Source organism: Balaenoptera acutorostrata, chromosome 5, assembly GCF_949987535.1.
Source record: "Balaenoptera acutorostrata chromosome 5, mBalAcu1.1, whole genome shotgun sequence".
Taxonomy (NCBI): Eukaryota; Metazoa; Chordata; class Mammalia; order Artiodactyla; family Balaenopteridae; genus Balaenoptera; species Balaenoptera acutorostrata.
The window spans coordinates 42,043,176-42,550,266 of record NC_080068.1 but is presented as its reverse complement, the minus strand read 5'-3'; the positions used below and the strand labels follow the sequence as shown (position 1 = coordinate 42,550,266).

Genomic DNA, 507,091 nt, shown 5'->3' with positions numbered 1-507,091 from the left:
ACCTAGAGCCCGTGCTCTGCAACAAGAGAAGCCACTGCAATGAGAAGCCCGTGCACCACTATTAAGAGAAGCCCCTGCTTGCCGCAACTAGAGAAAGCCCATGCACATCAACAAAGACCCAACGCAGCCAAAAATAAATAAATTAATTTAAAAAAAAGAATACGCTATATTTGATTACACAGGACACTCAACAATGAATGAGTTTTCCCTCTGGTGCTGCAAATCTGGGTCACTCTTTTGACATTCCTGAACTCTATTGACAAATGCCCTCTCCCAGCTAGAGAACCACAGGGCCTTTGCTTTAAGAGCAGCCCGTGGTAATGGACACAGCAAGAAGAGAAAGAGGTCATTGAAACAGAAAGAATGACAGCAGCTAATGCTGAGAAGTAAATAAGAGCTTCTCTGTTCATCTGCCCTTGGAAACCAAAATAACTATCCTAAAAGAAAGGTGGGTGTTGTCGGAGGACGGGGACGGGAGACCAGGAAGAGATGTGGGAGAAAACCTCATCAGCACTGTCTTTCTTCTGCCACAACAATAGGGATTGTTCATTCAGAGAGCTGGGATTTGGGAGCAGGGAGAGAGAGTGGGGAGGAATGTGGACCTTGTTGTGGTTTGTGGACCTCGTTTCTAGGCAGCTGTTGGTCAAAGGGGGATGTGGCGTAGGTACTGACAAATGTTCACGTGTCACGGCTGGGTCGTAAAAAGGAGTGACTCCTCCGTAGCACTGGTTAGCGTCTGTGCATGCATGCCCTGTAGGGATTATTTGATCCCTCTCTGCCTCCCTCCCGGGCTGTGAGTTACAGGAGCACAGCCGTGCACTCCTCTGTCCGTGGAGCTGAGCTCGGTGCTGGCTTCTAGAGGAGGCGAAATCGATAGATGCTTAAGGAAGGACTCTTAATTGATTCAAACTGAAGATAACTTGGAAAGATGCAGGGGGCAGCATGTCACTGACAGGTGATATCAGAGGCAGGTTTGGGTTGGGTTTTTCACTAAGAAGACCCTCTCCTATCTATGAATTAGGAAGTAGGGTCTTCAGATCTGGCTATTTCCAGTGGCCAGTTTCCTGCTGCCAAATTGGAGCACTCTATGAAGAGTGGTCAGGAAATGGGGGAAGAGTCTTAAGCAGTAAGGCTGGGGTTTTGTTAAAAGAAAACCCCTTCCTCTCTTCACATCCAAAGCAATAGACGCATTCCTTTCAGAGGAACAGCTTCCCCTCATCCACTGCTATAAAATCTTAATGGGGAAAATATTCCAATCCATTTAGTACAGAAGCAGAGATGACAACACTCCTGTGATTGAAGGAAGCTGAGAAGACTAAATTTCTAGTATGCCTAGGTGTTGCTGTATCTCAAAACCGATCCTCCCATAGTCTTGGAGGCTAACTTCCCAACTTTATGCTCTCCTGAGATCACTCTAATCTAAAGCCTATGAGTGGTTTTCTTACTCCGGGAGCAGAAAGAGGTTTACATTTGAAATTGCTGTCCATGCATCTCATCCAAGAGGCAACCCCCCGTCCTTTAATCCGCAAGAGCTGCAGAGCTCATTCCTTCCTGAGCCAAAGGAGTTGCCTTAAATGATTACCTCTGATAAAGTAGAGCAGGAGACTTTATTTTATTTCATAGTTCCCTTCAGAGCAAACGAATCCTGGTGCAGCCAGAATCCCTTCCTTCAAGGTCTGAATCCCTCCAGCCCACCCAGGGATGCGTCTCTTCCCAGTCTGGGGCCCACAGAAGCATCCTGGCGTCCTGGCCAGGCAGGTTTCCTAACTGCGTGCAGTCTATCTCTCTGGTATGATTAAAAACCGATAAAATACCAACATTATTCAGCACTTAACTAGGTATCAGATATCGTCCTGAGCTCTATTCCTGTGAGGTAAGGGGTATCTCCATTTAGCACATGAAAAAACCGAAGTTTAGATTATTAGGTAAGTTGCACAGAGTATTCCCAGCGTGGAGCTGTCTTAATTCTTACATTATTTAGAATGAAATTGAAGATCTAAGAGACTGTCATGTTCCCCAAATCACAGAGTACTCAGACTTGCTAATTCAGAGTGGTGAAGCCTAACTCAAACCCAGGTTTTCACATGCCAAACCTGGATCATTTTCACAACACTGTAGTTCCTGTAGCCAAAATCTAAATTTCCTTAAGGAAACCACAGGCATGAGAATCAGTGTAAATCTCTTACTTCAAGAATGGATCTTTTCTTTCTCTTTCCTTCCTCCCCAGAGCTTGCATTTTCTCCACAAACTCCTTTTTTTTTTTAAATTAATTTATTTACTTATTTATTTGGCTGTGCCGGGTCTTAGTTGCGGCATGCAGGACCTAGTTCCCTGACCAGGGATCGAACCAGGGACCCCTGCATTGGGAGTGCAGAGTCTTAACCACTGGACCACAGGGAAGTCCCTCCACAAACATTTCTTATACAATTTTTAAAATTCTTGTATTAACCCTTTAGCTAGATACTTTGCCAGGCTCACTCCCATCTCTGAGACGTCTCTGGCACAGCGTTCCAACTGGGAGTTGCTACCAGGTCATTCTATCTTTCAGGGCCTTGTTTGCTGCCACCGTCTCCAGGAAGCCCTCCTGACCACGCCAGCCCACACACCTCACAAGCAAGTCTCACACACAGTTTTTATAGGTAGTGTTGCCATCCAACACTTCCATCTCCTGTCCTCTTTCTCTCCCTACCTGAAGCAACTTCTACGCCGAGGCACATACTGTTGGCCAGAACCTAGGCATTCTGGCTATGACAGTTTTCTCCCAGTACATCTCAGAGCTGCCCTTTTGTAGTTTGTGTTTATAAACTTGTATAACTGTTCATTGACATTTGAGAACTGCTACCTGTCCTTGTTTAGGAAGCCTCCCCACAGCCCTTGGGCACCTGGCTCACAATCTTCTCCAGCTAAACCCATATGCCTCCCTGTGGGACTTCAGTCTTCTGTGGAGGTGCTGTCCAGATACCTCAGCCTCCTCAGCTCCAGCGACCGCCACCTCCTATATAACCCTGTGGCCTCACCTTGGAGTTTATCATTGGAAACTCTTCGACCACCATAGGTCTTAAGTTCCGAATCCCACTCTTGGTGCACAGTGGCCATTGCTTCCTTTATTCTCATTCCCTGACAGACAGAAATCTACCCTTCAGCTTCCTCCAAACCTCGATGCCTTTGCTTCCTCCACTACCTGCGAGTCCTTCACTTCCTTCTGATCACATTTCCTCCCCCTTTCCCCAGCCTGGACTCCTCACAAACTTCTGTCTCACCAGCACCTCAGTCACCCGGCTCTCTTGTCCTCCCATCAAGCCCCCATCCCCACTTCCATCTGGAGATCCCATCCGACTGCCGAGTGAGGCTGTGTCACCACGACTGTGCAGACTGGCGCCTTACGAGCTTGTGGCTTCCGTTCTTACTTGGGCCCTTAATTTGGCTGTACAACCTTTTAGGGGTCTTGGTCAGCTTCCTCTCTCATTCTGCTCAACAGCTCCTGGAATCTTTCATCACTTTTCCCCAGCTTTCTACCAAATTCCCACTCTGCTTACCTAGCAGGTGATCTGACCTCCCTCCAGAGCAAATCAGCCCTGAATCACACAGCACCCTGCCTCACTTTACTGGCTCACTCTGCAAGCTAAATCCGCCCTCATCCTCATTTCCTTCCAGTGTCAAGAAAAAGCTGTCCCTCTCTTCAAAGCTCAGCCAACCATCTGATCACTTGATCCCATCCTGTCTAACCCCCAACCCTAGGAAAATAGTTCCTTCAAGCATCCTCTTTCTCGAACCTGCCCCCCCTGCACTGGAAGTGCAGGGTTAACCACTGGACCACCAGGGAAGTCCCCCTCCTCCTTCTTATTCTTAAACACACCTCTGTGTAAGGTCTGTTCCCATCACTCAATGAAAAGGCCTTGGCAAAGGTCAGCGATGACCTCTGTATGAAGTGGTCTCTTCATTCCCAGCCTCCCCAGCCTTTCTGTAATATTCGAGGTTGCTCTCCCACACTCTGCTACTTCTTCCCCATCTTTCATCAGTCCTGCTTTGTCCACACCACTGGCTTCTCTTTCTTTGCTATTCTCACAAATAGCAGTTCACTAGAAGTCTATCCTGAGTCCTTTTCTTACCTTCCCTGGGCAACTGCTTCCACTGCCATGGATTTTACTAAAATAATCTTGACAAAGAAGAACAAAGTTGGAGGTCTCATACTTCCAGATTGCAAAACTTATTACAAGGCAACAGTAATCAAAACAATGTGGTACTGGCAAAAAGACAGACATATAGACCAATGGAATAAAATAGAAAGTCCAGAAATAAACCCTCAAGTATATGGTCAAATGATCTTCAGCAAGGATGCCAAAACCATTCAGTAGGGAAAGGAGAGTCTTTTCAACAAATAGTGTTTAAAAAACTGGTATCCACATGCAAAAGAATGACATGGACCCTTACCATACACCATATACAAAAGTTAACTCAAAATGGATCAAAGACCTAAACATAAAAGATAAAAGCTATAAAACTCTTAGAAGAAAACACAGGGAGAGAGCTTCATTGGATTTGGCAATGATTTCTTGAATATGACACCAAAAGCACAGGGAACAAAAGTAAAAATAGGTAAATTGGACTACATCAATATTTAAAACTTCTAAGCATCAAAAGCACAACAGTAAAAAGGCAAACTATGGAATCGGAGAAAATATTTGCAAACCATTTATCTAACAAGGGGTTAAGATCCAGAATATATAAAGAACTCCTGCAACTCAACAACAGAAAACCAAACAACATCTAATTTAAAAATGGGCAAAGCCTAGAATAGACATTTCTCCAAAGATGACATGAAAAGCTGCTCAACATTGCTAATCATTAGGGAACTACAAATCAAAACCACAACGAGATATCACCTCACACCCATTAGGATGGCTGTAATCGAAAAAAAAAAAAAAACAAAAACAACAGAATATAACAAGTGTTAGTGAAGATGTGGAGAAATTGGAACTCTTGTGCACCGTTGGTGGGAATGTAAAATGGTGCAGGTGCTATGGGAAACAGTATAGAAGTTCCACAAAAAAATTAAATATAGAATTAGCATAAAATCCAGCAATCCTACTTCTAGGTATATATCCAAAACAATTGAAAGCAGATATAACAGTACATCCATGTTCACAGCAGCATTATTCACAATAGCCAAAAGGTGGAAGTAACCCGAGTGTCCATTGATGGAGTGGACAAGCAAAATGTAGTGTGTGTGTGTGTGTGTGTGTGTGTGTGTGTGTGTGTGTGTGTGTGTGTATGGGGGGTGGGGAGAGAGAGAGAGGGAGAGAGAGAGAGAGAGGTATATTATTTGGCCTTAAAAAGGAAGGAGGGCTTCCCTGGTGGCGCAGTGGTTAAGAATCCGCCTGCCAATGCAGGGAACACGGGTTCGAGCCCTGGTCTGGGAAGATCCCACATGCCTCGGAGCAACTGGGCCCGTGAGCCACAACTACTGAGCCTGCGCGTCTGGAGCCTGTGCTCCGCAACAAGAGAGGCTGCGATAGTGAGAGGCCCGCGCACCGCGATGAAGAGTGGCCCCCGCTTGCCGCAACTGGAGAAAGCCCTCGCACAGAAACGAAGACCCAACACAGCCAAAAATAAATAAATAAATAATTAAATAATTATTTTAAAAAAAAAAAAAGGAAGGAAATTCTGACGCATGCTACAATATAGATGAAACTTGAAGACATTATGCTAAGTGATGTAAAGCAGTCACAAAAATGCAAATATTATATTATGAGATATCCAGAGTAGTCAAACGCATAGAAACAGTAAGTACAACATGGCGGATGCCAGGGAGTAGGGAGACAGAGAAATGGAGAGTTGTTTGATGTGTATAGATTTTCAGCTTTGCAGGGTGAAAAAGTTCTGGCGATTGGTTACATATCCATGTGAATATATTTAACACTATTGAAGTGAACACTTAAAAATGATTAACATGGTCATTGCTATGTGTATTTGACCACAATTAAAAATTTTTTAAAATCAAGTTCCAAAAAAAAGAAAGAAAAAAAAAACCTTTACCCAGATATCACCTGCCTCCTCCCCTCTAGTGTGAATTAACTACTCCTTTCTTCATGGCCCCACTTAATTCCTGCACATACCTCTAGTAGCGTCTTATCACATTTTTGGTAATTCTTTGTTTGACAGGATAAGGGTTACTGTCCCATGAGTGAGATGAATACCCATCCACTTCTAGGCTCTTGACCAGAAGCTAAGAAAATATACTAGGGTCTTTAGTAAGATGGAGAAAAGAGACAGTAGCCCTGATGGCATAATATGCCACAGGGGATACTCAAGAGTATACCTTGTATGTGTAGAGGTGTCACTCTGAGGCTAGATCTGGAGGGGCTAATGTCCTTCAGCCATCCTTCTGTAAGCAGCATCTGAAAGGCCTGAAGAGCACGTCCTCCCACCTCCAACAGATGAAAACATCCCCTTCTCTATCATGAGTCCAACCAACTGAAATGATTGGCCACACCCAGTCTGACCTGTTGGCAGGAAGAGAGGAAGATACTCATTTCAGATAGAGCCAAGATAAAGCAGCTTATGTAACAGACAAGGTACTCTGGGGCCACATAAAGAACTGTTTTGCTGCCTCCCCTGAACTCTTTGTATGTACACTTGATGCCTAACAAGAATTTTTTTTTTTTTTTTTTCTGATAACGGACTGGACCTTCCTACCCTTCCCAGTTCATAGCCAAGAGGTAACACTTGATTGATCTGTCTTCCCTCCTAGATGAGGAGCTCCTTTAGGGCATGGACCACACCTTATTCGTCTTCGTATCCCCTGTGTGCACCAGTGCTGGCACATAGCAGGACTGGTACACACAGCCTGCCCAACAAATGACTGAATGGTTAGAGTGAGGGTGTGGTGAGTCATTACAATAATCCAGAGAGAGGCTTTTGACAGAGCAACTACTCCACCCCTAGAGAAAGGACAGTCTGAATAGAGAACCACAGGGAAGATGTGGGTCTGGTGGCTGTGGGGAGCAGAGGGGGCATGAGAAGAAAAAGTGGTTCGTTATAAAGCCAAGGCTGAGCAGGCTGATGAAGTTTATGCCCTCAAGTCTCATGTTCTGTTGTCTCACTGGTCTAATGACAGGGCCGGCCTTTATCTGGTCGCCGGGCAAGTGTCCCTTCATTCTATAATTTCAGCTCCAACTAAAGCAACACCGTAACACTGGCTCAGTGGCCACCATTCCACAAGCCACATACGTTGCTTCAGTTTTAAATTAGGTATTGTTTTTTCTGGCTGATTGGACTGATTCTGGTCTACTAACAATGAGATGCTCATGTATGGCCCTTTCATGTAGTCAATCCTTGGTAATGTTTTTCCCTCTCTTGTAACGCTGGAAAGGATTCCTAACAAGTTGATCCAAAAATCAGCTTTCTTTGTCAACATAATGGTATCCTTTCAAACTCACATTTATAGACTTTGCAAGCTGGAAAGAAGAACAAAGCTTAGTTCCTGGTAAGGAAATTTGTCCCCAGAGGACGGAGTTGGGTCACAGTGAATTAGAAGTAGAATCTAGAGCCCCTAGCTTCCATTCCTGGCCCCTGTCCTTCTGCTATCCGCCGCAGGTGCAGCCACAGCTGCTTGGGACACAGCCAGCTCGCCCTCCTCTGCACTTCGGTGCGATCAGGGCTCCCTCTGGAGAGCTCTAAATTATCCGCGTTGGGAGGGGAGGAATGAGCAGACACGATTCTTCTGAGGTTAAGTTTCCTTGGAACGTGCCAGGTGATGTTTTTCTAAAGCTCCATCTCAACAATGCTGACTTCGAGGCTTAGGAGACAGTCCAGAAACGCACTGGTTAGCGGAGAATTTGCCACAAACAGCTGCGTGGCCGATGGGCCGCGCAGTGGCGGCGCACTACTGTATACTAACCAGCCCCCAAACCATTTATTCATCACTTATAGGCATTATTTGAGCACCTACTGTGTGTCTGGCTGCAAGCTGTCCAATAAGGAGTTGAGCGGCTCGGGGCTTTGTGACCACCTAGAGGGGTGGGATAGGGAGGGTGGGAGGGAGACGCAAGAGGGAGGGGATATGGGGATATATGTATACATATAGCTGATTCACTTTGTTATACAGCAGCAACTGACACACCACATTGTAAAGCAACTATACTCCAATAAAGGTGTTTTCTAAAAAAAAACAAAAAAAAGATTTGAGCGGCTGCCTGCAACCCCCGCCCGCCCCCCACCCCCCGCCCCAGGCCCAAGGAGCCATAGGAACCGGGAGACACAGGGACTTGTGATTCTCAACTCAGATCTGGCCTTAACTTGTGTTCCCACCTGGGGCAAGTATTGTAAGTCCTCCAGCCCGTAGCTTCAAAGCAAAAAGAAGTCTTTTCAAAAGGGAAGGGTATTTCTGGGAACCGGAGAAACACACAACAACAGCTGCAGAAGTGCTGTGAGCCCCTCTGCAGGCTCCCTGACCCGGGAACCACCGCTCACCCACCCGCGGGCGGAGGCTGCCCGCTGCCTGCCGAGCAGGCTGCCCCGTCCGGCCCCGGGGAGCCCGGGCAGCGGAGGCGCCGGGGGCGCCTTTCTCTTTAAGAGCCCCACAGGCGATGCTGATTGGCTGTAGCTATGCGGGTCTTTCTTCCCAGCTCCCTCCCTCGGAGCGCTCCCTCCCCCGCCGCTTTCTCGGCTTTTTCCACACCCCCTCCGCCCACCCCCCTGCGTCCCCCCCCAGCCCCTGACGCTCGCCTCCGGTTCCTCGCCGCAGAGTTCAGCCCCGGCAGCGGTAGGGGCGACTCGCTAGCAAGAGATGCCGGGCGCCAAGATTTGCATTCTTCAGCCGCGCTGAACGCCAGAAGAAGAGAGAAGGAAGCAGAGAAGCCCCGGGAAGGCGGGGACGGGAGGTGCGGAAATCCCCGCCTAAAAGGCAGAAGCCGTCGCCCCACCAGAGAGCTCCGCGCCGGCTGCTCGCCTGCTTGCTGCCGCTGCCACGAGCGCCCGCCTCTCCCCAGCCATGCCAGGCTCGGCCACCGACGAGGGGAAGGTCCCCTTCCGCACCGCCAAGGAGGAAATCCGTGTGGGCTTCGGGGTCGAGGGCTCGGAGGGCGGCGGCGGCGGCCGGCGGCAGGACATCGCCTGGAGGAACGTCTTCCTGATGAGCCTGCTCCACTTGGGGGCCGTGTACTCCCTGGCGCTCATCCCCAAAGCCCAGCCGCTCACTCTGCTCTGGGGTAAGTCCCGCCGGCCCCCCTGCGCCCCGGGCACCGAGGCGAGGCGGCGCCGGGGCGCGCGGGGGCGCGGGTCGCCGCTGGCTTCGGGCGGTGCGAAGCCCCCCCTCCGCTCTCCTCTCGCCTCCCCACCACGCACCCCGGCCCCCCCGGCCTGCAGTCGTCCGGCCTTTGGGACAGGCAGGTATTTCTGTGCTGGTATTTTCAACTTCTGCCTCCCCCGCTGTCTGCTTGAGTAGGCGCCTTTGGCGGCGCCTGGACGGACTCGGGGCCCTTCGGCGCCACCGCTGTGCGCAGAGGCGCACCGGCTGAACCTGGGTTCCAGGGCGGGGAGACCGATGGGATGATTGTGTCGCCCAGGCGGGTCCCAGGGGCGCTCCTTTCTGCCGCCCTTCGGCTTCTCAGTCTCCTCTGTGGGCCACGGACCTTGGGGCCGAGTTAAGGACAAGAAAGGGAGTTGCAGCGGGGGTGGAGAGACCCGGCACCGGATCAGTCTTGATGTTCGCGCAGGAGATGGAAGACACCAGTTCCCTTCCTGCCCCTGCAAGGCCCCCATCCCTGCCCCCTCCGTGATCTCTTGTGCCCAGTTGCACTTCTACGGTCCCAGAAGTTTCTCGGCGAGCACACCAACCCCGCGGTGAGAGCGCTCTGCCCCCTGCGAAAAGCTTAGACCGTGACCGAGCAGATCCCCTTCCGGGACCTATCCCTTCTGACCAGTGCCTGTCTGTCACCGCACCTGTAGCTCTCCCTCTCGCCACCCTCTTTCCTAGGACCCGCAACCCTGCCGGCATGGGAGGGAGCCCAGGAGCCCCCCCCCTCAATGCCCCCCACCTCCCGGGGCCCGGGGGCCGAGTGCCTGCCCTACGTGACTCTAGTGGCTGACCTCAGAACCACTTCCAACACCCCCTGCCCCAGCAACTGGTTTTGGCCTCAGTCCCTGCAGTGGCCACGTTAGCCGGGACAAAAGGCGCTGGCCTTGATATCCTGGGCTGAGAATTGGACGAGATGATCCAAGAAGCCCTTTCAGCTCTCCTCTCCGAGATCGCCAAGGAACGGGGGCAGGCGAAACACAACGTACTTTTATTCCCAGAGGGGAAGAGGAAGGAAGAAAATAAGAAAACCTCTTTCTGCAAGGCGTCTTATTTAGCATAGTGCCAGCTCCAAACGCCTGGGTTCATAATGGGGCCACTCGTTTCCAAGCCTTCCCCTGAAACTCTGCAGTCCCTGCTCTCGGAAGCAAACTCTTCCAGAAGATGGGGGCCTCTTAGGGGAGTGTGGCTGAGCAGAGCTGAGGAATGATGAGAGGGGCGGGGCGTCTGTGGGGATCTGTGAAGCCTCCCAGAGCCGCCTAAGCTTTGGGTAACCTCCCTGCTCAGCCCTCCCCTGCTCAGTACACCTCCTCAATTCAGTGTCCTTTCCACCATCTTCTTTACTGTTATGTGTTGGTTTCATTCTCCCTGTCTTCCTTCTTCCTTTACTTCCAGATGACTAGATCGTGAGATGCTCAGTCATTGCTTCATGGACACACTCCCCCCACCTGCCAACCAAAACCCTTATTGCCCTGGATCCTCCAGGGAGCTGCTCCCTCTCCACCCCACTCCTTCTCCCTGCAGGGGCAGGACTGTGCCTTTGGACTGCAGAGCTCACCTGCCTCCAGGGGATTGGGGCTTAGCTTTAATAGCAGCAGTGTCAGAGAGCTCAGGGAGAAGTGAGCACTTAAAATATTGTCTTACATGCCTGGAGCTCCACAGACCCACAGGCTCCATCGCTTACAGCCACCCACCCGCTGGTTCTGGCATCCCACCAGGAGCCACAAGGACAAGGCCCCCTCTCCAGGTTTGCCAGTCACCTCTGCCCTTTCCAGGCCACTCACCGTGGTGGAGACAGAATCTTTCTTCTGAAAGACCTCGGCCAGAAGACACCGTCCTCGGCCTCAAACTCCTCCAGCTTCCCCGGAGAAGTCAACACACTGCAGGACTCTGGGTTCCCCTTTGTGGGTGATGTTGCCAAGCCCATCCTTGTGCCTTCCTGCATAGTCTATTGCCTTAGCTACTTTTCATCAGTTCCATTCCCTGAATCTTGATTCACTCCCTACCTGGGTTTCATTGCTCCCCCCCCCACCAAAAAAACCCAAACAAACAGAAAAAGAGCCGACAGTGGTGGATATTGTAGTTTCAGATTCAAACTTGTGACTTAGAAACATTCCAAGTAAGTGAATGTTATCTGATGGATAGCTTGTGAGAGAAGAAGTGAGGGAGAGAGACAGCTAAGATCAGTGTGCTGTTGGCTAGAATCTATAGGGAGACTGTTGATCAGGGTTATTTTCATTGAAAGCCCTGGTGCTGTGAGCTTCAAATTTCTCCCCACTGGATGCCCGTTTCATCATCTCTCCCACTGGCTCTGTCTAGTGTTAGGACTGAGTTCACGCACCAGTGGGCTGTTCGTCCACTTCAGGGACCTGAGTTGTCAAGGCAGTAGGCTTAACTAGCCCATCTATTATTGCTTGCCACCCTCCACCCCAGGTATGGTTGCCCTGGAAACAGGAGGCATCCATGCAGAGCACCCAGCAGAGGATGTTTTAGGTGTTCAGTTGTGCGACGAGTAATTTGCGTGGCAGTAAAATATCATCCATGAAAGATCCCATCAAGTTGTTCAGTCCAGACCTCCTCCACTGCCTCACTCCCCACCTTTTTATGACTCTCCTTGGGCCCAGAGCAAGTTGTTTTCTCTTCTTATCCTTTGCAGTTTTCTGAGTGGGCAGGCTGTCAGGATGGAATGCTCTTGGTGCCCGCAGGTCCTGAGGGATGAGTTTATGACTTTTGAGCACAGAACACGACCTCCAGCTGGAGGAAAAATCTTCACCTGAAGCCTTGAGCTCACAAAAGTGCCTGCTTTGAGGGATTTTGGCCAAAGGGGCAGTTTGTTCATGCCCTGAATCCCAAGACGAGTGGAATAGGGGAGTGAGGAGCTGCAGCTGTGGTGTCGAGGTCAGAGTCCTGGCGCCTCTTCCCAGCAGCTTTGCCCTGTCTCCAGGCGTTCTGGCCCCTGGTTTCCAAAAACATGAGGGACTTTTCTGGTTTCCCTTGAAATGTCATCCGAGTCCCCTAAATATGCCTTGGTGACACCATGACAATTTCAGTGACAGTATCAGGCATGCAAAACAGTAACATGCCTTGCTCCCTTCCGTCTTGCCCCAGGGCAAATGTGACCATTGCTAAGGTAGAGACAGGATTCTCTGGTGCCCTTCAGGTTGCTGGCACCCAGCCTATGGCGAGGAATGTGAGCGGTGGCAGGAATTGACGAGGCGGTCTAGCAGGAGGGAGGGTCAGGAGAGGCTGGGGTTTGGAAGGTACTGGTCCATCAGTCAAATTCTGTCCAATTCGGAGAGTTGCCCAAAGATGAGCTGTCTTCTGTCAGGCCTTGGGTAACCTGAATCCACACCTTCGATGGTCCTGATGTGTTTGTTGGGCTTCTTTTTCCACCAAATCCCTAACATTGTTGAGGCGCTCCAAGAATGCGTGGCCATGGACTTCTGTTTTACCTCCGGGTTTGCTAGGGTGAGCACAGCTCAGAAGAGAAACAACTGAGAATGTGAATCCCTGCTCTCCTACTTACTTACCAGCTGCATGGCCTTGGGCAAATGAACATCTCCAGACCTCAGCTTTCTCACCTGTAAAATGGGTATATCACTACTTCTTGCTCATGAGGCTGTGAGAATTAAATTCGATAATAGGTGTAAACTACTTAGCACAGTGCCTGGACCTTGGCTGATGTCCAGTAATTGTTAGCTGCTCTTATTATTATTGGTCCTGATGCTGGTTTTTTTTCTTTAGTAGAAGGAAAAAAGGCCCTCTTGCAGCACAATCAATTCTACAAAGCTGGCACACAACATGGCTTCGTTGCCTCTCTTGCATAGAAAAGATTGCTTTGGCTTGGGAAACAAGGGTCCTTTCTCAAAGTCTCCAAAGAGAAATGAACACAGATCCCCCTGTCCCTCCTCCCTCCCCCATTCCCTTCTCTTTCATCCTCTCTTCCTCCTATTTTCCTCCAGAAGGCCATTATTTTGTAAAGAAGAATCTTTTTGTTCAGCTGATAACTCACCTGGTCTTTAGTGTTTTCTTTGGGGCTTTTTGAGCAGAGCCAGTTAAATTGCTGTAAAAACAGGGCCAAATCATTTCTCCTAAATGTCTTAGGGTGTCAGTTTTGACTTTTTTCCCCGTTTTTGTCTCCTTGAATTATCTTTTTTTCTTTAAATCTTTAATGCTCAAACTACTAAAAAACTGAAAAACATAAATGAATCTTCCTTTTAAATCTTGTAATTCCCAGCCCATTGTTGCAACTCTTGCGTTTTTAATAACCAGGCAAGCACTAAGAGCCCTACCCCAGGCTGGGTGGAATGCAGCGAAACCCGAGAGAATGGTGTGCTTTTGCTGGCTTAATAGTCCCAACAAGTATAAATATAGGTTGAGGTTAACATTATTAACTCGGTTTTTTTCTAACACTGGTCAAGGTCACTGCCAACTGCACTGTCATCCTGAAATGTGAAGTTGCTCTGCAGAGTGGAAACCAGAGCGGGAATCCCAGCATTGCCACTTAGTTCAACTTCTGGCAGGCCCCTTTCTGGTGTGTGAGCCTCGGTTTCCTGGTCTCTGAAATAGGGATGGTAATACTGAGCTGAAAGTTGTTTTAAGAATCAGGGCAAATGTCAAACTGGTGCCAGAGGATAGACATGCAGTGCCCTCTGTTCCTACCAACCCCACCGTGGGCCAGGCGTCAGGGAACCCGCAGGGCTTCCGTGTCTGTTTGTCTGGGACTTGGAGTTCTCGTGGCTCAAATATAAGGCATAGCCTTTAAATCCAAATAGATTATCCTGACCTCGTGTAACATTTAGTTCTCATCTTGTCCTGATTTGTGTATTGTATAACATCATAATAATTGCTTGGAAAAGTCACTGAGAGATTTACAAAAGGGTGACACCGTCATGGTGGTTTCTCTGAATTTTTATAAAAGGCAACATCGTCTTTGGTTGGCATTATTCTTTTTTTTTTTTTTTTTCCACACACACACACACTGTATTTTATTTTTACAAGAGATAAATAGACTGACACCAAGCATTGTACATGGATGACCACAACAAAAGCAACAATGATTGCAATTACCAAACATGAAACACACTCATACTATGTCATAATATTGACATTCAGTCCAGTAATCCTCCACTGTAACAGCTCCTTTACTTTGCAGTGAAAATTGATTTGTATATTCTTTGCCTCTGAGTCCTTGTGGGATTTTTTTTTTTTTAATTCAGACAGAAAGTCACAAAAATTATACTCATCCTCATCAGTTCACTCAGTCCCATGTAATTAATTTTTTTTTTCACCTTGATATTTTGTTAGCACTTTTATGAGTTCATCAGTTTTTCATTAGAGTTCTGAAAATGCTTATTCATTCAGTTCAGCAGTACAGTCAGTTACCAGAAACCTGTACTTGTCAGAGTTTTTTCCATGAATTTCTTGAAGATGAAACCCTTTTATAGGAACATATTTGCAAAATCATCAGAGTACACCCAGAACTGTCTGTAAATGACAAAAGACTTAAAAATGACCATGGTTAAAGATTTGATGAAAGTTCATAATAATGCAGTTGACAAGAAAATTAGTTATTTCTGAGATATACATTTTAAAGTAATAACTAGGATTATTACTTATAACATTATACCAGAACATATAAGATTTTTAGAAGTTTCCTGTAATGTCTGAAACATTTATATTAACATATTTCCATACATATTTCCATACAAATACAAATATAAGATTTTTAGAAATTTCATGTAATGTCTGAAACATTTATATTAACATATTTCCATACATATTTCCATACAAATACAAATATAAAATTTTTAGAAATTTCATGTAATGTCTGAAACATTTATATTAACATATTTCCATACAAATAACCCAATGAAAGTTTAGTATTAGTTGTTTTGTTTGTTTTTTTATACTGCAGGTTCTTATTAGGCATCAGTTTTATACACATCAGTGTATACATGTCAATCCCAATCGCCCAATTCAGCACACCACCATCCCCACCTCACCGCAGTTTTCCCCCCTTGGTGTCCATATGTCCATTCTCTACATCTGTGTCTCAACTTCTGCCCTGCAAACTGGCTCATCTGTACCATTTTTCTAGGTTCCACATACATGCATTAATATACGATATTTGTTTTTCTCTTTCTGACTTACTTCACTCTGTATGACAGTCTCTAGATCCATCCACGTCTCAACAAATGACTCAATTTCGTTCCTTTTTATGGCTGAGTAATATTCCATTGTATATATGTACCACAACTTCTTTATCCATTCGTCTGTTGATGGGCATTTAGGTTGCTTCCATGACCTGGCTATTGTAAATAGTGCTGCAATGAACATTCGGGTGCATGTGTCTTTTTGAATTACGGTTTTCTCTGGGTATATGCCCAGTAGTGGGATTGCTGGGTCATATGGTAATTCTATTTTTAGTTTTTTAAGGAACCTCCATATTGTTCTCCATAGTGGCTGTATCAATTTACATTCCCACCAACAGTGCAAGAGGGTTCCCTTTTCTCCACACCCTCTCCAGCATTTGTTGTTTGTAGATTTTCTGATGATGCCCATTCTAACAGGAGTGAGGTGATACCTCATTGTAGTTTTGATTTGCATTTCTCTAATAATTAGTGATGTTGAGCATCTTTTCATGTGCTTCGTGGCCGTCTGTATGTCTTCTTTGGAGAAATGTCTATTTAGGTCTTCTGCCCATTTTTGGATTGGGGTGTTTGTTTCTTTGATATTGAGCTGAATGAGCTGTTTATATATTTTGGAGATTAATCCTTTGTCCATTGATTCATTTGCAAATATTTTCTCCCATTCTGAGGGTTGTCTTTTCGTCTTGTTTATGGTTTCCTTTGCTGTGCAAAAGCTTTGAAGTTTCATTAGGTCCCATTTGTTTATTTTTGTTTTTATTTCCATTACTCTAGGAGGTGGATCAAAAAAGACCTTGCTGTGATTTATGTCAAAGAGTGTTCTTCCTATGTTTTCCTCTAAGAGTTTTATAGTGTCCAGTCTTATATTTAGGTCTCTAATCCATTTTGAGTTTATTTTTGTGTATGGTGTTAGGGAGTATTCTAATTTCATTCTTTTACATGTAGCTGTCCAGTTTTCCCAGCACCACTTATTGAAGAGACTGTCTTTTCTCCATTGTATATCTTTGCCTCCTTTGTCATAGATTAGTTGACCATAGGTGCGTGGGTTAATCTCTGGGCTTTCTATCTTATTCCATTGATCTATGTTTCTGTTTTTGTGCCAGTACCATATTGTCTTGATTACTGTAGCTTTGTAGTATAGTCTGAAGTCAGGGAGTCTGATTCCTCCAGCTCCATTTTTTTGCCTCAAGACTGCTTTGGCTATTCGGGGTCTTTTGTGTCTCCATACAAATTTTAAGATGATTTGTTCTAGCTCCGTAAAAAATGCCATTGGTAATTTGATAGGGATTGCATTGAATCTGTAGATTGCTTTGGGTAGTATACTCATTTTCACAATGTTGATTCTTCCAATCCAAGAACATGGTATATCTCTCCATCTGTTGGTATCATCTTTTTTTTTTTTTTTTTTTTAAAGGATTTTCTTATTTATTTATTTATTTATTTATTTATTTTTGGCTGTGTTGGGTCTTCGGTTCGTGCGAGGGCTTTCTCCAGTTGCGGCAAGCGGGGGCCACTCTTCATCGCGGTGCAGGGACCGCTCTTCATCGCGGTGCGCGGGCCTTTCTCTATCGCGGCCCCTCCCGTCGCGGGGCACAGGCTCCAGACGCGCAGGCTCAGCAATTGTGGCTCACGGGCCCAGCTGCTCCGTGGCATGTGGGATCTTCCCAGACCAGGGCTCGAACCCGTGTCCCCTGCATTAGCAGGCAGATTCTCAACCACTGCGCCACCAGGGAAGCCCGGTATCATCTTTAATATCTTTCATCAGTGTCTTATAGTTTTCTGCATACAGGTCTTTTGTCTCCCTAGGTAGGTTTATTCCTAGGTATTTTATTCTTTTTGTTGCAATGGTAAATGGGAGTGTTTCCATAATTTCTCTTTCAGATTTTTCATCATTAGTGTATAGGAATGCAAGAGATTTCTGTGCATTAATTTTGTAACCTGCAACTTTACCATATTCATTAATTAGCTCTAGCAGTTTTCTGGTGGCAGTTTTAGGATTCTCTATGTATAGTATCATGTCATCCACAAACAGTGACAGTTTTACTTCTTCTTTTCCAATTTGTATTCCTTTTATTTCTTTTTCTTCTCTGATTGCCGTGGCTAGGACTTCCAGAACTATGTTGAATAATAGTGGTGAGAGTGGACATCCTTGTCTCGTTCCTGATCTTAGAGGAAATGCTTTCAGTTTTTCACCATTGAGAATGATGTTTGCTGTGGGTTTGTCATATATGGCCTTTATTATGTTGAGGTAGGTTCCCTCTATGCCCACTTTCTGGAGAGTTTTTATCAGAAATGGGTGTTGAATTTTGTCAAAAGCTTTTTCTGCATCTATTGAGATGATCATATAGTTTTTATTCTTCAATTTGTTAATATGGTGTATCACATTGATTGATTTGCGTATATTGAAGAATCCTTGCATCCCTGGGATAAATCCCACTTGATCGTGGTGTATGATCCTTTTAATGTGTTGTTGGATTCTGTTTGCTAGTATTTTGTTGAGGATTTTTGCATCTATATTCATCAGTGATATTGGTCTGTAATTTTCTTTTTTTTTAGTGTCTTTGTCTGGTTTTGGTATCAGGGCGATGGTGGCCTCATAGAATGAGTTTGGGAGAGTTCCTTCCTCTGCAATTTTTTGGAAGAGTTTGAGAAGTATGGGTGTTAGCTCTTCTCTAAATGTTTGATAGAATTCACCTGTGAAGCCATCTGGTCCTGGACTTTCGTTTGTTGGAAGATTTTTAATCACAGTTTCAATTTCATTACTTGTGATTGGTCTGTTCATATTTTCTGTTTCTTCCTGATTCAGTCTTGGAAGGTTATACCTTTCTAAGAATTTGTCCATTTCTTCCAGGTTGTCCATTTTATTGGCATAAAGTTGCTTGTAGTAGTCTCTTAGGATGTTTTGTATTTCTGCGGTGTCTGTTGTAACTTCTCCTTTTTCATTTCTGATTTTATTGATTTGAGTCCTCTCCCTCGTTTTCTTGATGAGTCTGGCTAATGGCTTATCAATTTTGTTTATCTTCTCAAAGAACCAACTTTTAGTTTTATTGATCTTTGCTATTGTTTTCTTTGTTTCTATTTCATTTATTTCTGCTCTGATCTTTATGATTTCTTTCCTTCTGCTAACTTTGGGTTTTGTTTGTTCTTCTTTCTCTAGTTTCTTTAGGTGTAAGGTTAGATTGTTTACTTGAGATTTTTCTTGTTTCTTTAGGTAGGCTTGTATAGCTATAAACTTCCCTCTTAGAACCGCTTTTGCTGCATCCCATAGGTTTTGGGTCGTCGTGTTTTCATTGTCATTTGTCTCTAGGTATTTTTTTATTTCCTGTTTGATTTCTTCAGTGATCTCTTGGTTATTTAGTAACGTATTGTTTAGCCTCCATGTGTTTGTCTTTTTTACGTTTTTTTCCCTGTAATTGATTTCTAATCTCATAGCGTTGTGGTCAGAAAAGATGCTTGATATGATTTCAATTTTCTTAAATTTACTGAGGCTTGATTTGTGACCCAAGATGTGATCTATCCTGGAGAATGTTCCGTGCGCACTTGAGAAGAACGTGTAATCTGCCGTTTTTGGATGGAATGTCCTATATATATCAATTAAATCTATCTGGTCTATTGTGTCATTTAAAGCTTCTGTTTCCTTATTTAGTTTCATTTTGGATGATCTGTCCATTGGTGTAAGTGAGGTGTTAAAGTCCCCCACTATGATTGTGTTACTGTCGATTTCCTCTTTTATAGCTGTTAGCAGTTGCCTTATGTATTGAGGTGCTCCTATGTTGGGTGCATATATATTTATAATTGTTATATCTTCTTCTTGGATTGATCCCTGGATCATTATGTAGTGTCCTTCCTTGTCTCTTGTAACATTCTTTATTTTAAAGTCTATTTTATCTGATATGAGTATAGCTACTCCAGCTTTCTTTTGATTTCCATTTGCATGGAATATCTTTTTCCATCCCCTCACTTTCAGTCTGTATGTGTCCCTAGGTCTGAAGTGGGTCTCTTGTAGACAGCATATATATGGGTCTTGTTTTTGTATCCATTCAGCCAGTCTATGTCTTTTGGTTGGGGCATTTAATCCATTCACGTTTAAGGTAATTATCGATATGTATGTTCCTATGACCATTTTCTTAATTGTTTTGGGGTTGTTTTTGTAGGTCCTTTTCTTCTCTTGTGTTTCCTACTTAGAGAAGTTCCTTTAGCATTTGTTGTAGCGCTGGTTTGGCGGTGCTGAATTCTCTTAGCTTTTGCTTGTCTGTAAAGGTTTTGATTTCTCCATCAAATCTAAATGAGATCCTTGCTGGGTAGAGTAATCTTGGTTGTAGGTTCTTCCCTTTCATCACTTTAAGTATATCATGCCACTCCCTTCTGGCTTGCAGAGTTTCTGCTGAGAAATCAGCTGTTAACCTTATGGGAGTTCCCTTGTATGTTATTTGTCATTTTTCCCTTGCTGCTTTCAGTAATTTTTCTTTGTCTTTAATTTTTGCCACTTTGATTACTATGTGTCTCGGCGTGTTTCTCCTTGGGTTTATTCTGTATGGGACTCTCTGCACTTCCTGGACTTGGGTGGCTATTTCCTTTCCCATGTTAGGGAAGTTTTCGACTATAATCTCTTCAAATATTTTCTCTGGTCCTTTCTCTCTCTCTTCTCCTTCTGGGACCCCTATAATGCGAATGTTGTTGTGTTTAATGTTGTCCCAGAGGTCTCTTAGGCTGTCTTCATTTCTTTTCATTCTTTTTTCTTTAGTCTCTTCCGCAGCAGTGAATTCCACCATTCTGTCTTCCAGGTCACTTATCCGTTCTTCTGCCTCAGTTATTCTGCTATTGATTCCTTCTAGTGTAGTTTTCATTTCAGTTATTGTATTGGTCATCTCTGTTTGTTTGTTCTTTAATTCTTCTAGGTCTTTGTTAATCATTTCTTGCATCTTCTCAATCTTTGCCTCCATTCTTATTCCGAGATCCTGGATCATCTTCATTATCATTATTCTGAATTCTTTTTCTGGAAGGTTGCCTATCTCCACTTCATTTAGTTGTTTTTCTGGGGTTTTTTCTTGTTCCTTCATCTGGTACACAGCCCTCTGCCTTTTCATCTTCTCTGTCTTTCTGTAACTGTGGTTTTTGGTCCACAGGCTGCAGGATTGTAGTTTTTCTTGCTTCTGTTGTCTGCCCTCTGGTGGTTGAGGCTATCTAAGAGGCTTGATGGGAGGCTCTGGTGGTGGGTAGAGCTGACTGTTGCTGTGGCGGTCAGAGCTCAGTAAAACCTTAATCCACTGGACTGTTGATGGGTGGGGCTGGGTTCCCTCCCTGTTGGTTGTTTTGCCTGAGGCAACCCGACACTGGAGCCTACCCGTGCTCTTTGGTGGGGTTAATGGCAGACTCTGGGAGGGCTCACGCCAAGGAGAACTTCCCAGGACCTCTGCTGCCAGTGTCCTTATCCCCACGGTGAAACAGAGCCACCACTTGCCTCTGCAGGACACCCCCCAACACCAGCAGGTACGTCTGGTTCAGTCTCCCCCAGGGTCACTGCTCCTTCCCCTGGGTCCCGATGCACACATTACTTTGTGTGTGCCCTCCAAGAGTGGGGTCTCTGTTTCCCCCAGTCCTGTCACAGTCCTGCAATCAATTCCCACTAGACTTCAAAGTCTGATTCTCTAGGAATTCCTCCTCCCGTTGCCGGACCCCCAGGTTGGGAAGCCTGACGTGGGGCTCAAAACCTTCACTCCAGTGGGTGGACTTCTGTGGTATAAGTGTTCTCCAGTCTGTGAGTCACCCACCCAGCAGTTATGGGATTTGATTTTACTCTGATTGCGCCCCTCCTACCGTCTCACTGTGGCTTCTCCTCTGTCCTTGGACGTGGGGTATCCTCCTTGGTGAAGTCCAGGGTCTTCCTGTCAATGATTGTCCAGCAGCCAGTTGTGATTCTGGTGCTCTCGCAAGAGGGAGTGAGAGCACGTCCTTCTACTCTGCCATCTTGGTTAATCCTCGGCATTATTCTTGATGCGCATTTATTTTGACATTCTGTAGTCTCTAGTGTGCGGTCTCGCCATCCCTCTGCTGTGACATGTCCTGCTTCTGTGGAAGTGCCACCCTGGGGTTAAGAGTGTGGACGTGAGAGTCAGAGGATCTGGGTTCAAGGCCCAGCCCCCCAGCTATAGCCTTGGGCAGGTCGCTCACCCCCCGTAGCCTCAGCGTCCCCAGCTGCACAGTGAGAAGAGCGGTACAACCAGCAGCATGTGGCAGCTGGAGTGAAAGGAACGAGAGTGAGGCACTTGGCCCTCGGTGCTTCCCTTCGCGCCTTCCCTTCCTTTAGCTCCCCCTTTGGTGGCTGGGACTTGTGCCGGCTGCCCCCTGGTTGTCAGAAAGCCCTGGTCAGGGGTAAAGCAGTTGGTTTTCTGAGTTTGTTTTCCCTGGCAATGGGTTGGTGGCCACCCCAGCAGGGACCCGCTATCCTCCCTCATCAGTGTCTGCCGTTTGTTCACTCTGAGTATGAACGGCCACGAGAGCGCCTCACAGCTGCACGTGCAGTCACATATTCACTTGTCCACTAATTCATTCATTCTTTTCCTTTTCAACTATTGTCAAAACATACCAGAATCACTTGGGGCTCTTTTAAAATATTCAGAAGCCTGGGCGCCCCCCCACCCGGATCTACTGCACTGGAATCTCTAGGAGTGAGGTCCTGGCTTTTTTGAAAAAGACATTAAGGTGTTTCTGATGCACAGCGGGGCTGAGAACCATTACTTAATTCCCTTATCCATATTCAGTTATGCTTATTACTCACCCATTACTTGCCAGGCACCGACACCATCCCTGACTTCACGGCACTTAAGGCCAGTTGGCGAGACAGACGGGTGCACCAGTGAGAACCGCCAAGGCAGCATTAGCTGCAGGTGCCAGCCTGGGGGAGTTGGGGAGGCTTCCCGGGGGAGGAGGTGGCTGGACTGAGCCTCCAGGAGGCCCGAGGCTGGCTGGCCAAGGGGTTTGGGTGAGATGGCACTGTAGCCACAGGCTACAGAGCTCCCGAGGGGAGAGGGGAGAGCCAGTCAAGGACCTGGTGGTTCAGCGAGGCTGAAGGTGATCAGGGCCCAGATCCAGGGCAGGAAGATCCAACAGGACCAGGAAGACTGGGAGGAGATCAGGCTTTCGGAGGGGCTGCCCTTCAGCCTCTACCTGCCTCTCACCTCCTCTCACCCATCACACACACCAGCCTCTCTTGGTGTATAACTTCTAGACCAGACACATGGCAGCGGGATGAGTGAGTCTGAAGATTTTCGGGAAGGACCCTGAGGCAGACGCCTTGGAGCAGGTGTGCAGTGGGGCCGGGCACCTCTGTCAGGCTGGCCAGAGCTGAGGGAGAGCTAGAAATAATGTCTCAGCTGGGCCTTTGATCTCACAGATTCAGGGGTATTGTCTCAGGACTAAATTACTAAAATGCCCCAAGGGTATAATAGCACAGGCATACCAGACCCAGGGCTCTCTCCTTCTCCTGTGTTCCTCTTTCCTCTGTTTCTCAAAGGTACAGGTGTGTAGGGGAGTTCTCACCTCACTTCCTCCCTTGAACCTGAGCTTAAACAGCTGGTTCTCACTACCCTCCTTCTCAACGTCCTGCTTCCCATTTCTGCAGCTTATTACGGAGGGTTCTGTGGGTCCCTGCAGGCTGTGGTCCAGCAACATCACCTGGGAGCTCGTTAAGAAGAAAGACTCTCAGACCCCACCCTGGACCTATTGAATCACTACCTGCACTGATAAGGTCTCCAGGTGACCCATCTGCAGTGAACTTAGAGAATCACTCCCTCAAGTCAGGCCACAGGCCGACGGGTCAGAGAAGCTGCACATGGGTGGGATTTGGCAACTCTTTCTTTTTCCGTTTAATGGCCTCCTCCCGTTTGCCTCCCCTCCTCCCCTCCTGCCTCCTTGTAGCTTATTTTAGAAGATGTCGGGATCCTGCTTCTCTTGCCAACAAAAGGCTGTTGCTAAAATCTTTCAGCCGGCAGCAGTGATGTTTAATTCATGGGCTAGAAAATTAATTTTATTTTCATGAGTAGAGCTGGAGAAAAATAACAGGAAGTCTCTGTGCATGGCCCTTGGGAATTCAGCATGTCTGTTTAACTGGTAAAACAGTTAACAGTTCATTTACCAGATGAACGGGTAAAGGCGAGGGGGCCTCAGGAAAGGGCCACCTTCCACAAAGGATGCTTTTGGCTGCAAGTAGCACAAAACTCAACTTAGGATGGCTTAAAAGATAAGGACAATTTCTAATTTCACTGGTAGGTAATCCTAAGGTAGGGCACTTGTGGGATGACTCAGTAATAACATCAAAGTGCAGGTTTCACTTCTGCCATGGTGGCCTTGTGGAATTTAGTTTTCCTTGTGGTTACAAGATGGCTGCCAGAGTTCCAGGAGTTACAACAGTGTCCTACAGAAGAAGAGAGAGGCTGCCCCTTCCTGAAGTCTCATCAGAGAGAAACTCTCTCCTGGTCATCTCACAGCTGATGTCTCCTCAAGTCTCACTTGCAGGATTGTGTCCCAAGTCCCTTGTTAAACCATCACTGGCAAGGGATTCAGGCTAATCAGTGTTAGCCACTGAGCCACATGCCACATGAGGCGGGGGTTAAGAGCCAAACACAACCCAGGCTCTGGGGGAAGGGAGCAGAGGGCATGGCTGCTGGGACAGCCCACACCTCTGCTCCCGGGCCTGCCTTTACTCCCTCTCATGACCTTCCCTCTTTGGTGTCCCCTCCATTCCCTGGAAAGGCTCTGATTTCATATTTTAGCACGCTCTTCCCCTCTACTCCCTACCCGCTCCGCTTGTCTCCAGTCCTGCTGTCATTTCAGCGAGGTGTAAATGTCTGCCTTTTCCGTGAGGCTCTGCGCTCTCCCGTAGCACATCTGCCTCCCCAGAGCCTGGCAACGGCCTCTGCTCAACACACACTGTGCTGGGGGAATGGATGCAGGAGGAGACGAGTGAATGAGTTTAATCTTTGTGTGGCCTTTCTTTCTAAGGAAAGTTTTCATGTTGTTTCTTAACTTTGAAGATGTTTTTGCCCCTGTAAGAGAACTTTCCATGTGATTTTGGGGAAAGGACTGGGGAGAGAGAAGCCTTTCTCAGTGCCCCAGGAACCTGCATGCCCCTCTGCACCTGTGTCCACCTGGGAGTACCCTGACCTCAGTGGGGAGCTTGCAGAATTCTCTATCGCTCCTCTGGGTTTTTATGGGGTGAGACGGGGCTGGGGAAGGTTGCTCTGGGCACAGGGAAGTGTTAAATGCCTTGTGGGAGAATGGATTTAAAAAGAAAAAGATGGACAGTGAGTGACTTAGAATGTGTTCTTTACCAAGGTTTTCCATGGTGACACACTTTCCTCAGGCTGATGAATGGTTTTCTTGGCTGGTCATTGTCTTCATCGTTCAGGCGACACAGAACGTCAGTGATAACGTCACGGTCAGATTTCTATTCTCTTGCCTCAGATTTTACTTAAAAGGGCATTTAAAAGTCCACTTAAAAAAAAAAGTCCACTTAACCTCACCCAGCAGGTACTTTTTTTTTAAAAATAAATTTATTTATTCATTTTTGGCTGCGTTGGGTTTTCGCTGCTGCATGCGGGCTTTCTCTAGTTGCGGCGAGCCAGGGCTACTCTTCATTGCGGTGCATGGGCTTCTCACTTCGGTGGCTTCTCTTGTTGTGGAGCATGGGCTCTAGGCGCGCAAGCCTTAGTAGTTGTGGCGCACGGGCTTGGTTGCTCTGCGGCATGTGGGATCCTCCTGGACCAGGGCTCGAACCCGTGTCTCCTGCATTGGCAGGCGGCTTCCTAACCATTGCGCTACCAGGGAAGCCCTGCCCTTGAAATGGAAAAAAAAAAAAAAAATCAAATACCAGTGGACTTGGAAATGAAGAGGTACAAGAATAGAGTTTAGAACTCAGGTTTAAATTTGTTTTCTACCTGTACCACTGTCTGTTGTATGCATACCATCATGCCCTCGCAATTTGGCTGTATTGGTTTTAGCTTGGTTCCCTAAAGAGACAATGACTGTAAATGCAGCCTGTGACCTGCATGAGCAAGGCCATCTCCCAAAGCATCCTCCACCTCATCGTCAAAAAACATTTATCAAGCAGGCAGTTAATTTCCTATGGTCTTGAGCCAGGCACTGTGTAAAAAAACAGAGACCTGGTCTCTACCCTCCTACCTTTTATAACTCAGAGGAACAGCTGTGATTTTCCCCAAGTAGTGTATCCAACTTAATGTTCTCTTGGCATGAGTAGAAGTGGAAAATACTCTTAACTTCTTTAAAAGTTGTATGCATGAAATTAGAAATGAATTTCTAAAATGTACCTTTCCTGGAGTAGTTTGTCGATTCCCTCCTCTAATAAATACATTCATAAGAAGCTTTTGCAGATGGTTACAATGAAGATCGTCTCTATTCTCAGCCTGTGAGTCAGTGGAGTGTCCCTGAAAGCATTTGTTTTGCCCTAGAGTCTCTATAAGCAAAAGAAGGTATTTATTAGCAAGTGTGAATAATGCCCACATATCTCCCCCTCCCATCTCCCACCCCCAAATCCATTGTGTTTGGCTCCCTAGCTCCTGACAAGTGGGTGAGTCATTAACATTTTTGAGCCCTGCTTGAATTACTCCAGGGTCTTGACTCCATCTGGAGCTACCCTCTGAGCATAGACTGGGTATGAACATAACTTGGCAGAGCTCCCAGGAGGGTTGGAATAAACCATAGTTATTAGAGCTAATATTTCTTCATGCACAGAGCTGGTAGTCAGTCAGTGTTCGCCCAGTGGTTAAAATCATTGGATAACTGTGCCTTCCCTGGTGCTCCTGGAATTCCCAACAATCCAGGAGCTGAAGGGTCAATACCTGGCTCAGCTGCAGGGCTTAAATCTAAAAATAAATTTGTTCTGATTGGTTTTGATTGGTTGGTGCCCTTGTGGGTTGTCAATTTTTTTAAAATTGAAGTATAGTTGATTTACAATATTGTGTTACTTTCACATGTACAGCAAAGTAATTTGGAGATATATATATATATATATATATATATATATATATATATATATATATATTCTTTTTTTGATTCTTCTCCATTATAGGTTATTATAAGATATTGAATATAGTTCCCTATGGTGTACTCAAATATTTTTAATATCATCTCTGCATATGCATTTTCTTGTTATCATATGATTCATATAATCTTCAGCTTCTATCCTTTTCTATTTTAACTGAATGAGAACTTTGAAAAAATCAGTCAGTCATTCTGGCTTAAATTTATATCCTAAATCATGTAAGGAAAGGTATTAGGGCCCAATCTAAGTTCTGGGGTTGAAAGTAAATCACCTGTCCTAATAAAAACTTCTTTTGTGATAGAGGCAATGTGTGTCTAAAAGGTGATTTTTATTCTCTAGTTTATAATTGCCTTTATGTAAGATTCCCCCCGAAACATTTGATATTAATCATCAGAAAAAAATAACATTGGAAAAGTCAGATTGTGAAGGTGTATCGCTAAGTGTTGGGAGTTGGGAGGACAGAACGTGGAGGACCTTACCGCTAATCCAGGTGGTACTCCTAGCTCACAGGTCATTGCCCATGATGTTGTGGACGGTGTCTAGGCTCCCAGCAGCCCAGGGTCGGTGCCACTCAAACCATACCTGAGGCTTGGTACAGGGAATTGTTTTAATGATAGAAATTTTCAAACATACATAAAAGTAAAGAGAATGGAGTCTCTATCCCCACACCCACCCCTCACCTGGGGATTTTTTTTTTTTTGGTAACTTTTTACTTTGATATATAATTTCAGATACATAGAAGAGTTGTAAGAACAGTACAGGGAACTCCCATTTACTCTACGCAGACTGAACAATTTCCATCTTATCCCATTGGCTTTATCATATTCTCTATGTGTATATGTATACATATGTGTGACTACTATTTTTTCTGAGCCATTTGAGAATAAGTCGGAGATATTGTGTCCTTTTATCTCTAAATACTTCAGTATGTATTTCCTAACAATAAGAATACAACCACAGTATAATGTTCAAAACCAAGAATTTAACCTTGATATTATATATATATATATATTTTTGCGATGCCGAGCAGCATATGGGATCGTAATTCACCCACCAGGAATGGAACTGGCCCCCGCTGCTTTGGAAGCACAGAGTCTTAACCACTGGACCACCAGGGAAGTCCCAACCTTGATATTATCTAATCCACAGTGGATAGCCGAATGTCATCAGGTATCCTAGCAATGTCCTTTATAGCTTCCCCCCCCCCCCTTTCGGATTAGATTGAAGCAAATTCAAGACAATTGCATCTGTATATACTTAAGTATCCAGTATTAGTTGGGGTACTTCTGGCTACATTGTCCTCATGGAAAACCTCGGGGGCCACCTTTCCCCTACCAACTTCCCCCAGCTCTTTGCGGGAAAACATTTGTGAGGGGCAGTTTTCAGAAGCGGGAAGGGGTAGAAACTGAGAAGCAGACATGGGTAATGAGCGAGGCAGTAGTTCTCAGGCTGGTCTGCGGCCTGTGTATTGGGGGTCATCTGAGTTGCTCGTGCAACGTGCAGATTAGGGGGCTCTACCCAGACAGGAGCTCCACCCAGGCCCTACAGGATGAGAACCTCTGGGAGCAACCCGGACTCTGCATTTTAACAGGTGCCACGGGTAGCTCTTATACCCTGTGGGTTGGAGGTGCTCTGACCCGGAGGCAGGTGACCTGGGAGTGATGCTGTGTCCCTAGCAGTTTAATGTCACATCCCCACACACGTGCCCCGTCTCAGAACAGGTGCAAGGCTGTTACATTGCCTCCAATTCCACTAGCCCGAGATTCCTTAGGGTTGATAAGGGGCAGCATTTGGGGAATGGGAATAGCTGCAGGGGCTCCTCTCTCAGCACACAGCTTCTTACACAGGGCTGATTCCGAGGGGGTGGGAGTTTCACTGGAGAGAGGAGAGTTAAAGCGGAAGGAGAACCTGTGATCGGACCCGGACCCGGACCCGGACCCGGAATGCTTTGTGGTGTGGAGTGAGCTTGTTTCCCCGGGGCGGGGTGGGGGTAGGTGCTTGGATCATCCCTGGGGTGGAAGGCTGTTCAGAAGAGGTGAAAAAAACCCAGGAGAAAGCCTCAAACAAACAGCCCTAGGCAGAAACCTCCACCTGCTTGGAAGAGGGCCCTGAAACCTTTCTTAGGACTGCGGAGGGGACTCAGGTGCGGCAGCCAACTGCGCAGCCTCAGCGCCTCCCCTGCCCGATCTTCCCCTCCGGGAAGGCAGCCCCGGTACGAGTAGCGGTGGCATCATTATTATCGCTCCCAGGACCAGACAGCGAGTTGGTGCAGGAAATCCGCTGTATAGACGTGACCGCGTTCAGGAAACGTGTCCATTTAAAAAATGGAGGTCGATGGAGCCCTTCTCTCGGGCCCCTTTCATTTCTGAGGGTCGGGGCTTTCCAGTCGTCTTCATTTGCTGAGGAGCAAATACTTCTTAGACCAGGCAGGCGGGGACACAGTGCAGCTCTGCCTGGGACAAGGCACACTTTAGGGGCGTCCTGGACCTAGGCTCCTCTGCTACCTGAGATACAAGGACCCTTGTAAATGATTCTGACCCACCAAGAGATGACAACCATTGGGGAGACACTCTAGATGTTCACTGTGCATCCGATGGGCGGCAGTGGGCTTAATTCTAACCTGCATCCTGTCAATGTGGCCACGTGACAAAGGTGACCAGGTGACACAGGTGACCACCCTCACCTAGGACAGTAATCCCAGTGGCTGTTTCAGTTCCTCCCGCTGTTGAATCTTCCTCTCCGTTCTCTTGAAAAGGCGCTGCGCTCTCCAAGTCCTTTTCCATTTTAGCACGAGTGGTTCTCAAGCTGTAGCTCGTGCCAGTTTAGATCTCGGGGCTCATTCAGCCTTGCTCAGGGGAGCCGGGCTGGGTTTCTCTCATTCAGAGATAAGTGTGAAGAGGCAGCAGAGAGCCTTCCAAACCCGGGCAGGCTTGGAGTCTTCACAGAGAAAGAGAGATGCAAAGTCCTGAAAGCAGAGCTCGCATTGGCGCTGTGCCCAGACTGCACGAAGTGTGGGAGCAGCTCCCGGAGAAGCAAACAGACAGGTGGGCCTCCTTGGCCCCCTGGGGCTGCCAGGTCCTTCTTCAGTCTAAAGGCTGGAGGCAAGAGTCTGGACTCAGATACAGCTTTGCTGATTAGCAAAAGTTCTCATCTCCCAAGTCTCTCCCTGGTCAGGGCCATTCCTAGTGGACATGAATTGGGTTTATGAAAAAAGTATTTGAAAGTGCCAAAGAGGTTCCCGCACCGTCGTGATGATGCTGAATAGGCAGATTGATGTTCTGATGTGTACCCGGGTTCAGGAGCAAGTGAGGGAGCACTTCTGGGGTGCGCTTTTCCACCTGCTTGGAGGTAGGCAGGTGGAGAGATTTAGATGACTAATTAACTTGTGTTTTGCACACATTTATGGACATGTGCCCAGCATGGGCCAGATGCTGGGAATACACAGGTGAGCAAGCTATCATTCCTGCCCACAAGATGCTCACGATCTAGAAGAGGAGACAGACCCAGGAGAATTGTAACTCAGTGTAAAGAATGCCAGGACCGAAGTGGGCCTGAGGTGCAGGGATGGCTAGAGGCGGTGGGCGTTGTAACTGTTTTAATCCACACAACAATAATCCTACAGGGCCTTAATGTCTTCACGGCTGTTCTGAACAACAGCAAAACTTTGCAAACAAAATTATTTCCTAACTAAGTAGAGGGGAAGCTTAACCCAATGAATGCATTTGGTGGCAAAATCTGACCTAAACTGTTTATCCTTTTTAGTCTGAATGTTCGTATTGATGTGTTGTGTGACAGACCCACCATGGGTATTACCATAATGCATAGGCACTCTATTACCTTTATCAAATCTGAACAATTCTGAACCTTGAAGCACATCTGACCCTTGGGTTTTGATGAGGGACTGTGGACTTGTCCTGGTATCGTCTGCATTTTGCATCTGAGGAGGCAGAATGCAGGGCGGACTCATTTGCCCAAGATCCAGAGCTGGTAAGGGGCAGTCAGGCCTTGCGAGAATGTCCTTCTGATGCCTGAGCCCTGCTGGGCACCCTCAGGTGACACTGCCTTGAGAGGCACCGACTTACACAGCAGTGGTTTGGGCACCGGGCTCATGGGTGGCTCTGGAGTGGGGATGGATCGGATAGCATTGCCCAGGGATGTACCCAGGTGGCCGTGACGGGGATGTGGGTGTCAGTCTCCCCCTTGGCCTGGGCTCATCCACCTCAGTCTGGTGGTAGTCAGATCCTATTTAACAGGGAATGGGGATTTTGTGCCTCTCTGCCCACAAGATATGCTGTCGCCCTGTCAAAATCTGTCCACCACCACCCCCGCCCAGGTTATCTCTCACTGCTTCTTGTCTCCATTCTTTGAACATTTTGTTCCCATCACTGGCTTCTGGTCTGTTACCCCTAAGGTCTCTTCAACCAGTGGGAAAGAGGTACTTGTTAATAATTCTGGCGTTTTGTAGGTTGGCCCCACGATCAGCTTTGTGTACAGGCAGGAAGTAGCCAACAAGGAGAAGTGATTTTAGGGACACAAGCCTTAAATAGCCTTCAAATTACCTTCCTTAGCTGTCCTAGCAATTGGAGCAGGGGTTCTGGGCTGAGGCTGGATGCCTCAGTGGTTTCATGAGCCCCCAAAATAGGTTCTGTGTGTGTTGGCATTTTTCTTCCATTGGATTCTCAGCAGAGCCTGTGACTTTAGAAAGGTTAAGTGCTGCTGGGTTGGAGTGAGGCTCATTAAGCATGTCAGCATTTCCCAAAAGGATAAACAGTAAATGAGTGTTCATTTATATACTCTCTTCCATTATCCTGTCGTGTATCTATAGTCAATATGATCACTTTTCATGCTTTAGTTAATAGCTAGGATAATTAAGCCTTGGTAGGCTGAAGGGAAAACTTGGGAGCTTCTGGATTCAATAGGCCTTTATGGGGTAGGTCTACCTGGAGTCCCCCAAATGAGGGATCCCGTTGGATTGTGGCACAACCCAAGGACAAAATACAAAGGGTGTTTTTCATCACTTTGCTTACTTCATAATTTTGCCAGGTCTTCTCATCACGAGGGAAGCAGTGATGGTTCCTCCAAGAGCCTTTCCCTGCCTCAGCTAAGCTCTGCTTGTTAAACATACCCCGGTGATAAGAATCTAAGGAGGTAGTGCATGATTTTCCTCTTGCTGCTGTAACAAATTATCACAAAGTTAGTGACTTACAGCAAAACAAATTTATAAACTTACAGTTCCATAGGTTAGAAGTCCGACACAGTTCTCACTGGGTTAAAATCAAGGTGTCAACAGGGTGACATTCCTTTCTGGAGGCTCTAGGGGAGAATCTGTTCCCTTGCCTTTTCCAGCTTCTGGAGGCTGCCTGCATTTCTTGGCTCATGGCCCCTTGTTCTGTCTTCAAAGCCAGGCTCTATCTTAGACCTAGAGGGTCAAGTCCTTCTCACATAGCATCACTCTGACCTCCTCTTCTGATTCTCTTCCACTTTTAAGGACCCTTGTGGTTACATTGGTCCCACTTGGACAATTCGGGATAATCTCATTTTTGAAGTCAGCTGATTAGCAACCTTAATTCCATCTGTAACCTTATTTCCCCTTTGCCATGTAATGTAACATATTCACAGGTACCGGGGACTAGGATGCAGACATCTTTGGGACATCATTATGCCTACCACACCCAGACACCAAAGAAAACTAATCTGCATTAATTCCTTTGGTTATTATAAGTACCACCTGGACAGAAACGCTCAGTTATGTATAACCTTCCTTCGAGGAGAGCTTGTCCTTGCGAGAGGCATATTGAAGTGTCACGACATTGCAAGTTCTCTGACCTCATCCTCCCCTTCCTGGGGCTCGGGGCAATGTCTGGCCATCCCACAGGCTGTGAACTACTTTCCAGGAACAGCCCTGGAGCATGTAGCCCTCTTGGGGACCTTCTAAAAGATGTGTTGATGCTAACGTTTGACTGCCCACATCTGGCTAGTCCCAGGGGTGACGTATGCTAGCAAAAATTGGCTGGAGGCAGCTTAGGGTCTTGAAACCATCAGATAAACATTTTATTAGGGATGTGCGTGAGGAGAGATTCCTGGCCTGTCTGGAATATAATTTATGATTGTGTGTGCAGTGTGTGAGCAGGGATGAGAGGACAGAGATTGGAAAGCAGAAACCCAACAGTAACATTAGCCACAGAAACAGGTGCAAATCTATGCAGGAAAATGCAGAGGGGAAAAAAGCCCCTGGTCATTTGACCTGTGTCTCATCAACATGGCAGCAAGACCTTGGAGGGTAGGATGTTCAGGGGGAAAAGGAGTCTCAAGCCAGTAGCAGCATCTTTCCGGGCAGAGGGGCTTTGTCTTGGTGAGGAGATATTGGCTAATTGCATGGATCTGGGGCTTTTGTTGGTTTTGTTTTGGTTCCAAACGGTGGTCGGAAAAGCATCTTTTATAGTGACTGTGTGCAGCCCTGGCCCTGCACAAAGTCCTGAGACTGGGGACAGGGAAGGTAGGGAGAAGGTGACCAAGCAACTCTCCCAGAAGCAGGACCAGCTACATAATTTACAGGGCTGGGTGTAAAATGAAAATACAGGGCCCTTGTTCAATAATTATCAAGAATTTCAAGATGGTGGTGGCAGAGTATTTAGCCAAGCATGGGGCCCTCCTACGGCCTTGCGTTCTCACACTGGTCACACACCATGAAGCATGAAGTGGCCACTGCCCAGGGCAACGTTCCCTGTGTGTGTCCTTGGCTCTCTCTGATATCATGAGTGATGTTCGAGGCCTCTTTCCCAGGGAGTTAGCAGGACCATGGGCCTTGGCCCCGAGGACTTGCTTTCATATCATAGAACTTGTCTTGATTGCACTGGATATTTGATGCTGCTTGACAGGTACACTGCTCCGTCTGGGGGGAACCCACATTCCAGGGGCAGGAAGCAAGAGGGGCGAGGAAGAGAAACTTGGGACTCTTAGAGTCTTCCCTTCCGGTGGTGTGACCTCAGACAAGCAACTTAGATCCTCCCCATCCCTATGGAGTGTGAGAAAATATTTGCAAATCACGTGTCTAAAAAGAAGTTAATATCCAAAGTATACAAGGAGCTCATACAACTCAGTAGCAAAAACGCCATATAACACAATTTATAAGTTGGCAAATGACCTAAAAAGACATTTTTCCAAAGATGACAAACATTTGGGGAACAGGTATATGAAAAGGTGATTCACATCACCAGTCATCAGGGAAATGCAAATCAAAACCACAATGAGATATCACCTCACACCTGTTAGTATGTGTATTATGAAAAAGACAAGAGATAAATGCTGGTGAGGATGTGGAGAAAAGGGAATCTGTGTGCACTGTTTTTGGGAATGTAAATTGGTACAACCAGTACTGAAAACAGTATGGAGATTCCTCAAGAAAATAAAATTACAATACCATGTGATCCAGCAACTCCACTTCTGGTCATATAGCAAAAAGAAACAATATTTTTTTAGGAGTTCCCCGGCTGTCCAGTGGTTAAGACTTCGTGCTCTCACTGCTGAGAGGAGGGCCTGAGTTCAATCCGAGGTTGGGGAGCTAAGATCCCACAAGCCGCGTGGTACGGGAAAAAAACAAAAACAAAAACAAAAACAAACTTTGAAATGTAATTCACAGTAATGGTATGGAAAGAACCTGCCTGTCTCTCACAGATGAATGGATAAACAAAATCTGATACACACACACACACACACATACACACAAATATACATATATAACATACACAATGGGATATTATTCAGCCTTAAAGTAAATCCTTACACTTGCAAGAACATGAATGAGCCTGGAGAACATTATGCTAAGTGAAATAAGCCTGATGGAGAAAAGACAAATGCTGCCCGGTATCACTTATGTGTGGAATCTAAAAAAAAAGTTGGAATCATAGAAACACAGAGCAGAAATTGTTGCCTGCAGTTGGGCATGGGGGGAAATGGGAACACGCTGGTAAATGGATGCAAATTTTCAGTTATAACATGAGGGATAAAATGAAGGAATAAGGTCTGAGGAGCTAATGTATATCATGGGGACTAACTGATGATTCTGTATTCTGTAACTGAAAATTTCTGAGAGAGTAGAATTTGTGTCCTCACACACAAAAAGTAAATATATGACAGGTGATGGGTATGTGAATTAACTTGATTGTGAGAATCCTTTCACAATATATACGTATATCAAATAATCACATTATACGTTTTAGATATATTACAGTTTTGTCAGTCATGCCTCAAAATAGCTGTAAAAAGAGGAAAACGATCAACAAAATTGACAAAACTAGTTAGATTGACTCTTAAAAAAAGAGATAAGAACAAAATATGTAAAGTCAGAAATGAAGAAAGGGACATTACTACCAATTTTGTAGAGATAAAAAGGCTTACAATAGAGTACTATTGACAGTTGTAGACCAACAAATTTGATAACTTAGATGAAATGAACACATTCCTAGAAACACACATCCTACCAAGAAATACAAAATCTGAACAGATCTAGAAGTTAAGATATGGAATCAGTTATCAAAAATCTCCCAACAACTGAACGCCCAGCACCAGGTATCTTCATGGTGAATTCTACCAACAACTTAAAGAAGAATTAACACCAATCCTTCTCAAGTTCTTCCAAACAATTTAAGAGGAGAGAATGTATCTTCACTCATTCTATGAGGTTAACATTATATCAATTACAAACCTAAAGACACTACAAGAAAAGTACACTACAGACCAATATCCCTTATGAATACTGATGCAAAAACCCTTTAAAATAATAAGAGACAGAACAGCCCATTATAAGGATTATACATCATGACCAAATGGGATTTATTCTTGCAAGGCAAGGTTGGTTCAACATATGAAAATCAATCAATGTAGTATAGCACATAAACAGATTGAAGGGACTAAACTCCATGTGATCATCTTAATTGATGCAGAAAAAACATTTGAGAAAATTCAATGCCATATTATGATTAAAAAAAAAACAACAACTCAACAAACCAGGAATACAAGGTGATGACTTCAACATAACAAAGGTCACAGATAGAAAACCAACAGCTATTATATTCAGTGGTGAAATCTTTCTCCCTAAGATCAGGAACAAAGGAAGGATGCCTGCTGTCACCACTTCTATTCAGCAAAGTACTGGAATTCCTCGCCAAATAAATAAGGCAAGATAAAAAATAAAAGGCATCTAAATCGGAAAGGAAGAAATAAAATTATATTTGTTCAGAGACAACACACAAGCAACAAAAAAAATCTGTTAGAATTAATAAATGAATTTAGAAAATTTGCCAGATACAAAATCAACACTCAAAAATCAGTTGTTTCTCTATACACTAAGAATGAAAAGTTTGAAAAGGAAAGTTAAAAAAAAAATACCATTTAAAATATCATGAAATATAGTAAAAGACGAGGACTAACTTAACCAGCGGGACAAAAGACATGTACATTGAAAACTAGAAAACGTTGCTGAAGGAAATTAATGAAGACACCAATAAATGTAAAGGCATCTTGTGTTCACAGATTGGAGGACTTAATGTTGTTAATATGTCAACACGACTTAAGGGGATGTACGGATTAAAAGCAATCTCTTTAAACATCACAGTGAGGTTTTTTCAGAAGTAGTAAAATTCATCCTAAAGTTCATATGGAATTTAAAAGGCCTGAATAGTCAAAATAATGTGGAAAAAGAACAAAATTTGAAGTTTCACATTTCTTGATTTCAAAACCTACTACACAGCCACAGTAATCAAAATAGTACTGGCATAAACACACATACAGGACGGAGAATAGGCCAGTGGAACAAAATAGAAACCCAGAAGTAAACCCGTATATACATCACCAAATGATTTTCAGCAGGAGTGCCAAGACCACCCAATGGGGAAAGGATAGCGATTTCAACAAATGGTACTGGAAAAACAATATCCACATTGAAAAGAATGACGGTAGACCCTTACCTTACACCACATACAGAAATTAACTCAGTGAATCAAAGACCTAAATGTGAGACCTAAAACTATAAAACTCTTAGAAGAAAGTTCTGGGAAGAAAACCATGACATGAAATTTGGCAAAGAGTTCTTGAATATGACACCAAAAGTGGAGGTAATAAAAGAAATAGATAAACTAGGTATTCAAAATTTAAAAATACTCCTTTCATCAAAAAATAAAACAAACCTGCTGAATGGGAGAAAAGATTTGCCAATCCTATAGCTGATAAGGTTAATATCCAGTATGTATACACTTGTACACTGTTGGTGGGTATGGAAAATGGTGCACCCAGAAAGGAAAACAGTATGGTGGTTCCTCAAAACATTAAAAATAGAATTACCATATGATCCCATAATTCGAGTTCCTATTAAATACTCAAAAAGAATTGAAATTATGAACTCAAAGAGTTATGTGTTCACCCGTGTTCATAGCAGAATTATTCACTATAGGCAAAAGGTGAAAAAACTCAAGGGTCCATTGAGGGATGAAGGGATATACAAAATGTGACCTATACAAACAATAAATCAATATTCAGTCTTAAAAAGGAAGGGAATTCTGACACATGCTACAACATGGATCAACCTTCAGGCATTACGCTAAGTAAAATAAGCCAGTCACAAGAGGACAAATACTGTATGATCCCACTTATATGAAGTACATAGAGTAATTAAATTCACAGAGACAGAAAGTACAATGGTGGTTTCCAGGGGTGAGGGGGCAAGGGAAATGGAGAGTTGTGGTTTCATGAGTACAGACTATTATAGTTTTGCAAGATGAAAAGTTCTGTGGATGGATGATGGTAATGATAGCACAGCAGTGTAAATATATTTCATGCCTCTGGCCTGCACTCTTAAATTGTTAAGGTGATAAATTTTATGTTACGTATATTTTACCAGAATTTTTTTAAATAGAGGAAAATTAAGACATTCATATAAAGAAACACTGACGAAGTTCATTACTGGTAGATCTGCTCAATAAGAACTGTTAAAGGAATCCTTCAGGCTGAAATGAAACGTAACTTGAAACCATATGAAGAATTAAAGAACAATGGTAAAGGTAACTACACTAAGTTTAAAAGGCCAACACATTTGCAGTTAGGGTTTGTAACGCCTCTTTTCAAAATGTGATTTAAAAGACAAATATATAAAATAGTTATTATAAGGCTATTAACAGGCACACAATACATAAGAATGTCATTTGTGACAGGTGCAGTGTAAACGAGGATGCGGGATGTAAATAAGCAGAATTTTTGTTATTAAATGAAAATGTTATTACTTCAAATTTGTTTTTTCATAAAATTAAGATGTTTACTTTAACTCCTAGGATAAGCAGTAAGAAAGCTGCCTCGCAAATATACAGAAAAATAAGAAGAGAATCAAAATGGTAAACTGGGAAAAACATCAACCACAAAAGAATGCAATAATGAAGGAACTGAAGAACAAAAAGGATATAAGATATCTAGAAAATAAATAGTGTAGCAGTAGAAGTAAGTTCAAAGGGCTCAATATAGGATCAACACAAAGAAGACTACACGCAATCACGTTATAATCAACTTGTTAAATGTGAAGTACAAAGAGAGAATATTGAAAGGAACAAGAGAAAAGTGACTTGGCACATATGAGGGAACTCCCAGAAAACAATTTGTGAATTTCTCAGCAGAAACCTTACAGGCCAGGAGAGAGTTGGATGATATATTCAAAGTACTGAAAAAAAAAAAAAAACCTGTGAGCAAAAATGACCATACCTAGCAAAATTATGCTTTAAAAATAAAGGAGAGATAAAGTCAACAAAATCAAAGTGAGTTCATCACTACTAGACCTGCCTTATAAGAAATGCTTAAGGGAGATCACTTTGAAATGAAAACATGTTAACAGAAATGCAAAAGCAAACAAAAGCATAAATTTCAATGGTAAACTCATACACACACACACAAATATAGCATAATAACACTGTAATGGTGCTGTATAAAGTACTTTAATCCTGAGATAAAAGTTTAAATTTGTTAACAATATAAAAAGAAGGAAACTGACTATAAGGACACAAAGTTTGGGTGGGAGTAAAAGAATAGATGCTTAGAACTACAAGATTTCTATGTAGCCTTCAGCTAACCACAAAGAAAAGGCCTACTATAAATAAACAAAAGGTAAAGAGAAAAGGATCAAAGTAAATCACTACAAAAAAATAATCAAACAACAATGAAATTAAGCTACAGAGAAAGAGGACAAAACAGCTGCAAAACAGACATAAGACAATTAACAAAACAGCAATAGTAAGTCCTTACTGATCGATAATTAGTTTAATATAAATGGATTAATCTTCCCAATCAAAAGGCATAGAGTGGCTGAATGGATACAAAAACAATATCCAACCTTATGCTGTCTACAAGAGACTCATTTTAGATTAAAAGACACATACAGGCTCAAAGTGAAGGGATGGAAAAAGATACTCCATGCAAATGGCAACCAAAACAAAGTGAGAGTTCCTATATGCATAACAGACAAAATAGACATTAAGTCAAAAATTGTCTGTATAGACAAAGAAGGTTTCTATATGATAATAAAAGAGTCAAGTCAACAGGAGGGTATAACAATTATATATGCATCCAGCATCAGAGCACATACAGCTCTAAAGGAAATATCGAAATTAAATGGAGAAATTGATTGCAGTACATGAATAGTAAGGGACTTCAATAACCCAGTTACAATAATGGATAGAACACCCAGATGGAAAATCAATCAACAAACATGACTTGAACAACACTATGGACCATATGGTCCTTACAGACATATACAAAACATTTCATCCAACAGCAGCACATACACGTTCATTTCAAGTACACACACACCATTCTCCAGAATAGATAATATGTTAGGCCACAATCAAGTCTTAACAAATTTAAAAAGTCTGAAATAATTTCAAGTATCTTTTCTGATCACAATGGTATGAAACTAGAAATCCCATAGTAGTAACAAAACAGGAATATCTGGATGTCCCTGGTGGCACAGTGCTTAAGAATCTGCCTGCCAATGCAGGGGACATGGGTTCAATCCCTGGTAAGCAAAGATCTCACATGATGCACAGCAACTAAGCCCATGCACCACAACTACTGAGCCTGCGCTCTAGGGCCCACGTGCCGCAACTACTGACCCCGAGTGCTGCAACTACTGAAGCCTGCGCGCCTTAAAGCCTGTTCTCTGCAACAAGAAAAGCCACTGCAATCAGAAGCCCGTGTACCACAACAAAGAGTAGCCCCTGCTCACTGCAACTAGAGAAAGCCTGCATGCAGCGACGAAGACCCAACACAGCAAAAAATTAAATTAAAAACAAAATTTTAATAAAGAAAAGAAAACAAGAAAATTTACCAATACATGAAAATTAAACAATATACTCTTTTCCCCGTTCCACTTTTATTGAGATATAACTGCCATAGAGCCCTGCATAAGTTTTAGGTGTACAGCATAAAGATATGACTTATGTACATCAAGAAATGATTACCACAGTAAGTTTAGTGAACATCATCTCATATGGCCACAAAATAAAAGAAAAAGAGAAAAATGTTTTCCTTGTGATGAGAACTCTTAGGATTTACTCTCTTAACCTTCATACATAACACACAGCAATGTTAATTATATTTATCATGTTGAATAATACAGTCTTGAGCAACCATTGGCTCAAAGAGAAAATCAAAAGGGAATTTTAAAAGAATCTTGACACAAACTAAGATGAAACACAACACACCAAGATTTATGGGATGCAGCAAAAGCAGTACTACAGGAGAAGTTTGTAGTGATAAATGCATACATTAAAGGAGAAGTCAAACCTCAAGTAAACAATCTCACTTTATGCCTCAAAGAACTAGAAAAAGAAGAAAAAAGTAATCTCAAATTTGGCAGAAGGAGGGAAATAGTAAAGATTAGAGCAGAAATAAATCAAATAGAGAATAGAAAAACAGTAGAAAATAGAAACAAAACTAAGTGGTGTTTTTTGGAAAGATAAATTTGACAGACTCTTGACTATACGAATTAAGAAAAAAATACACAAGACAACTCAATAAAATCAGAAATGAAAGAGGAGACAATATAAATGATGCCTCAGAAATAAAGGAATCATAAGGGTCCATTATCAATTATGCCAACAAATGTGATAATCTAGAAGAAATAGATACATTCCTACAAACATACAACCTACCAACACTGAATCAAGATAACACAGGAAGTCTGAACAGTCCAATAACAAATAAGGAGATTGAATCAATAATTAAAAAAAAAAAACAAAATAGAAAATCCAGGACCACATGGCTTCCCTGGTGAATTTTGCCAAATATTTGAAGAATTACTACCAATCCTTTTCAAACTCATCCAAAAAACTGGACAGGAGGGAACACTTCCAAACTAATATTACAAGGCTAGCATTACCCCGATACCAAAGCCAGACACAGACACTCCAAGAAAAGAAAATTACAGCCAATATCTTTGATAGACATAGATGCAAAAATCCTCGACAAAGTATTAGCAAACCAATTTTAACAATAAATTTAAATTATCATACCCCATGCTCAAGTCAGATTTACTCCTGGGATGCAAGGATGGTTCAACATACACAAATCAACCAATGTGATACACCACACTAACAGAATGAAGGAAAAATCATATGATCATCTCAATAGAGGCAGAAAAGGATTTGACAAAATTCAACATCCTTTCATGATAAAAACTCTAAACAAATTAGGTGTAGAAGGAATGTACCTCGACACAATAAAGGCATATGAAAAAGAAAAGGCCACAGCAAACATCTTACTCAACAGTGAAGAACTAAAAGCTGTCCCTCTAATAGCAGGAAGAACGCAAGAATGTCCACTCTTACCACTTCTATTCAACATAGCACTGGAAGACGGAGGAATTAGGCAAGAAAAAGAAATAAAATGCATCCAAATCAGAAAGGAAAAAGTAAAATTACCTCTGTTTGCAGATGACATGATCATACATGTAGAAAATCCTAAAGATTCAACAACAACAGCAATAAAAACTGTTAGAGGGGCTTCCCTGGTGGTGCAGTGGTTGAGAATCTGCCTGCCAATGCAGGGGACATGGGTTCGAGCCCTGGTCTGGGAAGATCCCACATGCCATGGAGCAAATGGGCCCATGAACCACAGCTACTGAGCCTGCGCGTCTGGAGCCTGTGCTCCGCAACAAGAGGCCGCGATAGTGAGAGGCCCGCGCACCGCGATGAAGAGTGGCCCCCGCTTGCCACAACTAGAGAAAGCCCTTGTACAGAAATGAAGACCCAAAACACCCAAAAATAAATAAATAAATAAATAAACAAACAAATAAATAAATGAAAACAAAAAAACTGTTAGAACTCATAAGTGAGTTTAGTAAAGGTGCAGGATATAAAATCAGCATATAGAAGTCATTATACAAAAGGAATGACCTACCCAAAAAAGGAAATTAAGAAAACAACCCCATTCTTAATCTCATTACAAAGAATAAAATACTTAGGAATAAATTTAGCCAAAGGGGTGAAAGATCTCTACATTGAAAAGTATAAAAAATGGATGAGGAAAATTAAAGATGACACTGACAATATGGAAAGACATCCCATGTTCATGAACTGGAGGATTTACTATCATTAAAATATCCATACTACCCAAAGTGATCCACAGATTCAATGCAATCCCTATTAAAATCCCAATGGGGGACTTCCCTCGTGGTGCAGTGGTTAAGAATCCGCCTGCCAATGCAGGGGACACGGGTTTGAGCCCTGGTCTGGGAAGATCCCACATGCAATGGAGCAACTAATTCCACACGCCACAACTCCTAAAGCCCACGCACCTAGAGATCGTGCTCTGCAATGAGAGAAGCAACTGCAATCAGAAGCCCGTGCACCACAACAGAGTAGCCCCCACTCACCTCAACCAGAGAAAGCCCATGCTCAGCAACAAAGACCCAACGTAGCCAAAAATAAATAAATAAATAAAATAAATTTATTTTTAAAAATGGGCAAAGGACTTGAATAGACATTTCTCCAAAGGAGGCATATAAATGGCCAACAGATGTATGAAAAGGTGCTCAACATCACTAACTATCAGAGAAATGCAAGTCAAACCACAAGGAGATATCACCTCACACCTGTTACAATGGCGATTATCAAAAAGACAAAAGATAACAAGTGTTGATGAGGATGTGGAGAAAAGGGAACCCTCGTGCATTTTTGTTGGGTATGTAAATTGATACAGCCACTAAGGAAAACAGTATTGAAGTTCCTCAAAACATTAAAAATACAACTACCTTATGACTCAGCAATCCCACTTCTGGGTATACAGCAAAAGGAAATGAAATTGGTATCGTGAAGAGACATACGCACTTCCATGTTTACTTTTCACAGTAGCCAAGATATTGGATCAACTGAAGTGTCTGTAGATTCATGAATGGATAAACAGAGTGTGGTATATAAACAGGCATATCTCCTTTTATTGTGCTTTGCAGATACTACGTTGTCTACAGATTGAAGGTTTGTGGCAATCCTGCATTGAGTAAGTCCATTGGTGCCATTTTCCCAATTAGCATTACTTTCAAATTAAGGTATGTACATTGGTTTTTTAGACATAATGCGATCGCACATTAACACACTATAATATATTAGACACATAAGTTTTATATGCACGGGTAAACCAAAAAATTCATGTGGCTTGTTTTGTTGCAATATTTGCTTTATTTTGGTGGTCTGGAACCAAACCTGCAATATCTCCAAGGTATGCCTGTATACGATGGAATATCATTCAGCCTTCAAAATGAAGGAAATGCTGCTATTTGTGACAACATGGATGAACCTGAAAGAGATTATGCTACGTGAAATAAGCCAGATACAGAAAGACAGCTACAAACACTTCAGGATGCTACTTTTATGTGGAATCTGAAATAGTCATAGATGTGGGGTGCAGAACAGTGGTTGACAGTAGATGAGGGCATGGGAAAATTGGCAAGTATTGATCACGAGGTACAAAGTTTCAGTTATGCAAGGTGAATAATTTCTGGAAATCTAGAATTGTGCATATAGTTAACAATGCTGTATTGTGTACTTGGAATTTGCTAAGAGGGTAGATCTGAAGTGTTCTCACCATAAAGAAAGAAAAAAGAAAATGGTAATTATATGAGGTGATGGATATGTGAATTGGCTTGATTGTGGCAATGATTTCAAAACTGTATATGTAGCCATGGTTTTTGCTGGGTTAACATTGGCTTCAGTTAAATCGTTTCAATTATAAAGTAAGTATAACTATGGTGAAGAAGCTTGTCTCATTTTTAAATGCTGAATCACATTTTATTTCTTGAATTAATGCGATAGAAATGTCAAAATTCCGGACCACTGGAATATGCCAACTTTTTTGTTTTGGGGTTGTGTGTATAGTTTTTGTTGTGCTGATTTGTTTGCTTGTTTTTGAAAGAAACTGAAACTGCTATGTCTGCTAGTGGAAGAAAATGCTTTGTTTTGCTCTGAAGATTCTGAAATTATTCAGGCATATCGTGGTTCATAGATTACAAAGAATAATGCTAGTTAAATGCCAGTGAACTATTTTTACTCTTTTTATACGAAATGTACAAATTTCAGAGGGGGTGGTGGTGATGGTGGCAGCGGTGCCTCTTAACTACCTTATGTAAAATACTTGAACATTTTCATCAATATTGCCATCATCTGTTTAATACTCCCAGTATATTTTCTCAACGTGTTTACCTAAAGTTGTATGGAATGACATAATAAGCAATAAAATCTGAATTACACCCAAAAAAAAAAAAAAAAAAAGTGCCGCCTTAAGTCTTTCGTCATTGTACACAGTTATGGTTTCACTCTGATGCCTTTGCAAAAATGCTTCCTCTTCAAGAAGATTTATAGAAGGGACCTTTGGATAAATACAAGTTTCTGGGTTTCAGACCATAAAGGTGAACTGGGTAAGATCTTGAAGAATTCTAATGGGAAACCTGATGGCTTCATAAAGCTGTTAACAAAAACGATTAGTTGCACATGACTGGGTAAACTGGTGACTATGGTTATAATTTTTATGGTTTCTATCTGAAAAATGACTGTTTTCAATCTGTGTTTTCCAGGTGTAAGCAAAACTCTCCCCTTAAACTAATTATGACTTACAGTAATTTGTTAAATTATACCCTTGTAAGCAGAATTGAAACATTTATCTTTTTCTCTCTACCTGGTTGATCCTGCCAGTAGCGTATGCTTGTCTCAAAGATTAAGCCGTGCATGTCTAAGCATGCACTGCTGGTATACTGAAACAGCGGATGGCTCACTAAATCAGTTATGGTACCTCTGGTCGCTCGCCATTGCAATTGGATTACAAGTAGTTACACTGATCATTGTTCTTTGTTTCCAGATTGTTTGCTCTTTGTGTCTCCCTGCTGCACTGTGTCTTTGTTAACGTTACTAGCTGCATTACTTATATCCTGTCTACTTTGTAAGATGGGTGTCTCTTACAGTACCCAGTATGTAACCAGGCCTCCAACAATACTTCTATGGCTAAACATCTTGAGGAAATAGATCACATTGATAACGTAAAATAATTGTAATAGTGTGATTCTAGGTATGGGAGGAAGCAACAAGGGAAAATGTCTCCTGGATCATAATGAGATAGAGGATCCAGAGGATCTTTAATTATCAATAGGGCCTAGTCCAAAAACTAGCACCTGGAGTGGCATATCAAGAATTCTCCCCTGACCTGGGATGAGCCTCCCAGCACCGTGGGACAAAATTTGATCCTGAAATGTCTCCCAAATATTGGTCAAAATCCTGACCAAGAGGAGAGGATCTGAGAAATGGAATATTGCCTGACACATCAGTCATTAGCGATTGCAGCCCTCCAACGTGAGCCGGTGAGCCCTGACGAAACCCAGGATATGAGAATATAGGATACAGGCCCCGGGTAGCTGAGGTACATATCAAATGAATGATTTCAGTGAGCCCAGACTCTTGCATCTTCCCATACATAGAAAACTGCCAAATTCCTTAACTTGAGATGCTGCTTCCCAGGCTTGAAGCTCTCAAAATTCCCGTCAAATAGATCATAACTCTCAACTTTTAGGCTGAGAATATTTTTTTAAGGCTACAGGTGTAAAGGAGACACTTTCCAGAGAGGAACAAAAAAAAAAAAAAAAACGTTTGGAACACTGGCACCGATGGTGGACACTCCCGGAAAGTTCCGTCTGACGAAGCAATTAGAAGGGCCGTCACCCCTTTTTCCACAAGACTGTGGAATGGACATTGACAGTAGGGAATTGGAACAGGGAGGAGCCAAATCTGACTACACGTTGGATCTGTTTCTTTGACTTTAACCTTTGCCTTCCGCTGCTTTTGTTCACTAAAAGGATACTGTCTGTACATAATGGCCTGCCTCGGGGAACCCTGCCCCTCTGCCTGAATGTTAAACCAAAGTGCCTTTGTTCAGGGAAACATACGGACTCTGTCCACCTGTGGATGGCTGCAATTAAGAAGAAATGAACACATCCCCTCCCTGAGGCTGGCCATTCCAGGGGATATTCGCAAAACTTATGGCCCTTTTACTTTACCTCCTCATCTCCTCCCCCTCTCTGTGCTATAAAAGAAACTGGCATCCAAACCCCGATAAGATGGTTTTTTGAAACTTTAGTCCGCCATCTTCTCGGTCTGCTGGCTTTCCGAATAAAGTCATATTCCTTGCCTCAACACCTCATCTCCGATTTATTGGCCTGTCGTGCGGCAAGCACAGCAAGCTTGGACTTGGTAACATCTTTACTCAGGACACGGTGTCACAAAATGGGACATTGTTTTCTGTTTGTTTGTTTTGTGTTTGTTTTTTGTGTTTGTTTTTGTTTTGGGCTGCGCCACGTGGCTTGTGGGATCTTAGTTCCTCGACCAGAGATCGAACCCGCGCTCCCTGCAGTGGAAGCTCGGAGTCCTAACCAATGGACTACCAGGGAATTCCCATGGGACACTGTTACCTTGCAGTCATGGTCCTCACCTTTGTGAGACAGAGGTAGTAGTGTAGCAGGATGGAGAACGTTGTAAAGTTTAAGATAAGATTAGGTGGTGAAAGCAGGATTTCACAGGAAGTGAAGCTAGTGACACTTGCAGTGAAATGTTGTCAATTCAGAGTTAAGAAGACTGTGGACAATGTGTGGAGTTTGCAAATAAACTTCATTTTCTAGAGTCAAATCTGCCAAGGCTTCCACTAAATTTGCAGTTGTGGCTATAACCTTAAGACAACTGAGATAGGCATAAGCAACTGAATCAAGTTGCATGCTATAGTAGGCAAAAGGCCTATGTTTACTACCATGCTCACATAGTTCCACGGGGCCTGATTATGCCATTCATGCACAAATCAAGTAAAAGGTTTTGAATAACCTAAAGTTAATCTGTTAGGTAGAGATCTCTTTGCTAACTTAAAAGGGCTAATATATTTTGCCTCCAGTGGAGATCTCACCTTAAAGTTTCCGGATCAACCTGAACCTGATCATTTGGGTAACCCTAAGGCAGGCAGCTCTTGCAGTGCTGTTTTAGCCTTATAAAAGCCTGCTTATGTTTATCTTCCCAAGCAAAGGATTCAGGAACTAAATCTTTAATAAGTTCATAGAGTGGAAGAGGTAACAGAGAAAAATTTGGAACCCAGAGCTTGCAATAACCAACTAAACCTAGAAATCCACAATGCTAGCACTTAGTTGTGAGTCTAGGAAGTTCCTGTATCAGCCTAATTCTCTCTGGACATAGCTGAATTCCTTCAGTGCTTAGATTTTGTCCTAGGTAATGAACAGTGTCTAGAGATAATTGTAATTTTTCCTTTGTGTTCTTTCTCAGCTAACTGTTGCAGGAAATAAATGGAATCTTTTATGCCTGCCTTATGGAATCTTTACAGTAGCTGAGTACAGCAGGAGGTTATCTCCATATGGTAAAAAGGTGGATTTCTCAGGGAACTAGAGGGTACTTAAATCTTGGTGAAGTACTTGGGAGAAAAAAGAAGGGGTCCCAGTGAACCCTTGAGGCATAAAAGTTCAGGTATATTGTTGACTGTTCCAAGTAAAGGCATATAGATATTGGCTGTTGGGTCTCCGGGTTGCTGAAGAAAGGTGAACAAAGGTCTCCTACAGTAAACCATTCCGAATCAGTTGAACCTTGTGACAGAAGGGTGGCTAGGTTTGGAACAACAGGAAAACAGGGAATAACTATTTTGATTAACAGCTCCCAAGTCCTGGACAAATCGCCATCCTGCCAGGTTTCCAACCAGGCAAGATTGGCATGCTGCAGGGACGAGTACAGCAATGACCACCTCCCGGGAAATTAAGTCTTCTACAATAGGTGTGAGACCTTGTATGACCGCAGGCTTTAATAGTTGTTGAGGAAACCTAGGGAGAGGTTTAGCTACATCTATCTGAATCTTTATAGGTTTGCATTTTTTTATTCTTCTGATGTTAACACTGTCAGAAGTAGCCCCCAAATTTGCAGGCATCTCCATCAAATTAGAGAACTTGTGCTGAACTTCCTCTTTTATGTCCAGGACAGATTGTAAGGAACATAAATAATCAGGTTCAGGTTGATCAGGAAACTTTAAGGTGAGATCTCCACTGGAGGCAAAATGTACTGGCCCTTTTAAGTTAGAAAAGAGATCTCTACCGAATAGATTAACTGGGGCTATATTGCATAGCAAAAAGGAATCTTGGTTGAGATAAAACTTCTCTTTGAACTTTATTAGGTACTCCCACTATGGAAACATCCTCTTGACTCGGAGGGACCTGTTGTTCTTTGAGGGTGGGATTTAGAGTAGAAAGCACAGCTCTGGTTAGGGCTAGGGATAGGGTGTTAAAGGGTTAGGTAATTATGTTTACAGTTAGGGTTAGGGTTTAATGTAGATTTCAAAGTAAACTATGAGAGTGGGGTTTAAAATAGAAAGCATAGCTCCAGTATCAGCTAAAAATTGGCAGTTTTTCATTAATTTTCATTCTATTTTCCTCTGGGCTGTTTAAGGTAATTGCTGGTAATAGTTTACCAGAGAACCTCTGGAGTTCTGCCAACTAGGGGAGAGGGTCATGGGGGGGGCCCTCCCTTTGATACAGATATGAGAGCATTTGTGAAGAGTTTGCATAGGACCTTTGAGGACACCTTTTTTTCCAGTGTCCTCACTGATTACAAATGAAACGTCAACTTTGGGTCATCGAATTGATCATGGACCCCTAGGAGGTTGTAATGGGGGAGACCTAGGTGTTATTTTGTGTCTCTTGCCTTAGAGCTGTTGTAACTGTAAGGCTATGAGCTTGGTGGATTTCTGTTTGTGATCTTGCTCCAAGGTCCTTTCAAAATGCTCAGCTATAGTCAGGAGTTCAGTCAGGCCTACAGCCTCCCAGCCTATTTTCTGCCCTTTTATCAATCCACTAATCTCAGAAGATAATCCATTTACAAAGAGGGCAGTTAAAGTAGGCTGAGTGGCCTTTTTATTGCTTGGAACCCCGAATGCTGTAAAAAGAGAGCCTACAAACTGGCTCTAAAGTCTTCCACAGATTCACCCCTCTTTTGTTTGTATGAGTGAATAACAGGCCAATCATTATTAGGCCAATTAATAATAGACCAAGTGTGAGCAGGGAAGATTTTAGGAATAGCTTATAAAAGGTTAGTTGTTATTCTGCAAGCCTTTTTAGGTTGAGGATCTTGAATATCATTCTAGGGATTATGTCATTTTGCTTCCCGCGTCCATTCTGGGGCTTCCCCCAGTCCTACCAACATGTGTACAAGCGGATAAAGATCTAGCAGTTTGGGGACATAGGCCGTGAAGGCCGTGACGGTGACTCTAAATTCTTCAAAAAATGGTGGGAGTTCCTCCCTAGGTTTAGAGAATTCTTTGACTATAGCTCTCAGTTCAATCTTTGACCAAGGGGTAAAGGACACCTGAGGGGGCTCACCTGCAACCTCAGGTAGTTTTACTTTAAGTGGCAATTGTTAAATATTCCTTTGGGAATAGAAAAGTATTTCAGACAGAAAATGAGTAAAACAAGAGTACTCAGGTGAAAAAGGAAAGGGGGGGACAGTAGGAGTTAAATCTGCAGTCACAGCCGTCCTATGGTCTTTTGTTTCAGGTACCTCTTGTCTCTTCAATTTTTCATTAGCTTTTTGTTCTAAGTCTCTAAACGAAGCTATTTTGGAATCTTGAAACCTTCTGTAAACTTTTACATACCAATTAAACAGGTATCTCATTCTCCCTGTCCAATTTGGGAACCCTTGCTCTCTAGTGTTTTCCTTAAATGAACAATCTTGTCTAACTGGAACATTCCCCACAATGACCATTGTAATTCTAGATCAATATTAGTATAATTTTGCCATCTTTCTAAATATCTAAAGCCTCCAGGACCATAGTTCTCAAATATAAAATAAGCAGGTGTGCCAGAAGCTGGCATTCTCAACCCTTTGGTGATAAAGGATCTCATTTCCTTAGCTAGCCTTTGTCAACCCAAAAGAACACACAAAAGAACTGCGCCTTAATATATCAGCAGTAACAAAGAGATGTCACTATGTCCTGGCCAAAAGAAGGCCTGGTATGCACCACCACCAATTCCCAGGGATCCCTGGACTGAGGAAAAAGATCCAACCAGCAGATCCCAAGGAATGGGGACTGCAAACTGATGCCAAACAAAATGGAGAACTATAGCCACCACCAACAGTTCCAAGCATGGAAACTGAGGGCTGATTCCAAACAGATGGGGAAGTGCAGACTACACTGCCAGCAGTGCCCAATGTGGAATCCAGGGAACAAAATTAGGGGCTAGGGTTTCCCACTCAAAAATATACTGGCAATAACCAAGAGATGTTACTGTGTCCTGGGAATTTCCATCAGAAAGGCTAGGGGTTTGGCCTCAGGGAGAATCCTCTACCAGCCAAACTGACCTGCCCTGTAAAGGAAAGCCAATTAGATTTCGAACACAAACTCAATCAAAGAGAATGGAGCTCAAACCAAGAGGAGCTTACCAACAACCTTCAGGAATGGCAAGAAAGACAGTGAACTCAAAGGAGTTGTGGGCACTACACCTGTTTCTCCTTGTCCCAAATGTTATCAGAAATTTGCTTCAGATCCCATCACTGCCACCAATATATTTATCTTTTTCTTTTTAAAAAGATAAGCATTTAATCATAAAATCATCCTGTTAGCAGGAGGAATCATAAGAGTGGATTTTAGAAAAGTGCACATACATATTTTGATACAGAACATTTCTGGAGGGATACATATTCAACTGTTAGTGGCCACCTCTGAATGCCACCAATGTATTAAAAAACAAAATTTAACCGAGTAAATGTGAAGATTTACTTTGAATTTTGAATAAATTGGCTTTATTAAACGATTCATGAATCAGGCAGCATCTCATCTGACAGAAAGGGAGATACTCCAACGGGTTACACAACATGGAAGGCTTTTTGTTTTTTGGCCACGCCACACGGCATGTGGAAATCTTAGTTCCCCGACCAGGGATCGAACCCATGCCCCGTGCATTGGAAGAGCAGAGTCTTAGCCCCTGGACCACCAGGGAAGTCCCAGAAGGCTTTTAAAGTAAAGAGGCTGGGACAAGGAAAGAAAGTCATCATCAAGGGAAAAAATGAAAGTTCACTGGAGGAAAGTGAAACTTCAGGTGACAATGGCTTCTCATTGGCTAAACTGCGGAATTTTCTATTAGCTATTTCTATTTTCTATTTCTTGTTGCTGGCCAGGAAGGAAGTCTTCCCTCCTCCAGCTGGGGTAGTAAAGTGGTTGCACTTCCTGTTTGGGGTCACTAAATGACCTCTTCCTGTTGGGGTCATGGATGATGAGTGACACGGCATGAGAGCTCCCTCTACGGGCCTTCCAGACTCCAATTCTAGTTGAGGTTTCCTTTTGTTAACATTCACAGCATGTTTTATTGGCAGGAGGATTCACAATGAGGGAGAAAAGGCCACAAGACTCACCATAAAGAAGGCTCAGAAATTCCTGGGTGGGTCCAAGGGAGGCACAAGGTGGCTGTGGGGTCAGCTGGCGGCCACAATGATCACATGGTTCCATCTGATGGGTTTGCAGCTCGATGTGGAATAGTGAATAAAAGGGTCAGTTCATCCTATCAGAGCAACATGAAACTGAGCTAAGCTTCCCACTGCTAGAAGCATCTTGAGCCTTCAGAAAAGAACAGAGAACATGTCTAAAGGGTTTGGGAACATCAGAGCCATATCTCCTCAGAGTGGGACTCCCTAGGCTCTCCAGGTCTCAGTCCCCAACTCTCCCTCAGGGACAAAGCCTCCTCACCTCTGTCCTTGTCAGCTCACTGATCCCTAGAGGTCCTGCCTATCCCTGAGGACTTAGATTTCCATGGAGACAGGTTGGTTGAGACCTAGTGATACAGTTGACCAGCCTGATACGCAACAGTTCCCACCACCCTGGGGCAGTTGGGCTCAGGGACACGTGGCTCTGGACCCCATGTGGAGGGTGTCCTTGCACGTCAGCTGTGCCCCAGAAGAGCCAGTAACGCCTGCAGCTGTCCAACTGATTCTCAGGGTATTTTCCTGGGAGAGCCCTTGGTCATCTGACCTCCTATCCAGGAAGCCCTGTGACTTTCTGACTGCTGCCTGTCACGCCAACAACACACCTGTGAAGGTTCTGCTCTGCATGGCCATCTGTCCACCAGGCCCCCCCCCCTTCTAGGGACCCAGATGCTAGGACCACACAAATGCTGAAGGAGTGTCCACCTGCCTAAGGTACAGACACCCCTGTATCCATCTGCATGATTTCTACTGGGAATCTACAACATTTGTGGGGATTCTTTGGCCCTAAAGAACAGACCAACCTGATAGGAGCAATGCAATGATTCACAATTACCAGGGTCAATGCACATATACAGGGGCCCATAGCCCCAGATGCCCCACTCACAATTCACATGGGTGTCCCATGCGTACCCACCGATGCCCAAATATTCTTGCTTCATACATACATACATCCAAACACGCACATCAGTGGTGTGCTGGTAAGTGCTAAAAAACTCTTCTAGAAAGGTGGGAAAGACTTCACCTATGCTATCTACGTGGTATAAATATTCCCAGCATGACCAGTTTCAAGCTACCCACCTGAAATCACTGAACACAGAGCTGGGAAGAGATATGCACCATTGACTATCCCAGGATAGTATGAACCAGTTCCAGCACATCCCATACCTTTTCCTATGAATTTGTGCACACAATCCACTTACACCCCAAGTAGAACCCTCACCTCCCATCACAGATATATAACCAAAAGGATACCACATACACATATGTGTTTGTACATATACATATATATATATATATATCCTGAACACACACGTACATTTCTACCCTCACCCTGAATAAATACACAAACAGACTACCTCTTACTACCTAAATTTTTACAGACAAAACCTTACTCACCCTGAATATTCACATTCCACTCTCACAACTATATATACACACACAACATGGGCCTGAAAACAAACACGTGCAACCAATATGCCATCCAGATGTACACACTGAGTACCTAAACACACAGGCTCACCAAGTACACAACTGTCTCATGTGCAACCCAAAAAAGACCCATATGCAATCCCACAGCCCTAAAATACATATACTCCAGGATTCCGGCACACACACATAACCTACACCGTCTACTGGTTTCCAAACACACAAACTAAACTCTCACATCCCCCAGAATACACACCCCAGAAGCCCCAGGAACTCAAAAACACACACAGCCACAAATAACCTATTCTTATCAAATACAGCTGACCCTTGAACCACTTGGGGGTTAGGGCGCCAACCCTCCATGCAGTGGTTCTGCATCCATGGATCGTGTAGTAGTCCTGTAGTATTTACTGGAAAAAAAATCCACTATAAGTGGACCCGTGTGGTTCAAACGTGTGTTGTTCAAGGGTCAACTGTACATATAAGTCCACCTCACTAATACTGAGAACACACATACAAGCAACACCACTCAATTCTTCAGGCATTACATTTGGAAATAGACACATAGAGGACTCTAAGCCTCCTGATATACTCACAAATCACAAATACACGCACCCACAAACTACTCATGAGTATACACCCCAAATACTCAGACACACTCAAAACAGAAAAACACCTCTGCAGTCTTACTAATATACATACACAATTCTCACACACCTATGGACACACACGTGCAAATATTCCCAAGCCCTGAACATACAGATCCCCTCCCAAACACTATACATTATGCTACCTCTCCAGAATACAAGCTCCCCACCACTACCCCAACATATAAACTGTATATGTGTGTGGGGGTGTTTATATATATATATATATTTCTACCCTCACCCTGAATATATAGACAGACCACCTCTTACTCCTACCAAACACATGTATAAACACCCTAGCATTCTCCAAAGAAATACACTTTGAATACTCCTAACAACTCCATACCTTATGAACAAACTTTGATAATGCATGAACCTGATGATGGACACACACACAGATTAGAATACACAAGTAAGATACATGGAAGTGTCTCCAGCAAACCATTTATGAAACAACTTCCATGTATCAAATTATCCCTAGCTATTAGGAGCCAGCTCACACATATGCAAGTACTAACAAATACCCATATCACGTATTTCTAATACATAGAAATGCAATTGTCCAACTTCCCTGTAGAAACATAGAACCCCACCTCTTTATCAGATACACATATACTCACTTCCCAAAATACATAAGCTTCAGAGGCTCCTACTGAAAATTACAAATGCACAGCCTCAGCAAATATTCCTCCAAGTGGCCATGCCCCTTGAATACACACACAAACTCATTTAACACATAACTCTCCACAGGTCCCAAATAGAACCACAATTACCCAGTACACCACAAATATGCAATAATATCATCCTATATGCCCTTTGTTCCAAATACACATACAGTACGACACTACTGGCATATACATAACCCCACATTCCCAACCTCTCACACAGAATTAACTCTGCCATCTTGCAGAATACAGAATCATACAAACACAACGTACCTACATATACAACATCCACCAGTCCCATAAAATAGTCACAGACTTGCCCTCTACACATCCAAATATACATAGACAGCTCCTGAAAATGCACACACACAAACACCCCAGAACCATACAACATGCCCTGAATACACAAATGATCATCCTACATTCCCCAAATATACAAAATAAACAGACTGGACACCCAAAGTAATATACACCACTACTTTTCCTGACATTGCTCTTATGCATATGCAGAGAATCCTTCCAAATCCACCATTAGACACACATAAATCCCCAAATTCATGGGTGAAAAAAACCCATGTAAACATATTCCCCAAACACCTAATTACAAACACCTAACCACCAACTCCTTGAGTATGCCTGCGTCACATCTCAACACCCTCCAAGTACAACACTCACTCTTACACACTCTCACAAAAACACAGGCATGACCTCCCTTCAGACACAAACATCCACAGACAAAACCAACCCACACATTTGACTACATATCAGATTCCCACCAACCAATTAAATATGTACAGACCCCATCTATGCTTGCAAATCAATCATGGTTTGACATCAGACTACAAATACATGTTTATTACCACATTCAGCAAAGTTGCTCCCATCACTGACAAAAGAATGCAGTTTGAACATAAGTGGTGATTGATGTTTTTATGATAAGAAGGAAGACACTAGTGAAACCATGAGTGTGTTCCTTCGCTCTTCACTCATTTTCCAATCACCTGAGCTACACCTTTGGAACCAGATGAGGGTTTTCAACTCGCAAGAACGTCCCTCTAGCTTTTGTACTCTTCAGAACGCGCAGCCTAGAACGGCACCTGGGCACCTGGGCACCTGTTTAATAGCTCACACACACTATTGACCCCCCACTGTAGGCCCCGCAATCACTGAACCCTTCATGCAGCCGGCTCCCCAGCGGTGCCAATAACCCTGGGGTAAACCCCTCAAGGGAATCGAGCTCTATGGGGGCGTGAATCCACATTGTGGGGAGTCTCCTTACACGGACAAGGGCACAAATAACCCACAGGGTGAACAACAGCGCAGAGCGGTGACACCTGAGGGGTGAAAAGTCCCCGTACCCCTTACCTCAGGGTTCCTGGAATTGACTCTCGAGGCCGCCATGACAGGCCCCGCCCCCGCCGGACGGCCGTTGGGGCCCCACCCTCCGCGCTCGCGCATGCGCTCCTGTCTTCCGGAGCGGAGCCAACTGCCCCAATAGACGCCAGGAGCCGTGGGAGGACGGCGGTCCGCGTGCCCGAGAGCCCCGCCCCAGTGGGCGTGCGCGGGCGTGCAGGCGCGGGGCACGCGGGCATCTGGTCCTGCAGCTCTCTGCCAGAGAGGAGAGAGGTGGAGTGTCGGGCACGCTGCGGAGCGGCTCTGGCGACGCTCCCCGCCGGGAACTTTTGTGCTGGTCTCTTCTTAAAACCAGCTCTTGTGAGATGTGCACTCGTGATTTTTCTATTGCACACGTGAAACCCATGCACTTAGCTACAAAGAGTTCTGGAGAGCTCCGCTCTAAGCACAGTAGCCTCCAATTGGGGCAAGTGCTTTCATGCCCTTTGGACTGCAGTTCCTTGGTTCTTGTTTATGCCTTTCAAAAAACAGTAGGTCCTTTTTCCTAGCAAGCCTGAAGTTTCCGTTAAAGAACAATTCTAGCAAAGAATTCAGACCTGGGAAACACTCTTAAGATACTGTCTCCTGACTCCGTTCCTAGAGTTTTTCCAAACGCATTTACTCTACTAGAATATTTTTTCTCAGTGTATTTAATACATGGAGGTTTTTCAATAAATGTTGATTCACAGGTGTTTCCTTTGTACGGTTTTTTTTTTTTTTTTTAAATAACTTTGAGAGAGAGTGGACAATCTGGGCCAATTTCAACACAGCAGGTAGTATGGGAACAATTTTACTTTCCCTCCCTCCTTTTTTGTAATATCTTGCAGACTTTCAGTTGGCATTAAAAACAACAACAACAACAAAAATAGTAGCGGGATCAACTTACTGACCTGACTTTGTAATACTTCCCAAAGAAACTTCAATCATCAGATCCTCTTTCCGGTCAATTGCAAGATTAGAGCATTTCTCACTCAACAGGATGCCTCTGAAGACCCCTCACATCTAACAGCACTAAGCGCCTCCAAGTGCACAGACTTGAAAACTCCACAAGACACAAACATGGTATCTCTTCGTTTCTTTAATGTTTCGTGATTGAGTGGAAGATGAACTGTCTTCTGAGGCTTGTGATGCATGTCCAGAGTTGTTTTTTCTCAGTAGTCAATGCCTGCCTGCAGCCTCTGTGCAGGAATAGTCAGAGATCATGATCCAAAGGACTTTTAGATACTCCCTTCTGTGACTGCTCTTCCCAAATTACATTTGGGCTAATTTGATTATCTCTGTCCCTGGGGTGTAGGATTTTGAAGTATTACCAAAGTGATTGCAGAATTGGGACTGGCTAATTTTTGCACAGTGCAATTTTTGTATCAGTGGCCTTGAGAAGAGTCTTTCAAATACTGTATCAGAATTATGAGTGAGAATCTTGTAAATAACTGGTTGAATGACTGAACAAAGGGAGGAAGCAACAAGGAAGCCTGCCTTTCTCGAGTGCCTGGGTACGATATTTTGCCTCACCATCCCTCTAGTATGAAGTTATTGGTTGAAAATCATATGAGTTTTCCTTCATTGTAAAAGCTCCAGTACTGAGCGATATTCCCAAACTGTTTATTTTTTTCAGTCCCCGACAGGAGTTTCTTTAGATATAAAGTTCATTTAGAAACTTTATGTCTAAAGTTTCTTTAGATATAAAGTTTCACCATGATGTTGCTTGAAATATTCTCACCTTATCTTCTTATCTTCTTCTGAGTCAGTTTTTCCTGACAAGGGGCAAGGAACTTCTTAAACACCAACAGGAGTCTTTTTCACCCTGTGGAACAGTCCTTCTAAACCTCTGTTTCCTTCCCCAACACCCCACAATCAGTTGGAGTTCTACTGCAGCTACAGCAGTGAGAGAATCTCGTCTCGCAAGAGATTTGGTTGCCATCCTCTGAGGTTTTCAGCCTTCATCTCCCTTGACAAGTTTCCTAACAGTCCTCTCTTCTCACGACACAAAACACGAATACTCTTTCATATCATTTTGATAGTGGTTACCTGACTGACATGGATTCTCAATATGAAAATAATAATCAAACAAGTTTTGTAAAAGGAATGCTACCATGATTCCCATGCAGCTGGGGCCATATGCAACGATGAGCCTAGATGGTAAAGAGCAAGTGTATGTAATGCAGACAGGAAATGAACAAACTTGTAAGCAGGGCTTGCAGGCTGGGATTTAGATGGAAGTGGGCTTGTCTGAATGGGGATTGGACACTGGTGGATAAACTCTTGGCATTGTGTCAAGGTGCACATCCATCTCATGGGTAGTGGACTTTTAACACCTAGAAAAACCAGGGCTCTAGGATGTTTAGTCCCTTTAACATAAGGAAAGAGAAGAAGACTTTCTGCCTTCTTGTTCCTTACTTCTGTCCTTACCCCTACTAAGCCAAGATGTTCAGTGCTATATGATGGCTCTTCCAAATCCATTTCATCCAAAGAGCCTGCAGAGTGTGTGTATGTTTACAGTTGTGTTTTCTGTTGGAGCCAAGGTGCACACTTGAGTCTCATCACTCCAAGTTCTCTTTGTCATAAGGATGAGTAACTGATAATAGCTTAGTATGTTCTGCTTTTTTGGTAGTGTTGCCAGATAAAATACAGATTTCGAGTTAAATCTAAATTTCAGATAAACAGGGAAAGAATTTGCAATAAAACTATGTCCAAAATGTTGCATGGGACAAAGTTGTACTAAAAATGAATTCATGGTTTATGTGAAATTCAAAAGTCAAATTCAGTTAGGCATTTGTTGCTTTTCTTTACTAGATCGAGCCACCCTATTCTTTCAGGTGCGTTGAAATTTAAGAGACTAGAAAGTCTTGTTCTAGGAATCTAGTGCAGAAACAGAGGAGCCACGATACCCGTACAAAGACAATCATTGAAAATATCCTCAGATATATTGGAACATATATGAATTTTCATCTAGAAAAAAAAATGAAGGCATTTTAAAAACTGAAAACAGATTGCCTTCGTTTTTAGTTGCATGACGTATCTCTGGGAAGATTTTAGTGAAAGAGATAACACTGGTTTCCTCCGGGAAAGAGGATTGGGTTGACAGGGGAAAGAGGTGGGAGGAGGACTCGCCACTGCATATTCCATTTTGCACAATTTAATTTTGAACCATGAGAAGGTGTTGCTCGCTTAAAATATTATACTAAAATCATTTAAAAGGTACAAAACTAAATCTTTTACAACCATGGAATACTATGAGAAAGACATTTAGTGAATTCTGGTCTTGGACCTGGGGGCTGCATGACGGTTTTTTGATGGACGGGGGCTTTCCAGCACAAAGGGTCATTAGTAAGGCTGGTCCTGCTGGATGTTGGTTGGAGCACAAGGACCACTCCCTTAGGAGTGATGTACGTACAGCAGTCAAAGACACTGGATCTGCTGAGACAATCCTAATTTCAAATACTCAGTTCCATGTGGCCATAAATACCCAAGTGTTTATCAGACTAACAGTTCTGAATTTTGTTCAGAAAGTCTAGTCTCTGTTGAAGTAAGTCAAGAGCCAGGTAGGAAGCAGAGTGTGTTGAGGGACACAAAACTAGGTTGATGGAAAAAGAAGTGAAAGGAAGGGACCGTCAAGTCCAACCTCGGTGCCGTGAATCAAAAAAACAATCTATAAACTGCGTAAAGAGGCACATGCCAATTGTGTTGCCACTGTGTGAGGTGGAAGGAACTTCCGGTTCTTGCCTACCTGCCAGAGCCCTCGTGGAATGTCTCCCCACCCCCACCCTACCCAGACCCACGTGCCCTCTGCCCCTCCCCCACTGCAGAACGTTTCAGCCACATTCTACTGTTATGACTCAAAGCTGCCCCTCCTTCAGTTGGATCCTGAGCGTCTGTTGAAGCAGGTCGCTCTCTGGGTCCTGGTCTTGACTTTTCTCATTGAGGCTACCAGGCAGCAGTAGTCCGTGCCCAAGCCTGCAGGATGGCTTCAGAAGGAGGTAAGCCTATATAGGCTGGGGGTGTCTTCTCAGAGACCCTGCCATCCCTCCCATCCTTCGGGTTCACACGTGACACTTCACGGTGGGCACACAGTTGGACTGAAGTAGAGGGAGAAGAGAGCACTGGACACACGAGGACATTTCACCTGGGGAGACTGGGGAGCCTGAAGAAACCTGAGACTGCACTGGGGAGGAGGGGTCATTGGAGGTGGATCAAGAGGAATTGCCCTGGCTATGGAGAAAGGATGGCAGCAGGCAGGTTGATTCTTTCTAGAAGGGAGACAAGCCACTTTGAAACGTGTGTGTAAGGATGTGTGTGATGTCCTGGTGGTGACACAGGGAGGGTCATGAGGAAAGCCTAGACCTGTCTTGTGTTCCTGAGGCACCTGAAGCTTGCCTCACCGTACCTTTCTAAGGGATTTGAACAGGAGCGTACTGTATCTAAGGGGGCCGTGGGGAGAGATGGTCTTGGTGAGAAAACTATTCAGTGGGGCTGTGTGTGGCCACACCTGCAGTGAAGTGTCCTCTCCGAGAGCTAGGCAGGAGGTTACTCTAACTGCCGCAGCCCACACCTCGTCCACTCCTCCCAGCCCAGAGCTCACTTCTCAGTTCAGGCAACTGTTGCTTTGGATTCAACAGGGGATGGGCAACGTGTAACTTCAGCCAAGAGAGGGCTCAGGTTCCTGAGTTGCTCTGAATTGTTCTTCCTTTTGTGGAATCGCAGTACTTCAGACCTGCTTCATCTCGTCCAGTATCTCATGGTGGACCCTCAGGCTGCCTTGAGAGGAAGAGTTTGTTCATATTTCCTGTCACTCCTTCATGGACAGGGGACAGATGTGGAGTGGGGTTGTTTCGGGTGGAATGTCTGTGAAGGCTGCTTCCTCTTTTAAAGGGGGAAGGAGTGTAGCCCAGGGGCAGGAAGACGATCTTCCGTGTTCTTATTAAACGTCCTATGACACCTGTTCTGGTTAATTAGGTGCACCGTGGTGTGTACCTTGTTCTCCTGAACAGGGATGTGATCCAGACAACTTGATCGCCATGGCAACTGGCTTCTGCCTGCTTCTCAGATTGTCTTTCCGTTATTGGGAGCTGGAGGGGGAAGGACCACAGGCAGCCTGTACTCCCATGACCAATGTAACATGACAATTCCCTGGCCCTTGTTTAATCCTCTGCAGCCATCACTGGCTGTGAAATGACAGAATCTAAGGGACACGCGCCTACTTCTCACACACCACTCCCCCCACCCCCGCCTCCTAGGAACAGAACTCCTGAGTGAGGACAGTGACTCTGGGCACTGGGGAGGGGGTGGCAGGACCTGGCCCATGTTACGTGTCTGCTGTGGGTTGTTCTGAGATGCAGGTGCATTCTGGGCCAGTGTTATGGGTTTGTATCAGGATTCCATTAGAGAGCTATTTTCCAGCATTTTGTTTTGTTTTGTGAGGCTAGGAAAGAAAGAGGGGATTTCTACTGAGCATCAGGAAAAGGAGGACTGAGGAGGAGGTGGGGCCCTAATATTTTACACAATACCTGTCCACAAAGGGCTTTTGGGTGCCTAGAACTTACCTTGGAGAAGGTCCCTACCTGCTAGTACGCCGGCTGAGGGGCATTTCTCACAGAGCGGATGTCCACACAGTTCCAGATCTTGGGAGACAGCCTGTGAGGCTTAGGTGCCAGGGGGTGCCTTAGGGAGGCTCTCCAAGTCAGTGCTTGCTGAGGCGATTTCTTCTCGGCAGACAGGGGTCAGGGACCTTGGTGGATGGGCGCGGGGTCACCAGTGGGATAATTCTCAACTGGAGGTCAGGGCATGAAAATCACTTGAAGACATTTGCACGCTGCACAGTTTCCCTTGTCCAAGTGTCCCTCACCTGTGGAGATTAACACTCTGATGCCACAGAAAGCCTCAGTCCCACTTGCCCATTCTCCTCCTCCATTCACTCCTTTCCTTTGCCTCAACAGCATTCCAGTGCTGGGAACGGATGTGACCATGAACGCCGGTGCCTCCTTGTCTACTTTCACGGCAGTGCCCTTCCCTCCACCCATTCCTGGCGCCCAGCACCGGCCACCCTGGCAGCAGCACCGGCCACGTCCCATCACCCCAGCATTCCCTCCTGGCAGCAGCCTGCTGCTGCCAGCTTTCCCCAGGACGCCTATGGTGGCTAATGGTGGCCGTGGCCCCAGTGCCCCTGGGGCTTGCAACCTCACTGTCCAAGTCAGGTCACAAGGGAGGACAGTGGAGGCCCCCCAGACTCAGACCTTTGTCGTTACTCAGGCCCCCCTCAACTGGAGCGCTCCAGGGGCCCTCAGCAGGAGTGCTGCATGTCCTGCACCCGTATTCATAGCAACCCCTGTGATGGGGACCGTTGTGACTGCTTCAGCTGTTGGAGTTAGTCAGGCTGGCAAGGGAGGCTGGACCCCAGGCTTTCCTCCTCAAGCTCCACCACCAGCTGCCCAGCCGGCCCCTATCATTCGCCCAGTGAACCCTGGGCCATGGCCACATGGCACTTCCAGGGAGGGCCGCCTGGCCACCAACCAGTCCAACGCCTCGCAGGATGGCTCCTCTAACACCAAGAGCGAGTACAGTAACTTCCTACGTTGGCAGCACGTCAAGCCCCTGGCCCGGAGACACTTTTGCCTGAGTCCTGATGCAGAAGCTTTTTCCTGCTTTCTCGTGTGAGTGAACGCTCAGGGGGTGCTGAGCTTATGGGAGCTTTTAGATGAAGAGGAACTGGGGGTGGACTCGCACGTTAGGTTTCTAGGGATACTGGAAGGAAGGTGTGAGGGCGATGTCCGTGCTATGAGAAGGCACACTGTCGGTCACATGGGTGGGCCTGCCAGTCCGTGACATCAGGACTGACATGTGCCCTATCTCAACTGGCCCCACCACCCTGTGAGTCTGGCCAGCTTGCTCTTCCATGATTCTCATGGTAATGTGGACTGAAGACTTGCAGTCAGAGAGGGCCGTGGTGTAAGGTGAGGAGCCAAGGAGTGGATGCCGCCCTCTCCTGTGGTGCCGTCTCCTTCATACAGGACTTGCGTGTACGTGGCCGGGGGAGGTCACTTCAGAGGAGGGGGAGGAGCGCGGGGCCCAGGAGAGCGCTTTATGCATGCCTCCACTTCGTTGTGGAGAATTCCACTAGGAACAGGGTGATGGTAGAGCTCTCCTAAGGGCGTGGGCTCTCTCCCACTAGAGTTGTGAGCCTGGCAGGCATTTCCATCCTAAACCTCCGGTCCCTCGTAAAAAGGGGACAATTACACTTCACTCAGAGGACTGTGCAGAAGACGCCTTGGGCTAATCTATGAAGTGTTAGCAGATTGCTTGGCACATGCCACGCCTCATTGATGATAGTGATTTTTATGATGAAAATGCAGCCTTGAGGAGGAAAAGAGCTCCCCAAGGCACAATGTCCCAGCTCTAGCCTGGGAGTGGATGGTCATCCTTGAGTGAGTGTGAGGCGGTGACAGCAGTGGCCGGGAAGGCTTGTCTTTACCCTCCCAGACACCTGCCTCTCACCCTCCTGTTGCTCAGTCATGCTGGGTTGAGTGATGTGTGGGTACATTGGCGGGTGGGGTCAGGCAGGTGGGGGCTGGGCTGGTCCCGGAGACTGACCCCGAGGGCTTACAGCCCAGTGCTTCGATCCCTGGCCCACCTGAATCCCACCATGCCGCTGGAGGAGGGACTGCGGAGGGCCGTGCAGGAATGGCGGCGCAGGAGCAACCTTGACCGGATGATCTACTACGAGACGGCGCAAAAGTGAGTCAGCGTCCTGGGCCCAGGGGCTGCGTGGAGGGTGAGGCGAGTGGGTGAGGGCAGGATCTGGCCGTGGGGGTGCTCATCAGAGAGGACAGAGGAGAAGGGCTGTCACCCAGCACAGGGTCCCCGCAGCCCAGGGGCCCTACTGTCCCCCAGAAACCCCTCCTTCACCTGGAGAGTTTGAGACTTCTGTCCTTCCTCCACCAGGAGCTCTGCCCTCCCCTGATTTTGACCTACCCTTACCTTGACATGAAGGTCTCAGGACGGGGCAGGGTGAAGCTGTGAGTCCAGTAGGGGTCCAACTCCGGCCATATGGGCTGGGCCGGGGAAAGAGCTCCACCCGCCAGCCTGCTGCTTCCTTAGTGGTGGGTGGCTGGCGGCCACTAACATAGATTTGGGACCACCTCTCCTCATGAAAAGTGCCCTGAGTGGGTACCCTGGCATCCCTGAAGAGGCTGGGGAAGCCAGCTGTCGTCGGCCCAAGGGTCTCCGGCCCTTCCAGTGTTTGCTCCATGGTAATCCCCTTGGTTTAAGAAACAAAAGCAAACAAACGAGCGCCTCTCACAGGAAGGGAAGGCCTCTCCTCTAAGCTCAGCATCCACATCGTCCAGCCTCTCCTGGGCCCTGTCTCCAGGTCTATGTTCCAGGAGGCTCAGTCCTAGCCCAGGGTCCTGGATTCGGGCAAGGACCCCTGTGGGGAACACATGCCTGTTCCAGCCTCTGGCTGTCAGCCCTTCATGTGGTTCTGGATGGGGACGGGGGCATGAGGAGGGTGCCCCCTGGGTCAGCCATGTGTCCCGTTGACCTGGTTCAATTCAGCGACCTGGGTCTGTGCTGTTGAATGCCCTCCAGTGCTGGTGAGGCAGGAAGGGTCCCAGATCTTGTTATCGCTTCCAGGAGCAGCTCTCTGCTGCGGACAGCACCTCACAGGGCCCTGACGGCCCCAAGGCACGTCCTCTCCCACTGCCTCAGTCTTGGCTGCCTTTGTGGGGCTCCAGAACCCAGGCCTTTTTCTCAGGGTGGCCTGTGTCTCCGTCACCCCCCAGGTTCATGGAATTTGCGGCCGAGGAGGAGATGCACATTCAGAATTTGCAGTGGATGCAGGACCTGCCTCCTCCAGCCCCACCGAAGCTGGATCCTCGGGGGCCCCCAGCCCCGAAAGTGGGCCTTCAGCCAGGCACCCAGGTTCCCACTGGAGCTGAAGGCACAGGTAACAGGGGCCTAGGGTTGGCCACCGTCCCCATGTGGATCCTTTTCTTTCAAGACAGGGGCATTGGTCTTTCAACCAAAACAGCCACCGAGGCGGGGGGGGGGTGGGGGTGGGGTCTCAGCTGCCCTTTGTCACTACGGGGTATTGACTTGGTCAGTTTTATAACTCCTCTCACACCTCCCTGTCAAAGGACCCCACACTAAGTCTGCCGAAGAAGTGGGCTTGATGGGGAGACCCCTAGAAAATTGGAGGTTCCCCACTTCCTTACTTGTGACCCTCTTAGATGACCCCCTAACCTCCCCTCTCCAACTGTGCATGAGGCTTCAGATGGTCCTGACCCCTCCCACACCCACATCAACGTCCCCCAAACAATGCCCTCACCAACGTGCGCTCGGTGGTCAGGAGGTGGACTGGGAGTCCCTCACCTTCCTTCCCTTCCTCCTGCTCTGCCTCAGCCTGTGCTCCCAGGATGTCCGGCCGCAGGGCCCAGCCCTCGCACCCGAAGCCACACAGATCCCAGGGGAACCCGGAGCCCAAGGCGCCCAAGGAGATTCCCCCCGAGGCTGTGAGGGAGGATGTGGACAGGATGGAGGCGCTGGTGGGGCCCGTCCACTCAGCCCCAGGCAAGTCACATGAAGAATGTGGAAAGGACGGAAATGAGCTGAAGCAGGAAGAGGACGACACCTACTTGGACCCGTGTCTCTTGAGCTACACTGACGAGCTGCGTTCCCGGGAACACTCTGTCACCAAGGTAGGCTGGGCCTGGAGCCTGGGGTCTACAAGATGCCAGGGCATGGAACTCTCAGCACCCAAGATCTGGGTTCTGCTCAGGCCGATGGGACTTAAGCTCAGCTCCTTGTTCCTGAGCCTGGTGTTAGGGGAGGTTTACGCAGGTGTATGTGTGTATATGTTTGTGTCTGTGTGTATGCCTTTGTGTGTCTGTGTATGTGCATCTGTATATGTGCTCTTTTGTGTGTGACTGTGTATGTGCATGTTTGTGTGTGTGTGTGTGTGTGTGTGTGTGTGTGTGTGTGTGTGTGTGTGCTGACCATCCCCGCCTTGTGGAGGAGAGTGGGGGTGGGTCTCTGCTTTTCACTTTCCCTCCTGGTCTTCTTGTGTCACAGGCCACTCCTGGCCAAGGATGCTCACAGCCTCTTCTTTCTGTCCGAGGTGGAGGCAGTCATTCATCCTCGAGTCCCGGCAGAATTGTCTTCCCCAGACCCACAGCTGGATCTCTCGGCCCTTGCTGAGGAGCTGAAGCAGGAGGAAGGACTCACCCCTGAAGAAGTGAGCCAGGGGAGGGAGAGGGACACTTAGGGAGCCAGGGGACTCCAGGGGAGGGGGGACCCCAGGTGATCCAGGGGACAGGGGAAACCAGGTGGCCCAGGGGAGCCAGAGGAGGGAGGGATCGCAGGTAGAACAGGGGAGACAAGGGACACCCAGGAAGACCAGGGCACGGAGGGACCCCAGTGAGCAGGGGAGAGGTAGGGCCCCAGAGCAGGAGGCCCACATGGCTCTGTCCGTCCCTTCCCTGCCTCGGAGGCCTGGCATGGGGAAGGGCCCTCTCTGGGGTGGGTGCAGCGCAGGGTGATAGGAAGGAGAGGATGGGGAGCCGGGAGCGGAGGGAAGGACACACAGCTGGGAATAAGGTGCAGGAGGATGGCAGGAATGCCACCGTGTCTGTATTTGGAGTCTAGTCCTGGGGTCACCCGTCCCCTCCTCCCCCCCAGGGCCATTGTCCCACTGCCCAGTGCTCCTCCTCTCACACGTGCGCGTGGAGCCGTCACTGTCCTCCTCCCTCCTACCAGCTGGTGCAGAAACGAGTCCTGGCCTTGAAAGAGGACGAGGGTGGGCTGGCAGCCCCGAGCCACAGTGCACCCGGAATGGGCTCAAGTCCTTCTGAGTCCCACGCTGGCCAAGGTGCCCAGAGGCACGACCAAGACCGCCATCGAGGGGTCAGTGATGAAGCCTGCCCACCAGAGATTGATTTTGAGGCTCTTCATAGGCCCAACCGAGCAGACACTGGCCCGTTCGGGCCCAAAGTCTTTGTTCCCTCTCGAGGACGTCAGGAGGTCTCTCCATCCCGGGCCGGGCGGCCCTCCTCTCCCCAGGGTCAAAGGCGCACTGGCCCTCGACTGGGACCCAGGGATGCGTCTGTTATCAGAGAGGCGTCTCCTGTTCGGGAGGCCCGAGGGCCCAGGGACGCGGCCAGTGAGGACGAGGAGGCGTTCCCCAGCCTGGCCTCCCTCTTGGCCTCTCTGCCCAGCCTGCCGCCTTGCCAGCTGTCCCAGAGTCCTGCCCCTGCTTCAGGCCTGGCCTCCCCTGGAGGTTGGGGGGCCCAGAGTGCTCCCCAGGCCCCCTCCCCTCAGAGAAGGGGCCTCAGCCCAGCTCCACCAGCCGCTCCCAAGTCGAGGAAGCGGGCTCTGGGTGGGCGCCCAGCCGCTGCTGAGAAGCTGCCCATCCCCGGGGCTGCCCACGGGGTCTCTGCGAGGCCAGCCTTGGCTCTGGGGCTGGCTCGCCCCTCACAGCCGGGAAAGAGAAAGCGTGACCCGTTTGTCATAGGGAAGAGGAGGAACAGGAAGAGGAAGCGCTGCAGCCAGTAGGGAACAGCCGGGCCGGCCCTCCAGGGCGAGCCCCCCAGGGCGGCCCCCAGGGGAGCCTAGGGGCTCCTCCTCACCCCAGAGCTGATCCTGGGATTGTGGGGGGTTAGGGAGGTGGGGGAGGTGGGTGTGGGCAGGACCTTTGGAGTGATGTATGAAAATTGTGAATAAAGATAGTTTTGGTGGGAAATGCTCTCAGGCCACTGTTATCTTGTTCGTGTGGAGCTGCTCCACAGAGAGCGATCCTGAGAGGAAGGAAGGGTGAGGGAGGTCACAGGAGCTATGGATCTACAGGTGGCCAAACCTTTCCTCCACATAGACAAGGACTCCTCAGGCTGCCCCTGGGAACGCACAGCTCTCACTTTCCCCAGGGACCCCCTCATCATCCCCTTCTCTAAAGCCTGCTTGGCTAGGGGCCTTCTGGGGCATCTGTAGCATCTTCTGCATCCCTGAACCGTCTGGGGAGGGAGAGCTGCTTTTGTGCCTCTCAGCCCTCTGGACACTAACCAGTTTCTAGGACGGAGCCTGGAGACAGCCCTTGTCTTTATGGAGCTTCTCTCTGCTTCCCTGAAGTGGCCAGGCGATGGCGCTGGGGTGACCCTCCGCTCATCCAGGGTTTCCTGTGTGGGTGGCCTGACCAGAGAGGAAAAGTCTTGGCCATGGGGACAGGACTGTCTGCCTGGTCGTAGCGGGAGCGTTCTCTAGTCCCACTGGGATTACTGCAATGTGGAGCGTGGTTGAGGCAGCTACCTCTTAATCCCAATGAGGATGCAATAAGGGGAATGGGCAGAGGGAAATTCATGGGGCACCTGTTACAGGTGTGTATAAGGGTAGTGACAGTGGCGCCCCTTTGTGGGACTTGTGGGATTTCTGTGCAGCAGCATCTCTTTCAACTGAGGGAGGAGGACCCATCTGGCTGTGGCTGTGGGGACTGGCCTTAGGGGCCTAGGGGTGTGCAAAGACACCCCAGAACTACTGTCCCTTCCCTTTCCACCCATGGCTGGTCATGTGTGTGTATTGGTATCAACACTGATTTGTATTGCCATAGAAAACAGTTCCTCCTGACAAACTATGACCGTGTTTCCCAAGAACAGCTTGCTCACAGGGGCAGCAGGGGTGGGGGAGAGGTGTCTGTGGCCCCAGATCTGGGTGGGAGCTGGGATCCATGCTGAGGAGTGTAGAGGCCTCAGTCACCGTCCTGTGCTTGCCGGCAGAGGCTTTGAATCATCAGAGCTGGGGAAATGACCCGCTCCTAAGGGTGAGACGAGCAAACAATGAGGGGCAGGGAGCAGACCCCTGCTGTCTCCCTGAACTGCCCCCCCTCGCAGCCTGCTTAGCCCCCGTCACGGCCTGTGCTGGCCCACCTCTGAAGCCCCTTCCTCCTAATGCACTCAGATGCTCTGATCCTTTGTGGACCCGCCCTGGGCCTCACCCCCCCCTTCCCTGCTGGCCAAAGCCTCTTCTCCCGGTTCTGAGTTCTGATTCCTTCCCCAGGACCCAGGCGGGGGTTGGGACAGCAGAGACTCCCTAATTCTCCCTCCTCCTCCCTGAGATCTTGACAGTCACCTTTGCATGTTTCTATGATTTTCACTACTGTACATACTTCCTGTGAGTGGCTATGATATGTCCTTTTAGGAGTGGCTTATTTCACTTAGCATAATGTCTTAGAGGTTTATCCATGTTGTAGCATGAGACATGGTTTCCTTTTATTGCAAGGAAGGAAATACTTCCTTGTGTTTATAGACCCCATTATCCCTTCATCTGTTGATGGACATTTGGGTTTCTTCACGTCTTGGGTATTTTGGAGAATGCTACGACGAATGTGGGTGTGCAAAGATCTCTTTGAGATCCTGCTTTGAATTCTTTTGGATACATACCCAGAAGTGGGACTGCTGGATCACATGGTAGTTATATTTGTAATTTTTTGAGGAAACTTCATATTGTTTTCCGTAAGGGTTGTCCCATTTTACACCTCTCACCAACAATGAGAAAGATAGCTACCATCAAGAACTTGGTATATATCCATCTTATAAAAATGTTTATGCTTTTAGCAGAGCTGTAGATAATCAAAATTATGTATAATAACAATATTTTTGGTTATATATGGTGTCATGTAAATCATATTGCCTTTGCCTTCTTCTTTCAACATTCTTACTTTAAGAAAAATGGATATATTAGATGTTCTTTAACTTTTTAATTATTTATACTTTTGCATTGTATGCATACATTAAAAATATTTTATCAGTTCCCTTGTTGGTGAACTTTTATAAATTATAATGTGACAGGGTAATCAGTTCCAGAGGAAAAGTTTTTCCTTTCAGAACTCTGAATATTTATTCCATCGAATATGGCTTTTGTTACTGTTTTTTCAAATTATGCCATCAATACACCCTTTCATGGTGGGTGATCAGTTTCCTTGCTGACTGTTTTTCGTAAGACTGTCTGTTGTCTTTTGTGTTCTCCAGTTTCTTGACGTGTGATTAGTTTCAGGTTAAAAAAATGTATCCTCCATGTGATCTATTTTGCTTCATTAACTGATAATCCACATTCTTCATCTCATCTAGAACATAATATTATCTTTTTCAAATGTTACTTCTACTCATTCTCTCCTGTCTCTACTTCTAGAACCCTGGATATATGTATATTAGACCATCTTATATATTCTCTGTGTCTTCATCAGCTTGGACGGCTATAACAAAATGCCATAGACCTGGTGGCTTGAAAAACAGACGGTACTTTCTTAACAGTTCTGAAGGTTGCAAGTCCAAGATCAAGGTGCCATATTCAGTTCCTGGTGAGAGCGCTCTTCCTACTTTTCAGATGGTTGTCTTCTTACTGCGTCCTCACGTGGCAGAGAGAAAGAGGGGTCCCTCTTGTGTCTTTTCTTTTAAGGGCACTAAACCCATTATGAAAGCTCCATTCCCATGCCCTAATTACCTCCCAAAGGCCCTATCCCCAAATACATTGAAGGGTAGGGCTTCAACATAAGAATTGGTGGGGGGGATATACGTCCATAGCATTCTGCCCCTGGGACCCAAAATTCGTGTCCTTATTGTATGCAACATACATTCATTCTATCCCCACAGCCTCAAAAGCCTTAACTCATTCCAACATCAACTGTAAAATTTAAAGTCCAAAGTCTGATCTAAACACCATCTAAATCACATATGGGTGAGACAGGAGGTACTATTCATCCTGAGGCAAAATTCCTCTGTAGCTGTAAATCTGTGACCCAAACAAGTTAAGTGTTTCCAAATACCATGTTGGGACTGGTATAGAATAGACATCCCTACTCCAAAAGGAAGAAATAGGAAAGAAGGAAGGGGTGACAGTCTCCAAGCTAGTCCAAAGCCTAGCAAGGCCAATCCCATTAGATCTTAAGGTACGAGAATAATCCTCTTTAGTTTGATGCTTTGCCCTCCAGGCCCGCTGGGGTGGCAACATCATCCCCACAGCTCGGTGGGGCAGCCCCACTCCTTCAGCTTGGTGGCGTGCCACCCACACTGCAGCTCTCTGTAGGGCCTCCACCTACACCATGGCTCTCTGTGAGGGCGACAATCTCACACTTTGAAACTGAGGCCCCCTGGGCCTGTGGTGGGATTGACAGACCCGATGACCTCGGAATCACCTTTGGGGTCCTTCTTCCCTTTTCTTCAAGAGGAGTACACATTCACAGCCAAATTGCTCTAGTCTCCCATTCTGTAGAATCCAAGAATTCTGACAGCCTTCCCTCATTCTGCCTGGCTTTCTCTGTCCCCTTTCGTTCAAACTGGCAGGGTCCCTGCTGGTTTAATCCTCTATTCCTGGCCTCTGCTGAGATGACTAATTAAATTAATAGCACACCTGCTACACCCTTCGAGATTTCTTCAGAACAAGCGTTCTCACTTTCAAATATGGATAGGCTGAGAAGTTTCCAAATCTCTAAGTTCTGATTTCTTTTTGCTTAACAATTTGGTCTTCAATTTCTCTCTCTCCTGACGTGTTTCACTGTGAGCGGTGAGGAGGAACCAAGCTACTTCTTCCAAACTTTGTTCAGAGATCTCCTCAGATGAATATTCCGTTTCATCACTCACAGGGTCTACCTTCCAAAAAACACTAGAACACAGTTCAGTCGAGTTCTTTGCCACTTTATAATAAGAACTGCGTCTCCTCCAATTTCTGATAACGTGTTCCTCATTTCTGTTGGAGACCTCACCAGAATAGCCTTTAACGTCCATATTTCTATCTGTTCATGATTATTTCTGTATTCTCTACAAAGATGGAGGTTTTCTCTCCAGTGTGCGTCTTTCCTTTCTGAGCCATCACCAGAATCACTTTGAATAGGTAAGGGCTGAAAGGCCTTTATGGTGATCTCTGCTTTTTTGTAGCATGCACTTCCAATCTCTTTCAGCCTTTACCTGCTATCCAATTCCGAGGCCACGTCCACATATTTAGGTATTTGCGACTTCTTGGTACCAAAATATGTGTTAGCTCAAGGGACTATAACAAACTACCACAGCCTGGGTGGCTTAAACAACAGACGTTTAGTTCTCACAGTTCTGGAGGCTGCAAAGCCCAAAATCAAGCCACCAGCAGACTCCAGGTCCCTAAATTTCTCATTCATAATTTCTGACCGTTTCTTTTCTGTGCTACATTTTAGCTAATTTTTCACGTCTATCATCCATGTCATCCACTTCCTCTTTCTCAGTATCTGATCTAACTTTTTCCCATTCCCTTTGCTCTACAGATGTGTGATGTTTGTAGGTTGAATTTCATCATCCACTATAAAATATTCAATTTCAATGGTCAAGATTTACTAACATCAATCATTTTTACTGTTGAAGACAGAACATTCTTAACTGGACCTGGCACTGTTAATACAAGTGTATGATAGTGAATACAAGCACAACTAGTACAGTTTGGTGCTACTCCTTGATTTGGGTTAAGGTGCCAGCACTTCTGCCACCTTTGCTTTTACACCATCAGTACCTATGTCAACACAATTGTTCCAGAGTAAATCATGAGATTAAAAAAGTTTCACCAACAGTTTGCATATTACAGCATCATGTTGTTTGTGATCAAGCGTGAAGATCGTCAATATTATCTAGTGCTAGGACTAGACAAATTCAAGGAACACAGCAAACCCAGTCACTTTTTGTTTCCTTTTCCATGGGAAAAGCTGTAAGCAACATGTTTTTGCCCTTTAAAGGGCTCCTATGTCTCTGTTTAAAATATTCCATTCCTCTCTCTCTCTTTTCAAATTCATTAATTGATTTATTTGTTTCTAGCTGCGTTGGGTGTTCGTTGCTGTGCGCAGGCTTTCTCTAGTCGCGGTGAGCAGGCTTCTCATTGCGGTGGCTTCTCTTGTTGCGGAGCACGGGCTCTAGGCGCGCGGGCGTCAGTAGTCGTGGCACACGGGCTCAGTAGTCGTAGTTCGTGGGCTCTAGAGCGCAGGCTCAGTAATTGTGGAGCACGGGCTTAGTTGCTCGGCGGCATGTGGGATCTTCCCAGTCCAGGGACCAAACCCATGTCCCCTGCATTGGCAGGCGGATTCCCAACCACTGCGCCACCAGGGAAGTCCCAATTCCTCTCTCTTTAAACAGAAAGTGATTGGACTTAAAGCAGTGCTTAAAGTTTACTGGTACTATAATCCTTGTTCAAAATTGCTCTGTGGCATAAGTCACAATGCAGTGAATTGTTGACACCTCCAAATCCCAGGGAGGCCCCTGAGTGCTCTCTCAGGAGGAAATTGAGGTCAGGTGTATCTGATGGCCTGTGTGCTCTCTGTGATCCTGGTGATATGTGGGGGCTTTCAGGTGAGTGCAGTGGGTAGACTCATGGACTCTTAGTCTTGGCTGGGGGAGACAGCACTGTCGGGTTTATGTTTCCACATTTGCCTCCTTTTGTGTTGCCTTTCTCGCAGTTGCATTTAGCCTGATTAGAGGGAAGGAGGAGATGTCGGTAGCTGGGCAGGTGGTTCTCCAGGAGCAAATGTCAGGGACGGTTGTGTGGGCAAGATCCCTAGGCCCCGTCCTGGCAATCTTGCTGTGCACTGAGCAGTCCAGCTGAATCGGCTCCTTGACCAGAAGTCCAGGAAACTTTTGGCAATCTGGGCAAAATTTGGGATCTGAGGATGGGCTCAGAAATTTCAGCAAGGATTTGGCGGCATCTTACCCTCGGGCTGTTTAAGAGCCCCTGGTTTTGAATGGCATGAAGCACCAGAGAGCCTTTGATCACATTCTATACAGCTGTCCTGTGTGTGGCCCTCCAGCAGCAAACCTCCTGTGCTGTGACCTCAGGGCAGGCCCCATCCCCCCGCCCCGAGGCTCCTGCCCTGGGAAGCCTGAGGGTGTAGCGCAGGCTGACTGTCAGTGCTGGGCTCCTGGCTTGCCTGCCTCACAGGATGGAGCATCTGTTCACCTTATGCTGGTGCCCTTCCCAGAACCAATGGGCTCACAGCCCAGACATTTATGCTGAGTCTGGGGGCAGCTGTGCCCTGAGAAGCCATGTCTTCTCACTTGGCCCAGGGAGCACCTCCTCAACGGACCACGCTTATCATACGGGCCTCCTGCTCTTGTGCCCTCTTGTTTTGTTCTGAGGCAGGTGGTTGTGATGGCCAGTACTGTGGGGTCTTGTGATCTCAGAGCAGACACTGGAGGCTGACTGACCCCACAGAGGTGGACAAGGATGTGGGCTCAGGCGACGGGTCCTTTCTTGGGTTTCTGCCTCTCCTAACTGACTCCTGACCCTTGCTCTCAAAAGCTCACCTTTCTGTTGTAGTTGCCTCACCAGGGGGCAGTGATGGGCTTTGCCCTGCTGAACTATACCCTCGGGGTCGGTGGCCACAGCCTGGCTTGTCACACACTGGGGAAATCCTACACTGGGGAAGTCAGGATTGTGCCTTGCTGGGCTTGGAACCCAGGTAGAAAGGTAGATGGTGTGGGTCTGAGGGACTGATGCCCCAGCCCCAGGGCAGGTGACTTCTCCTGGGAGAGGTTGCCCATGGCCCCCTTTGGCCCCTCAACCCTGCAGAGGTGCTGATAGACGCCCCCTGCAGGCCACAGCCTCTGTGCATAGGATCTGCCCCAGTATCACATGAGAAGCCGGGGCCAGGAGCCTCGCTCTCTCTGAGAGCAGCTGGTCAACCCACGCTGAGGGGCGTCTTCTCGGACACAGGGCACATAGCTGACCTGTAACTGACATATAGACTCTTCCCTGGGCTTTACCCCGGAATTTACCTCCATTCTTGTCTCCTGTCTCACGGCCCCTGCCTTTTCCCCCCGACACCGGAGATCTCCAGGCTTGGGTGGAGTATGGCATGTTGTCAAGCTCAGTGGTGTCCACCTCACCAGCCCACTGGAATCAAGCCCCAGGGGGCCTTTGAGAGAGCAAGACCAAGGACTTTAAGAAGACTACGGTTAATGTTAAGGAGCATAGATTGTAAGATGAGGAATTTCACTAGGGTTTTTCAATCCATAAGAAGAATGAAATAGAAATTGCAGAATTGAAACTTGCACAGACATCAAGAAATAATAGTTTACAGGCCTCAAGAAATAATAGTTTAACAAATGACACATTCACAGAATCAAGGAGATGAGCACCATCCACGGGGTGTGCAAAGGAGGTGCCTTATCCCAGGAGCAGCGTGGCCACGGATCGTCTGAGAGCGAGGCATGTGCTGGGGAAGTTTTGTATGTAATATTCACCAAAGGGAACCTTGGCCAGTGATACCAGGGAAAGGCTATCATGGTGAAGGCCCGCTCATCTCCACCACCCTCAACTTGAATCAAAGTATTGGCTGAAGAAACAGACTTGACAGAGACTTCGGCCACCTGGCCTGGGTTCTCCCTACAAAACGTCATGTTTCTCCACGAACAGGGCAAGGAGTCACAATTGTCCGAATCACAGACTGCATATCTCAACGGTACAGCTATTACAAATTTGCACCTTTGTTTGAAGGGAATTGTTAAGTGGTGGGTAGGGAGTGATGTGTTCCAGGGAGGATTTGGGCCCTCTGGCTTGCAGGTGACCCTCTTATCAGACAGGGCAATTCTGCCAATAACTCATCACTGCCTTCATTCCTCAGGTGGTAGGGATACAAAGGGATTAAAAGGGGTGCGGGCAGAAAACAGCCCTCACTGACAGCACAGAGCCATCACCTACTGTCTCCTCAACTCCTCTGCCCATAGAGCCACTGAGGGTGCCAGCTTCTTGCGTTCACAGCAGCTGTTGATAGCACACCATCATCCAAGGAGTTCTTGAGCACCAACTTTGCACTACTCAGCAGCAAAATGGAGAAATCAAGGATGGTCCATGGAAATAGCTACGGGTCTTGTTTTAGGGCAAACGAGCTTATTCTGCAATATGTGCTTCTTAGTTAATTGGGGTTCGAATGTCCTTTCTTGTATGAAATGATGTGGATAATGTTTGAAAAATAAAAGGTTGGCCACCCCATGAGAAACTATGCTTTTATCTGAGTGGGGTTGGGGAGCAAGAGAGAGTAATGAAAATTTGGGTTGTTGAAGTAGTGACAGGGCAGGGCTGACTTGTTCAAGACTGCCTCCCTGCAGGAGGAAGGCCGGCCTTCCTCAAGACTTCATGGACACTCCCCATAGCCAGGGCTTACGGCTGTCATAGCTGGTGATTCAGCCATGGGCCTACTGAGCAATACAGCTGCAACCGCAGCTTGGCTCAGCCCTGACCAGCAGGAGAGAGGCTGGGCCTCCCTCAGCCTGAGTGCTCGTTCCATGGAGAGGGACTGGACCTGGGTCCTGTGTGTCCCAGTGCTGGTCCTAGTTCCTGCCCACACGGGACCTGGGCTTCCCTGATTCTGCAATATAAACACCAGAGCCCAAAGTTTGGGTCCCTCTCCTGGACCCTGGATCCCTACTGGATCCCTGTGTGCTGGCCCAGAACAAAGTGTGCAGTGGGGACCCACAAACTCCCCACTATTCCTGTGACTGTGAACTGCCCCTGATAAACATGGCTCCAGCAGCCAGGGTTACATATTTTTAGGGGACTCTCTTATGGTTACAAGTGCAAAAGACTGAGAACTACTGTGGAAAACTAATATTTGAAAACTTCACTCCAGTGATATTTGAAGAACCTCTATAAAATAACTAAACAAACATAATCGCATTTTATTCCACTGTGTCCAAAGTCTAAGCTTTAAATTGTATAAAAATGAGAACGACAAGTAGAATGCCTCCAAACATTTGGGAATTAAGATGCACACTTCTAAATAATCCATGGTTAAAGAGGAATTTCAAGGAAAATTTTTAAGATAAATAGAACTGAGTGAAAATGAAAATACAACACATAAAATGTGGAAGGATCCAGATAAAACATTATTAAGAGGGAAACGAATGGCACTAAATGCTTAGAATAGAAAAGAGGGAAGGTCTCAGATCAATAGTCTAAGCTTTCACACACGGAAACGGGAAAAAAATTGCACAATAAAATCAACACATGAAGAAGGAAGCAAATAACAATACACTCTGATCAAATGGAGTCTATTCTCGGAACACAAGCTTGGTTTCCTATTCAAAAATCATCAGCGTAATTTGCCATATTAATAGATTGAAGAAGAAAATCTACATGGCCACATCAATTCATGAAGAAAAAGCATTTGATGAACTTCAACACACATTCATGTCAGAAACTCTCAGGAATAGAAGGGCTCTACTTCAACCCAGTAAAGCATATCTACAAAAAACCGGCAGTGAACATCATACTTCATGGTGAGAGAATGAATGTTTTCCTCCTAAATTCAAAAGGCGGCCAGAATGTCCTCTTTCATCTCTGCTTTTCAACTTAGTACTGTAGGTACTAGCCAGTGCAGCATGGCAAGAAAAAGAAAGAAAGACACACAGATTAGAAAGGAAGAAATATTCATGTCCATACTCATGGATAGCATGCCTGTACTCATGGATAGCATGACTGTCTGCATAGAAAATCCCAAGAAATCTCTAAGAAGCAATTAATAAGTGGCAATTACTTTAACAAAGTCTCAGGATACAAGATCAACACAAAAACATTAGTCATATTTCCAAATATTAACAATGAACAACTGGAAACCAAAACTAAAAAGACAATGCCGGGGCTTCCCTGGTGGCGCAGTGGTTGAGAATCTGCCTGCCAATGCAGGGGACACGGGTTCGAGCCCTGGTCTGGGAAGATCCCACATGCCGTGGAGTGACTAGGCCCGTGAGCCACTACTACTGAGCCTGTGCGTCTGGAGCCTGTGCTCTGCAACAAGAGAGGCCGCGACAGTGAGAGGCCCGCGCACCGCGATGAAGAGTGGCCCCCACTCGCCACAACTAGAGAAAGCCCTCGCACAGAAACGAAGACCCAACACAGACAAACGTAAAAAAAGAAAAATTAAAAAGAAAAAAACAACACAATGCCATACAAAATGCTTCCAAAACATGAAATATTTGATTATAAATATTTTAATAGAGGATCTGTATGATACAACCAAACAAGACCTAAATCAATGGAGAGACATATCGCATTCATGGATTGGAAGACTCAACATAATAAAAGGTCAACTTCCAACAGAATTTTTTTGTCAACATGGACAAGCTTATTCTAAAATGTATGAACAAAAGGTAAAGGCAAAGGAACCAGAATAAGTAAAACAATTTTGAGAAAGCAGAATATAGTTAGAGGATATTAAGACCTACTGTAGGGCTTCCCTGGTGGCGCAGTGGTTGAGAATCTGCCTGCCAATGCAGGGGACACGGGTTCGAGCCCTGGTCTGGGAAGATCCCACATGCCGCGGAGCAAATAGGCCCGTGAGCCACAATTACTGAGCCTGCGCGTCTGGAGCCTGTGCTCTGCAACAAGAGAGGCCGCGATAATGAGAGGCCCACGCACCGCGATGAAGAGTGGCCCCCACTTGCCGCAACTAGAGAGAGCCCTCGCACAGAAACGAAGACCCAACACAGCCATAACTAAATAAATAAATAAATAAAATTTAAAAAAAAAAAAAAAAAAAAAAAGACCTACTGTAAAGCTATAAGTAAGACAGTGTGCTATTGGTGGAAGGATAGATACATAGTTCAATGAATAGGATAGAGAATACAGAAATAGACACATGCCAATACAACAAACTTTTTTTTTTTTTACGTAAGTTAAAAAGCAATATAAAAAGCAAAATCTCTAGTCCTTATAATAACCCTAAAAGGAACACAAATCTGTTAAATGACTAAGCAAGACCATACAGTTAGTGGCAGCACCAGAATCCGAACCCAGGTCTACCTACTCTTGCTGTGACTGAGCCTCTTCCTCTCCATCTCCTAAATGTCACTCTGAGTTGAAGAGGGGAACGAAATGGGAGGCCACCGTGATGCCACATCCCTGTGCTTTAACCAGTATGTTTCCTTTATATACTGGACCATCTAGTTCAGATTTTATTTGAAGCAAGTTTTGGCTTGCTTCAGTATGTATTTCATTTTCTATTTATTACCCTCTTTCATTCATGGCAGACAGGCTCTAGAGGTCCTGAGAATGTCTGAAACAAAGAATGCTATAAAACACCTTAGTAACTCTCGAAAATGCTAAGTGGACCCTGAATCAAAACTTCAAGTTTCAGAGAACTTACAGCCACTAACGATCTGCAAAACAAACAAATAAACAAACAAACAACCCCACACCCTAGCAACTCTCAACCTTGGATCAAACTACAATCTGTTGGAAGAGGTATTACGGAAAAGAGCTTGAAAGGGCAGCCTAAAAGGCAGAGGGTACAGAACATGGGCCATGTCCCTGTAAAGGGAACATGGTTCATATTATTGTGAATCAAGGGGCTGGTTCACAATACTGGTTATGATGTTCAAAACTGTCAATCAAAGAGAGGTGCATTATTATATATTTGCTTGTTGCTATTGCTTTTCTGATTAGAAGATACAGAGTCACTTTAGGTAACTTCCATTTAATTTAATATTTGTCTTCATTTTATATCCAGGTCACATTTTCTACATTAAAATATAATCATGCTGACTCCCCCCACCCCCTACACCCTCAGAGAAAAAAAGTGAAGAACTTTACACAACTTGAAAGAAAGATGGAATGCACAGAGAAGTTGCTATTGCACCCAAGTAACAAAGAACACAGAGAGACCAAACAGTAGACAAGTCAGAAGTGCATAGAAGACAGCTCAGGGCTCGCAGCAGGAAGGAGGAGGAATTAAAAGACTAAAGCTTTTAAATGCTATCACTTGTGCCACAAGATTACCCTGAAAAGGCAGATAGGTCAGAAAGCAGGACCAAACAGGGGATTTTCCAAAGGCTGCTATCTAACAGAGTTTAAAATATCCATAGATTATATATATAAAAACAATTCCATACACAGAAGAGCTTTCTCTTCCCCACCTTGCCTCTAGCATCCGGTCAACACTATAGAAACTTAAAACCACTGTTAGCATGTCCGAATGTAGAACCGATATAGGGTTTTTTCTTTCTTAAAAAATTGTATCCCAACTCTTTCCAACCAACAATTCTATTAATTATTTTCATTATGATTCCTCTGCATGGAAACCCAGTAAGGGATCATCAAGACAGGGCATCTCACTACGATCAGATCAATGCCAGTTGGGCAAAAGCGACAAGATTCTGTGTTACTCAGAGGGAGGGAGAACGGTAAGACACAGGAGTTGAAACTTATCCGCACCAAAGAGGAAAAGGAAACTCCTTTTCTAATCTATTCATTAAACAGGAAACAGCAGGTGGACAGGAAAAGCCGTCTGCCTAGAGCAGACCCAGAGGCACACCGAAATCTAAAAACAAGTGCTCAGGAAAGCGTCTTGGCTCGGAGAGGAAGCGTCTTTCAGACCCTATCTTGTCCCTAGTTTGGAGATCAAAGCATCAGAACTTCAGATAGTGATACTCTGGAGGGGGTGGACAGGGAAGGTCTGAGAGACCCAAATAATGAGGACACTAGGCAGCTAACTACACCACTACGTACAAATACACACATCAGTACGAAAACCTCACCTCCAACCCTCAGCTACTTTAAACACAGCATTGCAGGTCCAGGTTTTCTGAACAGGGGATACTTTAAAGTCTGTTAGCAGTTTAAAACATTGCAACACTGGCACAATATGTTACCTATTCTTTGTTTTTAATTACAGGGCAACACAGTAAACTCCAACACAAAGGTGGGGATGGGGGAGTGCAAAAGGAATAAAGAAAACAGAACCAGTATTTCACAAGAGCATCGAGCCAGCGATGAAGTAGCAGCTAATGCTTTGCAGACTCTCGAGGGTAGAGTTCGCTCAAGGTGCTCTGAGGGATTCTCTTCAGCATTTCTTTGGGGAAGAGTCGGAGCAGTTGCCAGCCAATGTCCAAAGTCTCATAGACAGTGCGGTTTTCGTAAGGACCTTATAAAAAATTGAGACTAGATGAATAAAGGCCAAGTACTTCCAACTTATCAGCGTTCTTCAAAATTTATTGTTATGGGTCTAGCACTGTGAGCATGAAGTATAAAAAAGAGACACAAAGCAGTCAGGTCTCCCAGGACTGGATGTGACCAAATGTGGAAATGAGGGTCTAGACAGTAAGTACCCCTGGGAAACAGAGAAAAGGGAGAAAGTCCGCAGGTGAGCCCTTGGGCGCGTGCGTGCGTGCGTGCGTGTGTGTGTGTGTGTGTGTTTAACAACGGGTGGGATCTAAAAACACCCCACTGAATAATGGAAACTAGACCCAGAGTTTTGTCCAGAGAGTAGTGAGGAAAGCAGTTTCCCAGCAACACAGGCTGACCTGAAGGAGGCTAGTACAGATACTTAGAAGGCCTTAAATGCCAATTAAGCACCTGAATAGGTCCACGTGAAAGTTTTCAAACTTGCTATTGCTATTATTATTTTTAATAGCAGCATCATTCTTATCCTGCAAATAAATCTCATTTTTTAACTAAGGAGTTAGAGTGGCTAGAGTTCTGCATTCTTTTCTCTACCAGAATAATTTTTATCTTTTTAAGATATTAAGGTTCTGCATAAATTTTTTTTTTTTTTTTTTTTTTTTTTTTTAGAAAACCCAACAATCATATGTTCTGGGGATTTTAATAGTACTTAAAAAATGTATCCTACAAATAGAAAAGTGCACAAATCCTAAGTGTGCAGCTGATGCATTATTCCAAAATAAACACATCGTTTGTAAGTATCACTGAGGTCAAAAATAGAGTTTACCAGCATTAGCAGGGGTGGCAGGGAAGAGAGCAAACAAAACAGCTTGAAAGCCCTACACATGCTATGTAATAAAAACCATTATAGACTTTTTAACAGAAGGACAATCAATAAAATTAATACTAAATTTACCCCGGCAATGGCACATAGAGAGTCAGGGAGACTGGTGAAGATGCTGGCACTAACGGCCAAGGATGATGGGACAAAGGTCTAGACTAGGTCTTGGGACACAAAGAGTGGTCAGAGATCAGCAGCTTCAACATCGCCCAGGAACTTGTCAAAATACAGGCTTTCTGGCCCCACCCACACCTACCGAATCACAATCTGCACTTCAACAAGATCCCTGGTAGATTCAAAAGCATATTCAACTTTGAGAAACACTGGCCGAAGTTTTTTTCATAGGAACGAAAAGAGAACAGGATAAGATGTTTCAAAGGAGAACAATGCAAATTAGCAACTATTTGATGACTGGAGAATAAATGAAGAGGCTTAAGAATGCCCCATTCCTGAGCTTGGGCTAACTAGGGTAATGGTCATGCCAGAGGTAGACAGAAATTGAAAAGGGAATTGCTAGGCAGGTGGTCAGTTGGGAAAAGACTTTGGTTCTCACCACGCTGAGCCAGAGAGGATGGTGGCATAAACACAGGCTTCCTAGCTGGAGATGTGGGATTAGAGCTTCAGAAAGAGGGTAAAGGCTCCTACACAGCAAGTTAGTCATCAGCATAGGGGAAAAAAAGCACAGAAAGAACAGGTAATTAAGCCTTTGGGAACATTAACAATTAAGAAGCAGGAAGATAAGAAATCAGGAGGATGAAAACGGATGGACTGGGAAAGTCCAAAACCCCCAAAGCCAGAGGAGAGCATTGCAGAGAGGTTAAGAGCGAGGAGAAGTGGCAATGGAGGTAGGAGAGCAGATGGCCGGTTGTAAGGAAGATAAAAAATAAGACAGGAGCTAAATAAATGGATAAAGAAATTGAAGGTAGAGGGGAAGGAACCAGAGGGCTAAGAACGAAGACATGGCAGGCGGCTGGAAGAACCTCTTCTCTAATCAGAAGGAAAATTGTATGGAGACCAATGTAAATTCTCTCAGACTAGGAAAGAAGTCCTCAAAACTACATATGATGCTGTTTCTATTCATAGGAAAATAGTAATCTTACCCTGAGCAATGAAGTTCCTCTCAAACTTCTGCAGAAATTCCAAGTAAAGCACATCATCTGAGGTAAGGGCTTCTTCTCCAACTACGGCTTTCATGGCCTGCACATCCTTACCAATAGCATAGCATGCATCCTAAGGAGAAAAAAAGGTTTACATGAACCTTTATAAACGGTAACGGTACTCTGGGCATTATAAGTGTATCGCTGTAGCTATCTTCACAGTATTTCACATTATTTCCAAACATAATTCACATATGCAAGTACTGGAAAGACTTTATTATACAGCAGTCTCACTAAGGAAGGAGTCTTCAGGCATGCAATACATAGACATTACTAACACTCTACAAAAAATACACTCCCTCGATATATCAATGAGCTTCCATTTTGTAGAGCATTTAAAAATCACAACTTACACAATAGGAGAAATCCATCTCTAAATTCTATTCCAAAAAAAATATCTGGGTTATCAGTAGGTTTATTTATCATTTCTACTTTAAGGTCAAATATATTTTTCTTTAATTATGCTTGGTATACAATCTCAGGACCATAGAAACCAAGGATTTCATAGAATATACACAGCTGTATCCCTTAGCGTTCTGGTGATTGCCTAATATGTTAAACAAAAAATTAGTTAGAATAGTCTTTCAGAAATACTCTATAATAAAGGTTACTAATAAAAACTTAATCGTCTTATGCCTTTTTAATTTAAAAACTACCTCATACAGCATTAGAGGTGGGTTTCCAGCATGTGATCTTTAATCTTTGTCATGAGCAGTTATCCTTATGAAAAAGACTGTTTGGCTCTAATAAATGTTTCTGTATTCCAGTATTCTATATTATATATTCTATATTAAAATTCTACTTTGATGGGGGGAGAAGAAAAGTGATATGGAAGAAAGACAAGAGGTATAAGACAGCAGCATGAACTGAGAAAGTATTCATTTCTTTGAACACAATCCTGGAGAAAACATACGTACCAGCTGGTTAGATACATCGGCGTGATCCTTTCTGGTCATACCTTCTCCAGTAGCAGACTTCATTCACCGAGACAACGAGGGCAGCACATTAATAGGCGGGTAAATCTTGGGTAAAAGGGGAAGGGGGAAAATATTATATTTAAGTACAAAATTCAAGCTTTACTGGTAGTAAAGGAGGATTTTGAAACTCATTTTTATTGCTGAAATTGCATAAAACTGCTACATTTGTTTCCTAGATGATTCCTAATATCTCTTCCTGGTAAAAAAGGAAGTAAGAAACATTGTACAGGTTAAGATTTCTTTTTGAGAATCAAATCCAAAAAGTAAAATCTACAAAACAGTACAAGATTCTATTAAAAAACGGAATTTTCAACATCTGCCTACAGTAGCAAATCCAAATGGTCTTCTGAACTCTGGCTCATAAAATCACACATAAAAAGATTAACAATAATTTCACCTAAAAGCTGATATCAGAAGCTGGCATCTACTAAAGAACCAATAAAAAATCTGTTTTTGATTATTCAGTCATAAAAAAGAATGAAATCTTGCTGTTTGCAACATCATGGATGGACCTTTAGGGCACTATGCTAAGTGAAATAAGCCAGACAGAAAAAGATAAATACCATATCATCTCACATATATGGGACCTTAAAAAACAAACAAAAAAATGTCAAGCTCACAGATAGAGAACAGACTGGTGGCTGCCTGAGGCAGGGGATGAGTGAGCAAACGGGTGAGGGAGGTTAAAAGGTACAAACTTCCAGTTATAAAATGAGTAAGTCATGGGGATGGAACTTTCACAGCATGGTGACTATGTACGTTAATAATACTGTATTGCATATTTAAAGGTAGCTAGAAGAGTGGCTCTTCAAAATTCTCATCACAAGAAAAAAAGTGTTGTAACTATGTGAGGTGGTGGATGTTAAGTGGACTTATTGTGGTGCTCACTCTGCAACATATACAAACATCAAATCATGACATTATACACCTGCGACCGATGTAATGTTACGTCAATTATACCTCAATTAAAAAAATTTTAACAATAAAAGACAAAGAAAAAACTCTGAAAAATCTGTTCTTGTATTAATAACAAAAGTGTGTGTGTTTAACAACGGGTGGGATCTAAAAACACTCCACGGAATAATGGAAACTAGACCCAGAGTTTTGTCCAGAGACTAGTGAGAAGAGCAGTTTCCCAGCAACACAGGCTGACCTGAAGGAGGCTAGTACAGATACTTAGAAGGCCTTAAATGCCAATTAAGCACCTGAATAGGTCCACGTGAAAGTTTTCAAACTTGCTATTGCTATTATTATTTTTAATAGCAGCATCATTCTTATCCTGCAAATAAATCTCATTTTTTAACTAAGGAGTTAGAGTGGCTAGAGTTCTGCATTCTTTTCTCTACCAGAATAATTTTTATTATTATATATATTATCATTATATGTGACCTGGAGGGAGTCACTCACCCTTTGAGACCTTGTTACAGGGAAGAACCCAATCTGACTACACGTTGGATCTGTTTCTTTGACTTTAACCTTTGCCTTCCGCTGCTTTTGTTCACTAAAAGGATACTTTCTGTACATAATGGCCTGCCTCGGGGGAACCCTGTTCCTCTGCCTGAATGTTAAACCAAAGTGCCTTTGTTCAGGGAAACATACGGACTCTGTCCACCTGTGGATGGCTGCAATTAAAAAGAAATTAACACATCCCCTCCCTGAGGCTGGCCATTCCAGGGGATATTCGCAAAACTTATGGCCCTTTTACTTTACCTCCTCATCTCCTCCCCATCTCTGTGCTATAAAAGAAACTAGCAAAAAAAAAAAAAAAGAAACTAGCATCCAAACCCCGATAAGATGGTTATTTTGAGACTTTAATCTGCCGTCTTCTCGGTCTGCTGGCTTTCCGAATAAAGTCGTATTCTTTCCCTCAAGGCGTCATCTCTGATTTATTGGCCTGTCGTGTGGCAAGCACAGCAAGCTTGGACTCGGTAACAACCTTAGTTTATCCGGATGCGGGTGCTTTGTACCAGGTGAACTCTAAAGTTTTCCCTTCTGTAGATAAGTTTACCTCAACACGTTCCAGAAGGTAAAAGAATAATCTCTCCTTCTGCTTGATTAAAGTAAGCAAACATCTACCTAAAGTGCACTTAAAATATTTGCTTTCCAGACATTTATGTAATATATTCCGCCATGAAAATCTCAAGTTGTGGTCGATGTGTTGGAAAAAGTATGCACTTAATCCGTATTTCCAGTTTGGGTTTATGGCTTCTTGGTGGAAGCAAGTCAGGAGAGTCAAAAGCAGAAAGAGATAACCATCTCCGTGTTTCCCACCACCTTCTCCTACAGCAAGAGGGAACCCACCTGCCCCATGGCCGAGCACAACTACACCACACAGGAACTCACAGCGCCTGGCCCTGAAATAATCCGAAACCCAGGGCCAATGCAGATCTGTGAAACTGGGTCCTAAATGCTGCTTTTAATTGACATGCTTCTGTTATCTGTATTGTTTAGGCAGCTGCAACGTAAGCATGATAGAAACATTGTTGAAATCAAGTATTTTTCAAACACATTGCTAAAGTTATAGGCTTTTACATTTTTTTTCCCCCTCCTGCTTGAAATATTATTAATCTAGGATGGAACACAGCTCACCCTTCCTGTGTAGCAAAAGTACAGCTCAAGTTTCTCAATACTCTTTCTTTCCCAATCTTTCTAAATGATCAGGAAGAAAACATTTTAGAAGACATCTGGGAACATATCTTTTGCTGGCAAAGATGTTGAAAACAGAGAAAAAGTCAGAAGAAAATTACTTCCAATGACATCAAGACCATATTTTGAAATTGTTACCGACCAGGGTTCTTGGCGTCCTTAAACAATCAAAATTGATCAAAGGCCAGACAAGAAATTCAGGCAAGGCTTTATTGGGGCCCCTGCTGCAGCAGCGGGGAGCGAGAACAAACAACAGGTTCCTTTGCTTGCGTGCTCCCTAAGCGGGGGCGAGCTTGCTGCTTAGATGGCAGTGGTCCCCAAACCTTTTTGGCACCAGGGACCCGTTTCATGGAAGACCATTTTTCCACGGACCGGCAGGGGGTGGGGTGGGGGGATGTTTCAGGCAGTAATGTGAGCGATGGGGAGCAGGAGATGAAGCTTTACTCGCTCCCCTGCCACTCACCTCCTGCTGTGCAGCCTGATTCCTACCAGGCTGCGGCCTGGGGGTTGGGGACCCCTGTTATATGGCATGAGGGCAGGGGTGTGTCCAGGGGTCGGGCCAGAAGGGTGGCTTAAGTGGTTTGCCCACCGCTTAGGTGGTGGTGTGTGCAGGGGGCACGTGCAGTACCCTGCTTTTGCTCTGGGATCTTCAGAAGTGGCAGTTGGGTTTTTTGGTCTCCTTGTATCTTTTGTCCAGAATTTGCCCCAACTGGGCCTGCACGTCGTTATTTTTAGTCCCATACAGTTTCTTTGTTATTTTGTTGCTCGAGGAGAGGTGTGTCGAGGTGCAAGCACTGCAACACTGCAGCAAAGGGCCCCAGGTCCCAGCAAAGGGTCCCAGGTCCCAGCCTGTCTCAAAATCAATATATGGCTGTTGAAAACAATACTAGAACACTGCAAATAAAAGTATGTTATTTAATACATGGCACAAATTTAGTTCTGACAAATGAATTGGCTTCTAAACTTCAAGAGTAACACAAACGAAGAAAATGAAGTATGGTTAGTGTTATTAAGGAATGCCTCAAAGGAGTGCTGGGTAGTGGGCATATTCTATTAGCAGCTTCAAGAAATTAAATAAATTAATGAAATTAAAGGAATTAAAGTATTTAACTGTGAGTCTAGACTGTTTTAGGACTACTGGGAGAATAGCACTAACCCAGTGGCCTCCTGTATATGTTGAAAATAGTAATATGCAAATTGGGTCATTTGTACAAAATTTAGGAAAATTTCTCATTAAGAAGTTCCATTGACTTAAAGTGATACCAATATGTGTTTAGTTCAACATTCAACTACTTCAAATGGTAGGGAATTCCTTTAACCTACTGTTATGTTGAAGCCCTAACCCCCAGTACGTCAGAATGTGACTGTATTTGGAGAAAGGGTCTTTAAAGAGGTGATTAAGGTAAAAGGAGGCCATTAGGGTGGGTCCTAATCCAATCTGACTGGTGTCCTTACTAGAAGAGGAAATCTGGACACAGAGAAGCACCAGGGAAGTGTGCGCACGGAGGAAAGACCATGTGAGGACACAGCAAGAAGACAGTCATTTGTCAGCCAGGGAGAGAGGCCTCAGAAGAAACCAACCCTGCCAACACCTCGATCTGGGACTTCTAGCTACCAGAACTGTGAGAAAATAAATTTCTGTTGTTTAACCGTCTGAATGTGGCATTTTGTTACTGCAGCCCGGGGAAAATAATACTCTTAGCTTCTGGATTGGCCTGTGGTGGCCTTGCTGAGTGACTTGGATCGGTGCGTCCCTTCCGGCTCAGCCACAATCCGTTATACTCACGACCCTCAGGGTCTCACAAGGTTTGTACGCTGGGTGGGTGCCGTGTTCGCTACCACTCTCTAAGTCGGCCTTATTTCCAAAGGAGTTTAAGTTCCTCCTCAGACCATCACTGACCAGTCTAGTTCTGGCAAGCAGAAGGCACTCGGTGGCATTGTTGAAATTCAGGAAGTTTTCAAGTTTAATTGTGTCTGCCAGTTGAATTCCCGGAAGAGTTTGTGTCTGAGTAGGACCACGATGGTACCTCCTAGCTAACTCAGACCATCCTTAACCACATTCCACACCGTCCGTGCCTAACAGACACTTGTTCACTGACTCAATTTTCAGGGCCAATTGGTCATTTCTAGGCCTTTCCATTCTTTCTAGTGCAGGCTCCTTGTTTTCTCCTATAGAGAGGGCCAGTTCAGAGGTGTCCTCTATGAGTCATCACTCTTAAGGACTCAGGGAAATCACCCTGAGTCCTTAGTTTTGAAATGTGGCATCACTTATTTTTGAAATGTGACAGATTAAGCGCCTTACTAGGGAATGACCATTTCTTAGGTAATGAATGAAGGGCCTTGGTCGTGCCCTCCTCAGGAGCAGAGCCTCCAGAGCTTCAGAAGGACTTGGTGTGTTCTGTCCACCTTAGCACAGGACCATGCTGGTATTTTCATGTAAGAAACTAAGGGTGTTAAATCAGATCATCTTATTAAAATAATAGAATATAAGATTGAAGGTAAGAAAGACTGAAGGAAAGGAAGAAAAAAAATCAGAACCAAAAGAGAGAACAGTGATAACATCGCAGGCCTGAGTCACCATCCTGAGAAAGGCTTGCTGGTGTCTAGGCACCTGAATTTTGGGAGGGCTTTCACCACTCCCAGAATTGAGAAGAGTGGCTCACTGCTGCCTAAGATGTTTATGCAAACAATGTGGGTGGTGCTGAACACTTGCTTTCCTTCTGGAATCTGGGATTTTGATATGTACCAGGGAGAGGGTGCCTATATGACCATCCCCCATAAAAGCCTGGGCTCCTAGGCTGAGGCTAAGCTCCCCTGGTTGGCAACATTTCCCACATGTTGTCCTCACGGCTGGAGGACTGAAGCGTGTCCTGTGTGGTTCCACCAGCAGAGGACTCGAGGGAGCTTGCCTCTGGTTTCCTCCAGACTTTGGTCCACTTGCCTTTTCCTTTGTTGACTGTACTTTGTGTCCTTCTGCTGTAATAAATCACAGCTGTGAATATAACGCTAGGCTGATTCCTATGAGTCCTTCCAGTGAATCATGGAGCCTGGGAGTGGCATGGGGGACCCCAATACAGGAGTGATCACGGAGAACTGCCAGAGGCAAAGAACCCAGAGTGGAATGCAGCCTGGAGACATTCCCTATAGGACACAAGTCACCTCCATGAGAACTGCACAGAACAAGCTCTTAAGATAGCATCCTCCTTTCCACCTGTCACAGATGGGCCTTTCATAATAACAGGAGATCTGTTCTGCATTTCCACACTTTCAAGTAACAATCACAGGTCACAGGAAGACGTGTGACACAACATACTTATGTATTCCAAGCGCTTTATCTAGTAACAGGGCAACTCTACGAGGCTTTCTCAAGATTTGGCTCTTTCGGTGATTTCATTGCTTCTGAGAATGAGATGATTATCTTGTGCTCAATAAAACATACAAACAGATAAATGTGTTATTGTCTTTACTAACTGTTAGATTTGGGTAGACTAGTATAGGCTATGTGTCGTAGGATTAATTCTTAGATTTGCCAAAGTCCAAAAGAAGAGAGCCAGGTAAGCATCAAACTTCACACGTGTCATCACAAGAAAAAGAATGTGTAACAATGTGAAGTGATGTTTGTTAACTAAACTCACTGTGGTAATCATTTCACAATATATACATACATCAGATCATTATGTTGTACACTTTAAACTTACACCATGTCATGTGTCAATTACGTCTCAATAAAACTGGAAAATAAATTTCACGCTAATGGTAGACATCTTGAACAAAAATTCCATTTTCAAATAATTTGTGAGGAAGAGTGAAAGCCACTGAACAAGTAAACCCTTCTGAGACATTCCGTATGGATTTTTAACCTCTTTCAAGAGGCTAACTGTCCATTTTAATATTAGGGAAAAGTAGACAATCCTGCAACAGTGGAATGAAAAATTCCTCCATTCAAAATTTTCTTCTCAAATCAGAATATTTAGATTTATCCTACACTATGTTTGTAAGGGAAACATACTTACTACCACAAGATTTTGCTCTCATTTATGCAAAAAATAGTAGCTCTCTTACAGTGTTTGTCACAATTCCGATTTCAGAGGAAGTGTTAACTTAAATAGGATTTAGCCAAATATGTTTAAAAACATGTCAAGATCGGGACTTCCCCGGTGGTCCAGTGATTAAGACTTTGCCTTCCAATGAAGGGGGTGCAGGTTCAATCCCTGGTCAGGGAGCTAAGATCCCACATGCCTCAGGGCCAGAAAAGCAAAACATAAAACAGAAGCAATATTGTAACAAGTTCAATAAGGACTTTAAAAATGTCCACATCAAAAAGCTCTTTAAAAAAAATATGTCAAGATCAAACAGCTGTTTTTAAACTAATTGTGTATTTAAAGCTGTTTTGGTAGTTTTAGTGACAAAATAGAGATGCTTTTTTCTCAGCATTTTAAATTTGAGTTAGCAATACTGTTAAACCAAAATGATTAGGGTCATACGGTTCACACTGTAATTTCAAAATTAACTCTTCCACAAGAGAAGTTAATCTTAGAATAGGACAAAGAAATATACATTTGAAAACTAAGTTTAAGTAAATGTGAAATAAGTCCTTTGCAACATATAATTGCCATTTCATAAGAAAAGTAAAAGGCTGTGTGTTAGTCAGAGCAGAGGTAAGACAATTCTCCATGGGTTTCTCACATTTCTGCACATCTTACAAACAGAAGCACCGACAGCCCTTTATTCTCAGCTATCTTTCCAAGGATGTTTAGATAGAAAACAGCCTTGTAAGATAATGTCTTCTTCCAGAGGTAAGGGCAAGCATGCTCACCTCCCAAAAGATTCTGGTTCCCTGAACTCTTGTCTTATAACCCGCTGTGCGTGCAGGCATCCATCTGGGCCTGTCCACACAGCCCCTGTGTGCCTCAGGGTCAAGGAGAACCAAGGCAAATATTCGGATGCCCATGCTGGCTGCAGTGGTTTATGAGTAACCAAGTAAGTAATAGAGTCCTTTGTTTCTGACCCATAAGTCTTCTGTCTTCTACCTGCATCCATGGAAAACGGCAGCTTAACTTGTTGCAAATAGGGCAAAATCTCAGATACTCCAAAGTTCTGGATGGAAAGATTAAAGTTCATCTCTCAGAAGACTTACTATAGAATGCATATGAAAAGGTCTATGACTAAATAATCTATTTATTTCAGGTCACTATGCAAACATTTATATATTTTAACATATTGATCTGCTCAATATGTTAAAATGTATATGTATGTTTGTGCTCTTTTGTTTTTTATTGATGCATGGTTAGAAATTCTTCTTTGTTTCCTTTTTAAAAATGGTATGTATTGCATTGTTTTTTGATAGAAAATAACAAGAAAAAAAATGTAGTCTGGGGTCTCACTAGTCAGAAAATCCCTGGTGACATGAAAAATAAATAATAGACATAGGCACACTTGGCTAGAAAATTCAAATAGTACAGAAAAGCTTAAAGAACACAGAAGCCACTCTTTCCAACCCAGCACCAACTTAACCATTTTTATGGTTTATTAAAATTGTCTGGGCTTCCCTGGTGGCGCAGTGGTGGAGAGTCTGCCTGCCGATGCAGGGGACACGGGTTCCAGCCCTGGTCTGGGAAGATCCCACATGCCACGGAGCCAGCTGGGCCCGTGAGCCACAACTACTGAGCCTGCGCGTCTGGAGCCTGTGCTCCGCAGCAAGAGAGGCCGCGATAGTGAGAGGCTCGCGCACCACGATGAAGAGTGGCCCCGGCTCGCCGCAACTGGAGAAAGCCCTCGCACAGAAACGAAGACCCAACACAGCCAAAAATAAATAAATAAATAATTAAATAATTATTTTTTTTTAAAAAAAAGGAAGGACATTCTGACGCATGCTACAATATAGATGAAACTTGAAGACATTATGCTAAGTGATGTAAAGCAGTCACAAAAATGCAAATACTATATTATGAGATATCCAGAGTAGTCAAACGCATAGAAACAGTAAGTACAACATGGCGGATGCCAGGGAGTAGGGAGACAGAGAAATGGAGAGTTGTTTGATGTGTATAGATTTTCAGCTTTGCAGGGTGAAAAAGTTCTGGAGATTGGTTACATATCCATGTGAATATATTTAACACTATTGAAGTGAACACTTAAAAATGATCAACATGGTCATTGTTATGTGTATTTTACCACAATTTAAAATTTTTAAAAATCAAGTTCCAAAAAAAAGAAAGAAAAAAAAAACCTTTACCCAGATATCACCTGCCTCCTCCCCTCTAGTGTGAATTAACTACTCCTTTCTTCATGGCCCCACTTAATTCCTGCACATGCCTCTAGTAGCGTCTTATCACATTTTTGGTAATTCTTTGTTTGACAGGATAAGGGTTACTGTCCCATGAGTGAGATGAACACCCATCCACTTCTAGGCTCTTGACCAGAAGCTAAGAAAATATACTAGGGTCTTTAGTAAGATGGAGAAAAGAGACAGTAGCCCTGACGGCATAATATGCCACAGGGGATACTCAAGAGTATACCTTGTATGTGTAGAGGTGTCACTCTGAGGCTAGATCTGGAGGGGCTAATGTCCTTCAGCCATCCTTCTGTAAGCAGCATCTGAAAGGCCTGAAGAGCACGTCCTCCCATCTCCAACAGATGAAAACATCCCCTTCTCTATCATGAGTCCAACCAACTGAAATGATTGGCCACACCCAGTCTGACCTGTTGGCAGGAAGAGAGGAAGATACTCATTTCAGATAGAGCCAAGATAAAGTAGCTTATGTAACAGACAAGGTACTCTGGGGCCACATAAAGAACTGTTTTGCTGCCTCCCCTGAACTCTTTGTATGTACACTTGATGCCTAACAAGAATTTTTTTTTTTTTTTTTTCTGATAACGGACTGGACCTTCCTACCCTTCCCAGTTCATAGCCAAGAGGTAACACTTGTTTGATCTGTCTTCCCTCCTAGATGAGGAACTCCTTTAGGGCATGGATCACACCTTATTCGTCTTCGTATCCCCTGTGTGCACCAGTGCTGGCACATAGCAGGACTGGTACACACAGCCTGCCCAACAAATGACTGAATGGTTAGAGTGAGGGTGTGGTGAGTCATTACAATAATCCAGAGAGAGGCTTTTGACAGAGCAACTACTCCACCCCTAGAGAAAGGACAGTCTGAATAGAGAACCACAGGGAAGATGTGGGTCTGGTGGCTGTGGGGAGCAGAGGGGGCATGAGAAGAAAAAGTGGTTCGTTATAAAGCCAAGGCTGAGCAGGCTGATGAAGTTTATGCCCTCAAGTCTCATGTTCTGTTGTCTCACTGGTCTAATGACAGGGCCGGCCTTTATCTGGTCGCCGGGCAAGTGTCCCTTCATTCTATAATTTCAGCTCCAACTGAAGCAACACCATAACACTGGGTCAGTGGCCACCATTCCACAAGCCACATACGTTGCTTCAGTTTTAAATTAGGTATTGTTTTTTCTGGCTGATTGGACTGATTCTGGTCTACTAACAATGAGATGCTCATGTATGGCCCTTTCATGTAGTCAATCCTTGGTAATGTTTTTCCCTCTCCTGTAATGCTGGAAAGGATTCCTAACAAGTTGATCCAAAAATCAGCTTTCTTTGTCAACATAATGGTATCCTTTCAAACTCACATTTATAGACTTTGCAAGCTGGAAAGAAGAACAAAGCTTAGTTCCTGGTAAGGAAATTTGTCCCCAGAGGACGGAGTTGGGTCCCAGTGAATTAGAAGTAGAATCCAGAGCCCCTAGCTTCCATTCCTGGCCCCTGTCCTTCTGCTATCTGCCGCAGGTGCAGCCACAGCTGCTTAGGACACGGCCAGCTCGCCCTCCTCTGCACTTCGGTGCGATCAGGGCTCCCTCTGGAGAGCTCTAAATTATCCGCGTTGGGAGAGGAGGAATGAGCAGACACGATTCTTCTGAGGTTAAGTTTCCTTGGAACGTTCTGGGTGATGTTTTTCTAAAGCTCCATCTCAACAATGCTGACTTCGAGGCTTAGGAGACAGTCCAGAAACGCACTGGTTAGCGGAGAATTTGCCACAAACAGCTGCGTGGCGGATGGGTCGGCGCACTACTGTATACTAACCAGCCCCCAAACCATTTATTCATCACTTATAGGCATTATTTGAGCACCTGCTGTGTGTCTGGCTGCAAGCTGTCCAATAAGGAGTTGAGCGGCTCGGGGCTTTGTGACCACCTAGAGGGGTGGGATAGGGAGGGTGGGAGGGAGACGCAAGAGGGAGGGGATATGGGGATATATGTATACATATAGCTGATTCACTTTGTTATACAGCAGCAACTGACACACCACATTGTAAAGCAACTATACTCCAATAAAGGTGTTTTCTAAAAAAAAAAAAAAAAGATTTGAGCGGCTGCCTGCAACCCCCGCCCCCCCCCCACCCCCCGCCCCAGGCCCAAGGAGCCATAGGAACCGGGAGACACAGGGACTTGTGATTCTCAACTCAGATCTGGCCTTAGCTTGTGTTCCCACCTGGGGCAAGTATTGTAAGTCCTCCAGCCCGTAGCTTCAAAGCAAAAAGAAGTCTTTTCAAAAGGGAAGGGTATTTCTGGGAACCGGAGAAACACACAACAACAGCTGCAGAAGTGCTGTGAGCCCCTCTGCAGGCTCCCTGACCCGGGAACCACCGCTCACCCACCCGCGGGCGGAGGCTGCCCGCTGCCTGCCGAGCAGGCTGCCCCGTCCGGCCCCGGGGAGCCCGGGCAGCGGAGGCGCAGGGGGCGCCTTTCTCTTTAAGAGCCCCACAGGCGATGCTGATTGGCTGTAGCTATGCGGGTCTTTCTTCCCAGCTCCCTCCCTCGGAGCGCTCCCTCCCCCGCCGCTTTCTCGGCTTTTTCCACACCCCCTCCGCCCACCCCCCTGCGTCCCCCCCAGCCCCTGACGCTCGCCTCCGGTTCCTCGCCGCAGAGTTCAGCCCCGGCAGCGGTAGGGGCGACTCGCTAGCAAGAGATGCCGGGCGCCAAGATTTGCATTCTTCAGCCGCGCCGAACGCCAGAAGAGGAGAGAAGGAAGCAGAGAAGCCCCGGGAAGGCGGGGACGGGAGGTGCGGAAATCCCCGCCTAAAAGGCAGAAGCCGTCGCCCCCACCAGAGAGCTCCGCGCCGGCTGCTCGCCTGCTTGCTGCCGCTGCCACGAGCGCCCGCCTCTCCCCAGCCATGCCAGGCTCGGCCGCCGACGAGGGGAAGGTCCCCTTCCGCACCGCCAAGGAGGAAATCCGTGTGGGCTTCGGGGTCGAGGGCTCGGAGGGCGGCGGCGGCGGCCGGCGGCAGGACATCGCCTGGAGGACCGTCTTCCTGATGAGCCTGCTCCACTTGGGGGCCGTGTACTCCCTGGCGCTCATCCCCAAAGCCCAGCCGCTCACTCTGCTCTGGGGTAAGTCCCGCCGGCCCCCCTGCGCCCCGGGCACCGAGGCGAGGCGGCGCCGGGGCGCGCGGGGGCGCGGGTCGCCGCTGGCTTCGGGCGGTGCGAAGCCCCCCCTCCGCTCTCCTCTCGCCTCCCCACCACGCACCCCGGCCCCCCCGGCCTGCAGTCGTCCGGCCTTTGGGACAGGCAGGTATTTCTGTGCTGGTATTTTCAACTTCTGCCTCCCCCGCTGTCTGCTTGAGTAGGCGCTTTTGGCGGCGCCTGGACGGACTCGGAGCCCTTCGGCGCCACCGCTGTGCGCAGAGGCGCACCGGCTGAACCTGGGTTCCAGGGCGGGGAGACCGATGGGATGATTGTGTCGCCCAGGCGGGTCCCAGGGGCGCTCCTTTCTGCCGCCCTTCGGCTTCTCAGTCTCCTCTGTGGGCCACGGACCTTGGGGCCGAGTTAAGGACAAGAAAGGGAGTTGCAGCGGGGGTGGAGAGACCCGGCACCGGATCAGTTTTGATGTTCGCGCAGGAGATGGAAGACACCAGTTCCCTTCCTGCCCCTGCAAGGCCCCCATCCCTGCCCCCTCCGTGATCTCTTGTGCCCAGTTGCACTTCTACGGTCCCAGAAGTTTCTCGGCGAGCACACCAACCCCGCGGTGAGAGCGCTCTGCCCCCTGCGAAAAGCTTAGACTGTGACCGAGCAGATCCCCTTCCGGGACCTATCCCTTCTGACCAGTGCCTGTCTGTCACCGCACCTGTAGCTCTCCCTCTCGCCACCCTCTTTCCTAGGACCCGCAACCCTGCCGGCATGGGAGGGAGCCCAGGAGCCCCCCCCCTCAATGCCCCCCACCTCCCGGGGCCCGGGGGCCGAGTGCCTGCCCTACGTGACTCTAGTGGCTGACCTCAGAACCACTTCCAACACCCCCTGCCCCAGCAACTGGTTTTGGCCTCAGTCCCTGCAGTGGCCACGTTAGCCGGGACAAAAGGCGCTGGCCTTGATATCCTGGGCTGAGAATTGGACGAGATGATCCAAGAAGCCCTTTCAGCTCTCCTCTCCGAGATCGCCAAGGAACGGGGGCAGGCGAAACACAACGTACTTTTATTCCCAGAGGGGAAGAGGAAGGAAGAAAATAAGAAAACCTCTTTCTGCAAGGCGTCTTATTTAGCATAGTGCCAGCTCCAAACGCCTGGGTTCATAATGGGGCCACTCGTTTCCAAGCCTTCCCCTGAAACTCTGCAGTCCCTGCTCTCGGAAGCAAACTCTTCCAGAAGATGGGGGCCTCTTAGGGGAGTGTGGCTGAGCAGAGCTGAGGAATGATGAGAGGGGCGGGGCGTCTGTGGGGATCTGTGAAGCCTCCCAGAGCCGCCTAAGCTTTGGGTAACCTCCCTGCTCAGCCCTCCCCTGCTCAGTACACCTCCTCAATTCAGTGTCCTTTCCACCATCTTCTTTACTGTTATGTGTTGGTTTCATTCTCCCTGTCTTCCTTCTTCCTTTACTTCCAGATGACTAGATCGTGAGATGCTCAGTCATTGCTTCATGGACACACTCCCCCCACCTGCCAACCAAAACCCTTATTGCCCTGGATCCTCCAGGGAGCTGCTCCCTCTCCACCCCACTCCTTCTCCCTGCAGGGGCAGGACTGTGCCTTTGGACTGCAGAGCTCACCTGCCTCCAGGGGATTGGGGCTTAGCTTTAATAGCAGCAGTGTCAGAGAGCTCAGGGAGAAGTGAGCACTTAAAATATTGTCTTACATGCCTGGAGCTCCACAGACCCACAGGCTCCATCCCTTACTGCCACCCACCCGCTGGTTCTGGCATCCCACCAGGAGCCACAAGGACAAGGCCCCCTCTCCAGGTTTGCCAGTCACCTCTGCCCTTTCCAGGCCACTCACCGTGGTGGAGACAGAATCTTTCTTCTGAAAGACCTCGGCCAGAAGACACCGTCCTCGGCCTCAAACTCCTCCAGCTTCCCCGGAGAAGTCAACACACTGCAGGACTCTGGGTTCCCCTTTGTGGGTGATGTTGCCAAGCCCATCCTTGTGCCTTCCTGCATAGTCTATTGCCTTAGCTACTTTTCATCAGTTCCATTCCCTGAATCTTGATTCACTCCCTACCTGGGTTTCATTGCTCCCCCCCCCCCCCACCAAAAAAACCCAAACAAACAGAAAAAGAGCCGACAGTGGTGGATATTGTAGTTTCAGATTCAAACTTGTGACTTAGAAACATTCCAAGTAAGTGAATGTTATCTGATGGATAGCTTGTGAGAGAAGAAGTGAGGGAGAGAGACAGCTAAGATCAGTGTGCTGTTGGCTAGAATCTATAGGGTGACTGTTGATCAGGGTTATTTTCATTGAAAGCCCTGGTGCTGTGAGCTTCAAATTTCTCCCCACTGGATGCCCGTTTCATCATCTCTCCCACTGGCTCTGTCTAGTGTTAGGACTGAGTTCACGCACCAGTGGGCTGTTCGTCCACTTCAGGGACCTGAGTTGTCAAGGCAGTAGGCTTAACTAGCCCATCTATTATTGCTTGCCACCCTCCACCCCAGGTATGGTTGCCCTGGAAACAGGAGGCATCCATGCAGAGCACCCAGCAGAGGATGTTTTAGGTGTTGAGTTGTGCGACGAGTAATTTGCGTGGCAGTAAAATGTCATCCATGAAAGATCCCATCAAGTTGTTCAGTCCAGATCTCCTCCACTGCCTCACTCCCCACCTTTTTATGACTCTCCTTGGGCCCAGAGCAAGTTGTTTTCTCTTCTTATCCTTTGCAGTTTTCTGAGTGGGCAGGCTGTCAGAACGGAATGCTCTTGGTGCCCGCAGGTCCTGAGGGATGAGTTTATGACTTTTGAGCACAGAACACGACCTCCAGCTGGAGGAAAAATCTTCACCTGAAGCCTTGAGCTCACAAAAGTGCCTGCTTTGAGGGTTTTTGGCCAAAGGGGCAGTTTGTTCATGCCCTGAATCCCAAGACGAGTGGAATAGGGGAGTGAGGAGCTGCAGCTGTGGTGTCGAGGTCAGAGTCCTGGCGCCTCTTCCCAGCAGCTTTGCCCTGTCTCCAGGCGTTCTGGCCCCTGGTTTCCAAAAACATGAGGGACTTTTCTGGTTTCCCTTGAAATGTCATCCGAGTCCCCTAAATATGCCTTGGTGACACCATGACAATTTCAGTGACAGTATCAGGCATGCAAAACAGTAACATGCCTTGCTCCCTTCCGTCTTGCCCCAGGGCAAATGTGACCATTGCTAAGGTAGAGACAGGATTCTCTGGTGCCCTTCAGGTTGCTGGCACCCAGCCTATGGCGAGGAATGTGAGCGGTGGCAGGAATTGACGAGGCGGTCTAGCAGGAGGGAGGGTCAGGAGAGGCTGGGGTTTGGAAGGTACTGGTCCATCAGTCAAATTCTGTCCAATTCGGAGAGTTGCCCAAAGATGAGCTGTCTTCTGTCAGGCCTTGGGTAACCTGAATCCACACCTTCGATGGTCCTGATGTGTTTGTTGGGCTTCTTTTTCCACCAAATCCCTAACATTGTTGAGGCGCTCCAAGAATGCGTGGCCATGGACTTCTGTTTTACCTCCGGGTTTGCTAGGGTGAGCACAGCTCAGAAGAGAAACAACTGAGAATGTGAATCCCTGCTCTCCTACTTACTTACCAGCTGCATGGCCTTGGGCAAATGAACATCTCCAGACCTCAGCTTTCTCACCTGTAAAATGGGTATATCACTACTTCTTGCTCATGAGGCTGTGAGAATTAAATTCGATAATAGGTGTAAACTACTTAGCACAGTGCCTGGACCTTGGCTGATGTCCAGTAATTGTTAGCTGCTCTTATTATTATTGGTCCTGATGCTGGTTTTTTTTCTTTAGTAGAAGGAAAAAAGGCCCTCTTGCAGCACAATCAATTCTACAAAGCTGGCACACAACATGGCTTCGTTGCCTCTCTTGCATAGAAAAGATTGCTTTGGCTTGGGAAACAAGGGTCCTTTCTCAAAGTCTCCAAAGAGAAATGAACACAGATCCCCCTGTCCCTCCTCCCTCCCCCATTCCCTTCTCTTTCATCCTCTCTTCCTCCTATTTTCCTCCAGAAGGCCATTATTTTGTAAAGAAGAATCTTTTTGTTCAGCTGATAACTCACCTGGTCTTTAGTGTTTTCTTTGGGGCTTTTTGAGCAGAGCCAGTTAAATTGCTGTAAAAACAGGGCCAAATCATTTCTCCTAAATGTCTTAGGGTGTCAGTTTTGACTTTTTTCCCCGTTTTTGTCTCCTTGAATTATCTTTTTTTAAAAAAAATCTTTAATGCTCAAACTACTAAAAAACTGAAAAACATAAATGAATCTTCCTTTTAAATCTTGTAATTCCCAGCCCATTGTTGCAACTCTTGCATTTTTAATAACCAGGCAAGCACTAAGAGCCCTACCCCAGGCTGGGTGGAATGCAGCGAAACCCGAGAGAATGGTGTGCTTTTGCTGGCTTAATAGTCCCAACAAGTATAAATATAGGTTGAGGTTAACATTATTAACTCGGTTTTTTTCTAACACTGGTCAAGGTCACTGCCAGCTGCACTGTCATCCTGAAATGTGAAGTTGCTCTGCAGAGTGGAAACCAGAGCGGGAATCCCAGCATTGCCACTTAGTTCAACTTCTGGCAGGCCCCTTTCTGGTGTGTGAGCCTCGGTTTCCTGGTCTCTGAAATAGGGATGGTAATACTGAGCTGAAAGTTGTTTTAAGAATCAGGGCAAATGTCAAACTGGTGCCAGAGGATAGACATGCAGTGCCCTCTGTTCCTACCAACCCCACCGTGGGCCAGGCGTCAGGGAACCCGCAGGGCTTCCGTGTCTGTTTGTCTGGGACTTGGAGTTCTTGTGGCTCAAATATAAGGCATAGCCTTTAAATCCAAATAGATTATCCTGATCTCGTGTAACATTTAATTCTCATCTTGTCCTGATCTGTGTATTGTATAACATCATAATAATTGCTTGGAAAAGTCACTGAGAGATTTACAAAAGGGTGACACCGTCATGGTGGTTTCTCTGAATTTTTATAAAAGGCAACATCGTCTTTGGTTGGCATTATTCTTGTCGAGCATTTATTTTGACATTCTGTAGTCTCTGGTGTGCGGTCTCGCCATCCCTCTGCTGTGACATGTCCTGCTTCTGTGGAAGTGCCACCCTGGGGTTAAGAGTGTGGACGTGAGAGTCAGAGGATCTGGGTTCAAGGCCCAGCCCCCCAGCTATAGCCTTGGGCAGGTCGCTCACCCCCCCCCCCCCCCCCCCCCCCGTAGCCTCAGCGTCCCCAGCTGCACAGTGAGAAGAGCGGTACAACCAGCAGCATGTGGCAGCTGGAGTGAAAGGAACGAGAGTGAGGCACTTGGCCCTCGGTGCTTCCCTTCGCGCCTTCCCTTCCTTTAGCTCCCCCTTTGGTGGCTGGGACTTGTGCCGGCTGCCCCCTGGTTGTCAGAAAGCCCTGGTCAGGGGTAAAGCAGTTGGTTTTCTGAGTTTGTTTTCCCTGGCAATGGGTTGGTGGCCACCCCAGCAGGGACCCGCTATCCTCCCTCATCAGTGTCTGCCGTTTGTTCACTCTGAGTGTGAACGGCCACGAGAGAAAGCCTCACAGTTGCACGTGCAGTCACATATTCACTTGTCCACTAATTCATTCATTCTTTTCCTTTTCAACTATTGTCCAAAGATATCAGAATCACTTGGGGATCTTTTAAAATATTCAGAAGCCTGGGCGCACTGCCCCGCCCCCGGACCTACTGCACTGGAATCTCTAGGAGTGAGGTCCTGGCTTTTTTGAAAAAGGCATTAAGGTGTTTCTGATGCACAGCGGGGCTGAGAACCATTATTTAATTCCCTTATCCATATTCAGTTATGCTTATTACTCACCCATTACTTGCCAGGCACCGACACCATCCCTGACTTCACGGCACTTAACACCAGTTGGCGAGACAGACGGGTGCACAGGTGAGAACCGCCAAGGCAGCATTAGCTGCAGGTGCCAGCCTGGGGGAGTAGGGGAGGCTTCCCAGGGGAGGAGGTGGCTGGACTGAGCCTCCAGGAGGCCCGAGGCTGGCTGGCCAAGGGGTTTGGGTGAGATGGCACTGTAGCCACAGGCTACAGAGCTCCCGAGGGGAGAGGGGAGAGCCAGTCAAGGACCTGGTGGTTCAGCGAGGCTGAAGGTGATCAGGGCCCAGATCCAGGGCAGGAAGATCCAACAGGACCAGGAAGACTGGGAGGAGATCAGGCTTTCGGAGGGGCTGCCCTTCAGCCTCTACCTGCCTCTCACCTCCTCTCACCCATCACACACACCAGCCTCTCTTGGTGTATAACTTCTAGACCAGACACATGGCAGCGGGATGAGTGAGTCTGAAGATTTTCGGGAAAGACCCTGAGGCAGACGCCTTGGAGCAGGTGTGCAGTGGGGCCGGGCACCTCTCTCAGGCTGGGCAGAGCTGAGGGAGACCTAGAAATAATGTCTCAGCTGGGCCTTTGATCTCACAGATTCAGGGGTATTGTCCCAGGACTAAATTACTAAAATGCCCCAAGGGTATAATAGCACAGGCATACCAGACCCAGGGCTCTCTCCTCCTCCTGTGTTCCTCTTTCCTCTGTTTCTCAAAGGTACAGGTGTGTAGGGGAGTTCTTCTCACCTCACTTCCTCCCTTGAACCTGAGCTTAAACAGCTGGTTCTCACTACCCTCCTCAATGTCCTGCTTCCCATTTCTGCAGCTTATTACGGAGGGCTCTGTGGGTCCCTGCAGGCTGTGGTCCAGCAACATCACCTGGGAGCTTGTTAAAAAGAAAGACTCTCAGACCCCACCCTGGACCTATTGAATCACTACCTGCACTGATAAGGTCTCCAGGTGACCCATCTGCAGTGAACTTAGAGAATCACTCCCTGAAGTCAGGCCACAGGCCGACGGGTCAGAGAAGCTGCACATGGGTGGGATTTGGCAACTCTTTCTTTTTCCGTTTAATGGCCTCCTCCCCTTTGCCTCCCCTCCTCCCCTCCTGCCTCCTTGTAGCTTATTTTAGAAGATGTCGGGATCCTGCTTCTCTTGCCAACAAAAGGCTGTTGCTAAAATCTTTCAGCCGGCAGCAGTGATGTTTAATTCATGGGCTAGAAAATTAATTTTATTTTCATGAGTAGAGCTGGAGAAAAATAACAGGAAGTCTCTGTGCATGGCCCTTGGGAATTCAGCATGTCTGTTTAACTGGTAAAACAGTTAACAGTTCATTTACCAGATGAACTGGTAAAGGCGAGGGGGCCTCAGGAAAGGGCCACCTTCCACAAAGGATGCTTTTGGCTGCAAGTAGCACAAAACTCAACTTAGGATGGCTTAAAAGATAAGGACAATTTCTAATTTCACTGGTAGGTAATCCTAAGGTAGGGCACTTGTGGGATGACTCAGTAATAACATCAAAGTGCAGGTTTCACTTCTGCCATGATGGCCTTGTGGAATTTAGTTTTCCTTGTGGTTACAAGATGGCTGCCAGAGTTCCAGGAGTTACAACAGTGTCCTACAGAAGAAGAGAGAGGCTGCCCCTTCCTGAAGTCTCATCAGAGAGAAACTCTCTCCTGGTCATCTCACAGCTGATGTCTCCTCAAGTCTCACTTGCAGGATTGTGTCCCAAGTCCCTTGTTAAACCATCACTGGCAAGGGATTCAGGCTAATCAGTGTTAGCCACTGAGCCACATGCCACATGAGGTGGGGGTTAAGAGCCAAACACAACCCAGGCTCTGGGGGAAGGGAGCAGAGGGCATGGCTGCTGGGACAGCCCACACCTCTGCTCCCGGGCCTGCCTTTACTCCCTCTCATGACCTTCCCTCTTTGGTGTCCCCTCCATTCCCTGGAAAGGCTCTGATTTCATATTTTAGCACGCTCTTCCCCTCTACTCCCTACCCGCTCCGCTTGTCTCCAGTCCTGCTGTCATTTCAGCGAGGTGTAAATGTCTGCCTTTTCCGTGAGGCTCTGCGCTCTCCCGTAGCACATCTGCCTCCCCAGAGCCTGGCAATGGCCTCTGCTCAACACACACTGTGCTGGGGGAATGGATGCAGGAGAAGACGAGTGAATGAGTTTAATCTTTGTGTGGCCTTTCTTTCTAAGGAAAGTTTTCATGTTTCTTTAAAGATGTTTTTGCCCCTGTAAGAGAACTTTCCATGTGATTTTGGGGAAAGAACTGGGGAGAGAGAAGCCTTTCTCAGTGCCCCAGGAACCTGCATGCCCCTCTGCACCCGTGTCCACCTGGGAGTCACCCTGACCTCCGTGGGGAGCTTGCCGAATTCTCTATCGGTCCTCTGGGTTTTTATGGGGTGAGACGGGGCTGGGGAAGGTTGCTCTGGGCACAGGGAAGTGTTAAATGCCTTGTGGGAGAATGGATTTAAAAAGAAAAAGATGGACAGTGAGTGACTTAGAATGTGTTCTTTACCAAGGTTTTCCATGGTGACACACTTTCCTCAGGCTGATGAATGGTTTTCTTGGCTGGTCATTGTCTTCATTGTTCAGGTGACGCAGAACGTCAGTGATGACGTCACGGTCAGATTTCTGTTCTCTTGCCTCAAATTTTACTTAAAAGGGCATTTAAAAGTCCACTTAAAAAAAAAAGTCCACTTAATCTCACCCAGCAGGTACTCTTTTTTTAAAAAAAATCAATTTATTTATTCATTTTTGGCTGCGTTGGGTTTTCGCTGCTGCACGCGGGCTTTCTCTAGTTGCGGCGAGCCAGGGCTACTCTTCATTGCGGTGCGTGGGCTTCTCACTTCGGTGGCTTCTCTTGTTGCGGAGCACGGGCTCTAGGCGCCCGAGCCTCAGTAGTTGTGGCGCACGGGCTTGGTTGCTCTGCGGCACTTGGGATCCTCCTGGACCAGGGCTCGAACCCGTGTCTCCTGCATTGGCAGGCGGCTTCCCAACCATTGCGCTACCAGGGAAGCCCAGCCCTTAAAATGGAAAAAAAACAAAAAATCAAATACCAGTGGACTTGGAAATGAAGAGGTACAAGAATAGAGTTTAGAACTCAGGTTTAAATTTGTTTTCTTCCTGTATCACTGTCTGTTGTATGAATACCATCATGCCCTCGCAATTTGGCTGTATGGGTTTTAGCTCGGTTCCCTAAAGAGACAATGACTGTAAATGCAGCCTGTGACCTGAATGAGCAAGGCCATCTCCCAAAGCATCCTCCACCTCATCGTCAAAAAACATTTATCAAGCAGGCAATTAATTTCCTATGGTCTTGAGCCAGGCACTGTGTAAAAAAACAGAGACCTGGTCTCTACCCTCCTACCTTTTATAACTCAGAGGAACAGCTGTGATTTTCCCCAAGTAGTGTATCCAACTTAATGTTCTCTTGGCATGAGTAGAAGTGGAAAATACTCTTAACTTCTTTAAAAGTTCTATGCATGAAATTAGAAATGAATTTCTAAAATGTACCTTTCCTGGAGTAGTTTGTCGATTCCCTCCTCTAATAAATACATTCATAAGAAGCTTTTGCAGATGGTTACAATGAAGATCGTCTCTATTCTCAGCCTGTGAGTCACTGGAGTGTCCCTGAAAGCATTTGTTTTGCCCTAGAGTCTCTATAAGCAAAAGAAGGTATTTATTAGCAAGTGTGAATAATGCCCACATATCTCCCCCTCCCATCTCCCACCCCCAAATCCATTGTGTTTGGCTCCCTAGCTCCTGACAAGTGGGTGAGTCATTAACATTTTTGAGCTCTGCTTGAATTACTCCAGGGTCTTGACTCCATCTGGAGCTACCGTCTGAGCATAGACTGGGTATGAACCTAAACTTGGCAGAGCTCCCAGGAGGGTTGGAATAAAGCATAGTTATTAGAGCTAATATTCCTTCCTGCACAGAGCTGGTAGTCAGTCAGTGTTCGCCCAGTGGTTAAAATCATTGGATAACTGTGCCTTCCCTGGTGCTCCTGGAATTCCCAACAATCCAAGAGCTAAAGGGCCAATACCTGGCTCAGTTGCACGGCTTAAATCTAAAAATAAATCTGTTCTGATTGATTGGTTTTGATTGGTTGGTGCCCTTGTGGGTTGTCAGTTTTTTTTTAATTGAAGTATAGTTGATTTACAATATTGTGTTACTTTCACATATACAGCAAAGTAATTTGGAGATATATATATATATATATATATATATATATATATTCCTTTTTTGATTCTTTTCCATTATAGGTTATTATAAGATATTGAATATAGTTCCCTATGGTGTACTCAAATATTTTTAATATCATCTCTGCATATGCATTTTCTTGTTATCATATGATTCATATAATCTTCAGCTTCTATCCTTTTCTATTTTAACTGAATGAGAACTTTGAAAAAATCAGTCAGTCATTCTGGCTTAAATTTATATCCTAAATCATGTAAGGAAAGGTATTAGGGCCCAATCTAAGTTCTGGGGTTGAAAGTAAATCACCTGTCCTAATAAAAACTTCTTTTGTGATAGAGGCAATGTGTGTCTAAAAGGTGATTTTTATTTTCTAGTTTATAATTGCCTTTATGTAAGATTCCCCCCGAAAGATTTGATATTAATCATCAGAAAAAAATAACATTGGAAAAGTCAGATTGTGAAGGTGTATCGCTAAGTGTTGGGAGTTGGGAGGACAACGTGGAGGACCTTACCGCTAATCCAGGTGGTACTCCTAGCTCACAGGTCATTGCCCGTGATGTTGTGGAGGGTGTCTAGGCTCCCAGCAGCCCAGGGTCGGTGCCACTCAAACCATACCTGAGGCTTGGTACAGGGAATTGTTTTAATGATAGAAAATTTCAAACATACATAAAAGTAAAGAGAATGGAGTCTCTATCCCCACACCCACCCCTCACCTGGGGATTTTTTTTTTTTTGGTAACTTTTTACTTTGATATATAATTTCAGATACATAGAACAGTTGTAAGAACAGTACAGGGAACTCCCATTTACTCTACGCAGACTGAACAATTTCCATCTTATCCCATTGGCTTTATCATATTCTCTATGTGTATATGTATACATATGTGTGACTACTATTTTTTCTGAGCCATTTGAGAATAAGTCGGAGATATTGTGTCCTTTTATCTCTAAATACTTCAGTATGTATTTCCTAACAATAAGAATACAACCACAGTACAATGTTCAAAACCAGGAATTTAACCTTGATATTATCGGTTTTTTTTTTTTTGCGATGCCCAGCAGCATATGGGATCGTAATTCACCCACCAGGAATGGAACTGACCCCCGCTGCTTTGGAAGCACAGAGTCTTAACCACTGGACCACCAGGGAAGTCCCAACCTTGATATTATCTAATCCACAGTGGATAGCCGAATGTCATCAGGTATCCTAGCAATGTCCTTTATAGCTCCCCCCCCCCTTTCGGATTAGATTGAAGCAAATTCAAGACAATTGCATCTGTATATACTTAAGTATCCAGTATTAGTTGGGGTACTTCTGGCTACATTGTCCTCATGGAAAACCTCGGGGGCCACCTTTCCCCTACCAACTTCCCCCAGCTCTTTGCGGGAAAACATTTGTGAGGGGCAGTTTTCAGAAGCGGGAAGGGGTAGAAACTGAGAAGCAGACATAGGTAATGAGCGAGGCAGTAGTTCTCAGGCTGGTCTGCGGACTGTGTATTGGGGGTCATCTGAGCTGCTCGTGCAACGTGCAGATCAGGGGGCTCTACCCAGACAGGAGCTCCACCCAGGCCCTAAAGGATGAGAACCTCTGGGAGCAACCCGGACTCTGCATTTTAACAGGTGCCACGGGTAGCTCTTATACCCTGTGGTTGGAGGTGCTCTGACCCGGAGGCAGGTGACCTGGGAGTGATGCTGTGTCCCTAGCAGTTTAATGTCACATCCCCACACACGTGCCCCGTCTCAGAACAGGTGCAAGGCTGTTACATTGCCTCCAATTCCACTAGCCCGAGATTCCTTAGGGTTGATAAGAGGCAGCATTTGGGGAATGGGAATAGCTGCAGGGGCTCCTCTCTCAGCACACAGCTTCTTACACAGGGCTGATCCCGAGGGGGTGGGAGTTTCACTGGAGAGAGGAGAGTTAAAGCGGAAGGAGAACCTGTGATCGGACCCGGACCCAGACCCGGAATGCTTTGTGGTGTGGAGTGAGCTTGTTTCCCCGGGGCGGGGTGGGGGTAGGTGCTTGGATCATCCCTGGGGTGGAAGGCTGTTCAGAAGAGGTGAAGAAAACCCAGGAGAAAGCCTCAAACAAACAGCCCTAGGCAGAAACCTCCACCTGCTTGGAAGAGGGCCCTGAAACCTTTCTTAGGACTGCAGAGGGGACTCAGGTGTGGCAGCCAACTGCGCAGCCTCAGCGCCTCCCCTGCCCGATCTTCCCCTCCGGGAAGGCAGCCCCGGTACCAGTAGCGGTGGCATCATTATTATCGCTCCCAGGACCAGACAGCGAGTTGGTGCAGGAAATCCGCTGTATAGACGTGACCGCGTTCAGGAAACGTGTCCATTCAAAGAATGGAGGTCGGTGGAGCCCTTCTCTCGGGCCCCTTTCATCTCTGAGGGTCGGGGCTTTCCAGTCGTCTTCATTTGCTGAGGAGCAGATACTTCTTAGACCAGGCAGGCGGGGACACAGTGCAGCTCTGCCTGGGACAAGGCACACTTTAGGGGCGTCCTGGACCCAGGCTCCTCTGCTACCTGAGATACAAGGACCCTTGTAAATGATTCCGACCCACCAAGAGATGACAACCACTGGGGAGACGCTCTAGATGTTCACTGTGCATCCGATGGGTGGCAGTGGGCTTAATTCTAACCTGCATCCTGTCAATGTGGCCATGTGACAAAGGTGACCAGGTGACACAGGTGACCACCCTCACCTAGGACAGTAATCCCAGTGGCTGTTTCAGTTCCTCCCGCTGTTGAATCTTCCTCTCCGTTCTCTTGAAAAGGCGCTGCGCTCTCCAAGTCCTTTTCCATTTTAGCACGAGTGGTCCTCAAGCTGTAGCTCGTGCCAGTTTAGATCTCGGGGCTCATTCAGCCTTGCTCAGGGGAGCCGGGCTGGGTTTCTCTCATTCAGAGATAAGTGTGAAGAGGCAGCAGAGAGGCTTCCAAACCCGGGCAGGCTTGGAGTCTTCACAGAGAAAGAGAGATGCAAAGTCCTGAAAGCAGAGCTCGCATTGGCGCTGTGCCCAGACTGCGCGAAGTGTGGGAGCAGCTCCCAGAGAAGCAAACAGACAGGTGGGCCTCCTTGGCCCCCTGGGGCTGCCAGGTGCTTCTTCAGTCTAAAGGCTGGAGGCAAGAGTCTGGACTCAGGTATAGCTTTGCTGATTAGCAAAAGTTCTTATCTCCCAAGTCTCTCCCTGGTCAGGGCCATTCCTAGTGGACATGAATTGGGTTTATGAAAAAAGTATTTGAAAGTGCCAAGGAGGTTCCCGCACCGTCGTGATGATGCTGAATAGGCAGATTGATGTTCTGATGTGTACCCGGGTTCAGGAGCAAGTGAGGGAGCACTTCTGGGGTGCGCTTTTCCACCTGCTTGGAGGCAGGCAGGTGGAGAGATTTAGATGACTAACTAACTTGTGTTTTGCACACATTTATGGACATGGGCCCAGCATGGGCCAGATGCTGGGAATACACAGGTGAGTGAGCAAGCTATCATTCCTGCCCACAAGATGCTCACGATCTAGAAGAGGAGACAGACCTAGGAGAATTGTAACTCAGTGTGATGAATGCCAGGACCGAAGTGGGCCTGAGGTGCAGGGATGGCTAGAGGAGGTGGGTGTTGTAACTGTTTTAATCCACACAACAATAATCCTACAGGGCCTTAATGTCTTCACGGCTGTTTTGAACAACAGCAAAACTTTGCAAACAAAATTATTTCATAACTAAGTAGAGGGGAAGCTTAACCCAATGAATGCATTTGGTGGCAATATCTGACCTAAACTGTTTATCCTTTTCAGTCTGAATGTTCGTATTGATGTGTTGTGTGACAGACCCACCATGGGTATTACCATAATGCATAGGCACTCTATTACCTTTATCAAATCTGAACAATTCTGAACCTTGAAGCACATCTGACCCTTGGGTTTTGATGAGGGACTGTGGACTTGTCCTGGTATCGTCTGCATTTTGCATCTGAGGAGGCAGAATGCAGGGCGGACTCATTTGCCCAAGATCCAGAGCTGGTAAGGGGCAGTCAGGGCTTGTGGGAATGTCCTTCTGATGCCTGAGCCCTGCTGGACACCCTCAGGTGACACTGCCTTGAGAGGCACCGACTTACACAGCAGTGGTTTGGGCACCGGGCTCATGGGTGGCTCTGGAGTGGGGATGGATCGGATAGCATTGCCCAGGGATGTACCCAGGTGGCCGTGACGGGGATGTGGGTGTCAGTCTCCCCCTTGGCCCGGGCTCATCCACCTCACTCTGGTGGTAGTCAGATCCTATTTAACAGGGAATGGGGATTTTGTGCCTCTCTGCCCACAAGATATGCTGTTGCCATGTCAAAATCTGTCCGCCACCACACCCCGCCCAGGTTACTCTCACTGCTTCTTGTCTCCATTCTTTGAACATTTTGTTCCTATCACTGGGTTCTGGTCTGTTACCCCTAAGGTCTCTTCAACCAGTGGGAAAGAGGTACTTGTTAATAATTCTGGTGTTTTTTAGGTTGGCCGCACGATCAGCTTTGTGTACAGGCAGGAAGTAGCCAACAGGGAGAAGTGATTTTAGGGACACAGGCCTTAAACAGCCTTCAAATTACCTTCCTTAGCTGTCCTAGCAATTGGAGCAGGGGTTCTGGGCTGAGGCTGGATGCCTCAGTGGTTTCATGAGCCCCCAAAATAGGTTTTGTGTGTTTTGGCGTTTTTCTTCCATTGGATTCTCAGCAGAGCCTGTGACTTTAAAAAGGTTAAGTGCTGCTGGGTTGGAGTGAGGCTCATTAAACATGTCAGCATTTCCCAAAAGGATAAACAGTAAATGAGTGTTCATTTATATACTCTCTTCCATTATCCTGTCGTGTATCTATAGTCAATATGATCACTTTCATGCTTTAGTTAATAGCTAGGATAATTAAGCCTTGGTAGGCTGAAGGGAAAACTTGGGAGCTTCTGGATTCAATAGGCTTTTATGGGGTAGGTCTACCTGGAGTCCCCCAAATGAGGGATCCCGTTGGATTGTGGCACAACCCAAGGACAAAAAACAAAGGGTGTTTTTCATCACTTTGCTTACTTCATAATTTTGCCAGGTCTTCTCATCATGAGGGAAGCAGTGATGGTTCCTCCAAGGGCCTTTCCCTGCCTCAGCTTAGCATCTTTGTCTTATTCCTGATCTTAGATGAAATGCTTTCAGCTTTTCACTGTTAAGTATGTTGTTAGCTGCGGCTTATCATATATGGCCTGTATTGTGTTGAGATATATTCTCTCTATACTCACTTTGTGGAGAATTTTTATCATAAATGGATGTTGAATGTTGTCAGAAGCTTTTTCTGCATCTATTGAGATGATCATATGATTGTTATTCTTTAATTTGTTAATGTGATGTATCATATTGATTGATTTGTGGATATTTAATCATCCTTGAATCCCTGGGATAAATCCCACTTGATCATGGTGTATGATCCTTTTAATGTATGGTTGAATTCAGTTTGATGATATTTTATTGAGGATTTTTGCATCTATGTTCATCAGTGATATTGGCCTATGATTTTCTTTTTTGTGTGATACCTTTGTCTGATTTTGGTATCCCAGTGATGCTGGCTTTGTGAAATTAGTTTGGAAGTGTTCCTTCCTCTGCAATTTTTTAGAATAGTTTGGGAAGGATAAGTGTTAATTCTTCTCCAGTTGTTTGGTAGAAATCACCTGTGACACCATCTGGTCCTGGCCTTTGGTTCATCAGGAGTTTTTTAAAACTACTGATTCAATTTTATTACTGGTAATTGGGCTGTTCATATTTTATATTTCTTCCTGGTTTAGTCTTGGGCGTTTGTACACTTCTAGAAATTTGTCCATTTCTAGGTTGTCCACTTTATTGGCATAGAGTAGTTCATAGTAGTCTCTTATGATCCTTTGTATTTCTGTGGTATCGGTTGTGACTTCTTTTTCATGTCTGATTTTATTGACTTGGATCCTCTCTCTTTTTTTTCTTGATGAGTCTGGCTAAAGGTTTATCAATTTTGTTTATCTTTTCAAAGAACCAGCTCTTAGTTTCATTGATCTTTTCTGCTGTTTTTTTAGTCTCTATTTCATTTGTTTCTGCTCTGACCTTTATGATTTCTTTCCTTCTACTAACTTTGGGCTTTGTTCTCCTTTTTCTAGTTCCTTTAGGTGTAAGGTTAGGTTGTTTATTTGAGATTTTTCTTGTTTCCTGAGGTCAGCTTGTACTGCTCTAAACTTTCCTCTTAGAATTGCTTTTTCTGTGTCACATAGCTTTTGCATCATTGTGTTTTCATTTCCATTTGTCTCCAGGTATTTATTTACTTCCTCTTTGATTTTTTCAGTGATCCATTGGTTGTTTAGTGCCATATTGTTTAGCTTTCACGTGTTTGTATTTTCTGAATTTTTTTCCTCTAATTGATTTCTGGTCTCATAGTGTTGTCGTTGGAAAAAATGCTTGATGTGATTTCAAGTTTCTTAAATTTACTGAGGCTTGTTTTGTGGCCTAGCATGTACAGCATGTGATCTATCCTGGAGAATGATCCATGTGCACTTGAAAAGAATGTATATTCTGCTGCTTTTGGATGGAATGTTCTATATATATATCTATTAATCCATTTGGCCTAATGTGTCATTTAAGACCAGTGTATTCTTATTGACTTTCTGTCTGGATGATCTGTCCATTGATGTAAGTTGGGTTATTATCATTAACACACTACTATTATTGTGTTACTGTCAGTTTCTCCCTTTATGTCTGTTACTATTTGCTTTGTGTATTTAGGTGCTTCTATGTTGGGTGGATATGTATTTACAACTGTTATATCTTCTTCTTGGATTGATCCCTTGATTATATCATTATGTAATGTCATTCTTTTTCTCTTGTAACAGTCTTAAAGTCTATTTTGTCTGATTCAAGTATTGCTACCCTAGCTTTCTTTTGATTTCCATTTGCATTGAATAGCTTTTTCCATCCCTTCACTTTCAGTCTGTGTGTGTCTTTAGATTTAAAGTGAGTCTCTTACAGGCAGCATATATACAGGCCTTGTTTTTGTATCCATTCAGTCACTCTATGTATTTTGATTGGAGCATTTAGTCTATTTACACTGAAAGTACCTATTGATACATATGTTCTTATTGCTATTTTGTTAATTGTTTGGGGGCTGTTTCTGTGGTTCGTTTTTGCTCCCTTCTTCTTCTGTTCTTGTATGATTTGATGACTATCTTTAGTGTTATGTCTGGATTCTTTTCTCGTTTTTGTGTGTGTATCTATTATTGATTTTTGGCTTGTGTTTACCATGAGATTTATACATAGATATAAAAAAATCACAGATATTTATATCTATCTATCCATCTAGCTATCTATCTACATATGTATGATTGTTATAACAATCATATCTATATATAGCTCTGTGATTTCTTTAAGTTGATAAACTTTTAATTTCAAACGCTTTTTATGAAAACTGTGTTTGTACTCTCCTCTCCTCGCAATTACAGTTTTTGACAATATATTTTACATCTAATTGTTTTGTGTATCCCTTATCTGCTTATCCTGGATATAGATGATTTTACTACTTTTGTCTGCTAACCTTCCTACTACCTTTGTATGTGGTTGATTTTCTAACTTTACTGTATATTTGCCTTTACTGATGAGCTTTTTCATTTGTAATTTTTATGTTTCTCATGGCCTTTACTTTTTGCTTAGAGAAGTTCCTTTAACATTGTTTATAAACTCATTTGGTGGTGCCAAACTCTTTTAGATTTTGTTTGTTGATCTCTCCATGAAATCTGAACAAGAGACTTGCTGTGTAGAATATTCTTGGTTGTAGGTTTTTCTCTTCCATCATTTTATGTATATTGTGACACTCCCTTCTGGACTTCAGAGTTTCTGCTGAAAAGTCAGCTAATAGCCTTGTGGGAGTTCCTTTTTATATAACTTACTGCTTTTCCTTGTTGCTTTTAATAGTCTCTCTTTATCTTTAATTTTTGCCATTTTAGTTACAATGTGTCTTGGCATGTTCCTCTTTGGGTTGATCCTGTATGGGACTCTGTGCTTTCTGAACTTGGAAATCTGTTTCCTTTCCCAGGTTTGGGAAGTTTTCAGCCCTTATGTCTAATATGTTCTCTGCCCCTTTCTCTCTTTCTTCTGGGACTCTTATAATGTGAATGTTAGTACGCTTGAGGTTGTCGCAGAGGTCTCAAACTGTCCTCATTTGTTTTTATTCTTTTTTCGTTTCTCTGTTCATCTTCAGTGATTTCCACTACTGTCTTCCAGCTTGCAGATCCATTCCTCTGTATCATTTAATCTACTGTTGATTGCTTCTAGTGTATTTTTCATTTCAATTACTGTATTCTTCATCTCTGTTTGGTTCTTCTTTATATTTTCCAACTATTTGTTTAAAACTTCTAACTTCTTGCTCTGTGTATCCTCTGGAGTTCTTTGATCATCTTCTTGATCGACACCCTGAACTCTTTCTTGGGTAGATTGCCTATCTCCTCTTCACTTAGTTCCCTTCATTTGGAATATTCCTTTGTTGCCTCATTTTGCCTAATTTACTGGGTTTTTTTTTAATATATATGTGGTAGGTTGGTTACATTGTCCTGCCTTGGAGAAGTGGCCTTTTGTAGGAGATGTCCTATGCATCCCAGCAGTGCACTCCCCTCTGGTTACCAGAGTTATATGCTATAGGTGCCCCCTCTTTGGGCTGTGTGGATCCTTCTGTTGTGGTGGACTGACAATTGTGTTTGGTTTGGTAGGCTTGGTTGGCCCCTGGTCTGGTTGGTTGCCAGGGCATGCCTCATGTGGAGCCTGCCAGCTGCTGGCTGATGGGCCGATTCAGGGTCCAGGAGATCCCAGTGCTGGTGTCTGCCCACCAGAGTGTAAAACCAGACCTGGGTCTAGTGCCAGCCCACTGGCAGAGCCAGGTTCTGGGGTCTGGCTGCAGGGCCCAGGGGTCCCATAGCTGGTGTTGGACCACTGATGGGGGGGGCAGTTCCTGACACAGCTGGCTGTAGGGTCCAGGGTGTCCTGAAGCTTGTTTTGGCCTTCTTGTAGGTGGGGTCAGGGCCCAGCCAGTCCTGGGGCAGGTGTTGGCCTGCTGATTGGTGGGCTGGGTCTGCAGGCTGTGGAGCTATTGTTGTCCTGGAGCTGGTGTCTGCCTGCTGGTGGGTTAGGCTGGTCCCAAGGCTAGCCAGGCTTCATGGTGGTTGGGGCTTGGTATTTTGGGGTTGATACCTGCCCACTGGTGGATGGAGCTGGGTCGTAGGGTCTCTGGCTGCAGGGCGCTAGGGGTCTGGAGTCTAGTGCCTGCACACTAGTGTGTGGGACCAGGTCCTGGACTCTCTGGTGGGCAGGGCTGTGCCCAGGGGAAGCTGTGGGCTCAGGGAGTTTTAAGGCAGGCTCTCTTCTGGTGGGTGGGACTGTGTGCCTGCCCAGTTAGTTGCTTGGCCTGAGGTGCCCCAGTACTGGTGCCTACAGGTGGTAGGCAGGGAGTGGGGCTGGGTCCCAAGGTCAGTATGCTAAAGGGAGGATTCCAGAATGGTGCTTGCCAGCCCCAGTGTCCATGTGGTAGAACAAACTCCCAATAATGGCTTCTGCCAATGTCTGTGTCCCCAGGTTAAGCTCCAGTTGCCTCATGCTTCTCTTAGAGACTCACCAAGATTAGCAGGTAGGTCTGACCCAGGCTGTTTTCGAATTACTGCTTCTGCCCTGGGTCCCAGAGCATATGAGATTTTGTGCGTGCCCTTAAGAGTGGAGTTTCTATGTCCCACAGCCCTCTGGGTCTTTCAAAAGTAAGCCCCGCTGCCCTTCAAAGCCAAACGTTCTGAGGTTCATCTTCTTGGTGCAGGACCCTTGGGCTCGGTAACCTGATGTGGAGTTAGACCCATCACTCCTTAGAGAGAACCTCTGCAGTTGTAGTTATTCTCCTGTTTGTGGGTCACCCACCTGGCAGTATGGGACTTGACTATACCTCAACTCCACCCATCCCACCTGTCTTGGGGTTCCTTCTTTATAATTTTAGTTGTAGATAGTCTTTTCTGGCAGGTTCCAATCTTTTTCATTGATGATTGCTCTGTGAATATTTGTAATTTTGGTGTGCCCATGAGAAGAGGTGCACTTAGGGTCTTTCTATGCTGCCATCTTGGCTGATCCTCTGCAATCACATTTCTTTATGATTAGATATTTTTAATAGTTTTGTAGATAAGAAAAAGGGTCTGAAATTAGTATAGTATATAGAAAGTGAGAAAGTGGGTAACCAAGTAGACAATTAGGTTACCTCAAGACTTAAACCAGATGCTTAAAACTAAAAAGGAAAGGCTCTGGAGGGACTTCAAATAGTTATTTACTTGATTTAAATAAATTTGAAAATTTCAGAAATGACCCTAATTTTCGATTAGATAGATTTAGCCAGTGAATACTCAAATTCACTGTGAAACCAGACAGCTGCAAGTCACCCAGATTCAAATTACAGCACAAATAAAATTTCATTCTGTGTTAGCTGCATCTCCATGCTCCTTTGCCTGGGGAATGTGGGTGTCCTTGCCCATAGCATCAGAGTACTCAGGAAATGTGGTTTATAAATATCTCCAGGTGAGTTCAAATGGAACAGCCTCTCAGATGCAACATTTTGCACCACTTCTCATTTTGTACCATGAGTTACTGGGTTGAATTAATTTGAATTGCCAAATCCAAAAATAATGATCTGAATTCATAGTCTGGTATAGTTGCCAGATAAAATACAGGATGCCTAGTTAAATTTCAATTTCAGATAAACAGTGAATATTTATTTTTAGTATAAGTATGTTCCAAATACTGCATGGGACATACTTATACTAAAAAAAAAAATATTTTTTAACTGAAATTCAAATCCAAATGGGCATCCTTTATTTTTATTTGCTAAATCTGGCCACCCTACCTTCTGCTCATAATAAGAACATAAAATTTCCCTTTAACCACTGCTCCCCTATCCATTCATTGGTGAGGGGAGGAGAGAATACTAGTTTAAGAGGTGATGGAAAATATTTACTATTTGTCCGGCTTTGAGCAGAGAGAAAAGAAATAGAGAAGGAAAGAAGTAAAGAATACCTACATGACTAACATTTTTGCCACATTAGGACAGTCAGCTATTTTCTAATATTAACTAAAATCTGCTCAACGAAGACTATTGGGCCCTTCAGAAACTTCAAGTTCCCTGCAATGGTTGAGAAGAACAAAAAGGAGAAAAGGCAGCAGGAGACCATGGAATGGATAAGATGTTAGGATTTTCTGAGAGGCTGAGCCTGCAAGGTGGACACAGTGTAAGGAGACAGCTGACACAGGTTAAGACATTGGCTTTCAAAGTTTCATCCCGTGGAATACATTGCAGAGTGAGAAAGGGCTTGATGTTTCTTAACTGCTGAAATGGAATAATGGCTTCCCCCCACCCCCTTAACCTTTTTTTGTATAAACTCTGGAACAGACTGACAGAGTTCAAATCTCAGCTCCATTACTTAACCATGTGGTTTTGGGTGAGTTACATAACACTTCTCTATATTTTATTTGGAGATAGTAGATCTGCAGAGTGTGGAAAATTCAGTAAGTATATAAAAGACACGTAACAGAGCCTAGTATGCAATGAGGATTAAATAATTGCACAGAAACTCTGGATTCTCAAATGCATCCTGTAGAGTATTGTGTAGGAACTTGGATTTTTAGGGTCCTATAGTCTTGATTTGATTACCAGCTCTATGACTTCAGACAAATTATGTAAGCTTCCTAAGTCAGTTTCCTCATTAGTGAGAAGAGGTATAATAACAGTACTTCAATCATATAGTTATTGAGAATTTCAACTGAAATAATGCATGCTATTATTAAAAGCTCATAAATGTTAGCTACTGTTTTTGTTGAATGTTTTTCTTGTTTGGCTTCCATATTGTTGTAACATTCTGATTCTTACCTCTCCGTCCTTTCTTTGCTTGTTGTTGTCTTGGATTCTTTCCCTTTGCCCTGCCTCACTCAATCAACATTTTGCATGTATTCTTTGAGGGAGTCTTTCCAGTCTCTCTGCTCCAGCCCCCACCTATATGCTGTCAATTCCTAAGTCTTTTATCTTCAATCTTTTTTCCTCCACTTACACCATACTCATACACAATTTCTACTACCTCAATGTTTTACTTCAGAGTATTACTATCATCTCAAAATGTGCATGTCCAAAATAAAATTCTCGGTTCCCACCCACCACTAATTTCCATTGGGGTTAGGGAGGAAGTAGCAGCTTTTTCCAATTTCCCTGCTTTTGGCAAACACGACCATTCTCTTGTCGTCCCCAATGTCAAGACCTTGTAGTCATCCTTGACACATCCATTCCTATCATCCTTCATATCCAGTCAATCACCAAAGCACTAAGCCACCGACCAAATACCAGGAAAAGAGAAGTAATAATCCTTGAAAAACAAAAACAAAACTAACTTACAAAGACACATCTGATAGGAAAACAAAATTCGTTATTATTTAAAATTACCCTCCTGCTCCATACACACACTTCCAACCACCCTTCCCAGGAGGATGAATATTGGTTGGTAATTGGAGTATCTTTTGCTTGTCATCTTCAGGATAAAGGCTTTTGTATATTTGAAATAGTAGGAGTAGGAAGGACAACTGAGACAGCTGGGACAGAGCTAAATTGTACTGTATGAAAAGGAGGAGCGATGAGGGGGTCAAGAAGGTGATGATGGGGAGGTAGAGATGCTGCAAGGGAAGGCTAAGGAGACCACTTCAGCAGCTCGTAGCTGAAGATGAACCACAGGAGAAGACAGAAGTAGTGCTGACAAACTCTTCCATTAAGAGTGGGACCTGGCTTGGGTCCCGGCTGTACCACTGTGATGGTTAATTTTATGTGTCAGCTTGACTGGGATAAGGAATGCCAAGACAGCTGGTAAGACATTATTTCTTGGTGTGTCTGTGAGAGTGTTTCCAGAAGAGATTAGCATTTGAATCTGTAGACCGAGTAAAGAAGATTGCCCTCACCAATGCGGGTAGCATCATTCAATCCTCTGAAGGCCTAATAGAAAAAAATAGTGGAGGACGAGTGAATTTGTTCTCTTGCTTGAGCTAGGGCATCCATCTTCTCCTACCCTTGGACATCCACACTCCTGGTTCTTGGGCCTTCAGACACAGATGGGGATTTACACCATTGGCTTCCCTGGTTCTCAGGCCTTTGGGTTTGTACTGGAATTACAACACCCAGCTTCCCTAAGCTTCCAGCTTGCAGACAGCAAATAGACAGTAGGACTTCTCTATCAGACAAAATTCACTTACATTGCCTTGAACAAGAACCATGTGCATGGTTATCAGTTTTCCACAGATTAACTTTCATCCCTACAGAGTTGTAAAATAGCCTCATTGGATCAAAGGCAATTGCTATAGACTCAATGTTTGTGTCCCCCCTCACCCTGCCCAACAAATTCAAATACTGAACCCCTACCTCCAATGTGATGGTATTAGGAGGTGGGGCCTTTGGGAGGTAATTAGGATGAGGTGAGGTCACAAGGGTGGAGTCTTTATGAATTGGATTAGTGACCTTATAAGAGTCATGTGAGAGCTGGTTTTCTCTCTCTGCTCTGTACTAAGTGAGAATACAAGGAGAAGTCAGCAGTCTACAACATGAAAGAGGGCCCTCACAAGAACTCAACCATGCTGGCACCCTGATCTTGGACGTCCAGCCTCCAAAACTGCAAGAAGTAAACTTCTGTTGTTTACAAGTCACCTGGTCTATGGTATTTTTGTCATGGCGGCCTGATCTGACTAAGACAACAAAGGTGCATCCCTCTTTAGTATCAGATAATCCTCAGCAGGACTGCTAGGTAATGCCTAACGCCTACTGCAAGGACAGCCAGGGACCCTTTTGCTCATTTCTGAAGCTTCGTCAGTTTTTCCTGACATTGCCGTATTAACAATTTTCTTGGTGTTTTGAAACACTTATAAACCTCTTTTCTAGTATATGTCAATGATTGCATAGTTTTTTTTTTTTTTTTGATTGCATAGTTTTGAGTAATTTCTTTAATCTATATTTATGCAGAGTGATACTATTCATGCATTCTCTTGACTGGATTGCCAAATGACAAGGTTGTCTAAATTTGCTCTGCAAGTGAGAAAGGAACACTCCCAAACTCATTCTATGAGGCCACCATCACCCTGATACCAAAACCAGACAAAGATACTACAAAAAAAGAAAATTACAGACCAATATCACTGATGAATATAGATGCAAAAATCCTCAACAAAATACTAGCAAACAGAATCCAACAACACATTAAAAGGATCATACACCACGATCACATGGGATTTTTCCTAGGGATGCAAGGATTCTTCAATATACGCAAATCAATCAATGTGATACACCATATGAACAAATTGAAGAATAAAAACCATATGATCATCTCAATAGATACAGAAAAAGCTTTTGACAAAATTCAACACCCATTTATGATAAAAACTCTCCAGAAAGTGGGCATAGAGGGAACCTACCTCAACATAATAAAGGCCATATATGACAAACCCACAGCAAACATCATTCTCAATGGTGAAAAACTGAAAGCATTTCCTCTAAGATCAGGAATGAGACAAGAATGTCCACTCTCACCACTATTATTCAACGTAGTTTTGGAAGTCCTAGCCACGGCAGTCAGAGAAGAAAAAGAAATAAAAGGAATACAAATTGGAAAAGAAGAAGTAAAACTGTCACTGTTTGCAGATGACATGATACTATACATAGAGAATCCTAAAAATGCCACCAGAAAACTACTAGAGCTAATCAATGAATTTGGTAAAGTTGCAGGATACAAAATTAATGCACAGAAATCTCTTGCATTCCTATACACTAATGATGAAAAATCTGAAAGAGAAATTATGGAAACACTCCCATTTACCATTGCAACAAAAAGAATAAAATACCTAGGAATAAACCTACCTAGGGAGACAAAAGACCTGTATGCAGAAAACTATAAGACACTGATGAAAGAAATTAAAGATGACACAGATGGAGAGATATACCATGTTCTTGGATTGGAAGAATCAATATTGTGAAAATGACTATACTACACAAAGCAATCTACAGATTCAATGCAATCCCTATCAAATTACCAATGGCATTTTTTACGGAACTAGAACAAATCATCTTAAAATTTGTATGGAGACACAAAAGACCCCAAATAGCCAAAGCAGTCTTGAGGGAAAAGAACGGAGCTGGAGGAATCAGACTCCCTGACTTCAGACTATACTACAAAGCTACAGTAATCAAGACAATATGGTACTGGCACAAAAATAGAAACATAGATCAATGGAACAAGATAGAAAGCCCAGAGATAAACCCACGCACCTATGGTCAACTAATCTATGACAAAGGAGGCAAAGATATACAATGGAGAAAAGACAGTCTCTTCAATAAGTGGTGCTGGGAAAACTGGACAGCTACATGTAAAAGAATGAAATTAGAATACTTGCTAACACCACACACAAAAATAAACTCAAAATGGATTCAAGACCTAAATGTAAGACTGGACACTATAAAACTCTTAGAGGAAAACATAGGAAGAACACTCTGACATAAATCACAGCAAGATCTTTTTTGATCCACCTCCTAGAGAAATGGAAATAAAAACAAAAATAAACAAATGGGACCTAATGAAACTTCAAAGCTTTTGCAGAGCAAAGGAAACCATAAACAAAACGAAAAGAGAACCCTCAGAATGGGAGAGAATATTTGCAAACAAATCAACGGACAAAGGATTAATCTCCAAAATATATAATCAGCTCATGCAGCTCAATATTAAAGAAACAAACAACCCAATCCAAAAATGGGCAGAAGACCTAAATAGACATTTCTCCAAAGAAGACATACAGATGGCCAAGAAGCACATGAAAAGTTGCTCAACATCACTAATTATTAGAGAAATGCAAATCAAAACTACAATGAGGTATCACCTCACACCAGTTAGAATGGGTATCATCAGAAAATCTACAAACAACAAATGCTGGAGAGGGTGTGGAGAAAAGGGAACCCTCTTGCACTGTTGGTGGGAATGTAAATTGATACAGCCACTATGGAGAACAATATGGAGGTTCCTTAAAAAACTAAAAATAAAATTACCATATGATCCAGCAATCCCACTACTGGGCATATACCCAGAGAAAACCATAATTTAAAAAGACACATGCACCCCAATGTTAATTGCAGCACTATTTACAATAACCAGGTCATGGAAGCAACCTAAATGCCCATCGACAGACGAATGGATAAAGAAGAGGTGGTACATATATACAATGGAACATTACTCAGCCATAAAAAGGAACGAAATTGAGTCATTTGTTGAGACGTGGATGGATCTAGAGACTGTCATACAGAGTGAAGTAAGTCAGAAAGAGAAAAACAAATATCATATATTAACGCATGTATGTGGAACCTAGAAAAATGGTACAGATGAACCAGTTTGCAGGGCAGAATTTGAGACACAGATGTAGAGAACAAACGTATGGACACCAAGGGGGGAAAACCGCGGTGGGGTGGGGATGGTGGTGTGCTGAATTGGGCAATTGGGATTGACATGTATACACTGATGTGTATAAAATTGATGACTGATTAAATAAATAAATAAATAAATAAATAAATAAATTTGCTCTGCAAGTAAGCTAATTGAAAATTTTGCCTTATAAAAATCTCAGTGTCCTTGCACTGGATTTTTAAATCAATAGAATGTTTTCATTGCACCACTAATTCCTCCTCAAACATACTGGAAATAACTTGGCAGAACCAGTTAGTAAGTCATTTTGGCATTTGTTCCCTAAACACAGCAGTACAGTATTTACCATCTGAGTGGTATGTTGCTGAAGCCAGGTTTGTTGAGAAAAAAACACACACTGCAGTATTAGGTCCTTCTTAAGCATATTAGGTTAACAACCCCTTCTGGTCCACCCAAAGATACTCTAATCGATTTCCTGCTTTAGGCTCTTCCCAACTGCCTGGGGGGCACAGTGAAGGCCACAGCCCCTTCCCACTCCCATACATCAACCCATACCGGTGAAATGCAGAAAATGCATCAGATACTAAATGATCAAGGCACAAATTATTGTTGTTAAGAGGATGGATGAGATTGATTTAATCTCCATAATAATTTAGGATATTAATATTAATTCGGGGAGCAAATCAATTAAATCTCTTAATATATGATAAATATATTTTTTCTAAATCAAACTGTGAGAAAAGAGGGGCAACAGACAATAGGCATTACTAGAAATACATCTAATTTTAAACGCCTTTTGTAATATGCAGGAATAAAATAGATTCACTACTGAAAAAATCTTTTAAACATGCTTGCTGATATCTTCCAAACCAAAAATTAGGCTTCATAAAGTCTAGCAAAATGTGTCTTTTGTTTTTGTTTTTGCTATGAGAATATAAAGACATGGGAAAGTTTTGTAGATTTTTTAAAACCATTATCATGCATGGTTATATATTTAATAAATACACTTACTTAAAAAAAGTACATATAATTGAGACGATCTGGAAAAATCCAAGATGTGTAATCTTCCTGACCAACAATAGTCAATCTTTAAAGTGCTGTGCTTCATTGACTCAATTAAACCATCATCTAAAAAACTCACCATTATTTTATGTACTGCTAAGAAAAATTAAATGGCCAATTAAAATATAAAACAATGTTTTCTTATTACTTATTATTCTTATCAACTGTAAGACACACTATGATTTCAGAGAGGTTAAAATGTAAATTAAAAAGGGTGTCTTAGAAGAGATATGGTATTTGATATGGCTTCAACAGACATGAATCATATACCTTTCATTTCTCTGATCAGTAAGGCTTTTTTCACAAAGAGATCTTATGGCTATTATTGCATCTTATAAGGAAATGAGTCCATTGTAAAAGTATAAGGATACAAGAGTTTGTAAAATAAAACAGAAGTGGGAAAGGTCAGCTATGGCAACGGTGGCACCCAGTGGCTGGCACCCTCACAGTGATGGTGCAAGCTGTGGTGGTCTGTGCCAGTGGGTCTAGCAATGTGGGCCCTAGTTGGCTGGTATGGGTATGGCTTTGACTATGGTCCTTGCTGCTGCTGGGCATCCTTTGTTTCTACCAGTCTTCTATGCTGGGTCCTCCAGCTTTCCAAAGAGTTCTGTGACCTTCTTATTAACCTTTCAATAAATTCTTTGCCTAAGTCAGCCAGACTTGCATCTAAGAACCTTGACTGATGATACTTCTGGATTTCAACCGTTTGTTGAACAGAGATAATTGATATAATTGGAAGCAAATCAGTGATTTAGCTCTTCTAAGGACAGTTACCAATCTCTTCCACTTCTCTAAATGACCATCTCCAAAAAAGATATAAATCCAGCCATATTCAACATTTAAAAAATAGTTGAATCATGCAGTATCAAAAGCACACATACATCCATTCTTTTAAAATATAACTCACAAAGTTATAGAAGGAATAGGGACTTCCCTGGTGGCGCAGTGGTTAAGAATCCACCTGCCAATGCAGGGGACACGGGTCCAAGCCCTGGCCAGGGATGATCCCACATGGCGCAGAGCAACTAAGCCCAACTAAGCCCACAACTACTGAGCCTGTGCTCTAGAGCCCACAAGCCACAACTACTGAGCCTGCATGCCTAGAGACTGTGCTCTGCAACAAGAGAAGCCACTACAATGCGAAGCCCACACACTGCAACGAAGAGTAGCTCCTGCTCCCTGCAACGAGAGAAAGCCCGTGCACAGCAACGAAGACCCAATGCAGCCAAAAATAAATAAATTAATTAAAAAATAAGGAATATACTACCTATTTTACAAAGGAATTAAATCACCAAAATATAATTTGCTCAGATTTACTATGATTCAGTGGAGAAGCTAGAAATGGAAGGAATTCTGCAGTCATCATACATATGCAAACTACATGGTAGTAAATTGATTCTAGTTAATAATAGGAAACGCCAATTTCATTAATCTTACTACTGCTGAAGGATAAAGCAAAAATTAATTAATTTGATAGGCTGATGATTTCTTTGCAATTATTTGCCAAGTTGCCCTACCTCATTTCATAATTTCTATGCACCTTACCAAAGCAACGTCAGCATATCCCTTTTTCTTCAGAGTCTTCTGGGGTGTTGCAGCTTTAGTGAGTTTAGAAGTTGAATATTGCTCTCCTTGAGACATGCAGCTTTTAATAATATATTGATAAATGGTAATAATAGGTAACACCTGTATAGTGCTTCACTAGGACCAAGCATTGTACTAAGTACCTGACGTATATTAACCAATTCAATCTTCATAAGAATTCTGGGAGGAAAATAGTATCACCCTTATCCTCATTTTATACATGAGCACACTGAGGTACAGAGGGGTTAAGTTACCTGACTGGTGACGCGGGCCAGTAGGTGGCAGAGCTGGGACTTGAACTCAGGCAGGTTTGCTGATGAATTCCTGTGCTTAATTGTTATAACAAGTTTCCCTCTCTTAGAATTTACTTGTTTTTGCTACTACTTACTTGCAGTACATAGTGAACCTGGCAGAATTTAAAATACAAAAACCTAGGTTTCAATTCCAAGTTTCCTTGGCAAACCTGGGTAGTTTACACGCTGAACCTCCTATTTTCCTCCTTGTTAATTAAGAATAATAATACTTGTCTTGCCTACTTCATAGGTTGTTGACTAGAATCAATAAAATCATGTGAAAATGCTTTTTAAAGTGTTATGTAAAGAGTTATTACTTAAACTTTGGGCACGTCAGTTAGGATGTACCTTCAGCTGTGTGTGATGAAATGTTCCATAAAGTTAATTGGGTCACAGCTAGAAGATGGCGAAGCTATGACTTGAAACCAGGGTCGCCCGTATATAAAACCGTGCTTCTTACTATATCCCTGTACTTGCTCCTCTGATAGTCAGATGTAATTGATGGTACACTTGTTTTCCTGTGCAGTTTCATTGAAAATAAGAATGTAAACATAAATTGTCCTTCAATAATTTACCACAAAATGTTTCTCTGGTTGGCCTAAATCATAAATTTCTATCTCTGACTTATAGATGTAACTGATGGAGGGCAACAGAGGAAGATAGGTCAAGCAACAAAAACTATAATGCAGGTGTCCAAGCAACCAGAAACGCTTGGCTGAGGAAGATTTCTTCTTTCCCTGGCAGGCTGGGGACATTCCAGTTGAGCGCCTTTGAGTCTCTGATGTGGAAAGCAGTTCAAATCCCCACACAAGAGGGGAATGTTTATCAGTCCGGGAACATTTTGAGGGTACTCAGGGAAGAGGGTGATAAGGGGTCTCTCCATCTCATAAGCTTACTACTTCGGGCAAAGTCCCTCCATCTTTGGGCAAAAGCGGAGGTAAAAAAAAAAAATCTAATAAAAATCATATAAATAGGACTCTCTCTTTCCTCTTTAGCAAACGCCTCGCTAAGAGTTATCAATCATTTCAATATCACTAAAGTAGAAAATCTATAAATCAACCAAGAAATGTTGGCCGAGTGTCTCCTGTGATTAGCCTATGCATGTGCTTTGAGTTTACATGATGCCCTTTAGCAGATTAAATTCTTATAAACCTAACAGGTGAGGCCTTAGAAACCATTACATGCCAGATTTTGTGTCATCGAACATAAAAGTAATAACCTTTGAGAACGTAAGCTCTCTGAATGAAGAAAAATGAAAGATAAAAATGAAAAAGAAAAGAAGAACGTTAAAAAAGTTTGAGACTATAGGGCTCAGTAAGGCCAGTTCTGGTTGACTATATCATAATACACCTTAAGTAAAATGCACCAGTCGTTACTATAACCCCCTTTTAATACATATTAAAATCAATCTTTCTCCTTTTCACATAAAGTGAAAAACAAAGACACGTGAGTACCTTTCTAAGGCTAATATAGACCTTTTTAGTTAAAAAAAAATACAAATACTATATATCTTTCCCTGGTTATGCTATACCTCTGCCATTCATTCATTTCTTCGTTCACTTCTTCAACAAAAGTGTTGACTGTATGAGAGTGGGGGCCAGCCCTGTGGCAAGGGATTGGGCTGTGAAGATGAATAAACAGTGGTTCCTTCTGTCTGGGTTCAGTGTAATCACTCAACGAGTGGCAATAACTATAATGAAGGCAGAAAGAAATGACCATTTCCGCTGAAATACAGAGCTTAAAGAAGAGTGAGATAAAGTAGTAAACCACTCTAGTCTGGCAGTCTCTGCCCTGGTCCCACATTTCCTGGGTCAGGGAATACTGAATATTTCTCCTGGCGTGCACTCCTGTCCTCTGTTGTTCCCTCCTGCCACTTTTCTCATTACCATTTTTTCTCCTGCAGCAAAGGGAGAAGAAAGTCAAAGGAGCTATTGGGTTTACTAGGGGAAGGGGAAGGAGGAAACCATTCAGGTGCAATGCTAGGTCCCCTTTTCTTGAGGCATGGGAGAAAGGAAGGACTGGGGTCTGATAAAGGGAGGCTTTAGTTGCAGAATCATGTGTAAGCTGGAAGGGACCACAGAGGGCATCCTCCTTACTATCCACTTTATAGTTGGGGACATTGAGGCTTAATGACTTATCCAAGGCCACACCCAGTTAGTGGCATTGGTGGAACTAGGACCCAGGTGGGAAACTCCACCACTGCCTTCAGTAGTCTCTTCAACCTTATTATGTTCCTGACCATCAGGCAGCGTTTCATCTCTGGTCCTCCAAAGAAATGAAGAACAATTGATTAAACTAGTCACCCCATAGTCTTCTGTTCCTTAAGGAAAACCACACCATGACTGTGACTCAAAGGACTTATTTTCATATCTTTTGTCATTTTTATTACTCTTCCCATAAGACTGACTGATTTTTCTATCTCTTTGAAAATATGGCTACGTAATCTGAACTCAGAGCTTTAAAGATTTGTTTGATGAAGTAAAATAATGTCTTTGTGCTCTGCTTTTCAATGCATCCTACTTTGACTTTCTGTTTTTGCTTGTTATTCAATTTTCGGAACAACCTTACTTATTTTCAGGGTGTCAGTAATGACCTGAAGAAATTTCTCCTGTTGATTTATTTCTCTAAGGGTGCTTTCCTGAACGTTGTCCTGTTTGTATGATGGCCTGTCTCCTCCCCCCGCCCCCCATTTGTCAGCTTGTCAGTAATGACCAGGTGGTACATACATGTCAAGAAAACTAATCACCTTCTAACAGGATTTGGAACAGAATTAATGCGGATCTTGTGCCCTTCCTGTTCCAACTTTAGTAGCCCAAGGTCCATGACTGCTTAGAGATTAGCTGGTTGGCAACTGCACCCCGTGGCACCTCAGGGTCCTGGTTCTCTCTTCAGGCCCTAGGCAGTGAATTTTGAGAGATTTCAATACTCGAGCTCCTTGGAGACAGTTTGGGTATGTGGTTGAAACTGGCCAACCCGGGACGCCCAGTGAGGCAAAGGCGTCTCCTATTTTGCAAGCGATGCCACTGGGTCACAATGCCGCGAAGTCGTCGAGTTCCTCCTGCCAGACAAGTTTCTGCTTCTGGACGCCTCTAAACCTCCGACACTCCGCGGTGTATCAAGCTTCGGCGGCCGCGGAGCCGTTCGAAGGGGTAGTGCTGAGTGCTGTCAATACTGACCAGGCGTCTTCGAGTAGTTCTTTCAGCCCTCCCAGTCGCTCCGTGACGAGTCCACAAGTTCTCACGCCTTACTTCCAAGCAAGCTGCTCATCCCTCCTCCACCGCCCTGCTCCTCACCTTTGTTCCAGCCCGCACATTTTCTCAACGCTGCCACCTGTGTGCTCCCAGAGACCCGGGCGGAGCCTCGGTCCGGACCCATGACGTCACCCCTCCGCGATGGAGGCGGGGCTGTGGGAACCGCAGTGCAGCGCAGAGGGGCGGGGCGGGGTGGGGCTTGCGGCGCGTGACCTGGCTGCGGGAGGCAGCAACCGGGAGAAAGGTGTAGGGGGGCCGGGACCTGCCGACTCCTGAGTGCGGGGGCGGGGCGGGGAGTGGCAGGGCCCGGGCGGCTGGCGCCCGGTGAAGCACTAAAGCGGGTCACGCTTCCTCCCCTCCCCGTCCTTTCTTCTCCTCCCACCTGGGCCTCTGCGTGGGGACGCGCACCTGGCAACCGGCGGCCGCGCTCCGCCGCGCCCCCACCTTCTCCGCTCTGGCCGGGCGCCCCGAGCCTGCCCTGCACCCCGAGCCCGCCCCCGGCGCCCGCCCCTCGCCTCTCGGCCGGCCCCGCGCTCGCTGGGGGCGGCCTCGAGCGCTCGCTCGTTGATGCCGTTTTGGGGGTGACCCGGCGCGGCGGAGGCGGCGGCGGCGCCTCCACGGTGGGGGCGTGTTAGTGGCCGCGGCTTTGCGGGACGTCGGGTGTGTAGCTGCGGGGCGGCAGGGCGGCCAGCCGGCGAGACCGCGCGTGCAGCTCGGGTTTCGGGACGCTGGAGGAGAGCGCCCCGGCCGCGCGGGAGCGGGACATGTGGGAGCTCAGGCACCGGGGAGGCTGCCCCGGCCCCGGGGGAGCGGTGGCGCCGCCACCCCGCGAGGGAGAGGCGGCCGGCGGCGACCACGAAACCGAGAGCACCAGTGACAAAGTAAGTAGAGCCGCGAGAGGCGCGCACCCGCGCCCCGGCTGGGTCCTGGTTGGGGCCGGGACACCTGGGAGGGAGGGTGGGGCCCCACGGAATGTCAGGTGAAGTTGCGGGCTGCGCCCCCCTCCCGGCCTGGCTTTGTTTCCTTCTTCCTCACGTGGGACTCGGACCCCAGCGATGGTACGTTTCCCAGGATGACCTCGACCACTGCCAGGGTAGCTGGATGATTCAACTTGACTCTAATTTAGTTTCTGCCCATTCGAGTCCCCCTCCCCGGGGTCTGCGGCCGACGCTAGAATCGGGATGGAGCCTGCCTCCCTAAGAGCTGCAGCTTTCTAGTAGCTACCACCTCACACCTCTTCTCGGGAGAGGAACACAGTAAGGACTAAACTTAAGTCATGCACCTTCGCTTCTAACATGCCATTGGATCCTGACGCTGGAGGCTTGGCTTCTCGCGCTCCCCCATCAGCACTTTCGTTTCCTCTATCCTTTTTCAGTATAATAGATTTTGGAGGTTTGAGAGGCTCCTACACGTGACCCAGTTGTGACCCTCCACGGCCGACAGTGCAGCAGTAGATTTCATTTTACCTGACAGGTTAATTCATGAGGACTTTTAAAATTCCCATTTCTGTAGATTGCCTTTGCTTCACATTTAAGAATAAGTAGATGTAATGCCACTATTCTTTTTAAAGGTAGAAGAAAGTCAAAGTTCAGCTTATTTGGTAATAAGTTTAGGAAACTGGGCCAGGCAATAGATTGTTTTATAAAATCTTCTGTTTATAAAATTCCATTTTATCTTAGAAACTCAAAGCACTTAAGCTATTCCTAGAAGCATTCTTTTTTGGAAGCAGGTATTGCAGTTTGAATTACAGAAGTGAAGTAGATTGCTCAAGGTCAAGTCAGTGGCCTTTTGGAACTAGAAACTGTTCCCTGATTCCCTTTTTTCTGGTTTGCACTGTTGCTGAGACTCACTCACAGTTCTGATTTGGGGAAGGTTCCACCTGGAACTTGATGTTGATGAACTTGAGGTAACCCCTTATAAAGCTCTGGCAGGAACATATCCGACAACATCATGAAATAATAAATTTAACAGTGATTTTAGGCATGAGACTTTAGAATCAATGGGAAGACAGATCCTTTTTTTCCCCCCTACCCTTGATAGGCAGGTGGAATAAAATGAGTCTGTGATAGAACATATGTATCAAGGAATTATACAAAGTGTAACAGTTTCTAGCTTCTGAAGGTTGATGTTACAAAGCTAAAAAGAGTGGGCAAAGAATAGTTTTTGTGAAGACTGCCTTGGAAACTAGACCAAAAATAGAATTAATTAGGTTGGGGTTTGTTTTGTTTTAGCACTGATATAGTTTAGAATCAAGGAAATACCAGCTTCCCCATGTTCACTTCCTTAACTGGAACAAGCTTTTAATAAGAAAAAAACATGTTCAAGGAAGCCATCCATAAAATAACTTTTGAATTAATTAGTTTCTTAACACCCTAATATATTTAAAATGGAAACTACTTCTCTGGTTTGATTTGACTCATTAGAACTGTTGTCTCTAGCTATCTGTGAGTGGGTTACCTCACTGCATATTTATTTATTTATTTATAAATGCCACACTATTGGTTTTCATTAATACATACCCAGCGGGATTTTGTTTTCTGAGAGTAGGTGTTGGCATGTGTAACCTGTTCTGTTAAGATTTCTTAGACAAGGATGAGCATTTTCTAAACCATATCTAAAATATTGCATACTTTTAGAGTTTATTGCAAGGACCTTTTGACTTGGCAAGCTTTGTGTCACTGAACTCTATCCTCTGTATGTCCTTTCTTATCAGGGTGTATATTTGAATGCACCTGCATTTCCAGGTCAAGGGCCATTATAAAGTCAGTTTGCACATCGGAGGCTGGTTAATATTTGGTCCATTGAAATTCTTTTAAGTGCCTTCTCCATTCAAGTTGCAGTAAAGGCAAAACTCTTATGGAATTAATGAAAGAAGCGCAGGAAGTGTGTTATATTCTGCTGTTATGGTACACTCCCGTGCCATTTTGTAGTCTTTTTTATAACGGCGTTATTAACATGACCTTCTCATTGTTCAGGACCTGGAGACATAGTGAGAGAAAGTTCTGTGGTCCAGAGCATTAACACGTGAAAAGGTGCTTCTTACCTTCAGGGGAATGTTCCCAGTTGCTAAATGCTGCAGTAATACTTGAAAGATAACAAGACCACTTCTTCAAGGAACCCCCCAGGAGATATATATGAGATAGATTTAATATAAGTCTGAACAAGGCTTATTGTTAGCAAAGAGGGCATAGCTGGACGCTATATGGAGATAACAGGAAAGGCTTTAAGAGGAGGTGAGGGTTTGAGCCTTGGAATTAAAAGATGCCTGGGGACTCACCAGGTGGACAAGTGTTAGGGAAGGGCATTCTAGGCAAAGGGCATGTGGAACTGTTTCATAAATGAGCATTCTAGGCACAGGGAACTGAGCTTAGTTTTATAATCCTGGAGCATAAACTGTATGTGTTTGTGAGGAGGGGTTGAGAGTTTCAGAGTCTTGTGAGGGAGGTTAGGCTTTCTTCCATGGACTCCTGGAAGCCACTGGAAAGTTTTTGCAGAGGCATTAGCCTGTCATTCTAGCAGCACTCTGGAGAAAGTGTTGGGAGGGGGAGAGACCTGCCACAAAGAAACCAGATAGGAGTATATTGCAAATGCTATGTATATGAAATAATGAGGGCACATACTAAGTCTTGTAGGAGCTGGGGAGTAGGGGTTGAGAGAGAGGAAGCGTATATTAGATAATGGTGATGGGACCTAGACAAGGGTGATCAGGGTAAGACTAATAAAAGAAGAGCCTGCTGGGAGACACATTTTGATGCACAACTTAAGAGACTTAGGAAAGAAGCAAAAATGACTGGGCAGTTTTGCAGGGTTTTTCAGGTTATGAGCGAGATGGGTGAGTTGGGTGGGGCAGGAATGGCATTCTCTAAAACAGAGAAGTGGTTCAAGGTGGTGTTGGAAACTGAAATGAACGGTCAGGTGTGGAGACTTTTGATTAGGATAGAGAGGGCAGAGAACTGAAGACAGAGCCTTGGGAGGTGCCCATGTTTAGAGTAGGGTTGGAGATGTAAGAAGGCGCCAAGATAATGAGGTCCTGGGAGCTAAAGGAGGAGGAATTGCTTAGAGGATATCATCACTAGTATTTAGAAATGAGGAAGGGGCAGAGAACGTGGAATTTAGCAAAAGATCTTTTATTTTTTTATAATACTAATTCATTTAATTTCCCTCTCAATTTCTTTCTTTATTTTTATTTATGGCTGCATTGGGTCTTTGTCGCTGTGCGTGGGCTTTCTCCAGTTGCGGCGAGCGGGGGCTATTCTTCATTGCGGTGCGCAAGCTTCTCATTGCGGTGGCTTCTCTTGTTGCGGAGCACGGGCTCTAGGCGCGCAGGGTTCAGTAGTTGCAGCATGCGGGCTCAGTAGTTGTGGTGCACGGGCTTAGTTGCTCCGTGGTATGTGGGGTCTTCCCGGACCAGGGCTCGAACCCGTGTCCCCTGCATTGGCAGGAGGATTCTTAACCACTGTACCACCAGGGAAGTCCCAGCAAAAGATCTTAAGAGAAGCCACGTTTTAGGCCGAGGAATGTGAGGCGTAAAATATTGGTAGTAATTGTAGGAAGTGCCGGTGGAAGGGAGTACAGGATAGCAGCTAGAGAAGACTTGTAGGATCAAGTGAAAATTTCCTTTTTCAAATAAGGGAAGATAGGTATTTATATAAAGAAGTCAGTGGACTTCTGGTGGTGCAGTGGTTAAGAATCCGCCTGCAAATGCAGGGGACACGGGTTTGAGCCCTGGTCCGGGAAGATCCCACGCAGAGCAACTAAGCCCATGCACCACAACTACTGAGCCTGTGCTCTAGAGCCCTCGAGCCACAACTACTGAGCCCATGTGCCACAGCTACTGAAGCCCACGTGCCTAGAGCCCGGTGCTCCACAACAAAGACAAGCCACCGCAATGAGAAGCTTGTGCACCTCAACTAGAGAAGGCCTGTGTGCAGCAACGAAGACCCAACGCAGCCAAAGATAAAGAAAGAAAGAGAGAGAGGGAGGGAGGGAGAGAGGGAGGAAGAAAGGAGGAAGGGAGGGAGGAAGGAAGGAAGGAGGAAAGAAAGAAAGAAGGAAAGGAAGGAAGGAAAAAGGAAGGAAGGAAGAAAGAAAGAAGTCAAGTGGGAGCGCAGATGCTGATGAGGGTGGGCAGTCCCTAGGGAAAAGAAAGTAGACATGGTGTGGAGAGTACAGGTGGTTGGAGTATTCAAGGAAAGGAAAGAAGGAATCGAGGTTAGATACAGAAACATTTTGAAAAGCAGAAGAGGAGAGATCAGTGTTTGACGCTTTAAATTTTCCCAGTTAAGTAGGGTCTGAGAACCACAGAGCTTCAAGAGATCTTAGAAATAATTTAGTTCAGCCATACATATATACATATATGTGTGTGTGTGTATGTGTGTATGTGTGTGTGTGTGTATTTTTAAATAATAAACTTGCCCTTGACTGTGTTTGTTATTGCTCGAAATGACCTCAAGCGGGTAGCAGAGCTGGAACTAGAGCTCATCTCTGACTGGGACACCTTTGGAATGTCATTTTAGAGAGTGTGATGTAAGATGACCAAGAGACAACTGGCAGAATTATCAAACTCAGTGAAGATTCAGTTGAACTAAAATAACACAAATTTGTTGTGTATTGAATTAGCATAGTTCTTAACTCAGTAGCAGTAGTAGTCATAATAGTTGATGCTTGTAGAGTGATTTAGAGAAAACAGTAATTTTACATCTTTCTTTTTTTGTTCCTCAGCTATATGGGTTAGGAATATTTCCCATTTTAATAGCTGAGAATAAGAAAGGCACTGGGAGTGATTGTGGTCGGGAATGCCAGGACAAGGATGTCAGAGGAGTGAGTGAGCCGGGGGGCCAGGATTGAACACAGTTAGGGTAGGCAAGAAAGTGGACAGAAGCTCAAAGAGGGCTGTTGAAGCCCTGGATGGATTGAGAGACACTGAGCAGTTGAAGTGAAGCCTAGACCTAATTGACTGGACCGGAAGTGGGAGAGAAGGGGGTGCACAGGGAAGCCGTGGCCAGTACGGGGAGCACCGGTGGAACAGTGCACGGTCAGGCGAGGACCCCGTGTGGGGTTGTATGTGGGGATGCTACTCTGATATAGATTTGGGTTTGTGAAGTTGAGGGTGAAACAGTCTGGAGGTCAGTTAACTTCTGTCCTTCCTCATTTGAGATGGGTGTAGTTTCTTTCAAAAATATTCTAATATTTAAAAAATAAACTTTTAATTTTGGAACTTGTGTTTCCATAAATCCTTCACTTTGGCACCCTTCACTGTGAGTTGTCTTGGTGTCACTTGAAGGTGTGCTAAACATTTTCTATATTTTTTCCATCTAAATATAGGCCATTAATAAAATATGAATATGTAGATCTAGATATCCAGAATAAAATATAAGTTGGTACTCCCCAATTGTTCATCAATTGTTAGTCACTGTTATCACCCAAATAAGTTTCCATGTTGTCATTTGCAGCATATTCATTTTATTTAACAACAGTTTTTGAATGCTGGCTCCCCAGATATCACCAACCCACCAGCTGATAAGACAAAGTTGAGTTTATTGCTTCCTGTGGTGAGGAAAAACACCACCTCAATACTAAGCTTTGGCAGAGCTTGGAGGGGGAAAGGCAAGGTTGGATTTTATTGAGAATTGGAAGTTTGGTTTAAGGCAGGTCTTTCTTTTTTTTTTTTTTTTTAGTTTATTTATTTTATTTATTTTTATTTTTGACTGTGTTGGGTCCTCGTTTCTGTGCGAGGGCTCTCCCCAGCCGCGGCAAGCGGAGGCCAGCCCTCATCGCGGTGCGCGGGCCTCTCACCGCCGCGGCCTCTCCCGTTGAGGAGCACAGGCTCCAGACGCGCAGGCCCAGCAGCCGTGGCCCACAGGCCCAGCCGCTCCGCGGCATGTGGGATCCTCCCAGACCGGGGCCCGAACCCGCGTCCCCTGCACTGGCAGGCGGACTCCCAACCACTGCACCACCAGGGAAGCCCCTAAGGCAGGTCTTTCAATGCAGGGTCTTGATTAGGACTGGGTACGGATCACAATGTAACAGTTTGGGATTGGTGGCAATAGCCAGGCAAGGATTTTGAGGCAAGGGTTCAAAGAGTTTTAGGAGGAAACTTGTTTGTTGGTGCTTCTCATTAAAGGGTTGATGTTTTTCAGAAGTTCTTGTGATGAACAGTTAGCTCCAGAGCAAGTATCTGGGAATAGTAAAGCTGTGGTAATGAAGACGATTGGATTCTAAAGTCATGTTCATGGAGGCAGTAAGCTTTGTGGGGTGAAGGCATGTAGTTTCTTTCTTTCTTCACATCTTTAAAATACATGGAAACAATGAAGAGACTGAGAGAAAATGCTGAAATCAGTAATATAACCTACCATTCTTTCAAGTAAGACCTGTTTAGCTTCAAGATTTTTAATAAGGCCCCCTCCTTTTAGGCGCAGAGCTCTGTGTCACTTGAGGGTTTCCTTTTGCTTGTTTGCAATTTTAATGCTGTACTAGGTACAGGGAGGGATCAGTGTGAACCTCAAGGGACCTGTAGTGGAGACGCTGACCCTGATTGACTCACTTTTTAGGGGACCAGCTGTAGAAGGGGTGGAAATTGTGATTGATTTAATACGTTATCCTTTGTTGCATTCTAAGCTGCTGCTTACCTTCATTAGTTTAGAGACTTTGGAGCCATCATCTTGAATGGTCTGGAATCCCATGCCCTTGTTCTTCCTGCTTTCCAGTCTCTAGTATTGAGAAGCACCTCAGTCCTCTTTCCCTGTCCGCTGGCTCCTGCACACTCTTCAGGAGTGACCATAGCTACAAGTGACATACACTAAAGTGACCATGCTTACACTGTGCAGTTGGACATGTGCAACGCCGATGAGTTCATCACTGCAGTAAAGATGATGAACAAACCCCGTCACCACTAAAAGTCTGCTCCTGCCCTTCTGTAATTCCCCTTCTACACCTTGATAACCACTGATCTGCTTTCTGGCACTATAGATGAGTATGTATTTTCTAGAATTTTATATAAGTGGAATTCTATACATACATACATGTATGCATATACACATTGCATATGTATGTATACATATACATACTATATGTACATTTTGTCTGGCTTCTTTTATTTATTTATTCATTTTTAATTTATTTTTTGGCTGTGTTGGGTCTTTGTTGCTGCGCGCAGGCTTTCTCTAGTTGCGGCGAGCGAGGGGCTACTCTTCATTGCGGTGCGGGGGCTTCTCATTGCGGTGGCTTCTCTTGTTGCGGAGCACGAGCTCTAGGCGTGTGGGCTTCAGTAGTTGTGGCTTGCGGGCTCAGTAGTTATGGCTTGTGGGCTCTAGAGCACAGGCTCAGTAGTTGTGGTGCACGGGCTTTGCTGCTCCGTGGCATGTGGGATCTTCCTGGACCAGGGCTCGAACCCGTGCCCCCCGCATTGGCAGGTGGATTCTTAACCACTGCCCCACCAGGTAAGTCCATGTCTGGCTTCTTTTTACTGAGCATAATTTTGAAATTTATCCGTATTGTTGCATACTTCAATAGTTCATTTTTGTTGCCAAGTAGTATTCCACTGTATGGATGTAGCCCAATTTGTTTTTTTCAACATTTGAGTTGTTTCCAGTTTGGAGCTATTACAAATATAGCTGCCATGAACATTGTGTACAGCCTTTGTGTGGATATATACTTTCATTTCTTTGGGGCAGATACCTAGGAATGAAATGACTATGTCATAAGGTGGATGTATTATTTAACTTTTTAAGAAACTGCCAAACTGCTTTCCAAAGTGGTTGTACCATTTCACATTTCCACCAGCAGTGTGTGAGAGGTCCAGTTTCAACACATCTTCTCTGAGACTTGGTATGTTCAGTTTTAAATTTTAGCTATGCTAGAAGATGTGTCATAGTATCTTACTGCAGTTTTGATTTGCATTTCCCTAGTAACTAAGATGTTGAACATTTCTTCATATGCTAATTTGCCATCTGTGTATTGCCTTTGGTGATATGTCTGTTCAAATATTTTGCCCATGTATTTTAATTGAGTTGATTGTTTTCTTATTGAATTTTGAGAATTCTTTATGTGTTCTGGACGCAAGACCTTTATTTGACCTGTGATTTGCAAATATCTTTTCCCAGTCTATAGCTGTTTTTTCATTCTCTTAACACTGTCTTTTTTTTTTTTTAATAATGATTTTGGAAATCTTTTAGGATTTACTATTTATTTATTTTTAAAATTTTATTTATTTTATTTATTTATTTTTGGCTGTGTTGGGTCTTCATTGCTGCATGAGGGCTTTCTCTAGTTGCAGAGAGCGGGGGCTACTCTTCGTTGCAGTGCACGGGCTTCTCATTGCGGTGGCTTCTCTTGTTGCGGAGCACGGGCTTTAGGCACGCGGGCTTCAGTAGTTGTGGCTCCCAGGTTCTAGAGCGCAGGCTCAGTAGTTGTGGCACACAGACCTAGTTGGTCTGCAGCATGTGGGACCTTCCCGGACCATGGCTCGAACCCGTGTCCCCTGCATTGGTAGGTGGATTCTTAACCACTGTGCCACCAGGGAAGTCCAACACTGTCTTTTGAAAAGCAGAAAATTTTAATTTTGAAGTAGTTTTATGTATCAGTTTTTCTTATATGAATCATACTTTTGTTGTCATATTTAAGAAATCTTTGCCTAACCCTAGGTCCCAAAGATTTTATGGAATTTTTATATTTTTATGTAAATGTCTATGATTTGTTTTGAATTAATTTTTGTAAATGGTGTGAAGTACAAAGTTTTTTCTTCTTCCTTCCTTCCTTTCACATATGGATATCTAATTATTCCAGCATCATGTATTGAATTTACCTTTCAACTTTGTTGAAGTCAGTTGTCCACAGAAGTGTGGATTTATTTCTGGACTCTCTCTTCTGTTCCATTGACACTTTTTTTCTTTTATGCCAGTACCACAGTTACAACTTTATAATAACTTTTGAAAACAGGTAGTGTAAGTCCTTCAGTTTTAGTTCTTTTCCCCAGGTGGTTTTGGCTCTTCTAGGTCCTTTGCATTTTCATATAAATTTTAGAATCAGTCTGTACATTTCCACACACAAAAAAAGCCTATTGAGATGATTGGGATTGCATTGAATTTGTAGATCAATTTGGAGGAAAATTGTCATTTTAATTTCCTTTCTGCGTCCTGGCTACATTGCTTAGAGCTGTGTAAACTTGGGCACTTTACTCAACCTTTCTGAGCCTAAATTTTTCCACTTATAAAAAGGATGTGATTATTTACTTATCTGTAAGGTAATGTGAGGTATAAATAAATCAATATTTGTAAAGTACTTTTGTTCTTATTTTCTAAGTACATTTCACTGTAGGAATTAGACTTACAGGGTAATAAAGAAAATTTAAGTTTTTCAACTTTCATCCACCATTTACCAGAAATACTTTCATTATCATTTTATATTTGGAAAAGAGTGGTCTTTCATAGTCAGAAGCCCTCATTTTACGTAAGTGCTACTGAGAGCGGGGGATACTCTTCAAGGTGACTTGGCCAAGATTACTCACCTAGCAAGAACAGTTGAGAACTATTTTAATCTTAAATGTTAGCATGAGCTGACAGGCTCAGTCCATTCAACACATATTTACATAGTGCCTAATAAATGCCAGCCACTGTGCAAGGTCGTCTGCCAGCCTCTTGCGAGTCAAAAGTGGGGCCAGTAGTATTTCTTCCTCTCACAAAGCTTATCAACTACTGGGGAGGGTTGTGGCACACCACCATTATTGCCAAGTGGACTTTGAGGTGGTGTGCTGAAAGTCCAATGGTTTTATTTTTTAAGGAAACCAAGGGCTGAGTTTCTTTAGGGTTAAGTGTTTTGCCTGTTGTCATGGTGCTAGTTAGAGGTGGAATCAGTACCGTCAGCCCTCATATCCGTGGGTTGCAAATCCATGGATTCAACCAACTGTGGATCAAGATATTTGAAAAAAAAAAAAAAAAAAATCCCAGAAGGTTCCAACAAGCAAAACTTGAATTTGCTGCATAGTCACAACTGTTTATACATTGTACTTACAACTATTTACATTGTATTGGGTTTTATAAGTAATCTAGAGATGATTTAAAGTGTATGAGAGGATGTGTGTAGGTTATATTCTCTGACTTTTGTGTCTGAGGGTGTCCAGGAACTCTTCCCCACCCCCCTTCCCCCACTCCCACCAGGTACTGAGTGATCGCTGTACTTGCGACTCCTGACTCCTAGTCTGCTGCTCGTCCTGCAACCTGGTGATGTGCCCTTGTGGAGCCATTTCCACTAGTCACTGCCTCGACTACCACTCACACTATGCCTGCAACGCTCTGGGTTACTGAAGGTGAAAAAAAAGAGAGCAAAGCAAAGAAAACAATGTGATGTGTTCCGTCATTCTAGATGTCAGAAACCTGCTGGCACATGAGACTAACAGCAGGTTCCCCGGTGGTTTCAGGAGATGTCCTGTCTGGTGGTTGACTAGTCAACCTCTCTTTGTTTAAGTTGCTCTGGGGCCAACTGACTCTCAGTGTCACAGTGGGAACGTGACATTTGTTTCATTTGTCAGTTTTGGTATAATGTCACATTTAATTTCATAATTGTTTAGTAAGAAAGTTTGTAGTTAGTAAACAAAAGTTTATTATTGCTTTATGAAAACTGATAATACTCCCCCAAGGCTAACATTTTATTTGTTAAGCCACTTAATGAGGAATTGGATTCGATAGTAATAATAGCTTACTATGTCATTGACTTAACTGAGTCCTTGGCATTATATTAAATGTTTCCGTTTTATGGATAAAGAATCAGTTAGAAGGGGTGGTGAAATTTGCCAAAACTCTGGTGCTAATAAAGACTGAGTTTGGTTTGAGATTCCTAAACATTTTGAATCCCTAGGCGCTTTCACTCCTACTATCACTTCTGGCCCAAGATTCTGCTCAATGCTCCTTCTGCGTGTGAATATTCTCTTCCCTCTGACCCAGTTCAGTGCCCTTCCCCCAATTCCCCCCTCAGTAAACCACTCTCCCAAAGCATTTGTGTGTGTAGCACTCTTTAATGAAGGTTGCTGCTGGGGGTGGGTAGAGGAGAGGGGAGGACATAGGAGTGGAGGCTGTTCCTTACAGCAGAATGAACAACTTCAAAACTGAGCATGAGGCAACTCTTCTCTTAAAATTCCTTAGCCACTCTATCCCTGGAGGTTCTACAGTGACCATCTTTGTGTAACGGCCCCAGCGTACACACACAGTTCTTGTTCATGCACTCTTAAAAGTCAGTTTGGGTTTTAAATAACTTTATAAAAAAATCACACCACCAGAGCAAATGCTTTTTTTTTTTTTTAAATATGAAGTTCAGTTTGAGTTTTGTTTTTTGTTTTTTTTTGTTGTTGTTTTTTTAATAAAGTGTATGTCTGTATTATTTTAAATTTTTATTTATTTATTTATTTATTTTTGGCTGTGTTGGGTCTTTGTTTCTGTGCCAGGGCTTTCTCTAGTTGTGGCAAGCGGGGGCCACTCTTCATCGCGGTGCGCAGGCCTCTCACTATCGCAGCCTCTCTTGTTGTGCAGCACAGGCTCCAGTCGCGCAGGCTCAGTAGTTGTGGCTCACAGGCCTAGTTGCTCCGCGGCATGTGGGATCCTCCCAGACCAGGGCTCGAACCCATGTCCCCTGCATTGGCAGGCAGATTCTCAACCACTGCACCACCAGGGAAGCCCCAGAGCAAATGCTTTTGATCATAGTTTACCTATAAGTAAAACAGCAATGAGGGGGCTTCCCTGGTGGCGCAGTGGTTGAGAATCTGCCTGCTAATGCAGGGGACATGGGTTCGAGCCCTGGTCTGGGAAGATCCCACATGCCACGGAGCAGCTGGGCCCGTGAGCCACAATTGCTGAGCCTGCGCGTCTGGAGCCTGTGCCCCGCGATGGGAGGGGCCGCGATAGAGAAAGGCCCGCGCACCGCGATGAAGAGCGGTCCCCGCACCGCGATGAAGAGTGGCCCCCGCTTGCCGCAACTGGAGAAAGCCCTCGCACGAACCGAAGACCCAACACAGCCAAAAATAAATAAATAAATAAATAAATAAATAAGAAAATCCTTTAAAACAAAACAAAACAAAACAAAACAAAAAAAAAAACAGCAATGATAGTGTCTGTTTGACCTGTTTCATTAGGATTGTCTCTTTTTTTAAAAAAGCATATTTTTTTTTTCTGTACCTTATATCCTTGTAGTTATTTACTTTATACACAGTAATTGGTACCTTTTATCCCCTACCTCTATTGTGCCTGTCTCCCCTTCCCTCTCCCCCCTGGTAACCATTAGTCTGTTCTCTATATCTGTGAGTCTGTTTCTGTTTCGTTAGCTTCGTTTTTTTTTGTTTTGTTTTTGTTTGTTTGCTTTAGAGTCCGCAAGTAATTGATAAGATGTACTGTTTGTCTTTCTCTGTTTGACTTATTTCACTAAGCATAATACCCTCCAGGTCCATCCACGTTGTTGCAAATGGCAAAATTTATTCTTTTTTATGGTTGAGTAGCATTCCATTGTATATATATATATATATATATACACCACATCTTCTTTATCTATTCATTTGTTGATGGACACCTAGCTTGCTTCCATATGTTGGCTATTGTGAATAATGCTGTTTTGAACATTGGGGTGCATGTATCTTTTTTAATTAGTGTTTTTGATTTTTTCAGATATATACCCAGAAGTGGAATTGCTGGATCATATGGTAGTTCTATTTTTAGTTTTTTCAGGAACCTCCGTACTGTTTCCACAGTGCCTACACCGATTTACAATCCCACCAACAGTGCACAGAGTTCCTTTTTCTCCACATCCTCGACAACATTTGTTATTTGTGGTCTTTTTGACGATAGTCATTCTGACAGGTGTGAGATGATATATCATTGTGGTTTTGATTTGCATTTCTATGATAATTAGTAATGTTGAGCACCTTTTCATGTGCCTTTTGGCCATTCCTATCTCTTCTTTGGAAAAATGTCTATACAGGTCTTCTGCCTATTTTTTGATTGAGTTGTTTGGTTTTTTTGATATTGAGTTGTATGAGCTGTTTATATATTTTGGATATTAATCCCTTATCAGTCATAACATTTACATATATTTTTTCTCATTCAGTAGGTTGTCTTTTTGTTTTGTTGATGGTTTTCATTGCTGTGCAAAAGCCTTTAATTAGGTCTCATTTGTTTATTTTTGCTTTTATTTCCTTGCTTTAGGAAACTGATCCAAAAAAATACTGCTACAATTTATGTCAAAGAGTGTTCTGCCAGTGTTTTCTTCTAGGAGTTTTATAATTTCCAGTCCTACATTTAGGTCTTTAATCCATTTTGAGTTTATTTTTGTATATGGTATGAGAAAACATTATAATTTCATTCTTTCACATGTAGCTGCCCAGCTTCCAGCACCAGTTATTGAAGAGACTGTTTTTTCTCCATTGTATATTCTTGCCTCCTTTGTTATAGATTAATTGACCATAAGTGCCTGGGTTTATTTCTGGGCTCTCTATTCTGTTCCATTGATATGTGTGTCTGTTCTTGTGCCAGTACTATACTGTTTTGATGACTGTGGCTTTGTAGTATAGTATGAAGTCAGGGAATGTGATGCTTCCAGCTCCGTTCTTCTTTCTCAAGATTGTTTTGACTATTTGGGGTCTTTTGTGATTCCATACAAATTTTAAAATTATTTGTTCTAGTTTTGTGAAAAATGCCATTGGTATTTTGTTAGGGATTGCATTGAATCTGTAGATTGCCTTGGGTAGTATGGCCATTTTAACAATATTAGTCCTCCGAATTCATGAACATGGTATATCTTTCCATCTGTTTGTGTCATCTTCAATTTCTTTCATCAGTGTCTTATAGTTTCCTGAGTACAGGTCTTTTACCTCCTTAGGAAAGTTTATTCCTAGGTATTTTATTCTTTTTGATGTGATTGTAAATGGGATAGTTTCCTCAATTTCTCTTTCTGGTAGTTCACTGTTAGTGTACAGAAATGCAATAGGTTTTTGTATATTAATTTTGTATTCTCCAACTTAATCATCATTGATGAGCCATAGTAGTTTTTTGGTGGTATCCTTAGGGTTTTCTGTGTATAATATGTCAACTGCAAACAGTTGACAGTTTTACTTCTTCCTTTCCAGTTTGGATTCCTTTTATTTCTTTTTCTTGTTTGATTGCTGTGGCTAGGACTTCCAATACTGTGTTGAATAAAAGTGGCAAGAGTGGGCATCCTCACCCTGTTCCTGATCTTAGAGGAAATGCTTTCAGCTTTTCACTGTTAGGTATGATGTTAGCTGTGGGCTTATCATATATGGCCTGTATTATGTTGAGGTATGCTCTCTGTATACTTACTTTGTTGACAGTTTTTGTCATAAATGGGTGTTTTACATAAAAATTTTTGTCAAAAACTTTTTCTGCATCTATTGAGACAATCATATGATTTTTATTATTCAGTCTGTTGATTTGTTGTTGTATCATGTTGATTGATTTGTGGATATTGAAAAATCCTTGCATCTGGGACAGATCCCACTTGATCATGGTGTATGATCTTTTAAATATATTGTTGGATTCAGTTTGCTAATATTTTGTTGAGGATTTCTGCATCTATGTTTAGCAGCGATATTGACCTGTAATTTTCATTTTTTGTGATATCTTTCTCTGGATTTGGTATCAGGGTGATGCTGGTACCATAGAATGAGTTTGGAAGCATTCCTTCCTCTGCAGCTTTTTGGAATAGTTTGAGAAAAATAGATGGTAACTCTTCTCTAAATGTTTGGTAGAATTCACCTGTGAAGCCACCTGGTCCTGGACTTTTTTATTGTTGGAGTTTTTTTTTTTTTTTAAAATAAATTTATTTATTTATTTATTTATTTATGGCTGCATTGATTTCTTCAGTGATCCATTGGTTGTTTAGTAGTGTATTGTTTAGTCTTTTGTGTTTAGCCACGTGTTTGTGGTTTTTTGCATTTTTTCCTTGTAATTGAAATAGTGTTGTAGTCAAAAATGATGCTTGATATGATTTCAGTTTCCTTAAATTTACCAAGGCTTGTTTTGTGCCCTAACACGTGTAGCTTGTGATCTATCCTGGAGAATGTATTCTATGTGCACTTGAAAAGAATGTGTATTCTGCTGCTTTTGGATGGTATGTTCTATATATATCTATTAAATTCATTTGGCCTAATGTGTCATTTAAGGCGAATGTTTCCTTATTGACTCTCTGTCTGAATGATCTGTCCATTGATTAAGTGGGGTGTTAAGGTCCCCTACTATTTTTGTGTTACTGTCAATTTCTCCCTTTATGTCTGTTAACATTTGCTTTATTTATTTAGGTGTTCCTATGTTGGGTGCATATGTATTTGCAATTGTTACATCTTCTTGAATTGATCACTTGATAATATCATTATGTAATATTGTTCTTTGTCTCTTATAACAGTCTTTGTCTTAAAGTCTGTTTTTGTCTGATGTAATTATTAATTCCCTGGCTTTCTTTCGATTTCCATTTGCATGGAATACCTTTTTCCATCTCCTCACTTTTAGTCTGTGTGTGTCTTTAGATCTGAAGTGAGTCTCTTATAAGCAGCATATATACAGGCCTTGTTTTTATATGCATTCTGTCACTTTGTGACTTATGATTGGAGCATTTGGTCCGTTTACATTGAAAGTAGTTATTGATATGTATGTTCTTGGTGCCATTTTAAAAATTGTTTTTGCAGTTCTTTTTTGTTCCTTTCTTCTATTGTTGTCTCTTATGATTTGATGATTATCTTTAGTGTTATGTTTGGATTCTTTCCTATTTTTTGTGTGTGTATCTATTGTCGATTTTTGGTTTATAGTTATCATCAGGTTTATACATAGCAATCTGTATACATACATGATTGTCTTAAGTTGCGGACTTCTTAATTTCAAATACATTTTAACAACTGTGCATTTGTTCTTGCCAACCCTTACAATGACTGCTTTCAACATTATATTTTACATCTTTTTGTTTTGTGTATTCCTTAACTCCTTATTACAGACATAAATGATTTTACTAGTTTTGTCTTTTAGCCTTCCTACTAGCTTTGTATGTGGTTGATTTACTACCTTTACTATATATTTGCCTTTACCAATGAGCTTTTTCCTTTTGTAGTTTTCATGTTTCTAGTTGTGGCCTTTTCTTTTTCTCTTAGAGAAGTCCTTGTAACATTTCTTGTAAAGATGATTTGGTGGTGTTGAACTCTTCTAGCTTTTGCTTGTCTGCAAAACTTTTCATCTCTTCATCAAATCTGAATGAAAGCCTTGACAGGTAGAGTATTCCTGGTGCTAGGTTTTCCCCTTTCAACACTTTAAGTATATCATGCCACTCCCTTCTGGCCTGCAGAGTTTGTGCTGAAAAGTCAGTTGATAAACTTATGGGAGTTCTTTTTTACATAACTTGTTGATCTTTACCTTGCTGCTTTTAATATTCTCTCTTTATCTTTAATTTTTGCCATTTTAATTATGATGTGTCTTGGTGTGTTCCTCTTTGGGTTGATCCTGTATGGGATGCCCTGTGCTTCCTGGACCTGTATGTTTCCTTCCTATTCCAGGTTAGGGAACTTTTCAGCTCTTATGTCTGCCAGTATGTTCTCTGCCCCTTTCTATTTCTCTTCTCCTTCTGGGACCTCTGTGATGCAAATATTAGTATGCCTGATGTTGAAGTGAAGCTCTCTTAAACTGTACTCATTTTTTTAAATTTGTTTTTCTTTTTTCTGTTCAGCTTCAGTGATATCCACTATTCTGTCTTCCAGTTCACTGATCTGTTCCCTTGTATCATTTAATCTACTGTTGATTCCTTCTAGTGTATTTTTCATTACAGTTATTGTGTTCTTCATCTCTTTTTGGTTCTCCTTTATATCTTCTAACTCTTTGTTATGAACTTCTAACTTCTCACTCATCCATTCTTCTTCCAAGTTCTTTGATGGTCTTTATGATCATTACCCTGAACTCTTTCTTGGGTAGATTGCCTATCTCCCCTTCACTTAGCCTTCTTCCAGGGTTTTATCTTGTTTCTTCATTTGGAACATGTTCCTCTGTTGCCTCATTTTGCCTAATTTGCTGTTTTTATTTCTATGTCTCTGGTAGACTGGTTACATTTGACCTTGGAGAAGTGGCTCTTTGTAGGAGATGTCCTGTGCATCCCAGCAGCACACTCCCCTCTGGTCATCAGAGCTATATGCTATAAGCATGCCCCCTACGTGGACTGCATGGCACCTTCTCTCATGGAGGGCTGTCTAACGTGGGTGGTCTGGTTGGCGTGGCTGGCCCCTCGTCCAGTTGGTTGCTGGACCCTGCCATGTGCACAGGCTGCCAGCTGCTGTTTGGCAGGGCTGGGTCACAAGGTCACTGGGTGCAGAACCCCAGGGGGTCCCAGGGCTAGTGCTGGCTCACTGATGAGCAGAGCCAGATTCTGGGGTGGGTGGTTGTGGGGCCTAGGCATCAGAACTGGTGTCGGACCGCTCCTGGGTAGGACTGGTTCCTGACATAGCTGGTGTGGAACCCAGGGTGTCCAGAAGCTTGTGTCAGCCCCCTGGTTAGTGGGGCCAGATCCTGGAGTGACTGGCTGAGGGGTGTCTCAGAGCTGGTGTTGTCCTGCTGGTGGGTGTGGCTTGTCCTGAGGCTAGAGGTGGCTCACTGGTGGGCGGGGCCTAAACCCATGGCATTCGGGGGCCAGTGCCTGCTCACTGGTGGGTGGAGCTGGGTTCCAGGGTCTCTAGCTGTAGGACCATGGGGGTTCTGAGTCTAGTGCCTGGGCACTGGTGTATGGGGCCAGGTCTTGGGCCCTCTGGTGGACAGGGCTGTGTCCAGGGGTGGCTGCGGGCTCAGAGGTTCTTAAGGTAACCTGCTTTCTGATGGGTGGGGCTGCAAGTAACATGCTCAGCTAGTTACTTGGCTTGAGGTATCCCAGTACTGGTGCCTGTAGTCTGGTGGGTGGGGGTGGGGTGGGGTGGCAGACTGGGTCCCAAGGCTGGTAAGCTAGAAGGAGAATTCCAGATGGACACTTGCCAGCATCCAGCATCACTTGACAGCATCAGAATTCTAGAGGGACACTTCTACATGGTAGAAGGAGCTCCCCAAGATGGCTGCCGCCAGTGTCTGTTTCCCTGGGGCGAGCGCCAGTTGTCTCCTGCCTCTACTGGAGACTTGCCAACATCAGCAGATAGACCTGACCCAGGCTCTTTTCAAATTACTGCTTCTGCCCTGGGTCCCAGAGTGTGAGAAGTTTTCTGTGCACTCTTTGAGAGTGGAGTTTCTATTTCCCACAGCCTCTGGGTCTCCCAAAAGTAAGTCCCCCGGCCTTCAAAGCCAAATGTTCTGAGGGCTCGTTTTCCGCGTGTAAGACCCCCAGGCTGGGGAGCCTAATGTGTGGGACTCAGACCCCTCACTCCTAGGGGAGAACCTCTGCAATTGTAATTATTCTTCTGTTTGTGGGTTGCCCACCTGGTGGTATGGCTCTTGACTATATCACAGCACTGCCCCTCCTACCCATCTCCTGTGGTTCCTTCTTTGGATCTTTAGTTGGAGAAGATCTTTTCTGGTAGATTCTATCACTCTCATCAGTAGTTGTACTGTTAATAGTTGTAAAGTTGGTGTGCCCATGAAAGGAGGTGAGCTCGAGGTTTATGTACTCCACCGTCTTGGACGTGATTGTCTCTTGAGGATCTAATAAAATGATGGAAGTTTAAACACTTAAAAAAATTATATATGTGTGTGTGTATATATATATATATATTCATACATATATATGTGTGTGTATATCTATATATCTACATATCTATACCTATCTATCGATTGATACTGAGCAGGGCCCTGTGGGGCTCTTGGGCACAAAGCCTTTCTGAGTCCCCCATTTCTTTGATTACAGGAAATAGCCTTCATTCAGCCTCCATGACTTTCCCTGAGTTCCAGTGGGCAGATTCAAGCAGTTGTTAATTAGGGAAGGGAGGGGATGCTAGACAAGAGAGAAACAGTCAAGAGAAACAATAGTGCAGCCTTGGGGCAAGGTTCCCCATCAACGGATACACACAACAATACCTTTGAGCTGTTTTGCAGATACTGAAATCCCCTCCAGGTGGGAAGAGCTAACAAGTAATGATGGTATGCGTCCCACAAGCACGTAGACCCCAGACCAGTTGGAACATGAAGGTTGATAATGCTGACTCCTACTTAGCTCACCGCCAACCAACCAATCAGAAGAATGTCCACAAGCTGATCACACCCCATTACTGTAAAACTTCTCACCACCCTCTCCAAGTTGGGACACACGGTTTTGAGGGCATTTGCCCTCTGTGGCCCCCTTTGCCTGGCAAAGCAATAAAGGTATTCTTTTCTACTTCACCCAAAACTCTGTCTCCGAGATTTAACTCGGTGTCGGGGTACAGAGGCCGGATTTGGCTTCAATTTTGGTGCACAGGGTGGGGCTGACTCAGGGACAGTCCCAGGTGGGGGGGTCCCTTGGCTTGATTGGACACTCCGAGGTTTTCTCCACGCCAACCTCTTTCAAGAGAGCGGAGGGTTGGAGAATTCCTTTAGAGGCCAGATCGCCTGGGACTCTTGCCTGGAAAGGCCAAGCCCCAGTCATATCCTGTCCGCCATCCTGGCAGCTGGAACTCCAAGGCGGGAGTAAGGTGGAAGAGGGACCACCCTAGCAGCTGCCAAGGCCATCTTTGCCTTGAGGACATTCCTCTCTTCCTCCTCCCTGGACTGCCCTGGACTTCCTACTCCAAGGAACTGTTTTGGGGAAGCAGAAAAGTAGCGTTTGGGATGTTGCGACACCTCTGCCAGTGTTTTGGTAAGCCCCCTCAGCTTGCATGCTGAGGCCACTTGGTTTGGTCTGTTTGGCGAACCTCTGGTTCCCGTTTGGGGATTTTTCCATTAGGAAGATCCAAGGCCACCGGGTTAGTGGGAGTTGGAAGCCAGTTTGAGCCTTGGGCTGTTTGTTTTTGTGTGTGTGTGTGGCTTCTGTTTGGCTGGTGAGGATTCTGGTTTTGCTTTCCATTTTGTGTGCACGGCTGTTTAATTCGACTCAACATGGGAAGCGCTTCTTCTTGTATTCCATCTGATAGCCCCCCCGGGAAAATTTTGGCAGATGGGTCGACCTATAACTATGAATCTATGACTAAAAAGAATAAGGTTCTATTGTAATTCTGTTTGGCCAAAGTATATTCTTAAAAGTGAGGAGAGGTGGCCTTTGCATGGTGGCCTAACTTATTATACTATTCTTCAGGTAGAATTGTTTTGTCACAGGAATGGAAAGGCTGGGAATTCTCTCCACTCCATCTGGGCTAGCCACTCTGGGATCCCTGAGAGCCAACTCTGGGTTTGTTCTCTTTCAAGAACTGACCCAATCTATTTGGAAGCCTTTCTCTGGGAGTGGAAGTGGAATTTTTAAACTATACCTCCTCTGATATTCTGTCTGTGTGGCCATAGTTTATCTGTTGTTTGTGTTTTTGTGGATATTGTTTTGGGGTAAGCCACTCAGGCTTGCACAGGATGGGAAAATTCTACCCAATCATTGCGAGCCATTTTGAGTCCTCAGTCTGGGAGTGGAAATGGAATCTTTGGGCTACACCTTGTCTGATCTTTTGTTTGTGGGACTGTGTTTGTTGTTTGTATGTATGTGTGTCAGTACTTATATTGACCGGTGGAGACGTCCTTGCTAAATAACAGGGCTCACATGCGACAATACCAGGGAATCCTTCCCTGTTGTGTCAGGCTTTGCCTGTGGCGGAATGCTGGTTGGGATTTTCCCTTTGGGACAAGCCTTGTTATGGGTAACCAGAGTTCTGTTCCATCTTCTAACCCGCCCCCCGCCCCCCCAGGGTATTGTTACAAAACTGCGAGATCTTCAACTATGCTCCCATGAAAAGGGAATTGGTATTTCTCCCCGCTGTGCCCAGACCCTCACGAATACTTATCTTATCTAGACTATCTCTAGAAAAAAAAAAAAAAAAAGGCGGGGGGTGGGGGGGTGGGCGGAGGGGGGAAGCCTTTTTAAAATCAAGCGGAAAAACTGAGATTTCTGGTTCTGTCTTTATGTAAAAGTTAACTTGTAAATGAGCTCTATTTAATTCACTTAAAATTAAGCACTTACAAATTAAATCTAAATGTGTAGAAAATGGCCAAGATAAATTTTGGGACCACATGATCTGGGGAATATTCAGTACTGAACTGATATTTGCTATTGAAGGTGGCTTAGGCTTGTTGGTTTGATTAATATAGACATTTCTTTAGAGTTATCAGTGTTAAGTAATGCAAGTGAGATAAGAGCTTTTGGGTAAAACTCTTTAGGAATAATTGTTTTAGGAATGTGTACTTAAGAATAATCTCTTCAGCTGCTTGGTAGCTTAAAAATTTAGAGTTAAGTTAAATGATGGAAGTTTATTGAATAGGTAGGTCATTTCCAAATAAAATATTAAGATACTGAAACATTAATTAGTGAATGTTGGCTTCCCTTGGCAAAGAGAGACTAAAGGTATTTAGGAATCTAAAGGTATTTGGTGCCACCCTGGGATATTCTCCGTAAGAAAGCACATGTTTTTAGAGTTGTGCATGGTCAGGATTTTCTAAGATAGGTTTATTAAATCTAGTTGGGTAGATGGATTTTGTTGGGAGTGGGCTAGGGCAAGACCGGATTCAGATTCAGTTTCTCCCTTCAAAGTTTTCTTGGACTACTGCTTTTGACAACAGCTTGTGAGTTTCTCAGAGAGAAATATTTAATTTAGTATGTTAAATTACATGGCATTCCTAAAAATCTAGTATGTCCTTGTAAAATGTTATCAGTCATAATTCTAGTTATTTTAAAATGTTGCACATTACAGCAATAACTAAGTGTCTTTTGTCAATCCCATTTTGATCAAATGTTTAACCATGACTTCTTAAGTCTCTGTGATTTATAGTCAGTTATTATTGTATTTTGATAAATCTCAGGTTGTACTGGGAAACTGGGTAAGAAATTAAAAAAAAAAAAATCCTAAGGGAAAACCTGACGGCTTCATAAAAAGTTAACAAGAGGATTGGTTACTAAATGAACTGGTGAATATGGTTATAAATTTTATGGGTTTTGTCTGAAATGTTACTGGCTTTGATCTGTGTTTTCCAGATATAGGAAAAAAACTTCCCCTCAAGTTGGTTATGATTTGCAACAATTTGGTAAATTACACCTCTGTGAGTAGAATTGAGATATTTTTCTTTTCCCTCTGCCTGTTCCCTTCAAAAATTGGAGACTCTGAGCAGCCTTATCAGGCGAATGAGAAAAACTGTCTCCTGGCATGTGCAGAAATCTTGATATTTTGGGGACCTCTATAAGAGAGAAATCCACCTAGGCAAAATCTGACGGCAGGCCTTTGATATGGCTTTCTTGGCCTTGAGAGACCTTTTGGAAATTTAGTCTGAGACTTCTTCTGAGGAATTATACCAGAGTCAATGTGGAAGAACCTATGTGGTCAATGGACCAATCTTATTTTAGAAACAAATTAGTCTTGGCTGTACTTGATGAACATGGGGGCAATTTTAGAAAAAAATTATGTTTCACTGAATATTAAATTCTAGTTTTGTTAATTAGTGTCTGTGCTTACCAAGACCCACTTCCCAGATAGTTCCTTAAATTGTCAGAAGAACACTCTAAGTTTGTTTCTGAAGCCTAACTTTGTAATCAGTCTTTGGATAAAGATCAGATGCTCCATGATCTACAACCAGGAGATTAACACCAGGTTATGTTCATTCAAATTTAAAGGCTCCCTTATGTTGGGGACAATTAAACCCGTACTAGGGATAACCAGACTAATAACACTAGGAAACTGGGCTGGGTGCCTTACGGACAATGCCAATATATAATTTCCCTTAAAGATAAGGATTGGTACAGAACAGACTAGGTCAGAAGACCTGGGATGTACTGGGCTGCACCTAATGGAAGTTCTTGACTTATATTCTGACTTAGGATCTTACTAATCTGCTAGCTATATTGTTTTTTATATTGCCTGTTTTGCAAAATTGTTGTTTCTTGCATTACCAAATGTGTGACTGAGCCTCTGATAAAATGATGATATATAGTTCCATCTGAGATCAATGATTGTAATAGTGTAACTCTAGATATGGGAAGAAGCAACAAGAGGGAATAGTTTCCTGGACCATAAGAGACTAGTAAGACAGGTGGCCCAGAGACTTTTGGTTACTAGTAAGGCCTAGTCCAGTAAGTAATAGCACACTGAGTGGCCTATCAGCGAAATCTTTGCCAGACCTGGGAAAGAGCATTCCTAGCACCGTGGGACAAAATGGTCATGAAATGCCCCCCAAACCATGGTCAAATTTATGATCCTGAAGGGGCCTCTGCCAACTGCAAATTGCCATCTGCCTCTGCAAGGATTAGGTCAATGGCCACTGTGGCCACTGACCTTCAACACCCCCTGAAAGGAATTCAGGGTGGAGATGAGGAGTGAGGCACTCTGCTCTGAGAAAAACTGGCAGAACAGGGCTTTAGATAGTTAGATATTTTCAGAAGATTTTATGAGCCCAAATTCTTGCATCTTCTCATATCTAGAAAAGCACTGAAATCATTAACAGTGACATCTGCTTTGGCCATTAAGAGAAATGCAATTGAAAGTGAAAATGGAGTAGCTGTTGGTTCAGACATATGGATGTGATTTCAGACATGTTCCTGTATTGCGGAGAACTCGAATTTTCTGAGCTGTGTCAGACCTAGGGGATGGCAGCAGCCAATCTCAAAACAGTGTCCACTGGTAACTGCAACCTTATGGTTTCAAGGTATCCTCTTGTAACTATTAAATTTTTCAGACAATAAAATTGCTTCAGATCAGATATTAACAACAAAAAAGGAGACATATTTAATGGCCAATAGCTCCTGTTATATATATCTAAATACCATATCAGAAGTTAAAACCTAGTTAGATAAAATTAGACAACTGGCTACCTGGCTACAAGTCTCCCTTAAGGAGCCAGGTCCAGACTGGGTTTCAGGCTTAAATTCCCAGGGGATTGAGACCTTAATCATACTAAACTCAGATCCAGGACTTGGAACTCAGTAATATTTCCAACTCAGTGTCCCAAATTGAGGCAGGACTATGCCCCATTTCAGCTGGAAGTAGCCAGAGCGGTTGTCACCCTATTCCCTAAAAGATTCGGGTAAAGTTAAAAAAGGGGGATTAAAACCAAGTCCCCTGAAACCGAGTTCCTCTGCTGAGTTTATGATTAATGTCTCTATCCAAAACAATTATTCCCTTCCTTGTCTCAAGACAAGGAAGCTTCCTTGTCTTGAGAACATCTGTTCTCAAGATTGAGGAGTATCAAAGAAAAGGGGGGATTGATACCGAGCAGGGCCCTGTGGGGCTCTTGGGCACAAAGACTTTCTGTGTCCCCCCATTTCTCTGATTGCAGAAAATAGCCTTCATTCAGCCTCCATGACCTTCTCTGAGTTCCAGTGGGCAGATTCAAGCAGTTGTTAATTAGGGAAAGGAGAGGATGTGAGACAGGGGAGAAACAGTCAAGAGAAACAATAGTGCAGCCTTGGGGCAAGGTCCTGGTTCCCCACCAACGGATACACACAACAATATCTTTGAGCTGTTTTGCAGATACTGAAACCCCCTCCAGGTGGGAAGAGTTAACAATTATTGATGGTATGCTTCCCACAAGCACGTAGACCCCAGACCAGTTGGAACCTGAAGGTTGATGATGCTGACTTCCACTTACCTCACCACCAACCAACCAATCAGAAGAATGTCCACAAGCTGATCACACCTCATTACTATAAAACTTCTTACTACCCTCTCCAAGTTGGGACACATGGGCTTTGAGGGCATTAGCCCACTGTGGCCCCCTTTGCCTGGCAAAGCAATAAAACTATTCTTTTCTACTTCACCCAAAACTCTCTGAGATTTAACTCAGTGTCAGGGTACAGAGGCTGGATTCGGCTTCTCTATCTATCTATCTGTCTATCTGTCTATCTATCTATCTATCTAAAATGCTATGCCAGTGTAAGACATTCCTCTTGTTGTTGATGCTTTGGTTGTAATCAAATAAAAAAAGAGACTATGTACAGTTGATCAGAATCTATGTGGCATTAACACCGTATTCTCTGTTAAGTAGAAAAACAATAAATGTTTGATTCTGTGGAAAATTTCTGATTTAGATAATATAGGAGTTTCTTTTTGTGTCTTTTGTTTAAATTAATCCTTTATATTGATAGACTTTAGCAAAGATAATCAGACTTTCCTAACTAGGATGTACAACAGTGCTTGGATATTCAAGATAAGTTAATATTTTTTGTTTTAAGTTATATAAATGAGAGTTGGCACACTGAGCAATAAATAAATGCATTGGCAAGCATGTGCTTTTCCTTCCTTTTATTTTGCAAAGTGATTTTCTTTTTTCTTTAATTTTAGGAAACAGATATTGATGACAGATATGGAGATTTGGATTCCAGAACAGATTCTGATATTCCAGAAATTCCACCATCCTCAGATAGAACCCCTGAGATCCTCAAGAAAGCTCTATCTGGTTTGTCTTCAAGGTATGGTTGGTTGAAGATGAATCTAATGGGTACACAAGATAAGCTGTGAGGTTATCCTGGACCATGTCCAATGTAATAAATTTCACTTTTGGTGAGTTTTAGAGCTATGAGAGGAGGCTTTACACTTTTTCACCATATATGAGCACAGTATTAGAGGCTTGATGTACATCCTTTCGTAAATCCTTAAAATCTTGTTAAGTGTGAGAAAACCAAGTCTGAGAGGTTAACTGGTGAAGGTTACAGAGCTAGTAAGTTGTGGACTTGGCATTTCTGCCCTTGTCTGCCAGGTTTCTGAAGCCAGTGACCCATTTACCACATCAGGTTGCCTTTTCTGGTATTGGAACATCTAAAAAAGAAAATTCTATATTCTCTGTTCCCTGTTTTTCAAATGCCAGATGGAAATAGGTAAGTTTTTGCCTTTTAACAGAGTTAAAAATCATTGTCCAAAACTCTACAACCCTTTACCATTTTATATTTGTGCTATACTTTTAAATGTTTAATAACCACCCAATTTCAGCTAATTTTATATTGCCCTCCATTGTAGTCTTTGTAATAGGAATTATAAAATTTATAAAAACAAAATAAATATAATATTTTATCCAGATTAACATATGAAACCTTAAATATTGGTACAGAACACTCTTTTTTCAACTTTTTAATACTGTGACACACAGTATGAGGTCCATTTTACACCATGCCCCAAGAGACACACAAATGTATATTTTAACTGCTGTAAAAATGTTATAAAGCAATTCTTGCCATTGCTATGTGTGATGCTCTCTGATTTCTTTTATTTTTGATAGCTGTTCTATGTTATTGAACAAAAATACGCTGGATTACTAAATTGATTTTACTACCCATGGGTCATAAATTGGAGTTTGGAAAATACAGATTTAGTCATATCTAGTAAATCTAATATGAGCTTTTCTGATTTTTAATTTCCTAGAGGATGACCATAGTAGAATAAATTGGTTCAAAACAAAGTTTTCATATTTTTTAGCCAATAGAATAAATTTTTGCTGTCCATTATTAAAAGCATGGTTATCATTTTAGTAGTTCTTGTTCCCAGTTGTTTTCATGACCTAGTTCACAGATGTACCTTTTTTAAAAATCTCACCTGGTCTTTCTCAGATCTGGATTTTTTTTTCATATTGATGTTATGTAAGAATAATGCTGGATTCCTGTGTGTCATTCATAACAAGATTTTCCTTAATAATTTTTTTTTCCTGGCATAAAGCAACAGTGGCAAGTAGTAGTAGCTGGTGTTTATTGAGCATGTATATTTGCTAGGTGCTGCTCCAAGCACTTTATATGTTTTGACTAATTTATTCTCACAACAACCCTGTAACACAGGTATGGATGGCTATATACCTGTTGTATAAATGGAGAAACTGAAGCACAGAAATGTTTTATATCAAGGGTCGTGTAGCTAGCAAGTGACAGAGCCACATTCTGAACCTAGGCATTGTGCTCTATTTATGAAAGAATTGGTTTTAACAGCAGATGATATATGACTAGTTTCAATCTTTTCGAGAAACTTCTCTGTAAAGATTAAATAAATGTTTTAAAATCTACATTTTAGCCTCTTTTTATTTAATACCCCAAATAGTCTGCCTTGCAAAGATTTAGAAATTGTAGATGCATAGGATTAAAAATACTAATTGCATAAGGAATGTACATGGTTTGCCGAAGAAAACCCTATAATCCTCCTACCAAGACATTAATATTTAAAATACTGTGATGTTTATCTTTGAAACTTTTTTTTTTTTTTGCACTGTGTGCATGTGTGTGCCTGTGTGTGTAATGTAAAAATAGCATTGTACTGTTTTCTGCCTTGGTATTTTCATTTTCATTCCATGGTATTAGGAACAACATCCTTAAATATATGTAAATATTTTAATGGCTGTATGATATATTCCTTTGTACAGCTATAGTTCAACTTACTTAACTGAATCACCTATTGCTGGACATTTAGCCAATTTCTAAATTTTCACAATTAAAACCAACTCTGCTTTAAATATATTTCTTTATAGCTAACTTTTATTTAGCATCTATAATTATTTTCTTAGTATAAAATTTTAAAAGTGAAATTCCTTGGTCAAGATTTATGTTCATTTTTAAGGCTCTAATATATAATGCCAAAACGAGCATAAGCCATTGAAATTGGAAAGAGCGTGAAAGGTCTTCAGTCACTTGGCAAGTTGTCAGCAGTCTGTTTCTTGACCCGTGTATGGGTCTGTGGAAATGAATATTCATTAGCCAGTGAGGTCTGGCTCTATCCTTTAGTGAAGAGCTTCTTCAGCAATGAGTCTAACTTAGTAGTTCTCTCCAGGGGCAATGCCTTGGATTTTGTACCTTCCGTCAACCAGTGAACATTTGGCAGTGTCTGGAGACATTTTAGGTTGTCACAATAAGAGATGGTGCTGCTGGCACTTAGTAGGTAGAGGCCAGGGAAGATCCTACAGTACACAGAACAACTCTTCACAACAAAGAATGAGCTGGCTCAAACGTTACTAGTGAAGGTTGAGAAACCGTGGAAATACCCAGGCACAGTCTTGCTGGTGCTCTTGTACTCTATAATGCCATCTTCCTTCTCCCTGGGAACCTGCACACATCCTGTCAGCTTCCTTCTAAGGCTGGTAGATGGGCTTTCTCAAAACTCCTGCTCTTTGCTAGATGGCCCACCAGGTTCTTGTTTGTTCTTGAAGAGTGCCTCTGTGCCCTAATTCTTGGCTCAGGTGAGCTGCCTTGTCAACCTAGGTCTTTCTCATTATGCTTGTACCATTAGGAAAATTTTTTTTTAATTTTATTACTTTTGGGACTTCCCCAGTGGTCCAGTGGTTAAAACTCCGCGTTTCCACTGCAAGGGGCATGGGTTCGATCTCTGGTCGAGGAACTAGGATATCCCACATGCTGTGTGGCGTGGCCAAAAAAAAAAAAGGAAAATAAATTTTTATTACTTTTGAAATAATAACCCCTTAAGAGTTGTAGTAACAGTAAGACATTGTGCGTCACATAACTGATTTGAGCAATAAATGTGTAACCACTTTAGATAATCACTTTAAAGGACACTGCTTAATTATATACTTTTTAGAAATTTCATTTCTAGCTCATATAGGTCCTGGAAACATGAGACTTGAATGGAATTCTCTCCTGATTCTGAGTTCCTTTATCTGAAACAATCTGTGAGGTGATGACTTGGACTCAAAATTAAGGCTTTCTCTAATGTGATCATGGTGGCATGGTAAAGGAAATCAAGAATTTTGAATTCGGAACCAGACTTTCCTCTGGATTTTAGTAACAGTGGTACATATTTTTTTGCATATCAATGCTCTGTTTCGAATTCAGTGCTTCTCCCCTGAGAGATAACTTTGGGTTACTGTATCAATGGATATATATATTAAGTATGTGCTTTTATGTGCTTAACTTTGTGTTAGGTATTCTTGGGAGATTTGGGGAGTCATTTAAATTAAAATAAGGCAATTAAGTCTTTGATCTTTTTGGGGAGGGGAATTTTTCTGGCTGGAGTAACATCTGTATAATAAAAGAGAGTAGGTCTTTGTTTAAATCTCTGGTTCTCAGAAGCTACCATTCTCTGCCGTTCCCAGCCCTTTAACATTAGAGGTACACTTGGACCTTTCAACTCCCACCAAGGACTGATTTCTGACACTCTCTAGAAGAGGTTCTCAGTAATTCTGAATCAGTTATGAAGGAGGGCTAAGTACATTTCTGAGGTTTGTGCAAGGAAGACAGGATTATTATCAGGAGACTGGCTTATGGTCCTTTATTTACCTCTGACTAGCTCTGCGACCTAGCCCAGTTTCCTAATCCATTCATTCATCCTCAAAGAGTTCGTTTTATTAAGTCAAATAGAACCTTTCAGCTGTAGCATTTTTGATTCTGCATTCATTTCAGTTCAGCCCCAAAGCTTACAGTCTCATGAAAAAATGTATGAGTCTACATACTTAACTAAACAGTAGAGGGAAATAAAGTTGGGTAAGTACAATTTGACCACCTTGTGAAAAACCTTGGAAACTATATAAAAGAGTTTGGACTTAATGTTGGCATTTTAGGTCTTGTGTGCAGAAAGGACATGATCAAAGGGATATATATATTTTTTAAAATATTACCATTTTAACATTTAATGATTTATTTATTTATTTATTTTTGGCTGTGTTGGGTCTTCGTTTCTGTGCGAAGGCTTTCTCTAGTTGCAGCAAGGGGGGGCCACTCTTCATCGCGGTGCGCGGGCCTCTCACTGTCGCGGCCTCTCTTGTTGTGGAGCACAGGCCCCAGACGTGCAGGCTCAGTAATTGTGGCTCACGGGCCTAGTTGCTCCGCGGCATGTGGGATCTTCCCCGACCAGGGCTCGAACCCATGTCCCCTGCATTGGCAGGCAGATTCTCAACCACTGCGCCACCAGGGAAGCCCCGATCAAAGGGATATTTGAGGAAGAGTAGCTAGGGGTATCTAGACTATATAGGAGAGTGATTGAAAGCAGGGAGTGTAATCAGTATTCAATAAATGGATGAAATCAGCTAATATTTCTGTTACAGAGAGGAGAACGAGGGCTTGTGCTTAGAATACAGTGCATATATGTTACTATACGTTGGGTCAGAATCTCTTGTGATATAATTTAAATGTTAGCATTTGAATTAATAGAAATCAGAAAATTATTTAAAAACTACTGTGAGTATAACGTAAAATGAGTGTAGAATGAATAAACTCAGAGGGCAGCAGTTTTAGATTCAGAAAGCATCATCCTTCTATAGGTGTTGTTAGAACAATTTGAGGTGTTTCATACAGTGGCTGCTGACATTTTTTATGACGTAACCACATAAAGAGTGCAAATATTTGTAAGGTACACAGGGGGTGAAGTGTGAGGCTCCTGCGGTGAGGGGGGGCAGGCAGATGGGCTCCCCAGGCCCTCACTGACGGCAGAGGGTTGAGGAGGTCAAGTCTCAGTCTACCAGGGACCAGCCAGGTGTGCCTCAGGGAAGCTCTGCTCTCAGCACCAGCAGAGGCCCAAGGAGAAGAGAATACTTTTCTACGAAAGGCTCTGTCCCGCAGGAAAGCAGGCAGCACACACTGAGCAACAGAAAGAACTGACCTTCCGTCTGGCCTTGCCCTCAATGACGGACCTCCCCACACCTTCCTCATTTCCCTGAAATCGCGGTGCTCTCCAGTTTCAGTTCCGCATTGACCTTTCTTTACTTTTTCTCGTTGCAAGGCCATGCTCTCTGTTCTACACCACCTTAAAATCAGTACTTTTTTAATCCACCACACGGAAGGACAGACGCCCTTTGGGAGGGCTGTGCACCTGGCTCCTCCTTCCCACCTGAGTGACCCCGGGTGGAATGTGCACACGTCTGCGTTGGCCACCTCGCCTCCCAGCCTCACGATTCATCCTCGTTCACATGCAACAAAAACTAGTTTTTTTCTTCGGCTAACATAATTTTTACATTTCCTTTAGCTCTCCGTGAGTGAGCGAATGCTATTGGTTTGTTTGGTTGGTTTGTGCTGTTGTTATTGTATAAGGTAAAGTATAGGGGATTCCTAAAACATAGTTAAGGGAAACCTGTAAGTCTGGCAACTCGTTACTGAAACAACACACAAAAATTTAAGAACACGTTAATGCTAACTCTACAAATATTTCCTTTTTAGGTGGAAAAACTGGTGGATTCGTGGAATTCTTACTCTAACTATGATTTCATTGTTTTTCCTGATCATCTATATGGGATCCTTTATGCTGATGCTTCTTGTAAGTGTTTGCCCAAGTGTCTCTTGCTTTGTTTTTCAGCATTGATATTGAAGTAAATTGGAGCATGTCATGAAAAAGAAGGTGGTTCAAGACTTGACAGCAGCAAATTTAGTTCTTTTAAGCATCTTCTGGTTCATGAAATGACCTAGATTAATCTTTTGCATTTGCAAATTGGCCATTCAGTGTGTATCAAGTATACGTGATATTCAGTAGATACACAACTTTGTGTCAGACATTGCACCAAGCATTAGGTAGAACAGAAACACACACACACACACACACACACACACACACACACACACACACACACACGACTTCAACGTATATGACTATTAGCTAGATCCCTGACTTCCAGGGACTCATTCTAATGGCAGAGACATGTAAGTAACCATATGAATAAATGGTGTAGTAAATGAGTGGAATAAACCCCATGATAGATCTTGTTGGAAGAGCACAGTAAAAAAATTACCTCATCCAGTCTGAGAGAGAGATGAGGGAAGACTTCCAGAGGAGGTGATGCGAAAGCTGAGTCAGAAAGAAGCACTGGACAGGGGAGGGCATTCCAAGTTGGGGATATCAGGGGCAGGGGTGTAGTAAGGAGAGATTGTGGTCCGTTGGGGGGTTTGTGAGTTATACATGTGGAGAGTGTCTAGGGATGAGACGAGAGAGGCAAGCAAAAGCCATTCTGGGAGTTTGGGATTTTGTTGTGTATGGGGAGCCCAACAAGTTATGAAGTCAGACACATTTTTTCAGCTTTTAATTCATTCATTTAACACATGCTTCAGGATGCCTGCTACATGCCAGGCAGTTCTGGGGAATGATGCAGTCGTGCTGAGAAAAATGCACCTGTGTCTGCCCTCATGGAGCCTACTGTCTACATATTAAAGAATTGATCAGATATGTAATCATAAACTGCAATAAGCATTTGAAAAAAAGAATTGGATGCTATGAGAGCAAAGGGGGGAGCCAGGAGACTTTCCAGACTTTATCCAGTGCCCAACGTCTGCACTGCGATCTTGAAAGTTGAGTAGGATTCACTGGGGTGAAGGGGAGACCTTGGAGGAAGGACTTTCACAGCAAAGGATTTCCTGTGTATAAAAGCCTTTATATCTAAAGAAGTGTGAAACACTTGAAGCCCAAAGTGATAGAAGTAAGAAGGAGAAATTCATTCGTGACGAACATCACACATTTCCTGGGTGCTGAACATGGTTTAGCAGTGAACAGCGAGGGCCTGCTCTTGGGGATATGTACAGTGTTCCTCCTTTTATTATTTGTCTTCATCCATCTCAACTGTATTTATGATGTTTATGTTAAGGGAACAGGGATGGATATACACACACTTGGTACTCAGTTGATACTACTTTTTTGTGTTTTAAGGTATTATTTACATTCACAACCCTGACTAGGTCATTTATATTTATATTTTGAGAAGTACACATTGTACCTAGCTTGCATTTGCCTTATAACATCAGCACTCAAAAATGACGAATTCAAGAGAGTTTTATTAAAAACTTACTTCTAGCGAATGATAGCTACTATTTTAAGATGGGACTCATATTCATATTCCTTAAAATAAAAGGAGTTTTTTTCCTTCAACCTTCTATTTATAGTGCTTTAATTGTTGCAGTCACAGCTTGGAATCACACTTTTTAAGTGATGGAGTTGCTAAAGCATATCTTGATTTAAAGGTAGATGTGAACATATAAAAGATATAAGAGGTTCCCCCACCCCTTCCTGGAACTCCTATAATAACTGTTTTAATTCACATTATTTAACTTATTTTTAAATAGTGCATTAGTTTTTTTCCCACTGTGAGAGTTATAAAAGTATATTGAAATTACTTTGGAAAATAGATAATTAAAAAAAAAAATCACCCCAACCCTATCATCAACCACCAAAACTCAATTAATACTGCCATTTGATGTATTTCCTTTCATCTTTTTTTCTTTTAAAAACCGTGATTGTAATTATAGTGTGACTAAAATTTTGTATCCTTTTTAAACTAAATATTGAATGTTTTGTGTTGCTCCACGGTCTTTATAGCCGTCAGCTTTAATACCTTCATCTACTCAGTGAAATGTAGTACATCATAAGCTATTTAAAGCAGTGTGTTATTTTTAGACGTTCAAGTTATATTCTGGTTTTTCTTTCTTTTTTTTTTTTTTAAAACATCTTTATTGAAGTATAATTGCTTCACAGTGGTGTGTTAGTTTCTGCTTTATAACAAAGTGAATCAGCTACAGATATACACACGTTCCCATATCTCCTCCCTCCCGCATCTGCCTCCCTCCCACCCTCCCCATCCCACCCCCCCAGGCGGTCACAAAGCACCGTGCTGATCTCCCTGTGCTATGCGGCTGCTTCCCAATAGCTATCTATTTTACATTTGGTAGTGTATATATGTCCATGACACTCTCTCATCCTGTCACATCTCACCCCTCCCCCTCCCCATATCCTCAAGTCCATTCTTTAGTAGGTCTGTGTCTTTATTCCCATCTTGCCACTAGGTTCTTCATGACCTTTTTTTTTTTTTTCCTTAGATTCCATATATATGTGTTAGCATACTGTATTTGTTTTTCTCTTTCTGACTTACTTCACTCTGTATGACAGACTCTAACTCCATCCACCTCATTACAAATACCTCCATTACATTTCTTTTTATGGCTGAGTAATATTCCATTGTATATATGTGCCACATCTTCTTTATCCATTCATCCAATGATGGACACTTAGGTTGCTTCCATGTCCTGGCTATTGTAAATAGAGCTGCAATGAACATTTTGGTACATGACTCTTTTTGAATTATGGTTTTCTCAGGGTATATGCCCAGTAGTGGGATTGCTGGGTCATACGGTAGTTCTATTTTTAGTTTTTTAAGGAACCTCCATACTGTTCTCCATAGTGGCTGTATCAATTTATATTCCCACCAACAGTGCAGGAGTGTTCCCTTTTCCCTACACCCTCTCCAGCATTTATTGTTTGTAGATTTTTTGATGATGGCCATTCTGACCGGTGTGAGATGATACCTCATTGTAGTTTTGATTTGCATTTCTCTAATGATTAATGATGTTGAGCATTCTTTCATGTGTCTGTTGGCCATCTGTATATCTTCTTTGGAGAAATGTCTATTTAGGTCTTCTGCCCATTTTTGGATTGGGTTGTTTGTTTTTTTGTTATTGAGCTGCATGAGCTGCTTGTAAATCTTGGAGATTAATCCTTTGTCAGTTGCTTCATTTGCAAATATTTTCTCCCATTCTGAGGGTTGTCTTTTGGTCTTGTTTATGGTATCCTTTGCTGTGCAAAAGCTTTCAAGTTTCATTAGGTCCCATTTGTTTATTTGTGTTCTTATTTCCATTTCTCTAGGAGGTGGGTCAAAAAGGATCTTGCTGTGATTTATGTCATAGAGTGTTCTGCCTATGTTTTCCTCTAAGAGTTTGATAGTGTCTGGCCTTACACTTAGGTCTTTAATGCATTTTGAGTTTATTTTTGTGTATGGTGTCAGGGAGTGTTCTAATTTCATACTTTTACATGTACCTGTCCAATTTTCCCAGCACCACTTATTGAAGAGGCTGTCTTTTCTCCATTGTATATGTTTGCCTCCTTTATCAAAGATAAGGTGACCATATGTGCGTGGGTTTATCTCTGGGCTTTCTATCCTGTTCCATTGATCTATATTTCTGTTTTTGTGCCAGTACCATAGAGTCTTGATTACTGTAGCTTTGTAATATAGTCTGAAGTCAGGGAGCCTGATTCCTCCAGCTCCATTTTTCGTTCTCAAGATTGCTTTGGCTATTCGGGGTCTTTTGTGTCTCCATACAAATTGTGAAATTTTTTGTTCTAGTTCTGTGAAAAATGCCAGTGGTAGTTTGATAGGGATTGCATTGAATCTGTAGATTGCTTTTGGTAGTAGAGTCATTTTCACAATGTTGATTCTTCCAATCCAAGAACATGGTATATCTCTCCATCTATCTGGTTTTTCTTTATTGTGAATAACATTATCCTAAACATATTAGAATATAAAGCTTTTTCATATGCAGGATTATTTTCTTCAAATAGATTCCCAGAGTGAAAATAGGCACTTTTATCTGTATAACACATAGTTCCAGCTCAACATATCTAAATCTGAACTTCTATCACCAGCCATTCTGCATAACTCTATCTACTTCTCCAAGCCTTCCCTGGTGTTGTCCTGTGTTCCCCTCTCTCCCGTAGCCCCCCAGTTTCCTCAAGCACCAAATCCAGTCAGTTCTACCTTCTTGATGTCTCTCATTCCTTATACTTCACCCTCTTCTGCCACTTATCCGTACTCATCTGGATGGTGGTGTCTTGCCTGCCTTACTGTCGCTTCTCTTGCTGCTTCTCCAGTTAGTTCTTTCTACCTCTGTTATCCCCATACATTCACGTCTGATCATGTCCTCTCATGATCGGCACCAACTCCTTTGTGCAGCCTTTCATGCTGTTTCCTGTGGCACTGTGACCAGACTCATCTCTCTCTACTTCTCACCCCAGCTTTGTGTTCCAGCAGCTCTGGACTACTTGTAGTTCCCTTAACATCCTCCTCCTCCTCTCCTATGTACATGACTCTGTACATCCTTCTCCTTCACCCCAACTGGCCCATCCCCACCCTTACCACAGGTTTTTTGTCTGCCTGTGCTTATATCCATGTGGCTGTTTCCACATGGTATTGTAGTTGTGTGTGTTCTCCCTGAAAGACTATGCCTCTTTGAGAACAAAAACCCTGTATTATTTCTCTGAATCTTCAGTAACTAGCAGAGTAGGTATTTACATATCGATTGTTGTTTTTAATGCTCATAACACATTAATCGGGCCAACAGAGTCCTACCAATGAATTGCTGCCAGTATTGATGGCATGGCGTATCAGTTTCTGTGTGATCACCCAGTTCTTAGTCTATTATTTTGAATTCCCTGTTTTTTATTTTCCGAGCAGTTCCATATTCTACTGGTAAGCTATAAGTGACAACCATATACATATATGTGTGTGATATTAAAGATTCTTTTTTTCTTCTTTCAGTGAAACACCATATATAGTTCTAATGGTTGCTCTTGAACGAATGTATTCATAGAAGTAGCATCAGTTCATTTGATATTCTAAAAGCCCTTGGTTCTATAAATAGCTTGACTTAGCCATTTTATCTTAACATCTAGCATTGTCCCCATTCTCGGACTATTATTGTTAAAAAAATGACTTGATGTTATACACAAAGGCTATTTAAAGGACAGTATTTTTTTTTTCTTTCTTAAATTAATTTATCTATTTATTTTTGGCTGTGTTGGGTCTTTGTTTCTGTGCGAGAGCTTTCTCTAGTTGTGGCAAGCGGGGGCCACTCTTCATCGCGGTGCGCGGGCCTCTCACTGTCACGGCCTCTCTTGTTGCGGAGCACAGGCTCCAGATGCACAGGCTCAGTAGTTGTGGCTCACGGGCCCAGTTGCTCCGCGGCATGTGGGATCTTCCCAGACCAGGGCTCGAACCCGTGTCCCCTGCATTGGCAGGCAGATTCTCAACCACTGCGCCACCAGGGAAGCCCCTGAAGGACAGTATTTAAATTTCCTCTTGTGTTTACATTATAACACATTTATGAGTTTTTCTTAAAAGAACTATTTGTAATAGTTTGGCATAATATTTTCTTACTGTATGGCTGAGGGGACACAACTACTTTTTTTAAGTATGTCATTGGACATGTAGGTATAGTGGGGAAAAAGAGCTTAAGAATATCCTGGGCAGTAGGTTTGGGAAAGCTGATTTGTGGCGATCTCAAAAAGAAATCCCAAAGTATATTCTTTGGCAGACTTTGGTTAGCTCTTTCTGGAAAGGACCAGATTGTTGTATTTTAGGCTTTAAGGAGCCACATATGTATGTGTCTGTCATATAATCTTTGTTTTTTATTTTTAACTCTTTAAAAATATAAAATCCATTCTTAACTCCAGGGTTGTACAAAAACAAGCCCTTGGGTATATTCTCTAGAGGTTGAAAAAGTTAGTCTGCTATATTCACAAAGGTTTGAATCTCTTAGTTTATGGTGATGAGTGTTCAGCTTGCCATTTGCTCTTTGAGTCTTGGAATTGTCTTAAGCCAAACACTGGATATGATGCTACAGTCTCAGAAATTACCTTTACCCAGATTGGTGGATTTAGCAGTTTGAAGCACAGCTACATAGACCATCAAAAAGGGATTCTTGAATATAAACCCATTTACTAGGCATGTGTATTGGGCGCTAGGCAGACAGAACCGCATGGACTCACTTGACTGGCCAGTGGGGCTGCAGATGTAGAAAGCTGCTTATAATTTGTCAAGGAAGCACTGCTTGGGTTGATCAGAGATGTGTGTAGCTGGCTGTGGGAGAGTTGGCCTGGAGGGAAGAATGAAAAGCTCATGCCCAAACCCCTGGGTGACTGGGTAAAGATATTTTAGCCATTTGTCCTGATAGTATCTTTATCCGTGGCAAGAATACCAGGTTGTATGGTTAAAAATATATACAAGCAAACTTTCACTTTTGATCATTTTCCTAGGATAACTCAAGAAACAAAATGGACAGAAAGACCGTCCATTTTGAGATGGACAACCACAAGAAATGAAGCAGTAATGAGAGATAAAGCCTAGTCAGCTGTGATCCCAATCAGACTATACCCCTCAAACTCTAAACTACAATGCCACCTCCTACCCCGGGAAGGATCTCTCAAACTTTTTGAATAAAACATTGTTTTGCTTGCCTCTTTGGGATATCACTTGATTATAGAGAAGTTGAATATTGAATTTTTGCTGCTGATATTTAGACTAACTAAAAGTGGGTAGGCTGAAGATTTTTAAAATACATGTGACAACAAGCTACTTATTAAATAACTAAGCATAAATGTAAATATTGAGAAATGTATGTTAATGTTTTCTCTTGGTTTCAGGTTCTAGGCATCCAAGTGAAATGCTTCCATGAAATTATCACTATAGGGTACAGAGTCTATCATTCTTATGACCTACCTTGGTTTAGAACACTAAGCTGGTAAGTGACTTAAAACTGTTTCCGATATGAAAATCTGATTCTTTTCCAAAATTTGTAAGGAAGCATCCTGATCAATCAGTATCTATACGGTTGACCTTATAGATTGATTTTAAAGAAATATAAATTAAAAGAATGAAATTGAATTTTGAAAGAAGGAAATTACCTGTAACTCTCCTATTTCAACACAACTATTTTCACATCTTTCACTCTTTGTAGAGATACCTGATTTAAATTGAATATAAACACTATTCTTGTGCTCTTTTTAAAAACCTCAGCATTATATTCGACACATTTTTATATCCTTTTTAATTACAATTTTAACAGAAAGTTTCGTTTTGTAAAATGTTATGAATATGTGTAATCTTTTGCCTTATTTCCCCTCAGTTGATATGAGACCACACACAAAATTTGATATTTCTACAAGGACTTGAAGATGAGATATGAAAATAGTTACGGGTTTTTTTGTTTTGTTTTGTCTTTTTTGGTCTTTTTTTTTTTTTTTTTTTTGAGTGATCAGTGGTTTATTCAGGATGGGAAAGCCCAAGCTGAATGTCTGTCTCCCTCCTCCCCTCCCATCCCCACCCCTGCAGGCTGGCCCACCTTCTCCAAAGCCCCCATAGGCCCCAGGATGCCAGCAGAGGGGCGGGGTGGGGGGGACAGGGCAGTGAGAGGAGGGATGGCCTTACCTTTGCTGCTTCTGGTTTGGTCTCCTCCAGGCCCTGGGCCCTGTGACATGCAACAAGGAGAGTAGTCAGAGGGAAGAGGAAGACGCTGGGGTCAGTGCGTAAGGCACCCTGCTAAATATTTCAGGGCAGTTACCAGCCTCTGAAACATTGTATATGTACAAATGCATGTAAAATTAGTAAATAAAAATCACCAAATAATTTTAATATTTAAAGCTTTATACATTTTTAAAACTTTCTAGGTTTCTTAGGTATCAGGACCTTGACCATGAAACATGATAATATGATAGTTCATAATTAGCCTAACAGGCCATGTCTTTGAATATAGTTGTTTGATTAGTATCAGCCAGAGGGGCCAGTGTCTTATTATAACAAACAAATCACTTTTTGGGTTTACGGTGGTTGAAAACAGTTTCTTGGTTTTGTTAACACTTAATTTTTCCTTCTGGAAAGTTTCCTCATGAGTGGCAATGTGTAAGTCAAGATGGGCTCCAGTGATTGTAGAGGCTTCATGGAGAACGTGTGAGAGAAACTGTTACTTGAAATAAAGACAGGCTTTGGCTGGAGAAGAGTGTTCTGGGTTGGGGAAGCAGCACCCATCAGGTTTCAGATGTGGGACCCAGGAGGCATGTGCCACAGATGGTGAGATCTTCCTGGCCCTCCTGAGCAGAAGGTGTGTATTTATTAGGGAGTAGTGGCCAAAAAGTTGGATTGGTGGCTGGAGTAGGCTTTGACAGCCTTACAGAGGCGACACAGACAGTTTCCATTGTAGGAGAGAGAAAACTACAGCTGATAAAAATTAAAATACTTCCCTTTGGGAACAGTGGGGTGTAATTCCATTCATGAGAACCAGAGGGAAACCACCACCCCTTTCGTCTTCTGCTGCCCTCCTGGCTGCCTAGGACTCTGCCCTTCTAAGGAGGAGTCGGGAGGAACCCTAAGGTAGTGTTTCTCAGCCTTTTTTTCTGGCTCACACATGCTCCCATCAGCAAAATCTCATGGGTTCAACTTCTCCCCGGGGACAAAGATATACCAGAACTGGGAGAAGGGACAGGCCATTTATCAAGTTTTTAAAGTATTTCCCAGAGATTTTTACCTGCTGCTAGCTCCGTTCCCCACAGCTACCCTTTTGAGTCACTGCTCAACTAGAGTGCATCTGGAGCATTGAGAAGAGGGGGCAAGACCCCAGTGTGTGCAGGGCAGGAGGGTGGAGGTTACAGGTCAAATTACCTCTACCTTCTTTTCCTGTTGATCTTCCCTAGGGCAGGTGGGAATTTGGCTTAGGATCTTTACAAAGCATTAGAGCTGTGAGTAGCTGGGAGTGAATTTTCATTATAAACTTAATGCTGTGTGTGTGTGTGTGTGTGTGTGTGTGTGTGTGTGTCTGAGAGTGTATGAGAGAGAGTGAGTGAGTGTATGTCTAGTATTTTCTACATTGTTTCCTAATTATCTGTCTCTGACGTTTAGATATTGAGCTAAATAAAGGCATGAACTATTCAGTAAATATTTGTTGACTGATAAGTTTGAAATTAAGCTTAAAACAGGAAAAAAAGCACTTTGGTGGAATATATCATGAACTGGTCTTCTCAACTTGGTTTTGAACTTTGTGTCATCATCAAACTGTAGAAAATAGTTTTGTTGAGTTTGAGGGGAAAAAAATTTCAAATCTAAAGAAGCTAATTGTTTTAAAATTATAGGTACTTTCTACTGTGTGTAAACTACTTTTTCTATGGAGAGACTGTAGCTGATTATTTTGCTACATTTGTTCAAAGAGAAGAGCAACTTCAGTTCCTTATTCGCTACCACAGATTTATATCATTTGCCCTCTATCTGGCAGGTAAGTTAAGGAAAAAAGTCTTTATTGATGTGTAGCCAATATATGTTACATGCTTATTTTTATTTGTTATTTAAATTTATAACATCCTTTATTTGTTACATTTTAATCCAGCTTCTCTTTTTAAAATGTCTCATATATAAAGCTATTTCTTTCATCACAGTCTTAAGCAGTAGTCACTCCCTAATGGTGGTTTAAAAAAAAGTACTTGCTTAATAGTCACTCCATATATTTGAAAATTTTCTTCACAAATTATAGGAAAGGCCCTTTTAAATATATGGGTTATTTACCAAGTATAATTTACAAAGAAACTTTCACATATGTATTGCTTTATTTGTTCCTAGGAAATAGAGTTTTCATATAGAATTATTTGAGGTACTTAGTTTTCCTGACATGGTTTATTATATATTCATTTATATATGTATATATAAAATATACATATTTGTTTATAGTAGGCTATGCCACATGTTTTTATGATTTTAGATTAAGAATCAGATACTTAGGGGCTTCCCTGGTGGTGCAGTGGTTGAGAGTCTGCCTGCCAATGCAGGGGACACGGGTTTGAGCCCTGGTCTGGGAAGATCCCACATGCCGCGGAGCAACTGGGCCCGTGAGCCACAATTACTGAGCCTGTGCGTCTGGAGCCTGTACTCCGCAACAAAAGAGCCCGCGATAGTGAGAGGCCCGCGCACTGCGATGAAGAGTGGCCCCTGCTTGACACAACTAGAGAAAGCCCCCGTACAGAATCGAAGACCCAACACAGCCATAAATGAAAATAAATAAATTAAATCCTATGGAAAAAAAAAATCAGATACTTAGGATAACATTAGGATTAATAGATTTGTTTTCCATTAAAGTTTACCAATCATAAAAGAAATTTCTAAGAAATTGATTTAGATATGTACTGTTTAAAAATCAGATTGCCAGTATGAATCCTGGTTCCACCACTTACTAGCTGAATAAACTTTGGGAAATTTAATTAATTTACCTGTGCCTCAGTTTCTTTGTCAAGCACTTAGAACAGTACCTGGTACTATTTAAGTATTTATCATTATCATTATTTCCATTTTTAAAGGAGGAAATGAAATTTATATGTGAGTTTTCACTTTAGCTTTTAATAGTTACTGTTTTGGCTGTTAGGAGTTTCTCATAAATAAATTCTTCTCCAGTTAATACAATTTTGGAAACTGAATACACTATGGATGACTTCCATTTCTCATTAAACAAAAAAATATACAGAGTATGTGGGGAAGAATGTCCAGTCCTTTAAAAGTATGTCATTTATATTCAGTAATTATAATCTTTTTCATGGTGTTCAATTTTAATAAACACCCCGGCAGATCTTGGTCTCTATTTTATTTCTGATTCTAGGAAGCCAGAGAATGAAATACAATCTGAAATGATAATGGTAATTTTCAGAGAATCATTTTTGGGGCAGGGGAACCTACATTTTTCCAAAGAAATTGCCTGTTTTACATTCAGGTTTTTTGTTAAGTCCAGTTTTCTCAGTCCATTACTTAATTTTTTTAAATTATAAATGATATGTCTAAACTACATTCTTGGAAATAGATATTGAATGTAGATATCTTCATTCTTGGAAATAGATATTGAAAAGTATTTTTGTTCTTTCAAGGGCAAAAGAAGTTATTCATTCTAAGGTAGTTATTTCATTTTAAATTCTAATCTGTTTAGAAGAATCATGATTATAGAGAGATTAATTATGACTGCTAACAGCTAAAATTTTGGAGAATAATATGCTTGACTCTGATTTTATGTTCATTAAACCTCATCTGTGACATTTTTTTTTTCATGGTAGAAAGAAAGTTTGCATAGTTTCTCTTACCAAACACATTTGATTCATTTTGTTAAATGTAAGGTAAATTCTGGGATGGATTCTTTACTATTACAGGAGAGAAGCATACTGTACCTTCTTAGTCTATTTTTACTGGCAAGACTTCTTATTAGCAAGAAAAGTGTCTGTAATAACAATAACTTTATTTCGTATATAATTATTCTTACAATTACTTAATAGTAAAATTGTGATTAATTAAAATATAAATCATTAACATATGTCCATTAGTTTAAAAATCTGATAATGTCAAAAGAATCTGATAATGTTATTGTTAATGTAAACGATAACCCTGCACCCCAACACTTGCAGATTGTTTTCATTTTTCTAAGTAATATGCCTATTTCTTTATTTAGGCATTATCTATTGACTTCCTGTAATAACCTCTCTCTCTTCTCCATACTCAGTTTTTTATTGTCATTATTTATATTATTAAATAGGTACCTAAAGTATCACTTCCTATAGAGCCAAATAGTATCTTTGATTACATTTCCATTCTTTTACAACTTTTTGCTTTTCCTGCCCTTAATAGCTGCTCTTTACCTTTTCTTTTCCACCTTCATAAATTTCTGTGTAGGAATCCTTAATTTTCCTTTTGAGTCTGTCCCGTGTCTGTTGGTCATTTTTTCAGATGTTCACAGAAATCAGAGAGTTGATTAGTTCCCGTTTTTCCTGGTGACCTTTATCCCAGGGATGTCTGGGCTCCTGTTCCTGTTTGGACTGGCTGCTTGTAGGCCTGCTGTCAGCTGTCCCCTCATGATTTGGCTTTTCCTGTGTCTTCCAATTTCTAGGATAACACCCTCATTCTGCTGCAGCATAGCCTCTAATAGTTTCCTATGAAATGTGCTTAGAAGGTAAATGTTTTATGTTCATACATTTCTGATAATATCTTTGTTCTGTTCTCACAGTTGACTGCTTTGGCTAGGGTTCCACTTACTAGTAGTAGACTTGTACTTAGTCCTCTAGTTTAGAAGCCCAAGCCTTAACCTTGCCTTCCAGTGAGCCTTTCCTGTTCAGTTTTCTCTAGAAAATACTTCTACTTGTCCCTGATTTCTCAGATCTGCTGAAAGTCATCCAGTCGGTTTTCCAGCTTCCAAATTTTGTAGCCATTTTTCTTCTTTTTTCCTTGACATTTCTTCAATTCTCTTTGCTCTGTAGGTTTTTGCCTTAATTTCTTTTAACATGATTTAGTGGGCTACCAGGACGGAAGAGAAAGAAATGTAATACATGAACAATCGGCCATTTAAAAACAGAAATCCTTGATTAGTATTTTATTTTTCCCTTGGCTTAAAACAACAACTAATTTTTTTCTCCTGGTCCTGTGGATTGACTGCGCTTCACTGGGCAGTTCTAACTTAGGGCCTCCCCTCCAGTTGCAATCAGATGGCGGTAGTGCTGCTCATGTGTGTCCTAAGTGGGCTAGACGTCCAAGGTGGCTCACTCTCACGGGCATGGTTAGTGCTGGCTGGTGACCCGGGCACCCGAGTGTGGGCTCTCCATGGGGCTTGGCTCTCTCAGCACCACGCCTGAGTTCTGAATAGGGAGGGCACCAAAAGACAAGCATCTCAAGAGTCCTTACCTAGGATGGTTTTTTAAAACTAGTTTTTAAAAATGAAAACATAATACATTCCCACAGTAAAAATTCGGGCTGAAAAGGAGTATTCCGTGATATCTCCCTCCCCGCTCAGAGCCTTACTTACTCTTTCCAGGGGCTTCCTACCACTATTCAGACATTATTTGAGTATTCAAGCTTGTATGTTTATATCCTCCTTCCCTCATTTTTGTACACAAATGAGAGCAGACCATCCTGCACCTGTTTTTTCCCACTTGATATAGCTTATTTGTGGTTTTATATTGGCACATCTAAACTTATCTCACATTTTCCGTAACTGCAGTTACATCCGTGTTGATGTGCATCCTGCAAAATCTGATGGGTAGCGTGTCAGAAAATAAGGCAACTACTGTTTCCTTGCTTTGCATTTGCTCTAACTTATACTTGAAAATGACTTCTCAATTGAGAGGGTAAAGACGATGTAATTTATTTTCTTTCTTGTTTCTTTTTATAACATTGTATACATGATAGCCTCCCAACCAACCCTTTTCAGTCATTGTTTCTTCATTCCCTAAAATTTCTGACTCTACTTTTATAAAACAGAATCAGTATTTCTTCTCTTTTCTAACTGATTTCCACCATGGACATAGCTTACCACTTGCTCTTTTATAGAATCATGGAAGCTTATTGAAAGTCATCAGTGTTGTTCTTTCAACAAACATTTGAGTGCTTTCCAAGTGCCAGTACTGTACATGGTGTTGAGGATACAAAGGGAAATAGTCTGGTAGCATGCCTTCCAGGGTCTTGCAACTGCTGAGACACATGTCCCCTAGTTCATTGCTGGAATGTGAACAAGGACCTCTAAGAGCATAAAGAAGGGGAAGGAGGGCCTTGCTTTGCTGGGGTGGGAAGGCCATAGAACACCTTGAAGAAGAGATGACAGGTGTCGTGAGAAGCAAAGAACAAGCAGGTGTTTGCCAGGTGGACAGTAGGAAAGGGCATTCCAGGAGGAGGAAACAGCTGTACAGTCTTGAGAACGAGAGAGGGTGGCATGTTCGGGACCAGTGAGAGGCAGTGAAGGTTGCAGAGGTAGGCAGAAGCCCCATCTTGAGAAGCTTTGTGTATTGTGGGAAGAGTTTGGGCTTTATACCAGGAGAACCACTGGAGGATTTTAAGCTAAGAGATGATATAACCAGATTTGTAATTAAATGAAGGATGAGTTGGGTAACGTTAATAGGGTGACAAGATAGGAACCTGTTGCTCTAATTCATACTAAATATAATGTAGGCCTTGCCTGAGGTTTATATTTAATACCAAGAGGGTTATAAATTTTAAAAAATTACGGGACTTCCCTGGCGGTCCAGTGGTTAAGATTCCGAGCTCCCACTGCAGGGAGCGGGTGTTCAATCCCTGGTTGGGGAACTAAGATCCCACATGCTCCGTGGCATGGCCAAAAAATTCTTTTAAGAAAATTAAAATACTGTGGGCTGATCTTAGAAACCAACTGCTATTTATGATAGTCTATGAAAAATTGCTTTTGTATGCCAAATTATTGGCTTGAAATGTACTTTTTGTTGAGATAATTATATATTTCCATGTAGTTTTAAGAAATAATAGAGAATCCCTTATGCACTTTGCCTAGTTTCCACCAATGGTAATATTTTGAAAAATTACAGTTTAAGATCTCACCAGGATATTGACATTATTACAGTCTTACAAATGTATTTTTTTTTTTTTTTTTTTAAATTTATTTATTTAATTTATTTATTTATTTATTTTTGGCTGTGCTGGGTCTTCGGTTCGTGCGAGGGCTTTCTCTAGTTGCGGCAAGTGGGGGCCACTCTTCATCGCGGTGCGGGTACCGCTCTTCATCGCAGTGCGCGGGCCTTTCACTATCGCGGCCCCTCCCGTTGCGGGGCACAGGCTCCAGACGCGCAGGCTCAGCAGCTGTGGCTCACGGGCCCAGCCGCTCCGTGGCATGTGGGATCTTCCCAGACCAGGGCTCGAACCCGTGTCTCCTGCACTAGCAGGCAGACTCTCAACCACTGCGCCACCAGGGAAGCCCCAAATGTATTTTTAAAGCACAACTTTTTTTTTTTTTTAAAGTATAGTTGATTTACAATGTTGAGTTAGTTTCTGGTATACATCAAAGTGATTCATATATATAAATTCTTTTTCATGTTCTTTTCCATTTTGGTTTATTACAGGGTATTGAATATAGTTCCCTGTGTTATACAGTTGGCCCTTGTTGTTTATCTATTTCATATATATTTTATAGATTGCATCTGCTAACCCCCAAATCCTAATTTATCCCTTCCCCACCGCTTTTCCCCTTTGGTAACTGTAAGTTTTTTTTTTATGTCTGTGAGTCTGTTTCTGTAAAACACAACTTTGTAGTAAGCTAGGAGCTACTGGGATAAGAGATGAAACTTCCAATATAAATTATTCATAGTATTCTATATCTGTTATCATTTTACATGTGTCCTACATATGGTCCTGTTAAACGACCATAAGCACTCACTTTGTGTTTCTCTTGTGTTTTTAATTTCCAGTGCCTAGCACAGGGCCTGGCATTTAGGTTCCCAACACACATTTACTAGATGAATGATCAAGAGGCTGAGAACATGTACATCCACGCACAGTGCTTTTTAGAGAGATTTTTTTTCAGCATCAGTGTTTTGGTTTTTGGGTCTTGAGGCCTTACTGGTGATTCTTGAAGTGATTAGCAACATTCATGAGCTTAGTCTGGCAAATGAAGGTAGACTTTAAAACAGGAGTGAGGAAATAGAAAGTGTGCTCTGTTGAGATATTTGTACCTTTCTCTCAAATTATGCTGATAAAAATCTCTGGAATTCTTCTCGTTAAACAGCATTCCAAGGGTCCTGTCCAAATTTTAGTTTTGCAGTGGTCAAATGACTTTTATAGGTCTTAGCAGATTTAAAAAGCAGAGACAACGCAAGCTCTTTCATTGACGTTGAATTTTATTAAAATAAAATGTATGTATATCCAGGTCTGACCCACTCACCAAGGCCCACCACATTAAATGACTTGTTTAATATTATACCAGATGACTCACTGACTAGGACCTGGAAGTCATTCTGACACTTAGATAATTTTGTTGTAAAATGAATTTGAGTGATAGCAAAAAGAAAATTATAGGAACAACATTTTCTCTAGAGTCTCGATATATTTTAAAAAGATCTTGGTGCCTTGGATTTGGGGCTCTTTAGAAACCAGAGCAACTATGTGATTACATGTCTAGTAATGATGGGTGAATAAGCTTAAGATGTTGGACCCTTAATATCATCACCTTAAGATCTCTTTATCCAACCAGTGATAGGCATATTAAAGGCGTATTAAGTTTAGTGCTTTGTTTTTTTTGTTTTGTTTTGTTTTGTTTTTGCTTGTATTTGTGCATGGCTAACTGTTTTGACTTCTTTTTAAAAACCCTTAAGGGTAAGTTATGACTTGAATATAATACTTTGAATTCAAGAAAAATCAATGGACATATAAGATTAAATTATAGCGAAAATTAATGCATGATTAAGAATTTTTTCCCAAATATCCTGAATATCTTTTATCTCAAAGGATGTTGATGAAATCTTTGAAAGATGTCACAAACAACTGTTCATAAAGGACTGTATCTTCAAAACCACTTACAGTTTTTAAATTAAGATGATTAGAATCTATACACATATCAGTCTTGTTCTATACCTTAAACTCACCATGCAGATTAAGAGAAAACTTTTCTCTATCTTAGCTAATATAATGGTTGGTTTGTGTGAATTTCTACAGTGCATGTTCAAACTTTTTTAAAACAACTCAGTTGTATTCTAGTGGCTGAATATGGGCACACATAATGCAGTGTGCTTCTGAATTTGTTGAACATGATGTTTGAAATGTTTTGGAGTTTGATTAGTTAGGGGAGTGTAATGAAAAATACAGCCATGTGAAAGAGTAAAGGATGAGTCAGTAAGCTCCAGTATTTAATCCTGGGTCCATCTTAGTTTGTTTTTTGAGTTAAGGACAGCATGTGTTTACTGAATTGGTTAATCACCAATAAGAAATTTTAAAAATAACTTGATTATTTCTTCATATCTTCCTGTCTCTTCAGCTAGATTATGAGCTCCTTGAGTGGAATGACTATCTTATCCATTTTTTTTATCTGGTGTCTGGTGCATCTAAAGTGCTCCATGAATATTTTTTGATTGTCCATTTTTTCGGAAATTTCCTCTATCCCATCTTTTGGACTTTTCAATGTCTTTTTTTCCCCTTCACTTCTCCTGACTGCTTTAGAAATCTCATTCTTTTTTGTTCTTTTTGAATATAATTGTCTGTAATCTATTGGGTAACTGGCTCTCCCTAACCACCTGGGAACTCCTTGATACTGGGCAATGGGATATACACATCTTTGCATGGACACCACAGTGCTGTTTATATAAATGGTGATCAGTAAGTGTAATTAAACATAATTGTATATCAAGAACTGTATGTTAGAAAACTTTTTCAATGAATACTTTTGTTTACAATACTGTAACAAATCCTATGATTTTTTTAAAATTTATATATTTATTTTCGGCTGTGTTGGGTCTTCGTTTCTGTGTGAGGGCTTTCTCTAGTTGCGGCAAGCGGGGGCCACTCTTCATCGCGGTGCGCGGGCCTCTCACTGTCGCGGCCTCTCTTGTTGCGGAGCACAAGCTCCAGACGCGCAGGCTCAGTAGTTGTGGCTCACGGGCTTAGTTGCTCCGCGGCATGTGGGATCTTCCCAGACCAGGGCTCGAACCCGTGTCCCCTGCATTGGCAGGCAGATTCTTAACCACTGCTCCACCAGGGAAGCCCAAATCCTATGATTTTAATTGGAAATATAACCGTACAAATGTTCTTTGTTAATTGGGGAAAAAGTAAAACTATGGATCTAAATGTATAAAGTTATCCTTTCCATAGATTTATTGAAATATAGCGTGTATGTATTTTTACACGGTTAAACATAAAATATACACATAGCTAGATGGTTGTGAATGAAAAAGTAAACTTATGTTTCTTTCTTGGATTCTTTTTCTTTGAAAATAATATTTAACCTTAGATATGCTAGGAAAACACTTTACATCCTCCTCTTCCACATTCAGAGAACTGTATTCTTTTAATGTATCTAGGAGTCAGATAATTATATCCTTTATTAGAACACCCTAAACAGCTGCATTGCTACTGGTTGATTTAACAGTGAAATTGGATCAGGTAAAAGTGAGTTGCCAAGACTGTCCTGGATAAAAATCATCATTAGGAAAGTATTGAATAAGTCTGCTGGTTATTTTATTTGAAGAAATGCTTACGGGTGAATGGTATTATATAATTTCAAGAAAGAGACACACCAAACGTGTTGTACTAGTATTTGTGAAGAGGTAATTCATAGTTAATGATGTTGAGAGGCTCCTGAGGCTGCGCTGGGAGAGCCAGAGAGGTCCGTTTGGACAGAAGGGGAGGTTCCAGAGGCATCTGTCTTGCCTCTGCTTTGCTTTTACCCCATTAGCCTCTGAACCAAGGCCAATCTACATTCACCTTTAACCATGGACCAATGGCATAAAGCAGCATAGAAATTTCATTATTCCTTAAGCCAAAAAGTAAATCTACCTGCTATTGAAGAGAAATTTAAAGGCAATGATTTTTAAAGAGGTCTTTTATGCTACTGGTAATTTCAGTGCCATGAATTCCATGTTTTTTTTTTTTTTTTTTTTTTTTTTTTTTAACAGTAGATGAATCTAATAGGTTTATTTACTGTTCTGTAAGTTTGAAATTGAATTCCATGTTTTAATCTCCCCCTGTCCCACCTTGCTTCCTTTCTTTTTCTCAAGAAAGTGACATATGGCTGTCAGTTTGCCTCTACTCAGAGAATGTTTCCATATTTCTTTTGCAGTTCAGTCAGTTAGATTCTATAGGTGACAAATAGGAGGTGAGGTAGGATCTGGGAGCCAGTGTGCATTCTCTTCCTTTATCATCATCCTTTACACTGACATTACAAATCGGTCATCAAAAAATAGCTGCCAGCAGCTGCTGTTTGATTCTTTGCTCTGGTCAGAGTAGTATCAACCTTGCTTACTCTAGTGGGTAGAATTGCCTTGGTCAGTATAACTTAGATATACAAAGTCTAGTACTTATTTCATATGGGATAGATTAGGTGACAGTTCGTTTTCTATCTTAGAGAACTCTCTAAAGATACTGCAGAACAGAATGCATGGGTAGCTGTTTAGCTGAAATTAAACTTGGCTTATGCATTTCCAGTATCTACTTCTGTAAAAAAAATAATTATCTTTAGAACTTTACTGATATATTAGGCAAAAAGTGCTTCATATTGCCTCCCATTATTTAGTATATAATTGTTAGATTTCATTTCATTAGGTAGAATTTTTATTTAGTAAAATTTTATGGTAATAAATTTGTAGGATATAAACAGAAACACAAATACTGTTTGTACATCATGAAATTATTAACAGTATTATGTTTTACTGTAATTATTATAACATGGGTCTGAGAAATTTCACATCACTCTTAACCTGAATCTTGCTGATGATAGTTTATGGAACCATGAGACTCTTGAGAGTCATTAGGATCTAAGGGTTTAACTCTTTTCTAGCCCCGTGATCCCCAGTAAATAAAGTCCTTTGTGTATTTTTCTTCATCTGTAAATTGGAGATGATAATAGGTACCTACATCATAGGAAGGTTGGAAGGGTTAAATGAGTTAATGCTTATCAAATGCTTAGACAAGAGCCTGGAACACAGTAAGTGTTCAGTAGATGTCAGCTGACATAATAATTATTATTAATTTTTATATTATATAGAGATTGAAACATTCTACGCAGACATTTGATGGATTGACTAGCAAATAAATTCTAGTGAACTGAAATTCAGGATCTGTTTTTCCATGTCCACACATTAGCAAGGGACTAATTCACTTAATTAATGCAGGAGATGTTTATTGAATTTATGCCACGGACTATATTAGGCATTTTGGAGAATACAGGATCATTTCCCTCGAGAAACTTTTACTTAAAATGCTTAATAGAAGAGCAGGAGAGAGAGCGTATGAGTGAGTAGCTAACGTATAGCTAGATGTGGTATAGACATTTGGCTTATATGAGCTCAGTGAATCTTAAACTTTGTAACAAATTATACAAGCCATGTTTTTTTGTTCTTGAACAGGTTTCTGCATGTTTGTGCTGAGCTTGGTGAAGAAACATTATCGTCTGCAGTTTTATATGGTGTGTATTAACCATTATTCTGTAGTCACTATATGTAATAAAAACCTTCACCTTTATTTTTTTCTATAGTGAGAGGATATAATGTAATCTGCTAGTTGCCTAAATGTGAGGGATATTTGAATTTTGGATTACTATTATATATAAAATTTGAAGCTGAAAATTTTTTGAGGATTTAAAAATTTTAACTGTTTCCAAAGTTTTCCTAAAAACTTTTTCTTTGAATATTTTCAAAGGCTGTAAAGTTAAATTCAAGTATTTGGGTTCCCTAAATTTGTAGAAATTTGAGGTGTTTCCACAGTCTCCTGAACAGTTAGTAAATCTTGGAAACATACATCTACCATCTTTTTTGTATGGAAAGTAGCTATGTTTACTTGCTCTTAGCCTGGGCATAAGGGGAACAGAGCTTACATTTTCTTGGCAGCTGTTATACAGTTATAACAGCTTGGTTAGTTATACAGTCACATGATTCTTTGTGGCCAAAGATATTTCATTCAGTGTATCATTGAACAGTGTTCAGTGTTTTCTGAAGTTTATCATTGTACATGATGACCTTCTCCTATTTCCTTAAAAGTAGCTAATTATAAGACTGTAAAACGCAAAATGTAGTATTTAGATCTGTGAATTCATGTATTAGTAAGTCTTGTTTTGGATTTGGGGTATATTTCCTATTTTTCATGCTGTGCTTTTTCCCATTAAGACATCCTGCTGAGCGCCATAGCTGGGAAATTGTAGTATTCCCTACATTTCTAATTTCTGGGGGTCTTGAGAGGGAAGAGTGAAATTCTCAGTGAAAATCTAGAAACCATCAAGACAAATTAGAAATAATAGAATCTGCCATGAAAATATAAATGGTTCCTATTGGAAAAAAATCATTTATGCATTTGGAAGCAATCAGGGTAGAAGAGAATTGGATTGTTTAAGCAGATGAAAATTTTAAAAAAAAACCAACCAATATAATGTATTTTTTGCTGAAATGGAAAATAGGTTTATTTTGAATAAATCAAAATCCTAAGAATTTTGAAAAGTCGTAACTTCCAATAAAAATTATGAGACTAGTACATAGGAATATTAGCGCTTTTTGTTCACAATTTGCTCATACTAATGATGCTAAAAGTAGTTAAAGTGGCCATCTCTCAGGCTAGATGGAATTGATGAAACACAGAGGTCTTTGAAAATCTGAAATGGAGTACTGTCATTGCACAGAGCTGTGAAGATCAACTTTCAAGTATGAAAAGATTGAGTTTAAGGGCAATTGATCCCTGCTGGTTTGAATCATTTGAAGTTAGAAATAACTCTTTATGGGAAAATGGTACCATAGTGAACTCAGAGAAAAATCGTTTTTAGCATTTCTAATAACTAGAGAATGCAGCCAGAGTAGAGTTTTAGCTTCTATCTAAATGCCATAGCAACACCATAAACTTCTCATTATCATTTTAATCTCGTGATTCAAGATTATGGTTTATTTTTTAATTTGTCTTTTTTAAACTTAGTGTATCTCAGTATTATTAGCATTCCATTTGTGTATAAATTAAGGTTACTTTGTTAAATGTGTTTATGGTTTTCAGATCTCAGTAGGCACCAAAATGAATGTAATTTACTAACGGCATTTATTTTGTATGACCTTATCATATGAAATGTGACCAACAGTCATGCTAGAAATTTGTGTTTCAAAATTGCTTTGTGGGCTGCATTGATCCGTTGTGTTCACTAATTGTTGTATTGTTGTGCTATTAACAGTTCGCATGGACTCATGTCACTTTACTGATAACAGTTACTCAGTCACATCTTGTCATCCAAAATCTGTTTGAAGGCATGATATGGTAAGGGGACAGTATTATGCTGCTTTATATTTAAGTCATAGCACTTTTAAAGCTCTTTTACATTGGACAATGTCTTACAGATTTCTACTAAAATGTACTATTTGTTGTTGCTCTGTTCCATTAAAATAGCTTACTGAGTTTTGCTTACTATTTGACAACTGAAGACAAATGCTTTGTTAACAACTGGAAAACTTCCTTATTTGGGTTTCAAATAAAATGCAGGAAGTCCTCATAAAAGCGCCAAACAATTAATTACATTTTCAGGTGTTACTACACCTTAATATGACTTTTTTTTAAAAAACAAAGAATTGCGTTTAAAGAGAGTGTATTGTTTATGTGGGATGCAAAAAAAAAGGAAAAAAAAGAAAAAAGGGAAAGTTTGCTTTTTAGCAAACAATGTGAAAGTTGGGTAAGTTCTACTCTGCCTTTATAATAGGAGTTGGTGTCCAGATTTCAGGTATTTGGAGTTACTTGCTATATAAGCAGTGGGTTGCAGATTCAGAAAGCATTTTTATCAGTTAAAAATTAGCTTAAATTGTAACAATTATTATAAATTAAAAATAAGAATGGAGAAAAACTTAAGATTTTAAGAAATCTGACTATATTTTCTCCACATTCTTTTAAAATACAGTAATTAAAATCTTCTATAATTGATGGGTTTATTCAAGATAAATTTGTTCCCTTGACAGGTTTGTGTTTTTTTTTTTTTTTCAGGTTTGTGTTTTTTTAACCAAGATATGTATGTGTGTGTAAACAATTGGAATCATTTTAAGATGGTCTTCCATATACAAAATTTTAGTTGATGGGAGGCAGTTACTGAAATTAGTAGGTTCTGTACAGTTAGTAGGGTTTAATGCAACTACAGGCTAAGATAGTATTAAAATTGATAATTTTTCCTGAAAGAGTTTGTATTAACAGCTTGGTGTAAGTTTATCAGATTATACTCTGTCTGAACAAATGACTCGTTTCTCTTTTGAAAGGCTGTTTTTAAAAAATTCTCTATACCATTGTAACTTGTTCCTGTCAACTGAAAAAAATGCACAATGTGAGCGTTGTGAGTTAAGTTTTATTTGGAGCCAAATGAGGACTATAGCCTGGGAGACAGCGTCTCAGATAGCTCTGAGGGATTGCTGCGAAGAGGTCGGAGGGGAGGTCAGTAATACATGGTTTTAGTGAAGGGGGCACGTGCCATCAAGCACACATTTTGGCAGAAGGTTGCTGCTGGTCACGAGGACCAGATGCCTCCGTTAATGATTTTAGTGCTTTTCTAGGTATAAGAAGATGTAAGTAATGGGGCTCATAAAATCATCTTCCAAAAATATCTAACTCTCTGAAGGCCTGTTCTGCCAGTTTTTTCCCAGAGCACACAGTGCCCCATTCCTGATCTCCGCCCTGAACTCCTTTCAGGGTGTGTTGGAGGTCAGCGACTGCAGTGGCTAGTGACCTAATCCTTGTAGAGCCAGATGGCGAGTGACAGTTTTAGGTTGGCATTCCTCATAAAACTGAAATTTGAAAGTCCATAGCTATAGAAATTGATTGTTTAATTTTAAAGTTAAGTTGATTATTGAATATTTTCATTAGCAATGTTCTTCTCGTATGTTTATAGATTTTGCTCTGCTTAATTGCTAAATGGGCAAATTTGGTTGGTATTTATTGTGTCTATTAATTAATCTTTTAGTACATGCTATGTTCTGGGCTAGGCTGCAATGTAATCCAAAGGGTTATTGCATTGGTTCATTATGAGTCATAACCTGTAGAAGTAGTTGCCACTTAATAATCATATGGACTTTTTTCTGCTTTTTTTTTTTTTTTTAAGGTTCCTTGTTCCAATATCAAGTGTTATTTGCAATGACATAACTGCTTACCTTTTTGGATTTTTTTTTGGAAGAACTCCATTAATTAAGGTAATGGAAAAATACCACAAGCAAACCCTGACCATAACCTAAAAGATTAGCCACTGGAGAAATTCCCAACAATTTGGCGCTGTTGCACATTTTTGACTTCCGAGGTGCTTTGATTTTCCTTAGTTGCCCTCAGCAGCCACGGTGCAGAGGCAGTGATCTGTATTTCCCAGTGATTCCATCTGGGTTCTTCATCAGGTATTCTCTTGGCTCCTCCGTCATTTCCCCTCTCCCATGAAGGCTCATGTCATCTTTTTGCTGGTTTCTTTCCCTTGGCTGTCGCGCGGTTCTTTATTCTGCTTCCCAACAACCCTCTAAACAGGCCTGTCCTTGACTCTGCTTTCCTCTCAAGCCATCTCATTTATCTCCTCCTTCACCAGATTGTTTGAGAGTGTATATTATACCATCGTCACATACTCATGTCCATTTGTAAGACTTTTATACCCAAATTTGTTTTAAAAAAAAAATTTGAGGTCCTACAGTAAAACACTGATGAATGATGCAAGTGATAAGGAAAAGTGAAGATAAGGGACAGGAAAGTACACATGAGGAGACCCTGTGGTTTTGCCTTAGATTTGGTTCTGTTCACAGTCAGTGGAGGCAAAGAAGAAAATGAAGTAATTTATACAGTTCCCATCTTGGGAAAGAAAGAAAGAAACCAACTCCTCCTGGAAAAACAGACCTTTTTCTAGAAGTGATTTCTTTTAAAAATAAAAATAAAAAAGCTTTTCACGTTGGGGCTACATATAGGATTCACTCAGTTCAGATATTGGGCAAAGTCTTTTATAACATTCTGACAAATGCATTAATTGGCTATTTTGATGTTATCACATGAAGGCATTTATGGAGGGACTGAGACAATTGTTCAGATAGAAAACCTGTTTTGTTCAGAGTGATGTAAGGATAGTTTATCATTCCCAGAGGAGTGCGTGGACAGCCTGTCCTTCAAAAAACACCTTCCTTAAATTCTTCCCCACATAGGCGTCCAGCACACAGCGTTAAGCTGAGCTGTGGGGATACTGGCCAACAAGCTATATACATTTCTAAAGTCTCTAAAGCTTATTTCAGCACAAGAGCAAGTGAAGTAGTCAAGGCTTTTATACCAGCTGAGAAGTTGTTGGCTTAGGAGCCCTCAGAGGCTGTAGAAGAATCTCACTGTCTGATTTTGAACATCAATTTCTAGTGAAGTACCAAGCTGGATTAGTTGTATAATATACGCAGATGTAATTAAGCAAGTTAACCCCTAAATCAATATGATACGGGTCAATTTAATTCGATGAGCTATCTTTAAAATAATCAGCAGGTACTTCTGAATTTGAGTCAACTCCTACTTCATGACAATAATACTGAATTATCCTAGGAGACAGTGTATATCAGTCACTTCTCTATGGCGGAATTGTCAGATTGATCAAGAAAGGCTTGGTGCTTTATGAACTTCAGGACAAGAGCTCATGTAGTTTAGCATATCACCCATTTCTATCTCAGAAACTTCCCTCTGATATTTATTTGGCTTCTGTTCCCATTGATCCACTGAAAGGAGGCCACAGAGGCCGTCAGTGATCTCCTGATGATCATGGCCCCGTCCTGAGTCCTTCTCTTACCGAGCGCCTCAGCCAGTTAGCACTGTCGACTCCTAAATCTTTTTCTCCTGCCCCTGCTTCACCAAGTTCTAGACTTTCCTCCAGATTTCTCTCCCTGAATGCTCCATGGACTAATAAACAATAGCCGGAATCTGAAACAAACAGTATTCTCAGAAGCCCAATATGTTTCTTCATCGAGAAAGACATAGATAGTGACTAAAGGAGGGAGGATATGTGCATACTTGTGAGGTAAATACTGTACCTAGGGCTATGGAGCTTTTTGCCATTTTAGAAAGAGGACTGTTGTAAGCTTGGCATTTGGGAATATATGAAAATCTGGGGTGCTGCAGAATCCATGTTTTGTTATATTCATTCTATTTTTGATCAGTAGTAGGTCAACACAGACCATGTATACTTTGAATGAATGAATATATCTCATCCTTATTACATTATTCTGGGGGTTTATATAAGCATGAACATCATCGGACAATTATTTCAGCATAGAGTTTATAGTCCTTTGAGTGAAAAGAGCAAATTAAGGCTATTTACAGAAACAAACATATTCACAGTATGTAGGATGTCTGAAGGCCTAATATGTGTTCGACTCTACTAGAGAGATTTGCACAAATAAATCACCATCATGGACTGAAGGAAAAAGGGTTGCAAAGCCTTTCCAATACGAAAAAAAGAAGGAGAGAGGTACAAGGTATTATGGGAATTTATTGAACATATGTATCTGTGTGTTTTGTGAGTGCCGTAACTCTTTCTAATTTTATTTGGCCTTTTTCAGTTGTCTCCTAAAAAGACTTGGGAAGGATTCATTGGCGGTTTCTTTTCCACAGTCATCTTTGGATTCATTGTGAGTTTCACTAGGATTTTTATTTTATTTATATTTTGAAAAGTGGTAGCAAGTTTATTAGTCTATTCTGAACCTAAAAGAATTAAACCAGAAAATGCTAATAATGTATTAACTGAAGCCCACTAGACAGAATCCACAGGCATACCTCAGAGATATTGCAGGCCACCACAATAAAGCGAGTATTGCTGTAACGCAAGTCACGTGAATGTTTTGGTTTCCCAGTGCCTATAAAAGTTACAGTTACATTATACTGTAGTCTATTAAGTGTGTACTAGATTAAGTCTAAAAAAAACCAGTGTACATACCTTAATTTTAAATACTTTATGGCTAAAAAATGCTAACCACCATCTGAGCCTTCAGTGAGCCATAATCTTTTTGCCGGTGGAGGTCTTGCCCTGATGTTGGTGCTGCTGACTGATCAGGGTGGTGGTTGCTGAAGGTGGGGTGGCTGAGGCAGTCTCTTGAATAAGACAGCAAGGAGGTCTGCCACATCGACTGTCTCTTCTTTCATGAGGGATTTCTCTGTAGCACGCAAGGCTGTTTGATAGCACTTCACCCTGCTCAGTAGAACTTCTTTCAGAATTGGAGTCAGTCTTCTCAAACCCTGCCGCTGAATTATTGACTGAGTTTATGTGATATTCTACATCCTTGGCTGTCATTTCAGCAGTCTTCACTGCATCTTCACCAGGAATAGAGTTCATCTCAAGAAACCACTTTGTTTACTCGTTCATAAGAAGTAACTCCTCATCCGTGAACGTTTTATAATGAGATTGCAGCAGTTCATTCCCCTCTTGAGGCTCCACTTCTAATTCCCTTGCTAGTTTACCACATCTGTAGTTACTTCCGCCACTGAAGTCTTTGCAGTTGGAAAAATGGTGCCATTAGACTTGGTTTGAGGCAGGGTTGCCATAGACCTTCAATTTGTGAAAAACACAGTACCTGTGAAGCACAGTAAAGGGAGTGCAATAAAACGAGGTACGCCTGTATTCTATAGCCCAGTAACTCTCATCCTGGCCTCATGTCAGAACCACCTGGGGAGCCGACACAGCACCTATGTCCCAGCCCTCTCCCAGGTCAATTAACTCCCTCAGCTGATTCTCATATAAAGCTAGGCTTGAGACCCGCTCTTGTGTTTTGGTAGTTCCTAACAGCTGTTCTGCCTTGTGGGTGCACAGGTGCTGGGACGGGTGGTGGCTTTGAGTGAAAGCAGAGAATGCAAATGATATTGAAGAGTTCTGTCTCTTTAACACATGCCAGCTGCTTGGCCTGGTGGGTGCTTCCTGCTGTGAGTCCAGTTTACAGAAGAAGCTTGTTGAAAACAATTGATGTTTACTTTTAGCTGTGAATAATGGATATTGTTAATGTTTTAAAAATTAGTGTACAATTATGGAATTTAGGTTTTTATTCAAAGGTGTCTTGTGAGAAATCAAAAAAGGCACAGAAAAATGGCTGGATATAAGATAAATATACTAAAAAAAATTACTGTCAGGAAGTTTAATTTTTTAAGAGTCTTGTCCCTAACAGTTCTAGAATATATTCTATAGCCAAATATAGAGTGACAAATAACAACATGGAGCTTTGAGAGGGAGCAAATACACAAATAAATGGAAATGGGCCAGGCTGGATGGAAAAACCACCATAATTCCTGTTTATCAGTGTAGTTCATTCTCAATGAAAGTTGCAATAGAATTAAAAAAATTAGTCCAGTGTTTATTTGGTAGAATATCAATGAGGTAATAACTGACGAACAGAATAATGAAAAGGGATCTGGTCCTGTCCAATGATTATACATTACGAAGAAGGGATTATTAAGTTAAATAATACTACAAGAATCTGGTATCATTAAAGACAATTTAGAAATACTACAAGAACAGCCATATCATTGGAAGAAAATAAAGAGCTATCCTATAAGAATGTAAGCATGACAAAATAAGGAGGAGGGAGCTTATATATTTTTTTAATAAGTAATTTTGAGGAAACTGGTTGTTTGGAAGCAAAATCAATTTATATCCATTTCTAGTGTTATATTTGCACTTCTATTAACCATTCTTGAGCAGTATAATGGTGTGAATGTCTGTAAAAGAAAGAAAATGAACTATTGTCTAGCAATTTAAATTTATAATAAGATATTTTGTTTTTATGTATCTTCTTCCATGGCTGAGGACAGCTAGTTTTAAAAATTGCAGTGATGTGTCCAGGGAAAGAATAATTTAGTCAACATTGTCTGGGTTGGTTAAGAACAATGGTGTTTTTCACCTGTGCTGTTTTCTTAGTAATTTTGAATCACTGTTTATTTTTTTAATTGATGAAATTAATATAACCTTTATGCAAGAAACTTTAGTCCTGTACTCTCCCCATACCTTTATAATTGTTAGCTTCTGCTGACATTTTAAATATGTGTTCTTAAAAAAAGTAAAACCTTGCTATAATGCTTGTCTAAATGTTCAAATCGGCTTCTTTTTCTCACTTTCCCCTTCCCTCTTTTTATTGTGGTTATCCTGAGATTATAATCATACTGATTTCCAAAAACTTTTGTTTTCTAATGGCTTTTTAAAGTCTTTTAATTCCATCGGTTATGGTCATTTAACTTTGAAAATACATCTTCAAAGTTGAAAATACATCTTCAAAGGATGTGAATGCGAGGAAAATTTGGCATTCTGTTTCTGGCCTTTCTGACACATATATACGTTTAAAAAATTTTATATACACACACACACACACACACACACACACACACACACACACATATTTTCATTCAATGTTTTACGAACGTTTGCTTTGTTATTTAGGCCGCTTACGTGTTATCCAAATACCAGTACTTTGTCTGCCCGGTGGAATACCGAAGTGATGTAAACTCCTTCGTTACAGAATGTGAACCCTCAGAACTTTTCCAGCTTCAGAGTTATTCACTTCCTCCCTTTTTGAAGGCATTGTTGAGACGGGTAAGATAAACATGGTGGGGATCCTCCCTCCCAAAGATTAAGCTTCATTTATTGCAAGAGATCGATTTCTGCAGAATTTTTAACTCTGTTAATACAGATCACTGTCTGCTTGGCATCAATTGTATATTCTATCCCCTTGTGATTTCCCTTTTTTGTATATAAAGTGAATATTACTATCACAAACCAGTTGTCTGTTAGAAACTTACTTGCCTAATGGTTTGAATACTGGTGGTAATTTATCCTGAAAACATTTTTAAATGTCTCTTAGATTTCTACAAATCAAACGAGTTATAATGAGTTTCACGTGTAACTGGTATAAATTGACTCAATATAAACCTTAATTAAAATTCATCAGCTCAGGGCTTCCCTGGTGGTGCAGTGGTTGAGAGTCTGCCTGCCAATGCAGGGGACACGAGTTCAAGCCCTGGTCTGGGAAGATCCCACATGCCGCGGAGCAACTAGGCCCGTGAGCCACAATTACTGAGCCTGTGCGTCTGGAGCTTGTGCTCCGCAACAAGAGAGGCCACGACAGTGAGAGGCCCGCGCACCGCAATGAAGAGTGGCCCCCACTTGCTGTAACTAGAGAAAGCCCTCGCACAGAAACGAAGACCCAACACAGCCATAAATAAATAAATAAATAAATAAATGGATCATCACGTTTAAAAAAAAAAAAAAAATCACCAGCTCAAAAATTACTTGATTTTTAGGGGACTTTTACTAGTACAGGAAGCTGCCATTTCTAAAAATCAGTTTCCCTTCCAAAAGCACACTGCTGCCATTTAAAGGCAACCTTGAAGGATGTTGACATGCTGTCCAGTAGATCCCTGCTGATCTATGCTACCAGGACTAGTGGGTGGTTGGTTAAAGTGGGGAATCAAATAATTGTGCATGTGTGTGTGTGTGTGTACACATGAATGCATCTGAAACATTTATTATTTATTTATTTATTATTTATTTGGCCGTGCTACACAGCTTGCGGGATCTTAGTTCCCTGACCAGGAATTGAACCCTGGCCTCCGGCAGTGAAAGCGCCAAGTCCTAATCACTGGACCTCCAGGGAATTCCCTGAAATATTTAACTTTTAACTAAAGTTAATTTTTGAGAAGAAGGTTAACCAACAAATTATTTCTCTACTTGAAGGCTCAGTACATTGATTCCAAGAATTTTTTCAGTGTCCAAGCCATCTATTATCTGCTGTAAAACTCTTTGATACTGCTAATCTTTGATTGGGGCAAGGCCGTTCCTTTGCGAACAGGTCCAAAGATTGGAGTGATCTTTCTTAAACCACACCCATTATGCACTCTCTACAATTTGTAGTTTCAGTTTATTTAAAGTGGAGTAAGAACTAAGAATTTACAAAATAATTTGACTGCAGAATCCTTCTCAATGTTTATGGTTTCCTCCCCAAATCTTTTATAATTGTCTTGCTGATGCTAATTTTGGTAGTCTTTTTAAGCATTTTATTTTCAGGTGTTTCCACAGTATTTAACTTAATTTTAAGAGAAAGATCAACTTCTCCCTCATTTGTCATATAAAATTAAAGTGAAATAAAATACAAATACAAAATACATTATATAATTACAAAAACAAAGTGCTACTGGCGAAAAACATTGTCAGAAATTAACTGATTCTTGGTAAGCCTATGACCCAAGTGATGTAGAAGTTTCTAGACAAATTAGAAGAGTAGCCTATCAGATTTTAGCACACCAGGCGCTTTCAGTACGCTTACAGAGGGAATAGGGAGTGCTGGCTGAATAAGCAGAGAATGGTTAAGAGAGCTTACACATTTATTTTTTCCTATGATCTTGAAAGTTTGTGAAATTAACAAAGATATGGCATGTGCTTTGACTTAGTGTTTATATATAATGGCTCTGAGTTTAGGTGGAGTGCTCGAATACATTTTTCATGCAGTTAGCCCCAACCCCTCTCCTTTTTTTCCCCTCTTTAGGAAACAGTAAGCTTGTATCCTTTCCAGATACACAGCATTGCTCTTTCCACATTTGCATCTTTGATTGGCCCATTCGGAGGATTCTTTGCCAGCGGATTCAAAAGAGCTTTCAAAATCAAGGTGTGTGTTTAGATTCTTTGTTACAGTGTTACAGAATATAATTAGAGAATGTAATATAGTTGGAATTTGGTTCTCTTTTGGTCTACCGCATTAAGCCCCTGGGCAAAAACTTTTCCACCCTATTTGTGTCAGCCTCACAGAGTATGTTCTTTCTTGCTAGGTTTTGGTCATTCCGTGTTAATACATTTTAAAGTGTTATATCACCCTCTTTTCTAGAAATGGCATGTGTCACTTAATGCTGGGACAGACACAGAATCTTGGTCCTTGAAGTGTTCATCCAAGAATCCAGCTATGAATTGTCTAAGTTTAGTGTCCTGTCACAGTCTCAAGTGAAGGGAAGTGCAAGAGAGCCTTTGGATATGTAACTGTCCATTCTTCTGGACCAGGGGTCAGCAAACTCTTTCTGTAAAGGGCCAAATCGTACGCTAATAGCAGCAATATTGCAAACTACTCAGTTCTGAAGTCTTCCACTGTAGTGTGAGAGCCCCGTGGACAATACGTCAATGAATGGGTGTGGCTGGGTTCTAATAAAACTTTACTTACGAGAAACAGGCAGCGGGCTGGAATTGGTCTGTGGGACATAGTTTGCTGATCCCTGTTCCAGATACTTAAAATTAGCCCTATGTTTTGTTTAAGTTAAATTGTCCTAAAGTGAGATATATTTGGCCTATTATCTCAACTCTCCTCACATGGCTTCACTAAGTTAAGACTGAATGTGTGCCGTTGGGAGTTAGAGAGTGGCTACTGAAGGTGGGGTGGTCAGGGCAGGCTTCTCTGAGGAGGTGGCGTTTGAGCAGGGATATCAGGAAAGGAAGAGAATGAGTCCTGCAGAGAAATCGAAGGAAGGGAGTTCCAGCAAGTGCAAAGGAGTCGAGGAGATAAGCTGCTGGAAGGGGAAGAGGAACACTGTGGCCATGGTAGGGAGTAGGCAATCAGACTGCAGAGAGTGGTGGCCAGATCCCAGAGGCCAGGGAAATAAATACGCGAACTCAGCGAGCACTTGCAATGGGGAAGATACTAGCTTAGGTGGAATGCAGTATACAAAAGTGTACAAGATGTTGTCCCTGTTCTCATGATGCTCACCACCTACCAGGGGAGATAATACACATCCACAAAGAACCGTAGCAATAGCTATGCAAGACGAGAGGCCTGTAAAGGCAGCAAACAGCAAAGCAGGATGGAGTTACCACGGCTCTATTGTGCTTGGGTTAGTAGGGAAGAGAAGGAAGGAAATGTGTTGGCAAAAATTAACCAAAGAGTTTTTCAATAGTTGTTTTAAACAGAGAAATGTTATGTTTAGAATGGTCTTTAATGGTCTCCAATCCAAGGTTTCTTGGTGAATGGTGAGGTTTCTTTTCATGTCTGAAATGAAGGTATAATCGCTGTTGCATTTTAGAGGTTTTTAGGCTGCTTGAGTAAATGAGAAGGACAATTAGTCATTTCCATTTCCTGGGCCCTGACACGTGTGGATGGATCTATACAGGGTCAATCTGCAGAGGCTTACTAACCATTCCCTTAATTTGGCCATTTAATGAACTAAACATGTCCCAAATGAACTATCTATTTTGATTTCCTTTTTACCCCAACACATAAAAAAAAGAAATATTTATCACAGTAGTAAAATATTTATTTCAGAGTAAGAACCGTTAGGATAAACATGAGCTAGAACCAGTTGTATATCTGTCAAAAACACTAAAATACCTCCCCAAATAGTTCCTGATTAAACAGAAGAGCAGGCTATAAGATTAGATTAGTAATAGCTGATAGCATTTTTGATTTAGAAAAAGTTTTATTAACTAAAAAAAGTTAGTGCTAGATTTAATTAATATTTAATTAGTGTTACTTGAAAGCTGTGGGTCAATTCAGTAATCATTCTAACATGGGCACATATTCCAAAGATACAGTTTTAATCTGTTGGACATGTTCTAGTAAGTTTGTATTTAGTGGGAAAATCCAATAGTAAAGTATTTTCCTTCAAGTCCATGATGTCAAGGAGACATTTACAGATAGGAATTTTATAGCCGGTGATTTTTTTGAAAAGTTACTAATATGTTTGTTTTTTTCTGAAGGATTTTGCAAACACCATTCCTGGACATGGCGGGATAATGGACAGATTTGATTGTCAGTATTTGATGGCAACTTTTGTGCATGTGTACATCACAAGTTTTATAAGGTACTTCTAGATTTTTAAAAAATGTTTTATTAGATGATTTCTTGGAGTTCTCATTTCAATAGGCATTAGTTTGAATTAGTTACTTTTTTTTGTCATTGGTAATCTATAATCGCGAAGGGAATGGTGGCTTCTGGAACTGTGTCACACTGTAGCCTTGGGCAGTATGATTATAACTATTTCCCTTACATTTCAACAAGTTAAAAAAATAGTATTAGTATATGTCATAGTCTAATAGGGCTGAGTTAAGATTCAGTTAGAGTGGGTGAACGGTACTAGATTTGGAACAGCAGGAGATTTAATTTCTCAACTGTGGACATTGTGGTGACAGTGAACCCTAAGAGTTATTTAAAGAGGAGGAGGACATAATGATTCGTCCAGTCCACCAGTTATTGCTTGAGTGCCTGCTATGTGTTGGGGAATGTTCTGGGCACGGATGTAGCAGAGAACAAAACAAACCAAGTTCCTGTCCTCAGGGCTTATTTTCTTACTGGGGAGTTGGAGGGAGAAGGGGCAGAACTGGAGAACAAACAAATGTAGCTTGCTTGGTGGTTATAAGAGCCACGGAGAAACACAGAGCAGTCTGCGGGATTACGGGTGTGTATGGGGTGGGGGTGGGGAGTGGAGAGGCGGGGAGGGGCTAGGTGGAGGGTGCTGCTGTTTTATATGGGGTGCTTTATTCTCATTACTACACTTTAATGTTTTGGATCTGCCCTGAAATGCCAGTCTGAGGTGTGAAAGCTAACCACATCAATCACATGTTAAATTTATATGCCATGGTCTCTGAGCCTAGAAAACCTGTATTTCCTTTAGAGTTATGTGGATTGAAACTCATATTTATAGGTCCCTAAATATGCATTTTAAATATATACCCATAGTAGTGTGAGCATTTTTGCATTAACTTTTATTTTCCTTGAGCAGTCTTGTTAGGAGTTTATCTATTTCATTAATCTTTTCAAAGAATCAAATTCTGACTTTAACTTTCTCTGTTGTGTATTTGTTTTCTATTTCATTGATGTCTACTCTCATCTTTCATTCCTTTATCTTTTTTAAAAATTGTATTGCCCTATAGTTGATTTACAATGCTGTGCTAGTTTCAGGTGTACAGCAAAGTGATTCAGTTATACAAATATTCATTCTTTTTCAGACTCTTTAACCATATAGGTTATTATAGAATATTGAGTAGAGTTCCCTGTGCTATACAGTAGGTCCTTGTTGGTTATCTATTTTACATATAGTAGTGTGTGTATGTTAATCACAAGCTCCTAATTTATCGGGCCCCCCCCCCACCATGTTTTGCCTTTGGTAACCATAAGTTTGTTTTTGAAATCTGTGAGTCTGTTTCTGTTTTGTAAATAAGTTCATTTGTATCATTTTTAAAAATTAGATTCCACATATGAATGATATCATATGGTATTTGTCCTTGTCTGACTTACTTCACTTACTTTACTTAGTATGATCATCTCTAGGTCCATCCATGTTGCTGCAAATGGCATTATTTTGTTCTTTTTTATGGCTGAGTAATATTCCATTGTATATATGTACCACATCTTCTTTATCCATTCCTCTGTCAATGAACATTTAGGTTACTTCCATGTCTTGGCTATTGTACCATAGTGCTGCAGCGAATATTGGGGTTGCATGTATCTTTTTGAATTATGGTTTTCTCTGAATATATGCCCAGGAGTTGGATTGCTGGATCATATGGTAGTTCTATTTTTAATTTTTTAAGGAACCTCTGTACTGTTCTCCACAGTGGGTTTACCAATTTACATTCCCACCAACAGTGTAGGAGGGTTCCCTTTTCTCCACACCCTCTTTAGCATTTATTGTTTGTGGACTTTTTGATGATGGGCATTCTGACTGGTGTGAGGTGATACCTCATTGTAGTTTTTTAAAAAAAATTTTTGAATTTTATATAATTTTTTTATACAGTAGGTTCTTATTAGTTATCCATTTTATACATATTAATGTATACATGTCAATACCAATCTCCCCATTCATCACACCACCACCACCACCCCCCCACCACTTTCCCCCCCTTGGTGTCCATACGTTTGTTCTCTACATCTGTGTTTCTATTTCTGCCCTGCAAACCGGTTCATCCGTACCATTTTTCTAGGTTCCACGTATATGCATTAATATACGGTATTTGTTTTTCTCTTTCTGACTTACTTCACTCTGTATGACAGTCTCTAGATCCATCCACGTCTCTACAAATGACCCAATTTTGTTCCTTTTTCTGGCTGTACCTCATTGTAGTTTTTATTTGCATTTCTCTGATAATGATGTTGAGCATCTTTCCATGTGCTTCTTGGCCATCTGTATGTCTTCTTTGGAGAAATGTCTATTTAGATTTTCTGCCCAGTTTTTGATTGGGTTGTGTTTTTTTTTGACATAGAGCTGCATGAGTTGTTTGTATATTTTGGAGATTAATCCCTTGTTAGTCGCTTCATTTGCAAATATTTTCTCCCGTTCTGTGGATTTTTTCATTTTGTTTGTGGTTTCCTTTGCTGTGGAAAAGCTTTTAAGTTTAATTAGGTCCCATTTGTTTATTTATTTTTGTTTTTATTTTCATTACTCTAGGAGGTGGCTCCCAAAAGATATTGCTTCAATGTATGTCAAAGAGTGTTCTCCCTATGTTTTCCTCTCAGAGTTTTATAGTGTTTGGCCTTATATTTAGGTCTTTGATCCATTTTGAGTTTATTTTTGTGTATAGTGTTAGAGAATGTTCTAATTTCATTCTTTTACATGTAGCTGTCCAGTTTTCCCAGCACCACTTGTTGAAGAGACTGTCTTTTCTCCATTGTATATTCTTGCCTCCTTTGTCATAGATTAATTGACCACAGGTGTGTGGGTTTACTTCTGGGCTTTCTTTCCTGCTCCATTGATCTATATTTCTGTTTTTGCATCCTTTATCTTTCTTTAGGTTCAATTTTCTGTTCCTTCTCAAGCTTCTTGAGATAAAGCTTAGATTACTGATTTTCAGCTTTCTTGTCTAATATATTTATCTAACATTATATATTTCCTCTTAACTACTGCTTTTTTTTAAAATTTTACTTATTTATTTATTGCTGTGTTGGGTCTTTGTTTCTGTGCAAGGGCTTTCTCTAGTTGTGGCAAGCGGGGGCCACTCTTCATCGCGGTGTGTGGGCCTCTCATTATCGCGGCCTCTCTTGTTGCGGAGCACAGGCTCCAGACGCGCAGGCTCAGCAACTGCGGCTCACGGGCCCAGTCGCTCCGCGGCATGTGGGATCCTCCCAGATCAGGGCTCGAACCCACGTTCCCCGCACTGGCAGGCAGACTCTCAACCACTGCGCCACCAGGGAAGCCCTAACTACTGCTTTTTGAGTGCTCTTTTTAAGTACTTTCAAGTATTCTCATCCCACATGTTATATGTGTAGTTTCATTATTCAGATACAAATATTTTCTGATTTCCAGTATTATATCTTCTTTGACATGGGATTATTTAGAAGTGTATTGATTTTGCTTCCAAAGAAATGGAGATTTTCTCATTCTCCTTCCTTTATTGATTTTTCCTTTAATTCCACTGTGGTCAGAAAACATACTCTTTATTACTTCAGTATTTATTAATATTTGTCATGACTTGCTTTGTGCCCAGGCATATTGTCTACTCAGATATACATTGCATGTGCACATGAATCAAATATGCATTGTGCAGTTTCAGGATTAGTGTTGTTAAGTCAACTGGGTGAAGTTTAGCTAAATCTTCTGTACTGATTTTTTGGTTTGTTTTTCCATCTGCTTGTTCTGTATCAGTTATGAAGAGAGCTTTGTCAGAATCTCCCAGTTTCTGCTTTATATATAATGTTGAGGTTGTATTAGGTGTCCACACATTTAGAACTCGTGTCTCACTGTTGAATCACTCTTAGTATCATTCTATAATGTCCATCTTTATATACCACTTGTTTAAAGCTTATTTTGTTGAATATAAGTATAGCTACATCAGCCTTCTTCTTATTAGTGTTTGCATAATATTTCTTTGTCTATCCTTTTATTTTTTGCGTGCCTTTTTCCTTATATTTAAAGTGTTTCTCTTTTCTCTTCTCACAAGGATTTTCTTTGTTTTTTATAACCCAGCTGACAATCTTTGTCTTTTTAATTGGAGTATTTAATCCATTTGCATATGATTTATTAACTGATATATTTGAGTATTAGTAATTAGTGGCTTTAAATCCTTAGAACTCTTTATTTGCAGAAGATGGCAGCTTTTAGAGCATTAACTCATATTTTTTTTGTTGTTTTGATCTGCTGTTCTCTCAGTAGGGAATGAGCCATGTTGTCCTCCATTTGAAAGTACACATTTAGACGATTAGAAATACAGTGCTAGAGCCAGTGTGCAACTAGCTGGGAGCCCCTGCTGACAATTTTGCATTTAGCTGAACTTGCTAGAATAGCCTTCCTTTTCTCTGTGGGCCCTACTCTGGGTTTATGTTAGGAAGTTGCTGAATCTTTTGAAGAAATGTAAGGCAAGCTGTGTCCTGACTTGAGTAGACTGTAGCTGTGAGAGACATATGGCTTCAGGTTTTTGGCAAATGAGTTGAGCCATGTGTACAAAGGTGACCCATGGGACGGCTAATCCATGCTATTGTGCAATAAGTCATAAATGTAATTACCCATGTAAATGTCTTTCTCAGAATTCTGCACCATTCTCCATCTTGCTTTTTCTCATTGGATTTCCCTAATCCCTCTCCACAAAAAGTAAGCCCACTCTGCTTTTCCTATTCAAGTGGATTGTAGAAATTGCAAAGAACAATACATCTACATCACAGTCTGAATTAGGTTCATTCTGAATTTAACAAAATAGCACTTTAGCAGTGTAAGTGCAGAAACACAAGTGATCTCCAGCTTATAATAAATGGGTTGAGTTCTAGAGTGCAAAAGGTAGGAAACTGCAATCGCCTGTCAATGGTGTCTCTGGAGGGTGGGAATCCTGGTTGGGGTCTTTTCTGACCCAGAGTGCACCATCAGAGGGTGCAGAGAGAAGGGCTGGCATGGGGATGTTGGAGGAGCTTCCCCAGAAGGAGCCGCCCAGGGAGAGGCCCCTGTGCAGGCTGGTATGATACCTGTTGGAGAGCAGTGTCACTGCCCAGTGGATACGGGCAGGGCTCTCCACCTGCTAAAGCAGATCCGCTTTTATTTTGTTTCCTATATTGGGGTTTACCTGAGACCTTCTTTGAAAAAAGGCTGTTGTTCCCATTGTAGATCCCAGGTGGGGGCTTCAGGGCTGGGCTCAGGAAGAGTTCCCCAACAGTATTTCTTCAACAGAGTACCTTCCCTGTCTGATGTTTCTTTGAAGCTAAAGACTTAAATTATGTCTTCATGTTCTCTTTTGGTTTATCCTCATCTACCAGGAATGGTCTTTTTTTTTTTACAGAATGGTTTCCGTGTCTCTTGTCCAATCTTGCCTTTTTGTGGATTTCTGTGGAACTTAGATTTGCACTCCCTAAATTGCCTCATACTGTTCCCATCTTCTGTGTTTGTGCATTCTTCCCACATCTAGACTGTACGCCTCTCAATGCAGATAGTTCTAGGGTTTTTTTTTTTCTCCCTTTGACACTAACGTTGGGCATTAAAGTGGGCTCTGATCAAGAGCTGTTTCAATTCTGTAAAGATTGATCCTCTGCACTTAAATGCATGGTTTATTTTAAATTACAAGTATATGCTTCCTTTAGCTCTCTTAAAATAACAGTGTGAACTTTGTCTTTTCTGCTCTGTTATCAGGGGTCCAAATCCCAGCAAAGTGCTACAGCAGTTGTTGGTGCTTCAACCAGAACAGCAGTTAAATGTATACAAAGTGCTGAAGACTCATCTCGTTGAGAAGGGAATCCTACAGCCCACCTTGAAGGTATAACTGGATCTGGAGAGGGAAGGACTGACAGTAAAGAATTCTACCGGAAAGCACCGACAGATGAAATTTTGTAATTGTACAGAAAAATGTTGAAAATGCAATAGATTGAAGTTTTACAGACATGAATGCTTCTTCTCTGAAATTACTGTGAATATTTAACACTTACTTGATCTAAGTTATGAAATAAGTAGCAAATGCCAGGCAAAATATCCTGTACTTTTTCTAAGTGTATTTTCTGATGTTAACTTCCTTCCCATTACTTGCTAGGTTTCATCACTTAAAAGACTTGTGTTTTAAAGAGTCACAAGACTATGAGTAAATTGAGGATGTCTTGAGATTGCACCTGGCAGTGTGCCCTTTGCACAAATATTTACTTTTGTAGTCGGAGCTGCTCTTCATTTCAGCAAAATGTTTTATGTAAGGCACAACAGGAAGTTAGTTCTCCTCTACTTCCTCCTCTTTCAGTCTGAAGTATTTTCTGAAGGGCTGAGCTGGATCCAAAAAAGAAAGACTGTCCACTTTTCAAAGAAGTAATCATTTGCCAGGGAAAAACATGCCACTTTTAGGTAAGTTTGAAATTCAAGAGAGAGAGGCTGAAATTTCTACCATTATTGGTTTGCCAGAAAGAGCAGACATCACACTCTACTTTGATCGAATTGTTTGGAAAAACATCATAACCTTCTCAAAAACTTTCAAGAGAAACACAGGAGAATTCTGCTATGAAGAACATATGTTCCCATCCTCCACCCATGATCGCAACAGACAGTAACTCAGGAGGCAGCACTGGATGATGACACATGCATAGCCCACCTCTCGGTTGAGTTCTCCGCTTTTGTTTCCCTGTGAACTGGTTTCCATAAGTTCTGTAGCCACGAGCATCAGTACATAGGGTAGTGAGTAGGGGTGGTGACTGAGGCAGAGCTGGGGGTGCTCAGCTGAGCGAGAGTGACCCGTTCCTGGACGCGGCTCAGCACGCCTGGGTCCTGGGCACCTACCTCTTGGTTCCCGTGAAGCCCACTGGACACTCACCTGGGAAGAAGCGAGATCTGCCTGGAAACCCAGTCCCAGACTAACTCCATGGTAGCAGCTAATTTTTGTCGCATTCTTCTTTCACATCATGTGAGAAAATCTGAGGCCATCAGCTGATTTTTTTTTTTTTTCTTTCAACAATGAAAATCAAGCAGAAGTGATTCCCACCAAGAACAAAAAGCACACGAATGCCAAACCTTTCCTTTGGTGGACTGGACACTGTAACCAGATGAGAATAAATTTCTTCTCAGTGGATGTAAATAAGCTATTGTTGCTGTGTGCTCTCTACAGCTGTATTTATTGTATTGAACAGTCAGCAGTGAAACCTTCAAAAATTGCCTAATGCTCCTTGGCTAAATGTTCAGAGGAAAGATAGATGATAGATATATTTTAAAGAATGTTTTGCTAATGAAAAGAGTAAATATTTTTGTTTAAATCAGAAACAAATTTCAATTCTTTTATATTTCTGTTCTACTACTCTACTTAAAAAAAAAAAAATCGCAGATATGCCTGGGTTCCACAGATGTAATGTGTGACTAGCAGCCTCATGTGTACTACATGATTACGGTGGATACAGTTAAAGGCAGTCCCAAGAGTCTCATTTCTTGGTCTGGCATGCACTCAGTCCATCGCCACTGGATGTGTGCAGTCAGCATTATTTCACGCTATTCCATAAAAATTTAGAATTGGCATTGGAGGTGTTACTACAGAAGGAAGTGATCATTTTTAAAATCAGGCTACCTTCAAGTTAATTTTCAACATTGCTCATTTTTACTTGCTGCATTAAAAGCTCCAAATGTAGATCATAAAAGAATTTACTTACCAAAATTTTAAAAATAAAATGAAAATTTTGTAATAGGAACTTATGTTGAAAACTTGGTGAATTGCACCATAAGAACTTGGAGATATGCAGTTCCCTCTGCATTTTTCTTTAAAGTGATGAGCGAGGCACTGCAAAACAGAATTATGAGCACATTACTGAATATGTATTATAAAATCAATATTATGGTAAAATATGAAGCTAGAAATATTTGGGGTCACAATAATAGCTATCCTCAAATACATTTAGAGTTGGGTGTATATTAATTCTGTATGTAAAAAAGTAAATTCTTAATTTTAACAGCGCTCTAAAGGTTGACGTTTTTAGTGTACTTTTATAGCATGTATATTAAAATAGAATATATTTTATCAAGAATATACTTTAGTAAAGATTGCCATAAAACCCTGACTTTGATCATTTTTATATTTGCACTCTGAAGAGGGTTTAAATTCCACTGTAGCAATGTGACGGCAGAAAAATGAAAGACTAGGAACTTCCGTTACAGTAATGAATGGCTTATTGTTCCAAATTTGCTATTTGGAGAGGTACTCTAATGGTACTAACTGCTTAGTACAAATGTTTCCTCCGTGCTTTTCCCCTTGTGGTGGTGGGTATACATTTTACTGTCTGAGAATAAAAAGACCACACCTACACGCACACACACACCACCGTTTTATTCTCATTTATAGTATCTCTTCATTTGTAATTTGGTTTGAACAAAGATAGGTAGTATCACCTTGTTCAGGGGAAAAGAAAAAGTGGAAACAGTGTATATATACTGTATATGGGTGGGAGATAGATAGCTTATGATATGTGTCAATCAATCAGTTCTCTGAACCTTTTACTGAAACTGAGATAGATAGGAAAATAAAACTGAAACAAATCACACTTTGACTCTGTTGTGCCATTTTCTCTTTGGAGGAAACATTCATTCAACTAGTCTTTACAAAATGACAACTACAGAAATACTGTATACTGTGTATATTTCATCACTGATACCTACAGTGACATCTTCAGGGCTGGGAATAAATAAGTTCTGGTGATCACTGAACATGTGTGTTTGTCGAGAGGTGATGTCCTCTTACTTGAAAGAGCACCGAATTTCTAGGGTACTTCTTAGTTTATAATTACGTTATTTATTTTTGTGAATCTTTGACCCAGTCACCACTAGAGCTTTAAGCTACTTGGACAGTGGGTGGCGTCTGTTTTGATGGCCACTGTGTTCCCAGTGTCTGGCTCAATGCCGGCAACTCCCTAGGCCCTCAAGCTTCTGAACAAATGAAAGGTTTGGGGTCTGAAGACCCAACTGTGCACATTCCCATTTGTGTCTCTTGGACAGCCCCTCCACACTCATCCCAGTTTTCAATTTTGTGTGGTTCTAAGATGGGCTTCATGATTCTTAGTTCCTAGGATTGTTTTAAGGGTTAAGTGAAAACTCATATGAATGTGCCTTTGTGTTCAACAAACAGGAGTTGATCGTGAGTTCCTTTCTTCTTCCTATATGCTCCTCTCCTGTTGTCCGTCTCCACTGGGAAGACACAGTTTGATTGATATAGGACCGAACAGAAAGGTAACCACATGTCTGGTCACATCTGATTTAGGTAGTGTTAATGTAAGTGTTCCTTGAATGGACACCATCATTCTGACCTCCATGGAGGAGATTTCTGTCCTGCAGGAAGTCCGCAGCCAGATCTTGCCACTGGCTCCTGAAACTTAATAAGAGTTTAAAATTCACTCCGTGGGCGGGGGGCTCTATTTGGGAATCTGCGTGTAGTGGCTGCAAATAAAAGCAGATCTAGACAATTTAACCAAAATCAAAAGCCTGTCCTACCTTAATTCCATTGTCTTCCTTTTCCTGCACAGAAGGGGAGAACATTTTTGAATCATCAGATAACAAGGAGAGTCATTTAGTAAGGGCTGATAAACGGAATGTTATCTGTTGATGGCAAATTGAGTTTCCAAAATGAGCTGAGAGAATACAGTCTGGTCCTCTAATGTGTACAACGGACATGGGTGGTAAAGCAGCCTTGTTGCCCAGAGAGAGAAAATCATTGAGGGACAGCCCGCCCAAAGGTGTCCTCTTAGGGAGAGAATGAAATGTCAAACTGCTCTGTCAAACTTACAGGACGACAGGTTATGGATTTGGGGTTTAAGCTCTTATACCCTCCTTTTCCACTGTGTGTCCAGCTTGAGTTTAATGGATGCAGGTGGTTTTCTATTCAAGAAGGTTCATTGTCAAACTTCAGACAGGACCTAGAAAAGTGATAAGTTTGGAGAACATTCTTGAGTAATCTATTAAGTATATTTTTGATCAGTTTTAATAAATCTCAAAACTTTGTGAAGGAACCAGAGGCTTCAGCTAGTACAGGTAAGATAGACACATTTGAATCATTAGCAATTCTGGGTTTTTTTTTTCCCAATAGCTTTATTGAGATGTAGTTTATGTACCATAACACTGTGCAACTATTACCACCTCGGATTTGAGAATATTTCCATCACTCCAAAAAATTCCCTGATGCCCATTTGCAGTTAATCGTCTGTCCAACCCCCAGCTTTAGGCAACCACTGACTTGCTTTCTGTCTCTATAAATTTGCCTTTTCTGGACATTGCGTGTAAATAGAATCATACACTATGTAGTGTTCTGTGTCTGGCATAATATTTTTGCATGTATCAGTACTTTGTTCTTTTTTATTAATACTGTATTTTGCTGATCCATTTACCTGTTGATTATGTGGGTTATTTCCAATTTTTGGTTCTTATGAAAAATGCTGCTGTAAATATTTGTGGACATGTCGTGTGGGCATGTCTGCATTTCTGTCAGATTTCTAGGGTGGAATTCCTGGGTCGTATAGTAAGTTTATGTTTAACTTTTAAAGAAATGGCCAAACTGTCCAAAGTGGCTATACAATCTTACATTCCTACTGCAGTGTACAAGGTTCCAGTTTCCCTACATCCTCACCAAAACTCAGCTTTGTCTTTTTAAAGATAGCCTTTCTAGCTGGTGTGCAAGGTGGTTTTAGTTTGCATTTCCCCAATGGCTATTGGTGTTGAGCATCTTTTCATGTGCCATTTGTATACCTTCTTTGATAAAATGTCTGTTCCTATCTTTGCACATTTTTACATGTGATGTTTTTTCTTAAGTTGTAAGACATTGTTATATATCCTGAATATAAATCCCTTATCAGATATATGACTTACAAATATTTTCTCCAAGGCTGTGGCTTTTTTTTTTTTTTTTTTTTCCTTCATTCTTAAGACAATTTAGAGCAGTTTAAGGTTCATGGGGAAACTGGGGGGAAGGCACAGAGATTGCCCATATACCCTCTGCTCTGCCCCACCTTCCAGCCCTGCCTACCACATGCAGAGCCTCTCCCACTGTCAGTATCCCCAACCGGAATGGTACGTTTGTTACAACTGATAAACCTACAGTGACACATCAAAGTCACCCAAAGTGCGTAGTTCACATTATGGCTCATTCTTGGTGGTGTACATTCTTTGGATTTGGAGAAATGTATGACATGTACCCATCATTATGGTTCCATACAGAGGATTTTCACTGCCCTAAAAATCCTCTGTGCTTCCCCTATTCATTCCTCCTACACACCCCCAACCCCTGATCTTTTTACTGTCTCCATTGTTTTGCCTTTTCCAGAATGTCATATAGTTAGAATCATACAGTATGCAGCCTTTTCAGTTTGGCTTCTTTCACTTAGTAATATGCATTTAAGATTCTTCCATGTCTTTTCATGGCTTTACCTCATTTCTTTTTAGTGCTGAATGATATTCCATTGTCTGGATGTACCATAGTTATTTACCCATTCACCTACTGAAGGAATCTTGCTTGCTTCCAAGTTTTGGCAAAAATGAATAAAGCTGCTGTCAACATCAGTGTGCAGGTTTTTTGACGGACATACTTTTTCAACTCCTTTGGGTAAATACCAAGAATTGTGGTTGCTTGATCACATGGTAAGAATATGTTCAGTTTTGTCAGAAACCACCAAACTGTCTTCCAAAGTGGCTGTACCATTTTGTATTCTCACCAGCAATGAATGAGGGTTCCTATTGTTCCACACTCTTGTCAGCATTTGGTTCTGTCAGTGTTCTGGATTTTGGTCATTTTATAGATATGTAATGTTTTAACTTCCATTTCCCTGATGACATATGGTGTGGAGCATCTTTTCATATGCTTATTTGCTATCCGTATATCTTCTTTGGTGAGGTGTCTGTTAATGTCTTCGGCCCATTTTAAAATCAGGTTATTTTCTTACTGCTGAGTTTTAAGTGTTCATTGTATATTTTAGATAACAGTCCTTTACCACATTTGTCTTTTGCAAATATTTTCTACTAATCTGTGGCTTGTCTTCTCCTTCTCTTGACATTATCTTTTGCAGGACAAGTTTTTAATTTTAATGAAGTCTGCTTTACCAATTCTTTCATGGGTTGTGCCTTTGATGTTGTAACCATGATGTAACAACAACTTTAATGTTGTAAATCATTGCCATACCCAAGGTTATCTAGGTTTTCTATGTTAAATTCTAGTTTTATAGTTTTGCATTTTACATTTAGGTTTATAAACCATCTTGAGTTAATTTTTCTAAAAGGTGTAAGGTCTGTGACTAGATTCCTTTTTTTTGCATGTGAATGACTAGTTGTTCCAGTACCATTTGTTAAAAGACTTATCTTTGCTCCATTGTATAGGCTTTGTTCCTTTGTCAAAGATCAATTGACTGTATTTATGTGCTTCCATTTCTGGGCTCTGTATTCTGTTCCATCGATCTATTTCTCTCTTCTTTCACCAATACCACACTGTCTTGCTTATTGTAGCTTTATGGTAAGTCTTGAGGTCAGGTAGTGTCGGTCCTCCAAGTTGGTTTTCCTACAGTATTGGTCCTGGTATTCTAGGTCTTTTGCCTCTCCATATGAACTTTAGAATCAGTTCACTGATAGCCACAAAATAACTTGGGATTTTGATTGGGATTGCATTGAATCTACAGATCAAGTAGGGAAGAAGTGATATCTTGACAATATTGAGTTTTCCTATCCATGAACATGGAATATCTCTCTCCATTTATTTATTCTTTGATTTCACATACAGACACACCTCGTTTTATTGCACTTTATTGCACTTTGCAGATTTTGTTTTTTTTACAGATTGAGGTTTAGTGACAGCCCTGCATTGAGCAAGGGTTGGAGCTATTTTTCCAACAGCATTTGTTCACTTGGAGTCTCTGTGTCACAAATTGGTAATTCTCGTGATATTTTAAACTTTTTCATTATTATATTTGTTATAAATATAAAACTAATGGATGAGGAGTTGCTTCTTATGGGTGAGCAAAAGAAAGTGGTTCCTTGAGATAGAAGCTACTCCTGGTGAAGATGTGAAGATTGTTGAAATGACACAAAGGATTTAGAATGTTACATAAAGCAATTCATAAAGCAGTGGCAGGGTTTGGGAGGACTGACTCTAATTTTGAAAGAAGTTCTACTAAGGGTAAAGTGCTATCAAACAGCATTGCATGCTACAGAGAAATCGTTTATGAAAGGAAAAGTCAACTGATGGGGCAAAATTCATCGTTGTTTTAAGAAATTGCCTCAGCTACCCCAACCTCAGCAACCACCACCCTGATCAGTCAGCAGCATCAACACTGAGGCAAGATCCTCCAGCAGCAAAAAGATTGCAGCTCACTGAAGGCTCAGGTGATGGTTAGCATTTTTAGCAATAAACTATTTTTCTTTTGGCTGCACGGCATGCAGGATCTTAGTTCCCCAGACAGGGATCAAACCCGCACCCCCTGTGGTGGAAGTGCAGTCTTAACCACTGGACTGCCAGGGAAGTCCCTATACCTAAGTATTTTATTTTGGGGGTTGCTAATGTAAATGGAATTGTGTTTTTAATTTCAAATTTCACTTGTTCATTGCTGGTATATAGGAAAGTGATTGACTTTTTTATACCACCCTTATAATCTGCAAACTTCCTATAATTGCTTATTAGTTCTAGGAGTTTTTGGTCAATTTTTTGGGGGGTTTTCTACATACAATCCTGTCATCTGCCAACAAAAAGTTTTATGTCTTTCTTCCCTGCTGTATACTTATTTCTTTTTTGTGTCTTATTGCATTAGGTAGAACTTCCAGTATGATGTTGAGGAGTGGTGAAAGGAGACATCCTTGCTTTGTAGCTGATTTTAGTGATAAAGCTTTGAGCTTCTCACCATTGAGTACAATGTTAGCTGTAGGATTTTTAAAGACAGCCTTTATCAAGTTGAGGTGGTTCCCCTTCTATTCCTATTTCACTGAGAGTTTTTTTTTATCATGAATGAGTTGGATTTTGTCAAATGCTTTTTTATTTTTGCATATGATATGATCATGTGATTTTTCTTTTTCAGCTAAATGATGTGATGGATTACATTAATTGACTTTCAAATGGTGAACCAGCCTTGAACACTTGAAATAAATCTCACTTGGTTATGGTACATAATTCTTTTTATACATTGTTGGATTTGACTTGCTAATATTTTGTTGAGGATTTTGCACCTATGTTCATGAGAGATTGGTCTGTAGTTTTCTTTTCTTATAATGTCTTTGTCTGGTTTTGGTATTAGGGTAATGCTAGCCTCATAGAATGAGTTAGGAAGTATTCCCTCTGCTTCTGTCCTCTGAATAAGACTGTAGAGAATTGGTATAATTTCTCCCTGTTTGGTAGAATTCACCAGTGAACCCACCTGGGCCTGTTGTTTTCTGTTTTAGAAGGTTATTATTTCTTTGATAGATGTAGGCCTATTCAGACAATTTCTTCTTGTATGAGCTTTGGCAAATTGTGCCTTTCAAGGAATTGGTCCATTTCATCTATGTTATCAAATTTGTGGGCATAGAGTTGTTCACAGTGTTGCTTTATTATCCTTTTAATTTCACAGGATCTGCAGTGATGGCCTCTATTTCTTTTCTAATATCTGTAATTGGTGTCTTCTCTCCTTCTCCCTCTCTTTCTCCTTTTTTTCTTTTAAGGTAGACTGGCTAGAGGCTTATTGATTTTTATTGATATTTTCAAAGAACCAGATTTTGGTTGTTTCACTGATTTTTTGGTATTGATTTCCTATTTTCAATTTCATTAATTTCTGCTCTAATTCATATCATTTCTCTTCTTCTTCTGCTTACTTTGGATTTAATTTGCTCTTCTTTTCCTGGTTTCCTAAGGTGAAACCTTAGGTTATTGATTTTTTTTTTTTTTTTAAAGGATTTTCTTATTTATTTATTTATTTATTTATTTATGGCTGTGTTGGGTCTTCGGTTCGTGCGAGGGCTTTCTCCAGTTGCGGCAAGCGGGGGCCACTCTTCATCGCGGTGCGGGGACTGCTCTTCATCGCGGTGCGCGGGCCTTTCTCTATCGCGGCCCCTCCCGTCGCGGGGCACAGGCTCCAGACGCGCAGGCTCAGCAATTGTGGCTCACGGGCCCAGCTGCTCCGTGGCATGTGGGATCTTCCCAGACCAGGGCTCGAACCCGTGTCCCCTTCATTAGCAGGCAGATTCTCAACCACTGCGCCACCAGGGAAGCCCTAGGTTATTGATTTTTGATCTTTTGTCTTTTCTAATATATGCATTCAATGGTATAAATCTCCCTCTAAGCACTACTTTCACTTACAAATTTTGGTAAGTTGCATTTTCATTTAGCTCAAAATATTTTAAAATTTCTTTTGAGATTTCTTCTTTGGCTGATGTGTTATTTAGAAGTGTGGTGTTTAATCTCCATATATTTTGGGATTTCTAGTTTAATTCCTTTGTGGTCTGAGAGCAGACATTATATGATTTCATTCCTTTTAAATTAAGATGTATTTTATGGGGCTTCCCTGGTGGTGCAGTGGTTGAGAATCTGCCTGCCAATGCAGGGGACATGGGTTCGAGCCCTGGTCTGGGAGGATCCCACATGCCGCGGAGCAACTGGGCCTGTGAGCCACGATTACTGAGCCTGCGCGTCTGGAGCCTGTGCTCCGCAACAAGAGAGGCCACGATAGTGAGAGGCCCGTGCACCGCGATGAAGAGTGGCCCCCGCTTGCCGCAACTAGAGAAAGCCCTGGCACAGAAACGAAGACCCAACACAGCCAAAAATAAATAAATAAATAAATTAAAAAAAAAAAGATAACACAGGGTCTCAGTTAATTTGCAGGATTTCCCTTCTAATTGCTAGAGTGAAACAAAGAGGGAAAGACAAAAACTGCAAATGTGGGGAAGGTCTTAGTCTATGCCTCCTAACTGATTAAAATAACTGCTGAGGAGGAACAGACACACAAAGAATATGAAATTAAAATTTAATAATTGGGAAAATAATAAGTGGCTATGATGTTCGTGCATGAATATTCTATGTGCATACGTGCATGTGTGTGTGTGTGTGTGTGTGGGAAAAAAAAATGTATTTTATGGCCCAGAATGTGGTCTATTTTGGTGAATTGCATGGGAGCTTGAGAAGAATGTGTATTCTGCTGTTGTTGGGTGTATATGGGTGTCAATTTTATCCAGTTGATTGACGGTGCTGTTGAGTTCAACTATGTCTGTACTGAATTTCTGTCTGCTGCATCTGTCCATTTCTGATAGTGAGGTGTTGAGGTCTCCAACTATGATAGTGTATCCATCTGTTTCTCCTTGAAGTTCTATCTCATCATTCCCAGGGTGCTAGTGCAGGCTGTTGCTGTCGGCTACTTTCTTAACAGATACCTTCTTGAGAGTATATTCAAAAGTGGCCTGTCTCTAAATCAAAGAAACATTTTAAAGAGGGCTTGTAGGTGACAGAGAAGGGAGTGAGGGTTGGTTGGTGCTGTTCCCTGAGAATAAAAACCAGTTGGACGCATTGCTGGCGTGAATGTAAAACAGTTTGACAGTTCCTCAACATGCTGAAGATTTACCATATGATCCAGCAATTCCAGTCTTCGGTATATACCCAAGAGAAATGAGAATGCCCATCCACACAAAAACCTGTACATGAACGTTTACAACAGCATTACCTACAATAGTAAGAAAGTAGAAGCAAACTAAATGTCCATCAAGTGGGAAATGGATAAATAAAATGTGGTATATCCATACAATGGACTAAAGTACTTGGCAATACAAAGGAAGGAAGTTCTGATACATGCTACAATATGAATGAATCTCCAAAATACTATGTTCACTGAAATGAGATAGTTCCCAAAGAACACATATTACACAATTCCATTATACAAAACGTCCAGAATAGGCAAATCTATAGACAGAGGGTAGATTAGTGGCTGCCAGGGGGTGGGGACAGGGAGGAGAATGGGGTGTGACGGCTAATGGTGTGAGCTTTCTTTTGGTGTGATGAAAATGTTCTAAAATTAGACGATGGTGATAGTTGCACAATTCTAAACATACTAAACCCATTAAGTTGCATACTTTGATGAATTGTACAGTATGTTAATTATATCTCAATCAAGTTGTTTAAAAATCTGACTAGGGAATCTGTAATGGTAGGATCTACAGAGGAAGGTGTTCCGGGTCTGGGGAGGGGTGGGAAAGGGCTGCCAGTTGACTCCGCCACTGGGGACCCCACAGCTTGTTCAGGCTCCCATCCTTGCTATCTGATGGGCAGCGCTGAGGCGTGGGTGGCTCAATACTGCAGGGTGGTCAGGGAAGGCTTCCCGTAGAAGGTGACCATTGAGACATGACTGAAACGGGTGAGGGGGGGAAGCAGAGCACAGCTGGGTTAGGAGCCACAGGGCAGAGGTGACGGTCGGGGGCGGGGTGCGGGCGCAGGCATGGCAAGTATTTGAGCAGAGTGAAAGAGGGGAGGAGGGGAGGAACCCTGCAGGGTTTTAAGCAGGGACTGACAGGATTGGGTATCTTAGTCGGCTTGCCTGGCTGCTGAGCTGAGAATGGACCATGGCGGCAAAGGCAGAGGTAGAAAACTATTCACTTTGCTGTACAGCAGAAACTAACACAACATTGTCAATCAACTATACTCCAATAAAGACTAATTAAAAAAAAAAGCCCACAGCCAGCCCCCAAACTAAGGATGAATTCCCTCACACTGTATGTCAGCAAATGCAAAGCCTGGGTTGGAGTACCCACGTTTAAAAGGAGGAAGATGCAAATTAATGCTACGACACCAACACAAACAAAAACAGGCAGGTGAGAAGGCAGGAAAGTATTCACACATGACCAAGAACCCAGTCTGGGGGGGAAACAACCCTGAAAGAAGAGAATTTTCTGGGAAGCCTTTGTATTATGTAACTTAGTGAAAACATATATGAATTCAATAAAGGATCAAAGATGAGATGATAGAAAAATACAATGATATGAAAATGAAGATCACAGAGCTAAGAAAACCAGTTGTGATGACAGTGTCCTTCTTACTGAATTAGACACGGTGAGAAATGGAATAGACTTGCTGAAAATTCAGTTACAGATACTATACCTACATGGAGGCAAGCCCCTGGTTTATAGGCTAGAAAGTTCTTGAAGAGGGTAGTTATGTCATTTTTATATCATCCTCAAGGATCAGTGTAATATGTATCATCACAGACATGGAAATTGCTACCTTAGGAGAAGGGAAAATAAATCTACGTGGGTGGATCCAAACTTGAGCCACAAGCATACTCGATAACATTGCTGGAATAGGTCTGTGTTCCTTCCTCTCTGCAGAATCAGCCCGCAGGGCCAGACTGTAATGACCCTTAAGTTTACAGCCAGGCTCCTTAGGTTGACCTTTGCTCCCTGGTTTATTTCTGTCTAAATCAGTTTGCAAAGGAGTGGTTGGCTTTTACGAACAGAAAGTGTTTTTAGGGTATAACTTATGTTTGAAACGGACAGCAGTGCTTGAGAGCAAGATCAAGAAGGATTTGTTTTCCTTTAAGGGTCCTCTACTCTGGAATGCAGCTTGCAACTTCCCTTTGTCTTTGTTCAGCAGGAAGTGTAATACTGTAGTTGAAGGCCAAGGTTGAAGTTCCAACCCTTTATCTTCATGATAAAGCAGGGCAGGATGGTAGGGAAATGATATCCTAAGTACATTTTCATTGTAGTCCCCACTCCTACAAAAAAAAAAAAAAAAAAAAAAGGAAAATGGGACCTGGAAGCTGTTTGTAAAGATCCTTGGCCTGAGAGTCGGAAGTTTAGGGGTAGAGCAGGGAGTTAAACTTAACAAGCAACAGGGCTTTGGGAATGTCAAACATTTCTCTGAGTCCCTTTCCTCTTGTGCTAAATGAGGGTTTGGGTGGCATGATTTCCGAGGGCTCTTTCCAGGCTAACGTTCTGCCTGCTGTGTATCTGACTGAAGATGAACTCCCCATCAGTGGCTTTAAATATTTAGGCTTTAGGAAATGTTTTAGTGCACCATTTCTTTTATGTTCATATTTCTAAATTAATGCTACAATACATTGAGAACATCTGGTCAAGCACTACATGTCCTACATATATTACCTGATTTAGTCTTTGTAACAATTCTGGGGGCAGGTACCATAATACAAAATTTACTTATGAGGAAGCTCAGATGTGAAGTGGCCTAATATCACACAGTAAGTGGAAGAACGAGAACTTAAACCCCAGACTGACTCTTGGTCATCAGTCTCCTGATCAGTGCACCATATTAGGTAGAACAGTATCCAGTATCAAAGGATTACAGGTTTTTTTTTTACAGTATCAAAAATTTGGAGTCTTGACTAGACGAATGTTACTATAAAAAGACCTTCTTAGAAACTCCAGCACTTCAGAGATGCACTCTTGGTCCCTGTGTGCTTTGGGCTGGGGAGGCAGTATTCCAGCAGATGGCCATGGCCCCAGTGGCGAGGCAGGACCTGGTCTTGCACTTGGCGGGTTTCAACAGGAGCCCCGCTGAAAGCCCTGGGTCTGTGACTAGGAACACTGTTCCCAGATGAGATTCAGACCTGCTGCTTTACAATTTAGGGAGCATCTCACTATCTTCTCCTTGGACCAGTGCTTCTCAAAGTCTGGGAGTCCCAGACCCCTGGGAGTCCTGAAGACCCTTTCATGGGGTCTACAAGCTGAAGACTATTTTCATAATAATACTGAAATGTTGTTTGCCTTTTTCACTGCATTGATATTTGTATAGAACTCAGGTGCAACAGCAACGGTGAGTAAAACTGCTGGAATCCAAGCATGAAATCAGGCAGTGGCACCAAACTACTACTATTCATTATCAAGCACTCCCAGTAGAAAGGAGGCTCTGTTTCGCTTAAGAATGTCCTTGGAGAAGCAGTAAAATTACTACTTTTATTGAACCTTGAACCTTAAGTTATGTGACACAAAATGAGAGGTACCCACAAGGCATCCGCATCCTGAAGTACAATGTTTGTCTCGAAGAAAAGCACTCGTGCAACTGAGTTGCGGCTGGCCTGCTGCTCTTCTCACGGAACATCTTTTCGCCCTGAAAGAACAGCTGACAAACCACGGTTCTTTGACAGAAATATTCCTGAAATTAACAGAGTGAGCCTATTGCTTCAAAGAAAACAGCAAACAGTGACTGGTGCCGATGAAAAAATGTCAGGTTTTAAGCAAAAATTCTGATTTTGAAAAACTTGTGATATCCACCACTGTTTGAATTAGAATTTTCTGAGACTGCTGGAGATATTTTGATATTATGTATGATGTGATTTTTTTGATGTATTACAGAATAAAACGTCTTGGAAGATCTACACACACTGTAGTAGTAGTAATGATGTAGTGCTAAATGGCCAATGGGTGCTATAAAATTACATATTGGTAATAGATTCAACGTACAAGATAGACTAATGGAGTTTAAAGTAATAGAGTATAAAAAGTTCACTGATGGGGCTTCCCTGGTGGCGCAGTGGTTGAGAATCTGCCTGCTAATGCAGGGGACACGGGTTCGAGCCCTGGTCTGGGAAGATCCCACATGCCACGGAGCAGCTGGGCCCATGAGCCACAACTACTGAGCCTGCGCGTCTGGAGCCTGTGCCCCGCAGCGGGAGGGGCCGCGATAGTGAAAGGCCCGCGCACCGCGATGAAGAGCGGTCCCTGCACCGCGATGAAGAGTGGCCCCCACTTGCCGTAACCGGAGAAAGCCCTCGCGCGAACCGAAGACCCAACACAGCCAAAAATAAATAAATAAATAAAAATAAAAGTAGCTATAAAATAAAAAAAAAAAAAAAAAAAAAAGAAAAAAAAGAAAAAAAAAAAATCAAAGGCCTCCAATTTAAAAAAAAAAAAAAAAAAAAAAAAGTTCACTGATGTAGTTTCAAATGCCACATAGCAATCAATCTTTAAGAAACTGAAAGCTATTCAGAAACAATGACCTGCATAAGGTATTAAAATATCCTTCTCCCCGCCCCCTTTTAACCACATACCTGTGTGAGACTGGATTTTCCTCATATGCTTCAACCAAAACGAAGAATCACAAGAGGCTGAATGTAGGAGCATATATGAGAATCCACCTGTGTTCAATTAAGCCAGACATAAAGGAGATTTGCAAAATCGTAAAACCATTCCACTCTCTTCCCTAATATTTTTTGTTTGGAAAAGTTTTTTTTTTCATATAAACATGTAATCCATGTTATTACATAATAGTTTCATCATTGCTACTTCTAAATAAATTAATATATTTTTAAAATCTCAGTTTTGATCTCTAATACAGTGACTACTAATAGATGCAGCCCCTATAAACAAAAGTGGGTGGAGTCCTCAAGTTTTTAAGGATCAAAAGGTCTTCAGACCAGAAAGTTGAGAAAACATTACTTTAGCCTCATACCATTCTCAGGGTCAGTGTTGACACAGGAAACCTGGTGCACCAAGAGGGATTACATGAGGGGCTTCGGAAGTCCACACGCTGGGGAGAGCTGCAGGATCCACCTCTGAATTCCTGTGCCAGGGCTCTCCCGACACCATGCCAGCTCTTGAGTGTGGTAGCTTGGTTTGGTGCCATTTCTAGCAAAAGTCAATAGGAATAATAAATAAATAAAAAGGAGCTTTGCAATGGGTGGGAGAAAATGAGAATATTGATAAGGCGAAAAAGACTAAGCTAGTGCTAAGCCAATTCCATTGGACTGCTTCTTCAACACTCCAAATGGGCCAAAATGAGGGGTGAAGAGGAAATTTTATTAAAGATGAGAAGCAAATGGCAGAAAAGGGACTCACGGAAGATCATTTGCACATTTAAACCCTGAAAAGAATTTTTGCAAGCCCGTATTTGATAGCAACTCTTCTTGAGGTCATTAGAATTATGAGTAGTACTGCATTAAAACAATGAGAACTGCCCTAGGTTTTCTCTCTTACCACTGACTTCTTATTATTGAAGAAATATCTATTGTCGTAGTTGTTAACATTCCCTATCTTCTGCCTCTGAAGTGGAGTTGCACTGGAGTGGAATTTGTAATAAGCACAATATCCTCAAATGTGGAACTCTGCTGATCATACTTAAAATGAACTGGGAATTTTGTTAGTATCTTTAGAAAGAAGAAAAGTCACTAAAGCACCCTAAATAGACTTAAAAAGTGTTTTCTACATTCTCCTGTTCTGGGAAGTCAGTTTTCAAACCAAATAAGCGAGTAACTATAAAAACGGATGTAAGTTGCTAACACTCTCAAAGACTGAAATGGCAAGTTATCTAGCTAATGACAGTGGGTGCTGTGCTTCCAGAAAGGGGGGCAGGACACCAGAGTATTCCTGACGTGAATATGGCAGGGGCAGGAGATAACAGATAGATGTATAATTTATTACTGCTTACTTTCCACAATATGATGGGTAGAGAATAGGCTCAGGGAAAAGGAGCCCAAACCATGCGATGTAGTCCTTTTCCACAGGTCCATTCAAGTCTGAGGGTCGTGTCTCCCAGAAGCCACTTGCCTCTCCCTGCGGCTGGGCACACAGTCAGCCCCAGGAGTCCAGCACAACTGGGAAGCTCAGGATGCAGAAAGCCTGGTTTTTAAAGATGGATCGCACTAGAACTGGAACCAGACCCTAGCAGCCAACACCTCTGCAAGCAGAGACTTTAAGCAGGCACTTCTGAAAGATATATTCACAACTAGAAAAGATCTACACAAAGTTTTATTAGACCTCAGTTTAGTTTTGTTTTTCCTCCCCTGAAGAGCTGGCTTAAAAACTTTCTTTTTTCTTTTCTTTTTTTTTGAGGGGGGGTGATGAGAAGGGGTGGTGGTAGATAGTAGGTATTTATTTGAAACGAAAAAAAAAAGTATCTGGACTATTGCATTTAATCATGTATTGTAATTGTGTTACTCTACCTTTTTGCATCAGAGACAGATATACAATGAACATTCAGTTATCACAGATTGCACACTAGATAGTAATTCTTCAGGCCTTTTACATAACCACCAAAGAACAGATATTGGATTCTGCAATATAGTACAAAAGTCCACAATCAATCCAGTCTTAGCCAGTATCTTCAATTTACTTCTGTTGCTGTACAAATAATTGGCCATTACTAGGGCTTACAAGTTAATAACAGGACAAAAAATATACATTGCACTGACACAAAAAGTCAGCTGTGTTAATAGTCATGCAACAAGTAACCAAACTTGCTGAAATTAAAAATACTTTCTAAAAACAGTTTTAATGGCATAAATATTTTATACACAGTTCATTTACCAAAACAAAATGTATTTAAATGATACAAAGGAAAAATAAGTTTCTACCAACTTTATACATAAGAAAGTGCAAAATAACTTATCTAGAGTGTTTTGCTATTATTCAGACGGATGGCTGCTAGGGGCAGCTATTCTTCTCTTCAAAAGCATGACATTACAGTTGCACACTACACACGAATGTTAGAAGACATGGATGGATGGATGGATGGATGGATGGATGGATGGATGGATGGGTGGGTGGGTGGACAAACTACTACGAAGAGCAGGCAGAAGCCCTGTGAGGTACTCTCAGAGAAAGAATACGGACCACGCAAAGGTGGATGTACATGCTGAGAATATATGTTGGTAAACAGATTTACATGGAACACAGAAGGACATCCAGAGGAACGATTAGTTTACGTAAGTGAGTGTACTTGTATGTGTGAGTGATTTGTGATTTCTACATTAAAAGCAAAAAGAAAAGAAACCCACTGAACGAAACAGTTGCCCACAGCACCAGCTGCCAGAGGAAATACTATCATGAGGGTTTTGGTTTCCACCTTCTAGTTATGGAAGTTGTGTCGGAAAGTTTCAAAGTGTTCATCCCATATAACTTCATATTACATAGAGGAATAACCTTTAAGTAACTACATACAGACATTCATATATTCAAGTCTTTAAAGAACATCTCTGCCATTGGGTTTGGGGTAAACATGGTTTGTGGACACAAGGAGGACGCCTCTTTTAAAAAGTGTAGAATAACACTGCTACAACTTCATCTCTAGGGCCGGACAGGGGCAAAGCCCATGATTATGTGAGAGCACAAGTCCTGCAACTGTTGAACATCCAGCATTATTTATTAGAATTGAAGTAAGAAGGTGCGGGGGGAAGAGGAAGGTGGGGAGGAGTGAGACACAGAAAGGAAAACAGAACACAACTTTTCTTCAAGTTAAAGTATTAATGCCAATAATCCTTTTATTAACAAGTATATTTGAACTTTTAGAAATGGAAGTGTTTTAATCAATTTTGATATGTAATCATAAATAGACTGTAGGCTCAAACCTAGGTAAATAAAGGTTTAAATTTAGTAAGCATAAGGCACTAAAGCAGCCTTTATATTTTCTCTTGGAGACCTAGTTATCAGGAAGAACAAATTTGTTCTTAAGCTGGTTTCAGCCCATTAGGTACAAGATTACTATTGTACCAATGCCTATTTTTGAATGCATGTGCATATATGTGCATTTTAGTGCATAAGTGTGCCTGTCACCAGGGCCTAAAGATGAAAAATCGGGAAAGCCAAAGCCGCTGTCCTTCGTATGATAACTCCATGAGGTGTGAAGGCCTCTCCTTCCTTTCTTGGGCCATAAATGCTTCTACATTTTTCAAATCACAGGGCTTTTAGAATTGTTCATAATATTATCACTAAATATCTGAAAATGTTAAAATCTAGATTAATTGTTTCATTTGTTTTATATATATATTTATATATGTACATAACACACATTTAAAAAAATCCCACCACCAAAGCCTTTTTTCTGTAAACTAAACTTATCTCTTAGCCCCCACCAGCTTTAGTCTCCCTGGATTTGTGTGTTCTGTATCCAACTAGTAGAACAAATTAAATAACTAAATATTAAAATACTGTAATTATATTCATAGCAAAAACAAAAAAATAGACATTGATACAGTATAAATCTCACGGTTTTCAGGTAGATGGCATTAAATGGTAAAGGTTAAGTATAAGCAGTTCTGACATGATCCAGTTTTACAACAAGGTTTATATGTTAATTCTGTACACTTTTTTCTTTTTTTAACCCTTTTTTGAAAATAAGCTATAGTAGAACATTAGTGTCACCAAAGACACATACTTCTTATGTTCTATGCAGGAGAAGCTAACATGGGTTACATGCAAATATGTTTCCATTAGCTGAGGCAGGGCTGTTTCCTGCACTGCGTCGATTGCCCGACCACCGCTATGCAGTGCTAAGAGGGGATGCTGTGACCAAAGGGCAGTCCAAAGAGAAGCTTACAAGGGGCCTTATGACATTAGAACAACACTGAGGTGGTGCGTAGCCATGTGTGAGATGTAGCAACGTATGACATGCCCAAAGATTTCCAGGGTATCTCATGACCAGACTCTTATTCTCCCACACTGTTTCCTAAAGAAGGTCCACATGACACTGTTTTGGTTACTAGCTTAGGTTAAGTGGAGATACTGCGGGCAACTTGAAAGAAATGACATCAGGCACATGGGCTGGGTTTGAAAGGGGGGGGGAAAGACCACAGATAACGTCTTTGAGGATTAAAAAATAAAACATATTTATAATTAATTGGTGAGCGATGTCAGACAAACCATAAGTATTTCATTGAGTTAGTGGTTTAGTTTGAAGTCTCATGTTACAGGCAGTTAAGTCCTTATTTAGAAAAAAGGCCTTTGTACCTATTTACAATATACACAGTTACTTGCAAAGAAGTCAGATTTACAACTATTTTCTAAAAGCCTTTTTTTTTTTTTTTTGTAGTCGTTGGTTTTTCCAAATAAGGATGAGGAACTCTACAAAAATGAGACGCAAGAAAAGGACAGTTAATACGTGAGGATTTTCTCTTGGAGACAGCTATTGTTAAGGGAGAATCGGATATTGAAATGTTGCTCCTAGGAACCACCTTGTATTCTTCTTGTGCTGTTCACCTGAATAGTGTCTGCCCCATGACTGTACTCTACACCCGTTTATTCAATGTTCCCTTTGAATCCCACACTTCAAACACGCGGTATGAAGAGATGTGTAAACGGAGACTGTTTTGATGCCTTCCGAGCTGCGAGTTGTGACAGGGGAATAGGGAAGGGGGTCTACAGACCGTGGTCTCCAATCGGCTTGTTGAATCTTCAACAATTTCGAGGCCCATCTTCTGAACCCCTCTCATGCTGTAAATTGTAATAACAGTTCTGACAAACACGTACCGGGGATGAGATTTTCAAGCGTTTGATTTCTGACTGAAATCGGCTGCACCTAAAGGAAAGGCAAAATGAGGTAGTTATGGGTCTTCTCCATGTTTGATCACTGGGCTCAGAAACATGAATTTAAAATCTGAATGGACAGCTTGTGGCATAACGCCCAAGACCATACAGGGCCAGAAGAATGCCCAAAGCCATACTGGTTTGGGTCATGTGGTTTGACCAAGGACCAAAATTAGTGCTGTATTACTTGTGTCATTCTAAGAAAAAAAGTAACATTAAACCAAGGCAAGCCATTTATTTGACTGCAGAGAATTAAAAAAAAAAAAAAAAAGATTTTCCTACAGGATGAAGCCAAGGAAGTGAACATCTATGAGGCTACTCTTCCTGTGCAAGATGGAAATGCATTCTTCCTCGTGCCCTATAAACTTGGGCGGTATGCCAATGTCTTTATTTGGAGGCTGACTTTTTTCTCTTGGCAAGAGAGGACTTAACCACCCATTTTAAAAGACACTTTGGTCACTATCAAGTTCCTTTGGGCTTTTAAATACTTTGGTTCACTCCTCAGTCATTTCTTAAACAGGTAGTTTGGCTTTTCTGTCTGGTCCAAATTTTCTCATTTTCTGTTTATCTTGACAGAATTCCCTGAAGTGGACTATACTTAGCGAAGTCAGAGTCCTTCATAGAAAGCATTCCTATTCCCGGCCTAAGGCAGGGTATGACCTTGGGTGTGGCACTTCATCACTTTGACCTTGGCTCTTCACAAGACTGAAACAGAGTTTTATTTCTTCCATTAGACCAGTATAAGTACCCAGAGAATACGTGAAGTGCCACCAGCCGAGGGGGTTTAAAGAACTGGACTTTGAGGAGACCCTCAGGAATGAAGGCTGGCAAGCTCCCTCAGCAACAGAAGGGCACAAAGATCACGGTAGAGCCGCGCCCTCCTGGACAGCATTCCTTCTGTGCCTGCTCTGTCATAATCAATCACTTGTTTGGTTTGTTTTTCAAATAAAGCCTCCCTCCCACATTTGAGAGCAATAGATAATTTAAAGAATTACCTACATTTAAACAGTACTTTAAGAATTAAACTCTACAAAGAACAGATGTGTGCTAGCATATAAATGGAGGTGCTGACTATCAGAAATTATTAGATTGGGGATTTCCCTGGTGGCACAGTGGTTAAGACTGTGCTCCCAAAGCAGGGGGCCCCGGTTCAGTCCCTGGTCAGGGAACTAGATCCCATATGCATGCCACAACTAAGGAGCCGGTGAGCTGCAACTAAGGAGCCCATGTGCTGCAACTAAGGAGCCTACCTGCCACAATTAAGACCCGGTGCAATCAAATAACTAACTAACTAAATAAACATTAAAAAAAAAAAAGAAATTATCAGATCACTAGGCTTTACAGAGTGGGTGTCTCAAAGCACAGAACCACAAGACAGAATCCTCTGCCAGCCTCATAGAAATTCCTGTAAGAAACGGCTGGCAGCAACATTCTGCTGCTTCATCTTGAATAAGACTTCCCAGGAGAAAAGGAAGACATTAGTCTGAAAAAAATTGATAATTATAATAACACTTCTTACTGAACACCTATATTACCAGACTTTGCACCTGGTGCTTTACAAAACTCATACACGATTTCATTTAATTCTCTCAACACCTCTATTGAGCAGGTGTAATTATTCACATCTTACAGATGAAGAAACTGAAGCTCAGAGGGGTTAGTAACGTGCCTGAGATGGCACAATGGACAGCAGCCCAGGGAGCAGTTGTCAGTGTAAACCCAAGGCCACCCCCTTTCCAATAAGCCAATGCCCCTCAATAACTAACTCAGAAGCAATGATACAATTTGCGTTTTCTGTGAAAGCATCCCTCTAGTAAGGCAATATAAGCATTAGAGGGTACTGCCCATGGGATCTTTTCTGTTGTCTGCCATGGAAAGGACTGTACATGCATATGTGGGACCCCAGGGTATAAAAGACATGGCATCCAAATCAATGGTGATGGGACAGCTGAGTCTTCATACTGGGGAAATATAAGTGATCCCCACCCCATGTCATACTCTCAAATAAATTCCAAATGGATTTGGACCTAAAGACCTCAACATGAAAAACAAAACTTTGAGGACTTCCCAGGTGGCACAGTGGTTAAGAATCCACCTGCCAATGCAGGGGACACGGGTTTGAGCCCTGGTCCGGGAAGATCCCACACGCTGCAGGGCAACTAAGCCAGTGTGCCACAACTACTGAGCCTGCGCTCTAGAGCCCGCGAGCCACAACTACTGAGCAGCCCGTGTGCCACAACTACTGAAGCCCGCGTGCCAAGAGCAGGTGCTCTGCGACAAAAGAAGCCACCGCAATTTGAAGCCGGCGAACTGCAACAAAGAGTAGCCCCCGCTCGCCACAACTACAGAAAGCCCGTGCACAGCAATGAAGACCCAATGTAGCCAAGAATAAATTTAAAAAATAATAATAAAAATAAAAAAATAAATACCAGGTGCTTTGCATATATTAGCAAAAAAAAAAAAAAAAAGAAAAACAAAACTTTGAAACTTTTAAAAGAAAATAAATAAGGCTATCTTTATGACCACAGGATAGGGAAAGATTTTTTAAGACCAAAAAACAGCAGAAGTCATAAAAAGCAATACATACTACTACATCAAAATTAAAAACTTGTGTGACAGAAAAAACATACATAAAGTTAAAACACAAGCCACAGACTGGCAGAAGATATCTGCAAGGCATATGAAAGACAAAGGATTAGAGCCCAGAATACATAAAACAACTCCTCAAGTAGGGGGAAAAAAATCAAAGAGCAAACGCAACAGGAAAATGGGCCAAGTTACCCAAGAGGAAACTCAAACTGGCAATAAGCATATGAAAAGATGTTCAACCTCAGAGGCACTGCAAGTTAAAACAACAAAGTACTACTGGCTATCAGATTGGCAAAAGTGGAAAAGTTTGGCAATACCAGGTGTGAATAAGAACTGGGAGAACTTGCATATACTGCTGGCGGTGGAGTAAACTAGCACGACTGTTCTGGAGAGTATTTTGAATATCTAGTTAAGCTCACGAGTATGTCTACCATCTTCAAGTCCATTCTGAGGTTATCTCCTCTAGAGAAATTCTAGCTTGTGTATTAAGAGAGCATTTATACGGGTGTGCATTGCAGCACTGTTTGAGTACTGATAAAATGAAAGAAAATCCCTTAACAGTCCATCAAAAGGGAAGGAGATAAATACTGATATATTCATACAAAAAAAAAAAATGACAGCAGTTAAGATGAAATTATTAGAATAACAGTTACTTATGTGAATGAATTTCAAAAACAATGTTGAGTAAAAAGAAAAATAAGTTACGGAGGGGTACAGACAGTATGCTGTATTTATGTAAAACTGAAAACACAAGAAACAGTAATATAGTGTTATCTATGAACACAACGTATGCACTCAAAGTAAAAACACATGGAGAAGAGGGTGTGATGGGTGAGGGTGAAGAGAGGACTTAAAATGAATCTGTACTGTTTTATATGCAAATGTGATCAAATGTTAGCACCTTCCCAGCCTGAGTCACGGGTGGCCATGTGTTTGTGATGATTACCTCTGTATTTTCCAATGTGACAAATATTTCACAATGGCAATAAAAAAGAACAAGGAGGACGTGAAGGCTGGTTTAGACAGACACAGCGCACTGGAGCGGGGAGCCCGCGGCAATTCAGGACCTAAGTGCCGGGCATAACGCACATCCTCAGAGCTTAACCCACAGACACTCAGGAAGCTTGTATCTCGTCTTACTTCTGGCAGAAGAGCTGACCGCAGTTCCTGCAATGGTGCCGTCTTTCCGTGAGAGAAAACCGCACGGAGCAGCCCGAACAGCTGTCCCCTCCTTCGTCCTTCACCCAGTGGTCAGCGGCAGAGCGGCCCGGCTGGTCACTCACAGACCAGCTGAAAACCCGGCCTCGACTATCGCCCACGAGGATCCTACTGTGGTCCCTGCAGGAGACACGACGCAGAGTCACTGCATGGAAGGCCTCGGCCCCGGCACCGCCATGCGGCCCGAGAGCTTCCGGTGACGCCGGTTCCCAGGGGCGTGTGCGCTGGGGAGGGGGTCGTGCGTGCAAAGGGACAAAAATGGGACTGAGCCGGAATGTACGCTTCCGTTTCAGCTCCCTTGGAATCGAACCGTGCCGTACCTTTGAAGAACACAGAAGGTAAAGTTTTCGTTTTTGTTTTACTTTTTTCTGAAGGCAAAGCTTTTTGGTTTTTGAAATTCGGAAGTGAAATCCACACACCGGCAGGTTTCTTCTTCTGATTCGTCTGTTGGAGCCACACATGGTGATGCAGACGAAACCTGTGCTCCCAGAGACTGCCTGAGTGCGCGCGCCCAGGCTGAGCCGACGGCCCCGTGGGGAAGAGTGGCCGGAAGAGCCTGGACACTTACTTGGAGACGCCCAGGGCAGTGATCTCGGCCGGGTGCGCGTTGTCCTTCCGGTCGAAGGCCGTGTGCATCGTCAGCTTACTCCTGAACACCAGCTGCCGTTCCCACCGGTACCCTGGGGTGGAAAAGTGCGACGTGTGACTGACGAAGTGAGGGGAGCCAGCGTTTGGTAGGTGCACCCTAACCCGCTGCCCTCACACGTCAGGGTGCTGCAACACGCAGCTCCGGCAGCCTCTCTGTTCTCGGCAGCTGCTGCCTCAGTTAGAGGCACAGCAGTCTGGCTTGACACTGACCATGGACGAGGTCAGGCCTTCACAAAGACACACACGGAGAAGGGGAAATCCTCAGTACAAGAAGACACAATTTCTCCGGTTGAGGACGCTGCCTCAGCTCTATCGTAGGCAAAGATACCCGTGAATACAATTTTATCTATCTATCTGTAATCAACAGCTTGCCCGTTTTCAAAGGCTTTCATAATCTGTGCATGAATGAAGCTTTGGTTTGAGGTGTTTTTCTTTAAAAAATGCCCAACGTATTGCAAACACCATGGTAGGAGAGAATGCCCAAGGGCCTTTAAGTCTGCCTTACACAAGAAGAAACTTGAGGCCCTCTTTGTTGGGGGGTCTTGGTCACAGGGCTGGGGCAAGGGAGAGCTACAGCCCACTGCCTCCGTCCACCAACCCTCGCGCCACCCACGAGAGGCGAGAAACAGACACCAGACTTCAAGTTACCGGGCTTCAATCTGCTGAAATTCCGCGCTTCAGCGGGATTGGGGTGGGGGTGATTAAGGGAAGCCTGCAGGTGAGGTCTGGTCTGGCCCTCTGAATAGTTCACAAATACGAAGCCGTCTTTCTCGTCGAGGCTGAGCTGGTCGGACCAGCGCCGGGAGTCATCGGAGCCACTGTCGTTACACCAGGTGGCTGTGGCTCGGCAGGAGGCCGCCCGGGGCCTGTGGCTGGTGCTGCTGGGCTGGCTGGGAGTGTCCCTGGGGTCCTGGCTGACGCTCTGCTCCTCTGCTTCGGAGTCACTGCTGTCCTCGTCCTGGGCTTCTGGCCCTGGGTGTTGCGGTGGGAGAATCAGAGAACACACACACACATTGGAGCAAGACCCAGCTTTGTCCCGCTGGTATTTTTCCTCTACTAGTTAAGACACAAGAGACATACTATCTTAAGCGCAATATTACAGTAAGAGAAAATAAATCGCCAGAATTTCCAGCTAGGTACAGATATCAAAACGGTAGAATTTCGGTAGCGTTCACAGAATGCTCTTGGCCAAAATCCTTAGCTTGGCATTCGTTCTTTCACAACCTGGCCCAGACCTGCCTTTGTGGAGTCTCGGTACCTGCCTCAGTTCAGCTGGGTGGCACCAACTCTGCTCTCCACGGAGGCTGTCTGCTCCTCCGGAGAGCGAACTTCGCACACTCGGGTTGGCCCTACCGAGACTCACCTGCCCAATCTCTGTGTGTTCCGATGTTACCTGTCTTCCAAGGCATAGCTTAAATGCTTCTTTCTCTAAAATCTCACCTGGTTCCTGCAACAGAAAGTAACTCTCTCTCCCGGACTCCTTTAACAGCTGTACGGCTCTCACCTATTTAAAATTCTCACCCCACGCTATTACTTTCCGTCATTCTTTCTACAACACAGTGGTCAGTTGGAGAGAAGGGGTCCCAAGCACAGTGCCTTCCATATAGCAGTCAATATAAATGACAACACAGATGAACGAACTGTGGATGAAAGCTTTAATTTAGAGCTTTGTTCTTCCTCCTCTTTCCATTGTTACTGTGCATTTCTTCATCTCAACTCCCTTGCAATAAAGTCTACTGCAGGGAAAATTTATGGGAAATAAATGTATGTAACTGGAAAAAAGGAGAGCAAGAACGAGTGAGCAAGCACCAGCCCACTACAAATATGTTTTAGCAAGACAAATACTTAACTTGGCTTATGATCATGAAAGTCTTCAAACAGCAGTCTTTGAAGCAGCTTTGATTTCCAGAGAACCACTAGCTTATCTTCCCTTTCACCCAGGCCACTGCCCTCAAGTCCCACCACTGCGACACTGTCCCAAGTCAATCCTTCCTGTGGGCTGCTCTCGCCCTCTGCCGCTTCTGCCAAACTTTGTCCACAGTATGAAACATAAGGAAGACGAAGACATACAAATGTCTCTCCTCCCCAAATCCAACCCCTTCTTCTATCTCTCCTATTCATCTTTCGCTGTTATCCACTTACACGCTTTGTTAAAAGGAAGGGAAGGGACCCACTTCTCACTGGACCACACAATCCAATGTCCGACACACAATAGTTATTAACCCCCAAATACTAACTGAATTGAACTGAATTTTTAGGTCCCCAAATGCCCAGATGACTTCCTCAGTGGAGCTACATTTGACTATGGAAATTTACATGCATTAAAGTAATACAATCTTTAAAATGTTGTCCACCGGTTCTGGCAAAGAAAGTAAAGCCTACTTTCAGCTTACAAGGACAGGGGATTTGTGTCTCTCTGATAATAAGCCTTTTTCCTTAACAACTCCCTCACATCGTCAAACTCACGCTGAATTCTCAGTGTATAAAAAGTAACCATGGAGAGACGATTTAGAGGTTGAACTTAAAAAACCCTGTTCCTGGGCTTCCCTGGTGGCGCAGTGGTTGAGAATCTGCCTGCCAATGCAGGGGACGCGGGCTCGAGCCCTGGTCTGGGAAGATCCCACATGACGCGGAGCAAGTGGGCCCGTGAGCCACAACTGCTGAGCCTGCGCGTCTGGAGCCTGTGCTCCGCAACAAGAGAGGCCGCGATGGTGAGAGACCCGCGCACGGCGATGAAGAGTGGCCCCCGCTTGCCACAACTAGAGAAAGCCCTTGCACAGAAACGAAGACCCAACACAACTAAAATAAATAAATAAATAAATAATTTAAAAACAAACAAACAAACAAAAAAAACCCTGTTCCTTTCTATGAAGTGTCTTGCACCAACTGTTCTAAATTGATGAGGGGTAACTTCTCTGGAGATTCAGTAACCCAAAGCACATCTTAGCCTGATTCTCTGGCACTGTTTCCAAACATTCTGCATAAACACAATCTATCTCTATATTTCACTGGAAAATCTTAAAGTGCTTCACAAATAGCAGATAGCAGAATACAGATCACCAAGCTTCTGTTTGATGAATGTTCTTCTTGAGCAGGTCCAGGGCGTGGACCCTGGTCTGCCTCTGTGAATAGTTTACAAACACGATGCTGCCCTGTCACTCACAGGGAGCTGTTCAAGTGAAGGGTGAGACAGATGTGGGACTGAGAAGCGGCCCTCTGACCCATCCAACACTGCGCCCTCTGGATCTGCTTTGTATTTTTCAGAACCGAAAGCCCAAGCCTCTGGTATTCCAGAAAGCTTGTAACTGTTATTTATTATGGGATGTGGGAGCCGACCACAAAGACACGACCACAGGGGTGCTGCCTGGTGAACCAGACAGAACTGTGCATGCCGGCCCAGCTGCCTTACACGCTAGGCAGTGATCCTGCTTCTGACAGCAACGCCCAACGTCAGGCTCTTGCTTATCTCGGTTGATGTAAGTTTACGCATAATGACTTAAAAAAAAAAGAAACATGAAAACTATTGAAAAACTTTTTAGAAAGTATTAAATACCTATTTGTGCTTCTGGACAGTCTTCCTGCATTTCTAGGACTTCAACAGTCTCAGGAGCTGGTGTTTCAGGAACTTGCAAAAACTCCATTCTCCAAAACTGAATTTAAGTAAGTATGGAAATGAAAAACAGTTGAACTGATTACAGAAACAATTTACCAGTTACTGGATGAAGATTGGTTCGCAGGGTTAAACAGATAACTGAATTCCTATTATTGTGTATAGTTAATATCCCTGTTATCTTGAAAAATGTGGCAGGGACTGCTTACAAATAAACAGTTCTCCCCAAACCGTGTTCCATGAGATATGAGTGGGTGTTTCATGGTCGACGGAAAAGGACTGGGGTCAAAGAGATTTCAAAAACATAGTTCAACTAAGTACACGTCTTTGGTTCTTACAAACCCCCCCCCCCCCCGAGAACCCTGCATATACTAATATATACTCTAGATCTCCAAGAAGGCATACAGGAAGCAGGATTCCCAGACATATTTGGCTACGGAGCTCTTCACGATGCCCCACAGATGGGGTAACGTGGAATGCTGCTCTGCAGACAGCCGGCTTTAGGGTGTGCCTGCTGTCTGAGGTGCAGGGTGTGGCGTGGGACTGGCCGATGGCCTCATCGTTGCTCAGCATGTGACTGTGATTACGAGGGCAGCGGCCAGCTGCTCTCTGCTTTTATAGAGTGCAATTAATGAAGAAAGACACAAAGAAAAATCTCCTGAGAGAAAAACCCAAATATTAGAACAGACTACAAAGGTAAATACTCTGTGGATTTCATTTTCGGTAGAGGCCCAAGGCGTGAGAACTAAGAAAAGGATAAAGTATCTAGGATTCAGGTGAAATCATACAGGATCCTAGACAGGGAATGAATGGATGACCTGAGGCCCCTGGAAGCATTTTCTAGCTCAGTGAGTCTCTGCAGAGGAGACACAGTCCCCGTTTTCCCTAAGAAGCCGTTTGACAAGCTGAAAAGGCAATACTTATGCAACTGACATTTTTAGCAATCCCGACGTGACATGGAAATCGTGTTTAAGTGATCTGCTTGTGTCAAGCTGTCAAGTGGCTAGCAGCACTAATAGATCTACCTAATGGGAAGAAGAGAAGCCGAGTCACAGATGTTCTCCGCGTCTGATAACCCCACGGCCAAGGTTTGTTTGCATCTGAGCGAGAGCTTGCTGAACGATACGACAACCTCCAGGTGTCCCTCAACTGTGGACAGCTTCAGAAGTTTCAGGTGAACCACGGCAGCAAACACCCTAATGCGTTTCCTCACAGCCGACTTACCCGGACCACACCGTCTGAGTGTCCTGTGACTATGACATTCTGTGTGTCCCACTCGTTCATCTCCGACACGCAGCAGCAGATGATCTGCTGGCTCCTGCCTGTGAATGTGTTCACACTCACGACGGGGTTCCCATTGATGCTCCACACGTGGATGTACGTGCCAGCGCAGGACACGATGTCCCCCTGAGAAGGTGAAGGGAAACTTCACTCACTCCAGATGACGTTCTCATTTCAGAAGCAAACGGAATCCTTGGCTTCGCTCTTTGGAACCCTCTCAGTCCTCTGACTAGTGACTGGGGAATTTCCGAGGTAGCCTGGAAGCCAGTGCTTGCCGACTTAAAAAAAAATACCCCAAACAGCGGCCTCCTTAAGGATCTGGGGTCGCGTGGAGGCTGCGGCCAAGGTGGTTGCGCGTGGAGACGGGGCGGAAGCCCTTCCACGCTCCCAGCCTATGTCCCCGCGCAGTGCCGAGCCCCCTTCATTCCAAGTCAAAGCTGTCGGTAACCTGAGGGGTGACGAACTGCTCTTTTTCCTCCCGCTATTTACAAAATCTATCTGTACCTTCCACTGAGAGGTAGGAATCCACTTAGTTTTATCAAATGAGCCAAATCACCGAAACCATAGGGTAGAAGAGAAATCTGTCAGTCCATGTACAGCTGTAACTCTCTCCAATTAGTGCAAAGATGAAATCCTGGTAACATTGTTAACACCCTATTTAAAAATTTGTTATTCACAATAAGAGTGGGGGAATGAGGAAAAAAAGAAGAAAACTAGGATATAGGTCATTTCTTGGCAAACTGAATAAACCCTAAGACTCTCTGAGCTGATAACTCAGATTTTCATGAGTTCTAAAGATGGGAAAAAACTAACCTTTTCCTTCAAATTCTACCAGGTTGGGGGGAATACAACCTGGTGAGAATACAATCCACTACTGTTAAAGGAAGTAAGACACTTCCTGAAGCATCTACTCTGTGTCAGTTAGTGTGGTGGACCCTTTAGACATCCCAAAGCTTATTCACCATCTCATGCGGCCTCCCTTACCCCTGAGACAGCCTGACTGGCTTGATGCTAGGTAGTGGCTTCAGAAATGATTTGGTGAGTTTCAGTACAGGCAGTAGGCACATGAGAACCTACAGAAATTGGCAGATGGTCATCAAAAGCAGAGGGAAGGTAGAAACTGAACAGCCGTACTAACGCAAGAAAGAAGGTAAAGGGGAGGCAGGGGTGGCATGATAAGGCGGCCTGGGGCTTTTCCAAACCACTGTCTGTGCTGGTCTTGCTACTGTTTTCTCCCCCCACCCCCGGCCCCGTCCCCTTCCTCCCTCTGCTCTTAGTCTACCAAGGTGGCAAGAACCAAACCAAAACCCAAACAAAAATAATACTTAGCAAAGCACTGCTGTGTCTACCTCTGTATCAGCCCCTGAACCACCTCTGACAATGCGTGTCAGCAGCTGAGTTTTAACCAATGGCCTCAGTCTCTGCAGGAGACGGGGGAGAGCCGCTCCACGCTGCCCCACGCAAGACCTTCTGCAATTACTCCAGGGTGCCTCCATTAGAGCAAACCCTGTGGTTATGAGGGCTGAGAGTAAGAAGAAGAACCAAGGGCAGCTGCAGTGTAGCTTACGCCCAAAGTGTAGAATGAAGTAGGCTTGACAATGGCTGAAAAAACATAACAAACAGAAATCTTTTCATGAGTTATGAAGAGATTACAGAAGCATCTTAAAAGGGAAAAATCAAACACATCCGTAGTGTCCGCAGCAACTACTGCAATCCAATGGGTGTATGCTGGCTCAAATAACAACTAACTATAAATAAAATTGTCAGCATTTGAGTGAAGAACAGCCCCAAAACAGAGTGCTTGAAATAGTGCAATTAAGCACTTGACTCAGAGCAACACAGCGGGGGTCAGAGTGGCTCTGTTGCGCTGACATTTCCATAAACCTCTTAGCGTGCTTGTAGGACCAGCCCAAGGTGCTGTTCTAAAGACATTTTAAGCCTTTCAAATATACCAAAAGCAAATTTGACTCTTTTATCCCCACACGCTCCCACTCATTCCCAACTCTGATTACCCTTATTATTATGAGACATTCCAAGTGCCATTAACTAGAACTGAGTAACTTCCCTTTTCCTTTGAGTGGCTACAAGGTATCTGACTAAAAACATAGTACTGAGCACCTTCTGGCAGAAATTAAAGATGTGGCCTCCCTCAGAAGGAAAGCTGCCTGTGGGTGATGGTACGACATGGCTAGAACCACTCTGCGCCACGTAGCATGATCCCGGGCAGGGCTGAGGGGAAGAGTGGGAATGGATGTTTAGAGCTAAGAAGCGATGAGGCTGTGGGGGTGCTGGCTGATCTGCAGGACTGATCTGCCTATGGGATCATCTGTCCCTTGGACACAGAGACCTCAGTCTCTGGAAACCTACCGTTAGCGTCCCCTGTTTACCAATACGACTCGGCAATGACTATCCTCCCCTCCCTGCTCAGTCTGCACGGGGGGCTTCTACGCCGGTGTATTTATTTTCTTCTGATTCATTGTATTTTTGAGAAAAGATAATTTCTTTGATAACTTTGGAATCTGTTTAGAAAACAGTTTTACGAGAATTTTTCTCTTGTTTGGGTACCCAAATGTTACTCTTTCCACTTTATATAATAAATACTTTGAGTATATTTCATAAAACTTCAACAATTTTAACAAATCCCACAAATTCCTTGCTTTTAAAAAAAGCGTATTCTAGAATGTTTTATTTTGAACCAAATCTTGCTCTTTAAAGTATGCTGCAGTGACTGGATTTTAAGACAAAACTGCTCTCTGGGTTACAAACTTTAATGTCCATTCGCTTTTGCAAACAACATCTAAAACAAGTGGCTTTTATAAAATGCATGCCTATCAACTTAGAAAACACTTAGAGCCATTTTTTATTTATGTAGGCCAGAGCTATTTGTCTTCCTACATAGAAACCAAGTGGCCAATTTACTACTTACTGTTAATTCATTGATACAGAGAGCAGACACGGGAGCCCGATGGCCTCGGAGCTGGGTTAGGAACGACAGCTTGTTCAGATCCCAAATGATGCAGGTTCGGTCACGGGACCCGCTGACGATGATGTGATAGGCTAATGAGGCGGTGGCACAGGTGACAGTATCAGTGTGGCCAAGTAAGGCCTAAAAGGAGAACAGACAAAACCAGCTGACCACAGTGGCAGTGCTCTGCACGGGACTCCAGGAGGACCGGACGCGCTGGGAGCTGACAGGTGCACGTGCTGGGAGGGGGAACCTTGCACAGCAGTATCTGGAAGGTCTTCATTCTCTTCTTGCCACTGTCCCTGCCTCATCCCACCAGGGGGAAGATAGAAGTCTGGAGGACTCTGGAGGCTCTAATCTCCACTTTTATATTACTTCTCTCCTGGACTCGGGCCAGTACCTTAGAAGGAGAGATGGCAACTGCAACCCAGCTGGGGTTTCTTCACACCTTTTCCACGTGGAGATGCATCGATTATGGCCCCCAAATTCAGAATTTAAACTCGGAATCTATTCTTTTGTGCCATCAACTCCTCTAAGTCCATTCTAAGGAACTACAATTGGATGGGTTTTTAAAAATCCTAGTGCATGGGTGTAGTACGTGGTCCTAGAAAGATACAGGAAAATGCAGTCCTGATGCGTCTGCTGGGCATCTGTTACTGAACTGGAGACACCTGGACATCTCCTGTGCCCGAGAGGGACCCCTTCTTCAAACTAGAATAAAAACTTTTCTCTTTTGCTGGAATATGAAGAGAAACAGGATCCAGGGAAATGGCAATGTGGGAAAATAAACATTTTGAAGGAAAAGATTCAGATTACTGTTAGGAATTCCTGAGTATTTACTATTTACTTAATGAGCTGGCTTAAAATTTTGGTGATGCAGACACCCTTACTGTATACTTAGCAAACGCCAGAAGGCTGTTTTAAGTAAGAAGTACTTTCTACTGAGGGGATACAGGCACACTAGCTTCGAAGTCCATTTTCTAAACTGAAAACACTGGAAGCAGGAGCGTTTGGATCAGCAAACTGCGTGTCAGCCTTCTACCTGTTCACGTCGAGACCGTGTCTCTTACAGGCTCACCTGTAGACCCAGCAACCAGTGAAGCTTCTGGACTACAGAGACGGTCGTTGGTGTAAGTACGAGGGGCTCAGTTCTTTCCACAGATACTTAAAACATCACTGTTTGTTTGAACCTGGCTTTAAAATAGCTTTGGAGTCAGGAAGAACTGCATTTATATCCTGGCTTTACCACAAAGTGTGACGTGGACATGTGCCTTAACCTCTGTAAGCTGCGGTTTTTTCAGGTGTAAATAGGGCTAATAACGACCTTGGAGAATTTCAGGATTGGAGTTTTTACGTTTTTTAAAACCCTAGTACAGTGCCCTGAACATGGCAGGTGCTCAATGAATGGCAGATATTGTTAACACTACTTTTCAAATGTGTATCAAAAAAACACCTAGATGTAAACTCCATTAAAAAGAAAGCTTGGGGCTTCCCTGGTGGCGCAGTGGTTGGGAATCTGCCTGTCAATGCAGGGGACACGGGTTCGGGCCCTGGTCCGGGAAGATCCCACATGCCGTAGAGCAGCGAAGCCCGTGCGCCACAACTACTGAGCCTGTGCTCTAGAGCCCATGAGCCACAACTACTGAGCCCACGTGCCACAACTACTGAGATCACATGCCACAACTACTGAGCCCTCGCACCACAACTACTGAGGCCTGCGCACCTAGGGCCCGTGCTACATGACAAGAGAGGCCACTGCAGTGAAAGGCCCACGCACCGCAACAAAGAGTAGCCCCCGCTCAATGCAACTAGAGAAAGCCTGAGTGCAGTGGCAAAGACCCAACACAGCCAATCAATCAATCAATCAATCAATCAATAAATAGATAGAAACCTTTATGGTAAATTCACATATCAAATATTAAAAGATGATAGCTTGGGGCTTCCCTGGTGGCGCAGTGGTTGAGAGTCTGCCTGCCAATGCAGGGGACACGGGTTTGAGCCCTGGTCTGGGAGGATCCCACATGCCGCGGAGCAACTAGGCCCGTGGGCCACAACTACTGAGCCTGCGCTCCGCGACAAGAGAGGCCACGATAGTGAAGAGGCCCGCGCAACGCGATGAAGAGTGGCCCCCACTTGCTGCAACTGGAGGAAGCCCTCGCACAGAAACGAAGACCCAACACAGCCATAAAAAAAAAAAAAAAAAAAAAGATGATAACTTAATTATAAAAGGATTCTTGCTTTGATTAAAAATTTATAATAGTCACTACACGTGACCAAAAATACATGTTAATAATATCATCAGTGTTTCTTCTGAATACATTCATGAGTTTGTCATGTTCTTAAGCATTATGATTAATGAAGAAACAGAAAAACAAAAGAATCAAAGATTTAATGGTCTAGATGAATGAAAATCATCCAGAAAAGAAGTTATTATGAATCAGTAGCAAATATAACTTGGTTTGCAAAAATTTAACCTACATATAACTTCTGAGAAACATTTATATTACTTAAATATATTAAAATAAAAATTACCTAAAGACAACTTACTTCAGATTTTAAAAAAGGACAGCTTGGATCATTTTCAGAAAAAGTTATCTTCTGATTTCATTTCCTTTTTTTAAGACCCATTTCTAGCAAAAGAACATACATTGTTTGGTTTTGTCCATTTATGTCTACATCACCTTGGAATTAAGGACACTTTCTAGTTTCTCTAGAGTGTGGGCACCTGGGATGGACTACGTCCATCTCCTACACATCCTGTTACCTGTTTGAGAGTGAGGGTCTTAGCCTTTTCTTTCGAGGCACCCATCTCCCACACACACACGACCGTGCTTGTTCCACCTGTGATGACCAGCTTGGGGTTGGGGCAGATTGCACAGAGAATCTGGGCCCACTCTGACAAACATTCATAAACTGTCACTACCTGTAAAATAGAACAGATGTGAGACACGCATGCCATCAAGCACGACAAACTCCTGGGACACAACGGACATACCGAGCGAAGGAGAACCTCTATATAGGTCTCCCCCAGGCAAATAGCTGCGCATGTGCTGGACTGGCTTCAGTTTAGCAACACTTTACTGAAACTCTACTCTGAACTCCTCCCTACAGCCTCCTAACTATAGTTGCTGTTAAAAACCATAATAAGAACTTTGCTCAGAATGGGGGTCTCCAGTTTCTCCAGTCTGGGAAACTGACGTTCAGGTTGTATGATGCTCTGTGAGATGCAGGGGGTGATCTGGTGAAAGCATGCGTCTGCTGGAGCCAGGTAGAATGCAAAAGGAAAGCATGAGTGCTGCTGTTCATGAGAGCATGGCTAAATACAACTGTTACTGACTTGCACAGACTATGCCCCTCGTGCGTTCAGGAGAGGACTGTCAAGGGCAAACAGAGGACACCAAAGGGTCACTACATGCTGCCTCTCCAAGAGATGCTTATGGGACTCAAAACAGTAGCTGCTGCTTCTTGGGGGAAGGGGGGCAGGTATTCTGCCAGCCATTTAAGAGTAGTGAAATGATTAGTGGGCCGGATGGTGACTCAAAAGGAAGCTCTTCTGGTTGGCAGAAATATTAAATACCTGGTTGGCTAGGACCTCCTGGAGGAATTCTTTGAGTTGGGGGAAACTGCTAGCCCCTAGTACACAACCTTCCAAGAGAGGCTTTTCTGCAGGAAACATGACTTGGCCACTAGCTCCTTTATCCTGACCTGATGCAGTGAAGCGCTCCTTTCCTCTGGGCTGTGGAGGAACAGCTGAGAAGCCCTTGGCCTGGGCTCTCCCCATCCCCATTAAGCAGGATATCCAGACCACGGAAGAGCAAGATTAAATGAGCGAGCCAATAAACAATGCAAACCTTGTCTGACTCATAGGTTCCCAGCCTGCAGCTGAGGTCTGCGTAGCCCCATGCAAAAGTTTTGTTCCAGGTTGGTGGGATGAGAACCTTATTCTGTTCTACTGCAAGAATGCCTTTGTCTGTACAGACGATTTGTCCCACAGGCTCTTTGAGTTCTATAAAAAACAATCAACACATTAGAACAAGGACAGGGAAAACTAACTTCATTATCCCATAGGGGATGGTAAAGGGATCTCAAATATTCATACAAATTAAGCATCTTGACACCTACATTAAGAAAAAATGACCTTAGAAGTAAGTAGGGCTTGGCTTTTGAGTCTTCCGCAGACCTGCTGGGCGGACATCGACCCTGACTGGTGTCTCCAGCCTGCCTGTTTCTGGACACTTGCTTGGGTTTGGTTCCCAGCCATCAGGCCCGCCTTCTTGATCTCCAGGACTGCCAGAGTGATGTGGGGTGCTCCCCAGAGTGCTGTACAGACCGTCAACCAAGCTAGGCCTTCAGGACCTCTCAGCCTGAGGCTTCTTGAAGGAAGGCCGTGACGTTCCCCGAGAAGCCCGGCTCTGCCCGAGGACTCTGCCGACCGACCACACCAGTGCTCCACAACCATCTCTGGGCAGTGGCTGGAGCTGGCACGGGGCAGAGTCTGTGGAATGAGACAAATGGCAGAGAGCTGGTAGCCAATCCAATTAACCAGACTTTGATGCTCCAAGTTTTGGAGTTAAGTGACAACTTCAAGACTCTGTAAACCAGTTTTTCATTCTAAGCGAAATGGAGCAGCGCCCTGTGGTCCTTCCCCCTCACCCCCATGTCCTCCGCCTGCCTCTGTCTGTGGAAAAACTTTAGCCAAAGGATAAGTTTAATTAGAGAAGTGAGAAAATGCAGAAACAAAGGAAAACAGTCAAAGGAAACCAAATATTAATAGTCTAGCCATTAAGCATAGTCAAGGACCTTTAGTTCCTCCTCAAGGGCTCTAGATAATGGTCTGAGCCGTGTCCTGTGAGCTGTCTTGTAGATACTGAAACCCACACCAGGTGGAAGAAGTTAACTACACGATGACCAGACTGTAGCCATGACATAAGCTGCCAAAATTCTGAGAACTGGCCCCAAGGAAACGGGAACAAACCAACCCTGGAACTGAACTGATTAACTGTACTTAAAACAATCTAGATGATGCTGGTCAGGCCACTGCACGAGCAATTTCAAGATGACTGTCAGAGCCGACTGTGCTGTTTCTGCACGCAGCCCCCTCCCTCCGTCTACAAAAGCTCTTGCCCACTGGTTGTCAGTGCCGGGGTTGGGGGGTTGCCTTTGGACAGGAGTCCCCCCCACCCCGGTCCCCACAGTTGCTGGCATCCAAAATAAAGCAAACTTCCCTTTCCACCAACCTTGCCTCTTTATTGGCTTTTGAGAGGCGAGCAGCTGGACCCCACTTTCGATAACACAAGGGAAAAAAAATCTACTTGGAAAAGTAATTTAAGATAACTTAAGATAACATTAGATAAAAGATAGAGGCTTTTAGTTGGCATATTAAAAACACAGTTTTCTTACTGATCTAAATTGGTGGAACATGTGTAAATGAAGATGACAGAAGTTTTTCTACATGTAGAATATAAAGTTGAACTATAAGGTTTGGTATATTAGAGTTTTCACTATCCTAGCAGAGAGGAGAAACTTGTTGGGTTCTTTTTGATGCAAAATCCAATAGGCCAAAAGAAGAAACGGAAAAGGAAAATCTAACAAGTATTTGGTGATTTAGCACTTATTACAAATTATGCTATTGTTGAGAAGCAAATTTATTATTGTTAAACTAGGATTATTAAATAATCCCACAGAATCATGAATCAAAAGCTTATTTCCTGTCATTTTACCTTTTACAGGTGTTAGAGAAGGCCTCAAGTTGTCTAGATGATGAAAAAAGATCTTGTCACTGGTAGATCCTGGTGGGACCAAGATCCCTGCATTGTCTCCGTTGAGTCGACTCCTGACTCGCTTCGGTGGATGAGGCTTTTTAAATAACTGGTATGAGAGAAGATGACACATTTTATACCGAAGCTAACATTTATTAAGCCCTTTTCTATGCCAGGTATTTTGCTGTTATTTCACTGAAGCTTCACAACAACCATTAGGTATCACATTATCACATTTGACACTTGAGGAAAGAAATTTAAAAAGGCTCAGAAGGTTGCCAGAGACCTCATGCCGCAGTCAGTGGGGACAGGACTCCTACACAAAAGCTTGGGTTACCAGCATGCTCTGTGCTACACTGAGCTCAGGAGAATTTTTCAAAAGGAAATTAATCTCCTCAAATGACAGTAGGTTGACAACTATTTTCCAGCGATGTTTAAAAATTAACCAGTTTCTTAGAGCACGATACCATTCTGTGCCACTGAGGGCAGGCAGCCATTCTCTCTAACTGGGTTACTTCTGGCTCCAACATGGGCTTTCTGCATGTGACATCATTTCTGTATCGTCTAGGTGCTACTAATTTGCTGACAGTGTGAGCATGGTTGTCTTCTTTTTACTTTGCAATGTTGTAAAGGAAAAAAAGAAAAGAAGATCTTTGGCATTTCTGTTCAGTATTTCTAAAAGAATTGAAAAGTCTTAATATACATTTAAGATGACTGTTCTTAAAATACCATAGATCATCAAAATAGGCAGACTCGTTTTTGATGGACAACTGATATTTGAAGAAGATACCTGGAAAACCTTAGATGAAATGAGATTTAAGATGACTACAACACCATCACACTCTGTGAATTTGACATTCTGGATTTCCCGGAGAAAAAAATAGAAAAAATGCTTTGTATAGAGAAAGATATACATTTTAGGCTCCCAAAACTTTAAACATATAATTCCCACTTTATCTACATACAGGGCTTAGGATCAGGGTTCTGTTATTTCTCATAAATGTTAATAATGAGATAAGACTCTGAAGTTCTATAAAAAGACCCACATACTTTAAAGCATGTTCATGAATGAACATTTACTGAAGAACTTTACAAGGACCTGAGGACAGAGCAGGCCAGGCTAGAGTATATAAGGATATATCAATATGGTGATCACAAAGCTTAGCTGTTTCTAGGATCGTTACACTTGGAAGTACTCTCTATTAGTTCCTGGAATGTCCTAGAAATATGTTAGTATCCAAACTCTATCTCCCAGACTATTTGCCTCTTAAACTCAAAAGTGGAACAAAAATACTGCAACAGTGCATGTGTCTAGATTTTTTTGTTCAGAGTATTTGTTTCCCAAAAGGTATGAAACACGGTTCCCGCACTTGTAACCCTCAAAAAATGGCTAAGGTTCTTCTGCTATGATTAGAGTTTATCAACAAGCATTTCACTTTAAAAGTAAACATGGTTCCTGCATTGGGGAATCAGATTACACTGTGAGTGGTGCAGTTACAGGGTGTCCCGCTGTCTATCACGGCTTTTCCACGAACAAAGACTTGCCATTGTTCTGTGTTCCCAACTGTCAACCCCGGAAACCTCAAAGTTGGTTAACCTAAAAAAAAGGGATTCCAGGAGAGATATCTGAAGCAGGAACAAAGAAGGATAGCCAGGGCCAAAATGCAGAGGCCAGGGCACTAGGGAAAAGGTGGTGGTGTGAAGGGGCGGCAAAGCCAGCCTTCTCCACTGTGCTGCAGTCTCTTCTGGTGCACTCTGCCCTCCTGGTGTGCCTGAGACAATGAGGATGAAGGAAGGGACGAACTCCCTTAACAGAGGTTCGCTCATTGCCGAAGGTGAGAGATCTACAGCGTCTGGGTGCTGAGAGGGTCTGGGTCTTCCTCGCCAGGTTCCAGATAGTGGTTGGAGCAGCTGGTGCAGGGCCGGGCCTAGGTGTAATCATGGTGTGCACTCTCACACCCCAGCGCTTGTCAGACCCACAGCGATCATCAAATCCAAACCACCGCTACCTGTCTCTTCCCTGAACCACTATGAGAGCTTCCTGCTCTTCATCTGGCTCCCCTACAGTATGTGCATGTGTAAGATTGTGACCAGAGGGATCTTTAAAGTCTAACTACGACCTTATATGACAATGCTTAAAGTCAGCATTGGTTTTTTTACTGGCCGTGGGATGAAACCCCATCTCTGTGTATCCCGCGGCCTCCAAGGCCACATCTGCTTCCCTGGCCATGCTCTTCCCGTCTTCCTGCCAGGAACTGTGTGGGTACAGGAAAGCACTAGCCTGCGAGGAAAAATGCTCTTTGACCAGCAAAATTTCCGTTTATCTGGACTGTAAAAGGGAGGAGAAAGTAATCATCTAGGGACCTACTGAAACTATTGGGTGGTATTTATGGTTCTTAATTAAAAACTCAGTCTAAACTTAATTATTATATGGTCATCTACCATCTATAGAAATATTACAGAGCTTAAAAAAATGTAACAGAAAACATCAATGATAAGGAAAAAACATCCATACCTGTTTAGGGATCTGACCAAAGTTATTAATGAACCCTATGGTGGCTGTCTCCTTTAGTGGGTCATTTATGTTGTAGATATCCACTTGACCCTCGTAAAAAAGATGGTGGAAGACATTTACAGCTTCTACTGCAGCAGGACCTTGCTGTTTATAGCCGAAGATCAAGTCAATCCACTCATGCAGATGGGCACTCACATAGTCACATTCCAAAGCCTGTAATTTCAAAACACAGGTTCAGTCACTGGCGGGCTTTTATTACTTCCTTAGAAAGTAAAAGAATTCGCCAGTGGTCTATAGGAACCAGAATAACTAAAATTCATACGAACGACATTAGTGACTTAAACACACGGGGGATACATTGCTCAAGGTCCTCTCTTTGTACTGTGCTCAGTGACCCAGTGAGATCTCAGTTCAACTGCAGAGCGCGCTGCCATTACCTCACGGTGCACTCGGATGAATTCTCGTGGGTCCCCTTTTGCCCAGGGTGGGAGGATAACATCTCCAAGCTTGGTGCCATTTTGTTTACAACCTGTGCAATTGGATACATTAAAGAGAAAATAAAAGAATGAGAAAAATAGTAAAGCAACAGAGAAATAGTGGGTTAGTTTCATTACCAGGACTATAAAACTTTACCACAGAAAGGACCCTCAGAGATATCCACTCTGGTATTTCCCCAAGAGGACTCCTCAGGGCACTCCCTCGGAGAAATGTACTGAGTGTTCGCAAAACTGAGGGGCTCCCCGCTGTCAAATGACTTCAGGAAAGGCTGAGTTACGCAAGCCCAAACATGTTTCTTTCCTGCAAGACTCCTTGGACGCACTGCTCTTCTCTAGGAAGGATATTAGATACAACATTTCTGAAACTTAATTGACGACAGGAATGAAACATTTTATGGGTCTCCTGTTTTGAGTTTGGAAAAACTGCTCAAATCAATGCTTAAGCCCCTTAAAACCACTCATTTGTAAGACCCTTAGCAATTTCTCAAAAACTGTTCATTTAGGCTTTTCCAGAATGCTTTAAGCTTGGTGAGTCAATAGCAGTTACCTAGTACTGAATTTCTTGTCTGGTCTGCCATTCACATGGAAGAGGTTATTGAAAGGATATCTAACTCCTCGGCCATTTTCAGTCTGAATGCTCTCTTGGCTTAAGAGAGAATAAAAGTACCACAGTCTCCTAGAAATATTTGCAATACATGTGTTCGCTCGTATTTCTGATTCTTAAATTCTTGAGAGAGCTCTGTAGAACCCACATGTATTTTGCTGTAAGGATTCTCATTAAAAAGATAAAATAAAATCTGAAACAATATAACTTTTGGCTGTTATATCATTTAACAGAAAAAAAAAATTTTGGAAAGACTATGTGGCTACCTGGCAGAAAAAAAAAACAAGTTCTAATAATTCATAACAAAGTAATATTTATTCCACGTAAACTGTTATTTTAAGTCACAGCCAGATAATCTCTAAAATATTAAAGAAACCGTTTGCTATGAAATCTATTGACAACAAAACACATTAAATGGGACTGGCATCTGAGGAAATAGGTTTTTTTCCTCTTTTCGAAATAACATCAAAAAGTTAACTTTAGCTTACAGAGTTTTCCTAGGCACAAATCAGACGGTCACTGAAAAAATGACTCTATAAATAACTTTGACTCATTAGCTTAATGGCAGTTGCTTAGATAAAAAGCTGAATTATAAATTTTCATAGGGAAGTATAATTGTTCACATTTTAGAACACAAAAGGCAGTCTCCAAGTAAGGGCCAGTAAAAATATTTCCTTTAGAAATAATCTTGTTTTCATCACTGCAATTTCACGGCTTCTGTACAATGTGATATAAAACTGTGAGAGATACAAAAATCAGTTTATTGTTTAAAGGAATGTCTTGACTTAGTTGGAAAAATTACCATATAACTTAAGAAAAAAATAAAACAATCAATTATTACAGCCCCTCCCCCCTCTCTCAGGCCCTTACCCCACCTTCCTTGAAATGCCCTCTAGGCCTAATAAGAATAAGAAGCAAGTAATAATTTTTTTGATAAGAAGAAGCAAATAATAATCCCCAGGCTACTTGAGATATAATCTACTTTTCTAAATTTTGCTCATAATCCCTAAATACTGTGTGATATAATTTTATTTTATCAGCACTATCTATAATTTTAAAATGCCATTTAAAGGGAACGGTCTGTAGAAATGTCTTGGTCTGATTCTGATACTCTGCAGTTCCCCTCCATGTATATCCAAGGGTACAAAGATAAGACCAGACAAAAAAACCTAATTGCTCCAGAGCCAGGGAAAAAAACCTAACTGCTCTTTCTTTTATATCATTTACCATCTTTTCTGGGTGGAGAGACCAACAGTGTTTTGTCTGATTTTCTTTATATTGAGGTAAAATTCACATAACATAAAATCAACCATTTTAAAGTGAACAATCCAGTGGCATTTCGTACGTTCACAATATTGTGCAACCACCACTTCTGTCTAGTCCTAAAACATTTTCATCATCTCAGAAAGAAATCTTAAACGAATCAAACAGTTGTTCCCCATTCCTCCCCACCCCTACTCCCATCCCCTGGTAACCACCAATCTGTGTTCTGTCTCTCTAGATTTACCTATTCTGGACATTCCATGTAAGTAGAAATCATACATTATGTGACCTTTTGTGTCTGGCTTCTTTTACTTGGTGCAATGTTTTTGAGGTTCATCCACGTTGTAGCATTTATCATTATTTCATACCATTTTATGGCTGAATAATATTCCATTATATGTATATTCCACAATTTGTTTATCCATTGATAGGTATGTGGGCTGTTTCTACCATCTGGCTATTGTGAATAATGCTGCAATGAATGTGCATGTACAGGTCTTTAAGTCCCTGTTTTCAGTTCTTTTGGACAGTTCTTGGAGTGGAATTGCTTGGTCATATGGCAATTCAACATTTCCTACCAAACTGCTTCCCACAGTGCAGAACCATTTTACATTCTGACCAGAAACATACAAAGGTTCTACTTTCTCCATATCCTCACTAGCCCTTGTCATCTTCTGTTTGTGTGCTTTTTTTTTTTTTCATCACAGCCACCCTAGCGAATGTGAAGTGGTACCTCACTGTGGTTTTGACTTGCATTTCCTTAATGACTAATGATCTTTTTGTATGCTTATTGGCCATTTGTATAACTTCTTGGGAGAAATGTCTATTCAGGTCTTTTGCCCCTTTAAACCGGGTTGCTTATCCTATTGCTGTTAAGTTGTAAGAGTTCTTTATATTCTGAATACTAGACCCTCATAAGATACATCATTTGCAAATATTTTCTCGCATTCTGTAGGTTTTCTTCATAATGCCCTTGGATGCAGAAGCTTTAAATTCTGATAAAGTCCAATATATCTTTTTTTGTTGCTTTTGCTTATGCTGTTGATCCAAATCCAAGATCATGAAGATTTACCCCTATGTTTTCTTTTAAGAGTTTTATAGCTTTAGCTCTTACATGCAAATAGTGTTTTTTAAAGTGTGTGATTTCAAGGAGGGATGATTTGCTATGAAGGTGAGCATGACAAACATACATGACCTTTCTTTTATTTACTTATTTAAAAATAGATGATTTGGTTGGGTTTGTAAGTAGTCTGGCTAGAACATTTCTGTGACATAGATTATTATAACGGACTGAGTGTTTCTGGAATATTGGGGGTATCTCTTTCTGCACCTCTCTGTATCTGTCTCTTTGAAAGTGGTGTCCCTAGGGAAGAGAGTAGCATTCTCTAAAGGTGAATTATAAGTGAACATAATAAAACACTAACGTGCATTCATATTCAAATGCTGTGCACACATTTGTTGTTTTTCCCTGTTCACCATCTACTCTATTTCTTGAGGAACTGCCACTCCCTCCGACTCTAAGTGCTAGAACTTGATCTCTTTAGCTGCTCAAGGGTGAGCTCCAGGCCCAATCAGAGGTAATGAGACTCAATTTCACGCCTTTTGCTGGGGCTATTGAGAGTCTTACTGCCTTTCCTATTGCACCTAGAGCTACAATTTCACAAGGTTCAAGCTGCTGATGAACAATTAATAAAAATTATATTACAAAGAAAAAACACTCAAATATATTGGATATGAATATTCCCTGAATTTTCCATTAATGAATTTTATGAGGTAGTATAGTAATGGTTTATATGTTGAACTCTTAAATACAGTATGATACAGGGCATGAAAAAAGTATGAAAACAGAACAATATCTGGTACTAATATTCTAAAGTGAAACAATGGAATTTTGATATGTCGTAAAAATAAATATTCAGAAACATAGATCAGCAAACTGTGTTCCAAGAAACTGTAGCCAAAGTCAAATCTACTTCCTGAAACTGCTGGACAATATAAAGAGAGCAGAGTACCAAGGAAATTTCTCTCCATTTTATAAGTGTTGATTTGGTTCTGTTTTTCTAGAAAATAGTGCCCTAACAGGAAGAAGAAAGGGATTTACCTAAAGTTATTCTGAAATTCTAACTTTAAATTTTATTAGCATGTAAGCTGAGAATGCCTCAGGCAATACAAAAGATTTAAACAATACATGAAAAATTTGGATATGCCACTCTTGGCTGTGAGTTTCAATCATATTAATTTTCAAACAAAATTTCACCTCACCTTTGTTTTCACTGAAATAAATGATGATATTCTGACCATTAGATGTAATCTGTTAATTCTTAAATTTTCCCAAAACTATAGGTTTGAAACAGCTTATTTGGGGGCATAAATCTATTTTCCTTTGTTATATTTACTCTCATACACCCAGTTGTAATTAGCAGCAGCTAAACTCACAAGGAAATAGAAACCAAGCAGGAATCTGCAAGGCCTTCCCAAGAACAATACCCCCCTGACCCCCAACATGTCCCCTGCCTCTTGTTTGCAGAAAAGCTTTAGCCTCCTAGGCCTACCCCAAGTTCCAAAGCATAAATTTAATCAGAGAAGTAAGAAAATGCAGAAACAAAGGAAAACACTCAAGCAAGACAAAATAATATCAGTTTAGCCATAAAGCAAAGTCAAGGACCTTTAGTTCCTCCTCAAGGGCTATAGACAATATCCTGAGCCATGTCCTTGAGCTGTTTTGCAGATACTAAAACCCCCACCAGGTGGACGAAGTTAACTACATGCTGACCACCAGCACACAGGCCCCAGAGCAGTTGGAACCAGAAGGTTGATGACTGATATTCCCGAAACATCACCCTGTTACCCTCACCGTCAACCAATCGTAGACTTGTGCACAAGCTGAATGCATATCGTGTGACCCTCTCCCTCACACTCTTTAAAAACCTTCCTCTGAAAGCCATCACTGGGGAGTTCAGGCCTTTTCAGCATGAGCTGCCCATTCTCCTTGCTTGGCCCTGCAATAAGTGCTGTGCTTTCCCTTCACCATGACCGACCCAGTGTCAGTAGATTGGCTTTGCTGCATGTTGGGTGAGTGGATCCAAGTTTGGTCTGGAAACAAAATCTTTTCTTGTCAGTGTGTACTACAGACAATTGGCAGAAAACTGACTTATTTCTGTTGGTCTGGCTAACGATCCTAAGATAGTGCCATCGTGCTACATACCCAGATCAAAGTTGTTGGAATTGAACAGGAATTCTGGTAAGTAAAAAAATTCTGGGATAAGTTCCTTTACATCTGCCATGTTGTGCTTTGATGCTGAATACCAGGCCTCACGTACACTGTGAAACATCCGGTCAGCCAGGTCAAAGTGGCCTCCCTGTGGGCAGAACGAGAAGGCACCTTTCTGTTAGAGAACCACTCCCACCTCACAGCTTCCAAGCTCAAGGGCTTGAAACCCAAGTAAATATGTTTGGTGACAATTCAATTTCCCATCATCCTACGTTAAATACACAAAATTTTAAATAATCACAGAAAGAAAATTAATCTAATTCTTTTCGGGGTACTCCTTACCAAGGGTGCTCTTGCTTTGTATCAAAGTGAAATCCAAGTACAAAGACTTTAAAAAGTCATTTAAAAAAAAGATCAGTTTTTAGAGAGGGCAAGACTATAAGGAAATAGAGGAGTTCCTCCATTGTTTGATAATGCTCTCCTAAAAAAAAAGATTCTAATGTAGCCATCTATAGTTGGAAATATTCAGTTTATATATGTAGTTGACTAATTTTATAAATTAACATGACATTCAGGTTCTCACACCAATGAGAATTAAGTGGAGAACTCGGAAGGTGATCAAAAAGTTATAGATTGATAAAACAAATTTAAATAGAAAAGGGATTTCTTTTGCTTACACAGCCTCACAGGTAACACCACTCCCTTCCTCAATCAAACTCCCTATGCTGTGTTTGAGTGTGTTTTTCTTTACAATGAAGTTCACTGTGTGAAAATGCTGAAGTCCATACAATGGCCACCAAGGCCTACCACCATCTGGCCCCTGCTATCTCTCTGACCTCATCCCCTATTACTTTCCCCTGCAGTCACTCTGCTCCAGACATACTGACTTCCTTGCTGTTCCTCAAGCATCTCAGGGATATGCCTGACTCAGGGACCCTCACAGGCCGTTCTCTCTGCCTGGAACATACTTTCTCCAGATATCTGCACCAGTAACTCCCTCACCTCCTTCAAGTTTCTGTTCAGATATCACCTTTTCAAGGAGACCTACTCTGACCATCATGTCCTCCTCCACCTCCCATTCCCGTACTTCCCATTCCGTTTCCCTGATCTACATTTTTCTGATAGCACTTATCACATTCTAAAACATTTTACAATATACTTATTGATGTTTGTCTGTCTCCCTCAACTAAAATATATAAATTCCATAAGGCAGGACTTTTGTCTTTATTCAATGATATCTCTAATCTCCTACACCAATACCTGGAATACAGTAAGTATTCAATAAATATTTGCTGAATAAATGAAAGAGAATGTGGAGAAAGGCAATTATAATACGGAAGACAGCAAATGAGCTAGACAGTATTACTCTTTTTTAAATGTTTGCTGAATGCAACCAGTTAAGGCTGAATTCCATACGCCTGGCTGGAAAGCATATGCTACTTGCTTATTTGACTAAAGGACCCTGGCACTTGTTTAGTGTAAACAAATTCTAGTTTATTCATCAATTTTGGTCCAGTGAAATTCCACTTTCACTATGTTTTGATTACTTTTGGGACTAAAAACTTCACAGGGCTTCTTGTCAGGCAAGATAACAACATTAAAGAAAAAAGCAACAATCTTAAATAAAAGGTTTGAATAAAATGCAAAAATTCTAAACTTAAGCGTTTTACCTGTAGCCTTAGGAATATCTGTGTGAAGGGCTCCATCCTTACTAGGTACGAAGCCACGATCATTGCAGATGAATAGTGGGTCCCATAGTGGTAGGCTGGAGTTTCTCCTTGACAAGAAAATTAAAGCATAATTGAAAATGAAAGAGTAATATGAAAAATAAAATTGGCATTCATCAATAGACTTGAAAATGCTAACGTATGTGATAACTGTGACACTAAGTGCAATTAGCACTGGCATTTGCAGCATGAAAACTTTATGATGACACTGCAACCTCTCACTTATATATTTGGCAGTTATCCAGTTTAGTATAATTCTGTGCCTTTCCTCCAAACTGAGCACATCTAGCAATTCATGTTTTGAGGCTAACTGTAACAGGTAATCCTTAACAGCAAACCATCTTTCACTAAAGCAAGATATTGACATACAGCAACTTTTTATTAGGTTCTGGCTTTGCAACAGTATAAATTTCTCTAAATTGTTGTCTTCGAATATTACGCAATTGTTATTACATATTCTCCTTGCAGGAAAAAGAAAGGATTCCACACAGGGAATATAGTTAGGCTTAGTTTTTTTCTCTTTTGTTTGTTTTGCCTGTTTGAAGGGGATACATGATAAACATTAAACATAAAAAAACATAAGTAGGTAAACTGTAGTATTTTAGAAGGTAGTCAACTATAATTTTTTAATGCAAAAGGGTTCTAAAAAGTGCCTCAATAAAATTAAAAGAACCTATAATGGAAAACAATCTGAAAAAACTGAATGACTGAATCACTTTGCTGTACACCTGAAAAACTGTACATCAACTATACTTCAATAAAAAAAATTAAAAGAGTCAACAAAGGAAAGTTTAGTTTCTGGCCTAAACACGATTAGAGATAATGGCATATTATGATGGGAAATTTCTACCCTAGACAAAGCAGACATACTTTGCTTTCTGCCAGCACCTGACAAGCTACCTAAAAAATGCCTTCTAAGCATGGCCATCAGTTGGTATGCAAAACCTCATTCTTCTACTGTGATAGTTGTGTATAAGTGTGCATATGCAACATATATAGATATAAAGATATATAAGCAATCTGGGGAAAGTTGGAAGGGCGTCAGACCACTAAATAATGGCTTACTTTTGAAACTTGGGTACAAAGTCCCATGACAAGAAAAGTTACTTACCATTAGGATCTTCCCAGTCTTTATATCGCTTCTTATACTGAGCTAATCGTTCATCTGTCTGTGCTCCCATTGGCTTAGCCAGGTTTCTAAATGTCTTGGGATTAGTAAGATCTACCTCCTAAAATGCAAAACGAAACCCAATTCCAAATTACTATACATCTTCTATTCTCACCAGTGTAGACACAATGGCTATAGCAATGATGATCTGTAAATGTGCTAGTATCTATGGGGTGACACCAGCAGAACTGGACTCCAAGGCAATGCCATGCACCTACTGGTTATCCATATTTTACAGACAGGCACATGGCAGTTTGTTAATTGGTTCGGCTTGGAAGACAACTGTTTTGGAAATTAAGTGTTCACAGAGGAAGGCACTCAGGATCCAGGTTTGGAGATGAGGAATAAGAGGGAAAACCCTGCCCAGTCTTGGCAAGGGCACAGCAGGAGACTGTGGACACAAAAGCTCCAATTCATCTTTATCCTCTGTCACCCACATAACTGGAGGATCAAATCTCCTTTTTGTTCTCTTCCCCTCTCCCCCGTTTCACTCCAACTTCACTTCTGAGCATTTTCTCCCTAGAGGTGAAAGGGAAGTGAAATAAACTAAAGCACTCAGTAATTTGTTCACCTCCAAAAGACAACATCATACCAGATCAAGTGACTTCCAAATGAGATGGATTCTTTCAGTCTACCAGAGATTATTTTAAAAGCTCATTTCTAGCTGACCTAATTCATGTATTTAAAAGGAAACCAAAATTTACCTCCTGAGGGTTTTAAAAGTAGAAATTTGAAGTACATACCCATGGGATACGTAATTTGTGTCCTTTTTATAGGGCATCATGGCCCACCAATTTTGCCAACTTATATTTTAAAAGTCTTGAACAGGAGAAACTGATCCACATTTACCAAAATAAGTCGTTAGTATTTGTCCTCCGAAAATCTACATGCAAAATACCTCATTTATACTTTTTTTGGTTATTTCAACAAAGATTAAAGTATTTACTAAGTACCGGGCATTGCTCTAGAGCAGCGGTCCCCAACCTTTTTGGCACCAGGGACCATTTTCATGGAAGACAATTTTTCCAAGGACCGGGGGTGGGAGGATGGTTTTGGGATGATTCAAGCGCATTACATTTATTGTGCACTTTACTTCTATTATTATTACATCAGCTCCACCTCAGATCATCGGGCATCAGATCCTGGGGGTTGGGGACCCCTGCTCTAGAGGTTGGGACTTAAGAGCTATGTTAAGATAGTCTTTGTTTTTAAGGACCTCACAGTTGAGTACGGTCAGACAAAAATCATGACTACAACATGCTGTAAAAGAAAGCAGCATGATACAGCTACAAGGCAGTGTGGGAAGAGAGGAAGAAGGAAGAGGAGAGAAAGGACACAAGGCTCCCCGGAGGTATACTGGAGTGTGTCCTGGAGGATGAAATACAGCTAGCCAGAGGAACCTGTCAGCGGGAGAGAAGATGTGCACGGGCATGGGGAGAAGTGCAGGCGGGGAGAGCAGCACACGCAGAGCTGCTGAGAGAGAACGGGGTAGCCCAGGACAGTGGTCCTCTAAGCACAGGAGGGATATCTACGTATCAGCTACTTTGTGAAGGGTGCTATACCGAGGTTTTAAGATTCTCTCCAAATTGTGATGATGATTTATGCAATAATTTAAAACTGAGGAACGACTCAATTAGATTTGTTCCTGCTGGCTGCAGTGCAGAGGACAGTGACATCCTCCAGTGGATACAAATTTATTAGCACTTTAGGAAATTCAATAGATATCGTGAATCCAAGAAGTTCATCAAGTATCCAATCTTTGTACAAGTCTAAGCTAAAGCTCTTCTCATCTTCTTGGGAGTAAGTGCCCATTGAGAACTTAAACTATAAAGCATATAAATCATTTGAGCCACTGCAGTATCTTTTAATTACTTTCGAGAATGTGTTCCACTTTCACAAAATGATTTGAAATTTACCTCTGAGTCGTAATCTGCAAGGATCCAGGGGAAGACAGGATACTGCATGAGGTCATTATATGATCTGCCAGCCAAAGTGTTCAAGTGCATCAAATACTGAAAGTTGCTGATTTCACCTCTCTTGGGAAAGATAAATAGATTCATTTTAAAGCAATCAATTATTTCTGCTACATTCAATTTAAAAAATTTATATGCAAAATGAGGTAAAGGACAGTTTCTTGCGGATTTCAGAACAATAAAGCATTTTTTCCCCCTAAAAACAAAAACAAAACTTTTTTCTATGGTATATATTTTATAAATTATTAAAGTACTTTTAACTGTATGACTTATACCTTCTAGCTACAAATTATGAAGGAAGCTTACATTTTCATTGAACTTACCTCCCATCTCTGAGTCACAGACTTCTCTCCAACCAGAGTGCTAAGCAACCCAGATCTAAAAATGATAAATAATAAATTGTAGGCAACATAACTTTAAAAATCTGTGTAATTACAAAGTTGAAAATTTTAAGTCAATGGTCCAAAAATTTTTCAAACTATGGAGGACAACATATTAGTGGGTCATGAAATCAGTTTAGGGGGTTGTGATCAGCATTTTGAATTATGAAATAACAATCAAATTGAAGAAAATAGAGAACATCGGAAGGCACTACATACAGGAAGGAAAAGTATTTTCTGTGAATTTTATTGTAGTATTTGTAACTAAGTTTGTGTGACTTGGGATGCAGTGTAGTATTTTTTACCGTGGGTTATAGAAAATGAGTTTGAAAAACATTGATCTAGTTCAACTTTCTAACCTTTACAATAATTTCTATATAAACTGATCTAAAGACATTAAATTGGAATAACTGATAAGAGTATACAATATTTTGTACATAGTAGGTGCACAGTACATTTCCTAAAAGAGATGTTGAAAAAGTGAATGAAAATATAAATATTTTATGACAGGAAAGTCTTTGCTGTTCAGAAAATTATAGAATTTTTTCTATAGCAGATTTTCTAGAATGCTATAAAACCTTAAGGTTATACTATTGATAATTATTAATCTGAAGACTGTGAGTTGATCACTGAACCAGTAGGAAAGCACTTAACTATATATTTTATTGTCTGAAAGGAAATTAAGAGATTTGTAAACCTTAGTTCATAAACATATCTAGGTCAAGGGTACAGATACCACTTTTCACTTCCAGATAAATTCTTCCCTTCAGGCAAATTGAATGTATAGGGTACTCTCCCTGGAAAAAGAGCTATGATCATTCCTCAACTTTGTAGGAAAGGGAACAATTGAAAAGAAGATTAAAGTTGGGAATGAATTTCTATTTCTTGCCTTTGAGTTTTCAACAGTTCTTCAAGAACTGCCAACTCAGCACAGACAGTAGTAAGAACAATGAAATAGCAAGCTGAAGATTATCTAGGCAGGAAAAAGTACTAGCAATTTGCTTACAAGTAGAAAAAAGGCTTAGTATGCTTTAAGGGAGCCTTTCACTTCCTATATTTATCTTAACAGCAACACAAATGATTAGGAATAGAACATGTTTCTGAGGTTAACAAAAGCATATAAGCAGCATTTGTAAATCTCAGCTAAAGAAAAATAAAAGCAGTAAGTTAAAGAGAAACACACAAATTAACATATTTAGACACATACAGATTGAAATAAAATTTTATTTACAAATTACAGAATCCCCAGAAGTTTTAAGTTATTTTCCTGCATGTTGTAATTAATTTGTAGCCCCAAAGCACTGCTTCTTTTTTTCTTGAATTTTATTTATTTTTTTATACAGCAGGTTCTTATTAGTTATCTATTTTATACATATTAGTGTATATATGTCCATCCCAATCTCCCAATTCATACCCCCCTGCCCCTGCTCTGCCCTCTTGGTGTCCATATGTTTGTTCTCTACATCTGTGTCTCTATTTCTGCTTTGCAAACTGGTTCATCTGTACCATTTTTCTAGACTCCACACATATGCGTTAATATACAATATTTGTTTTTCTCTTCTGACTTACTTCACTCTGTATGACCGTCTCTAGGTCCATCCACGTCACTACAAATGACCCAATTTCGTTTCTTTTTATGGCTGAGTAATATTCCACTGTATATACGTACCACACTTTCTTTATCCATTTGTCTGTCAATGGGCATTTAGGTTGCTTCCATGTCTTGGCTATTGAAAATAGTGTGGCAATGAACACTGGGTGCATGTGTCTTTTTGAATTATGGTTTTCTCTGGGTATATGCCCAGTACTGGGATTGCTGGGTCATATGGTAGTTCTATTTTCAGTTTTTTTTTTTTCAGCTGTCCTACCTTCAACCACCTTTCTTTTTTTTAATTAATTAATTAATTAATTTATTTATTTTTGGCCGTATTGGGTCTTCGTCTCTGCACGAGGGCCCTCTCCAGTTGCAGCAAGCGGGGGCCACTCCTCATCGCGGTGCGCGGGCCTCTCACTATCATGGCCTCTCTTGTTGCGGAGCACGGGCTCCAGACGCGCAGGCTCAGTAGTTGTGGCACACGGGCTTTGCTGCTCTGCGGCATGTGGGATCTTCCCAGACCAGGGCTCGAACCCGTGTCCCCTGCATTGGCAGGCGGACTCTCAACCACTGTGCCACCAGGGAAGCCCTTATTTTCAGTTTTTTAAAGAACCTCCATACTGTTTTCCATAGTGGCTGTATCAATTTACATTCCCACCAACAGTGCAAGAGGGTTCCGTTTTCTCCACACCCTCTGTAGCTTTTCTTGTTTGTAGATTTTCTGATGATGCCCATTCTAACTGGTGTGAGGTGATACCTCATTGTAGTTTTGATTTGCATTTCTCTAATAATTAGTGATGTTGAGCAGCTTTTCACGTGTCTGTTGGCCATCTGTATGTCTTCTTTGGAGAAATGTCTATTTAGGTCTTCTGCTCAATTTTTTGATTGGGTTGTTTGTTTTTTTAATATTGAGCTGCATGAGCTGCTTATATATTTTGGAGATTAATCCTTTGTCTGCTGATTTCTTTGTAAATATTTTCTCCCATTCTAAGCATTGTCTTTTCGTCTTGTTTACAGTTTCCTTTGCTGTACAAAAGCTTTTAAGTTTCATTAGGTCCCATTTGTTTATTTTTGTTTTTATTTCCATTACTCTAGGAGGTGGGTCAAAAAAGATCTTGCTGTGATTTGTCAAAGAGTGTTTTTCCTATGTTTTCCTCTATGAGTTTAATAGCGTCTGGTCTTACATTTAGGTCTTTAATCCATTTTGAGTTTATTTTTGTGTATGGTGTTAGGGAGTATTCTAATTTCATTCTTTTACATGTGGCTGTCCAGTTTTCCCAGCACCACTTATTGAAGAGGCTGTCTTTTCTCCATTATATATATTCTTGCATCTTTTATCAAAGATAAGGTGACTGTATGTGCACGGGTTTATCTCTGGGCTTTCTATCCTGTTCCATTGATCTATATTTCTGTTTTTGTGCCAGTACCATACTGTCTTGATTACTGTGGCTTTGTAGTATACTCTGAGGTCAGGGAGCCTGATTCCTCCAGCTCTGTTTTGCTTTCTCAAGATTGCTTTGGCTATTCGGGGTCTTTTGTGTTTCCATACAAATTGTGAATTTTTTTGTTCTAGTTCTGTGAAAAATACCATTGGTAGCTTGATAGGGATTGCACTGTATCTGCAGATTGCTTTGGGTAGTATAGTTATTTTCACAATGTTGATTCTTCCAATCCAAGAACATGGTATATCTCTCCATCTGTTGGTGTCATCTTTGATTTCTTTCATCAGTGTCTTATAGTTTTCTGAGTACAGGTCTTTTACCTCCTTAGGTAGGTTTATTCCTAGGTATTTTATTCTTTTCGTTGCAGTGGTAAATGGGATTGTTTCCTTAATTTCTCTTTCTGATCTTTTGTTGTTAAGTGTATAGGAATGCAAGAGATTTCTGCACATTAATTTTGTATCCTGCTACTTTACCAAATTCATTGATTAGCTCTAGTAGTTTTCTGGTGGCATCTTTAGGATTCTCTATGTATGTATGTATTCTCATGTCATCTGCAAACAGTGACAGTTTTACTTCTTCTTTTCCAATTTGTATTCCTTTAATTTCTTTTTCTTCTCTGATTGCCATGGCTAGGACTTCCAAAATGATGTTAAATAACAGTGGTGAGAGTGGACTTCCTTGTCTTATGCCTGATCTTAGAGGAAATGCTTTCAGTTTTTCACCATTGAGAATGATGTTTGCTGTGGGTTTTCATATATGGCCTTTATTAGGTTGAGGTAGGTTCCCTCTATGCCCACTTTCTGGAGAGTTTTTATCATAAATGAGTGTTGAATTTTGTCAAAAGCTTTCTCTGCGTCTATTGAGGTGATCATATGGTTTTTATTCTTCAATTTGTAAATACAGTGTATCACATTGATTGATTTGCATATACTAAAGAATTCTCCCATCCCTGGGATAAATCCCACTTGATCATGGTGTATGATCCTTTTAATGTGTTGGTGGATTCTGTTTACTAGTATTTTGTTAAGGATTTTTGCATCTATATTCATCAGTGATATTGGTCTATAATTTTTTTTTGTTGCAGTATCTTTGTCTGGTTTTGGTATCAGGGTGATGGTGGTCTTGTAGAATGAGTTTGGGAGTGTTCCTTCCTCTGCAATTTTTTTGAAGAGTTTAAGAAGGATGGGTGTTAGCTCTTCTCTAAATATTTGACAGAATTCACCTGTGAAGCCATCTGGTCCTGGACTTTTGTTTGTTGGAAGATTTTTAATCACAGTTTCAATTTCATTACTTGTGATTGGTCTGCTCATATTTTCTATTTCTTCCTGGTTCAGTCTCGGAAGGTTATACCTTTCTAAGAATTTGTCCATTTCTTCCAGGTTGTCCATTTTATTGGCATAGAGTTGCTTGCAGTAGTCTCTTATGATGCTTTGTATTTCTGCGGTGTCCGTTGTAACTTTTCCTTTTTCATTTCTAATTTTATTGATTTGAGTCCTCTCCCTCTTTCTCCTGATGAGTCTGGCTAAAGGTTTATCAATTTTGTTTATCTTCTTAAAGAACCAGCTTTTAGTTTTATTGATCTTTGCTATTGTTTTCTTTGTTTCTATTTCATTTATTTCTGCTCTGGTCTTTATGATTTCTTTCCTTCTGCTTACTTTGGGTTTCGTTTGTTCTTCTTTCTCTAGTTCCTTTAGGTGTAAGGTTAGAATGTTTATTTGAGATATTTCTTGTTTCTTGAGGTAGGACTGTATTGCTATAAACTTCCCTCTTAGAACTGCTTTTGCTGCATCCCATAGGTTTTGGATCATCGTGTTTTTGTTGTCAGTGGACTCCAGGTATTTTTTGATTTCCTCTTTGATTTCTTCAGTGATCTCTTGGTTATTTAGTAATGTATTGTTTAGCCTCCATGTGTTTGTGTTGTTTATGTTTTTTTCCCTGTAATTTATTTCTAATCTCATAGCGTTGTGGTCAGAAAAGATGCTTGATATGATTTCAATTTTCTTAAATTTACCAAGGCTTGATTTGTGACCCAAGATGTGATCTATCCTGGAGAATGTTCCATGTGCACTTGAGAAGAAAGTGTAATCTGCTGTTTTCGGATGGAATGTCCTATAAATATCAATTAAATCCATCTGGTCTGTTGTGCCATTTAAAGCTTGTGTTTCCTTATTAATTTTCTGTCTGGATGATCTGTCCATTGGTGAAGTGAGGTGTTAAAATCCCCCACTATTATTGTGTTACTGTCAATTTCCTCTTTTATAGCTGTTAGCATTTGCCTTATGTATTGAGGTACTCCTATGTTGGGTGCATATATATTTATAACTGTTACATCTTCTTCTTGGATTGATCCCTTGATCATTATGTAGTGTCCTTCCTTGTCTCTTGTATCATTATTTTAAAGTCTATTTTATCTGATATGAGTATAGCTACTGCAGCTTTCTTTTGATTTCCATTTGCATGGAATATCTTTTTCCATCCCCTCATTTTCAGTCTGTATGTGTCCCTAGGTCTGAAGTGGGTCTCTTATAGACAGCATATATATGGGTCTTGCTTTTGTATCCATTCAGCAAGCCTGTGTCTTTTGGTTGAAGCATTTAATCCATTCACATTTAAGGTAATTATCAATATGTATGTTCCTATTATCATTTTCTTAATTGTTTTGGGTTTGTTTTTGTACATCCTTTCCTTCTCTTGTGTTTCCCACTTAGAGAAGTCCCTTTAGCATTTGTTGTAGAGTTGGTTTGGTGGTGCTGAATTCTCTTAGCTTTTGCTTGCCTGTAAAGTTTTTGATTTCTCCGCCGAATCAGAATGAGATCCTTGCTGGGTAGAGTAATCTTGGTTGTAGGTTCTTCCCTTTCATCACTTTAAATATATCGTGCCACTCCCTGGCTTGTAGAGTTTCTGCTGAGAAATCAGCTGTTAACCTTATGGGAGTTCCCTTGTATGTTATTTGTCTTTTTTCCCTTGTTGCTTTTAATAATTTTTCTTTGTCTTTAATTTTTGTCAATTTGATTACTATGTGTCTTGGTGTGTTTTTCCTTGGGTTTATCCTGCCTGGGACTCTCTGCGCTTCCTAGATTTGGGTGGCTATTTTCTTGCCCAAGTTCGGGAAGTTTTCGACTATAATCTCTTCAAATATTTTCTTGGTTCCTTTCTCTCTCTCTTCTCCTTCTGGGACACCTATAATGCAAATGTTGATGCATTTAATGCTGTCCCAGAGGTCTCTTAGGCTGTCTTCATTTCTTTTCATTCTTTTCCCTTTATTCTGTTCCACGGCAGTGAATTCCACTGTTCTGTCTTCCAGGTCACTTATCCATTCTTCTGCCTCAGTTATTCTGCTAGTGATTCCTTCTAGTGTTATTGTATTGTTCATCTCTGTTTGTCTGTTCTTTAATTCTTCTAGGTCTTTGTTAAACATTTCTTGCATCTTCTCGATCTTTGCCGCCATTCTTTTTCCGAGGTCCTGGATCATCTTCACTATCATTATTCTGAATTCTTTTTCTGGAAGGTTGCCTATCTCCACTTCATTTAGTTGTTTTTCTGGGGTTTGATCTTGTTCCTTCATGTGGCACATAGTCCTCTGACTTTTCATTTTGTCTATCTTTCTGTGAATGTGGTTTTTGTTCCACAGGCTGCAGGATTGTAGTTCTTCTTGCTTCTGCTGTCTACTGCTTCTTTTCTAATGGATTATAAAGGGCTACCAGTTCCTGAGTGCCTGAAAATGAAGCTGGGTATACAGATTCTTGAAATGGCTGTATCATCCAAAAGACTTCCTAAGATTAAAAGCAGCTGAAAAGAGCACAAAGGAACCACTGATAGGTTTGAACACACAAAAACAGAAGTTTATATTTAAATGTAAGAGATAAAAATTAAGAGAAAAACTTGGCAATTTACAACAAATATGACAAGCAAAGGGATAATATGCTATTACCGAAAAATCTTGTACACATTGATAATAAGGACTCAGAGGAGGTGTTAACTAGACTTACTGAGGTGGTCATTTCACAATATATACAAAAGTAAATTATATTGTTCACCTAAAACTAATGTAATATCAATTATATCTGAAAAAACAAAACAAACAAACAAAAGAAACTACAAAAAAAACCAAACCACCACCACCACCAATAAAGAACTCAGTGGAAAAAAATGGGCAAAAGTTATAGATAACTCATAAATGATAATTTTAAATGGCTAACAAATATATACAGAGCTCAAGATTTCTAATATGAAAAGAAATGCACATTTAAAAAAGCATCTTTAAAAACTGGTAAAAATGAAAAAGTAAATATAAAAAGCTGGTATCTTTTGAGATAAGCAAACTTATCTACTATCGGTGGAATATAGATGTGTATAATTTTTATAGAAATCTAGTTGGTTTTGTATATTAAGAGTCTTAAAATTCATACCATCTGGGCTTCCCTGGTGGCGCAGTGGTTGAGAATCTGCCTGCCAATGCAGGGGACACGGGTTCGAGCCCTGGTCTGGGAAGATCCCACATGCCGCGGAGCGACTAAGCCCGTGAGCCACAATTGCTGAGCCTGCACGTCTGGAGCCTGTGCTCCGCAACAAGAGAGGCCGCGATAGTGAGAGGCCCGCGCACCGCGATGAGGAGTGGCCCCCGCTTGCCGCAACTAGAGAAAGCCCTCGCACAGAAACGAAGACCCAACACAGCCATAAATAAATAAATAAATAAAATTAAAAAAAAAAAATTCATACCATCTTACTAAGGGGATTTTATCCTAAAAAAATAATGAGGTATCACATTTGCATTATTATAACAGGGAAACCTGATAAAGATGAAATATCCAAAAACAAGAGAATGCTTTCTACATATGATGAAGGGCTAGTAAATAAAGGCAAAGTTTCTAAAGAATTTTTTTAAACCAGGAGGAAATATTTACATATAAGACTGAATAGAAGACGCAGAATAAAAATCTGTGTTTATAGTATGGACTCAGTTGTGCATATAGGAATATATGCATGCTTAAAAGATTAAAGGGAATTGATCAAAATGTGATCAATTTGACACTGATGTGACTGAGCGATCATGCATACATTTTCTTTTTGTTTTCTAGTTTTCAGTAGTTAAATTTTTTTTTGCAAACCCCTGGGGGTTGGGGTGGGGTGGGGGAACATTCATTAAAAATATTAAATAATACTGTCCAGATATAAATGATCCAACTGCAGTATTAAACTATAATGTGCAAGAAGCAAGCAACCTACCCCTGCTCCACGCTTGTGTTTGGTCGCTGCCCAGACACAGACTCTGAACTGTCAGTTAGAGATGGCACTACAGCCAAAAACCTGGAAAATTTAAAAACAGTATAAAATTGGAAATGACGTTTCAGTCAGGATCTAATGGGAACTTACAAAAGCATGATTCATTTAGATCTTAATTGCTGCATTTACCCCTGCACTACTCAGTAAATGGCAGCCAAAGGGAATATACAATAATTAGAACATTCTGTAACAAAAAAGGGTAGGCTGATGGCTTCCAAAGCCAAATATAAAGATCCATAGCAAAATCTGTCATTTTCGATTTTTACATATGCTGCTACATTACTTGAAGAAAAAGCCTGACACACTGATTCACAGGAATTAATAAGTCAACTTAATGATGTCCTAAAGAGTGATTAAAAGCTGAATATTCACATGACAGTCAGTAGTGCTAACAGCTAAACAAATGATAGGACAGAGACATCTCTAACAAATGAAAATATATACACGATAAGAACCTTTATGTGACACTATAATAATTATTTTCAGAGTTGCTCATAATGTCAACATACATTTTTTAAGGGTAAAAAAGAATTGTGGGAAAATTCTTGGAATGAATGTGGACCTTGAAGTTGGCATACACACAGACATTTCTCAGATAAAGACAATCTCATCTCCTTGCCACAGCTTCTAGTTGGGAAGAGCAGATAATTTACTAACACTGAAAACAATATCACCTTTAGAAATTCATAAGATAGGTAACTAAAATTTCAGTCATTTACTTAGCTCTTCCCAATCAACATCCAGAGGCACTTTATCAGAAGAACCTCCCTCATTTCCCTCATGCTCACAGGTAGTATTACTGTACTGAAATGATAAGCAGTGTTGCTTGGTATTAGTCATTCCTCACTTGAAATACAAAACTTCCCTAATAGAGGGATTGCCAGGATCTACACCACTCTTCAAAGAATAAGAGGGCTCTCATATTATATTATGATTAAGTTCATAAAAGCCTTACTATTCACATGCCCAACAGAAGTATTTTCAAGCACATGGACATATACTACTTTTCTTTTATAAGATAAAATTTAAACACAGTTTACCAAAAATGAAATATGGTTAGATTACATCAACTGCTTTACTTGGCTATGCTACTTTTTCAAGGATGAAGGTATCCAACTTCTCTTCCAAAGTCAGAAAAGTCTCATATGAATATAAATTCTAAGGAAACTCAGGCTCTGCATTCAATAGCAAGGTATGACACTGTCTTCTTTTTGGTAAATATGAAAGAAGCCTATTTTGAATCTGAAGTATTATTTTTTTAAGCTCCAGTTTCATCAGCCTTTTACACTTAGAGACATGGGACTTTATCACTAAGGTGGCTTTTGATGATATCTACTACAAGTTACCAGAAGGAAAAATGTGATTTCAAAATAGAATAGCATCAGAAGAATCACATTTCAAGAGGCTGGCAAAAATGAAACAAACATTTTCTTCAAAGAAGTTAATTCATGGATTTAACAGATTTTTAAAAAACTAGCTGAACTGGCAATGCTTTACCTCCCATTTCTTCCCATGACAGCATTATGAAGTATTCCTAATAAACAATACCTTTGATAGACTTTGTTTCTAATTCCTTTTTGAAAAGCAAGGAGGTAATTCCGTCCATCTCCAGAGAAAACTTCCACAGCAATAGGCTGAAATGATCAGAGAGAAAAACATTAAGAAAAAACACAAATAGGGTTATATATTAACTTTTCCACTATGAATTTCTATAATGTTGAAGAAATTAACTTGTTGACTGAAGAACATTGTTACAGTCATGAATTCCCAGCAGATTAAATTACACAATAAACAGCGCCAGTTTGTTCTGCTCAATTTCTTTCTAAAATCTTTAACAGAATAATGGTAAAATAATTATAAAATTATAATTTTGTAAATTTATAGTGAGAATGCAATTTTTATATAAAAAGAAAATTATAATATAAATTTGGATAGCTATAGGGAAAGATGGATAACAAAATATCACTCAAAGTTTTAGGTTGTGTTTTTGTTTTTTTTTTTTAAGAAGGGGGATGTATTATAAAGTTATGCACCCATATGACATGAGCTTGTCTATCATACAACCAAATCTAATACTCTAAGGAATAATGTGGATCCTATCATGTATACATCCTCTAAGTAAAGGAACCTGACAAAACGTTTATTACTACTAAATCAACCCACCTGCAGGAGATACCTCCTTTTATGAACTTCCTTGATATCTTCATAGGCAAAAATGCTGCATGTTCTCTTGAGTTGACTGGGGCCTTGCCTGGCTCCTCTAGGGATAATTGGCTCATGCATACTATAGGCAGCCCAGAGAAAGGAGATAATAAAAACACAGCAAGAGATAAATTCACTGTTCAATAAAGAGTGTGTTATTTTCAACATGGGAAGAGAAGCAGGAATCGATACATCTGAATATTTAGTTCAAAAAAGACACACCTTTAAGAGAATAATTTGGTAGCTACTCAGTATACCAGAACCCCCCTTTGATGAATATAACTTAAAAAAAATCCTATTCATGCTGTCAGGGCTTATCTATCAGGCACAGCTGGCAAGTGCCAAGGCCTATATTCTTTTAGGGGGTCCAAGAAAATGTTTTAATTTCTTTTAAAATCAGAAGAAAAAACTGAACTTTCAGGTAGAAGAAAATGTTTTAATATATAATATGAAAATGTTCATCTTTAAACCAACACAGTCAGAAAAACATCATCTTAGGTACCTTTATATGTAGGAAGAGGCCCATAAAAGTCATAATGTGGCCCTGATTGCTACTCAAAGTAATTATTTGAAATATCTCCTAGCAATGAAGATGACCATGTCCACATTCACAGTTCATGTTAGGTGTTCAAAATGTTAAAGGAAGAGAAGAGCGTGTTGATTTTCTAAGCCTTAAGCTTTTTCATCTCCCTTTGGGCTTTGTCTGTCTCTGGGTTTTCCATTACCCACTATCACGTCCATCATAGGGCTGGCAGAAGAAAAGGAAGATGGATAAACTCAGGCAGTTAATTCCTGCCTGTGCTTCAGTCACACTGCTTCTAGGGTACTCAGAGGACATGGAAGCTCTTACGTTTGTTAGAGTATTATACAGCTGCCTGCATTTTCTCTACAACTGTGTTTGCACTGAAATTTGAAAAAAAGAACAATTTACAAATTCAGAATAACTTGATAAATATATAGATTATAATACAAGGAACTTGTATTATATCTAGTGCTATTAATGCATAGCAATAAATTGTATTTAGTTTTCATTTTGATAAATAAGGCAAATTTGTCTCTTATAGCCTTGAAGTAACTATTACTCTGGTGAATATTTAATGATGGATGCACAAAAACTGAGAGATAACATTACTTGAAACACAATTTTTGCATTAAAAAAAACTATGTAGGACTTCCCTGGTGGCACAGTGGTTAAGAATCTGTGTGCCAAGCAGGGGACGCGGGTTTGAGCCCTGGTCTGGGAAGATCCCACATGCCGCAGAGCAACTAAGCCCGTGCGCCACAACTAGTGAGCCTGTGCTCTAGAGCCTGCGAGCCACAACTACTGAGCCTGCGTGCCACAACTACTGAAGCCTGCGCACCTAGAGCCCGTGCTCCGCAACAAGAGAAGCCACCGCAGTGAGAAGCCTGCCCACTGCAACAAAGAGTAGCCCCCGCTCACCGCAACTAGAGAAAGCCTGAGCGCAGCAATGAAGACCCAATGCAGCCAAAAAAAAAGAAAAAAAACCAAACAAACCCATGTAGATATATTGCTTTCTAAAGATAGCTGTACTTTGTGTCTCTTCATTCATTTACTTACTTTGGAGGTAAGGTTTCAATATCTCTTATTTCCCTGGTTGCTGTCATTGTAAATCCATCAATCACATAAAAATGCTCTTTACCAAAAAGAAGTAGCCCTTCACTGGTATCTAGGCCCTGGACTCGAGCACAGCGGTACATGTGTTGGATCTATAAAGAAAACCATAAACATTCATTAATATAGTTTTTAAAAATCAGGTAATTTCTTCTTTTGATATAAATGAAGCAAAATGTTTTTAAACGTGGATTTAATGGGCAAACAAGATTTTATGAAGATGTCACTCTGTGATGGCATCCCCTGAGCTAAGCATATTAACCAGAGTTTAAGCATATTAAAAAGAATAGCTAAGACTGCAGTCTGAGTTGCAGTTGACTTCAGTAAAAGGAAACAACCATTACTCATATCCATCCACCCAATCCACTTATCCTAACATTCACTGAGTACTAACTCCGTGCCAGGCACATGTGTACTAGGCTCTACAGTCAATGAACAAGTTAGAAAAGGAAGGAGACAGACACAAACTTTGCAGGAAAGGGAACTGAGGCATACATGCGAGGAGATGAGGATTGTGCCCTGGGCCAGGCAGGATGATACAGAGTGAAAAATGTATGCAGAGCCTGACAATCCTGAGTGAATTCCCAGTTCTGTTGTTCAACTATAGATTTGGTCAAATTTCTTAATGTTTCTGGGCTTCTGTGTCTTCATATAAGTTTCAAATATACTCCATTGGCTTGTCATGAGAGTTAGTGAGACATACATAATCATGTTAGGAATTGTTGGCTGTCTTCTCTTCCACATAGCTTACTTTCCTCTTTTCCCATAACAACCCCTGGAACTGGAGTTGTGGAATTTGTCTCTATTTGCTCTCCACTGGAGTCTGCCTGCCTGGCAGCCTGTTGTGCCACTGTAAAATGCCAAACTTGGCAGAAGTTGCATTTTCCTCATAGAAGGAAGGACTTGCTAAATCTCTCAATGTTAGCAGTGTTTTCTTTCCAACAGGCAGGATCTAGTCCTTAGTAAAAATTCTTTCTTGCTTACACTCAGTTCAACATGAATCAAGGAAAAAAAAAATCAGCAATTAAATCAGAGTCAAACAAATGTCAAATAAATGTCAGTCTAAATACACCTCCTGCACTATTCAAACTTAAAGCAATTAGAGCAAAAAGTGTACTCATGAGTTTAAAAAGTTTAAAAAATGACAGCATCAGAAAACAGATTTTCTAAAATATGCAAATGTAAGTTAATTTTCATCACCACATCTGAACTACTTCAATAATAAAAACTTAGAATGTTACAAGAGAAAAACTGACATACTTTTAAAATAACTCTATTGTAAGTATAATATACACACAGAAAAAAATGTTTATTTCATAAATGCATAGCTTGATGAATTTTCAAATGCTTAAAATATGATGCAACCAGCATCCAAATCAAGAAACAGAACATTCCCAAGGCCCTAGAAGCCTCTCTTGTGCTTCCTTCAGATCTAATGTACTTTTATAGTTACATACTTTTTTTCTTATGTTTTCATTCAAGATTAATCAGGCCATATATTTGAACAGAATTAAAAAAATTAAACCTTAATTTCTAGTTACTATTTCTTAGTGGGTAAGATTTCAAGTGTTATACCAAGATCTAATATAATAGGCAAAACAACCTTTAAAAAGGTGATACTCACTGCACATTCAATTCACTCATTCCTTTACTCATTTATCCCTTTATTTATTCAACCAATCACTCCTTCATTCAAGGTTTACTGAGTTTCTATCAGGTGACTGGAACTGTGTAAGGCACTGGGATAGAAATAAGAAACAGTGCCTGCCTCAAAAGAGCTCACTATCTAGGTGAAGAGACAGACACAGGAACAAATAATAATAACATGATAAAATGAGTGATACCTTTAAGGCTTAATAAAAGCATAGAGGAGGGGGTCTAACTAAGCCTGAGCTGGCAAGACAGTGAAGGAAAGCTTCCTCTGTGTGAGCATTAAAGACATCCAGGTAAATGATGTTGCATCAAATGCGAATTACTAGGATAGAGGTTACGCAAGTGATGGAAAGAGGGGCATTTAGGCAGAGAACACAATGAGTAAAGCGCAGAGTAAAGAAATATCATGGATGTAGTGAACTGCAAGGCACAAAATGCAGGGGGCTCAGGCTACATGGCAGAGTCAGTAAAGTGAGCCTGGAGGGGTCGCAGGGTGTAAGAGGCTGAGAGAAACAGGAAGGCAAAGTAGTCTTTTGTGAATGAAGCACAGCAGGGGTTAATAAGTACAAGGCTGGGGATGATGGGCTAGTCGAAGTTGCTTGTGCGGTTACTGGAATTACAGAGGTATAGGAAAAAATACAGGGCCAAATTACTGAATGGGTTGTGTACATGGGTTTGAAACGAGAATTATGGCAAGAGTTGCAGCCTAATAAAGGGTTTAGAGGAGGACAGTGAACTAGGTGTCAACTGTTAATACTGTATCTGATGCAACTTCTTGCTGTTCAGTGTGTTCAGAGAGGTCAGAAAACCCTACAGATGAAAGACGCAGAGTGCTGAACCCAAAAGGGCGCCTAATACTGATTTCACTGCAGAGGCTAAAATATTTATCTTTGGCTGCCAGATAAATACCCTTCAACTAGTCTTGTAGAATGGAAACAAACCACTTAATACAATCCCTCCTTTTCAGAAGTAAGGCACCTTTTCTCCCTCTTCTAATAGGCGCAGCAGGGTGGCGTTGTCCGTCTTCTCCTCCTCTTCTATAGAGCTACCTTCAGCAATCTGGTCTTGTAGCTGCTCCTGGGTCTCCTCATCTCCTCCATCAGGTGCAGATCGAGACCGTTTTAGAGGCGGCTTGACCAGTCCTGCAGGATAAGAGCCAAGAGGGTCATGTGGTCTTGCTGGGGTCATGTGGGAGCCATTTAGTCCCTCCTCTACATTTCCAATTTGAGAGAGTTCTGGAAGGTATGGGGAGGCAGCACAGTTCAGTGGTCAACAGCACAGGCTCTGGAGTTAAACAGCCGCATGACCTTGGAGTATTATTTGTCCCCTCTGAACCTCAGTTTCTCACCTATAAAACCGGGACAAGAATACTACCTATCATGGATACCAGGAGGATTGTTGGAGGACTAAATGAGGTAATTCATGTAAAGTGCTTAGTATCACGCATAATAAATAGTAAATTCTCAGTAAGTGTCAGGTGATGATGATAAACAGAGGGCTTAGCATAATTAAAGGTAAAAGTGGTGGTGCTAATGGGCAGGTGTCATTGAGGGGATACCCTCAATAAATGATCAGTCATTATCAGAAACAAAAATAAGGACAGCAAGTTATAAACATGATTATAAGAGATTCCACCTACTTGGAGAGCCTATGAGGACTAATTCAAGACTCATATTACAAGTGGCAGTATGGTCACTCATACATGAATGAATTTGATTAAATCATCAGGCCATAAAAAATAAGAACACAATTCTTTTAAAAATATAGGGCCAGACAATTTAATGTGCCACATAAGTTAACATTTTACTGCCTACATTTTGATAATTTTATTGATAATCACAGGAGATGAAATTAAAATCAGCTGATGAAAGTAACCACTGATAACCCAGAGTATGGGAAGCACTCAAAATAAACTCTAAATCTCACATTGAATTTAATATTCTTTAGTTCTGTACCAAAAAAAGTAATGTTGTATCTACCAATGATAGTTACACTAAGAATTTTGGAAAAACGTAAATCAGCCTGTTAGAAACCTATCCTTTGAACACAATTTATCAGAGGTTCTGCTCTGCCTTGGGAAGAACCTCATTTTCACATGTGAAAGAGTATAATAAATAAACAAGAAAGATCAAGTCTTGCTGAGATATCCACAAGGGGAAAAGCTTCCAGCTGCTTTATTTTTAGTTTGACGAATCAAAACCTCCAACTCTATGTCTAGCATAGCATCTTGCATATCACAGTAGTGACACCAATATTTGTGGTTTTAGCTCAATTAGACATTAGGAAAATGAGGCCAAGATGAGAAGTTAATGCCAATGACCCAAACACAAGACATCACAAACTCTGTGAATTATACACCTTGGTTATAGCCAGGAAATACAACTTTGGACCCATCTCAATAACTTTGCTGATGCAGTGTCAAGAAATGATAAGGCTGAAAACTTTGTTCAACTAATAAAAGTTTCAGTGATTCTATGAAAATGTTAGATGGATTATGAAATGTTTAGTAATTCATAGTTATCACAAGAGAGAACAGGTATAATGTAATAGGAGAAACCGATCACAATTACAGATAAATTTTTTTGTTGACATGGTCATATACTGTTAGTTTTTTATCAATGAGATCTGAAAATAATTTTTAATTTACAGTTCTTAATTTATATTCTAGGGCTTTATCTATAGACTACGCCAAGACTTTTGAATTTATGATAAATCAGAGGCTTAAAAAATTAAAACAATGGACTGATTTACTTATTCAATATTGACTGAATCCCCATTTTGTGCTAGGCATGTGCCAAAATCTATAAAGTGAGAGGAGAAATAATCTCTGCCTCTGAGAAACTTATAATTTAGGAAAACATAAAGCAGTGAAAGAAATCACTGAAATTGCTATAAAAGATATGAGCAAAGTGCTATTGGAGGACAGCGGAGTTGGAAAAGCCTTCAGAGTAGGACAGTTTGACCAGTATCTTCAAGACTGGGTAGGTCCAGATCACAGAGAAGCTGTAGCAAGAGGGCAGAGGGCACACATATGTAGAAGTACAGAATCAAAAAGTCCATGGCCATTTTAGTCCAATTCATCACCATATGCATGTCTTTCTAGGCTCATAAAGTATAGCTTTGGAATAATCTGTCTTAGCTCATTGGAAGAAAGACCATTATTTCTTACTGTTGGCTAACATGCACTAATGACACATTTAGTGGTTGTTTTAGTTTTATACATATTTATTTAGTTTTCAGGGCCTTAACTTAAAATATCAGGTAACACTGAGAATTCTGCCAGATACAGTGAAAAAAAATTATCAAGCCAACGGCACATTACATTCATCTGTAGGCAATAAAGAAGAGCCAGTCTCTTTAGTTCTGATACAGAAATCAATCTTTAAGAAGGGTGCAATAGTAAAATATGTACGGATACTTTTAGGTTGGCCCTACTGTTTATAGTTGCTAATATTTTCATATAGATTCAAGTAAAAGGAATGCTCCCAAATGGTTTTTAATTAAAATCAGAGAGGAAGGCTGACCTTTGACTTTAGCAATAGTGTCTTCACCATGCTCTGGTTCTTGTTGAGTAGCTTCACCTTCTGAACTCTCTACTATGGCATCTTGGACAATGCCTGGGTTGCCAGAGGCTAGTCGCATGTAGTATTCTTTACTGTCATAACTTACAGCTCTTCTGTATCGAGCAGGTTTCTAAGAAACAACAAAAGGAAAGGACTCAGATAATTTATCTTCAAGAATTAATAGACTATTTATACAGGGTAAATCCACAGTCTTTTGGGTTAAGTTTCTCTATTTTTAAATTGCACTGATTTAAAAAATATATATATAAAACAACAATATTAGCAGTTTTTTCCTCCCGAAAAAAGAAACACATCACCTTTAGCCAAATGTTTCCATGTTAGTATAGTACAGCCTCACTGATGCATCAGTACAGTAGAGAGAATGCCCAGTGTCGGAGAGCATCAAGTTGCAAGGGGAGTCTAGTTTCTGAGGAGCCTGAAACTTTGCTTCCACCCCAAGTAAATAGGCCTAAAGGGCCATCCATTCAGTTGGAATTACCTGTGTGAGTGCTTACTTCAGATATTTGAAGGTAGGGACCCAGAACTGCCCTGTTCCCATATTCCCATATCTCTCTAGAACTCTGGAAATGGCCCAGACCTTCAGAGAGTCCTGACCCAATATGGAATCGACCGGCTTCAGGCCAGATGACACTGTTTGGTTGGCCTGCCACTCCGAGCTGGTGTGTCTAATTTGTTAAAACATCCTGTTGTTTGTTGTGTAAAAGAATGTGATCCATAACCTTACTAACTAAATGAGTATATCAAGAACATATAAGTCCATTTTGAAGAAGAAATTAATTATGTAGAAACATTAGAAAAGATTTACCTTTTTGGTGTATGATACAAGAGCATTTCCTTTTCAGAATAATTAATATTTATCCTAAAAACAGGTTCTCCAATTGACCCAAACTTTTTTTTTTTCTTAGAACAATAGATAATGAAAAATTAAGGTCTAAAGTTTCCTACAAAAATGTAAAACCATAGGGAAAAGTTGATATGTATACAGGTTGATCATAATGAGACCCAGACTTTAAATTAACAATTAAGAAAAAGACAGGGTTTGAAACATGCTTAAAGACCTTCCCTTTCTAAACATTATCTTTTTTTTTTTCAACTTGCTTGCTTTTTAAAAAAAAAATTTTTTTTTACCTTTCCTTTCCTGTGAATGTCTAATTGAAAGTATTCTATCAGCCTAACTCTTCGACTCAGGTAGTTATATGTATTGTCTACAATAATGCTTATTTTAATCAAGACCTTTCTAAAAAAATGATTTTCAACTAAAGTAGAAAACAAGTGTCCAACAGGAATATTTAGACTAAAATACTGAACCAATTTTGAGATGAAAAGATGCCTAACTCAAGCCACCATTACCCTTCTTTTAACTTCAGGTATAAAGTTAGGGAATGAAGAGAGCTGCAAGCTAACTGATGAATGATATGCAGCAAATGAAAACTGAAATATATAACATAGGAAAGTACTGAAATGATGTAAAAAAAATATTACAGTTATGGAAGGAAGGATCTGATGAACCAACTAATAATACTGCAATATTTTTGAAATGAAAGCAGGGTAGTAAATTTTGTACTATAACAATTCTCTACAGGAGATCTAACAATTATCTTCAACTCATAATTGTTCATTTTTAAAAAGATGAAAGCATAGTTAGTGATGGGCAAGACAATGAATTAACAGATGTGGGACAACATCTTGGTTACTGACTTCATATCTGACTTGGAACTATAAGCATTTTCCCTTAAATATTTTGAGGTATATTTCTGTGACATTTCTGAACTGCTTTTTTTTTTTTTTTTTACTGAATTATGTACTGAATCCTTCTGGATTATATAAATTTAAATTAATTAAAATAAATTAAAATTGTATTTTAAAAAGTGGTCATATATACGCTTAGTTTCCATTTAGTTTCTTCTGATTGAAAAAGTAATTTTAAAAGAGAATACACTTGCATTCTCAAAATATACACTGTTTAATATCTAGAAGAATTAAATGGTAATTGAAAAAACAAGTTGGTAGTGTCAGGCTGCCCATTACTAACATGCCTTGGGACTTGTTAGTGTAAGTGTGAAGCAGTACACATTTCACAGTGAGAGCAGTGAATACTCAGCCTGTTAGTGAGCAGCATACAGACCCTAGAAAGCTGATCAGAACGAAGCGAGAGAGATGAGGACACCTCTCAGCGTGAATGAAATTCACTTTTCAACACTAAGGAACTTACAGAAACAACAAATTGAAAGTCAACCCTTGAGGTTAGTCTAGTCTACCATGCAATAAAATAAAACAAAACAAAAACAAAATAACACAAAGAAAAAAAAACAAAACTGCAAGTATTTTGCATTCTTTTATGGTATTTTGTGTTTTACCTTTTGAGGAATGATATCATCGGGTGTCTCAGGCTGTTTACTTGGGATCTCAGACTGAAAACAGGGTATTAAGTATAGACACATCAGAAAAAAATAACAAAGAACAACACAAAAATAAAATAATCTTGAGGACTGTATGGAATATGGAAGATGCACTCACACAAAATTAATATGATATCCTAAGCTGCTTGAAATAATCACTTAGCATCGTGTGATTATTTTCTCAATTATCCAAAGTAGTTTTAAAGTAAAAGAAACCACACTAAAATTCTCAAGGCTACTGAACAGGACAAACTTAAAAATCACACACACAAAACTTCACCACAGGCTGCCAGTGTCATGGATGATTTACAGGCAACTCTTTATATGGCTTCAAAGGAAAAAAACAGAAAACCAGATAATAGAATCTAGTGCTAGCTATCACCTTCCACCTACCTTTTACTGTGTTTATCCCTAGATCTGTTTTGTAACAGAAGCAACTGGTTTAAACTATTATCTACAATATCCCATACCACAGAAATCACTAAGCGCTTGTTAGTGAAAAAACACCTTCCCCTAAAAGCCCAAGGACCTATTTCCTTTGCTACCTTCACAGCTATGACCTCAGAAAGGCTGAAAGCAGAAGGGAGCCTGGACCATCAGCCTCCAAACCAAAAGTTTTTGTAAAAATTACTTTCTAAAGAATTAGGTAGTTACTCTATATTTTATTCTCAATAAAATCTCGACTAACAAGGCGGCAGTATCTGTTGAGCTGGAGTGTGTGGCCTGTGCGTGTAAACACACAGACAGCTACAGACAGACAGTAACACATCCAAGAATCATTCCAATTTTTCTTCCTTTTCACAGTTTGTACCTGGAGATGACTTCTAGTACCTTTCCCTAGAGTAAATACGAGCAAGCAAAATGCTTTTACAAATGTTTGCTTCCCTTGGCGAAACAAACATTGAACTACTGGGCATACTTTCAAATACTTAATATGGTTTTAATATACCTCTCTCCTTAAAAGCAAACTTTTAAAAGCATACCTTATGTTGAAGGATAATCTTGAAAATATACATCTATGTTCTCAATCTTGGTAAAGATTTGGGTTACACGAGTATTACTACACATTTGTTAAACCTCACTGAATGGTACACTTAGGATTTATATATTTCAATATATGTAAAATATATGTCAATAAAAAAAGAATTATGAACAAATGTTGAACTCTATTGATATGCATGGGGAAGTATTCAGGGGTGAAGGGTACTGACTCTGCAACTCATTTTGAAATTAATAAAAAAACAAGATAGATCACTGGATAGATATGTGATAAACCAATACAGCAAAATGACCCATTACTATTGTCAAACCCAATTCTGATGTCCACTACATATCCCCAACCAGAACGTGGGCAGGGTCCGACACGTACACAATCGTATTTTCCCTGCAGCATACGGCACAGTGCTGGTTTAATACACATTTGCTCACTGAACCACTTACTGACTGAGGATCTTAGTTTACTAAAAGGTACAGCATTCATTAGCGAAGATACATGTTATACTAATAATTTTAGTATTATCATAGCTCTCTTTAAACTTTTATAACTAAATTATTACAATTATGTTTATATAGAAACCTAAATTTTTCAAAGTCAGAATTTGTAGAAAATAATTTTATACTCCCTTTACTTCCAATTTTTCTGTATTGCTGGCAATGGAATTTCTTGAATGAGTTGCTTAGTTCCTATGAGTCCTGTGATATCTACATATTATATAAAAATATATGTGGAGGCACCCACATGAGACTCCCTTAATTAGAAAAGGAACTTGAGGTAAGTCGTTTACCCTTCTGCCCCAAGCAGCCCAACATTAATAGGAAACGGTGAGGTCTTCGCCCCAATGATATTTGCAAAGAATAGTAAATTTGTTTGAGATTATTATTCTGTGAAAATAAGGGGATTACAGAATTAAAACCTGGTTTTAGTACTTAAATATAACTGCTTAAATGGCAAAATATGGAATTTTATTCTCATTCCTTAGGATTCAGAGTAATTAGAGAACTGCTTAAAAACAACCATATTTTGTATTTTCATCATATCCCAGGCTCACATCTTAATATTTATAACTAATATTACCACTTAAAATACAGAATTACAGTGCAATTCAGTATAGCTATTTTAGTTTTGAAAATGGTCCCCTAAGGAAAGTCCCTGTGCAAAGGGGATAAATTATTTTTATGTGAGATCAGAGAATTTTCCACATGTATATAACTTTTCTCAGGACAAAAAAATTATTGTTGTTCTCATTAAAACAATTTTAGTTGATAAACTTTCAAAGCTTTTAAGTCAGTGGCAAATGAAACACTCAAATATGTTCTACATTCTATAAATAAACAACTAATTTAAAAATAAAATTCAAGACTTATAATAAAAGGTAAGCTACTTTTTAATACAGTATGTAGCATTATCCAGGTTTAAGAAATAAAACTTTAATGACTAAAGAAATAATCACTTGATTCATTTCTAACATAGCAAAGATTTTAAAACAAGAAATAACTTTTAAATCATCACTGTATTTCTTCAGTTCAATTAAGAGGCCTAAAGATTTAAATGTTACTTAAAACAATAATCGTTCTTAATAAATATGGCAAAGATCAAATCATTTGTCCTTACTCCAGGCAAAGCCTGTTTTACCTATTAAGAGGCCTTAAAAGCAATTTTCAGTTTGCACCTGTTATACCTGAAATACCTGTAATGTCGCAAAAAGTACTGCCTATATTTTATAAACATGGGTGCAAGGAGGGCAACACGTTTATGGGGGCTGAAAGGGAAGACGTGACTGATCTCTAACTCTGGGAGGCAGTATTTAATACAGCTCAGACCACAGGAGGATTTATGGTGAAATTAATGAACCATATACCTCAACAGCCATCACCTCCCATGGGTTCCTTTCAAAGTCCTGGAAGTGGGGCCCTAGTAATTTTGTATTCATAATTTTGTACTCTTTTTCTTATAGCGCCTCCCCAAGTTATATAAACTTCACACCCCATAAAATTTGACTCTAGCCCTTTTTAGTGGAAAAATAATTAGGAAAATTCTATAAGAATGCTGAATGGGAAGCAATGGATAAACTCTAACTTAGGAAGAAAGAGTGCTGGTAAGTCCATTCACTCAACATTTATTAAGTTCTAGATATTCTTTAGCATTAGAGAGACAAAACCTAGTATTGGGTTGGCCAAAAAGTTCGTGTGGGTTTTTCCATAAGACATTACGGAAAAACCCGCATGAGCTTTTTGGCCAACCCAATATGTGGTTCTGTCTGGAAGAAATTCACTGTCCACTGACAACTTCTCAAAACCACCAAAGATCGGAATCCTTTTTCAAGAGTGAGGAACTTCTGAGGAACTGTCAATCTAGTCATTATATCTTGCTCCAGTACTTAGCATGACCTAGAAGGTGTTCCTTAATTTTCTAGGCTTCTATTTATCATCTGTGAAATTGGGATAATAATATAACTATACTTCAGAGGGCTGTCATGAGACATACAGGAAACTGCAAGTGACCGCTCTGCAGAGCATCAAGCTCACTGTGCTTCGTTAAGTATCTGCTCTCCTTTTTTGATTTCACAATAGAAGTTAGTGGGATAGCAGCTGCTCTACTTTTGGGAATTCTCTTTGCTGTTGATATTGCCAGATTGCATATTCCATAAGAAAAAAAGTGGACATTTAATGGGGTTTCAAATTTACAAAAGATTTTGAACTAGCAACACCAAAATCATTATTTATTCAGAAAACTTCATCATAGCAGATTAACCTTGACTTGTGCATGAACTTAAGCAGCAGCATGAATTCCACAATCTGTAATCATCTCCCCTTCCCACCTGCTTTTTCCTTTTTTGTAAACGTATCTCTAACATTTCTTGACTGCCTTGTATTTCTCAATATGTAACCCATCTGGTTAAAAAAAAAAAAAAAAGTTCCGTATGGTTCATACTTATTTCTGAGATTGTCTGTTTAGATTTCACAGACTGGTGAACTCCTTTGCTTAGGTAAAATGCTAATGATATTAAGGTTGTAAGTGTGGACTCTGTAAAAATACGGGTGGGGCTTCCCTGGTGGCACAGTGGTTGAGAATCTGCCTGCCAATGCAGGGGACAAGGGTTCAAGCCCTGGTCTGGGAGGATCCCACATGCCGCGGAGCAACTAGGCCCGTGAGCCACAATTACTAAGCCTGCGCATCTGGAGCCTGTGCTCCGCAACAAGAGAGGCCGCGATGATGAGAGACCCGTGCACCGTGATGAAGAGTGGCCCCCACTTGCCGCAACTAGAGAAAGCCCTCGCACAGAAACAAAGACCCAACACAGCCGCAAATAAATAAATAAATAAACCCAAAGTTAAAAAAAAAAAAAAAATACGGGTGGATTTTTTTTTTCTACATAGTGTGCTAGTATTAGAAATTACAGTGCTTTAAATTAAAATTTACCAAGTATGGCATTCTTTTTTTATTTTATTTTTATTATTTTTTAAAAGTCTTTATTGAATTTGTTCTTCTGTTTTATGTTCTTTAAAAAATTTACTTTATTTTTTATTTATTTATTTTTGGTTGCATTGGGTCTTTGTTGCTGCGCACGGGCTTTCTCTAGTTGTGGCGAGCGGGGGCTACTCTTCGTTGCGGTGCGTGGGCTTCTCATTGCGGTGGCTTCTCTTGTTGAGGAGCACGGGCTCTAGGCACGCGGGCTTCAGTAGTTGTGGCTCGTGAGCTCTAGGGCCCAGGCTCAGTAGTTGTGGCACACGGGCTTAGCTGCTCTGCGGCATGTGGGATCTTCCTGGACCAGGGGTCGAATGCATGTTCCCTGCATTGGCAGGCAGATTCTTAACCACTGTGCCACCAGGGAAGTTTCGGTATCTTTTGGTTTTTTGGCTACAAGGCATGTGGGATCTTAGCTCTCTGACCAGAGAGCCAACCCACACCCCCTGCATTGGAAAGTGAAGTCTTAACCAGGGAAGTCCCCCAAGTACGGCATTCTTGACAGAACGGAACAGCTTTGAGAAAAGTAAACTTTAGGAAGCTATCTTAAAAAAAAAACTTAAATAACTATATATTAGCAGATCTAAGGCCTATATTCTAAGTAGCATCAGGACAAATGTGTAGTCAATTAGCACAAGATAAATGGAGCCAGGGTTTTGGTTGGGAAAAAAAGAGACACTGGAAGAATGCAAGTTGTCTCATGTTATATGGTCTGAACTACTTACTAGAAGACACATGTGCCAAGTCTTCTTTATAAATCTTAGTTTCTTCAATTGTTGAGAGAATCATATTAAAGTCAAGTATGTGAAAGGACTTAAACCATGAAGGGTTTCTCTTCCAAATTTGCACTGACTTTATTAGGGAAGACTGTATTTTCCCGAACGCTAAAACATGATTCCTGGATCATGATCGTTTTAGACAAAATTTTTATGGTCAGTGCAAAAATCTGAATGAAGGCTTTAGGAAGGGTAACCTGTCTGAATAAAAAGGAACTTGAGGGGCAAATGCTGTTCGCTTTATACCCGTGGAGCCAGTGATGAAGCTTCTCAATATAAATGGGAAGATCTATACACTCAGGCTATTATTATTCCTTAACTGTGCTCTTTATTTCTTCAAAGAATACTGCTTAGTGGCAATGTTTATTTTATTAACACTCACTTAGATAGTGCTTATTCTGTGCCAGACACTATTCTAAGTACTTCACTAATTTTAATTAATTTAATCCTCCCAATAGCTTCTAAGATGGAACTGTTATTTTCTCCATTTCAGGCATAAAGAAAGCAGAAGCTGAAGAGGTTAACGTGGCCGGTACGAGGTCACCAGCTAGTGAAGGGGCAGAGGCAGGTTTCAAACCCGGCAGCTGGCTCCAGGGTCTAAGATCCAAACCACTTCACTGTGAAGGCTCCCTGCTGTACCTTTTCATTCCACTGCCGGCACCCTGGCATTATCAACTTACTATAGTTCATCGAATCTCCTAAATTAGGTGTTTTTCGTAATTGACCTACTAAGGGAAAACGCTTACAAAAAAGAAGGAAGACTTGGAAGCGTCACTACAAACGCTGAATTCTGTGCACTCACCGCCACGTTCGTCTCTTGTTCCGTTTCTGGCACGTAAGGGTAATGGGTGTAAAACATATCATTCCGCACCATTTTTTTCCTCATTCTGCAGGGCCCTTCTGTCATCTCCAACATCCATTTGTCGAGATGGGAACCGATGGGGGGGCCCCAGAGCCCCCGCTCCCGCAGCAGCTCGTACTCGATTTGGCACCACTCCTCCGTCACGTACTTCAGGGCATTTTGCTGACGCTAGCAAGAAGGAGTCCGGATTGGTTTTCAAGCAAAAGCACGAGCAACAATGAACAGTCTACAAGTACCTTAAAACCGAGTTATTCTTTGGAAACAAAAACCAATCCAGGTCATTTCAGGCAATATTATAAAAGTAAAGTTACATTTATTTATGGTTAAAGTAAGCTGCTGATCTTGTGAGAAGGTGGGGTTTTAGTGATGGCCCAAGGCGATTATTTTAGCACCAAGTATACAATACATGGAAGATCCCTACAGGGTAGCGTGTGCAGTACACCTGATCAGAGTGTTGAAGGAACTTGTAGCTCGGGCACAGGGAAGATGGTAATATTACTTATGAAAATACATGGAAATGGTTTGTCCAGTGTGAGTTAATAAAGACAGTTATTTAAGAATGAATCCCCTTCCCCACCCCCAATTGCAAAACAGTTACTAGAACATGAATAAAAGAAAATCTAGAGAGCCACATCGAGAAATATTGCCAACACACTAGATTCCTGGTAATCACCGTAACATTTCCAATAATTTTAGGTAAAGAATATACACATGCATCTCTGATAGGGAACTTAACATTCATATAAAAATTAAAGGAAAACGATTTTTACTTGGCCCTGGGATAGATCCAAACCACCTTACTTAAATGGAAATTTATGACTTGGTATAACTTCTATTTGTCAAATGTCAAAATGTGTAACATTTCAACAGTAGATGCTTAAAACTAAGCATCTAATCATTAGATGCTTATCTAATAATTCATGGAATATAACTATACAATTAAAGAGTAAAGATCCCTTTATACTGTACAACTAACACTAATGATTATTGAAGGAGTAATCTTGATATTATACTGATACCATCATAGTACTTATACGTTCCTGGCAGGAAGAAATCCCCTGTAACAACTAAGTATCTAGTATCATGCCCATAAAATATTAGCAGCTTATCATTCAGAAATCTTTAATAGATATAACTCAGCTGCCATGGAAATAAAATATTTCGAATAAGTTGTTGAGTAATTATGAATTCATCAAGCGGATTTCACTGAAGATATTTCTTATTGACAAAATCACCAAGCACTTGTAATAAAAAATAACTTTATCTTTTAATTTTTTAGAATTTTAAGAGACTTCTCAGAGATTTTGATGTACATTTTCATGGTCTCCTTGTTAAGTATGAAAGAAAGGGATCTTTCCAATATTTTAATTTTTATTAAGAACAAACACATGCAATATGTTGGTAGTGAATGTCATTAGGATTCAGCTGTGCTGATCTCCAGTCTGTCACTTTTTAATGCAGTTTTCCTATAGGAAGTTCCAGTCTTTCTATGTTAAAACCAATGGCCAAAGTAGCTGCTGGCAGGGATAATCAAAAACATTATCTGATGATAAATTCAGTTCAGCAACTTATTCTTAAAAGCAGGAGGAAGGTATCAAGGGAAACAGTCTTTTCTCACTCAAGGAATGCAAAACAAACCATTATTATGGTTATGATTCTTACCTCCTGATATTCCTTATATTGTGTATCTACTAAGTCACGAACGACGGCGATGTGTGTAAACATCCACTGAGAAATCTCCTAACGATGAGTGGAAAAAGAGTCTTAATATTTCATGGATTTCCTGGAAAAAATGTTAACTAGCCTTGAAATAATGCCCCCAAGTTAGTTAAAATTCTATTAAAGGCATCACAACAACACCCAAAAAACCCCACACAAAACTCTGAAAGATTAATTATATAATGAATCTGATGGAGGCTTATGTGATGGACACAGATCCATATACCGCCCCCCCATCCCCCAGCGCACCTTTCAAGGAAGGGCTCACGGCCACAACTTCTGGGAGCGCTGTCAGTACTTCAGGGATCACCTCAGCTGCAGAGAGCTGTGGGCACCCCACAATCACTGGCTGATTTGGAGGCAAGCAGGCTCAGCCATTTCAGCTCAGTAAAGGTCAACTCTGACAGGTCATTTTGGTACCAAAGCTCCACCTGGGTCACAGCTGAGTCTGTCGCCAGACCTGCACTGTAGCCTGACATTTCCTTGTGACCAATCCTGCTTCCTTCTTCTCCCATCCACAAATATCAAGGGCACCCCTAATAAACATCCTGTACACTAAACCCCCTCTCAGAGTGTGCTTCCTGGGGAACCCAACCTGACACATGGAATGACTCATACACATGGTTCCTCCCAGGCCCTTTTCACAGCTGCCTCTAAGATTCTGGGATGGCAAAGACAGTATGATGAGGAAGAAATTAATGCTGGAGGTAGAGGAGTTAAAAAAAAAAAAAAATCAATCTCAGGCATGTACAACAAAATTATAAAAAAATAAAAAGCTGTTTTGTCTGCTGTTGCTTTAAAATTTATATAACTATTAATAAAATGATTGAGGGTTTGGAAAAGCTGAGAAAAAATTATCCATAGTCTATCGTAGATCAATATCTGAATCTCATCTTATGTCCAGTTATGAAATGGATGTAAATACACAACACTCATAGTGCAATTTTATCATAATAAAACGGGAGAAGGCTCTACAACCTGAGTTATTTCTCTCTCTCGGCTGAAGCAAAAATGCAGAAAATTTCCATTTCAAATCATATGCTTGCATGTATTAAGTGTATTATATAAAACACTACAACTAAACCTTGAATTACAAATTTCTAATCATATCATTAATAAAACTAAACAATGTACCTGGGTGGAAAGACTGTGTTTATGAAGCCCACTTTCCTTTCGATTCCTTCTCGATCCCGTTAACTTGGAAAGACCAAAGCCACTGCTGACACGGGACAATTTGGATTGTGTGGTGGGCACTAAAGCTTCTCCTCGACTTATGCATTTCTTTTCATGGGCTGCAAAATTAAAATTAGAGTATTTTACAGTTTCTCCATGTACTTATTAGCCTTACTTTTAATACTTTTGCATAATGGTTACAAACCACAATTCTGTAGTTATCAAAAGCAGCTTATGTTACAGATGCAGACACTCTCTTAGATATTATATTTACTTATCTTGTATAAGGATAGCTGCTTGACAATTATTGTACTAGTTGAACTCACATTTGGGTGAAACCTCATAGCTCTGCAATAATATGCAAATTTATTTTAACTGTAATCAGTTTCTATGTTAATAACAATTCACAGTCCCCTGCCTAAAATCTTTGGTGTTGTGTATACTTTGGAATTTAAAATTTTAAGAAGGTGATACAGTACATATACTGTATATTATATGTACTTTATCACCCTAGACCACCAGAAGGTCTAGGGTAATAAACCATAATTAATAATATAATTAATATTTCTGCAGCAAAATGTATGAATATTAATGCCTAGTAGGATAAACAAAGATAGGTTAGGTTTTGCTACCAAGTGAGTTTTGGCATCAAATTAATAATAACACCTTGGGTTTTCAGGGCTTTTTGAATTTCAGAATTATAGATAAGGGATGTAGACTCATAACCAAGATGGTGACCATACTAAAGTTGTGAGCAATGTACTATTTACCAAGCTCATAGATGCCTGATGTATAACACATTTTTTAAAAAAATTAAAAACAAAAATCTAAGAAGAAAAGCCTAATCTCAGCATAATCATTCTAGAATGGGCTATATTGTATTGATTTTCATTTCTACTGTCATCATAATACCTTTGGGGGAAAGTTTTAATTTCATATCTAAAGTGCACCCAAATATGATAGTTGCATATAAGTCCCTTGGTCACATGATATCTGTAAACTTTCTTACCCAGATGATTCTGCCAACATTTCAAACCAGCTTCTTCAATGAGCGGCTTTGCTATAGCTATGTCCACATGGCCTCTTTCATTCACAGGTAGAGTGACTTTGAAAAGCTCCTCCAAGGTTTGTTTCTTACTATGAATCAATTCAGTCCAAACTCTGTTGACAGCTTTTATGAGAAGCTGACGCCCTAGGAAATGAAAAACAGCAACTGATCAAAAAGAATATAAAGGTAGTTAGTATTTTTTTCTTCTTTTATATCTAAGGATTTCAACTTAGATGTATAGTACTTAACTGTCCAAAAAATGCTTCACATCATAGCCAGCTCAGTAAAATAGGATTATTCAGATAACCAAAAATGCGGTTGGCTACTTGGAAAACTTAAAAAAAAAGTAAAAAACTTTATATCAAGCAAAAAGACTACATTTTTATTTATAAAACTGGAAATTACATATATATTTCATTGTCTAGCTTCTTCTATAAAAGAAAAGAACTTATTCTCCACTTAAAAGTAAATTTTAGATCTAAATATTTAAGGTATATTCACAAATAAGTTAATTGTTCTTGACGATTTTGCAAAAGGAAAGAAATAGTAAACAAATATTTTTAGAGTTTTTACTATTAAATTCCATCTTGCTTTGGACTCTTTGCTAATTTGTCCGACTCCTGCTCTAGGCCAGTCAATCTTTAGCAAGCATCAGAATTACCTGGGAGGTTGTTCAAACAGACTGCTGGTCTTCACCCCCCAGAGTATCTGAGTACTGAGTACTCAGTAGACCTGAATGGGGCCAGAGAATCTGCTTTTCTAACTAGTTCCCAAATGATGCCAATGTTACTAGTCTGAGCACCTCACTTTGAGAACCAGTGTTCTAGACTGTTAGTTCCTTGGGGGGTGAAAACAATCAGTGTGTCCTTAGTGCCTGGGGTTCAAGAAATTTTAGTGAAAGAACAGAGAACAAATTAATGCTTAAATGAATGAAGGAATGAGTGCTGGACCTACAAAAGATAAAATCATATGCAAAACCACCACACTAAATATTGCTGGAGAGACAAGCACTTCTGTAATTATCTAATCTTTTCAACTGAACAACGTTGGAAATTAGAAATCAATCCACCCAAAGACTCTCATATGCACAATACTTACAAAATCAGTGGGAAAACTAGATTTAAAAAAGGGAGAAAGAATAAAAATGGTAGTACTGACAATCTGTCTCAAGCAATATTTGCCTCCACTGTGATTGGCCTAATACTACCAATAGCCAGCTCTCTTAAGAGTAAGCGCCAAGTCAGTATCATACTTGCACTACTGCTTGCGCAAATGTAAGTATCACCAAGTTTCCTGGTGTTACGATGAAATGTGGAGGGCAAGCCATTTCAGGGGTTTGCTCATCCTGGCACAAGGAGACGTACCGCTAGCACGCTGGTACATGCTGGCGGGCGTACCGGTGTATGTTCAGGTACGCCCTATGGAGAGGTCGGCTGTCAATGTTGGCAGTTTCTCAAGTCGGTGTTTTCGGTTATATCTTAAAAATCGGAAATGAGTGGAGAGGAAAGGGGGGAAACAGTTGAGATAGCTACCTTCACTAATATCTTGGCTGTAACCCCCGTCTGGTTCAACGTCCGAGGGGATCATGATGTGCCACGTCGTCATGCGGGCTTCCGCTTCCAGTCCAAACCCGTCCACGCTGCTGAAAAATTCCCGTCAGTTTACACTACATGAAGGAGGTGACCGCAGCTGGGAACTGTGATGACTAAGCACTACTCTGCAGACACAAGGCAACGCTGGCTCTGTCACAGAGCTCCGTTAAGTGGCAGACAGACATTTGGCAGATGCACAGAACAGAACTTAAGAGTTTATCATGAAAATGCCATTTTCGAGCGAGGACGTCACAAATCCACTCGACGAAATGTAATTAAACTAAATGACAGCATTAAGAGGAGCATCTTGCTATTTAAGACGTTTTTTTGATCACTATTAACATTTTTACCTAAAAATTACGAGAAGTTCGTTTAAGAACGTCCTCCTCCTATGTTCTTAAACATAAGAACATGCTCTCCTCCTATATCCTAAGATATGCCCCCTCTCCCATATCTTATCTCACCACTCTTTGCTCCAGCAGCAGGGAAATACCTGCAGTTTCCTACACGTGCCATATTCTTTCTGCCCTCTGGGCGATCGGATAGATGACTCTTTCTTCCCACATCACTCTTCCCCATTCTCTTTGGAGGATTAACTTCCTCCTCAACCAGGTTCAAGCTGTAACTCAGCAGGTGTCTCTCCCAGGCTAGGGGCACCTGTTTTGTGCCCCCAAAGCACCGTGCTTCTAGCAGAGCACACTGCTTAGCTATGGCTCCTCCCTCCTAGGCTGCATGCTCCAAGACCTGCCACAGGGTCTGTCTCATTCACATTTCATCCCAGTCCCTGATTCAATGCCTGGCCCCCAGCAGACACCAAAGAAATATCTTGCAAAGCAATCAGTGGCAAAATACTAATTTTACCCATTTAACATATATTGCATTTATTTATTGCATTCTTATCTTTTTACCCCTCTTAACCTCCAACAGTGTGTATCTACTTTACTTGAAAAGCAAACTCTTTTTTAAAAATTATATATGTGACATGTGATTAACAAAAAATTTAAAGATACAGAAAATTAAAGCAAAAATATACTCATTATTTCACTGCAGAAATTCAACCCTTGTCTTTTCCCTTCTCATGAAGTTTTAAGTAAAACCGAGATTAAAGAAAAAAAAATGTTATAATCAAAAAAGTAGAACAGAGTTCTGGTAGAAAACTATCAAAGACAAATTCAAACTGAACCTAAAAGAGTTACCTTCCAACATGCAGGTTAATGAGGCAGTGAGCCAGACAGCTAATGAATTCTTGGTCATGGTTCCCAGGGCCCAGGATCAAGTTCCTGTTTACAGTCAGGACCCTGAGTGAATCAAGGAGAGCTACTTGCTGCGGGACGGTTTTGTGCGCCCGGGAGAACTGGTACAATATGGTCCTATTGAGGCAGTGATAAACCGCATCCAGTGACAATCCCTGGGATCTTCTTTTTGACTAAAGATATGAGAGATACTTTAGTAAAATGGACAAAAAAAGTCTGCTTATCATTCACACATGAACATTTATTAGGTTTATTATGTATCAGACACCATGCTAAGTACTGGGGTGCTAAGATAAAAAATACAAAGCTCTTGCTATTATGAGGTTCAGAACCCAAGAGACACATAAATGTAATGAGATGAGTGCTGTGTGTATACACATCTGTGTGCAGAGCAGTTTCCCTGAGAACACGGGGAAGTGCCATCTGGGTAGAGACTCCTACCCCACAAGTTTTGTAAGGGTGATCAATCGCTACTCAAAATTACTAAAAAAAAAAAAAAAAAAAAAAAAAAAAAATTACCTAAAATGTTAGTAAAGAACTTCTGACATTCTTGTTTCATCTCACATGAGAACTTTTCTCTTTGGCTTAAATACAAATTTATTCTTAAAAAATTCTTCGGTGACATGTGCGTGTCTAATAACATGACAACAGTATTTCCTACTTTCTACATCGTGTGTTGAATAAGATTTATCACTTGTGCCAAACCGGAAAAGGTACCACAAACACACACTAATATGATATCTTCAAAGGAACAAGGACTACAGTGAACTTTGTAAAGATTCAATTACAAGAAGAGAATACTCCTCTAATATCAACTCTTCATGCTCTGTAAATCTTGACACACTGATGCATCATACTATGGAAATCTATCAAATTGTATTAACTTAAGGTCTTTAAACCAACAGGAAGCTATCCAGCTATGTGGTTAGCAAAGAGCAATGCCAGTGGGGAAGGCAGTGGGAGCCCACAGCTTGAGAGAATGAGGAAGCTTTACATACTGGACACACTGGCACCAGGCCACAGGTAAGGGGGGGAATGGTTACAGATCTACGTTTTATTCACTTTTAATAAGCTGAGCTTTACATTAAAATGTCAACATTCATTATCTTATTAGTTACACTTATTTCCAACAATTTTGACACCCGAGGCAAAGTTTTTCAATAGGAAAACATGTACTCTACAACTAGTGTGACAATGGATTACCTGTGCAATTAGTTGAATTATAAAATCTATAAGAAGTTTAGATTCTTTGTTGAACATGCCTTGCCAAAGCTTGTCCACCACACGTTGTGTGAAATAAAACACATTGTTCACCAATACTTGGTAGCTCCCTCCACTGGTAATAGGCAGAGATGCATCTTCCCCTAAATTCCAGCAGGAAAGAAATGTCTAAGAAAATTGATGTCCACCAGCCTAAGACCAGACCCTCCAACAAATCAGGCTAAGGCAAGATGAGTACATCTACTACCGTTAGAAATAGGACCATTAGCTCTTATGTACTACTTTAAGCAAAATGATGTTCATGGCCAGAAGTCATGATAAATATTTGAAGAAATAATTTCTGCAGGATAAAAGTGTTACGGATGGAGACTGGGAAGTTTCTTACTGCCTTAAGACAGTCTGTGATAAGCAAACAGTTCTTCAACTGTCAGTGACACATAGCCTCCCTTTGAGAGAAAAATTAAGTCAGTTTATTAGTTGTAAATTGATTCTGTCTAACTAATGAAGGGCAAAACAAATCATCAAACAAAACTTTGAGCACAACGAAGTAATGGAGGCAGAAGAGAGGTCAGAAGAACGGTAAAACACAGAGTACCATCGGTGGTGGTGCTGCCATGGGGTACCTCTCGCCCCTTCCATGATTCCCATCAGCACTGTTCCTCTTCTACAAGCTGCCCCGGTGGCTTCAGTGTGCTCGCTGTGTACACACTGCCTCAGCACTAATCCTCCTGGCTCCTCCTCCAACAGAACGCCCCCTTTAAGCCCCTCCCTCCTTTCTAGAAATTAGGAGCCTTAACTGACTGTAATTATTATTCCCACCTAACTCTAAATCACTACACAATGCAAAACTCTTCGTTTTGTGTCTTTATGTAGTAAGACTGATATTACTTAAGATTCTCAAGTGATAAGAACAAATACCAAAGTCTGACTTGACACCACGCTTTGAGAGTTGCATGTTATGACAACACTAAAGATTTTCTTGGCAAACTTACTTTGTTAAAAAAAAAAATGATAATGTAATAGCATGGAGGTTCTATGATTTATATAATTACCAGAAATTCAAGTAGCAAATATGCTAAATCATTACTTTTCCTTCTCCTTTAAATTGTCACTGTTTTACATATAAATGTTAGCTCCACTGTAAATGTATCAAGTTTTGTAGTTTTATTGTAACTAGAGACATACAGGAAAAACATTTTAATGTGCTTTGAATTTACATCCTGAAAGCCATTCTAAAGAATAACATAGATACCTATAACTGAATAATTCCACTAATAAGTAGAGTTTCTGAGGGTGTTGGTAATGCATTTCTATCTGAGTGCTCTTATACAGGCATGTTGCCTGGGTGGTAATTCACAGAGTGCTACATTTGTAATTTATTTGTAAGTATATTACGGTAATTTTTAAAAGTATTAGATAATTCATAAAAATATACTGTTCACATAATATGGTTTTAAAAACATTTTTTCTCTTTCCTCGTCCTCTTCCTGCCACCTCTGAGCATATGAACGTGGAAAAGCAACTTCGTACTCCCTGTTGTTGATCCTTTATCCCAGGTTCAAAGGAAGGAGCTGGATGGGCCTTTTCCTCATTATAGGAAAATACCAATAAGAGGTGAAAATGCACAGAAAAGAAGGAAAAAGATGACATTAAAAAAGTGGTATACTTGGGGTTTAGATAGAGAAGGGAAGTGATTATAGGTACTTTTAACAGACTGAAAAGAAAACATGATATTACCCAATAAAACATCAGCTGCAAGCAAATGGTCCATCACACTATCCAAAATATAAGTCTGAAATTCTTTTTGCTGAGTTCTTGTCGATCTTTCAGGGGAAGCCTAATCAATAAAATTTAGAATTAGAAACAGAACCCAGTAAACAAAGGTAAGGCTCAACCATAGTTACATTAAAAAGAACTACTGGTAAGTAGTAGAATATGTCACGAGAGATGATATGTATGCTTATACTCTCTTATTTTTCTGACCATAGATTAAAAAAACAAATTGAAGCAAAGGTGAAACAATATCTTCTTTTGAATCCATTCCTCCAAAAGCAGTATTCTAAACATTTTAAGTATTTAATAAATATTTGATATCTATTATCTATCTACCTCACTTCCAAAAGAGATCTGGCAGTTTCTAATGAGATACAGATAAAATAAATCATAAAGCCATTTAAACAAACACAAAAGCTCAGGAGTCTAGTAACCAAGAAGGTAAAGTCAATGGGGAGGCGAGTATTTATATCAAAAAAATCAATTAAGCACACAATTTTGCTTTGAGCTTCCTAGGGTCAAGAAGGAGAAAAAAAATAATATGATTTACAAAGCCTTTAATTATCTATAAAAAAGGAAGCATACTATATAGTCAGCAAGGATGTTTTCCTAAGATTGTTCTGAGAAGAATGTTCCCTGTGGGCTTTTATAAAGAGGACAATGAACAGCCCTATAGGTTGTACCCTTGATAATGATTTTACACGGTACAAGGATGATTTTTAAAATTATCTTGAATAAAAGCTTAGGGCACAAAGTTAAACTATAGTTCTCTGATGGCATTTCTTTGGTAATTAGGGTGGTATGATCCAGGTGCATAACTTTCAAGTCTCTAGCCTGAGAGGTGGCAAAGCACTGGGAACACAGGGATGAAAGGTAGGAAAGATCCTTTTGTCATTCTTCTCAAATGCCAGTCGTGTTAGCTGGCTTTGGATAGGAGCTGGATATTGAACGATTCAATAAACTGACATAAAGTTGTTTCTTAAAAAGAGACCTGGATGTTGTAGCTGCAAGCAGCGTACTGATGCTTTGCAAGTGAAGTTAAAGAATCTATTCCTTCTCGCACAGACAGGTGCAGGACTATGTTTATGACCATGCCGCAGAAGTGGGCTATAGAACACTGTTCTGCTTTATGCATTTAAAGTTAAAATCTGTTCCACTGGGGAAAAACCCACTTCTTTCTATTCTGATTTTCAAAGTGGTGCTGATGAAGATTTTAAAAAAGCAGTTAAAATTGGAATCCTATATTCAGATCAAAGATATTATTCTAAGGATTCAAAAACCAACCAAAGTTGTAATGAACGTTTCTCTGTTTTTCTGATAAAACATATTTATTTTGTTTTAAAATGACAAAACATGGGCCTAGTAACAGTTAAAAGAATATTAGTTCTTAGGAGTTTGGTTTGGCATTAGAATAATTTGGGAAAAAGTGAAGGTCATGACATGTTGTTTATAATCTTTTTTTTAGAAAATTTATTTATTGATTTATTTTTGGCTGCATTGGGTCTTCATTGCTGCGCGCGGGCTTTCTCTAGCTATGGTGTGAGGGCTTCTAATTGCAGTGGCTTCTCTTGTTGCGGAGCATGGGCTCTAGGCGCACACGCTTCAGTTGTTGTGGCACACAGGCTCAGTAGTTGTGGCTTGTGGGCTCTAGAGCGCAGGCTCAGTAGTTGTGGCGCACGGGCTTAGTTGCTCCATTGCATGTGGGATCTTCCCGGACCAGGGCTCGAACCCGTGTCCCCTGCATTGGCAGACGGATTCTTAACGACTGCGCCACCAGGGAAGTCCCTGTTTATAATCTTAATACATTTTCCTGTGTAGATGAACAGACTAATACAATGGTCAGCAGAAGAGCTGGGGCCAAGGCCTGCCTATTCCTCATGCTGACAGTACATCAAGACCCCACCCCTGTTAATAGAAGGGAAAGCGAGGACCTTCAAGTGATAAGTGACAGATTGATAGGTCTATGAGGACTACCCTGCAATCAGATCAGAGACCATTTTCAAACAGCTTGAGTGATCAAAATTTACTAAGGAGTAAGGCTCTCCACTCACAGGAGGATTTAAACACCCCTGAAGATGGCAATACTCATTCAGGATTATAATCAACTCAATGTGGCTAATGGGATAAGTAATAATGAGTAGGGTTTATAAAATCTTAATTAGACAAAGTTTTGGAGTATGTAAAACAGGGAACATAGAACATAGAGAAGTAGCTTGATCTGTCAACAATATTTATTTTTACTTAATTAGAAAGTATTCTTTTGTATTCTATAAGGATTTAAGGCTGGCTCAGTCACCAACAGGCATATTTAATCCTCTGATTCCTCTCACTGAAGCTGTTTCTTGAATGATCATGACCCAGAATTAACTCTGTTACTGGCTCTAACTGACAAGTTCAAATGTTCTTGCTGAGACTCATAGTAGCCTAACTTTTAACGGACTTAAGACTTCATGAGTGCATGCGTAGTTTTCTTGGGTGTTTTTTTCTTTCTTTTAAACAATTCGCTGGACTACAATTATGTAACTACACAGTGCTTAGTTTTATGTACCTTATCTCATTCTGCACAATATCCTTTCGAAGTAGATACTATCATTTCCACTTTAGAGATAAGGTAATTGAGGCTTTGAGAGGTCAAGTCACTTGGTCAAGTCACAACTAGGTTTCAAACGTCAGTTTCTTTGACGCCAAAGTTCACCACCTCACCTGCCATTCCGTACTCTTCCAGCCCTACTAAAAATCTCCATACTGAAGTTAACAAATGCACAACAAGAGCAATTCAGCCAGCCACAATCTCCCCATCATGTTTTTAGATAAAACTGGCTGGCCCACCAGACAACCAGGATGAGTTCAGGGCCGAAGGAAGACAGGGTGAGCGCTATGCTCTGCTCTGCCTGCGAGATCTGTCTTCCCAGAGAAGACAGTGAAGCCAGTCAACAACACGAGTCTTCAGAGACGCAAGGCGTCCTTTTCGAGGCCTGGGAACGCCGTGCCGAGTCGTCGTGGGCGCGTGTGCTGCCCGTGGCTGAGAGCCCTCTGGCTCTGGTGGGGAGGCCGTTAGTGCTCCGTAACAGGCAAAGCCTTCAAGGAAAAGGGGTTTCCGCTCTGCCCTTCTGACTGCAGCACTCCTCCCGACTGGCTTCTCTTCTCCCAGTTATTTCACAGCACTCTCTGTGCCCACTTTCGCCACTTTGTTTGGTTTGTTTATTGCTCTGCAGGGGGCGCTGTACTCTGATGGGCACGGGGAGGTCTTTTAGCAGATGGCGGGAGCAGAAAGCAGTGAACTCCTCAGACTACAGAAAAGTGGTATCAGACAGGCACACACTCCAAATCAGCCGCCTTCGTTTCATCATATTTCTTTCCTTCAGGTATATACGAGTACTTTTTGATCTGTTCTCAGGTACTTTCCTTCCGTGGCCACGTGCAGCAAATTCATTTGGCCTTTCATGAGATGCCTGGTGGTGACAGCAGAGGACGCTGGTGACTGTATAAGCCACCGCAGGCCACTTGATTTTGGAGCAGGTCTTACGTGCCAGGCACTGTGTTATGAATCTTATATGTATTATCTTACTTAATTCTCACAACAGTCCTCAGAGACAGGTTCTATTTTTATGCTACGTTACAGATGGGCAAACTGTAAGGGGTGAAGAGAACTGAGCTGGGCCAAGGTTACACAGCTATAAGCAGCACATGTTTAATTTCTCAAAATAGTTGTGCTGGGTGATTTATATATATTTAACTCTCACAACAATCATGCAGGGGAGACAGTATATAAGATCATTCTCCAGAGGATGAATTTAGCTCGGTGAGATTAAAATGTTTACATAATAAACCACAGGGCCAGAATTCAAACCAGGTCCTTCTATGGCATCTCACTGCTTCCCTTGTATTTGGCCGGACTCACACTCAAGACAGTCTATATGAATGGGAAGCTTTTATTTTTATAGACTGCTAATAAAGATAACTTCACACATTCTTTTATAGACACCATCAAGTAAGTAGACACTCTTATGATGACATCCCAACAATCGTGAGACTGAAAATGGCCTGGCTTGAGCATATCAGCCCGAAAATCAGTTGGTTCAAACACCTTCCTTCATGTCGGTAAATGGTAAATATATAGGATAGTTCTTTTGCTGACTTTCTTCAGAGATAGACTTCATAATTGTAACATTCAGAATCATATGCTTGTAATTTATTATTTTACACCACAGGAAGACATGGAGTGCAACAGCATTTCCACTAAATATTTTTGGTATGTGTATTCTGTGTTTGTGTATTAGATTTGAAGTTCCTCAAAGCACTGATTTTTAAAAGCAAATTTATCTCTCTCTTATGAGATGGTATCATATCTTCCTGTTTGGGAACTGCCAGGGATGTAGTTATAGTTAAATAATTCAAAAAAACTTAAAGAACACAGAAAGGCACTGAGCTAACTTTGTGAGAGACAAAAGGACACATGAAAGTTGGTCCCTAACTTTAAAGAGTTGATGATCTATTTGGGAAATTCAACCTTGACACTCCCTGGTTCTTCCTAAAATACCACCCTACCGCCCCTGACTCCCTAATGCAATCAGATACAATTCCACTTCAGGGCAAATTAGTGTCCACAATAATGAGAATGTTATCTCAAGGTTAATACATGCCATATCAAACTTTCCTTACTGAAAAATACAGAAAACCAAAATAAAAGACAATTATACAATTTACCCATTGCTAGTTAATTAGCTATTAGGATTCCTACAAGACTGTTATTACTGAATACATACACTTACCCCATTTCCTCTACATATGTGTATTTTATTTTTTGGCTCAGTTATGCTTTCTTACACACACCTATTCTTAACTTTATCCTGTTATTTTCTGAAAACCATTTTATTTTGCATAGAATGCTTCAAATTCTTACCCCATGCACTAAAATACTAGCCATCTCTCTTCTTATTTTAAAGTTTCCAAAGAGGACAAGCTCCACCAGGCAGGCTTTTAAATTCTACCAGATGAATTCTTGATGAAATCAATTATTTTTCTGCCAATATTAAACACTGTGGTCCTGGTTAACATGCTTTGCATAGGACTTCCATGGTGGCGCAGTGGTTAAGAATCCGCCTGCCGATGCAGGGGACACAGGTTCGAGCCCTGGTCGGGGAAGATCCCACATGCTGTGGAGCACCTAAGCCCGTACACCACAACTACTCAGCCTGCGCTCTAGAGCCCGCGAGCCACAACTACTGAGCCCAAGTGCTGCAACTACTGAAGCCCACATGCCTAGAGCCCGTGCTCTGCAACGAGAAGCCACCGCAATGAGAAGCCCTCTCACCACAAAGAAGAGTAGCCCTCGCTCACCGCAACGAGAAAGCCCGTACGCAGCAACAAAGACCCAACGCAGCCAAAGATATATAAATAAATAATAAATAAATTAAAAAATGCTTTAAAGTGCTTAGCGTGGCTGGTACCTAAATTACACTGATTTCTTTTAATTGACCAAACTGAGATATTTTCACATGAATAAGATAAAACATTTGCTGGGATTTTAAGGTTTCAAATAAAAAGTTAACTGTTTTCGCCACTAGAGGGAGCAGCGAAAGTGCAGGTTCAGTTGTCAAACTGCTGAGGGCGGCGTGTGGGAAGCTCCTCACAGAGAGAAGCAGTTAGTCTTTTACACTGATTGAATCTTTCATGAAACATTATTTTCAGAGCTCTGGCATGTACTGCTTGACCCTATTTATATGAATTGGCCAAAAGAATGAATGTATAGGCAACTAATTATATATTAGATCCCCTTCAATGATCTTTTATTTTTTCTTGAGATTTTTCTAGGTGAACATTTGGTTTTCAGGGATGGTCAATTTCTAGAGCCAGCAGTGTGACCACTTTAGGGTTTGTTTTCTGATGCATCAGCTAGTTCTTATCACTTATCAGGAGAATTAGCAAGTGCAATGGACTAAATGTTTGTGTCCCCCCGCAAAATTCATAAATTAAGCCCTAACCCTCAATGTGATGGTATTAGAGAGGTGGAGCTTTCTGGAGGTAATCAGGTTTAGATGAGGTCATGGGGAGTCCACAGGAGGGGACTCATGCCCTTATAAGAAGAGGAATTACCACCTGAGCTCTTTCTCTGCTCTGTGGGAGCAAGGCAGCCATCCGCAAGCCAGGAAGAGGGCCCTCACCACAACCTGACCAAGCTGGCGTCCTGACGTCAGACTTCTCAGTCTCCAGAACTGTGAGAAATGACTATCTGCTACTGAAGCCACCCAGTCTATGGTATTTTGTTACAGGAGCCTGAGCTCAGATACCAAGCAACCTACAAGTTTGCTGCCTTGGGGAAAATGCAGTACGGGCATATTGAGCACCTATTATGTGCAATGCACCACGCCTTAAGCCCCACAGAACACTAAAAGCAATACTGGAAGTGATAAATAAGAGGGACTGAAGTAGGGAGTTATAAGCTAAGGAGACAATGCTGCTGTAAATGACTAGGGAAGGAGCTAGAACACTAAGGTCCATGGGCCAAATTCAGCTTATAGTTGTTACGGTACATAAAGTTGTACTGGAACACGGCCACGCTCACTCGTTTATGTATTGCCTGTGGCTGCTTTCTCATTGCAATGGCAGAGTGAAGTAGTTGTGAGAGACTGTACAGCCCACAAAGCTGAAAATATTTACTATTTGGCCCTTTACAGAAAAAGTTTGTCAATTCCTGGTCTATCCAGGGGAAGGGTGATAAAGGACTAAATTAAGGACATGTCAAGAGGAATAGAAAGAAGAGAAACAAATCGATAGGGCATATATTAGCACATTTGTGATAAAAAATTCCCATAGCCCATGATATGTTCTGCCTTTACAACCCAAAAGAATTAGAAATCTGAAAGATACGTGGCATAAAACTTGCTTGGTTATTAACGCTCTCATTATAAAAACAATTTGAAAGAGATGTAAATGCATTTCTTTGTCTTTACCTCCAACAAAAGATCAATTAGTGGAGTCTGCTTGCTGGCAGGGGTAAGACAGAGGTTGTCTATTATTAAGACCCGCATGAAGTCAAAAACAAACTTTTTAGCTGGGTGATTGGTCAGGTATGTCTTGACGCCCACGTTGCAGTACTCTGATTGGCTTCTGTTCATCCCTGTGTCTGCTGCAAAGGCTTTAAACTCTTCCGCTGGAGATCCAACTTCATCATCAAGATCAGTCACCTAATAAAATCAAGTGGAAATATATCCTAGTCACATTCAATTTCATTTGATATTTTTACTTCCACCAAATTGTAGCAGCAACAGTATTTTTGTTCAGTGTTTACCTCCTATTAAGCTATTCAGTGCATTACATCGTTCACTTTGCTTTACTTATTTTCTCTTTTCAGGGTGGTAATCGGGCACATGTCACGATTACTCAACACATGCTCTTTCTAATATTAAGCTACTCACTGGCCACTAACCATATAAACTGCTTTATGTTGAATTTTATCTTTACTGTGGATAACTGAACTTGAAATAAATGAAATAATAAAATGAGAATGACTATATTTGCATATTTAAAACACACCTACTGAGAAGTCAAGTGTTATAGACTTTCAGATAAAGATCTGGCATAATGACTGCACCCAAGGGCTGACCCATTTTTGTAGGTAAAAAAAAAAAAACCCAAATAAATAAACAATACAAAACAACAACAAAACTAGTACCAAGTTTGAGCCAACAGAAAAAGAAAGAAGGATTAGAAGACAGATTACAAGATGCCGACAAGGAAAAAACATTGAAATATTACTAAAATCCTTTTTTTACCAAAAATGTGGATTCTAAAATTATAAACAAGCCATGGTGTTAAGGTCACGTGCTATACTTGCCTTTCTCCTAAAAATCGCCACAATTTTAGAACGAGTATTTCACCATTATACATGAAGAAAAATTAGTATGAAGAAGATACCTTATTCCAGGCTCTCGAATAAGTGGTAGAAGTAAGACAAAACATCATGAAATTCTGAAGTTCTATGGAAGAATAACTGTCTTTTGGGTTCGTTTTAAAGGACAAAAGTATTTATACTACATATGATTATAGTCTAATAACTTTCTCTTAAGTTAGTGCAAAATATGAAAAATAACTGTTGAACAAAATAGAAAAAGTTGAACAGAAAGGACAAACATACATGTCATTTCTTATAAAGACAATCAATCCTTTAATTAATTTGTAAAGACTAAATCCAGGAGATGCCTAATTCCTGAGATAAATGAAGTGGAAATAAATTTGGTCTGACTAGAGTTCTGTAACCTGATTTCACAACTATACAGCTATCATTACATATAATAAGAAATGGACCAACAACTACACGAAGAGGGAATTCACTAATGAGGGACTTACAAGAATATGGTAAATGAAAACAGGAAGTAGGATTCACTGTTATTTTAGGGGAAAGCAGAAGGAGAGTGTGGGGAGCCAGATACCAGATAATGATGTAAGAGATGAAGCAGAAAGTTATGAAACTGTAACTTGGTGAGAAGCTTAAAAGATTGGCCAAAAAAATCTGCTAACCATTGGAGCAGACTAATTCCAGTTTTGACATTTTCCTCCCCCTTTCCTACCATCTCTGAGTAAGGGCGAATGTTGAAGGGGAAGACCGTGGCTGCTAATGCACACAGGAAGTCGGGGCTCATCCACATGGAGGCCAGGTCTGGGACGTTGTGGTACAAGTATCTAAAGAACTGCATCAGGGTCACAGGATATTCCCGGAGCCAAGATCCCTCTTCTTCTGACTGCCAAGGCTGTCATGGGGACAAGAGAGGAAATAACATGTTAGAAAAACTGACACTACTAAAAGTTACTCACTACTCTTCTAAAACCGGATAAATTGATGGTCCAGAACTCTTGTAAACCACACACAGGAGCAAACACACAGGCCAACAAATCTAGAAATAAGCTAAAACAAAGGTGATACCCCTAGAAACTGACAGGATGTTTTTCTATTCATTTGAGTACTCACAGCTCAGTAACTGGATCAATGGTTTTGATTATTCATCGTTACCAACATGAGTATGGCTGGAGCCAGTAGTGGCTCTATTCCCATCAAAGTTGCCCCATCCTCCATCACGCCAGAGAGTTAGGATTAAGATAAAAATGGGGAAGTTACTTGACCTTTCTAAGCCTCGTACCGTCATATAAAAAATGAGAATAGTGCTCTTAACCATTATGCACCTGTGATATTGTGATTTATAATAAGAAATATATATTTAGTCTTTGTCCCATTTCAGGCACAGAGATCCTAAAACCCTTGGCATTTCCTAAGTGATAAAAGAGCCACAAATGTGTTTTTCTGTTAATCATAACACGCCGCTTTCCACCACACTTGAGTTTATGTTGATGGGCTGTCTTGCCAGGGGAACCAACCATGGGAGTAGACGGCTGGAAGTTAACCGAACCTGCTCCCCACAGCCCCCAGGGACAAAGAGGGGCTGGAGACCAGGTTCAATCACCAGTGACCAGTGATTTAATTAATCATGCCTGTGTAGGAGGGAGATTAACCAAGATGGCGGAGTAGAAGGACGTGCTCTCACTCCCTCTTGCGAGAGCACCAGAATCACAACTGGCTGCTGGACAATCATTGACAGGAAGACCCTGGACTTCACCAAGGAGGACACCCCACGTCCAAGGACAGAGGAGAAGCCACAGTGAGACGGTAGGAGGGGCGCAATCAGAGTAAAATCAAATCCCATAACTGCTGGGTGGGTGACTCACAGACTGGCGAACACTTATACCACAGAAGTCCACCCACTGGAGTGAAGGTTCTGAGCCCCACCTCAGGCTTCCCAACCTGGGGGTCCGGCAAAGGGAGGAGGAATTCCTAGAGAATCAGACTTTGAAGTCTAGTGGGAATTGATTGCAGGACTGTGACAGAACTGGGGGAAACAGAGACCCCACTCTTGGAGGGCACACACAAAGTAATGTGTGCATCGGGACCCAGGGGAAGGAGCAGTGACCCTGGGGGAGACTGAACCAGACGTACCTGCTGGTGTTGGGGGGTCTCCTGCAGAGGCGAGTGGTGGCTCTGTTTCACCGTGGGGATAAGGACACTGGCAGCAGAGGTCCTGGGAAGTTCTCCTTGGCGTGAGCCCTCCCAGAGTCTGCCATTAACCCCACCAAAGAGCACGGGTAGGCTCCAGTGTTGGGTTGCCTCAGGCAAAACAACCAACAGGGAGGGAACCCAGCCCCACCCATCAACAGTCAAGTGGATTAAGGTTTTACTGGGCTCTGATCGCCACAGCAACAGGGAGGGAACCCAGCCCCACCCATCAACAGTCAAGTGGATTAAGGTTTTACTGAGCTCTGACCGCCACAGCAACAGTCATCTCTACCCACCACCAGAGCCTCCCATCAAGCCTCTTAGATAGCCTCAACCATCAGAGGGCAGACAACAGAAGCAAGAAAAACTACAATCCTGCAGCCTGTGGACCAAAAACCACAGTTACAGAAAGACAGAGAAGATGAAAAGGCAGAGGGCTATGTACCAGATGAAGGAACAAGAAAAAACCCCAGAAAAACAACTAAATGAAGTGGAGATAGGCAACCTTCCAGAAAAAGAATTCAGAATAATGATAGTGAAGATGATCCAGGACCTCGGAATAAGAATGGAGGCAAAGATTGAGAAGATGCAAGAAATGATTAACAAAGACCTAGAAGAATTAAAGAACAAACAAACAGAGATGACCAATACAATAACTGAAATGAAAACTACACTAGAAGGAATCAATAGCAGAATAACTGAGGCAGAAGAACGGATAAGTGACCTGGAAGACAGAATGGTGGAATTCACTGCTGCGGAACAGACTAAAGAAAAAAGAATAAAAAGAAATGAAGACAGCCTAAGAGACCTCTGGGACAACATTAAACGCAACAACATTCGCATTATAGGGGTCCCAGAAGGAGAAGAGAGAGAGAAAGGACCAGAGAAAATATTTGAAGAGATTATAATCGAAAACTTCCCTAACATGGGAAAGGAAATAGCCACCCAAGTCCAGGAAGCGCAGAGAGTCCCATACAGAATAAACCCAAGGAGAAACACGCCGAGACACATAGTAATCAAAGTGGCAAAAATTAAAGACAAAGAAAAATTATTGAAAGCAGCAAGGGAAAAACGACAGATAACATACAAGGGAACCCCCATAAGGTTAACAGCTGATTTCTCAGCAGAAACTCTGCAAGCCAGAAGGGAGTGGCATGAAATACTTAAAGTGATGAAAGGGAAGAACCTACAACCAAGATTACTCTACCCAGCAAGGATCTCATTTAGATTTGATGGAGAAATCAAAAGCTTTACAGACAAGCAAAAGCTAAGAGAATTCAGCACCACCAAACCAGCTCTACAACAAATGCTAAAGGAACTTCTCTAAGTGGGAAACACAAGAGAAGAAAAGGACCTACAAAAACAAACCCAAAACAATTAAGAAAATGGTCATAGGAACATACATATCGATAATTACCTTAAACGTGAATGGATTAAATGCCCCAACCAAAAGACATAGACTGGCTGAATGGATACAAAAACAAGACCCATATATATGCTGTCTACAAGAGACCCACTTCAGACCTAGGGACACATACAGACTGAAAGTGAGGGGATGGAAAAAGATATTCCATGCAAATGGAAATCAAAAGAAAGCTGGAGTAGCTATACTCATATCAGATAAAATAGACTTTAAAATAAAGAATGTTACAAGAGACAAGGAAGGACACTACATAATGATCCAGGGATCAATCCAAGAAGAAGATATAACAATTATAAATATATATGCACCCAACATAGGAGCACCTCAATACATAAGGCAACTGCTAACAGCTATAAAAGAGGAAATCGACAGTAACACAATAATAGTGGGGGACTTTAACACCTCACTTACACCAATGGACAGATCATCCAAAATGAAAATAAATAAGGAAACAGAAGCTTTAAATGACACAATAGACCAGATAGATTTAATTGATATATATAGGACATTCCATCCAAAAACGGCAGATTACACGTTCTTCTCAAGTGCACACGGAACATTCTCCAGGATAGATCACATCTTGGGTCACAAATCAAGCCTCAGTAAATTTAAGAAAATTGAAATCATATCAAGCATCTTTTCTGACCACAACGCTATGAGATTAGAAATGAATTACAGGGAAAAAAACGTAAAAAAGACAAACACATGGAGGCTAAACAATACGTTACTAAATAACCAAGAGATCACTGAAGAAATCAAACAGGAAATAAAAAAATACCTAGAGACAAATGACAATGAAAACACGACGACCCAAAACCTATGGGATGCAGCAAAAGCGGTTCTAAGAGGGAAGTTTATAGCTATACAAGCCTACCTAAAGAAACAAGAAAAATCTCAAGTAAACAATCTAACTTTACACCTAAAGAAACTAGAGAAAGAAGAACAAACAAAACCCAAAGTTAGCAGAAGGAAAGAAATCATAAAGATCAGAGCAGAAATAAATGAAATAGAAACAAAGAAAACAATAGCAAAGATCAATAAAACTAAAAGTTGGTTCTTTGAGAAGATAAACAAAATTGATAAGCCATTAGCCAGACTCATCAAGAAAAAGAGGGAGAGGACTCAAATCAATAAAATCAGAAATGAAAAAGGAGAAGTTACAACAGACACCGCAGAAATACAAAACATCCTAAGAGACTACTACAAGCAACTTTATGCCAATAAAATGGACAACCTGGAAGAAATGGACAAATTCTTAGAAAGGTATAACCTTCCAAGACTGAACCAGGAAGAAACAGAAAATATCAACAGACCAATCACAAGTAATGAAATTGAAACTGTGATTAAAAATCTTCCAACAAACAAAAGTCCAGGACCAGATGGCTTCACAGGTGAATTCTATCAAACATTTAGAGAAGAGCTAACACCCATCCTTCTCAAACTCTTCCAAAAAATTGCAGAGGAAGGAACTCTCCCAAACTCATTCTATGAGGCCACCATCACCCTGATACCAAAACCAGACAAAGACACTACAAAAAAAGAAAATTACAGACCAATATCACTGATGAATATAGATGCAAAAATCCTCAACAAAATACTAGCAAACAGAATCCAACAACACATTAAAAGGATCATACACCACGATCAAGTGGGATTTATCCCAGGGATGCAAGGATTCTTCAATATACGCAAATCAATCAATGTGATACAGCATATTAACAAATTGAAGAAGAAAAACCATATGATCATCTCAATAGATGCAGAAAAAGCTTTTGACAAAATTCAACACCCATTTATGATAAAAACTCTCCAGAAAGTGGGCATAGAGGGAACCTACCTCAACATAATAAAGGCCATATATGACAAACCCACAGCAAACATCATTCTCAATGGTGAAAAACTGAAAGCATTTCCTCTAAGATCAGGAACGAGACAAGGATGTCCACTCTCACCACTATTATTCAACATAGTTCTGGAAGTCCTAGCCACGGCAATCAGAGAAGAAAAAGAAATAAAAGGAATACAAATTGGAAAAGAAGAAGTAAAACTGTCACTGTTTGCGGATGACATGATACTATACATAGAGAATCCTAAAACTGCCACCAGAAAACTGCTAGAGCTAATTAATGAATATGGTAAAGTTGCAGGTTACAAAATTAATGCACAGAAATCTCTTGCATTCCTATACACTAATGATGAAAAATCTGAAAGAGAAATTATGGAAACACTCCCATTTACCATTGCAACAAAAAGAATAAAATACCTAGGAATAAACCTACCTAGGGAGACAAAAGACCTGTATGCAGAAAACTATAAGACACTGATGAAAGAAATTAAAGATGATACCAACAGATGGAGAGATATACCATGTTCTTGGATTGGAAGAATCAACATTGTGAAAATGAGTATACTACCCAAAGCAATCTACAGATTCAATGCAATCCCTATCAAATTACCAAGGGCATTTTTTACGGAGCTAGAACAAATCATCTTAAAATTTGTATGGAGACACAAAAGACCCCGAATAGCCAAAGCAGTCTTGAGGCAAAAAAATGGAGCTGGAGGAATCAGACTCCCTGACTTCAGACTATACTACAAAGCTACAGTAATCAAGACAATATGGTACTGGCACAAAAACAGAAACATAGATCAATGGAACAAGATAGAAAGCCCAGAGATTAACCCACGCACCTATGGTCAACTAATCTATGACAAAGGAGGCAAAGATATACAATGGAGAAAAGACAGTCTCTTCAATAAGTGGTGCTGGGAAAACTGGACAGCCACATGTAAAAGAATGAAATTAGAATACTCCCTAACACCATACACAAAAGTAAACTCAAAATGGATTAGAGACCTAAATATAAGACTGGACACTATAAAACTCTTAGAGGAAAACATAGGAAGAACACTCTTTGACATAAATCACAGCAAGATCTTTTTCGATCCACCTCCTAGAGTAATGGAAATAAAAACAAAAATAAACAAGTGGGACCTAATGAAACTTCAAAGCTTTTGCACAGCAAAGGAAACCATAAACAAGACCAAAAGACAACCCTCAGAATGGGAGAAAATATTTGCAAATGAATCAACGGACAAAGGATTAATCTCCAAAATATATAAACAGCTCATTCAGCTCAATATCAAAGAAACAAACACCCCAATCCAAAAATGGGCAGAAGACCTAAATAGACATTTCTCCAAAGAAGACATACAGACGGCCACGAAGCACATGAAAAGATGCTCAACATCACTAATTATTAGAGAAATGCAAATCAAAACTACAATGAGGTATCACCTCACTCCTGTTAGAATGGGCATCATCAGAAAATCTACAAACAACAAATGCTGGAGAGGGTGTGGAGAAAAGGGAACCCTCTTGCACTGTTGGTGGGAATGTAAATTGATACAGCCACTATGGAGAACAATATGGAGGTTCCTTAAAAAACTAAAAATAGAATTACCATATGACCCAGCAATCCCACTACTGGGCATATACCCAGAGAAAACCGTAATTCAAAAAGACACGTGCACCCGAATGTTCATTGCAGCACTATTTACAATAGCCAGGTCATGGAAGCAACCTAAATGCCCATCAACAGACGAATGGATAAAGAAGTTGTGGTACATATATACGATGGAATATTATTCAGCCATAAAAAGGAACGAAATTGAGTCATTTGTTGAGAAGTGGATGGATCTAGAGACTGTCATACAGAGTGAAGTAAGTCAGAAAGAGAAAAACAAATATCGTATGTTAATGCATGTATGTGGAACGTAGAAAAACGGTACAGATGAGCCAGTTTGCAGGGCAGAAGTTGAGACACAGATGTAGAGAATGGACATATGGACACCAAGGGGGGAAAACTGCGATGAGGTGGGGATGGTGATGTGCTGAATTGGGCGATTGGGATTGACATGTATACACGGATGGGTATAAAACTGATGCCTAATAAGAACCTGCAGTATAAAAAAACAAACAAAACAACTAATACTAAACTTTCATTGGGTTATTTGTATGGAAATATGTTAATATAAATGTTTCAGACATTACATGAAATTTCTAAAAATCTTATATTTGTATTTGTATGGAAATATGTATGGAAATATGTTAATATAAATGTTTCAGACAGTACATGAAATTTCTAAAAATCTTATATTTGTATTTGTATGGAAATATGTATGGAAATATGTTAATATAAATGTTTCAGACATTACATGAAATTTCTAAAAATCTTATATTTGTATTTGTATGGAAATATGTATGGAAATATGTTAATATAAATGTTTCAGACATTACATGAAATTTCTAAAAATCTTATATTTGTATTTGTATGGAAATATGTATGGAAATATGTTAATATAAATGTTTCAGACATTACATGAAATTTCTAAAAATCTTATATTTGTATTTGTATGGAAATATGTATGGAAATATGTTAATATAAATGTTTCAGACATTACAGGAAACGTCTAAAAATCTTATATGTTCTGGTATAATGTTATAAGTAATAATCCTAGTTATTACTTTAAAATGTATATCTCAGAAATAACTAATTTTCTTGTCAACTGCATTATTATGAACTTTCATCAAATCTTTAACCATGGTCATTTTTAAGTCTTTTGTCATTTACAGACAGTTCTGGGTGTACTCTGATGATTTTGCAAATATGTTCCTATAAAAGAGTTTCATCTTCAAGAAATTCATGGAAAAGACTCTGACAAGTACAGGTTTCTGGTAACTGACTGTACTGCTGAACTGAATGAATAAGCATTTTCAGAACTCTAATGAAAAACTGATGAACTCATAAAAGTGCTAACAAAAGATCAAGATGAAAAAAAAGAAATTAATTACATGGGACTGAGTGAACTGATGAGGATGAGTATAATTTTTGTGACTTTCTGTCTGAATTTAAAAAAAAAAAATCCCACAAGGACTCAGAGGAAAAGAATATACAAATCAATTTTCACTGCAAAGTAAAGGAGCTGTTACAGTGGAGGATTACTGGACTGAATGTCAATGTTATGACATAGTATAAGTGTGTTTCATGTTTGGTAATTGCAATCATTGTTGCTTTTGTTGTGGTCATCCATGTACAATGCTTGGTGTCAGTCTATCTATCTCTTGTAAAAATAAAATACAGTGTGTGTGTGTGGAAAAAAAAAAAAAAAAAAAAAAAAAAAGAATACTAGTTGAAGGGTTTCCTAAGGAGATTACAATAGGATAAATTAACTCTATCTACAGAAACACTGGAGAATAGAATATAAAATGTAGTAGATCTGTATGTAGTAAACACGGAAAGATATCTAAGGCCTGTTAGTGAGTAAAAATAAGGATGTTACACACACACACACACACACACACACACAATATAATCCTACCTATCAAAACAGCACAGAACAATTCTCTATTTTTCTTATGGGATGTGTGTGTGTGTGTGTGTCTGTGTGATCTTGAAGATCACATGCCAACATGTTAGCACCTCTGGGAAGGTGCGCAGGACAGGCAGAAGGAGAGGAAATGGGGACGGAGAACAATGACTAAAGGGGGGTTTTAGCTTTGTATGGATTTTTTTTAAATGAAATGATTGTGTTTACATTATTGTTTTTGCAACAAAAAATTAATTTAAAAAAAAAAAAAAAAAAAAAAAAAAAGAATGACATAGCCCAAGGACACGACATAAACTGGTTAGAACCAACTAGGTCCAAGATGGCAGACAAGTCGACTTCCACTAGACCTTGAGCCTCAATATATGCTCATTGTAACACACCAGCACTCTAAATGACACACGCACAGGCGCCATGACAGTTCCAAGGCCGACCATAAAAGGTCAAAAAGTGGGCAGTGGTCCAATTCCTGGAAATCCCCACTCCTTCCCCCAGATAGCTAGAATACTCCCCCTACTCATGAAATTACCTATGAAATTACCCACCCCTATGAAAAGTGACAACCCCATACCCTGGTGCCTCTTGCCTTCAGAGATGGCCCACACTCTGTCTATGGAGTGTATTTCTCCCTGAATAAACCTTCTTTCACTGTAAAAAAAAAAAAAAGAAAGATTGAGCCATTATTCCTGGCGTTATTCTAGGTGTTTCTGAGGCTCAGAAGGACCCCCTACCTTTACCATGACTTGGTTGTTTAATTCCTTAAAAAAAAATCCTTCCTTTCTCTAAAAAAAAAAAAAAAAAAAAAAAAAAAAAAAAAAAAAAAAAAATCATGCCTGTGTAATGAAGACGCCATAAAAATAAAAAACACGGGGTTCAGAAAGCTTCTGGACTGATGAACATGTGGAGGTGCTGGGACAGTGGCAGGACGGAGAGGGCGTGGAGGCTCCGTGTCCCTTCCCACCTCGCCCTATGCATCTCTTCCATCTGGTTGTTCCTGAGATACGTCCTTTTATAATAAACTGGTAATCTAGGAAGTAAAATGTTTTCCTCAGTCACGGGAACCTGCAATTTGTAACTGGTGAGTCAGAAACACAGGTAACAACCTGGACTTGTGACTGGCATTTGAAGTGGGGCAGGGTTGGTGGGGGGGGAGGGGTATCTTGTGAGACTGAGCCCTTAACCTGTGGTACCCGATGCTACCTCCCAGTAGATAGTGTCAGAACTGAATTGAACTGTCGAACACCCAGCTAGTATGGCGAAACCTTCCACATATTTGGTGACCAGAAGGGTCAGAAGTAAAGTAGCGTTGTAGTAGAATACTGAATAAAGTAGACACATAGGAGTTGTTTTTCCTTAAAACAATAACAGTGATGATGATGGTAAAAGAGTAACAAAAAAAGAATATATTTCAACAATGCTTATCTTCTGATACTTGCCCAGAGAGTGGTTTCTTTTTCAGCTTAGATTTTTATAATTGTTTATGAATAAAAACCAAAACAAGAATCCCAAAGCATTCTAAATTAACACATTTAATAGTAACGTTCTTTTCTTAGATGGCATAAGAATAGTTTTGACTAAAATCAGATTTATCAGGTACTTGTAATCCAAAGAGTCTAGTTAATAATTCCTCTTACAATGTGATCCTAAATCGTGTAAACAAATTAAATCATTATTCACGGTATCCCTGTAAGAAAGGTAGGAACATACATTTTGTCATTTACTCTTTCAATTTTTCATATCTAAGTTAGAAATAATTAGAATAGAAAACATAAAAACAAATACAAAATAAAACTTGCACTGATAACATTTTAAATCTCTAAATGAGAGTGATTTTAAAAGTTCAAACAACATATTGCAATGACATACAGTACAATATATATTCGTTATATACACTTATACATTGAAATACGTATTTCATAGCGCTAACAGCATCAGTTAACACTTATGAAGTGCTTACTCTACACCAGGCACTCCTGTAAGTGCTTTGCGTATATACTAACTCATACATCCTCACGACAGTCCTAAGAGATAAATTCTATTATCACCAGCATTTTATACATAAGGAAACTGACGCACATGAGGTTAGTATGTCTGAAGTACCAGAGTTGGGACTTTGAGCCCAGCTCCCGAGCTCAGGAGCTTAACAACTGTGTGGTCTTTCCTTACACTAAAGATAACAAAACACAGAGGCTGAGGTTCCAGAGAACACGTAGTAAATAAAGAGTTATGACAGCAAAGGATTCTTCTATTTTAAAAAATATCACAGGCAGGAGGAACTACCGACAGGTATCAGTATCTCAGGGAACTTACTGAATTCAACATGCTGCGGAGCATTCCCAATAATAAAAAAGCAGCTTCTGTGCATACGTTATGGATAGAAGAGACCACAGTTCCACTGGAGGCAGGCACTCCAAAGATAAATGTCCAAATGGAATCTAAATCAAACTGCGGAGGTGAAAGTGAATAAAGATTAGCCATTGCCAATTTTTTTCAGTAGAGACCCTCAAAAGTTCTAATATTCTAAAATTTCTTTGAAATTAATTAGTTTTTTCCAAAGTGAGCAATGACAAAGAGATAGAGACCTAGCACTCCTCCCTCCTATATTTTAAAACTCATTTTTTACATTTACAAGACAAAGTGAATATTATGTACCATCCTGTCTTAGGTATCTATGTTAAAAACATCATTTTCTTTTTTTTTTCCTAAGGAAAACAAACAAAAATAAAATACTTGCTAATTAGCTAGGCGATGAAATTAAAGAACTGATGGTTTTAAGCAGGATCTTTTTAAAAAGTACATTGAACTTACTCTTTCCCCCGCTCTCAGCAATGTTCTAATTCACTTTTAGGTTACATACAGATGAAGATTTGACAAAATAAAAATCAGTTTGAGGAGATTTATTCATAGTAGTTTTATATAACACTTTATGACTATGGTGTCATGCTTATTTTGAAAATTACATAACCAACCAAACTCTGCTAAGCATGAATCTGTACTGTGACTTAATGTAAGGGTACAGACTCAGCGTTTTCATTTAAAAGGTTTTGTCAATGACTAGAGTTGATTTGAATAGCATTTTGGCATTATTATGGAAGTATAACTGAGTTTAAAACTAAATTCCTATGTCTTTGCAGTGCCACAAACATGAACTATATAGAGATATCCATGATAGCCTCAGATTAGAAATCAGGTAAAGCCTTACTGTTTTCCTAACGTGGACATTATCTATCATTAAGAATTTAAAAACATTTTTCTAATCAGACTTGTACTAAGAATCCTTTCATACCCACCCAATTTATGGTATGTACACTATTCCATTTTTAATTCTACAGAAATTATATTTCTGGATAAAATCACGTTACTCAAAAGAATCCTTTTGATCACCATTAAAATATCATCCAAAGTCTTCACGTATATATAATCATATAGAGTAACCATAAAGAGAAAAAGACCAAATAGGTACAAAGGACTTCTTTTTGGGAAAATTTTCTATGGTACTTTCCAATTTTTATGTTCCAAATCAAATCCCAAACGTGAGAAAGGGATGGAGCCAGTTGGTTTTAATGTGATTAACCCATCACCCTGCGGTGACTTTCTGACAAATGTAATTACACTTACACCCTACTAGATAATTCCTACCTGGCAACCCTGCTTACATCGGCTGCTGATGACAGGCACACTGACCTGCAGGTTCTCAGGCAGCTCACTAACTGGCTGCTGCAGAAACAATGCCATGAGGAGAAAATAGAGGGCAGGGACATTAGTGTGTTTAGGAAGGAATGACTGAAGAACCGGAAAACCAGGAAAATGACAAGCATCCCGGTTAATCTCCCTGACAGTCGATCTCCCACCAGCACTCCTGCCCACGTTGAATCCTAAGAGAAGAGGAAATAACGATAAGGACAAAATTAATAATCGATTACCATGCTACATTAACACAGAAAGGAGTAATTCAGCGTATGTGACATTTCCATCCAGAACATTCACATTAATATATTAACTACTCAACTGTTGAATTAATCTTTCAGTCAAAAGTTTTACTTTACTATCTCTGTGACTTTGGCAAGCCTGTCTATTAGGATACAGGTCTCAAAACATAGCTGAGGCAGTCAGATACAACAGGTAGTATAAATTCTACTCATTAAAAGAATGACCTCCAAAGAGCTCTAACATTTCCTTAAGAAGAAAGTAATATTCAAAACAGCCAGAATTTAGGATGCTACCAAAAAATGTAACTTAAAAATGCACCAAAATATAGTTAATATATTTCATTTGTCCTAAAAATCATGATAAACTAATAACCTTAAATGATCTATGAATCAAGAGACAAGACAAAATGAATATGCAAAATAATCTTTCCTCACAACATGATCTGTAACTCTGCTGGAAAGCTGTCTGGCAATGGGATATCGAGTCTGAACCCACTGTCACTGTGGTTATCTGAACATCCAAAGTCCGTTCTAGAACCACAGCTCTACCAGGAGATGATCACTGCTTATTTTTTTTTTTTTAATTAATTAATTAATTAATTTATTTATTTATTTATTTTTGGCTGTGCTGGGTCTTCGGTTCGTGCGAGGGCTTTCTCTAGTTGCGGCAAGTGGGGGCCACTCTTCATCGCGGTGCGGGGACCGCTCTTCATCGCGGTGCGCGGGCCTTTCACTATCGCGGCCCCTCCCGTTGCGGGGCACAGGCTCCAGACGCGCAGGCTCAGCAGTTGTGGCTCACGGGCCCAGCTGCTCCGTGGCATGTGGGATCTTCCCAGACCAGGGCTCGAACCCGTGTCTCCTGCATTAGCAGGCAGATTCTCAACCACTGCGCCACCAGGGAAGCCCGATCACTGCTTATTAATGTGGCTAATAGCACCAGCCTTTCTATCAATCCTGTTTCCTCCGTTACATAACTAACTTTGGGAAACAACTCAAACATCTATTTCTTTTGCCACCCCAAACCTAGTACAGTGCTCAGTACAGAAGAAATGTTGGCTAGAGATTCAATGGAAAACTTTTGCAAACAGCAAGATGAAAGATGGACTTTTACTCTGAAACAATTTTTATTTCAAATGAATATTCACATTTTTTTCCAAGTTCTTTTTTCTAAGATGAAGTAAGCACATACTTGTTACTACTTAAAATAATGAAAGAGAAATTTGTATCTAGGTGGGTTTTTAAATAGTTCATCCAAATCAATTGCTCAGTGTGATACGAATTAATCTTCTAAAGCATGCTCTTCTAATTAACAAAAAATTGGACAGCAAATTACCAACCTCTTTCATGTATCATCTCATTTCTTAGACAATGAGCATGTGAGTAAGAAACTGCTATTATCCTTTTTATAATGTAGAAAATATGCGATTTGTTCAAAGTCATAAAGTTAATGAGTGGTGGCAGTAGGACTTGGAGCCTGTAAAGCTATACTGTCTCCGTTGGCCTTCTCAATGACATTGCCACATTTCTGAAAAACTGGCTGCATTAGGATGCTGGGTGATTTTTGTTTGTAGTAAATTCTAAATGAAATCATGAATATAAAAAAGTCTGAGCCTTAAGAAATCAAAAAACATAAAGTGGTATTTTATACATTAAGTAGGAAAAGAAATTTTGATCAAACTATATGTCCTAAGTGAAAACCAATACTAGCATTTATTTTCCTTTCCAAATTTTCACACTCTATTTCCACCACATAATTGATCTTAAGGAATATCTAATATGTTATTAGCAATTAAGCATTAATTTAGATTCAAGTTACAGCTACATGGAAGGTATTTTTATAAAGAAAAATCTGACAAAAAACTAACAAATATGAATAAAACATTCAAAAACTTTAGGTTGTTCATCAGATCAAAGAGAAATAGAATCAAATGAGATGATATATCTATATATACGTAGATATAGATATACATCCATATATATATACACAAGTATGTATGTATCAGATAGATATTCAGGGAAAATTATATTAAATTGAATCAAATTTAAATTAAACTTAAATACCTAGATTTCTCTTTTAGAACCAAAGCAGCATATGCAATGTACAAGCAGGTATCAATGAAGCACAAATAAATTCTAAGACATGAAGTCAGGTAGGTCAGATAAGTTAAAAGCACCTTTTCCTGATATTACTGAAGTGATGTAGGACAGAAAAAAGGACAGAACTGACCGTCAGAAGACAGATACTCAGACATATTACTGTCTGACGCAGGAACCTTATATATTTAACAGTATTATTTTCCTAATTAGAGAGAAATTAATTCTTAATGTATACTCATTAGGTTTATTTCCTATAATATATAACTTATATACCATAAAATACATACACCCGTGTCTGGAATCCTGAAGGCAAGTGAGGTGACATATGTTAAATAATTTTGCAAACTGCAAAGTCCTAGGTGAAACTCAGGTATTATTTTGGCCTTCAGTGAGAAGCAGTGCTGTCAATTAGCATTTAAAACTCTTACATTCTCCGAACTCACACTGAATTGTGCCTTTCACTGTTTATTCTCTTAGTAGCTACTAGCTACTATTAAGGTCAAAAAGCTAAATTTCTTGCTACGAAACTGTTTATGACACTTGTTGGCTATATGTTTCTCCCAGAGTCAATGCAAACAGCAATCTATTTTTCAGATCATAAAAGTCTCTATAATGATAATAATTTAAAATGCATTATTTTAAAGCAGACAATTTTCTTGAGAAAACATTTCACAGTGAATTTCTTTCTTCATCACAAAGTTCCTCGAGACGTTTTTCACATGTGAAATAACAAAATAATCCTATGGTGTAAGCTCTGTCTTCCTACCATTTGCTTTAACATTTGACAAAGTAGTGCAGGTTGCACCTAGGTATTGATACTTGAACATTTTTTTTTAACAGATAAATTACATGTTAAATTCTGATCCCTAATTTTTCCACCTGACAGGGTAAATAGTTATTCTTAATGCTACTGCAGAACACAATTATATATGATTTTAATGTTATAAAGACAAATATATATTTTAAATACTTTAAGAACTGAATGACTATAATTTTCAATAAAAACATTATCTTAAATATATATTTTCCAAAATAAGATCATTAATATGAACAGAAATATATACCAGTTCAAATAAATCTAACACAGGAAACCGTAATTTTCTAATATTGTTTAAATGCTCAGTTCCGTGTTGAACACTGCATAGAACCAGTGAGCAGAGAATAAGGAGCTTTGGCTGAAACTTCCATGAGCTTAAATCTTTGTGTGGCAATATAACATAACTATTAAAAGCATGGGTTTTGGAGTGAGTGACCTGGATTCAGATTTTGACACTTCTTAGCTGACAAGTGACTTCACCACTATGCCTTGACTTTCTCATCTGTAAAATGGGTATTTATATATCATAGTGTTACTGTGAAAATGAAATAAGTTACTGTGAAACTGAAAAGTGTTTGTAACTGGTACAGAATAAACACTCAAAATATTATTATTAATTCAGTTCTGATAATTTGCAAATTATTTATAGATCAGAAAGGGGACTATACAACAGAAAGAAATCATAAGAAATTTACTTGAGTTTTCACATCTTATTATCCTGTCTCTCACTTCAGTTTGATTTGCAATTAAAAAAGCCAAATTTGAAACTTATTATGCTTTTTACTCTATCATTAATTACAATTCATGACTCAATGGTTGTTAGACAAACTGAAGAGTATAAGCTTACATAAGATTTAAAAACAAAACACAACAGCTTATTTCAAAGCAGCCAACTGTAAAAGTCCCATACCTAATACAGTTCCGATCTTATTGGTTAAGACAGAATCTGTCTGTTCCAGCCAACCTCCACCACTGAGTCCTTCCTTGAACTTGATGAGAATAGACTGATTACTCAGTAGGACGACAAGAATCCTCATGGCTGCCGTAACTGTGGTGGAATGCAAGTGTTCTTCCATAAACATCATAATCCAGTCAAAACCCAGCGTCCTGACCAGCTCTTCACAAGCTCTATTTAAAGATAGATGGATTAAACAAAACAAACATTAATTTAAAGGATTATGATGTCAAATTAAAAAAAATAAGACTAGTTTCATTCTTGAGATACGATAAACTTCAGGGTTTAAAAAAAATCTATTAAAAGTCAGTGGCAAAAAAAAAAAAAGTCAGTGGCAAATCTTTCTTTTGTCTACTATGAATTAACTAGTAGTAGCAACTATTACCATCAATGCTCAAAAGATTTTACTTACTGCAAATTAATGCTTGTCTTTTCTTTAGATGTGTAAACCAGTTTTAGTAAGATATCTAGAAGTCTGTTCCTCAAAAGTATAAGATTGGCAGATACAAGACCTCCAAACTCTTCTTCAGTTCCTACAATGAAAATAAATACATTAAACTGCCCTAGTTGATAAACTAGGATAAAATATCCAACACTGTTCTAGGAAATCTCACCGAAACACATCTTTCAGAAAACATTTTCTCTAGGAGTACTTTCCATTCAAGTGAACAAGAAAAAGGGTCCAACATTTCTCTTTAGAATCCTGAAAACTGTTCATTTACTTAAGACATTATCTAAACAAGTGATAATAAAGACTGTGAACCCTTTTTTATATTAATATTCCCTTCTCCTACCAACAGGGGTGAAGTAATCAAACGAGGATCACATGAACAAAAATAACAATGCAAACCCTTAATTTCTAGTCTTTTTGAAGGACTTAAATGGTTAAAATTTCCAGATTTAAAAATGAAAAGAGGAAGCATAAATCATTCAATAATTATAATACATAAAGTAAAGTGAGAATTAAATAGCACAGACGAGAGGGAAAGACACACAAATGCACAGGACAACTTGGGGAGGAAAGGAAGGAAGACAGAAGCTTACGGTTCTCAATGGATAGTACTGGAAGCACAAGGGACTGGGATCAATGGCCTAGCGTTGCAGGCCCAGCTCTGCCACTAAGAGCTCTGGGTTAATAAGTCACAATCCACATGCTTGTTTTCCTTTAATCTAGAATTGAAGCTCAGGCTAAAGTTTAATGACCATGATTATATGCTTTTACTTGTTTGGGTAAGGGACTATTTTCACCTTTAAATAGTATCTTTTAAAATGCTAACTTAGTGCCTTAATCATTGGGAAGGGTGCTTTAAGCTTACCAAGGGGAACTCAAGATTCCCTCCCCAGCTAACAGGCATAGGACTGGTAATTTACAAATTGCCTTGCTGACAAATGGAATGGACAACCTAAATTGACAAACGAATTACTTCCTTCCAATAAAATGACAATCCACATAGAAATTAAGAATTCTCCTTAGTCTTTATGCCTATTTTTTTCACTGTCAGTTATTTCCCGCTAATCTTCAAATACAGTTTAAAACAATTAACTCTGGGACTTCCCTGGTGGTGCAGTGGTTAAAAATCCACCTGCCAATACAGGGGACACGGGTTCAAGCCCTGGTCCGGGAAGATCCCACATGCCGCAGAGCAACTAAGCCAGTGCACCACAACTACTGAGCCTGTGCTCTAGAGCTCACAAGCCACAACTACTGAGCCCATGTGCCACAACTACTGAAGCCCACGCACCAAGAGCCCATGCTCCACAACAAGAGAAGCCCGTGCACTGCAGCAAAGAGTAGCCCCTGCTCGCCGCAACTAGAGAAAGCCTGCACACAGCAATGAAGACCCAACACAGCCAAAAATAAAAAAAAAACAAAAAAAACAATTAACTCTGAAAGAAATTTCCAGGTTATCTTCTTTCCATTCGAACTGATGCCTTACTCCACATTGCACTGTCCTTTCCTGCAACTTATTTTATTTTGCATTAATTATTATATCACAGTTCAGCATTATTCAAGCCATTTTTTTGGTAGGTGTATCCTGAATACTATGTAAGCTACATGAAAGAAAAAACTATGGTTTTAATTTTTTGGAACATCCTGTTATAGTTAAGACGGTCCAGTCCACACAATTAAACAATCAAGGTCATATACTAACAAGACCAGCAATATGCTTCTGACTTTCTCTATTCTTTCAAATGGCAATAAATTGATGAGAAGACTAGTCTAATCAACTTGGCAGATCAAGAGAAAATTTTCCTAATTTATACATCCCTGCTACTGTGCTCTTGTCAGAAAAAGTTTACAGCACTAGTTGTAGTTACTGAATTCAACAAGAAATACGAGACTAGAGAAACATTTTTCCTATATATTTTTTTTATACTTGAAATAAACATGTTATACAGTTCCAAAGATTTTAAAAGGACTTTCCTTTTTTTTTTTTTTGGCAGCATGGCACGGCATGTAGGATCTTAGTTCCCCGACCAGGGATCGAACCCGAGCCCCCTGCAGTGGAAGTGTGGAGTCTTAACCACTGGACTGCTAGGGAAGTCCCAGGACTTCCCTTTTTAATTCCTATTTACTTGCCTTATATTAATTCAGAACTTAGAAATAATCTTTGTATATGGTAGAATAGCACAGTGGTTAAAAGCTTAGAATGTTGGTTTGGACGACCTGAGTTCAAATGCAGTGGTATGATCTCAGGTAAGTTTCTCTTAAACTTTCTGGGTCTCAGTGTCCTCACTTTTTGTAAAACTGTGATAACAACAGGACCAATTTCACAGGACTGTTATAAGATTATATAGAGCACGTAACAGTGCCTGGCAAATATTAAGCACTAAATAAGTGTTATCCATTGATTTGATCTATATGCTTCTCACCCACTGCTAATTTGTTTCACCAAAGAAATATCAACATTCTTCCAAATGGTAGGAAGTAAGTGGTTACTGGCCTTATATTCTGCTCTATGATTTGTAGAAGTCAGCCTCTCAAATCTCTCAGTTTCTCCTTTGAAAAACATAATTATACCACTTTCTCTTCTTATTCATGAAGCACCAGAGGGACTGTCCTCTGACTGATACAGCCAATGTGGAAGAGAACTCCCAGATGGAAAGGGTCATAAGAGTTTTAAAGGAAATCATTTATGTGACATAATTTGGGAATAATGTAACAGGATAATAATGTAAATAATCCTGAACAAATATAAAATATTGTGAATTTAATTACAGGTTAATCTAAAGGTCCTTTTGATGTTTTCCAAGCAAATCTCCTGTTCTAGAATACACAACCGGAAAAATACATTCTAACAAGAGAAAAATATGCTTCAAGGGAGGAAAGTTTTTTAAAAAAAAAAAAAGTGGTTGTCATGGTCCCAGGAACTACAACTTAAGAAAATTTTATTCTACACTTACATAAAGTGATTCTAGTAAAATGTTCTTTCCCTCAATGACTATTAAATATTTAACAGGGAAATAAAAATAACTGCAATATAGATACAATTCACTTTAGCAAGAATCAATGTTTCTGAAGAGTTTTACATAAATTAAAAAAAATAATGTTCAAAAATTAACTGGAAGAGTTTATTATTTAAAGGAACATTGCTATAAATCCTGTAAAAATAGGAAAGGTTTTATTTTTAAAATAAATTCACACCCTATTCAATTTGTAGGTAATTCTGTACTTCTGCATACTGTAGAGGCTTGGTCTAAGACAAATACATCTGTGAAAGACCAAAAAAAGTAATGTAAGGAGAAAAGTAATATAATAGTGTCACATATAATTCAGGTCTAACTTGTGTCAGAAGAAAACAGGGTATAGTAATTAGGTTCCAAGCTCCAGAATTGACTCACCAGTGTCAGGCTTCTCTTCATGGTTTATTTCCATAACTACAAATTTCTCACAAACTGCAAAGGTTGGTAAAGTAGAAGAAATAAACTGGCCAAACCTTTAAATACAAGAAAAAAGAGGTTATAGATTTTATTTTTTCTCTCTCCGAAACAAACAACAAAACACTAAGAAACAAAAAGCAAAGAAATGGAAAACAAAATAGTACTTCTTATTTTAACTAATCTTTTACAGACCTCACATGATTATATTTCATTTGCTTTCCCTCGAACTGTTGCAATTAACATTATATATGCTATAATGTTTTAAAATACGTATAGGGGGCTTCCCTGGTGGCGCAGTGGTTGAGAATCTGCCTGCCAATGCAGGGGACACGGGTTCGGGCCCTGGTCTGGGAGGATCCCACATGCCGCGGAGCAACTGGGCCCGTGAGCCACAGCTACTGAGCCTGTGCGTCTGGAGCCTGTGCTCCGCAACAGGAGAGGCCGCGATAGTGAGAGGCCCGCGCACCGCAATGAGGAGTGGCCCCCACTCGCCGCAGCTGGAGAAAGCCCTCACACAGAAACGAAGACCCAACACAGCCAAAAATTAAAAAAAAAAAAAATAAATAATAAATAAAAAAATTAAAAAAAAAATACGTATAGGGAAAAATATACTTCATCAGAAATATGAGTCCTTTAATGCACTAATCCAAATTTCAAAAACCCAACGGTATGATCCAAATTAAAATGTCCTAACATTATCTATATGGATCTACTGTAGCCTAGTAGTTAAGTACTTGGGGTTTGGAAACACAGGTAAGATTAAAATCCTAGCTCTATCAGTTTTTAATCATGTTACTTGGGGCAAGTAGCTTAAACTCTCTGGGCTTTAATTTCTTAATTTGTAATGTAGAGAAAAATAAAAGCCTTGATAGGTTTCAGTGATAATTTCAGCAAAGTGATCTTCATAACACCAGGATAAGACCTAAATAAATATTGTTAATAATAATGACAAGCTCCAAGATAATTTTTAAACTCCAGTTTTAAATCTGTCACCAAGTTAAAAAAAAATGCTTTCAAGATAACTGTATATAAAATGAGTGATTTATATGCTACACCAATTAGAGATTAGTTTACTGGGAATACTCTAGCAATAATGTGTGATTTCACCTGTGATACCTGAACAATTACATGACAAGCAGTGATTAAGTCTAATTTAAGCAGTTCTCTACTTGGAAAATATCTTAGGTAGTTTTTTTCCTTCCATTTTCAGTCAAGATGAGAATTATCACGTGCCTATTAGAACAGTTCTACATACACTCCATAAAATATGTCTTAAGCCGTATTTCACATTGGCAGCAAAATAATACTCATATAAAAGGTCTGAATATACAACAATAAAATACCACCATCAGTTTGGGTGATAGAGAACAAATACAAAAGACATGGCATGTCCGCTTTGGGTGTACGTGCATGTGCATATGTGCTTCTGCACGTACACCTGAGAAGTAGCAAGGCCTGGGGAAGAGGGCTGTGGACCAAGAATTCCTACACTGAACATTTTTATGTCCAGGACAATCAGCCTCACTGGGTTAATTTTAACAACTTTTCTCACCAGAATTCTATTATTCGCTAGTGGCAACAACTGGCTTTGCAAGATACATTCATGTCTTCCATGCCTTACAAATATCTTGAATAGTATTAACTTTACATGTGTTACCTAGGCATAGGAACCAATTACGTTCATCTCAATCATCTTAACCTCATTGGTACTTTTAGTTAACAAACAAACAAATACAGAAGTTTTCACTACCTGAGCAGATCATTGCTGTTGGGAAAACCTTGCAGTAAGAAGCTCAGCACATTACTAATAGCAGCAATGGTAGGCTGGGATAAAGACATATCTCGAAGAGTCAGTAGTAGCTTTGGGATTAGCTGGAATTCCCTCATTAACTTGGCATTCTTTGAAGCTTCACTATAAGAAAAAGAAGATTTTATACACTGTACTAGTATCTCTTCTATAATTGAACAGCTAACAATTTAGGTATCAACTAATACCTGGACTCCGTGAGCAATTCAATAAAGTGTTCAAATAAGGAAAGATGAAGTTCATACGGTGCATGGAGCCAGACCTATAATAAAATAAAGAACAGTGGTATATTTAGGGTTAAAAATACCCCAAGTCCCAATCCAATAAGTGCAAATGCAGCAGATATAACTTATTTCACTTAGATAATTAATTGAATATAACCACTTTATTAGTTTTTATTTATTGTGGCCCTTTAAAACTGCTTGTATATAGGACTTCTGGTTCTGTTCATAAAGAGATAATTGCTGTGGAAATTACTCTCCTAGAGTAAACAACTAGAAAGGCAAGATCTATAGAAAATTTCTCTGGAATCAATGACTGAATACTATTAGTGAATACTGAATACAATATACTGAATAGAATGAATACGGAATACAAAAACTGAATGACAGGAATCTTGTGTGGGTCCAAAACTAGAAATAACCACTGCAAACTGGCGCAGCAAACAATTCCTAAAACTCACAAAGGGCTGAAACTACTTTGCACTCCCACCAACCAGTATAGAGACTTCATAATACATGGGAAGGTTGGGTAGAGGTCTCTGAAGTGTAATACCTTAGTAGGGGGGCTAAATTACCACTAAAGATTAATCAAAGTCCACCTTAACAAAGCTTAAAAGCATGCTTCAAAAGAATCAAGAGAACTGCAATACTAGAGCAAAGTTTAATACTCTTTAAAAGAATAAAAATTTAGCATTCAACAATGTAAAATTTAGCATCCAATCAAGTTCCCAAGCATGCAAAAAAAAGGGAAAATATGAGCCATAAGTAGGAGAAAAAACCCAATCATTATAAATAGGCCCAGAAATGACAGAGATGATAGAATTATTGAGACGTTTTAAAAGCTATTAAATATGTTCCATAAGCTAAAGAATGTAACAAAAAATATGAAAATGATGAGGAGAGAAACAGAAGATAACGAAGATCCAAAAGGAACTTCTACAGATGAGAAATAAAATATTCAAAATGAAAAACATAAAATGAAAATCCTCTGGGACTAACAGAGGATTAGACACTGCAGAAAAAAGTTCAGTAAACTTAAAGGCATAACAACAGAAATTATTCAAAATGAAGCATGAGAAAAAAATACTGAAAATAAATGACTAGACAGAGTATTAGTGACTTGTGAGACAACAGCCAGGAACCTAAGATACGTGTAACTGCAGCCCAAAAAAGGTGTGTGTAGGTGGTGGCGCTGGAGGGGCGTGGGTGTCGACCAGGGAAAACAGCTGAAGAAATGATGGCTAAAAAATTTCCCATCTGATAAAAATGACAAACTCACAAACTTAAAAAAGTCAACAAACCCCAGAAGAAACATAAGACAAGGGAATAACTGACAATTTTAAAGTATGAAAAGAATAAAAATCATCAACTAGAATTCTATTCTATGCAAAAATATCCTTCAAAAAAGAAGGAAAAATACTTATTCAGATAGGACAATTTATCACCAGTAAACTTGCACTACAAGAAATGTTACAGCAAGTTCTTCAGGCAGACATATCATTCCATTACAAGATGGAAATCTGGATCTACACAAAGGAATAAAGAATGCCATCAATACTATTTGCTGCATATACTATGTGGGCGACTATAAAAAATTTTTAATGCCTTTAAAAGATAATCGACTATTTGAAGCAAAAATAATACAAATATTGCGGGGATTATAAACATATAGAAGTAAAATGTATGACAACAATGGCACAAAGGACAGGAAGGGAGAAATGGAAGGGTACCATCGCAAGGTTTTTACACTATAGGTGAAGTGGTATAATGTACTTTGAAGACAGACTGAATTGTTACACATGTATATTGCAAATTCTAGAACAACCATTAAAAAAGAAAATGCTTGGATGCTATTACAATTATTTTACTTATATTGTCAAATAGCTGTTTTAAAAATAGGGTAAATTAAGTATTTATTGACCACTACAGTTTGGGGTTATTAGGAATGCCATATGAAGCCACAAAGGGAGCAGAGTACTATAAAATGAAGCCAAAATTTGTCAAGCAACTAAATTTCTGATGTTTGTATATTGAATTTCAGTCAGAAATCTGAAACTAAAGATAATGTGTCAATTACCAGATGTATACAAAGCTAGGCTTATTAAGTAGGTCTCCTTAGTACTCTCATAATCCTCTCTGCATACCTTTATCTCTGTGCTTTCACAAAATTTTTATTGTCTATTTGCTTTGCTCTTCTAATGCACTAAATGCCTTGAGGCATGGACTCTATCTTTTATTTTCACATCCTTAGCACCTAATACAGTGCTTGGCTCAAACATATTCAATAATTATTTTCTAACAGAATGAGAGGTCTGTGTATCAGAACTTTACATATCAGGCTGAGATATGTGTATTTTATTGTGTAGGAAAGAAAAAGCACTGAAAGTTTTTTAATAAGTTATATGATTATATCTTAGAAAGAATGAGGTTAAAAAAATATAGGATAGATTGAGGAAAGGAAGAAAGAGTTGATCATTATTTCAGTAAGAATAGAATTGATTAGGGCTTGGATTAGGATGTAGCAGGAGAAAGAGAAAACACAGACTACATGAAATGTGGAAGCAGAATCTATATGACTTAATATGGGCTGTTTATAAACAGTGAGGAACGAGGAAGCTGATTTTTCAATTTCAAGCCTCAGTGAATGGGGGGAATGGTGGTGCTATTAATAGAAACAGAAGTTAAAAGGAAGCACTAACTTGGGGAAGGATGTTAAGTTCGGCGTAGGTGTTGCTGGGATATAAAAATGGAAATGTTGAGGAAGAAGTTAGAAATAAGCCTGGAATTCAGATATCAAGCTAAAGATTTAGGTTTGTGAGTCACCTCTGTAGAAATGAGGCTGTGGGACTGGGTGAGAATCTAAAGGAAAGAAAACAACAAATAGGGCTTCCCTGGTGGTGCAGTGGTTGAGAATCTGCCTGCCAATGCAGGGGACACGGGTTCAAGCCCTGGTCTGGGAAGATCTCACATGTCGCGGAGCAACTGGGCCCGTGAGCCACAACTACTGAGCCTGAGCGTCTGGAGCCTGTGCTCCGCAACAAGAGAGGGCGCGACAGTGAGAAGCCCGCGCACCGCGATGAAGAGTGGCCCCCGCTTGCCGTAACTAGAGGAAGCCCTCGCACAGAAACGAAGACCCAACACAGCCATAAATAAATAAATAAATAAATAAATTTAAAAAAGAAAAAATGACTACTATCTTTTAAAGAAACACAAAAAAACACAAATAAAGGAAAGGATAAAGCAGCAAAGGTGGACACTTTTATACAAAGTAATGAAAATTCCATAACCAGAAAATTATGGGGAAAGTAGTGAGCAAGATATATGAACCAGGAGAGTGATGCCTAAAAGCTAGTAAAAGAACTAGGAGATGCAAGAAGAGGGAAATGGACTGCATCAGATGCTGCTGAGAGCTGGGGGTACTGAGAACTGAGTAAAAGCCATGGATTTTTATTTAGAAGAGGGCTCCTAATAAGCTTTCACATAAAGCTTCAGAAAAGCAATTCGGGCACACAGTCTGTTTGTTAGGGATTTACAATAACTGACAAGATCGAGCTTATAAGAGTTACAAAGAAGAAGAGTGAGGGCCAGACATCACAGCAAACACCAAGTGTTAGGCACCATTCTGGGTGGTAGGGATACAAAGATGAAGATAGACATGATCTCTGCATTCATAAAGACCTCAGCCTCACAGGGGGAGATTTTATACAGTGATGAGTGTGCAAAGTGCTGTGAACAAGAAATGAAATGGAGAAAGATTATGAAAAGAAAAATGCAAGATTAAGTGGTGCCTTGAGAGGACAGAGTGGAAACTGTTATGGTAATAAGACAGTAGAAATAAAAATTTTGCTATTTTGGCGAAAAGAATATTTTACTATGCAGCTACTAGTAACCAAAATTTCAGGTCTAGCTCCTATTTATTGAGGAAAAGTTACTATCAAAATTTTTTGATGAAAATATGTTTGCCTCTTGTAATGCCAGTGGCAACAGCAAACTGGCTATAGTTAGGCATATGCATTGCACCATTTCACTTCTATACTACCTGTAAAGTGGAATATCTTTGGGAAGAAGGAACCCAATCACTACCTTACTTTGTATATTTTACTAATGACATTAACATGAGCATCATAAAATTTTAGAACATAAACACATCTTAGAGACAAAACTGTTTAATAGTTAACTCTATCAATATACAGAATAAGAAATCAGTTCCTTGATTATATATTACCAGTTAGTGTTTATATACATACTTCAAAATCACAAAGTAGATCCTGGAAAGCAGTTGAATTTGGAATAATGGAGGTCTCGTGTCCACTGTCAACAGTTCCCACCAAGGAAAAAGTTAGATGGAGAATGTGGCTGTTAAGAAGGGAACGTTTCTTCTTAAGCAGCATTGCCAGCAGCTAAAAGAAAGCAATACCAAATGCCTGTTGGTCAATCATCATATACACATATACGCACACACACATACACACACACAAACACACACTGGAGAACCCTAAGTAGAGCAATTCCTGAGACCTCTACGCTGGTTTCTAAATTTTTACTATGACAATGCAACATCAGAGAAAATCTGAAAAGCAGGGTAATCCCATCATCCTCTTATTAAAATATCCACTTTTTTTTTTTAAACATCTTTATTGGAGTATAATTGCTTTACAATGGTGTGTTAGTTTCTGCTTTATAACAAAGTGAATCAGTTATACATATACATATGTTCCCATATCTCTTCCCTCTTGCATCTCCCTCCGTCCCACCCTCCCTATCTCACCCATCTAGGTGGTCACAAAGCACCGAGCTGATCTCCCTGTGCTATGCGGCTGCTTCCCACTAGCTATCTGTTTTACATTTGGTAGTGTAAAAATATCCACTTTTACATAAACTCTATTCACACAGAAATATTTAAATTGTTGCCATCATGTGTATACAATTTTCTACTCTTGTTCTCTCCATAACATTTTATCCAAAGGATTTTTTTTCTTTTGCGACCTAGTTTCCGTAATTACAATTTTAAAAGGTTGAATGATATGTGAGATGGCTATAGTATTATTAGTTATTCTCGTACTATTGGAACGTTTAGATTATTCCTATTTTTTCATGATAAACAATGCTGCAATTATCGTTTTGAAAGTTTTACAAAACAAAACATCAAATTAGATAATTAAATCTACAGAAAACACTACAGTAAACAGCTTATCTACTACCAGTGAACTATTGGCTAAAGTTAGAGAAGGCATTTGTACTTCATCTACACTAGAGGAATTCAATCTTGCGCCAAATACTTGTTTCTCTTCTTATAAGTAACTTTCTGCCTAAACCTAGTAGAGACTGTAAATACATGAACACAACATATTTTTCATCCCACATGCGTTTTCAGGACTAGTAATGGCACACAGTGGCTCTCACATGCCCTAGGTCAGTAAGGGGGCCGGGGGAGTAACAGATGACTGGGTGTGGAGGGGAGAGACGAGGTGAAGCAGGAGAACTCTGGATCTATTACCAACTTGGCAGTCTCTAGAGCAGGTGGTCATATGACCCTATTTCATTTAATTCCTGTTTCCACAGAAAAAAAATAACTCCAACTTAACAACTTATATTCTCACTCGAAATATGTTAGTTTTAATAAAAACTACCAACTTCTAAAGTTTACTTGGACAGTACTATTCTTCCAGAGTTTGAAACTACATGAACTACAATGAAAATTAGAAGATTTTTAATGTGAAGTAAAGTGAAGACCAACCAAGCTTTATGGTTACAAACCTGGTAGCCCTTGATTCTTTCCATCTCCTTGCTGGCTAGTGGGTTACTCTTGACCACACAAACCAGGGCCTTGACTGCTGCATACAGCCCTTCCACGTCAGAAGCCATGGCCACCAGGCCCAGGATGGCTGCAGCTCCACCAATGTACTGCAAAGTAGTGGCAACAGGCTTAGGAACAAATGTTCTTACTCCTGATTAAAAGACAGTGAAAAATAATTAAAATAAATTCCCCACTGTAAACGAGAACTGAATAAATCATCTTAAGAAATATTTAATTAATTATAAATTATACCTAAAAACAAAAAACCCTTCTATCCTAAAAAAAAAAAAAAAAAATTCAAGGTAGAATTTGGGAGAAGGCAATAAATGCTGATATATATACTTTCAGAGAAGAGTTGGGAGTAAAGGAGGGAGTAGAGAAGAAAGGGTTTGAGAGCCAGCACAAGTGTTTCTACTATACAGCTTTGGGCAATGTAAAAACTCAAAAGTACAGAGGCCTTGGGAATATATTTCTGAAGTAAGGGAGAACGCCTTACTAGGTACTGTTGGAGAATAAACTTGGGGAGAGAGCAAAAGCACTTCATCTCTGTGAAATGGGGAATGGGATGGAGAAGCCACCCTGGCAAGGATGAAGTATTCCCTATAGAAAAGCCAAGCAGAGCACATTCCTGACCACTGCTCAAAGCTTCTCTTAGTTATGTAATCTGAGTAACAGTACATCAGTGACCCTGAAGAGCGTTAAGTATGTGGAAACACAGTACTGGAACTAACTTTGTCAATTAAAAAAGAAAAAAAAAAAAAAATTTACATCTACATTCCTAACCTTGTTTTTTGAAAAAGACATTGTTTGAATGTCATTTGCCTACTGATCAAGATTGAGTTTTTAAAAAATAAAGCTAATATGCATTATATATTTCTGGGTGCTCTGTAGTATCCACAATACTTTCATATACTATGGCACTGGATTTTGAAAGCTACCTTCTAAGGTAATTAGGGCCAGTATTACTGGTTTGTAGATACGAAAATTGACATCCACGGAGCTCAATGTCTGGCTTAAATCCACACAGTGACCGAACAGGGGTTAGAACCTGAATCTCTGAACTCTTCATTCACTGCTCTTTCTACTATACCACAGTGCCGCTGTATTTTTGCAAAGGACACAGAGCAGTGCTCAGTAAATATTTGCTGAATTGAAAAAAGAAAAACTACCATGTGCCTTAGCATAAAGGAAACTTTTATCAATGCAACATAGCCAAAAAAGAAAAACAAAGTTAAGCGATGTGCACATTGCTGGGACAATAATAATCGCCTGATAAACATGTAGGACGCTGACCAGCACAACACTTTTTGTTTATTTTAAAAGGAACCAATATTCTGTACTGATTTGCACACTAAAATACATAATTGCTAGTTCTGAATTTTAGATGGTCTGATTGGGTTATGTCTCAAAATTCTATCTAACCAAAACAATCAATTCTTTCTAAGCAGACATCGGGTAAGAGGCTCTGCAGCTCTGACTTCTATTATAGTTGGATCCACAGTGCTCCTACTCTGAAGCTCTTATTTCTAGCTCATTTCCAAATAAAAAGCACCATGAGTGTCACCACTGCAGCACCAAACCATGTAACAATAGCAATCATCAGTATTTCCAAGTCTTTACATCTGTCCCTAAATGTAGTGTGACCTTTACCTTGAAATTATGTAGAAGTATACAGTCAGTGCTCATCAGTGTTGACAAAAGAGGGGAAAAGTTAATGGAATTTTATAAAAGATTATAATTTTTAAAGCTGACTGGAGTTTGGGATTGACATTGATCTCTAAATATTTTAAGAACACTACAGGTCAGCACTATCGAATATGAACTTAAACACCACACTCAAGTGAAGAAAGTGAACGCAGATGTGAAGGCAAATAAAGAAGTCTGAAAGACAAAGGCAATTTGACTCACCCAAGTATCCAATCAGAGTAGCCCCAATTGTCCGTGCTGGTCCATTAAGATGCCCTGCTGAGTTGTGTATCAACTTCACAGGAGTGGCATTCTCATGGGAGGAGATGCCTAACTGAAGAATAGGAAAGGGAAAAATGTAACTATACAGGAACAGTCTGAACATTTTGACTAGAAAAGAAAAAAGAACATGATGGGGAACATATCTTTTCTCTCTCTCCATAACAGAATATTAAAAACATGAGTATTCATTTTTTTTAAAATGTGCAAATACTTCCAAAGGTGTGGAAACTCAGAGGTACCTGAGTAGACTCAGTTAAATACAGTCTACTGAGAGAAAGATGGTGAGGGGGTCTTGGGAAACAGCCTCAGGAGTCCTTCTGAATGAGACTCTGCTGTGGTTTAAAGGTTCTCATCACTCGCTGCCTCACAGTATTTCTGATTGGTGAATATAATGCTTGCTTTACTCCATAGCCAAGTAAATGTCACATAGATTATCCAAAAGTTTATGGATAAAACATGCCCTGTACACAAAATAAATGTTAAATTTTGCACATACATACACAATGTGCTTTTAAAGCAAATATAAGGCATAGACTTAATTCTGTTGTGAACGGTAGAATAAATTTATGTGGTTAATATTCCTTAGAAGATTTTATATATATATATATATTCACAGGCAAACCTCTGCACAAGAGCTTGTCAATACTTACTGTTCCCAAATCCTTTCCCTTCCAGCCTCTTGATTTCCTTCCCCTTAGCTTTGCCTCCTCTAATCAGCCAAAACGTCTTGTCAAGCTCACTGATGACTTCCACCTTCCTAAACCCGATGGCCAGCCTTCATCTTTCTGACTGCTCTAACACATCTGCCACAGTGAATAAGACTTCTACAACACCAGATTCTCCTAGTTTTTCTCCATTCTTGCTGGCTCTGTAGTCTTTTCTGCATCATCTTCCCAACGCTGTCACACTGGAATGTCCCAGGTCTCCGTCTGTAAACCTTTCCTCATCTCCATCTCCATCTACTCTTTGGTAAGTGTACCCAGTCTTGTGGCCTTAACACCACCTATGAACACCTGTGGCATTCGAACCTCTCCCCTGAACTCAGATTCATATTTCCAATGATGTCCCCCCCCCACAAGATGTCTAATATGTTTCTCAAACTTTTGCAAAACTTAATTCTCAATACCTCCCCCACCCCCCAACTACTCTTCCTATAGTTTTCTCCATATCAGAAAAAGTGACTCTACTTTTGCCTCGCCTACCCCACAGGCCTTCTCTTGTTTTGTTTAGCCACACCTGCCTCTGTGGCAGGCATGCACTTTCCTCAGGGCCTTAGCACTTGTATTTCTGGAATGCAAACCCCACCTGCCCATACATGCATCTTATTCTCCATACTCTCATGCTTTGCTGCCTCACCTCTTTCAAAAGGCTGCTCCAATTTCACCTTCTCAGTGAGGCCTCCTCTGACCATCCTACTTAAAACTATAAGCTTCTTTCTCTCACCTTTCCTGCTTTATTTTTCTACATAGCACTCTTCATCTTCTAACATACTCTATGATCAGGTTATTTCTTTAGTTATTATCGTATGCCTCTTCCACTAGAATGTTAAGAACCTTAATAAAAGCAGGGATTTTCTCTTTATCTACTGCTATGTCATGAACAAAATGGTGCCCGGCACTTAGTAGGTTATCCAGAAAAAAATTACAGCCTTAAAAATAGCAATTGTTTCCTTTAGTTTCCTAAAGTTTGATTTCTTAATTGCCAATAAAAATATAAGAATTAATATAAACTATGCACTTGAATTCTCACTCTTCCAAATTAAACTAAATATCTAGATATGTTTTGGCTTAAATTCAAAGGCAAATAAACCGAAACAATGTATGAAAGGCACTGTTTTTAGCAACCACTCATACTTGTGTGGTGCGCAGAAGGAAGCTCTGGAACATCTTTCCAGTGAGAATCTGCAGCAGCCCACTGGGGAATCAATCTGCTTACCTGTTTAGCAATCGCTTTGCTGTCCAACTTGTTGTACACTTTCCGGATTCTTGCCACTGTTAGGGCGGACACAGACAGTGCATAAAGGCCAAATGACACCTTTTCCTCTGGTACTAATGACACAGGAGACGGGACCACACCTTCGGATTTTGCATCTTTACCTTCAAAAGAAGAGTAATCCTTTTCAAAATCGTCAGTTTTTCTCCTGATCCTAACACAACTTTTTAATTCTTATTATCATTTTTAAATGGGTAGCCTTGAAAATCTTTTAAAGTGGAACAAGGGAGCTAAATTCAAAAACTGTTTTATTTAATTTCCAGCTCTTCATTTATTTCTTTAATTAGAAAATAAGGAAAAGCATCCAGTCATAAAGCTTTACATCCTAAGTTTTACTCTTAAAATATACTTAATATACAGCATAATGTAAAGGAAGAGGAAGAGTTTTAACTGTTAACCAAACAAATCACAAAACACTTCCCCTTGGTTCCAAGGAACAAGGGAATGAAAATGAGTGGAATGTCTATGAGCTTTGTAGCACTAGGTCTCCTTCCCAATGAGAGCCCTCATATATGCCTCTCTTTATTCTTCCAGACAACATGGCAAAGTAGTTTTAAAGCGAGATGGTTTAAGTTTGAACCTCTGCTTTATCGCTTAAAAGCTGTGTGACCTGTACATCGCTGCACCTCAGTTTCCTCATCTGTAAAATGGGGATGAAAACAACAGCCCCCTAAGTCCCAGTGTTTTGAGGTGATGAATAAATACTTGTGAAGGGGGCTTCCCTGGTGGCGCAGTGGTTGAGAATCTGCCTGCTAATGCAGGGGACACGGGTTCGAGCCCTGGTCTGGGAAGATCCCACATGCCACGGAGCAGCTCGGCCCGTGAGCCACAATTGCTGAGCCTGCGCGTCTGGAGCCTGTGCCCCGCGACGGGAGGGGCCGCGATAGAGAAAGGCCCGCGCACCGCGATGAAGAGCGGTCCCCGCACCGCGATGAAGAGTGGCCCCCGCTTGCCGCAACTGGAGAAAGCCCTCGCACGAACCGAAGACCCAACACAGCCAAAAATAAATAAATAAATAAATAAATAAATAAGAAAATCCTTTAAAAAAAAAAAAAAATACTTGTGAAGGGCTCAGAGCAGCTATGTCCTTCATGCATATTAACTTATTCAGCACACATTAAGTGCTCAGTCAGTGTTAGCTATTATCAGACACTATCTGAATTAAGAACCTGAGTGAAAGAGAAATTACTTAGCCATAAGATTATTACCATTTACAACATATTTGTCCCAACTCTTCTGAGAACTTTGGCAGAATGAGAACAAGGGAATGGAAGACATCATTTGGAAAGAGTACTACAAAGGAACTGTAGCTTAACATCAACTCTCTGATTCTAAATTCCTTTTGGGAGAAAGGATAACAGGAGTGGACTGCAGAAAGAGACGAGAAAAACTGATATTAACTGGTCTAACCTAAAGAATACACGTGTGTGTTTTCTAGACCCATCTTTCTTTCCTTTAACCAGAGTAGATATACTTTAAACTGCTTCATGTAATAGGAGAAATGACAGAGAGAAGAAGGCTGGAGTTAGACTGTTAGAAAGTATACACCCACATCTTGGAGCCAACAAGAGAAACTGGAAAACTAGTGACTAGGCATGAAGACAAGAAACAAGAAAGCACAGGATGACCAGTGGAGGAGAGCATTTTGAATAGGAGTGAGTGGTCAATAGTATCATGCTGAAGAAAAGTGGAGAAGGCCCTTTTTTTGGATAAATGTAATGTATAACCTAATCTACACATATGCACTTATTCATGCAGCATCTATAACACAGGAGGTAAGTTTTATACAACTATATGAACAAAGAATATGTTACTCACATGGCATACATACGGCCTGAAAGCTTCCAACATAATTTGGTCCTAGTTCATAAATGGTAGTAACATTTGAAGGAGGTAAAACTTCTTCTAGAAAGTGCGTGGGTCCCAAGCGCCAAACCAATGAAGCAATTTGGCGTTGGGCAGGCGGAGTACCAATGTATGCATAGACTGTGCTAACCACCGGAGGATTGGCAGAGCCTGAGCCCCCGGGAGTACTGTGAACATAATGCAGCTATAAAGAAAATGAAAGCAAATGTGTGAAATTCAACCCAAAACACTTTCACCAGGAAAATAACCACTTTTTGTGTATATTTTCATTATCCCAAGGCCATACAACTTTATGAATGTACAGAAGCTGTTGAGCAGAGAAACATAAGGGCAGGCCAAGATTCTAGAACCCGATCAGCAAGTTGGAAATTTGTAATCCAACTCTGTAATACAGATAAACTATCTAACGCTGGAACGGGCAACAGTCAAATATAGGGATTCTGTTACTATCTGGTTGGTTTGCATACCAAATTAACGATGCTGCTATGAAATTTTCAGGTTGATATAAAAACAGCTTTCCAACTATGATATTCAGGCAGTCTTGAAATTAGTTCTGATACCTTCAGTGTGAGTCTGTTAAATAAAATTGTTCATGCAAAGTGTTTTACAATGGGTAAAGGGCTATAAAAGTATTAGAAAAATAGTCTGTTATAATTTACACACACACGGTTTAATCTCAGTGAAAAATATATTCTCAGATTTGAAATTACACAGACAAGATGCTTAAATTATCATTCAATTCATTACAATAAATATATAATTAGAGTGTTAAGAGGTTAGGAACTCAAGTTGCTTCCTGAAGTACAGGCAGCTTTCATCACTTGACAGAATGAGTAACACTGTCCTAGCTTCAGATCATATCTATTATTCCATATATTAAAGAACAACTCCTTGTGATGTTGACAGTATGAGTATGAAGACCAACATGTGACCTAAAGTTGGTTTCACAGGACTGTGACTTCTCACAGGCATAGTAATGATGACGATGTAAACATATTAATAATAAATCTCCTACCTCTCAATTCTAGAAGTTGAGGACATTTTTATTTTCAATGATACTAAAAATAATGAAGGAGCAACCTACTAAAGAATCTACAAGCCCATTTCAAATGCAATCCTGTATACAAAGAAAATAAATGACTATTCCCAGAGTTCATTTTAGGGTTTATCATACTGAAACACAATGTCACAATAAAATATCATTAAGGAAGGAAATGTATTCAAAAAGGCTGCCCATTTCACTGCTTTTTAAACTTCAATTCACACAAAAGGTAGACCTTTGCTGCTTCTTTTAAGTGATATCACTATAAAAATGGATACCATCTTTTAGAAGTTAAAGAATTTTAAGAGCTTGCTAGCTCAATTCGTTAGAAAGTAACTAGTAGCATTCATCCTGATTCACAAAAGGAACTTCTGATTCTTTACTGGTTGCTTTAATTCTCTTGCCTCTCCTCTGCATACTGTAGTACAGCTATCTAGAGTAATATTTATACATTCATTTATTCAACAAACAATAAGGGAACACCTTATCACTATTATTATCAGGGACTAATCTGGGTGATCTGAAAACAAGGATGAATAAAAACAGTTCCAGCTCTAAAGGAGCACAGAGTCTACTGGACTGCATACAGTAATAACAATGAAGTGACAAAATACTGTGTTCATAATTTATTTAATTTAGGCATCCATCTGGTTTCCAACCACCCAACTGGTTTCTCTCTGGTGAAAAAGCATTTAACAATCTGGCTCAAGCACTGACATATTCACTAACATCTTTAGTACCCTGTAACCCCTCCTTTCGAGTCTTTCCTAATAAAGTGACTTGAATTAACCAGCCACATGACTGTCACATATTGTTTAAATGGGTACTGGAGGTCAACTTAAAATTAAGACGGCAATTTAAAACAACACCCCTGCAAATACACATACAGGCAAGCACACCCACCCCTAAACTACCTTATAAAAGCAGGTTGAGATTTATAAGCACGAGTACGCTCACCTTCACGGTGCTGACAAGCTGTCCATCAATGTAGAGGGCTGCAGTGCTGTTCTTCAGCATGCCTTTGCTCATCACCAGAACCAGATGATGCCACTGTCCCTCAATGATCAGCTCTCCACAGCGGAAGCGAGCGCAGCATGGCAGAATCTCATAAAAAGAGGATTCTTCACTAAAATCATCAACTACAATGAAGAGGGCAAAGAAATTAAAAACTTAACATCATCCTCATTCTAACAATTATTCACATCTAGACTTTGACTCTATGTTAGAATAATATGATGATGATGTAAATGAAAATACCCTATTCATTCAATAACTTCACCTAAAACCTAGGATACATTGTGCTTTGTTCTGTTCAAGATACATATAGTTATAATCAAATAAAGTTATAATAACTAATGAAATAAAAAATAAATAAAATAAAATAGACAGTAAAATAAAGTTACAATAGACAACAAAAAGAGATTCGTTGATTATTACCTGTCATGGTCTGTTATAAAAGGTCTTTTAAAATCCTAGTTTGAGATGCATTTGATTATAGCACTGGTTAGAAAAACAACCAAGAAAATTAAAAATTTTATTCTTGCTTTATGCTCTCAATGATACAAGGGGGCAACTATCTGTTTTTAATTTGTGGTTGTACTGCCCTGACCCTTGTCTAACAATAGCTGGTAGTAAGGAGGTGATTTATGGAGTGGAAAGGTATTTTTTTGGTCCAAGTTTCCTGCTTTACCTGACAACTCTGGTGATTTGCTAACATTTGCAATCACTCTTGACTCTAATCTGGCTTGTCTCTGCTACGCTGTATGTTGCCAAATCATGCCAAGAAATAATGGGTTAAGTATTAACTTAATGTTAAGATAGTTAAAAATTAATTTATCTTTAATAAGAATTCAAGAGAAGGTGGGACAGCAGCAGAAATCCAGATGTTAAAAATTCATTCCTTCCTCCACCCCAAGAAAAATTTTTAAAAAGAGCTTATGTTAACCATGTATCTTAAAGCAGACCCACCGGTTTTCAGTACAAGCACTTATAATATACTGAAAATTAAAAGTTTAAATTATTTGAAGAATTACAAATAAAATATTCTACTTCTGGAATCTTAATATTTGCATATACTGAAATGCCAAGATTATTATTATTTTTTAATTAATTAATTAGTTAATTAATTTTTGGCTGCGTTGGGTCTTCGTTGCTGTGCTCGGGCTTCCTCTAGTTGTGGCGAGCGGGGGCTATTCTTTGTTGCGGTGTGCGGGCTTCTCATTGCGGTGGCTTCTCTTGTTGCAAAGCATGGGCTCTAGGTGTGCGGGCTTCAGTAGTTGTGGCACACAGGCTCAGTAGTTGTGGCTCACGGGCTCTAGAGCACAGGCTGAGTAGTTGTGGCGCATGAGCTTAGTTGCTCCACGGCATGTGGGATCTTCCTGGATCAGGGATCGAACCCACGTCCCCTGAATTGGCAGGTGGATTCTTAACCACTGTGCCACCAGGGAAGTCCCCCAAGATTATATTTTTAAATGACAATTCAGAAGATACATCTACTGATGAGTTAAGACCACTACAAAGACAGCATCTTATCCATAGGTGACCTAATTAGGAAGAGACTTGAATAAACTAGGCAAAAAGCAGGGTCAAATAGCTTTGAAAGGTCTAGTGTTATGGACCAAGGGATGAGAATGAAAAGATAAAAGGGTTATGGGTGAAACCAAGAACTGTTCCCTCTCCCTTCCCTGGTTATTAGACTTACTCTTCTTGAGAACTGTAGAAGATATTACTTATAAAAATTTTCTGAGAGCTTCACATTCTGACTCAGGCTTAAACTGAGATATACCCAGCATTCAGTGGTGTGTCAGGATATTTGGTGAGCCAACTGGTTTCTGACAGCTCTTAGTTACCTAGGCATCTTAATGGACTACAGTTGTTCAGAGGACGGATGCTTGTAATAGTAATATCGTTTGTATTACTAAGGTATATGTTACTATAATTTCTAGTCATACACATACTATCGTAGTCTTGAAAATTACATTTAGTGAAAATGATATAGTTAGAAAACACTTTTTATTGAAATATCCCTAGATCTAATCCTAACTTTTCCATTAAATTCTATCTTCTTTCCAAATTCTCCATTATTATTCACTTTTCTCATTATTTCCCTTTCAAGTCATCTGTGTTTTTTTTTCTTTATTTTTCCTTCTTCTGATTCATTCATTTATACTTCTATGTAATATTTGTGGGCCTAATATATGCTAGGCACTATTTTCGGTGGCAGGGCCTAGATTACAAAGATAATAACACTGTGTGTGGGAACTTAAGAGTTCTAGTAAGGTAGACAGACAAAAACAAAGAATTAAAATCTATGAAATCCAGATAAGTGATAAAGAATATTAAACAAAGGCTATGACAGCGGACATAGGGAGGAAAGGAAGATTCAAGACATGTTAAGGAGGCATAATACAGTAAGATTTAGCAGAAGGGGTGGTATTTTCAAGGATGACTTGAGGTTTCTAGATGGGATAACTGCTAGTGAGGGTGTCATTTACCAAGACAGGAAAATAGAAGGAGATACAGATTTTAAGAACAAATATTACAGTTTGAATTTTTTCAGGAGGATTATTCATATTAAGGTATCTAATATGCAGTTGAAAATATGAGGACAAAGCCTGGGACACAGACATATCAAAATTTTTTAACTTCAGAGTCCCTGAGGGTAAAAAGACCTAATGCTAAAAGAAATTGACATTTTCTCATGAAGAACAGGTTGAGTACAAAGACCAAACATAAGAGCTTGAAGAATACTAATTTTAAGGGGAAGATGGAAGAGAAAGCTGTTGAAAGAAATTGCAAGAGAGGTCAGAGAAATAGTGAAAGAACAAGGAATGGGTATCTCAAATTGAAGACTGCAGATAGTTTTAATCAGGAAGAAAACATCAATAGGATCAAATGCCACAAAATGGGCAAATAAAGTATCCACTAGGATTTTAAAGCACTTACTGTATTGATGCCTAACTCTGTGCTGATCATGATGAAGAATCCTAAGTAAGACAAAAAGCCTTACAATCAAACTGAGGAGCTAACATTCATATTCAATTAATATGTGAATGCCAACCACAGGGGAAGCAATATGTGCTATTATTTTATTTAGTCAGTTAAAAGACAAAGTCAGATGATAAAAAAGAGGTATATATATATATATATATATATATATATATATATATATATATACACATACACATACATACATACATACACAAATGCTTACATCCAGAGCAAAGAAAATTAAGTGAACTGAGATTTCTATTTTATGTTACTTATATCATTTAGGAAGATATTCATGAATGCCTTGAGTTTGAAGTTCTATTGTATAGTAACATAACATTATGGCATATTGGAGGGAATTAGGGAATTAGGATTATTAAATGGAGTGTATTAAGTCTTGAAGGTAAGTGATGAATAAAGTAATTAAAATGTTATTGTGTCTAGCACAGAGTGGCACATATGGTAGGCAGGTGCTCAATGAATATTCATTAGTTAAGCAGAATTCACAGCCAATGAAAATCCCTACTAAAATATATTAAACAAGCATCCTGCATTCCTAGCAAAAGCTGTGATTTCTTGGCAAGTAGAGATGAATCCTTATTTTAGGAACTCTCTCCACTGTTTTCTATCTAAGTCTCTTTTGAAAGTGAAGGTGCCTTAAAATTTCACTGGTAAACAATATTCAAGATTTTATATAACCTGTTCTATTCTGTAATAATTTAAATTAGAAAAGAATTACCAGCTGGACCTTAAAACCCACCATTAAAATGAAGTGTGCTACTTTTAATAGGCACAAGAAGCAAAAAGAAAAAGACAGATACTGACCATAGTTTTGGAGTAGTTCCTCTTTGGTGGAGACAATCAGCGATCGGTCTTTTGCTGATAGAACTACGGCAAGGCACACATAATGCTGCTCAGAAGAATTCGCTCGGCGAACAATAGTAAGAAGTCTGACAGGGTGGTTATTTGGAGGAGAACTGAAATGTTCAATGCAAAACCAGCTGGAGTAGCTTAAGCCAGATGGAGGAGGGAAGAATCTTTCACCTAAAGTGAAAATAGAAAAATAACAATGAAAGAGTTTGTGTTGACTCAGATTTATATTTTAAAAAGATGCCAAGAAAAGCAAAATCTCTAAATAAAATATAATCTACTGGAAAAAAAAAAAAAGAATCTCATAAGCAGAGAAAGTAATATTTACCGGAACCAATGCCACTGACCACAGCCCCATCGGTAAGACCTGTTGTGATGGCATTGTTTGTAGGGGCATTATGAGGGGCCAAACTGGGTAGGAACAGGCAGCTATTAAAGAAAAGAAAACGTACATGTTAGAGAGCAACTGTTTTCTTCTCTTATTACTATGTGCTTACCACAGTGAAATAAACTACCATTATTTAAGGGTAACCAGAGATAAGAGATCATGGAATAAGTCTGGATGCCTAACAAAGTCCTTCCCTTCTTTCAATTGTGTGAGAATACCAAAAGATGTATTTAAAAAATCTCCATTTTTAAAAATTTAAATTAAAAAAAATCATACTATAATTTGCACGTGGTAAAATGCACCAAAGTATAACCTTGTTCAAGACATTGGAAATTTTTCATCACCACAGAAAAATTCCCCTGTGCCCCTTTCTAGTGAGTCACTCTCCTCTGTTACACTGTCCTGATTAGTTTTGCCCAGTCCCAAATATGTTTTAATTCATTGTTCGATACTAACCCACGACAATGTTCTTAAAATACAATTTATAGTTTTAGATCAATGTAGAAGAATCCCACAAACAACCAGTATAGACATAGGCTTTTTCTCTTAGCATTTATGTCCATTTTGAGGCTGACAGACTTTATAAATATACTCTTCTAGATTCACTATTCTTTTTTTTAAATGATTAATATACTTTATTATAGAACTTTTTAAACTTATTTTTTATAAGCAGAGGAGAATCTCTCTCTCTTTTTGTTTTTGGCCATGTGGCTTATGGGATCTCAGTTCCCCAACCACAGATTGAACCTGGGCGAAGGCAGTGAAAGCCAGGAATCTTAACCACTAGGCCACCAGGGAACTCCCTAGATTCTTTATTTGTTACTTCTGCTATTAAAGTTTTTTCTGCCACTTCAAAGTATTTATTCATTTAATGTGATGGTAACTGAATACTTATAATGTATAAAATACTAATACTTATAATGTATAAGATACTAAGTTAAGTAATTTGAGAGAAAAAAGGACAAAACTTAGCCAAAGAGCTTTTAATCTAATTTTAATTTGCATATTATCTGTAACTTACTGTACTAAATCAGAGGTTGACAAACATTTTCTAGAGCGGGCCAGAGCATAAATATTTTATGCTTTGCAGACCAGATAGCCTCCATCATGACTTTGCAGTCTAGCATGAAAGCAGCCATAGATAATACATATACATAAATTAATGTGGCTATGTTACCATGAAACTTTATTTACAAAAAAAGAAAAAAAGAGAATTTACAAAAACAGATTTGGACCGTGCACCTTAGATTGCTGACTCCTATACCATATCAACTTATTTAGCATAATAAATAATTAAAAACAATTAAATCCACTAATCTTAACATGCTCAAGGAACTCAATCATTTGAAAATATATAGCATATACTAAATTTTAATCAAGTAGATTTAAAACCAAAGATCTATTTCTCAAAGGCAAGACTGAGGCATGCAATACAATAGCTTGGCTACCTGGCAAACTTCTTACCCAAACCCTTCAAAGGATGTGTCAAATTCAACAAAAGTCGGAGTAACTGATGACCCATGAAGTCTGATGTCATGTGGGGTTGTCATGGAGACCAGGCACTTCACCCTGGTCAGGGGTACAGTACTTCCTTCTGCAGATTTCACTAGGCTCTTGCTTATGCGGTAATGGTTATCTTCATGTAAGCTGAAGACATTATCAGAACCCAGACCTTCCATAGATGTGATCATACTACCTGTAAGTCAAAGAAAATCTCTTGGGAAAAATATCATATAGATTTCTAAAATAGTGACTTTAACAAGGCTGATTAATTTTAAATACTACTCTTCAGTTTCAATATATACAATAATTTTATTTTTAAACTCCAAAGTTATTATCCAGTTTTAATGTACTTTATGTTCACTTAAAAACTGACATAGCATATGTTTTTACTTTATATTTATTACTAAAGTAATAAACACATTGCAGAAATGTTGGAAACTACAGAGTGCAAGTAAAGATCAGATAGAAAAAGAATAAAAATCACCAATGACCCCTATCCAAGCCACTGCTACAGTAAAATTTAATTATAAGCTACACTTAATGATGTTTATAAAAACCAGACTATACTTTCATTTTACAAAGTAATTTATTATTTCTCTTTGAGAAGAAAACAAAATATTTGAGAAGTATTATCATGGAAAGAAACAGGTCATCTTTCTTATTAAAAAAAATCGGAGCGGGCTTCCCTGGTGGCGCAGTGGTTGAGAATCTGCCTGCTAATGCAGGGGACACGGGTTCGAGCCCTGGTCTGGGAAGATCCCACATGCCACGGAGCAGCTGGGCCCGTGAGCCACAATTGCTGAGCCTGCGCGTCTGGAGCCTGTGCCCCGCGACGGGAGGGGCCGCGATAGAGAAAGGCCCGCGCACCGCGATGAAGAGCGGTCCCCGCACCGCGATGAAGAGTGGCCCCCGCTTGCCGCAACTGGAGAAAGCCCTCGCACGAACCGAAGACCCAACACAGCCAAAAATAAATAAATAAATAAATAAAATCAAGTAAAACTTTAAAAAAAAAATTATAAAAAAAAAAAAAAAAATCGGAGCTAAATAGCAGAAACTTGCTTCTCCCATTTTCTCCCCATTTTTAATTCTTCCCTTGTAGCTATTAAAATTAGACAAGTGATCACAAAAATACTTGAATTTAAAAATTCCTATATGCATGCAAATGGTAATGATTTTAAGAACAAAAAAATAAAATTTAAGCAAGCTGTTCTATTCTTTCAGGAATACGTTATAAATATAACGGAGAAAATATTCCCTCTCAAGATAAACCACATGAATTTAATTATTACCCTCTTAAGTGTGCTAAGCAGTCAGGCAACCATAAAAATATTTCAATATTCTTAGAGAAAGGAACTATTTTTTGTCAATTCTCAGGAACTGTGTAAAGTACAAAAACAATAACAACAACAAAAATATATACATGCAGGGGATGTATATTAATTGATAAGAAAAACTGAAATACTGTTTTCCAATAAAACTGTGTTGGAACTCAAAAGATCTTAGTGTTTCCAAAACACAGTATTCACTAATCACTGACAATAAATTGTAGGAGGAAATAGTAAGGTTGAAATAATGGTTGAAGGTTGTTTAATCTCTTTGATTCTCACCTGAAAAAAAAAAAAAGGTTGAACTAAATGATTACTATATGCTTGAAGAACAGGCATTCTACTCTTCTAGGTTCCATTCTTTCCTGCTTCACTAGTAATGATTATTTCAATCCATTAACACAGATGCCTTAACTATGGCTAACAACAAGACAAAATAAATTGTAAAGTTAAAACCCACCAAACTATAAAATTAACACTGGGAGGAAATCCAGGGCATCTGAGCTCTCTATTGAGAATACTCTTTCCCCACGGCTCTTGAGTGGATGGAATCTGGTGCTCCTCCATGGTCTATGCCAGATGGGTAGGCAGTGCCTACATTCTAACACCCCCCTCTCCATCATCCTTGCATCAGCCTAATGCAAAAACTTCTCTTCCTTGGAGGTTCTGCATCAGCAATCCTATCACACACCTCTCTATGAAACTGCCATCTACTATTGCTGGCATTTCATTCTCACCTCTTCCCTGTACTAATTCTTGCCAGTGCACTGGGGGATCTCAAGGTCCACATGAACAACCTATCTAACACCTCCCTTCTATGATCACCTTTCCTCCAATGAGCTTTACCTCTACTTTACTCCAGAGCCAAATTTTGGGCACAGTCCTTTTCTCTGCTTGTCTCACCGCTCCAATTTTGATTGCCATTACCCGACCTCATTCCTCCAGTTCACCCATTCTTTTTCTCTCACTACATTTGCTTTTTAGCCTAGCCATTCTTCTCCAGCCCAGTGATCGATCCCTTTTCTCCCAGCCTATCACTAGCTGCTTGACTTTACTTCTTCCCCCATCTATCCCATACTCCTTGGTGTTTCTCTTCGACTACTTTTATTAGTATTTTAAATGTCCTGTCCTCCATGTCCTCCTGCACCAGCTGTCCTGCAAAGCCACAGCCTGTGAATAGCCCAGTCAACCACTCTAGTTCAGGCAGCAAAGGCTAATTGAGAAAGGTAAAGAAATTACGGATCTTCTGAGAAAGAGGTATTCCCCCTTCCAAGCCAAGGGTTATCCTGCACATAGGTCTCACCTCCTCTGGATCTTGCTTGTATCACTGATTCCTTTGCCACCCCCATCTGCCCGCTTCTCCAGTCAAACAATGAGATCTTAGTTTTTCTATTTAAATAACAACAAATGAAAAACAACAACAACAAACCCTTCCCTTTCTTTTCTTTTACAGTCGAACTTCTTGAAATAATTTTCTCCCCCTACATGATTTTCATTTATAAGATAAACCAAAAAAAGGGAACTTCAAAGGTCAACTTACTTCTCATCTCTGGCTCATAACTCAGTGAACTTGGTTTGTGGACCCTATATTGTTTTAGCAGTTTTTTGTCCCAGGCACCACAATTTAATGGACTTGCCAAACGTAAAAACTCCCTAAAGAAGAGACAAAGCAAAGTTATTCCTTGATTGGGAACATTGTATAATTCATAAACTAAACACACAAAAAATGTGACTTAATGAATTATCACAGACTAATTAAAAATACTAAAGCAATCTGAACAGTTATTATAATATACAATGCTAATTTTATGTTTCAATTCACTAAGCAGTGAAAAGAGCACCAAGTATTGTGAAAAGTTACAAAGGAAACCTGAGGAGCACGTTCTCCTGCAATGTGACGGGCAGAAATACAGTGAACTGTCAGGGGTGACAAAGACAGAAGCCCTTTATATGCAGTCATTTACAGCATCATGTAAAGGGAAAAAATAAAAAAAAGAATACTTCTCTGAAGTTTCAATTCCCTACAGCAGAAAAAACAAATATTTAAAAGGTCAAGTACCCTTTGCCAGTTTTTCACATAGAGTGTGATACACAATTAGCTCATAATCTATGGCTTGTCAGCAAATAGGTGCCTGTACCATCAGGTGACCTTTGCATTCACCTAATTCATGCACTGTGAAAACTGAGCATGTCCCAATGGTTGGTTTCCACTGCTTCCTCTGTTTATCTAAGTAGGCGGTACAAGTTATTTAGTAAAATACAAGTATTAGGTATGAGATAGTCTCTTTTTCTCATTCAGTCTCTCTACTTTTAAAGTAGCAGATCATCAAAAAGGATCATGGGAAAATCTCCATGATGTTTTCAAAACTTTAGGTCTCTGAATATATTCATAATGTGACAAAGTGAGTAGAGACTGTCTCATTCAACTTGGTATTACTAAGGCCTGGCACACTGCCCTGTACAATACTGTTTAACAAATGTTAACCACAGAGGTTTTTCTTAGCTTGGGGTCAGTTAAAAAATATAAATTACAAATGGAGTCCAATCATTTTTAAGAAAGTTCCAAAAGTTTTATGAAAAAGGAGTACTTTAACAGTAGAAAAGAATGATTTTATTTATTTAAAAATATATATATTTATTTATTTATTTACACTGGGCCTTAGTTGCAGTAGGCGGGCTCCTTAGTTGCGGCTGAAAGTGACAAGATACGTGAGAGTATTTTTTTAAGGAGGGACAAGATGATTTAAACATTAAATCTGTTTGGCTAGGTAATTTCAAGGAAAGTATTTTTTTTAAATGTTGTTTTATCCCTAAAACACAGAGCACTGTTTCTCTTATATTAAAAAAGGTTATTCAAATATACCTATTTCTCGAATGGCTAAACTGTGCAAGGTATATCCACACCATGGAATACAACTCAGCAACAGAAAGAAACAAACTCTTGATACATAACAATCTAGATGCATCTCAAAGGCACTACAACAAGTGAAAAAAGCTAATCACAAAAGGTCATATACTGTATGATTCAATTCACATAACATTTTCAAAGTGACAAAATTATGGAGATGGGGAACAGAGTGGTTTCTAGGGGTTAGAGATGGTGGGGGTTAGGGAAGCAGATATGATAATAAAGAGGGAGCACTGGGGAGATCTTTGTGACATCTTAACTGTGTGATGGTTACATCAATCTGACACAAGTGATTAATAATGGGGGAACTGTAGCACACATGGATACATCGTACCAATGTCCGTTTCTTGGTTTTGATACTGTACTGTAGTTACATAAGATGTAACCACTGGGGGAAACTGGATGATGGGGACACAGAATCTCTCTGATCTACCTTTACAACTTCCTCTGAATCTCTAATTATTTTAAAATTTAAAAAGTGTTTCTTAAAAGAGTTCGTACACATAAAATGTTCTTATCTATAAAGTAGATGCAAGTCATACAAATATAACATGACTTCATTTTTAAAGGGAAGTGAGAGTTTGCTGGATTCAAGCAGAAGAAATGACCAATGGACAAAAACATCCTGCTTACTAATAACTAGGTTTATCTGTTTCTAAGCGCGATATTTTGGGCATTTTGCCCATTTTTGTGGTGCTTTGGTTTTGCCCACAGATAACTGAATTTATGTTTATTAAAGCAAGAACTCTTTGACTATCAAGACTCTAGAAACGGCCATTACTAATGGTGGCTTATTTGAATGTGAAGAAGAGAACACACTGACCTCAGCACCATGGGCTCCAGAGCCTGAGAGGCTAATCGTTCAAACATCCGCTGGAGGGGCGGGTGTAGCGAGTGGTCCTCATCAGCCAGTGCAGCACTGCACCGCTGCAGCAGTCGCGCATGGAGACCAGCTTCACACATGACTTGCTGGTTTCTTTCTGTGTGCACCAGTGATTGTAAAATATTTGCCACGGCCAGTTGAAGGTCCAAAGCATGCTGGAGTTAACAAAGAAATTCATGCCACCGGGGCATTCTTAATAAGACAGGTGATAGTTCTCTCCTTTTAAGAGTTGAAGCACACCTTTTAATATGAGGTCCCTACATGCTTCAGATTACATTCAGATGAATTAAGTAGCTGACTTAGAGGGACACAGCAACTCCAGAACAGGGCTAGGGAAATATCTCTGGTCTTCATTCTGCTAGAAGCATACCTAGCTCAACTCCATTTTCTTTCAAGTCTTTCGTATTACATGACTATATGTAACTAATAATATTTTTATTTTTATAGAAATAGTGGCTATAAAGTAAATATTTTTCACGGTAAGTAAATAACCAGTTTAAAGAATGACCTATTGTTAACATTTGTGACACTTTAGGCCTTCGAAACCATACAACATTTTAAACAAAACTAGGCACCCAAACTCCTGAGTGTTACAAATGAAAATACATAAATAGCCTCAAAATGGTACCTTCAGTCATTTTTCTTCCTGTATTATTTATTAACAATTTCCACTGCTGAGCAGGATTTACAGGGAGAAAGAGAATTATTTTAGTACCAGCAGTAACTGCATTTTAACAAATGAGTTGTATTCTAAAACATACGTATCTACTACTCATTAGGAAAGTTAAGACTCAAACATGAAAATCCTGTTTTTTTCCTTTACCTACTTCAGTATGTGACATAGAAAGGTTCCATGTCACCTTCTTGGTCCCACTCCCTTGCTCATGTAGTCACACCTTCCACTCACTAAAGACGGGAAGGAACCAATCTATCCAAGCTTACTTCTGGCTGTGTCACTGACCCAACAGAGGCCAGGAGGTCCAGCATAGAAAGCATGGCTCCAGGATGGATGATGACAGCATCAGAACTCTGGAGAGATGAAGTTGCCACATGTAGTTTCAGGTCAGCAACATTTTTAGGAGGGTAGACGGGGGGAGTTGAAACAGAATGATATGCATGCCTATGAAAAGAAAGAAGGGTAATTGGGTATTTAATTTCAATCACATTCTCTGTTCATTTTCTTCATCTTCTACTACCTTTCTCCACTGAGTAAAAAAAAGCCTTATAATTAAGGGTTGGGTTACAAAACACCTTAACGTTGGGAAATTAAAAAACAATATATTATCAATTCTTGAGTCACATACAGACAACTTATCAAGTCTTTTAGGCTCTTATATGTTTTTACCACTTACTATTTGGATTGTTTCATTAAAGAATGGCACATGATAACTAGTTAACATTACTCTATGGTGTACTTGAAAGTTGCTAAAAGAGTAGATCCTAAAAGTTCTCATGACAAGGAAAAAACCATTTCTTCCTTGAATCTATGTAAGATGATGGATGTTAAGTAAACCTACTGTGGTAATCAATTTGCAACACATGTAAGCCAAGTCATTACGATGTACACCTTAAACGTTATACAGCGCAGTATATCAATTATATCTCAGTAAAACTGAAAAAAAGAAAAACAAAAAGAATAACATACATGACAGAAGATATAAAGAATAGGTGAAATTACAGTGAGTCAAAGCTCTAAGAAAGATGATAGTTCTGATAATTTGTGATGAGTGTACAAGTTATATTAAGTGCCTCAGTGAGAGTGTTTTCTTTGAAATTTCCTATGTGTTTTTAACCTTTCCTTAAACCATGGGTAATATAATCAAGAACAAACAAGATCAAAGCAGCCTACGCTATAACTGGTTCAACTGAGTCAGAGTTGGCTCAGAATCCTGGCCGCGTGTCAATAAATGTATTAAGAATCAAGGAGTTCTCCTTTAGCTTATTTGGAACAACAATCACGCTCTTTTGCATTATCCTCCCTACCACTGAGAATATTCACAATTTTTAAAAACTTTAAAATATTTTACGTAACAAGCTTCCATGAGTTAGAAAGCCTAGCCATGCCCTGAATGCACAACATTTCTTCTCGTCAATGATCTCCACCGTCTATTGCATACTCTTCTTCTGCAATTCATGAGTTTTGCACATTTTGTATCTTGGCACAAGGAAACAGATGCTTGTGGCTTCAGCCTATGGGAGCTCTTTGTTCCAATGAATTGGTTTCAGCATAATTTGTCTAATGCTGAGCTCTGTCACTGAGAGCAGCACAGTTTCAGCTCTCTGGCACAAGAGCAGCTTGGGAAACAGATGCTTTAAGTCACTGATTTAGTAGCAAAGAATTGGCACTGCCATTTTTTTTTTTTTTTTTAAGTACCATTCTCTTTTTAACAGAGATTCTAGGAAAGTACTCAGTTTCACTTAAAAAAAAGAAAAAAAACACATGTGCTCTACTGTTTAAAGTCAGCATATCCTCCACCTACTCATTTTTTTCACTCCCTGGTTTTTTTTTTCTGTTTTTGTTCAGAAAGATTTAATTTCTAAACTTACTAGAATAGTTTTCTAACTGTTTATTAACAACAGGTATCCTCCTCCCATGTTTCTCCCTTTATTCTTTAAAATATTTTGACCTAACTAGAAAAACAAAAAGATTCCTAATTCCTCTATTGTGTAATAGGAACTCCAAACCATTAAGAAATTTCATAAAAATTGTTTTCATTACACATAAAAACTAACGCAATTTTGAGAAAAAAACATCAATTCGAATTGTATATTCTAGTTACAGGCCTTCTGAAATTATTTCTTAGTTGCCTGGTTTAATATAAATTTGAACTTAAATTATTGATATGTATAGCTAGGAAGAAGTCCTTTATGTCTTTGGAAACTGAACTCTACTAATATGTAACTATTATAGTAGTAAACTTTTAAATCTTATATAGAAAAATATTCTAATGTAGGAATTACATTATTCTTCTCAAACTAGAAAAATACTGCAAACATCGTAGAAATCTAGAACATGGTATTTATTAAGTAAAATTAGGTCGATTTTAACAGCCATTATATAACATTAACTCTTACTAAGTCACTTAGGTATTACCACAGGTATTACCACTTTTTACATTTAGAGACTGTGGTAAGCTTATTAAATTGGTAGCTACCAACCAAGACCTAACCATTTGTAAAGATAGGATAAAATGACATTGCAAAATTTAATTAATTTTTATGTTGCAGTTACTTTTAAAGCTTAAAGAAATTGCTACTTAATATTTCAATCTAAATTCTTATATATACTTATCTACCTCTTTTGGGAATATATACTTAAATATTTAAATTCTGAATTTGCTTTGCCTTAATTATCAAGTGTGTATAGGCACTAAGTAATGGACCCCATGTTCGAACGATAACTAGTACTCGCCACCTTTTTTGCTATTGCAGATATATTCTGAGAGTCTTGGTTACTATTTTGTATTTTGTTTTCACCTCCTCTAACTGTGACTGAATATTGTTCAACATAATTCTGTTCCATTATTCCTTCTGAATAATGAAAAAAAATTACGAGTTTTAGTTTTCCAAAATAAGGTTTCCTAGTTCTTTTTCCTCCAATTCTTCTACTAGAGAAGAATCTCCAAGATTTTACTTGCCAGACAAGTATCACAAGTTGAAATTTCCTTAGTACCTTAATCTCCACAAGCCATAAAACTAACACAATGTTGGGTTTTTCCTTTTGCAAACAAAACAAAACAAAACATGTTTTGCCACAAGAAAAAAGATGCCCATAAGCTGATGTAATTTGAGATGTTCTTGAGATATTCTAACTTCAAAAATTACTATACTGTGAAGTAAAAAAAGTTTTCTTTATTAGCTTATGATTCTTATCACTGAGCAAAATGTATGTAACCTGACCAGAATGGCAAGCGGAAAATGTCAACACTGATCTTACTATTAGCAGGAATAGCACTGGGAGCTTCCTTGGGGTAACATCAACTTGTAGGCCTCATTAGAATTCCCATGGATAAGATACACTCAACTACAACTGCTGATTCAGTGACAGTTTCCCCTTAGGTCAAAGACAGGACATCCTTACATGTAGCTGTGTTGCAAAAGATGAAAAAATGTTTTTGAGCGAAGGCCTTAAATAACTATGATATGGAATAAAATGCTGTTTTCCCTCTGTCAAACTACTATTTAAATAAATAGTAGGTTCTGATAGATTTTTAAATATTTGTCCCCTTAATCTGTAGATCCCTACTGAAAGTGTTCTGTAATTTTTGGTTAATACTTAATGAATTTAAACACAGCAATTTTTGAGCCTTTACCATGTATGACAGAATCATAAATATGATTTTTTAATGATTAAAATTATTTAGTAATTGAAACTATTTTTCTAACATCCAGTAGTTCTCTGGGATAGTAAGCACACATGAATCTTCCAACACAAAGTATACCTTTTACCGTATTCATTTTAGCAACAGAAAAATACACTAGGTCAACTCAAATTGATTTCATAATATCTTGAATCAAGAACTGCTCTTACAAAAACAAAAAAGAAATAGTAGTTTTTAAATACAAATACATTGAACAATACTAAATTCATTTATCTATGCCATGATTTACTAGAAGAAAATGAGCTGTAAGCCCCAGTGTAAATTTAAAAGAAAAAGGAAAATATAAGCCTATATACCTAATGAATATTACTCTTAAAATATATTGAAATACCAAATTTATAACAAATACTTCAAATTTAGTACTAATTTAACCACAACTGTGTTCAAGTTTCAAAATCTGAACAACAGAAATAAAATTAAACAACAACATAGCAGAACCTCAGGATTCATTTTTAAAAAGCCACAGTGGAAGAGAATTAATACAAGACTTAAGGACTTGCACTTGCTTATGAGGAAAACAGGGGCAGGAAGAGTATTTGGTGCCAAGTGCACAGACTATGATCCTTTTAAGTACAGGTCGCAAATGGAATCTCAAATGGATCTTAATTGTACTCTTGTCAATCAACTGCTGGTTCTTTATAGTCATAAGCTTTATATATGAGGTAGACTACGTCAGTTTAGAAAGAGATTTACACACAACTGATGAAAACAGGAGCTAGGGGAGATTTTTTTTATTCGCTTTTTCAAAGGTTAGCCTGCTGAGTCTTCATAACAGCATCATATTTCAACTGGTTGGACCCGATTGAGAAAATACACATTTCCTCAGCCAGTGCTGGGATGTTCATTTTGAAGTAATACTAAAAACCAAAGAATGATCCCAAGGACATTTAAAGTGAAAAGAAAAAGGAGGAAAGTATTCGAAAGAGTTGAGGCATTACATCCTCATTTCTAAACTAATTTTAATAAAATACATGCTGGCTCTAAAATGCATATTTTAGTCCAAATAATAGGGTTGGATGACAAAAGTCTACATGTCCTTCATATCTTCATAGCATCAACACATTTTACTCTCATAAATATACTCAGCAGAAGCTGACAGTTTTGAAAGCAAAAACAAAGATATCAAATAGAAAGAAAATAATTAAAGTTACAAAGCACAAAATCCACATTAACATATAATTGAGCACAGAAGAAAAAAACCCATACAAGTAAAGACTGACTTCGGTTATTAGATCAGTACCTTTTCCTGGACAAAGCTGGTGTACCCCAAGGAGAGGGGAGAGAAGACTCACTTGTCAGGCAAGGAGGGATCTGCTCTGCACGACTACAGACGACAAAACAGGGCGGTTTAGAAAGGTCAGAACAGGACACCAGGTTGGCAGTTGGTTAGTTTCACAAGAAATACCAGTAAAAGTTTAATAGGGAACATCCTCCCTACTCAGCGGGAACAAGGAACAAGACTACAACACATGCACCGAGGGAAACAGGAAAGCATGCTTAGGGCAGATGCTTATTCATTCATGTTAACACGTAACATATTTGTTAAACAGAGTGCTATAGGCCTTGTTTTTTGAGGAAACAAACTAAAAATAAGGTACACTAACCAGGATAAGTTAGAAAACAAGGGAAAAGAGGTTGAATCTAAATACACAAATTTTAATTTTAAAAAACATCTTATTCCCTCAACACTACACTCTCCCATGGTTTCTATAAGTTAACGATATATATGCATTTTTATTTTCAAGGCAGGGAAAATTTGAAAACCTTTTTTACATTACCTGTGTTTTCTATCTAAATACTAAGGCCAAAGAAATATTAAGAAACAAGAAACATCTCAGTAGGCATTTCAAAGTAGATAATTTTACAGTTAAGGATATAAAAGCTTTTAGCTCTACCCAATAGAGTTACTTGCTTTATTTATGGGGCCATCATAGAAACAATTCACTTCTTTTATGAAGTAAAACTATGGTGATGGCTAAAAGTGATAATGCTTGGGGCAAATTAGCAGCACGATCAGCATGATCACTCTCACATTATTTTCAAAGTGAGAGCTTAATTGAAAACACACTTTAAGAACTGAAAATAAGTGATTTAGGTAAAGCAGACTTACGATCTCAGAACCCTGCATTTTCCACATCATAGATTTTATCACTATGTTATCGTTTATTTATGTGTTTGTACTTAAGGTAAAGGATGGATATAACCAAAGTAGCCTTGTGCTGAGTTGCACCCTCAACGCCTAGCACGATGACTTGGCATGCGATCGGTATTTGTTAAGTACTTGTTTAATGAAGGAATGAGTAAATTAATCTGATGGACTCTTGAACTGTCAATGTCTCCCAGGGAGATAAATCATTTTTTGAGGATTATAAAATGTTAGGAATGATTATGAATGTTGAGACTATATCATCTGTCTGAAAATACATGTAAATCATAACTATGTTCTATTGATAACTGATATCAGTAAGTCTGGATGTACCTAATGTTCTTGAGAATAAAGAGGAAAGAGAAAACATAGGAAACACCCCCATGAAAAGTAAACTTCAGGGACTTCCCTGGTGGCGCAGTGGTTAAGAATCTGCCTGCCAATGCAGGGGACATGGGTTTGATCCCTGGTCTGGGAAGATCCCATATGCTGTGGAACAACTAAGCCCATGCGCCACAACTAGTGAGCCTGTGCTTTAGAGCCCACGCGCCACAACTACGAAGCCCGCGCACCCTAGAGTCCGTGCGCCGCAACTACTGAGCCTGCGTGCTACAACTACTGAAGCCCGTGTGCCTAGGGCCGGTGCTTCACAAGATGAGAAGCCACCACAATGAGAAGCCCACGCACCGCAACGAAGAGTAGCCCCCGCTCGCCGCAACTAGAGAAAGCCCACGCGTAGCAACTGAGACCCAACATGGGGGGAGAAAAAAGAAAAGTAAACTTCATTGAAACTGTTCCGCTAAGTGCATTGAGAGCTTCACTCTAACCTGGTTTTACAAATAATACACAGATGTCCATGCTGAAAAGCTTAACATCAGAGCAATACTAATATTCACAAATAAATTGGTAAGTAAATGAGAGAGAAGATTCATTTGTTTTCATTTTCTTTCAGGTTAAATTATAATTTAAGCCTTAATGTTGAAGTCATACATAGCATACCCTTTAATTCAGAGCACAGAGCAGAGCCATACCTGTCAAAAGAATCTGTGGCTACTTTGTAGAGATAAATAAAGAGTTTACTGCAGTGCCGTAGAGTGGGTGACACTGAATCCATCAAGATTACGTCTTCCTCTAAAAGTCTTTGAAATGGCTGTGTATTTGAGGGGAAGACATTCATGGGGCTTATTTTTCTTAGGTCTGAGAAACAGCCAAGAAATCGAACGGCATCTGCCAACTTTTCATACTGAATCTCTGTTTTGAAGAAATGAGAGTTGGCCGGCTCATAGCGCATTGCTGCAGTCAATGTGCAGAACACAGTGTGGAGAAGTTCAAACACTTGATTCTGGTTCACTTTCTCCCAGCCATTCTTGGGTGGTGAGCTCAAAGATCTTTCCATAGCAACAAGCAAGGACGTAATGTACACAAATCCTCCAACTTTCCTAAAAACTGTTCTTGAACGATGGCTTTCTCGAAGAACTGACAGGAGGGCCTACAGGGGACAAAGAAACAACACAAACAAAAACAAACTTATAATTCAAATTAAAGAAACATAACTGTACATGAATGTCAAAGGGGAATGCCATTCTGTGAACATCTGATATGAGTATTTTTGTCATTTACCAAATAAGCAGTCTTATGAAGCATGCCAAATATTTTGCTAATTAAAAAGTGCCATATTAAAAGCAGAAGATCATTTTAGAAAACACTATCGCATATTGCTTTTGACAGAATAATGGATATATCCAAATCCTGGCTGAAAAGCTTTCCCTATATATTTGATGAATAATGACATCAATGAAGTCAGTGATTTTTACAAAGTAATTTTATTAAATAAGTAAAATACATATTCGAGTATAATTTTACACAATCATGAAAACTTACAACTGTGTGTATACAAAATGATTTATTCTAGAAAGGATTAGAGAGACGATCAGGGAAGCCAAGGGCTGAAGTATTCCGATTCATGTAAAATGACCATATCCCGATGCTTTGGAAAGAGCAGTCACTTCAGAGGAGTTATTAGACATTCTCTCTTGCAAAGTGAACTGTGGCTTGAGGGCTGAAAGCATGCTCTTTCCCAGAATAGCTCTTAAGGCCAAACAGGTAAAACAATCTTTTATAACTATCAGTTATCTTCTGAACTGTCATACTTTTAACATAGTTTATTATTAAAAATAACACATTATAAAATTACTTAACATTTTATGGGGCACTTACTATGTATTAGGTACTTCTTTAAGTGCTTTAATACATTAGCTTATTTAATTCTCTCAATAATCCTATGCATTGGACACTATTATTATCCGCACTTTAGAGATGAAAAATTGAGGCCCCACGTGGTTAAATAATTTGCCAAAGGATTATACAATGGCAAAGATAGGATTTAAACCCAGGCAGTCTGATTCCCCTATTCATGCACTTAACCATGAAGCTATACTGCCCCAAAGGACAATTCGAAATCTGTTTGCAGATACACAGGCTCTTTTTCCCTGTTTCAGCAACTGAAACACCATGAGAACCTAATTTTGCTTAAGACACAATTTACAATCGTCCCAGTCATTACATTTGAAAAGGCCATTTTATTAAAATATCTCATACATTTCTAATAGTATTTGCAAAAGGGAAAAGCTAAATATTAATATATATAATTACCTTTTTCAAATATACTATTGATACTTTAGAAATTATGAGATTCCACTGTACATACCTATACCTTATTATTTTAAAAGACAGAAAATGTACAATCTGTGTATGTAAATAAAATTTAGAAATACAGTGTATTCCTTCCATTATTCTGCAAGCAGTAAGTTTCCATTTTGTTTCCGTATCTTCTCAAATTTAATAAACTGTACTTGTAATATCAACTCCTATTTACAATATGACTTCATAACTTTTTGTTATTTTTAAGCATCTTATAACTTAGCCTGAAGGTTAAATGCAAGGGCTAGAGTTAGAACGCTTGGGTGGAAATTTTGACCCCAACATTAAAAAGCATTTCACTATGGTCAGTTACTTAACCTTTCTGTGCCAGAGTTTCCTCTTATGTAAAATCTAGACAATAATAAGAACTTACTTTACAGGAAATACATGTAAAACCCTTAGCAAAGTGCCTGGCATAAAAACCCATAACCATCATCATCTTCAAAAACACACTGGGGAAAAACTGGACATGTATTATTTTATATATGAGGAAGCACGAGTTAAGAGTCAAAGTAATATGTACAAAATCGTATCGTTGGTCAGAATTATGATAGGGGTCAGAAAAACAGTGCTTAATAATCCTTAGTCCAACAGTACTCTATGTTGTGTGCTTCTGGATAAGTTCACCTCCTACTGCCTCAAAACTGGTTACTCTGTTGGCACTGTGACATTATCACAGCATAATCTCAGTATCTGAAAATTTCAAATACCATGAATAACTTAATATCCTGCTTAAATCAATAACTAATGATAATGTAGCAAATGCCAAAGCTACAAGGAGATGTAGATGCTAGGTGGTTAATTAGGCAAAATCATCAGCTACATATTAACTCCATTTGCAGAAATCTAATGCTTACAATTCAAATTTGTACGTTGGCAGAATTATAAAATACTACATATTACAAATTAAACTACATAGGTCTGTGGTTGTCTCAACTGAATGGAGACCGTGAGAAGCAATTCTGAATGAAGCAAAAATGGAAACTGAAACTGGAATCCCAAACCCTCCTCGCTGCCTTCCAACACTACTTCATGCCCTGAAAGCAGTGGAATGCTAGAGCCAGCTCATACCGGCCATGAGAGCCAACAGTTTTATTTTTGGAATTCTGCATACCAGTTGTTAAGAACATAACCATAATTAAACATTAAGTTCTATAAATTTAAAACTAAATTAATTATCTTAAAAACAAAAGTAATAAATACTCAAAACTCTGTACTTCTTAGTTATTTTCTATATTTGATTATTATTTGTGCCCTTGAGATATTATACAATGGGGTACTACTGTACACCTCTTCCCAAGTCACATTCAGTAACACATTAGTTGCCTGAAACAGGTCACAGTGGGAGTACCGACACCATGGAAATCAGTAAATGCAGCAATATCAGGACCCGCTCCTGTCTTCCTCCTGTCTCAGAGTCAGTTATCACCATTTATCAGAACAGCACTGTTTTAAAATTACAGGTCAGTTAATTGCCTCTTGTTGGCTTTATCTACCAATATTTTACAAATCCAATTACAAAGGTACCAAGAAAGGAGGAAAATGTATGTTTAAAAAGTTGGCAATCTTAACAACTTTTGAAAGCACTTGTTTTTACCCCAACAATCCCCTCAAATATACAAATGTTCCTCAATATTGATATGCATGTAGATGTCTTCCTTGTCTAAGAGATAAATTGTGGTCCGATTATTCTTGCTTTTAAGTTAAAATGCACACTGAAAATTGTCATTATGGGAATTCCCTGGCGGTCCAGTGGTTAGGACTCCGTGCTTTCTCTGCCAGGGACTGGGTTCAATCCCTGGTCGGGGAACTAAGATCCCACAAGCCATGCAGCCAGGCCGAAAAAAAAAAAAAAATGTCATTATACTCAAAACAGGATGAAACATACAACAGCATAAAGAAAAACACACAAATTTCTCATTATTGATGAGAAATTAACTGAATAAAGCAAAAGTTTAATAAAAGAAATACATGATTCTAGAAGGGAGCTATACTTCCTGTCACGTCTGTGGCAGGAACAGGGTGAGGGTCTCAGGAGAGAAAGTCAGAGGGAAAAGAGACAGCTGTCGTCCCCAGGGCCCTTGGAGGCCAGGTTAGAGACATTGGCCTTTCTTCAGTTATTATTTTGACATAATTTTAGACTTGAAGAAAAATTGCAAGAATAGTTCATAATAGTTTTAAGTCATTTAAAAACAGCCACAGATTGTAGTAGCAAAAATCATACCAACACACTTATCAAACTTACTCTTAGGATGTCAGTCTTCAGCTGCAGTTCTGTTGGTGGGGCTGAGTGCATCAACCCCAGGAGCGTGCCCATGTCATCATCCCCATTTGGAGAAAGCACCAACTGCTGGATCATCATCAGGGCATGCTGCCGACATTGTGGGTACCTTACTATATTATGCGCACATCTTGCGCCTCCAAATTCTCGAAAAATTCCTTGGAGGAAGGAGAAAAAAGAACAATATGGGCTAACTTAAAACATTCTAAGCCGAATGAATTAAAACCTGATCTTTTTGTAGAAAGAGTAACTCAAAAGAATGCACATAAAACCCACCCAGCTATTTCACTTTTTAAATTACAATAGAAAAATCTCCTTTTAAATTAACAATTACAATACAATACAATACAAAACTGTGGGTTGTCAGCAAAGGCAGATAAAAATTTTCTGTAGATTTCCTTTATGCAAGAATGCCCTGGGGCTTCCCTGGTAGTGCAGTGGTTAAGAATCTGCAACTAAGCCCACGCGCCACAGCTACTGAAGCCCGTGTGCGTAGAGCCTGTGCTCTGCAACAAGAGAAGCCCACACACCTCAACGAAGAGTAGCCCCGGCTCACTGCAACCAGAGAAAAGCCAGAGCACAGCAACGAAGACCCAACGCAGCCAAAAATAAAATAAATAAAATAAATAAATTTGAAAAAAAAAAGAAAGAGAAAAAAGAAAAAAAGCATGTCCTGGTATGGTCAACATGTCCAACTTCTCCAAATCTAGACTATTCGGAAATTTCATAGGTAGATACCAAAGAGGCCAATATTTTTATGTAGAGGCTTTACTGAACAATACTTGAAATCAGTTTAGTAAAAGGCTTTTAGATGAACAATATCCCAAATAAATGAGGTTTAAACTGAACAAGGCTTCTAAAACGATAGCAAGAAAACAATGGAATAAGTTATTCTCCAATGAGAAAAATTACAAGGAACCAAACTTTTTTAGTTAGTAGAGCACACAAACAAAAAGAAGACAAACGTTGTAACAGAAAGCATTAGGCACTTCACTGTCCCAAAGGCTTTATGTAGACTGATTTATTTAATCCTCACCCCCTACTACACAGATGAACATATGAGACACGCAGAAGCTGAGTAACTTCTCAAGAAGTTGAGTGGCCAAGGTCCGCCATACAGCTAGCAAGCAGCCAGCAGGATTTATGCCTATATAGGCGCATTCTATAGCCTGTGCTTTTGACCATGAATGATACTATTCTTATGTCAAATACCATCTTTTGAGTATATAAAAAAAAAATGGACCAAGTGATCTAAATCATCAATTAGTATTTCCTCCAAAGTAACTGTTCTATCCTTTATGCTTTCAGAGTACATTGTACGTGCCACTATTGCAATAGTTTGTATCAAACAGTCTTAGTATTATTTGCTTATATATTTGGTCCCCCATTAGAATTTGATTTCCTTCTGGCCTGTGTTTCAAAAAATGTTTCCTGAAGGAATAAATGTCAAGTATATTTTGTGGAAGTGGCCACTGCTCTATTTAGTGACTTTCTATTTGCTAACTTCATAAGAATTCTATAACCTTGAAGTGAGTGTAAGTCACGTGCCTGAGATTTAGCACATGGAAGACCAGGTTTACTTACTTCCTGGTTGTCAGGTAGTGCCCATTAGACAATCATAATGGCTAATAATTTTTTGAATACTTACTATGAGTGAAATACTATTTTAAGTGCTTGAGATCACATAGCTAGTAACATCTTTCTTAACAAGGAAAAGACAGTCAATAAGAAAACAACTTTGTGAAAATGTCTGGCATGCTGGGAGATGGATTAAGTGACATTTGGTCTTATAGGGTCAACTCTTCAGTGGAATTGTTCAGTCTCTTCCTATGTAACTCTAGATCATGTCATAAAAAGCTAATTTGCCAAATAAATTGTTAGTACATCCTCATTACATTTCTGACTATTTCAGCTAACTAAACTTAGTTAGTGGAAATAAGGAGATTATGATACCACAGACAAAACGTTAGTATCATACCCATTAAATTTTATCATACTTATTGTTTATATTACCTTCTAAATTCATTCAACTCTGTACTGGCATTTACCAAAACTGTACTTAAATAATTACTTATACAATTATGTGTTTACATCTTTCTTCATCAGGTTGTAATTCCTTTGGGGCAAGAATTATCCTTTTTTTTTTGGGCTGTGATGGGTCTTCTTTGCTGCGCGCGGGCTTTCTCTAGTTGCGGCGAGTGGGGGTTACTCTTCGTTGCGGTGCGTGGGCTTCTCATTGCGGTGGCTTCTCTTGCTGCGGAGCATGGGCTCTAGGCGCGTGGGCTTCAGTAGTTGCAGCACGTGGGCTCAGTAGTTGCAGAATGCAGGCCCTAGAGTGCACAGGCTTCAGTAGTTGTGGTGTGTGGGCTCAGTAGTTGCAGTGCACGGGCTCTGGAGCACAGGCTCAGTAGTTGTGGCGCGCGGGCTTAGTTGCTCCATGGCATGTGGGATCTTCCCGGACCAGGGATCGAACCCGTGTCCCCTGCATTGGCAGGCGGATTCTTAACCACTGTACCACCAGGTAAGTCCAAGAATTATCTCTGCATTTTGAACGTCTAGCATGGTGTCTAGGACACACGATATATTTTAAGTATGTTGCATATTGGGCTCCTCCGCATTCATGCAAATAGGCATGCATTTGTGTGTTTGCTAGTTCATTTATTTGTTCATTAACTCATTCATTTCTAGCTTGCCATAACACTTAAAATACAATTCAAGTTCCTCAGCATGGCCTAAAAAAGCTCTATATGATCTGGGCTCAGCCTACTCATGTGAACTCACCTCCTCATCGCTTATTCCTTTCAAGCTGTATTGACATTGGTGCCTGGGAGGTTTTTGACATTGGCTAAAATTTTAAGTAATCTTTTTCAAAAGCAAGTGTGATATTTTATAAATACAGTTGGACTGTTTATTAATGACAGGTAGAAAAAGGTTGAAGAAAAGTTGAGATGAAAGATAAACAAAAGATTTACTGAATCCATTTTCACCTGGGAGAGGCAAGTTTTATTCTTTTCAGTATTTCCCTAAGGTTGTAACATTATAATACTCTGACTTGAATTACTAAATAATTAAGAGAATCACCATGTTTTGGAAAATATGTAAATAAGCAAAGTTATTGGATGAAGAGTCTGCACTATATAAGTAAAAAAACAGAAAAAGAATACTTCAAACACAAGGCATACATAAAATATAAGAATATATTTTGAAGTAATAATAATGTTATATATTTTGTCATTCATAAACTTAGGAAGGTCAAAAGTATTGCATTTCTAGAGATATGATGGTGCCGTCACTGAATCAACAGTTTTTCCTCTAAGTGACAGGAGCATTTCAGAAGCAAGAATCATTACAGAAGACAAACCAGAGGTAATATCCACCCAAAGCATTTGCTAGAAAATTTTCTAATTACCTGCATTTGTGTTTGATCCTTGAAGAAGCACTGTCAAGGTCTCCATGACCAACAAAGCCAGGTGTTTTTGGTCTTCAAATGAACTATTATTTCTTGAGTCCCCTAGGAAAAGAGAATTAAAGGTCCAAATCACAGAAGTTATAAGCTTATTTTTTTCTGGATTTAGGATTTTTTAAATAATTTAAAAAATAATTCCTATCACTTTTACCATCAACACAACTTACATAATACAGCCTTTAAAAATGATACACATGTCTACCAGCTACCAAAAGTGAAGTCAAAATCAATGTTTATAGATTTCATTTTGGTGTGGCTAGAAAGCTAGAGCTACCTAACAAATATTAAAAAGGAAAATGCCAATCAAAGTAAAATGTATCCTTCTCACAGGTGCTTTCCTAATCAAGGAGGTCAACAGAAGAATGCTAGATTTTAATGCACCAAAGAGAATGAAAAGTTTATGAATAGCGCTGTCTATTCAACTTGCATTAATTCATTCAACACGTTTACTACTAAATGCCAGATACTACTATGCTTTAAACAGATTTATCAGAAAGGGCGAAAAACATCATATTTAAGGTACCTAATGATAATACATATGTGTATACATAATATCACTAAAAAGATATATTTATTTGCTCTCTATAATTAACAAAAACATTTCAAGGCACCTAAACATCCCAACTGTTTCCAGAAGCTTTTTTTATTCCCTCTTAGAAACAAAGTAGTAGACATTGGTCACGTGGATCATAAATGTTTTCCTTAGTTTTTACCTTAAATTCTCTTCCACCACAACATATTTCTGTCCCCCCCAACCCCCTGCCTTTCCCCAATTCCCTAATAGAGGTTGAATGAACAAGTTAACTTGTGGGAAACATTCACAAGGATCTCATAATAATGCACATTACTAAGTAATTCAAATCAATAAAAAAATGACAGGCAAAACATGAACAAAACACCCTGCTCAAACCCTTTTGTCAAATAAAAATAAAATTATGGAAAGTGCTTTACCTTGTTCATTTAGTGCCTGAGTTGGATCCTTCAAGAGGGCAGCATATTTGTGCAAAAGGTTTACCATGACCTCCAGAAGGCCCACCTCCCTGAACACGTCTTTAAATACGTAGTCGTGTCGTGTAAACTTAAGAAGTGTTTTCATTGCAATAATGCTACAGTGGTAAGAAGAGCTAGATTTTAAGAGAATGCTAACACTAATAAGTTCTTTACAAGGGATATAATTTAAGCTAAAAACGACAAACTCCAGCATCTCGAAGTATTTGTTTTGTACTTCTGGGAGTTTAGAAATCTTTTCTGCAAACTGTGACAGTGTGTGCTGTGACTCTAGGATGAAATAATTGGCATTGTCAGCCATGTAAATATTTGTGATGGCATCAAGAATGATGTGGGCAAGGAAGTTGGTTTTTGCTTTTAAAAATGCATTTTGAAGAACTGCAAAGGCCTGGATATTTCTCACACTGTGACCTAAAACAGAAAACAAGAACACAAAAGTCAGTGCTATGTGATATTTTCATCGTGGCAAACAAGTCTATTTATTTATTTATTTTTAAAATTTAATAAATTTAATAAATTTATTTATTTTTATTTATTTTTGGCTGCGTTGGGTCTTTGTTGCTACACGCAGGCTTTCTCTAGTTGTGGCGAGTGGGGGCTACTCTTCATTGTGGTGTGCTGGCTTCTCACTGCGATGGCTTCTCTTGTTGCAGAGCACGGGCTCTAGGTGCACAGGCTTCAGTAGTTGTGGCACACGAGCTCAGCAGTTGTGGCTCGCGGGCTCTAGAGCACAGGCTCAGTAGTTGTGGCGCATGGGCTTAGTTGCTCTGTGGCATGTGGGATCTTCCTGGACCAGGGCTTGAACCTCTGTCCCCTGCATTGGCAGGCAGATTCTTTTTTTTTTTTGGTAAGCAAAATAATATCTTTATTTTTTTTTAATTTAATTTTTTTAACATATTTATTGGAGTATAATAGCTTTACAATGGTGTGTTAGTTTCTGCTTTATAACAACGTGAATCAGTTATACATATACGTATGTCCCCATATCTCTTCCCTCTTGCATCTCCCTCCCTCCCACCCTCCCTATCCCACCGCTCTAGGTGGTCACAAAGCACGGAGCTGATCTCCCTGGCAGGCAGATTCTTAACCACTGTGCCACCAGGGAAGTCCCAAAACAAGTCTATTTAAACAGATTATGAATTGTAACATCTGTCAACTATTTACTAAGAATACATCCTGTTTTCACAAAAGGTCTTTGTCTTCAACAGGTTCAGTCATTTAATTAAAAATAAATAACACTAATTAAGCTTTTAATGCAGCATTATGAATATTCTGATTCCAGAATAGTATATATTGAAACATCAGACTGTTTTAGAAAAAATAAAGCAAATTATACAGGTCTAGGCTTCAGAGTTTGGAAATGTGCAGGAGTGTCATTTTTATTATCTGTAAGATTGACCTTGACTATAAGAACAGTTACCTCTCAATGTGAAAAGGCTTTCAGGCTGAAGAGGTAACAGGCATGAGAACAGCAAAAATGGCAGCAGGAAAACAGGAGGGGAAAAGAATTCTCTAGGTTCCAGTTCTACACTTTTAATTATAACATTAGAACTTTCATGAAATTTTAATTTGGAAATTTATTTTGTTTTCAAGCTGGAAGTGCCATTTGTTTACATACACATTTGTTAAAGCCATTTATGGCCAGCTACTAGCTATATTTATAAACATCTGATTTTCAAACACACCAACTGGAAAAAACAAAAGTCTGTATATAATAGCTCTTGTGAGGAAAATCAGTGACAATCATTATAAAGAAATTAACACAGGAAATATGTGAGGCAAATGAAAACAAGCATTTGTCTATAAAAACTGTCCCCAGGTTCACAACCATTAGGAATATAGAGCATTTGCAAGAGTGACCAGTTAACACAGAGCCTTACAGAATCAGCTGCATTTTAGAAACAGGATAAACACAGAACTAGGGAAAATATAAAATGGGTTAGAAAGACTGCTCAGAAATTCTGGTTTGGACATTATCTGAAAAATGCAAAGATTTAAAAAAACCTGCAGTCTATATGTGACTTTAACTTTCTGTTTGTTTATAACATACAAACTTATTCCATGTGTGGCAAATGTCAAACCCTTACTTTCAGTTCCTTATTAATGTGATGCTTGCTCTTTTTGAGTACATCTTTACTTTTTATTACCTGCAGGTAGTCAAAAACCAAGCTTTGATAGACTGATTAACATACAAATGTACAAGTCTGACTACGTGTGACTAATAAGGTTAAAGAATAACTCTAATCAATATTTTGCTATTTGGGCTATATGACAATATCAATTCTCACCATAAAGGAGTTAGAAAGAGCTGAACTTAGGGTAATGTGGGAAAATTTAGATTTTTCTGAGTTTAATTTTCATGATCTGGTTTTAAGTGATGTCACTGACAAAAGATAAGGCATATTAACCACCAACCCCCAAGAGCTGAACCGAACACAATGTGTAAAAATACACACAATTAAAAGTCAAATGTAAAATGTGGTAATCCTTGCTTATAAAGATAACAGTAGAAATGCAGTGGTCAGAGGAATTTTGGCTCTTTGTAATTTCTTTTTACTTACAGTAATGAATCTGCTCTGATTCATTACTTACTCCTTAATCCCCCTTGCTATCCATTTCATCTAGGGGCCATTAGCAAGGAGTTAAAGTAGGTTGATCAGAGTAAATGACCACGGAACATCAAGACTAACTGGTCTCCAAGACCAGCTGCAAGAGCAGAGCATTGTAACCAACGGAATAACCAATCAGTCTTATACTAACATGTAAAATTCAATCATTCCTGTGACTAATCCAGAAACAGATTTTGTAATATTATTTCCAAATTTAGTACACCTTATATACAATGAAACTAAACAGAATCTAATAATTTGGCTTTCTATCAGGAAAAACGATCTAAAGGAATGTCAGAACTCTAATTCCAGAATTAGTGGCACACACATTTGAAGTGTTGACGGTATCAGGAGTAATTATTCAGGACTGTCATAGCCATTAAATTCCTACAATATTTAATTGGGAAGGGAGCATAATTAAATCTAAAAGATAATTAAAAGATTGCTCTATATGAGACAGGAATATCCCCTAAATATTGACACATAAATGCTCTAATATTTTAACTAAACAGATGTATCCTGTATAAGTTTCAAAATTTGCATTAACTGACTAAAATCTGTTTAGCACACAAATAACTAAAATAAGAGTAAAGTGAGGAAATCATTCTAACAGATGACAATCACCATCTCATTACTCTCAAGTCTATATAAGCAGGAACAAAAGAAACTAATTATTCTAAGGTTTAGAAGAATAAGTGTATATACAACAAAGAATAGAGCTTTCTTATTTTCAGAATCTAAAGTAAAAGTGAACACTTGAAAAAAGAGCCTAGGGCTTCCCTGGTGGCGCAGTGGTTGAGAATCTACCTGCCAGTGCAGGGGACACGGGTTTGAGCCCTGGTCTGGGAAGATCCCACATGCTGCGGAGTGACTAGGCCCGTGAGCCACAATTGCTGAGCCTGCGCGCCTGGAGCCTGTGCTCCGCAACAAGAGAGACCACGATAGTGAGAGGCCCGTGCACCACGATGAAGAGGGGCCCCTGCTTGCTGCAACTGGAGAAAGCCCTCGTACAGAAACGAAGACCCAACACAGCCATAAATAAATAAAATAAATAAATAAATAAAAAATTTAAAAAAAGAAAGAAAAAAGTGGTCAAGTACTTAAAAAAAAAAAGAGCCTATATGACACAAGCATGAGCAAAATGTAAAATGAAGTAAGAATAAAGGTCTAAATAAAGAAATGCAAGCATTCATTCAGTAAACAGACACTGAATATTGTTTTTCAGATTCCAAGTCACCAGAGTTAGATTCCATACAACACTGCAGAGGATGGCTCTGAGAAGAAGAGATGAATAGAAAGGTGAACAGTTACAAAGAGACCTCTGGTAATCCAGGTGAGTGATCTGCACAGCCTCAACTAAGGTAGTGGCAGTAGGGCTGTTACCAGAAGGGAGGAAATTAATAAATGTTTAGGAAGTATAAGACAGAAAGTAACGAATGAATTACACATGTGAGTGACCAATCAGAATGACAGCTGGCTATAGACAATCCTCAGGGTTATATATACTCCCGCAAGCCAGCTGAACATCAGCCCTGGCCACATTCGCATCCAATACAAAGTGAACCAGAAGAGATAAAAAGCTCTCAAAAGTAAACCCATGATGAACAATGCAAGGCACTTTGGTTACTAGCGTGAACAAAAATACGAGAAAGGAAAAAAATACATTATCCTTTTATATTGGTTAATGTGTTACGAGAATTAATGTGTTACAAGACAATGTTTGTAAAGGTGAAGCCACAGAAGAGTTCTGAAAAAGACAGGTATGGTCTTTTTTTATGAAGAGATATATTCTCTATTAAACATGTATTAAAAGCACTCGCTGTGTTTAGGGAACAAATTTGGAAGCTATGGAGAGCTATGAATTACAGAGTACAACCTTGCAAAGATGTTTCTAGCATAGTTAAGGTAAAAAACCACCATGGAGTCGTTATTAAACAGAAGGACTGCTACATTTTTCTTTAATTTCCTTCTTTAGAAAAATCTATCTGCTGGTGAGGATACAAAGTTTTATAAAAAGCTTTTGCTATCTAATATAGAAACAGGAGTCATTTTCAGGCTTTAACATACACGCACAGACACATTTACCAGCTTCACTAACAACTCAGTCTACCTTTTCTTTTAAATTTTATATTTCTATACTGTTTCACTTGACCTAAAATCAGCAGTAAAAATAAGGTAGGTAAACTCTTTCTATGTACAGAGCAATATAAGGCAGATATATTTATGTTTTCCCTTTTAAATGTAATTATCAATGAATGGGTAAAAATTCCTTGGTAACAGGAATTTTCTTTTCATAGATAATGAAAGGGAAACCAGTGAAGTCAAAGAAAATATTCCCCAAAGTACCCCTAAGAAATAACTGACAAAAAGTATGATATTGTCAAATATATCAGAATATACACAGCTCCAACTTATAAATAGTCCAGACCAAAGAGTTAAAATCTGTAAAGGACTATCACTGCCTCATTCTATCAATGTTAAATAAACATGGCCTCATCACAGCTGGATTTCCTCATCTCCATTCCTGTGCAATAGTCCATTATCTCTTCTATAAACTACAACAAGTAATCCAAAATGAAATTAAAAAAACAATTTTATTCACAACAGTATCAAAAAGAATAAAATATTTAAGAATAAATTTAACAAAAGAACTGAAATTTCTATACAATGGACACTATAAAACATTGCTGAGAGAAAATACTAGGACCCAAATAAGGGATAGTTGTATGCTCATGAATTGAAGGACTCAATGCTGTTAAGCTGTCAAGTCTCTCCAAACTGATCTACAGATTCAATGTACTCCCAATGAATATCTCAGCAGGCTTTTTTTTTGTTTTCAATAATTGACAAATTATTAAATTCATATGGAAGTTCAAAGGACCTAGAATAGCCAAAATAATTTTGAAAAGGAAGAACAAAATTGGACAACTTAAATGACTCTATTTCAAGACTTTAAAGATATAGCAATCAAGACCATACAGTATTGGCTTAAGGACAGACACATTAATGGAGCAGAACTGAGAAAGAGTTCCAGATGTATCGTTATATAATCTTTTTCAATAAAGAGTCCTAGCACGTGTGCATATCCGTATCGGGAAAACAAACAAACAAACCTTACTTCCTACCATATACAAAAATTAACTTGAAAGGTATCATAGACCTTAGTGTAAGAGTTAAAATATGAAACTCCTAGAAGAAATCAGGAGATCTCAGTGAACTTGGGTTAAGATTTCTTCAGTATGAGGCAAAACCCACAAAATATTTTAAAAGTGATAAATTTGGACTTCATCAAAATTAAAAACTTGTGATCTTCAAAGATACTACCAAGAAAAGGCACATCAAGACTAAGAGAACATACTTACAAAATGTATGTATCTTATAAAGGACTTATCCAGAATATCTGAAGAACTCTTAAAATTCCAATAAAACAAACAATCCTATCAAACATTAGACACAGAGATCTGAACCAAAGCAGAGACACAGACAGCAAATAAGAACATGAAAAGATGCTTGAAATATTTTAGAAAAAGGCAAATTATAAAAAAGAATAAGATACTATTACATACTTGAATATCTAAAATTAAGACTAATAACACCAAGTGTTTCTGAGGATGTAAAGCAAACTTTCATACATAGCTGATGTGAATGCAAAATGGGACAGCCACTTTAGAAAATAGTTTGGCAGTTTCTCATAAAGTTAAACATACATCTACCATATGAATCAGAAATTCCACTGCTTGGTATCACCCCAAAGAAATGAAAACATATGTCCACACAAAGACTTGTTTTATACGAAAGTTTCTGGTACATTTATTCATGACAGTTAAATAAACACCATCAACTGCTAAATGGATAAACAAATTGCAGGATATCTAAACAATGAAATACTATCCAGCATTAAAAAGGAACTTCAGATATATGCAATAACATGGATAAATGTTGAAAATGAACAAAGCCAGATACAAGAAACTACATAATTTATGAGTCTAGTTTATGAAATTCTAGAAAGGGCAAAACCAAAGCAGACCGGTGGTTACCAGGGCAAGGGGATAATGAGGGGGGCACTGAATACAAAAAGGAACAAGGAAACTTTTAGAAGGATGGGAATATTCCATATCATGATTATGGTGGTGAGAGCACAACCACATGTACTTACCTAAACTCATCAAACTCAACACTTAAAATGGATACATTTTAATATATACAAATTATACCTCAATACTGCTGACAAAAAATAAAACACATTCCATATTCCCTTTATGTGGAATAGAACTATCTACTTTAGCCTGTATAATAACTCTACAAAGTAGGTCATGGGAAAGAGATAATTTTAAGTTATAAATGAAACTCAAAATGACCTAGCTTGACCCATTCATTTTATAGAATATTACATCAATGTTTCTGAAGAAGAAATTGATATCTAGAAAGGTTAGGTCACTCATGGTTACCTGAATTCTGACTCTTAGGGCAACGTCCTTTCTAGCTAACCTTGTTTTCATAAACATGCCACTGAATTCTCAAAATAACCCCCAGAGGTGCTAGGTTATGTACATATCATCCCTGTTATGGATGAGGCAAAATCAGGCAGACATATGAGGAAGGTTAATTTAGATACATTAATTATCTCATTATAGTAGTGTAATTACAAAATTATACTACTGTAACTAAATATTACATCAGTGTTACAAGCAGACTGAGTAACCAAATGAAACAATGAAATCTAAAATAGGATGTATATTGCTGAGCTATTTTTAGTTTGAACTCATAGAAAGAGTTAATTGTAGAATACTCAAGCTAGAGTCTACGAATTAGAAGAGTTAATTTAATATTGTTCCTTAATATTAAATAAAATGAAGCCTTGAACTGCTCAGTAAGATATTCCCAGATTTTGCTTATTTAAAAAGTTCTGTATAACCTATACACTGAGGGTACATCTTATGGAAGTAAGTTTGACAACTTCAATCTAAGTTGTGACTTTTCAATATAATTTTCTCCAGTAAATTAAATTTAGGATATTCTAGTATATCTATTTATTCTCACTGACTTAAAAATTTATAACTGTTAGCTTCTATGTCATAAAATACATAGATAACGTACTGTGAAATTTAAATAACCAGACATTCTGATATTTTTTGGCTAGTTAAATTTTACATGCAAATATCATAATTGTATTGAATACTTAGTATGTAACAATAATGTGAAGGGAACTATTAGAGGCCTGTGGGCTCAGATTCTTTCAGAATGGTTATTATGCATTTAAAAAATGAAAATAAACAATAAAACTAGCTTGCACTCTTACATAATTGTTATTAATTATACAATAAATTTTCTTAGTAAAAGATCACTAGATGAAGAACCAAAGTTAGGAAATCTGAACTATAAAATTTATTCTCTGACCCAAAAATATGTAATGTAACTTCTCTGTACGTAGGTTTGCTTAAATAAAATATAAGCATGTACCCCTGTGTTTTCTATATACCTCTTATATAGAGACAGGTATAGAGATCAGAGTGTGAATCAAGTTCCATCCACATAAACTGGAAATGTGTGGAGTGTCAACATTCGACAGAGGCATGTTTGGATTATTAAACTGTTTGAATATTAAAATGAAATACTAAAATATAAATCTTACTGCTTTTTAAAATATTTTCATATTATTTTCAAGTATTTGATCTGCTAAAGACTGTCACTCAAGAAATTATACCATAGAAAGCACCAACTTTAATGAAAAACAGCATATTACCTCTCTATAAATAACATAAATAAAGAGCAATCAAAATCTGACTAATTCATTCTTTCTCTATTTCTCTGAGTGGCTCAGAATGGGGGCAAAAAAAAAAAAGACTCACCTTTGCCTGCAGGCTGAGGTACTGCAAATCCAGGCAATAAAAAAGGTGCCCCTGTGGTAATACCAGCTGGTTTTAGTTCACTGACACCATATGTTGTTAGGGAAGTTATCAGATTAACCAGATCTTTCAAGGCATCTTTGGATTCTGCCTCTTTTGCTTGTTCCAATCTAGGAAAAGTATGATTTAGCAAATAAGTTTTCTCTTGTGTTGTATTTTCAAATTTAATACAGAAAGAAAATTTCAATTTTATATGCAATACATCAATGTATAGAGTACTACAAGAAGTTTCTTCTTACATTTTTTTCCTATATGACAACATACTATTTTTATAAATCTACAAATTTTATTATAAGATACGATGGTGCATTTGAAAGAAATTATACCAATAGTCAGGACACCTGATAAATGCTGATTTTGCCACTAACAGTATTATTTTAGGTAGATCACTAATCTTTGGTATAGAAAGTCTCTATAATATAAAAGGATTAGATTAAATATCGCTTAAGTTCCTTAAGGCTCTAAGGTTATAAAAGTTTCACTGTTTATAACCAAAAACCTTATCAACCATTTCTTTCCTAAGATATTTTCTCTGTTAATTTTTTTTTTTTAACATCTTTACTGGAGTATAATTGCTTTTCTCTGTTAATTTTAAAAAGTGAATTCCTTGGGAAGATTTGTAAGACTTTATCTGTATTTCATTAATTAATTCAAATACTCGCATTACAGTACATTTAAATAAACTTCTGAGAGTCTCTAACAATTTTTGAAAACAGTCTTAATTCCTTTAAAGTTGTCTTTTTTTAATGTGAAAAGTTTTGTTTTAATAATATTTTCATACCATACACAGAATGTTGTAACCTGTTTTTTTCCACTAACTAGTGTTATGCACATGCCTCTCCGTGTTAGTATAAACTCGCAATAGATATGCTTTTAATGGCTATGGAGAGCCAACCGTAGATTTGGGGAGTGGAGGGTGGGACAGCTAGTAGATACCAGAATTCAGGAGCACTAACATGCATAAAACTTTGTGTGCCTTAGAATTATATCTTTAGGATCAATAAACATAAGTGAAATTATTTTGTCAAAGAGTGTCAACATTTTTAAGGCTCTTGAATTCTCAAAGGACTGCATCAATTAGTAATGTGAATTAGTTATTTCATAAACTTTCATATGTCCTCATTTGGAAATTAGGATATATATGCAAGATTATATTCTTGGGGGTTGCCTAGTATTAAGTAATGGCAATGAGGTCAAACTGGTGTTAGAAATAAAAAGTTTAGAAAATAGTGCTGGTTTACAGTAGATCAAATAATTTAAAAATAATTAATGGCCCAGGAACAAGTAGCAAGACAGGAGTATCTTCTTCCTAATAAACTTGTAACCAGCCATTTTCCCAGTATATACATGGAACATTTGGGATGAAAAAGGAGGCTAGTGAAACATTTTTAGACTGACATTTGTTTTATATATACATTTGTAATGTCTCATTCAGTCTACACAATTATTCTTATTATTAACTACATTAATAATAACACTGGAGTTACTGATAAGGAAAATCAAAAATATAATTAAGCAAGAAGAATTTACACTTCAGGAAGATGTTAATTAGTTCATTCAAACTCTTCTCCCTCAGCTACTAAAGAAGAGCAGATTTCTTCTTCACATCTAACCATTGACTCCATGTTTACAGCCTACATTTTCCAAATTAACTGTAAATTCATTCTTTGAACTCTCTTGACAGAACAGGAATAAAAAGAAGTGATTAAAGCTAAGAGGATAAAGTATACATTAAATAAGTGATTGATTGATTTCTTCTTCCCTATAACCCCAAACTACATTGTTTCCTTCGATGAAAAGACTGAGTAGAAATTTAAAATATATTCTTAAATTATGGAGTTTTACCTAAGCAAGAGATCACAAAGGAAACTGTATCCTTGCCATATCCGAAAATCATCCAAAAGAGTTTGGGAAACATCACTGGAATCTTTGAGGAAACAAGAAAGCCCAGCAAACATTTCAACAATTTCTAGGGGAGACAGGTCATCTGATTGCTGCATATTCTGAACACACGTAGATAAACATTCTTTTTCTGTAAAAATAAAGAATTGAATAAGTATATATATGTATAATTTGTCAACTGCTTAAGAAAATTTCCTTCATTCTTAACTAGTGTTTAATGAAACATTAAATTTTAGTGTATCTATAAAATATTGTAAGACAAATGTTACACATTCTGAAAGCAAATGTAAGATTCAAATTGATTGAGGAAGCTCTGCCTCTAAGTAGTAAACAAAGGGTAATACAGGAAGTGTTAAAAATTAGTTGACATTTATTACAGTTTTTACATCATATTTAGATGTTTTACTAGTCAACAAAATGACTGCCTGTTGCCATATGATATTTTTGATCTTTATGAATATAGTAAAAAGTGGAAAAAATAAAAAAACTATCATCTAAGTTTAAGAAGAAAAATCTACTAGTTAGTTAAAAGTTCAAATTAGAGTGAATATAGACTACTGACATACAGAAATACTTAAGGAAATAAAATTTTAAAAATTATGTTTGTAGTATATATTTACTAGTTTAAAACACAGTTATACCCCATAATGACTTTTGGGATTGGAGGTGTTTCAAAGAAGACATTCCCTCTCTTACCTTTAATGAAATTTATTTGTCTTAAGAAACCCAGTGTCACATAACAAAACCTAACAAGATTTAACATAAGAACGGAGGCAAGAAACATTGAATGACTCACTGACCTCAGGTAAGTGAACAGTTGTACTAAAAGTTATTTTGAAAGATTTTTCAGTTTATGTGTATCTACATCTGTATCTATATATAGATAGATATATATACACATCTATATATATATACATAAATGGACTATTTGAGATGCTACAACTGTCTCCTATTTCTCCTAATTAGACATTTTAAGGGATAGCTGACACATATTTATATATGAGTTAAACAGAATGGACAATTTCTCCTCAGTGCTGATAAAGAATCTACCTAATTTTATTTATGCTGCATCAGTCAGATTGTCTACTTATGAAATATCTTCAGAAAGACTTTAACTATAGCTTCTCAAAAAAACTCTTTTTTTCAGCAAAAAAGGAGGGAAGAATAGGCTATGACATAGAACTTACATTATATTACAATTGATCATGTACATAACAAAGCAGTAATTTTAACTCTTGTAGATATCCATCATTTGGAACATGAGAATTTCTTATACCTGAAATGCCTCACAAATAAAAAATAAATTTTTTTCTCCTGCCAAATATACTTTTAATTTAAAATAGAATCTTTGGAGAATTGAGAGATAAAAACAAATTTCCCATCATATGAGGAGAGAAAAGTGGAGGAAATTCAGAGCACCTAAAATGAATACATTACGAGATATTCACCGTGAATATACTTCACCACATTGACACTGAGACCATGACGGGATATGGTCATAAGGACTTCTCCGGCACTCTTCCTCCAAGGCAGGTTATAGGGAGGGCACCAAGAGGTTATTGCACTGAATAAAAGCTGGAGATCGTCTTTTTGAGCCAGCTCCTCGGCTGGAGAAACAAAACTGCAGAGTTTCACTAAGATCTAAAGAACAAACAAAATATGTACATAAATAAATGAATGGTTGTGGAAAGGGAGGAGCTAGAAAAGGACTAGATCTGATTATTAAAAACTCTGAAAGTTCAGGGTTAGTCCTGAGCGATATCATTAAAGCCACAATGATGAGTGTTCTAACTTAGGCAACATTAAAAAAGACACCTACAATTTAGAAGTGTGTTATGGTAAGACAGTTAATCACCTCTACTTTTATCAGCTTATTTTTTTTTTAAAAACGTTCTATGTTTACCATCCTCTCTTTACCGTGGTATTTTTTTTTTTTTGCATTGTTTCACCCTACCGTGAAACGGAATAAATCAAAGGTTAACTTTCAAGATCAGCATTCTAGTTTTCTATCGATAATTTGGTGCCTTAATTCTTAGTTTGTCATAGGTGAAATGTAATTTTCTTCTCTAAAAGGAACAGTTTTACAGAGACAAGAAAGTAAAAATAGGTTTTTAAAAGTAAAAGTATTCTCAAATTGTTCCAACTTCTATACAAGTAGAAGGGGATATTAGAACTGAAAAATCATCTTAATTCAGAAGTATCAGTTATGTCTAGTTGCCAAAAATCTTCTAAAGCATGATTCAACACTTCTTAAACCCTGGAATGAGAACTTATTCCTTACCTATGGTTTGCAAAATACACACTGCACAAGTGTTTACAGCCCTAAGGGCCTGCTACTTGGGGAATGCAGCTATGGTTTCTGCCCTCAATGGACCTTTTACTTCTAATCTCGATTTGGTGTCAGAAAAAGTTAATTTTTCTTCTCTGTGCTAAATTTTCTCATCTAAATATTTTTTAAACTTTATAAAATAAATAAAATAAAATTGGAGTATTTTAATATTTGTGGGGAAACTACTAAACTGAAAAAAGTATTTGAAGTATCATGTTTTGTCCAAGAAAGCTAGGTCTTCCTTTTCCTATTTCCTTCAATGCAAAATTTTACTTAAATACAAGAATTTCTAATTCATAGCTGCCAAATATCAGGGGAAAAAATTAAGAATTCAGAGAAACAACAAAATATTTATAAAATCTGTAAGTACAGGCAATCCCCCCCACCAAAAAAATGTCTGGAGACACTGTTGGATACCAAATTTCCATTCATACATGTAACATGTGTATCTTTTTCCGTATGTGTTAAATGCAACAAAAAAGATATATGAAAAAAAGATAATCAATTGCAGCAAAAAAAAAAAAAAAGCTCAGAAGAGTGTGTAGTTGATTATACTTTTTGTTGGTTTTCACACTACCCTTATGTGATTAGAGGGACAGATGTCATTTCTCTAATCTGTAACATAAAAACAAACCTGAAAATAAAATACTTTTTTTCCAAATCAAATCTTTGTTCTCAAAAATAAGCTGGATTTAATTCCTTGATGTTGACTCTTAAGATAACTAGTTCTTAATCTTCAAAGGCAAAAGGATTCTTAAAATAATCTAGTATAATCCTTTCATTTTACAGAAGAGAAAACTGAAGAGTCTACTCATTCCTCTTCGGCCCCTACACTAACCACTTCTATTTGTAGGGACTCTTATAAAACTGTGGCAGAGCAGTAATTGGCCACATCAATGCAAATGCAAAAAAAAAAAAAAAAAAAGCCTACATGAAGCAGTACCAACTGCTAAGGTCCCAGGAAACCATCTGTCACAAAATATAAACATAGGGATTTCATCTATCATAAACACTATGTGTTCTGAAAACATTTAATAAGTTGTGTCCATTGTTTTTCTAGACAAAATGATGAAAACAATGTCCAGCCTGCAATGAGGAACTAAAAAAGGTAAGTGATGCACTAAAGGAGTACTGGACTAGGTGGTGGGAGAGCTGGGCTCTAATCACTGCCACGCACCTGCTGTGGATAGGTTTCCATAACTGTAAATGAAGCGTTTCCTTTAAATTTTCTTTTGAGTTCCTTTTGGCCTTTAACATTCAACGATTCCAATATGCTAAAATGAATCCCACTTTTAGTTCAAAGTCAGCACCCAGTGTTTTCAGATATAGAAAAACTTAAGTTTTAGGGAAAAAATCTCTGCTACTTATTTAGTGTTAAATATACAAAATTCAGCTTCCTCATGTTGTGTCTAAGCGAGATGATGGATGCTCACTAAACACTGTGGTCCGCATTTCATGATGTACGTAAGTCTAATCACCATGCTTCACACCTTCAACTTCAACAGTGCTGTAAGGCAATTACAGCTCAATAAAAGTGGAAGAAAAAAAAAATTCAGCTGCCATTTATTGCCTAAGGTATTAATTAGTTCTACAGAAGGGCTTTATTGAAACAGGGCTCTAGTCTGATTAGCAAAGACTAACCCACTCCATTCATCAATGTCTTAAAATAGCTTTAATTCCTATGTGATTTACTCTTTTATTTATGCCCACTGCTCTTCTCATCCAATCTAATTGAGGGGTTAGATAAACCTCAGGTCTAATCCCGTTTCTGCCATTCACTCACATCATCATTTTTGAGGAAAACAGAAGCTCTGAAGTCATGGGTTGTCTTGTAAATTAACACGAGATAAGGGATGCTAAACACCAGCACAAAAGTATCTAATAAATCAAGTGTTCAATAAATGTTTTTTGAATTAGCATTTTATTGATAATCTTGTCTTTTCCTTTCTAAACCGTCTGAGTCTCCCTCTTCCCGATCTTCATTGCTAGACCTCAACAAAGCCTGGAGCATTCCTGGAGCAACGACCCCAGTTACACCAGGTGTCATCAACATGGGTCCCCAACTCTACCGCACCTACTGCAGATCCACTGTCCTCTCTGTTCTCTCTTCCTACTCTCACAGGTTATGGCGCTGGTGGTGGCAACAGCAGGAATCACAATTATTTATTAAAAAATAAATATTTTTATTTCATGTCTACTATGTCTGAAGCAGAGAACCATAGCTTTGGTTATTATTCATTTAATCTTTCCCAAAATCCTTGGCATCTTATTTCAGAAAATGGGACTCAAACAGGTGTTGGTTTTTTAAATTGAGGCATAAAAACACATAACAAAATTTAACCATCTTAAATCATTTGCAAATATAGAGTACAGTAGTGTTAACTACATGCACATTGTTGTGCAACACATCTCTAGAACATTTTCCTCTTGCAAAGCTGAATCTCTGTAACACTGAACAACAACTTTCTTTTCCCCACCTCCCAGCCCCTGGCAACCAACACTCTAGTTTTAAAACTTTGACCACTTTACTTATAAATGGAACCATGTAGTATCTATCGTCTTGTGTCAAACGTGTATTTTTACATGGACAGATTATATTCTAAATGTTTGTCGTTTGCTTGTTTTGAAAATTTTCTCCCAAGAAAGGATATCAAAATGATGACAATATTTCCAGGCTAGCTAACAAAGGTATACTTAAACTGCTAATGCTATTAAAAGAAGAGTGGCAACGGTGGGAAAGAAGGGCTTTATAGGCAGGGAGGAGAGGAGGTGGCAGCAGCCACTAAAAATAAACTGTCTTTTCTAAGCTAAATATTTATAGGCTAAGGACTTCCTATATACAGACAGCAACAAAACAGAATTTCTTGACATTAGAAGAAATATTATGCAAAACTTAATTATATTGTCAATAAAAGTTTTCCTTGCTTAGTTCATTTTAGAGATGTTTTTGCTATATCAAAGGTAACCTCTGTTCAGAGAAACAAACTTGTTAATCCCTCATCCAAATATTCTTCAAAAGAAATGTGCAGATTCAAGAAATGTGACAGATGAGATAAAGTGAACTTATAATAAACAGCATGAAATACTATAGAAAATGGAATAGGCAGGACATCTATTTAAGGAATGTACCTGTTACACTTTAAATAGAGTGGTACAGATGGCCAGGCAAATAGCACCTTCCATACCTGTACAAAAACTTTCTGGAGTAGTCCACGACGTTCTGCTAGAGGTAGCTCATTCTGCGCACCTCCAACTGCCTCAGGCACATGTGGAAGGTCAAAAAACAGATATAAACATTTAACCAGGGTGGAAGGCACTGACATCGTTGTCATGCAGTCCACGGTTTTCTGGAAAACAAACCGATAAATAAGTGAATAGACAGATAGACAGATAGACATAACTGTACTTGGTACAGCTAAGTAAGCTCAAATTTTAAGCCAGAAAATTATATATCAAAGTAACTTTTTAAATGTCTGAAAAAAAATTAAAATGACTCCATGCTGACAAATACATATTTCCTATTTGGACAAATTTGCTGTAACCAAATATTGAGAAGTTTGTTATTTAGTAAGGTATTTATTAGGTTGACTATTAAGAGACAGCATGTTTCAAAGAACATAAACTTTAGGATTTAGAAAAGATTTTAACCATGAACTTATTAGGCAAACTAATTTTGTTAGACCTCACCTTTCTCTCCTATAAAATGGATATAATAGTACATATCGCTTAGGGTTAATATGAGGGTTATATAACAAATGCAAGGATATACTGAGTACTAAACTATATATTAGTAGTTGCTTTACTATCACTTTTATTTTTATTGTAGATTCTTAGGGTTGGAAGGGCACTTGAAGGATACAGCCATCACCGACACAAAAAAATTTCTACATTATTTTCAGAGATTACTAAAGGAAGAAATTTTAGACATTCCTATGGTGAACATTTCAGCACTGTTAAGAAATATGCTATAATAATTATAAAAATCTTTCCATGGTACAGTTTGGAATAGAAAGTTTTTCCATGCTGGTGATCAACAGGTTAGCATAATCCATTGATCTGTTTATTAATTTTGACATTAAACATTTCCTGAATGCCTAGGGTATGTCAGTCAGTGTGTTGGGAGCTTGGCATGCAATGATGAAGGATCCCTGCCCTTCAGAAGACTGTAGTCTAGAGCAGAGGCAGGTTTGTTAACAACTATGATTTAATCACTTATGTGTAACAATGGCAGTACATTCAGGCTAATATAAAAGGGAATGATCACCGCTGCCAGGAGTAGAATGGAAAAGTGTAGGAATTAAAACAACAGGGGAAAGATCACCTGGAAGATACACAGGAGCTCAGGCCATATGGTACAGAATGTTTCAGGAACCTGAGTCCAAAACTGCTGACTCCTGAAAAGCCACAATAATAATGTCTAATCTGTAATGAGTGTTTATTATATAACAGGCATAAAGCTAAGTACTTTAAATACATGCTCTCGCCTATTTCTCAAGTCATCCCTACAAGGTAGATTTTATTACTATACGCTCCTTACTTTACAAAGGGAGCAATTGAGGCTCATCACTTATATACCCTGTCCGGGGTTAGAGAGCGGGTTAAGTGGCCCACCAGTTTATACATGCTCAGTGACCTATGCGTGTGGTCTCCCATTTTAGTTTTACTTTTATTTTGCTGGGATTGGAGACCCAATGAAGTGTTACAAAGGAGTCATAGAATCAGATTTTAGAAAATTAGCTGGTGACAGTATAGACCACAGACTAAAGAGCAGGAAGGCGAGAGCAATTAGGAAACTAGTACAGAAAACAGTAAGAGTGGCCGGGCCTGAACTAATGCAGTAGCCGGGAGACAGGGAGGAGAGAGCGCCTAAGCAACAATCCTTTCCAAGATCTGGCCCCTTTCTACATATCCACTATCATTTCCCTCCTCTAATACTCAAAAGCTCTCTGCAGTTCTCATCTACCATTTATTGTTTCTAGACACCCCATGTCTCCATCTGACTCTCAATTTAAATGTCTGTTCATGTCTGAAACTTTCTTTAATTCCTTATCTTTCTTCCTACCCTCACCTACAAAATTTACAACTCCATTTCTATTTTCATAGTACTACATATAGCCCATTATTGCATTTTATGGTATTATCTTCATCCACTTCATCTCTGTCATCTACATGTTGATTCAGGACCATGTTTTTGTCATCTCTATCTCGCTGCTGGCCACAGAAGATAGCATGCAAACAAGAAAGTCAGCTCAAAACATAACACTGAGTTTTCTTTTTAAAATGTCTTTTTCCAGTTAGATTATTACTAGCTGTCCCTTCATATTAAGAAAAATGATATGATTTTTCATTTTCATCTTATAATGGATAGATTAAAAGTACAAATGGGTATCCAAATTGGTAATCGGCAACATTTGTAATTTTTTTAAGTGATTCTTTTCTCCTGATTCTTTTCTTATGCTTTTAAATTGGTCTATCCATTTGTGCACATTTAAGTTAATACACATTTACTGATTTTCTACGATGTTCTAGGTGTTATGGTATGACACAGTCTATGCTCACAAGAGAGAAAGAAAAATAGTGCATCTACAGAAAATACGAATAAAACTTAGAAATATTCCAATTAAACACTATTATTTTATGTATTGTTCTAAGCCAAACCAAACTTTGGTACAGTAACGTAGAGGCATTTATAGCTACCATCGATAGCAAGTAGAATTGGTATTTTGATAGTCACTTGATATGGCCACAGATACATGAAAACAATGGTCTACTTTAGGACTAGCTGAAGGTTACTTAGTACTTAGGATGAATAAACATCTCCATTTGCCCAGGACTGAGGGGTTTCCTGGGATGTGGGCCTTCTATGCCAAAACTCAGATAGTCCCAGGTAAATCAGGACAAGTTGGTCTTATTCGTTTTCTGATTTAAAAAACAAAACATAACACAATACTGTAAATCAACTATACTCCAATATAAAATAAAAATTTAAAATAAAATAAAATAATAAAATAAATAAAAAACAAAACAAAACAAAAACCCAGCAAATGAAAAAGGCAACAGTCCATTCCAAAGAAAAAAAATTCAAGTGCTGCTTACTTTAGGCTAGTAACTGGTTTCAGGATATGCTTACTAAGAAATGCATTGTTTCTCCTGTGGCCTGTGACGGTAGTATGATTGGTGTCACATTTACTTTTGTAAATTCCATGAGGTATTTGAAAGTCCATAGTAATTTAGACAATAGTCATTCTCAAGATTGGTGTGGACTTTGAAGGTAATTATACTCTGGATTTTAGAAGGCTGAATAAACTTCCTTCATCCCCAATACATCACAGGTCACAAATCGGGTATTCAAACAGCATAAATGACTACATGCCATATGTATCATGACAGCTGCTTAAAGCTGATTTAAAGGGAAAAAAAGCAATCTCCAGAAAAAATCAAGTAGGAAGGAAATATGTATTATCCTGAAAATGACAATATTTCCTTATTTTGCATAAAAGTTAGAAAAATGTTGAAGTATTTTCCATGTCACTTATTCCTTATTAGCTAAGTGACCTTAGATGAATCTTAGATGACTCTTCCAAGTCAAAGTTTCCCTAACATGGGTTACAGAAATGCAGTTCCTGGGCTACTTCCCTCCAGCCACAGGTAGCCCATCTTTTTGCCCAGTGTGCTGTACAAATGGTACCATGCTCTATGTGTGCTATGATGTGACAAAGATGGAAAACACTGTTCTAATTTAAGCATTTCCTCATGTGTAAAATGGAAACATTAATAACCTCCTTATAGAGATGTTGTGAGAAGCACGAAATAATGTGTAAGAAGAATTAGAAGAATACACAGATTATCATAAAAATCTTATTTGGATATGATGATAAATTTAATTTCACAAAATCCCAAGAGGATAAAAAGATGTTTCAAATATGAAAACCAAGAACTTACCTGACCAGAGGATGCTAACAAATTAATTGTTGTCAGAAGCATCCAACCTCTACTGGCTTCTTCACTCTGATTGATTTCCAAGAATTGGACTATGGCCCGACTTGCAGCCTCTATAAAACCAAAGGAAAGTCATTAGGTGGAGAGAAATCACATACAAAATATGTTAAAGAGAGCAATGTTTTAATGGTATATGTACATGTCATCATATCAATACAGAAATGTAAAAATCAACCTATATATTTTAGGAAAAGGTACGTCACAAACTAGTCAAAAAGAGTCATGGAATAGGGGAAATTTGAGTTAAACCTGCCTGGAAAACAAGTCTCTCTAGAAACTGTGAGGGAGGGATGGAAACAGAGAGATTAGGCACACTGTATTAAAACAAAAGTGTGGTTAGAGGAATGATCAAGAGGAACAACTGTAATAACATAGGGTTCACATTCTAGAAGAGCATATGTTGAGAATTAAAGTCTAATATCAATAGTAGTGACAGAAAATGCCTACTTACGAAGGAAGGTAAGCTAAGGGCTGTCTGTATTTGACTCTTTGGGCAAGAGGGAGCAAATGCAGTTTCTTGAGCAAAGTAGATGATGAAAGCATTATTTTAAGACTATTAATTTAGAGTGATGTGTATGACAAACTGCAAGGGCAAAGAGATTGATGGGGGAAACAAATTAGGAGGTTGGCTCAGTGATACACACAAGGGGTGACCTGAACAGCTGACATTAGGAAGAGATAAACAGTGAGGGAGTCATTCATAGAACTCTAGTGTTGGAAGAATCTTTGAAAGTCAACTTAGTTGATTATGTTTTTAAGGATAAGGGAAAATGGATAAATCCTTAACCATGCATTTAATTTTATCAGCACAGAGGTTCATCAATTTTTACATTGTAATAGGAGATGAATTAAAGTCAGAAAATAAGTCCAATCTGTTCACTGTAAACCAACATGTTAAGTTACTAACGTATACTTAACACATGTCATAAAGACACAGGATGTAGAATAGAATTTAGATTACTTTAGAGGTATTCTTTCCTTTAAGACATTTAAGACAATCAAGATAAAAGTGTTTTATTTAATAATTGAATGATACAAAACTTACATATGATACTGTGCTGGGCATATTTCATCTTTATATACTTCCATTTGAAAGAACATGTTAAAGGAAAATTTTTTAAGATAGCTTATTTTTACTGAGTCTTAACTGTACAACAAGCACTGTTTTAAGTGCTTGCAGATTCAACTCATTTAATCTTTATGTAGAACCCTGTAAGTTATTTTCTATTCTTAGACCCCTTATTATAATATAAATTGAGAAATGGAGAGGATAAGTAATTTGCCTAGAGTCAGGGACAGAACTTATATTCAAATCCAGGCTGCTTAGCCTGTAAAAGATAAAGATAGTGATAAAAAAAATTTTACTGGAAAAGAGAAGTCAACAGAACCCTGGCTTACTTCTGGTATTCAGTATCTGGTAAATGTTGAAATTACTGTATTCATGCTCACTGATTTATAGTCTCTTGCCCCTCTCTAGAAAATAAACACCATGGGAGCAGACTTTGTCAGCCTTGTTCAGAGCTGATCCCCAGTATGGAGCACATCACTGGCACTAAGTGGGCACTCGATAAACACTTGTTAAATGAGTGAATAAATCAACCCAGGGAGATCAAAGAAGGACACATTGAATTCAACTTCTCAAGAACATCAGTAGGTTTGCATTTATTATGGGTAACAAAGATTCCTGAAAGTTTTGAAAGGGGAGTAATACAAAGAAAGCAATGTTCAAGGCTGATTAAATAGAGAAAGAAGAAAACAAATAAAAGAATACCATTGAGAAACCATCTTTAGCAATCACGGTTTAAGATCATTGGTAAAAACTAACCTGCAAATTTTTCCTGCAAGCCTACAATGGACCCCAGCCATTTGCTATATAACACGAGCAGTCTTTCCTTGATAGGAATTAAACACGTAAGGAAAACAGCTCCTTACCAGTTGGCTAAAACTCTTAATCAAAGGCTGACATGCTATGCTTTCATTTCCTAGGCTTCTTCGTAACCAGGCAACTTTGGATTTAAATTGTGCATTTCCAATTTCGTAACTCAACATCTTAAAAAAAAATACCTGCAGTCTTCAAATTGCTTATTTTACAATTAAACCAATGTAATAAACTTCTATTTCATTAAAAAAAGAAACACTGATTGGTAAATCAACTGATCAATACCACCTATGTCTCTCACAGAGGGAAAAAAATATTTTGAAGAACTAAACCTACTTTAAAAGATAAACAAATTTATCTCCCTGGTACAGAATCTAGAAACCTACAGATGAGATACATTTTGAGTGACTCCGGATTCCATCCATAGTACTTAATACTATTAACATTAAAAGAAGTTTGGACAAATATGTTTTTTCACTGCTATTCAACAAGTTGCCAATTACGAACAATGAATGCCAATGGTTATTTTGAGAACCAAAACACCAAAAATGTACTCTTGGTTTGAAACAGTTCCGTATATCTATCTGATCAATGGCATTTACAAAAGTGTGCGGTTTCTTTCGTTTTGGTTGACAATGAACATTAAGATATTCCTCAAGATAAGAAAAGACAATGTATTTTCAAAAATGTCCTATTTGTTATTAAACATTACAACAGTTCAGTAGATTGCTGAGCTGATTAAATGAGATAATACGTATGAAAATAAACCTTGAAAAGGATCAAGACAGTATAATTATTCATGGTGTCCCTTTAACAATTTTACCAACTTAATAATAACAACTGCTCTTTTTGAGAAGAAGATAGAGACTTCAGTTACATCAGCAATAATGTATAATTACGTTATCTGGCTTTGAATTACAGGTGCATACAAAGAGGTCTTGACAATAGTTGTGGCTGAATTGGAAACTCTCATTGATAAAATAGACTATCTTTACATAACAAACATATTCAGAAGAACTATTTTACTTTCACCTACTAATTTCAGTAGGTTGCCATGCAAAACAACTTGATGGGATCTCCGAGTTTTCATTTTAAATAAATCAAGAAGCTCATTGTAAAAGTATGTAACATTTAGTGCTATCTTTAAAAAATTATGTAGACAATGTAGTAAACCTCCATAAACCACAGAATCTCTTAAAACTTTTAAAAACGCTCCTAGTCAAAAAATATTGCATTATGATCTTTTATTTTCACTAATTTTTAACAAATACAAATTTAAACACTGATTTAACTTAAGATTATAAGATTATAATGAAAAGAACATATTAATATCAGCCCATCTTGAGAGTTGCCAATCATTTTGATTTAAGCTTTAGCTTTCATGCTGCATTTCAGTACACATAGTTAGGCCAAAAAAATACTGAAATGAAGTTAGTAGAGCTCATTATTAGATTAAGTAAGAATAGAATGTAGACAGTTTTAAAGGAAATGTTAAGTTCCCAGTCTACACTGAGAGAGTATAAGTAAATTCAATTAGACTGCATTCAGAACAACCAGAACACAAAACGTGTTAATAATAAGTGTAATACAATAATTTTTCCTTTTGCAAAGTCTATTTAAAGCATAGTCATTTTCAAACTTATGCTTCAGGATGATAATGTGAGACACATCAATAGTACTATTACACTTTTTTCATTAATGAAGAAACCAAGCCCTAAACGCCCATTCCCATCCCTCCCTTCCAAAAAAAACCACTTCCACATTAGTGAGAAAAATAGTATTAGGACTCACAGCTTCCATGCTTCTTTCAATTTGATAATACATTCACACCTTGGGAATGAAATTACCTGAAGGTGTTGTGGCTTTGAAATCCTTGGAGGACAGCGGGGCACACTGTTTTTCTGTTTAAAAAAAAAGGCTGGGTTGTCTAATTGGGGATTCACTACATTATACTAATCCCACCACAAGATGCTGCACCAGATGCCAACTGTGGTCAGCATCATTTGGCTTCTCTATCACTGCGCCGCTGCCCAGTGGGGATTACAGCACTGGGCTTAACAGTGGCACCTAGCATGCAGCAAAGTCATTAACAATAAACTGAAGATACTATTTTTACACAGGTGGGAATGTTCTCTTTCAATGATGTAAAATCGACCATGTGACTGACCTTAGAATTAAGCAGACTGCATGGCTGAACTTAACAAAAAACGAGAAGAGATAGGGAAAAGTCTTAAGCCGTGTCCTGTACACAATATGGCTACAAAATTATATATTTTTTCAAATTAGTTGAAAGTCACTACATATTTTTAACAAAACCACAGGGAGGCCATAACCAAGAGAATTAAGAGAGACAGAGAGAAGAGGACTACTGTATTACAAATCAGCCCATGTACCCACTTTGCACGTTGACCTACCTAAAATTTTCCATTTTTACTAACTTCTGATGGATAGATTTAAACAACAGAATTGCCAATAAGTATGGTTCCTACTGAGATATCTACAATGAATGTTAGAAGTGATGTGGTAAAAAGACTTGATATGTGAATGGTGATTAGGTAACAAACAAAATAACAAGTATTTCACACCAAATTCAGAGGAGTCCTGGAAAAATAATCTTTCTCTGATGCACAACAGATAGAGCCAATTTTCAAAAGAATAATAGAGGACTCATTCCACCTGCTTCTTTTGGAGAAAAATTATGTGCATGTAAATCATAACAAAAATTACTTTCAATGATAACTTCCTATAAAATAAAAGGTTATATGAGGTATTGAAAGCAGCCAAACTCATAGAAGCACAAAGTGGAATGGTGGTTGCCAAAGGCTGAGAGGAGGAAGAAATGGAAAGTCGCTGATAAATGTGTATAAAGTTACAGTTGTGTAATATGAAAAAGTTCTAGAGATCTGCTGTACAACATTGTACTTACAATTTACTGTACTCTACATGTAAAAGTTTGTTAAGAGGGCAGATCTCATGTTAGTGTTTCTACCACAACAGAAATCAACTGATCAATCGGAAAACCAGAATGGGATATGCAAGAAGAAAGATGATTCAGGATGTACCTAGATGCTCAAAATCTAGAATTCTTTACTAGAAAAATCAAAGTATCAAAAAATCTCCATGAAAGTACTTTTGATAACAGCACTGATCAAAAGAAACTTCCAATGTTCAAAACTAAAAATGAAAGAAGAGAACAAGGATTCCAGAAGCCAGAGTTCCTCAAGGCTGACAGACGAGATGCTCCAAAACTACGCTTTTCTCTCTTAAACATCAGTAAGCTGGCTTTTCTAACACTCTTCTAACTCTTAAAGCATAATGGGGTGGGGGGAGCACAGAAAAATCCTATGTCAAAATCAGTAAAAATTTTTTGAGCACCTAATCTGTGACAAGCATTCTTTTAGGTGATACAGGGGTGAACACAAGAGACAATAACATTAAATAAGTAAATAAACAGGATACTTTCAGATGACAACAAACCTCTAAAGGAAGTATTTAAGGTGACTGAATAAATACGCACTGGTGTGGAGATAGAGGATAAAAGATCAATCTGAGATAGGGTGAATTGGAAAGGTTTCTCTTGTGGAGGTAAAACTTACACAAAATTGAATTGAATCTCACTGGATTCTGAAGTTAACCAATTTTAAAAGTTTAAAACTAAAACTTACATGGAATTACAAGATATGAAAAAATATATCTTAAAATACCTGGCAAACAGTATGTCACCAATGGAGGAAGGAAGGGCACAAGGGGCTCTATGTTTGCAACTTCCTGTGAGTCCAAAATTATTTCAAAATAGAAAGTTTAAAAAAAAAAAACTTATGTAACTATTACTGTAATTAACAATGAGACATCTCCTCCATTTAAGATACTCTTCATTATTTCCCTATGGATATAAAACTGTAAAGAGATTTAGGAAAACAAACCTCCAATGTAGAAAAATGTTTCTCTACAAACATGCAGATTAGGTATTCATAAAGATAGCAACAGCGAACAGAGTATAAATAAGCTTTGGAATTTTTTTTTCTAATCTAGGGATGTCACTCAAAAAAGAAAATGCAATGACAGGAGTCAACATGTGACAAAGAAATTTCCCTTCATACTACCTATTTAAAATAGCTAAAAAGGCATAAAACACAGAAATCTTATATTTAAGACAAACTTTTCACTTGTATAGGAACAACTGAAATCAATAAAGATAAAAAAAAGGATGCAACCCCATTCTGGTGGAGAAGGGAAAAGACAGGACGTTTACCTTAAACTATCTTAACCACCTCTCACCAGACTTGCTTCAAGGACTACAAATATAATTAAAACCGCCTCACTTTAAAATCCATACATCAATTCATATAATGTACAGCTTCTGATTAAGAGATTTTGTCCTCAATCTAAAAATACTTTAATGGCTGTTGCTCGAAAGACTCCATAATGGGGCGCCCGTTAAAGATGGAAGGTTGAGCACATGCATTTATCTCTTCTCTGTCCTGAAACCTCACTGCTATAAACTGAACTGTGTCCCCCCAGAATTCATATTTGAAGCCTTCGTTCCTAATGTGATGGTACTTGGAGATGGAGCCTTTGGGAGGTAACTGGGTTTAGACGAGGTCATGAGGGTGTGGCCCTCATGATGGGATTAAGGCCCTTATGAGAAGAGACACCAGAGAGCTCTCTCTCCTGGAGGTGAGGCCACATTGAGAAGGTACCATCTGTAAGCCAGGAGGAGAGAGCTCACCAGAAACCAATCATGCTGGCAGCATGCTCCTAGACCTTCGGCCTCTAGAATCGTGAAGAACAATTCCTGTTTTATACTGGTCTATGGTATTTCGTTATGGCAGTCCAAGCAGACTAATACGCCCACTAAAATGGTTGTTTAAGGATTTTTAAAAAAAGCGTAAACCCATAAGAACAAAGAAAATAGGAAAGGTGAAAACAACAACGTTTTGGATACTAATACAGCAGAGAAATTAGTGGGAACTGATTTAGCAGACTCTAGAATCTTAACTTAAAGCAAGTACAAGGAAAACACAAAAGCAGCTAACTACAACACGACCTCCAAGAGGCTCAGGAATTGGTGGCACTAAGTACCTTTAGAAGCAGAAGTAAATGTGGGACTGTACACAGGACTGGTGAAGTCTGTGTAAGAGCAGCTAGACCCCCAGATGCCCACTACTATGTGGGTACTAGACTAGAGATTTATTCACTAAAAAGAAAAACAGGGCTTCCCTGGTGGCGCAGTGGTTGAGAATCTGCCTGCTAATGCAGGGGACACGGGTTCGAGCCCTGGTCTGGGAAGATCCCACATGCCGCGGAGCAACTGGGCCCGTGAGCCACAATTACTGAGCCTGCGCATCTGGAGCCTGTGCTCCGCAACAAGAGAGGCCGCGATAGTGAGAGGCCCGCGCGCCGTGATGAAGAGTGGCCCCCGCTTGCCACAACTAGAGAAAGCCCTCGCACAGAAACGAAGACCCAACACAGCCAAAAATAAATAAAATAAAAAAAAAAAAAAAAAAAAAAATTAAAAAAAAAAAGAAAAACAGAGGATGTTTGGATTGGGGTGGAGGGGGGACAATGACATTACACCAGGCACAGCTGTGGGCTCATCATGAAGACAAAATAGAAGCTTATGTATTGATACTAAATGTTGAGGGTCCTCAGACACTGGCTTCTAAAATGTTCCGAGTCAGGCATATACTGCCTAGGTAAAGACTGGACATTCTTCTCTGGGGACTCTGTCTAGCTCAAGGGAAAGATGGTCAACAGAATGGCTCAGCAAAATGACCCTAGGCTGAGGCCCAGGCAAGCTCCAGCCACAATTACAAAGCTACCCAGCAACTTTCCAAGATTCCATTCTTATACAGCAGTAGAGGGCCAAGGATGAGACACGTGAGGACATTCTCTAATATAAAAGACAGAGACAAAAATAAAGTAACAAAAAAGACTACCTGAAAGAAACAGACTGTGGAGGAAGATAAAAATCTGAAAAGAAATTTAAAAAAAAGAAAAGAAAAAGAAACCTCAGAGAGCTAAGAGAAGCCATGAAAGGAAAACAAAAGACATCAATAAAAAAGAAAAAAAAAATCTCTTAGAAATTAAAAGTATCATGCCCCAAAGGGGGAAAAAAAACAAAACACCCACGGAAGGAATAGATAGTAAAACCGAAAAGCTCTCCTAGCAAAGAGAGTAAAAAAGCAAAGATAGAAAATAACAGAGGAAAGATAAGAAAATGAGAGGGACAGTCTTAGGGGTACACGTGATAAGAAAGAGAAAACAGAGGGGAGGATATTATTATATGAACAATTCACAAACCTTTCTCAAAATTAAAGGATACGAATTTCCAGACTAAACAGGTCCAGTGAGTACTCAGCATAATGTATAAAAATAGGTCCACTCTAAGGCATGTTATCGTGAAATTTTAGAAGAGGAGGGCCAACGAGAGGACTCTAAATGCTTTTATAAAACACACACACACACACACACACACACACACACACACACACACACACAATACAGGCCACAGAGAAAGAATGGAGAATTTAGGTAGCTTCAGATTTCTCACTAGGAGTATAGGAATCTAAAATATGATGGAGAAATTATTTTTAAATTTTGAGATAAAATGATTTCCAATCTAGAACCTTATATCCACCGAAAGGAGGATAAATGTAATGTGAGCTGAGATTTTCCAAAATAACCCTGAGAGTTCAACCTAGGCTGCCTGGAGAAGGACCCACTGACCATGTTCCCAGAGGTGCTGCACCCAAGCTCAATTTTCTATGACACTCGTAGCTTCCACTCCCTGTGGGAGGGCCTGTAGCTTCCCCTGGGCCCCCAAGTCTCCTGGAACTAAACAGCTGGCATTCTCAAACAACTCCTAGAAACATTCAATAAGAACTCAGATTCAGTACTCAAACAGCTTAGATCACAAACGGTGCTTCTTCACCATTAAGACTGCATTCATGCTCTGGCGGGGGAGGGAATATCCCAAGCACACTTCTCTGAGATAACAAGGGTGATGGATCTGTGCCTTCTTTTCTCTTGTTGAAGCCTGGTTCTACAAGTTCCCCTTTCTGCAATAAAGCCACCCTGTACGATGTGATAAAGTTTGTTCTAAGCCCCGGTACCTGAAAGCTTGTCACCTTCCTTGGTTAAGGGGAAGGAACTCATTTTATATAGCAAGAGTCAAAGGAATTTTCACTCACAGATTTCTAAAAACAAAAACAAAATCCAAAAACCAAAATAATAAATGCCCTGCATCCTTTTTCAGGAGGCTGCTGGAAAAGATATTTTACCAAAAATGAGGAAGTTAATTTGAGAAAAAAGATGACGTGAGATTCTGGAAACAGAGGCTCTATCCCAAAGAAGTGGAAAGACATCCCAGGATGAAGTGAGTGAAGATGAAAAAGTGATAGCTGTCCAGCTGGCCTAGAGAGCAACTACTACAGATTAAAGCAGACCAGAAGGTTCTGGAAGAGCTATTTGCAAGAAGATGAAACTGACAGAATATTTGATGTCTTCAATGATATTGGGGGGAAATTCAGAAAAACAGAGGAGTAGGGGAAGAATGCATAATGAAAATGTAGAAAACTAGTTTTTTTTTTAAAAAGGCAATTATTAACTCTGATAGAGACGGAGAAGTTTTCAAGAAAGGAAGAGTAATCAGAGTATACCATATGGCTCATCTTTGTATAATGTTTTCAGTCACAATAATATAATGAATACTGATCTAATCAAATTATGATAGAATGATATGGGGATATAGAAGTGAGAATCTGTGGGATAGTGGTGGTGAGCTTAAAAGTCTCACTTCTCTTGTGGTAAGCCTGGAGATAGTATCTAAATATGAAAAATCAAGGGCACACAGTATAAGCACATTAGTTAGAGACACAGAGGTAAATATCAAAAAAAGTTAAGAGACGTAAAAAGTCAGTGTATCTTAGGAGTGAAAAATGAGGATGAACCAGGATGATGGAAGGGAGATACTGTTTTTAATAAACCTATAAACTATTTGACCCTTAAAACCATGCACCTATATACTTTTAAAACTAAAAGTAAAAACTAAATTTAAAAAATAGGATTATATAACAAAGGCATTATTGTTACAATTGGAAAGATAATAATTCAATGGGTGGAAACGATAAGTGATTTTTCAAAGAGACAATAGAAACAAAACTTAAATTATTGACTTCTTGGTCTAATGCTTCAGTAGGAAAGCTATTACTCAAACAACCACTAAAAACCAAAGCAACAAGATAAAAATTAAAATCCTTCAAACATATTGCTAATTTAGAAAATGAGTAATGGTAATTAAAATCAAAAAATCTTATTTTAATCTTGATTAAATGGGATGATACTTTATGAACTTTAAAATTACCTAATTATGAATAAGAATAGTTATTCAGGCAGCATTTATAAAAGGCCTACTGTGTAAAGCACTGTGGTAAAGACTGTAGGTTATATAAAGACTCGTAAATAGTTTATGGTCTAATAGAAAGATGAAGATACACACATAAACACCGCTCGTGAAGCTGAGTAGTTAAGAAGAGAAAACTTTTCCTTTGATTAAGGGAATCAAGAAACATTCTATCTAGGAAGTGTGACTTAATCCAAGCTGAGAAGACTCAGATGTACTAAGATGGGGGGAGACGCTCCTTCCTGAATGAAGCATCACAAGGATAGAAAGAAGAGCACAGACATGTTTGGGACCATAAGTAACTCGCGATTTGGTTGAAATATAGAAAAAGGAAACAAGAATAAAAAAGGGTATGCAAAAATGTGTGGGTATATATATGTATTTCCAGGTCCTGAGTTTGCGTTGAACGTCATGCTAGGAATTTGGATTTTGTTCAGATGGAAACAGAGTGCTGTTAAAAGGGTTAGGGCAGGGGTGGTAGTGGTCCAAGGAAAGTAGCCTTGGGTAGAACTACTCCACTTGAGACTAAAAGGTGCTGACACCAACAGAAGAATGTGACAGTAAGAATGAGAATGGGGACTGGTACTGAAATCCATGTGCTTAAAATCAGGTCAATTTTCTGTTAGATTTCGACAACACTTTTACCAAACTGTCCATTCAAATAAATTAGTTTTTGCTGGTTTCTGTAAAAATACCTGTGGATTTGTTTGATGCTCTCCTTCGAATTTCTGTCACCATCAGTCGTGAGACTTGTGTTGTGAACTGCAGAAGATCAGAAAATTTTTCTGTCATTGTATTTGGCGGAGCATTTCCAAAAACCTGTGGATGAGAAAAACAATTTTAATACAGCATTGTCAACATTTTTCTTTTATTACGTGCTTTTCAAGGTGTGGTATGACTTGAAAATCAAATAAAAGAAAGTATGCTTGCATAGTTACTTCGATCTGAATAAGTTTAAAACATAACTCTTTCAATAAATCCCATCTAACCACATTTTCTTATACATGTAAAATAATTTGTTGAATGAATGATTAAATAAACAAAATCTAAAAGCCAAAGACCAGTTATCTATAAAATTTAAATCAATCTTACTAATAAACTTTAGAAAATATAATGTTTCTCTGAAGAAATCTAAATTAAGAATTTAGAGAAAAGTGGTAAGTTCCTTTGATGGCGAAAAGACATATCAGATGGTAAAAGCAGGGACTTATCTAATGCTAAGTCCTGGGCTGAATACGGAATTTACGAAACTCATCTTATACCTCAGAATTTCTGAATTCTAACCATAATAATTCCCAAAACAAGACTGTTAACGAAAAGACTAGAATAAAAATGAATGAGAGGGTCATGAAATACGCTTGTCTTTACAAAAATCTACACTAGATGAACTTTAGAATAAATCACTCTTAAACTGGCATGGGTTCAGCAAAGAGAATGAAAAAAATAAAACCTGGACAGACTGTCATAGGAAAAGAAATAGTATTATAATAGCTATATAACTGGATGCATCCTGGAATATCGTTTTAAAAAATGTTTTTTATAGTAGGACATCCCTGGTGGCACAGTGGATAAGACTCCATGCTCCCAATGCAGGTGGCCTGGGCTCGATCCCTGGTCAGGGAACCAGATCCCACATACATGCCGCAACTAAGAGTTCACAGAGGGCAACTAAGGAGCCAGCAAGCCACACTTAAGGAGTCTGCCTGCCACAACTAAGGAGCCCGCCTGCCACAACTAAGACCCAGCGCAACCAAATAAATAAAATTTTTTTTAAATGTTCTTTATAGCTAAAAGAGAATTCTGTGTCTCCTAAAACTATTATGATAGCCCTCTATTGTAATATTAACTAAACAATATTTTGTATTCTTGTTATCTGTTCAAATGTCACTGCAAAGGGAGGAAACGTATCTTACCCGTCATTGTGTTCCTTGCCAAGCTAGCACCCTGCCTTTTATATGGCTGTTTGTTCATATGCTGCCTGCTCCCACAACCAAATTCTAGAAAATGTTTAGGTAGCATGCAAGGACACAAATTATAATATGAGAATATAAACAAAAAGTAAGAAAAAAACCAAAAACAATCAAATAATAAAACCAAGGCTAGGGAGGTACACTGGGGAAAAAAAAGTCTACATTTGCCATATTTTAGTCACGAATTTTGGCTCAAACATACAGGAGAGAAAACCTCGTGAATTACATGGTTCACAATGTCCTTAGGTAAGGAAACTGTATATTTAACGAAGTACCTCTATTCTTCATACCATAATGTAAAGATTTTCTCCAGGGATCCTAATAAAAGGATACAACTTATAATATCCTTGTAATAGGAATGTTTCTTACATTCTTACAATAGACACCATGTTTCTTACAATCACCCTCAAATTGAGCTGAAAGTACCAAACAAATGATAAATCAGTTCTACAGGTTATACTTTTAGCCAGGTAGTCTGTTCTTTAACTTGACACACAATTTTAAATTATCTCAAAGAACAAACTGTTCTTTTCAGGAACTCCTCAATAAATTGTTTTTCTGCTGAGATTTTGATAAATGTTATGTGCTTACAGGTAACCTATGTCGCCTGCTAAATACCCATAGTCTTTAACAAACAAATTGCAGATAGATTAGAAATTGAGAAGCCTCAATTTTAAATTTGAGCATACTTTCGAGGAGGAGAGATGCTTGCTACCTGTCACTCTCTCTTGAAGTTTTTATTAAATACATTTCTGTGTCTTAGAAAAATAAAAAGAATGGCCAATTTATTGAACCAAAATTATCTCACAGACTTAAAAAGTATGCCCAGTAAGCACAGCCCTGTAAGACCACATTAATATCAAATCAAAGCAATTTGGTTACTAAAATCAACCTGGCTTGAAGTTCACAGTTAATTACGACAAAGTTTATTCATTCCTTTCTTTCCTCCTTTTCTTTTTGTTTTTGGCCCATATAAAAATAACATATTGCAACTCAAAGTGCATCTTTTAAAATAAACCATCAACTATCTTTATCAAATAAAATATCTACACCATTTGGTTTCTAGTGAGGAACGACACATGCTTGAATAGCCATTCTACTTCCACCCAGAGATGAATATGTAACTGGCTAATGAAGGTGTTTACAAAGCAATTGTATATTCTGCTCAGGCAATTATTAAGCCTTTTGACAAACTGATTTAAAGTAGATAAGTATTCCTATTATTCAGAATATACTGATGTATATTTTGCTCCTAAGAATTATTAAGCACTATGTTATCCCTAAGAGTAAGACAACTTCATAAAATAAATAGCTCTTTTCTTAGCATAAACATATGGTTATTCAAGCAGTCTTCATGCTGGGTGGATAATACGTTAAAAATGCAACTAACTTTTCATACAAATCCTGATATTTACAGCTTTATTTTCATACGGAAATTTTTTTCAAAAGCTGTGTTGCTTGAATTGACCAAGCCAAATGTTACAGAAAAAGGACCATGTCCTACTTGCTAATCTGAAATGAACAACTACTTACTACTTCTTTAACATAAACAATCTTTAATCTAGTGATCCAACACTACTGATTGATTCACTCTTTCATTTATTCACTCATAAATATTTACTGGTCTACTATATATGCCAGGCAATATTTGGAACCTTGAATACAAAAGTAAATAAAGAATTGTGAATACAAAGGCAAATAAAGCCAATATGACTCCAGTTCTCACGAATGTACATTTTAGCACAGGAGACAAAAGTTAAGTTATTTTAAAAATGAAAATTACGTTGTATAGTGATGCGTTATAAAGGAAGTAAACAGGGTAACTGAAAGGGAATGCCTGGAGTGAGAAAAGGTTATCAGAAACGCTCTCTGAGATGACACTGACCCGGGAGGATGATACTGAATAATGAAAAAAGGTCACAATTCAAAGAGCCAAGGAACGAGGGTTCCGGGCAGTGAGAAGAACTGTGCTAAGACCACACCGTGGGCAAGAGATTGGGAGCTTGAGAGATCAAAAGGCGGGGGTGAAGGTGGAGTGTTTCCAATGAGAGAGGAAATGCAGCAAGAAAAGGCTGGAGAAGTACAGGGACTAAAACATGTATCTGGCATTTTAGATAATACTGAATGTGTAAGGCAGTAAAGAAAAGAGATTTTTTGGTGACTGACTTCAACAATTAAATCTAAAAATATTAGGTATGTATTCACCACAAATAGTAGGAAATAGACAGTGCTTCAATCATGCATGTAAATGTGCACCACAGAGGATGGAGCACAGAGCTGGGATTCACCTTCTCACCCACAGGGACTCTGGTCAAAATTTTCTGGTTCTTAGTTCCCTCATCTGTTAAAGGGGAGAGTTGAGCAAGAGAACTGGTCGGTAATACACTCAACTCAGAGGGATGATTCTATAATAGACATGTGACATTCATTACCCAGATGAAAAAAAACAGTGCTGAGGAACAAAAAGCCTTCTAGCAAACTTAATAAAAATAACAACAATTATCATATAATGAGCCTTTACAGTGTGCCTAGCACTATTCAAATACTTGACATGTAATGTCATTCTAATCTCATGAAATCCTACACATTACTCCCATTTTACAGAAAAAGAAATTAAGGGTTAGAGAAGGTAGATGCCAGGAAGTGGTGGAGAGAGAATTCAAAACTAGGTCTGTCTGATTCCAAGCTGTGCTCTTAGTCACCCAGTAATATACTGTCTGAATTAAACTTCACAGGAACCCTATCACTATACCTTTGCACAGTGTTCACCTTACGAGGGAATTAGCACAGCTCGACTTGTTTTTAAAAGGGTCATTTTAAATATCCACCTAAATAAATTTCAGAGGATTTCCTGGCTGCTCCTCAACTAAAATATTTTTGGTATACTCGGGGGGAACAAATGAATGGTGTTGTATAACGGCATGCAGGAAGCAGCGGCTCAATATGTATTTGTTACCGAATGAAGCTATTCAGTAAAATTTTATTAAATATTAGTAAAAGAGAGGTAGGAATTCTTACCAAGTTTTCTAAAATGGTGTCTTTTTTCCCCTAAATATACGTAATATCTAAAATTAGGTTACAGAGTATATGAATAATTTGATATATCTAACAGATTTTGAAAATTGACAGTGAAGATGTAATTGCATTTACCAATTAATATAAATCATTACATTAACACTTACAGTCTTCTTGTTCCTAAGGACCACAAACTTGCAGGAGAAGAAAATGAGAAGGTGTATCTCAGTCCCTCTCTCTCCTTCTAGGGTACGCCTGCCTCAAGAGAACATGTACTCTCATCTGCTCTGAGTGTGGCTTGCCCACTTTTGCCAATGACTGGGTAAGTAAGCTTAACCATATCAAGGGTGAAACTAGCAAGTCCTTTGTTGCACAGACCTAAGCTCCATTCTCCAATATTGGTACTATGCAATAAGTAACAAAGCTGTATATTTGTAAACATAAGCCTCATATATGCAAAGAGTTCATCTGTCTGACTCGATCTATCTCACATTTGGTTCTGAACTTGAGTATCCTTCCTCTAAAGCCAACAATTTAAAAAGTAAAGGTTACTTGTGAGGGATTAAAAAAAAAGAGACACTGGATTCAACTTAGATGTTTCTTGAATATAAATTAGAAGCAAATTCAAAAACAAGAGGAGTCTCTAAAAGAAGATCCAGTTAGTAAAGATTATATTTTAACATACACAATTTAGTATGATAACATGCACCAAGGTAATTAACAATGGCAGTTAACTTTTAGATGACTAAAATGCTATTCATTTTTTAATACGCTTAAATGAAGTATTCTTTTCTGTAAGCTCTTGTTCTTGGGACTAAAGGTTAATTATTTTTAAGAATGCTGATTAAATATTATCCAGCTATTCTCAGACCTCAGCATCATCTTTCAGTTTGAGAGAGCTGGTGAGAAGGAGGACGCCAGCAGCGCCCGTGCAGCACTGTGATGCAGAGCACAAGGGGCAGCGGAAGAGCCCAGCACGAGTCCTGGCTCAGAAAAGGGGCTCAGCACGCGCCACTTCTCAACCTCGTGTCTCTTACAGGCCAAAACCACACACTGAAATAACAGTACGGAGCACACTTTAAAAACGATTCTGTAGACGGATGACCATGTCTAACTGTAATATGGTTTATTTGCCATTTGGCATGAATCAAACAAAGTCTCAAAAATCAACAGTACGGTTCATTTTTGGCAATCGTGGCAGGAAGTCTGGAGCCATACTGAGCTATTCATTCATCCAAGCTATTTCTTACTAGTGGAGAATGTTCAAGTATAAATTGTCAAACATTAAATAAACATGGTTAACTATTTCAAAATTTAATGGATGTGGTGTCTTATCTAAGGACAATTTTAGTTTGTTAATGATAGGCCAATGAATATAATCTATATATTTTTTAAATTGGTCACAATAGTCCAGAAATAACTTTCTTTTCATTAGTTAGAAGTTGATAAAGGAAAAGAACCTGAAAAAGAATATATATATGTATATATGTATAAAAAGAATATATATATAACTGAATCACTTTGCTGTACACCTGAAACTAACACAACATTGTAAATCAACTATACTTCAAAAAAAAATTAATTAATTAAAAAAATCAGGGGCTTCCCTGGTGGCGCAGTGGTTGAGAATCTGCCTGCTAATGCAGGGGACGCGGGTTCGAGCCCTGGTCTGGGAAGATCCCACATGCCGCGGAGCAACTAGGCCCGTGAGCCACAATTGCTGAGCCTGCGCGTCTGGAGCCTGTGCTCCGCAACAAGAGAGGCCGCGACAGTGAGAGGCCCGCGCACTGCGATGAAGAGTGGCCCCCGCTTGCCACAACTGGAGAAAGCCCTCGCACAGAAACGAAGACCCAACACAACCAAAAATAAATAATAAATAAATAATTTAAAAAAAAAAAAAAAATCGCTAACCACCATCTGACAATGCAGGGTTGCCACAAACCTTTAAATTGTAAAAACTGCAATAAAGTGAAGCACAATAAAACAGAAAAAAAAAGAGTTGAATGAACCTTTATGATATTTAAATCACTCATTGTATTAGAGGTTTAAGGCAATGCATATGTATATGCTTTTAATCAGCGAACTAAAAACTTCTGACCTGAAAGAATAGAGACTCATGGCAACACAGAACACAACAGAACTAAGACAAACAGTCTAAGCAATAGAGAATAATCACTAAAGCAACTCAAATCTTCTAAAAAAAAAAAAAAAAAACCCCAAAAACCCTCAAGTATCTGTTTGATTCTTCTAGTCTAAGACTCACTTGAATTGACTGTGGAAGCTTAACTGATGAAATACATGGGACACATATGCAGGATATTAGTTATTAATCTATATTAATAGCTGAGAATAACAATTGTCCTAACTACTCTTAACATTATCATCACCTTGTCAGTGTTTATGAATCTGAGAGAAGGAATTTATCTCAAACTACTTAATAGCCAGTAGCACACTGTGACACTGAAGTAAAACAAAAACATTAAAATTAAAAAAACAAAACAAAACCAACTTCCTAGAACTGGTTGCAATAAAAATTAATGACTGTTACCTCAACAGGGCTTGAAAAAATAGCTTGTCCATAATCAGTTCTCTCCCAATTTCAAAACAGCTATCTTAAACCTTTCCCTACCTCTCCTCATATTCCTACTCTATCATCCCCTCCCCTCCCTCACTCTCAGCCTTTTATCTCATAGATTAAAAAGTGAACATCCTCTGCTCTGTTCCTACGGTATCCCACCCAATTCCACGAGTGATATGTGAATTAGTCTCTCTTACTATGCTCTGTCTCTCTACTCCTGCCCTTCTTGCTTTACCAGCCCAGCAAATCTCAGTCCCATCTATCTGTCTTTTCTACTTCTACACACATGCTGCTTTGTAACTGAATGAGAAAAATCACATGCCTGCATGGATAAGATCCAGTACAAATCTACTATCTCCAACCTTCACTGAGCCCTCAATTCTCTTTAAGTCTTTTATTGTCCCTTTCAACTATCCTTCTCGATTCTCTTTCATTAATATTCCAAACCGTCACCATTCCCTAAAGTCTCCTACTCGACCTACTTACTCCAGACTCTTAACAGACCACATCTTCTGTTGATAACTATAAGAAACTGAGGTCATCAAGCAAGATCTTATTCAACTTTCCACTACCTTCACTACAAATTTGTGCTCACACCCAACAAGACATGCTCTCCTGCAGCGTGCGGTGTCTCTTGTTCAAGGCTCACTCACCCACCTGTAATTTGACTCTATGCTCAATTTCACTGTCTCAAAAATTTCCAGTTTCCCCCTCTGCTGGTTTCCTTCCTTCTCTTCATGAGCATGCCTGGATCTCTCCCATTTTTAAAAACAAAGCAAAACACCAGAAATATACAAACACAAACCCCCTGTTGCCAAATTCACCTCCATCAATCTCTTTTGTCCTCTCTTCTTTCACATTTCTACAAGCTGAGTCCATACTGTCTCTTCTCATCTCCCATTCACTGCTCAACTCACTGCTTTCTGGTGCTGCCGTTCTAGTAACTTTCAAACTGGCAAATCTCATGCACATTTTTCAGTCTCCATCTTACTGGGTCTCTCTAACGTACAGGACGGTGTTGACTGCTCTCCTCCTTCTTGCAACTTTTATCTCTTGAGTTCCGTAACCAGCCTCTCCTGATTCTTTCTGTACTGCTACTGACCCATTCCTGTTCTGTATCCTTTATGGGTTCCCCTTCTTTCACTAAACATTCATATTCTCCATGGTTCATCCTTAGCATACTACTCATGGGGCAGCAGGAGGCATGAGTAATGTCTTATCCCCTTCCAGGGTTGCAACTACCACATCTCTGCAGTAGTCCCCAGAGTCCCTCACCTGAGCTTCTAACTGCCTACTGAATACCTCCACCTGGGAAGCTCACAAATATCAACAGTTTGGACTCAATGTCCCAAACTGAATCTGTCCCCTATACGTCTCCTTCTCAGCTACTAGGAAAAATATCCACCCAGTTTCCCAAATTAGAAACCCAAGAGACAGCCTTGCTTTGGTCCCTTCTCCTTTCTTATTCTATTGCTTAGAATACTTCATTGGCTCTGCACACCTCTGAGAAAAAGTATTAGCACTTAATGTGATGTAAAACCTGTCATGATGTGCCTCCTATCAAACTTGACAGTCTTTTATGTTTTTACCCTTCCTTGACATAATGTCAACTTCTTGGACCACTTATAGATGCTAGCACACATCAAAATGTTTGTAGCCTTTATCTTGATTCATGCTTTAACTTCTTACTCTAATTACCTTCTTGGTTAATTTAGCTCAGTTAGTTCCAAGCTGGCTAATGCATATCTTTTAAGGACTCAAGAATCACATCACATTCTCAAGGGAGGCTCCCCTTCCCTGATCCCCACAGACTTTCAGAGAACTTTCTTCTCAGGGGTGACATAATACTCTGCTGTGTCTCTAATACTACATTTCTTTGTTATGCCATTATCTGTTTATGTGTTTATCTCTTCTCCAACAGAAATACATGTTTATCTTCCTCATGACACTTCTGAGTCACAAAACTGGACTGTATCTTATCTCAGAACTCCGATGTAGAGCACACTGTCTATTTGTTTGACACATATTTACTGAATGAATACGTAATGCACAATAACAGAATAAATGAAGAGACAAGCAAACAAATAAACATAGAATATGTAGAGTCTATCCCTCTCCTCTGTTGTCAAATTAGCCTTTGGCTTGGTGTGAGTAACACATAAACTAGATGTATTTCAGCATATATTCAATATGAAATTATTTCAGCATAAATAGTTTATAATCTTTGCTTCACCTTGTAATGTCTTTATTTTTAATGCCATAACAACAGTAACAATAATAGACACAAGTTCCCTAAGACAAGCATTTGTTAAGTGCTTTAAGTACATTATCTTACTTAATCTTCATACCAACCCCACAAGGTAGATATTCTTATTTTACAGCCCAGAAACTGAAGGTGACTGCTCCTCCCAAGTGCAGTACACACCTGGAGGTCTAACCCCTAGAGAGGAACAACCAAGAACACTGATAGGTGCAAACTGGAGATTAAGTGGAAGTCTATCTACTGAATATGAAACATCAGTCTTGTTCCTCAACTTAGCTTTAAGAAAACACTAGCAAGTATATATGCTCCAGGCAGGAGACTGGAAAACACCCCTTCCTGGAATATCAACATATCCTAGGCTAACGAATCTCTGCATTTTATCCAGCCAGATCATCCTACCACTGGAAAAGTCTAACCCCTGCACACGTACTTTCCAATTAGTGTTTCAATACCTCATTCCTAAATATCAGTGTATAGACAATTATCACCAGATATCTGGAGACTACTCTAATATGAAATAATATAAACAAAGAAAAAACAGTAATTTGGAGCAAATAACAATGAAAGAAGCATAAGAAAATTTGAAAAAGCTTTAATATTTTCAGAGGGATGAGGAGATATTGCAGAATTTTAAATTAATAAAGAAGAATTCAAGGAAGTTAAAAATATGATAGCACAAGATTAATCCAGAAGAGTTAATATTTGATTGATAGAGTTGCAGAAAAAGGGAACATATAAAACAAAGGGAAGAATATTAACAAAGAAATATTTCAAAATATTTTCCCAGAATTGAAAAGTACAAGTTTGCAGATTAAGAAGGTTCATCATGAAGCCTCAATAAAATTTCAAAATAATGAGAAGAAGAACCTAGAAAATTTCAGACAGAAAGACTAACAGACACAGAGAACAAACAATAAAGAGATCAAGTGAGACTTTGGGGGGGAGACAATGAGTCACAGATGCAGGGAAAAGAGAAAGACATGGGAGGGGAGAAACAAGGAAAGAGAACTGGGGGGTCGGGGGGAGAGACAGAGACCAAGAGAGGGGAACAGAGAGAGACGGGGAAAAGAGACACAGGGAGAGACAGGCAGAGATGGGGAGAAACAGACAGAAACAGGAAGGGAAGGAGAGAAAGATAGGGGAAGGCCAGAGATAGGTCTAAGGAGAGAAAAAGAGAGATGGGGGAGAAAAAGAAAGAGACAGGAGGAAAGACAGAAATTGAGACAGTTGGGGAAAACAAGTTCTATAAGAGTGGCAAAATAGTGGTGGTTTGCTATAAGTTTCATCTATGAATAATATTTACAGCAGGGTCAGTAGACTGTAAGCACTGAATCTTATTTAAACAAATGGTATTATTGTATGGAAAGGATAAGGAGGAGGGTAGCATGTATGAGTGAATGTATGTGTGTGCATGCTTTGGAGGGATGGGAAGTTTAAAAAAAAGCTAATTCTCCTATTTCTCAGTAAGAAGTCAATTAAAACTGGATAATCACGACAGCAGTAAAAGTACTGTATGTTATATAAAAGCTGAAAGAGCTAAAAGTGGCAGCAACAATTAGCAGTGGAGAGCAGCAGGGCCCTATAACCCTGTGGAAGTACTTGACTTTTTAAACTATGTACATATACATCTTTGATAAAAATTTTAAAATTATTTTAAAAATCCCCACTAAGATTGCTACATGTGATCAACTTGACAAAATGCATTAAAACATTAGCTCAATTTTGACTCTCTAGAGCCTATAACTATCCTCTTGCAAGTTCTCTTATAGAAAATCCACCAAATAACAAAATAAACTGAGATGATTCTTCAAAGCATAAAAAGCACTTGGGCGACTGCACCATTTGATGCCATAAATCATCACTTAAAAAGATAATAGAAATAACATAAGTGGTAATTTACAACCTATCCCTCTTCCAAGTGTCAACCATTAGAAGAACATTTTACAAAATGCTCGCCATCTTCCTTTTATCTGCTAGAACTAAGAGGAGTTCATTCTGACCAGATCTCACATCAAATCACCTTATAGCAAATTGAAAGGAAGGAATCAAGCTTCTTAAAAATTAATTCATTCTATCATTTTTTTTTTCCTATCTGTGACTAATTATAACCTCAAGATTCCTGCAGTACCACCCATCATAGAAGGCATGTGCTTGGCAACCTGGACTCACCCTGTTAAACACTGGCAGCATCATGTACAGTTTCTCTTCTTGTTCCTTCTGAGTCATGTGCCGGGGAGGATGGCACAACTCCGTGAAGAGTCGGCGGAGGTGCATCAGTCCTAAGGCGTTGTCTTGCGGGCTGCACTCCTCCTGCCTCGGCCGCCCCATGATCCTCTTCACCATATTCATCTTGGCTGGTTGGTGATAAACACTTCTAATTCTGCAGGAAGATGTTCATACAGTCAAAATGTCATCGTCTTGACCAGGTCAAGCACGCACGGAGCTCATTAAAAGCCAGAAAAACAAAAAAATTCTGCCTAAAATATTTTTTCTACTTTTTGAACAGAAAAGGTAAAGAGGCAAAGCTAATTTTGATAAATCTCCCTAGATGACAAGTTACGAATTATGCCACTCAGTGTTCCTTACCGGCTTTGCCACAATTTGTATAAAATGTAAAACATTAAATGTAAAAAATTAATTGTTGCTGGATGAGCAACAAACATTTCCAAGTTAGTCATAACAAGTTCAACAAATAAAGGAATCATAAATCTTATAATTAATATGTTGCTTAATAGTTGACTTTATGGAAAAAGAATAAAAGAACAGAAAATTCACCCTCACTTCAAAACATCCAAACAACTGAAAAAAACAAACAAAAACCCCCACAAAGTTTTCTGTTTTTAATTATTTAACTTTTTTTGTAGATGAAGGATTACACTTGGGATAGTCCTCACTGAAGAGTTGTAGTTTGGGGCTTCCCTGGTGGCGCAGTGGTTGAGAATCTGCCTGCCAATGCAGGGGACACGGGTTCGAGCCCTGGGCTGGGAAGATCCCACATGCCACGGAGCAACTAGGCCCGTGAGCCACAACTACTGAGCCCGCGTGTCTGGAGCTTGTGCTCCGCAACAAGAGAGGCCGCGACAGTGAGAGGTCCGCGCACCGCGATGAAGAGTGGCCCCCACTTGCCACAACTTGAGAAAGCCCACACACAGAAACGAAGACCCAACACAGCCAAAAATAAATAAATAAATAATTTAAAAAAAAAAGAGTTGTAGTTTGAAACGTGCAAATTAAATGAAATGATACCCTCCAATATGTTATAAATCATAAGAAAAAAAGTGAAAATTGTCATATAACTTAAGACTTTTTTCAAACTATAGTTTGAAACCCTTTGGCAGGTCCTGTTAATTCATTTAATAGATCATGACAAGCAATTAAAAAAAAAGAAGTAAAATATAATATTGTAAATCAACTATACCTCAATAAAAATATTTTTAATGAAATAGAAGATACTGGAATACATGTAGTAAGGGCAATTATTATTTCATGAAACTTATTTTAGGTAAGGGTGTATTCATGTGTATTGAATCACAATGTAAAATGTATGTATCCCTGGCTAGAGCTGCAGTTAAGAAATAAGTAAACCAATCACTGGGTTAGAACATACACCAGAATCAATAACACTAAGCTTTCAGAAAGCATCATCAGCCCTTTTCAACCACCATGAACTGTGCCAGCAATTAGCTAATTTCAGACACAAAAACAGGATATCTTACAAAAGGAACCAGGAAGCCTGGTTCAGACACTATGGATATACTGAACTTGAGTAAAAGGCAATTTTGCTTTCTAATCTGTAGAAAGGCAGGGATAATCTGAAAATTAATTTTTAATTTTGCCACATAAGCCAGCATGGCATTTCTTAAGAAATGAGAGACCACTGCAAAGCTAGAGGTTTATTTACTAAACATCTGTCTATTGATTTTTTAAAACCATTAAGAAGAACTAGCATATTAAATATGCTTGTCCCTGAGAATTTTGAGTGGATTCCATGTTTGCCTGCGGGCACATGTTTATGCATTCTAGCTTGACTGCAACAGGAGGCCACCTGTGACTCATCACAGGTGAGAAGCAGGAAAACACCCTGCCAAAGGCTGGTCTGCGCCAAGGGACTTCTGTGCAAGGAGCACTCAATACTGCTAAGGTGTCCAGTAGCGGGGAAGAGTGCTCAGACCACAGGCACAGGGCCAAGGAGACCCTCTGAACTACAAAATGACAAGTGAAAGTCAGTCCGGTTCAAACTTGTTTCATATTTCATTCTCGGAAAAATGTGTAAGTTCTCCAAGTATAAATTATAAAGATTTCAACAAATACATTCAAACAGCCTACTATATGCTGGTATTTTTCGCCCTGGAAACCCCCAGGACAAAAATAAAATTTGAAGTTAACTATAAAACTTGCATAAATTAGCTAACATTTTAGATTATACATAGATCTGCTCTTTTTCCTTAACCCATAGCTTCAGTTCATAATCTAAAGCGTGTGAACAGGATTTACAGGATTCATGATCCTCTAACACTTCAAAAAACATTTTATAGAGATCTCCAGCTTTCAAAGAGGTCTATGTCATTAAAAAGCCAAGCCTCAATCTTTATTTATAGAGCGTCAAAGCACTTTCAGACCATTTCCTTTGGTCCTCATTCCAACTTAAGCAAGGGGGCTGAGGAGGGGATTAATTCTACCTTTTTGTCAGGCCTCAAGAACAATTCGCTCAAAATCTCACAATGAAAAAGAACTTAATGAGAATCCAGGACTCCCACCTCCTGGTTCAGCCCTTCCTGCTTACTTATATTCATGTGCCTATTTTAAATTACAAAATTTTTGGCAACTGTGACTCTAGAATATTTATTTATTTAGTATCAAGTTGCAGTTAGAACGCAAAAGAAATCTGACTTTTCTGAAGATACACTAATCAATTATCAGTAAACACACACACATAATCACACAAAGACAGACATTCACTAGATGTAAATCAAGCTATCGGACCACCGTTATTTTATATTTGTCAGATACAAAGGGATATATTGGGTTCGCCAAAAAGTTCGTTTGGGTTTTTCCGTAAGATGGTATGGAAAAACCTGAACGAACTTTTTGGCCAACCCAATATATCAATCAGCTAAATGAGTTTACTGGTATTTCTCGATTACTCAGATAATCTCAGTACTGGGGGAAAAAATTCAGATTCCTCCTTTTCTCCTAATTTACCAAGAAACACTTAAGCATATCAGATTGCTGACTCATTGTTTTGTCTGCACTTCAATGTTTGTAACTTAAAGTATAATTCAGACCAAGAACTATCATGTTTAAAGTACCCTTCAGCAGTGAAAGAGCAGAAAAGAATGGGTACTTCTTGGTGAAATCTGTACCAACACGTCCATTTAAGATAGGTAACTTCAGGTGAAAGGCTCTTAATTCCCTTGAATCTTGGGTTTTTCTCACCCGTAAAATCTTTCCTCATAGGCTTTTTGTAACGCATACATAAAATAACATCATTTCTATAAAGTGCCAAACACACTAATCATGTTCAACAATTTTTAAATTTCTTCCTTCAGCTTCATCATGAAACATTTAATTTCTTTTCATTTACATTTTTCGTTATTTAAGCAAGTAAGGCAAAGGAAAGAGTGTGGGCCCTTACAGTACTATGTTTTAGAGACTTACAAAATGATAAATAAAAAATTAAGGGAAAATTTATTTCTTAGTTAGATGCTCGATAAGAGGTTTCTAAAGCAATACAGAAGAGATAGGCAAAATTTAATAATACTGAGGACAAATCATAGAAGGATTATTTTGGGGGTAATGTTATCAGGGATTTTCAAAATATTTACAAAGATTATTGTGCATAAGAACTAGTTTTCTAATGCAAACTCTATTTTGTTTCACAAGAGAAAAGTGTTTGTACTGCCAACAGGGGGCTATTTAAATAGCAATGAGATAATTATTGCAATGAGCCCAGACAGTATTTCTTATTCTAATCTCTTGTGTTAAAGCTTAAAAATCCTCTGGAAATGCTTGAAAAACTGTTTAAGTCCTTTAAACAGTCTGCCATTATTTAAATTATAGAACAAGTAAATAGCCTAAATTTGTAAAAATATATTTGCCAAGTAACTAATGGCCTTTGAGTAGCTCAGCTAAAAACTTAAAATAGCTTTTCTAAGTTAACTCCTTAATTCCACAAGAGAAGAAATAAATAGCTCACAGGACTGAGGGAAAATCTTACAGTTTCATCAAAGAATTATAAGTAATTCCTCAGGTTTTTAATTTTTTCTTAAACTTTCTGGGGAAAAAGATCCTATTTTTTTTCTTACATTGTGAAGAGCAAAGGCAAAACTTACACTTCTGAAGAATGAAGGCAGAACTCTGAGAGGCTCCCAAAAAACTGTATATAACCCAGCAATCTAACCCATACATTGAAAAAGAACTACTAATACAGTCCTGAATTAGAATTTAAAATTTCTACCTGCTGAAACATTGTTTTTGCCTTTCAAGAACAGTCATATCAGATTTTAGGCCCACCTATGAGATATGACAAGATCAGCCATCTCATTTCTATGGCAAAATACTTAAGACCTATTCCCAACATCCTTCACCCTTCTGACCCCATCGGTGAACTCATCATCCTACACATATACTGAACTGGACAATTTCTCAAAACATCTTTTTCAGTGTGCTTAATTTTCTCTCCTCACAGACGAAAGGATATTCCAAATCCAAAAGTAACTTGCCTCCATTTAAGGACACTTCATTTAGATATGATTTCCAATCATGAGTAGCCACTACTGACATCTCCCTGACACCTTTCTCAAACCCCTCCTCCTACGGCCCTTGCTGCTGTTTTGGGAGTCCCAAAGGCACATTTACCCCAGTAGTTACATGACAGTTATTTGATATGATTAAAATAGTACAATTAAATATTACGGGGGCTTCCCTGGTGGCACAGTGGTTCAGAATCTGCCTGCTAATGCAGGGGACACGGGTTCAAGCCCTGGTCTGGGAAGATCCCATATGCCGCAGAGCAACTAGGCCCGTGAGCCACAACTACTGAGCCTGCGCGTCTGGAGCCTGCGCAACAAGAGAGGCCACAATGGTGAGAGGCCCACGCACCGCGATGAAGAGTGGCCCCCGCTTGCCGCAACTGGAGAAAGCCCTAGCACAGAAACGAAGACCCAACATAGCAATCAATCAATCAATCAATCAATCAATAATCTTTAAAAGAAAAAAAAATTATATTACAGGATAAACTTTTGTAGGCTGACCAGAGATTCTCCAGCATTCTCTGAAAGTGTATCTTTATAAGAAAATGTGTTTAAAATTTTGTATGAAAGACCTGTAAAAGAATTTTTGTACCGCGATGAAGAGCGGTCCCCGCACCGCGATGAAGAGTGGCCCCCGCTTGCCGCAACTGGAGAAAGCCCTCGCACGAACCGAAGACCCAACACAGCCAAAAATAAATAAATAAATAAATAAATAAATAAATAAGAAAATCCTTTAAAAAAAAAAAAAAGAATTTTTGTAGCACGATGCTTCTGTAAGCTGTGACTGCGTACTACTGACACATTTTGCGTTATACCTGTATCTCCACTAACCTCTAGTTCAAGTCATTCAGCTCTGTGAATGTATCAGTATCCTCAGTGGATGGATGGCACAGAGCAGGGAGACTAACCTCAGGAGTGAAGTGCATATAAGTAGGCCTAGAACTTTCAGGGCCATATCCTAGACCTATCAGCATTAGGAATTTCTCTATTTCTGAAATTGCAAGTTTTGAAATCTTACTCTGAGATCTTAACTTTCAATCCACCTGCCTTTCCCACTCCCTAAATCTGTGGTCTTCACTGGAATCGCTTATTCCTCTTAACTTTTCCCAGTTCTACTCCTCAGATGATGTGATGTTCAATCTCTTCAAGACATTAACAACTGTACCTTCAGTTCTCCTGTACTCCTGCCTATACATATTTCCAACTAGTACCCATGCCTGGATGAATTCAACCACACAATTTATCCATTTCTAATTTTGGGTTGCTGGATACTGTGGAGAAAATTCTACAATTCCGCAGACTGCTTACAACATAAATTTTGATTTTTCTAAAATTATTATTTTCATAAATAAAAACTAATAATTCCAAATGGATTAAAGATCTAAATGTAAACAGACAGTAAAACATTGGAAGCAAATATAAAAGGAAATACTTATAATTTAGGGTAAATTCTTCTTAAAAGGAAAAAAAGACAGATTTATAGCTAAAAATACCACAAAGTTAAAAGACAAGCAACAAAAAAACCAAAAATAATAGCAACTTTATAACAAAGCATTAATAGTGAGACTATCCATGGAACTCTTAAAATCAACAACACAATAACAAGATAAGAATTGAATAGAAATAGACTATCCCCCGTAAAAATACTATACATACGAAATGCAACACAATGCACATATAAAAAGGCACTTAAAAATCTCTAATAATCAGAGAAATGCAAATAAAAACAAGTACAACTATTTGCTCAGTTTGGCAAAAAACTGATAGGATTTACAAAATATATACATAGTAAGAATAGAAAAAATTGAAATGTACACACCTTGTTGAATTAGCAGCCTTTTTTAGGGCAATCTCATAGTATCAACATACCTACTCTTTTTTCTAGTGATACCTCTTCCAGGAAGCTGTCCTAGAGCAATACTCACAGTACAAGACAGTTTACTGCATTATATGTTGTTATAATTGTTTATAATAACAAAAAATCAGAAATAGCCTAGTCCTTTAATAGATGAATAGGCAACTCATGGTACACCTGTATTATGGAATAGTACAATTCTTAAAAGTTAGGAGGAAAAAAGAAGTTAAATTTAAAAAAATCAGGATTTCAGCACCAAAATGTAAGGAGCTTAGAAGTTATCACTCCTGTACTTACACAAGAAACAGCTGAATAAACTGGAAACCAAGGATTTTTCTGGAACCCTCAGAGAACTGAGGTTGCAGGGCAAACTAATCCCTGAAATCTGGAGAGACAAGCAAATCCAGAAATTCACAGATGAAATATGCTTATCTAGAACGAAACCCCTGGAGCCATTAACTGGTGCGAACACTTAAATGATGAGTATGAAGAACTGCTAGAGGTTAACAGTGGGCTAGCATGAGAGGGAGAAACTTCTGGTGGCCACAGTCTTCAGGCTCTCACCACAACTTTCCTGGGTTGTACTTCTAGGAACCCCACCAGATTCCTTCTCACAGAGATGTGGGAAAGACCCACTCCTCCTGGCTCTGGCAAGAGGGAAGGGAAGCACAATCACTTTGAAATGTTCCCAGAGGATACTCTATAACAAAGGCCGACTTTCCAGGGTAAAAGACTATCTTAGCCTTGTCTCACCTGAGGGAAGGGCATCTCTCTCACCCCACCTCTTCCTCCCCGCCTTCCTCCACCAACCTTCCAGTCTCGCCTAAGGGAGCTGAGGGAAGAAATAACCCTGGGGAAATACTTGTGAAGGTCACAGCCCAAGAGTTACAGGCCCACTAAAACAATGAGATTTAATCACAGGATTATAAAACAGTTCCCCTCTTCTACACTTTACAACCACCAACTGTGCTCTAAGAAAGAATCAAAAGGAAATGCAAGAAATCAACACTGTAGCACTGTAACAATTATGAAGAATGCTTTGATGAGCTCAGTAGTAGACTGGATATGGCCAAGGAAAGAATCAGTGAGCCTGAAGATAAATCAGTAGAAGCTTCCAGAAGGAGAAGAAAGAGAAAAGGGAGGAGTGGCATATTTGAAGTAATAATGTCTAAGTACTTTGCAAAATTAATGACAGACACCAAACCACAGGTACAGAAAGCTCAGAGAATATCAAGATTAAATACCTAAAAGACTACATTTAGGCATATCATATTCAAACTACAGAAGGTCAAAGATAAGGAGAGACTCTTGAAAGGGAGTTGGGTGAGGGGGTGGGAGGAGGAGGAAAACCTTACCTATAAAAGGACAAGGACGAATATTATAGTGGGTTTCTCATCCAAAACGTTCAAGCAAGAAGAGAATGAAAGGAAATATTGAATATTTAAAGTGTTGGAAGAAAAACCTGCCAGCCTAGAATTCTATATCCAATGAAATTATCCTTCAAAAGTGAAGGAAGAGGGACCTCCCTGGTGGTCCAGGGGTAAAAAAAATCTGCCTTACAATGCAGGGGACAGGGGTTCGATCCCTTGTCGGGGAACTGGGATCCCACGTGCCACGGGGCAACCTCAGCCCGCACGCCACAACTACTGAGCTCACACACCTCAACTAGTGAGCCCATGTGCCCTGGACCCTGCGTGCCACAACTAGAAAGAAGGCTGTGTGCCGCAACAAAAGATCCCGCATGCCTCAACAAAGATCCCACGTGCCACAACTAAGACTTGATGCAGCATAAAATAAATAAATAAATAATACATAAATCTTAAAAAAAAAAAGAAGGTGAAGAAAGAATAAACAATTTCTCAGACACTCAAAAAACGTGCAAGTATTGTGAGGTGACATGCCATACCAGAAATATTAATAGTTGTTTTGGGAGAAAAAAATGATATAGGTCAGAAAATTGTACAGGCATACTATGTTTTATTACGCTTCACAAACTGAGGTTTGTTTTTTCTTTGTTTGTTTTGTTTTGTTTTGTTTTTACCAACTGAAGGTTTGTGGCAACCCTGTGTGGTCAGATGATGGTCTTTTAGGAATAAAGTATTTTTAAATTAAGGTATGTATACTTTTTTAGACATAATGTTATTGCACACTCAATAGACTACAGTATAGTGTAAACATAACTATTATATCCATTGGGGAACCAAAAAATTGGTGGGACTTGCTTTATTGAGGTGGTCTGGAATATCTCCAGGGTATGTCTCTATTTACATAATAAAGAGAAGGGTGTCAGAGAAGGAATAAATGAAGGTGAAATAAAATTGTTTTATTATCCTTAACTGATCTAAAGATTGTTTTTAAAGTAATAACAGTGATAATGCATTGGGTGCCTAAAGTTTCTGAATTAGTAAAATGAATAACAGCAATGTCATAAGGAACTGGGAATACTTTTATAAGATACCCATACTATACCTCAGTAATAAAGTGTTATTTGAAGGTAGATGAATATTAGTAAAAAAAAAAAATGTTCACTCTAGGGCAACCACTAAAATTTTTTTTAAAAAGTTTAATTGATACACAGAGAGAGGAGATAAAAGGAAAACATGTAAAATGCTCAGTTAAAACCAGAGAAGACAGAAGGGGAGTAGGGGGAACCAAATAACAAATGCAACAAATACGAAAGTTTTAAACAAGACAGATATTAATCCAACTATATCAAAACTCACTTTAAATGTGACTGGACTAAATGCACCAATTAAAAGACAGAAGGTCAGAGTGAATTAAAAAACACATTCTCAACTATATGGTGTCTATAAGAAAGCCGCTTTAAGTACAAATAATCAGATAGACTGAAAGTAAAGAGATGGAGAAAGGTAAACCACGCTAACTCCAGTCAAAAGAAAGCTGAGAGCTTCCTGCCACCTTCCCGTCTTCAGCATGCCTGGTCCGACCCCCAGTGGCACTAACGTGGGCTCCTCAGGGCGCTCTCCCAGCAAAGCAGTGGCCGCCCGGGCGGCGGGATCCACAGTCCGGCAGAGGAAAAATGCCAGCTGCGGAACGAGGAGCGCAGGCCGCACGACCTCAGCAGGCACTGGGGGGATGTGGCGATTCTACACAGAAGATTCACCGGGGCTCAAAGTTGGCCCTGTTCCAGTATTGGTTATGAGTCTTCTGTTCATCACTTCTGTATTTATGTTGCACATTTGGGGCAAGTACACTTGTTCATAGATTCGGCTACATCCATCTGTCTGTCATGTGAAGAAGAAAGGAAAAAAACCCAACATATCTTGGACCAAAAGCATAGTGATTTTCTGTTCATGAGAAAGAAATTTTCTGTAAGCTTACTGTTTTACAGGGAACTTAATGAAAACTGATTTTAAGGAATCATTTTTTTCCTATGGCTAATAAACTTTTTAATTCATAAAAAAAAAAAAAAAAGAAAGCTGAAGTAACTATATTAACTTTAGACAACAGTCTTTACAACAAGGAAAACTATCAGGGATAGTTAGAGGTATTACATACTGACAAAAGGGTCAATTCTCTAAGAAGACTTAACAATCCTTAACATGTATAAGCCTAACATGAAAATCCCACATGCGGCAAGCACTGACAGAACTGAAGGAAGAAAAAAACAAATCCACTTTGGAGTTGGAGACTTCAACAGCCCTCATACAATAATTGATAGATCAAGTGTGCAGGAAATCAATACAGTTTACTGAACAGTACTATCAACCAACTAGAACTATAGTTGATATTTTCAGAACACTCCATCCAACAACAGCAGAACTCACATTCTTCTCAAACTCACATGGAACATTCACCAAGACAGATCACAGGGACTTCCCTGGTGGCACAGTGGTTAAGAATCCGCCTGCCAATGCAGGGTACACGGGTTCCATCCCTGGTCCGGGAAGATCCCACATGCAATGGAGCAACTAAGCCCGTGCGCCACAACTACTGAGCCTGCACTCTAGAGCCCACGAGCTACAACTACTGAAGCCCGCATGCCTAAAGCCCGCATGCCTAAAGCCCGTGCTCCGCGACAAGAGAAGCCATCACAATGAGAAGCCTGTGCACCACAACGAAGAGTAGCCCCCGCTCGCTGCAACTAGAGAAAGCCTGAGCACAGCAATGAAGACCCAACGCAGCCAAAAATAAATTAAAAAAAAAAAAAAGATCACATACTGGGCTGTAAACACACCTTAACAAATTCAAAAGAATAGAAATCATACCAAATATGCTATCAGATTACAGTGGAATTAAACAGAAAATCAGTAGCAAAAGACAGCTGGAAAACCCCCAAATATTTGGAAATTAAACAACATGCATCTAAATAACATGAGCCAAAGAAGTATCAAAAGAAATTTTTAAACATTTTAAACCGAATGAAAATATAACTTATCAAAATGCATAAAATGCAGTGAAAGATGTTCTCAGAGAAAAATTTGTAGCACTAAAAACATATATTACAAAAGATATAAAAAATAGCCTAACCTTCCACCTTAGGAAACTAGAAAAATATGAGCAATTTAAGCTTAAAGGAAGCAAAAGAAAAGAAATAAATGAGGGCAACGAATCAATGAAATTGAAAACGAGAAAAACAGAGAAAATCAAAAAACCAAAGCCTGGTTCTTTGAAACGATGGATAAAATTAGTCTCAGTCTCACTACCATATGACCGGTGCCCCTGTCTTGAGTGTATCTTCCCTACAGCTCCTCAGTTTTCTTCTGAAAAACAAAGCAGATATACCACTTCTCTGATTTAAAACCTCTGCTGATTCCCTATTGCCTAAGAATAAACTGAAGCACCTTAAGTTAATATCTAAATTCTTAGACACTCTGGCCCCATTAATATTTCTAGCCTCCTCTCTCACTAAGCCACCTGCTTTGCTCTAAATTCTGCTCCACTGAAAGTACCTCCCAGCCTTGTTGGTTTCTTTAGCCCTCTGTGTGCTTGTGTATGGTGTTCTCTCTGCCAAGGAAGGCCCCTCTTCCACTTTTCCTAGCAGCTAAGCTCTCAGTTCGCCTTCTCAGAGAAGTCTTTCCCAAACCTCCAGGCAGAATTTGTTGTTTTATCCTACCATGGTACTTTAAGAGTCTGGCATAAAATATTCATTAAGAGAGAGAGTATAGTATAGTGGCTACAGAGGCTTTGCAACTAATTGCCTGGATTCAAATCCTAGCTGCACCATTTTACCAGCTGCGTAACTTCAGCAGGTCAGTCACCATCCTTGTGCATCAGATTCCTCAAGTGCAAGAAGAGAGTAACTATCAGAACCTAGGCCAGAGTGGTGGTGTAGTGTAATTCACCAAATGAGGTACTACACAGAAAACGCTTTAGGGTAATGTCTGGCACGGGTGCTCAGTAAGTGACAGCTATTCTTACTGCTATTCTACTGTAACAAACATATACCAACTAGTGGTTATTTACTCCCACTAATTTATCATGTCTTCAGTGGTGAGAACCAAATCTTATTTAACTTTGTATCCCTAGTTCATAGTAGGTGGTGGGTAAATAAATGTTAAAAGGCTTACATACGGTCATACACCTACTACATGGTAGCATCATATTTTATGTGCAGACATTCTGAATTCCGGATGTGCTACTTTTACTATTCCTCACAAAAAATTACATATTACACATAAAAATTTTAAAAAGTTATGTCCTAGTTTTCATCGTATAGAAAGTCTTCACAGTTCATAAACGTCGAAGTTCTTAAACATCTCCAGGAGAAAATTACATTGACAACCATTTGTTCTTAATTGAAAAGTTACCAAGTTGCTTAAAAAAGATCATTTCTTTCTGCTTAATTATCAGTATCTCTCATTAAATTACAAATTCCCTAAAAGCAGGCTATGCTCTCCAAATCCTTAACAACTAGCTGAGGATTTAGTACAGAATAGAAATGAACAAATGAATGTAGCAACAATTCCCATAGCTTTAAGGGAAAGTACAACTTTCAAGGCTCTTCATTACCTGGCCCCTAGATCTAACCCTCCTTTTTATTCCACCCATACTTTGTCTCCTGCACATCTCCCTGATGTCCCTTCACAGTTCTGTGCCTTCATATACCCTTCCTGGGGTGGGAGTGGTGGGTTCTCCCCCTGCAATTATACATTTAGCTAATTACTAATCATCCTGCAAATCTCAGCTGAACTGTCCCCTCTTCTAGAAAGCATTCCCTAATTTCTCAGTTTAATAAAGATGCTCCCTTCTTTTCCCATACAATCCTGGGCATATCTTTATTATAGCATTTCTCACCTTGTTATGTAACTGTTATTTTGTTTATCTTTTTCCAACACTAGACAAATAATATAAGATTATGGAAGGCAAAGATCATGTCCTATGCAACTTCTTCCCTCAGTGTCTAACACAGTGCCTGGCAAAAAAGATACATGCAATACATGGTTAACAAATGAGTAAAAAGTGATCAATAAAAGTTTAGACAATGAATGAATTAGAGGCAGCTAAAGCCAAAAATAAGTTAAGGTTAATTTAAAATAGGCCAAAGAGAAAGAATTTTCTCTAAATTCCTTATCTGTTTATTTTAAAACAAGAAGGCTTAGATGACTACTTTGTTCTTTATGGTTTGTTTAAATTCAGTTTTATTACTTGAAAAAATAATAAACCATTACCATATGACTATTTTTCTTGGGAGGTGTTAAGTACCCCATAGGAATAAAAGTATTCAGGGAAAACTGGTATAAATTTGGAAAGTAAGAACTATGAATGTGAATGCAGGGGCAGAAGCAGAAAAAAAAAATCACTATTAATAGTTAGGTTTGGTTGGTAAGCAGAGGATGACAAAACAAAAGGCAATAAGTGGAATCCTCCACAGGGAATTGGTGCATCAAAAACAAAGGAATATCCAAAAGAAGTAGTCAGCTCACCAGTATTGATAACAAATCATCACGGAATGAGCTGGAATATATGCTGTGGTCTGAAAGCAATGAAAGGAAAATGACAAATGCAAAAGATTATGCAGAACTGTATTAGTAAAACCTCACAAATGAAAGAAAAAAGTAATAAAACAATGATATCAACAAAAATAATACTGTTAATGAGGGTTTAAACTGTGAATTCCTATACTTTTATTTTTATAAAAACATTAACATTTATACATTCAGATAAATTTTGCCCTACCCATTAGTTATCTTAGAAGGTTATATTCACATAATGATGCTGACATGGTTCAAAATACTTTTAAAAATTCCTCTTTAAAGACTGCCTTCAAATAACACACAAGGGAATCCCCATAAGGTTAACAGCTGATCTATCAGCAGAAACTCTGCAAGCCAGAAGGGAGTGGCAGGACATATTTACAGTGATGAAGGAGAAAAAGCTACAACCAAGATTACTCTACCCAACAAGGATCTCATTCAGATTTGATGGAGAAATTAAAACCTTTACAGACAAGCAAAAGCTGAGAGAGTTCAGCACCACCAAACCAGCTTTACAACAAATGCCAAAGGAACTTCTCTAGGCAAGAAACACAAGAGAAGGAAAACACCTTCAATAAAAAACCCAAAACATTTAAGAAAATGGGAATAGGAACATACATATCGATAATTACCTTAAATGTAAATGGATTAAATGCTCCAACCAAAAGACACAGACTGGCTGAATGGATACAAAAACAAGACCCGTATATATGCTGTCTACAAGAGACCCACTTCAGACCTAGGGACACATACAGACTGAAAGTGAGGGGATGGAAAAAGATATTCCATGCAAATGGAAATCAAAAGAAAGCTGGAGTAGCAATTCTCGTATCAGACAAAATAGACTTTAAAATAAAGACTATTACAAGAGACAAAGACGGGCACTATATAATGATCAAGGGATTCATTCAAGAAGAAGATATAACAATTGTAAATATTTATGCACCCAACATAGGAGCACCTCAATACATAAGGCAAATGCTAACAGCCATAAAAGGGGAAATCAACAGTAACACAATCATAGTAGGGGACTTTAACACCCCACTTTCACCAATGGACAGATCATCCAAAATGAAAATAAATAAGGAAAAACAAGCTTTAAATGATACATTAACAAGATGGACTTAATGGATATTTATAGGACATTCCACCCAAAAACAACAGAATACACATTTTTCTCAAGTGCTCATGGAACATTCTCCAGGATAGATCATATCTTGGGTCACAAATCAAGCCTTGGTAAATTTAAGAAAATTGAAATCGTATCAAGTATCTTTTCCGACCACAACGCTATGAGACTAGATATCAATTACAGGAAAAGATCTGTAAAAAATACAAACACATGGAAGCTACAAAATACACTACTTAATAACGAAGTGATCACTGAAGAAATCAAAGGGGAAATCAAAAAATACCTAGAAACAAATGACAATGGAGACACAATGACCCAAAACATATGGGATGCAGCAAAAGCAGTTCTAAGGGGGAAGGTTATAGCAATACAAGCCTACCTGAAGAAACAGGAAACATCTCGAATAAACAACCTAACCTTGCACCTAAAGCAATTAGAGAAAGAGCAAAAAACCCCCAAAGCTAGCAGAAGGAAAGAAATCATAAAGATCAGGTCAGAAATAAATGAAAAAGAAATGAAGGAAACAATAGCAAAAATCAATGAAACTAAAAGCTGGTTCTTTGAGAAGATAAACAAAATTGATAAACCATTAGCCAGACTCATCAAGAGAAAAAGGGAGAAGACTCAAATCAATAGAATTAGAAATGAAAAAGGAGAAGTAACAACTGACACGGCAGAAATACAAACGATCATGAGAGATTACTACAAGCAACTCTATGCCAATAAAATGGACAACCTGGAAGAAATGGACAAATTCTTAGAAATGCACAACCTGCCGAGACTGAACCAGGAAGAAATAGAAAATATGAACAGACCAATCACAAGCACTGAAATTGAAACTGTGATTAAAAATCTTCCAACAAACAAAAGCCCAGGACCAGATGGCTTCACAGGCGAATTCTATCAAACATTTAGAGAAGAGCTAACACTTATCCTTCTCAAACTCTTCCAAAATATTGCAGAGGGAGGAACACTCCCCAACTCATTCTACGAGGCCACCATCACACTGATACCAAAACCAGACAAAGATGTCACAAAGAAAGAAAACTACAGGCCAATATCACTGATGAACATAGATGCAAAAATCCTCAACAAAATACTAGCAAACAGAATCCAAAAGCACACTGAAAGGATCATACACCATGATCAAGTGGGGTTTACTCCAGGAATGCAAGGATACTTCAATATATGCAAATCAATCAACGTGATACACCATATTAACAAACTGAAAGAGAAAAACCATATGATCAGCTCAATAGATGCAGAGAAAGCTTTTGACAAAATTCAAAACCCATTTATGATAAAAGCCCTGCAGAAAGTAGGCATAGAGGGAACTTTCCTCAACATAATAAAGGCCATATATGACAAATCCACAGCCAACATCGTTCTCAATGGTGAAAAACTGAAACCATTTCCACGAAGATCAGGAACAAGACAAGGTTGCCCACTCTCACCACTATTATTCAACATAGTTTTGGAAGTTTTAGCCACAGCAATCAGAGAAGAAAAAGAAATAAAAGGAATCCAAATGGGAAAAGAAGAAGTAAAGCTGTCACTGTTTGCAGATGACATGATACTATACATAGAGAATCCTAAAGATGCTACCAGAAAACTCCTAGAGCTAATCAATGAATTTGGTAAAGTAGCAGGATACAAAATTAATGCACAGAAATCTCTTGCATTTCTATACACTAACAATGAAAAATCTGAAAGTGAAATTAAGAAAACACTCCCATTTACCATTGCAATGAAAAGAATAAAATATCTAGGAATAAACCTACCTAAGGAGACAAAAGACCTGTAATGCAGAAAATTATAAGACACTTATGAAAGAAATTAAAGATGATACAAATAGATGGAGAGATATACCATGTTCTTGGATTGGAAGAATCAACATTGTGAAAATGACTCTACTACCCAAAGCAATCTACAGATTCAATGCAATCCCTAACAAACTACCACTGGCATTTTTCACAAAACTAGAACAAAAAATTTCACAATTTGTATGGAAACACAAAAGACCCTGAATAGCCAAAGCAATCTTGAGAACGAAAAATGGACCTGGTGGAATCAGGCTCCCTGACTTCAGACTATACTACAAAGCTACAGTAATCAAGACAGTATGGTACTGTCACAAAAACAGAAACATAGATCAATGGAACAGGATAAAAAGCCCAGAGATAAACCCATGCACATATGGTCACCTTATCTTTGATAAAGGAGGCAAGCATATACAGTGGAGAAAAGACAGCCTCTTCAATAAGTGGTGCTGGGAAAACTGGACAGGTACATGTAAAAGTATGAAATTAGAACACTCCCTAACACCATACACAAAAATAAACTCAAAATGGATTAAAGACCTAAGTGTAAGGCCAGACACTATCAAACTCTTAGAGGAAAACATAAGCAGAACACTCTATGACATAAATCACAGCAAGATCCTTTTTGACCCACCTCCTAGAGAAATGGAAATAAAAACAAAAATAAACAAATGGGACTTAATGAAACTTAAAAGCTTTTGCACAGCAAAGGAAACCATAAACAAGACCAAAAGACAACCCTCAGAATGGGAGAAAATATTTGCAAATGAAGCAAATGACAAAGGATTAATCTCCAAAATTTACAGGCAGCTCAATAACAAAAAAACAAACAACCCAATCCAAAAATGGGCAGAAGACCTAAATAGACATTTCTCCAAAGAAGATATACAGATTGCCAACAAACACATGAAAGAATGCTCAACATCATTAATCATTAGAGAAATGCAAATCAAAACTACAATGAGATATCATCTCACACCAGTCAGAATGGCCATCATCAAAAAATCTAGAAACAATAAATGCTGGAGAGGGTGTGGAGAAAAGGGAACCCTCTTGCATTGTTGGTAGGAATGTAAATTGATACAGCTACTATGGAGAACAGTATGGAAGTTCCTTAAAAAACTAAAAATAGAACTACCATACGACCCAGCAATTCCACTACTGGGCATATACCCTGAGAAAACCATAATTCAAAAAGAGTCATGTACCAAAATGTTCATTGCAGCTCTATTTACAATAGCCAGGACACGGAAGCAACCTAAATGTCCATCATTGGATGAATGGATAAAGAAGATGTGGCACATATATACAATGGAATATTACTCAGCCATAAAATGAAACGAAATGGAGTTATTTGTAGTGAGGTGGATGGAGTTAGAGTCTGTCATACAGAGTGAAGTAAGTCAGAAAGAGAAAAACAAAAACAGTATGCTAACACATATATATGGAATCTAAGGGAAAAAAAGGTCATGAAGAACCTATTGGCAAGACGGGAGTAAAGACACAGACCTACTAGAGAATGGACTTGAGGATATGGGGAGGGAGACGGGTAAGATGTGACAAAGTGAGAGACTGGCATGGACATATATACACTACCAAATGTAAAATAGATAGCTAGTGGGAAGCAGCCGCATAGCACAGGGAGATCAGCTCTGTGCTTTGTGACCACCTAGAGGTCTGGGACAGGGAGGGTGGGAGGCAGGGAGATGCAAGAGGGAAGAGATATGGGAACATATGTATATGTATAACTGATTCACTTTATTATAAAGCAGAAACTAACACACCATTGTAAAGCAATTATACTCCAAAAAAGATGTTTAAAGAAAAAAAAAGATTGCTTTCAAGGCATTTTATAAGCTATATCTAAAACTTAGTGTCATCATATATCATGTTTTTCCAAAAGTGGAATTACCCAGCTTGCTCATTTGTCTTAGTTTCCAAACTTCCCCCAAGTAACTTCTGCAGATTACTAAATATCAAATCCTTTCAAAAAGACTGAAAATTCACCACTAATAATCAAAAGAATGCATCGCAGACTCTGAAGCTGATTATGGGGAAAAAATTCTAGTTACTGAGCAATGAATTGTTGAAATTTAATTTCTTAAGTGTCTGCCTACTGTATGCAAGTTGCTGTGGGAGTACCAACTCCAGTTTTTAACCACCTCCATGGCGTGGCTGTATTTCTTCTAAAATTCCAAACAGATCAGTATATAACTTTCCTTAACAATGACACAATCCGGGGCTTCCCTGGTGGCGCAGCCATTGAGAATCCGCCTGCCAATGCAAGGGACACGGGTTCTAGCCCTGGTCCGGGAAGATCCCACATGCCGCGGAGCAACTAAGCCACTGCGCCACAACTACTGAGCCTGCGCTCTAGAGCCCATGCGCCACAACTACTGAAGCCCGCATGCCTAGAGGCCGTGCTCCGCAGCAAGAGAAGCCACCGCGGGGAGAAGCCCGCGCACCGCAACGAAGAGTAGCCCCCACTCGCCGCAACTAGAGAAAGCCCGCGTGCAGCAACAAAGATCCAACGCAGCCAAAAATTAATTAATTAATTAATTAATTTTAAAAAAAGACACAATCGCCTACAATGAGATAGAGTCAAAACCCTTTGCAAGGTATAAAAGGCTCCTCAAAATCTGTTGTCCATCTAATTTTGAAGCTCTATCTTCTGCAATATCCCTCCTCTCAGCCTCGGCTCACACCACATCACCTAACTGCTGTTTCCTGAACAGGCCATACAATTTCAAACCCTTGTTGCTTTTCCCACATGGTCTTTCCTCTTCTGGAAATGGCCTACTCAGATTTTTTTACTGCCTGGCAACCTATCATGAATAGTTCAGGACCTTATTTAATTCTAAAACAATTTAAACCTAACTCTATAGTAGCAACTTGATCACTGATTCAAAGAAATATTTATCAACACACTCCCCATCCCACCTGAATCTCTCTCTGCCCCAGCCACGTAGCTCTGCTTTCAGTAGCTTATATTCACCATGTCCTTGCCACCAAAGCAATTAAGACATTAATTTGAATAACAAAACTTTTTAAACATTTAGAAGAAAATGTTGGAAAATATCTTTATAATCTCAGGGTAAGGAAGAATGTCTTAAAAAAAAAAAGAGCTACACACACAAACACACACGACCTTATCAAAACTAAAAACTTCTGTACATGAAAAATTAACAGAAAACACAAGCCACAAATTGGGAACAAAATATTTGCAACACCTATAAATAACAAAAAAGCATTAGATCCAAAACATGTAAAGAATAGCTACAAATCAATGAGAGAAAGGCAAACCATCCAATACAAAAATGGACAAAAGACAAATAGGCATTTCACAAAAAGAGTAAAATGAATGCCCACAAATATATCAAAGGCTGCATAACCTCATCAGTAAATAAAGGAAATGGAAATCAATACACAATTTTCTGTCTGCTCTTTGCTCCTTGTTGTAAGGATGTTTGTTCATTTACCCTGTGTGTATGTCTGACCCACCCCAAATCTACAAATACTCATTCTCATCCCCTAGAAAAACATGCACTTAATATCCACATCAAGCCTCTCCACAAGGGTTATGCTAACAGTCAACAGCCAATAACCTAGTCTGACCCCCTATAAGGGTATTTCTCAACCTACCCCAGGTACAGTAAAAACATCCTAGGATTTATGGAGGGTATTTCCAGTGAACAGGAAGCCTTTCCACCATTCCTTGAAAATGAACCTAGTGTGAGGTCAGTGACCTGTGGTTTTTATATTCAACTTTTTAGTATTTGCCACAGTACCTGAAACACTGAAGATAATTAATAAATGTATTATGGATGGCTGGGTGAATAGCTGGATGGATGGAGTGAGGCAGGAAATCTTCCTGCTGACACCTTATTTGTTAACTTTTCCAGAAACTCCTCTATCATAATTATTTTAAACACTCTTTATTCACTTAATAGAGGTATATGAATGAAAACAATCAGGAAACTTATGAAATCTTTAAAGAACATACTTTAAAATATCAAAGGTGGTACTGATATAAATCTTAAGGACAGGGCTTCCCTGGTGGCGCAGTGGTTGAGAATCTGCCTGCCGATGCAGGGGACACGAGTTCAAGCCCTGGTCTGGGAGGATCCCACATGCCACGGAGCAACTGGGCCCATGAGCCACAATTACTGAGCCTGTGCGTCTGGAGCTTGTGCTCCGTGACAAGAGAGGCCACGATAATGAGAGACCCGCGCACCGCGATGAAGAGTGGCCCCCACTTGCCACAACTAGAGAAAGCCCTCGCACAGAAATGAAGACCCAACACAGCCATCAATAAATAAATAAAAATTAAACTTTAAAAAAAAAAATCTTAAGGACAAAAAAATTATGTGTTACCAGATATAACCCTTTGCTAATCAGTGTTTATTGCTTCCTTATAATTCTGGCATTAGATCTTCTACAAATGAAATACAAAAATGTCCCATGGCTAAGGGGTACAGGTGCATTCTCACTAAAGGGGTTGAAGGATGGGGGTTGAAGACTGAAGAGGCTGAAAAGAAAGGAGGGGAGAAAAGAATAAGAAAGCTATGTTTCTCTATTCTTCCACCAGAGCAAAACATAAGAATGATTACCACACATAGCCATGTCCCAATTATATCATTTCACTGTTGTTCACATATAGCCTATTTTTAAAAATGCCTTTGGGGAAGAATGAGAGGAAAAATGCTCTTCTTATCAGTTTGTTATTTAATAGATTTTATAAATCCATCTGAAATATTAACAATAATATTTAAAATATACTGTCATTCTTGGGAAGTAAGTTACTAAAGTGAATAACCTTGCATAGTACAACCCAGTTTACCATATTTTTCTTATAGTAGTCTCATCTTCCTGTTAGAAGGAATGCCATGTAATAAAATACATAAAATACTACCTTGAATGAACTGACCCCCTGACACTGGGGAGATGGCTATTTCCTAGGTTTGTTTATGTATTTTAAACATTCTATAATAAAGCCTAACTCTCATTATTTGGGGGAACAATTTAAAAAGCACTGATTTTTCTTTCAGAACTGGAGGATCAAGCACACTAGCTATTCTTCTCATTCTGCTCCTTTTATATTTCACAATTAACAACTCAACTAGAGCTGGGGGACAAGGGTAAAGACCTTACAACTAAAATCTCCTAGTTTTGATATTTGCTAGCAGGTTTAGCACTGGAGGTTAAAATTAAATACATCATCTAGTTATCTTATCTCCAATGTCTGGGCTTTTGAATCCGAAAGCCTAAACATAAGAGTTGCTAAAACAGAAAATATAAGCTATAAGAAATAAAATTTTCAATAAATAAAGGGTACAGAGTTTCATTTTGTTAACCACCTTCCACCTACAAAGTACATAAGACATTCTAAAAATTACAATTGGTTTTAAGCAAAATTTACTAGGTAGGGAACAGCAGCAGGCAAAGACTTGAGATTCAAGAAAAGATAGATTATTTTTCATATTTATTTTTCTTCTTGAAATTACATTCAGGAAAGTTATCCTATGGTCAAAACTGAGTCATCAGGGGCTTCCCTGGTGGCGCAGTGGTTAAGAATCTGCCTGCCAATGCAGGGGACACGGGTTCGAGCCCTGGTCCAGGAAGATCCCACATGCCACAGAGCAACTAAGCCTGTGTGCCACAACTACTGAGCCTGCGCTCTAGAGCCCGAGTACCACAACTACTGAGGCCCGCGTGCCTAGAGCCTGTGCTCCACAACAAGAGAAGCCACCGCAGTGAGAAGCCCGCACACCGCAACAAAGAGTAGCCCCCGCTGGCCGCAACTAGAGGAAGCCCGCACACAGCAACGAAGACCCAAGGCAGCCAAAAATAAATAAATAAAAATAAATTTATTAAAAAAAAAAAAACTGAGTCATCCCAAGACATTTTCGTTTATGCATACATTTATGTTCCTAGTAGAACATATATTAATTCATTCAAAAATACTGAGAGCTACACCAACTTTGATTACTTGAAATATTTGGACTGGTTTTTCAAAGTAACTATTCCTACAGTGAAACTTGCTATTATATATCCAGGTTTTAAAAAAACTTCACTTATTTTTAATTTTTGAATGATTAAAAATTTTTTATACCATTTAATATACTCTCAAACTTCAGATAACAACTCATTTAATTTCAAATTGATTGTTCCTAAAAAGCAAAATTTAACACTTTAAACAAAATGGGAAAAAAAGAGACCCATGAAACAATTATATTTAATTATATTTTTAAAGTAGATTTTGAATTGGAATACAATAATATTTAAAGAAATTGATCAAGAATTTCCAATACACATTTCAAGGATCATAACAGTTACTAATTAGATTGTTAAACATAACATAAATGTCTTTAAAGAAGATAAGAGGTAACAGTGAAACTTGCTGAAACTTCATGAAGCTTGAAAATTAAATTATATAATTTTAAATGTCAAAGACAGTCCTCTACCAAACCATGGTAATAAAACCAGTGGCTGATTGACATAAGAACAAACAAACCAAAGTACAGATGAGAGGGCTCGGAAACAGATCCTTATATGTACTGGGAACCTAATACATGATAAAGGTCACAGGAAAAGGGTGTGATTGTTATGTAGATAGTATTGGGAAAGTGACAAACTCTTAGAATAAAAGAAATTAGACTCACACCTACAGCCATACACAAAGGTGGGTAAAACTACAAAGTTAAGAGAAGAAAATATATAAGGATATCTTTATGAATCACGTAAAAATTTCTTAAGCATAACTTCAGAGCTGCATGCCATAAGCAAAAATAAAATGAATGTGATTACATCAAAATTAAATACTTTGGCTCAGTAAAGAACATTGTGAACCAAGCAAAAAGAGAGATAACACAATGGGAGAAGATATTTGAAATGTCTAAAACTGAAGGGATTATAACTTAGAATTTACAAGGAATTCCCAAATCAACAAGAAAAATATAGCAATCTCAATTTAAAAAGATATGAACAAGCAAAATGGAAGGCCATCAAACGTAGCAAGAGATATTTTAATTTACTTGATAATCAAAGAAATGCAGAATAAAATAAGGAAAGGCCGCTTTATACCTATTAGATTAGCAACAAGCAGAAAGCTGGAAAATGCCTTGTGTTCTTGGAGATGTGGACAGGACCCACATATATGACTGATGGAAAACAGACAGAGGATCTAAAGGGCAGTGTGTATTACTCAGTATTGCATTCTGCTCCTCAGCATAAATCCCAAAGAAATTCTTAAGGGTGAGAACTTGTAAATGGATGTATACTGAACTGTTATTTGTGGTGACTGGGGACTTGTAGGCTATTTGGAGGTCCATATCACTGCCCATCACTAACTGAGTAAGTAAAACTGGGTTGATGTACAATCATTCATATTCATTTAAAAGTATATATTTCACATGAATGCATCTGAAAAACATAATGATGAGTGAAAGGAACTAAGAAATAGGATGAAATATATATTACATACCAGTTCTTGAATACTAGATATACATACACTCAAAACAAGTATTTTTCAAGAACACATATGAATGAATGACACCACCAAATGCTTCAGAAGGGTTGTGCCTGTCCCTCGCTAAATGTGCGGCTCGTTAAAGGAAATAATTAATTACCTTCCAGTACTTTTGAATTTAGTTAAACTAAGCCCAACAAATCACTGTTTTATATAAGAACTATGTATTTATATTAGACAACTAAAATTACTTAAATAACAACTTTTTCATTTCTTGAATGACTCTCAATGAAACTATATTTAAATCAGATACAAGTAGGTTTTTTTTTCTAAAGCGATTTCCTCAATTTAGCCTTTTTATTCCTCTGACTTTAAAAAATTTCCTTAAAGGAAACTTTATCTGCTCCATAAGCAACAAGAAAAAAACTGGTATCTGTAGGAATATTTGGCTAAAAGTTTCCTGTTTTTTTGTTTTTTTGTTTTGTTTTGTTTTAACATTCGTGACTGTTAGAATGGTATAAACAAAATAAAGTCTGGATCGACCCGTCCATCATCTTGGGGAGGAGGGAGTAACTCTCTTGGTTGGCCAGTGATGATGACTTGCCACCTATCATAAGCTACAAGGAAACAGGACCTGACTCAGAGAGGGAAGAGCCAAACCAGTCAACTTCCCTCAGATCCAGGAAGATTTCCACTATCGGAGAAAAAAAGGGGAAATAAAACTGGGTTCTTTATTATGTCAAAATAAATTGTGCAGTTTTTAAAAACAAAATAAATCTGAGCTTCTTCCAATCCTCAGAGAAGCCTATCCATGGTTTTCGTCAACAGGAAATCACATTGGGAATACCAAGATGGTACTGTAGTATTTGATAGCTGAGATATGGTTTTAATAAAAGAAAGCAACTTTCAATTAGTATTTTGGAGTCATTACAACTTTGGCATAATCTGCCATTCTTTCTATGGAATTATGGTTGAGGATGATGACTTCTGCACTGTAATATTCTGAATCAAGAGTAAAGTGTAAAATGTCAGCCACTGTTGCTCTAGGTGGATCCTTGGGATACAGTGGTGAATACCAACAACAACTAGCAAATGTAACATTTACCATTTGTTATGAAATGACAACTCTTTTAGGATATCTGATTTCATGGAGCTTAGAGTCCATGGTATGATATAGGTGTTGCATGTTATACCACGGAAGTATAAGACACTAGGGGAAAGAAAGTACAGCAGGGAAACCTAATCTAGCTGCAGAGTAGCCGGGCTGTGGGGAGGAAGAGTATCAGGGAAGATTAAGCACATTTTTTGAAGATTTTCAACAGCAGAAGAAAACAAATAGACTTCACTGCCCATCCACAGGCTATTCTAGACAATCAGGTTTTTGCAGCTTTGTTTTCTGTATGTTAACTCTTCACACGCAAACTTTTCTATACGTGATTTGTAATCAGTTTTTCCAAGTGGAAAACACCAGCCGTCTGCCCTTGAATCATTTTAAGAGTCTAAAGGGACAGCATCAGCAATTAGCAGCCAGGGCTGGAGTTAATCCCTAAGGAACTCTTGTCTCTTGCTTCTGTGTCAGTTTTTGTCTAAGAAATACAGAGTTAAGATCCATACCCAAGTACAATGCTAGTTATTTTCACAGAAATGTATTCATTTATTCCCTACCACAAGTGGTACAATGCCTACTTTATACATTAAGAAACTGAAGTTCAGAGAGGTGAAAGCAACTTGCCAAAAAATCCAATAACTAGCATTACGTGAAATTTGAATTCAAGACACGGAACTTGAAGACCAGTGCTCTTCTATTAACTGGAAGCCGTCTCTTTGTCTTTATGAAATAATTTTATTTATGAAAGCAACTGTGATTTTATTTTCTAACTATTCCTAGCAATGATAGTACTATTTGTTCTTCTCTAAAAACATTTGGACAAAATTAACCCAAGTATTTTTGTCCCCAAGAAGTTAACAAAAAAAAAAACACACAAAACCCATGTTTACTCTGTGTATCTCCCACCGAGGGGGTAACCAGACTGGCAACAAGAAATATGATTCATGCATAATATCCTGGCTGAGAGTTCTTAGTATCTCGACACACATCTGACAGATCAAGGGAGTGTTATATACACCTAACTATATTTTCTTTTCCTTTGAATTTTCTGTTCTCTCTCTTTTTTTTAATATTTATTTTACTTATTTATTTATTTATTTTTTGGCTGCGTCGGGTCTTCGCTCCGGCATACAGGATCTCTGTTGCGGAGCGTGGGCTTCTCTCTAGTTGTGCCGTGCAGGCTCCAGGGCGCATGGGCTCTGTAGTTGTGGCGTGTGGGCTCCAGAGCGCATGGGCTCTGTAGTTTGCAGCACGCGGGCTCTCTAGTGGAGGTGCGGGGGCTCAGCAGTTGTGGCGCACGGGCTTAGTTGCCCTGTGGCGCACGGGCTTAGTTGCCCTGTGGCATGTGGGATCTTAGTTCCCCAACCAGGGATGGAACCCACGTCCCCTGCATCGCAGAAGGATTCTTTACCACTTGGACCACTAACGAAGTCCCTCCTGTTCTCTTTGGTTCAAGTCTTTCCCAATCCTCACACCATGCACTCAACCACATAACCCCAAATATGGAACAATATTTAGAAATAGTAAGGAAATAATTTCCTGGCAGAATTCCTCGAAGTAAAATTACAAATAAAAATATATTACCAGCCATTAAATATAACAATGTATTATGTATGTACTTTAACATGTTCTGAGCAATTTTTTCCATTAAAGAAAAATAATATGAGATAATAACCTTAGAAAAAATTTACTCCAACATCGACAGAAACTATTCATCTTATTCTTCTATGAATAAAATAATATACTTTTATATTATCCTTATAAAATGATTGCTTTTGATGTAAAGAGAAATTCAGGTTTCATGGAATATTTTCCCTGCATATTCACTATAAATGTAAATGCCAACTATTTCAGCCTCTACTGTTCCTTACCTTGGTCTTAGGCTAAGCTAAGTGGTGTGGTGGGTCCAGCTCATACTAGCTCGTGAAAGCTGATGGCCAAATTTTCAGAAATTGTAGAGAGCCAGTTGTCAAACCTTAATAGCCTGAAACCAGCCATGGGGAGAACATTTATATCAAAGAAATCAACAAACACTAAAAATGGGGGTTCCTTGGGGTCTTTTCCTGAATAGCCAGTTGTTAAACATTTATCAGCACACTACTGTGCTTATGTCTCACTAGCACTTTAGAAGCTTATATTTTATTTACTTCATTATGTCTCTTCTTTTTCTCTTTAAACTCTGACTTTGTGCTTCTATTTAATTTTTTTCCAAAGCCTACCATTGAAAATATTTAGACTTAACCTCAAAGAGTTACAAGATTATGACTAAGGATCTAAATTAAAAATATTATTTCACCAAAATACTCTCATAGGAAATGTTTCCCTGAATCCTTATCTGATTGACCTGATTTAGCATACTCTGCTACTTTAAAGGCAAAGTCTATTCCTTGTGAGGTTGCTAAGACTAAATTTTTATTCTGATATAAATATTTTGCTAGAAGCTTATGCATATGTTCCTCATAAAACATAAATGTATATAATATCAATACTAATATTTCTACAGTTTTTTGTCCAAGAAAGTAATAAATTATACAGCGTTGAACATCACAGGCCTTTTGCATTAAGTATGAATCCATATTACACCAAAAAAAAGAGGATAAAGTCTATTAGTCCTTTGCTGAAGAAACAAAGCAAGAGGTTGTAACTTCTGTAAAGGCATTGAGAACTGAATTAGGCAGAATGTTTACATTATAGAAGCTGTAAAGCAAAAAGCAGGGTTTCCACAGACTCATATGCAAATAGGTTCTTGCTGCCACTTAGGTTCAGCCAATCAAACCTACTTGCCCAAATTCTGAAAGGCAGAAGTGAAGGAGAAACCACACTCTGGATGACATTTACATTTTTAAGCTACAGAGATTTCAGTATTCAGTAATTACCCTCCTGTTTGCTGAGAGGCAGGGTGTGACACAAACATTTGGCTGCCCACAATAATTTGTGTATTCTAGAGCAGGGGTTAGCAAACTTTTTTTTTAAGGGCTAGATAATAAATATTTTGCCATGTGTTTTCTGTTGCCACTGAAGTGTGAAAGCAACCATACACAACAGATAAATTAAAAAGTATGGCTGTGTTCTAATAAAATTTTACGTATGGATACTGAAATTTGAATTTCATAAAATTTTTAGGTGCCACAAAACATTCAACCTTTGTGTACTGTTGGTGGGAATGTAAGTTGGTATAGCCACTATGGAAACAGTATGGAGGTTCCTCAAAAAATTTAAAATAGAGCTACCATATGATCCAGCAATTCCACTCCTGGGTATTTATCTGAAGAAAATTAAAACACTAACTAAACGCTAACACTAACTAAACACTAACACCAGCTAACACTAACTAAAGATATATGTACCCCCATGTTCACTGCACCATTATATACAACAACCAAGATATGAAAACAACCAAAGTGTCCACTGAGAAATGAATGGATGAAGAAAATGTGTATATATACACAATGAAATATTATTCAGCCATGAAAAAAAAAAAGAAGGAAATCTTGCCATTTGTGACAACATGGGTGGGCCTTAAGGGCATATGCTAGGTGAAATAAGTCAGACAGAGAAAGACAAATGCCATAGGATCTCACTTATATGTGGAATCTAAAAAACAAAACCAAGCTCATGGGTACAGAGAACAGACTGGTGGCTGCCAGAGGTGGGCCAGTGGGGGGGGGATGGGCAAATGGGTGAAGGGAGTCAAAAGATACAAACTTCCAGTTATACAATGACTACGTCATGAGGATGTAATGAACAGCATGGCAACTATCGTTAATAATACTGTATTATGTATTGGAAAGTTGCTAAGAAAGGAAATCTTTAAAGTTCTCATCATAAGAAAAACAAATACAACTATGCATGGTGATAGATGTTAGCTAGACTTTTTGTAATGATCATTTTGTAATATATACAAATACTGAGTCATTCTGTACACCTAAAACTAATAAAATGTTGGAAGTCAATTATACCTCAATAATAATTTTTTTAAACCCTATTATTCTTCTTTTGATTTTTTTCAACCATTTAAAAATGCAAAACTCATTCTTAACTGGAGGGACACACATAAATTGTTGAAGCCAGATTTTGCCTGTTGGCCATAGTTTGCTAACCCTTGCAACCGTATCCTGATCCATAGAGAAAGTAGCAGCTCCCCTGAAGGCCCAGCTCTGTGGTATAGCACTAGGAGGTGTTTATAAAAGGTCAACCATGAGCCTAAAATCTGTTTCTTCAGCCCTTTCTATCCCTTCATAAACCACGAATACCCTGTAATAAGTATCTTTCTGCTTAAACTGGCTAGAATGGATTCTGTTCTCTGCAACTAAACCCTGACTGATCCATACTGCTACTATATATTCTTTAATATCAAGTATCCAGTGTTTAAATGTTCAATTACTTTATAAATGTCATTCTTTATAGTTATTTTATATGAATCAGGATCAAAATAGGGACCAATTATTGCTATTGGGTGATGATGTCCTTAAAGCCTCTCAACGTGGGATTCCCCAGTTTGTACAGGGTACATACTGTTGCCTACTGGAAGACCTGTGTGTTCATTTATTAAGCAACCACCGTGTGTCAGGCAGTGTTCTAGGTCCTCAGAATACAGAGGGGGAATATAGGCATAGTAATAAGTCTGTGTCCTTTGGGAGCTCAGATTCTAGTGAAGGAGGGAAAAAAATAAACCAATATATGTCTGATGGTAATGGCTATGAAGAAAAACTAAGTAAGCTTTGAAAATAGAACATTCCCAGGTTGCTTGTTTGAGTCTGCATGTCAAGGAATGCTTTTCTAAGGCGTTAACACCAGAACAGAAACTTGAATGAATGAGAGAGTAATCCATAAGGATTTCTAGGGGAAGAATTTTCCAGGCTGAGGGACAAGCAAAATCAAAGGCTGGATGGAAGAACGTGCTTAGCATGGTTGGATAACTGTAATGAAGCCAGTAAGGCTAAAGCAGAGAGAGGGGGGGGGAAAGTGTTAAGCTGTCGATTGTCTGCACTGTGATTCAGTGTTTACTTCTCTTCAGCCACTCTGAATCAACTGATACCAAGGCGACAGCTCTGTACACTGTCTCCTCCACTCTGCTGTGTCTTCCCACTGTTTTCTGCATAAAAAGTACATCTGTGTCTTTTCCTGCAGCCTCACCAAGCCTGCCACTCTGTAGCCCCTATGCCACCGACTTTGGGAGAGCTCTGTGCCACGTTTAAGATGTTTGCACACTTCCTCAATTTGCTCTAAAGATTACAGCTCTTCTTGTAGTCTGAGGATTGGGATTGTGGCTTTCTACTCATTTCACTAAAGTTAAAAGATTTCTTCCCTAGTCTTCATCCTTTTAGGTATGTCCAGTTAGCATTAGGAAGCAGAACAGAATACAAATGCTTTCACTCATTTATCTTTAAGTGGAAATCCTTTATCTTATCTACCACTGATAAATTTAAACATCCATTAAGCGTAGTACATCTATAGATGGGCAGAACTTAAATTTCTCAATTCCTACATTTTCTATTTCAGTCAGTAGATTTTCCTATTTGAAAATCTGAGAAATTATAAACCACCAAGATCTATAAACTGATAACTCTTGTTCAAAAAAATTAGCACAAAATCAACTTTAAATATATACTAAAGTATCTAAACGAATATAAAATTGTGAATTGTAGTAAATTTCTACTATGATACTTATATTCAAGCTAAGAAATGATAAAAGGCAAATAAATGGGTATCGATATCCAAATGAATATGCAGTGAAAAGAGAATAAGTAAACGTTGAAACAACAGAATATAAGTTAAGTAAATATAGCATTATTACTTTCAAGAATATAAGCTCCGGTTATGTTAATAAAAGCTTACTTTGGTTTCTGATTTAAATAATCATCAAAATGTCTTGTACTTACCATAAATCGATTTGCATAAAAAGTATTCTTCTGACTCATCTAAAGGTACTTTAAAAATGTCAGCTCTTTTAAACGGGTAAATAGCTTCCTCAATCTCAGTTATTCGACTTAGTAAATAAATCCTTTCTTCATAAATGTAAAGTTTAGTTTAGCTCTTACTAAGTTATTAAAAACATTGAATTAGTGAGTTCAAGTGATTATAAACAGTACAAAATTTTGTATGTGTTAACTTTTATTTCCTTGTTCATTTCTAACACTTCTTACATCCGGGTACTCTGCTAAGTGTTAGTAACAGAAAGATAAACAGACCATGTTCTACCCTCTAGGGTCTCACAGTTAAGTTAAAGATACAGAAGTAATGTGATAACTACTATAACAAACAATAAGTAAACAAGATGCTATGAGAACACAAAGGAAGAAGCATTTGACGATCAACAGAGAAAATGACATTTGAACTTTGTTTTGGAAACTGAATAGGCCCGACCTTATTTCTGGCAAACAGACCATATGTATACTGAAGAGAAAGCACAAGACATGCTGCTGTGTCTTTCTAGTAGGTTAGCAGAGCTGGAGCACAGGGTGAATGTGGGGAAAAGCCGGAGATGAGGTTTGCATAGAATAGGTAGACATGGGCAGATCATAAAAGGCCTTTCATACTAGGATAACAATAAATGCCCATTAAGCAGGAGAGCAATATATTTCTAAGCATAGTGTGAAGTGTGAAATGAATATTTTAAGTATCCCTCAGTGATAAAAGCAGTGGCAGTGGAGGTAGAGGTGAGGAGCAATGGTATGGGAAAATGTCACCAACACAGGATTAACAATCTGGGAATGAGATGTCTTTCGGGATCAAACAGAACAGACAAAGAAGAATAAGATTTCTAGCCTGAGGTACTGGAAGAATGGTAGTGTCATCGACTAAGTAAGGAAACAGAGTAAAGTAATAAGAACTAATAGGACAGATAAAAAGAGACAAATTTAGCTATGGTGAAATAAAAGAGCCATGAGAAAATGTAAAGCAAAATAAAAACCCAGGACGTGGGCTCAGGAGAGGAAAAAGCAGATATATACCTAAATAACACATCCAAAACAAGAGGTAATGTACCAAGTAATAAGCAGAGATCTTCAATTTAAATGACTGTGATGTTATTTTCTATTTTCCAAACAGAAAAAACTATAAGCATATTTGTAAAACTTTTTTTAAAAAAGCATTTCTATCTATTGAAAAAGATTTTCTGAAATTTAATATATGTCTGGGTTAAAATAAATACTGCAAAGAAGGAGATACAGTAAAAGTAAGTATTCCACCACTGGGCCCTAGTTGGCCTTCCCAGAATCGATCATTGTTTTTCATCTCTTGAATATCTTTGCAAAGCTATGTTACATGTGTATAAGCATAAAGATAGATAGATAGATATTCTATGTATGCTTATTTAAATAGCCTATTAAAAATAAACAATATGCGAAGATACATTTGTATTTCCTAAACATGGTATTATATTAATCAAATTTATAATGATAGCACTAAAAATCTAGTCAATTAAAAAAGGCATTTCTGGGCTTCCCTGGTGGCGCAGTGGTTGAGAATCTGCCTGCTAATGCAGGAGACACGGGTTCGAGCCCTGGTCTGGGAGGATCCCACATGCCGCGGAGCGGCTGGGCCCGTGAGCCACGGCTGCTGAGCCTGCGCTTCTGGAGCCTGTGCCCCGCGACGGGAGGGGCCGCGATAGTGAAAGGCCCGCGCACCGCGATGAAGAGCTGTCCCCGCACCGCGATGAAGAGTGGCCCCCACTTGCCGCAACTGGAGAAAGCCCTCGCACGAACCAAAGACCCAGCACAGCCAAAAAAAAAAAAAAAAAAAAAAAAAAAAAGGCATTTCTACTCACAAGTAGTGTGCAATCTTAATTTGTCAATAAACTTAATGGTAGTAAAGATTAAAAACAAAACCCCACTAAATTCTCTTCCCATACAGTGACCTTCAGGGGATTCCTTGGATAACAGGTTCTGAATGTGTAAGCACAATAAGGCCCATTTACCTGACGGTATTTTTAACTCAAGACTTGAAATCTGGGCGCCAACTGGAAAGAGGGGCGGGGAAAGATTATGAATTAGTCTCTAATTCAGAATATTTTACTAGACATGGCTAGGCCAGGTCCACTAATTATCTTATACATGAGGGATTTTCAACCTGGTTGGACCTTATACATGAGGGATTTTCAACCTGGTTGAAAATCTGATTCAAATCTGATTCAACCTGATTCAATCAGAATCAGTCAGAATCAACGAAGGGCCTTGAAAAAAGATTCTGATTCCCATTGAAATCAAAATCTCTGGGGCTGGAGCCCAGGCATTGCCTTCACAGGTTCCCCAGTTGATTCTAACATGCACCCGGGTTGAGAATAGAAACGTTAAGATCAGATTTTATGGAAGGCACCCTTAACCTTTTTATCTTGTTACTAAATAATGTTCTAGTATGGGAAATGTACTTTTAAAACTCTTGGGCAGGGCTTCCCTGGTGGTGCAGTGGTTAAGAATCCGCCTGCCAATGCAGGGGACACGGGTTCAAGCCCTGGTCCGGGAAGATCCCACATGCCGCGGAGCAACTAAGCTCGTGCGCCACAACTACTGAGCCTGTGCTCTAGAGCCCGCGAGCCACAACTACTGAAGCCTACGTGCCACAACTACTGAAGCCCGCGCACCTAGAGCCCGTGCTCCACGGCAAGAGAAGCCACTGCGATGAGAAGCCCGTGCACCACAACGAAGAGTAGCCCCCGCTCGCCGCAACTAGAGAAAGCCGGTGCGCAGCAACAGAGACCCAACTAAACCAATAAAAAAATAATAAAAATTAAAAAAACGAAACAAAACAAAACTCTTGGGCAAAGGTGGCGCTAAATCATCAGTGTTCCTCATACAGGACAAAGTGAGATGGGAAATCTCACAGTGCAGCACCCAGTAGAGCACCACCTCACGTTCTCTGGACAAGCCTAACAGCCCAGTACAAACCCGCTCCGAGTAACTGCGTTATGGAAGAAACAGGGTCAAAAGGTGGGAATGAATTTAAATCTCCCTGATTTACAAAGAAGTTTCACACTTAGAGACAACCAAACTTACATTAAAATTTAACAACCGAACAGCCAGAGACAATGATCACTGCTTGACTGCAAAAAATCAGCAGTGAAGTGAACAAATGAGACCCCAAGAAGTTGCATACTCAACATCTCTTTTATAGGGATTCTAACCTAGGGGACATGGAAGAGCTTAAGCCTGTGATGTCCAATATGGCGGTCACTAGCCAAACTTTATAACAGTTACCTCCTATAAAAAAAGCATATATAAACAGTAGCACTTCCCACCCACAGACATAACCTTTCACCCATCACATCAAAACAAGTAGGACTATGCTTAGTACCAAATGTTCTCCTACCTCTTTGACGTTGTCATGGTCCTGGGGCTTCACTGCTTTTTCAGAAGAGCATAACTAATCGTAAACCATAACCAGAAAGATACACTTCCTTTGCTTTATTCACCATCTCCAATTTCATTAGCTGGTGGTATATCCAAGATTCTTTGCCTTCCTTTTAACCCCACACCCCTGCTTTGTGGCAATGGGAATCACAACAAAATACTACTAATGGAAAGCTAATTCTGCATCCCACAGACAAAACAAACAGAAACAACAGCTTTCCAATAGCAACTGTAGAATGCTGTTCCTTAGAAGAACTCCAAGGCATGAGCATAAACCTAAGATTTAATACCTAATTTGTCATCAGGAACTTCACAAAATAAAGACAATGAACTCCCAGATTAACTCCCATTATGGATAAACAATCTGGGTTTGAAATTGAAAAAATGAACAAACACACATAAAGAGACTGTATGCCATGGTGTGATGGCTGTCTATTCAGTCACACTCAATTTATAGGAAAAAAGTCAACTGTTTGATTTTAAAATCTAGCAGCTCTCACTATGATTCTTTGTTCTTAATACATCCCTGAAAAAAAACAACCTCCCTGCAATATCTCATCATATCTTAAGTAAGTCAAATAAAAATTACTGAAATTTGGGTATGTACTTTATCTGGGAAGACAAGATTCCTCTAAGCAAAAGACCTCACATGAACATGAATAAAAGTAGAAGGCAAAAAAGAGTCTCAATGTAAGACAAGACCAAAGTCTGTCTTACCATAAATTATATAGGCCTGATGTGTGAACTACAAATATTATTAAACTAAGTATTTTAAAAAATCAATAAACCAGCAGGTTCTTATCAAGTTAAATATATTGATCATGTAGCTGGCAATCCTGTTCTTAGACATTTACCATAGAACAGGGGTTGGAAAATTATGGCCATGTGCGATACCTGTTTTGTAAATCAAGTCTTATTGGAACACAGCCACATCCATTCTTTTTTGTATTGTGTATGGCTGTTTTCATCCTACAAGAGCATAGCACCTGCAACAGAGATCATATGGCCTAAAATACAGCCTATCTAGTCCTTTACAGAAAAAGTCTGCTGATCTGTATAACTTATGATCACATAAAATCTATACACAAAGTTTATAGCAGCTCTATTCATTATGGCCAGAAAAACGGAAACAACCCAAATGTCCTTCAACGAGTTAATGGATATACAAACTGTGGCACACACGTAACTCAACAGTAAAAGTGAATAAACTTGATACACACAATAACTTGAATGATTCTCAAAGGCATTATGCTGACTGAAAGAAAACAGTCTCAAAAGGTTACACACTGCATGATTCCATTTATATGATATTTTTAAAAAGAGAAAACTTTATTGATGAAGACATATTAGTGGTTGCCAGGGGCCAGAGGTGGAGAGAAAAGTGTATAAACAGATAGGACAAGGAAATTTTAGGGGTGATAAAAGTGTTCTATGTCTGTATTGTGGTAGAGGTTACACTAATCTGTGTATCAAAGTTCATAGAGCTGTACTCCAAAGAAAGATAAATTTTACTGTGTAATAATTAGAAAAATAAAAATTTTATAAAACAGTATGTTAGGTTAAAGAAAAACAATAAACTAATAAGGAAACAGACTCCAAAAATTCAGGCCAAAGAATGAGAGTTTACCAAGAAAGATCAGATAAGCAAGTGTGGTCTAGGTCGCTACACTCTTGGGTTTTATTCCTGGTTTTTATCATTGAATCACTATGAAGCATTACATCACAGAGAAATACTCTCTGTGATTTTTGTGCACACAGTTTGACAGGTGATATCTGAGGGTGAACATAAAACCCTCAATGCAATACTTCCCCTGTCAAATATGACATATTACATGAAGAAATACTGCAATCCAAGTTATCTCAGAACACCCCCATTCTGCTCTCCAGATTTAGCCATAAATATACAGGTATGTTTTATATCATAGTTGTCAGCCCTTTTTCCACACTCATCACCTCCAAGCTGTCTAGAAAATCTGACATCTTATTCCATACACACATCGAAAGATTCTACCATGTATGTTTTAGCTCTGTACAAGGTCTCTAACTTTCTTTTCGGCAGCCAGACCTGCAGACTGCCCATGAGCAGTGTGTAAACTAACTGCCAACCACGTTTAATCAAAAGATAAATCTGGCAAATACAAAATAATTTTCAGGGAAAACAGAGGTATGGGAATTAGTTCTTTCACAGACTCAATAATAAAAACAACTTTTAAATTAGTTATATATTTTGTAAATCCAATAAAATAGGTTAAAAAAATCAAACATGAAAAACTGGAAGATTAAGATCCCTGTACCAGTAAGAACATTCAAATTGATTGCTTCCATTGTGTATAATTAACAGACCATGTCTCAAGTTAAAATCTGGAAGACAAAGGACTCAGGAATGACCACTAATTTACATCGACATCAAAGAGAAGAAAAATTTTTCATCATGACAGAAAACACATTCAGAAGTCTCTAGTTTTTTGTGGTGACTTTAAAATGTCAACAAATTCTTAAGATACCTTCAAAAACAGGAGCCTATCTCCCTTCCTCCTGAATGGGGACTCCTAACAAACAGGATGCTGGGAGTTAACACTACGCAACTTCCAAGACTAGGTCATTAGAATGAACTCAAATCCTAGCTCTGCCATTTACATTAATTCCTCTTTCAGGTCTATGGTCAGGATCAGAGATAATGTGCGTTAAGCCTTTTACGTGATGCCAGAACATTAAAAGCTTAACATATAGCTTCTAACTAACCACTTATATATAGTTCTTAAAGGCTCCTGGAAGGTGTGTATTATCAAAAGTTAAAGATGAAAAATGTTTATTATGTTGTTAAATGAATGAAAGTCACAAATTGCTGAAATCAAATGAAACTACAAACAGCATAAGACTTTTAGAAAAAAAATCTTGCTTTCTATTAGGTTGAGTTATGTAAATGAGATTTTTTTAGGTCAGAAAAGGTAGCGTACCAGCAATTTTATATGGTTAAACCTAATGGTAGTTATATAAAGAAAATACAGGTAGGCATAGAAATATTATGGAAAAGGCATTTTCTTATTACTAAAAACTGAAATAAATTTATATCTCACAAGTTATGGCATAAGAAAAACTGAAGCCAAGATTGCTATATAATGAACTAGTCAGTCTTTTTTTCATAGCCATTTTAATATGTCAGTTATTAACCCAGCCTATTCTGAGATCAAACAAAAGTTAAATATATTTGTATATAGTTATAGCAGTCTCTATCAGAAATATCACCAGGAGGCATTGAAACTGAGGGAAATAATGGCTTACAGAAATGCCTTAAGAACAATTCACAGATTTTTAGATTATAGTGAAATATAAAACATGTTTTTCAAAAAGCAAGACACTACTCTCTCCAAATCAGACAAAAGATGGGTCTTATAAAAGTTAGGAAAATAATTGGAAAAACAGCACCTTGAAACAAAAACACAAATTCCCATTCATTTAATTAACATTCACTGAGAGCCAGATACTGGATGTTGCCATGGAGGTAAACACGGAGAAAACACTGATAGTTAAAATATGTTCATGGAAAAAAGGAGAAAATACTGCTCATTATGAGCTCCTTTTAATTTATCATTTTAAATTGCAAATATTCTGACAAATTCAATAGTAATGGAATTATTTCTAAAGATCATATATCTTATGCTTAAAATCCTATTTATTTATGACAGTTAAGTTCTAGGCACTCATTTAATATTCAAAACAACCCTATAAGTACTGTTATTATCCTCATTTTAAAGAAGAGGAAACTGAGGCATAGAGAGGTTAAGTACGTAGCCCAAGGTCACAAGACCAGTAAGTGGTAGAGCCTAGATTTATTCAGGCTGTCTGGCTCCAGAGTTAGTACTCTTAATGACTTTATTATGCTACCTCTCATACTCAACTTCATTAGGTTACCGCTCAGATTCAACTTTATTAGCATGGATCCAAATGCAGCTGACTTTCTGATACCAACTCTGACAAGCAAGGAAGAGGACTGAATTAAAATAAACTATTATTCTCAGGCACAGTATTTAAAAATCTCTGACTCATTAATCTGTTAATAGCTTTTCACTGCACAAACTGGCAAATCATTTGTTAGAGTGGGTAACAAATCTGAACCAAAGATCACTCACATGGACAAAAACAAAATATCTACTGGTTCATGAACCTAAGTATGATGACCCTGATTTAGACACAGACAGATGGAAGAGATCAAACAACCAAAAGAAACAAAAAGAAAATTTTAGGTATAGAATACACGCGCAAAGGCTCAAAGATGATCCAGAAGTCGTATTTTGGGGAGTGAACGTTCGAGAAGTTGTTTGATCGTTACAATGTTCTGCTATGGACTGGCAAACTACAGCTCATGGGCCAAATTTGGCCCACAGCCTGTTTTTGTAAATAAAGTTTTATTGCAACGTAACTATTTTCATATGTATTGTCTAAAGCTGCTTTTGTTGAACAGCAGAGTTGAACAGCTGCAACAGGGACGGTATGGCCCACAAAGCCTAATATATTTACATTGTGGCCTTTTACAGAAAAAGTTTGCTGACCTCTTGTGTTATACTCAACAAATCAAGTAGAAAACAAATGTAGAAAACATGATCTGATCTTAAAAAATTGATTCTTACTTTACATAAGCATTAATTAATATCAAATGCATTCTATGGCTAGAGACTTGCAGTTGAAGGGATACCAAATTTCATCAAATCCAAGTTACCATCAATTATAAGACTATTGTTATTTTATGTACCACCAAGAAAAAACACTGCCAATTTAAAAAAAAAAACATAACTTCCTATTATATCTACTGTAAGATGATTCTAGTTTCAAAATTCTGCAAATGAGAAAAAAGTGTATCTTAGAATTGATGAAATATAGTACATCATTCTACAATGACTTAAATTCATAAACGAAAGGTAATAAGGTTGTGATAAATCTACTAAACGGGATTTCTTATCACAGGGTACTTGAAGGCACAAGGGGTTTCTCTGTGATACTGTGCCAATACCTATAAGTACCGAGAAATATTAATAAAGAACAAAAGACTAAGGTTTTGCAGGCTGTCCCACATGTAGGGCACTAGATAAGGAGGTCTACTGTAAGCCCCACTGTACAATGCATGTTGGTCTTTCCAAAACATTGGTAGCTGTATTGGGTACATTTAGGTGACAGAAAACTGAAATAACACATATGGAATACATGTTTTCCTTTTGATATTAAACACATGATCACATTTCAAAGCAAAAGGACACCTCTAGAGAATTTTCCATAGCAGAGCATACATGAAGAGAGTTTGAGTCACTGCTTTTACTTGGAAGGAAGGAGGGAGGGAGAGAAAGGGAAAAGACAAGGAGAGCAGGAAGGAGGGAGGGAGGGAAAGGATGAATTAGAAGCAGACCTCATAGATTCAAATTTAACACTTTATTTTTGCCTTCAAAGTATTAGATTATCCAATTTTATATCTGACAATGAACAATTTAATATGCAATTGAGAACTCGATGTTAATAATTACAAAGCTTTAATACATAAGAGTGAAAATTTTTATATTACTGTTTTAATTCATTCTCATGCTCATTAGACTTCACATTTCAAAACAAACCTTTATCTTAGTATTTCATTATTTAAGAGATAACCTTCTTTGAAGGCAGCAGAGTTATGACAGTCTAAGAAAAGCAGGACAAAAACAGTGTATGAACATTTAGCAAAGAATAGTTTTCAGATATTTAAGAAACTATGCTACACACCCGTATATTTATGTGTTACATGTCTATATCTACCTTCCTCTCTAACACTGTATGAGAACAGGGGGAATGGCATTAAATATAACACCTGTTTCAGAGTGGCTTGCCTGCTCACAGACACACATATAAACAAATTAAAAGCAAGGAAAGGGAAAATAAAGAATATTGAGTATTTACTATGTACCAGACACTGTCCTAGATGCTTTGGATAAATTAATTCATTTAATCTTCAAAATAACTCTCCTCTTACTTCCTTTAGCAGATAAGGAAACTGAGGCTCAGACAGGTAAAGTTCCAAAGTCATACAGCTAGTAAATGGCTTAGTTATTCATTCAACAAGTGGCTGGGTGGAGCTTTAAACTTTTTTCTCATATACTACACTACTGTCAAATTGAAGCAAAGAAAGCATACGTATCTTCAATATATATTAGATAGAAATAAACCAAATTTTCTGTGCTGTAGTTTTGTCTTTTGTTGTTTCACAAAATAAAGCAAGAGTGTTGCCCACACATGCAAATTCTAAAAGCTGGAGTTCCTACGGCATTCCCTCCCTAGAAAGGATCTCAACCATTCCACAACTTTAAATACCATCTGTATATCTCCTCTCAAACCTCTGAGCTCCAGGACTGCATAACTGTCTGCCATCTGACATGTCTACCAAATGACTTGCAGACATCACAAAATTAACATTGTCAAAAATAAACCAAATTTTCCTTCTCACTGAGCTCCAATCTCATTTAAGGATATTACCATTCACTGGTCTGCTCAAGCCAAAAACCTGAGTATTGTCCTTACTTTCCTTCTCCCTCACGATCCATGTTAAGTCCCATTGGTTCTACCTACAAACTAGACCTCAAACCCATCCTCTTCTCTCCCATCACTCTAGAACAAACCTCCATCATTGTTCATGTGGACTACTATCAATATAATGACCTCCTTACCATTTTCCCACTTCCTCTCTTTTCTCTTTTTTTGCAGGCAAAAAGTCTTTCTTTGGGGGGGGCGAGGGGGTTAGCACAAATCATAACTTTAAAATCCTTCAATGGTTTTCAATATGCGGAATAAAATCCATATTGCTTATCATGGACTCTTAAACTAGATAATATGATCGCTTTCTACCTCTCAAACTTCATTCCACTTTCCCCCCCGGACATCTCCAGGCATCCTTTCAACTCCTCATACACCAACTGTTCACACTGCAGGGCGCTAAAGCTCCTGGCAAGGATAACTCCTTCAGTTTTCACCTTCAAGGTCACTTCCCCTGACAATCTTTTTCTAACAATGTGGAAGTATCTGTCTTCCCATAGTCCTCTGTCACTTTGCTTTCTTTATTTCCTCCATAGATATCTATTTATCTATTATCTGCTCTCCAAAAGATGAACTCCAAGTAGGAAAAATATGTCTATTCTATTCACCAGTACATACCCAGCACCTAGTAAAATGCCTGGCACATATTAGGGACTCCAATTTTTCTTGAATGAGCAAGTTATATATATTAGGCTAAAAAGACTAATTTTTGTACAATTAACTTAAACTATTTTAAGCTACAAGTTTAAAAGATTATCATTTTCTCTCTTAAAAGTATGTAAATATGGCTCACAGATAGATGTGTTTGATTTTTTGAAGACCTGCAATAAGCCTTAAAGCAGTGAATACTGTGTCACATTCATTTTACAGACAATATAAAACTTACATGACTTTCTTATTTTATTTCCAGAATCTAAGTGAAAGAGCTACAATAAAATTATGAATATTTAGAAAATAATTAGCTCATTTAAATAATTGTATTTATGTGCAATCTAGTTACTTTGTATCATCAAAAATAAATAAAATATTAAATGGGAAAAGAATTTGAAAAATAATAGATACATGTATATGTATAACTGAATCACTTTGCTGTACACCTGAAACTAATACAACATTGTTAATCAACTACACTCCAATATAAAATAAAAAGTTAAAAAAAATTAAATATTTTAAAGGCATACATTTAAAATTTATTTCCATTTGAACAAATGCATTTCAAAAGGAGGGAAAATGACCTATTTTGGTCACGTCCTAGGGAGAATCATAATTTACTGTTCCACTCTGTGGTGGTTAGTTATAAAATATAGCCACAAATTCTTTGATACTCCTCCTTTCAAAGGTTGAGTCTCTTCTTAATTGTGAGTTAAAGTTAGTGACAGAACAGAATGTAATGGCAGTGACTATGTGTGATCATGTTATAAAAGGCACTGTGGCTTCCTCCTTGTTATCTCTCTTGGATCACCTGCGCTGAAGGAAGCTGACTTCCGTGTCATGAGGATACCCAAGCAGCCCTATGGAGAGCCCCAGTCAAACCTCCAATAGCCCTGACCAACATCTTGATGACTACAGCCTCATGAGAGATTCCAACCCAGAACCACCCAGCTAAACCACTCCTGAATGGCTGACCTACAGAAACTATAAGATAATAAATGCTTGTTTATTTTTTTTAAGCTTTAGGGTAACATATCATAGCGATAGGTAACATTCATTCATTTATTCAATAAATATCAATCTGTGCCTATTATGTCCCAGTCACCAGGCCCCAAAGATACAGAGAACAAATAAGACACTATATGTATCACAGAGGGGATGAAATTAAATAGGCTGGTAATAAGGTAAAAGTGCTTTTAAAAGGTAACTAACAAGACCCTACCTGTATACCCAACACATAATACCAGATTTCAAAAGAAGAGAGAGGAAGATGAGGAGAAGTTGTTGCAGGAGGCAAGAATGGTTATGGGTATAAATATCTACACGTAAGGGGTGAGGAAAACACAAGAGACGACACCTGAAGGGACCGGACATATAAGCTCCAACTGGGTAAAGAAATGTGTGATATACCATACTCTGGGCTTTATCTAAAGGCAGTAGGGAGGCGTTGAGAATTTCCAAAAGGAGAGTAAAAAAATTAGATTTGTATTCTACAAAGAGGACTCTGGCTGCAGTATGGAAAAGGGCTCCAAAGGAGCTCTTTCTAGTGCAGACAGTTAAGAGGAAATTGCAGGGACTTCCCTGATGGTCCCCCGGCTAAGGCTCCACGCTCCCAATGAAGGGGGCCAGGGTTCAATTCCTGGTCAGGGAACTAGATCCCACGTGCACGTTGCAACTAAAGATCCTGTGTGCCGCAGCTAAGACCCAGAGCAGCCAAATAAATAAATTAAATATTTTAAAAATTATTTTTAAAAAACGGAGATTGCAGCCATTCAGTTTAGGCAGGATGATGGCCTGAAAAATGTTAGCAACAAGAAAGACAAAAAGTAGTAGGTGAAATCAATAGACATTAAAAAGGTACAAAAACAGAACTTTGGGATTATATTTGAAATTAAATGTCATCAACATCTCAGAGCTCTAAAAAAGGAAAATTACAGTACTGTAAAAATATTTTGAACAAATAAAAGAAAAATCTTAATTGGTATATGTTGTATACCTTCTAAATTAATAAAAATCACCAGTACATTCTGAAAATGGAAATGAATTTTAAAGTTATGACTGTCTAAAAAAAAGGAGCTATAAAGTCAATATGATGAAAGCGTAAGTGGTTTTGCATCATTCTAATTCACGTAACCTAAAGTTTTAAGTCATTTATAACTGATAAGCCCAACTCTATATATTTCTAACATTTTTTTTATTGCGGATATCAAGAACAGTTTTATTTTTTCCCCTTTTAAGATAAAAGGATATGGCATTACCTCTCCTTGAGTATGTGAGTCAGGTATGTCAGAATACAGCTCACTGTTCTTACTTGACTCAAGAGTTCTATTTAGTTTTTCTAAGGCTGGACTCAAATTCTTCAGGACTTCAGTGCCCATAAATTTTCAACTTAGGAACTGGCTCTAAGCTATAAAGTAAGCTCCTCTAGGACAGAGATGATGACTTCAACATTTTTCTATTCCCCACTGCATCTTGACCATAGTAGAAATTCAAAAATTATTTATTGAATGGATTTGCCCTAAACTGTATACTACCAGTCTGTTCCTACACACACACACGCACACAACTACTAAAATATTTACTGATGAAATGATGTTTGCGATTTGTTTCAAAATAATTCAGGGGTAGAATAAGTGTATGAGGATATAGATAGAACAAGACTGGCCATTATACAACTTTTAAAAAATTGTGAGACCTATTAGAAAAAAGTGAAAGTAATCAATTGAGTTATTAAGGAGGGGTATCTTTTTAATGTATGGGACAGAATTAACTACTTTATAACAAACTTTAAAGAGGATAAATTTACTTTCTTAGAGGCTTTTGCTTTTAATTTATAGCCCAGTATTCTTGTTACAAAATATTTTTACTTCATGGTTCTAAACCCCAAATAATTTATTTAAGAACTATAGTTAAAATATTGGGGGGAATATTCTTTTAAGGGAAGGGGATACAAACTTACTCTGAAAAAACTGATGAAAATGAAATTTGTATATCAACAGAGAAGGAAAATAGCAGCTGATGTTCAAGTTTTCTAATCTTTGTTGCAGTCTGAAAGGATCAAAATTAAGTTGGATATTTGTAACATAAAAAAAAAAGCCTAATAAACAGTTATTTGGTTCTGGCTTAATAATTAAGAGTCATTACAAGTTCCTTACTGAAAATGTTCCTTACAAAATGCCAATATTTTCTTTTATGAAATTCCTGAAGAGTTTCATTAAGTAGATGACTTCCAGAACTAAAAGAAAAGTGACATTTAACATGAATTTAAAGGATCACTTAATAGATTATGTGAATAATTGGTCTTTCCCGTTCTTTTTATTCTTTCTGTGAGCAAATACAATTAACGTTTCATTTTTTGTCTTTATGCTTTTCCTTCTAATTTCCAAAGAAAGTGCAATATCAATTAAATAACCCCAAATTTGCTTGCTTTAATATTAATTTTCTTGGTAACCTAAATCCAGCAGAACTTATTATAAAGTTGATATTTACAGTTCTTTTTGGAGTACTGTCAATTAAATGAAACTATTAAATGCAAAATTTAAAGATATATTAGAAACCTTTTAAAAGGCACACATTAAGAATGATAAGTCAGTTAAAAATAAAACATATGATATAGTAATCAAAACAACATTGTTCTGGCCTAAGTATGGACATACAGACCAATGGAATAGAACAGAGAGCCCCAAAATAAACCCTCACATATATGCCCATTTGATTTTCAACAAGGGGGTCAAGACCATTCAATAGGGAAAGGACTTAAAAACCAACAAAAAAAAAGTGATGGGAAAACTGGAAATCCACATGCAAAAAAAATGAAGTTGGACTCTTACCTTACACCACATACAAAAATAAACTTAAAATGGACCACAGACCTAATCTGAAAGCTAAAACTATAAAATTCTTACAAGAAAACATAAGAGCAATTTTTCATGACCTTGGATTTAGCAATGGTTTCTTAAATATGACACCCAAACCACAGGCATCAAAAGGAAAAACAAATAAATTTGACTTCATCAAAGTTAAAAACTTCTGTGCATCAAATGGCACTATCTAAAGAGTGAAAAGACAATCCACAGAAAGGAGAAATATCTGCAAATCACATCTCTGACTAGGGTTTAATATCCAGAATATATAAAGAACATCAAAAAGACAACCCAATTAAAAATATAGGACTTAAACAGGCATTTTACCAAAGAAGGTATACAGTCAATAAGCACATGAAAAAATGCTCAAAATCATTAGTCAGCAAGAAAATGCCCGGGACTTCCCTGGTGGCGCAGTGGTTGAGAATCCGCCTGCCAATGCAGGGGGCACGGGTTCGAGCCCTGGTCTGGGAAGATCCCACATGCCGCGGAGCAACTAGGCCACAACTACTGAGCCTGCGCTCTAGAGCCCGTGAGCCACAACTACTGAGCCCACGTGCCGCAACTACGGAAGCCCACGCGCCTACAGCCCGTGCTCCACAACGAGAGAAGCCACTGCAATGAGAAGCCCGCGCATTGCAACGAAGAGTAGCTCCCGCTCTCCGCAACTAGAGAAAGCCCACGCGCTGCAACAAACACCCAACACAGCCAAAAATAAATAAATAAAATAAATAAATTTAAAAAAAAAGAAAATGCCCATCAAAACCACAATGAGATACTACTTCACATCCACTAGGATGGCTATTATAAAAAAATAACAAGTTTTGGCAAAGATATGGAGAAATCAGAATCCTTGCGTAGTGCTGGTGATAATGTAAAATGGTATAGCCACCATGGAAAACAGTATGGCAGTTCCTCAAAAAATTAACCACAGAGTTACCCCATGACTCAACAATCCCACTCGTGTGTGTGTGTGTGTGTGTGTGTGTGTATAGAAGAACTGAAAGCAGAGACTCTAACAGGTACTTGTGAGCCAACGTTCATAGCAGCAGATTTCACAATAGCAAAAGGTGGGAATAACCAAAGTGTCTGTCAATAGATTAATGAATAAACAAAATGTGGTATATACATACAGTGGAAGATTACTGAGTCATAAAAAGGAATAAGGTTCTGATATATGCTACAACATGGATTGAATCTTGAAAACATACTAAGTGAAATAAGTCAGACACAAAAAGGACAAATTTTGTATGATCACACTTACATAAAATATCTAGAATATGGACATTCATAGACACAGAAATAGAGGTTACCAGGTGCCAAGAGAAAGGAGAATGGGGAATTACTGCCTAATAGGTACAGAGTTTCTGTTTGGGATGATGAAAAAGCTCTGGAAATAGATAGTGGTGATGGTTAGACAACATTTGGAATATATATAGTATCACTAAATTGTACACTTAAAAGTGGTTAAAATGGTAAATTTTAGATTATGTATTTTACCAGAATTTTTAAAAATTAAAGCATTTAAGATTCAATATTATTCGTGAAATGCAGAATTTAATTATACCTAAGCCTATCACAACAAAAATTTCAAATTAAGAAAAACTGATGCAGTACTACCTTCAAGATATATAGCCAACATTAATATCAAGCATCCAACTCCACTGGCCATACTAAAAAAGAAGCTTATAAATTAACCCAAAGAAACACATCTTTGTTTTTATAGAAAGAACTTGGCATTCAAGACAAGCTAAACTCAGAAACACTGCACGGAAATAAAAGCTAAGTTCATTGCGGCTTGAAGTCTTTAGTTGTCTATTTTTACTTTGTTTCTATTTCCACATGGACAACTCTCTCTTTAAACTTGTTTAAAAACGGGACTCCCAAGAAAAAATATGTGCATGTAAATTTTTAATAATCAAAACTATATAATTTCTTGGTAGTAGAAACTTTTTTTTTAAAAGTTTTAATTTTACTTATTTTTGGCTGCATTGGGTCTTTGTTGCTCCATGTGAGCTTTCTCTAGTTGTGGCGAGGGGGGGCTAACTCTGCGTTGCAGTGCACGGGCTTCTCATTGTGGTGGCTTCTCTTGTTGCAGAACACAGGCTCTAGGTGTGCGGGCTTCAGTAGTTGTGGCACGCAGGCTCAGTAGTTGTGGCGCATGGGCTTAGTTGCTCCACGGCATGTGGGATCTTCCCAGACCAGGGCTCGGACCCATGTCGCCTGCACTGGCAGGCAGATTCTTAACCACTGCACCACCAGGGAAGTCCGGTAGTAGAAACTTTAAGTGTGCAAACCTCAATTAACAGAAACTAGGAGAAAAGGTCTTACATGCTTTTGGCAAGCAGCACAAAACCAATCACTTAACATGCTATTTTCTAATAAGGAATGCTACTATTTTCCAAAAACTAATAAAGAATGTTCCATAATAAATAAACTTAATCTTGAAATTACATTTGATGTTCCTAATTCACAAAAGTAGAGCCTTGTCATATATTTAGGGGGTAGGTATTAATCATAAAAATGTTTTAACATCATGCTGGATAGGTAAGAAGACCACCTTTTTGTGGACAAGCTGTAATTTTAGAAGAGGGACAAAAAACATCATAAACTAAAGCAAAACAGAAAGACAGGGCTTCCCTGGTGGCGCAGTGGTTGAGAATCTGCCTGCCAATGCAGAGGATACGGGTTCGAGCCCTGGTCTGGGAAGATCCCATATGCCACAGAGCAACTGGGCCGGTGAGCCACAATTACTGAGCCTGCGCGTCTGGAGCCTGTGCTCCGCAACAAGAGAGGCCACGATAATGAGAGGCCCGCGCACCGCGATGAAGAGTGGCCCCCACTTGCCGCAACTAGAGAAAGCCCTCACAGAGAAACGAAGACCCAACACAGCCATAAAAATAAATAAATAAATAAACCCAAAGTTTAAAAAAAAAAAAAAAAAACAGAAAGACAAAAAGGACAAGTCAAGAAATGCAAAATAAAAGCAAAAGATAACATTTAGTCCATCGAGGCAAGTTCACAGAAATGGGCAGAGGAAAAACAGTGAATACAGACACATGCAGCAACATTCCCCTGTGATTATTATCAGTCCTCTTCATCCACTTCTTGCCAGAAAGCTTTCTGTCTTGCCATGATCACTACCATTGTTATCCTCAGTGAAAAAAAGAAACCAAATGTGGACTTTACTTATGCAAATTATTTACAGTCATTAGATGAAGAATTTACTGATTTTCCTTCCTGCCTCTGTTAAAGTATTTTTAAAAGAACAGTGATATTCTCAGCATATGATTACTGGCAAGTGACTATCTGGCTTCTACCTGAGGAGAAGAGAAAGCTATTCTAAAACTCTATAAAGTTGTACCTCAACTGGGTTTTGATATATCAAGAATGTTGTTCCAAATAGGATACAGGCCCTTAAACTAAAATGAAATGAAGAAATCCCAGAGCTTTTGTGATCTCCAGTCATTCTCTGACACTAATCATGGCCTCTTGATAAACTGAAAATGAACATACTGAATTAATAAAACAATTTCCATGGAGGCTATCAAACGAAAACAATATAATTTCAGTTTAAAATAACTGCAGTGCAAAGAAAATTCCATTAAGCAAGTTAGAATTTTTGAGTGTTTTCTGTGTTATGTTTAGATTCTAGTAGCAAACGTCTGTAGGTTATCTTTTTAGATGCACTGATAAAAGATGTTTGCTTGTTCTACTCTAATAACATTGAACCACGAAAAACATAAATACACTATATATGTAAATATATATGTACACAGTAAACAGTGTTTACTTTGACCAGAAATAAAAGATATAACTTCTAATGAATCAATCAAGCGGACCTCTCTTGAGTTACTCCACTGACCCACGGCAACATTACTACTCTCTGACTTATTATCTTTCTCACCTTTTTTCTATACACTTCAGATCTGTGGATTTAGTGGAGTTACAGAAGCCTGAAAGAGGTCAGATCTGGTGTCAAGATCATTGAAAAGAGGCCAGAGAGCTTGGGAGGCCAGTTGGCCAAAGCCTACTAAGCTAGTCCGAACTTTCCTCTTTACAAAGATAATTCACAATAGCTGAAAACCTATAAACCTAGATCATTTGGCCCAGTAGCTTTAAAAGCTATACTGAAGCTATATGATAGGTATATATAAGTGTTAATTTTATGGATGTTTAAAATTTTCTGTAATAAAAAGTTAAAAGTAAAATAAATATATTGGCATATTCTATGTATGAAATTCTATGTATGAATATATTGGCATATTCTATGTATGAATTGGCATATTCTATGTATGAAATTATTATGGTTCAGGCTTTAAAATGTAAAACTGTGGGTCAGTGAGAAACAGGGCACAGAGAATTATCTCTGTTTCTCTGGTATAGATTACTACCTCATTCCTTCACTGTGAAATACACCAAATGCATTATGTTTTCTAACTATAACTCAAAAATGCCAGGGCAATAGAAGAAATCAATCATAAATTTGACTATATAAAAATTTTTTTTAATCTTTCAATGGCAAAAAAAACACCATAAGCAAAGTCAAAAGACAAATGAAAACACTGGGAGATATATTTCCAAATATACATTACAGGTAAAGAGCTAATATCCCTAATATACAAAGACCTTAATAACTGAAGGAAAAAAAGACCAAAAATCCTAGTGAAAAATGGAAAAAGACATGTATAAATATCCCCATATATCTATATATGGCTCTTACAGATCTGAAAGATATAAACTCAACTGACAGGAAAAATACACATTAAAACTACACTGAGATACTATTTCTTTGCCCTTCAGATTGGCAAAACTCAAAGGCTTGACAATATACTCTCTTGGTAAGGCTGTGGAAAAATAGGCAGTCTCATATACATTGCTGGTGGGAATGCAAAACAGTACAACACCAGTGAAAGGGAATTTGGTGACATCTAGTAAAACTATATACATATCCATTTACCCTTTGACCCAATAAACCCGCTCCTATATTAATCCTGAAGATATACCTCCAACAACAGAAAAAGACATATGCACAAGGTTATTTCACTGCAGCACTCTAAAATTGCAAAATATTACCTGACTAGCCAAACACAGAACACAGGATGAATAAACTGGCATACATACACAGAAAAATGATGGCAATCTCTATGAATTGATATGGAGTGATTTCCAGGGTATATTTTTCAGTGAAAATCACTACGTGCCCAAGTACTTATATAGGCAGTATGCTACCTTTTGTGTTAGAAAAAGTGAAATAAGAAAACATAGGGCTTCCCTGGTGGTGCAGTGGTTAAGAATCTGCCTGCCAACGCAGGGGGACACGGGTTCGAGCCCTGGTCCGAGAAGATCCCACATGCTGCGGAGCAACGAAGCCCGTGTGCCACAACTACTGAGCCTGCACTGTAGAGCCCGCAAGCCACAACTACTGAGCCCGCATGCCTAGAGCCCGTGCTCCGCAACGAGAGAAGCCACCTCAGTGAGAAACCCGCGCACCACAACGAAGAGTAGCCCCCGCTCGCCGCAACTAGAGAAAGCCCGCATGCAGCAACAAAGACCCAATGCAGCCAAAAATAAGTAAAATAAATTTATTAAAAAAAAAAACAAAACATACATATCTGCTCATTACCAAAAGAAAAATCAGAAGGATAAACAAGAAACCAATAAATTTTTTTACCTACAAAAATGGAGTGTTGCTTTTGTTTTGTTTTTGTAGTGGTATAGATGAAACAATTCTGAAACTATTTTAGGTGATACCCATTTAGAGCAAATGCGTAAGAATGTTGGTACTGTTAGGAGCCCATGTTCTCACTACAGAACAAAGGAGAATTGGAGAAATCAGTGTGAACTCATATTCTAAGATATACATCCAGGTTCAAACATACATCCATGAGCATATGCATGCAAATGTGTATATACATACATACATGTGTACGTATAAAGACATATTTTCTAGCTCTGTCCCCTCACAGGGCTCAGAAGTAAAGACATCAAGTAGCAACGTACATACTGTGTGTCCAGATCTTGGTTCTGTCATTCCCCATTCCCCACTCAAAGGGACCAGGGCTTCTAGGAGAAATGAGTGACTCTAGGCTGGGCAGAGAAGATATACGATGAGTTGTTTTATAAATGATGAAAATAATGAAGTGATTAAAAAAAAGTGATGGAGGCATGAAAAACGAAAGGAGGCAGCATGAAAACAAGAGGGTCCCACTGGTGAGATCTGAGACAATTTGAAGGCCAAAATATTTAAGGACAGTAATGAATTATTAATCATCAGGGAAAAAATAGGAATCCATGAGTTTAATAACTAATAATATATATAGATAAATAAAAGGGCTCTTATTACAGTAGGATGCTGAGTAATGACTGATAAAAGTAGGAGTTCTGGAGTTAGAAAAAACCATCATTTTAGAACCATGGTTTAAGCAAGCTACCATCAATGGATCCTACATATAGCGGATGAAATTTTGATGAAGAGTGGGATATTTTAATTGTCTTAAAGTATCTCCTCACGGATTGCTTATTAGTTGTAAGGGATCAGAGTAACACAGTGGAGAAATCAGACAATGAAACAGATGTTCAAATTTTGTATCACAAATAAAGAGCAGATGGACATTGTGCACCTCCAGATAAGATGTGCTAAGAAAGACACAACCTTTATGTAATATTCCATCTGGGAAGGCATAACCTGAATCTGATCAAGAGAAAACATCAGATAAACCAAAGATAAGGAATATACTGTTAAAAAAAAAAAAGGAGGGAAGGAAATGACTGTATACTTTTTAAATGCCAATATAATAAATGACAAAGAAAGGTTGAGGAATAATTCTAGATTAAAAGATACTAAAGACATGACATTTAAATGCAAAAAAAGATCATAGACTAAATTCTGTATTGAAGGGGAAGAAATTTGCTATAAAAGACACTTATTTGATCAATTCACAAAATTGGAAAATGGTAGATTAGATAAAAGTAATGTAACAATATTAAATCCACTGATTTTTTAGACTTTATGCAAGAGATTACCCTTATTCTTGGGAAATTCACACTAAGGTATTTGGGACCAAAAGGGCTATGATATAGTCAATGTAACTCTCAAATAGTCCAATTAAAAGAATACACATATATGCATATATGTATTTATAAATATATACACAGAAACATTCATTTACAAAGTGAATAATAAAGCATTTGAGGACAAATCGTTAACAATAGGCGAATCTGGAGTGAGGGTACATGGATGTTCTTTATATTATTTTTGTAACTTTTCTGCAAGTTTGACATTATTTCCCCCTAAAATCATTATGTTCAAAATCTAACACATTGGGCTTCCCTGGTGGCGCAGTGGTTGAGAATCTGCCTGCTAATGCAGGGGACACGGGTTCGAGCCCTGGTCTGGGAAGATCCCACATGCCACGGAGCAGCTGGGCCCGTGAGCCACAATTGCTGAGCCTGCGCGTCTGGAGCCTGTGCCCCGCGACGGGAGGGGCCGCGATAGAGAAAGGCCCGCGCACCGCGATGAAGAGCGGTCCCCGCACCGCGATGAAGAGTGGCCCCCGCTTGCCGCAACTGGAGAAAGCCCTCGCACGAACCGAAGACCCAACACAGCCAAAAATAAATAAATAAATAAATAAAATCAAGTAAAAACTTTAAAAAAAAAAAAAAAATCTAACACATTATTTTTCTCCCTAAATTCTATTTTCTTAAATTAAATTTTATTTATTTGTTTATTTATTTATTTTTGGCTGAGTTGAGTCTTTGTTGCTGGCCACCGTCTTTCTCTAGTTGCTGCGAGCGGGGGGCTACTCTTGTTGCGGTGTGCGGGCTTCTCATTGTGGTGGCTTCTGTTGTTGCAGAGCACGGGCTCTAGGCGCACGGGTTTCAGTAGTTGTGGCACGTGGGCTCTAGAGCGCAGGCTCAGTAGTTGTGGCGCACAGGCTTAGTTGCTCCGTGTTATGTGGGATCTTCCCAGACCAGGGATCGAACCTGTGTCCCCTGCATTGGCAGGCAGATTCTCAACCACTGCGCCCCCAGGGAAGTCCACTAAATTCTATTTTTTCTTCTATAATTTCTACATAGCAGAACAGGACCACTGTCAACCAGTCATTCAGCTAGAAACTTGGCAGTTAACCTAGATTACCCAAGGGTTTCAATTCATTTCCTTCCTTTCTTTCAACTCCCACACCCAAAGGGACATACCCTAAGGGACTATCTTGTATATTTGTCCTGTTTTCTCCAATCATACCAAACTGGTTCAGGTCCTAATCATTTAGCATTTCTCCTCTGATTTACTGTTACAATCTACTAATGATCACCCTTTCTCCAGCCTTGGCTGTAAATCTCTCTAACCACCGCTACAGAGTGCCCTTCCCCACATGAAACCTGATCATGTCACTCTCTATATTTCTCAACTGGTACTGAACATCGGTAGGAAAGAATGCACTGGATCAACTTAAAAATCCCAATATTGATAAAATACACTGCTTTGGATCTTGAGATCCAAATAAGCAAAAATGATTGCCCAGAGCCTTAGGAGCTAGTCTAACATAATTGTAAACTTAGTCATGAAACAATTGCAAGAGCCATCTTGGACCCAATCCTAAAGCAACTGCTATTGAGCAATATATTCAGTGCCTGTTTCACACAAATAACATGAGATGGGACCTCTGGAAAAAGAGGTCACTAAAAGGAAAGAATGGAAAGAAAAGGTAGGGAATAGAAGGGAGGAAGGGTTGAGTATTGAAAAGTGAGGAGGGAAAAATAGAGAAGGTAACAGAAAGAAAGGGAAAAGAAAAAAAAAGTCTATTCTCTAGGATTTCAGGGTAAAAAATAGATCTGTCTCATGGTAAGATGTCAACCTTTTGAGAATTAACTAGCCCTCTTAATTGTTCCTAATGGAACAATTCCTTTATGAAATTCTATGTTCTTTATGAACAGTTGACATTTTATCAGAAGTTACTTGAGAGCAGTATTATTCATAATCAAAGTATATTCTATAAGCACTGAAAAGTATAAGCAAATATGGAGTCATGTTTCTACTGCTTTCACTTTGTAGACTCTTCTTCATTTCTCAGTTCAAGGCATCTATATAGACCCATATACTATATAAAACTATATACATATATAATATATATGTATATATTATATACAAAAGCTATGAAATATATATTTATATCTCAATTCTAGGATCCCACTTTTGTACCCATATTGTAGATTTTAGATATCAGTAATAGATTCAAATAACTTTCATGTGGCACTTTAAGCTGCACAATAAAGATAAATAAAACATTTTATTTTACAAATATAAAATTTCTTTATATTTTGTACTAAGAATATAAAAAACAACAGATGGCAAATATATATTAAAGAGTTCATTAAACGATTTAGTTCCTCAGGGCAAAAATCTTACTTCTTATAGCTCTTTTCCAGTTTATAGAAATTAGCATCCTCTTTCCCTAGAACTGGAACATTTTTATGAAACTGTTCTTTTAGGCAGTGAAAACAAAATCAAGAAGGAAGAAAACAAACTAAATAGAAGTACTGAAGATTAAATAAGTCTCAGCATGGTCTCCTCTCCCCACAAAAATTTTGTTTTCATCACCTCATTTAGTCTTTCAGTAACAAGTAACATTTGTCCTTCAGACTTTAATTTAAAAATATTGGGACTTCCCTGGATACCCAGTGGTTAAGAATCCGCGCTTCCGATGCAGAGGGCATGGGTTCGATCCCTAGATCCCAGAGGCCATGTGGTGCGGTCAAAAATAATAATACAAAAAAAATTAAAAAAATAAAAATCTTAACTGCGTGCACTTGCGTGCGTGCGTGTGGAGGGGGTGGGATGGTGGGGGGGGAGAGACAGAGACAGAGAGGTAATACCAAAGGTCAATTCAGTTGACAGATGGGCTCTTTTGCTTGCATTTCTATAGGTCTAAGCATGTAAATATACTGGCCAATAGTACAGCAAAAACTTTTATATGCCACAAAGTTGTTTAATTTACTCTCCATACATATTGCTTAAAGAATTAAATGATAGCTAAACGCGAAAGTGTTCGACCTATCTCCTATTCCACTGGGAAACATGCTTAGAGATCTTTGAGCTTACAAAGGTAGTTTGTGTACCTCTTTAGATTTTATAAATAATGGGGGAAGGGAAAATCACCTTAGTCTTTTGGAGAAAAGATCATCAGATTCTTAATGAAGTCTTTACCAATCTGTAATGCTAATGATAGATACTCTTAGCAGTTGGTTCCATACACCATGTATCAACCTATCAAAAATAAAAATTCCAATTGGACAGCAGATTAATAGTCCTTAACTCTATGAGTGAGATACTATTTTTCCTACCAAACTGCAAAACTTTAATTACCTTATTTTTGTTCTTTTATAAAAAATTTTGAAAATAAAACAAATTCTTGCAAGGTACATCAAAAGCATTCAGGCAATAAATACCTAGCCCCACTGATTCTGGCTCACAGACCTGAGAGATCAATGAATCATTTTACAATACACAAAAACATAAATAATTACAAAATTTTTATACTTAATAACTATTTTCTTAAAAGGCAGATTCCATTAATGTTATTTTATAGCATTTACAGAATATTTCTTAGGAAACCATCATTGCAGAGATTTCTTCAATGTAAAAATAACTAAATGTCATATCCATATCTTATTTCCTAGGCACTGGCTAAGTTTCCTGTAAAGGACTTAATTCTGCACAAAGAGATTTCACATTTATTTGACCGTTTAACAGGATCCTGGCAATAATCCTGTGGGAAGAATAGCAACATGTGTCAAGTATTTACCATATGCCAGGCTCCACATTCAGCATTTTACATGCATTATCTCTTTAATTCTAACAATAATCATATGAAATTGATATTATCAATCCCATTTCTACCAAAGAGAATATTATGAATAAGAGAAGTAGCCCAAGGTCACATGGTAGTAACCAGAAGAACTAGGCTGCTTGAGAAACAGGTCTGCCTAACTCCGAAGCCTGTTCTTTCCCTTACACCATGCCGCTTCATCATCACAAAGGAGGAAACAGAGGCTGAGGTACTCAAACAAGACTGCTTAGCTAGTATGTGGTAAACAAGATCTCAACCTAAGATTTCTAATGCTGAAATTCTTTTCACTATAGTACCTGGCGCTTCCCACTTTAGTACCTATACAATCATTCTAAAACATAGAGATATAGCCAATGTGCAAAATCACGCCTCCATATTTTCCCCTGAAAATTTCCAAGAAGCAGTACCCATTAATATGACACCTGTACTTTCATACAAAACCTCATAACATACAAAAGGTCTAATGCACACAAACTTCTTTGTTTTTCCAACAGCAGTTAAGCTGACCTGGGCTCACCTGGGCAGAAAATTCAAAGACTTCTTCGCTTGTTCAACCACTCAACTCGGAATTGAACCCCTAACCCTCTAGGTGCTGAGGATTGTGATTCCCCAACCCTCTCCTCTTTTTACCAAGTAACTACCTGATACTATCCCTCACCTCAGTACCATATGCATTCCCTTTAACATCTTTCTTATCCCAACTTCTGCTCCATTAACCTGAAAGAAACCTTTCTTAATTATTCTCATTTATTAACCTCAACCCAGTAATAACTACTTCCAGTCACTATTTAATTTCCCTAGAGATTTTTCTCATATATCTCATGTAGCTTCCTGCTCCTGTGACAGGAATATTTTCCAACATTACAAGAAAGAAACAAATGCAGAACGTGGCTTTCTATAAGAAATTTGTTCTGGACTCTCTTCAAAAGGTCACTATCATTAAAAAAAAAAACAGAGAAAGAGAAAAAGGATAGGGGAAACTAATCTAGATTTTGAAAGAGTAAAAAGACATAAGCAAATGTAATGAGTAGACCTTATCGTTGTGTGAAAAAAGCTATAAAAGAAAACTTGGGGACAACTGGAAAATGTGGATATGGACTAGACTTAAACATGACAGTATGGAATTATTGTTATTTTCTAATATATGATAATGATACAGCAGTCACAGAGAAGAATGTCCTTACTTCTAGGAGGTACATGCTGAAGTATTTACAAGTGAAGTGTCATGATGGTTCAAATTACTTTCAAATGGTTCTGCGATGCCACACCTCCTCCCTGAAATGTATATAAACACAATGAGAATGCATGTGGTAAAACACTGGTAATTGTTGAATCAAGGTTGAAGGTATTTGGATGTACACTGTATTATTATTATTTTTTAATTAATTTATTTATTTTTGACTGTGTTGGGTCTTCGTTTCTGTGCGAGGGCTTTCTCTAGTTGTGGCAAGCGGGGGCCATTCTTCATCGCGGTGCGCGGGCCTCTCACCGTCGCGGCCTCTCCCGTCACGGAGCACAGGCTCTAGACGCGCAGGCTCAGTAGTTGTGGCGCACGGACCCAGTTGCTCCGCCGCATGTGGGATCTTCTCGGACCAGGGCTCGAACCCATGTGCCCTACATTGGCAGGCAGATTCTCAACCACTGCGCCACCAGGGAAGCCCTACACTGTATTATTCATTGAGATTTTCTGTATGTTTGAAAATTTCGAAATTCAAAGTTTGGTTTAAAAGGAGGGGGATAAAACCATTAGGCAGTCACCCCTTGTTTTTAGATTTCTAGTATTTTTGTTAGAGCAGAAATAAGAAACTTCCCACTGGTCTACAAAGGGCTAAGTGCTAAATATTAGAATGGGTTACTACTCTAGCCAGGTTGTGAGTTAGAGGGATACGCAAAATTATAACGCTTTCTTTTTCCTCTAAAAACAAATGTATTTTATATTAGTACTTTAAACATAAAACCATGTAATTTTCCTTTGTTACCAAAGATGAAAATTTATGGTTGTACTGCACAAATCTTTCCTTAAACCATGGAGTTTACAGTCTCCATTAGAATGTCATATAACAAGGTAAAGAAATGGTAAGGGATCAAACTATATTTTTTTATAAAATCTGTGAATTATTTGCATATACCTTACACAAGCTCATATATGTTCTTCTCCTTTCTGTTAATTCTGTGATAGATACTTTCTTATTCTTAAAAGGTCCAACCACTCTCAGAGGCCCAGCTCTTAGGCAAACCATGCAGAAAGGAGTATAATAAACCGAAAGAAAATGTAAACAGAATGGCTAAGGCCACCACTTTTTTTTTCTTTTTGCTGGAATACAAGTCAAAGAGAACACTTTAAATTTTTTAAGCACCTATGCTTCTTCAAAATTAAGTTGTAAGATATGACTGAAAAATTCATTCATTTAATTAGCAGACCATTTTCCACTATTAGACTTAAAATTCCCCATTCCAGACTCATAAACTGTGAGCTGTGGAAAATAAGTTTGCCACAAAATCCCTACACTTACAAAGGTAAGAAAAAGCAAAGAGGTAACTCAAATCAATAACCTTGAAATGTATCGAAGCTTAAAAATCTCAAAAATTTTTTCATGGATAATGGTTTGCTTCAGTTACTATACTAAAGATATTTATTTTCTTCCTACACACAAGCCCTTAGAGAATCTGTCCTTTCCCCACTCACTGAAAAGGCAACACTATTGTGAACACGTAACTGAGTCCTTCCAAAAACCGCTGACTGAACAATGTTGGACATCCTTCATAACGTGAGACAAATGGATTCTCTCCTTTAGCAAGTTAGAATTTAGAATATGAGAACCAAGATAATTAGCTATGGGGGCTGAGAGCTAGCTGAACCTAACACCCACAACTGACCACTGTACGCTGATTAAGAAAGCAGAGCAAACCACTTGGCAAAGAGAAACAAAAACAAGAGTACAGGCAACTCCAGAAAAAGAAGTAGAGAACAAATACCTAAAAATATTCAGTTCCCTGGAAGCCTGGCTATACTTCCTGTACTTGAGTTCTATAGTATCTGGTAATGGATAATTGTTCTCAAAATATTTTTTTTTTGAAAAAAAGGTAAATATGGACATCTATGTAGGTACAAAACTTACAAAGGAAGTAAACAAGTAAAATTAGCATACTAAATATCAAAAATATGGTTAGGACATAGCAAAGCCTAGGATTCAATTACTTATAAATCAATAGATTCTTCCCCGATATAGTATATTAACTTTATACAAGGTCACCTGAGAAGACAGAACAAATCATTCTGCTCTAAACATTTTTTATTACTTTTCTCAGCAACAGAATAAAATATTAGAGGCCCATGTTTGATACAATGAACATTCACAGGCTACTGTCTTCAAATATAAATTCGAATATAATAAGAATGCTTCACATTCTTTTAGGGAAAAGAAATAAGTGATGTCTTTCTTCATGTATAAGAGAGGCAGGATAGATGAGCAGGTGAATGCCTGAACCCTGGAGCCAGACTCCTACGTTTGAATCCTGGTTTTGCCATTTCCTAATCCTGTAACCTTGGGCAAGTTACTTCTGCCTGTTTCTAACATACAAAATTACTATAATAGAACCAATTTCATAGGATTGTTATGAAGAATAAATGATGTAATACATGCAAAAACACTAAGAAACAATAAATGTTCATTGTTATTAATAGTATGTATTTTTATTATTATTCATGGAAGGAGGTATATTTCATATATCTGTGACATATAAAACTGAATTTCTTGAACAAGGCCATTCTTTAGCAGGCTTAGGAAATGAAAAACTTAAAAATCTATGATTCACAAAACAGGGCAGATAAAGATAAGCCCACATTTAAAAAAAACCCTACAATTTCTTTAGTAGGGCTTCTGCAACAATAAACTAAGAGTTATTCTTTCATGAGGGATATAGCTTGCCTTCTGATAAAGTTTTATAAAAGCTTTCCTTCAACAAACTCTGGCCGAAAAAGGAAGCCCTTTTTCCTGAACGCCCACTTAGATACAGCAAAGCACAGGATAATCTACTGATGTTAGAGGAAGGTAAAAATCTTTAAAAGATTTTTTTTAATTATAAAAGATTTAAAAAATAAACCAAATAGTAACTGCTCTCATAAAGTATGAATTCTGATTGGTTCAGAGGTAACTACAAAAATTCACTCCTGTGGGGTTTTTTGGACTAGGCAATGATACAGTTAAGAAAGAGCTAGGGGCGGGCTTCCCTGGTGGCGCAGTGGTTGAGAATCTGCCTGCCAATGCAGGGGACACGGGTTCGCGCCCTGGTCTGGGAAGATCCCACATGCCGCGGAGCGACTGGGCCCGTGAGCCACAATTGCTGAGCCTGCGCGTCTGGAGCCTGTGCTCCGCAACAAGAGAGGCCGCGATAGTGAGAGGCCCGCGCACCGCGATTAAGGATGGCCCCCACTTGACGCAACTGGAGAAAGCCCTCACACAGAAACGAAGACCCAACACAGCCATAAATAAATAAATAAATAAATAAAATATTAAAAAAAAGAAAGAGCTAGGGGGCTTCCCTGGTGGCGCAGTGGCTGAGAATCTGCCTGCCAATGCAGGGGACACGGGTTCGAGCCCTGGTCTGGGAAGATCCCACATGCCACGGAGCAACTGGGCCCGTGAGCCACAACTACTGAGCCTGCGCGTCTGGAGCCTGTGCCCCGCAACGGGAGGGGCCGCGATAGTGAAAGGCCCGCGCACCGCGATGAAGAGCGGCCCCCGCACCGCGATGAAGAGTGGCCCCCACTTGCCGCAACTAGAGAAAGCCCTCACACGAAAACTAAGAGACCCAACACAGTCATAAATAAATAAAATAAAATACATAAATAAAGTATTAAAAAAAACTATTAAAAAAATAAATAAATAAATAAAAAATAAAAAAATAAAAAAATAAAAAAAAAAGAAAGAGCTAGGGATACCATAGGAGAAAAACAATTCTTGCATCATGAACACATGCTACATGATTTGCTTCCTACAAAACATGTGGTTAAGACCAAACATAAAAGAACCAACTGAAAGGTCAAAAACTATGTGGAAGGAAACAAGGAAGGGAAGGGAAGGAAGGTGGAAGGAAGAGAGAACAGACTATTACAAATAATTTCAGCTATCTGGAAGAGGAAAGAACCAAAATATCCTAATCTTTACTTAAAGACCCAAAATGATTATGTAAAAAATTAAAAAGCAAAAAATTAAATCAACTTAAATTAAAACGACCTGTACTTCCTTCCCTATACATTTTGAAATCAAATAATTCTTGAACTCACCTTCTACTTCAGCATACAGACATATTCACGACAATCCTTCATTCAGTCAAGAAATACTGAATCTTTACTTTCAAAATATGATTCTAAGTTAGGCTTTTTAAAGCTCCTCCCCGAGTACACACAAAGAAGATAATAAAATAGCTTGAGAGCTTACTTATATCTCAGAATCCCCCTCCCCCATTCCCTGTCCTTCTGTATCATGTATGTTGTATAACACTTTCCATTTACAAGCTCTTAGGAGAGCAGCGGTCATCTTTGTTTTCATTTACATAAAGCACACACACAACAAAAATGTCCTCAGGCAGAGATAGAGCTGATGTCTGACCAAATCAGGAGCAAATGTACCTGAGCCAGAAACTTCCTCCTAAATTCCCGATTTCCCCCAACTTAGGCATAGATCCTTTTTCTAAACGGAGGAGTTTAGCTTTCTTAGGATGCTACGAAGTAGCCACAGTCATCTCACGACCAGATTAATACACTTAAAGATGCCTTTTAGTAGAGGTCTTCATAAAACTGAGGCGCAAGGGACATTCCTACCACGGGGAACACAAGACCAAAAGGATATTATATCCTTTGTAAGACTAGGAAAAAACAGGCACGCCTTCTCCCACTCCTTTTCCCCAGGTCAAAACAAAACAAAAATCGGAACAGAGTGGCTAGCAGTTAAAGTTTAAAAAGAAAATGAAAATGAAAAGCTGACATCCTAGTGTTTCCAATTTTTTTTAAAAAATGTAGTTAGTGACTACAAAATCTCTCCTCAGACCTACAGCAAAAACAGCACACTTACCTCCTCCATTCCCTTTTTCTCCCCCCTTTTAAGTCAATAATTTTAGTGATGGCTCTAAACTCATAACCTTTTATGTAAACTCTATTCTACTTTTCAAAAATAAAGTCTATATGCTAATAAAATATGTAATCAATCAACCGAATACTAAGGGTTATATATTATCATTAACAGGACATCAGTTTGCTTACATTCTATCCTTCAAAAACATAAGTAAAAATGACTTAAGGCCGATGCTTGTAACAAGAAATGGCAGCTAACATGAATTTAGCTTTTACTTACTATGTGCCAGACACAATATTAAGCACTTTACAAGCATCATCTCATTTAACCCTTATGAACTTCCATTAAATACTATCAATAAACCCATCTAACAGATGAGGACATAAGAAATTAAGAAATTTATACTAGGGCAAACAGCTGTAAGCGATGACACCAAGATTTAAACCAGGAAGTACGACTAAGTTTGGAAACTGAATCTTAATACATATTACACACTGCAGTTATCCCCTCTTATATCTACTTTTAATACTTTATACAATTTTTTAACATATTGCCAATAAAGACTGATGCATAATTTGACCTCAAAACAAGAGCCAAATAAGCGATATTCAGGACCAAAATCAACTCAATGATATAGTCATAGAAACGGTAAGCTCTAGACAATAAACCAAAAGTCTAAGGGAAAAAAAAAAGAAAAAAAGTTTCACAACATGGGTTAAAGTATGATTAAAATGATTCATATTTTTAAGTCCCAAACTTTAAGTATTATTTCTTAAAATAAAGAAAAACTGCATTAAATTTTTAAATCTCAATTCTCCAATTTGTAGTGCTACTTTACTTTTCAACTTATTTTTTCTGATTATAAAAACCTTTTAAATCTTGTAATTTAAGCTTCACATTAAGTACATCTGCACTTTTTATACTGCACTGAGTTCCCTTCTTTGAACTTTTTAAACTCTCTTAATATATGTTTCTAGAAAGAATACATTCTACAGAATTTCATTTGTGGGTAATAGTTTTCTAAACCACAAAAAATGCTATACTATTTTTCTCATATAGAGTCTAAAGCCCAAAATCTAGTCATAAATCTATTCCCAGAAGTTTTCAAACAAGGGAGTAAATTATAAACAAAACTCTTAGCTCAATATCCTCGTAATGCAAAATACTAAGAGCTTAAGTTTAAAACTTCCTCTTTGCCATATCAATGCAACAGTGCTTTTTTTCTAAGAAAAAACATTACCATTTGTTCAACTATAAGAATGAATTCCCCAGTCCACTCTATGTGTATCAAAAGGAAGTTTTAGATCAAAAATTTGTATGGTTTCTATTAAACTACATCCCCCTAACAAGTTAAAAGGGATATCACATAGAAATCCTATTGAATTCATACTCATTTAATTTCTGTACAGTATGAGAGGACTTTGACTTCCAAACCTACTGAGATTTAAAAAAGTCTCATCATTTCTAATAATAACTAAACTAAAATGTATGATCTATATTTATAGTAATTCACAAATAATTATAATTTTAAAACTCCTTATAAAATTCAGTCATGTAATCAGATGCTTTAGAAGTACATGCTCAATCTACCCTAATGGAGTTAAGACAATCTTTTCTCAATGAATTTGAGATTTTTTTAGACTAAATTTACTAAAACACTGTTATTCCATGTGCTAAACACACACACACACACACACACACACACACACACACACACACACACACACACACCCTTAGATTAACTTATACAGATAATGCCAACTAGGTCAAATCTTGCTTGCAGAAACACAACTATACTGCCTTCCAAAACAAAGATTACAAAAATGAATCCATAATAATACTTTCCAATTACCTTTCCATCAATATAAATATTGAGAACTGCTAGCTGGTAAATGAAGTATACATGATTGTGCCACTATATTCTGTAAAAGTAACTGTAATTGGGCATTTCCCTTAGCCAATTTGGTATACTAAATATCTTCACAAATGTCTGATGATTTCTCACACCTTATAACTTAGTTGTAGAAAGTGACCACAGAAAAGCTGATAAAATTAAAGTACTCTTAATAACCTACGACCTCTTGCTCTTAAATATTTTCGGGAAATGAGGGTCGGCCTTTGGATATTTTATGAGAAATAGCAGGTTTCACTCAGCAAAGTGAAAAGTCAGGCACCACTTGAAGAATTCTACATAGGATTAAAAAAATAACAAATTTGATGAAATGGAACAAAATTAACTCCTCTTTGTTTTAAAAAAAAAAAGAAAAAGGAAATGATAAGAGTCACACTTTTCCTTTTTTTAAGGGTGAGGGGGTACTTTCTGATTACAAAGCTATACGGCACAAAAGTGATAAACTTCTGCTTAGCGTTTAAGACTAAAGCTTCCTGAATATTAAATAATTTATGTATTTTTCCACTTAGCATATTTTCTTCTCTCTTCATTCTTATAGTCTACGGCAGGGAGCTTCAAAATGGCTTCCAATAACCTCCCCTCCTGGGATACACATCCCTGTAAGTGTGAACTGGACCTCTCCTTAACTGTGGACTGGACCTAATGACTCACTCCTAGTGAATGGAACAGGGAAAAAGTGATGGGTTGCCACTTCCAAGACTACACTACAAAAACCAAAGGCTCACACGGCAAGAACTAGTAGGCTGCTGGCAAACAGCCAACATGAGAAACTGGGGCCTTTGGCCCGACAACCAGTGAGGAACTAAGTACTGCCAACAAGCATGTGAGTGAACTGCAGGCAGATCCTCCTCTAGGATTTTCAGATGAGACCAGCCCTGGTGGACGTGTCAAATGCAGCTTTGCAAGAGACCCTGAGCCAGAGGACCCAGCAAACGGCACCCAGATTCTTGACCACGAGAACTGTGAAATAATGTTTGTTGTTTTAAGTCACTAACTTTTGGGGTAATGTGTTATGTAGTGCTATGGCTTGAACTGTGTCCTGCTCAAAATTCATATGTTGAAGTCCTAACCCCCAGCACCTCAGAATGTGACCTTATTTGGAGACATGACCTTTACAGGAGTAATCAAGTTAAACTGAGCTCATTAGGGTGGGCCCTAATCCAATATGACTAGTATCCTTATAAAAAGGAGAAATTTGAACAAAGAGACAGACACACAGAAAGGGAAGACAATGCAAAGAGCTATGGAGAAAAGGTGGCCATCTACAGGTCAAGGAAAGAGGCCTGGAACAGATCCTTCCCTCATAGATCTCAAGAAGCAACCAATCCTGCTGACACTTTGATTTCAGACTTCTAGCCTCCAGACTGTGAGACAATAAATTTCTGCTGTTTAAGCCACTCAGTCTGTGGTAATTTGTTGTGACAACCTTAACAAATTAATACATGTAGCAAAAAGAACTAATACATACACTGAATTCAAAATGACTTTTATTGGCAATGCCAAAATTAGCCTCAGTGCAGGACTCAAGTAGATGGCCAAAGCTTCTAAAAGTCTTTATTCTGAAAAAAGACATAAGGTCGTATCAGAAAATCTTAGACCACAGATTTTTTTTTTTTTAAGTTAGCTGGGACTCCTGCAATCATATACTCTAATTGACGCATTTCAAAAATGGACGCTGCTGCTGCTGATGCGCCAGGAACTGTTTTGAACGCTTAACATATATTAATTCCTCACAAGAACCCTCTGAGGCGCCGCTATCATCAATTCCATTTTTAAGATGAAGAAACTGATGTCCAGGAGTTAAGGACACAGCTGACAAGGAGCCAGGATTTAGTAAACCGAGGTACACAGAGAATAAGTGATTTATCCAAAATCATAGTTAGTAGTTGAGATGGGACTAAGCCTAATGGTCCTTTCTCCTACCTTCAAATCTTTTCTCCAAAAGGCAAATAGAAAGGCTTTTCTTTTACTTGCTGTATTCAATCTTTGTAACGCTGCTACCTTAGAAGTATATATTTGACTATCTGCCCTCCTCCTCTACCTACAGAGTTACTCATTTTCTTCCACTCCCTGAACCCTAAAACACTACCTTCCAATTCCTAATACTTTTCTTGCATCTAGGTTAATCATTTTTATATACCAGAACACAGGCTTTCACTTCCACACAGTTTGGAAAAACAGCTTTAGCTTAACATTTAGAAAAACACCTTTAGCTTAACAAATACACCTGGAAGGAGTAGTACTATATTATTGGTCATCTGCATTTTACTAGGAATAAGTCAGATCCTTTTCAGAGAACAGGCCTTGAAACAAAGATGGCAAGACAGCCACTGCAAACTTGTCCAGGGAATCAGAGTTTTTTCTGGAATATTTGGGATTAGGTACTTAAGAGTAAGCCTTTCTCTGGGAGTCTGAATTACAAAATATAAATCATGGGCAGTGGTGGCAACCACGCTTCCCATGACAAAGAATGGAAACATGGAGAAAGCCAAAGAGAGTGAGACAGATGCACAGGAGAGGCACGCCGCTGAGAGCCTGAGAGAGACCTGACTACATTTGATTCCTGGGTTCTCCGTGTACAACCCAGCTGCATTTCTGCCCTGGATCCTTTGGTGTGCCCAAAAGTCTGATAAACTTCCCCTTTCTGCTTAAGCTAATTTGAACTGAGTCACATGCAATCAATAGAAAACTAACATGGTCAAAAAGATACCCTCTCTACAGCTGAAGAACATTATCGAATGACTAGTAATTCAAACAAAAAAAAGAAGAGAACAGAGCACTCCATGTAGTACCATGGCTACAAACAAACGAACTGATTGACAGAAGCCAAGGTTTAAACAGCTATTTGGAAGACTTTCCAGGCATTGGTGGAATAGGAAAAAGAAGTTGCAATTTGAAAAGACTATACCCTCTATCTTCCATTTGGGATTTTTTAGTTCTTCTAGTTAAAAAAATCCCATCATTGGGGCTTCCCTGGTGGTGCAGTGGTTGAGAGTCTGCCTGCCAATGCAGGGGACACGGGTTTGAGCCCTGGTCTGGGAAGATCCCACATGCCGCGGAGCAACTAAGCCCGTGAGCCACAACTACTGAGCCTGCGCGTCTGGAGCCTGTGCTCCGCAACAAGAGAGGCCGCCACAGTGAGAGGCCCGCTCACCGCGATGAAGAGTGGCCCCCACTCGCCGCAACTAGAGAAAGCCCGCGCACAGAAACGAAGACCCAACACAGCCAAAAAAAATTAATTAATTAATTAATTAATTAAAAATAAAAAGGAATCAGATTTATATAAAAAGAAAATCCCATCATCTATATACTTGCTAGTGGGTGTGTAAATTATTACAACCACTTTAGAGATCAATTTGGAAATATCTAGAAAAGTTGAAAGTGCAGATTTCATACAACCCAGCAATTTTACTACTAGGTGGCTACTATGGACTGAAATGTGTCCCCCCAAAATTCGTATGTTGAAGCCTTAACCCTCAGCATGACTGTATCTGGAGACAGGGTCTTTAGTAGGCCATTAAGGTTAAATGAGGTCATGGGGTGGGGCCCTAAACTGATATGATAAGAAGAGGTAAAGGGAGATCTCCCTCTCTTTCTCCTTTTCTTTGCCTTGTGAGGACAAAGCTAGACAGTGACCATCTACAGGTCAGAAGAGAGCTTGTACCAGAATCCAACCACACTGACACCCTGATCTTGAACTTCCAGCCTCTAGAATTGTTGAGAAAATTAATTTCTGTTGTTTAAAAATAAACTTTTCAGTAACAATAGAGCAAAGTAAAATACTAAAACTCAGGCAACTAAGTAGCCATAGTACTCTCAAGTGCCTCACAACGTAGTTCATTATTCAAACTAGTCACTCAAAGTTACTATAATACGATAAAAAGTTCCAAAGCCTGTGCTTACAACTAGATTTTTCCAGGAAAAAAAGGAAAAACTTTAATAACATGATTTTATTCTATGTAGGTGTCTACAATAAAAGTATGATGCTTTAAAGCCAGAATTGAAACTGAAATATATTCCAATATATCCTTTTTTTTTTTTTTTTTTCTGGTGCAAAAAACTAAAAGCCATCCAGGAAAGAAGGTTTGTCTAGTTTACCCAGCCATCAGTGGTAAAGAAGGATAAAACCCAGCCCTTCTGAGTCACAGTTCAGTTACAATGCAACAATGCAGCAAAGATTATCATGATTCTGTTCCTGGTTTCTTGTTCAACAGACAAAACAATCCTAAAACTGACCTGATTCTATGTTCTGGGCTGGCATGAACCTGCGTAGAAACAATAGGAGTGGCAGGCACTTTCTTCCTGAAGCAGACGTGGAGAAGTATTATACCTGTGATGAAAGAAAAAAAAAAGAAAACCCAGTTTATTTTCAGAATGTTTTTTATGAGTTGTTCATTTCCTACTAATTCTCTTTACCTCTTTATTTCTTGCCAATGGCTTCATACTGGAACACATGACAACACTTTATTTAAGACAGATAAAATCCGCTATTCAAACTTCAAAGGAGAATATAGAGTCATTCAAAACTGGTCTCTACAGACCATCTGGTTCAGCTTTTTTATTTTACTGGTGAGGAAGCCGAGACCCGGAAAAGTTATGCAAAGAATCAACGACAACACAGTTATTTAGTGGCAGAGCCAGGTTCAGAACCTAATTCTTTCTGCTTTAGTCCAGTATTCATTTGTACATCATAGATCACAATGTCTCTTTTTGGAGAACCAAATATGAGCAAAAAAGAAAAAAAATCATGTTATTTCTCTAGGAGTAGTTGAAGATAAATGTGGTATAGAGCAGAATTGATATGTTCTAAGTCAAAATAAAAAACAGTGCTTCCTCACTCAATAGTTATAATCCAACCTCGAGTTATTTAGCCTGTCTCATATAGGATATTTAACTGTTTCTTTTATTTACCATTCAATATTCCAAAATGAAAACACCAGCCCATGAATGATGAGATATTGGTTCTGGTCTTTCTTAACTCTGCTCTCAACAAGTTCTATGCCCTTAATCAATTACTTCTTTGGTTCCAAAGCTCCTTTATTCAAAAATGAGGAGCTTGGGGACTTCCCTGGTGGCACAGTGGTTAAGAATCCGCCTGCCAATGCAGGGGACATGAGTTCGATCTCTGGTCCAGGAAGATCCCACATGCCATGGAGCAACTAAGCCCGTGTGCCACAACTACTGAGCCTGTGCTCTAGAGCCCGCAAGCCACAACTACTGAGCCAACGTGCTACAGCTACTGAAGCCCACGCACCTAGAGCCCATGCTCCGCAGCAAGAGAAGCCACCACAATGAGAAGCCCGCGCACTGCAACCAAGAGTAGCCCCCACTCGCCGCAACTAGAGAAAGCCCACGTGCAACAATGTAGACCCAATGCAGCCAAAAATAAATAAAATAAATTTTTTTTAAAAAATGAGGAGCTTGGTAATATCCCCATGGACTTTCTAAGTCTAAAAAGTTATGCCTAAGAATAGATTCATCTTTTAACAACATTCTGCTTTTCTGATCAACTATTTGTTTTTGTCATATGTTTGTTAATCTCTGTCATCATATTAGTACAATAGTTCAAACATCAATATTTGTTTTTGTCATATGTTTGTTAATCTGATCAACTGATCAACTATTTTTGTCATATGTTTGTTAATCTCTGTAATCATGTTAGTACAATAGTTCAAACATCAATAATATTGCCCTCAAATATACAGTTAGTTCTCATTCAAAAACCTAGTTTTGCAATAACCTAGTTCTGCTGTCTATCTCACTACTTATGAAAAAGTATTTTAAAAAGTCTACCTCTGGGACTTCCCTGGTGGCTCAGTGGTTAAGAATCTGCCTGCCAATGCAGGGGACACAGGTTCAAGCCCTGGTCCGGGAAGATCCCACATGCCACAGAGCAACTAAGGTTGTGCGCCACAGCTACTGAGCCTGCGCTCTAGAGCCCACAAGCCACAATTACTGAGTCCACGTGCCACAACTACTGAAGTCCGCGCGCCTAGAGCCCGTGCTCCGCAACAAGAGAAGCCACCGCAATGAAAAGCCTGCGCGCTGCAACGAAGAGTAGCCCTCGCTCACCACAACTAGAGAAAACCCATGCACAGCAACGAAGACCAAATGCAGCCAAAAACATAAATAAATAAATTTATTTTTTAAAAAAAACCTACCTCTTAGGTGGTTTCTAAGAAAAATTCTGAATTATTTTCCCAAATCATTCATTCAGTTATTCATCCAAGTTGTTTCTGAGTGGCTTGTCAGATGGCAGACACATGCTTAATGAGATATAAGATTTTAAAACAAGATCCCTCTAGTGAAATTCTGAGTGATGTTAGGGATTCAAGTGGCAGTGAGAGAGTAGGCAGAAGTGATGACATGTCTCCTAAATCGTAACATCAGAATATACCTGCACTGTTTTTTTAATATATTAACTACCAACTTACGTAAAACATGTTGGTTGTCACCCAACACAAGAACCTAAATATAAGTTACTGGTAATGTTTTACTGATTTGCTCTTCCCTGTACTATACCCCACCTCTCTCATCTCTTCAGTCCTCTGTAATTGCTATCCTATGTTTTGTGTTTATCATTCCTCTGATTTTTAGAAAGCATATCACATATGTACATATCCTTCAACAACACTTTCATTTCTTTTCATTCAATATTATGTTTTCAAGATGTATTCATGATACATATGCAACTAAATGTTGCATATAGTTGTAGTTCATTCATTTCAGGGCAGAATAATTCTACATTGTGTAAATACACCATGACTGAATTATTCATTCTCTTTATGATAGCATCTTATTTTCTCCCCAGGTTTTGTTTCGTTTTGCTATTATGAACATTACTGTTATGAAAGTTCTCATACACATCTGTTCCACATGTGCCAAAGTTTCTCTTTAAGTATTTGCCTAGGAGTTGATGAATATATGTGTTTTCAATTTTTTCATGAGGTCGCCAATTTTTCTTTTTCCCAAAGTGTGTTTAGCAATGTATAATCTCATCAGCACCAGGTAGTTCATATTGATCTACATGCTCTCCAACATTGAGTAATGCCAACTTCTTAATTTGGGGGTGTAAAACCATCTAACTGTAGTCTTAATTTGCATTTTTCTGTTGATTAATGATACTGAGCATTTCTTCAGGTTTACTGGCTAACTCATGTTTCCTCTTTTATGAAATGCCTCTTTATTTCTATTGGCCACTTCCTCCTCAGTTTTTTGCCCTTTACTTATTATTTCATAGAAATTATATATGTATTTTGGACGCTGATTATTTGGTTTTATCCCTTTTGAATTACCAGGTACAGCCAAGTATTGAGATAAAGAAGCAGAAATAGCAGGAAGCCAGACAGAACTGGAAAGAGCGAGCTAGAATACCAATGCTTTTCTCAACACGTTTTTGTATTTTATTACAATCTACAGATGTCTTAAAGTACCAGAAATTTAAAATGGTATATTACTGATCCTGTTTTGTAATCTTTTAATATAAATTTAGCCAAGGGCAAATGCTTTGATATGATTTAAGTGCATTCTAATTACAATATGCAATATAATATAATTTCAGGTATCCATTTGATACAAATCAAAATTTAAATCACATTTTAGACAGAGTTACATTTTGACCCTGACATTTTAAGTGTTTTTATTTCATGCTTTGGTTGCCTCCAATTTAGAATAAGTTAGCTTTATTGTCAAAACGTTGAGTATGAATGTGTATGTACATAGGTATAAAAACTGAATTTCAAAACTAAATTATATAAACTAGAAAAACAAAGACCTGTATTCCAGGCTTGGCTAGACAATTAGCTGTACCTCCTTGGCCTAACTATGTCTTTAAGTTGGTTTTCTTATACCTAACATGAAAATTGTGCTGGTAAATTCTAAGGACCTTTGAATCATACTCTTTGAAGATCAATGAGAAAAAAATTTTTTTCCAGATATCCCCAAAAGAGTTTTAGGAATCTCTTCCCAAGTGTTAAGTAAACTGGAGAGAGTAACAAAAAGCTAAATATCTGAAAAACAAAAGTTAACAAGCAGGGCAATAGCCCTCCTATGGCTTCTCAGGACTCTTGGCAGATCACCTGATGAACAGCATCACACAGAAAAAAAAAAATCGAAAGCCACATAAAATCTGAAGTCACTCTACAATGCTGGCGTTGATTCCTATGTACGCAATCAGAAGAGAACTTCCAGAACCACACTCACCCACTTACCTGAATCTGTACCCTTCTACTGTGCTTAAACTTTCTGAAACCACATCAAAGTCTAACTCTTCCACTTTAATACTAGATGTTATGTCCCTACTATTCAAGGAAATTGTTCTAATAAGTCCCACTTCTCTTTCCTATGTCATCAATTTCTTAATTCTGTCCTCCCAATAAAGCAGAACCATTGGGGTGGGTGTGTATGTGTGTGTGTGTGTGTGTGTGTGTGTGTGTGTGTGTGTGTGTGTGTATGTATATATATATATATTTCCAATCATTAGAAAACAAACAACATCAGCAGCAAAGCTTTTGACCCCACCCCTCTAGATTATGGCCAATTTCTTTGATTCCCTCTTCAGCGAAAAGTCAGAAAAGAGTTGTCCTTAACTGTCTTCAAGTATTCTTCAGTTCAAACTGAACATACTCCAATTAGACTTTTGCTCCTGAACACAGCACTGAAACTCCAAAGTCACCAGTTACTTACATATATATTGTAAAATCCAAAAGCCAGTCAGATCTCATCTTTCTTGCCCTATCTGCAGCAATCGGCATGACTCATCAAGCCCTGATAACACTTTCTTTATCTGGCTTCCAGAACAAAGACTCTCCTAGTTTCTCCTGGTTTCATCCTATCTCACTGGCCACTCCTCAGCTTCCTTTGCTTATTTCTCCTTTTCTCCATCATCGCTGAAGTTCAAGTTCCGACTCTTCTTTCTAACCCATCAGCAAATACTACTGGCTCTATATACAAAATATATCCAGAATCTGACCACTTCTCATCATCTACGTAGAAACTGTAGTAGTAACTATCATCTCTCACTAGGATTTTTTCCATAGTTTAGTAACTGGCCTCCCAACTTCTACCCTTGCCCTATTTCAGTCCTTTTTCATCAAAGCAGCCAGAGTGATCCTGATAATCTTACATAAATCATATAATGTAACATCTGTGCCCCAAATCTCCCAATGGCTTCTCATCTCATAAACGCCAAAATCTTTAAAATAGCAAAATAGAACCTACATAATTTAGCCCCCATTACCTCTGACCTCATTTCCTACTGACCTCCTTGCTATTCCTTATACAGGCTAGGCATACTCCTGCCTCAGAGCCTTTACACTTACTGTTCTCTCTGCCTCAAAGCTACTCTGAGATGATTATCTCCACCTGCCTCACTCCCTTGCTATCTTCAGATCTTTGCTCAAATGTCTGAGTTAACTCTTTCCTATTTGGTCTATTTTAAACTGTAACTATTCTGCTCCCAGCATCCCTAACACACTTCCCTGATTTATTTCTCTCCAATGTTACTAATATTCATTTATTTCACTTCTATTCCTGTTTGTGTATTTCCTCCCCCCAACACATAAAATCCACAAGGGCAAGAGCTTTGTTTTGTTTTGTGCTACATCTTCAATGCTTAGGAAGGGGTCCAGCACATAGTAAGCATTCAATAAACATTTTTTGAATGAAGAAATGAATAGTTACACTCTTCGGGCTAAATATGACAATCTTTCTGAGTTTACAAAAGAAAATAAATAATCAGGAGACAATAGCTAGATTCTTTTTTTTTTTTTTTTATGGCTGTGTTGGGTCTTCATTTCTGTGTGAGGGCTGTCTCTAGTTGTGGCAAGCGGGGGCCACTCTTCATCGCGGTGCGCGGGCCTCTCACTATCGCAGCCTCTCTTGTTGCGGAGCACAGGCTCCAGACGCGCAGGCTCAGTAATTGTGGCTCACGGGCCCAGTTGTTCCGCGGCATGTGGGATCTTACCAGACCAGGGCTCAAACCCGTGTCCCCTGCATTGGCAGGCAGACTCTCAACCACTGCGCCACCAGGGAAGCCCCAATAGCTAGATTCTTGATGTAAAAGAATCATTCTAATATTTCTTCAATAGTTAAGTGATAACAACAATAACTCAAAGACTTCAGTAGATGTTGTAACCAATACTTCCATAAACTTTAAGTAACCACTATAATAAATGGTTCCCCACCCCACCCCCAACCCCCTGCCAGATTAGGTTTTAGTCTCTGGCTGTCCACAGGGTGACATTTATTTCCCATGTGTTTTCATATTCAACAATGGTTAGTTTGCAGAGCCACAACACACATAGGAAAATATTATTAAAATGTTCATTCCAAACTTGTTCCAGATAAAGAACTGAGCTCTTTATAAATAAGGAAAGTCTAAAAATAAAGGACAGATATTTTTAAGTGTTTTAACTATTTTGTTTGGAAATAGTTTCAAACTTACAGAAAAGTTACAAATATAAGAATACAAGAATCACCCTTATACTCAAAGTCACCAATTGTTAACGGTACCTTGTTTATTTTGTCATTTGTGCTCATGAACTTTCTTTCCCTTCACACAGACAGACACACTTGAGCTGTCTTTTTTTTCCTAAAGCAACTGAGGATGAATTATGTATATCATGGTTCTTTGCGCCTTTGCTTCAATGTGTGTTTCCTTAGAGATATTCTCTTTCATAACCACAGTACAGTTGTTGTCAGTAATTTGAACATTGTTACAATATTTGTATTTAGGATCAGTACTCCAAGTTATTTCAATTAATCCAATGATAATCATTTTATAGTAGTATTTTTCCCCCCACCCAGTATAGGATCCAGTCCAGGGTCAGGTATTGCAGTTAATGCAATACCTAGGCTTATCTTTCTTAAGCCTCCCATAATTTGGAACACTTCCACAGCCTTTGTCTTTTATGACATTGTTTTTTGTTTTATTTTGTTTTAAGAATACAGCCTCCTCCCCTTTTTATTACGTAGAATGTTCCTCGTATGGGGTTTGTCTATTGTTTCCTCCAGATTCAGGTTATGTAGTCTTGGCCAGAATACTACACAGATGACGATATATCCCCTCAGGGCATCATATCTAGATTCACGTGGTACCCATGTTGTTGTTGGATTTCACCAATGCATAATCCCTATTTTAAACCTTGCAAATAATACACAGGCGGTGGGGAGACACTTTAACTCCATGGAAATACCCTGCTCCTCATCAATATTTCTCCCCCTAGATTTTGTTATGATTCTTGCCCTGCCTAATAAGAGCTGCAAAATGATGATTTTCCAACTCTAGAATTCAGAATTCTACTGTAAGCATGAGAGCTCTCTTCTTTATTTGTTCATTTATTTATTAGTTTATTATCATTATGGATAATGGATTTCTATTTTTAATGGTTCATAATTCATTACTATACTTATCTGATGACTAGACCAGTAGAACCTCCAACAGGCTTGTGACATGCTCCCATATTTTTCAAAAACATTTTATTTTCTAGCATTAAAAAAAAGGTACAGATTCACCTGGTATATACCCTTGCAATCAGCCATTCCTCTGAGGAACTCCAGTCCCTTTGTGTTGGGAATACTATTAGAGATCGAGATTGGGGGATTAGGTGTGCCCACTGCTCTTTGCCTTTTTCTTGGACAGAACTACTAAGAAATACATGCATGCATATACACATATGTATATAAATATATATATATATGTTCATACACACATATACCTGTGCACGTATACATACTGGTTTCAAAAATAATAAATTTACACTGATACCTTCAATTCCAATCCATCCCCACAGGATTCATTTTTCCCTTCTCCCAATGTATATTTGTATGTCCCTCCTTCCTCAGGTCCTAGCTTCAACAACCTGAAAACATTTACTCAATCCATAATACACCTAAAAATGACCCAGAGTTGCTTTGTCCATATCACTACAAAAAATAAACTCTAGAGGAAAGAGTTCAGGATTTGTTTGCAATCCCTCTCTCTTACCGCTACCCAGGATGAGGGTAAACAGTCAAATATTATGTTAAAAAATTACTTACAGTCACTCTTTCTTCCCCTTCAATGTAAGTATAGTACTAATTTATAGTACAATCAGGTTCATTTGGTCTGGTGGTTTTGGACTTTCCCCATTCCCATCTTTATTTTCAATATGGAAGATAATATGCTTTGAAAAGTCAAAACTATATAAAAAGGTATATAGCCTTAAGAAGTGTCATTCCCTCCCATAAATTTTTGTTCTCTACTGCCCCTTCTTTTTGTGAAGTTAAGCAGATATGAGTGTGTTTTATCACTCCCCACCCCTGCCATTTTTTCACAAAAGATAGCAAACTAATATGTGTGTTTACACTAACCAGCTCAATAGAGACTGGAGGAAGCTCTTCCCAAAGTAATTTATAAGACTAGCAATACCTCAATACCAAAACCAGACAGAGACATTACAAGAAAAGAAGACTAGAAATCCAATATCCTTTGTGAACACAGATGCAAAAAATTTTAACAGAATTTTAGCAATATATAAAAGGGATATTACACCATGACCAACTGAAGTTTACCCTGGAAATATAAGGTTGGTTCAACATTCAAAAATTAATCAATATAATTCGCCATATCAACAGAATAAAGAAAAACCATACGATGATTCCAATAGATGCAAAAATAGCATTGGACAAAATTCAACATTCATTCATGATTTTAAAAACTCTTAGTAAACAAGGAATACAACGGAACTTAAGCTGAACAATGGCATCTTTAAAACAAATACAGGGACTTCCCTGGTGGCGCAGTGGTTAAGAATCTGCCTGCCAATACAGGGGACACAGGTTCGAGCCCTGGTCCGGGTAGATCCCACACGCCACAGAGCAACTAAGCCCGTGCGACACAACTACTGAGCCTGCACTCTAGGGCCTGCATGTCGCAACTACTAAGCCCGCGCGCTCCAACTACTGAAGCCCATGCACCTAAAGCCTGTGCTCCGCAACAAGAGAAGCCACTGAAATAAGGAGCCCATGCACCGCAACAAAGAGTAGCCCCAGCTTGCCACAACTAGAGAAAGCCACGTGCAGCAAAGACCCAACACAGCCAAAACTAAAAATAAATAAATAAATAAATAAAACAAATACAGCTGACATCATACATAATGGCAAAAGGCTGAATGTTTTCTGTCTTTAACATTATACTGGAAGTACTAGCCAGGGCTATATGGTATGAAAAAGAAATAAAAGGCATACACTACTATGGAAGAAATAAGACTCGTTATTCCAGGCAACATGACTGTCTATATAGACAGAAAATCCCAAAGAATCTACAAAAAACAAAAACAACAACAAAAAGCCTACTAGATATAATAAGGGAATTTAACAAGGTTGTAGTATACAAAGTCCAATATATAAAGATCAATCATGTTTCCACATATCAACAAAGAAACACTTGGAAATTACGTATTTATATTGCATTGGCCAAAAAGTTCGCTTGGGTTTCTCCATTAAGATGTTATGGAAGAACCCGAATAAACTTTTTGGCCAACCCACTATATTGCCATTTATAATACCACCACCAAACCATGAAATTCTTAAGGATAAATCTAACAAACTATATGCAAGATCTGTATTTTGAAAACCATAAAACACTGATGAGATAAATCAAAGATGATGTGAGTAAATGAAGAGATATACCATATTGATGGACTGGGAGACTCAACATAGTTAAATTATCACTCCTCCCCAAAATTTATCTACAGATTCAATGCAACCCCAATCAAAACTCAGGCAGATTTTTTTTTTTTTTGGAAACCATCAGAATGATTCTAAAATTTACATAGAAAAGCCAGGAAACTAGAATAGCCAAAACAATTTCAAAACAAAACAAAATTGGAGTACTCATATTACATGATACCAAGATTATTATAAAGCCACAGTAAATCAATGGAAAAGAAAGATTTCAGAAACAGACATAGACATACATGGTCAACTGATTTCTGACAAAGATGTCAAGCAACTGAATGGAGAACAGAAAAGCTTTTCACCAAATAGTCCTAGAACAATTGGACATCCACGTACAAAAATCCAAAACAAAACAAAAAAATCTCAATCAACCCATACATCACATTACATACAACCTTTAACTCAAAATGGATCATAGACTTAAATGTAAAACCTTAAACTTATCAAACTTCTAGAATAAAATGGTGCTAAATCAGTGACTTTGGGTTAGGCAAAAAGTTCTATGGGATATAAAGCACAAACCGTAAAAGAAAAAACTGAGAAACTGGATTTCATCATAATTAACTTTTGCTCTTCAAAAGACACTGTTTTAAAAATGAAGCCACTGTTTTAAAAATGGGAGAACATATCTGTAAAACAAATACCAGCTAAAAGACCGGTATTTCCAAAATATATAAAGAACTCTTAAAACTCAATAATAATAAAATAAGCAGCCTAATTTTATTTATTCATTTATTTATTTTTTGTCCGCATCTTGTGGCTTGTGGGATCTTAGTTCCCCAACCATGGATTGAACCCGCACCCTTGGCAGTGAAAGTGTAGAGTCCTAACCACTGGACCACCAGGGAATTCCAAAGCAGCCTAATTTTCAAAAGAGCGAAAGGTGTCAATACTTCTAAAATAAACCAGATGTAGATGGTAAACAAGCAGATAAAAGGATGTAAATATCATTACTCATGAAAAGCAAATTAAAACCATTTTTAATAATGCTGCTATGAAAACCAGCTTTTTTGCAGACATATGCTTTCATTTCTCTTGGATATATACCTAGGAATGGAATTTACAGCTCATAAGGAATAAGTTTAACTGTGTAAGAAACTAACCAACTATTTGCTAAAGTGGCTATACCCTTTTACCAGCAATGTATGAGAGGAAACTTCTAGTTGCTCCACATCCTCATCAATCTTAACATTGTGAGACTTGATTCTTAGCCATGCTAATGGGTGTATAGTAGTATCTCCATGTTGTTGTTTTTTTAATATATCTTTATTGGAGTATAATTGCTTCACAATACTGTGTTAGTTTCTGTTGTACAACAAACTGAATCAGCCCTATGCTTACATATATCCCCATATGCCCTCCCTCTTGAGCCTCCCTCCTACCTTCCCAATCCCACAACTCTAGGTTGTAGCAAAGCACTGAGCTGATCTCCCTGTGCTATATTGCTGATTCCCACTAGCTAGCTATTTTACATTTGGTAGTCTATGTATGTCGATGTTACTCTCACTTCACCCCAGCTTTGCCCTCTCCCCATCACGTCCTCAAGTCCATTCTCTACGTCTACGTCTTATTCCTGCCCTGCCGCTAGGTTCATCAGTACCATTTTTTTTAGATTCCATATATATGTGTTAGCATACAGTTATTTGCTTTTCTCTTTATAACTTACTTCACTCTGTATGACAGTCTCTACGTCCATACACCTCACTACAAATAATTCAATTTCGTTTCCTTTTATGGCGAGTAATATTCCATTGTGTATATGTGCCACATCTTCTTTATCCATTCATCTGTCGATGGACATTTAGATTGCTTCCATGTCCCAGCTATTGTAAATAGTGCTGCAATGAACATTGTGGTACATGTCTCTCTTTGAATTATGGTTTTCTCAGGGTATATGCCAAGTAGTGGGATTGCTGGGTCATATGGTAGTTCTACTTTTAGTTTTTTTAAGGAACCTCCATACTGTTCTCCATAGTGGTTGCATCAATGTACATTCCCACAAACAGTGCAGGAGGATTCCTTTTTCACCACACCCTTTCCAGCATTTATTGTTTCTAGATTTTTTGATAATGGCCATTCTGACCGGTGTGATGTGATACCTCATTGTAGTTTTGATTTGCATTTCTCTAATAATTAGTGATGTTGAGCAGCTTTTCATGTGCCACTTGGCCATCTGTATGTCTTCTTTGGTGAAATGTCTACTTAGGTCTTCTACCCATTTTTTGATTGGGTTGTTTGTTTTTTTGATATTGAGCTCCATGAGCTGTTTATATATTTTGGACATTAATCCTTTGTCCACTGTTTCATTTATAAATATTTTCTCCCATTGTGAGGGCTGTCTTTTCATCTTGTTTATGGTTTCCTTTGCTGTGCAAAAGCTTTTACGTTTAATTAGGTCCCATTTGTTTTTATTTTCATTACTCTAGGAGGTAGGTCAAAAAAGATCTTGCTGTGGTTTATGTCAAAGAGTGTTTTCCCTATGTTTTCCTCTAAGAGTTTTATACTGTATGGTCTTACATTTAGGTCTTTAATCCATTTTGAGTTTATTTTTGTGTATGGTGTTAGGGAGTGTTGTAGTTTCATTCTTTTACATGTAGCTGTCCAGTTTTCCCAGCACCACTTATTGAAGAGGCTGTCTTTTCTCCATTGTATGTTCTTGCCTCCTTTGTCGTAAATTAGGTGACTATATGTGTGTCGGTTATCTCTGGGCTTTCTATCCTGTACCATTGATCTATAATTCTGTTTTTTGTGCCAGTATCATACTGTCGTGATTACTGTAGCTTTGTAGTATAGTTTGAAGTCAGGGAGCCTGATTCCTCCAGCTCCGTTTTTCTTTCTCAAGATTGCTTTGGCTATTCTGGGTCTTTTGTGTTTCCATATGAACTGTAAAATTTTTTGTTCTGTGAAGAATGCCATTACTAGTTTGATAGGGATTGCACTGAATCTGTAGATTGCTTTGGGTAGTATAGTCATTTTCACAATACTGATTCTTCCAATCCAAGAACATGGTATATTTCTCCATCTGTTTATTTCATCTTTGATTCCTTTCATCAGTGTTTTATAGTTTTCTGAGTACAAGTCTTTTGCCTCCTTAGGCAGGTTTATTCTTAGGTATTTTATTCTTTTTGTTGCGATGGTAAATGGGATTGTTTCCTTAGTTTCTCTTTCCGATTTTTCATTGTTAGTGTATAGGAATGCCAGAGATTTCTGTACATTAATTTTGTACCCTGCAACCCTACCAAATTCGCTGATTAGTTCTAGTACTTTTCTGGTGGCATCCTTAGGATTTTCTATCTTCTTTTCCAATTTTTATTCCTTTTATTTCTTTTTTTTTCTCTGATTGCCATGGCTAGGTCTTCCAAAACTATGTTGAATAAGAGTGGCAAGAATGGACATTCTTGTCTTGTTCCTGATCTTTGCGGAAATGCTTTCAGTTTTTCACCACTGAGTATGATGTTTGCTGTGTGTTTGTCATATATGGCCTTTATTATGTCGAGGTAGGTTCCCTCTATGTCCATTTTCTGGAGAGTTTTTATCATAAATGGTGTTGAATTTTGTCAAAAGCTTTTTCTGCATCTATTGAGATGATCATACAGTTTTTATTCCTTAATTTGTTAATACGGTGTATCACATTGATTGATTTGCATATATTGAAGAATCCTTGCAACCCTGGAATAAATCCCACTTGATCATGATGTATGATCCTTTTAATATGTTGTTGGATTCTGTTTGCTAGTATTTTGTTCAGGATTTTTGCATCTATGTTCATCAGTAATGCTGGTCTATAATTTTCTTTTTGTGTGATATCTTTTACTGGTTTTGATACCAGGGTAATGGTGGCTTTGAGGATGAATTTGGGAGTGTTCCGCCCTCTGTAATTTTTTGGAAGAGTTTGAGAAGGATGGGTGTTAGCTCTTCTCTAGATGTTTGATAGAATTCACCTGTGAAGCCATCTGGTCCTGGACTTTTGTTTGCTGGAGCATTTTTATTTACAGTTTCAATTTCATTACTTGTGATAGGTCTGTTTATATTTTCTAATTATTCCTGGTTCACTCTTGGAAAATTATACCTTTCCAAGAATTTGCCCATTTCTTCGTGGTTGTCCATTTTACTGGCATATAGTTGTTTGTAGTAGTCTCTTATAATCCTTTGTATTTCTGCAGTGTCAGTTGTGATTTCTCCTTTTTCATTTCTAATTTTATTGATTTGCATCCTCTCCCTTTTTTTCTTGATTAGGCTGGCTAAGGGTTTACCAATTTTGTTTATCTTCTCAAAGAACCAGCTTTTAGTTTTATCGATCTTTGCTACTGTTTTCTTTGTTTGTATTTCATTTATTTCTGTTCTGATCTTTATGATTTCCTTCCTTCTACTCACTTTGGGTTTTCTTTATTCTTCTTTCTCTAGTTGCTTTAGGTGTAGAGTTAGATTATTTATTTGAGATTTTTCTTGTTTCTTGAGGTGAGACTGAATTGCTATAAACTTCCCTCTTAGAACTGCTTTTGCTTCATCCCATAGGTTTTGGGTCCTCGTGTTTTCGTTGTCATTTGTTTCTATGTATTTTTAAATTTCTTCTTTGATTTCTTTAGTGATTTCTTGGTTATTTAGTAGTGCACTGATTAGCCTCCATGTATTTGTGTTTTTTACAGTTTTTTTCCTGATATTAACTTCCAATCTCATAGCGTTGTGGTCAGAAAAGATGCTTAACATGATTTCAATTTTCTCAAATTTTCCGAGGCTTGATTTGTGACCCAAGATGTGATCTATCCTGGAGAATGTTCCATGTGCACTTAAGAAGAAAGTGTATTCTGCCACTTTCGGGTGGAATGTTCTATAAATATCCATTAAATCTATCTGATCTATCGTATCATTTAAAGCTTCTGTTTCCTTATTTATTTTCTGTTTGGATGATCTGTCCATTGGTGTAAGTGGAGTGTTAAAGTGCCCAACTATTACTGCGTCACTGTTGATTTCTCCTTTCATGACTGTTAGCATCTGCCTTATTTATTGAGATGCTCCTATGTTGGGTGCATAAACATTTATAATTGTTATATCTTCTTCTTGGATTGATCCCTTGATCATTATGTAGTGTCCTTCCTTATCTCTTGTAACAGTCTTTATTTTAAAGTCTATTCTATCTGATATGAGTATAGCTACTCCAGCTTTCTTTTGATTTCCATTTGCATGGAATATCTTTTTCCATCCCCTCACTTTCAGTCTGTATGTGTCCCTAGGTCTGAAGTGGGTCTCTTGTAGACAGCATATATACGGGTCTTGTTTTTGTATCCATTCAGCCAGTCTGTGTCTTTTGGTTGGAGCATTTAATCCATTTACATTTAAGGTAATTATTGATATGCATGTTCCTATGACCATTTTCTTAATTGTTTTGGGTTTGTTTTTGTGGGTCTTTTTCTTCTCTTGTGTTTCCCACCCAGAGAAGTTTCTTTAGCATTTGTTGTAAAGCTGGTTTGGTGGTGCTGAATTCTCTTAGCTTTTGCTTGTCTGAAAAGCTCTTGATTTCTCCATCAAATCTGAATGAGATCCTTGCTGGGTAGAGTAATCTTGGTTGTAGGTTTTTCTCTTTCATCACTTTAAGTATGTCCTGCCACTCCCTTCTGGCCTGCAGAGTTTCTGCTGAAAAATCAGCTGATAACCTTATGGGAATTCCTTTGTATGTTATTTGTTGTTTTTCGCTTGCTGATTTTAGTATTTTTTCTTTGAATTTAATTTTTGTTAGTTTGATTAATATGTGTCTTGGTGTGTTTCTCCTAGGGTTTATCCTGTATGGGACTCTCTGTGCTTCCTGGACTTGAGTGACTACTTCCTTTCCCATGTTAGGGAAGTTTTCCATTTCCTTGATGATTAGTGATGTTGAGCATCCTTCTATGTAGTTATATCTTTCTATGTGGTATGTATTGGCCATTCATATACCCACGGTGAAATTTCACCCACGGTGAAATGTTGAAATCCTTGGCCCATTTTTTGACAGGGTTCTTTGTCTTATTATTAGATTATGAGAGTTCTTAAGATATTCTGGTTCAAATGCTTTGTTGGATATATGTTTTGCAAATATTTTTCCCAGTCTTTGGCTAGCCTTTTCATTTTTTTAATGGTACAGAATGTTCATTTAGAGAAAATTCATTGAGCTGTACACTTACAATTTCTTCACTTTTATTTATGTATATACTTGAAGGAATAGGTTTATTTAAAAAGAGAAAGAGGGAGCTAGATAATGGATGGTTCTTTGAAAGGTGACAAAGTCATCATCAACCAGTAGTCTGAAGACAATGCAAAATGGTCTGCAAATACTAAAAACTAGAAAATATATCCATATAATTTAAGAGCCCTTCATAGCATCCGGGTCCTATCAGATGCCCAGGCATGAAAACTAAAATTAGCAAAGGAAAATGCTGTGTTGAGGGCCTCTCTTCTGCAATTCCTTATTGCAATTCGACCTCTGAATTCTAGACATTTCAGATTAGGATATATTATACTTTTTGTCAATTACAGTTTTAAGTGGAAACTTTGTTGATGAGAAAAGCAAAGAGATTCAACTTTAGTGTAATTACATAAAAAACTAATTAATGCAGTGACTTTCAATAAACATCTGATTGTCAAACACATACGCTAAAAAAATTTTAAACATTACATATACTTAAAATAGATAAGCAACAAAGATTTACTGTATAGCCCAAGGAACTATATTCAATATCTTATAATAACCTATAATGGAAAATAACCTGAAATATATACACACACACACACACACACACACACACACACAGGTGAATCACTTTGCTGTACACCTGAAACTAACACAATATCGTAAATCAACTATACTTCAATTTAAACAAAAATTACATACGCTTTTGTTGGCAGCACAGATAGCTTTATATGTAAGTACTATTTATTAGTCCTTAATCATCCCAAAATTCTCTCTCCTAACATTATAAGAAACAAAAATTATATGTTGGCATTTTTTGTATTAATAAAAATACATGCTTAGTAGAATATAAAATGTCAAGTAGAACACATTTTTTGAAGCAAAACAATAAAACTGCTCTCCACCACAACACCAACTCTTCTTTTTCCCTAACCCATGCCCCAAAGATAGTCTTTAACAGTCTGGTATGCACTTTAGACATTTTCTCTGCTCAAATGAGTATATATAGGTACACACACGTACACACACACGCCATCACAAATACAGGATATATGACATTTTAAAATTCTATTAACCAAAAATTTTTAAAGTTTTTAAATGAGGCTTTTATGATTGAGGAACTGTAAAACATGAAATCAAAAGGGGAAAGATTTGAGTCAAGTAAGACAAAACTAGGTTAAAATTTAACACAGCCATTGGATGTGACTTGAAATCTTGCTTAAGTTTTGAGAACTTACAGAATATATTATTATTTCTGTTGTAGACACTTCTTAGAGTAGCTGGAGTGCCTACAGTCCCTTCCCTTTTCTGTGCCATGATCAATGGTCTTGAAGAAAAAGATCAGAGAAAACACTAATAGGGAGATTTAGGGAATGGCTATTTGAATGAATCTCTCACAACAGGACTGCAATTTAAAAAAATTCCTCACCAGAACCCTGCCGTTGCCAATCAATGCAAACAAATCAAAATATAAAGCCTCTTAATAATCGGGTGGACAAGATGACCCTCATCATAGATCAAGTCACACTCCCTCTCTAGCCAGCCTAGTCCTTGCTCAGTGGTTTCATGAAAATAACCACAAGCAGCTGGCAGGAGAAGCAGTTATGCAAGGGATCAATTACATTGACTCACTAAGACTGACCTCACTGCCTCTACTATTGAGAAGCCTGAGTCCCCCGCAGGCACTACCTCTTAGCAGGCATCAAGCCCCTTGGATTACAGAAATGGTGATGGCCGATCCTTGCTGTAAGAGTCATCAATTTGGAATTTGCCTCTGCCAGCACCACTATGCAGAATTAACTGAATGCTTCCTATAAATCACATGGCCCCTGATCCAGGAATTCACTTCAAATGGCAATGGGTAGATGCACATGGCCTGATTAATCTTATCAAATAGACTCTTATTCAGACACAGCTGTCCCCACAGTAGGAAGCAATGATTATAGAAGCTTGATGTAAGAGTTATTGCCAGAGCTAAAAACTTCTGAATTTGGGATGCTGTCCTGCAGGATACAAAATGGGCTCTGAACCATCTACCAAAATATGCTGTCTCCCATCTCCAGAATATATTGGATGTGGGAACCAAACAGTAATAGTGGAGTGGTGTCTTTTCTGCTCTCAAAGTTTTGTTTTTTATCTTATGAACTCTGGAATCTGCTGACCTAGAAGTTTTAGTACCAAAAAAAAAAAAAAAAAAAAATACTTCTACCAGGAGACAAAATAGCCGTTTTACTCCACTGAAATCTGAGCTTATCATGTTGTTTGATTTCTTCATGACAGTAGAAAAACAAGCAAAAATGAAGGCTACAGGATGGGTTAAGAATGACTGTCCATGACTATCAAGGGGGAGAGAGGTTGCTACTCTACCTTTGGGGGCTAGGAAGACCATGAGAAGAACTCAGGGGAATCCACTGGATTAAGTTCTGGTAATACTATGTAGTGTTAAGGTTAGTGGAAGCCTATCACAATACCATACAGTCAGAGCTACAAGGAGCTCAGACGCTTTCAAGAATGAAGGACTGGGGCTTCCCTGGTGGCGCAGTTGTTGAGAATCTGCCTGCCAATGCAGGGGACACGGGTTCGAGCCCTGGTCTGGGAAGATCCCACATGCCATGGAGCAGCTAGGCCCGTGAGCCACAACTACTGAGCCTGCGCGTCTGGAGCCTGTGCTCCGCAACAGGAGAGGCCGCGATGGTGAGAGGCCCGCGCGCCGCGATGAAGAGTGGCCCCCGCTTGCCACAACTAGAGAAAGTCCTCGCACAGAAACGAAGACCCAATACAGCCATAAATAATAAAATAAATAAAAATTTAAAAAAAAAAAATGAAGGACTGGGTCAGGCTGTGAGGAAAAGAACCCTGATAAGCCGAGATGCTAGCAGAAGGTATGAAATCTGAAGCGAAACAGGTCAGGGTGTGTGCACTGATACAATATTAAGGCTTGTAGCCACCATTAATTTCCTTACTAGTCACTGGTAGACGGTAAGTACCCCCATCTTTCCCTTTAAATACATTTTCTTTTTATTTCCTTTCTCCCAATCATGAAGATGGCAAGTTAACAGGATTTAAATTTAAGTTGTAAAATATCAAGATAGAATCACAGTGGAACCAGGGGCAGCATGATATCACCCCGAATCAGTAGCCCTCTGCCTCTGAATGTGGCACTTCAGCTTGCATTTAGATTTTCTCCCACTAGAAAAGTTGCCTCCATGGATGGGCTATAGCAGGGTTATCTCGACATTTATACAAGTGGGGAGGGAAGTGAGGGGAAAGAAGAGAAGGGAAGGAAAAGGGGTAGTTAAACCACTAATGGGTGAGATCTTCTAGACACCCCCGAGGAGGGCTGCCCGGCTTTCCATTTCTCTTTCTGTGGGGATGGTCCCCACCACACAAGGGCAGACTTCCTGGGGTTATGACTGTACATCATAACCGTGGGTCCTCTGGCTCTAGGAGACAGATCCCTGAGCTGAAAAGGGCTAATCTAATCATTTCTTGTTGGAATATAAAAATTGAAAAGGCAAGGCAGAGAATAAATCTTTACAGTGAAGTCACATTAATGGCAGGGGTCTGGAAAGAAGGTATAAAAACTCCTGCTGATGAGCTCCCAAGAGCTGCTCTGGTTTCTTCTGTTCAAGCCCCACTCATTCCATTCATCAATTTCCAGTATGGGTTCCAAAAATGCCTTTTGGTCCCCCTTAAGCTGGTGAGTATCAGCTGACTGAAACCCCAAAATGCTACTGACTTCTTCTAGGAAGTAAAAAGGTATGGAAGGTTCTCATTTTAACGTCAAATTATCACAATCGTACATTTTCCTTGCTTCCTCTTAGCCCGCTCAAAAACTAAACTAACATAGTGTACTTTTGCCTTCAGAATTGTGACATTAGAACTCTCATGCCTAACGTGCTTTTTCATATCCTCCTATTTTGCAAGAAAGCACATTTACCCCAAAGCTTCAGTCTGTTCATTTTAGCACCAGTTCCGTGTTAAGACATTACTCTGAAATGTCAGCAGTTCTCTGCATCTCGTGATCCCATACTAGTGCCAACAAAGCAAAGTGAATGATTACTGATTAACAATGGAAATGAATTCTGTCCTTAAAAGACAATAGTATATAAAAAAAAATTTCAAGCCTAGTCTCTTTGTGCTCTCCATGTGCCTTGCTTCTCCGGTCACTTATATCCTAGATATAGACTTCTGACAAGGGATGCTTAAGCAGTTTCAGCCCTAATCTTCAATTCTGGATCAAGTCACTATTAACATTAATTCACCCAGCCTTACATCCCAGATTAGATTACTAGGGATCCTAGCTTGTTCTGATACTCACTGTGTTCTACTCTTACCCTCTCTGCTGTTCTAGCCCTGTTTATACCTCAGTTATTGTAACTAGGCTTCTGTTCTAACACTTCTGGATCTCCTAGTCTGGTCCCTGCCTGGTGTCTTCCTAGTACTGGGATGCCTACTTTCGATTACCAGTCCCAATCCCAAGGACTGGTATCAGGCCATTATCTAGAGTCCAGTACCCAGACAGAATTCTCTGGCAGCCAATCATATAAATATATGTATAAATTTATGAACTCACTCATTAATTTCTCTCTCTCTTTCTCTCAATTCTATGTGCTTCTTCACCTTGAATTCCCATTAGCAATAGATTGTGCAGATTGTTCTCTGCCTGTTCTATCCCTGACATGGGCTACCAAAGAGAACTTTTTCTCAAACGCCTGTAATTTAGGTGAGATTGGCTCTAACATGCAGCAGTCTTTCAAATGTGGACTCATTCTAGTCTGTCCTGTATAACAGTAAGCTCAGCCCTACTCTAAAACTTGGCCATGCTCTGTCATATCACAAATACAACAAAACTCTATCAAATCTTGAGATATGGTAAAAGTATACAAACTTAACATAATTTAGAAACAAAACAAATAAAGGAGAAAATTTTTCTAAATGGTATGAATTGGAAACTTTGTAATACAGTGATATTAAAATAACATCATATGAATCCTGGACATTTACATGCCAAAATTTTTTTTTTAAATCATCAGATTATAATTTCTAAAAGTAGAGAAAAAAAAACAATTACATTTTGTAACTATATTCTATTATAGCATACAGAAATGACCATTTCATTCCCAAGAGTTCAAGCAGAAATTTCTTGACACAAAACAAATAAGGTACATCAAAGCAATAAAGTATATACATCTAATCATATAAATTCGTATCTCTTTTGAGCAATGCTAAATTCTTCTTTATGAAACATGATTAAATTACTAATTCCATCTATTGCCAAAAAATGGGATTCCCATCATTTTCCCCAAAATCTAGCTTTGTTATTAATAGTATATCCTCATTAAAGGTGTTTCCCCTCCTGGCTTTCTCTACCTTGATTCCTAACTAAAGATCAAGTTACAAATGGGATCATCATGGACCTAACAAAAAACTGCAAAATAGCCCAAGATTCAAGGAAAAAGGTGTGTGTATTTACCTCAGGCCCCTTACAAGCCAAGAGGGCTGCAGTAAGAACAAGTACAATGGATAATAAGGAACTCCAAATACTGTGGCTAGAAAGGAAAGCCAATAAAACCTCAAAGCAGATGTCATTACCACATTATTTAATAATTATCTGTTCATAAACTAAACTAGTTTACTAGCTCTTTGAATGGAGAAATAGTATCTTATCATCTTATTATTTTCAGAACCCAAAGTAGACAGTTAATATTCTCTTGTTGAATGAAAAAAATCAAACAAAAAAAAATCAAGGATTCAGATGGCTAGTAAAACAGTGTCAAATGTACTCATCTTACAGTGTAATAAAGCCACTGTGGAATGACAACTGCCAGGCAGGACCTTACTCGAAGAAAACCAAGTATAATATGAGTCTTAAGTCCCATTTCCCCCAAAACACTCCCTACTAGTCGATAAACACAAGGCAAAATGCAGCTCACATGATGGATTAATTTCATTTGCTTTTAACTTTTCACCAGGTAATTATTTCCCTCTATTCTAACTTAATATTACTATAACACTTTCCTCAAACACTATGTTTAATATTTATCTTTTAAAAATTCACCTTACTACTTGTTTACATTGGTAGGACTTCTCTATTTCAGTCATCTGGCCAATTTATCTTCTAAATTGCTGTTCATAGACATTTTCTAGTGATTTGAAGTCCCAAGAGGAAAATAATAACGAAATTTTGTTTTAACTGTAACTCCAATAAGCTATAGCATTCTTTACTAGTCACTCTGCCATCTTTAAACTTTTTTTTAAATAAAAACAGGACTTTCTTATTGATCTCTTAATGATAATAGATAACAAAATGCAAAAGTCTTAACTCAAAACCTGTGCATAGTACTTACCTCTGCTACTTAGAAAAATGAGATAAAAAAATTTTTAATACAAATCAGTATCACCACTATGTTAATCATGTAAGAGCATTTCTAAACTTTAACAAAACACAAGAAAGCACACCCAGGTGTGATTACTATCTATAATGTATGCTTGCTTAATGTTAAATAACAAGACCAAAGTAACAATTAGGTCCTGGAATGCAACCAGTCTTCTTCCATTAAAATAGCACTCGATGAGCAGAACTTCACTGGACTGGAATGATGCTTTGTTGGATGACATTAGGATATGCAAAGCAACTATTAAATTCTGCACTAAAGTGGGTGTCAACAAGCAGAGTAGCAAGAAGAAAGGCTAGAATATGGGGATCCTTTTAAAGATCTCTTAATGCTGGCAAACAGTCAAAAAATGGCTCATTTCTGATGAATGCATTAGGCTGAGAAAAATCAGAGTTCACGAAAATCCATAAAGAGAAAAAAGAATAAGCTTTCTAAGAAAGACACAATACCCCTAGCTATGAATAGAGATCACTAGTATTATCATCTCAGAAAGGCTATTCAGCACATTTTCCCCCTGCCCTCTCCCAACTACACAAGTGCATGTTGGTGCTACAGTGGTCTTAATGCCTTTTCAGCAGCTGCCATGTCGTGTCAGGATTCCCCATACCCTCCTTAAAGTATAAACACCTATGCCAATGCATGTGGTGGTTATGTAACCTAACTCAAGCTGGGAATCACTGAACTTATTTACTCTGGTGACTCAGATTTAAATCTAGGTCTCTGTGGAAAAGGAGGCAGAGAACACAAATGCATGTTATGACACCATTTTTCATTAATATTTATTGTATAACTGAAGCAAACTCAACATTTTCTGCTCTTTTATAAGTTTGACGAAGAAACGAGCTTTCGGAAATGCTCCAGGTTTGACTAGATACAGGTCAGCATCTGCTAGACTGAATGACCCTGGGCAAAACAAGTCCCTTTTACAGGGAACTCTTTATTTTCTCTCTCTCTCCTTGTTCCCCCCCCATGGTGTTTCCACTCACCCACACTGTCCTTTCCCTTCCTTCTCCAGCCTTTGCTTTAAGCCCGCCACCAATAGCTACCTCTTAGCAATTTTGAAGTTCACAATGTCAAGATAATTTTTTCAATGCTACTTCACTCCGAGATAATAAAAATACTTTAAACACTGGTCAGACTTCAGAAATAATAAAACAGCAACAAATCAGTTTTCATCTTGACCAAAGAGGTAACTCATCTAATTTATTTCTGGACTTAGCAAATGAAATGATATACATAAAGCACGTCTGTCATCAGTCCAACAGATCAAGTTATCTTTAAAAAGAATACATGCTAGGGAAGTCATATTTAGTACAATTTTCATGGTGACCTAGTTGTAAAATGCTTCAGGAGCAAAACTAAGGTTTTCATGTTAAAAATATGTTTTCTTCTAAATGTTTTACTTTATCCCTATTCCTTTTCCTCATTATTTAAATAATAAATTCAGACTAATTTTTTCCCAAGAGACCTCACCTGATTCATTGATGGTGAAATCGGTTGATTTTATAATTTTCTGTAATTCTGATATAAGTAAATCTCACGGTTTTCACCAAGGAATTTCTACGAATCCACCTGATATTCAGATCAAACCTCATCTTAGGGTTACCCTAAGCATTTCAACTACAAGTAAACTTTCTACTCTCTAAGTATCCATAGAACTTCTGTACCCCTCAGACAGACTAATCACATACTGTTCAATTATGTATGCATCCATCTTATCTCCATTGTATTATAAAGTTATTGAGAGCAGAACTATCCATGTCTTAAACATCCATGTATCTACCAGAGCACTCCGGACAGCACACAATAAAACATTTAATAAATAATTAGGAAAAAGTATAGAATTATTAATTTACATTATAGCATCATTTGAGAATCCACTTACAGTGTATTATCATTTTGGGAAATAAGAAGTAGGTTCCCAGAGCAAATTGAATCCCTTATATTTGGTCTAATTTAGTCACTAGGCGTTAAACAAATAAATCAGATTAAATAAAATTAGTAGGCAATCAATCGACAATGATATTTCTAAAAATACTGAGTTTATTTTTATTTCATACTTGTTTACTTAACTGTGGCATTTATCATCTAAACACTGTGTTTTAATGAGCAGTGCGCCACAGGAAAAGAACTTGGGCTTTAGAGTCAGAGAAACCCAGGCTTTAATCAAGAAGATCTGATTATGAATTTACTGAGGGATTTCTAGGACAAAGAGAATAAGGAAACATAAAAAAATATATATTATCATTCTTTCACTTGATAATGAAGTCTTAGAATTTCTAGGAGTGACAGTAAACATTTATTTTCTTAAGACTTACATAATTTTCTGACAACATCCTTATTACCTAACTACATTCATTCACTCAGTGCTTACTGAAGGCCAATTACATGTCTATGTGTATTTAGAGAGAGAATAAAATTTGCTGAAATATATTATACAATATATGGTAATGTTCTACAGCAGTTTATACAACTATACTAAAAACACCCCTTCTATTTCTGAAATCTCCTCTCTATTCAACAAAATGATAGCAGGTACTTAATAAATACCATCCCTTGACTAACTGTCCAATATTTCTTTCTTTATATTGTTACTTGTTAAGAATGAAAGTTCCCAATAAGCAAATATAGTAGTGATTAAATAAAAGAGCACAGCAAAAAGAATGCCATGTGATTGAATTTTACCTGACTAGATCGGGGCTGTGAATGACCTACTTGGTAGAAAATAATCAGCCATTTGCCTAGTTACCTGTTGCCCTTTTCACAGAAAATTAAGGGAAGAAACAGACCCTTGGTCTGCTGGCCCATGGAAACAAAGTATAGAATCTAACCTCTTTACTCTCTGGGGAGAACAAAAATATCAACATTCTTGTATTTGTCAACATTTTTCAAGGCTAGCAAGATCACTGTGCTTTTAGTAATAAAGTATAAATCAGTATTGTACTATAGTCATGTAAGATATTACCACTGGTCAAGAGTGATAGGTGAAGGGTACATGGGACTACTATTTTCGCTACTTCCTGTGAGTTTATAATTTCTTCAAAATTTAAAAAATATATCAGTAAGGTAATGCAGTTTGAACAAATGTTAGGGAAATTAAAACTAGTAAGCTGCTTTTCTAAACTCAAACACTCAAAATGTACTAAGAAATTTGGATATTTTGAGAAGACACTCATGGGGTTCTTTTCAAAGTGTTGAGTCCTATATATTTACAATAATTAATCACCTCCTAAGTTATATAATTTATAAAGCAAAATTTTACTTACATGCTTTTTTTTAGTGGATGCTTTACTTAGAGCAAGGCAATAAACCTAAAAGATTCTGTGCTGATAAACTAGTTGTCGCCCCTGAAGAAAAAATAGCAAACACAAAATAATTTTGGTATGACTTTCTAGTATCAGATAATGACTGTGTATCAGGTTCCTACTTTTCTTAGGCTAATATTAAATTAATTGGTCTCCCTGAAGTCCATACTGGCTTGAGAACAGAGGGACACAACTAGGAAGAAACATTATACAGGAAGAGGAAGCTGGGCCTGGCAGATTCATCAAGTGTTGAAGATATACCTATCAAAGGTATGTCAAAGATCAAGCTGTAACATGACACCTCTCACAACATAGGTACCAGTGGCTTAAGAAACAAGGAAAGCTAAAAGAAGTAGTGTCAGAACTCAATGATCACTATTATGTAAGGGACATGGAGTAGAAATGACTGCCAACAGATGAAGAACCAGAGGGCAAACAGGACAGGTGACCCACCCAAAGTAACACAGCTTTCAAGGGGCAAAGGCAGAACAAGAATTCAAATCTCTTAATTTGGGGGCCTCTGAAGTACCATTATAAATAGGCACTTATCTTTTATAAGTAGTAATAACAAATACTTTAAAGGGATTAGGCCACACACAAAAGAATCAAACAACCGTAATTAGCTTATTTATTTATTTTTTAAAAATCCTCATTCAGTAGTCTTTTAAACTCCAAAATCAGTACAGCAGTGCTTTAAATCCACTGTGGCTTCACATGTATCTAGTTGATTTAAAGTTACTCATCTAAGCTTGCAATCTCACCAAAATGCGTAACTAAAGTACCGCCTAAGTCTCTTCTCTTTACTGAGTAGGGATTCAGTTCTCTTAAGACTTAAAAGTATCTGTTATTGAGTTGGCATAATGATAAAAAGGGTTGCCACAGTACATGTCAAAGTCTCAAGTTTGCGCGGGTACTACAGCACCTGATCACAAAACAATGATATATTAAACTTAAAATAACTAATTGCATTAACACTGTGCCAAGCCACATACTAATATACTATACACAAATCGAAGCAGGTGACAAAAATTTAAAAACAAACTTTATGGAAGGAAACTTAAATCTAAGTTGTTAATAATTTTCCTTGACTTAAGAAAACCAATGTGCAAATTTAATACTAAGACTGTTCTACTAGAGAAGTAAAACCAAGGCCCTACTCACACATAACCATTAAAACAGCAAAAAAAAAAAAACACCCAAACCCCAAACAAACTTTCCGCACTTAGTGAAAGCACAGTGTAGTTGGTCAAAATACAAATAGTATCTACATTAAGCAGGCTAAGATATACAAAGTATTTCATATACAAAAGAACTACAGGGCATATCACTGCTAGACTTGTCACAATGGATTACAACACTATGAAGATCAATAATCCAATATTTATGATCTGTTACACACAAAACAATCTATTGTACACAATAATTTTTTGGCTAAACAAAAATGGAGGGAAAATGACTCATATCACTAAAAAACATTACTTTAAATATTCTTCCTCAAGTCTTACAGCTTCTGCAGATGCAATACTTAGCATCTCCCAACGTCCTTCTCCTGCAGGTTCAAAGACATGCAGGTACTGGGGAATCAGACAAAACGAGGAAGCCTGAGATGTAAGGACGGAGGGATTCGCAGTTACTGTTAACAATTCTAGGCTTAAGATGATAACCTAGATGTTCCAGTGTTGAGGGTGTCTGTGCTGGAGCCTGACATTTCTACAGTCTCAGTGGTGAGCACAAAACCCCAAAGCTCTGCATCCGTACAGTCGAATAAATACAGCAGCTACGACTGTCTGTTCAACCAAATGAAACACTACAAAATATCGACTTTATTGCTATACTAGACTTTTCTCACTCTGCAGGGCTTCTGCTTCAGTTGTTTACAGAAGTGATATTCTAGACCTTGTGTCTTGTTTATTAAATAATCAGTGTCTTGTTTATTAAAGATTCAGGGGCCCAGTTATAAAGTAACCTCAAAAATTCCCATTAGGGCTTCCCTGGTGGCGCAGTGGTTGAGAATCTGCCTGCCAATGCAGGGGACACGGGTTCGAGCCCTGGTCTGGGAAGATCCCACATGCCGCGGAGCAACTGGGCCCGTGAGCCACGATTGCTGAGCCTGCGCGTCTGGAGCCTGTGCTCCGCAACAGGAGAGGCCGCGACAGTGCGAGGCCAGCGCACCGCGATGAAGAGTGGCCCCCGCTTGCCACAACTAGAGAGAGCCCTCGCACAGAAATGAAGACCCAACACAGCTATAAATAAATAAATTTAAAAAAAAAAAAAAAAAAAGAAGAGACTGTCTTTAAAAAAAAAAAAAATTCCCATTAAAGAAAGGAAAACAGAAGTGTGAATGAACAAAAACATTGTTCAATGAACCCTATTTAGCTTGGAGAGAAATTATCTACATTTCTTTATTATTACATTTGTTTAGCATGAATGAATGAGTGAATTTCCTAAGTATTTGGCATTTCTTGAGCATGCAGTTAGAAGAAGGAAGGCCATAGGGAAACACGTTAAGGGATTTGCCCATGGTAAATGTTTAAGGGAAGCAGAGGAAAGAGGGAGGAGAGGCTGGCACCTGGATGTCCATTCAGTCATTCACCAAGTATTTACTGAGCACCTATTATGCACAGCTCATTGCCCCAGCACTAAATGTACAGCGGTCAGCAAAACAGACAGAATCCACGTCTACATGAGCAATACTCTTGGGTTATCTCTTACCCAGTTTTTAATGATTAACACCATTTTCAGCAATTCCATAATTCCACAGGCATTCATCCAATGAAACAGGAATTCAGAGGTTTAAAAGAAAAATCTATGACCTCCATCTAGGGGGAGGAGGCAGATAAATAAAGCAGCTATTAAGTAGAGGTATGACAAAATGTGCTAAGGGAACACACAGGGGAGGGACAACCAAGCACTACTCCTGGTAAAAGGACCAGCTTCCAGGCAGGAGAGGGTGGCACACTTCAGAAACTTCAAGCAGGAAACAGAACACTTCTCTGTCCATGCAGAGGACACGCTCTAGGCTTAAACTGAGATCAGAAGTCCTTACACTGCCTACAGGGTCCGTGGGCCTCCACTACCCTGACCTCAGCTCTCACCTCCCTCCAGCCAACCCCCTACTGTTCTCTAAACATTTCAACACCCTCCTGCTTCAGGGCCTCAGCACCTGCTTTTCTCCCAGATCTAAAACTCTCTCACTCCCTTAAATGTGTCAAACCTCTGCTCAAAAGTCACCTTAACAGAGGGGAACACACATTGTAATATTAACTGAAAATTGGCTTTCTAAATATTGAAAAGTAATGCTGCAATTATTCATGGATTAATGATCCTTACAAGATCTGGGATGACTTCAAAGACTACTTGACTGAATTATTTCAGTCTATTGTTTTCCCTCTAAGTCCAAGTAAAAATCGAAGAAATGCTTCATCATTTGAGAATTTTTTAATTCTAAATTTTTCTTAAAGAAACGTTACCTAGCTTCTTCTAAAACCACATTAAAAAATGTTAAGAGCTAAGTATCAGAATTCTCTAATGATGCTTTCTTTTATAAAAGCAATTTTAATAAATGAAAGCCAACTGTACAATAAGAAACTCAAAGAAACATCCTTTAAGTGCTACTGCCTTCATATTGAGATCATGACCGATGACCAAGCCAAAAAAAAAAAAATTATTTAGCAATGTCTGTCATAAACTTCCTACGCTGGTTCAAATACTACTGAAAGTAAGAATTAAGAAGTCAAAAACATTAAAGGAGACCACTAGATATAACAAACAGCTAAAATTCTAATAACTGAAAATACTAAGTGTCAACAAGGGTGCAGAGCAACTGAAATTTTCTTACATTGCTTCAGATAAGAATGCAAAACAGTAGTCATTTTGGAAAACAGTTTAGCAGTTCAAATAGTTACCAATATTGATAAATATACACTTTTCATAGGACCCAGTAATCCCACTCCTAGGTACAACTCAAGAAAACTGAAAACATCTGTCGTACACACAGACCTGTACATAATTGTTTACAGCAGCTTTATTTATAATTGTCCAAAACGGAGAACAACTCAAATGTCCAACTCATGAACGGATGAACAAATCGTGGTACCTCAATAGAATGGAATGCTACTCAACAATACAAAGGAACAAATTTAGTGGCGTGCTAGGGCTGACTGGTACGGCTTACGAAAGCCCACTGTTAATTTTCAGGAGTTTTGCAAGCTGATTTAGGTAGCTTAACACGGGCCGCGATGAGAGTATATACACTGCAATAATTAGCAGATGCTACCAATCAGGAATTTTTTTTTTTTTTTGGAGAGCAGGCCGTTACAATGTTTATCAGCATACCATTTAACAAACTACTGATACATGCAACAACTTAATGAATATCAAAAGTATTATGATAAATATATGGAATCTAGAAGAAAAAATCGTTCTGAAGAACCTAGGGGGCGGACAGGAATAAAGACACAGATGTGGAGAGTGGACGTGAGGACACGGGGAGGGGGAGGGGTGGACGGGGAGGAGGTGAGAGAGTGGCATGGACGTATATACACTACCACATGTAGAATGGATGGCTGGTGGGAAGCAGCTGCATCGCACAGGGAGATCAGCTCGGTGCTTTGTGACCACCTAGAGGGGTGGGATAGGGAGGGTGAGAGGGAGACGCATGAGGGACGGGATATGGGGATATGTGTATACCTATGGCTGATTCACTTTGTTATACAGCAGAAGCTAACACACCATTGTAGAGCAATTACACTCCAATAAAGATGTTGAAAAAAAAAAAAAGGATTACGATAAATGAAAGAAGACACCAAAGAATACATACTGTACGATTTCATTTATGTGATATTCTAGAAAGACAACAGGGACATTAATTTGATTAACAGTTGCCAAGGCCTGGAGGTAGAGGGAACGGATTCGCCACAGAGGGGCATGAGAGAACTTTTTGGAGTGATAGAAATGTTTCATATTTTGATTGTGGTGGTGATCAGCCAATTGTATACATCTGCCAAAACTTTTACCACATGTAAATTACACCCAATAAACCTGACTACAAAAAAATTATAGAGTAGAAGTCATTTATCTCTTAATTCTTTTAGGGATGACAAATGCATCACACATACAAAGAGGGAACTGGAACTCAGTGGAAATAGACAACTCACATAAATAGAAAAAGATTAAAAATGTAAAAAAAAAAAAGTGAACTTGTAATCACAGGAAGTAAAAAAACAGGGTTGGGATAATCCTGCCAAGAATAATGTAGAAATGGCCCTACTTTGTCATTCCAGACTAGTATCATTACGAGAGGTTAGTATTACTAAGGTCTCTTCCTACTCAGAGTCAGTGGCTCAAAAATCCCATGATATTTTGTGTTATGACAATGTCAGATCCACTTTTCAACTGTAACAAAACATCAATTACTAATATTAACATCAAGCAAATGCTGTCATTGACTTAGAGCCAACTGTAGCCTTGTTGTTAGGAGTGTTGGCTCTGGCTTTACACAGTCTGGGCTCAAATGTTGGCTCGCCAGTGGCTGTGACTTTGAACAAGCTTCTCTCGATATCTATTTCCCCATCTGTAAAATGGGATTAACATTTTCCTGAGGTTTCAATAAGAATGCATGAAATATGACTTCTATGTGCTGAACTATCAATAACAAACATTTCTTATGCATAATTGGAAGTGAAAGATATAAATTATCAAATCTAATCCTAAGAATTTTAATTTTCCTAATATAGGAGATTTATTCTTTAATTATATATCCAGTGGTTCATAATTCTTTGCGTAGCCAGATCTTTTTGAGAATGTGTTGACTCCATGGACCCTTTACCCAGAAAAAAATGCAAATATATGCTACACTCATATGATTCCCAAGGATTCAAGGACCCTCTGAAGCTCATGCATGAAATTAAAAATGTCTGATGTAAACTCTTAAAATTACCAAGTTGAGCAGTGGATTTTAAGAATCGTCAAAGTAGAGAATCCAACTAATATTGAAACAGCACACTGTCATCTACTTTTTTTAAAAAAACTTTTCTTTTGCAAGTAAGACCAGAACATGTTTCTAATTCATATCTCCTTTCTGCAGAAATTTTAAATTAGAAGCATAACATTTTTTACATGAATCAATTTCAACTCAGAAAAAGACACTAGGAGTCGAAACCTATATTTCTACCACCCAGAGAATGAATGGTTCATAGTGTAACATGCACCACTGATGCTCAAATATCATAGGAAGGGTTCCCAAGTCAGTCTAATGCAATATATATTTTTAAATATCAAAAAAACCTGATTCCTATGCTTAGCGTCCCATGTTAAAGTTTTATTTTTCTTTTCAAGCGAGATTTATATTTTCCTAGATGTACGCACTACTAGCACATCTATTTATTTTTTTAATCAAACATATTTTTGCTTCTGTTTTATGTTGTTTATTTGTTACCCCCTCTGATGGTGGAAACTGTTCCAAACCTGCTATCAAATAATTCCAACCTGGAAATATGCTGCTATCTCAAAGCAAAAGGTTTTGTTTTCCTTTAATTGTTTCGTTTTCATACTACAATAACCACTTGGCACTGACCAACTCATGCCCATCACTGAACAAAAAATAGTTTTTCGCATGCAGTAGCACCATTTTCCCACAGGAAACAACGATTTTTAAGGCACTGGAAGTCGAGGCAAGGGTTCACATACATAGTAAACATCCTTTCAATCGGTTTTATCTGATTATTTCAGTTAAAGGAAAACCTAATACCGTAGATCTCGGAATTCAATGGTAAAAATCAATGAAACGCTGCACCTGAGGATCACACACTGGCCAGGTCCGCCGAATGGCTTTTGGTCGGAAAGGTCACATCTGCTGTTTAAATCCCACGGTAACCGTGAACGTTCGCGATGCCACCACATCCCCCGTACAAGAGAATAAAAGGGCAAACACACTCCGCGAGAGCATCTCTGGTTGCTTCCACAAACGAAGGTTTCCAGCACAGGGCGTGGGGGGGAGGGGGGGGAAGAGCAGGGCTCGGGAATAAGCCAGGAGAGGCCCGCAGTCGGCGGAGACAGCGCCCGAGGGATGGAGGCCTCGCTCGACGGCGCCCGGGGGCGGGGGGCTCCGGAAGCCAAGACCCCGCGGGGTCTGGCTGAGGGACCCGGACCGGACCCCGATTCCTGTATCGCCAGGTTACGCCCCCACTGCTTACAGGAGGTAACGTCCAGCCCCCTCCTCCCCCATCCCCCGAACCACCCCAGCATCGCTCCCCACCGACCGCAGCCCTTGACCCCGACCCCGACCCGTCCGCTACGGCGCCCTCTCCAGGCCGCGGTGGAGGGCACAGGCCAGGCCGCCAGCCCTGGAGGCGGCGGCGGTGGCTCTGGGGCAGCGCGGTCCCGGGGGAGGACGGCAGCTGGGCCGCGGCCTGTCCCCAGGGGCAGCGGGCGCAGGGCCGCGAGTGGGCAGCGCCTCCGCCCCTTACGAACAAAGCGGCCGCGGCGCGCCGGGCGCAGGGCTGGGGGTGGGAGGCGGCGGGCAGGGGGCACTCACCGGAGGGAGGGTGGGCGCGGGCTGGCCTGACCCGGAGCGGGACCGCGGCGGGCCGGGCTCCGCGCCGGGGGCGCGCTGGCGACGGGGAGGGGGCGGCGGGCGCGGCGTCCACGGTGGGGCCCGGGAGCCCCGCTGAGGGGGACGGGGCTTCGGGCCGGGATCGATGCTGCGGCCGGGGGGTGCGGGAGCCGGTCGGCCGAGGCGTGCAGCGGCACTAGGCGGCCGGGGTAGCGACGCCGCCGCCTCTCCCTTCTCCTGCCCCGCTCCCTGCTCCCCCGCGTCCTCCTCCTCGCTGGGTCCCCGCCGCCGCCGCCGCCTCAGCCTCGGCGCTTCTCGGGCTTCTCTTCTCCATCAAGGCCGGGCCGCCCCGCAGGGACCATCCCGGAAAGTGAGGGGCTGTTGCCGTCTCCCGCAGCTGTTGGTGGCCATCTTTAATCCTCCCCCTCCTCCTCCTCCTGCTTTCTCCACCTCCCGCTGGCTGCCTGACTGACTGACTCTGGATCCTCCTCTTTCCCTTCCTGCTCCTCCTACTGAGCCGGCCGCAGAAATTGCAGCCGCTCTTCCTCTTAACCCTCTTGCTTTTCCTTCCTCTTTCCTTACTTCCTTCCCTTCCCTCTGCTTCCCGCTTTTACCCTTCTCTTACTAGCTGGCTTCGCCCCCTCTTGCAGGCAGCGGGCTCCGATTCTCTTAGCCTGAGTTTGGCCCCCCTTTTCACTCTTGTCCCTCTCTCCCTTCCCTTCCAAGAGGCACACACCCCAGCTTCCTTCCTTTCCCCCGTCCTGCTCTCAGCTGCTCCCGTTTCCCTCTCCCGCGGTTCTCACCCTCCTCGGTCCCAATTAGTCAAAAGACTCAGCTAAGAAAGGACAGCTGGGTTCTGCTCTCCTTAACCCTACACCCGTTTGCTGGATGCCGTCAGGCAGCGACGGAAGAACGGGAGGCTGCGTTAATTTTACACAAGCTGGAGTACAAAAGGACTGCCCACGCTAGCTCTTTTACTACGCAGCTTTGAAACTCCTGGATGGTGTCGTGTTTGGCTCCGGCCCAGTAAAGGACCGAGGAATTGAAGAGCCCAGCCTCGGTTGCCTTCCCTCAGTGACCTTGAACTGGTCGCCTTAAGATTTTAGGGTTTCCCCCCCCCCTTCCTGTAAAGGGCATTACTTATACCTTTGCAGTCCTAACAAACAAAGTGTTTAGACCCAGTGAGCACGCTTTGGTAAAGCTAGAGCTGCTAGGTGATCATCAGCTTGCCCCTCTGTTGTTTGTTCCTAATCAACGCAGTGGACAGTTTGGGGCATCCTGTAGTTCTGGCAATGGAGGCAAGCTAAGCCGGCAATTGTGAGTGGACTCCCGTAAGCCGGCTTAGAGTGGGGAAGTGGTAATATCGTACTAATGACAAACTTGGTTTTCCTAACACTGCAAGCTACAGAAGCTTGTGAATTTCCTCTACTAAAGATGAAGCAAGCTGGACTTGCTGTTTGCTTCTTTTTAGCCACTTGGCCTTTGGCAAATTGGACCCATTTGTAAGGATTCGCTCACAGATTACTTCAAGATCCAGCATGGCTGACAAATACAGGGGATATTATATGTGAGCACTTTGGGGAAGCATCACAGTGGCTACCAAAAAAAAGCACCTTGCCCTTGAAGAATAAGATGAGTAGACATGTTCAAAGGTTATTCCCTTCCATAGGCCAATTATAGAGGGAAATGTTTTAAAATGTAGTTTTATATTCTACTTCAAAGTAATTTTTTTAAGTTCAAATGTAAAATTATGTTATAAAAATGTGTTTCAAGCTGTTTGAAAAGGATATGTCAAAACAAACCTAAAAATATGTTTTAATAAAAAACATTGGTATACTGTGGGGGGCAGGGAGGTGGGGTTCAAATCTTTTTCTTTGATCCTCACAAAGTAACCTGTACCTAGTTCGGTTCCAGATTTCAGTTGCCATCTTTCAATACCAGTAATTCTTCTATTTGAAATCAACAACCTGTATCAACATCTAAAACTCTTTTAAACCCAAATAAAGTCTTTGAGACAGCTTTGTATAATACATTTTAGAATAAATTATTAAAAACAAAGCACCTACATGGTGTAAGGCTCTGTGTGTGTGTGTGTGTGTGCATGTGTGTTTTCTTTCTGGCCTTTAGGTGTTTATTCTTTATTTAGATTTTGTGTTTCTCCAGTTTATTACTAGACAAAATTACCACAAAATTCTTGATTCTTAACTATTTCCTTATAAAAGTGAATATTTTCAGAGAAAATAAAATGGATAACATGAACACAGAGTAAGAAAATCAGTTGACAAACACTGTGAGCAGCATGCATTTTAAAAGGAGGATTTTCAGTTAAGTATGAGGTTTCAGGAAACTTATTATGATTTTATTTACACCGAAGAAAGAAGAGTTCTACATTTTTAAATTCATTAACACTTTAATTAGAAACGTTTTTCTTTTGAAGAAAATACACTGCAATGAAGTGCTTGGATAGATCAGTATGCAAATGTAGCCCTTTCTTGTTAATGTCTTACAAACTAAAAATCTCACAAAGTTTCTTCAGTGATATCAATATTGACAGGGGTGCGATAGGGAGGGTATATGGAGATATATGTATGCATATGGCTGATTCACTTTGCTGTACAGCAGAAAGTAACACAACATTGTAAAGCAATTGTACTCCAATAAAGATGTGTAAAAATAAACAATAAATAAATATTGACAAAAGATAAAATATTGATAAAAAAGTGATAAAAATGTAGCAAGCTTTTTCTGTTTTTACCGAAGCCATGTAAACATAAGCACTGTAATAATGGACAGTACCCAGAAAAATCAGACCCTTCATATTCACTTTTTTGCAGCTCTGCTTCAGATCTGTCATCATTACAGCCCTTACCTTCTTTAGTCTTTGTTGCTGGCTAAGTGTAGTTTCTCTGTCATCTTAGGGTTCGGGGATAAAAATAAAAAAGGTCAGATCAGGTTCTCCAGCAACATGGTTATTGTTTCATATGTATTCACTCTCAGATAAACTCAAAGTCCTCTGTAAAACAAAGAATTGTGTTAAAGTCGGGTAAACCCTTTGTGCAGAGGCCAGATGGAAAAGGATCGAGACATGTGCAACAAACCCCTCTGGGAATAGAGGAGCAAACACGAAGGGCTATTTCTAAGCAGAGTCTGGTCCCCAACTTACAATTCATGAATAAAGTGACTGTGGAGAATAACGATCAAGAGAATATCTGTGACAATAAACAAAACCCATATTTGTTTTTAACATGACTGAGAATTCTAGGAACATGAATAAGCAAAGCATAACTTTGGCTCATGAAAAATATTGAAATGTAAGTGGAAGAAAATAAAAAATAGTAGAAAATAACAAATATGGAAAATTGTTAGGATAAATAATATGTATTGACAATTTGTTATTTAAACAATTATTTTCTTTACATTTGCATTTAACACTAAGAATTTAAAGTTGAACAGGTAGAATTATCTCACAGATAAACATAAGTAAGTTATAGAATTTTTAAGATGTTTATCACCAGGATACAGAATGCTAAATTATGCTGGAACACAAAAATTAAAAGGAATTGAAACTTCAATCAACATATTTTTAAATTACATAACTATTATTTTTCAAATATGTGTCCATTTTCCCAGGCTATTAGGTACAACAATAGAAATGCCATATTGTTTTCCCTTGCTTGACAGAGCCAAATGGAAAATAAACAGGGCGAGCAAATGAAAGTCTCTGGGGATCATGGGAATCGAATGACTATAAAAAACGTACTCCAGACAAGAATATAGTCTTGGATAAATATTCAGTTTTATTCTCATAATCTCTGTTCTTTTAGAAAAGACAGTTAATAATATTTCTGCTCCACCTCTTCCTCTTTAGATGGACTGTCTAAAACATCAAGTGAATAATGGCAAGCCATATTTATCTGCACTGGTTGAAATTTAGTATCATTCTTCACTCCTCAATTTAGAGAACTCCTTATAATTAACTGACGGAGCTGTCCTCCAGACAGTGCCATTTAGAGTCATTACTGCACTCTAATTGGGGAGAAATGCTTTTAGAAAGTCCTAATTAGAGACTTTTTTTGTTCTTCTTATACATACATTCAAAAGAGGTACTGTTTTGTGGGGTTTTTTTGTCGGGGGGGTGGAGGGGAGGTTAGGTTGTAGCTTGGTATATTGTTTTTGTATTTTTACTTAAGTAAGTGATACAAGGTAAAGCTTCTTCAGATTTTGAAGAGTAACATGACCACATGAGGAAACTGAATACTAACAATTTTGCTTTTGCTCATCATAATGATCATGATTATAATAGAAACAGGGGTTTCTGAACACTTCATTGTTAATGATTTGTATTTCTACTTAAAGTTTGAAGGTTCTCTTAACTTTCAATTCCTTATATCAATATTTCTTTATAGAGAGTTCAGACTTTTAAAACAGTACCTTGACAATGTTTTTACAAGTTAAATATAGTAGTATGCAGACTAGATTTATTAAACTCATTAAAAAAATTTGGCAGAAAATTCAAATGGCTTATTATAGGTCACTTAGTGTATATTTGGGGGTACTCTGAATAAAACCAAGATCTCCTGACTCACTCTCAAGTTCAAAAACTTCAGAGTTGAAACGATTAATCCCACAGGTGAGAAACTGAAGCCCGATGAAACTTTTAACTATGCCACATTAGTTTAAATATAATTTAAACTTTATTTCCAGAAGTACTGTTCAACACTGACCTTTCTCAGAAATAAAGCCAAGGAACAAAGTAAAATAAACTGGGTTTTCCTGTTGTTTACAAAAATGAGAACAATTTTTAAAAAATAAAAAGAATTTAAGAAAGTTCAAGTTGACTAAAAAAAAAAAAAAGTGTGAATTATTTTTTAATCTGGACCAGCTCCATTCTATAATATTTATTTTTAGATCAAAAAGTGTAAAGTTAACTCTCAAAAATACTGTGTAATTTAATAGGTTGTGTCTAAATTGTAAGAGTCTAAGGACTCAGGAGAAAAAAACCCAAAACAACAAAAACACCTCTATTAGCTAAATAAAGTAAAACAGTGCCATCTGCTGACCAGAATGAAAAAAGTAGTTGGTCTTTGACACATCTATGAGAAGATAAAGGAGTTCAAGAAATAGATATTAATTTATTCCACGTCTTTTTTTTTTTCTTAATTTATTTTTTTTTGGCTGCATTGGGTCTTTGTTGCTGCATGCGGGCTTTCTCTAG

The 507,091-nt window shown here is 39.6% G+C and overlaps 5 protein-coding genes and 1 long non-coding RNA gene across 22 annotated transcripts; 3 read left to right on the top strand and 3 right to left on the bottom strand.

Annotated features, from left to right (window-relative positions):
- Positions 1–9,086: 9,086 nt before the first annotated feature.
- LOC130708224 (NUT family member 2G-like) lies at positions 9,087–68,412 on the top strand. 3 transcript variants are annotated; one of them, XM_057546496.1, is made up of 8 exons: positions 9,087–9,209; positions 10,691–11,203; positions 61,591–62,304; positions 63,257–63,385; positions 64,432–64,595; positions 65,051–65,346; positions 65,766–65,882; positions 66,404–68,412. In XM_057546496.1, exons 2-8 carry the CDS (start codon positions 10,707–10,709, stop codon positions 67,196–67,198), a joined length of 2,712 nt encoding a protein of 903 aa, XP_057402479.1. In that variant the 5' UTR covers positions 9,087–9,209; positions 10,691–10,706; the 3' UTR covers positions 67,199–68,412. The 3 variants fall into 3 exon arrangements, with proteins under 3 accessions (XP_057402479.1, XP_057402481.1, XP_057402480.1); XM_057546498.1 differs by lacking the exon at positions 9,087–9,209 and having other exon boundaries at positions 11,090–11,199; positions 66,404–68,294; XM_057546497.1 differs by lacking the exons at positions 9,087–9,209; positions 10,691–11,203 and adding an exon at positions 40,790–43,082 and having other exon boundaries at positions 66,404–68,294.
- Positions 25,018–55,699, bottom strand: LOC130708226 (uncharacterized). Of its 6 annotated transcripts, none has more exons than XR_009008328.1 (7): positions 55,631–55,697; positions 51,460–51,661; positions 33,924–34,064; positions 31,531–31,676; positions 26,983–27,091; positions 25,770–25,915; positions 25,018–25,278 (listed from the first exon to the last, which is right to left on the bottom strand). It is a non-coding gene; the product is annotated as an uncharacterized LOC130708226 (long non-coding RNA). The 6 variants fall into 6 exon arrangements; XR_009008329.1 differs by having other exon boundaries at positions 31,531–31,673; XR_009008332.1 differs by lacking the exon at positions 33,924–34,064 and having other exon boundaries at positions 51,460–51,605; positions 55,631–55,699.
- Positions 68,413–79,975: 11,563 nt separating the features above from the next.
- Positions 79,976–92,893, bottom strand: LOC130708225 (V-type proton ATPase subunit B, brain isoform-like). The gene is made up of 4 exons (XM_057546499.1): positions 92,712–92,893; positions 83,488–83,592; positions 82,514–82,643; positions 79,976–80,555 (listed from the first exon to the last, which is right to left on the bottom strand). The coding sequence occupies exons 2-4, from the start codon at positions 83,548–83,550 to the stop codon at positions 80,416–80,418; spliced, it is 333 nt and encodes a 110-aa protein (XP_057402482.1). The 5' UTR covers positions 83,551–83,592; positions 92,712–92,893; the 3' UTR covers positions 79,976–80,415.
- Positions 92,894–95,095: 2,202 nt separating this feature from the next.
- Positions 95,096–202,736, top strand: CDS1 (CDP-diacylglycerol synthase 1). 3 transcript variants are annotated; one of them, XM_057547047.1, is made up of 15 exons: positions 95,096–95,589; positions 106,730–106,872; positions 154,704–154,831; positions 160,496–160,592; positions 167,508–167,605; positions 169,986–170,125; positions 180,720–180,778; positions 182,516–182,598; positions 184,415–184,502; positions 186,870–186,938; positions 189,728–189,880; positions 191,829–191,948; positions 194,018–194,121; positions 199,864–199,987; positions 200,258–202,736. In XM_057547047.1, exons 1-15 carry the CDS (start codon positions 95,373–95,375, stop codon positions 200,285–200,287), a joined length of 1,653 nt encoding a protein of 550 aa, XP_057403030.1. In that variant the 5' UTR covers positions 95,096–95,372; the 3' UTR covers positions 200,288–202,736. The 3 variants fall into 3 exon arrangements, with proteins under 3 accessions (XP_057403030.1, XP_057403031.1, XP_057403032.1); XM_057547048.1 differs by lacking the exons at positions 95,096–95,589; positions 106,730–106,872 and adding an exon at positions 128,606–129,210; XM_057547049.1 differs by lacking the exons at positions 95,096–95,589; positions 106,730–106,872 and adding an exon at positions 128,606–129,210 and having other exon boundaries at positions 199,864–202,736.
- A 13,985-nt stretch (positions 202,737–216,721) lies between these two features.
- On the bottom strand, positions 216,722–501,991 carry WDFY3 (WD repeat and FYVE domain containing 3). 8 transcript variants are annotated; one of them, XM_057547039.1, is made up of 68 exons: positions 501,859–501,991; positions 468,979–469,072; positions 400,593–400,803; positions 389,293–389,416; positions 382,041–382,094; positions 378,258–378,367; positions 374,501–374,662; positions 370,435–370,627; positions 368,930–369,116; positions 367,028–367,194; positions 358,513–358,980; positions 357,505–357,606; positions 354,060–354,253; positions 350,146–350,603; positions 348,209–348,292; positions 343,529–343,706; positions 342,527–342,741; positions 340,336–340,448; positions 337,432–337,663; positions 335,908–336,008; positions 335,535–335,753; positions 331,677–331,858; positions 329,630–329,861; positions 327,755–327,915; positions 325,760–325,871; positions 323,812–324,002; positions 322,302–322,454; positions 318,022–318,095; positions 317,777–317,938; positions 315,988–316,082; positions 312,557–312,677; positions 312,100–312,317; positions 307,986–308,221; positions 306,657–306,791; positions 296,061–296,240; positions 294,444–294,677; positions 287,455–287,554; positions 285,700–285,860; positions 284,440–284,669; positions 283,184–283,293; positions 281,613–281,795; positions 280,565–280,722; positions 279,374–279,451; positions 277,652–277,879; positions 271,567–271,620; positions 269,150–269,318; positions 266,604–266,767; positions 263,919–264,067; positions 262,301–262,421; positions 261,686–261,771; positions 260,081–260,161; positions 251,762–251,816; positions 251,382–251,501; positions 249,409–249,526; positions 248,241–248,347; positions 246,565–246,718; positions 241,433–241,524; positions 240,996–241,208; positions 238,442–238,589; positions 236,573–236,727; positions 235,486–235,644; positions 232,683–232,862; positions 229,700–229,882; positions 228,419–228,515; positions 225,514–225,837; positions 224,786–224,897; positions 224,140–224,337; positions 216,723–220,402 (listed from the first exon to the last, which is right to left on the bottom strand). In XM_057547039.1, the coding sequence occupies exons 3-68, from the start codon at positions 400,770–400,772 to the stop codon at positions 220,279–220,281; spliced, it is 10,638 nt and encodes a 3,545-aa protein (XP_057403022.1). In that variant the 5' UTR covers positions 400,773–400,803; positions 468,979–469,072; positions 501,859–501,991; the 3' UTR covers positions 216,723–220,278. The 8 variants fall into 8 exon arrangements, with proteins under 8 accessions (XP_057403026.1, XP_057403022.1, XP_057403023.1 ...); XM_057547040.1 differs by having other exon boundaries at positions 283,184–283,290; XM_057547041.1 differs by having other exon boundaries at positions 308,031–308,221.
- Positions 409,943–410,469, top strand: LOC103010151 (protein transport protein Sec61 subunit beta). Its single transcript, XM_057547050.1, has one exon. It carries the CDS (start codon positions 409,965–409,967, stop codon positions 410,253–410,255), a length of 291 nt encoding a protein of 96 aa, XP_057403033.1. The 5' UTR covers positions 409,943–409,964; the 3' UTR covers positions 410,256–410,469.
- Positions 501,992–507,091: the final 5,100 nt, after the last annotated feature.

Bases quoted from the DNA above. Each gene is read 5' to 3' on its own strand.
- LOC130708224 (XM_057546496.1), top strand. From the start codon at position 10,707: ATGCTCAGTCATTGCTTCATGGACACACTCCCCCCACCTGCCAACCAA. The intron at 62,305-63,256 runs GTGAGTGAACGC...GAGGGCTTACAG, and splicing joins GCTTTTTCCTGCTTTCTCGT to CCCAGTGCTTCGATCCCTGG. The intron at 64,596-65,050 runs GTAACAGGGGCC...GCTCTGCCTCAG, and splicing joins CACTGGAGCTGAAGGCACAG to CCTGTGCTCCCAGGATGTCC.
- LOC130708225 (XM_057546499.1), bottom strand. From the start codon at position 83,550: ATGAAGTCTGCTACTGGAGAAGGTATGACCAGAAAGGATCACGCCGAT. The intron at 82,644-83,487 runs GTACGTATGTTT...TTTTCTCCTTAG, and splicing joins CCGATGTATCTAACCAGCTG to GATGCATGCTATGCTATTGG. The intron at 80,556-82,513 runs GTAAGATTACTA...ATTTTTTATAAG, and splicing joins GAGGAACTTCATTGCTCAGG to GTCCTTACGAAAACCGCACT.
- CDS1 (XM_057547047.1), top strand. From the start codon at position 95,373: ATGCCAGGCTCGGCCGCCGACGAGGGGAAGGTCCCCTTCCGCACCGCC. The intron at 160,593-167,507 runs GTAAGTGTTTGC...TCTTGGTTTCAG, and splicing joins CCTTTATGCTGATGCTTCTT to GTTCTAGGCATCCAAGTGAA. The intron at 199,988-200,257 runs GTATAACTGGAT...ATTACTTGCTAG, and splicing joins TCCTACAGCCCACCTTGAAG to GTTTCATCACTTAAAAGACT.
- WDFY3 (XM_057547039.1), bottom strand. From the start codon at position 400,772: ATGAATATGGTGAAGAGGATCATGGGGCGGCCGAGGCAGGAGGAGTGC. The intron at 284,670-285,699 runs GTAATCCATTGT...TCATATCTTTAG, and splicing joins TAATTCAACTAATTGCACAG to TCAAAAAGAAGATCCCAGGG. The intron at 269,319-271,566 runs GTAAAACACAAA...GTTGTTTCTTAG, and splicing joins ATGATATCATTCCTCAAAAG to AAACCTGCTCGATACAGAAG.
- LOC103010151 (XM_057547050.1), top strand. From the start codon at position 409,965: ATGCCTGGTCCGACCCCCAGTGGCACTAACGTGGGCTCCTCAGGGCGC.